Raw genomic sequence first — 576716 nt, 5'->3', positions numbered from 1 at the left:
AATAAATATTCCAAACATAGTCTGAGACAGTTGTGGGATGCGATAGACCCCAAATGAATACAACAACTAGCATCAAAACAACTTTTTTATGCAATGTGACTGACGCAACAGATCAGAACATTTAGCTTGAAATGTTGATAAACTATTTGGCTGTTTCTTCACATTAGAAGCGCAAATATGTGCACATGGTGATAGGCTATAAGCGCAAATTTTCCATTAGCGGAAAACACATCAAAAGTGAACGCAAATGCAATTATGCATCTAGTGCTTTTAGTATAAAGGTGCATTTTTATGGTGAAAATGATCTTCCCCAAACTTGAAACTCACGCGCTGATTATATATTCCTGTTAGGCTCTACAGCCCTTGTAAAGCAGATTAATGTGCTTACTTTTAAGAAGTTATTTGGCCACTTTAGTCTGGACTAGGCTACATGAGGTGTGCAACTATGATTTGAAAAAGTCACAAAAAAAGTATTGTTTCTTATGCTGGGCATCATTCACAACTGATAATATATGGGCAAGTGGAGGACACTTTTCACGTGGTTCATTTTCACCCCTAGTCAGGTAGGCCATACTCCTGTTGTAAATATAAAAAACGTTGCACACTCCATGTATAAAATCCTAGCAATTTAATGGGTATCTATCATACTCCTGTTGTAAACATAAGCAATGTGCTTAATATTAGGAAAGTTGAGAAATAAATATAATAGGCCTAGCCTATTAAAAAGCTGACTGGATCCTCCTCTTTTTAGTAAAGGCCATCACTCTGATTTCTTGTGCAATTGCATAGCCTATAGAAATGTTGCTCAACATGAACTCATGGCCTGTCATGAAGTGTTTCATTAGATTTTTGATTACATTTGCATTGATGTCAGAGTGATTTGAGGGACAATAGAGTGCTGAGAACCAGGCAGTTAGCAAGTTTGGTAGGCCAGCAGCAGCATCAGAGCTAGGAGAAGCCTAATTACCGTGACTAAATGGTCACGTGGATTTTGACTGCTTCCATGACTCGTGACTGCAGCAACAGCCGTAGGCGCAACCGCATTTGGCAAGTCCTGTCTCGTTGGAAAAACAAACAAAAATCAGAGGAGAATTCTAGAAAGCCGAATGAGACAAAGGCCTAGGAATATGTGTCAGGGCTGATAAACAACTCAAATTAATAATTATAACGAGCGAGAAGAAGACAAAAACCAACAACAACAAAGACAAAAAAACAAGTATTTTATGTTGGCGCTCTTGCATTAATGCCACCGACAACTGGGACTAATGGTTCTTGCATAATGCAGCCTTGGAGGGAACAAAGCATAATGTAAAACACTAACGTATTCATGACAACAGTGTGGCCTATGCCCCATTTTGTTAAGAACTAAATGTTTCATATGGAGCCCTGTGAATTCTAGTCTTAGTTGATCAGTATGGTAGTGTGCATCCCAAATAGCACCATATTCCCTGTGCTGTCCATTACTTTTGACCAGGGCCTACATGGCTCAGGGCCCACAGGACTCTGGTCAAAAGTAGCTAATCTGAATCAAGCTACACTGGTCCTGTGGGAGTCAGTACATCGTTAATATTCACAGTCTGTACCCAACACATTCAGCTGATGAATCGTAACGTGCACGTGAAGCAGGAAACTTTGGTACATCCATGTGTGCTAATGAAGAAGATTTATTATTAAGAGTCTGAGTGAAGTGTTGGGTGGTACATGTTTTCCCAAAGGACACTCACTTTCTCATCATGCTGTACAGTATCTTGTCCTTGGGTCCATCCCAAATTGCACCCTATTCCCAATATAATGCACTTATTTTGACCAGTTCTATGCGTCTCGGTCAAACATAGTGTACTTTATAGGGAATAGGGTGCCATTTGGAATGTACAACCTTCTCTTTCTTGATTAGGCCTGGATTCCATTAGTATGCTTTGCCATCTGTAGGCTACCCTCCCCGCCTCTCTTTGCCTTGCTACCTCTTTTGATCTGGCTTGTCAGTTTCTGTCAGCGCACAAGTTCTAAAAATGTTCAAACACTCCGGAAAACATGTACTGTTCTGACCTGCACGCCCCATGTTCTCCCGTTCCCTGTAAAATACTAACGCTACCACCTTTCTTGTCCATGACTTGTCCTACTTTTACTGTTACTCCCATTAAAAGAGAATTCCCAAGCTTGCCAAGATTTCAGGTTTTTGTTGTTACTTTTTTGAGGTCTCCATTGCTTTTGAGATACTGATGATGACAAGAATTCTCAAACGATTCTGTCCCTATTGAATAGAACATTGTTATTTTTTTGTAATATTGATCAAACTTTTCAGTTTAAAAAGTCTGATAAAATTGGACCTGAAATTGTATACACTATATTCATAGGAACTCTTTGTGTTATCAGCATTATGTATTTGTAGGGCTCTTTCAACCAAGGGTATCAACATAGAAGGTATAACTGTGGGATACGGTAGACATAAAATAGTGGAATCAAATCACCCCCACTGTCAGATTTGTTTTTATTTAATTGAATCATATTTGCAGTTAACTGTTTATTAATGATTCATGATGCATTTATTACATCTTTAAAGACCCTTTATAAAAAATATAAAGAAATCAGTTGGAACACCAACAAGTGGTCTTGCGGTCTACACGGCTGCCTCCGGAACACATAAACAGTGCATTCGGAAAGTACTCAGACCCCTTGACTTTTCCCCCATTTTGTTACAGTACAGCCTTATTCTAAAATTTACTAAATTAAATGTTTTTCTCCCATCAATCTACACACAATACCCCATAACGCCAAAGCAAATGTATTTTTTTTAAAACCTTGGAAATATCACATTTACAAGTATTCAGACCCTTTACTCAGTACATTGTGGAAGCACCTTTGGCCTCGATAACAGCCTCAAGTCTTCTTGGGTATGATGCTACAAGCTTCACACACCTGTATTTGGGGAGTTTTTCCCATTCTTCTGTGCAGATCCTCTCAAGCTCTGTCAGGTCGGTTGGGGAGCCTCGCTGCACAGCTGTTTTCAGGTCTCTCCAGAGATGTTAGATCGGGTTCAAGTCTGGGCTCTGGCTGGGCCACTCAAGGACATTCAGAGACTTGTCCCGAAGCCACTCCTGCGTTGTCTTGGCTGTATGCTTTGGGTCTTTGTCCTTTTGGAAGGTGAACCTTCGCCCCAGTCTGAGGTCCTGAGCAATCTAGAGCAGATTTTAATCAAGGATCTCTCTGTACTTTCCCTCGATCCTGACTAGTCTCCCAGTTCCTGCTGCTGAAACACATCCCCACAGCATGATGCTGCCACCACCTTACTTCACAATAGGGATGGTGCCAGGTTTCCTCCAGACATTACGCTTGGCATTCAGGCCAAAGAGCTCAATCTTGGTTTTATCAGATCAGAGAATCTTGTTTCTCATGGTAAGAGTCCTTTAGGTGCCTCTTGGCAAACTCAGAGCGGGCTGTCATACCTTTTACTGTGGCTTCCGTCTGAGTGTGGCTTCCGTTAGAGTGGCTTCCATCTGGCGACTCTACCATAAAAGGCCTGATTAGCGGAGTGCTTCACAGATGGTTGTCCTTTTGAAGGTTCTCCCATGGTTGTCCTTTTGGAAAATATTTTTGAGGCATGCACTGGGTCTTTAACAAGCAATGCTCAACTGACAGAGCTGTCATGAACTTCAGGATGCCTCGAACCTGAAACTAAGTTCAGCTAGGAATATTGGACAGTTTTTCTTGTAAATGGAGATGTGAAAGACAGAACGCTTGAGGCTGAAACACATGATACTAAAAGACTTGTGTCTACAGTGAGTTTGATGAAACACCTGCATACAGTAATTCCCCATCACGTTAAAATGTCATAAGACTTGCCCTGCACAGGAACATAGGCTGTGGCTCATTTCGCTCCCTAATCCCTATAGGGCTGTGAATTGCCAGGGACCTCACGTAACACGATACTTGGGTGCCAATACGACATGTATTGAGTCTCACAATTGTATATGTATTGCGATTGGATATTGCGATTTGATGTTCCAAACATATTGTTCACTATATGTCTGCTGCAGAGAGACGAGAGAGCATGAGAAAATTTGTTTTCATAAGTCATGGAAATAAAAGTGCTGAAAACATGTTGGAGTTCTGGCACAGGTACAGGCAACTAGCACTAGCTAATGCCACCGACAATTTTTTTTTTTACAAATTGATACTTTGAGTCTAAGTATTGATATAATATCGGCCAAAAGTATCTTGCAATATGTAAAGTTGAAGTCACAATTTTACATACACCTTAGCCAAATACATTTTAAACTCAGTTTTTCACAATTCCTGACATTTAATCAGAGTTAAAATTCCCTGTCTTAGGTCAGATAGGATCACCACTTTATTTGAAGAATGTGAAATGTCAGAATAATAGTAGAGAGTGATTTCTGATGGCCACTCCAATACCTTGACTTTGTTGTCCTTAAGCCATTTTGCCACAACTTTGGAAGTATGCTTGGGGTCATTGTTCATTTGGAAGACCCATTTGGGACCAAGCTTTAACTTCATGACTGATGTGTAGATGTTGCTTCAATATATCCACATAATTTTCCTTGATACCATCTATTTTGTGAAGTGCACCAGTCCCTCCTGCAGCAAAGCACCTCCACAACATGATGTTGGCCCCCCAGTGCTTCACGGTTGGGATGGTGTTCTTCGTTTTGCAAGCCTCCCTCTTTTTCCTCCAAACATAACGATGGTAATTATGGTCAAACAGTTCTATTTTTGTTTCATCAGACCAGAGGACATTTCTCCAAAGAGTATGATCTTTGTGTTTACTGTGGATATAGATACTTTTGTACCTGTTTCCTCCAGCATCTTCACAAGGTCCTTTGCTGTTGTTCCGGGATTGATTTGCACTTTTTGCATCAAAGAACGTTCATCTTTAGGAGAAAGAATGCGTCTCCTTCCTGAGCGGTATGACGGCTCAGGTCCCATGGTGTTTATGCTTGCATACTATTGTTTCTACAGATGAATGTGGTACCTTCAGGCATTTGGAAATTGCTCCCAAGGATGAAACAGATTTGTGGAGGTCTACAATTTTTTTTTTAGGTCTTTGTTGATTTCTTTTGATTTCCCCATGATGTCAAACAAAGAGGCACTGAGTTTTTTTAAAATTTTTATTTCACCTTTATTTAACCAGGTAGGCTAGTTGAGAACAAGTTCTCATTTACAACTGCGACCTGGCCAAGATAAAGCATAGCAGTGTGAACAGACAACACAGAGTTACACATGGAGTAAACAATTAACAAGTCAATAACACAGTAGAAAAAATAGTTTATATACATTGTGTGCAAAAGGCATGAGGAGGTAGGTGAATAATTACAATTTTGCAGATTAACACTGGAGTGATAAATGATCAGATGGTCATGTACAGGTAGAGATATTGGTGTGCAAAAGAGCAGAAAAGTAAATAAATATTTGCCTATCAATATTATCAGAAGCTTCTAAAGCCATGACATAATTTTCTAGAATTTTCCAAGCTGTTTAAAGGCACAGTCAACTTAGTGTATGTAAACCTCTGACCCACTGGAATTGTGATAAAGTGAATTATAAAAATGAGTTTTAATGACTCCAACCTAGGTGTAAGTAAACTTCCGACTTCAACTGTACATACGAGGAGGTATGCAAAGGTACAGTATGTCAATTGGTATCGGTACTGTATGTTATGCTGATCAAATTTACCTTCTTCCTCCCGTACCTCTTCGATTAATATCACAAAGGCCTCTACATTATGGAAAAGGTATGTGTATGAAAACCATTATCAAAACAATTTTTTCATTCGAATTCTGTCGTGTGCATGCTTGACCCCTCCACACCTCTGATGAATTTTACATGAAACCTGTTCAATCACCATGCACTGCAAAATCCTTCTGGCTATGGATACGGAGAACATCAACACTTCAGAGGATATCCCCATTGGACTTGGGGCTCTGCTGTGAGTTTACCTCATATTTGGATTTTTTATTCCGCTTTGCCAATAAAATCATAATAAACACTGAGAACTAAAATATTGTGTTATTCTTGTTATTGTTATGTGTATTATTATTACTATTAATAATAATAATAATAATGGGGGGGGTAGTTAAAATATTTACACAATAGGTTCTTCAAAAGGATCTTCGTGGATCCTTTCAAAGGGGTTCTTTGAAGAACCCTTTTAAAGTGTTCTTCAAAGAACTTAAAGGGGTTCCCCCACAGTTTCAAATTGAGGTATCCCTAAAGTCTACTCCAGGAACCTTTTATGTTTAGAGTGTACCTTGAAAGCCTACCCAGTATCAAAGGCTTGGCTTGATAATCTCCGAATATCATTAAACTTTTTGGTGTTTTGTAACACCGAAATGGCTGCTGCACAGTTTAGATGCTGGAATTCTATTTTGGACAAAATTAGATTTTCACTGCAGCCTAGAGTAGAATGTTGTACTCACTTGAAAACAATAATGCAGTTATTTATTGCATTGTGATGTTGTATTCTAGTCTACGTAGGATAATTGTGTTGTCCGGTAACAAGATCAATGGGGGACCCACTGGGCTAAAATGTTGTTTCAATATGATGACAAAAAGTCATCAACATAAGGGGATTCAGTATTTTTTTCATCCAACTTTTAACCTAAGCTCCTATGACAGGATGCAATTTTTGGTTGATTTGACAATGAATTCAAGTTCGTTGACAACTCAACCAAATATAAATCAAAACTAGACGTTGAACTGCTGTTCAGATGGGGACCTTTTTGTGCTGCTTTTCTCACTGTTCTTCCATGCACTATGACGCACATGGCCTCTCCGCTGCCAGCTATTAATATTTGAATATTGAATATTGAATATTGTTGCAGCTTTGAATGATTTAATCTGTGGTATGATTGCTAGTTATCATATTACAGATCTGGACAAATTATCCACCTACCACTATTGTCACTATGAATTGTGAATGGAGGGCAGGATAGACAATTAGACTGGAAGACTATATTGACGTGTTGTATAGTTAAGCAATAAGGCCAGAGGAGGAGTGGTATATTGCAATATACCATTGCTATTATAAACTGGTTACCAAAGTAATTAGACCAGTACATTTTTTGTGTAAATCCCATGGTATCAGCCAATCAGCATTCAGGGCTTGAACCACCGGGTAAATAATGATAGCTCATGTGCGGAAAAGCGTAGTGCATTAGAGAAGTACCAAAACACCTTGATATAGGGGAGTCGCATGCAAGCAGATTAATGGATTTGGCTAGGATGAAAGAAATTATTTAGTAAAAATTGGAAAATGGTGAATATTAACCAGGGAAAAAATGCACTACACTCCACTGTGCCCAATCAAAAAAACACATAACCCTCCCAAAAAGTTAGACACCCTCCCCTATGTTTGGCCATGTAAAACTTTGGGCATTGTTACACCACAAAAGCAATAAAATGATGGCTATGTATGAGAGTGAAACAATAAGCATCAAATGAATAACTTGACCTACATAAAACTCGCACTAGCCTAACCTCTCTCCTGTCAGGCATTGAACAGTAGGTACAATGTAAGGTGTTTCAGATGGGAATTAAAATGTATAGAGACACACACTGGATCTCAAATAAGACTCTGGTGAAAAGTAGTGCGTGCACTGTTTAAGGAATAGGGTGACATTTTGGAAGCAACCCCAACATTTTGAAAAGCCTATTGACCAACACAGGCGGGCAGGTGAAACATCCATTCAGTCTTCCTTCCTTCTTTCTCTCCTCCTCATCTTGACTGTGAAATGCTTGGGGAAAGTTTGAATGCGTGGCATACCTGTCAGATAGGATGGATCGATGCCTTGTGAATCAATACACTTGACAAACAGTGCCATAGATAAATGACAGTCAAAGCTTGCGCTGCTATCACCCAAGTCTGTATCAGAAGGAGTAGATTCATCAAAAGTTAATAAGGGTGGGTTTCGATTTGAATAATCGCTTACTTTACCCACGGTTAACTCTATCCCAATTACCGGCATTTAATAGAGTGAATTTGTATTGAGAATAAACCATGTATGAATACTGAAGCTAGTTATTTAGTGAAGCGCTCAATGCTAAATGTCTGATTAAGACAGAGGCATGTGCATACAGTAGATAGAGGTATTATTGGAACACATGAGCTCTGGTATTGTTAGGCAACTGATGAACAGTGAAATAGAACACTCATAGAAATAGAACAACTCATTATTTGGTGATTAAAGAACTACATTTCATTCTAGGAAAACACTACTTCTGGACCTTTTGGTCACAGCACGAGATCGATCTGCTCTAAACCTAGTTTTCTGTTTCTGTGGCAACAGGCTTAGAATCCGATTGGAATAAATGTCAGATTCCAGGAAGTCTATCAGTTGCATATACATTCATGTTCATTCGTAAGGCTTACGAGGTGTTATGTAACTTTGTCCAATGTTCAGTACAGGTATTATGATATAGTAAACACCTTTGGACTTGACGTACTTCGTGATGGTCAGGAGCAGACGGACCAGAAATTGTTGCAGGAGTTTTTCACATACCGGACCATTATTTTCTTTCAGCCCATTTTCATTGATGAGCTGTTCCACTAAACTACTTTGGAGCCTGTGTCTGTGAAATTTTACAGCAGACAATTAGCCAAATTATGATTATTCTGCGCAAAAGTTTTCTAATGATGAACTGGCCCACCAGGCATTAGCCCAAACTGCCCTATGGCCAGTCTGTCATATGAAGATCTGTTGCCAATAATGTTTTCAGAGATAAATGGCACACGCATAGGCATACACAACTGGAATGAAGGTCAAAGCCGATAACATTCTTATGAGCAATAATCTCACTCTGCAACAAATTCAAGGAAAAACATAGCCGTACACTATTTACAAGCTTACAGACTTGAACAACTTCAATTTCACAATGTGCATTCCTACATTACAAATTCCTATAGCAATGTTGAACTGAGGTGTCATAAATGCCTACATTTAAAGGTATAATGTAGCTGTTTTTTATTGTTTGAATAATTTATTGGTAACAAAAATTTAAACAAAAATATCTTCTTAGCGAAGAGCAATTTCACAAGAAAGAATTTTGCTAGGACCATCTGTGAGTGGTTTGAGTGGGGAGGGGAAGACCGAAAATGAGCTGTCATTGGCAGAGAGGTTTGGAATCCTCTTTCTTGTTGGTATATTAACAAATGTACTGCATGGTGATGTCACAATGTAAGGCCAATACTCCCATCCACCAAAACAGGCTGAAATTTCAGGCAGTCTTTTCAATCAGCTCTTATACTAAAAGACCCAGGAGCATTATACTTTTTTATACAATTTCATAGTATTATTCAATCCTCATACAGTGTATTCGGAAATAATTCACATCTTCCACATTTTTTTACGTTACAACCTTATTCTAAAATGGATTAAATCGTCCCTCCCCCCTCTTCAATCTACACACAATTACCCCACAAAGACAAAGCAAGTCCGGACTCTGGCTGGGCCACTCAAGGACATTCAGAGACTTGTCTTGGCTGGGTGCTTAGGGTCATTGTCCTATTGGAAGTTGAACCTTCACCCCAGTCTGAGGTCCTGAGCACTCTGGAACAGGGTTTCATCAAGTATCTCTCTGTACTTTGCTCCTTTCATCTTTCCCTCGATCCTGACTAGTCTCCTAGTCCCGACCACTGAAAAACATCCCCACAGCATGATGCTGCCACCACCATGCTTCACCGTATGGATGGTATTGGCCAGATGATGAGCGGTGCACGGTTTCCTCCAGACTTGACACCTGGCATTAGTTAAATCTTGATTTCATCAGGCCAGACAATCTTGTTTCTCATGGTCTGAGAGTCCTTTAGGTGCCTTTCGGCAAACAAAGCGGGTTGTCATGTGCCTTTAACTGAGGAGTGGCTTCCGTTTGGCCACATTACCATAAAGGCCTGATTGGTGGAGTGCTGCATAGATTGTTGTCCTTCTGTAAGGCCATGTCCCTGACCAAGGCCCTTCTCCTCAAATTGCTCAGTTTGGCTGGGTGGCCAACTCTAGGAAGAGTCTTGGTGGTTCCAAACTTCTTCCATTTAAGAATTATGGAGGCCACTGTGTTCTTGGGGACCTTCAATACTGCAGACATGGTACCTTTCCCCAGATTTGTGTCCCGACCCAATCCTATCTCAGAGCTCTACGGACAATTCCTTTGACCTCATTGTTTTTGCTTTGACATGCACTGTCAACTGTGGGACCTTAAATAGACAGGTGTGTGCCTTTCCAAATCATGTCGAATCAATTGAATTTAATACAGGTGGACTCTAAGGAAGTTGTAGAAACATCTCAAGGATTATCAATGGAAACAGGATGCACCTGAGCTCAACTTTGAGTCTCATGGCAACGGGTCTGAATAGTTATGTAAATAAGGTTTTTCTGTTTTAAATTTAATAGATGTTTTTGCTTTGTCATTATGGGGTATTGTGTGTAGATTGATGAGGGAAATGTTTTATTTAATCAATTTTAGAATAAGGCTGTAATGTAACGAATACTTTCCGGATGCACTGCACCACTGCAGCATGGTTTCAAATCCGGCCAACTGATTTTTCAGCACACTCTCTTCATTTTTTTGTTGTCATTTAACAGACATTCTTATCCAGATAAATTAGGGTTAAGTGCCTTGCTCAAGGGCACATCAACAGATATTTCACCTAGACGCCTCAGGGATTTGAATCTGCAACCTTTCGGTGACTGGACAAACACTCTTAACGGCAAGGCTACCAGCGTCTCTGTCCTACGCAAAAAAAAAAGACTACTGACACATATTGTAGGCCTACAACACACAACAGAGTCAGAGTTATTTTGACATATGACAATGGTACATCAATGGTTCACTGCCTCTTTGGCTTATCCTGCGATGTCAAAGAGATCATCTCTTTTGAAACAGAGCTTTTCACAATAAACCCGATAATCTTTCATAATCTGTCAAAACGCTGGAGATAATTAGACTAATCGAGATGGAGAGTTCTGTCTGAGATAAAACAGAGGATCTCCGCAGCAGCTGCTGCACATTCGATATCACGTAATAGTGGATTTCCTGAATTTGTTTTTATTAAATATTTATCGAGAGTTATTTTTCTCAGCCCTATTATACATTTTTATCGAAATACCTCCCTCCACCCCTGAGTCTGATTGATCAATACTTAATTCCAAGTGTTTGCATAATGAAGTGTATTAATTCACATCCTTCATGTGCTAGGGAGAGTGAGGTTCTCAGTTGTACAACCGTGTTTCTGATGTGGGTTTGACTAGGAGGGACTGTGTGTGTGTGTGTGTGTGTGTGTGTGTGTGTGTGTGTGTGTGTGTACAGTCAGGTAAAAATGTTTTGCCACCTTTGAATAAGATGAGGAAAAATACTGTATACATTTTTTTTAATACAAATACTGAGATATATTGTATGCTGAAAAGAATTAGAAAATTATATTATTTTATACTAATACAGATGCCAAAAGAAATATATTTTATTTAACAAGTAATAAAACAGTGTCTCAAAAAGATATGGGTAAAAATGATTGTCACCCCTGTTTTCAATACCTTACAAGGATAATGAAACTGAGCCTTTTTCTAAAATGTTTTATGATTGGAGAACACTTTGGGAGGGATCTTAGACCATTCCTCCATACATAATCTTTCCAGATCCTTGATATCCTTCGTATGCGCTTATGGACTGCCCTCTTCAATTCAAACCACAGGTTTTTAATGGGGACTGAGACTGAGATGGCCATTGCAAAATGTTGATTTTGTGGTGAATTATCAATTTCTTTGTTAATGTGCTTGGGGTTATTGTCTTGCTGGAAGATCCACTTAAGGCCAAGTTTAAATTTAAGTTTAAGCAAAATCCAATTTTTTGACATTTTGGCAAATGTATATATGTATATATATATAAACTGAAATATCACATTTACATAAGTATTCAGACCCTTTCCTCAGTACTTTGTTGAAGGACCTTTGGCAGCGATTACAGCCTCGAGTCTTCTTGGGTATGACGCCACAAACTTGGCACACCTGTATTTGGGGAGTTTCTCCCATTCTTCGCTGCAGATCCTCTCAAGGTCTGTCAGGTTGGATGGGGAGCGTCGCTGCACAGCTATTTTCAGGTCTCTCCAAAGATTTTAGATCGGGTTCAAGTCCGGGTCCTGGCCGGGCCACTCACTCCTGTGTTGTCTTGGCTGTGTGGTTAGGGTCTTTGTCCTGTTGGAAGTTGAACCTTCACCCCAGTCTGAGGTCCTGAGCACTCTGGAGCAGGTTTTCATCAAGGATCTCTCTGTACTTTTCTCCGTTCATCTTTCCCTCGATCCTGACTAGTCTCCCAGTCCCTGCCTCTGAATAACATCCCCACAGCATGATACTGCCACCACCATGCTTCACCATAGGAATGGTGCCAGGTTTCCTCCAGACGTGACACTTGGCATTCAGGCCAAAGAGTGAAATCATGGTTTCGTTGGACCAGAGATTCTTGTTTCTCATGGTCTGAGAGTCCTTGGTTTGTGAGTCTAAAAACCTGTTTTAGCTTTGTCATTGTGTGTAGATCGATAAGTAAAACAAAAAAAAGATGAATACATTTCAGATAAGGTTGTAACATAACAAAAATGTGAAAAAAGTCAAGGGGTCTGAATACTTTCCAATTGCAGTGTAGTAGTGCACTATATAGCAGGGTTGGGCTCAACTCAACATTTTGGAATTGACTCCCATTCAACTCATGAGTTGACATTCGAATTGAATTGATTTTAAATTTGACTGACAGGAAGTAGAATTTAATTCCACCAACCATTTAATTTGTTTGGCTTCATTTTGAAGGCCTCGGGGTCAACTTCTTGAGGGTTAAACAAATGCATTTTTGCAAATATAGTATTTTCCCCATATTTCAGTATTTCAACCTTTGTTTTCATTGATCAGTCATTAATTTTAATAGTTTGTCCTGAAAACCTTTTGTTTCAACAATATTTAATATACATGTGTATAACAATGTTTTATGTACAATATGTATATTTGACTAGACAACACCTAATATAGAATAGAAGAGGCATTTGAGTTTCACTGAATTCAATTCTATTTCCTTTAATTCAAATTTGAATTGCAATTTTGTATCCTGTTTACTACTTCAATTCAAATTCAAGATGGGGGTAAAATCAATAGTTACAGTGAAGTCGGAAGTTTACATACACTTAGGTTAGTCATTAAAACTCATTTTTCAACCACTCCACAAATTCAGTGTTAACAAACTATTGTTTTGTCAAGTCGGTTAGGACGTCTAATTTTTCCAACAATTGTTTACTGTCAGATTATTTCACTTATAATTCACTGTATCACAACTCCAGTTGGTCAGAAGTTTACATGCACTAAGTTGACTGTGCCTTTAAAACTTCTTCGGGATAGGGGGCAGTATTTTCACATCCGGATGAAAAGCGTGCCCAAAGTAAACTGCCTGTTACTCAGGCCCAGAAGCTAGGATATGCATATGCATGGTAGTATTGGATAGGAAACACTAAAGTTTCTAAAACTGTTAAAATAATGTCTGTGAGTATAACAGAACTGATTTGGCAGGCGAAACCCCGAGCACATTCCATCCAGGGAAAAACCTTTTTGAGGTCATTGTGTTTTCCAATGCTTTTCTAAAGGAAACCTGATTTATTAGGGCCCAGATTGCAGTCCCTATGGCTTCCACTAGATGTCAACGGTCTTTAGAAATTGTTCGATCGTTTTCTTTTGAGAAATTAAGAAGTAGTCCTATTCTTTCAATGTGTCACTCAGAGGGTCTCTAGTCTTTTGGTGCGCGTGAACAAGAGCACGCTCCATGTTGTTTTTCTTCGGTATTGGAAGCTGTTTATCCCGTCTTAAATTTTATTGATTATTTACATTGTAGAGTACCTGAGGTTGGATTACAAACATTGTTTGAAATGTTTGGACCAAGTTTACAGGTAACTTATTAGATACTTTGTAGTTATGTTGGGCGAGTTGGAACCGGTGTATTTCTGAATCAAACGCGCCAAATAAATTGATATTTTGGGGATATAAAGAAGGAATTTATCGAACAAAACGATCATTCATTGTGTCACTGAGACAATTGGGATTGCAAAAATATGAAGATATTCAAAAGGTAAGGCATTTAGTATATTGTTATCTGACTTTTGTGTCGCAACTGCCTGGTTGAAAAAGGATTATCATGTTATTGTATGCGGGGCGCTGTCCTCAGATAATCACCAAGCATACTTCCAAAGTTGTGGCAAAATGGCTAAAGGACCACAAAGTCAAGACATTGGAGTGGCCATCACAAAGCCCTGACCTCAATCCTATAGAACATTTTTGGGCAGAACTGAAAAAGAGTGTGTGAGCAAGGAGGCCTACACACCTGACTCAGTTACACCAGCTCTGTCAGGAGGAATGGGTCAAAATTCACCCATTGTGGGAAGCTTGTGGAAGGCTACCCAGAACATTTGACCCAAGTTAAACAATTTGAAGGTAATGCTACCAAATACTAATTGAGTGTATGTAAACTTCTGACCCACTGGGAATGTGATGAAAGAAATAAAAGCTTAAATAAATCATTGCTATTATTCTGACATTTCACATTCAGAAAATAAAGTGGTGATCCTAAGACGGGGAATTTTTACTAGGAGTTGTGAAAAACCGAGTTTAAATGTAGTTGGCTAAGGTGTATGTAAACTTCCGACTTCAACTGTACATTTCATAGACCAAATGGGAATATAATTGGCCGCTTTGATCTATACTGTACAATACAGTATGCTGCATGATAAGGATGATAAGTATGATGAAGTATGACCAAGCGAGTGTACCTAGTCAGAATCTCTTGCAGCCCTCCTTCAGAGCTCTGCGTGCTATCGCTGTAAAATTGACAGCTCACATGGTCAGGGACAGGTGCAGGGTAAAACGCATGATGCTCGCCTTGTCAAGGTTACGTGATGAGTGACAGTTTGGTCACATGTCAAGAAGGAACAAAAAGGAAGTTCTGGGGAAGATTCAAACAGGCCAAGTCGCTTCAGCTGTGTTGGAAATGGCACCCTATTCCCTATATAGTGCATTATTCCCTATATAGCCAGGTCAGTTGTTTATTTTTTCTACTCCTCTCTCTGGCCTGCCCTGTCAGAGAGCTGAAGCCCATCACACTTTCACACCACGTGTTTTCCAGGGTCACAAGTTTGCCCCTCCATCTATTTGTACTTGAGGAAAAGAGGGCACAGGCGTTACCTCTCCAGGGGCACAGACAGGTGAGAGAAGGAAGTGAGGGGATGAATCAGCGCTGAAGTGGTATGACATACTCACTCAGGAGTGCACATACACTGTAAACCCACACTTACACTCACTCACACAATACACACGAACACAACACACTCCCTCACAGACACATTCCCTCGAAAGATCGCACCCTTAGGCTTCTGCTGCTTCTTAAACAGACATGGGCTGTGTGAAATCAAGTGAGGATTATTCAAAGCAACAGACTCACATAAACAGACCCTCCAGCAGCCTAGCATATGGCTCCAACCAACCCAACCTCCCACTGGTCTGTGCCAGTAGACCTGCAGGACAGTCTTACTCAACCTGGTCTCACAGCATTTTGTAAGTAAATCCGAGACAATCTATTTAGTTCGATATATTATGTTTTGTATGGTATACAGTGCCTTGCAAAAGTATTCATCCCCTTTGGCATTTTTCCTATTTTGTTACATTACAACCTGTAATTTAAATGGATTTTTATTTGGATTCCATGTAATGGACATACACAAAATAGTCCAAATTGGTGAAGTAAAATGAAAAAAATAACGTTTCAAAAAATAAAAAACGTAAAAGTGGCACGTGCATATGTACAGTGCCTTGCGAAAGTATTCGGCCCCCTTGAACTTTGCGACCTTTTGCCACATTTCAGGCTTCAAACATAAAGATATAAAACTGTATTTTTTGTGAAGAATCAACAACAAGTGGGACACAATCATGAAGTGGAACGACATTTATTGGATATTTCAAACTTTTTTAACAAATCAAAAACTGAAAAACTGGGCGTGCAAAATTATTCAGCCCCCTTAAGTTAATACTTTGTAGCGCCACCTTTTGCTGCGATTACAGCTGTAAGTCGCTTGGGGTATGTCTCTATCAGTTTTGCACATCGAGAGACTGACATTTTTTCCCATTCCTCCTTGCAAAACAGCTCGAGCTCAGTGAGGTTGGATGGAGAGCATTTGTGAACAGCAGTTTTCAGTTCTTTCCACAGATTCTCGATTGGATTCAGGTCTGGACTTTGACTTGGCCATTCTAACACCTGGATATGTTTATTTTTGAACCATTCCATTGTAGATTTTGCTTTATGTTTTGAATCATTATCTTGTTGGAAGACAAATCTCCATCCCAGTCTCAGGTCTTTTGCAGACTCCATCAGGTTTTCTTCCAGAATGGTCCTGTATTTGGCTCCATCCATCTTCCCATCAATTTTAACCATCTTCCCTGTCCCTGCTGAAGAAAAGCAGGCCCAAACCATGATGCTGCCACCACCATGTTTGACAGTGGGGATGGTGTGTTCAGCTGTGTTGCTTTTACGCCAAACATAACGTTTTGCATTGTTGCCAAAAAGTTCAATTTTGGTTTCATCTGACCAGAGCACCTTATTCCACATGTTTGGTGTGTCTCCCAGGTGGCTTGTGGCAAACTTTAAACAACACTTTTTATGGATATCTATAAGAAATGGCTTTCTTCTTGCCACTCTTCCATAAAGGCCAGATTTGTGCAATATACGACTCATTGTTGTCCTATGGACAGAGTCTCCCACCTCAGCTGTAGATCTCTGCAGTTCATCCAGAGTGATCATGGGCCTCTTGGCTGCATCTCTGATCAGTCTTCTCCTTGTATGAGCTGAAAGTTTAGAGGGACGGCCTGGTCTTGGTAGATTTGCAGTGGTCTGATACTCCTTCCATTTCAATATTATCGCTTGCACAGTGCTCCTTGGGATGTTTAAAGCTTGGGAAATATTTTTGTATCCAAATCCGGCTTTAAACTTCTTCACAACAGTATCTCGGACCTGCCTGGTGTGTTCCTTGTTCTTCACGATGCTCTCTGCGCTTTTGACGGACCTCTGAGACTATCACAGTGCAGGTGCATTTATACGGAGACTTGATTACACACAGGTGGATTGTATTTATCATCATTAGTCATTTAGGTCAACATTGGATCATTCAGAGATCCTCACTGAACTTCTGGAGAGAGTTTGCTGCACTGAAAGTAAAGGGGCTGAATAATTTTGCACGCCCAATTTTTCAGTTTTTGATTTGTTAAAAAAGTTTGAAATATCCAATAAATGTCGTTCCACTTCATGATTGTGTCCCACTTGTTGTTGATTCTTCACAAAAAAATACAGTTTTATATCTTTATGTTTGAAGCCTGAAATGTGGCAAAAGGTCGCAAAGTTCAAGGGGGCCGAATACTTTCGCAAGGCACTGTATTCACCCCCTTTCCCATGAAGCCCCTAAATAAGATCTGGTGCAACCAATTACCTTCAGAAGTCACATAATTAGTTAAATGAAGTCCACCTGTGTGTCTCATGATCTCAGTATATATACACCTGTTCTGAAAGGTCCCAGAGTCTACACCACCAAACAAGTTGCACCATGAAGACCAGGGAGCTCTCCAAACAGGCCAGGGACAAAGTTGTGGGGAAGTATAGATCAGGGTTGTGTTATAAAAAAATATCAGAAACTTTGAACATCCCACAGAGCACCATTAAATCTGTTATAAAAAAAATGAAAACATATGGCACCACAACAAACCTGCCAAGAGAGGGCCGCCCACCAAAACTCACTGACGCGGCAAGGAGGGCATTAATCAGAGAGGCAACAAAGAGACCAAAGATAAGCCTGAAGGAGCTGCAAATCTCCACATTAGAGATTGGAGTATCTGTCCAATCCAAAATAAGAAAACACATTTGGTGTTCGCCAAAAGGCATGTGGGAGACTCCCCAAACATATGGAAGAAGGTACTCTGGTCAGATGAGACTAAAATTGATCTTTTTGGCCATCAAGGAAAATGCTATGTCTGGCGCAAACCCAACACCAACCATTACCCCGAGAACACCATCCCGGGAGAATATGTGGTATGACTTAAATATTGCTGTACACCAGCGGAACCCATCCAACTTGAAGTTGCTGGAGCAGTTTTGCCTTGAAGAATGGGCAAAAATCCCAGTGATTAGATGTGCCAAGGTTATAGAAACATACCAAGAGACTTGCAGCTATATTTGCTGCAAAAGGTGGTAGATTTTTTTTGTCTTATTTCTTGTTTGTTTCACAAGAAAAAATATTTAGCATCTTCAAAGTGGTAGGTATGTTGTGTAAATCAAATGATACTAACCCCTCAAATCTATTTTAATTCCAGGTTGTAAGGCAACAAATAAGATAAATGCCAAGGGGGTGAATACTTTCCCAAGCCACTGTATATTCATTTGTGGCTGTTCAACACCCATATCGTATGATGGGTTATGAATTTTTCATTTGTATTATCTGTTACGAATTTGCAAAATGTACATAATGTTTAAAAAAAATCAAAATGTACAATATGTTATGAATTTGCTAGACATATTTGTTTACGAATTCTAACTGGGTGGCTAAGAGTTAGATGACTAACGTTAGCTCGGATACACATTAGGGTTAGCGGTTACGGTTAAGTTGAGAAGTTATGTGAAAGGGTTCGGGTTAGGGGAAGGAGTTACCGTAAAAGGTACGGTTAGGGCAAGGGTTAGAGAACATGCTAAGTAGTTGCAAAGTAGCAACAAAAAAATGTACATATTTGAAAAGTTGCTAATTAGCTTAAATGTTACGATTCAAACTCGCAACCTTTGGATTGCTAGACATTCGCGTTTTACACCCACCCAAACATCCTACTTTATTTTTTTAATAAAGTAACCATCTGTCTTTTGTAACCATACCAAACGTATCATACTAATTTGAGTGCCGGATTTAAGTGTTCTATGTTACGTCTAGGCTGTCTTAGTACATCCCAAATGGCACCCTATTCCCTTAATAGTGCGCTATAGGCCCTGGTCAAAAATTGTGCATTCCATTATAATGGGAATAGGGTACCATTTGGATGCAGATTCCTCTGCTGATCTTTTCACTGTCAGTCTTTGTCCCGATTTAAAAAGCCTCTGTACAGGAACAAGGAGGACTCTTGGGGCAGCCAGATACTTTGATTTGGCCTGGCAAGGTAACCCTGATATCATCTATCCTCATCTCCTTCTCAAATCATGTGTTTTAAAAACTGATTTCCCCTGTGCACTCTTAGAAAAATGGGTTACAAAAGGGTTATTCGGCTGTACCCATAGTTGTATCATTTTGGGTTCCATGTAGAACCCTCTGTGGAAGGGTTCTACATGAAACCCAAAATGGGTCTACTTGGAACAAAAAGGGTTATCCTATGGGGACAGCCGAAGAACCCTTTTAGGTGCTAGATAGCACATTTCTTTTCAAGGAGTGTAAGATCTTAGAGCAGGCTTAAATCAGGCATGAGTTCACAGCGCTTGGTCCAGTGTCTCCGTTCCATCGCTCCCCTAAAATGTACCTGTTGCTGAGGGCAGGCTAGGGGTGTATAAAAGTCTGTAGTCATTTGCCTAGCTGGTGGGCCCAGAGAGGGAGGGAAGGAGGGAGGTAAGAACAGATGAACTCTAAATAAGTCACAGGCCATTAACTGAACACTGCATTTAGCAAAGCACACCCAACACAAGGACACACGCACACACGCACACAGGGACAAACAGGCCACTGCGAAATGCATTTGGTTACATTTCAAATTCGCACAGACTGTTCAAGACAAGTTATGTTTCAAATAAAACTATCACGATCTTACTTTTAATAGGCTCGCTAATGGTTCTTGAATAATTATCTTGCTTTAACAGCCCTAAGAGGGAGTAGCTTGAGTTAGTTGATGTGTAGCCTATGGCAGGGTTTCCCAACTTCAGTCCTCAAGTACCCCCCAACACTGCACATGTATGTTGTAGCCCCAGAAAAACAAACCTGACAAGTTGAATCAGGTGTGTCAGGGACTTCAATACAAATGTGTACTGTTGGGGGTACTCGAGGACTGGAGTTTCTATTTGGGGCGGCAGGTAGCCTAGTGGTTAGAATGTTGGGACAGTAACTGAATAGTTTCTGGATCAAAACCCTAAGCTGACAAGGTAAAAATGTGTTGTTTTCCCCCTGCTTTTAAATCTGATTCTACTGCTTGCAACAGTTACCTGATGTGGAATAGAGTTTCATGTAGTCATGGCTCTATGTAGTACTGTGCACCTCCCATAGTCTGTTCTGGACTTGGGGACTGTGAACAGACTTCTGTGGCATGTCTTGTGGGGTATGCATGGGTGTCCGAGCTGTGTGCTAGCATTTTAAACAGACAGCTCAGTACCTTGTCAGCTTGTCAAAACCTCTTACAAAAACAATTAGTGAGGAAGTTAATCTCTCTCCAACTTTGAGCCATGGGAGATTGGCATTAATGTTAGATCTCTGTGTATTTTTAAGGGCCAGCCGTGCTGCCCTGTTCTGAGCCAACTACAATTCTCCAAAGTCCCTCTTTGCGGCACCTGACCACATGACTGAACAGTAGTCCAGTTGAGACAGAATTAGAGCCTGTAGGACCTGCCTTGTTGATAGTGCTGTTAAGAAGGCAGAGCAGCACTTTACTATGGACAGACCTCTCCCCATCTTAGCTATTGTTGTATCAATATGTGACCATGACTGTTTTACAATCCAGGGTTACTCCAAGCAGTTTAGTCACCTCAACTTTCTCAATTTCCACATTATTCATTGCGAGATGTAGTTGAGGTTTAGGGTTTAGTGAATGATTTGGCCCAAATACAATGCTTTTAGTTTTGGAAATATTTAGGACTGACTTATTCCTTGCTACCCATTCTGAAACTGCAGTTCTTTGTTAAAAGTGTTTCAGTCATTTCAGGTGCTGTAGGTGCTGAAGTGTATAGTGTTGAGTCATCCGCATACATAGACATACTGGCCTTACTCAAAGTAAGTCGTTAGTTAAGATAGATTTTTTCAAGGCGCCTAAACAGCTACCCTGGGGAATTCTTGCTTCTACCTGGATTATGTTTGAGAAGCTTCCATTAAAGAACAACCTCTGTGTTAGGAAACACTGACCTATGGTGTAGCTTTTGAGGTGTCACATCGCTGTACATAGATCAGGGTAAAATGATGTCTGAGTTTTGGAGTGTGCCCCTGGCTATCCGTAAATAAATTAAATGGTGCTGTCTGGTTTGCTTAATATAAAGGTATATGAAACGATTTACACTTTTACATTTACTTTTAATACTTAAGTATATTTTAACAATTACATTTACTTTTGATACATAAGTATATTTAAAACCAAATACTTTTATTCAAGTAGAATTTTACTGGGTGACTTTCACTTTTACTTGAGTCATTTTCTATTAAGATATCGTTACTTTTACTCAAGTATGACAATTGGGTACTTTTTCCACTGCTGGGCACAGTACATTGTTATCTTAATCCTAATAAGGCCCTTTGAGACACAGAAAATAGCACAGTGGAGATAGTTGACAATCATATCTGCTTCAGTCAGAGCTATCACTCTGATCCTTTGCACAAATGGGTTACTGCCCAAGGCCATTCACTTAATGATACCGTTGTTTACTGAGGTCTTTGTTGTTTGCTGTTTTTGATGGATGTTGTTATTCATAAAGTAAAGAGCATTGATATTTGACACACACACACACGCACACTTCAACAAATGCAAGCCAAAACGTGTGAAGATCAAATGACTTTTGAAAACCTCAAGGCAAGGGCCACGCTCAAAAATAAATAATTATACTATAACCATTCTCCTATTTGTTGAAAATGCAAATAGAACTGCTACTGTGGTAAATATTAAAATAAAAGCTTATTCCAAATTAAACAAACACCCCCACCTCTGTGTCATGGTTTAACAAAATGTTTTCCCCATTTGGCTGAACTTGTCATCCCAACTTTTCTTTCTACAAAAAAGGTAATTTTGTCAGCAAGACACATCAGTTAATTTGGGCTACAAGAGTGTTGACCCAATGACAATCGCTGAATGTCATTACACATCAAATGGAGCAAGTGCACAGTGCACTGTTTGGATGCTGGAATTATTTTGGAGTGGACCAACATGCACAGGTAGCCTAGTGATTTGTTTGACAGTAAGATTAAAACATCATGACTGGTTGTGTTCATGCCAAACTAAAAAAGGTACTATTATGTTTTTTTTTAAAAACAGTTTAATGACGGGTTTACTATTAGGCTCATAAACAATGTTGTGCAGGAGGTCCCGTGAAAAAAAAGAGACCCCCGAATGTCACAGTATAATTCACATTCTGGTACAGATCTAGGATCAGCTTCCCCAATCCTAACGTTAACCATAAGTGTGGAAAATGGCCCAAACTGACCCAAGATCAGTGTCTAGGGGAAACATCACCTTGCACCAACTGACCTAGTTTGAGACAGTGACCAAGTGGATAAACAGCACACTCTGCACATCTTTCTATGTGATTTCTTAGTATCAGTATCGCTTGTACATTCTGCCATCTAGTGTTAGAATCAGTAATTGAGTTTCAAAACCATGGGAAAATACACTATGCAGGCCAGTTAAGACACACACACATGCTCTACCTACTGAGCCATACAGGACCACACACACCTGCTATTTGCCCTGCGCCTTTCTCTATCTGACTTGATTAAAGCAGTGCCATGTTCTCTATGTTTCAAGTCCAGTGAAGAAAGTGGGCTGGACAGTGGCCCGGTGGAGAGGAACCTGCTACTTTGATATCTTACTGTCCCCCACCACCTGCGCCAACCCTGACTGGGAAACAGCATGCACTGGGTTAAGTATACAATGTAACATGAGGTACAATACTGTATATATGTGGAACAGCTAGTACAGGTATTGCGGTTGTTGACCTACTTGCACTAAGAGAATGTCACTTTAAGTATGTCACTTCCAGTGGAGGCTCTTCAGAGGGGGAAGGGTGCAGTCGAGAGTGTGATGCAGGCAAGAGTGTGCAAGGCGGTATTGAATGTGTCACTGTCTATCACCTTGATTACTTTAATTTCTCTTGACCTGTGTGCACCTACGTTGCAAACATCCAAACGTAGGCTAGGTTGTAGCAACCTCTTGATGTGTACAGGGAAAATTTGAGTGTCATGTAGTAGCCTAAACCTATCGATGTTACATTAAGCTGGATGAATGGAATATGAATGACAGTCATCCAATATACTGTAATAGAAATAAGGCCAAGCTCATAAAAAAATAAAACATTGTCCTCCCTCATCTTAAACGCCTGTCACGCGGGACTAGGTGTGTGAGGAAGGAATCAGGCGCAGAGAGTTCCACAGGGAAAAAGTGCACTTTAATCCGGCAAAAACAAACAAGCCCACAAACACAGGACGGAAATATATGGACCACCCAAAACACAAGGTGCCAGGTCCAGAACACGAACACACCTAACTAACGCACACACGTAACACAAAATTAATCCCGCACAAAACAAGGGCGGGTAAACATACTTTAAATAAGGAAGCCCATCAAGCACACACAAAAGGACACAGGTGCAACTAATAAGACAAAACAAACGGACAACAAAAAAGGGATCGGTGGTGGCTAGTAGGCCGGTGACGACGACCGCTGAGCACCGCCTGAACAGGCAGGCGAGCCAACTTCGGCGGAAGACGTGACAACGCCACTGGTGACTTAGAATAAAGACTATAATAAAACAGCATTGATTTACAATATGAATGTTTTAACTGGTTGGTTTATGTACTGAGTAATTCAACTGATGACGTTTGAATTAGGAGACTTATTCATGCTTGTGCAGCATTTTGTACATTAGGCAAAGCCATTTGACCGTATAGAGCAGGGTAATTTGCATTTTATTGCATGACATAAGTATTTGATCACCTACCAACCAGTAAGAATTCTGGCTCTCACAGACCTGTTACTTTTTCTTTAAGAAGCCCTCCTGTTCTCCACTCATTACCTGTATTAACTGCACCTGATTGAACTTGTTACCTGTATAAAAGACACCTGTCCACACACTCAATCAAACAGACTCCAACCTCTCCACAATGGCCAAGACCAGAAAGCTGTGTAAGGACATCAGGGATAAAATTGTAGACCTGCACAAGGCTGGGATGGGCTACAGGACAACAGGCAAGTAGCTTGGTGAGAAGGCAACAACTGTTGGCACAATTAGTGCAAGATGAGGGTCAATCACCCTCGGTCTGGAGCTCCATGCAAGATCTGACCTCGTGGGGCATCAATGATCATGAGGAAGGTGAGGGATCAGCCCAGAACTACACGTCAGGACCCGGTCAATGAACTGAAGAGAGCTGGGACCACAGTCTCAAAGAAAACCATTAATAACACACTACGCCATCATGGATTAAAATCCTGCAGCGCACGCAAGGTCTCCCTGCTCAAGCCAGCACATGTCCAGGCCCGTCTGAAGTTTGCCAATGACCATCTTGATGATCCAGAGGAGGAATGGGAGAAGTTCATGTGGTCTGATGAGACAAAAATATAGCTTTTTGGTCTAAACTCCACTCGCCGTGTTTAGAGGAAGAAGAAGGATGAGTACAACCCCAAGAACACCATCCCAACCGTGAAGCATGGAGGTGGAAACATCATTCTTTGGGGATGCTTTTCTGCAAAGGGGACAGGATGACTGCACCGTATTGAGGGGAGGATGGATGGGGCCATGTATCGCGAGATCTTGGCCAACAACCTCCTTCCCTCAGTAAGAGCATTGAAGATGGGCCGTGGCTGGGTCTTCCAGCATGACAATGACCCGAAACACACAGCCAGGGCAACTAAGGAGTGGCTCCGTAAGAAGCATCTCAAGGTCCTGGAGTGGCCTAGCCAGTCTCCAGACCTGAACCCAATAGAAAATCTTTGGAGTGAGCTGAAAGTCAGTATTGCCCAGCGACAGCCCCGAAACCTGAAGGATCTGGAGAAGGTCTGTATGGAGGAGTGGGCCAAAATCCCTGCTGCAGTGTGTGCAAACCTGGTCAAGAACTACAGGAAACGTATGATCTCTGTAAGGTTTCTGTACCAAATATTAAGTTGTGCTTATCTGATGTATCAAATACTTATGTCATGCAATAAAATGCAAATGAATTACTTAAAAATCATACAATGTGATTTTCTGGATTTTTGTTTTAGATTCCGTCTCTCACAGTTGAAGTGTACCTATGATAAAAATTTCAGACCTCTACATGCTTTATAAGTAGGAAACACTGCCGAATTTGCAGGTTATCAAATACTTGTTCTCCCCACTGTATAAATGCCATCGATGACGTCACACAATTCATTCCTATGTGACGACTCAATGGTGCAATTGAAGCTCAGGAAGTCGGTTTCAGCTTGCTAAAATGGCGTCTCACTTGGGCATGCTTGGGCAGTATACCATGGAAATAGCCACGGGAAGGGTTTTCAATACCGTCATTACCATCCAAACTATTTATTTAAAGTTTTTCAATAGATATGAATATTTGTAGTAACCTTTTTAAGTAAATACCTGCAGTAAACTTGTGCAATAATTTAGGAGATAAAGCAGATAGCGTTGTTCAGTTCACCTGTCATTTTGATTTTAAAAAAAATCAAATGCTTCTCCTGTGAAGTAGTGACGTTCGACATACGCCTAGTTTCTTGAAACGGGTCACATTTTTCAGTGACAACATGTTTCTGGCTTCCTTCTTCCGTTACACACAGGTGTTAGGAGCATGCTAGATAGGTAATTAGCACAGGAGGTCCCTCTGTCTTCCGTAAACACACGCTGTAATATGGAGATATGGCCGCATGGGAACACTGACCCTATAAAGGTGTGTATCAATTTAATTTTGTTTTTTGAAAATAGTTTCTCTCTGATATGAAAGATAAGTTCCTTATGCTTCCAAAACTGTACTGCAAGCAATATGTGTTAATATCCCAAACTCCCCCCTTACAGAAGACGCCTTCATCCAATGACTCTTATATGTAATGTAATGGAACTGAGAGTCATGATCAATCTCCAACCTAGCAGAGTAAGATCAACGTTACATTGTATTGCTAAAGAAGTATTTGAAAGTACTGAAGGTGTTTAAGGTAAAAGGAAGGTGTTTAAGGTTACAAAGTAGAGCTTCATAGCTACATTTTTATGTGTGGGTTGTCAGGGATTGGTCCAAATTCACGTTTCACTACCCCCATTTCCATGATGAGTGCTAGCTTGCTAGCTATGTGGGAGTGCCTGACGCCGTTTGTTGCGGCAATGCTTTTGGCGAAAGGCAGCTCTGCCCTGGATGTATTATGCCAGCGAGTCATTTTGTAATGAATGGTTTTATTCTTCAGTGGCTATAGCCCTACAATCAATAAAAACATAGCTAAATACCTATGATTTAAAAATGTGTCCCATCTATCTTTTTGAGCAGCTGGCTAGCAGGCAGCTCACTTGGTCTCTTCTGGAGGCTAATTATTTGCTTGAAATGGTGCAGTTAATTCTCCCACCACTAGAGCAACTCATCAACACCAAAAATAACATAACAATGTAACCCAACTCAGGTGTTATTAGACTAGTGAATCCTTCTGTGTTACAGTTAAGACTTAGTGAGAAGTGTGTGTCTCTGTTAGGCTGTGTTGTGTGTGTGTGTGTGTGTATGCAGGTGGCACGGGCACCGGGTTGGGTGCATTATTTAGCACTCGGCGTAATCAGTCGGGCCATTGAATACAACATAACTGTGATATACAGTGAGTGTACAAAACATAAAGTGTACCTTCCTCATATTGAGTTGGGGTATGCCTCTATAAGCTTGGCACATCTAGCCACTGGAATTTTTGCCCATTCTTCAAGACAAAACTGCTCCAGGTCCTTCAAGTTGGATGGGTTCTGCTGTACAGCAATCTTTAAGTCATACCACAGATTCTCAATTGGATTGAGGTCTGGGCTTTGACTAGGCAATTCCAAGACATTTAAATGTTTCCCCTTTTACCTTTTGTGACTAGGGGGCAGTATTTTCATTTTTGGAAAAATAACATGCCCGTAGTAAGGACAAGATGCTAGAATATGCATATAATTAACAGCTTATGATAGAAAACTCTCTAAAGTTTCCAAAACTGTAAAAATATTGTCTTTGAGTATAACAGAACTGATGTTGCAGGCGAAAGCCTGAGAAAAATCCAATCCGGAAGTGCCTCATGTTTTGAAAGCGCTGCGTTCCAATGCGTCCCTATTGAACAGTGAATGGGCTATCAACCAGATTACTTTTTTCTCCATATTCCCCAAGGGGTCTACAGCATTGTGACGTAGGTTTACGCATTTATGTTGAAGAATACCCGTAAGCGGCTACATTGCGCAAGTGGTCACCTGATGCTCCCAGAGAGATTCTCGCGTAAAATACAGAGGTAGCCATTATTCCAATCGGTCATACTGAAAAACGAATTGTCCCGGTGGATATACTATCGAATAGATATTTGAAAAACACCTTGAGGATTGATTATAAACAACGTTTGCCATGTTTCTGTCGATATTATGGAGCTAATTTGGAATCTTTTTTGGCGTTTTCGTGACTGCAATTTCCGGGCGATTTCTTAGCCAAACAGTAAAGAACAATCGGAGCTATTTCGTCTACAAAAATAATATTTTTGGAAAAAAGGAACATTGGCTATCTAACTGGGAGTCTCGTGAGTGAAAACATCCGACGCTCATCAAAGGTAAACAATTTAATTTGATTGCTTTTCTGATTTCCGTGACCAAGTTACCTGCTGGACAAAATGCTATGCTAGGCTACCGATAAACTTACACAAATGCTTGTCTAGCTTTGGCTGTAAAGCATATTTAGAAAATCTGAGATGACAGGCTGGTTAACAAAAGGCTAAGCTGTGTCTCAATATATTTCACTTGTGATTTTCATGAATAGGAATATTTTCTAGGAATATTTATGTCTGTTGCGTTATGCTAATTAGTGTCAGTCAATGATTACGCTCCCTCATGCGGGATGGGGAGTCACTAGAGGTTAAACCACTCGAGTTTTGCTTTCGCAGTATGCTTAGGGTCATTGTCCTGCTGGAAGCTGAACCTCCGTCCCAGTCTCAAATCTCTTGAAGACTGAAACAGGTTTCCCTCAAGAATTTCCCTGTATTTAGCGCCATCCATCATTCCTTCAATTCTGACCAGTTTCCCAGTCCCTGCCGATGAAAAACATCCCCACAGCATGATCCTGCCACCACCATACTTCACTGTGGGGATGATATTCTTGGGGTGATGAGAGGTGTTGGGTTTGCGCCAGACATAGCGTTTTCATTGGTGTCCAAAACTCTTCATTTTAGTTTCATCTGACCAGAGTACCTTCTTCCATATGTTTGGGGAGTCTCTTCCACATGCCTTTTGGCAAATACCAAATGTTTTTGCTTATTTTTTTCTTTAAGCAATGGCTTTTTTTCTGGTCACTCTTCCGTAAAGCCCAGCTCTGTGGGTTGTACAGCTTAAAGTGGTCCTATAGACAGATACTCCAATCTCCACTGTGGAGCTTTGCAGCTCCTTCAGGGTTATCTTTGGTCTCTTTGTTGCCCCTCTGATGAAATGCCCTCCTTGCCTGGTCTGTGAGTTTTGGTGGGTGGCCTTCAGGATTGTTGTGGTGCCATATTATTTATATTTATTAATAATGGATTTAATGGTGCTCTATGGGATGTTCAAACTTTCTGATATTTTTTTACAACCCAAACCTGATCTGTATTTCTCCACAACTTTGTCCCTGACCTGTTTGGAGAGCTCCTTTGTCTTCATGGTGCCCCTTGCTTAGTGGTGTTGCAGACTATGGGGCCTTTCATAACAGGTGTGTATATATATATTGAGATTATGTGACTTCTGAAGGTAATTGGTTGCACCAGATCTTATTTAGGGGTTTTCATTGCAATGGGGGTGAATACATATGCACGCACCACTTTTCTTTTTTTCTTTCTTTATTGAAACAAGTTTAACCTCTAGCGACGAGCAATCCCGTATCCGGGAGCGTAATCATAGCCTCAAGCTCACCTTGGGGAAAACGTGGAAAACGTAAGCTGACTCCTAGCTCCTTCACAGCCATATAAGGAGTCATTGGAATGAGGCGGTTTAAAAAAATGCGGCACTTCCTGGTTGGATTTTTATCTGGGTTTCGCCTGTAACATCAGTTCTGTGGCACTCAGAGACAATATCTTTGCAGTTTTGGAAACGTCAGAGTGTTTTCTTTCCAAAGCTGTCAATCATATGCATAGTCGAGCATATTTTAATGACAAAATATCTTGTTTAAAACGGGAACGTTTTTCATCCAAAAATTAAAAGAGCGAAGTTAAAAAAATCACTTCACTAATTTGGACTATTTTGTGTATGTCAATTCATGAAATCCAAATAAAACCCATTCAAATTTCAGGTGGTAATGCAACAAAATAGGAAAAACGCCAAGGGGGATGAATACTTTTGCAAGGCACAGGTGTTGCCAGGTCCGGAGGACATGAGAACATAATTAGCAGAGGTCCTTGAAAGCTTTTCTGAACAGCACATTCTTGACTTGTGCCATAGAGGACAGAGACTCAGCAGCCCTAATAGTGTCTGAAAGTGCGTTCCACAGCCGCCGAGCTGAAACTGAAAGCCTTGTCAAAAGCCCTGTCGGCCATAGTCTGCTGCAGGGAGACGGACCTGGAGGAGCGATGGGTGCGTGTGTGGCAGGAGGATAGAATGAGGTCAGACAGGTGCTTGGGTCCATAGTTGTGAATTGCTTGGTAGGTGTGAACCAGGATTTTCTAGTCGATGCATGAGCATATGGAGAGCCAGTGGAGGTTGAACAGCACTGGAGTGATCTGCTCGCTGGGGAAGGTGTGGGTGAGGACACGAGCATTACAGTTCTGGATATATTGTAGCCTGTTTAAGCACCTGGCAGAGGCACCAACAAAAAGGGCGTTAACAATAGTCCAGACGGGATGAAATAAATGCATGGCTGAGCTGCTCAGCTGCAGGTTGTGATAGCATAGGTCGTAATCTGGCAATGTTCCGCAGATGGAAACATTTTGGCTTTGGTCATACTCTTGATGTGGGCCTCAAACAAGAGATGACTGTCAAATATCACGCCAAGGTTGCGAACCTCACTGGAGGGGAGGACCTTGACAGCATCAATATTTAAACTGTAGCTGCTGATGTTGTTTATGATGGCGTGAGTGCCAATCAGGACGTCCTCTGTCTTTTTGCTGTTTAACTGCAGGAAAATCAACTTCATCCACTCTTTTATGTCCTGCAGGCAGCTGACCAGGAGTGCAGTGGGATTGGCGAATGTCAGTGTTTGTGGAGACGTTCAGCTCACTGTCGTCAGCCCAGTCCATATTTCCTCAAGATGTTTCCTAGTGACAGCATGTAGATACAAAAAAGTAGTGTCCCAATGGACAATGTCTGACAGGCCCAGGAGCATCTCCATGCTGACCAACAGGATGGAGTGGCTGACCGTGTCAAATGCTGCAGAGGATACTGGCAGCCCCAGAGTCAGCATTCATTAGGAGGTCATTGGTGACCCTTACCAGGGCAGTCTCTGTGCTGTGTCTAGCTCTGAAACCTGACTGGAAGGGCTCAAGTAGGTTGTGAATGGCAAGATGGTTTTGGAGCACGTTCAAGAGGCTTACTCAGAAAGGGCAGGTTGGAAATAGGCCTGTAGTTCTTGTCAGTGTCAGATCCAGGCTTTTTAAGTAGCGGTGTCACTGCTGCCTGAGGAACTTGTTGATAATATCTGTGAAGAAAGGCTCCAGAGCAGGTAAGCAGGTCTTGACAAGGGAGCTAGGAATAGGGTCACGTAAGCAAGTGGTGGGCCTCAGTGTCCTAACCAGCTTGGTTATATCAGCTGCAGAACCTTGACTCAGGGAGCGCAGGACTGGGTAGCTCAACTACCGGGGCTGGAGAAGACAGAATGGTGTAATTGATGTTTTCAATTTAACTTTGGAAGAAGCACAGGTATTGATTGCACCATTCTGGGGAGGCTGAGATAGCAGAATTGTTCACAGGTTGGAGGAGCTTGCTCACAATAGAGAACAGCACCCAGGATTTACCACTAGGGCTGTGGAGAGAAAATCAAGAAAATAACTGCCGGTCTCACAGTAATTGACCGTTAAAGAGCCTTTTGGTCCTAGACATGGCGCTCCAGAAGCGCTTGCCGTGCAGTACCAGAGAAAACGGTCTCACTTCGGTGATTGGAGTCTCTGACATTTTTATGGGCTTTCCTTCTTACACCGCCTATTATATAGGTCCTGGATGACAGGAAGCTTGGCCCCAGTGATGTACTGGGCCGTATGCACTACCCTCTGTAGCGCCTTACAGTCAGATGCCGAGCAGTTAACATACCAGGCGGTGATGCAACTGGTCAGGATGCTCTCGATGGTGCAGCTGTATAACCTTTTGAGGATCTGGGGACCCAAAATATTTTCAGTCTCCTGAGGGGGAAAAGTTTTGTTGTGCCCTCTTCCTGACTGTCTTGGTGTGTTTGGACCATGATAGTTTGTTGGTGATGTGGACACCAAGGAACTTGAAACTCTCGACCCGCTCCACTACAGACCCGTCAATGTTAATGGAGGCCTGTTCGGCCAGCCTTTTCCTGTAGTCCATGATCAGCTCCTTTATCTTGCTCACATTGAGGGAAAAGTTGTCCTGGCACCACACTGCCAGTTCTCTGACCTCCTCCCTATAGGCTGTCTTGTCATTGTCGGTGATCAGGCCTACCACTGTTGTGTTGTCATCTAACTTAACGTAGCTGATAGCGGAGCAGGGAGGTGCGATTAATGTGTGTGTGTTACACGGAACACAAACCGGCTGCGAGCGTCAACCATCGTGCGCACATTTATTTTGTCCCCTTACACCAAACGCTATCATGACACGCAGGTTAAAATATAAAAACAAACTCTGAACCAATTACATTCATTTGGGGACAGGTCGAAAATCATTTAAACATTTATGGAAATTTAGCTAGTTAGCTTGCACCTGCTAGCTAATTTGTCCTATTTAGCTAGCTTGCTGTTGCTAGCTAATTTGTCCTGGAATATAAATATTGAGTTGTTATTTTACCTGAAATGCACAAGGTCCTCTACTCTGACAATTAATCCACACATAAAACAATCATTCATAGTCATCTCTCCTCCTTACAGGCTTTTTCATCTTTGAACTTATATGGTGATTGGCATCTAAACTTTCATAGTATTACTACGATGACCGGCAACACAGTTCGTCTTTCAATCACCCACGTGGGTACCTGCTTCTATAAACCAATGAGGAGATGTGAGAAGCAGGACTTGCACCGCGATCTGCGTCAGAAATAGAAAGGACTTATATTTTAGCCCTTGGCAACGCAGACGCTCGTTGACGCGTGCGAGCAGTGTGGGTGCAATAATTTAATAACAGATTTCTTAATTTATTTTGCAACGCTCGCGCACGCAACGTGAGTGGTGTGGTCAGCCTATTAGTGTACCAAACACTGCCCGCGGCCAGTGACGGACTTCTCCATCACACAATTACACAGCGTTGTACGAGATCTTCAGTTACTTGGCAATTTCACAGCCTTCATTTATCATTACAAAAATAGACTGACGAGTTTCAGAAGAAAGTACTTTGTTTCTGGCCGTATTGAGCCCGAATTCGAACCCACGAATGCTAATGCTCCAGATACTCAACTAGTCTTAAGAAGGCCAGTTTTATTGCTTCTTTAATCAGAACAACAGTTTTCAGCTGTGCTAACGTAGTTGCAAACAGGTTTTCTAATAAATAATTAGCCTTTTCAAATGATAAACTTGGATTAGCTAACACAACATGCCATTGGAACACAGGAGTGATGGTTGCTGATAATGGGCCTCTTTACACCTATGAAGATATTCCATTAAAAAAATAATCTGGCGTTTACAGCTACAACAGTCATTTACAACATTAACAATGTCTACACTGTATTTCTGATCTATTTGATGTTATTTTAATGGACAAAAAATGTGCTTTTCTTTAAAAAACAAGGACATTTCTAAGTGACCCCAAACTTTTAAATATGTTTTATTTTTTTGGAGACTAATTCCAATTCTTAGAAAAGACTGATCTAATGACTTTTCTTAGGAAAGTAACATTTTGTAATATTTTTAAATGTAACCTTTATTTAACCAGGCAAGTCAGTTAATGAAGAACAAATTCTTATTTACAATGACAGCCTACCCCGGCCAAGCCCGGACGACGCTGGGCCAATTGCAAATGCAGTTGAATCTGCTGGCTTCACAGCACAACATCAACATCACTCTAATCACAGTCAGAAGACTGTTGAATAAACTTGAGTGGACTTATGAAAATGCTCTGTAATATATATATTTGATTTAACCTTTATCTAACTAGGAAAGTCAGTCAAGAACAAATTCATATTTAGAATGACGGCCTACCCCGGCAAAACCCAGATGACTCTGGGACAATTGTGCACCGCCCTATGGGACTCCCAATCATGGCCGGATGTGATACAGCCTGGATTAGAACTAAGGGCTGTAGTGACGCCTCTTGCACTGAGATGCAGTGCCTTAGACAACTGTGCCATGTTCCCCTTTGGCCCTGGGCTGACTGTAACCCAACATCACCCCCACTTGCCCTTGTACCCCTTGTACAAGGTACAACCCTTTGACCTAACTCTTAGCTCCTGACACATCCCAGTCCTCAAGCCTGTATTCCACTTCTAAGGTTTGGTCTGTATATTCTTCTCCTTCGGCTAAGGTATAGAGCTTCACTTTACAGGATTGGTAATCAAACACATAACACCATATTTGTCCATTAGAGATAACTACTTGATCTCTTAGTACCTTTATGGTTGGTATTTGGGTTCTGCAAAAAAAAAAAGTTTTTTTGGAGCATCATATATTTCTGATTTAAACTAAAGCCCTTTTCCATGTTGTGGCCAGGGTCCTACTTCCAATGTCATGGTCATCAGATGCGCGTCAGTAAGTAACAACTCCATGTTTAATTTTTTTCTGTGGTTTATCTCTCTTTTGGTTTCTTCTCTCTCGTAGTGCTAAGACTCACAGGACTACCCGGAAAGGGCTTTTTCCTGTTAATTCTACAAGGGGTCACAACTCACTAAATAGCATTTCCACAAGTTCACTACAAAAGTTCCTACTCGGGCCTCCTGGGAAATTATTTTACTTCAAACACATTTCTTTAAGTTCAACAAGGTCACTTCACTACACATCACATTAATCACCAGGCCATTACTTTTAACTTCAAACACATTTTAAATGTTCAACAAGTTCAAACACTTAAAGATATCCTGAGAGGATGTCACTAAGAGGTCAACAATTTAAACCATCAAACATATTTTTTACTTCAAAGAAACAGGTGCACTATCAAGTTACCTAATGACACACTAAATATTGTGAGAACATCCGGAGAGGATGTCATTAAGAGATCAACGAGAGGACAAACAAAGGATACAGCAATACACATCAACCCCTTTCTGACAGCAACCGTCCACTATATTCTCTCTCACTGGCATCCTGGATCCACTTCCAATCTAAACTGTCGTAAACCATTGTGTCAGAAATATCTCAAGTATGGATGGAATGTGTTGCCCAACTTGCCTGCTTCTTAATAAATTGAATAGATATTTTTATACAACTGAACCAATTGAAATGATCAACTTTTCAGGTATTTACAAGGCATGTCATTAACTATTTTATGTCCTGCATAGTTCTGTATCGAAACTATCAAATCCGTTTCAGAAGCATGGTCAGCGCAATGTGCAATGCATTGGCATAGGCATACAGCTACACAGACTAAGATTTCCAGACATTTCAAATATACACTGTGCTGCTCGACGTGTTGTGTATAAGTTGTCATGAGACCGCATCTTATCAGCTTCTTATTGTGCCAAAGATTGACACACCCTTACTGTGCAGCAGATCATGACACATCATCTCCCTCCACCCAGTTCAAAACTAAAGATCATGACAATGTTCTACAAGAAAAACAAGAAACTACAAGCGATCAATGTGCACAAGGGTAATTAATAATTACGTTTTTTGTTACAGTGTGACATTTATTTAGATTGTTGCTTTAGGTATGGTTTATCCTACAGTGAGTTGAATATGATTTTAGAAAATTACATGGATTAATTGCTCAAAATATGTTATAGGCACTAAATTACATTTTCTTGCCAAGATTAAAAATACATGATGGTTGCCTTGAGGAAGTGTGACACCTACTTTGATACCCAACATCCAAAATGGGTTTTATATAGAGATTTTCTATAATTAAAATTGTATCTAGCACCAAGTGCAGCGTAGATAAACCCAAGCGCCTGTCAGGCTATCATGCAAAACAGCTGGCAGGTTTAAGTCAATTTGCTGGAGGGCTAAACAGCAGTATTAGCAGAGTGCATAACAACAAGTAGTTTCCAGACACATTCGTCAAAGTTTAATCCACAGTGGGGCTCACACCTTCAAATACCCCCCATTTCTCACATTCAAAATCTAAAACATAGAAAAACAAACACCAGATCCTGATGTAAGGTGCTGAAGTTTAAGAAACTGTTTGTATTCAGACTGAGGAAAAGCAGTTGTCTTCTTCACTGCTGTATATGAACTGTAGGGCTCAAAGGCTTAATAAATTCACACAATAATGTATGAGTCAACGTCTGCCTCCCAAATAGCACGCTATTTCCTACTTAGGTTACTGCTTTTGACCAGGGTCCGTAGGTCAAAAGCAGTGCACGATATAGGGAATAGGGTGCCATTTGGGACGTATTTAACACTTTACACCAGTTGAACTACTCCTCCAGTCCATGCCTAAAGTGATACTGGCCGAGTGTGACAGATTCAATGTACTTCCACTCATCCAGGCAATCATGGGACATGGGTTGCGACATCAGCGAGACAGGAAATTGTACCAGCTGCCCCAGGAAATGAAAGGTGTGACTGGCCAGTGACATTTGGGTTTTATTCATTAGGCACGAAGCGGAAGAAAACGGACTAAAATTGTGAGTGACTATAGCAGAAAAGAGACATGCATGGCGAGTAGCGCATGTTACAGCATTAGCATGTCACCAGGGTCGGGGAGTAACTGATTACATGTAATATGATTACCGAAAGAAACAAGTTTAAGTTTGTTCCATCTGAATGAGTCTGACCACAAGCCAGAGACCACTGTGATGACACACCAAATGGGTTTGATGTATATTTTTGTCTTCAAATGCTTCTTAAAGATGCACTCCGGGATTTTAAGCACTACAAATTTGTAACATTTCACATGAAATGGATGACTTAGTACACAATTGGATGACGTAGTACCAAAAAACATACTATTACTATCAGCTGATGCAACACTGTTTCCCTGTATTTCATTGGCGCATGATGTGTGCGATGTGAAATGACAGCACATGTTAAGCTAAAGTGATGGCCCTGTATAGAAATAATTTCCTACTAAATGGGTTCAAGATGACTTCTGAATAATACAGAGGACATTTAACATGCAAAGTTGAACTGTACATGTGCCACGAAGGCTGCTTCAGTGACTGCACAATTGTATGGTGTCCTGCTGAGACTGAGGCTGTCCTAATATTGACACTGTACATTTGTATGGCATTCATTGAAGGCCTTACTATGACATGGACATGATCTTCTTTTCAGCATGACATAGTTAATTTTGATTTGCCCGGCGATCTTGTCTGAGTTATGAACACACAAGCTGGTTCATTCCCTTCACCTTCAAAAGACATGTATATACATTCACCTTCAAATCAAGTGCTCTCTCTCAGAATATATGCCTGTTTTTTCCAACCATACAAAAGTATGTGGACAATGTGTATAAATTTGAGCACACAGCCATGCAATCTCCATAGACAAACATTGACAGTAGAATGGCAATACAGAAGAGCTCAGTGACTTTCAAATTGTCAACGTCATAGGATTCCACCTTTCCAACAAGTAAGTTCGTCAACTTTGTGCCCTGTTAGAGCTGCCCCGGTCAACTGTAAGTGCTGTTATTGTGAAGTGGAAACGTCTAGGAGCACAGCCGCAAAATGGTAGGCCACACAAGCTCATAGAATTGGACCGCAGAGTGCTGAAGTGCGTAGAAATCATTTGTCCTTGGTTGAAACACTCAATACAGAGTTCCAAACTGCCTCTGGAAGCAACGTTAGCACAAGAACTGTTCCTCGGGAGCTTAATTTAATGGGTTTCCATGGCCGAGCATTCACACACAAGCCTAAGATCACCATTCGCAATGCCAAGCGTCGGCTGGAGAGGTGTAAAGCTCACCGCCATTGGACTGTGGAGCAGTGAAAACATGTTCTCTATAGGGATAAATCACGCTTCACCATCTGGCAGTCCGAAAGAAGAATCTGGATTTGGCGAATGCCAGGAGAATTCTACCTGCCCGAATGCATAGTGCCAACTGTAAAGATTGGTGGAGGAGGAATAGTGGTCTGGGGCTGTTTTTCATGGTTTGGGCCCCTTAGTTCCAGTGAAGCGAAATCTTAAGGCTACAGCATACTAAATGACATTGTAGACGATTCTGTGCTTCCAACTGTGTGTCAACAGTTTGGGGAAGTGCCTTTTCAGATTGGTGTGAAATAACTTGACTGGCCTGCACAAAGCCTTGACCTCAACCCCATTGGAAAGCCGACTGCAAGCCAGGCCTAATCGCCCAACATCTGGTGGAAAGCCTTCCCAGAAGAGTGGTTTGTATAGCAGCAAAGGGGGGCGGGGACCAACTCCATATTTATGCCCATAATTTTGGAATGTGATGTTCGACAAGCAGTTGTCCACATGCATTAGGGACGGGGTCCAGAGCACGAAGCAATGCCCAAAACAAGTTGTAGTCTTTCAGAGACTGTAAAAAAAATGTGTCAGCTTATATTGTTAACAGTAAATCTTCTATAGGAAATACGCTGAAAGATGTCTAATGGCTCTATTGAAGGACAACCATATCTACATGCAAAAAACATATACTGCAATCAGTATAATGTAGAGCCTTCGCAAAATGCCACAAGGCAGGACTACATTTATTTTTAGATATCGTATTCCCCATCAATACACTGGAAGCCATCACAGGGTGTATCATTCAGCTCGTGAAGGCCAGGCTGCCTTCCTCCTAGGCAATTATATGTGAAACACATCTCACTGTCCTAGAAATGCCTTGGACATGATGAAAAGGGTGTCATGGAAAGAGCAAGTGTCCCTAATGTTTTGTACACATTATATTTGCTGTAACAATATAAATATGGCCACATATTCTGGTTTGGTCACAGGAGTAGGGTGAATGTGTACACTTTGGCCCTAAGGCCTAAACTGCAATCAGGAAACATGGTTCATCACATTAGAACTGCAGACATGCACGCTGTCTATCTGTCCGTCTGTCTGTCTCTCTAATGTTTTGTACACTCAGTGTACAGTATATCTGATGTAACAATATACATATGGCCACATATTCTGTATTGGTCACAGGAGTAGGGTGAAGTTGCCCCTAGAAGCTGAACGTGAGTCAGTTTTGCATTTCCCTCCCCCCAAAAAAGCTGACGCAAGATCAGTGTCTAGGGACAACTTCACTCTAATCGTGCAAAGGTTAGGATTGGGTGAGGGGAAGCGGATCGTAGATCTGTAGCTAGGAGAAACTTCACCCCGGAGCTTGGTCACGGCTGGATTTTCCTCTGACAGGATAATTCCAACCTGAGCCTTTGGATGGTGCCAGAGCATTGCTAATGTTTCATATTGCTGTGACTGTAGAAATGGTTGAAAAAGCTCTGACATTTTTAATGCGGAGGCCATTTTGGAAGGTGCCTTATTGAACCATAATAGTATTTTTCACTCTTTATTTTGCTTTTAAAGGAATACTACCAGGTGATGCATTTTGCATGATACCTCAGGGCAGGTTTTTGCTCTACTGACATGGCTTTATCTTGAAAACTTAACTGCTGAGATACACCATTTTTTGGGATTGTATCGAAGTCCACTGGGGCATACCTGTTAGTACCTGCATGTATTATTTTGTTGGCAGTGCCCCTTATTGTGAAACCCATAGCCAATACTTTTTCTTTAACAGTTATTTGGGATTATTCCTAAATTATCAAAAGCAGCTCATGTACTTACTTTTCACAATGACGGGAACCCTAGTGACCTAAACAACTATCAAAGATTGTGTTTTGCCAAAATATTTGAATTAATCAACTCTAAACTTCACTCCTTCTTAGGAGGCATTTACTGTAGTTTTTACGAACAACATACATGGAACGCATTTCAGTATACCCCACAATTAGACACATTAGTGCCCTTCGGGCATTTCAGGGTATGTGTAAATGACCTCACAGAGAAATGTATGTGTTTTTTATAATTGTATACTTATTTTTCTCATGTTCCCGCCTTTTACTGTTATAATTGTGATGCTAATTCCTTGTTATGTACCTTGCATTTTTGTGAATCAGGTCTCCCTTGTAAAAGAGACATCGGTCTAAGTAGGATTTCCCTGTTTGAATAAAGATGTTTTTAAACAACAACAGTGGACTAATGAACAAAATACTAAAATATTGGTGTTCAGTGACGTATTCCTTAAACAGTATCCACATCTGCACACCTTCAACCCACTGGTAATCCTTCAAACCCGTATAAGACTTTCATGTGTTGGAAATAAGTATATTTTTCAACCATACTGTAATCTTATGTTACATATCCAAACATAATATTCTCATTGACCATTATGTGTGAAGTATCAGATGACAGGGCACTGAGTTATCCTATAGCTAGGGACTTGGGTATTTCCTCATCAAATTATGTGGTCAGGAAAACCTCAGGGTAGTACTGAGGAATGAAGTGATGCATTAATGCAAATTCTGGTTAAGCTTTAGCATCAATTTAGACTAGTGAAGAAAACAGTTGATTTTATCTGAAAGCATATTGGAAAGCATCCATCTAACAATCGGTTATCTTCCTCTCCAACTCACTCAATGATTGACTTGATTATGGCATGAAAGTAATTTTCTTGTGCTCCATTTTGTCAAGACACACTGTTCTCTTCCTTTGCTCTTTTGACTCTGACAACAGAAAAATGCCTTGGCTGTTACATTAATTTGCCCTAAGTAAGACAAAGCGTGAAATTGGAGGAAGAAGAAAACAAAGGAAGACAAACGAGACGTGAACCAATCAGACACGTCTTGGAGGTTTGCTAATGTTGCCGGTGTTATGCTGTGCATTTTATATGCTTTTGTTTTGTGATCTGCTCTGTTCAGCATTTGTCATGCACATCACAAATAGAAATGGGTTGGAAGTGTCTCATCTTAAAGGCACATGTGTCTTCGAACCGCAATCAGAGGCATATGACACTCTCGTAGATTCTAGGAAACCTGGTCCATCAAATTAGAATGGAGTGTGCATGCCTGCATGCTTGTGTGGGTCTGTAGATGCAGCACCTCTATGTATAGACATAGGTATGTGTACACTTTGGCCCTAAGGCCTGAACTGCAATCAGGAAAAACTGTTCATCACATTAGAACTGCAGACAGTCTGTCTGTCTGTCTGTCTGTCTGTCTGTCTGTCTGTCTGTCTTCAAATGTAGATGCAGCACTTTTATGAGAGAGAGGTGAGGCAGACAATGCCATTCCTGTGTGTGTGAATGTGTTTACATGCCTTTGTACGTTTGTGTTTCAATTTGACTGTCTGTAACTGTACATGTAGTACCTTGATATATGCAGAATAAATTGTCATGATTGTCACATTGTTGTATTACGAATGACAACAACAATGAACCTTTATCTAAATGGCCATATGGGGCCCAGAGAAAAAAATTACATCTTGGAATTACAGGAGTATCTATGACTATCAAGTAATACAAAAGCAGGGAAGAGAGAAAGAAATAACTAACGAAATAACAAAAGAACAAAAGAAATGAGTCAGGGGTAATATCGTTTTTCATCTCTCAAAACATACTTAGATTGATTGGTGTGTTTGTTTGGTGCTGGTGAGCTAGCTGTGAATGTAACTAAGGGGAAGCTGTTGCTATGGTAAACATGTAGTCCTCCCAAAAATCACAAATTACCTGCAGTGTATGAGTGGAAATCCAATGCAACATAGATCTGCCTTAGCAAAAGATGAAGAAACTAGCAATGGACATTATCTTAATTAGATGTTAATAGCATCTCTCTCCAGCTTTAAAAACAAATATTTCAGTGCACAAACCAGTCAGTGCATGTTTTTTTAATGGTCCAGGCAGAGGTGATGGACAGATACTGTAGCGGCTTTAAAGACCATGCTGAAAGTTAGAATATATACCCCTTGTAAAAAAAAATGTGTGAAGCACGTGAGCTAGTAAGCAGTGCCCCTTCAAGTGCGTAACGTAGCCTGTGATTTTGCCTGTGACATTCGTTCAGGTGAAGACTCTGACCAGGGACAACAACTGAAGAAGAAGCCAGTTCTACAAACAAGTAGATATTAGTCCTCGGCCTGAAGTACAACTTCTCACTGTGGAAGAGGCTGTATTTATGTTGGTTGGGGATTTGGACAGATCCTTGCACTTTGAAAACGATGATGTTGAGAGAAATAAGTAAACAGCAGATCGACAGTAATTTGACTTCTTACCATCTATGAAAAGTAATCTGTCCATGGTTCTTGAAGTGTGTATACCCTAAATACTGTAGCCTTTATGGTTATAATCTGACCCATCTATGGACATATTAATGTACATATTTTTGTGTACTCTATCCTGTCTGACTATCCATCAGTCTGACATACACTACATGACCAAAAGTATGTGGACACCTGCTCATTGAAAATCATGCGTATTAATATGCAGTGGTGGAAAAAGTACTCAATTGTCATACTTGAGTATAAGGAAAGACACATTTGAAAAAAGTGAAATTCACCCAGGAAAATACTACTTGAGTAAAAGTCTGAAAGTATTTGGTTTTAAATATACTTAAGAGTCAAAAGTAAATGGAATTGCTCAAATGTACTTAACTATCAAAAGTAAAAGTAAAAGTATAAATAATTTAGAATTCCTTATATTAAGCAAACTATTGACGGTGTGGCGTACAGCAGGTCAGCCACCAGGGGGAGACTCGTCCAGGCTGCTGGCCCCGTTCCTCTCTGGGAATGCCCAAAAGGCGTATTGGGACCTGAACGATGAACAGGCGGATAACTACGACGGACTCAAACGGGAGATACTCTACGGATACAGCCTGGCCGCTACGGATACAGCCTGGCCCATCTGGCTCAGCTATTCCACAACTGGAGGTTTGCAGCCGACACATCCCCCTGAGCCCAGATGAGCGATCTAGGAGATTTTTTGAGTGTGGCTGGTGCCCGATGGGACATTGCCTGTAATTGCCCAGCTCGAGAGGGTTCGATGTCATCAGCAAGCCCCGGAGGCGAGGTGGGTCACGCAGTGAACTACGTCAGCTCCTTTTGGGCACACCACGAATCAACTGCACCCATGGTCCCGGTGAAGGTTGATGGACACGACACAGAAGCTCTGTTGGTACTCCGGCATTATGGTTAACTTCGTAACCATGAGCCTGCTGAACCAGGAGACCAAACGTGGTAGGGACATGTCCATATCCTGTGTTTACGGGGACACAAAGTGGTATCCAACCGTATGGGCCAACATTGTGACGCCACAAGGGAACTGCCAGATGATGTTTGGTGCAGTACCAGAGTTGCCGGTACCTCTCCTAGTGGGATGAGATTGTCCACTGTTCGTGGCCCTGTGGGGGCACAAGCTGAGGAAGAAGGTATGCGCCGTCTGAAGACAAGAGCGAGGGCAACCTATAGCCTGTGTGGCCTGGAAACAAGCGGTTGACCAACCGGAGGGGGTGCCGGAACCCGACCCCACGGGAGGGAAGAGCCCAGCGTCCCCCTCCTCTATTTCGAGGGGCCAGTTTAGACACCACCTGGGGGCCAACTGAGTGGACAGTTCGGGACGGCCCAGTGGGAGGACCCTAACTTGAAAGCCGCCGCAGCCCATGTGATAGCGGTAGTTGGACAGCTACTTCCTGGCGATATCCCCATTTCCAAATCAAGAATAACCTTTTGTATCAGGTGTTGCGCCAACAGGGGTAACTTTGAGAGGTATTGTTGTTGCCCCGATGGTACGTGGGAACTGTTCTTCAGCTGGCCCACACCCACCTGTTAGGGGCGCACCTGAGAATCAAGAAGACCCGGGAACGTATCGCCTCCCGGGTTCTACTGGCCCAGGATGAGGAGGGCTGTGGAAGACTACTGTTGCAGCTTCCCAGAGTGTCAAATGACTGCCCCAAAGGCACACTTCCGAAACCCACTGGCCCCCTAACAATCATCGGGGTACCCTTTGAACGCATAGCGGACACCGGTACGTCCTGGTAATCATAGACTATGCAAACTAGTATCCCGAGGCCATTCCACTATGGGCGGAGGTATCCAAGGGAATCTGCCGGGAGCTGTTCCACCTCTTTAGCTAGGTGGGCATCCCGAATGAGATCCTGACAGACCAAGGTACTGAGTTTATGTCCCGCCTAATGAAAGATTTGTGTGCTCTCCTGCAGATCAAGCAGATCCGGACCTCCGTCTTTCACCCGCAGATGGATGGGTTCGTCGAGCGGTTCAATAAAACGCTCAAACTTACGCAGCATGGTAGAGCACGTGGAGATGACGAGGGAGCGGATGACAGTCATATGGACAGTCATGAGGTAACGTATGGAGAAGGCCCAACGCGCCCAAGCCCAGGTCTACAATCGGGGAGCCCAGCCCCGAGAATTCCAGGTGGGAGACAGGGTGTTGGTCTTGATCCTCACGGCCGAAAGTAAGTTCCTGGCACGAGGTGTTTGAGAAGCTGGGACCTGTCAATTACTGCATACCGCAGCCCGGGAGACGGAAACCCCAACCGATTTACCACGTGAACCTGTTGAAGAAATGGCACAAGAGGACAGCCTTGGCCGTGTTATGGTCGGGATCCAGGACGCCAATGGTACCAGTGGTGGTCCCGAGCAATGAGGACCTCGACCCGGCACAGAAGCAAGAGCTCAGGGAGCTCGTCGATCGGAACACGACGGTGTTCTCCGAGAAACCGTGCCGCACGACCCTCATTGAACACCACATCCATACCCGGCCCGGGGAAATGGTACGAAAGAGGCCATATCAGATTCCGGAGGCCCGAAGGAAGGCCGTGAAACAGGAAGTGGGGGCTATGCTGAGAATGGGGGTCATTGAAGAGTTTCACAGTGCATGGTGCAGCCCCATTGTGTTGGTGCCCAAATCGGACGGTAGCCTGCAATTCTGTAATGATTTCTGGTGTGTGAACAACATTAGCTTGTTCGACGCCTACCCCATGCCGAGGGTGGACGAGCTCATTGACCGATTGGGAAAGGCCCGGTACATCAGCACCCTTGACCTGACCCAAAAATATTGGCAGGTACTGTTGGCAGCCTCCTCCCGGGAGAAGAAGGCTTTTTCGACACCAGACGGATTGTATCAGTACCGGGTGCTCCCGCTTGGTCTCCACGGAGCCCCGCCCACATTCCAGCGAATGATGAACAAGGTACTTCGACCACACCAGCAGTACGCAGCGGCATATTTGGATGATATCATCATCCACAGCCAAGGTTGGGAAGAGCACCTGACACGCCTCCAGGAGGTACTGGATGCGCTCAGACAAGACCGCGAACCCCAAGAAATGCAAACTAGGGTTCAAGGAGGTGGAGTACCTGGGGTATTTGCCCCAGGAGAAAAAGGTTCACGTGTTACGTGACTGGCCCGTTCCACACACCAAGACACAGGTCAAATACTTCCTGGGACTGGCAGGATACTATAGCCAGTTTATCCCCAACGTTGTGCCTATAGCTTCCCCCCTCACCGATCTAACCAGGACCCGCCTCCCGAAAACAGTGAAATGGACAAACGAGACAGAAGCAGCATTCAGCCACCTGAAGGAAGCGCTGTGCTCCCATCCGATTCTCGTAATACCCGATTTCCAGGTGCCGATGTTGGTCCAGACAGATGCATGTGACAAGGGACTAGGGGCCGTTCTGTCCCAGCTACACGATGGGGAGGAGCACCCCATCTTGTACATCAGCTGAGTTCTGATATCTAGAGAGAAAAAATACTCTATTGTTGAGAAAGAGTTTCTAGCTGTGAAGTGGGCACTAGACACTCAATTATTACCTGTTAGGTACCCACTTCACAATGGTCATGGACCATGCTCCCCTGGTCTGGATGGCCAGGGGAAGGGACACAAATGATCGGGTCACCAGGTGGTTCTTGTCCCTTCAACGCTTCTGTTTTTCTGTTGTGCACAGGTCAGGGGCGAAGCATGGAAATGCGGATGCCCTATCGAGAAGGGAGACATACGTAGCCCTGATGAGAGTCCCCTCCCTGTCACGATAATTTTCAATCCCAATGATGATAACTAACAATTATAACTTCTTGCGTCGAGCAATCCCGTATCCGGGAGCGTAATCATAGCCTCAAGCTCATTACCATAACGCAACGTTAACTATTCATGAAAATCGCAAATGAAATGAAATAAATATATTCACTCACAAGCTTAGCCTTTTGTTAACAACACTGTCATCTCAGATTTTCAAAATATGCTTTTCAACCATAGCTACACAAGCATTTGTGTAAGAGTATTGATAGCTAGCATAGCATTAAGCCTAGCATTCAGCAGGCAACATTTTCACAAAAACAAGAAAAGCATTCAAATAAAATCATTTACCTTTGAAGAACTTCGGATGTTTTCAATGAGGAGACTCTCAGTTAGATAGCAAATGTTCATTTTTTCCAAAAATATTATTTGTGTAGAAAAAACCCTGAAAATTCAGTCATTACAACGCCGAACTTTTTTCCAAATTTACTCCATAATATCGACAGAAACATGGCAAACGTTTAGAATCAATCCTCAAGGTGTTTTCACATATCTATTCGATGATAAATCATTTGTGGCAGTTGGGTTTCTCCTCGGAGGAAAACAGAAAAATACACGCAGCTGGAGATTACGCAATAATTGCGACGGAGGACACCAAGCGACCACCTTGTATATGTAGTGTAAAATGGTCAATCTTCCAATGATATGCCTACAAATACGTCACAATGCTGTCGACACTATGGGGAAACGACAGAAAGTCTAAGCTCATTCGTGACCCATTCACAGCCATATAGGGGACTCATTGAAACACAGCGCCTTCCAAATCTGGGGCACTTCCCGTTTGAAATTTCATCTTGGTTTTGCCTGTAGCATCAGTTCTGTGGCACTCACAGACAATATCCTCTTCCGTCTACCCCCTCCTTTTTCGAACATTCTGTTAAAAATCGCGCAACATTTCAGCGTCCTGCTACTCATGCCAGGAATATAGTATATGCATATGATTAGTATGTGTGGATAGAAAACACTCTGAAGTTTCTAAAACTGGTTAAATCACGGCTGTGACTATAACAGAGCGTGTGTTTCATCGAAAAGCGCAAGAAAAACTGGTCACTGAAAACTGAAAAAAATATCCATGCGCCACTTGCATGTATTGTTTAAGGGACACCAAATGAAATGGGATTGCAATTCCTACAGCTTCCACACGATGTCGCCAGTCTTGTCATTTTCCTGGGAGTTATTTCTTGGTCAAACAAAGGAGAGAGATTCCATTCCATCCGGTCTCCGACAGGACGTCTTGGAAGAGAGATTTCCCAAACATGATTTGAAGACGTGGAGCTATTGAATACACATCGCCCGTGTTCAATTTGATAGATTATTAACGTTTACTAATACCTAAAGTTGGATTACAAAAGTATTTCGAAGTGTTTTGTGAAAGTTTATCGTCGACTTTTTTAATTTTAAAAAATGACGCTGCGTTTTGAAACTGTGTTTTTTTCTGAATCACACAGTTTCCATAGATGGATATTTTGGGTATATATGGACCGATTTAATCGAAAAAAAAGACCCAATAGTGATGTTTATGGGGCATATAGGAGTGCCAACAAAGAAGCTCGTCAAAGGTAATGAATGTTTTATATTTTATTTCTGCTATTTGTGTAGCGCCGGCTACGCTAATTATTTTGTTTACGTCACCTTCAGGTATTTCGGGGTGTTGCATGCTATCAGATAATAGCTTCTCATGCTTTCGCCGAAAAGCATTTTAAAAATCTGACTTGTTGGCTAGATTCACAACGAGTGTAGCTTTAATTCAATACCCTGCATGTGTGTTTTAATGAACGTTTGAGTTTTAACGAGTACATTTAGCATTTAGCGTAGCGCATTTGCATTTCCAGGTGTCTGGATGAGACATCTGCGTCTCAGGTAGGAGCAATAAGATATCTTTGCAGATTTGGAAACGTCAGAGTGTTTTCTTTCCAAAGCTGTCAATTATATGCATAGTCGAGCATCTTTTCGTGACAAAATATCTTGTTTAAAACGGGAACGTTTTTTTATCCAAAAATTAAAAGAGCGCCCCCTATATCCAAGAAGTTAAGCTTTGACCAATCCCCGAGGTTTGTAGGACCCTGGGTTTAATAATAATTAGGCAAAGACTCAGCTTATGCAAAAGGTCTGTAAAGTTTATTCACGAGAACGTTCTAAAGTCCATAATACAAAGACATGCCATTTTATAACTCACCCCCTCCCTACCTACTACTCGCACATACACGCACATACAGACACACAAACATAAGATGGGATGTATCTTTCCCCACAATTCTCACCACTCGTTTATCACTACCAAGCTGGCAGTTCCATCCTCCCGAGATTAGAGGGACCTTGACAGGACTCCCTTTCCTGCTGTAAGTTTCTAAGAGTTCTAATCAGGTCAGGTCATACATACTTTAATTGTTCTATGTATTCTCCTAGTCCCATGTTTCATGAGCTGAAATAAAAGATTGCAGAAACTTTCTTACTTTTTGCAGAAAAGCTTATTTCTCTCAATGCCACAGTTATCTCAAGTTTTGAGGGAGCGTGCAAATGGAATGATGACTACATGAATGTCCACCAGAGCTGTTGCCAGAGAATTGCATGTTCATTTCTCTATCATAAGCTGCATCCAACGTTGTTTTAAAGAATTTGGCAGTACGTCCAACCGGCCTCACAACCGGACAGTTGATGAAACTGTGGGTTTGCACAACCAAAATATTTATGCATAAACTGTCACAAACCATCTAACCATCTATAGCTCATCTGCGTGCTCGTCATCCTCACCAGGGTCTTGACCTGACTGCAGTTCGGCGTCGTAACTGACTCCAGTGGGTAAAGTGTGCTCTTCACAGATGAATCCCGGTTTCAACTGTACCGGGCAGATGTCTGACAGTATGTATGGAGTTGTGTGCGTGAGCTGTTTGCTGATGTCAGCATTGTGAATGGTGGGGTTATGGTATCGGCAGGCATAAGCTACGGACACAGAACACAATTGCATTTTATTGATAGCAATTTTAATGCACAGAGATACAGTAATGAGATCCTGATGCTCATTGTCGTGGCATTCGTCCACTGCCATCACCTGACGTTTCAGTATGATAATGCTATGTTGCAAGGATCTGTACACATTTCCTGGAAACTGAAAATGTCCCAGTTATTCCATGGCCTGCATACTCACCAGTCATGTCACCCATTTAGCATGTTTGGGATGCTCTGGATCGAAGTGTACAACAGTTTGTTCCAGTTCCCCGCCAATATCCAGCAAATTCACACATACATTCACACATACAATCAACAGCCTGATAAACTCTATTCGAAGGAGACGTTTTGCGCTGCGTGATGCAAATGGTGGTCACACCAGATACTGACTAGTTTTCTAATCTACACCTCTACCTTTTTTAAATTCTGTATTCCCTGTCTTGAAGTTCATAGATTAGGGACTAATTTATTTATTTCAATTGACTAATTTCCTTATATGAACTGTAAAATCTTTGAAATTGTTGCAAGTTGCATTTATATTTTTGTGCAGTGTACTTCGTTCCCCTAACTGTTTATTGATGCATTGTTGACTGAAAAAGTTGACAAGAAAATTACCGTCTTGATTTTATTTAAATAGGCTGTGGTGTTTTAGTATAATTTGTCTGAATAGGCTTGTGCACATTTACATGACTGTTTAATTAGTTAGAAAACTTACTGACTGATTAGGATCATTTTTATAATTTTTTGTTAGGGTTATGGCATTTCAGATGGAGAGGGAGTTAGATCACTAGAAAGCAGCTGCATGCAGACCAGGGCCAAAATTTACAAAGCATCTCAGCAGTCGTTTCATCACAGGATTCAATGGTATTACTGTCAATGCTTGTGAACTGAATATTGTATGTTAATTTCCAAATATCAGTGACACTAACAAAATGTGCAGTGCATGCTAACATGGCTTTTGTGATGAAAGGTACACAATGCATTCATTTTCATCTCCCCATCAGGTCACTCAGACCCAGCGCCAGGATAGTGACTTGGGGGCAGTTGAAATCGGTGATGGGCACAATTTTGGGGGGTACTTGTATTGGAATTATATTGAATTATGTTTATATAATCCTATACCACAATAAACTTAACCTCTCTAGTGTCCCACCTCGACAACAGCCAGTGAAATTGCAGGGCGCCAAATTCAAAACAAGAGAAATGTCATAATTAAAATTCTTCAAACATACAAGTATTATCCACCATTTTAAATATAAACATCTTGTAAATCCAACCACAGTGTCTGATTTTAAAAAGGCTTTACTGCGAAAGCACACCATGCGATGATGTTAGGTCCGCACCTAGTCACAGAAAACCATACAGCCATTTTTCCGCCAAAGAGAGGAATCACAAAAAGCAGAAATAGAGATCAAATGAATCACTAACCTTTGATGATCTTCATCAGATGGCACTCATAGGACTTCATGTTACACAATACATGTATGTTTTGTTCGATAAAGTTCATATTTATATCCAAAAAGCTCAGTTTACATTGGCGCGTTATGGTCAGAAATGCATTGTCTCAAACAAACATCCGGTGAACGTGCAGAGAGCCACATCAAATTACAGAAATTCTCATCATAAACATTGATAAACATACGAATAAAGATACACTTTACATTAATGCAACCGCTGTGTCACACTTTGCAATTATGTTAGGTCTGCACCTAGCCACAGAAACCCATACAGCCATTTTCCAGCCAAGGAGAGTGTCACAAAAGTCAGAAATAGCATTAAAATTAATCACTTACCTTTGATGATCTTAATCTGGTGGCACTTCCAGGTCTCCATGTTAGACACATTTTTTTTGTTTTGTTTCTATAAAGTCCTTCTTTATGACCAAAGTCCTCCTTTTTGTTGGTGTGTTTTGTCCAGTAAGTCCAGATGAAAAGTTTTTAAAAAGTACAATAAAAGTTAGTAGAAACATGCCAAATTATGTTTAAAATCAATCCTCCGGTTGATTTTGTCATGAATAATCAATAATATTTCAACCGGAAAAAAAGCTTTGTCAATAGGAAAGGAGAAACAAGAAAGGCACGTGCCCGATCAGGCGCATGGCAGATGAATGGAAACTTCCACTGGCCACTGATTGTAAGTGCTGTATCTCCCTCATTTTTCAGAGTAAACGCCTGAAACAATGCCTAAAGACTGGCCACATGTAGAGGAAGCCACAGAGCTCATGAACTGGGTCCTAATTCTTTGTATGGTGGATAGGCTTTCAATGGAAAAACAGCCTTTCAAAAAAATAGTACTTCCTGGTTGGACTTTCATCTGCCATATCAGTTCTGTTATAATCACAGACATTATTTTAACAGTTTTGGAAACTTTAGAGTGTTTTCTATCCAAATCTACTAATTATATGCATATCCTATCTTCTGGGCCTGAGTAGCAGGCAGTTTAATTTGGGCATGATTTTCATCCAAAATTCTGAATGCTGCCCCCTACCCTAGTGAAGTTAAAGTTCAAATGTTGAGACTCAGACATTGATTGACTGCTTTTGTAGTGATAGGCTAAAGATTTAGCCACAACCTATCTCTGCTGTGCTGTATCAGCACAATGGGCTGTGTCCTACACACCAAAGCAAGGCTGTTTTGGTAATGAATATAGGCTACAAGATAGATAGGGTATTTCACCTATTACAAGCATTCTATGTGAATGCAGCCATGCACACAGCTGTCTTACCAAAATAATGCTGAAAGTAGTAACTTGAATAGCAGTTTGCCTTAGAATACCGACACAACTGCTAATGGGGACAAATTAATATGAATAGAACAAAACAGCAGTACCAAGTAGGGCTAGTAAACAAAATATCAGATTGATTAAAGCATGACACTGGACATTCAGTTCATGGTCCTAGCAGCATCAATTCAAAAGTGTCCTTTTGGCGGGTAGCATTGTATTCTTTAGACATACAAATGTCCTTAGGTAACACCTTCCTGCAAGCAAGTTAGAAAGGAATGCACTATTATTCTTTGTGAGAGCAAAACACAGAACTGAAGGTACACCAATAAATCACAGATGAATTCACATTTCAATGAGCATAAAATAGTGTGTTTATCTGATTAGATTGGCCAATAGCAACTTCAAATGTGGTTTTATCAAATCAGTCAGATGAATATTAAATATATCAAGATCACTGCATCATTAAGACATTATATTTGAAAAAACGGACATGTCTTGAATATTAGAAAAAATATATATATATACAGAATTTTGAAATAATAAAGAACAATTCTTGAGTTTAAATCAAAACGTACCTAGGAAAGGCATGTAGGTGTACATTTCATAAGTCTGAATTGGGCCATAAGGGCATAGACAACGTGGTCCCCACAGTGACTGTACAAACGTATCCAAACCAAAAGCTGTGGATTACGGGCAATATCTGCGCTGGGCCTCTACGGGACCGGTGTACCCCCACGGGACGGTTGGGCTAACATAGGCTAATGTGATTAACATGAGGCTGTAAGTAACAAGAACATTTTCCAGGACATAGACATATCTGATATGGGCAGAAACCTTGCATTCTTGCTATTCTAACTGCACTGTCCAATTTACAGTAGCTATTAAAGTGAAAGAATACCATGCTATTGTTTGAGGAGAGTGCACAGTTATGAACTTGAAAATATATTCAATCAATTAGGCACATTTGGGCAGTCTTGATACAACATTTTGAACAGAAATACAATGGTTCATTGAATCAGTCTAAAACTTAGTACATACACTGCTGCCATCTAGTGGCCAAAATCTAAATTGTGCCTAACCTGGAATTTTGCATTTTGGCCTTTCTCTTGCATTTCAATGATAAAAAAATTAAATAAAGAACTCATGTTTTTTCTTTGTATTATCTTTTACCGGATCTAATGTGTTATATTCTCCTACATTCATTTCACATTTCCACAAACGTCAAAGTGTTTATTTTCAAATGGTATCAAGAATATGCATATCCTTGCTTCAGGTCCTGAGCTACAAGCAGTTAGATTTTGGTATGTCATTTTAGGCAAAAATTGAAAAAAATAAAGAAATGGGACATGGACATGGACAAGGACACATACAAGAAAACCTGCTACGACCATAGACGAGACATCAAACATGCAAAGGGACAATATAGGAGGAAGTTGGAATTCTATTACACCGGACCCATTGCTCATTGTATGTGGCATTGGCTTGCAGATGGTAACAGATTACAAAGGGAAACTCAGACGTGAGATGGCCAGTGATGCAGAACTCCCAAACGAGCTAAATGCCTTTTATTCTTGCTTCAAGAAACACAACACTGAGTCTTGTGTGAAAGCCCCTGTTGTTCCGGATGACTGTGTGATCTCGCTCTCCATGGTCGATGTGAGTAAAACTTTTTAACAGGTTAACACTCGCAAGACCGCCAGGCCAGATGGAATCCCAGAGCATGTTATCAAAGCATTGCAGACTAGCTGCTAAGTGTCTTCACTGGCATTTGTAATCTCTCCTTGTCCCAATCTGTAATCCCAACATGTTTCAAGCCACCATTGTCCCTTTTACCAAGAACTCCAAGGTGCCCTGCCTAAATGACTATCGCCCTGTGGCACTCACATCCGTAATCATGAAGTGCTTTGAAAGGCTGGTCTTGACACACATCAACATAATCATCCTGTAAAAAAAATTACACACCCTTCCCCCTCATAACATTTACTCAAAAATAATTATTAGCACCACAAATAACAACTGTAGCAACCCTGTGATGATAAACGTGGATATCGACTTTACCACTTCAGCATGGTTTGGTGGCACAGTTGATGCTAAAGGGCTAACAGGCCAGAAGGTTGAGGGTGAACACCACAGACAAGCTCACTTTCCCTGCCTGTCCCATTACACTACCATCAGAGCTGGTTGTAGCTAGGGGGAAATCAGATTTTCAACATTTTGATGTAATATATGCTATGAATTTTCACTGACAAGTTTCTGTGCCAATGCCCCACACACAACCAATAAACAATGCATAAATGCACACCGATTACTGACTTTGAGAGCCTATCATCATGGTGTGTGTTTTCAACAGCAAAATCACATTGAGTATGTCAATATCGACAAACAGAAATATGTACATCCCTCCCTACTCAGTACTGAAGGCATAGTTTGACATTAAATGTTTTAGTGTTTTGTAACAAATGTCTCTTTCCATTAATCGAATGGCCGTTGCACAGTTTGGATACTGAAATGATATTAGAGTGGATTGGATGAACCTGTGCAGGTAGCCTACAGGAGCCTTTTAAATTAGCCAAATCAAATTAAAACATTCTGACTAGTTGTGTTTATGCCACACATAAAAGTTACTACTTTTTAAAAGTTTAAATACAAATATTTTGAAGAGTTGGGTTCTAGGTCGAGGAATAGCAGCTTGGATCGGAAAGGAGGCAGAACATGTGTTAGTTAAGCTTGAAACATGATGTGAGAAAGGGCCTACCTGTAAGATATTTTGTGAATAGTGATATAAACATACTCCAACAAGATTTACATGCTAAAATCACAACTGGATGACATCAAGACAGATGTTTCGAGACAGGTGCATGATGATGGTCCATTCTAAATCAAAATTTCACACATTTTATTTAGTATACAGTTGAAGTCGGAAGTTTACATACACCTTAGCCAACTACTTTTAAACTCAGTTTTTCACAATTCATGACATTTAATCCTAGTAAAAATTCCCTGTCGAGGTCAGTTAGGATCCCCACTTTATTTTAAGAATGTGAAATATCAGAATAATAGTAGAGAGAGTGATTTATTTCAGCTTTTATTTCTTTCAGCACATTCCCTGTGGGTTAGAAGTTTACATACACTCAATTAGTATTTGGTAGCATTGCATTTAAGTTTTTTTCTTGGGTCAAACGCTTCGGGTAGCCTTCCACAAGCGTCCCACAATAAATTGGGTGAATTTTGTCCCATTCCTCCTGACAGAGCTGGTGTAACTGAGTCAGGTTTGTAGGCCTCCTTGCTCGCACATGCTTTTTCATTTCTGCCCACACATTTCCCATATGATAGAGATCAGGGCTTTGTGATGGCCACTCCAATACCTTGACTTTGTTGTCCTTAAATCATTTTGCCACAACTTTGGAAGTATGCTTGGGGTCATTGTCCATTTGGAAGACCCATTTGCGACCAAGCTTTAACTTCCTGACTGATGTCTTGAGATGTTGCTTCAATATATCCACATCATTTTCCTGCCTCATGATGCCATCTATTTTGTGAAGTGCACCAGTCCCTCCTGCAACAAAGCACCCCCACAACATGATGCTGCCACCCTCGCGCTTCACGGTTGGGATGGTGTTCTTCGGCTTGCAAGCCTCCCTCTTTTTCCTCCAAACCAAACGATGGTCATTATGGCCAAATAGTCATATTTTTGTTTCATCAGAACAGAGGACATTTCTCCAAAATGTACGATCTTTGTCCCCATGTGCACTTGCAAACCGTAGTGTGGCTTTTTTATGGCGGTTTTGGAGCAGTGGCTTCTCCTTGCTGAGCGGCCTTTCAGGTTATGTCGATATAGGACTCGTTTTACTGTGGATATAGATACTTTTGTACCTGTTTCCTCCAACATCTTCACAATATCCTTTGCTGTTGTTCTGGGATTGATTTGCTCTTTTCGCAACAAAGAACGTTCATCTCTAGGAGACAGAACGTGTCTCATTCCTGAGCGGTATGACAGCTGCGTGGTCCCATGGTGTTTATTCTTGCGTACTATTGTTTGTACAGATGAACGTGGTACCTTCAGGTGTTTTCAAATTGCTCCCAAGGATGAACCAGACTTGTGGATGTCTACAATTTTTTTCTGAGGTCTTAGCTGATTTCTTTTGATTTTCCCATGATGTCAAGCAAAGAGGCATTGAGTTTGAAGGTAGGCCTTGAAGTACATCCACAGGTACACCTCCAATTGACTCAAATGATGTCAATTAGCCTATCAGAAGCTTCTAAAGCATTGTCATCATTTTCGGGAATTTTACAAGCTGTTTAAAGGCACAGTCAACTTAGCGTATGTAATCTTCTCACCAACTGGAATTGTGATACAGTGAAATAATGTCTGTAAACAATTGTTGGTAAAATTACTTGTGTCATGCACAAGTTAGATGTCCTAACCGACTTGCCAAAACTATAGTTTTTTAACAATCATTTTGTGTTGGTTGAAAAACGTGTTTTAATGACTCCAACCTAAGTGTATGTAACTTTCCGACTTCAACTGTATATAAAAATGTTTTATTTTTGCATATGTGCAGTGAAATGTGTTGTTTTACTGGGAAAGCCATATTGGTATGGGGCACAAGGAACAAGTTAGGGTGAAATGCCTTGCTCAAGCGCACATCAACCTTGTCGGCTCAAGTATTTGAATCAGCGACCTTTGGTTACCGGCCCAACACTCTAACCGCTAGTCTATCTGCCACCTTAAACGTGAAAAAGCGTCATGTATAAGAAATGTACCAAAACACCTTGATAGGGGAGCGGCATGCAAGCAGATAAGGAAATATGACTATTTGGAAGACATTACATAGTTTAACCTGCAAAATGGGGAATGCAAATCAGTGAAAAAACACACTACCCACCCCTGTGCCCAATTCCCCAGCATGGTAAATCGAACAATCACTTATTAATTTTGACCTATAAGGCAAAACTGATCCAGCGCTCATATCACACGTTTTGTGAATAGGAGCCCTGTTCTGGTATTATTGTCTCGAACCAGCAGGTGGCAGTTGCTCACTCCTTTAACCCACCACAGGGAAAAAGACACCTGTGTGTGTTCTGAGCACTCTCCCCATCTAGTCTCTATTTCGAGATCTTTCTTTCTCTCTCTGTACTTCTTCTGGGGGAATTATCTAACAGGCATAATGAAAAAAATGATGAAACTAAGAGTAACACAAGCACTTACTGGAGAAAATAGTCTCTATACCCTGTGGATAGTATTGACATTCTTTGAGGTTGCCTTGTGCATCCGTTGCCAAGAATAGAATTTGAGCGGCCAGGTTCATATTCATGTTAATGCATTTTGAAATACTTATAATATAACAATAATATATTTTAATTATTTAATAGCATAACATCTACAATGGATAATAATGATGCAAACAACTGTGGGAATTAGTCGATTTACATGTATGCAATCCTGTAAATCACTCTGGATTAGCGCATCTGCTTAAAAATGACAAAAAATATGATATTTTCGTTTGTCTCACTGCACAGGGCTTCGTGTTGCATTAGGACATTTTCTTATTTTCTGCTAGCTGTGGTTGTAGGTTAACGGCCACTGTTTTGTCTATTAACCTTCTCCAGCCTTTTGACAGTTAGAGGTATTGTTTTCGTCTTTCAAACACCACTTCTCTGTTGCCAAACAGATGTGATATACTTTATGTGCTCTTTGACATGGACATTGGGGAAAAAGTTCAATAATTTGACAAGAAAGATAAACTGGCATCTGAATTAGTTTATAAATCTTAATTAATAAGGGAACACATAATTGTGGAGTAGATTTGGGTGCTGCTGAATTAGGCAGCTAAAAGACTTTAAAATACATTGTAATATATAAAAATGTATAATTTAAAAGTGGAACCACTGGTCCTCAACATTTTCTAATATACATTACCCTATAGGAGTTGATGTTATACAATAACCAGTGCAACATAGTGACTTGGGTAATCAAACATGCTCCAGTGCTAACATTTTCATGCAATCAATGCCATAGTGTGTGTGTGTGTGTGTGTGTGGGGGGGGGGGGGGGGGGGGGTTGGCTAGTTCATGTGCATCGTTAACATTTACTTGGTGCCCAATTATAACCTGACTGCATTCCAAATGGCATGCTATTCCTTATATAGTGCACCCAATTATTGAACTTTTCCCCCAAAAGTAATGCACCTCATAGGGTAAAGGGTATGATTTGGGACACAGATCCTGTCCCTGTCACATACTATGGTTGTAGAACCTCCCGAAGATAAGGCCATTGGCTGCACTAAAAACCAAACAAAAGAAAATGGAACGAAACGTGGACTAATCTTGTCATATAAGAAATTATAGTTTTGGCTGCAATGGTGTGTCCTAATGAATACGACCCAGTTGCTGGTAACCAAGACATGTTGCTTTCTAGTAGCAACAAGTAGTAGGAGAGGAGATGCATACGTATGGGAATTGAACTGGAATGAAAAATGTATTCTTGTTAATTAAGAGTGTAAATAGGACTGTGTCTGAACGGGAAGGGAATTGGTCCTCATTAGGTACTTGGCTCTTGATTCAGACTGGCCATGCAGGGCACAATATATATGCATCCCAAAATTCCCTATATACAGTGGGGCAAAAAAGTATTTAGTCAGCCACCAATTGTGCAAGTTCTCCCACTTAAAAAGATGAGAGGTCTGTAATTTTCATCATAGGTACACTTCAACTACGACAGACGGAATTAGGTACAACAATCCAGAAAATCACATTGTATGATTTTTAATGAATTAATTTGCAAATTATGGTGGAAAATAAGTATCCCTGGATGGATTGTGCTCTGGGTTTCGCCTGCCAAATCAGTTCTGTTATACTCACAGACATTACAGTTCTAGAAACTTCAGTTCTAGAGTGTTTTCTATCCAAATCTACTAATTATATGCATGTCCTAGCTTCTGGGCCTGAGTTGCAGGCAGTTTACTTTGGGCACGCTTTTCATCCAGATGTAAAAATACTGCCCCCTATCCCAGAGAGGTTTTAATGCAGCAGGTGGCCACTGACTATTATTTTAGATTTTGACCCCCGTTTGTTCAGGGACATATTATTCCATTTCTGTTAGTCACATGTCTGTGGAAGTTGTTCAGGTTATGTCTCAGTTGTTTAAATCTTGTTATGTTCATGCAAATATTTACATGTTAAGTTTGCTGAAAATAAACACAGTTGACAGTGAGAGGGCGTTTCTTTTGAACATTTTCAGTCGTGCTGTGAACAGGTAAACACCAGGATTACTGTAGACCAAGGTAAGGCTAATGTTGATTTCTTAAAGCAAACTTGTTGCATATTTAAGTGATAATGCCCGAGAAGCCGGTTGTAGGATATATTGACATGGTGTTCATTGAGGGATGGCAAACCGTGCCAATATATCCTCCAAACACCGGCTTCAAGGGCATAATCACTTTTATACAACAGGTTACCAACATATTCAAATAATGATTGACATATTTTAATATTTTGATTAATTTATTCATACTATTTCATCCTTCCACAAGATATAGTCCCGGAACAAATCTAAGGTTGCTACCCAAGGCGGCTTGTCGTTTGTTCTATTGGTTTGGTTGCCAGAGACAGGTCGTTCAGTCATTTTTCTGTATCTATGGACGTGACCCATTCGTTTGGTATAAATGTTCCATTGCCATACTGGCTGACAACGTTATCGCTTGCTAGCTAGCCAATTACAGCTAACTTACAGTCATGTCAAACAGCGCAGACAGAACCACAACAGAAGCTCCATTTGTTTAAGCTGTTTTCGAATGACATTTTATTTGGATACATCTGTAACAATGAGGTAATGAGGAAGGATTTCGCCTGGCATAGAAAATGTGCTCTCTCGTTAGGACACTGTTGTTCAGAGGAGCTAGCCAACACAGCTAAAACAGTAACTTCAATCTGAAGCTGGAAAGACATCAAACTAGCTGCACTTTGTTTCTTTTTACCTTTTTTTCAATTGACATTTCTTTGTATATATCCATAAAAATGATGCCAGTTTTTTCATGATTTCGACTGGCTGAGAAACACTGCCTTCCTCTCTCTCTCTCGCATCAAAACCCTTACAGGTTCAATACTATGGGACAGCTGGAGATTGTTTCAATATTCAAATGCAATGTTGCAAATATCAAAGAGACAGAAAGTGAGGTTTACACAAATCTCCGCTGTTGAAAACTAACTGTTAATCAAAAAGAAATGTCTAGATGCTTTTTAGAGTGTAGATCAAGCTCAGAACTTCCCTGCCTACGCTGATGAGACAGTGGATTGCACAGTCAGATGGAACAGAGTAAATAGGCCATTTAACATCATAGATTTAGCTGGTAGTATCTTGTGGAATCGACACTGGCTGGAATGCACTTTTAACCAATTAGCATTTAGGATTAGACCCACCCATTTTATGATGTATTGTAATGCATTGTCTTGTGTTTTAAACAGTTTTCAGCCACAATAATACAATAATATTTTCAGTAGTGGGGGCTACTGTAGGCCAACGTATGGCTAAAGTTGTTTACAACTATACAACTGGGGCGGCAGGGTAGCCTAATGGTTAGAGCGTTAGTAACTGAAAGGTTGCAAGTTCATATCTCCGAGCTGACAAGGTACAAATCTGGCGTTCTGCCCCTGAACAGGCAGTTAACCCACTGTTCCTATGCCGTCATTGAAAATAAGAATTCGTTCTTAACTGTCTTGCCTAGTTAAATAAAGGTAAAATAAATAAATACAATTTACTTAAAGCTAACTTATTGCTAGAACATTGGTCAATTGTATTATGTTGTACTAGTAATTTAACATACTGAAATGTTCATTTTATATAGAATAACAAATACCACGTTACAGTAAATCATGTTTATTCACCAATTATACCGAATAGATGTATTAAATGATTCACTCATACTGTTAGAAGTCTACTGTTAACAAATTCATTATGATGGAAATGAATGGTGAACAGCTATGTTATTAAGTAAATCTGTAATAATGTCAGTGGTTTAATAAAACAGTCATTCATAAACAAAACTCATTGTTGATATACAAGTAGGGGCATTCCATTGCATATTTATGTTTAAAGGGGAAATCTGCAATTACTACATCCATGTTTGGAAATTTAAGTTAATGATATACCCAATACATGCCTTGTTTTACTTCATTGTTTACAAAAAATACAGTTGTAAACAAACACTGTGGTGTATAACCTTAAAACATGATTAGAAGTTCACTCGCATTAAAAGTTCCGAATGAGAAAGTGTAGGTTGTATAGAAATAATGACGCTCACATTTAAAATCGTTAAACAAAATAATGAGGATTTCTATTAGCCTAATGAAGTTCAAACACATTTCAGTGTTTGAACTTGTAAACAGGGCTGCATCGGTACACTCTTAGAAAAAAGGGTTCCAAAGGGTTCTTCGGCTGTCCCCATAGGAGGACCCTTTTTGGCTCCCATGTAGAACCCTCTGTGTAAAGTGTTCTCTGTCTTCAAAGTGTTCTCCTATGGAAAAACCCGAAGAACCCTTGTAGGTTCTAATAGCACCTATTGTGTATAATGCCAGAAGCCGCTTGTGGATTTGAACTCTCTAACACAGTTCCACATCCGACACCTCCAAAATTACCTCTATGTGGATGTTGGCTAACGCGGATCAGATAGAATAGAGCCCTAAAACTTTCATCTTGACCTGATTCAATCCGATTGCCCTTGTAGATAGGGCATTCAAGGTTAAAAAAAATGTTGTCATTCAAGGTTATTGTACCTTTAAAAGTCACGTGTGCTCTAACGGGGATCCATCACAGTCCGGAATCCCAGCCTAAGATATCATGGATGGTCAGTCGTTGCAATCATGGCTCTGTCTATGAATTTGAGACTGATTACATTTCTCCAGCCCCACCCCTTAGCTGTTTACCAAACCGCTTTGTTATTGTTTGAATAGCAGGCTGCCCCTTTAATATAGCTCAACTTATTTCTACGGGAAAAAATATGAAAAGTTATGTAAAAGCATCAAGAGGTCAATTGTGGTCATACAATAAAAGGCAAAACACTTCTGGGGTTGAATATAAAAACGGGGGAAAAAATAACCCCAACCCTCTATAGGCATGAGGGGTTAATTCAAGCCATTACAGGCAGACGCGTGGTGTTAATCCACCAAATGGGTTTGAGCACTTGAAAGCTGCTGCTGCTGCTACATACATTACACTTGAACACCAAATGGAACCCTATTCAGTATATAGTGCACTACTTTTGACCAGGACCCATAGGGATCTGGTCAAAAGTAGTGCACTATGTAAGGAACAGGTTGCCATTTAGGACATTAACTGGAGTACTTGCTCCTGCTGCTATAATAAAAAGTGGACAGCTTGATATAGGGTAGCTTTATGATAACTTCCACTCTACACTACGCCATGTCACAACATACCAAAAATATGGATATGTCATACTTGCATTCCACCACTGAAATGTGTACTTTTCCGAATATTTCTGATCACAAATCTGCCAAATGGTAATAAGGTTAAGTAGGGGGATATCAACAGAGACCTAGGTGTAAGATGTGCGAAAGCGTAGGTTGAGGATTTTCTTTCTTTTCTTTCTTTGGTATTCACAAAAAATCCAACAATGTCTCTGCGTCAATTCATGTGGAAAATATCAAATAACATAAATATTATAACATAACATGCAATCAAGACAATGCATTCCATGTTAGAAGTTTGAGAATCTTTCTCTCCAATGTTTTAAAGTGGTCAAAAGTAGTGTACTATATTGGTAATATGATGCCATTTGGGATACAGTCCAACACTGGCAGGGTTCTGTTGCCCTGCCTGTCACTGTATGATTTAATCACATTACTGCATTGCAGAGGGATCTGGCCACTTTCCTTCTCTCATCTCCAAGTCTCACAGCCGTGACACTCTATCCCATTCTCCCCAGTCCCTTGGGTGGAGAAAGGATGGGAAGGAGGGGGTAGTTTAAGCCTCATGAACATGTAGTTGGATTTTTCTGCTGTCAAATAGATGTTGCAATGCACAGTATGCAATGCTTCACTCTCATTTTATGAAGAAGTAATGTGAAACAATAATTTACCTCGTGAACCTACTTAATGAAAGCACTTCCCTCAAGGGGACCTCACTTAATAAGTAGGTGTTAGCATTGTATAATGTTGCACATACTAAGGATTAAGGTGAAGGCAGAGCCTTAAGTCTAGAAACTTCACAGGCAATTTTTAATTCATGAAATGTTTTACTGTATGTATGCTTTGGGTAAAAAAATGAACCCTCGACCCCACTTCATCATATGGGCATTCGCAACATTTGACCCTTTGATGAGTTTTCTCCCTCGATGACGTCCATACATCAATATTATCATAGCCATTGATGTTACAATATGAAAGTTCTCATTGAAAACACACACAACACTCTCTATTTACCTGTAAACATTACATGAAAACTCAGTATCCAGCTGTGAGGAGATAAAACTTTAGCGACAAAATATTTTCTAAGTACTAGAAAATAATCATCCATCCAAAAAAGGTCAAATAGTACAGACCTGAGACTGAAAACAATTTGAGAATAGATAGAGCTGGTAAAACTATTTATGGAAAATGTATTTGGATAAATTCTAAATAAATTATATTTAATTACCAAGGATAGAATGACAAACTAAATAAATATGTATAGTAACCTAGAGGAAGGTAAATGGTGGTTTCTTCCCTGTCTTGTTCTCGGGGGGTGGCGAGAATGATGAAGAACTCTAGGTTATGTGTGTGCACTGCAGAGGCCCGTCGGAGGCTTGACCACTTTGGCCAATCAGAACGTAATTATTTTTTATTCACCATGTATCTGCTTTGATGTTCCTTAAACTCCACGGACCCCCTCTTACACAGTTAAACCCAGAATGATACTTGCCACTTGATTACGGTGACACCCGCTGGCGGACAGAGTGGCCACCATCAAAGCCCAACGTGCCTGACCCTCTCTGGAAGTTGCTGTAGCCCTGCTTGGGACATTTAGCCTACATTGGCTATTGGAGATGCAGGGCCCCTTCTAGCTTGGTATGTCAGGGTGGGAAATGTGAATTGGGCCAAGTTGGAGGTAATAATGCATGTAGGTTATAGTTTATTAAGATCCATGAATACACCACACCAAAAGCTTGATTGTATGGCTGTTTAAAAACGAGTAGTAATGATTTACAGTATGTTCACTACTCAGTCAATTGATTTGATAGCATGTTTAATCTATGAAAATAAATTATATGAATTGATAGTTCACCTCTCTGTTTTCTTTTATTCTGTAATATGGTATATTTTAACCATGTGTTAAAGCTAATCAAAACAAAGTTTATTCATGATACACAGTGTAAGCTACACAATACAATGAAATGCCTACTCACAAAGCTCTCCTCGCAAATGACAATGCAATGACATTAAGCAATATTTGTATGCGTACAAATAGCTATTAGGCTATAGGCCTACTGCAAATTGTTGTTTTTTTTGTTCATGAACTGGCCGAATGGCAGAGCTGTCCTTCAGCACCACAAGTTGGTTCAACTTCTTTAACATCATTGAGCGATTCTGGTGCTGCCCTTTCAGCACCATGAAGGATGCTCCTATCTCTTAACATTACATCTCATCAAGATCTGTTGCCTACGAATAATAGTCATATTCATCACTTATTATTATTGCAAATAGAGGATTATCACTTCTCACAACGGTGCTCGTTGAGTAAAGTTAGATCAAAGCTGAATTATTGTCTCGCAAGGTCATATAATGATTAATTAGCATTTTACATAACAGAACGTAATATAATACCACAGCATAGTAGGCCTATAATGTTAATGTTACACCAAAACACCTGTTCATTTCTATTGAGATTTTAGGGTGGTTAGCTGAAGATGAAATGATCATGCGCCTAAACTCAACAGAGCGCGCCACTAGGCAGGATATAGTGCCTTTGGAAAGTATTCAGACCTCTTGACTTTTTCCACATTTTGTTACATTACAGCCGTATTCTAAAATGGATTAACTAAATCAATCTACACACAATACACCATAAAGACAAAGCAAAAACAGGTTTTTAGACATTTATGCAAATGTATAAAAAAAATAAACAGAAATACCTTATATGCACAAGTATTCAGACCTTTGCTATGAAACTTGAAATTGAGCTCATGTGCATCCTGCTTCCATTGATCATGCTTGAGATGTTTCTACAACTTGATTGGAGTCCACCTGTGGTAAATTCAATTGATTGGACATGATTTGGAAAGGCACACACCTGTCTACATAATGTCCCACAGTTGACAGTGTTGTGTCGAGGATTGTGTCGAGGCACAGATCTGGGGAAGGGCACCAAAACATTTTTGCAGCATTGAAGGTCCCCAAGAACACAGTGGCCTCCATCATTCTTAAATTGAAGAAGTTTGGAACCACCAAGACTCTTCCTAGAGATGCCTACCCGGCCAAACTAAGCAATTAGGGAAGAAGGGCCTTGGTCAGGGAGGTGACCAAATCCGATTGTCACTCTGACAGAGCTCTAGAGTTCCTCTGTGGAGATGGGAGAACCTTCCAGAAGGTCAACCATCTCTGCAGCACTCCACCAATCAGGCCTTTATGGTAGAGTGGCCAGACGGAAGCCATTCCTCAGTAAAAGGCACATGACAGTTTGCCAAAAGGCACATAAAAATTCTGACCATTACTAACAAGATTCTCTGGTCTGATGAAACCATGGTTGAACTCTTTGGCCTGAACGCCAAGCGTCACTTCTGGATGAAACCTGGCACCATCCCTACGGTGAAGCATGGTGGTGGTAGCATTTTTCAGTGGCAGGGACTGGGAGGACAGAACTTCACCCAAAAAGCTATGCATGTCAGTGTCGGGTTAAACAGCCAAATCCTTAGAATAGACCATACAAATAGAATGGAATAGAATGCACTTTCAGGGTCAGCTGATGTTGTACTCTACACACAACTTATTGTCATTTGTTAGATAAAGTGTAGGCATACTGTCTTTATAAGAAAATCAACATGATAGCCTAATTCCAGCAGAAAATGTTTTATCTTTCCAACAAGCACACCCATGGATTGTTTGTTGATAAATGTATCTACACTCAAGCTGGCCATGTTTGGGTAATGTCCACATGTAACCTACACCTGTAGGGATATTAGTTCTGGGATTTGTCTCCCGGGAAAGATCTAACAGCGGACATAAGGAGAGATGAGACGAGAAAATTAGCCAGTTATAGAATATTGTGTCCCGCTTTAAATGACGATCAGTTTATAAAAGCTTCATAAAGCCTTCATAAGCACTACATAAATGTGTTACGAAGCATCTATAACCGTATGTCATGATTTATAAATGGCTCATAAATGTGGCATAACTGTGTGACATAATCATCAAGTCAAATTGTATTGGTCACATACACATGGTTAGCAGATGTTATTGTGCTTCTAGTTCCGACAGCGCAGCAATATCAACAAGCAATCTAAACAATTCCACAGCAACTACCTAATAGACACAAATCTAAGTAAAGGGATGGAGTAAGAATATGTACATATAAATATATGGATGAGCAATGACCGAGCGGCATAAGCAAGATGCAATAGATGGTATAAAATACAGTATATACATATGGGATGAGTAATGCAAGATATGTTAACATCATTATTAAAGTGACATTAATAAAGTGACTAGTGATCCATTTGTTAGTGGCCAATGATTTTAAGTCTATATGTAGGCAGAAGCCTCTCTGTGTTAGTGATGGCTGTTTAACAATCTGATGACCTTGAGATAGAAGCTATTTTTCAGTCTCTCGGTCCCAGCTTTGATGCACCTGTACCGACTCACCTTCTGGATTGTAGCGGTGCGAACAGGCAGTGGCTTGGGTGGTTGTTGTCCTTGATGATCTTTTTGGCCTTCCTGTGACATCGGGTGCTGTAGGTGACCTGTAGGGCAGGTAGTTTGCCCCCGGTGATGCGTTGTGCAGACAGCACCACCCTCTGGAGAGCCCTGTGGTTGTGGGCGGTGCAGTTGCTGTACCAGGCGGCGATACAGCCCGCCAGGATGCTCTCATTCGTGCATCTGTAAAAGTTTGCGAGGTTTTTAAGTGGCAAGCCAAGCTCCTGAGATTGAAGAGGTGCTGTTGCGCCTACTTCACCACACTGACTGTCAGACACAACCCACTATGTCGAATATGATAGAAACATGTGCTTTATAAAGGGTGACATGTTGTGCTGAAGGATGGCATGTGCTCTAAAGTGTTGTCATGTTAGTCACATTACAATGAATCTCATTCCAAGACACTTTCGCCCAAATGCACGGAAGGTCTGGTGGACCAACGCATAAAACTTGGACGTCATTAGTTTTGCAAATCAAATTTTAAGAAGATAAAATGATGAAGTGGACAGGGTTTAGCCATAATTATGACTTTTTTACTTTGTTAACTAGTGACGAGTAAGGTCACTCCTATAGAATTCTATGGTCACTCCCACCAGGGCCAACTTTGAATGGTTGATATCCTAGGCTTATATGTGCTGTGTATTTTGTATTTTTATTTATTAAGGATCCCAGTCAAGGCACGAGCTACTCTTCCTGGGGTCCAGCAACATTTAGGCAGGTATATAATTTACAATTAAATATATTACATGACATTATATTTCATAACACATAAAGTGTGTGCCCACAGGCCACTACTCTACTACCACATATCTACTTGTACTTGTGTGTAGAGTGCATGTGTATGCGTATGCCTGTGTCTGTGCCTGTTTGTGTGCCTCTTCACAGTCTCCGTTGTTCCATATGGTATATGTGTATCTGTTTTTAAATCTGATTCTATTGCTTGCATCAGTTACCTGATGTGGAATAGAGTTCCATGTAGCCTTGGCTCTATGTAGTACTGTGTGCCTCCCATAGTCTGTTCTGGACTTTGGGATTGTGAGGAGACCTCTGGTGGCATGTCTAGTGGGGTATGCATGGGTGTCCAAGCTGTGTGCTAGTAGTTTAAACAGACAGTTTTCTTACAGAAACAAGTTTTGATGAAGTCAATCTCTCCTATACTTTGAGCCATGATAGATTGTTGTGCATATTATCCATGTTAGCTATCTGTGTACGTTTAACCTGTTGAGTGTAGGGGTATTTTGATGTTTGGATGAAAAATGTACCCAAATTAAACTGCCTATTTCTCAGGCCCAGAAGCTAGAATATGCATATATAGACATAAGGATAGAAAACACTCTAAAGTTGACAAAACTGTCAAAATATTGTCTGTGAGTATAATAGAACTGATATTGTAGGCGAAAACCTGAGGAAAATCCAACCCGGAAGTGCTGTTTTTCCTAAAAGCTCTCTGTTCCATTGCCTGCCTTCGCTCCATTTAAAGGGATAACAACCAGATTCCCTTTCCTATGGCTTCCCCATGGTGTGAACAGTCTTTAGACATAGTTTCAGGCTTTTATTTTGAAAAATGAGCGAGAAAGATCATATCGCGTCAGTGGATGGCTGGGTGCCAGCAGCGTTTTGCATGCGCAACAGCTTGGAGCAGACATTTCTCTCTCTCCTATTGAAGAAGCTACAGTCCCGGTTGAAATATTATATATTGTAAAAACAACCTGAGGATTGATTATAAAAAACGTTTGATATGTTTCTACAAACTTTACGGATACTATTTGCAATTTTCGTCTGCGATGTCGTAACAGCTCGAGCCAATGGATTTCTGAACATAACGCGCCAACCAAATGGAGGTATTTTGGATATAAAAAAAATCTTTATGGAACAAAAGGAACATTTATTGTGTAACTGGGAGTCTCTTGAGTGCAAACATCCGAAGATCATCAAAGGTAAGCGAGTTAATTTATTGCTTTTCTGACTTTCGTGACCAATCTACTTGGCTGCTAGCTGTTTGTAATATTTGGTCTACTGAGAGAGATGTCCTTACATAAACGCTTGGTATGCTTTCGCCGAAAACCTTTATTGAAATCTGACACGCCAGGTGGATTAACAACAAGCTAAGCTGTGTTTTGCTATATTGTACTTGTGATTTCATGAAAATTAAATATTTTTAGTAATTTAATTTGAATTTGGCGCTCTGCAATTCAGCGGATGTTGATGAAGATGATCCCGCTAACGGGATGGGTGCATCAAGAAGTTAAGGGCCAACCGTGCTGCCCTGTTCTGAGACAATTGTAAGTCCCTCTTTGTGGCAAGTGACCACACGACTGGACAGTTGTCCAGGTGTGACAAAACTAGGGCCTGCCTTGTTGATAGTGTTGTTAAGAAGGCAGAGCAGTGCTCTATTATCTCCCTGTCTAAGCTACTGTTGCATCAACATGTTTTGACCATGACAGTTTACAATCCAGGGTTACTCCAACTTTCACATTATTCATTACAAGATTTAGTTGGGGTTTAGGGTTTAGTGAATGATTTGTCCCAATACAATGCTTTTAGTTATTGAAATATTTAGTAAGTTAGCAGTAATTCCGCTCGCTGTAGTAGCTGACATGTAAAGTGTTGAGTCATCTGCATACAGAGACACACTGGATTTACTCAAAGCCAGTGCCATGTCATTAGTAAAGATTGGAAAAGGTAAGGGGCCTAGACAGCTGCCCTGGGGAATTCCTGATTCTACCTGGATTATGTTGGCTTTCATTAAAGAACACCCTCATATCTTCACTCTAAGCCTTCAAGAAAGTGTGTGCCCTCGGGCCTGGAGGGAAGAAAAAGTCATTCCAAAAGGGGGCTTTACTATTCTTGGGTATCGGAATGACTTTTTTCCCCTCCAAGCCTGAGGGCACACACTTTCTTGAAGGCTTTGCTATTGGATGCCACCAGGCCTCACAAGACTCGGTCCCCAGTCCCCCAGTACCAGTAACAAAAATCTATGCATGTACACTATATATACAAAAGTAGATTGACACCCCATCAAATTAGTCGATGTGGCTATGATCACCAACAACTATGAGAGCCTATAGGGAGGAGGTCCGTGTGGTGCAAGGACAGCAACCTCTCCCTTAACGTCATCAAGACAAAGAAGATGATTTTGGACTACAGGAAAAGAAGGACCGAGAATGCCCCCATTCTCATCGACAGGGCTGTAGTGGAGCAGGTTGAGAGCATCCACATCACCAGCAAACGAACATGGTCCAAACACACCAAGACAGTCATGAAGAGGACACAACAAAACCTATTCCTCCTCAGGAGACTGAAAAGATTTGGCATGGGTCCTCAGATCCTCAAAAGGTTTTACAGCTGCACCACCAAGAGCATCCTGGCGGGTTGCATCACTGCCTGGTATGGAAACTGCTCGGTCTTCCGACTGCACGGAAAATGGTACCGGAGCACCAAGTCTAGGTCCAAGAGGCTCCTAAATAGCTTCCACCCACAAGCCATAAGACTCATGAACAGCTAATCAAATGGCTACCCAGATTATTTGCATTGCCACCCTCCCCCCCACCCTCTGGAACGCTGCTGCTACTCTGTTATTATCGATGCGTAGTAACTTTAATAACTCTACCTACATGTACATACTACCTCAATTTCCTTGACACCGGTGCCCGCGCACATTGACTCTGTACCGGTACACCCCTGTATATAGCCCTGCTATTGTTACATTACTTGTTTTTCTTATCGCTTACTTTTTATCGGGGGGGGGGGGGGGGGGGGGTGTATTTTCTTAACTGCATTGTTGGCTTATAAGTAAACATTTCACTGTAAGGTCTACACTTGTATTCGGCGCATGTGACAAATAAAGTTTGATTTGATTTATTTCAGCCACACCCATTGCTGACAGGTGTATAATACTGAGCACACAGCCATGCAATAGCCATAGACAAATATTGGCAGTAGAGGAGCACAGTGACTTTCATCGTGGTACCATCAGAGGATGCCACCTTTTTAACAAGTTAGTTCATCAAATGTCTGCCTTGCTAGAGCTGCCCCAGTCAACAATAAGTGCTGTTATTGTAAAGTGGAAAGGTCTAGGAGCAACGACAGCTCAGCTGCGAAGTGGTAGGCCACACAAGTTCACAGAACGGGACTGCAGAGCACTGGCGTGCATAAAAAACATCTGTCCTCGGTTGCAACAATCACTACAGAGTTCCAAACTGCCTCTGGAAGCAACATCAGCACTGTTCATCGGGAGTTTCATGAAAAGGGTCTCCATGGCCGAGCAGCTGCACACAAGCTTAATATCTCTCTGGAGTGATGAATCACTCTTCACCATCTGGCAGTCCGACAGAAGAATCTGGGTTTAGCGGATACCAGGAGAACGCTACTTGCCCGAATGCATAGTGCCAACTGTAAAGATTGGTGGAGGAGAAATAATGGTCTGGGGCTGTATTTCATGATCCGGGTTAGGCCCCTTAGTTCCAGTGAAGGGAAATCTTAACGCTACAGCATACAATGACATTCTAGACGATTCTGTGCTTCCGATATTGTGACAACAGTTTGGGGAAGGTCCTTTCATGTTCAGCATGACAATGCCCCATGCACAAAGTAAGGTCCATGCAGAAATGGTTTGTCGAGATCGGTGAAAATGAAATTGACTGGCCTACACAGAGCCTTGACCTCAACCCCAACGAACACCTTTGGGATGAATTGGAATGCCGTATGAAAGCCAGGCCTAATCGCCCAACATCATTTCCCGACCTCACTAATGCTCATGGCTGAATGGAAGCAAGTCCCTGCAGCAATGTCCCAACATCTAGTGGAAAGCATTCCCAGAAGAGTGGAGGACCAACTCCGTATTATTGCCCATGATTTTCGAATGCGATATATGCTTTTGGCCATGTAATATATATAGTGAGACTGTTTAGTGCAAAAAATAAGGGGTTAAATACATAATAAACTTTCCTGATCTTTCTTATATATCTCAAATATAGGACTGTCACACCTTCTCCCGCTCAGCTGCCCTTCATTACAAACACCTGTCACCTTCATTACGCGCAGCTGTGCAATATTGGACTCAACTGGACTCCATTACTTTGTTGATTACCCCCTCTATATTTGTCTGCTCCTCAGTTTGTTACCTGTGTCAGCATTGATGTCGTTATTTTTCCCCTGTCCAGACGCTGGTCCTGTTCTGTTTCACGTCAGTTGTTTTATTAATTTTTAACTCGCTGTACCTGCTTCTTGTCTCCAGCGATGGAACCCGGGGGTGCTTCAGCCGGCCTGTCAGGCTCCCACGCCTCAGCCGGTTTGTCAGGCTCCCATGCCTCAGCCAGCTCGTCAGGCTTCTACACCACAGCCAGCTTGTCCAACGCCCATGCCTCGGCCGACTCCTGCTCTCCCTCTCTGCCGCTCGAGGGCCATTCATTATGCAGACCTGTCACCATCACTACGCTTAGCTGTGACATTTTGGACTCACATTACTTTGTTGTTTACCCCCTCTATATTTGTCTGCTCCTCAGTTTGTTCCTGTGTCAGCATTGATGTCGTTATTTTCCCCTGGCCAGATGCTGTTCCTGTTCTGATTCATGTCCATTGTTTGTTAATTCCATGTCCCTGCTTCTTGTCTCCAGCATTGATCCTTACAAGGATAGACACTTCAAAACAAACTTCCTTAAGAATATTTGGGGGGGACTATCTGTTTCTCCATGGAGTGAATCTGTTAATCGGTGCATTTGAATGGGCTAATAGCAGTGAGGCCCAACAGTTTCTTTTCGTTAAAAAAAATGTTTTCTATATATATTTTTTTTACTCAAGGGTCTTCAAAATCAAATAGAAAAATTACCTTCTTAAACAATTACCTTCTTAAACAATTCCTTATAGCTGAGTAAAACCCAAAAATGGTTCAAAAATAACCATATCCAGGTGTTAGAATGGCCAAGTCAAAGTCCAGACCTGAATCCAATCTTCAATCTGTGGAAAGAACTGAAAACTGCTGTTCACAAATGCTCTCCATCCAACCTCACTGAGCTCGAGCTGTTTTGCAAGGAGGAATGGGAAAAAATTTCAGTCTCTCGATGTGCAAAACTGATAGAGACATACCCCAAGCGACTTACAGCTGTAATCGCAGCAAAAGGTGGCGCTACAAAATGTTAACTTAAGGGGGCTGAATAATTTTGCACGCCCAATTTTTCAGTTTTTGATTTGTTAAAAAAGTTTGAAATATCCAATAAATGTCGTTCCACTTCATGATTGTGTCCCACTTGTTGTTGATTCTTCACAAAAAATACAGTTTTATATCTTTGTTTGAAGCCTGAAATGTGGCAAAAGGTCGCAAAGTTCAAGGGGGCCGAATACTTTCGCAAGGCATTGTAGGCCTCCTTACAATTGCAACAGGCCAAAAATGTAACATCCTACATAAAACAATAATTTAAAGAAAAAAGGCGATGTCTGTGTCTGAATGTGTCAGGTGCGTGAATGAGGACCCAAAAGCGAATTAACAAAACAGAGTTTCTTTAATGACGAAACACACGTAGGCTCAGATGGACAGGCAGATTCCGACAGGACAGGACAAGGTTAGATGAACAGGCAGATTCCGACAGGACAGGACAAGGTTGCAGCAAACACGACGATAGTCTGGTTCAGGCATGAGTAACACAAACGAGAATCCGACAAAGACAGAAGCAGAAACAGAGAGAGATATAGAGACCTAATCAGAGGGAAAAAAGGGAACAGGTGGGAAAAGGGGTGAACGAGGTAGTTAGAGAAGACAAGGAACAGCTGGGGGAAAGAGGGGAAGAAAAGGTAACCTAATACGACCAGCAGAGGGAGACAGGGTGAAGAGAAAGAACAGGAACAGGACACAACATGACAATACATGACAGAATGTCTGTATCGGGAGTCTCGGGATAGCCTGCTCCTGACCAAAGAGAAAATACCTTCACCTTGAGACCTAAATGTGTTATTGTGTTATTGACTGCACGTTTGTTTATCCCATGTGTAACTCTGTGATGTTGTTTTTAATCGCACTGCTTGCTTTATCTTGGCCAGGTCGCAGTTGTAAATGAGAACTTGTTCTCAACTGGCCAACCTGGTTAAATGAAGTTGAAAAAAATAAATAGCCCTGGATAAGAAATTACAATTATGTTGGTATTTAGTATTGATTGCTTTCATAGAGGTAAAGGAAGACTCGCAGGTGTAAGTGGATCCCAACATTGATTTCATCATGTCCATTTGGTGATGTTATTTCACTGTTGGATCATATTGCAAATGCACGTGCATTTGTGTTGTGTTGATTCTAAGCTTCCTGGAGCAACCGGAAGTGGCTAAAATCACCCTAAAAGTGTTTTTCCATACCCAACCAGCAGTTTGTGATAAATATTGCATTCAACCCTGTGTAAATCAGTCAGTTCTTAACGTAAACACTTAAAACTCAGGATTCTGTAAAGGCTTACACCAATCAGGATATGTGTTTACTTATAGCTTCCTGTGCCAACCGGAAGTGCCTTAAATGGTGTCATAGGGGCTGTTTCAAACGGTTAAAAAGGTAAAGGTCAAAACGTCATATGTGTGATTAGGCAACCCCCATGAACTGTAAATCAGTCATGTCTGCCATAAAATTGCTAAGAAAATAATCACACACACATAGCTAGGACAGAGGGACACATTGAGGTGCATAGAGACAGACAATGCCTGCAATAGTTACCTTTGTTTGAACTAAAAAAGAACCGTCAGACCTAGAGTTCTAAAACTTTAGAAACCTGTTCTAGACCTCAGGCCGATAGGAAAGAAAACACTCTGATGTTTCCAAAACTGCAAAGATATTGTCTGTGAGGGCCATCCTGTGTTCATCAGGCCAGTCAATTTTGCATTTCTGCAGTATTTTGGCGCATGACAGATTTGTGATGGTACATGGCAAATGGACATAACATCCTGATTTGGCATTTTCAAATCTTTCATATTGCATTTGGACATTTCTTATGGCATTTGGCCAAAACAAAGTGACTTTTGACTTCCTATGAAATCATATTGCAAATGGACAAAACATATTTCTTATGCACAAGTTTTAAAAAAATAATAACAAAATAAAAAAAATGTATGAAAATAAAATTTGACAAAAGTATATTCATACAGTTCTTACACATGATTAATTGACAAAAATAATCGAAAGATGGTCCAGAAAGGACTTTTTTAACCTGTTGCGACGAGCAATCCCGTATCCGGGAGCGTAATTATAGCCTCAAACTCATTACCATAACGCAACGTTAACTATTCATGAAAATCGCAAATGAAATGAAGTAAATATATTGGCTCACAAGCTTAGCCTTTTGTTAATTAACAACACTGTCATCTCAGATTTTCAAAAAATGCCACCAAAAAAAAATAGCTACACAAGCATTTGTGTAAGAGTATTGATAGCTAGCATAGCATTAAGCCTAGCATTCAGCAGGCAACATTTTCACAAAAACAAGAAAAGCATTCAAATAAAATAACTTACCTTTGAAGAACTTCGGATGTTTTCAATGAGGAGACTCAGTTAGATAGCAAATGTTCAGTTTTTCCAAAAATATTATTTGTGTAGGAAAAATCGCTCCGTTTTGCTCATCACGTTTGGCTAAGAAAACCCCCCGAAAATTCAGTCATTACAACGCAAACTTTTTTCAAAATTAACTCCATAATATCGACAGAAACATGGCAAACGTTGTTTAGAATCAATCCTCAAGGTGTTTTTCACATATCTATTCGATGATAAATCACTCGTGGCAGTTTTGTTTCTCCTCTGTTCAAAATGGAAAAATGCACGCACCTGGAGATTACGCAATAGTTTCGACGGAGGACACCGAGCGGACACCTGGTAAATGTAGTCTCTTATGGTCAATTTTCCAATGATATGCCTACAAATAAGTCACAATGCTGCAAACACCTTGGGGAAACGACAGAAAGTGTAGGCTCATTCCTTGCGCATTCACAGCCATATAAGGAGACATTGGAACACAGCGCATTCGAAATCTGGCTCACTTCCTGTATGAAATTTCATCTTGGTTTCGCCTGTAGCATTAGTTCTGTGGCACTCACAGACAACATCTTTGCAGTTTTGGAAACGTCAGAGTGTTTTCTTTCCAAAGCTGTCAATTATATGCATAGTCGAGCATCTTTTTGTGACAAAATATCTTGTTTAAAACGGGAACGTTTTTCATCCAAAAATGTTAATAGTGCCCCCTAATGCATAACTGGCGGTCACAGTGTCTGTTTCGAAGGGTTAAAAGGGTCAGATAAAGGTTCTCCCACTGTCACCCAAAAGCAAATGAAAATTAGGGCCAGGCTTCATTATGGGCCTACTTCTTCTCATGGTCACTGCGCTTAGACCGAGCGAGCTACGGTCAAGCGGGGTATCTCGTTGAACTCGGCACAGCCTAGAGATTATGAAAATGCCATTGCAGGCTCTGAGTGTCTTTAAGCACCACACTTTGTCACTCCATCCTTGCTGTGTGTGTGTGTGAGAGAGCTTTTCTTTGACATCTGTTGGGAGAAATTACTGATTACAGTTTATGAGGGTTGTCTAATAACACATATGACGTTTTGAAAAGATCAGACCTTTTTAAACCTTCAAAACAGCACCTATGACACCATTTTAAGGCACTTCCGGTTTACACAGGAAGCTGAAAGTGAACACATATCCTCCTGGGGTAGGCAATTATAGAATTTTGAGTTAAGTCTTTCTGTTAAGAACTGACTTATTTACGGAGGGTTTAGTGAGTGTGTGTTATTTCAGAATATCACAGAAAATCACAGAAATCTCGCAGAGCTCCGAAGCACACTTTAAAAAGATTCGTATGAACACGCTGCAACTGGATCTGTAACATAATTTTAAAAAAAAAATACAAACAACTATTTTTGAACATCACCAACTTGACATTGTACAATTTCTCTTAAATGACGATAGATAAATGGCTGGTTCTTTTTTTATTGACACCGTAGGTTCACTTACTTTGACGTGAAGCAGTCAAAATTATTTTTCTATTTTCATTTTTGACCTTTAATCCCAGAAAAATGGCCATAACTCGGTTGAGGCCTAGACACCATCTTGTGCGGGGCCAACAGCCCATTATGCCAAACCTAGGCTCACCAAGTTTCGTCTCCAAAATATTTTCAGTTTAGGAGATAAGGCCACGTCGTGATTGGTGATATTTTGTACATTTACAATATGATTCCAATCGCCCTCTTGTGGGATTTACCGGGACAGCGGAAAAATTACAAAAATTTGAATATTTTATCAAACGGAAACCGAATGTCCGAGAGAGTTCGTTTGATGACTTCCTGGAAGATCCGGCCCTGCCGCACGACCCGACGCCGTCCGCGAATTTCAGAAACGTTTTCGGACGTCTAGTAAGGGACCGTACATTTGCAATATGGACTTTCTCACTAACCATATGGCAAGCGTCAAAATGTTCCCTTAAGGTATGCAACTGCAGATTTAACCCGTTTAAGTGACAGAATATGTCAGCCAAAAAAGCTTGTGTAGCTTGCAGTTAACGCTTCAATTTTTCACTGTTGGGCCTATGTTCCATGCTTAGATTCATAATGATGTCTGATATTGAATTCTTTATACACAGCTATATTTTCAATACAAAAAAGACACTGGCTTGGCATTGGAATTGGAAAATTCCCTGAAACTTAGATTTTCATTATCCACCTATCTTTTAAGACTTTATGAGAGTGACATTTTCTCTTGTTGTCACGCTAATTGTTTTGAATGAACAAAAGTAGTGTAGTGCTCGGTTCTTAAGAAACAGAGTAAAAACTACGCAAAACTCAAACCAAGTTTATTCACCAACTGGGTCAAACAGCTGCAAAGACCTGTTTCCCCTAGTATTTATAGCCCCTCTAGGCGGAGTCTCCTCCTTTTCTCTAAACACATCATTTTGGTCAGGTTTACATCCTTACGTTGTGTAGGAAATATGAAGAACAATTAAACTATTTTTTGTTAAGATAGGAATTGATTTTAGTTTTCTAAAGAGATCATAGTTTTCATGTCCTTTGCACATTAACTAAGCCATGCCCCGAATGAGGTCAGATGAGCGTGTCAGTGTGATGGAACCGTCCTTTTCTACCAGAGTACTTAAAATTATTAATAATTAACATGCAGACGTGAAGCGTGAGCTAAACGTTGCAAATGGTTGAAACTCCCAAACCAGAAAGCGTCCAGCTGTGGCCACACATTGAAATGGTTGGAAACGTTGAAACTCAACAGGAAGGGAAGAAGATAAACTCACTAGACCAGAAAATTTGACAGTCTGCAGCTGTGCATGTAAAGGGATCTAGAACTTTGTCTGTCTACCTGAGAAAAGAGGCCAGAAGCTCATCTCAGACAATCACGGATGCATCTAAGTAGTTGCTCTGAAGAAACGCCTCTGATGAACAACTAGAGCCTTACACCCATTGAGCCCTTCCCATAGAATTATTGATTGGTTTCAACAGAGAGACTACGAACAAAGACATCTACACATAAATACATTGCATTTCTTACCCTAACGGGCGGTGGTTCATGTGCAAGGTATATGGTTAATGTGAGAATAGTTATAAAATGTATCCACAATAAATGTCCCTTTTTCCCTATCTCTCAATTTTCCCCACCCCCTTCTCCATCTCTGGAGAAGCCGTCATATCATCATATCTTGTCAGTCCACTAGGGACTTTTGTCTCATGTTAGTGTGTATGTGTATTCTGTGTTATTATTAAGTTAGTCAATGAATAAATAATTAAATCAATTTGTGTAGAACTGAATAATCAGAAAGGGCTGGTCTTTCTTGCTGATTCAAGAAGTCTGAGATGTTCAGAATGAGACTGATTTGATGCAATAATAAACTGAAGTTATAGGCTCATTATTAAATCAGTTTGCCAGCTCCAGGTAGGCTACATAAGTTGCACAAATGTATTTGCAATGACTCCATTGATGTTGTAATTTCAACATATATATTATATCAAATGGTTGCCTCCAGTACCCTACAATGGCATATAAATGAATAGGCTACTTGATGGCCAACAGAGGTAAATGAATCATTCTCCACATTTAATGTCAGTTTCATTGAGGTCTTTTCCCCATAAAAAGAACCATGGGATGGAGTTCCATAACTTACATTTCAAATGCTCACGAGACCTAAAAACTGAGAATGCTTAATTGAAATACTTTGTTTGCTACTGTTTTCTTTAAAACTTCTTGTGACTCTCAAACCTGGATCCGGGAGCGTAATCATCGCCTGACACTAATTAGCATAACGCAACGGACATAAATCTTACTAGAAAATCTTCCTATTCATGAAAATCAGAAATGAAATATATTGAGACACAACTTAACCTTTTGTTAATCACACTGTCATCTCAGATTTTCAAAATATGCTTTACAGCCAACGCTAGACAAGCATTTGTGTAAGTTTATCATAGCCTTGCATAGCATTATGCCTTGCTAGCAGCAGGCAACATTTTCACGAAAATAAGAAAATCAATCAAATTAAATAATTTACCTTTGAAGAACTTTGGATGTTTTCACTCACGAGACTCCCAGTTAGATAGCAAATGTTCCTTTTTTCCAAAAATATTATTTTTGTAGGTGAAATAGCTCTGTTTGTTCTTCACGTTTGTCTGAGAAATCTACCGGAAAATGCGGTCACTACAACGCCAAACTTTTTTCCAAATTAGCTCCATAATATCGACTGAAACATGGCAAACGTTGTTTAGAATCAATCCTCAAGGTGTTTTCCACATATCTATTCGATAATGTATCCACCGGGACAATTTCTCATTAGAAGCGATTGGAATAATGGCTACCTCTGTAATTTACGCAAGATTTTCGGCGGGAGCCATCATGTGACCACTTGCTCAATTCAACATCAATGCGTAAAAATACGTCACAATGCTGTAGACACCTTGGGGAATACGTAGAAAGCGTAAGCTCATTCGTAGCCCATTCACAGCCATACAGTGCCTTGCGAAAGTATTCGGCCCCCTTAAACTTTGCGACCTTTTGCCACATTTCAGGCTTCAAACATAAAGATATAAAACTGTATTTTTTTGTGAAGAATCAACAACAAGTGGGACACAATCATGAAGTGGAACGACATTTATTGGATTTTTCAAACTTTTTTAACAAATCAAAAACTGAAAAAATGGGCGTGCAAAATTATTCAGCCCCTTTACTTTCAGTGCAGCAAACTCTCTCCAGAAGTTCAGTGAGGATCTCTGAATGATCCAATGTTGACCTAAATGACTAATGATGATAAATACAATCCACCTGTGTGTAATCAAGTCTCTGTATAAATGCACCTGCACTGTGATAGTCTCAGAGGTCCGTCAAAAGCGCAGAGAGCATCATGAAGAACAAGGAACACACCAGGCAGGTCCGAGATACTGTTGTGAAGAAGTTTAAAGCCGGATTTGGATACAAAAATATTTCCCAAGCTTTAAACATCCCAAGGAGCACTGTGCAAGCGATAATATTGAAATGGAAGGAGTATCAGACCACTGCAAATCTACCAAGACCTGGCCGTCCCTCTAAACTTTCAGCTCATACAAGGAGAAGACTGATCAGAGATGCAGCCAAGAGGCCCATGATCACTCTGGATGAACTGCAGAGATCTACAGCTGAGGTGGGAGACTCTGTCCATAGGACAACAATCAGTCGTATATTGCACAAATCTGGCCTTTATGGAAGAGGGGCAAGAAGAAAGCCATTTCTTAAAGATATCCATAAAAAGTGTTGTTTAAAGTTTGCCACAAGCCACCTGGGAGACACACCAAACATGTGGAAGAAGGTGCTCTGGTCAGATGAAACCAAAATTGAACTTTTTGGCAACAATGCAAAACGTTATGTTTGGCGTAAAAGCAACACCCTGAACACACCATCCCCACTGTCAAACATGGTGGTGGCAGCATCATGGTTTGGGCCTGCTTTTCTTCAGCAGGGACAGGGAAGATGGTTAAAATTGATGGGAAGATGGATGGAGCCAAATACAGGACCATTCTGGAAGAAACCCTGATGGAGTCTGCAAAAGACCTGAGACTGGGACGGAGATTTGTCTTCCAACAAGACAATGATCCAAAACATAAAGCAAAATCCACAATGGAATGGTTCAAAAATAAACATATCCAGGTGTTAGAATGGCTAAGTCTGAGTCCAGACCTGAATCCAATCGAGAATCTGTGGAAAGAACTGAAAACTGCTGTTCACAAATGTTCTCCATCCAACCTCACTGAGCTCGAGCTGTTTTGCAAGGAGGAATGGGAAAAATGTTCAGTCTCTCGATGTGCAAAACTGATAGAGACATACCCCAAGCGACTTACAGCTGTAATCGCAGCAAAAGGTGGCGCTACAAAATGTTAACTTAAGGGGGCTGAATAATTTTGCACGCCCAATTTTTCAGTTTTTGATTTGTTAAAAAAGTTTGAAATATCCAATAAATGTCGTTCCACTTCATGATTGTGTCCCACTTGTTGTTGATTCTTCACAAAAAAATACAGTTTTATATCTTTGTTTGAAGTCTGAAATGTGGCAAAAGTTCGCAAAGTTCAAGGGGGCCGAATACTTTCGCAAGGCACTGTATAAGGAGTCATTGGCAGGCAGCGCTTTCAAAATATGGGGCACTTCCTGATTGGATTTTTGTCTGGGTTTCGCCTGTAACATCAGTTCTGTTATACTCACAGACAATATCTTTGCAGTTTTGGAAATTATAGAATGTTTTCTATCCAAATTATATGAATAGTCGAGCATCTTGTCATGAGAAAATATCCTGTTTAAAACGGGAATGTTTTTTATCCAAAAATGAAATACTGCTCCCAGAGTTTCAAGAGGTCAACATTAGAGTGTAGTTCAAACCTCTTCCAAGCGAATGTAAGTTGTTTTCCAGTGCTTTGTCTCCATTATTTAATGATGGGCATCAGTTCTAGCGTGTTAATATGTTTTAGGGGAAAAGGGTTGGAAATGGTTGTCTTCATAATGACAATCTAAACAGCTTACCTACAACTGGTAAAAATGTGTCACTACGTGCGGGCCTGCTGCTCTCTCTCCTCTGGCTCATGTGACTCAGCCAATAGCTGTAGTGCTCTCTCAAGACACAGACACCCCTCCAACCCTCCCCACCACTCTTTCACTCAGCAACAGTCTGCCTCCCTGCCTGACAGTCGGCAGCAGGTCACAGTGAAATAGATTTTTTTAAAGAGAAATGCATGGCGGTCACGGTGTAACTTAGAAGTAGAACTTAGAAACTGCAACCAATACATATTCACCCGAGATATATTTTTCAAAGTAGAACTATGTGAAGGAAAACTGCGGACATGGCAACCCTGTAGAGTGGTGTTTGTCAAACCATGAGACATCCTGTAAATTGGTGTTCTCACAAAATCGTCTGTAGCATCTGAACTGTTTGGCTTACAAACTTCCCGTCTATGAAAAGATGAGACTCTCACAAACACGATGTTGTTCTCCGTTTTGCCGTATGACCCCACAAGCGTCTTGAGACTCGTCTGAAGATGGTATAGCCGATCTGCCAACTTCTGTCTGCAGTGTCCAAACAGTTTGGTCTACACACTAATATAAACCCTCTGTGGAAAGGTGAGACTCTCACATTATATATTTCTTATTTCTCTGAGATATACTGTAGGACAGATACTTCAGAACAAAATTCCTTTAGATTTTTTGGGGGTACTTTCTGTTGTCCCATGTAGTGAATTTGTTATTCGATGCGTTTGTATGGGCTAATAGTAGTAAGACAAAAAAAAGGTGATACTTCAAGGGGTCTTAAATTCTAAATCAAATAGCAAAATTATCCTTGGTATGACCTTCTTAAAACAATTCCATATGGCTCAGTATCCAATCAAATCAAATCAAATGTATTTATATAGCCCTTCGTGCATCAGCTGATATCTCAAAGTGCTGTACAGAAACCCAGCCTAAAACACCAAACAGCAAGCAATACAGGTGTAGAAGCACGGTGGCTAGGAAAAACTCACCAGAAAGGCCCAAACTTAGGAAGAAACCTAGAGAGGAACCAGGCTATGTGGGGTGGCCAGTCCTCTTCTGGCTGTGCCGGGTGGAGATTATAACAGAACATGGCCAAGATGTTCAAATGTTCATAAATGACCAGCATGGTCAAATAATAATAATCACTGGCAGGCAGTAGAACACCCCTCCCCAGGCTTAGACAGGGCTTAGACTCTCGTGTTAACTAAATCATCAATATGCTTTTTGAAACATAGTTTTTCATCAGTCCAGGTGCCAAGATATTTAAAAGCAGAGACATGATCGATATGGGCACCATCCAACACTTCGGAAAGTATTCAGACCCTATCACTTTAACATTTTGTTACATTACAGCTTTATTAAAACATTTATTAAATAGTTTTCCCCCCTCATCAATCTACAATACCTAGAATACCTCATAATGACAAAGCAAAAACAGATTTTTTGTTAGTTTTGGCTAGTTTATTACAAATATCACATTTACATAAGAATTCAGATCGCTTACTCAGTACCTTGTTGAAGCACATTTGACAGTGATAACAGCATTGAGTCTTCTTGGGTTTGACGCTACTAGCGTGGCACACCTGTATTTGGGGAGTTTCTCCCATTCTTCTCTGCAGATCCTCTCAAGCTCTGTCAGTTTGGTTGGGGAGTGTCGCTGATCAGCTATTTTCAGGTCTCTCCAGAGATGTTCGATCAGGTTCAAGTCCGGGCTTTTGCTGGGCAACTCAAGGACATTCAGAGACTGTCATGCCCTGATCCGTTTCATCTGTCTTTGTGTTTGTCTCCACCCACCTTCAGGTGTCACCCGGTTTCCCCATTAGTCGCTGGGTATTTATTCCGGTGTTCCCTGTTTGTCTGTTGCCAGTTCGTCTTGTCAACCAACGTGGTTTTCCTTACTCCTGCCTTTTCTTTCCCTCTTTTTCTAGTCCTCCCTGTTTTGACCCTTGCCTGCCTTGATTCTGAACCCGCCTGCCTGACCATACTGCCTGCCCTGACTCGAGCATGCCTGCCACTCTACCTCCTGGACTCTGACCTTGTTTGTGATATTTTGCCTGTACACGACCATTCTCTTGCCTGCCCCTTGGATTATAATAAATATCAGAGACTCGAACCATCTGCCTCCCCTGTCTGTATCTGGGTCTCGCCCTGTGCCTTATATAGACTTGTTCCGAAGCCACCCTTGGATTGTCTTGGCTGTGTGCTTAGGGTCATTGTCCAGTTGGAAGGTGAACCTTCACCCCAGTCTGAGATCCTGAGCACTCTGGAGCAGGTTTTTATCAGGATCTTGCTGTAATTTGCACTGTTCATCTTTCCCTCGATCCTGACTAGTCTCCCAGTCCCTGCCGCTGAAAAACATCCCCATAGCATTATGCTGCTACCACCATGCTTCACCATAGAGATGGTGCAAGGTTTCCTCCACACGTGAAGCTTGGCATTTTGGCCAAAGAGTTAAATCTTGGTTTCATTAGACCAGAGAATCTTATTTCTCATGGTCTGAGAGTCTTTAGGTGCCTTTTGGCAAACTCCAAGCGGGCTGTCATGTGTGTTTTATTGAAGAGTGGCATCCTTCTGACCACTCTACCATAAAGGCCTGATTGGTGGAGTGCTGCAGAGATGGTAGTCCTTCTGGAAGGTTTTCCCATCTCCACAGAAGAACTCTGGAGCTCTGTCAGAGTGACCATCGGGTACTTGTTCACCTCCATGACCAAGGCCCTTCTCCCCTGATTGCTCAGTTTAGTTGGGTAGCCAGCTCTAGGAAGAGTATTGTTGGTTCCAAACTTCTTCCATTTAAGAATGATGGAGGCCACTGTGTTCTTGGGGACCTGCAATGCTGCAGAACATTTTTGGTACCCTTCCCCAGATCTGTGCCTCGACACAATCCTGTCTCGGAGCTCTATGGACAATTCCTTTGACATCCTGGCTTGGTTTTTGCTCTGACATGCACTGTCAACTGTGGGACCTTATATAGACAGGTGTGTGCCTTTCCAAATCATATCCAATCAATTGAATTTGTCATGTGCTCCAATCAAATTGTCGAACCATCTCAAAGATTATCAATGAAAACAGGGTGCACCTGAGCTCAATTTTGAGTCTCATAGTGAAGGGTCTGAATACTTATGTTTTTTAACATTTATTTTACCTTTATTTAACCAGGCAAGTCAGTTAAGAACAATTTCTTATTTTCAATGACGGCCTAGGAACAGTGGGTTAACTGCCTGTTCAGGGGCAGAACGACAGATTTGTACCTTGTCAGCTCGGGACTTGAATTTGCAAACTTTCGGTTATTAGTCCAACACTCTAACCACTTGGCTACCCTGCAAATGTAAATTCCATGTAAATGATGTATTTCTGGTTTTATTTTTAATAAATTAGCAAAACATTCTAAATACCCATTTTCACTTTGTCATTATGGAGCATTGTGTGTAGATGGCTGAGTATTTTCTTTAATTTTATTTAATTTCATCTTTATTTAATGTGGAAAAAGTCAAGGGGTCTTTCCGAAGGCATTGAACATATGCATAAATGATCAGATACAATTCTTATATAATTTGGAGAATAATATATACTTGGTTTTATCTGCATTATTAACCCAAATTGCTCAACCACAAACCGTCACCACCACGATAAATCATCAAGTTTAATCCATCATTGTATTCTTTTATTCATTAAATTGGAACATCATCCAACAACAGTATATCTAAGTCTGGACATTACATCATTAGCATTTCCATCATTCATGCATCAAGTGGCTAAGAGGAAGTTTGAAATTAGTCTGAATAACAGTTGTTTTAGCTAACATTCCACTCCTTATCATTGCGAAAGAGACTGTACTTTCAGCAATCTCATCGTTTAACATGCGCTGGAATTAAGGCAGAGTTGCTCATTAGTTGTCGGAAATAATTAGAATTGATAGAAAAGTCAAAAACAAATATTTAGCTGTTAGCTAGGCAATTTGTTATATTTTGAGGACTAAGTTGTTTTGTGGCTGGAATGTATTTAGTTTGAGAATTTAGACATTCGCTATCAACATTTGGCAGAATGGTTTCTTCTGGACAAATAAAAAATGGTTGCTTAGCAACCGGATAACAACGTCTTCTGTGGAGAAAAAAAATGACCATGTTCCTGTAACAATGTTCAGGGAGTGTGTTTAAATAAAATAAATGGAACATAATAAACTAGAAACACTAACAGCATACAGACAAGAAACAGAAACAATGACGCCTAGGGTAGGAACCAAAGGAGTGACATACAGTATATCGGGAAGGTAATCAGGGAAGTGATGCAGTCCAGGTGAGTCTAATGGCGCGCAGGTGCGCATAACAATGGTGACTGGTGTGCACCATAACGAGCAGCCTGGTGAGCTAGAGGCTGGAGAGGGAGCACACGTGACAGTTCCAATATTTGTATAATTGTTGTGATTGGAAGATAGCTGTGAGGGTGATTGAATCAGGGTCGAATCCTCTGTTTTCCTGGAGCTCATTAATTATAGAATGTTAATTTTTGAAGATGGCAGAAAGGTCAGTCTGGCACATGGCATGGTGGACAGGGAGTGGACTAGCTAAAGAGATTGGGACAGGTGTATTTCATTGATAATTCAAATTAAACTGTTAACAGACATTACCCGGGGATTGTGGTGAATAACTTCCTGCTATCAACCCATCAGCATCCAGGATCCAAACAACCCATTTTATAAAGAATGTTAAGTCTCCTATTGACTGAGGTGAATGAAGCTACAGCAGCCAAGGTGCTAATTTTGAGTTTTTAAAATGTGAAGAAATGCAGTAAATGAGCTTCAAACTAATATTAAAAAAATATATATATATACAATGGGGCAAAAAAGTATTTAGTCAGCCACCAATTGTGCAAGTTCTCCCACTTAAAAAGATGAGAGAGGCCTGTAATTTTCATCATAGGTACACTTCAACTATGACAGACAAAATGAGAAGAAAAAAAATCCAGAAAATCACATTGTGACTGTTTGAGGTTGTGGACAGGTGTCTTTTATACTAATAACTTCAAACAGGTGCCATTGATACAGGCAACGAGTGGAGGACAGATGAGCCTCTTAAAGAAGAAGTTACAGGTCTGTGAGAGCCAGAAATCTTGCTTGTTTGTAGGTGACCAAATACTTATTTTCCACCATAATTTGCAAATAAATTCATAAAAATCCTACAATGTGATTTTTTCTCATATTGTATATATGTCACGCCCTGACCTTTAGTATTCTTTGTTTTCTTTATTATTTTGGTTAGGTCAGGGTGTGACCAGGGTGATATGTGTGTTTTTGCCTCATTCTAGGGTGTTTGTACTGTCTAGGGGTTTTTGTAGATTTATGGGGGTTTTTCATCTAGGTGTTTATGTTGGTCTATGGTTGCCTAGATTGGTTCTCAATTAGAGGCAGGTGTTTATCGTTGTCTCTGATTGGGAACCATATTTAGGCAGCCATCTTCTTTGGGTATTTTGTGGGTTATTGTCTGTTATATGTTACCACAGTGTTTAGATAGCGGTCACGGTCGTCTTATTCGGTTTTTTGTTTAAGTGTTCTTCGTGTTCTTCATTAATAAAGAATGTATTCTAACCACTCTGTGCTTTGGTCTACTCCATACGACGATCGTGACAATATATGTTTAAAAGGGGGGATCACCCTGTCAAATCCACCCCTGTCTCTTCACCATACCCTAAGTTAAGCTGAAATGAAGCCTCTGCTGTTTAAGTGATAATGCCCTCGAAGCCGGTGTTTGGTGGATATATTGGCACGGATGTTGTTAAACCAGAGACGAAGTCGAGGGACAACAATCTGTGCCAATATATCCTCCAAACACCGGCTTCAAGGGCATTTTCACTTTTATACAACCGGTTGCCAACATATTCAAATAATGATTGACATATATTCATTCAACTTTATTATGAATTTATTCATACTATTTAATCTTTCCACAAGATACAGTACCGACAAATCTAGGGTTGCTACCCAAGCAGGCTGGTTGTTCGTTCTATCGGTTCGGTTGCCAGAAAACACAACCCAGTCGTTCAGTCTAAATGTTCCATTGCCATACTGGCTGACAATGTTCTTATCCCTTGCTTGCTAGCTAGCCAACTACGGCTAACTTAGTCATGTCAAACAGTGCAGCTAGAATAACAGCAAAGTAGCTGCATTTGTGTTTGTTTAAGCTTTTTTCTAGTGACATTTATTTGGATACATCCATAACAATGAGGAAATGATGCACAATTCCGCCTGGCATGGAAAATGTGATCTCTCGTCAGGAGTTAGCCAACAACACAACTAACATAATCACTTGAAACTGAAGCTGGAAATACAGCAAACGAGCTGCACTTTGTTTCATTTTCCTGTTTTCTATTGATAGTTCTATGAATATATCCATAAAAATGATGCTGAGGGATGATTTCGACTGGCTGAGAAAAGCTGCCTGTCTGTCTCATCCCGACATGTTCATTACTATGGGAAGCTGGAGATGTGAAAATCGGAAGATTGTGGAAAATGTCGGAGAGACAGACAGCAAGGTTTACACAAATCTCCATTGCCAAAAACTAAATGTTAGTCTAAAAGAATTGTGAGATAATGTCTAGATGCTTTTTATAGTGGAGATCAAGGTTATAAATTGCCTGGCTGGGCTGATGAGACAGTGGATTGCGCAGTCAGATGGAACAGAATAAATAGGAATTTTAACGTCATAGATTTAGCCAGTGGTAACTTGTGGAATAGACACCGGCTGGAATGCAGTTTTAACCCATCAGCATTCAGGAATAGACCCACCCATTGTACTATATTCCAAAAAAGGCTAGCACACCATTACTGTAATAAAGTCACAACTTCTACAGTAGAATTCTACTATTTTTGAACACTAGCAATTTAAACTTCTGCATTTCTTCAACTATCATGAAACTTTTGACCAGCTGAAATAGGTCACACAATTTTTCTTCATGGAAAATTACCTTTTTTAGTTTTAATCACAAAATCAAATGTTAGCCAATGGTTGTTTACATTTCTGCAGAGCATTTCTACTCGGATGATTGAAAAAAGTCCTGTTGAGATTGAGGCTGTACTAATATGAACATAGCAGAGGAGGTATATTCTGCAATGTGTTGATCCTAATTTTCCTTACACAACACTTGGATCCATAGCCACTGGATAAACTATTTAGATCACTTTCTGTCAGATTCACATTGAAATGAAATGGAGTACACAGCACTGTGTAACGGTTTTCTTCCTGGGAAGGCGAGGAGGACCAAAATGCAGCGTGGTTAGAGTTCATGGTTTTTAATATGAGAAACTAAACATGAACACAATTCCAAAACAACAAACGTGGCAAAACCCAAAACAGCCCTATCTGGTGCAGAGAACACAAAGACAGGAAACAACCACACACTAACCCCACCACAAAACAAGCTACCTAAATATGGTTCCCAATCAGAGACGATGACTAACACCTGCCTCTGATTGAGAACCATATCAGGCCATACATAGAAACGGACAAACTAGACACACAACATAGAATGCCCACCCAGCTCACGTCCTGACCAACACTAAAACAAGGAAAACACAAAAGAACTATGGTCAGAATGTGACACACTGAATAGAGAATGATGAGCAGTTCCATGTGCTACCTTCGTGTAAGCACATTATCACATGGTCATGGATGACATTGAGCTTCACAGGGTATTTGTGTTTAAAGTCCATTGGCTCAAGCATAGAAAATGATCTGAATCGAGACGAAAAGCAGCCGTTGTTAAGTGCAGACAGACATGCACAGGGAAATATTCCAAGTTCACCTTGAAACCCCTCTTCAAGAATGAACAAAGTTACAGAAACACAATCGCTGAATGACTGCATTATCTAAATGCCTCTACTCTGACGAGAGAATGGTTGACTAACTGAAAAGAGAATGTTGGCGTAGACATAGAACATACCGTAGCTCTCACTCTCACCTCAACTGACAAGTCTTTGTGCCATGTGTTTTCTTTGCCATTTGCCATGTATTTATATGGAAAAACAAGGACATATTCTACAGCAGCTGTGAATAACATTTTTGAAACTCATGCCAATAGAAGTAAATCACAGCTGAACACGTCCAATGTTCTTATATTGTATATACGGCTAATGTGGATACCTAATACATGTCTTTGATAGCATGGGAAGATGATAATGTGCTAGAAATGTTCTTCTGAGTATCCAAAATCAAAACACGTCCAAAAAACGTCCAAAAAAACCTCTGCACACCTACAGACGGTAGGTGTGCAGAGGTTTTTTTGGACGTTTTTTGGACGTTTTTGCATTGGTTTCAATGGACCACTTCTCTTCCCACCCTGTTAGAAAATGTTAACGTAAAAATGTTTGTCAGTGAACAACATCTTTTAGATCTAAAAGTAATGGGTAATTCCATGAAATGAGTGTCTTTTGCATCCATTTGATATTTTAAGTAGACATTGTGCACCAATATTGACTTCTTTAGTCAATTATCTAAAAATGAATGCCCTTAAATATAGACCACATGGATAATTCAATAAATATATATTTTTTATTTGAAAAGAGGCTTGCTAAAGTGCCAAAGTTCAGCATTTGACATGTTACTCCGTCAACCATGTGTTACTTCTAGGATAATTTCAAACCACAATCAAAACATTTCTCCAAGTTTCACCATCATTGTAAAGGTATTTTGTTGCTTTGACAAAGTCATTTCTGAAGATTGTGATTAGTGATTCATTTACTCATTCTAAGTTCACTCTTACATGAACTGAACTCTCGTTTTAACATGGTGAAACGATTCCTTTTAAAATGTTTTTTTTTCTCAAAAGAAACGTTGAGCATTTAATAGTCAAATTATAGCGTAAAAGCAGGTGAGCTGGTTTTACTGTTCTTGGCCATTTTCTGGTGTTTTGTGGTGGGAAACAGAACGGGTCAAGCACACAGTGCCTCCAGAAAGTATTCACACCCCTTCACTTTTTCCACATTTTGTTATGCTACAAAGTGGGATTTACGATGGATTTCATTGTAATTTTGTCAATGATCTACACAGAATACTCTGTAATGTCAGTGGAAGAAAAATTCTAACATTTGGAAAACTTAATGAAAAATAAAACATTAACATATCTTGAAAACATAATTATTCAATGAATTGCAAAAATCACTGAAGCTGGAGACGTATATCTCCCTCTCTAACTTCAAGCATCAGCTGTCAGAGAAGCTTACTGATCACTGTACCTGTACACAGACAATCTGTAAATAGCACACTCAACTGCCTCATCCCCATATTGATATTTATCTTCTTGCTCTTTTGCACCCCAGTATCTCTACTTGCACATCTATCACTCCAGTGTTAATGCTAAATTGTAATTATTTCACCTCTATGGCCTATTTATTGCCTCACCTCCCTAATCTTCTACATTTGCACACACTGTACATATATTTTCCTAGTGTGTTATTGACTGTGTGTTTGTTTATGTTTAACTCTGTGTTATTGTTTTTGTCGCACTGCTTTGCTTTATATTGGCCAGGTCGCAGTTGTAAATGAGAACATGTTCTCAACTGGCCTACCTGGTGAAATAAAAATTAATTAATTCTTTAAAAAATTCATCAAGCTCTGTCAAGTTAGTTGTTGATCATTGCTAGACAGCCATGTTCAAGTCTTGCCATAGATTTTCAAGCCGATTTAAGTTAAATCTGTAACTAGGCCACTCAGGAACATTCAATGTTGTCGTGGTAAGGAACTCCAATGTATATTTGGCCTTGTGTTTTAGGTTATTGTACTGCTGAAATGTGAATTTGTCTCCCAGTGTCTGTTGGAAAGCAGACTGAACCAGCTTTTCCTCTAGGATTTTGCCTGTGCTTAGATCTATTCCATTTCTTTTTTTCCAAAAACACTCACTAGTCCTTGCCGATGACAAGCATACCCATAACATAACATGATGCAGCCACCCCCATGTTTGTAAATATGAAGAGTGGTACTCAGTGATGTGTTGTATTGGATTTGCCCCACATGTAACAGGGTTAAATTGGTGATTCCCCTTGCCACTTTATTGTTAGGCCAATGGGTTTTTGGTTTTAGTTTGGTCTTGACTTCACCTACTCAAAATGGCATCAACATGGCATCTTATTGGCTGGTTTGTTTGGATGTTTCAGTTAGAATCGTCCCAGTGATCAAGCACCAAACCAGCGGTAAGTTGTTGGTTGCAAAGCACTGTACATCAAAAGTTATTTTTATGCACCCAAGTGATGATTTGAATGTACAATTTATATCAATCTGTTTGTAAATGACAGTAGAACTTCACACATAAGATGCAGCGTTTATTTCGTGCATATTTGTTGTGCATTTTGTGGTAAAGAATTCCAGCTGATGCTAGCTAGTAACTTACTGTGTCTGGTGGTGGTGGGGGGGTGGGGTGGGGGGGGTGGGGGGGGTTGTATATTTTGTACAGTGCGTGAGTGCAGAGTTGGATGGTGAGCCGTGCATTGCATAACATGCAATTTTGCGCTGTTTTTATCAGGTACATTGTTAAAAAATATTATATTATATATTGTAATTGCTGTATTATTTGGGAACTACGTTGCCCAGAGACCAAGCACCAAATCAGCGTGCGTGAGTGCAGAGTTGGATGGTGAGCCGTGCACACCATGACGTGCAATTTTGTGCTGATGCTACTAGTTGGAGTTTGTATCGATGAGTGATTGTACACAACGCAAGAAGAGTACTGTTACACAAACATAGTACCTTGTATTCAGGACATAGTTGATTTCTTTGCCACATTTTCTGCGGTTTTACTGTCGTGCCTTATTGCAAACAGGATGCATGTTCTTTTATTCTGTACAGGCATCATTCTTTTCACTGTTATTTAGGTTGATATTGTAAAGTAACTACAATGTTGTCAATCCATCCTCAGTGTTACGGATACAAGTATCCCGTGTATTTCTTTTCTCTCCTTCCTCCCCTCACAGGTGGCAATCATCATTCCCCAATCAGTCGCTAATCAGAAGACACCTGCTCCTTTTCGCTTACCCTTTCACATCCCCTTTCCCTTGGTTTAAAAACCCATTCAGTTGTTTTCTCTGGAGCTCGATCTCTCTGTGTTTCAATCTCTCTGTGTCTCTCTCTCCATCTCTATTTGTATGCAGAGATCTCTCTTTTGGTTTTTGCAACTACATTTCACGTTGTCTGTTATCCTGTGAGTTTTGTTATGGTGTTTGACTGTTTGTTTGATGGTGGGAAAGGGGGTACCAAGACATGTTGCCCATGGGCATACACTACTCGTAGATCAACTTTGTCTAAATACACTAGTTAGAACTGGGCGGCTCACCCACTGTGTTTTTGGTTAGTTAGCTAGCTGTTGTTGAAGCAGGTAGACTAGCTTAGGGGTGTTTTTGAATACTTATTATTTCTTTCCTTGGGTCCAGCTCAGCCCCTTTTCCCGCTCCCCTTTACCGTGTGTTTAAAAAAGAAACCATGAGTGTTTGATCACAATTTAGTTGTCTGTGGTTTTTTGTTCTCACTGTTACTTTTTCACTATTATACTTTCCATGAGTTGTGACGGGTCTACCCCCCCCCCCCCCCCCCCCCACACACACACACCTAGACTGCTGGGCCAAAGGGATTCGTAAGACTCAGTTTTCTCCTATCACAGCTATTTAAACTTTGTAACTGTTGGAAAGTCTACATTCAACATTGGCCTCATGGTGAAATCACTGAGCGGTTTCCTTCCTCTGCAGCTACTGAGTTAGGGAGGACGCCTGTATCTTTGTGGTCACTGGTGTATTGATACTCCTTCCAAAGTGTAATTAATAACTTCACCATGCTCAAAGGGATATTCAAAGTCTGCTTTTTTTAAACCCATCTACCAATTAGGACCGATCTCTGCGAGGCATTGGAAAACCTCTCTGTTCTTTGTGGTTGAATCTGTGTTTGAAATTCACTGCTTGACTGAGGGATCTTATAGATAATTTTATGTGTGGGGTACAGAGATGACATAGTCATTCAAAAATCATGTTCAACATTATTATGAGTCCATGCAACTCATTATGTGACTTGTTAATTAAGCAAAGTTGTACTCCTGAATCTATTTAAACTTGCCATAACAAAGGCGTTGAATACTTATTGACAAGACATTTAATTTTTAAATTTGTTTATGTAGGCCAGTGACCCCCCCCAAAAATCTAAATTTTATCCAATTTAAATTCAGGCTCTAACACAACAAAATTGTGAAAAGTCAAGGGGTGTGAGTACTTTCTGAAGGCACTGTAACCCATAGACAGGCTAGAAATGTTTTAGCAATATTTTTTTTTTTTGGGGGGGGGTGACGCTTACATTCAATTGTCACTGCCTTTTGCACATAACAAGCTTCCATTCCCCCTGTCATGATTTATGGCTGATTTAAGATGAACTTGTCAACCCTGATACTTTATTTGGCACTTAATAGATGTATTTTTTTTATTGAATAACCTCTTGAGTTGGGAAAAAGTGCTTTGTTATGGAGTTGAAGATGTGCTCTTCATTACAGAATGTTAAATTGAGGTGAAATCGAATGATTTTTTTGGGAGAAAGTTCCACTTCTCAAAAGGCACCAACTCGCTGGAACGACCCTAAGAACTAGGTCAAGATAACAGCTTGTAGCACCATAATCTGGTTGTTATAGTCAAGCACAAACACAATTTACAACATAAGATGTCGTCTTTCAACACCACCTGCTTGTTAATGTGTCATATTGCTGTGACAATGCCCAAATATTATAAGCTACAATGTACAATATGATAAGTATTGTTTTGACCATTTGAAATTGCTTTTCTTTAAACTGTGACATCCACATGCTTTTATTCAATCAAACTCACTCTCAGCGATAATAATGGAGGATTTCCAGGAAGAAACGCCACATGACATTTGCTGTTACTTCTGCTTAGGTTGACTAGGGTCTTGGCCCCACTGTTGCTACCATGGCCTGCGTGTAGCGGATAGCCTGATAATTCCCTAGCCTTGCACAATTAAGCCTCGATTACAGACTCCACTGGTCCAGGGGCTTTGAGTCAAGGTCCATCAAGTCCTCTACCTCTAACCTGTATCCCTTCCATTTCCTGATCCAGCTTACGAGTACATGGGGTTTTCTCTTTCAGTGACACATCACCTGAGCTTTTGGTTCTGCTCTACTGACAGAGGGCAATGTAATAGGACTGCAAGGTACCGAACACCTGGTTTCAAGAGATTTAAAAAGAACATGGTTGGCAATGACGGTTTAAAAGTTGTGCACTTTTATGTATGGATAAACTACTAAGTAGTTAAGTCAGAGTTACCGACCAATTTCCTTTATAGTAGCTGACACAAATATCCTTCATTCATGTAAGGGACAATCAATGAGGGGCTATGTGTTTTATGGAAAATAATGCATGAACTGGAAGGTGTGTGCCACACTGCAGAGTGCAGTGGCACTCACCTTCCACGGAGTTGCATTACCTTCTATAGAACTCGTAGAACCCCAAGTTGATTATCACACTTATACAACGGCTATAATTTATCATACAAGAAATGTGTTCAACATTCATTGTCATGTGTATACATATATATGCTGTCAAGCTTACAGGCATTTTCTTCAATGCTATGACAGGTGTCATCGAGTATTACTAACCTGGCCAGATCACATGAGCACTCATTACTTCACCATAACCACAACCAATCCACTCACGGCTCTCACACCTCTGGACTATTCTTGGAAAATCTGCACCTGTGTCCAAGCCTATTTATCAAATGTGAGTTGTTTCTGCTGAAGCATAAAAATCATAGCATAGCTGTCAAAACATGATTTATTCCATTTGAGGACTGGTCTAAACTTACTTGGTTGTCACTCAGCTCTAAGCATATCAATTTACATGTCTTGTTCTGTGTTACATTTCACTCACCAGCCAGACTTCAGAAATGTCATGAAGAAAAACTTATTTGGAAGTCGCTTATGATCTAACTCAATTGAGAAAGATAACCCTTTTGTATTTTGATTGATAATTCTGTCAGTTTTTTATGATCTTTCATAAGATCTTTTCAAAAAACCAAGTGAATTGAGATCTGAAAGGCTGTTTGATATTCTTTGTCTCATCTTGGGGGTATAATCAGACTTTTATCTGATGATTCACTTTTTCAAAACAAAGTCAATTTCATGATGACATGAAAAAAATATTTTATTGATGGAGAAGGGATGTCTTATTTCCCTCCCAGCTCCTTAGTACTTTAACACACGTCGCAAATGGCACCCTATTCTCTACATAGACATATGAGCCTTGGTCAAAAGTAATGTAATATATAGGGAATAGGGTGCAATTGGAGCTCTAACCAGGGTTTGAGATTTAGTGAGGTCTGCATAGAGGCTTATTTACTGCACTTCTGTACGGTTAAAAAATTCCTAAATGCTATTTGGAAAACAGCATAAACAAGCAAACATTAAAGCTGCAAACAGCATTCCTGGGGTTCAAGCTGTGTGCCCACTGAGACACCATCAGGGCAAATTTAACTTCTGTACTCCTTACCATGGTTGGCTAATATCAGAACTCAAAATCAACCAGATCATGCTAAATGCTTTTGATTTATTTTGGACAATTTCTGTGATATTGAGTACTTTAAACATCTTCTTCTCTTGAACCAAATTGAGTATGTAGCATCTATGTATTCATGTCTTTAAATGCAACATTTTCCGAGAGTATATCCATAACAGCATGACCACTATGAACCAATGAGCTTGCATGAATGTTTTTTCCTGTCACACAGTGCCACCATGCGGCCAAACTCAACCGTACTCTACAAGTTAGCTAGACACACCTCCCCTCACCTGCATCACTCTGAGTCAAACAGATCAAGATATATAAACATGTGTTTGTTATTACACCACCGCGTGGTCAATCTAAATGTGCTTAGATATGTTGAGTCTTGACAGTGTTTGGCAGAATTTGTGTGAGACCTCGCCCATGTGAATGTTCATTGGTCAATAGCAGCCATGTTGTTTTTGTTACTAGTCTGGAAAATGTTGCATTGAGAGAGCTTATTCCATGCATTCCACATGTCAAGTTTCATGCAGATCGGTACTAGAGGAGTAGCGTTTTAAGTGATTTTCATAAAATTCAAAATGGCAGAACATTCATAATTGCAGACATTATGGGTTCTTGAGGCAAATGTGTTCCTTGTGAGGGGGGTGACCTATGAACGAAATTCCATTTCTCTAGGTCACATGGGGTGCGGGTGCTGACCTTTCAAAGTTAGCATTTCAATCGCTTGTTATAGCGCCATCATGTGGCCAATTGGCATTGTATCGCATGAGCGGAGGTGGCCCTTGGGCTTTTACCATATTACTTAGTTGCACAGTGCTGAGCCTTTTCATATCACGGGAATTCTAATTTATTTACCAAAAGGGCAGAAAAAGGAACATAATAATTAAAGCCGCAAGCAGCATTGCCGGAGTTCAAGCTGTGGGTCCACTGTGCAACTGAATTGGACACATCGCCCTAGGATGAACAATTTCTGTACTCTTTACTACGGTTGGCAAATATCAGAAATAAAAAAACAACCAGACCATGCCAAATGCTTTTAATGTACAGTACCAGTCAAACGTTCGGACACACCTCATTCAAGGGTTTTTCTTGATTTTGACTATTTTCTACATTAATAATAGTGTTGACATAAACTATGAAATAACACATATGGAATCATGTGGTAACCAAAAAAGTGTTAAACAAATCAAAATATTTTATATTTGAGATTACTCAAAGTAGCCACCCTTTGCCTTGATAACAGCTTTGCACACGATTGGTATTCTCTCAACCAGCTTCACGAGATAGAAAGCGGCCTTTCAGGTTATGTCAATTTAGGACTCGTTTTACTGTGGATAAGATACTTTTGTACCGGTTTCCCCCAGCACTCAGTGAGACCTCACTGAACAGAGACCTATAAAAAAAACAATCTGAACGGTTAGTCCTCAGGGTTTTGCCTGCTACATAAGTTCTGTTATACTCACAGACATGATTCAAACACTTTTAGAAACGTCAGCGTGTTTTCTATCCAAATATACTAATAATATGCATATCTTATATTCTTGGCATGAGGAGCAGGAAGTTGAAATTGGGCACACTATTTATCCAAAAGTGAAAATCCTGCCCCCTATACCTTAAGAGGTGTCAACAATGCTGAATGGGTGTAGACAATGAAGACCTCTTCCAATAGGTACCAAAACATTCAAGGGCCAAATTTATCAAAAGTGAGGTTACAAATTTATCAGCTTTCAAAGCAGAATTACTTCCCCTTTGTTCCTCAACTGTAGAGTGTATGATATACCATTTTCTAGCTCTGAGTCTCACAATTTCAAATTTTGCTACATCAATTCGAATCGAGCTGGTCAGTCACATATATTCTATTTATCAAATTTCATGCGGATCGGTCATTCATTGCTAGAGGAGTATCGTTTTCAGCATTTCTTTACAAAATGAATCAAGGCTGAACTTATTGGTCCTTAAGGAAAATGTGTTCTTTGTGAGGAGATATATGTACCGAATTTCATGATTGTTGGTCAAAGGGGGTGAGGGGGGTTAGCTTTCAAAGTTAGCATTTTTAATCATTTGTTTTTGCACCAACATGTGGCCAATTGGCATGGGATTGCATGAGAGGTTTTGGCCAATGGATCTTTACCATCATGTGAAGTTGCATGGTAATTTTACATGACGGAAGAATAAGAATAATTATAATAATAATAGTGACTGCCAACAATAACAATAGGTTTTCATCCAGATTCGCTTCTTTGAACCACTAATAACCCCAGCTGTTTTCACCTTGGCATGTGTAGGTTCATTCACTTCAGGCGATCCACAAACAACAATTGTAATGTTATACTACTGAAATTGGGAAATATGAGAAATTATTGACACTGACAAGTAGCATCAGCGACTGTTCAGATTGTTGTATTCATGAATTGCATAAAGTATTTATTTTTCTAAATTACGTAGCGTTCACATTTGTATTCCTAGGCATTACTAATCAACCTCTGCACAAACAGACATCAATGGAGCACACAAATTATCATATCTCATTTACATGAATTATTAGAATATGACTTACGATTCTGTATTAATATCAGGGACGTAATCGTAAAAAAGGTGGGTAACTCTAGCGGGCGTTAGAGATAAGATGAATAACCACCCATGTAAACAAAAAAGTATGACATTTTTAGAAGTGTATTTGTTCCATTCTGATTGCTTTAATTTTGTACGTTATCTTGCAAAGACACTATCAGCAGAGTCTCTAGTTGCCTACTTGAACCGGCTGCAAGATGGGGTAGTTCGCTTCAAGTCTCAGGCCTCAGGCAAGCTGTTTGAGAGTGTGGTGAATGATATAGAAAGAATTACTGCTCATAATTCCACTTGTTTGCAGAGGCAGGCCCAATTAAAGCTTAGACAGATCAAGAATATAAGCATTCTGAGCCTAATAATGGGAGCAATATTTAGATGTTAATCTGTAATTTATTTTCTTTATTTTGTACAAAATACACTGAATATACAAAACGTTAAGAACTCTTTCCATGACAGACTGACCAGGTGAAAGCTATGATCCCTCATTGATGTCACTTGTTAAATCCACTTCAGTCAGTGTAGATGAAGGGGAGGAGACCGGTTAAAGAAGCATTTTTAAGCCCTGAGACATGTATTGTGTATGTATACCATTCTGAGGGTGAGTGGGCAAGACAAAATGTGCCTTTGAACGGCAGTATGATAGTAGGTGCCAGGCGCACCGGTTTGTGTCAAGAACTGCAACGCTTCTGGGTTTTTCATGTTCAACAGTTTCCTGTATGTATCAAGAATGATCCACCACCCAAAGGACATCCAGCCAACTTGACACAACTGTCACGTCTGCCCCCGCTCCCCTTCTCTAGCGCTCGAGGTCGCCAGGCACCATTGTTACATGCGTCTGCGCTTCATTGGACTCCATCACATCATTGATTGCCTCCCCTATTCCTGTCACTTCCTCAGTTTCATTCCTGTGTCTGCATTGATGTTGTTTTGTTTCTCTTGTCCAGACGCTGTTCTTGTTAATTTATTTTCTATTTATTATTAAATCCTCACCCTGTTCTTGCTTCCCATCTCCCAGCGTCTGTGGTTACGGAACCGTCACAACAACTGTGGGAAGCATTTCAATGTTTGCGCAGGTATGTGAAGTGAATTACCCATCTCGCAGTCGGTTCAAGCAGGCACTTAGACGCTGCTGATAGTGTCTTTGCCAGATGCCGGACAACATTAAGGCCATTTGAAATAAAATACAATCAAAATGCAAAAACGACAGTACTAATGCTTTTTTGTTTACATTGGTGGTTATTCATCTTGTCTCAATCACCCACTGGAGTTTAAAATTGTTTAAAATAAATAGCAAATATACAGTTTATTCATGATGGAACGGTGTCCTACACTATATCACAGACACCCACCTGAGTGACCTACCCATTAAGGGGAAGTCCTTATCCATTTCATAGGCCTACTGCAAATACAGTTGTAGCTCAACTAGGTTTTGCGATTATGCTGTGAGATTTAGAGGTAATTTGTGGGTTATTTACGGTACCCTGCGTCACTACTTCATTGCTCCAAACCAGTGCAAGGGGGAGTTAGAGCACTGATTATGCTTTTGGGTCCCAAGGCTCTACTGTGTCTCTAACTGACAATGAATGGGCGACATAAACCAAATAGAAACTGATAATTGTGCACAACTTCAAAATTGAATTTCAATTAACTGAATGATGAGGATGAAGAAGGTGATTGAATTTACAACAACAGTTTAAGAACTGCACGTGCACACCCTGACAAATACACTTGTTTTCTTGTTTCTACTCGTCAGTATTATTTACTAAAACTATTGTTACACTAAGGTTTTTATTCTAAGAGAAACAAACATTTTCAATTATATTCCATGATATTTTTAAGATATATGTGTTGACTGAATATAAGCAAGTGATTTCTGCTAAATAATCAAGTTGATGTCGGCGTAATATAGCCTCGGCAACTACATAAAACCTGAGTGACTCACTCATTCACGGCTTTGGATCAAAATGAATAAGTACCAACATTCTTTCTGATAGTCTTGAATAAATAACTGTTTTGGTTATCCTGATCTGGACACCATGTATTATAATTGCCCATTATGGGCTATAAGCAGGACAATAGACTCTTGCCAACACCTCTCTGTATTTTTATAAGGCAATTGATCTGCATTAAAAACTTTGTGGATGGGACCTCACGAATGGCGCAGCGGTCTAAGACACGGCATCGTAGTGCAAACTGGTTTGATACCTGTTCCGGTCGCGACCGGGAGACACATGAGGCGATGGTTGGCTTTTGGTTTCTCTCCTTCTAAAAACAGAAATAAACCATTCTAAATAACAAACTGCCATTATTTACATTTGAAAACGGAATTGTCTCCAAAGTATTGTTATTTTTTCAACAAAGCGACTATTGTTATGATTATTCATTAATTTAGAATGATATAAAAGCCCCTTAGATATTCTCACAGATTAGATTTGCCCTAACGAAAAATGCCACTCATAATGGCGCTGACGAGGGAAACGTTCCCACTGTTCTTGGTGCCTGTCTGCACGTTCAAACTAAAACTTAAACTGTAACTAATAATGGCGCGAACAATGCCGCTTAGATATGAATTCGGAGGGCAGAAATTATTAAATGATAGTCTACCAGTATTCTTGAAATGTCTCCAGTAGATTTTCCGTTCCTTCTGAAAGCTCTAATCTGCTCACTTAAATTATTAGACAGCCTGGTCATGGTGCTACAGTATGTTACAGAATAATCAAAGTGAGGACAATCGGCGATCTGCTGTATACTTATGGCCTATTGAATCTGAAAGTCACACCTTTCCAGTACTCCTCACCCCGCCCCAAACTCCACCCTTAACACAGTTACCATTCAAAAACGAGCTGTTTATCTGTTTATCTGCGACCAAATAGAACAGACGAAATGGACAAGCCAGCTTCTTTCTATGGTGCTACCCTTTCCAGGGTTAGGACCGTATTTTGGTTTCAGTGCATTTTCTTTTAAAACAAATTACATACCCTATCAATATGTAGGCATACTGTGTGATAAAATTGATAATTAAATACATGACGTGAATGTGTTTTTGCAGAGCACCCAACCATGATGACAACCGGGCAACAGCTAATGTGTTGGTCCAGAGCCAGGTGGTATTGGCAGAGAGTCACATGCACTGCCTACACCGAACAACTTGTTTTTAAATGATGTGAGCAAAACATTTCCACTTATAACAGCAAGCCAGACAAAGTTAAATGGGCCTTTTTAAATAATGAATATGAATTCGGAGGGCTGGAATTATAAAATATTAAAGCATTGACCCGCTCACTAAAGGTTTCAGTTATACAAAAGGTGTACTTAAATCCAAACAGGTTTTCCAGCAGATCAGAAATAATGGCTCACCCAGTGTTGAAAAATTGCCTTTTTCCCCTTTCAAATTAGTCTCTCACTTTCGGTTATTTGAAAATGAAATCATCTCCAGAATGTAGCTATTTTAAAAAAAGCCATAGAATACTGGTTGCAATTTCAGTTTAACCCACCAGAAAAGACAGACCAAATATTACAACAAATATTATGGTTAAACTGAAAAATACCAATTGATATGAAAAATATATATTTTGGTAGAATAAAAAAAAACGATATCATAAATAGGACTGGTAGAGTTATGTCACACATGCAGTTAACAAAAATATATGGCAATGTCTGCTCTATCCAAAATTACAACCAACTGATTGTAGCATTATCACAAACATGAAGGAGGCAATTGGAAGGGGGAGAAGGAAAGGAACTTGTCTGTCTGCCCTACATAAAAGACCAAAATTGGTTAAAGAAAATTGTGATAAAAAAGTATACCAATTTTATTTCAAGACCAAAACATGTACACCTGCGCCATACAGGTTGCAAAATAGTTGGGAAGAGATTTTCAAAGTGCCGATTCCATGGCATGTGTTTTATGAAATGATACACAAAACAATGCCAGAATAAAAACATAGTTTTTCAATTTAGATTATTATACACATTTCTTGCAACCAATGAAATGTTAAAGTGCATTCAATATTCCGACCCCTTGACTTTTTCCACATTTTGTTATGTTACAGACTTATTTTAAAACTGATTAAAAAAATTACATCAGTCTACACACAGTACCCCATAATGACAAAGCAAAAACAGCTTTAGATTATTTTGCAAATGTATAAACAATAAACTCTGTAAATATCACATTTACATAAGTATTTAGACCCTTTACTCAGTACTTTGTTGAAGCACATTTGGCAGCGATTACAGCATTGAGACTTCTTGGATATGACGCTACAAGCTTGGCACACCTGTATTTGGGGAATTTCTCCCATTCTTCTCTGCAGATCCTCTCAAGAGCTGTCAGGTTGGATGGGGAGCGTCGTTGCACAGCTATTTTAAGATCTCTCCAGAGATGTTAGATCTGTTTCAAGTCCGGGCCCAAATCCACTCCTGCGTTGTCTATTAATAATTTTTTTACCTCTATTTAACTAGGCAAGTCACTTAAGAACACATTCTTATTTTCAATGACGGCCTAGGAACAGTGGGTTAACTGCCTTGTTCAGGGGCAGAACAACAGTTTTTTTACCTTGTCAGCTCGGGGATTCAATCTTGCAACCTTCCGGTTACTAGTGAAATTATCTAACCACTAGGCCACCTGCCGGCTTGGCTGTGTGCTTAGGGTCGGTGTCCTTTTGGAAGGTGAACCTTCATCCCAGTCTGTGGTCCTGAGCGTTCTGGAGCAGGTTCTCATCAAGGCTCTCTGTATTTTGCTCCGTTCATCTTTTCCTCGATCCTGACTATTCTCCCAGTCTCTGCTGCTGAAAAACATCCCCACAGCATGATGCTGCCACCACCATGATTTACTGGAGGGATGGAGAGATGTTTCCTCTAGGCGTGATGCTTGGCATTCAGGCCAAATTGTTAAATCTTGGTTTAATCAGACCATAGAATCTTGTTTCTCATGGTCTGAGAGTCCTTTGGGTGCCTTTTGGCAAACTCCAAGTGGGCTGTCATGTGCCTTTTACTGAGTAGAGTCTGAAGGAAAACCTTGCACCATCGCTACAGTGAAGCATGGTGGTGGCTGCATCATGCTATGGGGATGTTTTTCAATGGCAGGAGCTGTTTTCATTTGCAAACATTTCTAAAAACCTTTTTTTGCTTTGTTGTTATGGGGTATTGTGTGTAGATTGAGGGAAAAAAAACTATTTAATCCATTATAGAATAAGGCTGTAGCATATTAAAATGTGTAAAAAGTCAAGGGCCTCCAACTGCTCTTAAACGCTAGTAAAACCAAATGCATGCTTTTCAACAGTTTCAACTGCCTGCACCCGCACGCCTGACTAGCATCACCACCCTGGATGTTTCCGACCTTGAATATGTGGACATCTATAAGTACCTAGGTGTCTGGCTAGACTGTAAACTCTCCTTCCAGACTCATATCAAACATCTCCAATCGAAAATCAAATCTAGAGTCGGCTTTCTATTCCGCAACAAAGCCTCCTTCACTCACGCCGCCAAACTTACCCTAGTAAAACTGACTATCCTACCGATCCTCGACTTTGGCGATGTCATCTACAAAATTTCTTCCAACACTCTACTCAGCAAACTGGATTCAGTTTATCACAGTGCCATCCGTTTTGTCACTAAAGCACCTTATACCACCCACCACTGCGACCTGTATGCTCTAGTCGGCTGGCCCTCGCTACATATTCGTCGCCAGACCCACTGGCTCCAGGTCATCTACAAGTCCATGCTAGGTAAAGCTCCGCCTTATCTCTCAGTTCACTGGTCACGATGGCAACACCCACCCGTAAAACGCGCTCCAGCAGGTGTATCTCACTGATCATCCCTAAAGCCAACACCTCATTTGGCCGCCTTTTGTTCCAGTTCTCTGCTGCCTGTGACTGGAACGAATTGCAAAATTGCTGAAGTTGGAGAATTTTATCTCCCTCACCAACTTCAAACATCTGCTATCTGAGCAGCTAACCGATCGCTGCAGCTGTACATAGTCTATCGGTAAATAGCCCACCCATTTTTACCTACCTCATCCCCATACTGTTTTTATTTATTTTATTTTCTGCTCTTTTGCACACCAATATCTCTACCTGTACATGACCATCTGATCATTTATCACTCCAGTGTTAATCAGCAAAATTGTAATTATTTGCCTACCTCCTCATGCCTTTTGCACACAATGTATATAGATTCTCCTTTTTACTACTGTATTATTGACTTGTTAATTGTTTACTCCATGTGTAACTCTGTGTTGTCTGTTCACACTGCTATCCTTTATCTTGGCCAGGTCGCAGTTGCAAATGAGAACTTGTTCTCAACTAGCCTACCTGGTTAAATAAAGGTGAAATAAAAAAAAGGGGTCTGAATACTTTCAGAATGCAGTGTATGTATACTGTAAGCTGGAAGTAGAACCCTAAGTATTGTTGTCCATTAGTTTACTCCAAATAATAAGGGAGGGGTGGTAGGGTTAGGGGAAAAAATCAAGAACAATATATGGGGGGATTGGAAATGATGCAGAGAATTACATTGAAAATACCCACAATCTATGTGCAATATTAAAGATGATCTACCCGATACATTTTTTCTTTTAAAAGAATAAGCTAAAATAATGGTCCACCACCCAAAGGACATCCAGCCAACTTGACACAACTGTGGGAAGCATTAGCGTCAACTTGGGCCAGAATCCCTGTGGAACACTTTCGACACCTTGTAGAGTCCATGCCCGACGAATTGAGCCTGTTCTGAGGGCAAAATGGGATGCAACTCAATATTAGGAAGGTGTTCCTAATGTTTTATTTATTTTTCCAATTCAGAAAAACTTACAGAGGTCCGGACTTTGGTGGCCAGGTAAGTAGTTACGGCCCTGGGTGCCATTTGGGACGCATTCTTCAACACTAAATCAATGGTGGGATTCATGTCCCACCTCAATGGCTTTCTGCTCAGTGCATGTTGGAATGTGCTACAAATCCCGGGAGAGAAGCAGCTTCTGTCAATTCAGTACTTACTGTTGATTAATCGTCTTGCAGCGCTCTCTGTCAGTAGCCTATAATTTATGTAGAACAGAAACGAGACATTTGTTGATCCATGGGCTGCCAGATATCAGAGTGCACAGTGGGAAAGTGTAATTATGGGGAAGATCTGTCACACTATCTCAAAATTGTGGGGTCTCATTTATTTATATATTTTTATTTGTATTGATTGAATTTTGTTTTCTAATTTCAGGCGACAGGAACATTGTGTTATTAAGTTGTTAAAATGTTCCCAAATCAATTTGGTCGTGACTTATTCTGTGGAATGCAATCAGTTTGGGTAGGTATGGGCATGAATTTTGCATGATGTGTTTCTCCTTTTTTGGGGCTCCGTATTCTTCAAGATGCCTTGTGATGCCGATCAAGTCAACCTAATTAGTCTGTTATTGTGCAATCATGTACAATTGTTCATTCATTATACAATGCCAACTAATTGCATATGGTAATTGTCACCATTTAGATACTTTACATTCCTTCAAGTAACATGTCACTTCCCACATACTGGTTGAATCAGCATTGTTTCCAAGTCATTTCAATGAGATTACGTTGGAACTAACGTAGAATAGATGTTGAATTGATGTCTGTGCCCAGTGGAATACAAAATACATCTGTGGTGGGTGTAATAATAGCTAATTGCTGCTTTCTCGCCATTTCATTGCTGTGGTATGCATAATATTTATCACTGAAGCACTTACACATCTAAAGTATTGCTGTCTAGAGAACCACCGTATGTTTGCACGACCCAACATTACTCAACCTACTACCTGAATATGATGGAACTGTCAAGTCAGCTCGGGGGGAAGGTACAGATTCCCCTAGGTATGGATCTAGGATCAGCTTCTCCAATCCCAAAGTCAGGGAAAGTAACTTCACTCTGTTCTAGATTATATAACCCATAGTAGCTGAGTACTATGGAGCTGTCAAATCAAAACACTCAATTCCATAGTCCACTCTTGAGTTCATTCTGATTCAGGAATTTATTTCATACAAATGTGTGCTAATGTATTGAGGACAGCCATAAAGGAAAACCTAGGCAGTTGCACAATTGAATGCATTCAACGGAAATGTGTTTTCTGCGTTTAAGAAATACCCCCGACGCTTTCCTCTTTACCCTGCATGACCAGAGAGGACTGGTAGAGGAATAATATGGCAGTTGCTGTTCGAACACACAAACACACCCCACCAATGGTGTCTCTTCCTGTGTCACAAACACTCATTAGCTAAGTACGCCAATTAAAAAAGAGAGGGAAGAAAAACACCTGTTTATGTAGAGGCTTAACTGAATGAACAATGAAGACAGAATACAGTATGGAATTGTATTGAATAGTTTGGGGTATTGATTCGTCTCTGAGGAATAATCCTTGGAGCCAGATGCTGAACAGGTAGCCCTTTGCTGGGCATCTGGCATTGCACAAGCCCTTAAAAACAATGCAGTTTAAAAAATAGAGTTAAGAAAATATTGACTAAATAAACTGAAGTGAAAATAAATAAAATGTAAAAGTAACACAAGGAAATAACATAACAGTAACGAGGCTGTATACAGGGGGTACCGGTACTGAGTTAATGTGCATGGGTATAGGTTAGTTGAGGTAATTTGTTAAGTGACTACACATGGATAATAAACAGTGAGTAGCAGCAGTGTAAAAATAAGGGGGATCAATGTAAATAGTCCGGGTTGATTCATTGTTCAGCAGTCTTATGGCTTGGGGGTAGAAGCTGTTAAGGAGCCTTTTGATCCTAGACTTGGCGATCCGGTACCTTTTGCTGTGCGGTAGCAGAGAGAACAGCTTATGATTTGGGTGACTGGAGTCTTTGACATTTTTTGGGGCCTTCCTCTGACACCTCCTAGTATATAGGTCCTGGATGTCAGGAAGCTTGGCCCCAGTGATGTACTGGGCCGTATGCACTACCCTCTGTAGTGCCTTACGGTCAGATGCGGAGCAGCTGTAGAACTTGTTGAGGATCTGGGGACCCATGCCAAATATTTTCAGTCTCCTGAGGGGATAAAGGTGTTGTCGTGCCCTCTTCACAACTGTCTTGGTGTGTTTGGACCATGATAGTTTGTTGGCGATGTGGACATCAAGGAACTTGAAACCCTCGACACGCTCCACTTCAGCCCCATCACCATTAATCAGGGCCTGTTCAGCCCTCCTTTTCCTACAGTCCACGATCAGCACCTTTGTCTTGCTCACATTGAGGGAGAGGTTGTTGTCCTGGCATCTGACCTCCCCCTTATAGGCCGTCTCAACGTTGTGTCGTCAGCAAACTTAATGATGGTGTTGGAATCGTGCTTGGCCACACAGTCGTGGGTGAACAGGGAGTACAAGAGAGGACTAAGCACACACCCCTGAGGGGCCCCAATGTTGAGGATCAGCACGGCAGATGTGTTGTTGCGTACCCTTACCAGCTGGGGGCGGCCCGTCAGGAAGCCCAGGATCCAGTTGCAGAGGGAGGTGTTTAGTCACAGGGTCCTTAGCTTAAGGATGAGCTTTGTGGGCACTATGGTGTTGAACGCTGAGCTGTAGTCAATGAACAGCATTCTCGCATAGTTATTATTTTTGTCAAGGTGGGAAAGGGCAGTGTGGAGTGCGATTGAGATTGCGTCACCTGTGGATCTGTTAGCTGGTGGTGGTGGGGGAGGTGGATGTTTATTGAAAGCTGTTGCTGAAAAACAGCAAGTGAGAAAACATGGGTAATTTGACATAAATACATCCCAAGATTTACACCCATTGGTTGAAAGAGAGGAAAGTGATAATTGCAATAATGAGCCCATATGGTAAATGCAGAAAGTGCATTCTTGTACCATACTACCATACAGACCAAATGTAAATAGGGGAATGACATTCCACACATGGAGAAGAACGAGACACTAAACATCAATGAAATAGTCTATATTGATAAATTACTGTGATATTGCAAAGCACCACTTGTAAAATAGGCTACGATTATGCATGTAAGCCAATTTAATGTCAAATATGAATGACTATGCATACAGCCTTTAGGAAACATGTTGTCTTTGATAATTATACGATATCAATTCATGATTGCTGCTGATGGTGATGGTGAGGCCGTTTGACAAGCTGCCCTCTGGTTCACCTTAGTTTGAGTCCACTCCATGAATTGGAGTGCCTTGAGAAATTATTCATACCCCTTGACTTATTCCAAATGTTGTTGTGTTACAGCCTGAATTCAAAATTGACTAAATAGATTTTTTCCCCACCCATCTATGCACAATACCCCATAATGTTTTATAGTAATTTTTTCACATTTATTGAAAATGAAATACCAAAATACATAATTTATGTAACAATTCACACCCCTTTTTTAGTTGTATTTTATAAAAAATATATTTGACTAGGCAAGTCAGTTAAGAACAAATTCTTATTTACAATGACGGCCAAACCTGGACGACGCTGGGCCAATTGTGCGCCGCCCAATGGGACTCCCAATCAAGGCCGGATGTGATACAGCCTGGAATCAAACCATGGACTGTAGTGACGTCTCTTGCACTGAGATGCAGTATCTTAGACCGCTGCGCCACTCAGGAGCCCTTACCCTTTCTGGGAAAGACTAAGTGCTTTCCATACCTGGATTGTGCAACATTTGCCCATTATTCTTTTCAAAATTCTTCAAGCTCTGTCAAATTGGTTGTTGATCATTGCTAGACAACCCTTTTCAGGTATTGCCATAGAGTAGATTTAAGTAGATTTAAGTGAAAGCTGTCACCCGGCCACCCACATTCACTGTCTTCTTGGTAAGCAACTCCAGTGTAGATTTTACCTTGTCTTTTAGGTTATTGTCCTACTGAAAGGTATATTCATCTCCCAGTGTCTGGTGGAAAGCAAACTGAACCAGATTTTCCTCAGGGATTTTGCCTGTGCTTAGCTCCATTCTGTTTCTTTTTTATCCTGAAAAACTCCCCAGTCGTTGAAGATTACAATCAGCTACCACTATTCTTGAATATATGGAGAGTGGTACTCTTTAATGTGTTGTATTGGATTGGCCCCAAACAGAACACTTTGTATTCAGGACAGAGTTAATTGCTTTTCTTTTTTATGCAGTATTACATTAGTGCCTTGTTGCAAACAGGATGCATGTTTTGTAATAGTTTATTTGTGTGCAGGCTTCCTTCTTTAAACTCTGTAAATTAGGTTAATATTGTGGAGTAACTACAAAGTTGTTGATCCAACCTCAGTGGTCTCCTATCGGCCATTAAGCTCTAACTGTTTTAAAGTCACCATTGGCCTCATGGGAAATCCCTGAGCGGTTACCTTCTTCTCCGGCAACTGAGTTAGGAAGGATGCCTGTATCTTTTGTAGTGTCTGGATGTATTGATACACCATCGAAGTGTAATTCATAACTTCACCATGCTCAAAGGGATGTTCAATGTCCGCTTTTTTTTTACACATCTACCAATAGGTGCCTTTCTTTGCATTGGAAAACCTCCCTGGTCTTTGTGATTGAATCTGTGTTTGAAATTCCCTGCTCGACTGAGGGACCTTACAAATGATGTGTACATGTGGGATATAGAGATGAAGTAGTCGTTCAAAAATCATTTTTAATAATGAACTTATTTAGGCTGGCCATAACAAAAAGGTTGAATTCTTATTCAGCTTGGGGGGAAAACATAATTCCACTTTGACATTATTGGGTATTGTGTGAAGTCCAGTGACATAAAATCTCAATTTAATCCGTTCTAAATTCAGGCTGTAACACCATTTTTTTTGTTAAAGTCATGGAGTTTGAATACTTTCTGAAAGCACTCTAGCTGTGAACAGCACAACAGCAATCGGCTTATGTAGAGTTCTCACGGCTGGCAGGGCACGACCATAAATGTTAAGGGGAAAGAATAGGACTGTGGGCTACAAACCTGACATGATAAAAATAGCATAGCTCCATCATGAGTGAATAAGATTGCCACTGTGAAGCTTATACCCTGTCTAACCTGCACATATGAGAGTAAACATTTTATTGTATTGATTTGCGCAGGCATGATAGCAGGTACAGTGAAGGCTAAATTATAATGAATATTCTTATGCAATGCATGCAGAACTTAACCCTTGTGTTATCTTAAGGGTCAAAAATTACCAGCCACGATGTATAACAGCAAATTTGATTACTTTTCCTAGAGTGACCACAACATTAGAAAAAGTTAAACATCGCCTTTGTTCATATTTCCATGATTTAAAAAAAAATTCTGACATAATAAACACAATTTCTGACAAAATAACCGTTTATTGAATGCATTATTTACTAATGGGGAATGCAGTTAGGGGCTATAAAGGTGTTGCAGATGACAGTCCCCCCAGTTCTCTCTTTTGCTGAAGCCATGACTGCACGTTTCAGTGCCCAACAGGTCGTAGATCTGATTTTTTCAGATCTCCAGGAGGAACAAGTGAACAATGATTTAGAAGAGGAGGGGGTATCTGAAGAAGAAGATGGGGAGGAATTACAACCCAGAGCACGATGAATCATCTTCAGATGAAGAATAAATCCCCCAAGCTGAAAGATAAACAATTTTGTCAAGTATTCAGACCCTTTACTCAGTACTTTCTTGAAGCACCTTTGGCAGCGTTTACAACCTCGAGTCTTCTTGGATATGAAGCTTCAAGCTTGGCACACCTGTATTTGAGGAGTTTCTCCCACTGTGCTCTGCAGATCCTCTCAAGGTCTGTCAGGTTGGATGGGGAGCGTCGTTGCACAGCTATTTTCAGGTCTCTCCAGAGATGTTCGATCAGGTTCAGTCCAGGCTCTGGGTGGGCCAAGGACATTCAGGGACTTGTCCCGAAGCCACTCCTGTGTTGTCTTCGCTGTGTGCTTAGGGTTGTTGTCCTGTTGGAAGGTGAACCTTCGCCCCAGTCTGTGGTCCTGAGAGCTCTGGAGTAGGTTTTCATCAAGGATCTCTCTGCACTTTGTTCCGTTCATCTTTCACTTGATCATGACTAGTCTCCCAGTCGTTGCCGCAGAAAAACATCCCCACAGCATGATGATGCCCCCACCATGTTTCACCGTAGGGATAGTGCCAGGTTTCCTCCAGACTTGACCCTTGGCATTCAGGCCAAGTAGTTCAAGCTTGGTTTCATCCAAAGAGAAAATCTTGTTTCTCATCATCTGAGAGTCCTTTAGATGCCTTTAGGCAAACTCCAAGCGTGCTGTCTTGCCTTTTACTGAGGAGTTGCTTCCGTCTGGCCACTCTACCATAAAGGCCTGACTGGTGGAGTGCTGCAGAAATGGTTGTCCTTCGGGAAGGTTCTCCCATCTCCACAGAGGAACTCTGGAGCTCTGTCAGAGTGACCATCCGGTTCTTGGTCACCTCCCTGACCAAGGTACTTCTCCCCCGATTGCTCAGTTTGGCCCGGCGGCCAGCTCTAGATAGAGTCTTGGTGTCTCCAAACTTCTTCCAATTAAGAATGATGGAGGCCACTTTGTTCTTGGGGACCTTCAGTGCTGCAGAAATATTTTGGTACCCTTTCTCAGATCTGTGCCTCGACACGATCCTGTCTTGATGTACCACGGACAATTCTTTCAACCTCTTGGCCTGGTTTTTGCTCTGACATGCACTGTAAACTGTGTGTACCTTTCCAAATAATGTCCAATCAATTGATTTTACCACAGGTGGACTCCAATCTATTTTTTTTAAACATCTCAAGGATGATCAATGGAAACATTACGCACCTGAGCTCAATTTCGAGTCTCATAGCAAGGAATACTTATGAATAAGTATTATTTATGTAAATAAGGTATATCTTTTTTATTTTTAACACATTTGCAAACATTTTTTATTATTTTTTTTATAGCTTTATTTAACTAGGCAAGTCAGTTAAAAACAAATTCTTATTTTTTTATTTTCAATGACCTCAATGGCCTAGGTGGGTTAACTGCCTGTTCAGGGGCAGAAAGACAGATTTGTACTTTGTCAGCTCGGGGATTTGAACCTTCCGGTTACTAGTCCAACGCTCTAACCACTAGGCTACCCTGCCGCCCCAGATTGATGAGGGAAAAATAATTGAATACATTTGAACAAGTCTAATGTAACAAAATGTGGAAAAAGTCAAGGGGTCTGAATAGTTTCTGAATGATCTGTATGACCCATTCCATTATATTTATCAGAAAGTGTGTTTTTTTTGTGTCAGACTTGCCTTCTGGATCATGTGAACATTAATGTGCCTTAATAACGAACGTGTATGTCATCTGTAAATACGTAGAACATTTTTAAATTACGAGCCTAATTGCTTTAGCCACAGAAAAGACACAAACCTTCACTCTAGCCATGATTGGCTGAGATAATGGATAGGCTGGACATGCCGAGATATGAGATTGGAGTGGTCTGCCATGTAGCATGCTTCTGTAAATAACCTGAGCTGCTCTGTAACTGTAGATAATCCTTTCTACCGCAGCTTTTTTGGAAGATATCATGAAGAGCTCCAAAGTGCTACTACTGCTCACAACTGAATTTAATAGGTGCTATCGACCAAGATCAGTGGGAAAAGGTTGAGATTGACTACTTTCTCGAGGACGATCATGCCATGACTCTCACTGACAGAAAATTTATCAAATGTTGAGGAAATCCAACGTTTAAGTAAAAACATTTTCATGGAACTAGACATTGTAGAGTATTCTGATGACAGTGATGGTGAAGAAATGGCAATCAACAGTGTTGTTGTCACGGAAGAAGTATAGTTTTGAAATTAGAGGAATGCCCTATGGAAGCACAGTATGATTGCAAATGTGGTGGGAGTCAAAAAGAGAACACAGACGGCTGTTGTATAAAACACCTTTCTCCGGGTTACATCTTCAAACTAAGGACAACTATGGCATCCATGACAGAGAGGGAGAAGCGTTCATCGATGTACAGTATATGGGTAAAGGTTTAGCTACATTTTCAGATATTATAAGTTTCTAATTTCGTCAGAAAGTTGTTTTCATTGCAAGTTAAAACATACTGTTAGAAAGCTAGCTGGCTGGCTCACTAGCTAACGTTATGTGTATGAGCTGTGTAGTAATATTATCTGTATCTCATTTTCATTGTTGGTTATATCCTAATGTTATCTAGCTAGCTAACATTGAACCTAGTTGGTTAGCTTTAACTAGCTAACAGTACGCTTTCCATGGGATCCACGACAGAGGGGGAGAAGTGTTCATCCATGTATACAGGTAAGAGTCTTGCTACATTCTCTGATATTATGGTCCTTTCAAGACAACAGGGAACTCTGAAAAATATGAGGTCAAATCATGACGTCAGTGATCTTCAGGTCAGAAAGTCAGAGCTCTAGAAAGAGGCCCAAGTTCCCAAGTTGGAATTCTGAGTTCGAAGCTCGTTTTTTCCCAGTTGTCTTGAATGCACTAAAGACAGTAGTCACAGAGTTACCAGTTGTTTTGAACGCGGCATTATACGTTTCTAATTTTATCAGAAAGTAGTTTTCATTGCAAGTGAAAGCGTACTGTTAGCTAGCTATCTAACGTTTCCTGGCTGGCTCGCTAGCTACTCACTAGCTAACGTTGCGTGTATTAGCTGTGTTGTAATGCTGTTCGCATCTCAGAAATTAATTTGTGTTGCTAGTTATAGCCTAATGCTAGCTAGCTAGCTAACATTTAACCTAATTGGTTATTTTTTAGCTAACTACAGATTCATGCATGGCAGTATGAGTTGGGATTATGTTTTTACATTTTTATTTTATTTAACCAGGCAAGTCAGTTAAGAACACATTTTTATTTACAATGAAGTCCTAGGAACATTGGGTTAACTGCCTTGTTCAGTGGCAGAACGACAGATTTTTACCTTGTCAGTTTGGGGATTCAATCCACCAACCTTTCGCTTACTGGCCCAACACTCAACACTAGCTACCTGCCGCCCCGGGTTTAAACAAAAGACTCCACTATGCAAGTAACCATTTCACTGTACTGTTTACACCTTCTGTATCCTGTGCATGTGACAAGTAAACTTTGATTTTATTTGATATAGTGTGTGTTTACCAGAGATGGTAATGTGAAGAACAACATGGCCTGCATCAAAGTCAGATTACGATATAGGCCAAGAACTAAATTAATAGATTTTTACTACTACTTTCACCACTTTCAGTCTTAATCTTTGGTTGTTTATTACACTACCTCACTCACTCTGTTGAGCACAAGGATTAAGAGGGAACGTGTGAACGATGCTGAATTGGTGTAGACAAAAAAGACTCCAGTAGGTGTACCAAAACATTTACGGGCCATTTTTTCAGAAGTTTATCAATTTCCAAAGCAGAATTACATTCCCATTGTTTCTCAATGTCAGTGTAGGATATACCCTTTTCTAGCTCTAAGTCTCTACCCCTTAGCCGATGTAAAAAAAAAAACACAATTTCACATTTTAGGACCAAATCAAGGTGATGGTTCTCATGCTGTAAACGCCCTTCAAGTCATTTTGACTTGTTTTAAGGACATTACATCAAAGTTGGATCAGCCTGATCAGCCTGACTCCAAATCCATACCTACATGGGTTGTTAAATTTGATTTCCATTGAAAAATGTTGTGTGATTTTGTTGTCAGCACATTCAACTATGTAAAGAAAAAAGTATTTAATAAGAATATTTCATTCATTCAGATCTAGGATGTGTTATTTCAGTGTTCCCTTTATTTTTTTTTGAGCAGTGTATTTACTCTGTTGCCTGCCTAGGTTTGTGCGGGATTATTCTTTCATTGTGATATGCTCGGTGAGGTTATGCCATTCTTTGTTTTCACGGATTCATAAGAGTATTATTGTCGGAACTTTGTTTGTTCCTCCGTGTGTTTGTACGGTTTCTCTGTTGTCGAGAGCATTGTACTTTTGTTATTGTGCCATACCTGTATTGGTGGACTTGCCAATTAAAGTACGCTTCTCAGACATCTCTGCTCTCCTGTGCCTGACTCCCTCACCTACCTCCTAAACGTAACATTATCACAGCGGCGGTTCTGATTGAATATCTACATCAAAAACACCAAAGGATTATGGTCTGTGAAGACCAGTATAGGCAAGGCACTGGAGCCCACATATACTGCAAAGGCTAGCAAAAAAGCCAGCGTCTCTTGATCACTGGTGGAGTACTTTGAATGACACAAGTTGAACTTACGGAAAAAGAAACTGATGGGCTGATCCACTCCATCTTCATCTTCCTGCATGAGAACCGCACCCACTCCCACTATACCAGCGTCTACCTCCAACTTAAAAGGTTTGTCAAAGTTGGGTGGCGGCAAGCACTGGGGCACTTTAGCGGACTCAAAATCATAGTTACAGTCATGGGAGCACTTAAATGGTACCTTAGGACTAAGAAGAGATGTAAGGGGAGCTACTACCTTCAAGAAATTCTTACAGAATGTACGATAGTACCCTACCATCCCCAGGAATCTGTGCAACTGGCGACGAGTCGTGGGAGCATGAAAAGCAACAATTGCTTCCACTTTGCCAGTTACTGGGCGCACTTGAACTCGTCCCACTTGTTTCCCTAAGTAAGTCACAGTAGCCTTCCCAAACTCACACTTGGCCAAATTGAGGGTTAAATAAGCATTCTCCAGCCGCTGAAACACACGTTTCAAGGTGGAGAGATGATCAGACCAAGTAGACGAATGAATCACCGCATCGTCAAGGTGAGCAGTACAATTTGGCACATCCACGAACACAATGTTAACTTGGCGTTTAAAAGTAGCTGGTGCATTACACGTTCCAAAGGGCATCTCAGTGTATTGTACGAAGTTATCAAGCTGAGATGTCTGAAGCTCAAGAGGTCAGAGGCACCTGCCAATAACCTTATAGCAAATCTAAGCAGCAGAGCCAATTCTATCAATGCAGTCATCTAAGCTAGGTAGAGGAAAAGAATCAGACTTTGTAACTGCATTTACACGACGATAGTCCGTACATAAGCGGGACGTACCGTCAGGCTTAGGGACAAGAATACATTTCATGTCATTCTGTAATAAATAAGCTACCTCACTTTTCATTACCTCCCTTTTCTTTGCATTAACCCGGTACGGATGCTGACATATAGGAGCAGCGTTCTCCACACCCACATCCACGCCAAGATGGACGTGCGACTTGGAACGTCCTGAAACACATTGAGAAAACTATTTATCAATAGGATAAGATCATTAGTTTGATCGTTATCCAAATATTTCATTTGAGAGGGTAACTTTTTCAGCATCTGTGAATTACATAAGCATTCACACTGCTGTAATGTATGGCGTAACTCCAACCCATCCTCCTTATCCTCCTCTAGGTCCCAGCCAGGCTTCAGCACCACTGCAGCCACACTGGAGACGACGGGCTGGCCCGGCTTACCTGAGGAACTGTTGGGAGAATCATGCACATAATATGCTTCAGCATGTTAACATGACACATACGGGAAGAACACCTATGATCTGGGGTCTTTATCACATAATTGGTGCCACTAAGTTTAATTTCCACAAGATATGGCCCAGAAAAACGTGCCGACAGAGATGAGCCAGGGATTGGCCACAAAACTAAAACTTGATCCCCTGGTGCAAAACAATGGCCAACAGCCTTTTTGTCATAATGCAAATTCATGCGTTTTTGAGACGAGGAGAGAGACTTTTGGGCTAACGCACATGCGGCGTGCAGTCTGTCCCGCATCTTCGTAACATAACCCAACACATTTTTAGGGGCGCCACTGGGTGTAGGAGATAGGATTTGCTCCTTCAAAACTTTCAGCGGACCCCATGGGGTGTGTCCAAACACAAGGTCAGCAGGGCTGAACCCTACGGACTCTTGTATTGTCTCCCCAATAGCAAATAGGACAAAGGGCACCCCCTCATCCCAATCAGTACTGGTATCCTTTTAATACTTGCATAGCACCGCCTTTAGCGTCTGATTCCAGCGTTCGAGGGCCCCTTGACTCTCCAGATAATACGGACTGGAGACCTGATACACAGCGTCTTTAACACATTTGAGAAAAGTTTTTACATAAAGTTGGTTCCCTGATCAGAAAGACTCAGTTATAAGTCTCCGTGATCCCCAAATGTCCGGACCACGCCTGGTCATTGGCGAGTGACAACCCCTGCTGTCGGAACGGTGTAGGAACAACCACTTAACACACATCACTCCGGTCACTAACGGTGTCATTTTTCCAATCGCTTCTTATGAGAAACCAACTGCCTCGACGGATATATTATCGAAAATATTTGTTAAAAACACCTTGAGCACTTTTTCGCCTACAAAAATAATGTTTTTGGAAAAAAGGAACATTTGCTATCTAACTGGGAGTCTCCTGAGTGAAAGCATCAGAAGTTCTTCCAAGGTAAATTATTTAATTTGGTTGCTTTTATTATTTTTGTGAAAATGTTGCCTGCTGCCAGCAGAGCCTAGCACAGCATTATGCCATGATAAACTTACACAAATGCTTGTCTAGCGTTGGCTGTAACCCATATTTAGAAAATCTGAGATGACAGTGTTGTTAACAAAAGGCTAAGCTTGTGTTTGAATATATTTATTTCATTTCATATGCGATTTTCATGAATAGGAAAAGTTTCTAGGGGTATTTATGTCCGTTGCGTTATGCTAATGCGTTTGAGGCTATGATTACGCTCCCGGATACGGGTTTGCTCGTCGCAAGAAGTTAAGGAAACAACTGGCAGAGATAAACGGAGCATAGATAGGATTTGGTTTCCCAAATGTTGAATCAATAACTCCATCCAACGGGCGAGCCAAAGACTTGACTAAACCCACACTTTTCATTTTTGGGGACGATGACAGGGACTGTTTCGGTTTATTTTTCAAAACCGGGCAGTCCGCAATCACGTGACCCTTTTGGTGACAGTTAAAACAGTCATGGATTTCATGAAAAGGCATAGGGTTGTCAGAAGAAAAGCGACCTGAATGAGGCACTGATGACGTAATCGTTCGGCCTTCAAAACGATGCGCACCAAAGACGGTCTTGTGTGTCAAATGTACTCATCTGCCAACACTGCTGCCTGGGCCACTTTCTTGTCATTTAAATGAACTGCAATTCTATCAGGGAGGTTGCTTTTAAAATCCTCCAAAAGCATCAACTCCCGAATATCAGCAAAGGTGTTAGCTTTGCTGGCTGAACACCATCAATTTAAACAGAGACTCTTACTCCCTTGCAAACTCAACAAAAGTACGGTGAGAGGGTTTTTTGTGGTTCCGGAAGCACTGCCTATAAGCTTCAGACACCAACTCATAAGCCCGCAACACGGTAGTTTTAACTGTGTCATAGTGTAAAATGTTTTCCAGGGAGAGAGCAGCTACTACTTCCTGGGCTTTCCCAGACAATTTACATTGCATTTGAATAACCGCATCCCATCAGTTTCCCAGTTACCAATCCCTGTGGCATGAGTATTCATAAACTGATATCCCAACAACGCTACTAAAGTGACCCCTGCTACTACTAACATGGCCCATGCCTATAATCTCCTTCAGTTGCGATCCCTTCGGCAACTGCCGTGAGAATAACTACTTCCTATAATCTATCAAGTGTTCGCCGGCTGTTAGATATTGGGAAAGAGATGAAGGAGTTGGAAGAATATTCAACCTACATATCATTCCATCTAACCCATAACACACTAGTCACTACTCCTAATGCACTTCTACTGTTATAAACATACTAATACATTCTCAAATCATTAAGTCAATATACATCACAGGACAATAACCTCAAACACAAGATCAAATATACACTGGAGTTGCTTACTAACCTGACATTGAATGTTCCTATATATCCAAAATGTCCATTTATTTAACTTTCATAAAATCACAAGTCTAATACATCAAAATACATCTTAACTTCTTGTTAATCCAGCCCCTGTGTCAGATTTCAAAAAGGCTTTACGGCGAAAGCACACCAGCCGATTATCCGAGGACAGCGCCCCGCATACAAAAGCATGAAAAACATATTTCAACAAGGCAGGTGCGAAAGTCAGAAATAGCAATATAATAAATGCCTTACCTTTGATGATCTTCTTCTGTTGACACTCCAAAAGGTCCAGATACATCACAAATGGTCCTTTTGTTCGACAATGTCCTTCTTTATATCCATAAAAACTCAGTTTAGCTGGTGTGCTTCAGTCAATAATCCATCCAATTTCCCTCCATCAAAATGCATACAAAATGAATCCCAAACGTTACTAATAAACTTTTCCAAATAAGTCAAACAAGATATATAATCAAACCTTAGGTACCCTAATACATAAATAGATGATAACATTTAAGACGGAGAATTGTTATTGTCTTTACCGGAGAAAAATATGCAATATGCTTGGACACACTACAGAAAAAATGGGAGTCACCTAGAAAAATTACAATTACTGGCAAATTTTTCCAAAAACCAGCATGAAACTCTTTCTAAAGACTATTGACATCTAGTGGAAGCCCTAGAAACTGCAATCTGGGAGAATTTTGCCTTATAATAAAAGTGACAGCCATTGAAAACAGTGGTAGGCTAAATTTTTGGGGGGATGGTTTGTCCTCGGGGTTTCGCCTGCCATATCAGTTCTGTTATACTCACAGACATAATTTTAACCGTTTCGGAAACTTTAGAGGGTTTTCTATCAACATCTACTAATTATATGCATATCCTAGCTTCTGCGCCTGAGTAACAGGCAATTTACTTTGTGCACGCTTTTCATCCGGATGTGAAAATACTGTCCCCTACCCAAGAGAGGTTAAATGGTTCCAGTCTACCCTGAAGCTTTCATCCATATATGCGGGTAAGAGTCTAGCAACATTTTCAGATATTATACGTTTCTAATTAAGTTAACACGTACTTGTCACGGCTGGCTGAAGGACTGGACCAAGGTGAAGCATAGTAAGCGTACATTTTCTATTTATTGAAAAATGATGCCGACAAAACGAAGAACAAAAACCAAATTGTGAAGCTTTGGGCTATGTGCCCTGAACAAAGACAAAGTTAACTTCCCACAAAACAAGTGGGGGAAAAGGGTACCTAAGTACCTAAGGGTACCTAAGCCTCTGATTGAGAACTACACCCGGCCAAACACATACAAATAGAAAATCATAGAACATAGACTTCCCACCCAAATCACAACCTGACCAAACCAAGCTAATATTATGTGTATGATCTGTGTAGTAATATTATTTGAATCAGAAATCATTTTGCATTCTTAGTTATAGCCTAATGTTAGCTAGCTAACATTGAACCTGGTTGGTTAGCTTTATCTACCTGCAGATTCATACTACAGCTATGACAATGTTTGTATTGGTTGGCAGTTGTATGAGTTGGGATTATGCCAGTTCATTGTTTAGCTAGCTACATGTTTAAACAAAATACTTAATATCTAAACAAAACCCTTCGCCAGATGATTACATGACCCATCAAGTTAGCCATGTGTGTCTGGGGGTGATTATGGCCATCTATTGCATTTCATGAACATCTCTAGACAATAGTGACACACCCACTTAGCTAGATGTGACTGGGGGTTGGTTATAGCATTTCCATCACATGACAATCAATTTAGACAAGTTTGTCAGGTAAGCGTCATCTAATACTTTTAAAGTATTTATAACATATTTTTTATCTGGACACTTTCTGTTTTTGATATTTCAACTATGCAATTAACCATTTCACTGTACCATTTACACCTTCTGTAAACTGGCATGTGATAAATCCACATTTTTATTTTATTTGATGTAGTGTGTGTTTACTAGAAACGGTAATGTGAAGAACAACATGACCTGCACCAAAGTCAGATTAGGATATAGGCCAAGGACTAGATAAAGTGTATTTTTACCTGTAGTTTTTCCTCATTGTAGGCTACTTCTTTCACCACTTTTAGTCTTGAAATCTTTGGTTGTTAACTAAACTAATCACTCTGTTAAGAAAATTGTCTCCCGTGTGAATCCTTAAAGAAATGAGTGAGGCTAAGGCTTAAGAGGGTGTGAACGATGCTGAATGGGTACAGACAAAGAAGAGCTCTCCAATAGGTGTACGAAAATATTCAAGGTCCATTTTAAAAGTGGGGTTACAAGTTTATAAACTTTCAAAGCAGAATCACTTTCCCAATGTTCTTCAACTGTAGTGTATGACATACCATTTTCTAGCTCTCGGTCTCTACTTTTATCCAATGTAAAAAAACACTTTCAATTTGTTACATATGTCATTCACTTGTAATGCACTGTACACAGACAAGACCCACTGGAGACAAGCAGATATATTATTTTTTTAAGTTGGCATGTGCAATATCAGAAGTCTGATTCCTTGAAATCAATGTCCCATACCTTGCACTGAGATTGAGGCTATTAGGAATATGGACACTGTATAATGGCTTTAGTAAGCGTGGGGCAGAATAATTTACCAACAGTAGTAGTAGTAGTAAGTACTGTAGTCAGTAGCATAGAATTTATACAACATCAATTGAATTAACGTATTCAATTGTAGTTAGACTGAATGTTTTGACCCAAGCAGTTGTGTCTCTTTGTAGTTGTTTTTTTCCTTCTTTGCTTTCACAATTATCTTCCACTTCTTCCAATACTCTGACTTTATCTGATTGATTGACTTTGCAAGGAACCTGAGTCATAAGCCTTTCCATATGTGACCGACGGGCTCGATTTGTTCTTATGTAACAAAATTGAAATTGTGTTTTTCACATTGGATAAAAGTAGAGGTTCAGAGCTAGAAAATGGTAAAGTAATTCTGGTAAACCTAATGGAGAGCTCTTCTTTGTCTACACCCATTCAGCATCATTCACACCCTCTTAAACCTTCATCCACTCATCTCTTTAACTTCTTAAAGGTATAGGGGGCAACATTTTCACTTTTGGATAAATAGAGTGCCCAATTTCAACTTCCTGCTACTCATGCCAAGAATATAAGATATGCATATTATTAGTAGATTTGGATAGAAAACACTCTGAAGTTTCTAAAACTGTTTGAATCATGTCTGTGAGTATTACACAACTTGTGTAGCAGGCAAAACCCGAGGACTAACCGTTCAGAATTAATTCTTTTTAGGTCTCTGTCGGTTCAATTAGTCTCATTGGGAAACGATATTTCTTAGGCACTTGTTTTCAGTTCCTACCGCTTCCACTGGATGTCACCAGTCTTTGGAATTTGGTTGAGGTTATTCCTTTGTGCAATGAAGAAGTACGGCCATCTAGGAAATGGGTAACACTGTTGAGAGTTGCGCAAGACTTGAAAAGTAGCGTTAGTTTCCTCTCGTCCTCTATTGAAAACAGATAGACCCGTCTTCAATTTGATTGAATATTAACGTTTAAAAATACCTAAAGTTGTATTACAAAAGTAGGTCGAAATGTTTTGGCAAAGTTTACAGGCAACTTTTGAAATATTTTGTAGTGACGTTGCGCAATTGGAAGCAGTTTTTTTCTGGATCAAACGCGCCAAATAAATGGACATTTTGGATATACAGTGCCTTGCGAAAGTATTTGGCCCCCTTGAACTTTGCGACCTTTTGCCACATTTCAGGCTTCAAACATAAAGATATAAAACTGTATTTTTTTGTGAAGAATCAACAACAAGTGGGACACAATCATGAAGTGGAACAACATTTATTGGACATTTCAAACTTTTTTAACAAATCAAAAACTGAAAAATTGGGCGTGCTAAATTATTCAGCCCCCTTAAGTTAATACTTTGTAGCGCCACCTTTTGCTGCGATTACAGCTGTAAGTCGCTTGGGGTATGTCTCTATCAGTTTTGCACATCGAGAGACTGAAGTTTTTTCCCATTCCTCCTTGCAAAACAGCTCGAGCTCAGTGAGGTTGGATGGAGAGCATTTGTGAACAGCAGTTTTCAGTTCTTTCCACAGATTCTCGATTGGATTCAGGTCTGGACTTTGACTTAGCCATTCTAACACCTGGATATGTTTATTTTTGAACCATTCCATTGTAGATTTTGCTTTATGTTTTGGATCATTGTCTTGTTGGAAGACAAATTTCCGTCCCAGTCTCAGGTCTTTTGCAGACTCCATCAGGTTTTCTTCCAGAATGGTCCTGCATTTGGCTCCATCCATCTTCCCATCAATTTTAACCATCTTCCCTGTCCCTGCTGAAGAAAAGCAGGCCCAAACCATGATGCTGCCACCACCCTGTTTGACAGTGGGGATGGTGTGTTCAGGGTGATGAGCTGTGTTGCTTTTACGCCAAACATAACGTTTTGCATTGTTGCCAAAAAGTTCAATTTTGGTTTCATCTGACCATAGCACCTTCTTCCACATGTTTGGTGTGTCTCCCAGGTGGCTTGTGGCAAACTTTAAACAACACTTTTTATGGATATCTTTAAGAAATGGCTTTCTTCTTGCCACTCTTCCATAAAGGCCAGATTTGTGCAATATATGACTGATTGTTGTCCTATGGACAGAGTCTCCCACCTCAGCTGTAGATCTCTGCAGTTCATCCAGAGTGATCATGGGCTTCTTGGCTGCATCTCTGATCAGTCTTCTCCTTGTATGAGCTGAAAGTTTAGAGGGACGGCCAGGTCTTGGTAGATTTGCAGTGGTCTGATACTCCTTCCATTTCAATATTATCGCTTGCACAGTGCTCCTTGGGATGTTTAAAGCTTGGGAAATCTTTTTGTATCCAAATCCGGATTTAAACTTCTTCACAACAGTATCTCGGACCTGCCTGGTGTGTTCCTTGTTCTTCATGATGCTCTCTGCGCTTTTAACGGACCTCTGAGACTATCACAGTGCAGGTGCATTTATACGGAGACTTGATTACACACAGGTGGATTGTATTTATCATCATTAGTCATTTAGGTCAACATTGGATCATTCAGAGATCCTCACTGAACTTCTGGAGAGAGTTTGCTGCACTGAAAGTAAAGGGGCTGAATAATTTTGCACGCCCAATTTTTCAGTTTTTGATTTGTTAAAAAAGTTTGAAATATTTAATAAATGTCGTTCCACTTCATGATTGTGTCCCACTTGTTGTTGATTCTTCACAAAAAAATACAGTTTTATATCTTTATGTTTGAAGCCTGAAATGTGGCAAAAGGTCGCAAAGTTCAAGGGGGCCGAATACTTTCGCAGGGCACTGTATATCGATGGAATTAATCGAACAAAAGGACCAATTGTGATGTTTATGGGACATATTGGAGTGCCAACAAAAGAAGCTCGTCAAAGGTAGGGCATGTTTTATATTTTATTTCTGCATTTTGTGTAGCGTCTGCAGGGTTGAAATATGCTACTCTCTTTGTTTACTGTTGTGCTATCAGATAATAGCTTCTCATGCTTTCGCCGAAAAGCTTTTTTGAACTCTGACATGTTGGCTGGATTCACAACGTGTGTAGCTTTAATTTAGTATCTTACATACCTTAAGGGAACATTTCGGCATTTCGTGTATGATCAGTGAGAAAGTCCATATTGCAAATGTACGGTCCCTTACCCGACGTCCGAAATCGTTTGTAAAATTCGCGGTCGGCGTCGGGCCGTGCGGTAGGGCCAGACCTACCGGGAAGTCATCGAATGAACTTTGTCGGACTTTCGGTTCCCGTTTAAAAAAAAAAACAAGTTTCGGACCGTTTTTCCGCCGTCCCGGACACTCCCACCAGATGGCATACGGAATCATATGGCAATTTGGCAAAACATCACGAATCGCGACGGGGCCTTATCTCAAAAACTGAAAATATTTCGAAGCCGAAACTTGGCGAGCGTAGGTTTGGCTCAAGGGGCAGTTGGCCCCGAACGGGATGGCGTCTAGGCCTCGACGGTTTTTGAGCTACGGCCATTTTTCTGGGATTAAAGGCTTAAAATGGAAGTAGAGAAATTATTTTTCCACTTCGGGTCAAAGCCAAGGAGCCTCCGGTGTCAATAAAAAAAGAACCAGCCATTTATCTATCGTCATTTAAGAGAAACGGAACAATGACAAATTGGTGATGGTCACAAATAGGCGTTTTTTTTTTTCAACGGTTACAGATCCAGTTGCAGGGTGTTCATACGAATCTTTTTAAAGTGTGCTGCGGAGCTCTGCGACATTTCTGTGATTTTCTATGATTTTCTGAAATAACACAATAACCGACCATTAGAACAGTAGGCCCAAAATGAAGCCTGCCCCACAATGTCATTTGCTTTTGAGTGACAGTGAGAGAACCGTTAGGGTGAGAAGAAAAATTCCACCACATGAATGTTCCTAAGGTCCTCCCGATCTCAACAAGCCTAACCTTGACCGTGTGGCATTAACCCTTCACAGTAAAACAGGGTTTTTTGATCTCACAGATTACAGTGTCATCTCTCCCCATAGGAATACATTGCCTGCACCCCTAATTTCAACCTGAGGCCTATGTGGGTTATGAATGCCGTATGAACCTGTCTTCGGTACCAGTCCATCAGGCCACTATGAGGTCTACCTGTGTCGATTCTAAGCTTCCTGGACCAACCGGAAGTGGTTAAAATGCCCCTAAAAGTGTTTACCCATACACTGCATGCAGTTTGATAGACATAGTGCATTCAACCCTGTGTAGATCAGTCAATTCTTAACGTAAGGACTTAAAACTCAGGATTCTGTAACAGCATACCCCAATGAGGATATGTGGTGACTTATAGCTTCCTGTGCCAACCGGAAGTGCCATAATTGGTATCTCAGGGGCTGTTTCGAAGGGTTAAAAAATTCAGATCTGTCCAAAACTTCATATATGTGATTAGGCAACCCCCATGAACTGTAAATCAGTCATTTTTCCCAAAAAAAATCAAAGGAAAAAAAAATTGCACTAAAACACAACTTGGATGGAGGGACGTATTGGGGTGCGTAGAGACAGACAGTGGCCGCAATAGTTAGCTTTGTTCGAGCTAAAAAAGAACGGTCGGACCTAGAGTTCCGAAACTTTAGAAACCTGTTCTAGACCTCCGGGCCATGGTGCGTGACGAGTTACGTGGCTCTAGATGGTTCTCGGACCGAGAAACAGCCTCGTACATTCGCAATAACTTCAATTCATTTTTGCATCACGAAAATGACGACGTTTAGAAAAGTCTCAGAGACGCAAGGCTAGGTGCGTTGAAACCGGCTCGGCCCATAGAGACGGACCCCAAAGTTTCTGTCCGATAGCTCGTTCAAGGACCCCGTAGCAAGGCATGGAAATAAGTGGATTTTCAGCACCAATTAGGGTTTTTCTCGGACACCAAATGACCTATCGAGCCGAAACTCGGGATTCGGGGTCGCCTCACATAGGACTTCGCATAATGTCCGAACTGGACCCGCAGCTAGAACGTAACTATGTGTTTTACCTTTTTATTATGTTTTAAACTAGAGGCGCTGTGAATTATGGGACTGCTCTGACATATATGATAGTTGGCATCTAAATGAGTAGGAAACAGTGGGTTTGGTGTCATAATGACATCTAATTGACTGATGGACACTGACTTGCTAGTTGACTTTTGTACATTTGCAATATGTTTAAACAGAGAGGGACCATCACCAAAATGGCATTCTGAAATCAACACAAAAAATGGCATCACCATAGTCTCCAGACTGTGCTGAGTTCAACGAGCTATCCCGCTTGACCGTAGCTCGCTCGGTCTAGGCGCAGCAACCATTAGAATATTAGGCCCAAAATGAAGCCTGCCCCACAATGTCATTTGCTTTTGAGTGACAGTGAGAGAACCGTTAGGGTGAGAAGAAAAATTCCACCATAGGAATGTTCCTAAGGTCCTCCCGATCTGAACAAGCCTAACCTTGACCGTGTGGCATTAACCCTTCACAGTAAAACAGTGTTTTTTGATCTCACAGATTACAGTGTCATCTCTCCCCATAGGAATACATTGCCTGCACCACAAAATTCAACCTGAGGCCTATGTGGGTTATGAATGCCGTATGAACCTGTCTTCGGTACCAGTCCATCAGGCCACTATGAGGTCTACCTGTGTTGATTCTAAGCTTCCTGGACCAACCGGAAGTGGTTCAAATCACCCTAAAAGTGTTTACCCATACACTGCCTGCAGTTTGATAGACATGGTGCATTCAACTCTGTGTAGATCAGTCAATTCTTAACGTAAGGACTTAAAACTCAGGATTCTGTAAGTGGCCATGTCAATCAAGACATGTGGTGATTTATAGCTTCCTGTGCCAACCGGAAGTGCCATAATTGGTGTCTCAGGGGCTGTTTCGAAGGGTTAAAAAAGTCAGATCTGTCCAAAACTTCATATATGTGATTAGGCAACCCCCATGAACTGTAAATCAGTCATTTTTCCCAAAAAAAATCAAAGGAAAAAAAAATTGCACTAAAACACAACTTGGATGGAGGGACGTATTGGGGTGCGTAGAGACAGACAGTGGCCCCAATAGTTAGCTGTGTTGGAGCTAAAAAAGAACGGTCGGACCTAGAGTTCCGAAACTTTAGAAACCTGTTCTAGACCTCCGGGCCATGGTGCGTGGCGAGTTACGTGGCTCTAGACGGTTCTCGGACCGAGAAACAGCCTCGTACATTTGAAATAACTTCAATTCATTTTTGCATCACGAAAATGACGACATTTAGAAATGTCCCAGAGTCGCAAGACTAGGTGCATTGCGAACGTCTCGGCCCATATAGACAGACCCCAACGTTTCTGTCCGATAGCTCGTTCAAGGACCCCGTAGCAAGTCATGGAAAATAGTGGATTTTCAGCACCAATTAGGGTTTTTCTCGGACACCAAATGACCTATCGAGCCGAAACTCGGGATTCGGGGTCGCCTCACATAGGACTTCACATAATGTCCGAACTGGACCCGCAGCTAGAACGTAACTATGTGTTTTACCTTTTTATTATGTTTTCAACTAGAGGCGCTGTGAATTATGGGCCTGCTCTGACATATGTGATAGTTGGCTACTAAATGAGTAGGAAAAAGTGGGTTTGGTGTCAATTGATATCCATTTGGTGTCATAATGACATCTAATTGACTGATGGACACTGACTTGCTAGTTGACTTTTGTACATTTGCAATATGTTTAAACGGAGAGGGACCATCACCAAAATGGCATTCTGAAATCAACACAAAAAATGGCATCACCATAGTCTCCAGACTGTTCTGAGTTCAACGAGCTATCCCGCTTGACCGTAGCTCGCTCGGTCTAGGCGCAGCAACCATTAGAATAGAAGGCCCAAAATGAAGCCTGCACCACAATGTCATTTGCTTTTGAGTGACAGTGAGAGAACCGTTAGGGTGAGAAGAAAAATTCCACCACTTGAATGTTCCTAAGGTCCTCCCGATCTCAACAAGCCTAACCTTGACCGTGTGGCATTAACCCTTCACAGTAAAACAGTGTTTTTTGATCTCACAGATTACAGTGTCATCTCTCCCCATAGGAATACATTGCCTGCACCCCTAATTTCAACCTGAGGCCTATGTGGGTTATGAATGCCGTATGAACCTGTCTTCGGTACCAGTCCATCAGGCCACTATGAGGTCTACCTGTGTTGATTCTAAGCTTCCTGGACCAACCGGAAGTGGTTAAAATGCCCCTAAAAGTGTTTACCCATACAATGCATGCAGTTTGATAGACATAGTGCATTCAACCCTGTGTAGATCAGTCAATTCTTAACGTAAGGACTTAAAACTCAGGATTCTGTAACAGCATACCCCAATGAGGATATGTGTTGATTTATAACTTCCTGTGCCAACCGGAAGTGCCATAATTGGTGTCTCAGGGGCTGTTTCGAAGGGTTAAAAAAGTCTGATCTTTCCAAAACTTCATATGTGTGATTAGGCAACCCCCATGAACTGTAAATCAGTCATTTTTCCCCAAAAAAATCAAAGGAAAAAAAAATTGCACTAAAACACAACTTGGATGGAGGGACGTATTGGGGTGCGTAGAGACAGACAGTGGCTCCAATAGTTAGCTTTGTTGGAGCTAAAAAAGAACCGTCGGACCTAGAGTTCCGAAACTTTAGAAACCTGTTCTAGACCTCCCGTAGATGGTGCGTGGTGAGTTACGTGGCTCTAGAAGGTTCTCGGACCGAGAAACAGCCTCGTACATTTGAAATAACTTCAATTCATTTTTGCATCACGAAAATGACGACATTTAGAAATGTCCCAGAGTCGCAAGACTAGGTGCATTGCGAACGTCTCGGCCCATATAGACAGACCCCAACGTTTCTGTCCGATATCTCATTCAAGGACCCCGTAGCAAGTCATGGAAAATAGTGGATTTTCAGCACCAATTAGGGTTTTTCTCGGACACCAAATGACCTATCGAGCCGAAACTTGGGATTCGGGGTCGCCTCAGCTAGGCCAACACATAACATAAGAAATGGACCCGCAGCTAGAACGTAACTACTTGTTTTATGGTTTTTTTATGGTTTGTACCGAAGGCGTTGTGAATTTTGGGCCAGCTCTGAAGTATGTAATAGTTGGCTACTAAACGAGTTGGAAAAAGTGGGTTTGGTGTCAGTTTGTATCAGTTTGGTGGTCAGAATGATATCTAATTGACTGATGGACTCTTGTCCACTTGACTCTTGTACATTTGCAATATGATTCTATAGTGAAAAAACATCACCAAAAGCGACATTCTGAAATCAACCCAAACGAGCGATTGAGATGACCCAGAATCACTGCAAAGCCATCCCGAGTTCATCGGGCCAGTCAATTTCACATTCCTGCAGGATTTTTATAGCATGACAAATTCGTGATGGTACCTGCCCATTAAAACATATTGCAAATGCACAGTGACTTTGAAAAAGTAAGAAACAAAAAAAAATACATCTAAAATTTTTTGAGCATGACAAATTCGTGATGGTACCTGCCCATTGAAACATATTCCAAATGCACAGTGACTTTGAAAAAGTAAGGAAACAAAAAAAAATACATCTAAAAAATTTTGAGCATGACAAATTCGTGATGGTACCTGCCCATTGAAACATATTGCAAATGCACAGTGACTTTGAAAAAGTAAGGAAACATAAACAAATTCGATAAACAAATTCGTGATGGTACCTGCCCATTGAAACATATTGCAAATGCACAGTGACTTTGAAAAAGTAAGGAAACATAAACAAATTCGATAAACAAATTCGTGATGGTACCTGCCCATTGAAACATATTGCAAATGCACAGTGACTTTGAAAAAGTAAGGAAACATAAACAAATTCGATAAACAAATTCGTGATGGTACCTGCCCATTAAAACATATTCCAAATGCACAGTGACTTTGAAAAAGTAAGAAACAAAAAAAAATACATCTAAAAAATTTTGAGCATGACAAATTCGTGATGGTACCTGCCCATTGAAACATATTGCAAATGCACAGTGACTTTGAAAAAGTAAGGAAACATAAACAAATTCGATAAACAAATTTGTGATGGTACCTGCCCATTAAAACATATTGCAAATGCACAGTGACTTTGAAAAAGTAAGGAAACATAAACAAATTCGATAAACAAATTCGTGATGGTACCTGCCCATTAAAACATATTCCAAATGCACAGTGACTTTGAAAAAGTAAGAAACAAAAAAAAATACATCTAAAATTTTTTGAGCATGACAAATTCGTGATGGTACCTGCCCATTGAAACATATTGCAAATGCACAGTGACTTTGAAAAAGTAAGGAAACATAAACAAATTCGATAAACAAATTCGTGATGGTACCTGCCCATTAAAACATATTCCAAATGCACAGTGACTTTGAAAAAGTAAGAAACAAAAAAAAATACATCTAAAAAATTTTGAGAGTGACAAATTCGTGATGGTACCTGCCCATTGAAACATATTGCAAATGCACAGTGACTTTGAAAAAGTAAGGAAACATAAACAAATTCGATAAACAAATTCGTGATGGTACCTGCCCATTAAAACATATTGCAAATGCACAGTGACTTTGAAAAAGTAAGGAAACATAAACAAATTCGATAAACAAATTCGTGATGGTACCTGCCCATTAAAACATATTCCAAATGCACAGTGACTTTGAAAAAGTAAGAAACAAAAAAAAATACATCTAAAATTTTTTGAGCATGACAAATTCGTGATGGTACCTGCCCATTGAAACATATTGCAAATGCACAGTGACTTTGAAAAAGTAAGGAAACATAAACAAATTCGATAAACAAATTCGTGATGGTACCTGCCCATTAAAACATATTCCAAATGCACAGTGACTTTGAAAAAGTAAGAAACAAAAAAAAATACATCTAAAAAATTTTGAGAGTGACAAATTCGTGATGGTACCTGCCCATTGAAACATATTGCAAATGCACAGTGACTTTGAAAAAGTAAGGAAACATAAACAAATTCGATAAACAAATTCGTGATGGTACCTGCCCATTGAAACATATTGCAAATGCACAGTGACTTTGAAAAAGTAAGGAAACATAAACAAATTCGATAAACAAATTCGTGATGGTACCTGCCCATTAAAACATATTCCAAATGCACAGTGACTTTGAAAAAGTAAGGAAACAAAAAAAAATACATCTAAAAAATTTTGAGCATGACAAATTCGTGATGGTACCTGCCCATTGAAACATATTGCAAATGCACAGTGACTTTGAAAAAGTAAGGAAACATAAACAAATTCGATAAACAAATTCGTGATGGTACCTGCCCATTAAAACATATTCCAAATGCACAGTGACTTTGAAAAAGTAAGAAACAAAAAAAAATACATCTAAAATTTTTTGAGCATGACAAATTCGTGATGGTACCTGCCCATTGAAACATATTGCAAATGCACAGTGACTTTGAAAAAGTAAGGAAACATAAACAAATTCGATAAACAAATTCGTGATGGTACCTGCCCATTAAAACATATTCCAAATGCACAGTGACTTTGAAAAAGTAAGAAACAAAAAAAAATACATCTAAAAAATTTTGAGCATGACAAATTCGTGATGGTACCTGCCCATTGAAACATATTGCAAATGCACAGTGACTTTGAAAAAGTAAGGAAACATAAACAAATTCGATAAACAAATTCGTGATGGTACCTGCCCATTGAAACATATTGCAAATGCACAGTGACTTTGAAAAAGTAAGGAAACATAAACAAATTCGATAAACAAATTCGTGATGGTACCTGCCCATTAAAACATATTCCAAATGCACAGTGACTTTGAAAAAGTAAGGAAACAAAAAAAAATACATCTAAAAAATTTTGAGCATGACAAATTCGTGATGGTACCTGCCCATTGAAACATATTGCAAATGCACAGTGACTTTGAAAAAGTAAGGAAACATAAACAAATTCGATAAACAAATTCGTGATGGTACCTGCCCATTAAAACATATTCCAAATGCACAGTGACTTTGAAAAAGTAAGAAACAAAAAAAAATACATCTAAAATTTTTTGAGCATGACAAATTCGTGATGGTACCTGCCCATTGAAACATATTGCAAATGCACAGTGACTTTGAAAAAGTAAGGAAACATAAACAAATTCGATAAACAAATTCGTGATGGTACCTGCCCATTGAAACATATTGCAAATGCACAGTGACTTTGAAAAAGTAAGGAAACATAAACAAATTCGATAAACAAATTCGTGATGGTACCTGCCCATTAAAACATATTCCAAATGCACAGTGACTTTGAAAAAGTAAGAAACAAAAAAAAATACATCTAAAATTTTTTGAGCATGACAAATTCGTGATGGTACCTGCCCATTGAAACATATTGCAAATGCACAGTGACTTTGAAAAAGTAAGGAAACATAAACAAATTCGATAAACAAATTCGTGATGGTACCTGCCCATTAAAACATATTCCAAATGCACAGTGACTTTGAAAAAGTAAGAAACAAAAAAAAATACATCTAAAAAATTTTGAGCATGACAAATTCGTGATGGTACCTGCCCATTGAAACATATTGCAAATGCACAGTGACTTTGAAAAAGTAAGGAAACATAAACAAATTCGATAAACAAATTCGTGATGGTACCTGCCCATTGAAACATATTGCAAATGCACAGTGACTTTGAAAAAGTAAGGAAACATAAACAAATTCGATAAACAAATTCGTGATGGTACCTGCCCATTAAAACATATTCCAAATGCACAGTGACTTTGAAAAAGTAAGAAACAAAAAAAAATACATCTAAAATTTTTTGAGCATGACAAATTCGTGATGGTACCTGCCCATTGAAACATATTGCAAATGCACAGTGACTTTGAAAAAGTAAGGAAACATAAACAAATTCGATAAACAAATTCGTGATGGTACCTGCCCATTAAAACATATTCCAAATGCACAGTGACTTTGAAAAAGTAAGAAACAAAAAAAAATACATCTAAAATTTTTTGAGCATGACAAATTCGTGATGGTACCTGCCCATTGAAACATATTGCAAATGCACAGTGACTTTGAAAAAGTAAGGAAACATAAACAAATTCGATAAACAAATTCGTGATGGTACCTGCCCATTGAAACATATTGCAAATGCACAGTGACTTTGAAAAAGTAAGGAAACATAAACAAATTCGATAAACAAATTCGTGATGGTACCTGCCCATTAAAACATATTCCAAATGCACAGTGACTTTGAAAAAGTAAGGAAACAAAAAAAAATACATCTAAAAAATTTTGAGCATGACAAATTCGTGATGGTACCTGCCCATTGAAACATATTGCAAATGCACAGTGACTTTGAAAAAGTAAGAAAACATAAACAAATTCGATAAACAAATTCGTGATGGTACCTGCCCATTAAAACATATTCCAAATGCACAGTGACTTTGAAAAAGTAAGAAACAAAAAAAAATACATCTAAATTTTTTTGAGCATGACAAATTCGTGATGGTACCTGCCCATTGAAACATATTGCAAATGCACAGTGACTTTGAAAAAGTAAGGAAACATAAACAAATTCGATAAACAAATTCGTGATGGTACCTGCCCATTAAAACATATTCCAAATGCACAGTGACTTTGAAAAAGTAAGAAACAAAAAAAAATACATCTAAAATTTTTTGAGCATGACAAATTCGTGATGGTACCTGCCCATTGAAACATATTGCAAATGCACAGTGACTTTGAAAAAGTAAGGAAACATAAACAAATTCGATAAACAAATTCGTGATGGTACCTGCCCATTAAAACATATTCCAAATGCACAGTGACTTTGAAAAAGTAAGAAACAAAAAAAAATACATCTAAAATTTTTTGAGCATGACAAATTCGTGATGGTACCTGCCCATTGAAACATATTGCAAATGCACAGTGACTTTGAAAAAGTAAGGAAACATAAACAAATTCGATAAACAAATTCGTGATGGTACCTGCCCATTAAAACATATTCCAAATGCACAGTGACTTTGAAAAAGTAAGGAAACAAAAAAAAATACATCTAAAAAATTTTGAGCATGACAAATTCGTGATGGTACCTGCCCATTGAAACATATTGCAAATGCACAGTGACTTTGAAAAAGTAAGGAAACATAAACAAATTCGATAAACAAATTCGTGATGGTACCTGCCCATTAAAACATATTCCAAATGCACAGTGACTTTGAAAAAGTAAGAAACAAAAAAAAATACATCTAAAAAATTTTGAGCATGACAAATTCGTGATGGTACCTGCCCATTGAAACATATTGCAAATGCACAGTGACTTTGAAAAAGTAAGGAAACATAAACAAATTCGATAAACAAATTCGTGATGGTACCTGCCCATTAAAACATATTGCAAATGCACAGAGACTTTGAAAAAGTAAGGAAACATAAACAAAAAAACATCCCAAAAAATGTTGGGTAACCAGCTGCATATTTTAGATCACAAGCTTGAATTTTGAGCATGACAAATTCGTGATGGTACCTGCCCATTAAAACATATTGCAAATGCACAGTGACTTTGAAAAAGTAAGGAAACATAAACAAAAAAACATCCCAAATTTTTTTTTTTGGGTTACCAGTTGCATATTTTAGATCACCAGGTGCACATTTCAGGTCACCAGGTGCACATTTCAGATCACCAGGTGCACGGAGGAAAATATTTACTTTTGACTTTGACTTTTGACTTCCTATGACATCATATTGCAAATGGAGAAAACATATGCCTTATGCACAAGTAAAACAAAAAGAAATATGTAATACAAGTTGACCAAGGTATAGTTTGAGCAAAGTAAAGTTTGAATTTTGAGCATGACAAATTCGTGATGGTACCTGCCCATTAAAACATATTGCAAATGTACAGTGACTTTGAAAAAGTAAGGAAACATAAACAAAAAAACATCCCAAAATTTTTTTTTTGGGTTACCAGTTGCATATTTTAGATCACCAGGTGCACATTTCAGGTCACCAGGTGCACATTTCAGATCACCAGGTGCACGGAGGAAAATATTTACTTTTGACTTTGACTTTTGACTTCCTATGACATCATATTGCAAATGGAGAAAACATATGCCTTATGCACAAGTAAAACAAAAAGAAATATGTAATACAAGTTGACCAAGGTATAGTTTGAGCAAAGTAAAGTTTGAATTTTGAGCATGACAAATTCGTGATGGTACCTGCCCATTAAAACATATTGCAAATGTACAGTGACTTTGAAAAAGTAAGGAAACATAAACAAAAAAACATCCCAAAATTTTTTTTTTGGGTTACCAGTTGCATATTTTAGATCACCAGGTGCACATTTCAGGTCACCAGGTGCACATTTCAGATCACCAGGTGCACGGAGGAAAATGTTTACTTTTGACTTTGACTTTTGACTTCCTATGACATCATATTGCAAATGGAGAAAACATATGCCTTATGCACAAGTAAAACAAAAAGAAATATGTAATACAAGTTGACCAAGGTATAGTTTGAGCAAAGTAAAGTTTGAATTTTGAGCATGACAAATTCGTGATGGTATCTGCCCATTAAAACATATTGCAAATGCACAGTGACTTTGAAAAAGTAAGGAAACATAAACAAAAAAAATCCAAAAAATTTTGTTGCACATTTTAGATCATCAGTTGCACGGAGGAAAATATTTACTTTTGACTTAGACTTTTGACTTCCTATGACATCATATTGCAAATGGAGAAAACATATGCCTTATGCACAAGTAAAAAAAATATGATAATAAAGCATGACTAAAGTATGTTGATAAAGTTCTTATACATGTGTTATTGACACAAAAATCGAAAGAATTTTGAAAAAAGGTCAAGAAAGCACTTTTTTAAGGATGTATGAAGTTTTTTACCAAATTTTGACATTTTTTACTTTTGACTTTTGACTTCCTATGAAATCATATTCCAAATGGAGAAAACATATGCCTTATGCACAAGTAAAAAAAAATATATATATATGATAATAAAGTATGACTAAAGTATGTTGATAAAGTTCTTATACATGTGTAATTGACACAAAAATCGAAAGAATTTTGAAAAAAGGTCCAGAAAGCACTTTTTTAAGGATGTGTGAAGTTTTTTACCAAATTTTGACATTTTTGACTTTTGACTTTTGACTTCCTATGAAATCATATTGCAAATGGACAAAACATATGCCTTATGCGCATGTACTTAAAAAATATATATATTTGATGACAAAAGTATACTCATACAGTACTTACCCATGTGTAATTGACAAAAAACTCGAAAGAATTTCGAAAAAAGGTCCAGAAAGCACTTTTTTAAGGGTTTTTAAGTTTTTTTTAAAAAATGTCATTTTTCAAAATTTGGCTTTTGGATGTTGACTTGGGTGCCATTTGCAATATGAAATGCCCCGGTGGAACGCACACGCCCCCTATTGGAATTTTGAAGTGTTACAATTGGCAATTGCCATATGGCATTTGCAATATACTTTGCATGAATCAACGCCAAATTGGGTGGTATTGACCATCGTGTATATGGTTTGTCCAATGCCAATATACCGCCATTTGTTTTTGTCCAAATCAGGGGGGTATTCCCTTACATGTGTGATTTAATGAAAGTTTGATTTTTATATCATTTTATTTGAATTTGCCGCGCTGCATTTTACCTGGCTTTTGGCCAAGTGGGACGCAAGCGTCCCCTATACCATAAGAAGTTAAGGATTCATGTATGAGGCCATGTACTAAACAACCAAAGATTTCAAGCCTAAAGACTGGTTTATACTACATCTATCATCAGTTGTCGCAGTAACATTATGAACATTCCATTGTCATCCGACATTAAACTTGTCGTTGTCATTATGAAACAGTATAAACACTAAAGCTACAAGCTGCATGACATCATTAGCCTGGTGTTCTAAAATATGTGACGACCCTCCCACTCTGTCTGCCGTATTCTCTCTTTGTTGTTTCCTTATTAGGATGCTGGTGGGCGGAGTTGGGAGGGTCGTCAGCTACATGGGAAACACCTGGGCCCGGTGTCTCCCAGGATAAATACACCACTTCCCCATTCATGGAGGAGACTCTCTCCATGCAGACACTTTGATCGTTTTTTTTTGTTGTGTTTCTTGGTGGTTTTTGGTTGTTTGCTTTAGCACCTTTCAAAACCCTGCATTATCACATTCATTTATGCAAAACACTCACTTACACTACTGATTACACACACCATTGTATATTTTCCTTAGTTGTTTTAGTTAATAAATATATATTTTGTTACTCCTTATCTCCACATTGTCTCCCTTTTGTTACGGGCTTTGAGCCTGTTCGTGACAAGTGGGGGCTCATCCGGGATATTTGAACTATTGGTTTGGGAGATCGTGGAGGTACGTGTTTGGTTTGTATATTTCTTTTGAGTTTGATAGGCCCAGTATTGGTTGCCTTTGTTGTTTGGGTTGTGTGCTGTGTTGGAGAGAGTATAATGGTTAGTTTCCAGGCCCTGCCTAGCCTGGAAACGTTTGTTCTACTTTCTGTTGGGACATCAGTCTGAGGTGAGTAATCGGCTGTGTACCTCGGTGGGAGATTTGGGTAGGGTAGTGGAACTTGCTACCTGGAGCTATAGTTTTTTTTCCCCTGATAGGCTTAGCGACATGTTTAATTTTTTTGGAATATGTTGGGCATGGTTAATGTTCGTTATTTTTGTGTGGTGTCTGTGGACTGAGCAGTTGTCTCGGGGGCACATCCGTGGCTTGGTGGTATTTGCCAGCATGCTGGGGAGTTTTTCCTTGCCAGCGGGCTACAGTGCGTAAATTCCCACCGCAAATCCGCACGAAGACTAGGGTTGAGTTATTGTAGGTTTTGGGGAAGCTCCGTATCTCATCTCTCTTCTGTTGTGCTCAGGGTGATTGTCAATTCTCGGGTTGTGGTCTGGTGTGCTCAGCAGAGGGGAAGAGCGAGATTTTTTTGTTGTAACTATGGCGTTTTATGTAAATTCCCACCGCAAATCCACACGAAGACTAGGGTTGAGTTAACATAACTAGTGTATTTTAACACCAATAAACCCACCCGTTTAAAAATGAATTTACTATATTTCAACCTAGCACATCAGGCAACTGTTAAGTTAGCTAGCTAATGTTAAGTTAATTGGCTAGCCAGTTCAAATAATGACCATATCATATAGCTGACAATGTCTTCACTTTAGCAATTTGCCTTCATTATTACAGGAAAATAAACTCACAGCAAGATCATTATTTATAAGTTAATGGCGAGTCAATTACAGAAAATTGATTACTGTTGTGAGTATGACGAAATAAAAGCAGGGCATTCTACCAGAGAATTTTATAACTTAGACACTGTCTCGTTGGCCTAAGGTTATATATTCTAATTTTACTTTGGTGCATTACTGGTGCATTACTGTCTCTGATAAACACATACTATATCAAATAAATATAGAATGAAATATAAAATGAAAGTATATTTGTCACATACACAGGATACAGAAGATGTAGTGAAATGGTTACGTGCATAGTGGAGTCTTTTGCTTAGACATGTAGCTAGCTAGCTAAATGAACCATAATCCCAACTCATAATGTCACAACCCTTTACGAATCTGCAGGTAGCTACCCAGCCAGTTTCAATGTTGGCTAGTTAGCTAACATTAGCCTATAACTAGCAATGCAAATTACTCTGAGATACGAATAATATTACTGTTCTGATCATACATGTAACGTTAGCTAGCCAGCCAGCAAACGTTAGCTAGCTAGCTAACAGTACGCTTTAACATGAAATTAAAACAACTTAGAAATGTACAGTATAATATCTGAAAATGTAACTAGCTAAACTATCTTTTCTGTACTCATGGATGGAAGTTTCTCCCTCTCTGTCCTGGATGCCATGGGTTGCCCTTAGATTTAAGATGGAATCGGGAGACAGGTGTTTTATACAACAGCCTTCTGGGTGTTCTCTTTCCGACTCCCTCTGCATGTTTGCAATCAAACGCCATCATTTTCTCCATCTCCTATCATACTCTAATTGCATTGGGCATTCCACTGATTTCAAAATGAGGTCCTCCAGAAAGTGGAGAGCAACACTTTTACAGTTCTACTACGTAATATCTTTCAAAACAAATTGTTAGAAAGGATTACCTACACATACTGACCAGCTCATGTTATAGACAGAAAAGGGCCAAACTGAACTGATCTCTCTGCATGTCCAGCCCATCCATTATCTCAGCCAATAAAGGCTAACAGGTAGGTTGCCTTCTTTTTCCATGGCTAAACCAACTAGGCTCGTAATTTAACACTTTTATTGATATTTACAGATGGCATACAACTTTGCTAAGGCACACGAAAGTTTGCATGTTTCAGAAGGATTTAGATTATCAAAAAAGATTACATTCAAATGCCTCTCCTGTGAAGTAGTGCGACATATGCCTGGTTTCCTGAAACGAGTCACATATGATTGCACATTTCCATCCCAATTAACTTCAGTAGTTCTCTTTTGAAACAATCGTTTTCAGAAGTTATTTTTTTGACAAATGGAGCTTTGAACTAGTCATGACTTAAAAAGCTAAGGATTAGTTGGGCACATTCTCATCCCTGGTATGACGTTTCTTAAAATGTGATTTGTAGATTTATTTTTTAACAGGCACCACAAGCCCCTACCACTCCCATTGATTTTTAGCTAGCAGTGGCTGAAGTTAGCTGAAGTTTATAGTAGCTGTCTAAAGAAAACTGAACCATGGATTAGAGTTTCTCCTGGCCTGTAGACTACTTTAAGGGCAGTGGCGGTCAGTGCTGTTTAAGATGAGGAAGGATAATTTTTTTATGAGCTTGGCCTTATTTCTATTACAGCATATCAGATTACTCTCATTCATATTCCATTCACCCAGTTCAATGTAACAGCGATAGGTTTAGGCTACTACATGATACTCACATTTTACCCATACCCATCATGAGGTTGCTACCACCTAGCCTATGAATGAAAGTATACAATGTAGGCGTGCACAGGTCGAGAGACAAATTTGACATTCAATACCGCCTTGCACACTCTTGCCTGGATCTATCTGATATAGGTTAGAATCATTAGTCCAACAGTTGCAAATGAGTTTCTATTAGACAAATTCAGGTATGTTTATCCCTGTTTTGTTACGTTTGCTTTCGCTTAAGAAACATTTTTCGGTAGAATAGATACACCCATGTTCACGCGTATAAACAGTTCACTTTCATGGCAGATTTCCTCCTTTGGGTTTTCAATCCAACCCCAGTTATAACTAACCTGATTCAGTTGATCAACCAGCTAATTATTAGAATCAGATGTACTAGATTAGGGTTGGAGTAAAAAACCTACAGGATGGTAGCTCTCCAAAAACAGGGTTGGAAAGCCCTGTCCTATTCACCCTACTTCTCTCTCCTCTTCCCTTAGCTTCTGGAGTTCAATGCACAACACATTAGCTGTATGTGACCAGGCGAAAGCTAGCTGTCCTGTGGCTACCCTACAGAGTGCTGTTGATCTTCTTTGCAAAATAGTGTGTTTTTAATCAGTTATTTGGTGACATTTGATTATATTTAGTGTAGTTTTATCTGAAAAGGATATATTTTAAAATGTATTGATATTTTAATTTTTATGAAATTCACTGAGGAGGATGGTCCTCCCATTCTTCCTCTGATGAGCCTCCACTGTTTAAGGGTAAGGAGCCATCTAATATTAATTTGTAGAGCACTGAACTAACCATTTTAACACACACTTCAACAATGGCAAAGGAGGTTACTTGAGATTTTGACACCTTGATTGTGCGGGGACACAGGTTATTCAAGGTAATTGAGGTAATATGTACATGTACAGTTGACGTCGGATGTTTACATACACCTTAGCCAAATACAGTGCCTTGCGAAAGTATTCGGCCCCCTTGAACTTTGCGACCTTTTGCCACATTTCATGCTTCAAACATAAATATATAAAACTGTATTTTTTTGTGAAGAATCAACAACAAGTGGGACACAATCATGAAGTGGAACGACATTTATTGGATATTTCAAACTTTTTTAACAAATCAAAAACTGAAAAATTGGGCGTGCAAAATTATTCAGCCCCTTTACTTTCAGTGCAGCAAACTCTCTCCAGAAGTTCAGTGAAGAACAAGGAACACACCAGGCAGGTCCGAGATACTGTTGTGAAGAATTTTAAAGCCGGATTTGGATACAAAAAGATTTCCCAAGCTTTAAACATCCCAAAGAGCAAGGAGTATCAGACCACTGCAAATCTACCAAGACCTGGCCGTCCCTCTAAACTTTCAGCTCATACAAGATGAAGACTGATCAGAGATGCAGCCAAGAGGCCCATGATCACTCTGGATGAACTGCAGAGATCTACAGCTGAGGTGGGAGACTCTGTCCATAGGACAACAATCAGTCGTATATTGCACAAATCTGGCCTTTATGGAAGAGTGGCAAGAAAGCCATTTCTTAAAGATATCCATAAAAAGTGTTGTTTAAAGTTTGCCACAAGCCACCTGGGAGACACACCAAACATGTGGAAGAAGGTGCTCTGGTCAGATGAAACCAAAATTGAACTTTTTGGCAACAATGCAAAATGTTATGTTTGGCGTAAAAGCAACACAGTTGAACACACCATCCCCACTGTCAAACATGGTGGTGGCAGCATCATGGTTTGGGCCTGCTTTTCTTCAGCAGGGACAGGGAAGATGATTAAAATTGATGGGAAGATGGATGGAGCCAAATACAGGACCATTCTGGAAGAAAACCTGATGGAGTCTGCAAAAGACCTGAGACTGGGACGGAGATTTGTCTTCCAACAAGACAATGATCCAAAACATAAAGCAAAATCTACAATGGAATGGTTCAAAAATAAACATATCCAGGTGTTAGAATGGCCAAGTCAAAGTCCAGACCTGAATCCAATCGAGAATCTGTGGAAAAAACTGAAAACTGCTGTTCACAAATGCTCTCCATCCAACCTCACTGAGCTCGAGCTGTTTTGCAAGGAGGAATGGGAAAAAAATGTCAGTCTCTCGATGTGCAAAACTGATAGAGACATACCCCAAGCGACTTACAGCTGTAATCGCAGCAAAAGGTGGCGCTACAAAGTATTAACTTAAGGGGGCCGAATAATTTTGCACCAATAAATGTCGTTCCACTTCATGATTGTGTCCCACTTGTTGTTGATTTCTTCACAAAATACAGTTTTATATCTTTATGTTTGAAGCCTGAAATGTGGCAAAGTTCAAGGGGGGCGAATACTTTCGCAAGGCACTGTACATTTAAACTCAGTTTTTCACAATTCCTGACATTTAATCCTAGTTAAAATTCCCTGGCTTAGGTCAGTTAGGATCACCACTTTTTTTTAATAGTCAAGAGAATGATTTATTTCAGCTTTTATTTATTTCATCACATTCCCAGTGGGTCAGAAGTTTACATACACTCAACTAGTATTTGGTAGCATTGCCTTTATATAATTTTTTTTAACTTGGGTCAAATGTTTCAGGTAGCTTTCCACAAGCTTCCCACAATACGTTTGTAAGAAGCTTGTTGCTTGAATTTTGGCCACTTCCTTTTATTTATTTCACCTTTATTTAACCCGGTAGGCTAGTTTAGAACAAGTTCTCATTTGCAACTGCAACCTGACCAAGATAAAGCACTGTGACAGACTACATTCAGTTTGTTGAGTAGAGTGTTGGAGGCTATTTTATAGATGACATCACCGAAGTCGAGGATCGGTAGGATGGTCAGTTTTACGAGGGTATGTTTGGCAGCGTGAGTGAAGGATGCTTTGTTGCGATATAGGAAGCCGATTCTAGATTTCATTTTGGATTGAAGATGCTTAATGTGAGTCTGGAAGGAGAGTTTACAGACTAACCAGACATCCAGGTATTTGTAGTTGTCCACGTATTCTAAGACAGAGCCGTCCAGAGTAGTGATGCTGGACAGGTGAGCAGGTGCGGGCAGTGATCAATTGAATAGCATGCATTTAGTTTTACTTGCGTTTTAAGAGCAGTTGGAGGCCACGGAAGGAGAGTTGTATGGCTTTGAAGCTCGTCTGGAGGTTAGTTAACACAGTGTCCAAGGAGGGGCCAGAAGTATACAGAATGGTGTCATCTGTGTAGAGGTGGATCAGAGAATCACCATGTCAGAGGTCCGGACAACAGTCTCTCCGATTCAACACACTGAGCTCTATCAGAGAAGTAGTTGGTAAACCAGGCGAGGCAATAATTTGAGAAACCAAGGCTGTCGAGTCTGCCAATAAGAATGTTGTGATTGACAGAGTCAAAAGCCTTGGCCAGGTCAATGAATACGGCTGCACAGTAATGTCTCTTATCGATGGCGGTTATGATGTCGTTTAGAACCTTGAGCGTGGCTGAGGTGCACCCATGACCAGCTCTGAAACCAGATTGCATAGCAGAGAAGGTATGGTGGGATTCGAAATGGTCAGTAATCTGTTTGTTAACTTGGCTTTCGAAGACCTTAGAAAGACAGGGTAGGATAGATATAGGTCTGTAGCAGTTTGGGTCTAGAGTGTCACCCCCTTTGAAGAGGGGGATGACCGCGGCAGCTTTCCAATCTTTGGGAATCTCAGACGATACGAAAGACAGGTTGAACAAGCTAGTAATAGGGGTTGCAACAATTTCGGAAGATCATTTTAGAAAGAGAGGGTCCAGATTGTCTATCTCTGCTGATTTGTATGGGTCCAGATTTTGCAGCTCTTTCAGAACATCAGCTATCTGGATTTGGGTAAAGGAGAAATGGTGGGGGCTTTGGCGGGTTGCTCTGGAGGCTGCCTGGCAGTTGACCGGGGTAGAGGTAGCCAAGTGGAAAGCATGGCCAGCCGTAGAGAAATGCTTATTGAAATTCTCAATTATAGTGGATTTATTGGTGGTGACAGTGTTTCCTAGCCTCAGAGCAGTGGGCAGTTGGGAGGAGGTGTTCTTATTCTCCATGGACTTTACACTGTCCCAGAACTGTATTGAGTTAGTACTACAGGATACAAATTTCTGTTTGAAAAAGCTTACCTTGGCTTTTCTAACTGCCTGTGTATATTTGTTCCTAACTTCCCTGAAAAGTTGCATATCACGGGGGCTATTCGATGCTAATGCAGAACGCCACAGGATGTTTTTGTGCTGGTCAAGGGCAGACAGGTCTGGAGTGAACCAAGGACTATTTCTATTCCTAGTTCTAAATGTTTTGAGAGGGGCATGCTTATTTAAGATGGTGAGGAAGGCACTTTTAAAGAAAAGCCAGGCATCATCTACTGACGGGATGAGGTCAATGTCATTCCAGGATACCCCGGCCCGGTCTATTAGAAAGGCCTGCTCGCAAAAGTGTTTCAGGGAGCGTTTGACAGTGATGAGGGGCGGTCGTTTGGTCGCAGACACATTACGGATGCAGGCAATGAGGCAGTGATCGCTGAGATCTTGATTGGAAACAGCAGAGGTGTATTTGGAGGACAAATTAGTTAGGATGACATCTATAAGGGTGCCTGCAGAGTTCTGTATTACTATCTTTGCAGTAGATTGCAACACCGCCCCTTTGGCAGTTCTTGGCAGAAAACGTTATAGTTAGGAATGGAAATGTCAAGGATTTTGGTGGTTTTCCTAAGCCAGGATTCAGACACGGCTAAGACATCTGGGTTGGCAGAGTGTGCAAAAGCAGTGAGTAAAACAAACTTAGGGAGTAGGCTTCTAATGTTAACATGCATGAAACCAAGGCTTTTACGTTTACCGAAGTCAACAAATGAGAGCACCTGTGGGGTGGGAGTGGAGCTAGGCACTGCAGGACCTGGATTAACCTCCACATCACTAGAGGAACAGAGGAGAAGTTGGATAAGGGTATGGCTAAAGACTATACGAACTGGCCGTCTAGCACGTTCAGAACAGAGAGTAAAAGGAGCAGGTTTCTGGGCACGATAGCATAGATTCAAGGCATAGTGTACAGACAAAGGTAAGGTAGGATGTGAGTACATTGGAGGTAAACCTAGACATTGAGTAATGAAGAGAGAGATATAGTCTCTAGAGATGTTTAAACCAGGTGATGTCATCGCATATGTAGGAGGTGGAACAACATGGTTGGTTAAGGCATAGTGAGCAGGGCTAGAGGCTCTACAGTGAAATAAGACAGTAATCACTAACCAGGACAGTAATGGACAAGGCATATTTACATTAGAGAGAGGCATGCGTAGCCAAGTGAACATATGGGTCCAGTGAGTGGTTGGGCTGGCTGGGGACACAGCGATTCAGACAGTTAGCAGGCCGATGCTAACAGTTAGTAGGACGAGGCTAAACAAGCTAGCAGCTAGTAGACCGGGGCAAGCTAGCAGTTAGCAGGCCGGGTTAGCAAGCAAACAGTTACAGACCGGGCAGGTAAGCTAGCAGTTAGCAGGCCGGGGCCGGCAGCTAGCAGTTGGTAGACCGGGGCAAGCTAGCAGTTAGCAGGCCGGGTTAGCAAGCAGTTAGCAGGGGCTAGCAGTTAGCAGACCGGGTTAGCAAGCAAGCAGTTAGCAAGAGCTAGCAGTTAGCCGACCGGGTTAGCTAGAAAGTTAGCCTTTGGGGGACGTCGCAATGGGGGTAATTTTTTATTTATTTTTTTCCTCTTTGTGCGGTGACGTAAATAGACCAGTTGTGGAATTAGTAGGGTTCCAAGTAGCTTTAGGTAGCTAGCAGGCCTAGCTGGTTAGCATAATGGGCCTTCAGCGGGCGTCACGCCTGAGGGTCCTGTTGGGAGTCCTCGGGCAGATTATGTCAGTATTCCAGTCGTAGGGGATCTGCTGTGTTCCTCCTGACAGAGCTGGTGTAACTGAGTCAGGTTTGTAGGCCACCTTGCTCGCACAAGCTATTTCAGTTCTGCCCACAAATGTTCTATAGGATTGAGGTCAAGGCTTTGTGATGGCCACTCCAATACCTTGACTTTGTCGTCCTTAAGCCATTTTGCCACACGTTTGGAAGTGTGCTTGGGGTCATTGTCCACTTGGAAGACCCATTTGAGACCAAGCTTTAACTGATGTCTTGAGATGTTGCTTCAATATATCCACATTTTTCCTACCTCTTTTTGCCATCTATTTTGTGAAGTGCACCAGTCCCTCCTGTAGCAAAGCACCCCCACAACGTGATTGCCGTTCCACCTTACATTTTCCATTTGTTTTGTCTTGTTTTCCCTCACACCTGGCTCACATTCCCTCATCAGACTAAATGTATTTTACCCTCTGTTTCCCCCATGTCTGTGTCTGGAATTGTTCTTTGTGTAGGGTGTTACGCTACAGGCTGGCTTGCGCTAGGTTTATTTATGTCCTAGGTTTGTTAGTTTTGATTAATCCGGTTCGTGTTACCGTGGTTGTGCTTGGTGCTGCCTTGCCTATGCCTTTGGGCCAGGGTGTATATTAAAGTTCTCCTGTTATCACCCATCTCTGCTCTCCTGCGCCTGACTTCCCGGCAACCAGTTGCTCACCCCGTTACAATGATGCTGCCACCCCCGTGCTTCACGGTTGGGATGGTGTTCTTCGGATTGCAAGCCTTCACCTTTATACTCTAAACATAACTATGGTCATTATGGCCAAACAGTTTTATTTTTGTTTTATCAGACCAGAAGACATTTCTACAAAAAGTACGATCTTTGTCCCCATGTGCAGTTGCAAACCGTAGTCTGGCTTTTTAATGGTGGTTTTGGAGCAGTGGCTTCTTCCTTGCTGAGCGGCCTTTCATGTTATGTCGATATAGGATGCATTTTATTGTGGATATAGATACCTTTGTACCTGTTTCCTCCAGTATCTTCACAAGGTCCTTTGCTGTTGTTCTGGGATTGATTTGCACTTTTCACACCAAAGTACATTCATCTCTTGGAAACAGAACACGTCTCCTTCCTGAGCGGTATGACAGCTGTGTGGTCCCATGGTGATTATACTTGTGTACTACTGTTTGTACAGATGAACGAGGTACCTTCTAAAGCCATTAAATCATTTTCTGGTATTTTCCAAGCTGTTTAAAGTCACGGTCAACTTAGTGTTTGTAAACCTCTGACCCACTGGAATTGTGATACAGTGAATTATAAGTGAAATAATCTGTCTGTAAACAATTGTTGGAAAAATTACTTGTGTCATGCACAAAGTAGACGTCCTAACCAAATTGCCAAAACGTTTGTTAACAAGAAATTTGTGGAGTGGTTGAAAAACTAGTTTGAATGACTCCAACCTAGGTGTATGTAAACTTCCAACTTCAACTGTACATCAGTTTTGCTGAATGGACAAAAAAAATATGCAAACTAGTTTATCTACCCAAATAAACAGCTTTAATATCAGAAAACCGTGACAAATACAGAGCAGAGCAGGGGAGAATAAACCAGAAGACAGCAGCAACTCTACTACTTTTGCAGTTCTACAATTGCTGTCAGGCTCCAGGGTTGGAATGCAAATAGAAAGTTATTTATTTCTATATTCATAAATATGCTGGACTCTCATTGGCATACATACTCTATGCTGTATATTTATTTGTTTGAGTTGTTTTTTACAAATCAAATGCAAGGCTCAAAACAAACAGGCTTGAGTGAACATCTCCAAATATGTGCTCATCCAGTGTGATTCCCACAGCAGTTGTCTTCTACAAGATGCAGGCTCTTAGCAGGCTCACAAGGGATCCCTGGTAAACAGTGGAACTGTAGGAGGAGGCGCAACACTTCAGGATGATTTAACATGTGGTTGAGTTGGCTTGTAAACATAGCTCCAATCAACACACATTTGGAAAAGACTGAATCCATTAGAGGATTCCTTATGATTTTACATTTCACTACCGCAAGGAAGATAGTTCTCTTTGTTTGACCATTGCTTTATTTGAAACTTTGTATATGGGCTCAATGCCATTTTTATTATGTGTGGGTCAGTCCTACTCCTTTTGTATCTGTTGAAGTAATACTACAGTGTTGGATAGATGGGGAAGATAGGAGGATGAGTCAAAGGGCAGTTGGCGAGATTCAAACCCCTGCTGACTCAAGCATACATTTCTCCTGGGCTCAGCGGCTTTAACCGATGGACCAGACTGGCCACTCCATACATTTTTTAGCTTCAACTGCTCCACCATAAAGATAATCTTTATGATTGCAGCGAGTTGTCATACGACTGTGAGATGTGGAATATCAAAGTAATTATTGTTTTAAAAGAAGCCTGAAAATAATGATATGATAGTCTATACTATACTATAGTCTATACCCCCCCCCCCCCCCCCAATTCAAAAAAATATATATTTAGATGTTTAAAGTAGGATATTGCAGCTTTTTATTACTCAATGGTTTAAGCGCTTCAAAGCTGAAATGATAGGCATTGTTGTTCTCCTTTACATGGATAAGTCAAATGATAGTTGTTCTTTACATGGATAACTGTAGACAAAATGTTTTAGTCAATTGCAGATTGTCCCATAAGCAAAACACCTGTCCATTTTGCAGTGTAAACATGAAGATTCAAATTAATAATTGACAAGGACGTTAACTCTAAAATGGTACCAATGTAGGGTTGTGCATATTATGACAGTATTGGTACAAGTTTAGGACACCCTCAGTCTCAGCAGGACTTGTTTAAATTCAAATGATGGACACCATACAAATACGCTCACTGCAAGGTCCACTAAAATACCTTTCTGTAATATGACAATAGACCATGGACACCCTTCATTTCTCTGCTTATAGTTATTATAAAAGTCACCTATGTTGTCCATATTAGGAGAGCCATCTCTTTGTTGTAAGGCATATGATAATCAGTCATTATGAATGGTGGTGCTGGTAAATACTAAACAGGCATTGGAGGCTGCATTAAAATATCAAGTCATTTGGTTTATAAATTACATACTGGTGATTGTTTATATTGGTGTAATGCTTTGCAATTAGATAATTAACAAACGCCTTATTAATGATTGGAAACTGTTACCCAAATGAGTCGTTTGCTTTTGAACGTAGTTGAGAGGAATTATGATTTGTTGACTTTTTGTTGTATGAGACAATGCTGCACTGTGAGGATGCTCATATTGGCACTCTCAACTTAAAATCCCAAAAGATCCCACGCAACCTTCATCATATTGTTATATTGATCAATTATTATTTAATTAATTATTTAATGAAGTCCTATTACAGTAGGACCTCAGACACAAACCCCAGTGTTACAGACTGATTGATCAACCGAACTGACAATATCAAACTGGGATATGTAAAAGTAAAACACATGTAAATATGCAATCATTATTTTTCTATAAAGCGGAATTCAAAGTTACAGACATTTATGTTCCAAACGACCTACATTCTCAACGAGTTCCTATGTTTTAGGGCCTACTGTAGTAAATATTAATTATATTGTTTGCTAACCACCTTCAGTATTTACTCTTGAACAGAACCACCTAATTGTCACTTCAAACTGAGTAGTACCATTTGAGAGACAACTTAAAACAGTGGGCACCAAGTCATTGTAACCACAGAGGCAACAGACAGAAAAAAGTTACTTTATCTTCATCGCCGTCATTTAGTGGTCAAATCACAGTACACAAAAATGCTGGATTTACAGAGCTCCAGTGTAAACAACACGATATCAGCTAAGTATGGCAAGCCACAAATATTAGAACAGCTCCGGCAGAGATGACATTGTATTTGGCTCCACAGCTATCTGCTCACACATATAAGATCAGGCTGCAAGTGTCTCACATTGAATGGAAAAGTACAGATGATAAGGTCCTTGACCCTTTCTCTGATGTGTAAATATGACACTGTCCTTTCAGAAGAAGAAAAACGGTTCCAGGAACTGATGGTTTGTGAGTGAACAAAGCAATTGAAAAGTCAGCTCAAGTGAAGTAGTACAACAGTATGACACATCCACTTCTCCATGCATTTATCTATGATCTGTGACTCAGTAATGAACTTTCACAAGGCATACATCAAAAAGGCAAAAATATCACCATAAATCCAAAATAAAGGAGCAAAATATAGAATTTACCTAGATAACCAAAAGGGACAAAATCTATAATCCGTTGAGAATTAAAGTTGTCCAGGTGTCGGGCTATTAGACCTGCAGGTCAGCCAATTGGCAAAGTGTTCGTCTTTATTACATTGCCTGCCGCTAACACCATATTTCCTCAGAGGTTTCATTATCCATCGAAGGATATTTTTTTTGCACGTACAAGAAATGCCTCGGGTGGTTTTTAACAATACCCCTTTGTGCTTCAAACCCCAACCGGGCAGCTGAACATAGGCCCAAGAGTTTGTCTTCCTCCATAATGAAAATAAACTTTTAAACAATTCTGGAACTTATCGACACAGACGTGTGAATAATACCTACAGCTGTGCATTTTGAGGCAGTCCACTAGCTGAAACAGAATAGGGGACAACAGCAGAGCATTTTTCATTTAGGAAGTGGACTTCTGATTGTCATCTTTTTTTCCACCAATTGTAGCTCTCAAGGTTATGATCTTTTTTGTTTGAAAAGCTTGTTTCAAGGGGAATAGAGTGTACCACATGTAATCCAAGTAACATGTAAAAAGAGTTGTACGTACAATGTCCATATTATGACAGCCTCAGTCTCAGCAGGATTTCAGGCTGTCCTAATATGGACACCGCAGTTGCCCACCGTCTGCCAAAGGTGGAATACTGCATCATCTCCCTCGGGTGGACCAGAGTACAAACCAAACAAAAAATAGCACTGTATACCAGTCAGACAGTGTTCCTTAAAGTGTCTAAAGGTGCTATCCTCGACCCAACCCGTCCGAACCCACCCCCAGCCATTGCTCCTTCTGCCATTACACATGGGTCTGCATGCGTTTCTGCAGCGGCCGAGTCTGGTCTGAGTTCTGCGAGGACGACTGCGAGTAGTGGGAAGATGAGGAGGCTGCCGAGGCCTTGCTGTCCTTGTCAAACTGCACGTAGCCGTCCTGCTTGCTGTAGCTGCTCACGCTGCTGTCACACTGCGTGTCGATGAAGGAGTTGGAGTCACTAAGTGAGCCTCGCTGGAACTCGCGCTCGCACAACTCGATAGAGCTGCTGCCCATGCCAAGCACGAAGCGCTGGCTGTAGTCGTACAGGCGGTTGGGCCCAGCACCTAGCGTGTTGTAGATGTTTGTGAAGGACATGCCCGTAGGCACACGCTGCTTTCCCATGGTGGATGAAGAAGAAGCCAAAGGGTTCCTGACCTCAGCGCCGCTGGTCTGGTTGGCGGTCATTGACATAGTCGGGGTGCCATGGTGCTCCTTGAAGGTATTGACACTGTAATAGCCATTGGTTGGATCCTTGTGGAGGAGAGGGGACAAAGACACAAAGGGAGGTGTTCATTTAGTGTAAGGATAGGAGACAAATGTAAGGCATGTCAGTACTGCTACTATTTTGTTAGTTGTTATCGTGATCGAACTGGTCATTGTTAGCCAAAGAACAAGTTCCTATCTAAACAAATTTTTTCATTAGGCACAATGGTGATAGGAATGAAATGCATGTTGCCAGTATTGCCGAGAGTCACTGGGTGCTCAGGTCTAGTGTCCGATCAAGAGAAGCATTGTGTGGAATTGGAGCAAGTCACCTAAACTAAACAACATCAAACAGTGTTGTGTGTAGAATATTTTATGCTTTTTGTACCATGACTCCTGCATGCTTTGTTGACTATGAACTTGCTGATTTAAACCGAAACATGGGACAGACAATGTTTGTTCCTACACTCTCAACTCTGACTCTATTGTTTACACGGACTCTTGGCCTCCGATCCTATTCTAACCACCTCTCATCGGCTTTGTGTTCATGTTATCTGATGAAATTTCTGTACAATATTGTTACCAATTGTTACCATCTGATGAACATTCAAATGTCATAGAAAAGCAACACTACAGAGCTTTCCATGTCCTCTGCTGTGGAAATGTGCATGTACACCCTGGCCCAACTACTATTTCTGCTCTCGTAAAAGCCTGGGTTTTCTGCACGTTAACGCAAGAATCTTATTACCTAAAATGTATAAATTGAAAGTGTGGGTTCACAACTACAATCCAGATGTGTTGGTCATTACTGAGACGTGGTTAAGACAGAAGGTTTTGAACAATGATACTAACCTTTCTGGTTAGAACCTTTTTCGGCAAGACAGATCTTCCAAGGTGGTGGAGTGTCAATCTTTACCAAGGAACACCTTCAGTGCTCTGTAGTCTCCACCAAATATTTCCCCAAACAATTTGATTTGCTGGCTTTAACCATTCAAATAGCTCTTTGTTGACTGTTGCTGTGTGTTACTACCATCCACCATCAGCCGGCCTACACCCTACCTGCCCTAATCTCTCTCTTGGCCCCTTACACTAAGTATGAATTTCTCATGCTATGTGACCTAAACTGGAACATGCTTAAACCACCTGAACCACAAGTCCTAAAGCAACGGGACTCCCGAACTCTTTCTCAGATTATTACCAATCCAAAACAGGCAGAAAAGTGTACTCTCCTTGATGTTATTCTCACAAATAATCCTGATAGGTTTTAGTGTTTTTCTGTAACGACCTTAGTGATCACTGTTTTACAGCCTGTGCTCGTAATGGCTGCTCTGTTAAACGACCTGTTTTGATTTGTCAGACTTTAATGAACAAGCCTTCCTTCATAACCTGGCCTCTAGTAAATTGGTATAGGATCAGCTTGATTCCCTCTGTCGAAGACACTTGGACCTTCTTTTTATATTTTTAGTGATATTGTTAAAACAACCCTGTAAAGAAAATTAGAATTAAAAAGAGGTTCAGCCCCTGGTTCGACCGTGATCTGGCAGTTACTCCACCCCAAGAATTTCATTTAGGAAAAAGCTCAGCACACACATACTCAGGCTGACTTGCTTTCGTTCAGAAAAATTATAAATAAGTGCACGCAGGCTGTCCAGAAGGCCAAAGGAGCAGTTCTCTCTGTGAGTCTAACCCCAAGAAGTTCTGGAATCCGGTGAAAGACCTGGAGAATAAACCCTCCTCCACACAGCTGCCCTCCTCCCTTTAATGTTGTTGTTTTTACTGACAAGGAGAGCATGACTGAGCTCTTTAATCCCTACTTCATTAAGACAGGATTTCTATTTGACTCATCCATGCCTCCTTGCCCATCCAAAATGTCCTAATTTCCCAGCCCTTCTAATGCGACTAGCCCCGATGCTCTACGACAAAGCTTTCTTAGTGTCCAACAAGCTTTCTCTGCCCTTAACCTTGTTGTGAAACACCTCCAAAGCAAAGGTCACATTAACATTGGGCTCCCGAATGGCGCAGCGGTCTAAGGCACTGCATCTCAGTGCAAAAGACGTCACTACAGTCTCTGGTTTGATTCCAGGCTCTATCACATCCGGCCGTGACTGGGAGTCCCATAGGGCGGCACACAATTGGCCCAGCGTCGTCCGGGGTTGGCCGGGGTAGGCCGTCATTGTAAATAAGAATGTCTTCTTAACTGACTTGCCTAGTTAAATTAATGTCAAATAAAAAATATATAAATGTGGTTCGGTAAGAGGAATGCCCTTCTCCCCCCCGGTGTGATTATTACCTCTGAGGGATTAGAGCTTGAGGTAGTCACCTCATACAAGTATGGCTAGACGGTACACTGTCCTTCTCTCAACACATATCCAAGCTGCAGGCTAAGGTTAAATCTAGCCTCGGTTTCGTAATCACTCCTCTTTCACCCCAGCTGCCAAATGATCCCTGACTCATCTGACCATCCTACCCATGCTAGATTACGGAGATGTAATTTATAGATCGTCAGGTAAGGGTGCTCTTGAGCGGCTAGACGTTCTTTACCATTCGGACATCAGATTTTCCACCAATGCTCCTTATAGGACACATCACCGCACTCTATAATCCTCTGTAAACTGGTCATCTCTTTCTACCAGCGGAGGCTCCTCAGAGGAGGAATGGGAGGACCATCCTCCTCAGTGAAATTTCATAAAATTAAAATAGTGAAACATTAAAGTCATCCTATTTAGATAGAACTCAATATACTCAACATATTCATGTCACCAAGTAAATGTTTAAAATACACTGTTTTGCAATGAAGGTCTACAGTAACTTCAACAATGCTGTCTGGGCTAGCACCATGGTGGACAGCTAGCTTCCGTTCTCCTCTGGCTTCATTGACTTCAATACAAAACCTAGAAGGCCGGTATGCCTCATCCCCTTCCTTAGACATACATTGTAATTATTTCCACAGTCAAACAAGGCTAATCTGAAAACAAGTCTCCCTAAATTTTATCAGCATATCTAATGCTCGACCCGGGCCGGCAAAATTCTGGATCATTGCTACTCTAACTTCCGTGCCGCATACAAAGACCTCCCTCGCCCTCCTTTTGTAAAATCTGACGACGACTCCATTTTGTTGCTCCCAGACTATAGACAGAAATTAAAACAGGAAACGCCCGTGCTCAAGTCTGTTCAATGCTGGTCTGACCAATCTGATTCCACGCTTCAAGATTGCTTCGATCACATGGACTGGGATATGTTCCAGATAGCGTCGAACAACATTGATGTATATGCTGATTTGGTGAGCGAGTTTATTAGTAAGTGCATCGGTGATGTTGTACCCACGGCAACTATTAAAACCTTCCCAAACCAGAAATCGTAGACTGATGGCAGCATTCGCGCAAACAACTGCTTTTAATCAGGGCAATGCAACCGGAAACATGACCGAATACAAACAGTGTAGCTATTCACTTCGCAAAGCAATCAAACAAGCTAAGCATCAGCATAGAGACAAAGTAGAGTCACAATTCAACGGCTCGGACACGAGAGGTATGTGGCAGGGTCTACAGTCAATCATGGACTACAAAAAAAAACAGGTCCATCGCGGACCCCAATGTCTTGCTCCCAGACAAAGTAAACAACTTCTTTGCGCGCTTTGAGGACAATACAGTGCCACCGACACGGCCCGCTATCAAAACCTGCGGGCTCTCCTCTCCTTCAGCCAACGTGAGTAAAACATTTAAACGTGCTAACCCTTGCAAGGCTGCCGGCCCAGACGGCATCTCTAGCCCCCTCAGAGCATGCGCAGACCAGCTGGCTAATGTGTTTACGGACATATCTCAGTCTGCTGTTCCCACATGCATCAAGAGGGCCACCATTGTTCCTGTTCCCAAGAAAGCTAAGTTAACTGAGCTAAACGACTATCGCTCCATAGCACTCACTTCCATCATCATGAAGTGCTTTGAGAGTCAACGATCATATCACCTCCACCCTACCTGACACCCTAGACCCACTCCAATTTGCTTACCGCCCCAATAGGTCCACAGACGACGCAATCACAATCACACTGCACACTGCCCTAACACATCTGGACAATAGGAATACCTATGTAAGAATGCTGTTCATCAACTACAGCTCAGCATTTAACACCAGAGTACCCTCCAAACTCGTCATTAAGCTCTAGACCCTGGGTCTCAACCCCGCCATGTGCAACTGGGTCCTGGACATTCTGACGGGACGCCCCCAGGTGGTGAGGGTAGGAAGCAACATCTCCACCCCGCTGATCCTCAACACTGGGGCCCAACAAGGGTGCCTTCTCAGCCCTCTCCTGTACTCCCTGTTCACCTATGACTGTATGGCCATGCATGCCTCCAACTCAATCATCAAGTTTGCAGACGACACTACAGTGGTAGGCTTGATTACCAATAACGACAAGACGGCCTACAGGGAGGAGGTGAGGTCCCTCGTAGTGTGGTGTCAGGAAAATATCCTCACACTCATCGTCAACAAAACAAAGGAGATGATCGTGGACTTCAGTAAACAGCAGAGGGTGCACCCCCCTATCCACATCAATGGGACAGTAGTGGAGAAGGTGGAAAGTTCCTCGGCGTACACATCACGGACAAACTGAAATGGTCCCCCCACACAGACAGCGTCAGGAGGCTGAAGATATTATTCACCAAAAACACTCACAAATCTTTACAGATGCACAATCGAAAGCATCCTGTCAGGCTGTATCACCGCCTGGTACTGCAACTGCTCCGCAAACAACTATAAGACTCTCCAGAGGGTAGTGAGGTCTGCACAACGCATCACCGGTGGCAAACTACCTGCCCTCCAGGACACCTACACAACCTGATGTCACAGGAAGGCCAAAAATATCATCAAGGACAACAGCTACCTGAGCCACTGCCTGTTCACACCGCTATCATCCAGAAGGAGAGGTCAGTACAGGTGCATCAAAGCTGGGATCAAGAGCCTGAAAAACAGCTTCAATGTCAAGGCCATCAGATTGTTAAACAGCCATCACTAACATTGAGTGGCTGCTGCCAACATCCTGACTCAAATCTCTAGCCACTTTAATAATACAAAATTGGATATAATAAATGTATCACTAGTCACTTTAAACAATGCCACTTTATATAATGTTTACATACCATACATTACTCATCTCATATGTATATACTGTACTCTACACCATCTACTGCATCTTGCCTATGACGTTCGGCCATCGCTCATCCATATATTTATATGTACATATTCTTATTCATTCCTTAACACTTGTGTGTAAAAGGCAGTTGTTGTGAAATTGTAAGATTACCTGCTAGATATTACTGCATGGTCGGAACTAGAAGCACAAGCATTTCGCTACACTCGCATTAACATCTGCTAACCATGTGTCTGCTGTATTTACAGCTAAGTTCCCATATGTTCCCAGATTAAGAGGTGATGAGTACTCCACTCCACAACCATTGTCAACTTTCTCCTGACATAATTACCGTAGTTGCAATCTACTGCAGAGATAGCCTGCATTGTTCTGTTATACTATCCAGGTCTGTGCCCAAACAATTTGAGCTTCTACTTTTAAAAATCCACCTTTCCAGAAATAAGTCTCTCACCCTGGGCACCATATGAGAATTGATTGCCCCCCCATCTATCTTCAGAGTTTGTCCTGTTAGGTGACCTAAACTGGGATATGCTTAACAGGCCGTCCTACAATCTAAGTTAGATGCCCTCAAACTCACACAAATTATCAAGGAACCTACCAGGTACAACCCTAAATCCGTAACCATGAGCACCTTCATAGATATCATCCTGAACAACTTGCCCTCTAAATACACCTCTTCTGTCTACAACCAGGATCTCAGTGATCACTGCCTCATTGCCTGCGTCCGTAATGGGTCCGCAATCAACCGACCACCCCTCATCACTGTCAAATGCTCCCTAAAACACTTTCTAATCGACCTGGCCCGGGTATCCTGGAAGGATATTGACCTTCTTCCCTTCAGTAGAGGGTGCCTGGTTGCTCTTTAAAAGTGCTTTCCTCACCATCTTAAATAAGCATGCCTCATTCAAAAAATGTAGAACTAAGAAGAAATATAGCCCTTGGTTCACCCCAGACTTTACTGCCCTTGACCAGCACAAAAACATCCTGTGGCGTACTGCATTAGCATCGAATAGCCCCCGCGATATGCACTTTTTCAGGGAAGTCAGGAACCAATATTCACAGTCAGCTAGGAAAGATAAGGCTAGCTTTTTTAGGACTAATTCCAAAAAGTTCTGGGACACTGTAGAGTCCATGGAGAATAAGAACACCTCCCAGCTGTCCACCGCACTGAGGCTAGGAAACACTGTCAACACCGATAAATCCACGATAATCGACTATTTCAATAAGCATAAGCACCGATAAATCTACAATAATCGATCATTTCAATAAGCATTTCCCTACGTCTGGCCTTGCTTTCCACCTGGTTACCCCTACCCTGACCAACAGCTCTGCACCCTCCTCAGCAACTTGCCCAAGTCCCCCCTCCCCCCCACACACACTTCTCCATCACCCAAAATCAGAGAGCTGATGTTCTGAAAGAGCTGCAAAATCTGGATCCCTACAAATCAGCTGGGCTAGACAATCTAGATCCACTCTTTCTAAAATGATCAGCCGAAATTGTTGCAACCCTTATTACTAGCCTGTTCAACCTCTTTCGTATCGTCTGAGATCCCCAAAGATTGGAAAGCTGCCGCGGTCATTCCCCTCTTCAAAGGGGGAGACACACTAGACCCAAACTGTTATAGACCTACAGTGCCTTGCGAAAGTATTCAGCCCCCTTGAACTTTGCGACCTTTTGCCACATTTCAGGCTTCAAACATAAAGATATAAAACTGTATTTTTTTGTGAAGAATCAACAACAAGTCGGACACAATCATGAAGTGGAACGACATTTATTGGATATTTCAAACTTTTTTAACAAATCAAAAACTGAAAAATTGGGCGTGCAAAATTATTCGGCCCCCTTAAGTTAATACTTTGTAGCGCCACCTTTTGCTGCGATTACAGCTGTAAGTCGCTTGGTCGCATCCAACCTCACTGAGCTCGAGCTGTTTTGCAAGGAAGAATGGGAAAAAATGTCAGTCTCTCAATGTGCAAAACTGATAGAGACATACCCCAAGCGACTTGCAGCAAAAGGTGGCGCTACAAAGTATTAACTTAAGGGGGCTGAATAATTTTGCACGCCCAATTTTTCAGTTTTTGATTTGTTAAAAAAGTTTGAAATATCCAATAAATGTCGTTCCACTTCATGATGGTGTCCCACTTGTTGTTGATTCTTCACAAAAAAATACAGTTTTATATCTTTATGTTTGAAGCCTGAAATGTGGCAAAAGGTCGCAAAGTTCAAGGGGGCCGAATACTTTCGCAAGGCACTGTACCTGTACACAGCTATCTATCATTAGCACACCCAACTACCTCATCCCCATATTGATATTTTTTGTTCTTGTTGCTATTTATGTCCAATGTTTCGACAGACAAGCTGTCTTCATCAGGGCAGGATGACTAATTTATATAGTGTCAAAAGACACACAGGTGTCTAATCATGACCAGGTGTTGCCTGATATCATTGGTTAATTCTCATATTAAAATAGCATACATAAAACATAAATGGATAGTGTACGATCAAGTGTTTCACTCAGCTAGCCAGCACCTCGCCTAAATAGGTGTGGATTTTATTTATTTATTTTATTGCCTTACCTCTCTAATCTTACTACATTTGCACACACTGTAAATATATGTTTCTATTGTGTTATTGACTGTACATTTGTTTATCCAATGTGTAACTCTGTGTTGTGTTTGTCGCACTGCTTTGCTTTATCTTGGCCAGGTCGCAGTTGTAAAGGAGAGCTTGTTCTCAACTGGCGTACCTGGTTAAATAAAGGTGAAATAAATAAATTAACTGAAGCCAATACGTTTCATGTGCCCACTCATCCACAGGCACATTGAATGTTTCCCTTCCAAGCACTGTGAGTACCCCTATCAATTTTTTCACCTTACTGTATATAGAATCAATCACAATTACTACACATTATTACACAATACGTTACTACACAAAGATTTTACTCCTTGCTTTAGACTAACTCATTCTTAGCTATGTTGTCTAACTGTGTATTGTCCCGTGTCATTGTTTTTTGTCTTCCCAGTAAAGTCCTGTCCTCTGAACACCTCAACTCATGCCATACACCCTCATTCAATCACTGCTGCGATCCCTTTCCAACACTGTAAGTAGCCCTCTCATTCCCCTTCCCCACAATATTGTATTATAAATGTCTATATTAAATGCTTTAGGTTAAAATAATTAATCTTTGATGATTTTTGAAGCACACTTTGTGGTCTGCGTGCATTCTGCGCCTATACCGTGGGTCTCCCATCTTCCTTAATTTGTCAAGTCACCAGCCTCCACTGATTTCTACCCATTGCAAGACCCACTGGATGATGCTTATTTATAAAACCCTCTTAGGCCTCACTTCCCGCTATCACATACAACACCCGTTCTGCCAGACACATTCTGTTAAAGGTCCTCAAAGCACACACATCCCTGGGTTGTTCCAATTTTCAGTTAGCTGCAACTAGCGACGGGAACGAGCTGCCAAAAACAATCAAACTGGAAAGTTTTATCTCCACCTCTTCATTCAAAGACTCAATCATGGACACTTGTGGCTGCTTCATGTGAGGTATTGTTGTCTCTACCTCTTTGCCCTTTGTGCTGTGCCCTTTGTGGCTGTGCCCAAATGTTTGTACCATGTTTTGTGCTACTGCTATGTTGTGCTGCTGCCATGTTGTGTTGCCACTGTGTTGTTGTCATGTTGTATTGCTACCATGCTGTGTTGTCATGTGTTGCTGCCATGCTGTGTTGTTTTCTTAGGTCTCTTTTTATGTATTGTTGTGGTGTCTCTTGTCGTGATGGGGTGTTTTGTCCTACTTTTCTTTTTTTACCCAGCCCCCGTCTCCGCAGATGGTCTTTTGCTTTTTGGTAAGTCGTCATTGTGAATAAGAATTTGTTCTTAAACTGACTTGCCTACTTAAATAAAGTTGAAATACATTTTTTTTTAATAAAAAGATAACTCACTGAAAGATTGATGATTACAGTTTGAAAGAGGCTCATCTGTTCCCTTTATCTGTGTCAGCACAGTCATACAGAAACATCTCATTTCTGCCATTCCTCCTTTGATGAGCCAGTCATTGGCTTTCATTTGAACCGGGAAGAGTTATGCTGCATCGTTTTGGTTGTGAATATATGTACTTAATGATGAAATATAAATACTTTGAGGCACCACTTACATTATTGGTGTTCTGTGTGAGGTTGATCCCCCAGCTGTTTCTTCAACAAAGAGCATCAACACAGAGTAGGGTAAAGGGTCCGTTTGACATTTCCCACACTAATTGTTAAGGTAAGAAATGGGGAAGGGTAAGGGGATCCTAGATCTGTACCTAGGGGAAACTTCACCCTGGAGTGCATAAGCAGAGTATAAACTTGACTTATATGTCAGGCTTCATCAACAGGTATTTATGCCCTAATCCTAGGTGGTCTCAAGCTGTGACACAGCAACACCCATTGTTTCTCATGTATTCAAATGCTTGCCTTTTTGTGAACCAAGGTCAGTCACATCCAAATGAACTGCTATTCATAAGAATGATGGGAAAACGAAGAAACAGGCTGATGCGTGCCAACGTGAAAAATAGATTACTTGCTTTTGGGGTGTGAAATAGTCACCTCCCACGAGGACAAATAAATCCTGCTATCAGCCAATTAAATGGCCTTGATGATATCACATGTAGGAGCAGCATACTGTATGTGGAAAAATTACCACAGCAGTTTTTTAGGTCACGGCCTACGTGTGTAAAGTGTTTTTTTCCCCCTTCCATCTCTTATTCTCTCTGTTACTCCATTTCCTTTCTTGGAATTAACTGATTGTTTGATTCCTGGAGGAGGGAGATAAACTTTGCCTGCCGACATTCCAAAGGCGGAAAAATACTAATTTTGCTGTCAGAGCAAGCAGATTCTGTATTTGTGGCTGGGGGCTATTGCAAATAACTATTAGTTATTAGTTAGATGGCTAGATAAAAGGGATGTGTCACACCCTGACCATAGAGAGCCTTGTATTCTCTATGTTGGTTAGGTCGGGGTGTGACTAAGGTGGGTAATTTAGGTTGTTATATTTCTATGTTGGCCTGGTATGGTTCCCAACCAGAGGCAGCTGTTTATCGTTGTCTCTGATTGGGGATCATATTTAGGCAGCCATTTCCCCACTGTGTTTTGCGGGATCTTGTTTTTGTGTAATTTCCTGTGAGCACTTCATTGACATCACGTTTCGTTTGTTCTTTATTGTTTTGTACGTTTCACTTCAAATAATATGTGGAACCCATATCACGCTGCGCTTTGGTCCGAATGTTCTTACGACGATCATGACAGGATGGTACACCAAGCAGCAGAAAATCAAGGGTGGGAATTGAATTAGCCGAGGAAGAGGAAGATTTATTGGAATATATCAGCAGATAACACATCTGACCTGGGAGATAGAGAAGGGGTAGCCTCACAGATAAGAGTCAGAGTCAAGGTTCAAAGGTGTCATGGAACAGGCTCAAATTAAGCCTTTGAAAGTGGAAGTTTCCAATATCCCAAATGATATTCCTATTTCCGGATGACCTAGTCTGTTGTCATTTCATTCAAACAGTTTGAGCTATGCCAATGGGCTTAAATGTTTGGATGAACTGACAATACCATAAGTCAAAAAAAGAGTAGATCTTTGTTTTATGTGGACTAACCCTTTAATGGTTCATACTGCAATAGAGCACACATTTTACTCTGTCAATTACAGACCACTGAACAGCCTACATACCCCACAATCCTACTCCTTATCCACAATAATGATGGTGACCTCTTAATGCATTTGGATGAATCTTTCCTCCCGCATATGATACTTGGTTATATACAGTGGGATCCAAAATGTTTTGATCCCTTGATAAAGATGACCAAAAAAGACTGAGCTGTGATGTCCGCTAAAAAACAAGAATAATATTATTTTATACCAGTACAATTGCTCGGAGAAAGATTTGGTTTATCAAAATCAATTATTGGATCCCCTGTTTTCAATACTCCAGCACCCTCCCCTTGCGAGGATAACGACACTGAGCCTTTTTCTAAAATGTTTTTTTGAGATTGAAGAACACATTGGAAGGGATCTGAGAGCATTCGTCCATACATACTATTTCCAGTTCATTGATATCCTTTGTCTGTGCTTATGGCTGCCCTAAATCAATTCAAAACCTCAGGTTTTCAATGGGGTTCAAGCCCGGACACTGAGATGGCCATTGCAAAATGTTGATTTTGTGGTCAATTAACCATTTATTTGTGGGTTTTCATGTACATGGGGTTATTGTCTTGCTGGAAGATCCACTTGTGGCCAGGTTTTTGGCAAAACTTTCCTGGTACTGGGTATAGTGCATGATGCTGTTGACCATAACAAAGGCCCCAGGACCAGTGGAAGCAAAATAGCCCCATAACATAAAATATCCACCACCATATTTTACTGTAGGTATGAGGTACTTTTCTGCATATGCATCCTTCTCTCCATGCCAAACCCACCACTGGTGTGTGGCCAAAGAGCTTTATTTTTATGTCATTTAACAAATGTACACGCCTAGAGTTTACTAAACGGCATTGGCACTTTGATTGGAACCAGTGCAATTGCCAAATGACGTGAAAATAGAGCTCTTTGGCGAAACACACCAGCGGTGGGAGATGAGGCATATGCAGAAAATATCTAACATTCCTTAAATCTGAGCAGAAATACCCAGAGTCATTCTTTGTGGTGGAAAAATAACAAACAGAATAGGAGTACTAACTGAATAGAATACATGCTCCTCGAACTACAATATGGTGTAGATTTTAGGACATTCCTACTAATGTTGTATCACTGCCCCCTGTATACCTGGCTCTGTGCCCACCTTATTCGCTGTACATTTTAGGACTAATGTTATATCACTGCCTCCTTTCTGCCTGTTTCTGTGCCCACCTTAATGTGCTGGAACTCCTTCTCTTCCTCTTGTAGGACCTCCAGCTGCTTCAGCACAGACTCCTGCGCCTGGAACTCCCCACGCTCAATCTGAGACACCAAGGGAGCAGACATGTCACTCACAGGCCGTTTGATATGCATGTAGTATTAGGGATGTAGTGGGGGGTAAACACATGCAACAATGTTTACACACCTTTTATTTTAGTTAATAGCATTTAAGTGCCTATTTACACTAAATAAGCATGGTTGTCCATCTGGGAGAGATGACAGGGTTTACCCACTTTTCTTTTTTAACACTATATCCCTGAGTAAAATTCCCTGTCTATTTGAGCTCTTTGGGTTCCTGTGTTTGCAGAAAGTCTGTTAGATACAGATGTATGATCTTAATTTGGTCACCCTGTTGCAGGAGACGTTTAAAAAGTGTAGTGTATTTGAGGTTTAAAAAGTCTGCTAAAGTTTAATTTCCATTCGATTTTCCCTCAAAAAAAGTAGCAACCCCCCCAAAATAACTCACATTTACTCTTACTGCAGGATTATTTTCTTGCTGTTTATAGGGAAATGGCTCAAATTAAGATCCTATACCTGTAGATGTACTGTAGAATGGAAAAAGCTCTTCAATGAACTGTCGATTATAACATTTTCAATTGATTCTGATGTACTACATACAGTGTGTATCGATGAACTCGCATATTACGCGCAGAGAGGAGAGATGAGGTAGTGTAGCGTTCAATTTACCATTATCTGCTTGATGGCTGTATGCTCCTCTGTTTCCCGAGCTGCGTTGTGATCCTTGTGAACAATCTCCACCCGGATGTCGTTTTTTGCCGAAGCCACTCCTTTGAGATCTGGAGAGAGACAGGGAAACTGATGGGTACCACTGACATAAGTCAACTGGCACTAGATCATACCACATTTGTACGGCCTCAAAAGCTGCTCAGATATCTTGATGGGAGCTTGAAGCATTTATGTTTAGATTATAAAAGGTGTCGTGCTGCTTATTCATGTGTTATATACCTTATATAGGGCACTGACTGTTTACTAGAGTGTCACTGAAATTGGTGATTATCATATACTGTACAATCCCATCCTTATGTTGGCAGGCTTCTTATTCTGTAAACAGACAGCAGTGATTGCTGTCGTTCATGGACATTAATCACATGGACATTTATGTATGTAGCATGTATGCATGGTACTAGTGAAATAAACCTAATTGCTTTATCGACAGCCACTGACATTGTAAAATCATATACAATCATATATACCAGTCCCTCCAGGATTAAGCTGGGGTTTTGTGTGATGTTTACGGACATTTTAGTTCTGACATTTTGCAATGGCAATATGCAATGATTGTCAAATTTGTTGCGAAAATGTGCTGCAGAGGGAAAAAGTTTGTTGACTTGTGGCTTGATTGAACCATATGCGGTAAATGTGCAGTGATTGGTTGAAATTGCCAGTCTTCTATTTGTACTGCGGTGATGGGTCAATTTTATGTGATAATATTGCACTGATTTTACTGATTTATGAGGAAAAGATGCAGTGATTGGTCAAATTAGCAAGCCCTCGCATAATATGCAGGGAATTACAGTATCCTGGAGGGACCTACATACAAAGGTGACTTACTCTCGGTTTTCATTTTGCCTGCAAGGTCTCTCTGGCAAGAGGCAATGGAGACGGGTAGGGAGGACATGACGAGGTGAACATCTTCTGGGGTAAACAACAACATGGTTAGCAGCAGATAACATTGACCGGATATCTGTGGGCTGTATCTCTACACTGAATGTCTTCTGTTGTAAACAACAGCAACAACAACAGTCTACATTGATCAGATATCTGTGTGCTGTATCTTGACACCCCACTGTATAGGATGGGCTTTAAATCAGATAAGGATATTGCTTTTGGGCACCAGACGGCTTCAAGCAATAAGTATTATGTTAGAGTCTGGCTGCAGATTAACTATCAGCTTTTTAGGTCCATAAATGTGCACTTTGCAATAGATTTGATAAAAAGGGAGGGAAATAGAAGTACCATAGCTTCAGCTTTATGTCCCATCTCAAAGGATTTCTTGAGTTGATATCCTAAAACCATGAAGCTTAACATTCCAATGGGACTCATATTAAGCACTACATAACATATTGATATGCATATAAAAAACATGTTTGACTGTGAAACTAAGAGCGTCAACTGAACCCTTTTACTGTGAAACCAAGGGTGTTTTAATTAACTCTTTGGCTGTCCCAGAAAGCATAGGGTTTCAAAATGCACTTACTCCTCTGGAAGCGAGCACAGCAGAAGGCACCCAATGTGCCCATGAGAACAATGAGGGCAAGGAAGGCTCCCACAGCCACTCCTATGATTACAGCCAATCGGAGGGACTCTGAGAAAACATGGAGGAAAGACATTGGTACGGTGTCAATGTTAGAAGTCCTGATGAGACTGAGGCTGATATGGACACCGTACAGGGTGGTTCAGTCATACAGTTAATGCAAGAAAAAAAATCAAGGGACACATTGTTTTGAACCACAGTAGTCTTACATTATGTCATATACACTGAGTGTACAAAACGTTAGAAACTGCTCTTTCCATGTCAAATACCAATAGTTCCCAAATCGAGTTCTTGAGTACACCCAACAGCACACATTGTTGTTGTAGCCCCGGACAAACATACCTGGTGATTAATTTATTGATGGCCTGATGGTTAGTTGACAAGTTTAATCAGGTGCACTTGTTCAGGGCTACAATCAAAAGGTGTACTGGTGGGGTATATGAGGACCGGAGTTGGGAACCACTGACATAAACTGACCAGGTGAATCCAGGTGAAAGCTATGATCACTTATTGGGGTCACCTGTTAAATCCACGTGAATCAGTGTAGATGAAGGAGAGACAGGTTAATAAAGAAGGATTTTTAAGCCTTAAAACAACTGAGACATGGATTGTGTATGTGTGCCGTTTAGAACGTGATTGGGCAAGACAAAAGATTGAAGTGCCTTTGAACAGGATATGGTAATAGGTGCCATGCGCATTGGTTTCAGTGTGTCAAGAACTGCAATGTTGCTGGGTTTTTTCACTCTCAACAGTTTCCCTTGTGTATTAAGAATGGTCCACCACCCAAAGGACATCCAGCCAACTTGACACAACTGCGGGAAGCACTGGAGTCAACTTGGGCTAGCATCCCTAAGGAATGCTTTTCAATAGCTTGTAGTCCATGCCCCGACGCATTGAGGCTGTACTGAGGACAAAAGGCAGTGCAACTCAATATTAGGAAGGTGTTCCTAATGCAAAGGCGAATGTAACTCGCAAATGGCAAACTTTGAAAACCTTTTACAGTACCATTTACAGCACTGACACTTGACACCCATTATGCACATTTACTTCAAATGGCTGAGAGGTTTACCACTTTATAACAAGTGATGTTCTAAATGTTGTGAATAAGTTCATAGGCTTCAGGGGTTGATTGGTTGAACGGAGTTGTCTTAAAGATGAGTGTATAAGCCTGTGGCTAGTCGAGGTCTAGTTAATTAATTCACTTTAAGAGCAAGGTTGTCTCTAGTAAGATCCTCCATTGAAATGAATTGTTACAGAATTGGAATTTCCATGATCCCTTTGAAAACAGATAGTTTAGTACTTTAGAAGGAAGAGACCTAATAAAAAGGGGGAAATAAATGAGAGATCATCTCATTTAGAATAAATATTTCAAATAAATTATATTTGAAGCTTTAACCAATTGAGGTGTCGTAAATTAGATTACAAATTGGATGCCGTTACAGATTTAAATTGTTGACATTTACCCAAGTAAAAGGCTTATCACGAAGTCATTGCCCTCATGCTTGAAGTGATCACGGCAATATCCTTACTCTCCTAGGCATAACTGTACTTCCACAAAACACACAAACTTTCTTCTTCTCTCTGTCTCTCGCTTTAATTTACCCACTTTCTCTCAGATCCCAAATCTCTGTCTCAAAACCATAATCTCTCACCCACATACATGTACCAACACATACCACACAGTTTGATACAAAAACACACGTGTCCACTGTGTCGTGTCTTTGGCTCATGACAACTGCGTAAACATTCTGAGAAAACACAGTGTGGTTACACTTTAGAACAACAGAGAGAAAGCTATAACATGGCAAACAAGGCATTTATGGTAAGTGCATGAAAGCTGGCATCTTTATACACATCTGCCATTGATTGAATGAGGAATTGATTGAAGTGGTACAAAGGGAGTTTGTGTACCTTGTTCCTTCAGTGTAATGATCTCTGTGTCGGACCCAAAGCTGTTCCAGGCAGTGCAGTTGTAGATGGTCTGGAAGTCAGCAGGGACGATGTTACTCATGGTGAGGGTGGAGATCACCCCCTCCTCGGTGCTCACCGTCTCCACGGTGTATCGGCCAGACGTCCCTGACTCCAAGACTGTCTCCTTCCACGACCAGGCCTTTGGCAGAAAAAACTGTGAGAATTATACGTTACAGATGGGGACACAAGCACACCGTAACACAGCCATACAGTGCCTTGCGAAAGTATTCGGCCCCCTTGAACTTTGCGACCTTTTGCCACATTTCAGGCCTCAAACATAAAGATATAAAACTGTATTTTTTTGTGAAGAATCAACAACAAGTGGGACACAATCATGAAGTAGAACGACATTTATTGGATATTTCAAACAACCTCTTCAGTCTACCCCCTCCTTTTTCGAACATTCTGTTAAAAATCGCGCAACATTTCAACGTCCTGCTACTCATGCCAGGAATATAGTATATGCATATGATTAGTATGTGTGGATAGAAAACACTTTGAAGTTTAAAACTGGTTAAAACTGGTTAAATCACGGCTGTGACTATAACAGAGCGTGTGTTTCATCGAAAAGCGCAAGAAAAACTGGTCACTGAAAACTGAAAGAAATATCCATGCGCCACTTGCATGTATTGTTTGAGGGACACCAAATTAAATGGGTTTTTGCAATTCCTACAGCTTCCACACGATGTCGCCAGTCTTGTCAATTTCCTGGGAGTTATTTCTTGGTCAAACAAAGGAGAGAGTTCCATTCCATCCGGTCTTCGAAAGGACGTCTTGGAAGAGATATTTCCCGAACATGATTTGAAGACGTGGAGCTATTGAATACACATCGCCCCGTGTTCAATTTGATAGATTATTAACGTTTACTAATACCTAAAGTTGGATTACAAAAGTATTTCGAAGTGTTTTGTGAAAGTTTATCGTCAACTTTTTTAATTTTAAAAAATGACGCTGCGTTTTGAAACTGTTTTTTTCTGAATCACACAGTTTCCATAGATGGATATTTTGGGTATATATGGACCGATTTAATCGAAAAAAAGACCCAATAGTGATGTTTATGGGGCATATAGGAGTGCCAACAAAGAAGCTCGTCAAAGGTAATGAATGTTTTATATATTTTTTCTGCTATTTGTGTAGCGCCGGCTACGCAAATTATTTTGTTTACGTCGCCTTCAGGTATTTCGGGGTGTTGCACATTCAATTTTGGTTTCATCTGACCAGAGCACCTTCTTCCACATGTTCGGTGTGTCTCCCAGGTGGCTTGTGGCAAACTTTAAACGACACTTGTTATGGATATCTTTAAGAAATGGCCTTCTTGCCACTCTTCCATAAAGGCCAGATTTGTGCAATATACGACTGATTGTTGTCCTATGGACAGAGTCTCCCACCTCAGCTGTAGATCTCTGCAGTTCATCCAGAGTGATCATGGGCCTCTTGGCTGCATCTCTGATCAGTCTTCTCCTTGTATGAGCTGAAAGTTTAGAGGGACGGCCAGGTCTTTGTAGATTTGCAGTGGTCTGATACTCCTTCCATTTCAATATTATCGCTTGCACAGTGCTCCTTGGGATGTTTAAAGCTTGGGAAATCTTTTTGTATCCAAATCCGGCTTTAAACTTCTTCACAACAGTATCTCGGACGTGCCTGGTGTGTTCCTTGTTCTTCATGATGCTCTCTGCGCTTTTAACGGACCTCTGAGACTATCACAGTGCAGGTGCATTTATACGGAGACTTGATTACACACAGGTGGATTGTATTTATCATCATTAGTCATTTAGGTCAACATTGGATCATTCAGAGATCAGAGATCCTCACTGAACTTCTGGAGAGAGTTTGCTGCACTGAAAGTAAAGGGGCTGAATAATTTTGCACGCCCAATTTTTCAGTTTTTGATTTGTTAAAAAAGTTTGAAATATCCAATAAATGTCGTTCCACTTCATGATTGTGTCCCACTTGTTGTTGATTCTTCACAAAAAAATACAGTTTTATATCTTTATGTTTGAAGCCTGAAATGTGGCAAAAGGTCACAAAGTTCAAGGGGGCCAAATACTTTCGCAAGGCACTGTATATGCACGCACCACACACACACAGGCATCGAGGCACGCACCCACAATCGCACATTCACAACACACCGGCACCTGACAGAAACCAACCAACAAAACCTATTAAAGATAAAAAAGTATAATGAGCCTTTGGGTTGGGTTTAATGACTGTCCACTTCTATCTGCAATACAAAGTCACGGGTTATGTCCTAATAGCACCCTATTCCCTACACTTAAAAAAATGCTGGGTTGTTTGGTTGACCCATTTACTGGTTTCCAGTCACTAAGTTGGGTTGTTAAAAAGAGCAAGGTTGGGTTGTTGATGCTGGTTTATTGATGTTCAGTTATTGATATGACCCAGTGAGTGGGTTAATTCTCCCACCAAATCCAGAAGATCAAAGATATTTTTTTAAACTTGTGAATTAGGACTGTTGCAACTGTAGCAAGTCTACCAGCGCAGCTGATGCTGAGTGGAATTACTTTTCGTCTGACAAATGGCTAAGCCGTTGTGGCTGATGTAAAACTGTGAGTAAGGTTACTAATTATCTATCAGGTCAAATAGACCTAGCTATCATAATTATGTTAGCTAGCAACCCCATGCATGCTAGGTCGAGCATTAGCTAGATAGCTACTTAGCTAACGTTTTCTAACGGTTGTCTCTAGTTACCATAACCACCAAGTCAAAATTGTTTTATTTAAGCCTAGGGTTAGGCATAAGGTTAGCAGTGTGGTTAAGGTTAGGGTTAAGGATAGCATTATATTTAAAATCAGAATTTAAGAAGATACAATTTAGAAATACCGTGCCTTCCAAAGTATTCACACCTCATACTTTCCCACATTTGGTTGCGTTGCAGTCTGAATTTAAAATTTATTAAATTGAGATTTTGTGTCACTGGCCTAAACACAATACCCAATACTGTCATCGTTTGTAATTTTACATTTTTTATTCATGAAAAATGAAAAGCTGAAATGTCTTGAGTCAATAAGTATTCAACCCCTTTGTTATGACAAGCCTAAATAGTAAAGAGTAAACATGTGCTTAACAAGTCACCTACTAAGTTGCATGGACTCTGTGTTTATTGTTTAGCATGATTTTTGATTGACTACCTCATCTCTGTACCCCACACATGCAATTATCTGTGAGGTCCTTCAGTCAAGCAGTACATTTCAAACATAGATTCAACCACAAAGACCAGGGAGGTTTTCCAATGCCTCGCAAATGTGCAAAAACATAATAATCACCTTTTAGATCTATCAAAAATAATTATCAGATCAAATTTGAGCTTAAAAAAATATATATATATAAAAATAAAGCATAGGTAGATAGGTAGCATAGGTAGATCATCTGTGTATATGATCAAAATACTGTGTCTAGCTAGGAAAGCTTTTCTTCTGTAGGCCTATTGTGTGGTGTATCGTTTTACATCAAGTAGCTAGCTAGCTAGCCAACTTAGTGCCATGTGTGTCTCGATTATTGTTTAACATTTTAGAGTCATATTCTCTAATCCTCAGGTTGGAACCAATATGGCTGAATATTCTGCCAGGCGACAAAAAGAACATGACATCCGAACCCTTTGTTCTGACTCTTGAGGACAATCACTTCTACTCCCTGGCATTCACCATCAGGAATTGGTAGGCTCTAGGTCAGAAGACATTGTTTCATTGTAGTTGTTTTACATAAAATCATGTTAAATATTGTTATATGGAAGGTAGTGGTGCCTGAATGAGTGGGTATACTCAAATTTTGCCTAAATGTTTCCAAACGGCACGCCCTTCGAACCTATAAATGAAGCTGTCAACTGAATCAGAAATTCACAGGTTTCTGATGATTAAAAAAAAATGTATATCTCTTTTCATAGAAAAACAAGTAATTTGGATGTTCTAAGTTCATAACAATGCTTAAAACACATCAGGTGACCACTTTTGAGGAAAAGGAGAAATCTAAGAAGTATAGATTTTTTAGGGTAGTTAACTTTTAATTAAAGTGTGCAGGCAAGCGCATTGGGGCGGCAGGGTAGCCTAGTGGTTAGAGCGTTGGACTAGTAACCGGAAGGTTGCGAGTTCAAACCCCCGAGCTGACAAGGTACAAATCTGTCGTTCTGCCCCTGAACAGGCAGTTAACCCACTGTTCCCAGGCCGTCATTGAAAATAAGAATTTGTTCTTAACTGACTTGCCTGGTTAAATAAAGGTAAAATAAAAAAAAATAAAAAAAATTAACCTAGTCACATAAATGTTGTTGCATCCTTGGATGCATCTTTAGATTCTCCTCTTTTTTACATTTCTAACAGACATGTTCGTCTCTGTCCATGAAACTGCTTACATGTGCATTTTAGAAAAGTGTTTTCACGCAAATTGCATTTTGAAACCTTCGCGCCTAGGCCTTCTGCCGTGTGCATATTGCTGCACCTAGAATGTGACTAAATAAAAGTTTATCAACATTTTAAACTAAACATTCTGATCTGTTCTATATGCCTTAATAATTGATACGGCATATACCCTCTACTACACCATTGCTGTTAGGGTTTGGGGGAGTAGAGGGTAAAGTGGTTACTCTTCTTCAGCCCCATTCCTCAGCTTTAACTGGTTGGGCTGCTGTGATTTTCAAATTATGGACTGTACTTTCAAAGTTTTTGTTTATTTGTGTGTTCTTTATTTATTGTTTATCTTTTGCATTGGATTCATTTTGTAGCTGAAATTAATAGCTGCATTTTTGGGGGGCCAATTTGTCTACAATTTGTCATGTTTGGCTTTTGTCACTTCAACAATTTCACAGACTGTGTAGTAATGTTTTAACATTGTTATTGTTTGTATTTTTAGAAAACTTGCAGGTTCTGTAACAGAGAAGGTTTTAAAAAATTACGCAGCAAGAAACCAAGAAATTACCCACTGCTCGGGAAAGAAAAATTGAAATAATGATAACCCAGCAATAAATTAAGAAATAATCCACTGCTAGGTCAAAAAGACATGAAAAACAATAACCCAGCAAAATAGTACAAATAATTACCACTGTTGGGACAAAGAAAGTAAATCAAAATAACCCAGTACTGGGTATGTACTATAGTGATCCAGCACTGGGTTACAGAATTGGGTCATTATTGACCCAGCATTTTTTTAAGTCTATATATTTCTCTAGTTGTGACAATGGGCCCTGGTCTTAAAGCAGTGCACTGCATAGGGAATAGGTTGCCATTTGGGATGCAGGCAGAATCATACCAATCACTCCTCTGATTTCTTCAATTGGGGCCATTAAACCTCTTCTGTTGTGACATGGTGATATAGAGCCACACGGCATAGAGAGCATATTTAGATTGAACTTTCACTCAGAACAGGAAACGTATTAGTATAGGTCAGGGTTGGGATGAATTCCCCCATTTCCGCTGTGGAACGGCTTGGTATTCTGCTGTTATCTAAATGAGGATGACTGACTTCTAATTTTCAATTCACTTGCCTTCACTTCCCTTGATGTATTCCATTGCTAGCATACATATCTATGAGTTATTTCTCTGTGGACCACTACGCCCTCTTGTTTACCTTAGGATAGGATATTCATTAGGATATTCTTGATTAGTCTACGCAAATTCCTCAGGGTTGTCCTCACATGACCTACTTTCCTATCTCCCTCATTCACTTGGTTTGCACTGCCTTAAAGGGATAGTTATCCCAAATTACAAAATGCCATATTGGTTTCCTTACTCTGTAAGCAGTCTACAAGGTAAGAGGACAATCCATGCTGTGGAATGCTAAGGAAGCCAATAAGTAAATGTGTAATTTGGACGATCCCTTTAAGAAGACACTGATGTCAAAATGCATTACACACCATATTTAAATTTCAAAGTTAAACTACTTTTTAACTTACAGTGCCTTCAGAAAGTATTCACACCCCTTGACTTTTTTCACATTTTGTTGTGGTACAGCCTGAATTTAAAATTGATGACATTTATATTTTGTGTCACTGATCTACAAACGATACCCCATTATGTCAAAGTGGAATTATGTTTTTAGAAATGTTTATAAATTAATACAAAATTAAAAGCTGAAATCTTTAGAGTGAAGAGGTTTTCAACCCTTTTGCTATGGCAAGCCTAAATAAGTTCAGGAGTATAAATGTGCTTAACAGGTCACACAATAAGTTGAATGGACTCACTCTGTGTGTAATAATAATGTTCAAAAATATTTAGAAATGACTGCCCCATCTCTGTACCCCACACATTTCAAGCACGGATTCAAGTACAAAGACCAGGGAGGTTTTCCAATGGTTCACAAAGATCTACCTATTGGTAGATGGGTAAAAAAAAAAATGATATTGAAAATCCCTTTAAGCATGGTGCAGTAATTAAATACAGTTTGGATGGTTTCGCCCAGGGATTTCACCATGAGTCCAATGGTGATTTTAAAACATTTACAGAGTTTAATGGTTGTGATAGGCGCTAACTGTGGATGGATAAAAAACATTGTAGTTACGCCACAATACTAACATACTGTAAATTACTTAGTGGAAAAAAGGAAGCCTGTACAGAATAAAAATATTCCAAAACATGCATCCTGTTTGCAATAAGGCACTAATGTAATAGTACAGAAAATGTGGCAAAGAAATAAATTATGTGCTGAATACAAAAGGTTGTGTTTGGTGCAAATCCAAGACAACACATCACTGAGTACCATTCTTCTTCGTATTTTCAAGCATGATGGTGGCTGCATCATGGTTCAGTTTGCTTTCCAACAGATACTGGGAGACAAATTCCCCTTCAGCAGGACAATTACCTAAAACTCAAGTCCAAATATACACTAGAGTTGCTTCCAAGATGACATTGAATGTTCCTGATTGGCCTAATTTACAGTTTGACTTAAATTGGCTTGAAAATCTACGGCAAGACTTGAAAATTGTGTGTAGCAATGATCAACAACCAACTTGACAGAGCTTGAAGATTTTTTTAAACAATAATGGGCAAATATTTTATAATCCAGGTGTGCAAAGCTCTTACCCAGATAGACTCACAGCTGTAATTTCTGCCAATGGTGAATCTAAGGTATTGAATACTTATCTAATCAAGATACTGTATACTAGTGTTTAATTTTCCTGTAATTCCATTAAAAAAGACAAATCCATTTTAATCCCACTCTATGACACAACAAAATATGTAGAAATTCAAGGAGTGTGAATACTTTCTGAAGGCACTGTATTTCGCAAGAGTGTATAACTTCAGGAAATCAGTCTCTAAAATAAATGTTTTTAGAAAGAAGGAGGGATGAGTGACTCACAATGCGGTCGGGAGGAGGAGTGCTGCGGATGAAACACTTGATCTGCCCCTTCTCCCCATAGAGGGCTTGCTGGGTCTGGGTGCTGGAGATAGTGGGAGGACCTACAGCAAAGCCAAGGGAAAACCATTCAATCACTCCAATACAACACTGACATATATCACTGGCCTATCAGAAGGCACACTTTAACGGCGCCGCGGCGGGGGACGGCGAAGGGCATAGGCATTATAATAGATTTGAGTTCACAGTAAAATGGAAATGAGCAATTATTCATGATGATACTAATTTGTTTTTTTAGGGTGAGATTCCCGGCATGATGAAAAACTGGTTGTTTTTATTGCTAAAAGGCAAAGAAAGAGACTAAGAAATGTAGAAGGGTTGGAGGGAAGGGGGTGGACAGCAGAGGACAGAGGAAGGGTTAGATTAAGGGCTAGAGAAAATTAAGTCATATTCCAGTTTGCTGTCCTGTGCGTTAGTTCTATTTCTTCTCCTGCGCCTGTGAAAGGAAACCTTTGAAATGTGTGACCTTTGACTGACACATGGTGACGATGATAGACTCCCAACTCTCAACTCAAGGAGCTCTTGCTAATTCCAGAACTGCTGACTATGAGAATAACAACAACAAAAAATAATTCCGTTCAACTACAGCAGCATTTCACTCAACAAAACCAAGGGGCCTGAATTCTGTGTCACTATTTACAGAAGCAAAACAGGCATCAATAGAAGTAAAATAAAGGGAGGAGGAAATAATACCTGCCTTCTTTTGAAGTAACTGATTTTTTTTCAGGTAATTATTGTAGTTTGTAATGCTTTTTAGCAGAAGTAGTATCATCATAATATAATGACAGCCTCGTCCACATACTGTTTTATTTGTCCACCACAGCTACCAATTACAGTTACCATTGCATTCCTAAAATGGCTGCTATTCTTGCAACTGCATTCCTGCAGAATGTTGTACACTCTAAAACAACAGAACTGTCTATTTTCCCCCCGTCTAAACCTTGTGCAACATGTAAATGTTCCAGCCCAAATCCTCTGACCTCATTATCACTGGCGATGTCCCTGCCTCTGACTTGGGTGTCATTGAGCTACGCTTCTCTGACCACAAGGTTGTGACACTGCCTCTGACCGATTCCAACTCCTCTCCACTGCCCAAAGAGGACCTTTAAATTCGGCAACCTGAAGAAACTTAACCCATCCCTCTTTAAGGAACACATCTGACTACAGTGAACTGGTCCTCGATGACATGGTCAATCCGTATAACAGCACTCTGAGTAATACGCTGAACATCCTTGCCCCAGAGGTCATCTCCTTGGTTCACTGCGCAGAATGAAGACTCATCGCCCCCAGCGACTTTGGAGGAAGGAGGGCCTCACTGTCCACCGATTGGCCTATAAAGACTACCAGATTCTGCTTAAAAGCAGCACGATCAGCTTTCTACTCTGCCATGATTGACAATAACAAAGGTAACCCCAGAACCCTGTTCTCTATCATCAACTGCCTTTTCAACCTTGCAAACACATGCTCTATTGCAGCCTCATTTGAGCAATGCAATAGCTACTCAGATTTTGTCAAGACAAAGATTGACACCATCAGGACAAACATCAAAGCCTCTAAGATGGCCTGCACCCCACCTCCTGAAACCCCAACTCAGACTGCCCCTCCCTTCAGCAACTTTACAGAAGTCACATCTGCTGTTGTGGAGTCAATCATCTCTAAAATAAAGGCCCCCACTTGCTCCCTTGACCCTATACCTACATCCCTACTCAGAACCTGCTAATCTAGCCTGCTTATGTTTGGCACCAAACTGATCAACAATTCCCTGCTGATGGGAGAGGTGCCATAGATTTTCAAAACAGCTCCAGTCACCCCCTTACTGAATAAACCCAACCTTGACCAGGGCATCCTATCCAGGTCCATCTCCAACCTCCCCTTCCTATCAAAAGCACTTGAGAAAGTGGTTGCAAGCCAGCTTCAATCACATCTATCATCTAACCAATTGTACAAGGTTTTCCAGTCTGGCTTCTGGCCCTTGCACAGCACCCGAAACAGCTCTGGTTAAAGTTACCAATGACCTACTGATTGATGGCTGTTGATTCTGGATCTCCTAGCATCCTCTTCCTCTTAGATCTCAGTGCTGCTTTTTACACCATAGACCACAGTATCCTCCTGTGGTATCTCAGAGAGCACACTGCTGTCTCTGGAATAGCTCTGAACTGGTTCTCCCCTACCTCTCCATTAGGAAGCAATACATTACTATTGTAGAGTCCAGATCAAAGGAGTCTGCTGTCACATGTGGTGTCCCACAGAGGTCAGCGCTGGGGCCTAGCCTGTTTTTAATTTACATACTCCCTCTCGGACAAATCCTCAGAGATTATGACATCAACTTCCACTGCTATGCTGACGATACCCAGGTCTACATTAACACCAAACTAGAAACAATCTTTGCCGTAGCAAAACTCAGCAGCTGCCTAGAGGACATCAGGGCATCAAGACTGAGGCTGTGCTTATTGGGACACCCAAATAGGTCACTAGTGCTGGAAACATCTGTCCTAGAATCAACGGCCAGGCCATCCCCCTGTCCTCTGTTATCTTCAACGTAGGTGTCAAGTTTGATCCTGTCCTTTGAAGTCCTTCGATGCCCACATAAAACCAATATGTGAAACATAATTTTTCCACTTTAAAACTTTGCCCGGTTCATAGCATCACTCTCCCCACTAGATGCAGAGAAACTCATCCATGCCTTCATCTTCTCTAGGATGACAAGAAGTCAGATCATATCACTAAAGCATTGACTTCAAAATTGTCATGCTTGTATTTAAAGACTTGAATGGGTTGAGCCCCACCCACATCAGCAACCTCATCTCAATCACGAGCTATCTCGCACTCGCACTCTCCTCTCCAGCTACTCCCTACTGCTTCAAGTCCGCAAGACATGTCTCCGAAGTATGCGGGACACAGCCTTCTGCTCCCTTGCCCCTTACCTATGGAATGCTTTCCCTGACCATCTGAGAGAGGATCCAACACTCAGAACTTTTAAAATGGGCCTTAAAACCTTCTTCCATAAACTATCTTTTTCATAGTCCTAGCCCCAATCTAAAATGTATTTAACACTATTGCTACACTATTGCTATTTTATCTGCCTTGATTTAAATGTATGTTGTTTTTATGTATACCTTTTATTTAGCTTTGAGATAGCTCTGTAATGAAAAGCGCTATACAAATTAAATGTACTATTATTATAATTAGTAGTAGTAGTAGTAGTAGTAAAAAATATGGAGAGGAACAAAAAACAGTTTTTTCTGAGGGAGAGTGACTTTCCAGTGCAAAATGGGCTTCTCTATACAGCCAAATGTATTCACACAGGGAGTGGGGAGTCAGAGAGATCTGATAAGGGACGGAGAAGTGCAAATGAGTGCTATTATTAGATTACTTTATCTCCCAGCTTCAGCCTTGGAGCAGCTCCCCTGATCTACCGGAGGAGGTAGACATGGTGGGTGTATTTAATGGAGAAGGGGAGGGGATGGGAGGAGGAGAAAAACATTATCGCACTTGTCGTTTCATACTAGCACCGGCATTTTCTTAATTGAGGAAAAATGTACTTACTATGACTGTAATATGTGGTTCTCTCACCCAGCTATCTTAAGATGAAACTGTAAATCACTTTGGATAAGAGTGTCTGCTAAATGACTCAAATGTAAATGCAAAAATGAAAGAAGAGAAGAGGAGAGAGGGTGTTACTTGTTTGTGATTGAATTTGAAGATTCACCAGCCTGGAATCTAAACTGATATGCTCTGTTTCACCATTGTTTTACTTTACAAGATCAGTCTTAACCATAACCTGTCCAATCAGCCTCCTTTCATAAATGATGGTGATGGGTGGGTTTAGCGTGAAAACCCTTTGGCCAAATGTTACACCTTTCCAGTTCGTCAAATAATGGACTTCCTGACACAAGCTTCAAGGAGAGAATAAGCCTCCTTCATAAGGAAGGAGAAATTCATACATGTCAAACCTCTCTCTCTTATTGCTTTGCTACAGCAGAACTGTATTACATCAAAACCGTTTGTCTACATGACTCCAGAACTCTTTCTCATTGACTGGTTAAACCTGCAATGAGAGCAGACAATAAGAGGGCCTCTTTGGCAAGGGAGAGGGAGAAAAAATGAGAATTTAAGTTTTTCTTTTGCAGCATTAAAGGTCCCAATTGCCTTACCTTCTCACGCCATTTGCACACACTGTATATAGACTTTTTTCTATTGTGTTACCGACTGTACCGTTTGTTTATTTCATGTGTAACTCTGTTGTTGTTTGTGTCACACTGGTTTGCTTATCTTGGCCAGGTCGCAGGTCTCAATTGGCCTACCTGGTTTTAAATAAAGGTGAAATAAAAAATGTATTAAAAAAAGGTCCTCAAGAACACAGCGGCATCCATCATTCTTAAATGGAAGAAGTTTGGAACCACCAAGACTCTTCCTAGAGCTGGCACCCGGCCAAACTGAGCAATCGGGGGAGAAGGGCCTTGGTCAGGGAGGTGACAAAGCACCCGATGGTCTCTCTGACAGAGCTCTAGAGTTCCTCTGTGGAGATGGGAAAACCTTCCAGAAGGACAACCATCTCTGCGGCACTCCACCGATAAGGGCTTCATGGTAGAGGGGCCACTCCTCAGTAAAAGAATGCTGAGCTCTAGTCCAGATAGGATAGAAAAGTGTGGAGTGCGATGGCGATTGCATTGTCTGTGGATCCGTTGGAGCTGTAAGCAAATTGTAGTGGGTCTAGTGTGTCAGGTAAGATAGAGGTGATACGATCCTTAACTAGCCTCTCAAAGCACTTCATGATGACAGAAGTGAGTGCTACGGGGTGATAGTCACTTAGTTCAGTTACCTTTGCTTTCTTGGGTACAGGAACAATGGTGGACATCTTGAAGCAAGTTAGGACAGCACACTGGGATAAGGAGAGATTGAATATGTCCATAAACACTCCAGTCAGCTGGTCTGCACATGCTCTGAGGAAGCGGCTAGGGATGCCGTCTGGTCCGGAAACTTTGCGAGGGTTATCACGCTAAAATGTCTTACATCAACCACGGAGAAGGAGATTCCACAGTCGGGGTGGATAGGTGGTAGAATTCGCGCGAACTGAACTGAACTGAAAGCGCGAGCCACCGCATTTAACTATGGTAAGGTGACTGGGAACATGGCCGAATACAGGCAGTGTAGTTATTCCCTCCATAAGGCAACCAAACAGGCAAAACGTCAGTACAGAGACAAAGAGGAGTCGCAATTCAACGGCTCAGACACGAGACGTATGTGGCAGGGTCTACAGACAATCACGGACTACAGGGGGGAAACCAGCCACATCGCGGAAACCGACGTCTCGCTTCCGGACAAGCTAAACACCTTCTTCGCCCACTTTGAGGATAATACTGTGCCACTGACTCGGCTTTGGAATCTCCTTCTCCGTGGTCGACGTAAGACATTGAAGCGTGATAACCCTCGCAAAGTTGTCTGCCTAGACGGCATCCCTAGCCACGTCCACAGAACATGCGCAGGCCAGCTGGCTGCTGTGTTTACGGACATATTCAATCAATCCCTATCCCAGTCTGCTGATCCCACATGCTTCAAGAGGGCCACCAATGTTCCTGTTCCCAAGAAAGCTAAGGAAACTGAGCTAAACGACTATCGCTCCGTAGCACTCACTTCTGTAATAATTAAGTGCTTTGAGAGACTAGCCAAGGATCATATCACCTCCACCCTACCTGACACCCTAGACCCACTCCAACTTTTTTACTGCCCCAATAGGTCCACAGACGACGCAATCACAATCACACTGCCCTAACCCATCTGGATAAGAGGAATACCTATGTAAGAATATTGTTCATCGATTACAGCTCAGCATTTAATAACAAACTTGTAAGCTATCTATAAATACGAATACAATTGTTAAATTATGAGCCTTGTTTGTTAAGTCACAGAAAAAGTGAGCAACATTTGCACTAGCTATGATTGGCTGAGATAATGAGTGGGTTGGACATGCCAAGGGAGGAGTACGAATTGGTCTGCCAATGAAGCTCATCAGTCTGTGTTGGTAATCCTGTCGAACGCTGCATTTTTAAAAGGGTATTGTGTAGTGGCGCTGCATAAGTGTGGCTTTCCACTTTCTGGAGGATCAAGCTTAGAAATCAGTGGAATTAGAGTATGATAGCCAAAGCGATGGAGGAAACACCTGTCCCGGATTACATCTTCAAACTAAGGGCAACCATGGCATGGCATTCCTGACAGGGAGACGTGCCCATGCACAATGATGTATACAGGTAAGATAGTCTAGCGTCAGCTAGCTACATTTTTAGATATTACACGTTTTCTAATTTTGACTGAAAGTGGTTTAATTTCAAGCTAAATGTATTGTTAGCTAGCTAGCTAACGTTAGCTGGCTGGCTTCCTAACTGATGTTATAATTCGTTTCCCAGAGCCGTTTGCTGTTCTAGTTAGATAACATTGAACATGGTTGGTTAGCTCCCAGCAATGTGGCATTGTTGGCACTGTTAATTGTTGTTTAACTAGCTAACGTTGGCTGGATGGCTCGTTAGCTAACATTATGTGACGCGTGTACAAAACCCGTTGAATATGGTCAGTGTCAGTAAACGTATGCAAGAAAGCATAATGAAATTATAGCCAGCAGAGCTGGTTTGGCTGTTTTCATGCTATCCAGAGGTTAAAAAATCATTGTTCAGAGCGTCAAGTGTGCGATTCGAGAGTGAAACAAGATGGGTGGGTTTAAGTTGAGGGTGTGAACGATGCTGAATGGGTGTAGACGAAGAAGAGCTCTTCACTAGATAGCAAAACATTGAAAGGCGATTTTCTCAAAAGTGAGTTTACAAGTTGATCAAATTTCAATGCAGAATTACTTTTCCATTGTTCCTCAAATGCAGCACATGATATATAATTTTGCAGCTTTGTGTCTCTACATTTATCTAATGTAAAAAACACAATTTCAAATTTTGCTGCATAAGATCGATTCCAGGTGGTGAGTCACATGTCAGCGCTGCTTCTAGCTCCTAAGCGACTTTGCAGTATTTCGTTTTTTTGTGTATTATTTGTTACATTATTATCCCCAGATTTTTTGTGTGTTTTTACATACAGCTGGTAGGAACTTTTGGATATCAGAGCGGCGGTAACTCACCAGCATTTACTACCAGGAATATGACTTTCCCGAATTGGATCCTTTCTTCGTACCTCCGAGGGCAATTTTGCTTATTCCAGAGGCTGCTCCAAAACACCTCTTGCAGAGAAGAGGTATTTGGAGTGGACTTCTAGTCCGACTCAGGAGGCGTGCACACCATCCACTGCTTCCGAATATATTACTCGCTAATGTTCAGTCTCTGGATAATGAAGTAGAGGAGCTTAGGGCGAGGATCTCTTTCCAGAGAGATATCAGGGATTGTAACATACTTTGTTTCTCTCTCCGGGAAGAAGAAAGGCGCGGGTGTATGTTTCATGATTCCCTACTCATGGTGTGATTGTGATAACATACAGAAACTCAAGTCCTTTTGTTCACCCGACCTGGAATACCTCACAATCAAATGCCAACCGTATTACCTCCTGAGAGAATTCTCTCCGGTTATTGTCACAGCCGTGTATATTCCCTCTCAAGCAGATACCACGATGTCCCTCAGAGAACTACACTGGACTTAATGCAAACTGCAAATCACATATTCTGAGGCCGCATTTATTTTACCCGGGGATTTTAAGATCAAATGTTTCATATGAGGCGACAGTACAAAACATCACCTTTTATTTTAGGGTATTTTCATACATATCTGTTTTACTGTTTAAAAATGAATGCACTTTATTTATGTAGTTCCCCCATTTGAAGAAGTATTTGGACAAATTCACCTATAGTTTATTAAAGTGTAAAGTAATCAAAGGTTTAGTATTTAGCGCCATATTCCTAGCATGCAATGACCACATCAAGGTTATGGCTCTACAAACTTGTTGGATGCATTTGCAGTTTGTTTTGGTTGTTGGTTGAATTTGCCCAATTTGAACTGAATGATGTATTGTGTAATTTTGGAGTCACTTTTATTGTATATAAAATATGTTTCTGAACACTTTTAGATGAATGTGATTGCTACCATGTTTATTGATAATAATGAATTAATCGTGTATACTGATGAGTGAAAAAGTTACAGAGGAACAAAGATCATACCACCCAAATAATGTAATCTCCCCTGTGTAATGGTGACATGATATTTTGGTGACATGCTCTTTGTGCATCTGTAATTCTCTCACTCATCATTATTCATGATTCATTCATGATTATCCGTAATCTTTGAGGCATCCACAGTTATGTAGAAGTGTTCAGAAAAATATTATATTCTTATTTACAATAAAAGTGACTCCAAATTGACATAATACATTATTTACCTTTCATTTTTATTGGACACAACATAATCCGAAACACAACCAAAACTACAAATTCATCCAACAAGTTTGTAGAGTCAGAAGCTTGATGTAGTCATTGTGTGTGAGGAATATGGGACCAAATACTACAGTTTTGAATAAACGCAATACACTATAAGTGAATGTGACCATACTTGACACCTTCACATGGGGGGACTAGATAGATAAATTGCATTAATTTCTAAACAGTAAAAGAGATACAGTGGGGCAAAAAAGTATTTAGTCAGCCACCAATTGTGCAAGTTCTCCCTCTTAAAAAGATGAGAGAGGCCTGTAATTTTCATCATAGGTACACTTCAACTATGACAGACAAAATGAGAAAAAATTGTTGGTCCCAATTATTATTTTAACCTAAATCTAATGACATGGTGATTTTTTTTGTTGATTTCATGTTGAATTCATGTTAGTTGACAACTCAACCGAATGTAAATTAAAATTAGACATTGAACTGACTTCTTTGCCCAGTGGGATCCAGCTTGGAAATTAATTTGGCATTAATCCTGATGTGAAGTGCACTTACCATTCACAGTGAGGGACACTTCCTTTTCTCCAGCTCCAACTCGGGGGACCACCGCCCGGCATACGTACTTCCCAGCATCATCCTGCCTCACCGCCTTGAGCGTCAGGATGTTGTCATTGCTAAGCACCTGTGGACGGTCACGAAAGGTCAGGTTGGGTTAAAGGTCAAAGGTCAGGCAGGTGATAAAACGCTTGTCTCTGAACCCAAGACTGCAGCCGAGTCCCGTCCAATCCTCATATAAGCCCATCACAATTAACTCTCACCAAAAGGAGAGTGTTGGCAGCACCAAAAATTTAAAAGAATAGAAACAGAACAGAAAAACATACGGTGCCTTAGGAAAGTATTCAGACCCTTTGACTTTTTCCACATTTTGTTACGTTACAGCCTTATTCTAAAATTGATTAAAAAGTTATTTTCCTCATCAATCTACACACAACACTCCATAATGACAAAGCAAAAACTGTTTTTTAGACATTTTTGCAAATGTAAAAAACTTAAATATCACATTTACATAATTATTTAGACCCTTTGCAATGATAATTAAAATTGAGCTCAGGTGCATCCTGTTTCCATTGGTCATCCTTGATATGTTTCTACAACTTGATTGGAGTCCACTTTTGATAAATTCAATTGATTGGACATGATTTGGAAATCATGATAGTGTCGAGGCACAGATCTGGGGAAGGGTACCAAAACATTTCTGCAGCATTAACAGTCCCCAAGAACACAGTGCCGTGCATCATTCTTAAATGGAAGAAGTTTGGAACCACCAAGACTCTTCCTAGAGCTGAGCAATCGGGGGAGAAGGGCCCCGGTCAGGGAGGTGACTAAGAACCCGATGGTCTCTCTGACAGAGCTCCAGAGTTCCTCTCTTGAGATGGGAGAACCTTCCAGAAGGACAACCATCTCTGCAGCACTCCACCAATTATGCCTTTACGGTAGAGTGGCCAGATGGAAGCCACTCCTCTGTAAAAGGCACATGACAGCCAGCTTGGAGTTAGCCAAAATGCACCTAAAGACTTTCAGACTATGAGAAACAAGATTCTCTGGTCCGATGAAACTAAGCTTGGACTCTTTGGACCAAATGCCAAACGTCACTTCTGGAGGAAACCTGGCACCATCCCTACAGTGAAGCATGGTGGTGGCAGCATCATGCTATGGGGATGTTTTTCAGCGGAAGGGACCGGGAGACTAGTCAGGATTGAGGCAAAGATGAATGGAGCAAAGTACAGAGAGATCCTTGATGAAAACTTGCTCCAGAGCTCTCAGGACCTCAGACTGGGGCGAAGGTTCAGTTTCCAACAGGACAATTACCCTAAGCACACAGCAAAGACAAGGCAGGAGTGTCTTCGGAACAAGTCTCTGAATGTCCTTGAGTGGCCAAGCCAGAGCCCAGACTTGAACCCGATTGAATACATCTGGAGAGACCTGAAAATAGCTATGCAGTAATGCTATCCATCCAACCTGTCAGAGCTTGAGAAGATCTGCAAATACAGGATCTGAATACTTATGTAAATATGATAGTAAACATGTTACATTTCTGGGGGGGGGGCTTTGTCATTATGGGGTATTGTGTGTAGATTGACAAGTTAAAAAAACAATACAACCAATTTTAGAATAAGGCTGTATCCTGACAAAATTTGGAAAAAGTCAAATGTTCTAAATACTTTCCGAAGGCACTGTAGAATAGAATACAATACTTTATTGCCCTTAATCCTCATGCTACCAACATACATGGATTTCAAACTAAGAGGAAACTATTGGGAAAAAGAAACAATCATAGTAAAATATAAACTTAATTCTAATCAAAACATACACTAAGTTTACAAAACCTTTGGAACACCTTCCTAATATTGAGTTGCATCCTCTTTTGCTCTCAGAAAAGCCTACATTTGTCAACTCTACAAGGTGTCAAAAGTGTTCCACGGGGAACACCCATGCTGACCCATGCTGACTACAATGCTTCCCACAGTTGTGTCAAGTTGGCTGGATGTCCTTTGGGGGATGGATCTTTCTTGATACACACAGGAAACTGTTGAGTGTGAAAAACCCAGCAGTATTGCAGTTCTTGATACACTCAAACCGTACACCATACCTCATTCAATATTTTGTCTTGCCCATTCACCCTTTGAATGGCACAGATACAAAATCCATGTCTCAATTGTCTCAAGGCTTAAAAATGGTTCTTTAACCTGTCTCCTCCCCTTCATCTATACTGATTGAATTGGATTTAACAGCGGACATCAATAAGGGATCATAGCCTTTCCTAATGTTTTGTACACTCAGTGTAATTAGACATGTACATTATGTTATCAGAAATATTTTTTTTAACCAAAACAGACCATTATTTTAGTAAAAGTACAATTAATTAGCATATTCTGTCAAACGAAAATATAAATGTCCCCTTAAATAATGTGCAGCTTTTTCCCAATGTACAATTCACACTAATAATAAAAAGCAGATTTACCTTAATTTGATTGTAGTATTATTTAGTTTTTAGAATTTTGAAATAAATATGAATTTAAAAATGGGCGGTACACCAGCATTTGAAATATACTTAATTTTACTGACAAAAAGTAATTAACCAATTGATCCTGAGATAATTACAAAAAATATGGCTTAATTTTCTTTATTTACTTTATTTCTTTATTTACCCCACTGCCATCATCGCTGCTAGTGACACAATGGGAGTGGTAGGATCTATGGCAGGATGCTCCAAAAAGCATGCCCAAATCCTCAAAGTCACTTCAAACCAAATGTTACAGCAAACAAAGACACATAAGTCGCACATATAGAATATTGGAGGGCATTATAGGAATTCTGGTGTTCATATACCATCTGCAATAGAATAACTATTTTTCGGGGGAATACACACCACTACAGTATGTGTACATTCAGAGAGTAGCTGGTTTCTGTCTTACAGTTCTACCAAGTATTCATACCACTGACAGACTTTCATGAGCTGTTTTGACTGCAACTAAGCATAAATCTAAGGTATTTTATATATTGTACATAGTCATAGTTATAGCCAGTTATAACCATAGACGAGTACACAAGGTGCTCTATCTCTGCAGGTGATCGATCTGTCTATCAGGTCAAGATCACTGCAACAGGTACACCTCCACCCTCTGATTATCAAATCAAATCACATTTTATTTGTCACTTACACATGGTTAGCAGATGTTAATGCGAGTGTGGCGAAATGCTTGTGCTTCTAGTTCCGACAATGCAGTAGTAACCAACAAATAATCTAACCTAACAATGCCACAACTGCTACCTTATACACAGAAGTGTAAAGGGATAAAGAATATGTACATAAAGATATATGAATGAGTGAAGGTACAGAACGGCATAGGCAAGATGCAGTAGATGGTATCGAGTACAGTATATACATATGAGATGAGTAATGTAGGGTATGTAAACATTATATTAAGTGGCATTGTTTAAAGTGGCTAGTGATAATTTTTTTACATCAATTTCCATTTTTAAAGTGGCTGGAGTTGAGTCAGTATGTTGGCAGCAGCCACTCAATGTTAGTGGTGGCTGTTTAACAGTCTGATGGCCTTGAGATAGAAGCTGTTTTTCAGTCTCTCAGTCCCTGCTTTGATGCACCTGTACTGACCTCGCCTTCTGGATGATAGAGGGGTGAACAGGCAGTGGCTCGGGTGGTTGTTGTCCTTGATGATGTTTATGGCCTTCTTGTGACATCGGGTGGTATGGTGTCCTGGAGGGCAGGTAGTTTGCCCCCGGTGATGCGTTGTACAGACCTCACTACCCTCTGGAGAGCCATACGGTTGTGGGTGGAGCAGTTGCCGTACCAGCCGGTGATACAGCCCGACAGGATGCTCTCGATTGTGCATCTGTAAAAGTTTGTGAGTGCTTTTGGTGACAAGCCAAATTTCTTCGTCCTCCTGAGGTTGAAGATCCACTGCTGCGCCTTCTTCACAACGCTGTCTGTGTGGGTAGACCAATTCAGTTTGTCCGTGATGTGTACGCCGAGGAACTTACAATTTACTACCCTCTCCACTACTGTCCCGTCAACGTGGATAGGGGGGGGTGCACCCTCTGCTGTTTGATGAAGTCCACGATCATCTTCTTTGTTTTGTTGACGTTGAGTGTGAGATTATTTTCCTGACACCACACTCCGAGGGCCCTCACCTCCTCCCTGTAGGCCGTCTCGTCGTTGTTGGTAATCAAGCCTACCACTGTTGTGTTGTCCGCAAACTTGATGATTGAGTTGGAGGCGTGCATGGCCACACAGTCGTGGGTGAACAGGGAGTACAGGAGAGGGCTCGGAACGCACCCTTGTGGAGCCCCAGTGTTGAGGATCAGCGGGGTGGAGATGTTGTTACCTACTCTCACCACCTGGGGGCGGCCCGTCAGGAAGTCCAGTACCCAGTTGCACAGGGCGGGGTCAAGACCCAGGGTCTCGAGCTTGATGACGAGTTTGGAGGGTACTCTGGTGTTAAATGCTGAGCTGTAGTCGATGAACAGCATTCTCACTTAGGTATTCCCCTTGTCCAGATGGGTTAGGGCAGTGTGCAGTGTGGTTGTGATTGCGTCGTCTGTGGACCTATTTGGGTGGTAAGCAAATTGGAGTGGTTCTAGGGTGTCAGGTAGGGTGGAGATGGTATGGTCCTTGACTAGTCTCTCAAAGCACTTCATGATGACAGAAGTGAGTGCTACGGGGCGGTAGTCGTTTAGCTCAGTTACCTTAGCTTTCTTGGGAACAGGAACAATGGTGGCCCTATTGAAGCATGAGGGAACAGCAGACTGGGATAAGGATTGATTGAATATGTCCGTAAACACACCAGCCAGCTGGTCTGCACATGCTCTGAGGACGCGGCTGGGGATGCCATCTGGGCCTGCAGCCTTGCGAAGGTTAACACGTTTAAATGTTTTACTCACATCGGCTGCAGTGAAGGAGAGTCTGCAGGTTTTGGTATCGGGCTGTGTCAGTGGCACTGTATTGTCTTCAAAGCGAGCAAAGAAGTTATTTAGTCTGTCTGGGAGCAAGACATCCTGGTCCGCAATGGGGCTGGTTTTCTTCTTGTAATCCGTGATTGACTGTAGACCCTGCCACATAACTCTTGTGTCTGAGCCGTTGAATTGCGACTCTACTTTGTCTCTATACTGACGCTTAGCTTGTTTGATTGCCTTGTGGAGGGAATAGCTACACTGTTTGTATTCGGTCATGTTTCCGGTCACCTTGCCCTGGATAAAAGCAGTGGTTCGCGCTTTCAGTTTCACGCAAATGCTGCCATCAATCCACGTTTTCTGGTTTGGGAATACGACATCGCCAATGCACTTTCTAATGAACTCGCTCACCGAATCAGCGTATACGTCAATGTTGTTGTTGGACGCAATGCGAAACATATCCCAATCTACTTGGTCGAAGCAGTCTTGAAGCGTGGAATCAGATTGGTCGGACCAGCGTTGAACAGACCTGAGCGCGGGAGCTTCCTGTTTTAGTTTCTGTCTGTAGGCTGGAAGCAACAAAATGGAGTCGTGGTCAGCTTTTCCGAAAGGAGGGCGGGGAGGGCTTTATATGCGTCGTGGAAGATAGAATAACAATGATCCAGGGTTTTACCAGCCCTGGTTGTACAATAGTTATGCTGATAGAATCTAGGGAGTCTTGTTTTCAGATGAGCCTTGTTAAAATCCCCAGCTACAATGAATGTGGTTTCCAGTTTGCATAGAGTCAAATAAAGTTTGTTCAGGGCCATCGATGTGTCTGCTTGGGGGGGAATATATATGGCTGTGATTATAATCTTGGTAGATAATGTGGTCGACATTTTATTGTGAGGAATTCTAGGTCAGGTGAACAGAAGGACTTGAGTTCCTGTATGTTGTTATGATCACACCACGTCTCGTTAATCATAAGGCATCTTACCAGAAAGATGCTTGTTTCTGTCGGCGCGATGCGCGAAGAAACCATTATATGTATAACTCCCCAGAGAAACATGGATTCAAATAAACACTTTAGATTCGCCCTAGAATAACTACTTTTCGGAAAATACTGATTTTTATATGCACCATAATAATGTTGTTTTGATTTGTACACAGTCAGACTTTACATGGTATGGAAAGTAAAACGTTTAGTACATGGGGAACTATATCTCTACAGGTGATCTTTCTATCTGGTCAAAATCTGATTCAGGTTCCCATCCACCTTCTGGTGGTATGGATAAATTGTTATTATGTCTCCAGAGAAACATTGATTCAAATAAAGGGTCGGATCTATCAAATTACAATAGACGAAATGAAGTGTTTTTGTCTGGTGTCAAAATGACCCCAAAGGACAAGATTTTTTTTTAAAGTCCATATTGATACAGCAACACCAAACAACAATTTATATTGATTGAGAACAAGATGATTGGCAAAGTCTTGTGCTATGATAAAAATGTGCCTCTGGGCTCAAAATAACCAGAGTCTGTAGTATGAGGGTTAAGAGTTAATGGGTCTTGCACAATAAGCAACTGGAAATACAAGCATAATAAAAAGGATGATGGTGATTACAATGCCTACCACTCCAGAGCCACGTTTCATCCACACAATGGTGAGGGAGGGGTTTCCTGTCCAGGCACAGTTGAAGATAGCATCTGATCCCTGGTCAACCTGTAGGGACTGTGGCTCAGCAGCCATTCTGGGCCCATCTGGAACCACAGGAACAGAAATCGTTACACTTGATTTGGATAGTCCCCTATAGGTGATCTACAGATACTTAAGCTCCAGTATCAACAAACAAATAATTTTAACTCTGTTGATACACAACAACTTGCTGGGGTTAGGGTAAGGGCTAGGGTTGAGTGTATGATTCGCGTGAGGGAAAGGGTAAGGTTGGGGTTAGGTCTAGTGTTAGGGTAAGGATTAAGGTTAGAGAGAGGATTTAGTGGATAGTTAGTTGAAATGTTGTTGACAGTTAGTTAACATCTACAAACCTTCTATTTGGGACTAACTATGTAGTGGTAGATGTGATTCGTAGTGCCAGTAGCTAGCTAGTTTTGGTTCCTTGGTCTGTTTGCTTGGGGACTACTCAAAGTAGTGTGTGTGTGTGTGTGTGTGTGTGTGTGTGTGTGTGTGTGTGTGTGTGTGTGTGTGTGTGTGCTTGCACATGTTGCTTGCGGATTACTACTCACAGTAGACATCCACGTTCCTGCTGATGTTGGTGCTGCCCAGCGCATTGGTGACCTCACAGGAGACGGGCTCTGTGAAGAACGAGTGGTCCACGATGACCTCATAGGTGTCACCTGACACCTGTCTGATGACGCTGCCCCCTTTGGCCCATCTGAATATAAACAGAGTAGGTTGAAGTTAGACCTAGATGCTGATCTTGGGTCAGTTTAGCATTTTGCCCACTAATGGTTAATTAGGATTAGGGGAGGGGAAGCTGAACTGTACCTGAAGCTGCCTCTGGATGCTGATCTTGGGTCGGTTTTGCATTTCCTCACTTATGATTAAAGGGGCAATCTGCTGTTGCTACATCCATTTTTGGATTTATAAATTAATGATACTGTATGTACCCATTCATTCTTGAAGAATATTACTTATAACTGCTTCATGAGATTCTGTACCCCATCTGAACCCAAAATACACAATGTTCGTAAACAAAGTAAACGTAAACAAACACCGGATAGCCTCCAAACATGGCTCAAACCATAATGTTGATATTATGGATGGTGAGTCCTTGCATCCATAGCTCTGTCTATGAATTTAAGAGTGGTTACAATTATCCAGCCCATTCCTCATCTTCGGGGAAGATGGTGAAGTTGCCCATAGATGCTGATCTTTTCAGCATCTATGGTCAAGTTCACTGTCTTTCCTGTTGTGACCACTCTGGCAGGAAGTTTAGGATCAGATCTAGGATCAGCTTTCCCTCCCCCAATCTTACACTTAAAGGGGAAATCCACAGTTGAAAAAATAACAAAGGGTTTCCCCCTGCTGTTTCGGTAAAAAGCTGAGGTAAGGAACTGGAGAAATGTAAGCACTCTTAAATTCATAGACGGTTATGATTTGGGTGGGGGAGGGGAAGCTGATCCTAGATTTGTACCTAGGGGCCACTTCAGTGGTTACAACTGGGAAGAGGGAAGACAATGTGGGCTATGAAATCCAACCAGCAGCCCCTTTGGAGGTGGACATGAAAGACCAGTGTCTGTGTCACAAATTGCACACAATTCCCTGCATAGTGCACTACTTTTGACCAGGGCACATAGGGAATGGCGTGCTATCTGGGACTCAGCCAGTTAAAACGTGTTGCATTCGAGTACAATTTACTCCGGTGTTCTGGGCTTCGCCAAGCATAGAGAAACAACAAAAGAAGAGGTGGCTTTTGTTTTGTTTCGGTGCATTGCTTTTATCTCTTCTTCGTTTGAGCATATTCATGTGCTGCCTGTTGTCAACAAAGGGAGTGCTTGAGGAGGGCTTTAGAATATAGGTTTTCTCATTTTGTCTCTGTCATTCACACGCTTTGATGCCAAAGTCATTATAATGGGGTATAAATAAATTGGCTGTGCAAAGGACCTTGCCCGGCACATGCATAGCTCACCACAGTGCCAGTAATAGGTAGATCAAGCACCTGAACAAACAATTGTTTACAATGACAGATGGAGGTGTGTGGGGGGGGGGGTTTAAGGGAAAAATACAAAGGACCCAGTTTAGAATAAATGCGATGAACAATTATGTACGCTAGGCTATACATCAGGATAAAACATAACTTTAGGATTCGGAGTGAAAAGAGCGACAAATCATACATAATTAACTAGGATGAACATATTTGAAAATAAAATGTGTTGTTGTTTTTTAACAACGCACTGTTTGTTGTGTGTAATGCTATGGTAGAAAAGATGCCCTGGTTATAGATGTCAACATTTAGATAATGAGATTATGAACATGCAGAAAAATTTTAGTGAATACAGACAACACAGACATATACTATCTTTCGAATTCTTGTCAAAACCAAATACAGACATTCATGAAAAGTCCTGTTTTCATTTTCTCATGTGTATTATGTTCAATTGTTGTAAATCTATGCCTATGTCACAAATGACACCCTATTCCATATATACTGCACTACATTTGACCAGAGCCTTATGGGCCCTAGTCAAATGTATTGCACTACATAGGGAATAGGGTACCATTTGGTAAGCAGACTGCATGTACTGTTGTAGAACACACTATTCACTTTCGATGCACCATCCAGGCCCGCATTGACATTCCCTTCCAGAAACATTTCTCAATTGTGGAATATCCATTTAAAAGTTTCATCTAGCATTCAAATCAAAGATACAGGTAACTGCCAGATTAAAGGAAACACCAACATGAACTCTTAATAGAGCGTTGGGCCACCATGAGCCAGAACAGCTTCAATGCACCTTGGTATAGAACTCTACTGGGGGGATTCGACAGCTTCAATGCACCGTGTCTGGAATTCTATTGGAGGGATGCAAAACTATTCTTCCACGAGAAATTCCATAATTTGGTATTTTGTTGATGGTGGTTAAAAACGCTGCTCCAGAATCTCCCATAAGAGTTCAATTGGGTTGAGATCTGGTGACTGACGGCCACGGCATATGTTTTACATAATTTTCAAACTCATCAAACCATTCATTGACCACTCCTTCCCTGTGGATGGGGACATTGTCATCCCATAGCCATGGCAGCTCAAATAATGGCATGCCCAGCATTTTTATACCCAAAGCATGATGGGATATTAATTGCTTAATTAACTCAGGAACCACACATGTGTGGAAACACCTGCCATGAATATACTTTGTATCCCACATTTACTCAAGTGTTTTCATTATTTAGGTAGTTACCTGTAGATCGGGTGTACAAAGGTTGCGATCCAAATGACACCCTATTTCCAATATACAGTGCCTTGCGAAAGTATTCGGCCCCCTTGAACTTTGCGACCTTTTGCCACATTTCAGGCTTCAAACATAAAGATATAAAACTGTATTTTTTTGTGAAGAATCAACAACAAGTGGGACACAATCATGAAGTGGAACGACATTTATTGGATATTTCAAACTTTTTTAACAAATCAAAAACTGAAAAATTGGGCGTGCAAAATGATTCAGCCCCCTTAAGTTAATACTTTGTAGCGCCACCTTTTGCTGCGATTACAGCTGTAAGTCGCTTGGGGTATGTCTCTATCAGTTTTGCACATCGAGAGACTGAAATGTTTTCCCATTTCTCCTTGCAAAACAGCTCGAGCTCAGTGAGGTTGGATGGAGAGCATTTGTGAACAGCAGTTTTCAGTTCTTTCCACAGATTCTCGATTGGATTCAGGTCTGGACTTTGACTTGGCCATTCTAACACCTGGATATGTTTATTTTTGAACCATTCCATTGTAGATTTTGCTTTATGTTTTGGATCATTGTCTTGTTGGAAGACAAATCTCCGTCCCAGTCTCAGGTCTTTTGCAGACTCCATCAGGTTTTCTTCCAGAATGGTCCTGTATTTGGTTCCATCCATCTTCCCATCAATTTTAACCATCTTCCCTGTCCCTGCTGAAGAAAAGCAGGGCCAAACCATGATGCTGCCACCACCATGTTTGACAGTGGGGATGGTGTGTTCAGGGTGATGAGCTGTGTTGCTTTTACGCCAAACAGACGTTATTGTCTGGCATTGTTGCCAAAAAGTTCAATTTTGGTTTCATCTGACCAGAGCACCTTCTTTCACATGTTTGGTGTGTCTCCCAGGTGGCTTGTGGCAAACTTTAAACGACACTTTTTATGGATATCTTTAAGAAATGTCTTTCTTCTTGCCACTCTTCCATAAAGGCCAGATTTGTGCAATATACGACTGATTGTTGTCCTATGGACAGAGTCTCCCACCTCAGCTGTAGATCTCTGCAGTTCATCCAGAGTGATCATGGGCCTCTTGGCTGCATCTCTGATCAGTCTTCTCCTTGTATGAGCTGAAAGTTTAGAGGGACGGCCAGGTCTTGGTAGATTTGCAGTGGTCTGATACTCCTTCCATTTCAATATTATCGCTTGCACAGTGCTCCTTGGGATGTTTAAAGCTTGGGAAATCTTTTTGTATCCAAATCCGTTTTTAAACTTCTTCACAACAGTATCTCGGACCTGCCTGGTGTGTTCCTTGTTCTTCATGATGCTCTCTGCGCTTTTAACGGACCTCTGAGACTATCACAGTGCAGGTGCATTTATACAGAGACTTGATTACACATAGGTGGATTGTATTTATCATCATTAGTCATTTAGGTCAACAATGGATCATTTAGAGATCCTCACTGAAATTCTGGAGAGAGTTTGCTGCACTGAAAGTAAAGGGGCTGAATAATTTTGCACGCCCAATTTTTCAGTTTTTGATTTGTTAAAAAAGTTTGAAATATCCAATAAATGTTGTTCCACTTCATGATTGTGTCCCACTTGTTGTTGATTCTTCACAAAAAAATACAGTTTTATATCTTGATGTTTGAAGCCTGAAATGTGGCAAAAGGTCGCAAAGTTCAAGGGGGCCGAATACTTTCTCAAGGCACTGTAGCGCACAACATTTAACTGGAGCCCAATAGGTTTCCCTATGGGCCCTGTTCAAAAGTAATGCACAATAGAGGGATCGGATGAGATTTGGGACAAACCCACAGAAGCGATGCAATACGTACAAGCTAGACACCAGATGCCATATGACAGTCTGCCATTTTGCGAAAGACATTTCATCACAGCGTTGAAAGGGATCGTGACCGCATTGAAGGGGATCAAAGTAAACCAAATCGCCTATGAGTCAGAAAATATTTTACGGCCTTACCATGGCACTCGAAAAACACATCTTGAAAATGGCAAAGACGAACTCCAAAAGGATGATGCTGTCTGCTGTCAAGGTTTCTTCAATATCCCTTCTCAATTTGAATGAGCGTTCTCTCTGTTCTCTCTCAAGCCTCTGAATGTCAGATTCAGTACAGATCAGAGCTACATGTCTGACGCCACTTCTGAATTATTCAGTAACAATCGTATACATGAGCACTGCTTTTGAACATGTAACCCCACGTAACTGTATGCACGAAGGAATCCATTTAGCTTTTTTGAGTTTCTGAAGTGCTATTCATGTTTTCTATGATCTTCTGCTGTACAATTCTCAATGCAGGGTGTCGCACATGCACAGACACACTCACGCACGTTCACACACACTCTCCTCCCAGAGGGACCCTGTTGCATAAAACAACAACAATCAAATTAGTTCATGTCGATACACATAGAGAGCAATTTCTGTTCAAATCACCCACGTTCTCATCAAACAGCTGACAAGCTGAACTAAATCTGCACAATTGAGTCTTTTCATCAGACACCTCAGAAGTGACAAATTAGGAACCACAAATTGCCCTTCGACAAAAACAACAGCAGCAGTGACACCAACACCAGAAACCCTCGTGAGGATAAGAAGCGTACTTTATTTGCAACCATCTCATTCGCAACTCTCCCCACTTTATCCTATCTCTCTCTCTCTCTCTCTTTCTCTCTCTCTCGCTTTCTTTCTTTCTCTGCAGCTTTATTAGAAACAAAAAGTTGCTTTTGGAGTTAGCTGCAGGACCACTCCCCCCTCTCACCTCTGTGCTGTCATTCAACCAGATGGCCTGCATCTCTCCCAAAATGGACCATCCCCTCTTCAGAGTTTATTTATCTTTCTGTAAGGTGATCTCATCTCCCTCCTTCATGTTTTTCTCTTCCCCCAATTGAGCTTGAATGAAAGACCACCTGGGCTACAGCTCAAATTGCACCCTATTCCCTAGATATTACAGAACATTTGACCAGGGCCCATATGGTTCTGGTCAAACCAAGTGCACTATATAGAGAAAGGGAGCCATTATGGACGCAACCTGGAGTATTATATATTAATCTCCAAACCATTAGGTCTCCCCACGCTTCCAAACCACCACTTCCTCTGAGTAAAAGGTCTGGAGCGTCTGAGATAAGAGACACCTCCCTATTCCTATCCCTCCTTAGCCCTACATCCAGATTCCAAGCCCAACCTCATAGCATCGACAGCTTCCTGCTCTGACCTCTCAGGCATCGGAAGAACACTCCTCATTTCACAAGGAAAATGGTAGCTCTCTGGTGATCAATAGCCAAGCATTGGCTAAAGCCCTATTCGCAGAGGTCTTGTATTACTAGAGAAGGTTGTGTATGTAATTATTACCCCATAATGTCCGTTATTCCAGATGACGATATGGAAGGGCTACATTTTTTCCCAAACTGACCCTGTAATTTGTTATTTTTTTTCAATAAATTGACAGTTATGACGGAAGCCTGTAGGTTTTTATTCTAGGCATGAAGATTAATGAACATGTCCAGGCAATTACAGCCTTCACCGGTAACTCGAGCTTGGCTAAACCATATCTAAACCATACCAAGCCATCTTTGGTATAGTGTTGACATAATATTTGGATTGAGGAAGTGTGATCATAATCATTAGGATATTTTAGCGATCCGCAGTAGGAAGACGTCCTAAATGCCCCCCAGTCTGCAGATGTGAGCTAAACAGCACTTGAGATGTGTTTTTAGGCTATGGATGAGAAAGTGAACTTGTCATTTCCAAAAGCTTTGCTCAGTTGTAATGCCGCTTTGCGATCTAACAGCAAGGGTTGCATTAAATATGCACAATGTTTTTTTTACTTATGCATTTGGCAATGTTCAATTCATTGGCACAAAACGTATAAACAAAAGCATTCACTGTGAATGTTGATACATGTAGGCCATTCATATATAGGCTCTGCGCAGCGCATCAATTTATCGAATCAGTTATTGCTTTCTTGCTCAAACCGTGAGCAACACCTGTCATACATTTTTTTTTTACTTCGATATGCACAAAGTTTTTTTCCGGCTGGAACTATTACTCTCCTGCTATTTAGAAATAACCGAAATGGCAGATTCGGACGGGACTTAAGTGACAGATGTGGTGATTTGTGCTCATGCACATAATTACATAACCCTATCTCCCCCAGTAAAACGAATCCCATGCAAATAGGGCGTAATAAGAGGGCATTAAGAAGGCAGCGAGAAACAAGCCTGTCTGTATGCAGCTTTACGGCATGTAGCTTAGTGGTTAGAACATTGGACCAGTAACCGAAAGGTTGCTGGACTGAATCCCGAGCTGACAAGGTAAAAATCTGTCGTTCTGCCCCTGAGCAAGTCAGTTAACCCATTGTTCCCTGGGTGCTGAATATGTCGATTAAGGCAGCCCCCCGCACCTCTCTGATTCAGGAGTTGGGTTAGATGCGGAAGACACATTTCAGTTGAATGCATTTAGTTATACAACTGACTAGGTATTTCCCTTTAAAGAGAATAGATAGTAGTGATGTGTCCAAAATTGAACCCTAGTCCCTGTTTTAGCGCACTACTTTTGACCAGAGTTAATCAACCCTATGAGTTTCGTTGTGGGTCCTGGTCAAAAGTAGTGCATTAAATAGGGTGCCATTTAGGACAGAGCCAGAGGAGTAGAGAGGAGGTGAGGATTTTTGCATCAAGTCTGGGCCTTACAGTTTCTTCTACAGTAGATTCCCATTCTATCCTCTATCTCCTGGGTTGGGAGGGCTGTGGACTTCTGCCTGTGTGACCAATCCCACACGCTCTCTGTCCATTTCATCACGATGCTGGGAAAGGTTCTTCTGTCTCTACAGTCACAGTGCTAACTGTCATTCATAGCTCTTTTTTAGGTTACTGCCTATACCTCGGAAGGGGGATACCTAGTCAGTTGTACAACTGAATGCATTCAACTGAAATGTGTCTTCCACATTTAGTCCAACCCCTCTGAGTCAGAGAGGTGCAGGGGGCTGCCATAATCAACATCCACGGCGCGCGGGATCAGGATCAGAACAACAGATTTTTACCTCGTCAGGTCAGGGATTTGATACAGCAACCTTTTGGTTACTGGCCCAATGCGCTAACCACTAGGCTACCAGAGTACAGTGATAAGGTGGCTATTGTGGGAACTACTTCAGAGGTGTGCAATAACTTTTCCAACTGTTTGGTTGCCTAAAATGAATGCACACTAGAATAATCTATGCCAATCTGAGGCAAGTATTCAACAACGCAGTGGTATAAGTGTAACTTTTAACTGTCCTAAACAGCTGTTATTTGCTCACTGCCTATACCTGAGCCCTATACCTGAGCCCTTACCGTTAACCTCTTGAAACTAGGGGGCACTATTTTTTGGGGGGGAAAATAACGTTCCCAAAGTAAACCGCCTATTTCTCAGGACCAGATGCTAGAATATAAATATAATTGACAGCTTAGGATAGAAAACACTCTAAAGTTTCCAAAACTGTAAAAATATTGTCTGTGAGTATAACAGAACTGATATTGCAGGCCAAATCATGAGAAAAATCCAATCAGGAAGTGACTCTTATTTTGAAACCCCTGTCTTTCTATGCATCCCTATTGCCCATTGAAAAGGATATCAACCAGATTCCTTTTTCTGTGGCTTCCCTAAAGTGTCTACAGCCTTTAGACGTGGTTTCAGGCCTTTATTTTGCATCAGTGGCCAGCTGAGGGCTCTTAGAGTGATTCTTGCGTAAAAGACAGATGTAGTCATTTTTCCTCTCGGTCCTACTGAAAAGCCAATTGTCCCGGTTGATATATTATCGAATAGATATTTGAAAAACACCTTGAGGATTGATTATAAAAAACGTTTGCCATGTTTCTGTCAATATTATGGACATAATTTGGAATTTTTTTCGGCGTTGTCATGACTGCTATTTCCGGTGGATTTCTCAACATAACATGACCAACAAAAGCAGGTATTTTGGGTATAACAATAATCTTTATGGAACAAAAGGAACATTTGCTGTCTAACTGGGAGTCTCGTCAGTGAAAACATCCGAAGATCATCAAAGGAACCAATCAACCAAATCAACCAATCAACCAAATTCCAAAGACTGGTGACATCCAGTGGAAGCAGTAGGATCAAATCCTACTGCTTCCACTGGATGTCACCAGTCTTTGGAATTTGGTTGAGGTTATTCCTTTGTGCAATGAAGATGTAGGCCAACTAGGAACTGGGTACACTTTTGTGAGTTGCGCAAGACGTGAAAAGTGCCGCTGGTTTGTTTTCATTCCTGTATTGAATACAGATTGCCCCGTCTACAATTTGATCGATTATTAACGTTTAAAAATACCTAAAGTTGTATTACAAAAGTAATTTGAAATATTTTTGCAAAGTTCATAGGCAACTTTTGAAATATTTTGTAGTGACGTTGCGTTTTTTGTAAGCTGTTTTTTTCTGGATCAAACGCGCTTTATAAATGGATATTTTGGATATATATGGATGGAATTAATCAAACAAAAGGACCAAATGTGATGTTTATGGGACATATTGGAGTGCCAACAAAATAAGCTCGTCAAAGGTAATGCATGTTTTATATTTTATTTCAACGTTTTGTGTAGCGCCTGCAGGGTTGAAATATGCTAACTCCTTTGTTTACTGCTGGTGCAGATGTGCAGGCTATCAGATAATAGCTCCTTATGCTTTCGCCGAAAAGCATTTGTAAAATCTGACATGTTGGCTGGATTCACAACGAGTGTAGCTTTAATTGAGTATCTTACATGTGTGATTTAATGAAAGTTTTAATTTTATAGTATTTTATTGGAATCTGGCGCTCTGCATTTTCCCTGGCAATTGGCCAGTTGAGACATTTGCGTCCCGCTTATCCCTAACTAATTTTAAAACATGATGTTATACTCAACACCATAAATGGACTTTCAGTATAGGCCTCAGTTTGGTCGCAGTATAAAGTCATAAAAAAGTGGTCCATGACACAACGTTCAGAGAATGTCCTAAAATCGTTCTTGGGGATATCCCGGGAACAAACCAGGAACAAGACAAAACCTCGACAGGAGCAGAAAACAGCATCCTGAGCACTATGTTTCCGGGACATCGTAACTATTCATTTTTGTTTGCAGGGTTGATGTCAATGAGAGACTTATGCTGCATTCGTAATCAAGTGGAAGGTGGGAATTTGACAGTTTTTAAGTCATAAATACCCTATCAGAACACAAAATATAAACTTTATTTACTCCAATGTAAACACTATATAGCATATATAACATGGTTAAAGCTATAATTTTGATGTCATGGATGGTCAGTCCTGGCACCCATAGCTCTGTTTATGAATTTGAGAGCAGTAACATTTCTCCAGCCCTATCCCTTAGCTTTTTGCAAAAACAAAGAGTACACTTGTTTATTTTTTCAGCTACTGATTGTCTCTTGTCTCTTGAAGGGGAAGGATTTTCAATTTGGCTAGGATTCTCTTGTAAATTGACTTTGGTCAAAAATATTTGTGGTCTTCAAGGGGAAGTTCAGTATTTCAGTACGGCTGCCCCTATCACTCACAGTGATGTTTAGCTGACGTTTTAAATGGCTGTTTAAAACAAACCAAATAATGGATTCTCCTGGCCTATAGACTAAATTCATGATATAACACAGGAAAATCATGCTGTCTCCACAGCGTGAGTTTTTTTAATGCGTGTGATGTCAGAATGCGCTCACTGTTCCAAAATGTGATTGTTACGCAACAGGACAGTTAACACATGCTGCCTGCAAACCAAGGCAAATTGCCTACTAATTATCTATTAAGATATGTTTAATCTGGTCTATTTCAAGTTATTTGCAAACAACAGTTTGAAATGAGGTGCGTTCTGCCTCCTCATTAATTCAAGTAGTTGTCGCCCATTTCACTGTTGCAGACAATTTACGTATGAGGCATGTTATGCAAATGTAATATTAGGATTAGCTAGACAAATTTCTCTCTCCGATGAGAGCCGAATGACTGGTTCCCCAGGTCAAGTATGCAGACATTTTCTCTAGTCAGAATAGAACCTGCCAAATGTTTTCCCCCTGGTGCCTGCATTGCTTTTATTGTTGTTTTCCTTACATTGTTTAAGGATGAATATCATGCTTGGGTCCAGGAATCATGCGGGCCATGGGAAAATGAAAATTAAATAGGAACTGTGATATTTGCGACACGGCACAGCCATGCAGTGGAAAAGCACCATAAGAGCTTTGCACACTTGGATTAGACAATATTTGCAAGTTATATACAGTTGAAGTAGGAAGTTTACATACAGTTGAAGTTGGAAGTTTAAAAACACTTAGGTTGGAGTCATTAAAACTTGTTTTTCAACCACTCCACACATTTCTTGTTAACAAACTATAGTTTTGTCAAGTCTGTTAGGACATCTACTTTGTGCATGACACAAGTCATTTTTCCAACAATTGTTTACAGAGAGATTATTTCACTCATAATTCACTGTATCACAATTCCAGTGGGTCAGAAGTTTACATACACTAAGTATGGAAATTCAAAAGAAATCAGCCAAGACCTCAGAAAAAAAATTGTAGACCTCCACAAGTCTGGTTCATCCTTGGGAGCAATTTCCAAATGCCTGAAGGTACCTCATTCATCTGTACAAACAATAGTATGCAAGTATAAACACCATGGGACTATGTAGCCGTCATACCGCTCTGGAAGGCGAAGCATTCTGTCTCCTAGATATGAACGTACATTGTAGCGAAAAGTGCTAATCAATTCCAGAACAACAGCAAAGGACCTTGTTAAGATGCTGGAGGAAACAGGTACAAAAGTGTTTTAATGACTCCAACCTAAGTGTATGTAAACTTCCGAATTCAACTGTATGTATGTGTTTATGTATTGAGCGTAATGCATTATGTGTGCATTCCTTAATAACCACAGAAGGTACTTATTTCATAACAATTACGTTACACTCAATTGTGCTTATATAAAGTAATCTATTAGTTTTGTCAAAACAATGCTAATGGCGTCAGAGAACTATTAGCTTCTTTGAAGCTGCCCTCATCATGACCATTGGCCTGTGTACACAGTGGCTTGCAAAAGTATTCAACCCCTGTGGTAGCAGAATCAGAATTTGTTAGGTAACATTGATAAATAAGATGTGGTATTTATATAATAATGCTTATGTGAGATATTTGTAATTAGAATGTCTTCTTTTGGATAATACTGTTGGCAGTTTGCAGTTATCCCTTCCCTGCTAGGGCTTAGTCACTTGGGCCCCAGAGAGGGGAGAGGTCAGGCCTGTCTTCTTATGGGAATGTGTCTGTAACTATTACATGTCCCCTCTGAGGTTGCCCTTATCTCAATTTAGGATATGACCTAAGAGGCTCACTGTCTTTTCTGATCTTGTCCAGGAGGGGGTGTATTTGATATATGCCATTGGATGAGGTAATGTTTCTGGTTCTAAGTGGTACCAAGAATGAGATAAGATCTTAGTTTAGGAGACCAAACTGAACGATAATTTATAGCCAATGCTGACTGGCTATGTGTGTCCTTGCTATAAAGGATCTCAGTTGCCATTATGTAAGCACTCTCAGAGAATTCATTCATAGACACTGAATTGATCTGAGAGTCACAGGGCTATGGTGAAGCTCATATAATTAAAGATGGACTTTATGATAACTCTGACTTGTGTGTGGTTCGCTCTCTCATGATTTGGTAATACAGGAAAATTCCACGACACCCCCTTGGCATTTTTCCTATTTTGTTGCCTAACAACCTGGAATTAAAATTGTTTATTTGTGGGTTTGTATTTACACAACATGCCTAAAAAGAGATGCAAGACATAAGACTTGATAATGCATAACTACTCACCCCCCCCCCCCAAAGTCAATACTTTGTAGAGCCACCTTTTGCAGCAATTACAGCTGCAAGTCTCTTGGGGTATGTCTCTATTATCTTGGTACATCTAGCCACTGGGATTTTTGTCAATTCTTCAAGGCAAAACAGGATGGGTTCCGCTGGTGTACAGCAATCTTTAAGTCATACCACAGATTCTCAATTGGATTGAGGTCTGGGCTTTGTCTAAGCCATTCCAAGATATTAAAATGTTTCCACTTAAACCACTCAAGTGTTGCTTTAGCAGTATGCTTAGGGTCATTGTCCGGCTGGAAGGTGAACCTCTGTCCCAGTCTCAAATCTCTGTATAACAGGTTTCCCTCAAGATTTCCCTGTATTTTGCGCCATCCACCATTCCTTCAATTCTGACCAGTTTCCCAGTCCTTGCCTATGAAAAACATCCCCACAGCATGATGCTGCCGCCACCATGCTTCACTGTGGGGATGGTGTTCTTGGGGTGATGGGAGGTGTTGGGTTTTCGCCAGACATAGCGTTTTTCTTGATGACCAAAAAGCTACATTTTAATCTCATCTGACCAGAGTACTTTCATCCAAATGTTTGGGAAGTCTCCCACCTGCTTTTCGGCAAACACCAAACGTGTTTGCTTATTTATTTCTTTAAGCAATGGATTTTTTTCTTATTTTTCTGGCCACCCCACAGAGATGGCTTAAAGTGGTCCTATGGACAGATACTCCAAACTCCATTGTGGAGCTTTGCAGCTACTTCGGGGTTATCTTTGGTCTCTTTTTTGCCTCTCTGATTAATGCCCTCTTTACCTGGTCAGTGAGTTTTGGTGGGCGGCCCTCTCTTGGCAGGTTTGTGCGGTCTGTACAATGCATCACAGGGGGCAAACTACCTGTCCTACAGGACACCTACAGCACCCGATGTCACAGGAAGGCCAAAGATATCATCAAGGACATACACCAACAAAGCCACTGCCTGTTCACCCTGCTATCATCCAGAAGGCAAGGTCAGTACAGGTGCACCAAAGCCGGGTCTGAGAGACTGAAAAACAGCTTCTATCTCAAGACCATCAGAATGTTAAATAGCCATCACTAGCACAGAGAGGTTGCTGTCTACATACACAGACATGGAATCATTGGCCACTTTAATAAATGGAACACCAGTCACTTTAATAATGTTTACATATCTTGCATTACTCATCTCAAATGTATATACTGTATTCTATACTATCTACTGTATTTTAGTCTATGCGTCGCTGACATTGCTCATCTATATATTTGTATATTCTTAATCCCATTCATTTACATAGATTTGTGTGTATTAGGATATTTGTTGTGAAATGTTTTTATATTACTTGTTGGATATTGCTGCAACGTTGGAACTAGAAGCACAAGCATTTTGCTACACCCGCAATGGCATCTGCTAAGCAAGTGTATGTGAGCAATAAAAATTGATTTGATTTGTTGTTGAAGAGCAGATGCTGTAAGAGTGTAAGACTGCTAAGCCAACTGTCCACATACAAAGTGTGGCCCTTCCTGAAATGAGGAGACAGCATGGTCATTACCGCAAATGTCAGTGGTGGACCCTTGTAGACTATAATGTCCTTGACAAATCCTTTCTATATGTCACACAAAGAACTTGACCCCAAACCTGTGCCTTTTGGAGGGAATGTATTGACAGAACGCAAGCCTACCCCTCCGTAAAATAAGGGACTCATCAATGCATAGGTCCTTGTATGGCACAAAGTCCCATCCAAATGCTGATGTCAGGCTGGTGAGAACATTTTTTATTTTGTGTAAGTGTTCATTTACGTTGGCAGCAGCATTTTCTATGAAATTCAGGCATAGCAGCAGAATTAGGAAGCGGTCTTGGGAAAAGGGGGTGGCAAAGAAGGGAGTTGCAAACATAGGATCCGTGCTCCAGTATTCCCTTCCAGAGTTCTACTTCACTATTTCCATGAGAAGGACTGTTACCAGGAAGGTATACATTTCACTCATTGTGGTTTTCATCCATTTAGCAAGCTTCCCCCTCAAACCTGGATTTCTCTTCTCCTGTAGCTCCAAGGCCAAGCGATTGATCATCTCCACTGTCTCCCACCTGCTCCTCTGTCAGAAACAGCTTAAAGCACTCTGACTCAGAGGGAGATGGCAAGGGGGCTTTGCATTCAAGACTAGGACTCTTCAAAGCCAAAAGCAGGGCCAGAGGAGGGGTGAAATGGCTGGCGGCCTTCCAGCTACCACAGACCTCCGTACTTCACCCACTGTTGGTCTGCCTCCATCACCACCAGCATCTTCAGAGGGATCTGGGCCTTCGTCAGTGGGCAAAGGGTCTTCAGATTCAGGGTTCTCAATGGCCACAAGATTGGGGTGCAACTCCTCACTGTAACTGTCAGAATCTGATTCCTAATTTTAATACTCAGATTCTTTGTCAGAATAAACAAAAAGCTCCATATTTTCCACATATCTGGGTAGTCTCCTTTTGAAAGAAATTGCTAAGGCTACAGCTTAGCCAACTAGCTATATACAGTGGGCAAAAAAGTATTTAGTCAGCCACCAATTGTGCAAGTTCTCCCACTTAAAAAGATGAGAGAGGCCTGTAATTTTCATCATAGGTACACTTAAACTATGACAGACAAAATTAGAAAAAAAATCCAGAAAATCACATTGTAGGATTTTGAATTAATTTATTTGCAAATTATGGTGGAAAATAAATATTTGGTCACCTACAAACAAGCAAGATATCTGTCCCTCACAGACCTATAACTTATTCTTTAAGAGGCTCCTCTGTCCTCCACTCGTTACCTGTATTAATGGCACCTGTTTTAACTTGTTATCAGTATAAAAGACACCTGTCCACAACCTCAAACAGTCACACTCCAAACTCCACTATGGCCAAGACCAAAGAGCTGTCAAAGGACACCAGAAACAAAATTGTAGACCTGCACCAGGCTGGGAAGACTGAATCTGCAATAGGTAAGCAGCTTGGTTTGAAGAAATCAACTGTGGGAGCAATTATTAGGAAATGGAAGACATACAAGACCACTGATAATCTCCCTCGATCTGGGGCTCCACGCAAGATCTCACCCCGTGGGGTCAAAATGATCACAAGAACGGTGAGCAGAAATCCCAGAACCACACGGGGGGACCTAGTGAATGACCTGCAGAGAGCTGGGACCAAAGTAACAAAGCCTACCATCAGTAGCACACTACGCCGCCAGGGACTCAAATCCTGCAGTGCCAGACGTGTCCCCTTGCTTAAACCAGTACATGCCCAGGCCCGTCTGAAGTTTGCAAGAGAGCATTTAGATGATCCAGAAGAAGATTGGGAGAATGTCATATGGTCAGATGAAACCAAAATATAACTTTTTGGTAAAAACTCAACTCGTCGTGTTTGGAGGACAAAGAATGCTGAGTTGCATCCAAAGATCACCATACCTACTATGAAGCATGGGCGTGGAAACATCATGCTTTGGGGCTGTTTTTCTGCAAAGGGACCAGGACGACTGATCCGTGTAAAGGAAAGAATGAATGGGGCCATGTATCGTGAGATTTTGAGTGAAAATCTCCTTCCATCAGCAAGGGCATTGAAGATTAAACGTGGCTGGGTCTTTCAGCATGACAATGATCCCAAACACACCGCCCGGGCAACGAAGGAGTGGCTTCGTAAGAAGCATTTCAAGGTCATGGAGTGGCCTAGCCAGTCTCCAGATCTCAACCCCATAGAAAATCTCTGGAGGGAGTTGAAAGTCTGTGTTGCCCAGCAACAGCCCCCAAACATCACTGCTCTAGAGGAGATCTGCATGGGGGAATGGGCCAAAATATCAGCAACAGTGTGTAAAACCTTGTGAAGACTTACAGAACATGTTTGACCTCTGTCATTGCCAACAAAGGGTATATAACAAAGTATTGAGACACACTTTTGTTATTGACCAAATACTTATTTTCCACCATAATTTGCAAATAAATTAAATAAAAATCCTACAATGTGATTTTCTGGATTTTTTTTTCTCATTTTGTCTGTCATAGTTGAAGTGTACCTATGATGAAAATTACAGGCCTCTCTCATCTTTTTAAGTGGGAGAACTTGCACAATTGGTGGCTGACTAAATACTTTTTTGCCCCGCTGTACATAAACAACAACACTGAATGGCTCCGAGCGAGTATCAGGGTTGATGTGATTGGTTGCCAGCACACACCAACTGTATCAATAAATCACCTTCAGAAAATGGTTTGTGTCTTAATAATTTATTTATTTACTCTTTTATTCACGGAAACAAATGATGTGTGTAAAATACTTTTTTGAATGTTGTGCTGATCATGATAAGCTAATACTAAACTAATTGCCAGTAATGTGTGGAGCCATGTTTGTTGACATTGTTCAATGCCTTCTGTGTGCTACGTAAATGTCTGTCAGACCAAAGATGTTATAACAAAACGAGGTGAGGGTAAACTTCCCGAAGCGAATAATGGGAAGTTAATGATGGTAGATGACACAACCCCTTCAACATGCATACTGCAGACAGACCTCATCTTATTTTTGGTTAGGGTTTCTGTCAGCTGGGTGTTAACCAAAATGAATGCTTGTGTTAGCTCACAATTTCCTCAGTCAGCGCTTGTTAGCCCCCCCCCCCCCCCCCCCCACCCCCCACCGCACAGGCATATGGCAGAGATATAACCGCCATCGTCTCAGGGACCCCGCCCATCTATAATAAATGAGATGCCAGCTGCTGTCAAGAAGTTAAGGTCTAAGGTGAGATCTGGGTACATTTAGCACCCTTTTTTACGCCGACTAACCACCTGCCCCACCCCGGACTACCTACAACAGTGTGAAACATACAGTTGAAGTCGGAAGTTTACATACACCTTAGCCAAATACATTTAAACTCAGTTTTTCACAATTCCTGATGTTTAATCCGAGTAACAACTCCCTGTCTTGGGTTAATTAGGATCACCACTTTATTTTCAGAATGTGAAATGTCAGAATAATAGTAGAGAGAATAATTTATTTCAACTTTTATTTCTTTCATCACATTCCCAGTGGGTTAGAAGTTTACATACACTCAATTAGTATCTGGTAGCATTGTCTTTATTTATTTTTTTACTTCGGTCAAACATTTCGAGTAGCCTTCCACAAGCTTCCCACAATACGTTGGGTGAATTTTGGCCCATTCCTCCTGACAGAGATAGTGTCAGGTTTGGAGGCATCCTTGCTCGCACACTCTTTTTCAGGTCTGCCCACACATTTTCTATAGAATTGAGGTCAGGGCTTTGTGATGGCCACTCCAATACCTTGACTTTGTTGTCTTATGCTATTTTGCCACAACTTTGGAAGTATGCTTGGGGTCATTGTCCATTTGGAAGACCCGTTTGCGACCAAGATTTAACTTCTGATGTCTTGAGATGTTGCTTCAATATATCCACATAATTTTCCTTCCACATGATGCCATCTATTTTGTGAAATGCACCAGTCCCTCCTGCAGCAAAGCACCCCCACAACATGATGCTGCCACCCCCTGCTTCACAGTTAGGACGGTGTTCTTCAGCTTGCAAGCCTCCCCCTTTTTCCTCCAAACATAACAATGGTCTTTATGGCCAAACAGTTCTAATTTTGTTTCATCAAACCAGAGGACATTTCTCAAAAAAGTACGATCTTTGTCCCCATGTGCAGTTGCAAATCATAGTCTGGCTTTATCATGGTGGTTTTGGAGCAGTGGCTTCTTCCTTGCTGAGCGGCCTTTCAGGTTATGACGATTTCGAACCCGTTTTACTGTGGATATAGATACTTTTTGTACCTGTTTCCTCCAGCATCTTCACAGGGTCCTTTGCTGTTGTTCTGGGTTTGATTTCGCACCAAAGTACGTTCATCTCTAAGAGACAGAACGTCTCCTTCCTGAGCGGGATGATGGCTGCGTGGTCCCATGGTGTTTATACTTCGTACTATTGTTTGTACAGATGATCGTGGTACCTTCAGGCATTTAGAAATTGCTCCCAAGGATGAATCAGACTTATAAGTGAAATAATCTGTCTGTAAACAATTGTTGGAAAAAGTACTTGTGTCATGTACAAAGTAGATGTCCTAACTGACTTGCCAAAACTATAGTTTGTTAACAAGAAATTTGTGGAGTGGTTGAAAAACGAGTGTTAATGACTTCAACCTAAGTGTATGTAAACTTCTGACTTAAACTGTATGTGGTTGTTTATTGTGCTATACCCCAGTAGAGCAGCAGAACTTGGACAGAGAGACTACGAAACTCCTAAAGCAGCCTGTATGCATAAACATGAGAGGAAAGTAGATAGTGTGCATATAGGCCTACTGAACACAATAAGTGCATCAAAAAGTGGAGATTTTGGTTCACCCAAACTAAAAGATTTAAATCGGAGAGAAAAATAGATATGTGTGTGTGAGAAAGAGAGTGTGTGTGTGTGTGTGTGTCTGTATATGCAGGTGTACTATCTCACCTGTAGTGGATGACTGGTGGGTTAGCTTTGGCAGAGCAGTGAAACTTTACCAGATTGCCCTCCAGTATGGGCTGGGGCTCAACAGATAGGTTGACCAGGGGCAGGTCTACATGGGAGAGAACAGAAGATTAGTCTATAAACCAATGCCAGAAAATGGTGTTAATATTAGAACAGCCTCAAGTCCTGCCGAGACCGAGACTGTCCTATGGACATCGCACAGGTGTCTGTGCCTGGGTCGTGCTAGTAAGGGCACACTACTAAAAATGCTTCAAAACATTCTCGAAATGGAACTTAAAAAATGTGTATTGGAAATCAATGTCAAATTTTACTGCTCACATACACACATTTATCAGATGTTATTATGGGTGTAGCGAAATGCTTGAGTTTCTAGTTCAAAAAGTGCAGTAGTAACTAACAATTCACAACAATAGAAACAAACCTGTGTTAACGAGAGAATCACTGACATGATGTCAGCTGGTCCTTTTGTGGCAGGGCTGAAATGCAGTGGAAATGTTTTGGGGGGATTCCGTTCATTTGCATGGCAAAGAGGGACTTTGCAATTCATTGCAATTTATCTGATCACTCTTCCTAACATTCTGGAGTATCTGCAAATTGCCATCATACAAACTGAGGCAGCAGAATGTGAAAATTAATATTTGTGTCATTCTCAAAAATGATGGCCACGACTGTACTTTTGAAATAAGTTATACAGAATGTAAACATTACTAAAGTGAATAGTGTTCCATTGTTAAAGTGACCAGTGATTCCATGTCTATGTACATAGGGCAGCAGCCTCTAAGGTGCATGGTTGAGTAACCTGGTGGTAGTCGGCTAGTAATGCTATTCTGATGGCCATTCTGATGGCCTTGAGATAGAAGCAATTTTTCAGTCTCTCTGACCCAGCTTTGATACACCTGTACTGACCTCACCTTCTGGATGTTAAGGGGGTGAATAGGCCTTGGCTTGGGAGGTTGATGTCCTTGATTATCTTTTTGCCATTCCTGTGACATCGGGTGCCGTAGGTGTCATGTAGGATAGGCAGTATGCCCACGGTGATGCAGGAGAGCCCTGCAGTTGCAGGCAGTGCAATTGCCACAACTGTAAACATTTGTGAGGTTCTTAGGGGACAAGCCACATTTCTTCAGCTTCCTGAGGTTGAAGAGGTGCTGTTGTGCCTTCTTCACAACACTGTCTGTGTGGTTGAATAATTTCAGATTGTCAGTGATGTGTACACGCAGGAACTTGTAGCTTATCTCCTTCTCCACTGAGGTCCTGTCGATGTGGAAATGGTAGTGCTCCCTCTGCTGTTTCCTGAAGTCCACAATCAGCTCCTTTGTTTTGTTGGCATTGAGGAGAGGTTATTTTCCTGGCACCACTCTGCCAGGGCCCTCAACTCCTCCCTGTAGGCGGTCTCATCATTGTTGGTAATCAGGCCTACTACTTTTGTAACGTCTACAAAAGTTATTGAGTTTGAGGCCTGCGTTGACACGCAGTCATGGGTGAACAGGGAGTACAGGAGGGGGACTGAGCACGCACCCTTGTAGGGCCCCAGTGTTGAGGATCAGCGAAGTGGAGGTGTTATTTCCTACCTTCACCACCTGGGGTCGGTCCGTCAGGAAGACTGGGATAGGGAGAGATTGAATATGTCCGTAAACACTCCAGCCAGCTGGTCTGCGGATGCGGCTAGGGAAGCCGTCTGGGCCGGCAGCCTTGCGAGGCTTAACACGCTTAAATGTCTCACTCACGTCGGCCACGGAGAAGGAGAGCCCACAGTCCTTGGGAGTGGGCTTGTTCGGTGGCACTGTGTTGTCCTCAAAATTGGTGAAGGTGTTTAGCTTGTCCGGGAGCAAGACGTCTGTGTCCGCGACATGGCTGATTGTCCCTCTGTAATTCATGATTGTTTCATGTCTGATCCATTGAATTGCAATTCTACTTTGTCTCTGTACTTACGTTTTTGCCTGTTTGATTGCCTTACGGAGGGAATAACTACACTGTTTGTATTCAACCTTATGCCGAGTCACCTTGCCATGGTTAAATGCGGTGGTTCGCACTTTAAGTTTTGAGCGAATGCTACCGTCTATCCACTGTTTCTGATTTGGATAGGTTTAAATAGTCACAGTGGGAACAACATCGCATATACACTTCCTGTTGAACTTAGTCACCGTGTCCATGTACATGTCAATGTTATTCTCAGAGGTTACCTGGAACATATCCCAGTCCATGTGATCAAAATAATCTTGAAGCATGGATTCCGATTGGTCAGACTAGCGTTGAACAGACCTTAGCAAGGTAAAGTTTCTGCCTAAAGGAAAGGAGAAGCAGAATGAAGTCATGATCTGATTTGCGGAAGGGAGGGCGGTGAGGGCCTTGTAGGGAGTAGCAGTGATCAAGCGTTTTAGTAGCGTGAGTACTACAGTCAATGTGTTGATAGAACTTTGGTAGCGTTTTCTTCAAATTTGCTTTGTTAAAATCCCCAGCTACAATAAATGCAGCCTCAGGATATGCGGTTTACAGTTCGCACAAAGTCCAGTGTAGCTCAGCTTGTCGTAGTATCGGCTTGAGGGGAATATATACAGCTGTGACTATAACCAAAGATATTTTGGGGGGGAGGTAATACGGTTGGCATTTGATTGTGAGGTTTTCTAGGTTTGGTGATCAAAAGGACTTGAGTGTCTGTAGGTTATCACAATCACACCATGAGTAGTTAATCATTAAACACACACCACCGCCTTTCTTCTTCCCGGAGAGTTCTTTATTCCTGTCTGCGCAATGTACTGAGAACCCAGCTGGCTGTATGGACGGGGACAGTATATCCGGAGAGAGCCATGATTCCTTGAAACAGTATGTTACAGTCCCTGCTGTTTCTCTGGAAGGAGATACTCACCCTGAGCTCCTCTACTTCATTATCCAGAGACTGAACATTAGCGAGTAATATACTCGGAAGCAGTGGATGGTGTGCACATCTCCTGAGTCGGACTAGAAGTCCAGGCAGAATACCTCTTCTCAGCCGGCAGCGTTTTGGAGCAGCCTCTCGGATAAGTTCAATTGCCATGGGGGGTATGGACAAAAGATCAAATTCGGGAAGTCGTATTCCTGGTCATAATCTTGAGAGACCGTCGCTCTGATATCCAAAAGTTCTTTCTGGCTGTATGTAATAACGTTAAAAAGTCCAGCTAATCCCCATGTTTCACACCCTTTTCTGTTTTGGTGCCTAATGAACACTCCCCATTAGACAGGGAGAGAGGATGTGTTAACCAACATTGGATATGGCGACAGCATCTAGGGCTCAATGAAATTAAAGGGATAGTTCGGGATTTTGGCAATGAAGCCCTTTATCTACTTCAGTCAGATTAATTAGTGGATACAATTTCTATGTATCTGAGTGCAATTTGAAGGATGTTGCTATCAAGCCCTTGCGCAATTGCTAACTAGCGTTAGCTTGACTGGAAGATTGCTAACTAGCATTAACTTGACTATTGGAAGTCTATGGGAACAGCTAGCATGCTAGATTTCCAGTCATTTCGCTTATGCTAGCTAGCATTGGCTCGCGAAACGAACTAACTTTCTTCTTACTGGACACAGATACATAAAAATGGTATCCATAAGTTAATCTGAATCTTTGGAAGTAAATATTGCCATCCCTTTAAACACCCAGTGCAGCATTTGCTGAAATAGTGCTTAACGACATATTGTGGTTAATTGTAAAAGGGTTAATTCGGTTCCCTATTAGCTTTTGCAGAAGCAGAAGCTATTCTTCCCACAACAAAATCAGACTTAAAGTGGAATTTCACCCTGGCTCTGTCATAGCATACAGTCATGACTACATTCACAACATTACGTTTTTAATCATAAACAACACAATTATCAAACCACAAGCTAGAACTAGCACATTTTAATTTCACAGGCAGAATTGGGCAGTTTCGACTACCTGTGTATTCGTCTGCTCATAGTGAACCACAAAGTCTGGCATTCATAGCGAAGGCTGATACCGCATGCCAGGTAGAGGGGGCGTGCCCACAAACTTGAATAATGACGCTGTTTACTTCGTACGACCAACACACAGTAATCACAGAACTTCTCTACGATGACAGCTGAGAAGTGATGCGATATCATACATTTTTTTCCCCATTTACAACAAAAATGTAAGATTCTGAATTACAGGTAACCTTGCAAGCCTAGCCAGCCAAGTTAGCTAGCTAACATTACAGTCCTGTATTGCCATCAGCTAAATAATTTAGCTATCTTTTGGTATATACACTGTCAGTCAATTTTGCCTATTCCATGGTAGTCACTGCTAGTTTGTTCATTCTATCTGACTGACGCAAGCTAGCTAATGTTACCAAATAAAGAGTATCTCAATTGATAGACATCTATTCCATACTTGTCTGGAAAACACTCCGTTACTAAAAATAGAATTGTCAGTATAGCTACAGTGACTCACTAACTCATGTGTATAATTAATTTATGGTTGGTTCGTTGGTTCTCAGCCAGTCTCAGCTGGCCAGCAATCTTGCTGCCAATTTAGTGAGACTAGTAAGGCAACAGCACGCTGAAAATATTGAAATGTCCTTGTTAGGTATACTTAGCTAGCCAGTCAAATATAGATAAATACAATTAGTGGAGTCGTTAAATTGTGTGTTTTGTTGTAGGTGGTACAGAATCTGGGTCCACCAACAAGGTGAAGGTAGGTTGGCCAAAATATTTACAAGCTGACAGCTAAAAATAGGTCAATTTACAGTAAGCATGGTATAAACATGAATTGGGTAGTATGATTTGTGTTATGGGGTTACAGGTGATTAGACTTAGCCTGAGGACCACAGAGTACCTTCCAGACCATGTAATCCATTTAGTTTACCCCTTTGCTAAAACTCAGGTTATATGTAATCATTCCCCGGTGCCCTGCTGAAAAGTACCCCAAAGTGGGGGCCTTTTTGGATACACACCTTACGGTTATGGAGCACAACAGATTGTGGGACAGAAACCAGCAAGGAACACTGAAAAGGTATACAATCAAGACTACAACAGTAATGACACAAGCGCTTTATTCTCTCTGCAGATTCTCAAGACAATACCAATTCCTGTGGAAAGGGCAACTATTGACAATTATATGTCAAAGTCAATGGACTGGGGAGGTTTAGACAGTACTTTGAGATGAGGAAGGGAGTTTTGGTTGTGCAGGGTTATGCTTAGACAGTTAATGTTTTGAGTGATTGAGGTGCACTTTCTCAATCTCCCATACATAAATTCATACTGTGCAAGAACTGCCTTCCTAAGACTTTTCACACCTTTAGCCCAGCCCATTGACATTGTTGACTGATCTTTCCTCTAAAAAGCAGCTCCTAATGTCCCCTCATTGTGCCTAAACAATATGCTAGATGGCAAAGAGATCAACTGAATGGTACAAACAAAGGCATGTTGCCCTACGTCTCTTCCACAAAGTGTAAAATGCTTTGTTGTTGATGTTACATGTTTGCTAACAAGTTATAAATGTGATGTGTGGCGCATAATAAGTTAGCAGGCACCAGGCTAACTAGCTTGCTAACAAGTTATAAATGTGAGGCGTGGCGCATAATAAGTTAGCAGGCACCAGGCTAACTGTAATCAAATCAAATCAAATCAAATTTATTTTATATAGCCCTTCGTACATCAGCTGATATCTCAAAGTGCTGTACAGAAACCCAGCCTAAAACCCCAAACAGCAAGCAATGCAGGTGAAGAAGCACGGTGGCTAGGAAAAACTCCCTAGAAAGGCCAAAACCTAGGAAGAAACCTAGAGAGGAACCAGGCTATGTGGGGTGGCCAGTCCTCTTCTGGCTGTGCCGGGTGGAGATTATAACAAAACATGGTCAAGATGTTCAAATGTTCATAAATGACCAGCATGGTCGAATAATAATAAGGCAGAATAGTTGAAACTGGAGCAGCAGCACAGTCAGGTGGACTGGGGACAGCAAGGAGTCATCATGTCAGGTATTCCTGGGGCATGGTCCTAGGGCTCAGGTCCTCCGAGAGAGAGAAAGAAAGAGAGAATTAGAGAGAGCATATGTGGGATGGCCAGTCCTCTTCTGGCTGTGCCGGGTGGAGATTATAACAGAACATGGCCAAGATGTTCAAATGTTCATAAATGATCAGCATGGTCGAATAATAATAAGGCAGAACAGTTGAAACTGGAGCAGCAGCACAGCCAGGTGGACTGGGGACAGCAAGGAGTCATCATGTCAGGTAGTCCTGGGGCATGGTCCTAGGGCTCAGGTCCTCCGAGAGAGAGAAAGAGAGAAGGAGAGAATTAGAGAACGCACACTTAGATTCACACAGGACACCGAATAGGACAGGAGAAGTACTCCAGATATAACAAACTGACCCTAGCCCCCCGACACATAAACTACTGCAGCATAAATACTGGAGGCTGAGACAGGAGGGGTCAGGAGACACTGTGGCCCACTCCGAGGACACCCCCGGACAGGGCCAAACAGGAAGGATATAACCCCACCCACTTTGCCAAAGCACAGCCCCCACACCACTAGAGGGATATCTTCAACCACCAACTTACCATCCTGAGACAAGGCTGAGTATAGCCCACAAAGACCTCCGCCACGGCACAACTTAAGGGGGGGGGGGGGGGGGGGCGCCAACCCAGACAGGATGACCACATCAGTGACTCAACCCACTCAGGTGACGCACCTCCTCCAGGGACGGCATGAGAGAGCCCCAGTAAAGCCAGTGACTCAGCCCCTGTAATATTTGTGTTGTGGAGAAATGACCAGGCAGGAGGTGGGAGTACAGTTAGTTTTCGTTTAGTCAAAACCCCTCGTGCTCTACAGTTCCCGGCACCCCAGTGCGCATGTGCATTTCCTATTAGGTGTAGTAACATAACACTGCCGTAATGCATTACTGCTTAGTAACAGCACAGTAACTAATATAAACAGATGTAGATCCCAGATACTACACTAACTAGCTAGCCAACTCCAGTAATGTGCTAACGTCTGCTGGAAAACTTAGCTTTAGGTTGCTAGTTGTAACAGCGTAGCTTGCTGTTTAGTAACTAGCCATATCTATGACTAAAAAGGGAAGAGGTTTAACAACCGAGATACAAAATATTTTATTTTTAGTCATAGATATGGCTACAGGTAGTTGTTTAGCTAGGTAATTTAGCTAATTAGTTAGCAAAATAAAACATTATTTGATTTCTCCCCTGTAACACAGTATGTTAGCCCAATATGGGTTTCAGTAGTTAAACTAATGTTAGCTAGCTAGCTAGGTGGCTTGCAGGAAAAAATTACTTACTTAGCTAGACAACGTATTTGTCATCTGCCCTCTTGGATCTGGTATCGGTTGTAGCTGAGCTCCTAACGTTAGCTAAATCCAACTCTTTGTTTCGAATCCTCTTCACTATATTCCGGTTAAAACATGTATGATTGAATATCAACATGTAGCAAATAGATGGTCCATCGACAAATTCGTTTTGATCAGAGGAATCACTTGAAGTCATTGCGTCTGGTAAATTCTTTCAGTATTGCCTAAAGGATTGTTGTTAGGGGCCAGAGGATGAATCACCACCCAGTAGTTTTTCAGAGATTGTAAAAATGTGTTGGCTTGTATATTTTATAGGCTGCCAATAGGAACATCGCTGAAAGACGTCCAATGGCTCTATCGAAGAAGGACAACCATATCTAAACACAGAAAAAAGTATGATCAGTATAACATAGAGCCTTCGCAAAATGCCACAAAGCAGGACAGTGACCTTAAAGCCATCATAGGGTGAATAATTCAGTGTGCAAAACCCTGACCTGCCTTCCTCCTGGGCAATTATGTCTGAAACACATCTCACTGCCCTAGAAATGTATCAGACATGATGAAAACAAGCCCAATTTCCCCCAGGGTGAAATTCCCCTTTAACCCCATCAATCACGATGGCCTGAGTTATGTCGCCAAGATAATCGTGAAACCATGAACAGGCGTCAGAGCTCAGGCCTTCAATAAAATAGCATGATCACCAGCTTTTGACAGATCCACAAAGAAAGTAGCACATGCCATTTTAGTCTCTAAAGCATTGACAAGAACATTAACAACTAAAGTGGTTGCTGTAATAGTGCTATGCCCAGGCCTAAACCCTGATTGGTTTACATTCAAAATACATTTCTCAAATAAAAAAGATCAAAATTGTACATTTACCAATGATTCAAGAATCTTAGCTAGACAAAGAAGCCTTGAAATGGGGCGGTAATTATTAAGATCACTACTACCCCCTCTTATGGATTTGCAGCACAAGAGCTGATTTCCATACTTTTGGAATATTTCCTGATAAAATGTTACATAAAAAAAATGTGAGTTATTGAGCCAACAATGATGCACACTTAAGCAGAGCAGTATTCATTGGTCGCCTCCTGTGGATTTATTGTTGTCTGTTGCTAGCATAGCATCCAGGACTTCTTATTCTGTAAATAGCCCCCCCAAAAAGCTTTTGCTATCATTTCTCTGATCATTCAGCAAGTTTCCCCTAACAACATCCTGCCCAATATCATTGTGAATAGGCTTAGAGGTTATTTGAAAGAGAGAGCCCAGTGAAATAAAATGGTGATTAAATGCATAAATGATGGCATTTTTTTATGTAATGAGGTCAGTGTCTGAATTAATTTGTTGTGGCAGAGAGGAAGTAATAGAACCCTTCAGGGATTGGACAGTTTTCCAGAATCGTATTAATCACCAGTTTATTATTAATCGCTCTTTCTGACACTGATAGTAACTCCTTATTTACAATTTCAGTGAGCTCATCGGCTTTGTGTGCTGACATGTAGAGTGTGGAATCATCTGCATACATAGTCAATCTAGCTTTGTGTAAGACCCGTGGCAAATCATTTGTAAAAAATAAAGAGTAACGGCCCAAGGCAACTGCCCTGAAGGACACAACACTATACATATCTGACGTTAGAGAAGCTTCCATTGAAGACACTCTGGATTCCATTAGATAAATAACTTTCCAATGATCTGATGTTAGGTGATGCAGAGTTATTTGTTTGTGTTTCTATTCAATTACAATGTATGATCAATAACATCAAAGGCTGCACTTAAATCTAACAATACAGCTCCAACTGTCATCTTATTATGCATTTATTTAACCATTCATTAGTCCTCTGAGTCAGTGCAATACAAGTTGAGTAGTGCCCTTCTATATGCATGCTGAAAGTCAGTAGTTAACTTGTTCTCAAACAATTCTCTCCATCAATTTACCAAGGACAGGCAGCAAACTGATTTAGCGTCTGTTCGTGCCAGCAAATGGTGCTTTACTATTCTTAGGCAGCCCTGCAGCATTAGTGAAGAGTTGATCAATACAAGTGGACGTCACAGATCCAACACTATTGGTATGCACTCTAGTTGGTTGAGTGATAACCTGGGTCATATTACAGGCATTAGTCACAGTTTGAAGCTTCCTCTTGACAGGCCCGCTAGTGGCTTACCAGTCAAAGTTCAGGTCACCCAGAAAATAGATCTCTCTGTTAACATCACACATACTATCAAGCATTTCACACATATTATCCAAATACTGACATTTAGCATAAAAGAAGAGGCTTTAGATGAGGCAAGTGAACATACAACCACAACACTTCAACAACATTTGACATGCTTTAAACGAAAATGCGTCTGAACACATTCAGCAGCACCTCCCTCATAGGCATTCCTGTCTTTTCTGTCGATGTTACATCCTTGTATTGCTACTGCTGTATCATCAAATAATTATATAAGTAAGTTTCAGAGATAGCCAGTATATGATGATGTTAGCAAGCTATTAGATTTTTAAACGTTATTTTTAAGGCTACATATATTAATATGGGCTATTCTTAGCCCTTTCTTGGGTAGCTTATCAGAAAAAATTAAATAAAAACTTAGAAAGTCAGTCAATCAGGCACTTGTGAGTGTCAGTTGCTGTATGTGTGTGATATTGGGCTGAAGCTATTGACCCGGAAGCTTGGGTTTCTCCCTCCTCCCAGGCTTTTGGGACGGAGGGTGGACAATGAGCTTTTCGTAGCGGATGTAAGCAATGTCCCCATGCTTTCTTTCCACCTTTGGCACACAGCTTCAGAGAAGTCCTCGTTGAGGAAGATGTTGATTCCTTTCAAGTTCTCGGCTCTCTCCAGAACAGCCATCTTTTCCTTGAACCTTAGGAACTTGACCACTATTGGCATGGGTCTGTCACCTGGGCTGGTTGCAGATTTCCCAGACCTGTGGGCGCGCTCCGCCTCAATCTTCCAATGATCCATCGGCAGCTTTGCAATGATTTATTTTCTCACTTTCTCCTCAGACTCCAGACGTCCAGGTCTCATGGGGAGACTCTGGTATGCCATCCACAACAATGTTATTCCTCCTGGATCAAATCAAATCTAATTTTATTTGTCACATACACATGGTTAGCAGATGTTAATGCGAGTGTAGCGAAATGCTTGTGCTTCTAGTTCCGACAATGCAGTAATAACAAGTAATCTAACTAACAATTCCAAAACTACTGTCTTGTACACAGTGTAAGGGGATAAAGAATATGTACATAAGGATATATGAATGAGTGATGGTACAGAGCAGCATAGGCAAGATACAGTAGATGGTATCGAGTACAGTATATACATATGAGATGAGTATGTAAACAAAGTGGCATAGTTAAAGTGGCTAGTGATACATGTATTACATAAGAATACAGTCGATGATATAGAGTACAGTATATACGTATGCATATGAGATGAATAATGTAGGGTAAGTAACATTATATAAGGTAGCATTGTTTAAAGTGGCTAGTGATATATTTACATCATTTCCCATCAATTCCCATTATTAAAGTGACTGGAGTTGAGTCAGTGTCAGTGTGTTGGCAGCAGCCACTCAATGTTAGTGGTGGCTGTTTAACAGTCTGATGGCCTTGAGATAGAAGCTGTTTTTCAGTCTCTCGGTCCCAGCTTTGATGCACCTGTACTGACCTCGCCTTCTGGATGATAGCGGGGTGAACAGGCAGTGGCTCGGGTGGTTGATGTCCTTGATGATCTTTATGGCCTTCCTGTGACATCGGGTGGTGTAGGTGTCCTGGAGGGCAGGTAGTTTGCCCCCGGTGATGCGTTGTGCAGACCTCACTACCCTCTGGAGAGCCTTACGGTTGAGGGCGGAGCAGTTGCCGTACCAGGCGGTGATACAGCCCGACAGGATGCTCTCGATTGTGCATCTGTAGAAGTTTGTGAGTGCTTTTGGTGACAAGCCAAATTTCTTCAGCCTCCTGAGGTTGAAGAGGCACTGCTGCGCCTTCTTCACAATGCTGTCTGTGTGAGTGGACCAATTCAGTTTGTCTGTGATGTGTATGCCGAGGAACTTAAAACTTGCTACCCTCTCCACTACTGTTCCATCGATGTGGATAGGGGGGTGTTCCCTCTGCTGTTTCCTGAAGTCCACAATCATCTCCTTAGTTTTGTTGACGTTGAGTGTGAGGTTATTTTCCTGACACCACACTCCGAGGGCCCTCACCTCCTCCCTGTAGGCCGTCTCGTCGTTGTTGGTAATCAAGCCTACCACTGTTGTGTCGTCCGCAAACTTGATGATTGAGTTGGAGGCGTGCGTGGCCACGCAGTTGTGAGTGAACAGGGAGTACAGGAGAGGGCTCAGAACGCACCCTTGTGGGGCCCCAGTGTTGAGGATCAGCGGGGGGGGAGATGTTGTTGCCTACCCTCACCACCTGGGGGCGGCCCGTCAGGAAGTCCAGTACCCAGTTGCACAGGGCGGGGTCGAGACCCAGGGTCTCGAGCTTGATGACGAGCTTGGAGGGTACTATGGTGTTGAATGCCGAGCTGTAGTCGATGAACAGCATTCTCACATAGGTATTCCCCTTGTCCAGATGGGTTAGGGCAGTGTGCAGTGTGGTTGAGATTGCATCGTCTGTGGACCTATTTGGGCGGTAAGCAAATTGGAGTGGGTCTAGGGTGTCAGGTAGGGTGGAGGTGATATGGTCCTTGACTAGTCTCTCAAAGCACTTCATGATGACGGAAGTGAGTGCTACGGGGCGTTTAGCTCAGTTACCTTAGCTTTCTTGGGAACAGGAACAATGGTGGCCCTCTTGAAGCATGTGGGAACAGCAGACTGGTATAGGGATTGATTGAATATGTCCGTAAACACACCGGCCAGCTGGTCTGCGCATGCTCTGAGGGCGCGGCTGGGGATGCCGTCTGGGCCTGCAGCCTTGCGAGGGTTAACACGTTTAATTGTCTTACTCACCTCGGCGGCAGTGAAGGAGAGACCGCATGTTTTCGTTGCAGGCCGTGTCAGTGGCACTGTATTGTCCTCAAAGCGGGCAAAAAAGTAATTTAGTCTGCCTGGGAGCAGGACATCCTGGTCCGTGACTGGGCTGGATTTCTTCCTGTAGTCCGTGATTGACTGTAGACCCTGCCACATGCCTCTTGTGTCTGAGCCGTTGAATTGAGATTCTACTTTGTCTCTGTACTGACGCTTAGCTTTTTTGATAGCCTTGTGGAGGGAATAGCTGCACTGTTTGTATTCGGTCATGTTACCAGACACCTTGCCCTGATTAAAAGCAGTGGTTCGCGCTTTCAGTTTCACGCGAATGCTGCCATCAATCCACGGTTTCTGGTTAGGGAATGTTTTAATCGTTGCTATGGGAACGACATCTTCAACGCACGTTCTAATGAACTCGCACACCGAATTAGCGTATTCGTCAATGTTGTTGTCTGACGCAATACGAAACATGTCCCAGTCCACGTGATGGAAGCAGTCTTGGAGTGTGGAGTCAGCTTGGTCGGACCAGCGTTGGACAGACCTCAGCGTGGGAGCCTCTTGTTTTAGTTTCTGTCTGTAGGCAGGGATCAACAAAATGGAGTCGTGGTCAGCTTTTCCGAAAGGGGGGCGGGGCAGGGCCTTATATGTGTCGCGGAAGTTAGAGTAACAATGATCCAAGGTCTTTCCACCCCTGGTTGCGCAATCGATATGCTGATAAAATTTAGGGAGTCTTGTTTTCAGATTAGCTTTGTTAAAATCCCCAGCTACAATGAATGCAGCCTCCGGATAAATGGTTTCCAGTTTGCAAAGAGTCAAATAAAGTTCATTCAGAGCCATCGATGTGTCTGCTTGGGGGGGATATATACGGCTGTGATAATAATCGAAGAGAATTCTCTTGGTAGATAATGCGGTCTACATTTGATTGTGAGGAATTCTAAATCAGGTGAACAGAAGGATTTGAGTTCCTGTATGTTTCTTTCATCACACCATGTCACGTTAGCCATAAGGCATACGCCCCCTTCTTCTTCTTACCAGAAAGATGTTTGTTTCTGTCTGCGCGATGCGTGGAGAAACCCGTTGGCTGCACCGCCTCGGATAGCGTCTCTCCAGTGAGCCACGTTTCCGTGAAGCAAAGAACGTTACAGTCTCTGATGTCCCTCTGGAATGCTACCCTTGCTCGGATTTCATCAACCTTGTTGTCAAGAGACTGGACATTGGCAAGAAGAATGCTAGGGAGTGGTGCACGGTGTGCCCGTCTCCGGAGTCTGACCAGAAGACCGCCTCGTTTCCCTCTTTTTCGGAGTCGTTTTTTTGGGTCGCTGCATGGGATCCGCTCCGTTGTCCTGTTTGTAAGGCAGAACACAGGATCCGCGTCGCGAAAAACATATTCTTGGTCGTACTGATGGTGAGTTGACGCTGATCTTATATTCAGTAGTTCTTCTCGACAGTATGTAATGAAACCTAAGATGACCTGGGGTACTAATGTAAGAAAGAACACGTAAAAAAACAAAAAACTGCATAGTTTCCTAGGAACGCGAAGCGAGGCGGCCATCTCTGTCGGCGCCGGAAGTAAATTGATTGTTGTTGATTGTCCCTCTAGATTGTCTGTTGCAATGACTGACTGACAGACAGTGCTGATGACATCTCGCGTTGACTTACAGTTTGTTGTCAACTTGCTGCAAATCTCTTACAGGACATCCACCTCTGCCTGGGAGAACTGCAAACTGTTCTCTAGGCGGGACACTACTTTCCCAACTGACCAACATCCGGTGTAATGGCAGAGCACCAAATTCAAATAAAATTACTATAAATATTACAATTTCATGAAATTACACATGCAATACACCAAAATAAAGCTACACTTGTTGTTAATCCAGCCAGCGAAAGCAAACCATGCTATTATCTGAGGACAGCACCCCATCAAACAAACACAGACAATAATATTTCAACCCGCCAGGCGGAACATGAAACTCGGAAATAAAGATATAATTCATGCCTTACCTTTGAAGAGCTTCTTCTGTTGGCACTCCAATATGTCCCATAAACATCACAAATGGTCCTTTTGTTCGATTAATTCCGTCGTTATATATCCAAAATGTCCACTTATTTGGCACATTTGATCCAGAAAAACACTGGTTCCAAATCGCGCAACATGACTACAAAATATCTCAGAAATTACCTATAATCTTTGTCCAAACATTTCAAACAAATTTCCTAATACAACTTTAGGTATTTTTTTAATGTAAATATTTGATACAATTTAAGACGGGATAAACTGCGTTCAATACCGGAGGAAAACAAAGTGGAGCGTGCTTTCAGGTTGCGCGCCTCTATCAAACAAGACACGTCCCTTGACCCTCATTCTGAACAGGGCTACGTCTTCATTTCTCAAAGGAAAAAACATAAACCAATTTCTAAAGACTGTTGACATCCAGTGGAAGCGATAGGAACTGCAAGCAACTGCCTTAGAATTCTAGATTCCCAATGAAAACGCATTGAAAAGAGAGTTACCTCAATATTTTTTTTCTGGATGGTTTGTCCTCGGGGTTTCGCCTTCCAATAAGTTCTGTTATACTCACAGATGTCATTCAAACAGTTTTAGACACTTCAGAGTGTTTTCTATCCAACAAATACAAAGAATAAAAATAATATGCATATCCTAGCTTCTGGGCCTGAGTAGCAGGCAGTTTACTTTGGGCACGTTTTTCATCCGGACGTGAAAATACTACCCTCAATCCCAAAGAAGTTAAAAGTCCTGGACCTCTCTGGTCAGATAATCCCTTGTTTTGTTAGTTGAGTCCACCAGAAATTTGACAACGCTATTTTCCTGTTTCTGTAACAATTGTTTGTCGATATTTAAAATATTGAAAAGATCACGCTTCTGTGAATGTCAAAACACTGTCTTCTCCATACTTCCCACCTTCTTTAGCTTTGGGTGGCATGATGGTAGAAACTTAGGTTACCTCTGTTACTCCACGCAATTCCAACCAGCACAGCTCGCAGCCCCGATGGAACCAGCAAAAAACAGCAGGGATTTAATCAGCCACAAGCCTGGGACTGTCTGCGGTCGCAGCTACAAGGGCTAACCGTGTCGTGGACTTTTTAGTGTCTGTAAAACCAGATTGACTTCCCTAATAGAGTAAGTCGATTCAGATGTGTGTGTGTGTGGTCTGTCTGTCTGTCTGTCTGTGTGTTTGTGTGAGAATATGTGTGTGTGTTAGCACAGGCACGTGCGTGAGCGTATGACCCCAATCGAATGCAGATGGATTCAGTTGTCAGAGTCAGATATGTGTGATTGCAAGAAGCAGCCTATTAACAACTGTATAAACATTGTTGCAGTGGCTGGCGTTTGATGCTATCCTGACCCCCGGTAAAGACATTTTCACACAGCAGTGCTTAAACCGGTTAATTAAAGATTCACTCAGTCAAATGTTGGAGATAAAAGAGCAAAACAAAGCAAACAACAAACAGAGCGGAAAGGGCTCGTTAATACTCTCCTCTGTAATGGCTGATATTTTCCATTCAGATTAATTGGAGCCTCGTTTCACTTGCTAATTGCTACATTAGAAATGTATGCAACTTTTTAAAGAATACCCGTGATTAAGGACAGCTCCGGATGAAAGCAACTAACACATAAATTAAACAAATTAAGCAAACAACAGTGTTCAGACGAATGAACTGAATGTGCCTTCAGTGGGAGCGTTTGGAGCGATGTCTTTGTCAGGGTCCTTTTTCGGGCTGTTTTCAAAACAAATCACACTAAGTTAAATAATCCACTGCTGAAATTACTGAAACGGAGTGGGATTGTGCAAATACAACAGGCTATCCAAATTACCCCTGGCACTAGCCTAGGCAGCCTCAGCAGCCCCACAAGCACGCCAGAGATTGATAGCGGGGCCCGGAACCATCAAATGCTCTCTCACTCTGTAACTCTCAAAGTGCTTTAGATGTGCGCAGCGATGGGGCCCATTCTGTGCTGCTAGTTCCAAAAACGCTCTCTGTGATTTTCTTCAAAAGTACCGCTGATCTTTCATATAAGCAAATGGAACTCTTTCACTTTGACTTGTGCCGCCTTGATTGTGTTTGACTTATCAGGAAAAGGTTTAGAAAGTATACAAAATGACCTCCTGACCCTTTGGCCAAGGGGAGATTATAAATATCTATTTATGTAGCTTAGTGTGTTTTTCATTCAACAGATCTTGCCAGTGCATTATTGGTGATTGTCACATTGGTATAAGGATCGGGAGACAGGTGCTGGAATGCGTAATATGTTTTTTTATTATTACCCAAATTACAGTGTGCCATGTAAAGGCACAGGGACGAAGACCAAACAACATGTAAACAAAACACACAGGGTTGAAACCCAAACAAAAGAGTGAGGAGTACCTCGAATAAATAACACAAGCGCAGAATGATACCACACGGGACAAGACCCATAATCATCTGCACAATACAAGCGACACGAAAGCCAAAACAACACAGCACCAACGGACATTGTAAAAATAATGGACAGCCCAATGGAAGCCAAAGGGCACGTATATACAAAGACTAATCAGTGGGAATAGGGGATAGGTGTGCGTGATGAAATTTCCGGAGGGATCCTTGTCAATAATAACTTTCATGGATTAAAGATTCAGACATTAATTTCCCGTAAAATTAAATGGAATGCTTGTTATTCCCCCGTAAAGGCCTTGTAGGAAGCTTTGCTCAAATATTACAGGTAAAATATTGACAATTTACTCCCAGCTCCAAAGAAAAATAAATAATCCCCCAAATCTCCCAAAATATAAAGCAGTCACTTAAAAGCAAACATCCTTAGGTCAAGTCTTAACTCTTTTCTATATGTTGAAGAAACACTATTATATTAGTTTTTTATCCAAACACTTTTTCTGAAGTACTTTTATGAGGACAGTGTGATACAGAAGTAGCCATATACATTTCAGTCCGAGAGCAGTTGCATCAATTTAACCATGGCTAGGTCAGGGGTGTTAAGGGAAAGAGAGCTGTAGCCAGGCTGATAAAAGTACAGTTTAGGCTAACTAGGGGATCTCAAGATGCCACTCTTTGAGGAGTGTTATACTATAGCCCTTCTAACGGCACTTGAGTAATCCTACTGGAGTTTTCCATATGGGCTCTCAGCTGGAATTTACTTCCCAGAATACCACTACCACCTGAGGGGGCACGAGACACAGGAGGAATCCCTGAGGTGTTCCCCTAGGCTCTCAGCTGGGGCCAGTTCAGTTCAACTTCCATGGCTATAAATTGTGTGAGAGGAGATTGGGGATTCAGCTGCAGATCACTCCAGTCATACGCTACTTCTGACCTCTGCCAAACTCTCACACAAGCATGTATCAAAATATATCAAAATGTGTAGTGCTAAAACGAGCTATCTATGTGTTGGCGTGGATATAATAGTTTGTGGAGATTAGAAAGAGGAAAGCAATTTGTGTTATATAGAATGTACTTTATTCCGTGAAGTCACGTGAATGGAGCTGATTTTAGCGATTGTGATTGCATTCACACATCACTTCAATGAACGATTGCAATGGCGCAACACGTTTCTTTTCCTACTTCCATAACACCCTCACAGTATCTCCTGCCCCTGTTACACTCTAGAGTTGCGTTCTACCATGTATGAGCAGTCAGCAACCATCTTACAAATGGGTGGGAGTTTAAGTTGTGGACACTGCGTTGACTCATTAGCCGAGACACGGCAGCAAATGGAGGTTGGCCAAAGAAACAAGCTGACAAGCCATAAGACACACGCTTCAAAGTCTGGAACATCACTCCTTTCCATCAAGGCCAACCAATCAAACTTTCCCTCTTTGAAATATAAAGATGTTGTTTTACCATTGTCAGTCTGCTGTCTATTGTGGTTGAAGTACACACAATTGGAAAGCAGTAAATAAAAACAGCTAAATCAAATTTTATTGGTCACATAACCATATGTATTTGCTGTCTTGAATGGCTGCTCTTTTCCATGTTGTTACCTCCAGATATCTTCTTTAACTGTTGGAGGATGCCTGGTCCAGATCATTGTTGTGCTGTTTGCTCCCATTGCTGATGGACTACTTTGTTGAAAGAAGCAATGCTTTGTTGAGGAGCTCAGTAACAGGGTGGAGTGGGCATATGGCATTATTGTTACCTTAGCTGCTTTTATTTACTGCTTTCCAATTGTGTGTACTTCAACCACAATAGACAGCAGACTGACAATGGTAAAACAACATCTTCATATTTCAAAGAGGGAAAGATTGATTGGTTGGCCTTGATGGAAAAGTTTGGGAGTAGAAGCTACTGTTACGGAACAATAGAAGGCAAAATAACAACACCGACAACAATTATAAAAAGACACTTCTAAAGATAATTTTGTTCAAGAAAAAAGGTTGTCGAAAAGGGCTTGTTGTTGCTTGATTATCTGTTAATGTTTTTGTGCTTGTCATTCTTATGGAAATTAAACGCCTGTGCTTTTCAAAGTCGATCCACCTTTGAAGACTGCCTCAATCTACCCCAGTCTGTCGGTTCCAACTGACTTGAATATCGGTTCTACATTCGAAACAGCAGATACCTGTGGGCCGTATTTCTCATTAACAGTCAAATGCATTTCAATCAGGAAACACATTTGCACGTCGGACAGATGTTCTATTCATAATGCCTTATGTTGCAGGATTCATCTTTGTTTTAACACACACCTGCAGGGTTTGCAAATTAGATAGCCAACAAAGAAGGATGGGATGGAATGACACAACAAATAAAAGTGATTCCACCCACCTTATGAAGGCTAATGCACCGTTTGAAAATAGGGAGAGGTGGGGAACTGTATAATGAGAATGACTGGGAGAGGGGTCTTCATGTGTTTGTACATAATATCCTGGGGGTCTTGTTTAATGTGACCAGATGCAGATTCATAAATGCTTAGTTGCAGATGACAATATTACATCTCAGATTAGTCATTCCATTGGTGGAAAGGGGTACAAGGGATCTTCAGCTTTAAAGCTGAATTTATTTTAAAAAGCCAATGACTTTGACAATTACTAATTCATTTGCCATGAAATCTATGACAATGCAATGATGAAGGTTATGACAAAATTGGGCTCACAGGCTCAGTCACCCACAGGCACAAACATTACCCCCATGAAGCTCACCTATCATGTTCACTTGCTTAGGAGCCTTCTGTCAAAAAACCTGTGAAGTTGCTAATGGGGAGGTTCTTATAGAGAGATAGATACTTTTGGTGAATGTAAATTCATGGGACTATTTTAGCGAGAGCAGCAGACTCCTGGGAGAGACTGGGCAGCTTCCTTCAGCTTTTTGAAGCACTCTTCTTACTTTAGCTGTCAGAGTGAGTGTGTTTTTGCTGTGAAGAGATACATTGTGTGGCTATGAGAGAGAGAGAGAGAGAGAGAGAGAGAGAGAGAGTTTAAAAGTATTTTGTAAGGTGTTCCAAGACGATGGCGCAGAGAACATAAAAGTCCTTTTACCAAATTCAGTTCGGACATTTGGAACAGTTAGCAGGATAAAGTCCAGCGAACGAAGAGAGTACCCACCACATTTCTGAACAATAAAAATGCACAAATAAAAAGTTAGTAAACCCAAAATGGCTTTGTAAATAAAAGTATACCAGTGACTGAGCCTACGAGTGACTAGAGAAAGCCAGCCAACCTTGGTATACAAAGTGCAGTGGTGCGTAAGTGTTTTGCAGTTTAAAATAAATCTCAAAGTGCCATGGTAAAGAGTGTCAATTGATCTCAAACACTGAGCGGAAGCATTCATATATAAAATATCCCCATAGTTTAGTAAAGGCATACATGTAGCTGATACTAGCCTCCGTCTGGCTTCAAAAGAAAAACCGGCCTTATTCCTAAAATAAAATCCCAATTTCAGTTTACATTTTTTGTAAGTTGTTGATTATGCAATTTAAAAGAGAGGCCGTCAATCAATTAAAATTATATATTTTTATGATATTACAACCTCAATCTCCTTGCCCTGACAGGTAGTAATAGGTGAAAGGTTCAGTGGTCTATTTCAAGGTATTAAGATACTTTCTGTACAGTATCAGCAATGGGTACATACAGAGTGCTTACTGTACTGTAGAAATGTACATGAAGTGCTTAAATACAGTTGAAGTCGGAAGTTTACATACACCTTAGCCAAATACATTTAAACTCAGTTTTTCACAATTCCTGATATTTAATCCAAGTAAAAATTCATTGATTTAGGTCAGTTAGGATCACCACTTTATTTTAAGAATGTGAAATGTCAGAATAAGAGTAGAGAGAATGATTTATTTTAGCTTTTATTTCTTTCATAACATTCCCAGTGGGTCAGAAGTTTACATACGTTCAAAAGTGAATTGCTTTGCTTTTAAATTGTTTAACTTGGGTCAAACGTTTTGCGTAGCCTTCCACAAGCTTCCCACAATAAATTGGGTCAATTTTGGCCCATTCCTCCTGACAAAGCTGGTGTAACTAAGTCAGGTTTGTAGGCCTCCTTGCTCGCACACACTTTTTCAGTTCTGCCCACAAATGTTCTAAAGGATTGAGGTCAGGGATTTGTGATGGCCACTCCAATACCTTGACTTTGTTGTCCTTAAGCCATTTTGCCAAAACCTTGGAAGTTTGCTTGGGGTCATTGTCTATTTGGACGACCCATTTGCGACCAAGCTTTAACTTCTTGACTGATGCCTCTATTTATGATATAATTTACAAATATTTCACCTTTTTAAAAACTTTTTATTGAACAATGTTTTTTTTAATCAATTTGTATATTTGAGATTATCCACTATATTTGTTGATTTATTTGTTCTGTCTTTTCAGGTGGATCAAACTGAAATTGCAACCAACTTTCTAAGGCTTGTTTAACCCTTCTCTTGTGTTCGTTTCATGTTTTTATTTATTTTTTATTTCACCTTTATTTAACCAGGTAGGCTAGTTGAGAACAAGTTCTCATTTGCAACTGCGACCTGGCCAAGATAAAGCATAGCAGTATGAGCAGACAACACAGAGTTACACATGGAGTAAACAATTAACAAGTCAATAACACAGTAGAAAACAAAGGGGGAGTCTATATACAATGTGTGCAAAAGGCATGAGGTAGGCGAATAATTACAATTTTGCAGATTAACACTGGAGTGATAAATGATCAGATGGTCATGTACAGGTAGAGATATTGGTGTGCAAAAGAGCAGAAAAGTAAATAAATAAAAACAGTATGGGGATGAGGTAGGTGAAAATGGGTGGGCTATTTACCAATAGACTATGTACAGCTGCAGCGATCGGTTAGCTGCTCAGAGAGCTGATGTTTGAAGTTGGTGATGGAAATAAAAGTCTCCAACTTCAGCGATTTTTGCAATTCGTTCCAGTCACAGGCAGCAGAGTACTGGAACGAAAGGCGGCCAAATGAGGTGTTGGCTTTAGGGATGATCAGTGAGATACACCTGCTGGAGCGCGTGCTACGGATGGGTGTTGCCATCGTGACCAGTGAGCTGAGATAAGGCGGAGCTTTACCTAGCATGGACTTGTAGATGACCTGGAGCCAGTGGGTCTGGCGACGAATATGTAGCGAGGGCCAGCCGACTAGAGCATACAAGTCGCAGTGGTGGGTGGTATAAGGTGCTTTAGTGACAAAACGGATGGCACTGTGATAGACTGCATCCAGTTTGCTGAGTAGAGTGTTGGAAGCCATTTTGTAGATGACATCGCCGAAGTCGAGGATCGGTAGGATAGTCAGTTTTACTAGGGTAAGCTTGGCGGCGTGAGTGAAGGAGGCTTTGTTGCGGAATAGAAAGCCGACTCTTGATTTGATTTTCGATTGGAGATGTTTGATATGAGTCTGGAAGGAGAGTTTGCAGTCTAGCCAGACAACTAGGTACTTATAGATGTCCACATATTCTAGGTCGGAACCATCCAGGGTGGTGATGCTAGGCGGGCATGCGGGTGCAGGCAGCGATCGGTTGAAAAGCATGCATTTGGTTTTACTAGCGTTTGTTAATTAATTATGTGTTTCCGGTCCAAAATGACCACCCCATTATAGCTGATTATAAATCCATAATAATACATATATTATCACCTAAGATCTTTTTATCAACTTAAGTTCTTGTGAACATTACAAGTTTTGAACTTCTATTGGCTCTTTATGGCCTGTATGCCTCATTGACCTGAGCTCATACAACTAGTTTTTGAAAAAAAAAAAAAAAGAAAAAGCATAATATATTGATTATTTTGACTAAAACAAATACTCAGATGAAACCTATTGTGCTATTTATCACAGACTAATGTATGTCAAATTATAACAAGGAGCCTCTCCTCCTCACCAGTGTCATGATCAAAGATACGATCAAGAGCCTCACATAGAGTATATCGTTTGGTCATTGTGCTTGCTGCCAGAGAATGAATTGTGAGCAAGGCCTCAAAAAAGGTTTATATACACGAGAGCTGCAAGAAAAGTTCTATATATTATTGAAACAATGTTTGTTTGTGAGAATGCCAACAGGTGTGGTTCCCGTGGGGGAAAGATTCTACTAGGGAAATCCCATGGGGGTTTTCATGGAAGCCAAGAAGGGGAGTGAGGTGTGTGTGTGTGTGTTCAAACACACATGCATGTGGGGGTCTGGGAGAGGAAGTGTGTCCATCTGATGAATGGGCATATGCCTGAATTAAATTTTCTACACTAATTGCAGTCTCACCCATTCATTTCTAATGACCGGTCATTTTTGACCAGGAACACCACAGGTGTACAAAAGTTAAATAAAACACCCAAAATGTAATGGAAATCATCAAAATGTATTTTGTGTGGACAAAGTCATGGAACCTTATGACAATCAGATTAAATTAACTACATTTTTCAGAGAGAACTTGTAAATCGGTCAAATTCGACCAGAACACAGCCGAAGGGTTAAAGAATTACAACATTTCGAACATGATTTTGTTTTCGAATAACTGAAAGTGAGCATTTGTAATCTGAATAAAGGGAAAAAAACATTCTTTAACATGGGGTGAGGCATTCTTACTAATTTACTAGAGAACCATTTCGGATTTAAGTATAACTTTTGTATGACTGATGCCGTTAGGGAGAGGTCTTATGCTTTAAAATGTAATAATGTCTGCCCTCCAAATTCATATTCATTATATAAATATTGCCACGTCCTGACCATAGAGAGCTGTTTATTCTCTATGTTGGTTGGGGTGTGATAGTGACTAGGGTGGATCATCTAGGTGATTAATGGTTTATGTTGGCCTGGTATGGTTCCCAATCAGAGACGGATGTTTATCGTTGTCTCTGATTGGGGATCATATTTAGGCAGCCATTTCCATTTTTTTCCCCATTCCACATTTTTCATTGTGCTTGGTGGTATTTTGTCTATGTATATGTATATGAATAATTTTGCACGCCCAATTTTTCAGTTTTTGATTTGTTAAAAAAGTTTGAAATATCCAATAAATGTCGTTCCACTTCATGATTGTGTCCCACTTGTTGTTGATTCTTCACAAAAAAATACAGTTTTATATATTTATGTTTGAAGCCTGAAATATGGCAAAAGGTCGCAAAGTTCAAGGGGGCCGAATACTTTCGCAAGGCACTGTATATATAGTTACATATAGTTATATATAGTTATATAGATAGTTACAGTATATCACAAAAGTGAGTACACCCCTCAAAAAGTTCAACACACAGCCATTAATGTCTAAACTGCTGGCAACAAAAGTGAGTACACCCCTAAGTGAAAATATCCGAACTGGGCCCAATTAGCCATTTTCCCTCCCCGGTGTCATGTGACTCGTTAGTGTTACAAGGTCTCAGGTGTGAATGAGGAGCAGCTGTGTTAAATTTGGTGTCATCGCTCTCACACTCCCTCATACTGACTGGTCACTGGAAGTTCAACATGGCAAAGAACTCTCTGAGGATCTGAAAAAAATAATTGTTGCTCTACATAAAGATGGCCTGAGCTATAAGAAGATTGCCAAGACCCTGAAACTGAGCTGCAGCACGGTGGCCAAGACCATACAGCGGTTTAACTGGACATGTTCCATTCAGAACAGGCCTCGCCATGGTCGACCAAAGAAGTTGAGTGCACGTGCTCAGCGTCATATCCAGAGGTTGTCTTTGGGAAATAGACGTATGAGTGCTGCCAGCATTGCTGCAGAGGTTGAAGGGGTGGGGGTCAGCCTGTCAGTGCTCAGACGATATGCCCTACACTGCATCAAATTGGTCTGCATGGCTGTTGTCCCAGAAGGAAGCATCTTCTAAAGATGATGCAAAAGAAAGCCCGCAAACAGTTTGCTGAAGACAAGCAGACTAAGGACATGGATTACTGGAACCATGTCCTGTGGTCTGATGAGACCAAGAAACTTATTTGGTTCAGATGGTGTCAAGTGTGTGTGTGGCGGCAACCAGGTGAGGAGTACCAAGACAAGTGTCTCTTGCCTACAGTCAAGCATGGTGGTGGGAGTGTCATGATCTGGGGCTGCATGAGTGCTGCCGGCACTGGGGAGCTACAGTTCATTGAGGGAACCATGAATGCCAACATGTACTGTGACATACTGAAGCAGAGCATGATCCCCTCGCTTCGGAGACTGGGCCGCAGGGCAGTATTCCAACATGATAACGACCCCAAACACACCTCCAAGACGACCACTGCTTGCTAAATAAACTGAGGGTAAAGGTGATGGACTGGCCAAGCATGTCTCCAGACCTAAACCCTATTGAGCATCTGTGGGGCATCCTCAAACTGAAGGTGGAGGAGTGCAAGGTCTCTAATATCCACCAGCTCTGGGATGTTGTCATGGAGGAGTGGAAGAGGACTCCATTGGCAACCTGTGAAGCTCTGGTGAACTCCATGCCCAAGAGGGTTAAGGCAGTGCTGGAAAATGATGGTGGCCACACAAATATTGACACTTTGGGCCCAATTTGGACATTTTCACGCAGGGGTGTACTCACTTTTGTTGCCAGCGGTTTAGACATGAATGGCTGTGTGTTGAGTTATTTTGATGGGACAGCAAATTTACACTGTTACAAGCTGTACACACACTACTTTACATTGTAGCAAAGTGGCATTTATTCAGTGTTGTCACATGAAAAGATATACTCAAATATTTACAAAAATGTGAGGGGTGTACTGTATATAGAGATAGATACATAGAGATATAATCTATATATATCTATCTACAGTATATATCTATCTTTATCTCTATATCTCTTTATCTGTATATATTTTTATCTATGAGATAAAGATAGATATATATATATATATATATATATATATATATATATATATATATATATATATATATATATATATACAGTGCCTTGCGAAAGTATTCGGCCCCCTTGAACTTTGCGACCTTTTGCCACATTTCAGGCTTCAAACATAAATAATAATTTTGCACGCCCAATTTTTCAGTTTTTGATTTGTTAAAAAAGTTTGAAATATCCAATAAATGTTGTTCCACTTCATGATTGTGTCCCACGTGTTGTTGATTCTTCACAAAAAAATACAGTTTTATATCTTTATGTTTGAAGCCTGAAATGTGGCAAAAGGTCGCAAAGTTCAAGGGGGCCGAATACTTTCGCAAGGCACTGTATATATATACAGTGCCTTGCAAAAGTATTCACCCCTCTTGGATTTTTTTCCTATTTTGCTGCATTACATCCTGCAATTTAAGTGTATTTTTATTTGGATTTCATGTAATGGACATAGACAAAATAGCCCGAAATGAAATGTGAAATGGAATTCAAAACGGAAAAGTGGTGGGTGGGTATGTATCCACACCCTTTGCTATGAAGCCCCTAAATAAGATCTGGTGCAACCAATTACCTTCAGAAGTCACATAATTAGGTAAACAAGGTCCACCTGTGTGCAATCTAAGTGTCACATGATCTGTCAAATAATCTCAGTATATATATATATATATATATATATATATATATATATATGCCTGTTTTGAAAGGCCCCAGAGTCTGCAACATCAATAAGCAAGGGGCACTATGCAAGCGGCAATATGAAGACCAAGGAGCTCTCTGAACAGGTCAGGGACAAAGTTGTGGAGAAGTACAGATCAGGGTTGGGTTATAAAAAAATATCAGAAACATTGAACATCCCACGGAGCACCATTAAATCCATTATTAAAAAATTGAAAGAATATGGCACCACAACAAACCTGCCAAAAGAGGGCCGCCCACCAAACTCACGGACCAGGCAAGGAGGGCATTAGTCATACAGGCAACAAAGAGACCAACGATAACCCTGAAGGAGCTGCAAAGCTCCACAGCGGAGATTGGAGTATCTGTCCATAGGAGCACTTTAAGCCATACACTCCACAGAGCTGGGCTTTACTTTAAGAGTGGCCAGAAAAAAAGTAATTGCTTAAAGAAAAAAAAATAAGCTCCCCAAACATAATGGAAGAATGTTCTCTGGTTAGATGAGATGAAAATGTACGTTTTTGCCTAAAAACGTTATGTCTTACGCAACACCACTACTTCTCATCACCCTGAGAACACCATCCCAAGCATGGTGGTGGCAGCATCATGCTGTGGGGATGCTTTTCATTGGCAGGGACTGTGAAACTGGTCAGAATTGAAGGAATGATGGAGGGCACTAAATACAGGGAAATTCTTGAGGGAAACCTGCTTCAGTCTTCAAGAGATTTGAGATTTGTTCACCTTCCATCAGGATGCTGACCCTAAGCATACTGCTGAAGCAACGTTTAATGTCTTGGAATGGCCTAGTCAAAGCCCAGATCTCAATCCAATTGAGAATCTGTGGTATGACTTAAAGATTGCTGTACACCAGCGGATCCCATCCAACTTGAAGGAGCTGGAGCAGTTTTGCATTGAAGAATGGGCAAAACTGCCAGTGGCTACATGTGCCAAGCTTGTAGAGACATAGCCCAAGAAACTTGCAGCTGTAATTGTTGCAAAAGGTGGCTCTACAAAGTATTGGATTTGGGGGTGGGGTGAATAATTATGCACGCTCAAGTTTTTATTTATTTTTGTCTCATTTCCTGTTTGTTTCACAATAAAAAACATTTAGTATCTTCAAAGTGGTAGGCTTGTTGTGTAAATCAAATTATACACCCCCCCCCCAAAATACACTAGAATTCCAGGATGTAAGGCAACAAAATAGGAAAAATGCCAAGGGGGTGAATACTTTTGCAAGCCACTGTGTATGTATAATGTAATATTTTTTTCAGAACATTAACCATGTGTAAAGATAGATACAAATGATTTGTTGCAAGTTGGTGTGGGGGGGGGGGGGGGATTTCACACCTAGCTCGGCTATTAGACAAATCTTTAGTAAAGGTTGAATATTCTATTGCTCAGCTAATAGCCCATCCTGCTACGATTGTGAAAAGCAAATAAATGTTAAAGATTCCAATTGATAAAGTTTTTTTAGTCACAATTGGCCGAACCCCAGTTAATAGATTTGGGCACAGTCGATAGCGTGCTGGACTTCGGGCTAGAATGTTGAGGGTTTGAAACCTGTTCCCTGCATGTTTCATTATTATGGTAGTCTCAGAGCAAATAGCCTGGATTGTTACTCCCATCTCGTTCCTTGCTCTCTTACACAAATTGTTCTTCGCCTGAGTGGCTCGCTGGTGGGCGTGCTGGCAGGATGTACTGTGTTTTATTCTGTATATATGATATTGGATATGAATGAAAAAAAACTTGCTAATGACCAATTTTTGTAATTTAATTTTATGACAAAAATATGCACAATCGTTTGTCTCTACATTCACTAACATACTCCTATCAATTGTTAAGTTTTCGCTTGACTCGTTATGACATTATAATTACTTACGTTTGCTTCCACCGTAATGTTTTGTCAGTCATCAAATTCATAATTGGAACTACTCAAAATGATTGGTCATATAAAAACCTTGGGACCCAAAAACATAATGAGTGCTCTAACTCCCTCTAGCTGTGGTCTGGAGCAATGAAGCCGTGATTCTGGGTACCTCTAAGTCCCGTGGTGTAAGCTATCATCTTTTAAAGGAGGAACCACTGTATATTGTCCCTAACATTTTTACTCCATCGCAACAGTTGTGGTACACACACACACACACACACACACACACACACACACACGCACACGCACACGCACAAAGACACTCAAGACCTTTCCCCCACAACAACTATAGACTCAGATTCTCAACAGTTGCACCATCCCAGAGCCCAACTCAAGAAATGTCTTGTTTAACGAATGCATATACAGTTGCAGCAGTATGAGAAGGCCTGCAAAACTGAGCAAAGAAATGGGGAGATTTCATTAACCATTGTCACGTCCTAGGTGATGGAGGTCAGATATACCCACTTCGCCTGAAACACCCACACATGGTCCCCCGTTGTGACCATATTCCCCAGCATCTCCGTGCAGTTATACTTTTGATTTTGTGCCACCAGGGCCACAATAAGATGCCCCCTCTCTGAATGTCCAAGTGTGACCATCTCCCCATGGGTTACTGCAGCTAGTGTTGCCAGCACTGCCACTGCTTGGGGGCACCCCAACGGAATCCCCACCGGCTAGGTACAAGGTCGTCAAGGTTCTCATTATCAGCGTTGAGAATTTCCTCGTATATTATGCTCTCCCATCAGGGGGCTCTGGCTTTGCAGGGCCAACCCTGCCAGGCAGGTTCAGAATCTTGAGGGGGCGGTGCTGCTCTAGAAGGTCTCTGACCGCATTTTGGCTGCATACAGGCCCATTACAGCAGGCCCATAAAACAGATAGGGACTTCTCATTAGCGTCTGCGTCGTTCAGGTGGGTGTCTAGGGTATAGGACGGTGGACCGTTCCATCAATATAGGATCATAAATGAATCAATTAGATGTATATCTTTTTTTTTAAATGTTCCCCGTGATACAGTAGGACAGTAAATAAATTAGATGTATAATTTATTTTAAAATGCAGTCCCATCATGATAGGAGAATAAATAAACAAGATGTATAATTCATCATAAAATGAATATTCCTCATCTGCACTAAATTGAAAGCTCTCTCACAACCCCTGCTCACAGACATACATTGGTTCTGGGATATGCAACCATTTCCTTTCTTACTCACTTAATGCCACCCTTTCCCAAACACCAAAAAACACACATCACCCCATTCATCTCAATACATCCACACATACCCACATACTGTGCCTTCTGTCTGCTGTTTTTATCTCCACCATGTTGATTTAGTGCTTTAGTGTTGCAATTAGTTATATTTGAAGATAGATAGAAATCTGTTGTATTGTGTGTTTCATTATTTGCCTCCTCTATGAGAACTTTGTAATTTTTAGAATAGCCATGGAGTAGTGTTTGAGTCTCTGAACAATTGGTTATCAATATACAGTTTATCGACTACGAGAGCTATGCGTTTCCCTTTCATTCTATTTTCCTTGAAAATTGGATACAGAACTTCCTTCGGGAACGGGTCATTCATGCCTATTTTCATGCCAGCAAGTCTTTTACCCAGGCTTTTAACCATTATTTTATCTTTAAAGAAAGCAAATTTGGCAACTATTGGGCGTCCTTACCTTTGCCCTCTCTGTCTGAAGCGGTGTATATGTTTGTGTTGGATTTTGTCGATAGCTTCACATGGGATCTGAAGCGCTGTAAGAAGGAACTCTAATGACACATTTAGGAACATTTCTCCTTATTTCTCTTGGATACCTGTAAGTACCAGATTCTCTCTCATGGATCTAGTCTGTATGTCAAGTAAGGCTTCTCTCAGAACGATGTTCTCCTTTTTAAGTTCATTAACTTCTGTTTCAACATTATTGACTGTCCCTTTCAGCTTGTTTGTGTCTTTCTCCAATTTCGCAGCTTTTTTGTCACTCATCTCGAGGCTTGCCTTTATCTGTTTTATATCCTTACTTACCAGTTCAAGTATGCCCAATTTGTCATTTATTGATTATAACAGATCGGTTTCGACCTTTACTATTCCCGGTGGTGAAAATATTAAATTGTCTGTGTCTGTAGAAGAGTCACATTTTTGATTTGCGATAGGTTGTTTGTTTTCGTAGTATTTGTTGATACATTTCTCTAGTTTTATGATTTGTTTTGTGTTGTTATCCAGATTTAAGGTTTTTACCCACCAGATTATGAAGTGCTAATATTTTGTCTAATTTACCGATATTGAATATTACGTTTTTATCTTGAGGTGATCTACATTGCTGTGTTCCGTCCTCCATCTTGGTTTCTCTGGCACTAATTAAATCATGTCTTTGCTTCATTAATGATTAACTCACAATCTGTTCCAAAATGAAAATTGAGGGCATATCAGCCAAAATAAGATTTTCAGTAGCCATCGGATCGCCACACCTACTTACTTTTCATGAAATCACAAGTGCAATATAGCAAAACACAGCTTAGCTTGATTTCAATAAATCTTTTCGGCGAAAGCATACCAAGCGTTTATGTAAGGACATTTCTCTCAGTAGACAAAATATTACAAACAGCTAGCAGCCAAGTAGATTGGTCACGAAAGTCAGAAAAGCAATAAATTAAATTGCTTACCTTTGATGATCTTCGGATGTTTGCACTCAAGAGACTCCCAGTTACACAATAAATGTTCCTTTGGTTCCATAAATACCTACATTTGGTTGGCGCGTTATGTTCAGAAATCCACAGGCTTCAGCGGTCACGACATTGCAGACGAAAATTCAAAATGTTCATAGAAACATTTCAAATGTTTTTTTATAATCAATCCTCAGGTTGTTTTTACAATATATAATCGATAATATATCAACCTGGAATGTAGCTTCTTCAATAGGAGAGAGAGAGAATATGCCTGCTCCAAGCTGTTGCGCATACAAAACGCTGCTGGCACCCAGCCATACAATGACGATGCGATCTTTCTCGCTCATTTTTCAAAATAAAAGCCTGAAACTATGTGTAATGACTGTTCACGCCATAGGGAAGCCATAGGAAAAGGTATCAGGTTGATATCCCTTTAAATGGAGTGAAGGCAGGCTATGGAACAGGGAGCTTTCAAAATAGAAGCCACTTCCGAGTTGGATTTTCCTCAGGTTTTCGCCTGCAATATCAGTTCTGTTATACTCACAGACAATATTTTGACAGTTTTGGAAACTGTGTTTTCTATCCTAATCTGACAAGTATATGCATATTCTAGATTCTGGGCCCGAAAGATAGGCAGTTTAATTTGGGTACGTTTTTCATCCAAACATCAAAATACTGCCCCCTACACTCAAGAGGTTTAACCTGTGAAATCAAGTTTTTTACAATTAGCTAATTAAATTACTTCATCAGTCATTGCAGAAAGAGCTGGCAAGCTAGTTGTTTTCAAGCATGATGCACAGACAAAGACTATGGAGCAAGATGCAACTGAAATTTTGCAGGTGTGGAAAGAGCGAGAGATGGTTGAGGGGGAGGCTTGAAACGCTGGGCATCTTTTTATGACATGCATTATATGAATTAGGTCCTCAGAATTATACTTAGGAGGAGCGGCTTCTATGGAGTAACTTTGAATGTGCTTGAACTAGCTAGCTAACCAGCTTGTGTTTGTAGGGCTGTACCAGAATTAAAAACCCATCTTACATTTTTGAAATTAATCAATCCAATGTGAAATGTGATAACTAGGCCTATAGTATTCTTAACTTGCATTGAAAAAGTTAATCCATTCTTCTCTAGCTCAATACTGCTTGAGGAAGACTGTAGTAGTCGAAACGCATTGCAGTTGTGCATCCTGATGTACCACGCTGACTGCTCCTATATGTATTCTTTTGTAAATATATTCTGTTAATAGTTCACTAAAGTCAATTGCAATCTACTGGCTCCCTACAACTTCTTTCTTAGATTACATGACATTAGGGGCCTACCTTCCCACTGCCGTCATCTCATCCTAGCTAATTAAAAATCTCTCTCCCTATCTTCTGAATCAAGTTCCAATGTAACGTCAGTATAGTCAGTAGCCTATGCTTCGGAGCACAGGCAAAGATTTGAGCTTGCAGGCAGACACTGGAATATGTTTCTGAGGGACAGAGTGAAGGCTTTGCATAGGAAATTTGTTGCATTTTGTTGTGGGACTGGAAAAAAATGCCTGGAATCTAAAATAACTGGTTATTAACTGGTTCCCATGTTTTTTAAAATAACGCTTCTGTTCAGGAACAGTATGGATCACTTTTGTTCCAGGTTATGTTTCTGTTCCTTGAAAAATGTCAATTTTTTCAGGTTTTCAGTTCTGTTCCCAGAACTGGTTCCAAGCCCTGGTACAGACCATGAAACATGCATTGAAAGCGTCTCAGGGTCAAGGGATACTGCACCAACGCTTGAACAGCGTCCTTCTATCCTACATGGATTTTGTACTGTAGATATGTGGTAGTGGTAGAGTAGGGGCCTGAGGGCACACAGTGTGTCGTGAAATCTGTGAATGTGTTGTAATGTTTTTAAAATTGTATAAACTGCCTTTATTTTGCTGGACCCCAGGAAGAGTAGCTGGGGAGCCATAATAAATACAAATACAAATACAAGAACATTCCTCATTACTCATGAAGAGAGATCTACATGCAAGCTTTGACCTTCTCAAACCTCCGAAAGCAAAAGAGACATTACGCCGTCAATAGGAGAGTCAAGTCAAATATTGTGAACTGAGAGCAAAGGACAGCCCTTTCAATCCAAGAGAAATTGTCTTAACCAGGAACTACCTCAACGGACCAAAGTGGGTTGCTGCTACAGACATTGCTCAGACTGTGTCCTACACTGTTAAGACTGCATAGAATGTCATCTGAAAAAGGCACACAGATCCGTTACTGTTGAGTAAAGCCACACCGAAAGAACCGCCAGTCCTGTATGGTCCAGAACTGTTACTGGGTGACACCTTGACCCAGCAGTGGTCACATAGGGACTCACAGGCACGTTCTCAGGACACTGAATCAGCCGTACCCACTCAAGGATGTGACGAGACTGTGACACAGGCTACTCAAATGCCTACACCACAGTCTAAAGACATTGTTATTGAGAGCAACGTTGACCACCGTTACCCTATGAGAGATAGACGGCACCAAGATACTTGCTTGTAAGTTTGTTCATAATTGTGGTTCATAATGGGGACAATTTGAGTAGGTTGGGAGGAGATGTGTATTGGTGTTGTGCCGAAGAGCATCATGGGAGTGTGTGTTGAGATGATTGCACTCTAGATACATGGTCTACCATCTCATCAATATTGAATTGTTATAAAGATGTGGTCATGAAACCCATGAGACATGAAACCCTACAGTGTTAATTTCTACTGCATAGTGGACCACCACAGATATTCAGGTGGTCAGGAACACATTCACATAGACAGAGAGCTAGGAGAAATATGCTAATACTCCATCAAAACACCCTTGCGAGCAGTAAGAGAATGTCTGACGTGATTTGAGTGGCCAACAAGATGGGCCCCTTGTCCCAAGCTAACCCTCCTCCCCCGTGTTTGTCTGCCCTCTACCCAATGCATTATGGGGCATGTGTTTGTGTGTGTGCTTCTTTCCACACCGCCCACCACCGTCACCCAAACCAGCTGCCTCTCATCAATATTAACTGGCTACTGTGACAGTAGGGCTCTCCTTGTGGCAGTCAGCGCCCCCCCGAGGACCCCTACGAGCCTCGTGGCCTCTTCTCCTCGCCACGCGCTGTCATCACTTATTCATCGAACACCTGTTTCCATTCCCCCATCCTCGGTAACAGGGGAGCCTGTGGCTAGTGGCTTATGTCTGGCTTTCCACTTTTCTAAATTGCTTCCTTGTGTTTTATTTTACCCCCCACCCCTCCCTTTGCTGCTCAATGCACATGCAAAGTGAAACAAGAGACACATTTAGGTGGGCCCACGGAAATCAGTAAGGCTAATGCTGCGTGCTAAAGGCAGACCCATCGCTCAAGCTCTTCCCGGTCTGTTATGGTGAGGGGGGGGGGGGGGGGGGGTAGTCATCTCTAACATTTCCATCCTGAGGAGAATTGATTCCTACGGCTTTGCCATGCCAATAGAGTGTGTTACTCTTGGGGGGCTTTGTTCTTTCACCACTATTGGTGTATTGGGGAGAGTCCTGTCCTCAACTCTGCATTGTTGCAGTTCATTCCTATCAAACGAGCTACGCTTACGATCGGTATCAGATTCACCTTCACCTTATTACCCAAATTGATTCGAGCACAAATGGCATCACTATTGCTCCACTATTGCTCCTGCTGCTGCCTGCTATGTATAAATTTTATTTCAGGCAAACTCAAGTCTACCCAAACAGAAAGAGCTAGAGCTGAATCAAACATTTGTTTTATACAGCAGTTGACTTGCCGCGAGGGAAAAATGCGCCATTGTTTTTCATGACAAAATGATGAGGCCCCTCTCTGGCAGTATACACAACAACAGCTAGTCAGTTAGCGCTCTTGTTTCTGTCTCTCCCCGTGCCAAGGCTTGGGGAGAGGATTCCTTTTGGATGAGACGCAAAAATAAAAAGAATGCACAATGAGGAAGAATGGAGCTGTCAAACGTAATGGATCCTTGAATAGTATTTCAGTTTTATTAGTCAAAATAGCTTTGAAGGAGCTGTGAGGGACGCAAAAGGCCTTTGTTCAAAATTCCTAACTTACGTCAAATGGTTTTAGTAATCAAATAATACCTTCTGAGAATTGCATTTTGTACAGAGGGGGCCTATTTTTCACTATTCGGAAGGAATCTCTTTTGGTAGTATTTTCGGATAAATGATTAGTGGCAGGTTGAGCACAAGAAAGAAAGAAAGAGAAGTGCACACAATGGCCACACACACAGGAAGAATCAAATAGCAAACACTAACATTGATTTTCACTGGCTGAGACCATGACATCAAACACATTATCTCTTTCATTGTGCTCCCAGACAAATATCTTAATTATTCTTTGAATGGGAAGTGCTGCAATTAATAGAATTCACATTTCGACAGTGTTTGTCAAAACCCAGCCTTGGACCCTCCAAAAGACATTGTTAATAAATATTGGAGATGTTGGGTTAGCATGTGCAATGTTAGGGGTAGAATTCTGCAGTAGAAATAGGATAAAGACAGTGTTTGATTGTTCAAATAGATAGACCAATGGATGAGTTTTGTGTGAGATATGGGGCGCTGCACTCACGTTGGATGTCGATGGTGACAATGGCATCTTTCCCATTGGGCAAGGCCTTGTTTGAGGCCCGACAGGTGATTTGTTGGCCTGTCTCGATGTTGGAGGCAGAGAGGTAGAGTGAGCTGACTGTACTCTCCCTTCGCTCATCCCGCAACAGTGTCTGAGGAAACAATGCAAGAACAGAGATCGCTAGTATCATTACAAGATGTCTTATTTCAATTACATTTACAATGTGTTCATTTAGCATCTTTTTCCAGAGTGATGAGAGCAACTAAAGTAAATAAGGCAAGCACATAACACTGCCATTGCAAGTTATACAGTAGGTGGGCGGCAATCGATTTACAGTACATCATGCAATATATACAAACCTCATGAATCTCAAGTATGGCTTACCCTGAATTACATAGTAATAATGTGGTAGTAACATATTTGTAATGACATATCACAGAGTTTAGTGGTACATTTTTTGAAGATTTCTGGACAGATGGAATCAGTCGTCTCTCTATCGTTTGCCTCTATTTGCATGCCTTGATATGCCAAGCCAAGTCATGATCTGACTCAAAGTATGTTTTTCCAAAACCAAGCTTCATCCTTGGATGAAGATGAAACATATTGGTTCTCTGTCTCCAAAGTTATTTATCCTGATGAGTCTAAAATGGAGCCGTTAACAGATTCAGATGAATCAAAAAGACTTGACATCCTAACAGTGTGACGTGTAATCAATATGATGCAAACACTATCAAATGTGACACATTTCAAATGTTCTATAAATGTTCTTTTAGGCTGGGTTTCTGTACAGCACTTTGAGATATCAGCTGATGTACGAAGGGCTATATAAAATAAATTTGATTGATTGATTTGATTCTATACAGATGCTGATACTAAGTACTAACAAAGTAGCTATACACTATCCGTGTCAGTTATTAACCATCAAGATCCCAATATAATTATTTTCCCAAGATAGTCCTCTCTTTTTTTCAAAACGCCAAAAACATCTAAATCATGGTCTTACAATGAGTGAAGGGAGCGCCCTCCAGTCAGTTTGTGTGGGTTAGACTCACCCCAGAACGAGCAAGATCACACTGCAAGATTAAACGCGCCTCTCACCTTCTCCGTTTCCTACTCAGGGCTGAGAAAGTGAACAAATTGCCCATGAACACATCCATAATGTGGAGTGTTGGAATGCTTTCTCTTTTTTTGTCATGTTTAAAGCAAAATGTGAGTGCTCCATCTTGCCCCGTGAATCAAATAAAAAATCTCAGCTGCCATTAAACTGACAGTGAGGCCTTTTTCAGGACACTTCGAGGAAAGGATGAGTAAAGACAGGAGAAGAGAGGAAGATAGGAAGAGTGGGAAGGGTTCCTCCAAGTGAGGGAAGAGCGAGCACACCTCTTATCACGGTCCAAAAGACACATTTCAGGTGCACAATCAATTTATTTATGTAAACTTAATTTCAGTGCATACACCTTTTAAACTTTTTAGTGCAACACATCTAGATTCCTGTCTTGTATAGAGTTATAATAACAGTTTTCTTAGTATGTATTGAATTTGTCCGTTAATAAATACAGTACCTACAGTACATGCATGTGGCGAAGAGGTTTGGATCTCTTGGCGTAACAGCTATGGTGTCGGGTTGACATTCACTGGAGTTCTGGTCAGTGCAAACCCCTGAATTCTATACATTGGTGTCAGAAGTGGGATGATGTTACTGTGATACCATCAAAGTCTGGGTATGAGTGACTGCAGATAGAAAAGTGATGGGCGCTCTTTCCGTAGGAAGGGGACATTGTAGCAACCTTGATAAGTCCGTTTGAATCTCTTGGTGTAATGGTTAAGGTGTTGAATTAGTTTCAATATGTACGAAATAGCGATGTCCTATTGAAAGAGTCAGGTCAGCGCAGAGATCAATCAAAACTAGCCCAAACCATACCCAGTCTAGATCCATAGCTACAGTGAAATTATAAAACTGCAATTTTAGAATGTGGAGGGGACATGTCAACATCCTTACCTTAGAGAACATGGCGCCATTCAGGACCTGCCCGTTGCGAATCCAGATGATGGAGGCAGCAGGCTTGGCATTGTCGGCGTGGCACGTCAGGTTGAGAGGGTCGCCGGCCCTTAGGCTCACCACGGGTGCCCCAACAATCACAGGGTCATCAGGGGGAACTGTGGAGTACCATAAACCATTTATTTGCATTAATTTCTGTTAGATTTGTACTGTTGTAGAGCAGTTAAAGACTTACAATAGCGGTTCATCCAAACAACAAAATTACATATTGGTTTCTTTACTCTGTAAGCAGTTTATAGACATGGTAAAACAGCAATCCATGCTTAGGTTTGCTTAGGTCTCTAAATGCTAAATCTTCAGCATGTTTGGCCCAAAACCAATGCAAGTGTAAAAGGCAATCAATATGTTGTTTTGCAATTTCGATGAACTATCCCTTAAACAGGCATTGCTATGACATTGCATACCAACTCAGGGCAACACTTCTGATGTTTCAGTCCGGGATGAAAATGTGCAGTGCCTTCAGAAAGTATTGACACCGCTTGACTTTTTCCACATTTTGTTGTATATTCAACCCCTTTGTTATGGGAAGTTAAGATAAGTTCAGGAGTAAAGATGTGTATAACAAGTCACGTAATAAGTTGTTTGCAATATCGTGTTTAACATGATTTTTGAACGACAACATAATCTCTGTACCCCACACATACAATTATCTGTCAGGTCCCTCAGTCGAGCAGTGAATTTCTAACACAGATTCAACCACAAAGACCAGGGAGGTTTTCCAATGCCTCACAAAGAAGTGCACATATTGGTAGATGGGTAAAAAAAAAAAAAATAAGCAGACATTGAATATCCCTTTGAGGATGGTGAAGTTATTAATTACAATTTGGATGGTGTATCAATACACCCAGTCACTGCAAATATACAGGCGTCCTTCCTAACTCAGTTGCAGAAGAGAAGGGATATCGTTCAAAGATTTCAATTTGAGGTACATTTTGACTTCTGAACAGTTACAGAGTTAAATGGCTGTGATAGGAGAAAAGTGAGAATGGATCAACAAGATTGTAGTAACTCCACCATACTAACTTTGATAGGAGTGAAAAGAAGGAACTGATTACAAATAAAGGTACGGAAGTAAAACTGAAAACAAATGTGGCAAAAAACATATTTTATGTCCTGAACACAAAGCATTATGTTTGGGTCAAATCCAACACAGCACATCACTGAGTACCACTCTTCATATTTTCAAAAATGGTGGTGCTGCGTCATTTTATGGGTATGCTTGTCATCTGCAAGTTTTTTAGGATAAAAATAAATGGAATAGAGCCAAGCACAGGCAAAATCCTAGAGGATAACCTGGCTGTTTGCTTTCCAACAGACACTGGGAGAAAAATTCACATTTCAGCAGGACAATGACCTAAAACACAAGGCCAAATACACTAGAGTTGCAAATATTGTACAATCCAGGTGTTTTCACTTTGTCATTATGGAGTATTTTGTGTAGATGGGTAAGATTTAAAAAAAAATATTTAATGCATTATGAATTCAGGCTGTAACACAACAACATGTGGAATAAGTCAAAGGGTATGAATACTTTCGGAAGGCACTGTAGAATAAAATACACTTCATTTCAGAGCAGCATGCGGGCTGAAGTATATAAATTCAACGTAGTCGCAAATCCAAATATTGTACATCATCATGAACAAGTAGCCTACATTTCAAATACACATTCAGTGGTAGGAATTTGCTTAGATTGCGTTGCATAGAGGCTATACATCATCATCCTCACCCCTGCTACCGCTTTGTGTGGTCTGACACTTCTCACAGGTGAGCGATTACTCAGAGGCAAAAGAGGAAGCAGAAACCAGAGAGTCTGCCTCTTTTCATGCAAGAGAAAGACGAAAAGAAAGAAAGAATGCAAGAAAGAAAGGCAGAAAGAAAGACAGAAGGAAAGAGGGTAGCTAGTTGGTGGAGAGTTTCGCCGAATCCCAGCTCGTTAATGACACTTACATTCTTGTGTGAAACCAGCTCTGATCACCCTAGATTTGTATTCAAACTCCAGGGAATTATTGATTAAACACTCAGCTCATTAGAGAGCAGATCTGGGGCACGCCTAAATCAAAGGCAACATAAAGCTGGCACATCCTGAGTGCTTGGCAGAAAGAGAGTAAGGGATAGAAGGGGAGAGAGAGAGCAGCATCTGTCAATGATCTCTCTGTCACTCCTTAACATGCTCAATATGCACTTCCATACACTTCATATGTAACATATTACATGAAACAGATACAAAATAAGGCCTATCGTCATCACCACCACTTCAGTGCAATACTTAGACATTGGACATCACCACCGCGGCCTTCTATCACCACTACTGCCTTCGCTGCTTTCACTTCATTAGCGTCATCCGTTTTTCTTCCCTCCCAGGGGTAAATTAGGAGAGAGGTATAGCTCGCTACATGCAGACAAATGCCTTATACGGCACGGTGGCAGCAGCAGGAGAGTTAGAGAAAGAGTATGTGATGGAGATGGAGTTTGAGAGAGCTAGCTGACTTCATTAGGGCATGACTTGGCCTATTTGCTCATTACTCATCCCTCACAGCTGGGGGAGGACTGATTAGAGCCATGGCAATTGCTTTCACTTTTGTCAGCCATCTTTGTTCAGCACAGTTACAATGAGACTGGTAGAGCCAAAGATTGTCCATTATATTGACAAGATAGTCAAGTGACCGCTGTAACAATGGAAACGTCCTCAAAGATGAAAGGCCGCCGGGAGAAGGCGAGATCACATGGGACCATTATAACCATCGAGAGGGCAAATACAACAGGCCATAAATATAGATAGAGGACTCATCTTTCTATCTGTGCCATTATAGCGTTTGTGACAGCATGGGCAGCGCCATTTAGGCTACCTTGCACTTCTTCATTGGCTCATTGCTCCCAACTCATAGGAATCCCCACCCAGTTAACTACTTTAAAATGGTGGAAGCCCAGTGGCATAGTGCAATTTCAAGCATTGAGCATTTACAGAAGCACAAATATCATACCCCCCCCAAAAATGGTGAGAGGTTAGCATGCCTTGGTTCTATGATATTTGTGCATCTGTAACTTTCTCACTCGTCATTATTCATGATTCATTCAGGACTATCCATAATTATGGTAGCATCAACATTAATGTATAAGTAATTAGAAACATATTCTATTCTTATTTACCATAAAAGTGACTCATAAAACGACACAATACATTATTTATCATTCATTTCTATTGGGCACAAAATAATATTAAACACAACCAAAACTAACAGCAAATGCATCCAAAAATGTTGTAGTCTCAAGCTTGATGTAATCATTACATGCTAGAAATATGGGACCAAATACTAAACATTTGACTACTTTAAAACACATGTAAGTGAATACATAGTCCTAAAATGGGTGGACAAAGTTTTTATTTCTTCAAAGTTTATTTGTCACGTGAGCCTTACAGTGAAATGCTTACTTACAGGCCCTAACCAATAGTGAAAAAATGGTATCAGGTGAACAATAGGTAAGCAAAGAAATAAAAACAAATCTAAAAACAAATCTAATCAAATTTTATTTGTCACATACACATGGTTAGCAGATGTTAATGCGAGTGTAGCGAAATGCTTGTGCTTCTAGTTCCGACAATGCAGTAATAACAAGTAATCGAACTGACAATTCCAAAACTACTGTCTTGTACACAGTGTAAGGGGATAAAGAATATGTACATAAGGATATATGAATGAGTGATGGTACAGAGCAGCATAGGCAAGATACAGTAGATGGTATCGAGTACAGTATATACATATGAGATGAGTATGTAAACAAAGTGGCATAGTTAAAGTGGCTAGTGATACATGTATTACATAAGGATACAGTCGATGATATAGAGTACAGTATATACGTATGCATATGAGATGAATAATGTAGGGTAAGTAACATTATATAAGGTAGCATTGTTTAAAGTGGCTAGTGATATATTTACATCATTTCCCATCAATTCCCATTATTAAAGTGGCTGGAGTTGAGTCAGTGTCAGTGTGTTGGCAGCAGCCACTCAGTGTTAGTGGTGGCTGTTTAACAGTCTGATGGCCTTGAGATAGAAGCTGTTTTTCAGTCTCTCGGTCCCAGCTTTGATGCACCTGTACTGACCTCGCCTTCTGGATGATAGCGGGGTGAACAGGCAGTGGCTCGGGTGGTTGATGTCCTTGATGATCTTTATGGCCTTCCTGTGACATCGGGTGGTGTAGGTGTCCTGGAGGGCAGGTAGTTTGCCCCCGGTGATGCGTTGTGCAGACCTCACTACCCTCTGGAGAGCCTTACGGTTGAGGGCGGAGCAGTTGCCGTACCAGGCGGTGATACAGCCCGCCAGGATGCTCTCGATTGTGCATCTGTAGAAGTTTGTGAGTGCTTTTGGTGACAAGCCGAATTTCTTCAGCCTCCTGAGGTTGAAGAGGCGCTGCTGCGCCTTCTTCACAATGCTGTCTGTGTGAGTGGACCAATTCAGTTTGTCTGTGATGTGTATGCCGAAGAACTTAAAACTTGCTACCCTCTCCACTACTGTTCCATGGATGTGGATAGGGGGGTGTTCCCTCTGCTGTTTCCTGCTGTTTCCTGAAGTCCACAATCATCTCCTTAGTTTTGTTGACGTTGAGTGTGAGGTTATTTTCCTTATTTTCCAATGGAAATAGTCCGGGTTTTCATTTGATTACCTGTTCAGGAGTCTTATGGCTTGGGGGTAAAAACTGTTGAGAAGCCTTTTTGTCCTAGACTTGGCACTCCGGTACCGCTTGCCATGCGGTAGTAGAGAGTACAGTCTATGACTGGGGTGGCTGGGGTCTTTGACAATGTAGAGGTCCTGGATGGCAGGCAGCTTAGCCCCAGTGATATACTGGGCCGTACGCACTACCCTCTGTAGTGCATTGCGGTCGGAGGCCGAGCAATTGCCGTACCAGGATCTCAGGACCCATGCCAAATCTTTTTAGTTTCCTGAGGTGGAATAGGCTTTGTCGTGCCCTCTTCATGACCAGCTTGGTGTGTTTGGACCATTCTAGTTTGTTGGTGATGTGCTCTCTCAGGAGAACTATGTACATAAAGTGATGTAATTTCTAAACAGTTCACCCGGTATCAATGAAAATACCCTCAAATGAATGCTGAGAATCTGCACTTTAACTTCATAGTCATTGTATAATTTCAAATCCAAGAGCTGGAGTAGAGAGCCACATTTTTTTATTATAATCACTGTCCCAATACTTTGGAGCTCACTGTATATACTTTTAAGTAACTTTAAGAATAGTTTAAAAAGTAAAAGTGTAAATAAAGTACAGGCTACAACAACCTTCACCTTGACCAAAATCTGCACAATACATTTTTCAAATATTTTCAAATCTGAAGATCAAGGCGTTGCTTGAAGATCCAAAATGTGAAACATCCCCCACAGCTTGAACGGATGCAGTGAGAATAAATGGTCACATTGAAATTTGAAGTAATTTTTAAGTCATTTCATGAAGGTGATGCAATGGTGGAGTACCAGTTAATATTTATACATTATCAGTGCCCTAAAATCATGTCATAATGGGGAAATTTCCTCCCTGAGTTTCCACTCTAATTTTACCATCTGTATACAGGGGGACTATATTTGTTATTGACAAGGTGGAGTCTCAGGTTTCAAATCAGTGGTGATCCTCTGTGTTATACTGTGATGTTGGAAGAAAAATCATCTTTTTGTTTTTATTTCTTCTCTATCGACTAATGAGACCAGCAAGAAGGCAATAATGTCAGGTTGACAACCTGCATTTGGTTTTCTTTCAGTCTCATTTGTGGCACCCTATTCCCTATTTAGTGCACTACTTTTGACCTGGGACCAAATGTGTCTGTTCAATAGCAGTACACCGTATAGGGAATAGGGTGCCATTTGAAACTCTGACCAAGACAGACTGAAAGCAAACCAAATGCAGTGAATAATTCATGGGGCTCCTTTCTGCGCCGACTGGTGCAATACAGGGAACCATTTTCAATATCTCTCGGTCTGTGATGCTAAATCAACAAACCCTACAGCTGTCACTGGCACAACATATCATAAACAAGCACATTTACATTATTATCTAAGACAAGCCGCTACTGTTAGCCATCTGTCCTCAACTGCCTGCCTGACTTTTCATGCTGTTGCGTTCCTTGTCTTAGGCCACATCCAAAATGGCACCCTATTCTCTATTTGTAAAACAAAAAGGTTTTCACTAAATAGGGAATAGGCTCCCATTTGGGACACAGCATCAGACTCTGGATGAGCATCAGGTGACACCAACCACACACACATTTTAGAGGTGTGAAACAGCTATGCAACAGGCCTTGGGAACTCCACATAAAATACTGACCAGTGCAGTGAGTTCACCCTCCCACCCTCCCAGGTCTTGTGTTGTGTCGTCCGTGATGTCAGAAATGAGGGAACCAGATGGCATCTTTGCAATAAGTCGGCAAAGGAGCTAATACCGCGTGACTCATTACACGGGCCTAATTCACAACATCAGCAGTGATGTTTGGTCTCTGAAGCCAAGTTAGACCCCAGAGAGAGCAAGGGAAGAGAGAGCGAGAGAGATTGAAAGAGAGAGGGGGGGGGGGTTGAGAGAGGGGGAGAGTGACAGGGAGAGAGAGAGAGATGGGGCCCTCCTTTCCAGTAACCCCATCATCATTTCTACCATGTTTGTGAATGTGGCACAGCCTAATGGTTCCAAATTGATGATTTAACGTGGCCAGTCAATAGATTTCTCATGAGCTGGCCTACATAGAGGTGGACTAAGCAACCCCTCCTTTAATTACTGCCGCTGGATGCAAAAAGCCCCCTCTCTTCCCCTTCCCTCTCTCCCGTTCTTTCTCTATTTCTCTCTCTCCACACTAGAGCCTTGTTTTTTGTCACCGAATTACATTTTCTTTCTCTCCCCTTGATTCACTGACCCCTTGGGAGGGACCAAAGTCATTCAGTTCTGTAGATGGGGGAATAAATTGCCAGGAAGAAATAGCAATTTAATTTAGGAAATAAACTGAAGGGATGACTTGGGGAAAATGTGACCCATTTTCAAATGTACCTGGATCTGGTTGTGAGATCTTAAGATGGCCGCCTCCCAGGAATTGGTGGCCGGGACCGATTAATCACTTTCATGGTGGGTTCACTGGCAGTGCCACATTTGTGCCTTCACCCTCGCACTCTCACCCTCTAAACTTTAAGATGGATGACGTAATACATCCTCTTCTTCACGTCAGCTGTTAGCATGCACTTAGCACACACATGCAGAGGTGTCGGCGTATCCTTCTTGAAAGTTCTACGCTGCATTCTACGCTACAAGTTCTATGGTATGGCACGCACAGCCCAACATCCAGATAAAAACGTGTCCAGGGCAGGATATTGCAGGCGAGAGAAAACGTTTTCTTCTGGAGATTTGGTTGGGGACAAATTCTCTTCTACCAGCCTAAGTTTTCTACCTCCTCTTTAGGCTTTCACCCTCATTTTCCCCACATTTATCCATGCCATTGTAGCCCATTCACTTGCTTGAAATCGAATTGAAAGAGTCAGTACCAAGTCTCCACCGCCAACAAACAGCACCGAAGGAGATTGGCAGTGCATTTGTGTCTTTGTGCGTCACATTCGCAGCAGGAGAACTTGCCGTAACACCTTGCGTTAGTGAATGTTACCTCTCCAGATAAGGGAGATGCCACTGAAGTTAATTAAACTGTGATTAATTAAAATGGGGAATGTAATGGGTCCCAGAGCCCGAGATAAGGTACAATTTGTTTCACCGCTCTGGCTGGAGACTCCGGAGGGGCACAATGTCAACTGATGTACAGGCAGGAGGAGAATGAAAGAGAATGAAGACATTCTTTCAGTCACTCGTGCCGGCAAGGATTTGTTGTGCCAAATACGAAGTAGGAAGAAAAATACTTGTGGCCATGCCTCCCATCCCTCCTCTGTGAATCCATGACAGATCTAAAGCAATTAACAAGTTATCACTGCTAAAGACATTTCAAAGCTGGCAACAGCCTTTAGCCAAGTTTTAATTAGGAGGAAATGGGAATAATATGTTTAAATTAGTTTATCCGTCAAAAACATTACAATTAAATATGTTGTAGTAAATAGGAGGGTTATCCACAGAATTAATTAGACTGACTAGATTCTGATAGTAGTTACAGTATCCTGTCAAAGATTCCAATGTGTTAAGATGAGGTGGTTTGGGTTATTCCACACATCAATCAGATTGATTGGTCTGGTGAGAAGTGAGTTAAACCCAGTCCTACACAATCCACCATCTGTGGATGCTTGAAAACACAATAATTCCTCATTAAGGTGTTATTCACTGCTAATTAACATGTCACAGACAATGTATATAAGGCACATCATACAAGGTGTGACCAGAACCAGATTCATTCCCCACAAATAATGGCTCCTCTCGGATATTCAGATGTTATTCACTCCTTAATGTGTATTTGAGGCCATTCATTTGTTATTCACTGCTAACTAACACGCAATAGACAATGATGCCCTTCATATGAGGTGTGATCAGATTAATTCCACACAAAGACTGGCTCCTCTTTGACATGCATTCAACTGTGTTTGGAGGATATAGGCATGGGTGTTGTCAGACCCGAGACGACACAGCGGCATTGAGGGAATAGCAGCAAAGTAGCTGCATTTGCATTTGTTTAAGCTGTTTCCAAGTTACATATATTTGGATACATTAATTGTAACGGCCGTTGGTGGAAGAAGGTGAGGACCAGGGTGCAGCGTGGTAAGTGTTCATCATTTTAATGGTAAAACTGAACACTATCAAACAAGCAACAAAAGAACAACCGAAACAGCTCAGTCAGTTGCAAAACACACTAAACAGAAAATAACTACCCACAACCCATAGTGGGAGAACAGGCTGCCTAAGTATGGTTCTCAATCAGAGACAACAATAGCCAGCTGCCTCTGATTGGGAACCAAACCAGGCCAAACACATAGAAATAGAAAACATAGAACACAAAACATAGAATGCCCACCCCAACCCAACCCCAACGCCCTGACCAAACTAAAATAGAGACATAAAAAGGGAACTAAGGTCAGGACGTAACATTAATAAGAATGATTTAATGATGCGCGATTTCACCTGGCACAGAACATGTGCGTTCTTGTCAGGACACTGTTGTGCAGAGGAGCTAGTCAACAACACACAATCTTTTTTTATTTTACCATGTACGTTGACTGAGAACACATTATCATTTACAGCAACAACCTGGGAAAGAGTTACAGGGGAGATGAGGGGGGATGAATGAGCCAATTGTAAACTGGGGATGATTAGGTGACCGTGATGGTATGAGGGCCAGATTGAAAATTTAGCCTGGACACTCCTACTCTTATGATAATGGACATGGGATCTTTAATGACCACAGAGAGTCAGGACACCCATTTAACCTCTCTAGGGTATGAGGGACGCTAGCGTCCCACCTGGCCAACATCCAGTGAGATTGCAGAGCACCAAATTCAAATACAGAAATACTCATTATAAAAATTCAGAAAAGATACAACTATTTTACATAGGTTCAAAGATGAACTTCTTGTGAATCCAACCACCGAGTCACGGAACCAGCCAAGTAGAAGAGTTACACAAGTCAGAAATAGAGAGAAAATGAATCACTTACATTTGATGATCTTCATATGGTTGCACTCAGAAGACATTCATTTATTCAATAAATGTTCCTTTTGTTCGATAAACTCTCTCTTTATATCCAAAAGCCTCCGTTTTGTTCGCACGTTTTCTTCATTAATCCACAGGCTCGAACACAGTCACAACAGACAAAAAAATCCAAATTGTATCCGTAAAGTTCATAGAAACATGTCAAACGATGTTTATATTCAATTCTCAGATTGTTTTTAGCCTAAATAATCAATAATATTTCAACCGGACAATAACGTTGTCAATATAAAAGGTAAACAAGAAAGGCACTCTCTTGGTCGCGAGCATGAAAAAGCTCTGTGACACGGCAGTGTCCACTCATTCAGACTGCTCTTACTCCCTCATTTTTCAGAATACAAGCCTGAAACAATTTCTAAAGACTGTTGACATCTAGTGGAAAGCATGGGCACTGCAATTTGAGTCCTACGTCAATGGATACTGTAATGGCACTGAATAGAAAACTACACACACAAAAAATACTACTTCCTGAATGGATTTTTCTCAGGTTTTCGCCTGCCAAATCAGTTCTGTTATACTCACAGACACTATTTTAACAGTTTTTGGAAACTTTAGAGTGTTTTCTATCCAAATGTACCAATTATATGCATATCCTATCTTCTGGGCCTGAGTGGAAGGCAGTTTAATTTGGGCACGTGTTTCATCCAAAATTCCAAATGCTGCCCCCTACCCTAGAGAAGTTAACGTCCCATCCGAAAGACGGCACCCTACACAGGGTAATTTTAGACCAGATGAAAGGGTTCCTCCTACTGGCCCAATCACTTCAAACTGAAGCTTGAAAGACTGCAAACTATCTGCATTTCATTTCGTTTGACCTATTTTCTATTGACATTTCTTTGTGTGTCCATAAAAATGATGCTAGCTGATTATTTCGATTGGCTGAAAAAAGCTGCCTGCCTGCCTATCTTGTCCAGACTCCCGACCTCTACACATGTATTGCTTTGGGACTGCTGGAGATCGAATTTTAATAATTAATGATGGAACAATGCTGCAAATGTCAGTGAGACAGACCTCAAGTTTTATACAAATCTCTGCTATGAAAACCAATTGCTAGTCTAAAAGAAATGGGAGATAATGTCTAGATGCTTTTTACAGTGGAGATTGTCTGGCTGGGCTGAGATGGAACAGAGTGTATAGGCATTTCAAAGTCATAGATTTAGCCAGTGGTAACTTGTGGAATAGACACCAGATGGAAAGCGGTTTTAACCAATCAGCGTCCAGGATTATGTGTGCCTTAATTTGTCCTTAATTTTTCAAATTAATTATGTGCAAAACCAGGTGTTATTTAAAATGTCAAAACACCTTAATACCCTTAAACGGGGTTTACAGGGTATTTAAGGGGTAAAATGCCACAAATCATGCATATTTCACCCTAATTTCACTTAGTTGCAAAATAAATCCATTAAAGAGAAACATCAAGGATATTTTAAGATGCAGATTGGGTATGTACTTTACACATGCTTAAATTTTCTAAGTTAGGTGCTCTGAATTAAAATATATTGAATGACACTGGAGAAACACCTCAATTCAATTCACTTTAAAGAAGTAAAAAAACATCAGTGATACTCTATCCTTTAGATTCTAAAAAAATAAAAGTCTCAAATTGACGTTATCAGAATTTATTTAGCAGGTGAAAGCCTTATTATATATATATTTTGCTTCCCTGAAATGGGCTTAAATGCTTATGGGGGCTGTAGTCAACATATTTCCAACCACTTTTCCTTGCCCCCCCCACTGCTCACTTCAAGTGTCTCTCCTCTCTCTCTGATCTTACCCGCTCTCTCTCTGTTTCCTCCATCTCTGCACTTTCTCCTCCTCTCTTCCACCCTCTATCTACTCTCTTCCTCGCTCACCCCCTCACTCTAATTGCTCTATCATCTTCCACTCTCTCTTTACTCTCTCTTGTCTTTCCCTGGGTGCCAAACTTACTTCATATTTACTCCTGAAGTCTGGGGTGACATTAATTAACCTCAGCTTTGTGGAGTAGTCTTTAGCTGTGTATGAAACAAAAGGAAAATTAACTGAAGATTATTTCAACAGGTTACTAAATATAGACCCAGTGTTTCCTTCATGCGTATTTGGTAGCAGCCGCCTACCACTGCTATATATGCTGCAAAAAAAATATTTGTAGGCTACATCTTTAAATGAGATTTGCTCCATTACTTTCCTATCTCATAATTTCAAGAGTAAGGCTCATACAGTGAATTTAGGAAAGTATTCAGACCTCTTGACTTTTTCCTAATTTTGTTACATTACAGCCTTATTCTAAAATGGATTAAAAATGTTTCCCCCTCATTAATCAACACACAATGACAAAGCAAAAACAGCTTTTTAGATTTTTTTGCAAATTTACAAAAAATAAAAAACAGAAATATCTTATTTACATAAGTATGAGACTTGAAATTGAGCTCAGGCGCATCGTGTTTCCAATGATCATCCTTAAGATGCTTCTACAACTTAATTTGAGTCCACCTGTGGTAAATTCAATTGATTGGACATGATTTGGAAAAGCACACACCTAAGGTCCCACAGTTGACAGTGCATGTCAACGCAAAAACCAAGCCATGAGGTCGAAGGAATTTTCCGTAGAGCTCCGAAGCAGGACTGTGTCAAGGCACAAAAACATTTCTACCAAAACATTTCTTCAGCATTGAAGGTCCTCATGAACACAGTGGCCTCAATCATTCTTAAACAGAAGAAGTTTGGAACCACCGAGACTCTTCCTAGAGCTGGCCACCAGGCAAAACTGAGCAATCGGGGGAGAAGGACCTTGGTCAGGGAGGTGACCAAGAACCTGATGGTCACTCTGACAGAGCTCCAGAATTCCTCTTTGGAGATGGGAGAAACTTCCAGAAGTACAACCATCTCTGCAGCACTCCATCAATCAGGCCTTTATGGTAAAGTGGCCAGACAGAAGCCACTGCTCAGTAAAAGGCACATGACAGCCCGCTTGGAGTTTGCCAGAGGGCACCTAAATATTCTCAGACCATGATAAACAATTTTCTCTGATCAGATGAAACCAAGACTGAACTCTTTGGTCTGAATGCCAAGCATCATGTCTGGAGGAAACTCTGCACCATCTCTATGGTGAAGCATGGTGTAGGCATTATCATGCTGTGGGGATGTTTTTCAGCGGCAGGGACGGAGAGACTAGTCAGGATCGACAGAAATATGAACAGAGCAAAGTACAGAGAGATCCTTAATGAAAACCAGCCGATACATTGCATGAGTGGCTTCGGGACAAGTCTCTGAATGTACTTGAGTGGCCCAGCCAGAGGGAACCCGACTGGAGAGACCTGGAAATAGCTGTGCAGCGATGCTCCCCATCCAACTTGACAGAGCTTGAGAGAATCTGTGGAGAAGAATGGAAGAAACTCCCCAAATACAGGTGTGACAAGCTTGTAGTGGCATACTCAAGAAGACCCGAAGCTGTAATTGCTGCCAAAGGTGCTTCAGCAACGTACTTAGTAAAGGGTCTGAATACTTGTGCAAATGTGATATTTCATTTTTATTTATTTATACATTTCTTTTAAATACAATAACATTTTTTTTTGTCATTTTGGGGAATTGTCTGTAGATTGTGTGTAGAAAAAAACAATTGAATCGATTTTATGACTAAGGCTGTAATGTAACAAAATTTTGAAAAAGTCAAGGGGTCTGAATACTTTCTGAATGCACTGTAATTATTCCTAAAACAAAGAGATTGTAAGCCTTCCAAAAGTGTCTCCATTTTCTTTCAACTTCCAGCAATGAAAGAAATACGACCTGTTAAAGTCACATTGGTCTGTACACTGTGTGCAAAGAAACGCACATCTCTCGTTCATTGGCGGAGATGTGGTGTAATGAAAACGTGCATGCCCCACGCTACTTTTCTCAAATTGTTTTATGAAAACTGCTCCTACTGATACAAAGAAATCCTGGAGGAAACACTTTGTTCATCTAAGCAGACAAAACAAAACAAATTCTGCTTTGAAAGTTGATGAAATTGTAACCTCACATTTGCAAAATTGTTCCATGAATATTATGGTATCTGCTGGAGAGCTCTTCTTTGTCTACATCGTTCACACCCTCTTAAGCTTTAGCTTCTCCCATCTCTTTAAGGATTCACATGTGAGGCTATGTATTAAACAACCAAAGATTTCAAGACTAAAGGCTGGTTTATACCACGGGTGTTTTCATCAATTTTATCTGGAGTGCCAGAATATGTTCTGTGCGTTCATAAATTCAGAGCGTTGTCAGATGGTCAGTTTGTAAATTCAGAACGTTTTGCTCTCGGAGCGTTCAGAGCGCACACTGGACGCTCTGGCCGAGGCACAATTGAGAGAACACCTCATTCTGACCATTTTGCTCACCCTAGCAGAGATGGTTATGCTGTTTTCATGTTATCCATCCATGTTATCATAAAGATTGGTGACTGCAACTGTGCTGCTGGCAACAATTTAATCACGCTTTTTTGCCAATGTTTACTGACACCGGCTATATTTAACTGGTGTTGAGCGTTGGTAAGTTATCTGGCACATTCAGACGAGAGTGTTCTGAAATCAGAGTTGATAGCCAGAGCGAATTTACCAGCTTCGTCTATCGACAGTTGTCACAACGACGTCATAAAGATTATATTGAAATAGTAATTTGCATAGTGGAGTCGACATGTAGCTAGCTACCTAAACAATGAACCATAATCCCAACTCATAACGTTACTACCTTGCATGAATCTGCAGGTAGCTAACCAACTAGGTTCAATGTTAGCTAGCCAACATTAGGCTATAATTAGCAATGTAAATGGCTCTGATCATACACGTAACGTTAGCTGGCTAGCCAGCCAGCTAATGTTAGCTAGCTAGCTAAAAGTACACTTTAACTTGACTCTGACAAATTTTGAAAACATGTAAATGTAAATGTAGCTAGCTAGCCTTTTGTGACTAGAGGGCAGTATTTTCATTTTTTGAAAAATAACGTTCCCGTAGTAAACGGGATATTTTATCAGGACAAGATAGAATATGCATATAATTCACAGTTTAGGATAGAAAACACTCTAAAGTTTCCAAACCTGTAAAAATATTGTCTGTGAGTATAACAGAACTGATATTGCAGGCGAAAGCCTGAGAAAAATCCAATCCGGAAGTGCCTCATGTTTTGAAAGCGCTGCGTTCCAATGCGCCCCTATTGAGCAGTGAATGGGCTATCAACCAGATTACTTTTTCTCCGTATTCCCCAAGGTGTCTACAGCATTGTGACGTAGTTTTACGCATTTATGTTGAAGAATACCCGTAAGCGACTATATTGCGCAACTGGTCCCAGAGTGATTCTCGCGTAAAACACAGAGGTAGCCATTATTCCAATCGGTCCTACTGAAAAACCAATTGTCCCGGTGGATATATTATCGAATAGATATTTGAAAAACACCTTGAGGATTGATTATAAACAACGTTTACCATTTTTATGTTGATATCGGCGTTTTCGTGACTGCAATTTCTGGGCGATTTCTCAGCCAAACGTGAAGAACAAACGGAGCTATTTCGCCTACAAAAACAATATTTTTGGAAAAAAGGAACATTGGCATCTAACATCTAACTGGGAGTCTCGTGAGTGAAAACATTCGAAGCTCAAAGGTAAACAATTTAATTTGATTTATTTTCTGATTTCCGTGACCAAGTTACCTGCTGCTAGCTGGACAAAATGCTATGCTAGGCTATCAACAAACTTACACAAATGCTTGTCTAGCTTTGGCTGTAAAGCATATTTTGAAAATCTGAGATGACAGGGTGATTAACAAAAGGCTAAGCGGTGTCTCAATATATTTCACTTGTGATTTTCATGAATAGGCATATTTTGTAGGAATATTTATGTCCGTTGCGTTATGCTAATTAGTGTCAGTCGATGATTACGCTCTCTCATGCGGGATGGGGAGTCATTAGAGGCTAGACTATCTTACATACATGGATGGAAGCTTCTGCCTCTCTGTCACGGATGCCGTTGTTGCTCTTAGTTTGATGATATAATCTGGAGACAGGTGTTTTATTCAACAGCCTTTTGTGTGTTCTTTTTGACTCCGTCTGCCTACTTGAAATCAAACGCCAGAATTTTCTACTTAGCTATCATACTCTAATTCCACTGATTTTAGAACTCGGTCTTCCAGAAAATGGAGAGCAACACTTATGCAGTTCTACTACATGATATCTTTCAAAAAAGCTGCATTAGAAAGGATTACCTACACATACTGACCAGCTATGTTATAGACGGAAGTGTGCTACCTGGCAGACCAATCCGATCTCGTCATTCAGCCCACTCATTATCTTAGCTAACCATGGCTAGCGGCAAGGTTGCTCACTTTTTCCATGGCTAATCCAACTAGGCTCCTAATTTAACAATTTTATTCATATTTACAGATGGCATACACATTTGTTATTAAGGCACATGAAAGGTCACATGTTCCAGAAGGCATTTTGGCCCAAAAAATGCATTTAGATACAAAATTAAAGTTTACGTTCAAACGGCACACTTTTGAAGTAGTCACATGCGACATACGCCTAGTTTCCTGAAACGAGACACAAATTATCAAATAAATACTGTTGATGATTGTATCATTTTCTTAGCTTTTTATTTTTTTGGACTTGATGTAGTCCTCTGCTGATTTGTTTTTCTTCAAATTGGTATACAATGCAATCAGTTAAATGAAAAGATTGCAGACATTTTCGCTTCAATTACCTGATGAAGGAGGCGCTGCTGTGCCTTCCTCAGCCCAAAAATGTTGGGAAAGACCAGCAGGATATCACCAGCATTCATTTCCACCAGGTCATCCCCTGTGACAGCCTGGCCTGAAAAATAATGAACAGCTAGCACCATAGCTGGTTACCCTAGATACCAATACCAGCTAAATATTTTTAACATTGCCTCTTTCTCTTAACGTTTGGTAATTATTAAACTTATGGCCGCTATTAACTCCAGTTCTGTCTAACATGAGTCAAGCTCACTGTGAAGAGCGGCAGCAATTTGAGGATGGTTCTCTGCCAAACTGTCCCTTAATGAATCTGCTGTCAAGCCTCTGTACTTCTCACTGGCCTAATAACATGGACCAGAAGATTTCAGGATAAGCTAGCTTACTGTAGTCTAATTTATCTAGTCTAGCTAGTTAAATGCTCTTTAGAATCAAAGGCAGGATAGCAAGCTAGTTAGGTAACGTTAGCTTTCTAGCTGTTACCTAGCTGTCTAGTTAGCTAAAATTAATGGTTAGGTTGTTAGCTAGCTTGCATTAGCTAAATAAAAAGTTAGCTAGCTAACTAGTTTGATACTATGACATTTGGCAGCTTTTTAAATAGAGCTAGTTTAAACTACCTTTCATTTTTGGTCTCCATGTCTATTTTCGCTCCTTGTCACTCTCGTGACATCCTTGATATGCCCTTAAATTGAAAAATAAAGTGCACTGACCAACAATCAAAATGAATATATGTTTAATGCGTCCCCTTCTGGCTTTTAAAATTAAGGGAGGCCAATTGTTTAATTTAAGGCCGATATAATTCATATTAAGGGATCTTAGCATGTTTTAAGGGAATTTCAGGTACATTTAATACTAATTTAAGGCAGTCCTGTGCTACATACAGTACCAGTCAAAAGCTTGGACACACCTACTCATTCCAGGGTTTTTCTATATTTTTTAAAAACATTTTTTAATAATAGGGAAGACATCAAATCTATGAAATAACACTTATGTAGTAACCAAATAAAAGTGTTAAACAAATATATTTTTTATTTGAGATTCTTCAAAGTAGCCACCCTTTGCCTTCCACACTCTTGGCATTCTCTCAACCAGCTTCATGAGGTAGTCACCTGGAATGAATTTCAATTAACAGGTGTGCCTTGTTAAAAGTTAACTTGTGAAATGTCTTTCCTTCTTAATGCGTTTGAGCCAATCAGTTGTGTTGTGACAAGGTAGGGGTGGTATACAGAAGACAACCCTATTTGGTAAAAGACCAAGTCCATATTATGGCAAGAACAGCTCAAATAAGCAAAGAGAAATGATAGTCCATCATTACATTAAGACACGATGGACAGTCAATACGGAACATTTCCAGAACTTTGAAAGTTTCTTCAAGTGCAGTCGCAAAAACCATCATGCGCTATGATGAAACTGGCTCTCATGAGGAAAGGAAGACCCAGAGTTACCTCTGCTGCAGAGGACAAGTTCATTAGAGTTTACCAGCCTCAGAAATTGAAGCCCAAATAAATGCTTCACAGAGTTCAAGTAACAGACAACAAACATCAACTGTTCAGAGGAGACTGCGTGAAACAGGCCTTCGTGGTCGAATTGCTGAAAAATACTACTACTAAAGGAGACCAAGAAGAAGAAGAGACATGCTTGGGTCAAGAAACATGATCAATGGACATTAGACCGGTGGAAATCTGTCCTGATGAGTCCAAATTTGAGACGCAGAGTAGGTGAACGCATGATCTCCACATGTGTAGTTCCCACCGTGATGCATGGAGAAGGAGGTGTGATGGTGTGGGGGTGCTTTGCTGGTGACACTGTCTGTGATTTATTTAGAATTCAAGGCACACTTAACCAGCATGGTTACCACAGCATTCTGCAGCGATACATCATCTAATCTGGTTTGTGCTTAGCCCTTACACACATCCAGGCTGTGTAAGGACTGTTTGACCAAGAAGGAGAGTGATGGAGTGCTGCATCAGATGACCTGGACTCCACAATCACCCAACCTCAACCCAATTAAGATGGTTTGGGATTAGTTGGACCGCAGAGGGAAGTAAAAGCAACCAACAAGTGCTCAGCATATATGGGAACTCCTGTTGGAAAAGCATTCCAGGTAAAGCTGGTTGAGAGAATACAAAGCTGAGTGATGTTTACAACTCCACTGTCACTCTGCCGTAGTGCCTTTTAGCTTTGCAGTCAGACGATAACAAAAGATATTGGTAAGAGTACATTTAAGATCAACACATTCAATTATCTTATGTTATTAGCTATTACCCTTTATATTGTGCACTTTGTTCTGTTCTGGAAAATAGTATTTTTTTTGCCACCTGTTCTGCATGTTCTGTAGTGTTTATCTATGTTCTGGCTAGACCAGGCTAGTTGGCTAAATTAGTTAGTTGGCTAGCTAGCTAGGAAACTAACTGTTAGGCTTTTCGTAATCAAAAATGCTTGTTTTTCGTCACGCCTGCACCCGCTCCCCCTCCCTGGTGCTCAAAGGCGCAGGGTTCCACAGTATTACGCACTCCTGCCACCATCAGTACGCACATCTGCCTTTCCCTGTCACGTGCATCAGCATATTGTTGGACTCACCTGGGCTCAATCAATAAACAATTACCTCCCCTATATTTGTCAGTTCCCCATCTCTGTTCGCCGCTGCTGCATTGATTGCCGAATGCCTTTGTGTTGCTCGTGTGCCGACATGTTTTATGTCTGTTCCATATTAAATGCTGACTCCCGTACCTGCTTCTCATCTCCGCCACCGGTCCTTACAGAATGCCGCAACCATCTAGCAAGGCATCGGGGATGGCTGGAGTTCCGGTCGGTGGTGATGTCGGGTCTGGGGTCCTCTACCAATGGAACCAGGGGTGCCTAAGCTAGCTCGTCAGGTTTCACGCCCTAGCTGGCGTAGAGAAACCCTAGAGGTTTTCTTGTCCCGGGTTGGCTCGGCAGGCGCTCATCCCAAGTTAGGCCTCAGCCGGGCTCGCCAGGCATCTACTCTTCAGACGGCTCATCAGGCTCCCACGTGCCAGTGTACTCATCAGGCTGTCACGCCTCAACCGGGTCGTCAGGCTCCAACGCCTCAGCCGGTTAGCCAGGCTCCCATGCCCATGCTAGTTCGTCTGGATTTTACACCCAGCTGCTTTGTCCAGTGCCTGTGGCTGGGCCGGCCCGTCAGGATTGCCCAGGAGGGTTGTCGGGTGGCATGCTGGGGTGGGGGGGGGGGGGGGGGTACTGTCACGCCTGCTCCCACTCTGCCTCCCTAGTGCTCGAAGGCGCCAGGCTCCCCAGCATTTTGCAGTCCTGCCACCATCAGTACGCACACCTGCCTTTCCCCGCCATGCACATCAGCGTATTATTGGGTTCACCTGGGCTCAATCACCTGTTTATTACCTCCCCTATATTTGTCAGTTCCCCATCTTTGTTCCCCGCTGCTGCATTGATTGTCGAATGTCGTTGTGTTGCCCGTGTGCCGACACTGTGCCTGTCTTGTTTCATGTCTCTTCCTTATTAAATGCTGACTCCTCGTACCTGCTTCTCATTTCCGGCGTTGGTCCTTACAGTTTTCATTTCATGTATTAGCAGAACATTGAGTAAATTTGTCTTCCTTCCACATGAGAAGAATCCAAAGAGCTATCGGAGATTTCAGATCAAGTGGAGGTAATATAATATCTAGCTAATGCTTGTATGAATTGATCACTGGGTGTTAGCTAGCTAACATTAGCTATCAGTCATAGCTAGGTCTATGACATATTTACAGCATATATAATAATCTACTAATTGCAACACTTACATAGAGTAGATTTTCTGTCAATTGCTGGAAGCACCATTTTACCAGGTCAAATTTCTGGTACAGGTAAATGTGCATATACAGTTGAAGTCGGAAGTTTACATACGCTCAGGTTGGAGTAATTAAAACATGTTTTTCAACCACTCCACACATTTCTTGTTTACAAACTATAGTTTGGCAAGTCGGCTAGGACATCTATTTTGTGCATGACACAAGTCATTTTTTCAAAAAATTGTTTACAGACAGATTATTTCACTTATAACTGTCACGACTTCCGCCGAAGTCAGTCCCTCTCCTTGTTCGGGCGGCGTTTGTCGGTCGACGTCAGTGGTCTTCTAGCCATCGCTGATCCACCTGTAATTTTCCATTTGTTTTGTCTTTGTTTTCCAGACACCTGGTTTCATTCCCCAATTACATGTTCATGTATTTAAACCCTCTGTTTCCCCCATGTTTTTGTACATGATTGTTGTTTGTCCAGGTCGGTATGTTCCGACTGGTTTTTACCGTGTGCTGTTTATCACCCGAGAGGTTATTTTTGAACTTTGTAAATTGTTTACGTTGTGCTGTCAAGTAAAGTGCATTGTTTCACTCATCTCTGCTCTCCTGCGCCTGACTTTATACACTAGCTACACCCACCATCTTGACAGAATCACGCACCAAACCATATGGAGTCAGCAGGAGCAGACACCCCCCCTGGCGCGTCCAGCACCATGCGGCCATGCTACAACATCTCAGCACTGCTATGGATCGCGTCCTACAGAATATGGATATTTGGGAGAGAAGAGGAGTTCCTCCAGCGCTTCCACCAGCACCACCAAGGGAACCCCTACTCACCCCTCCTTCACCCAGTCCCAGTGGAATTCGGGTCGCTCTTCCGAGGGAGTATGGACGGCTGCGGGATGTCAGGGGTTCCTACTCCAGCTGGAGCTCTACCTGGCAACCATCCAAACGGCACCTTCGGGCCGTGAGAGCGTGTCCGCCCTCATCTCCTGTCTTTCAGGGAAAGCCCTGGATTGGGCCAACGCCGTATGGGAGGAAGGAGACAGGGCCCTGATCGATCACTACCGTTGTAGTTTACGCGAGGACATCCGTCGGGAGTTGGCCTGCAGGGATACCACTCTCACCTTTGACCAGCTGGTGGACCTGTCCATCCGGTTGGATAACCTACTGGCTACCCGTGGATGTCCAGATCGGGGACTGTCGATTCCATCCCCCAGCACCACCGCTCCTACGCCCATGGAGCTGGGAGGTGCTGCAATTAGGGCGACTGGAGGAGGTGCCGGTCCATGCACCATCTGTGGCCACAGAGGGCACACTGCTAGTCGGTGCTGGGAGTTGAGGCAGCAGGCAGGGCACTCTCATGTCACCCCAGGTGAGTCGGCACCAGGCTCACCCAGAGCCCTCTGTTGCAAACATTGTTGTACATTAGTTTTCGCCGCATTCCCAGCATAAGGCGTTCGTAGATTCAGGCGCAGCTGGGAACTTTATTGACAGATCATTTGCCCATAGTTTAGGGATCCCTATTGTTCCAGTTGATATGCCCTTCCCAGTTCATGCCCTAGATAGTCGACAATTAGGGTCAGGGCTAATTAGGGAGGCCACCCCTCCACTGGGCATGGTGATGCAGTAGGGTCACAAGGAGAGGATCAGTCTCTTCCTTATTGATTCTCCTGCGTTTCCCATGGTGCTGGGCTACCCTGGTTGGCCTGTCATGACCCCACTATTTTGTGGCAACAGAGGGCTCTCACGGGGTGGTCACGAAAGTACTTGGGGAGGTGTTTAGGGGTTTCCGTTGGTGCGACCACCGTGCACATCCCCTCTGAATATGCTGATTTGGCTGTCACCTTCTGTAAGAAGAGGGCGACTCAATTACCACCCCATCGACGGGGGGATTGTGCAATAAATCTCCTGGTAGACGTAGCAATTCCCAGGAGTCAAGTGTATTCCCTGTCACAGGAGGAGATGGCGGCTATGGAAACATTTGTCTCCAAATTCCTGGGGCAGGGGTACATTCGGCCCTCCACTTCACCTGCCTCCTCGAGTTTGTGAAGAAGGATGGAGGTCTGCTCCCGTGTATTGACTATCGAGGTATCAACCAGATCACTGTTAGGTACAGTTACCCGCTACCTCTAATTGCCAGTATGATTGAGTCAATGCGCTTCTTCACCAAATTGGATCTCAGGAGCTCATACAACCTGGTGCGTATCTAGGAGGGAGACGAGTGGAAGACGGCTTTCAGTACCACCTCAGGGCACTATGAGTACCTCGTCATGTCATACGGGTTGATGAATGCTTCATCAGTCTTCCAGGCCTTTGTAGAATAGATTTTCTGGGACCTGAACGGGCAGGGTGTAGTGGTATGTATTGATGACATCCTGATATACTCCGCTGCACGCGCCGAGCACGTGTCACTGGTGCGCAGGGTGCTTGGTCGACTGTTGGAGCATGACCTGTACATCAAGAATGAGAAATGTCTGTTCTTCCAACAGTCCGTCTACTTCCTAGGGTACCTTATTTCCACTTCAGGGGTGGAGATGGAGAGTGACCGCATTTCAGCCGTGCGTAAATGGCCTACTCCCACCACGGTAAAAGAAGTGCAGCGGTTTCTAGGGTTTGCCAACTACTACCGGAGGTTTATCAAGGGTTTTGGTCAGGTAGCGGCTCCAATTACCTCACTGCTGAAGGGGGGACCGGTGCGGTTGCGTTGGTCAGCTGATGCAGACAGGGCTTTTGGTCAGCTGAGAGATCTGTTTACCTCAGCTCCAGTGCTGGCTCATCCGGATGTCTCTTTGGCGTTCATAGTGGAGGTGGATGCATCCAAGGCTGGGATAGGAGCCATGCTCTCTCAGCGCTCGTGTACGCCACCAAAACTACGCCCTGTGCTTTCTTCTCGAAGAAGCTCAGCCCGGAATAGCGAATATTTTACTTTGGGGCATTGGGATATTTTACTTTAGACCAGAGGAAAGAGTGCCTCCTACTGGCCATCCAACACAACTTCGATCAGCATCTTGTCACCCATCCAGGGACCGACCCTTCATGGGAGGTGTTACCAAATCCATTTCTCACATAGCGGCTGGCCAGGTGGCGGGCTGAAACCGACATGCCCCTGCTGACTATCATTAGGTAATGATGGATACCTTCCTAGCATCCTGCCCATGCTCCGAAACACCAGACAGACATGGCCCAGTGGCCCACAACGCCATTCCCCCAAACCAACACAGCTCAAGAAAAAAGAAGAAGAAGAGGAAGAAGAGAGAGGGGGAGTGTTCAAATTCAGATAGGATGAGCTGGAATTTTCTCTCCACTGTCTAGTGTTCTGAATCCACCGTGACAGCAGAACATTCAGAAAAATGGCAAAGGAGGAGGCAAGCTGAACATACAAATGGTCTCCTATCGTCATTTCTATTATATTGTTCATTTGTTTGGGTTTTGATGCTGTAATCATTCTGGGGCTCTACACAAATTAGATGAGCTTTATTAAAGCTTGTTTATACAATGGATAGCATTTGTATCGAGCCGATTTCTATCCGTTTGGAGAGAAAAAAGATTGCTCAAACGAAAATGGTCCCCCACAGAGAATCGTCATCCTTTTGTGTTAGATAAATATTTCAAGCAAATTAATAGAGGGGAATGTCACTAATTAGGTTTCTGTCCAACTATTTCATGTGGATGAATTACCTGATGCATGTCAAACCCGCTAGAGTCGATGTCCGTGAGGAAATCCAATTAGCATAATACAAAAATCCCCATAAAAATCAGTCAGTTTAAACTAGAGAATTTTTTTTGCATTGGTGAAAGGTAACAGAGCTTGAGCTGTGTTTGTCAGACCATGAGACATACCGATATCAGTCTTCTCACAAATCGTCTGTAGCATCCGGGTATGATCCCTCTGTGGAAAGGTGAGACTCTCACGAACACGGTTGTCAGTTGTTTTGCTTTAGGATGCCAAAAGGCCTCACAAGACTCGCCTGAAGGTCCCCCAGGACCATTTGAAAAAAATGTATGTAAGTGTATATGGCGACTGTTTAGTGACAAAAATAAGGGGTTAAATACATGTACAAAATATATATTTCCTGATCTTTTTATATCTCTCAGATATATGACAGACACTTCCTTGAGATTTTTTGGGAGGGACCATCTATTGTTCCATGTAGTGAATATGTTATTCATTGCGTTTGTATGAGCTAATAGCCATAAGGTCAAATAAAAATGTTCATCAAATATATATATAAATATTATACTTCCGTTCAAAGGTTTGGGGTGACTTAGAAATGTCCTTGTTTTTGAAAGAAAAGCACATTTTTTGTCCATTAAAATAACATCAAATTGATCAGAAATACAGTGTAGACATTGTTAATGTTGTAAATGACTTTTGTAGCTAGAAACGGCAGATTGTTTTGGGAATATCTACATAGGCGTACAGAGGTCAATTATCAGCAACCATCACTCCTGTGTTCCAATGGCACATTGTGTTAGCTAATCCAAGTTTATCATTTTAAAAGGCTAATTGATCATTAGAAAACCCTTTTTTCAATTATGTTAGCACAGCCTAAACTGTTGTCCTGATTAAAGAAGCAATAAAACTGGCCTTCTTTAGACTAGTTGAGTATCTGGAGCATCAGCATTTGTGGGTTTGATTACAGGCTCAAAATGTCCAGAAACAAAGTACTTTCTTCTGAAACTCGTCAGTCTATTCTTGTTCTGAGAAATGAAGGCTATTCCATGCGAGAAATTGCCAAGAAACTGAAACCCTTGTACAAAGCTGTGTACTACTCCCTTCACAGAACAGCGCAAACTGGCGATCAATGTTTGTCACTAAAGTACAGCAGACTACCATTCCCTCTCCAATCTAACACTTTTTTATATAGCCTGGGCCACTTTGACATTAAATATGAGGCAGATTGGTAGAACGGGAGGATGTTGAGATGAGGGATAACAATATCAGCTTGCTATGTATGAGAAGACATCAATCACCATAGCAAGGTTACAGTGACCAAAAAACTGCCACTGTTGGGGGGAAGAGTTCAGGGAGTTTGGGACGTCAATGTGCAATGGCTCTATGGCTGCAGGCAAGAGGCGGTCTCGTAGACGAGGTGGTGTGTGCTGCTTCTCCTCAGTTTGATTGATATTTATTGCTCGGCACAGGGGGTGAATACGTCTGGAGTAAAGGCTAATCCATGACAAAAGATTGATATTAATAAGCGCTAAACTCCTGAGGGGAGGGAAAATCCTTTTTGCTCTGAAAAACACTGGTTAATCTGCCCGAAGGTAGCCAGAGGTTCACACAGGACATATGTATGTAGATGTATGTAGCAAGGCTTAACTTCATGTTTTATTTAGCAATCTCTCACGGCACACCAAGGTAGATCTGAGCCTGTAATTCACTTTCATCCAACACGATGCTTGTGAATTGAAGTTTACAGTTCACTTTGCATTTTTCCTCTGAAAAGGTATTGATCGAGTTAGCATGCAACAACCTTTTTGCAAAGGTATTCGACAGGCACTTTGGAAAATGTCAATGATGAGATCAGTTTATTTTATTCAAATGACAAATCACACACATTGATTAGAATAAATAACTGGAAAACGTTTATGGATAACGATAGAATTTGCAGATATGTCCCATGTAATTTCACTAAAGAAACATGTCAAAGAAAACACTTGTGAAATTTGCCCCCAGCCCTCAATATAATGCTGATAGCTGGGATGGCTTATAAGACTTCATAATATAAGGGAAATACCCAGTCAGTTGTACAACTGAATGCATTCAACTGAAATGTGTCTTCCGCATTTAACCCAACCCCTCTGAATCAGAGAGGTGCAGGGGGTGCCATAATCGACATCCATGTCTTCGGTGCCCGGGGAACAGTAACTGAGCAGACACTGGCACTCCAGGTCATATGTTCCCTAATACAGAGGCTGTAGATAAACTATTTTGGGACTTTTATTCAGTACTGAAAGGCTGATGTCTGCCCACAATTATAAACCTGCCTGCAAAAATAAGGGCTTTCAAAAAGCATGTTCAGATCTAGCAGCCGACATGAGGAGAGACGAGACGAGACAAAACTAGACAGTTTTAGAATTTTGTATTGTAGAACAACTGACCAACACTTTTGTTAGACTTCAGTGCGGCTTTTGACATATTCGATCATAGTCTGCTGCCTGGAATACCTATGTGTTATGGCTTTACACTCCAGAGGATTTTCTTTAATGGAAGCCTAACCAACATAATCCAGGTAGAATCGGTCTAGGCCCTTACTTTTTTCAATCTTTACTAATGACATGCCACTAGGTTTGAGTAAAGCCAGTGTGTCTATGTATGCAGATGACTCAACATTATACACGTTAGTGACTGAAATGACTGCAACAATTAACAAAGAACTGCATTTAGTTTCAGAGTGGGTGGCAAGGAATAAGTTAGTCCTAAATATTTCAGACACTAAAAGCATTGTATTTGGGACAAATCATTCACTAAAGCCTAACCTCAGCTAAATCTTGTAATGAATAATGTGGGAAATGAGCAAGTTGAGGTGACTACACTGCTTGGAGTATCCCTGGATTGTAAACTGTCATGGTCAAAACATATTGATGATGTACAACAGTAGCTAAGATTGGGAGAAGTGTGTCCTGAACAAAGCACTGTTCTGTCTTCTTAACAGGTCCTAGCTTTGTTGCAACTGGACTACTGTTCAATCAAGTGGAAATTACAATTGGCTCAGAACAGGGCAGCAGGGCTGGCTGTACACAGAGAGCAAACATGAATAATATGCATGTCAATCTCTCCTGGCTCAAAGTGGAGGAGAGATTGACTTTATCAAATCAAACTTCATTTGTCACATGCGCCGAATACAACAAGTGTAGACCTTACTGTGAAATGCTTACTTACAAGCCCTTCACCAACAGTACAGTTCACAAAGAGTTAAGAAAATATTTACAAAATAGACTAAAGTGAAACATAATAATAAAAAGTAACACAATAAGAATAACAAAAAAGGGGAAACGGGTACCGAGTCAGGTTAGTTGAGGTGTTTTGTACATGTTTTGGTAGGAGTGAAGTAACTATGCATAGATATACCTTTTGCGACTAGCAATCCCGGATCCGGGAGCGTAATCATAGCCTCAAACAAATTAGCATAACGCAGCGGACATAAATACCTATTCATGAAAATCGCAAATGAAATATATTGAAACACAAGCTTACCCTTTTGTTAATCACACTGTCATCTCAGATTTTCAAAATATGCGTTACAGCCAACGCTAGACAAGCATTTGTGTAAGTTTATCATGGCAAAATGCTATGCTAGGCTCTGCTGGCAGCAGGCAACATTTTCACGAAAATAAGAAAAGCAATCAAATTAAATCATTTACCTTTGAAGAACTTCAGATGTTTTCACTAAGGAGACTCCCAGTTAGATAGCAAATGTTCCTTTTTTCCAAAAATATTATTTTTGTAGGCGAAATAGCTCCCGTTTGTTCATCATGCTTGGCTGAGAAATCGACCGGAAAATGCTATCAATACAACGCCGAACTGTTTTCCAAATTAGCTCCATAATATCGACAGAAACACAGCAAAAGTTGTTTAGGATCAATCCTCAAGGTGTTTTTAACATATATATTCGATAATATATCCGTCGGGGCAATTGGTTTCTCATAAGAAGCGATTGGAAAAATGGCTACCTCAGTATTTTATGCAAGATTTTCTGTGGGAGACACCATGTGACCACTTGCTAAATATGGTCCCTTACGGCTATTCTTCAACAGAAATGCGTAAAAAGACGTCACAATGCTGTAGACACCTTGGGGAATACGTAGAAAATGTAAGCTCATTCGTAGCTCATTCACAGCCATATAAGGAGTCATTGGCATGAGGCGGTTTCAAATAATGCGGCACTTCCTGATTGGATTTTTATCTGGGTTTCGCCTGTAACATCAGTTATGTTGCACTCATAGACAATATCTTTGCAGTTTTGGAAACGTCAGAGTGTTTTCTATCCAAAGCTGTCAATTATATGCATAGTCGAGCATATTTTTGTGACAAAATATCTTGTTTAAAACGGGAACGTTTTTCATTCAAAAATTTTAATATCGCCCCCTAGTCGCAAGAAGCGAGTAGCAGCAGTGTACAAAAGGGAGTGGGGGGGGGATAAACCGTCTGGACTGGAGTCTGACAATTTTATGGGCTTTCCTCTGACACCGCCTATTATATAGGTCCTGGATGGCAGGAAGCTTGGCCTCAGCGATGTACTGGGCCATACGTACTACCCTCTGTAGCGTCTTACGGTCAGATGCCGAGCACTTGCCATACCAGGTGGTGATGCAACCGGTCAGGATGTTCTCGATGGTGCAGCTGAATAACCTTTTGAAGATCTGGAGACCCATGCCAAATCTTTTCAGTCTACTGAGGGAGAAAAGGTTTTGTTGTGCCCTCTTCATGACTGTCTTGGTATGTTTGGACCATGATAGTTCGATGGTGATGTGGACAACAAGGAACTTGAAACTCTCGACCCGCTCCGCTACAGCCCAGTCGATGTTAATGGGGACCTGTTCAGCCTACCTTTTCCTGTAGTCCACGATCAGATCCTTTGTCTTGCTCACAATAAGGGAGAGGTTGTTGTCCTGGCACCACACTGCCAGTTCTCTGACCTCCTCCCTATAGACTGTCTTACCGTTGTCGGTGATCAGGCCTACCATTGTTGTGTTGTCAGCAAACTTTTGGAGTCATGTTTGGCCACGTAGTCGTGGGTGAACAGGGAGTACAGGAGGGGACGAAGTACACACCCCTGAGGGACCCAGTGTTGAAGATCAGTGTAGCAGACATGTTGTTGCCTACCCGTACCACCAGGGGGCGGCCCGTCAGGAAGTCCAGGATCCAGTTGCAGAGGGAGGGGTTTAGTCCCAGTGTCCTTAGCTTACTGATGAGCTTAGTGGGCACCATGGTGCTGAATGCTGAGCTGTAGTCAATGAACAGCATTCTCACATAGGTGTTCCTTTTGTCCAGTTGGGAAAGGGCAGTGTGGAAGCAAACTTAACATTTGTAAATATTTCCATGAACATAACAAGGTTCAACAACTGAGACATAAACCAAACAAGTTCAACAGACATGTGACTAACAGAAATGTAATAATGTGTCCCTGAACAAATGGGGGGTCAAAATCAAAAGTAACAGTCAGTATCTGGTTTGGCCATCAGCTGCATTAACTTCTAATGGCTTGGGGGCAGTATTTTGACATCTGGATGAGAAGCGTGCCCAAAGTAATCTACCTGTTACTCAGGCCCAGAAGCTAGGATATGCATATAATTGGAATTGGACAGAAAACACTCTAAAGTTTCCAAAACTGTTAAAATAAGGTTTGTGAGTATAACAGAACTGATATGGCAGGTAAAACCTGAGGAAAATTCATCCAGGAAGTGGGATTTCTTTGATGTGGGCATTTTCAATTGAATGCCTATAGCTTTTCTAATGGGTTAGGACCCAGATTGCAGTTCCTATGGCTTCCACTAGATGTCAACAGTCTTTAATTAAACGTTGTTTCAGGCTTGTTTTCTGAAAAATGAAGAAGAATGATTCCATTTTGTCAGTGGTCTGTAGAATCAAGCAGAGCTGGTTTGCGCGTGTGACCAATTGCGCGCCCTTCATTGTTTTTCTTTTCTATTGAATACGCTATTGTCCGTTTGAAATATTATCGATTATTTAGACAATTGACAACCTGAGGATTAATTATGAACATTGTTTGACATATTTCAACAACTATTAGGATGTATTGGTCTGCATGTTTAGACCGCCTGGAACAAAACAAACATTTATTGTGTAGCTGGGACTCTTGTGACTGCAACCATATGAAGATATTCAAAGGTAAGTGATTAATTTTATCGCTATTTCTGACTTTTGTAATTCCTTTGCTTGGTTGTAAAATGTTTGTATGCTTTTGTAAGTGGGGAGCTGACCTCAGACAATCGTATTGTATGCTTTCACTGTAAGCCTTTTTGAAATCTGACAAAGCGGCTGGATTAACCTCACTAGGGTAGGGGGCAGGAATCAGAATTTTGGATGGAAAGCGTGCCCAAAGTAAACTGCCTGCTACTCAGGTCCAGATAATAGGATATGCATATAATTTAGTAGATTGGTAGATTTGGATAGAAAACACTCAAAAGTTTCCAAAACTGTTAAAATAATGTATATGAGTATAACAGAACTGATATGGCAAGTGAAAACCTGAGGAAAATCCATTCAGGTAGTGCTATAATTTTGAAATGTCTCTTTTCCATTGAAAGCCTATCCACCATACAAAGACTTATGACGCAGTTCACGATCTCTATGGCTTCCACAACACGTGGCAAGTCTTTAAGCATTGTTTCAGGCTTCACTGAAAAATTAGGGAGAAACAGCACTTTCTATGAGTGAACAGTGGAATTTTCCAGACATGAGTCCAGCGCGTGCCCGGGAAAGCACCCTTCTTGTTTATCCTTCTCTATTGACAAAGCTTTTGTCCGGTTGAAATATGATCGATTCTATTATTTATGACAAAAACAACCTGAGGATTGATTATAAAGATCGTTTGACATGTTTCTACGAACTTTTATGGCACCTTTTAGATTTTTGTCTGTTTTGTCTGTCTGTTGTGACCACGCTTTGGTCCAATGTATTACTGAACAAAACGCACCGACAAAACAGAGGTTTTGAATATAAAGAGGGACTTTATCAAACAAAACAAACATTTATTGGGCAAATTTTAACACTATTTCTGACTTTTGTTACTCCTCTTCTTGCCTGCTAACTTTTTGTAATGATTTGTCTGCTGGGCGCTGTTCTCAGATAATCGCATGGTTTGCTTTTGCCGAAAAGCCTTTTTTAAATCTGACACAGCGGTTGGATTAACAAGAGGTTTATCTTTAAACTGGTATATAACATTTGTATCTTTTATGTATGTTTATTATGAGAATTTCGGTTTTGTTGAGTTTCACGCTCTGCAATTTCGCCGGATGTTGTTTGAGACAGTGTTTTACTGAACAAAATGCGCTAACAAAACGGAGGCGTTTGGATATAAATAGGGACTTGATCGAACAAAATTAACATTTATTGGGTAACTGGAAGTTTTGTGAGTGTAACCATATGAAGATCATCAAAGGTAAGTGATACATTTTATTGCTATTTCTGACTTTTGTTACTCGTCTACTTGGCTGGTTACTGATTGTAATGATTTGTCTGCTGGGCGCTGTTCTCAGATAATCACATGGTTTGCTTTCACCGTAAAGTATTTTTGAAATCTGACAACGTGGTTGGATTAACCAGAAGTTAGTCTTTAAACCGATGTATAACACTTGTATGTTTCATTAATTTTTATAATGAGTATTTCTGTTTTTGAATTTGGCGCCTTGCAATTTCACCGGACGTTGGCCAGGTGGGACGGTAGCGCCCCACACCCCTAGAGAGGTAACAAGACAGAGATGGCCGCCTCGCTTCGCGTTCCTAGGAAACTATGCAGTGTTTTGTTTTTTTACGTGTTATTTCTTACATTAGTACACCAGGTCATCTTAGGTTTCATTACATACAGTCGAGAAGAACTACTGAATATAAGATCAGCGTCAACTCACCATCAGTACGACCAAGAATATGTTTTTCGCGACGCTGATCCTGTGTTCTGCCTTTCACCCAGGACAACGGAATGGATCCCATGCAGCGACCCAAAAAAACGACTCCGAAAAAGAGGGAAACGAGGCGGTCTTCTGGTCAGACTCCGGAGACGGGCACATCGTGCACCACTCCCTAGCATTCTTCTCGCCAATGTCCAGTCTCTTGACAACAAGGTTGATGAAATCCGAGCAAGGGTAGCATTCCAGAGGGACATCAGAGACTGTAACGTTCTTTGCTTCACGGAAACATGGCTCACTGGAGAGACGCTATCGGAGGCGGTGCAGCCAGCGGGTTTCTAGACGCATCGCGCCGACAGAAACAAACATCTTTCTGGTAAGAAGAGGGGCGGGGCGTATGCCTTATGGCAAACGAGACATGGTGTGATGAAAGAAACATACAGGAACTCAAATCCTTCTGTTCACCTGATTTAGAATTCCTCACAATCAAATGTAGACCGCATTATCTACCAAGAGAATTCTCTTCGATTATAATCACAGCCGTATATATCCCCCCCCAAGCAGACACATCGATGGCTCTGAACAAACTTTATTTGACTCTTTGCAAACTGGAATCCATTTATCCGGAGGCTGCATTCATTGTAGCTGGGGATTTTAACAAAGCTAATCTGAAAACAAGACTCCCTAAATTTTATCAGCATGTCGATTGCGCAACCAGGGGTGGAAAAACCTTGGATCATTGTTACTCTAACTTCCGCAACGCATATAAGGCCCTGCCCCGCCCTCCTTTCGGAAAAGCTGACCACGACTCCATTTTGTTGATCCCTGCCTACAGACAGAAACTAAAACAAGAGGCTCCCACGCTGAGGTCTGTCCAACGCTGGTCCAACCAAGCTGACTCCACACTCCAAGACTGCTTCCATCACGTGGACTGGGACATGTTTCGTATTGCGTCAGACAACAACATTGACGAATACGCTGATTCGGTGTGCGAGTTCATTAGAACGTGCGTTGAAGATGTCGTTCCCATAGCAACGATTAAAACATTCCCTAACCAGAAACCGTGGATTGATGGCAGCATTCGCGTGAAACTGAAAGCGCAAACCACTGCTTTTAATCCGGGCAAGGTGTCTGGTAACATGACCGAATACAAACAGTGCAGCTATTCCCTCCGCAAGGCTATCAAACAAGCTAAGCGTCAGTACAGAGACAAAGTAGAATCTCAATTCAACGGCTCAGACACAAGAGGCATGTGGCAGGGTCTACAGTCAATCATGGACTACAGGAAGAAATCCAGCCCAGTCACGGACCAGGATGTCCTGCTCCCAGGCAGACTAAATAACTTTTTTGCCCGCTTTGAGGACAATACAGTGCCACCGACACGGCCTGCAACGAAAACATGCGGGCTCTCCTTCCCTGCAGCCGAGGTGAGTAAGACATTTAAACGTGTTAACCCTCGCAAGGCTGCAGGCCCAGACGGCATCCCCAGCCGCGCCCTCAGAGCATGCGCAGACCAGCTGGCCGGTGTGTTTACGAACATATTCAATCAATCCCTATACCAGTCTGCTGTTCCCACATGCTTCAAGAGGGCCACCATTGTTCCTGTTCCCAAGAAAGCTAAGGTAACTGAGCTAAACGACTACCGCCCCGTAGCACTCACTTCCGTCATCATGAAGTGCTTTGAGAGACTAGTCAAGGACCATATCACCTCCACCCTACCCGACACCCTAGACCCACTCCAATTTGCTTACCGCCCAATTAGGTCCACAGACGATGCAATCTCAACCACACTGCACACTGCCCTAACCCATCTGGACAAGAGGAATACCTATGTGAGAATGCTGTTCATCGACTACAGCTCGGCATTCAACACCATAGTACCCTCCAAGCTCGTCATCAAGCTCGAGACCCTGGGTCTCGACCCCGCCCTGTGCAACTGGGTACTGGACTTCCTGACGGGCCACCCCCAGGTGGTGAGGGTAGGCAACAACATCTCCACCCCGCTGATCCTCAACACTGGGGCCCCACAAGGGTGCGTTCTGAGCCCTCTCCTGTACTCCCTGTTCACCCACGACTGCGTGGCCACGCACGCCTCCAACTCAATCATCAAGTTTGCGGACGACACAACAGTGGTAGGCTTGATTACCAACAACGACGAGACGGCCTACAGGGAGGAGGTGAGGGCCCTCGGAGTGTGGTGTCAGGAAAGTAACCTCACACTCAACGTCAACAAAACTAAGGAGATGATTGTGGACTTCAGGAAACAGCAGAGGGAACACCCCCCTATCCACATCGATGGAACAGTAGTGGAGAGGGTAGCAAGTTTTAAGTTCCTCGGCATACACATCACAGACAAACTGAATTGGTCCACTCACACAGACAGCATTGTGAAGAAGGCGCAGCAGCGCCTCTTCAACCTCAGGAGGCTGAAGAAATTTGGTTTGTCACCAAAAGCACTCACAAACTTCTACAGATGCACAATCGAGAGCATCCTGGCGGGCTGTATCACCGCCTGGTACGGCAACTGCTCCGCCCACAACCGTAAGGCTCTCCAGACGGTAGTGAGGTCTGCACAACGCATCACCGGGGGCAAACTACCTGCCCTCCAGGACACCTACACCACCCGATGTTACAGGAAGGCCATAAAGATCATCAAGGACATCAACCACCCGAGCCACCCCGCTATCATCCAGAAGGCGAGGTCAGTACAGGTGCCTCAAAGCTGGGACCGAGAGACTGAAAAACAGCTTCTATCTCAAGGCCATCAGACTGTTAAACAGCCACCACTAACATTGAGTGGCTGCTGCCAACACACTGACACTGACTCAACCCCCAGCCACTTTAATAATGGGAATTGATGGGAAATGATGTAAATATATCACTAGCCACTTTAAACAATGCTACCTTATATAATGTTACTTACCCTACATTATTCATCTCATGCGTATATACGTATATACTGTACTCTATATCATCGACTGCATCCTTATGTAATACATGTATCACTAGCCACTTTAACTATGCCACTTTGTTTACATACTCACCTCATGTATATACTGTACTCGATACCATCTACTGTTTCCTGCCTATGCTGCTCTGTACCATCACTCATTCATATATCCTTATGTACATATTCTTTATCCCCTTACACTGTGTATAAGACAGTAGTTTTGGAATTGTTAGTTAGATTACTTGTTGGTTATTACTGCATTGTCGGAACTAGAAGCACAAGCATTTCGCTACACTCGCATTAACATCTGCTAACCATTTTATTTATTTTTTATTTTACCTTTATTTAACCAGGCAAGTCAGTTAAGAACAAATTCTTATTTTCAATGACGGCCTGGGAACAGTGGGTTAACTGCCTGTTCAGGGGCAGAACGACAGATTTGTACCTTGTCAGCTCGGGGGTTTGAACTCGCAACCTTCCGGTTACTAGTCCAACGCTCTAACCACTAGGCTACCCTGCCGCCCCAACCATGTGTATGTGACAAATCAAATTTGATTTGATTTGATTTGATTTGAAGTTAATCTTTAAACCGATGTATAACACCTGTATTTTTTATGAATGTTTACTATGACTATTTCTGTATTTTGAATTCGGTGCTCTGCAATTTCACCAGATGTTGTCGAGCTGGGTCGCTAGCGGAATGCCTGCGCCAGAAAGGTTAAATACTGCAGTGCATCTCCTCCTCATGGACTGTACCAGACGTGCTCTATGGGATTGAGATTCGAGCTCTTCGCTGGCCATGGCAGAACACTGACATTCCTGTCTTGCAGGAAATCACGCACAGAATGAGCAGTATGGCTGATGGCATTGTCATGCTGGAGGGTCATGTCAGGATGAGCCTGCAGGAAGGGTACCACATGAGGGAGAAGCACGTCTTCCCTGTAACGCACAGTGTTGAGATTCCCTGCAATGACAACAAGCTCAGTCCGATGATGCTGTGAAACACCACCCCAGACCATGACGGACCCTCCACCGCCAAATCGATCCTGCTACAAAGTACAGGCCTTGATGTAACGCTCATTCCTTCGACAATAAACTCGAATCCGACCATCACCTCTGGTGAGACAAAACCGTGACTCATCAGTGAAGAGCACTTTTTGCCAGTCCTTTCTAGTCCAGCGACGGTGGGTTTGTGCCCATAGGTGACCGTGTTGCCGGTGAGGACCTGCCTTACAACAGGCCTACAAGCCCTCAGTCCAGCCTCTCTCAGCCTAATGAGGACAGTTTGAGCACTGATGGAGGGATTGGGCGTTCCTGGTGTAACTCAGGCAGTTGTTGTTGCCATCCTGTACCTGTTATGTTCGGATGTACCAATCCTGTGCAGGTGTTGTTACACATGGTCTGCCACTGCGAGGACGATCAGCTGTCCATCCTGTCTCCCTGTAGCTCTGTCTTAGGCGTCTCACAGTACAGACTTTGCAATTTATTTCCCTGGCCACATCTGCAGTCCTCATGCCTCCTTGCAGCATGCCTAAGGCACGATCACACAGATGAGCAAAGACCCTGGGCATCTCTCTTTTGGTGTTTTTCAGAGTCAGTAGAAAGGCCTCTTGAGTGTCCTAAGTTTTCATAACTTTGACCTTAATTGCCTACCATCTGTAAGCTGTTAGTGTCTTAAAGACCATTCCACAGGTGCACGTTCATTAATTGTTTATGATTTATTGAACAAGCATGGGAAACAGTGTTTAAACCCTTTACCATGAAGATCTGTGAAGTTGTTTGGATTTTTACGAATTTTCTTTGAAAGACAGGGTCCTGAAAAAGGGATGTTTCTTTTTTTGCTGAGTTTACGCATATGTATAATGCTCAGCTTATGAAAGCATCTTGTCAACAGAAGACATTACTGATTGAGGCAACTCTTGTGACATGTTGTTCAATTAATTGGTGGCCATGTATGTCTGCATACCTGCAGTTGTAAGAAGCTCACGGCCCACTCTAAGTCTCCAAAGCCATTTAAAGCATCCGTTACCTCTGATAGCGCAGTGCTATCCCCTTTTAGCCCGGTAATTGGTGGCGGTGGGTCCCCTGAACGCTTGGGGGGGGGGGATTTCTACAGATCTAATTAGCCTCAAGGGCCCCTCCTCTGGATCGTGTCCCTGGACTCTCTAATATTCAAAAGTGCCACCGCCACCCGGCCACTCTTAGATGGGGTTCAATGTTTAAATGTCACCAGTAGAGGGCATTTTCATCCCAGCGATAATGCATGGAGTCACAAGGGTCTCTGGTTTCGGTGTTTTTTACAGTCCCTTGGTTTATCTGTAGTTCAGGTCCAGGCAGGCTGTAGTGTGTTGGGATATTATTATGGGTCGGCAAGTAGAGTTATTTTATTATGAGTGTGAAAAGAAAGTTCAGGCTATTATGGAAACAGCACTGCCTTGTCTCATGCAGCACATAAAACTTGTGTAATGGATTACCAATGCTGTGTATGAACACAGAGCACTTGTGCAGTTTGGGACATTGTATTGGGAGGGTATTGCAATGTATATTATAAATGTTCAAATAACAGGGTTAAAAAAGGAATCCCCCAGTATGTCTAGCACCTACCTTCAACATCCCCCCAAAAACATTGAAGCTGGAGTTGGGATTAATGGTAAACCATCCACTCTGGTTATGAGAGCACAAGAAGGTGAGGCTGTCACGCTTTGGCGGTTGGCTAACGCCTAGTCTCCAACTGTCTCCAGCATCGGAGAAGTGAAATGCGGTGATTGACCCTGACAGCGTCCATACATTAACTTCATTACCTTACGGGGCTGCTGGTAGCTTGGTGTGCAACTTTTTTCCAAAGCGAGACGATTTGTCTGGGATTAAATGTCAGGCTAATGGCTAGGCCTGGGGAGGAGGATGATTTGCCTCCCTCTCCCGCCCTCCCAACCAGGAAATAAATATAAAAGCAAATGGTGTCATTGTTATCTATAATTAATCATTTTAATGGAGCCGGATCGCCAACAACTTAACTCTCCCCCCTTTGACCTCCCCACTAAGTAACCAGCTTTAGATTAGTGGGCAAAAATGTTACCACTGAGGGAGGGAATAATGAACTGATACCTCTAGAATATATCATGCTTTAAACAAGGGAGGATGAATCGATAATTCTAATTAGGGTGCTCCTCCCCTGCCTCAGCCCAAGGCACAGGAGGGTTTGCATCGGAGGGTTCCATCGATTCCAGCCCAAATGATGGTTGATAGAAAACAGATTGGGGCAGTTTGGCATCACCTGATTAGGCCTGATTTGAGGATACACCCATGATTTATCTCTAGCCAATTAATGTTCTTTTCCATCCCCCTTTTCAAATGATTACTGAGCAATTTCAATATTACTATATTCCTAACTCTCCTCATTTTCTTCCCCCTATCCCTTCTTATCACTCACTTTAAGTGTGCCCTCCAAACGGCACCCAGTTCCCTATATAGTACACTACTTTTGACCAGGTACCATTTTACTATGGTTGAAAGTAGTGCACTATAAAGGGAATAGGTGCAATACGGAAGGCAACCTTAATCCTCTAAAATGCACTCTCTTCGGGTTCCCCAGATCTACCATTTGTCCTACCTGCTGTGAAACAGGTTGAAACCGTTTTGCAAGTGTAATGTGTTATGCGGCATGAACAGGAAGTTCACTCAACACTCTCTCAGATATCTCACCTATATGTACCATCAACTTGAGATACAGTGGTTGGCTTTCCCATTAACCTAAACCTTGCGGAACATACACACAATGGTTCAATGATCTTGAACGTAATCTAATAGTACTGTAGCTGTGTCTTACCGAGCACAGTCAGTCGGGCGGGGCGTGTTCTGATAGCTGCCTGGATGGCCTGGCACTCAAAGAAGGCGTCGTCCTGCATTTCAGTTCTCTGAATCAAGAGGTGGTATTCTCCCTTGCTGTGGTCTCCCACAATGTCATAGCGTGGGTAGCCTGGAACACAAGAACACACATTGTTACTCCCGCATCACTGCACGCACACACATACCCACACACATACTCACCCGCACACACACATGCACGCACACACACACGTTCATGCACACACACTATCATGTACACACCACACTCACAGACACACACACACACACAACCACATCTTCATTATGTAAGTTCACACGCTAGCGTTTCCAATTATCCAGGGCTATGGATTGTCATGACTACTAGTTTAAAGAAACAAAATTAAAGAACATTTGGTTTTCCAGATCGAGATTGTTATTCCTTTCATGAGAACACACCCAAACAATTACAATGGAGAACACACACACACACACAACTACAATTATATACTGTATGTGATGTGTGCTGCTTTATTGTTGCTTTCCACTCCTTTAAGATAAGACGTCTTTAGCACAGCAAAAGATGAACGTACAGTAATTACTTTCTCGGTTCACCTACAAATAGCATTGGAAGCTGAGAGGAGAAAGGAGGGTGACATTTCTTTTTTTCTTCTTCAAAATTAATTTGGTCTTCCACAAAAAAAATTGAGCAGCTGTCAGAAGACGAGCGGACTCAATTCTCCCATTGCCAATTGCGTCTAGTCCAGTGTGTGCAGTAATGGCTATTATAACCCTGTTTTAAAAAAATATTAGAGATATGTAATATCTATTTGCTGTTTATTCAACTGCCCATGGATCAATGGCAAGACTGAATCATCCATAAGCATTTTACCAAGCAGTAGTGTATGGGGAGGCGTAAGTGAGTTGAGTAGGAGAGACCAACTCCCTAATATGACAGGCGCCTACGTATAAGGCCTAATAGTAATCCTAGTAGTCAGACCAACCTATGTTAATAGGATGCAGAACAACATTTCTCCTCATAGGAAAATGATTAAATTCAAAAAACTTCATTTGACTTGACCCTCTCACAAAGCATGTGGGTTACATTTACATTAGGGCATAAACACTTTCTAAACCCTTTGGAAAGGGTACCTTCATGTAAAGAGTTACCAGCACATGTAGTCACTTCTATTTCTGCGAGGGACATGATTCTGCTCAGTGAAAAGACCTGTCCCGATTTGTCATAGACGCTTGCAAAAAACTTGAATGAGCAAGCCTTCCTTCATGGACTGGCCTCTGTAAAATGGTATAGAATCAGCTTGATCCCCTATGTCGAAGACGCTTGGCCCGTCTTTTTTTATATTTTCAGTGGTATTGTTAACAAACACAACCCCCGTAAAGAAAATGCAAATTAAAAACAGGTTCAGCCCCTGGTTCGACTGTGATCTTGCAGAGTTACTCCACCTCAAGAATTGCATTTCGCGAAAGGCTCGACACATGCATACTCAGGCTGACTGGCTCTCGTTCAGGCAAATGAGAAATAAGTGCACTCAGGCTATCCGGAAGGCCAAAGTTAGTTACTTTAAGGAGCAGTCCTCTCTGTATGGGTCTAACCCCAATAAGTTCTGGAAAACGGTTAAAAACCTCTTGGAACTACCCATCCCGGATCCGGGAGAATTGTCATCAACTACACTAATTAGCATAGCACAACGGTCAAAAAATATTACTAGAAAATAATCATATTCATGAAATCACAAGTTAAATATAGTGAAACAGCTTAGCCTTTTGTTAATCACCCTGTCATCTCAGATTTTGAAATTATGCTTTACAGTCAAAGCAAGACAAGCGTTTGTGTAAGTTTATCGATAGCCTAGCATAGGATTATGTCCAGCTAGCAGCAGGAAGCGTGGTCACGAAAATCAGAAAAGCAATCAAATGAACCGTTTACCTTTGATGAGCTTTGGATATTTTCACTCACGAGACTCCCAGTTAGACAGCAAATGTTCCTTTTGTTCCATAAAGATTATTGTTATACCCAAAATACCTCAGTTTGTTGGTCACGTTATGTTCAGAAATCCACCGGAAATAGCGGTCACGACAACACCGAAAAAAATTCAAAATTATGGCAAACGTTTTTTATAATCAATCCTCAATGTGTTTTTCAAATATTTATTCGATAATATATAAACCGGGACAATTGGCTTTTCAGTAGGAGCGAGAGGAGAAATGACTACCTCTGTCTTTTACTCAAGAATCACTCTGAGAGCCCTCAGCTGGCCACTTACGCAATGCAGTCGTTTACGCTCATTCTTCAACATAAAGGCGTGAAACTACATCAAAATGCTGTAGACAGCTTAGGGAATACGTAGAAAAAGGAATCTGGTTGATATCGCTTTCAATGGCCAATAGGGGTGCATAGGAACACAACGGTTTTAAAATAAGAGGCACTTCCTGATTGGATTTTCCTCAGGGTTTTGCCTGCAATATCAGTTCTGTTATGCTCACAGACAATATTTTGACAGTTTTGTAAACGTTAGAGTGTTTTGTATCCTAAGCTGTCAATTATATGCACATTCTAGCATCTGGTCCTGAGAAATAGGCGGTTTACTTTGGGACGTTATTTTTCCCAAAATAAAAATAGTGCCCCCTAGTTTCAAGAGGTAAAGACCTGAAGAATAAACCCTCCTCCTCACAGCTGCCCATGTCCCTTAATGTTGATGATGTGGTTGTTACTGACAAGAAGCACATGTCTAAGCTCTTTAATCACCATTTCATTAAGTCAGGATTCCTATTTGACTCAGCCATGCCTCCTTGCCAGTCCAACATTTCCTCATCTCCCACCCCTTCTAATGCGACTATCCCTGATGCCTCTACCTCTTTTTCCCCTGCACCGCTACAAAGTCTCTCCCTGCAGGCAGTCACTGAGTCCAAGATGCTGGAGGAGCTCCTGAAACTTGACCCCAAAAAAACATCTGGGTCAGATGGTTTAGACCCTTTCTTCTTTAAGATTGATGCCCCTATCATCGCCAAGCATATCTCCGACCTTTTAAACCTGTCTCTCCTTTCTGGGGAGGTTCCCATTCCCACACACATCACTGCACTCTGTAGTCCTCTGTAAACTGGTCATCTCTGTATACCCATCGCAAGATCCACTGGTTGATGCTTATTTTTAAAACCCTCTTAGGCCTCACTCCCCCCTAGCGACTGGAACGAGCTGCAACAAACACACAAACTGGACAGTTTAATCTCAATCTCTTCATTCAAAGACTCAATCATGGACATTCTTACTGACAGTTGTGGCTGCTTTGTGTGATGTATTGTTGTCTCTACCTTCTTGCCCTTTGTGCTGTTGTCTGTTCCCAATAATGTGTGTACCATGTTTTGTGCTGCTACCATGTTGTCTTGGTACCATGTTGTTGTCATGTTGTGTTGCTGCCTTGCTATGTTGTTGTCTTAGGTCTTTCTTTATGTAGTATTGTGTTGTCTCTCTTGTTGTGATGTGTTTTGTCCTATATATATATATATATATATATATATATATATGTGTGTGTTTTATTTAACAACATATGTTTTATCCCAGCCCCCGTCCCCACAGGAGGTATTTTGCCTTTTGGTAGGCCGTCATTGTAAATAAGAATTTGTTCTTAACTGATCTGCCTAGTTAAATAAACATTAAATAAAATAAATTCTTCAGGAAATACTAATATACATTTAAATGTCCCTGAGGAAACCAATTTTCCCTCTTGGGGTGTTGGAGAGAGAAAGTGTAGACCCAGAAAACCATTAAGACCCGAGATAAAGTGTTAGATTAATGTCCCCAGGCGAAATGGGAATGAATAGCTGAAGAAGCTGAAGACAAATACTTTTCAATTATGGCAAACAATGTAAAATAGCCCTAGTTATAACCTCTGTAGAGACGATGGATCCATCAGGATTAGTTAGTTTGAGAGGAGGTTTCAGGTGGATGTGATGTAGAGAAAGCAAGAGGCTAGAGCAGCGCCGATGCCATTGACAGTCAAACCCCTCCCTCAGCTTTCTTTCGAAAACCATTTCATCGCTCTGTATTTGCATTTAAAAATCAGATTTTCCTTCATTGACTTCAGCCTTTGATTTAACACACCACTTCATTGCCATAATATAGCCTATTCAGTCAAATATGATAATTATGTTTCACTTTAAGTGCCATTATCCCTTACTGCTCGATCTTTTCGTCCATTGTCAGTATGTAGCCCTGCTGTCTTCCCTCTCATAACTGTTGCATTGGCTAAGACGTCAAATTTTCCTGTCGTCACTAAGAGTAAACACTGTCCACAGTTCACACGGCCGGGAGATAACCTTTCCAGTTCACACTTGTCCCTCTCTCTCTCTCTCTCTCTCTCTCTCTCTCTCTCTCTCTCTCTCTCTCTCTCTCTCTCTCTCTCTCTCTCTCGCTCTCTCTCTCTCTCTCTCTCTCTCTCTGAGCTGAAAGTGATGTTTGGTGGCGATGGGTCCCAGGATGCTGCTAAAAGGACCTGGAGTGGGATTGTATGGACGTTATGGGATTGTTCTCCCAGGCCCAATTATGAAAACTCTGTCCATGACGAAATAGAACAGGGGACTGAGGCAAAAGCAGACAATGTCTACAGGGGAAGACAATGTAACAGATTGGCATAGCAGGAGTCGTAAGAGAAGAAAACAAATCTGATGAGATGGCATTGTACCCAAACTGTGATCCATTGCCATACTGTAAACGCAGGTGTATTATTTTATTTTGATGTTATTTAATATTTTATTCAAAGAGTTTATGTAGTCGAGTGTGCCGTGCACCGCATCTCTTCAAATATATTTATTGGGTAAAATTGTTTCCAAGGTGGGTTGTTAATGCCGATTCATCTAGTATTTGACCGCCATTCTACCTACAGTATCCAAACAACACAATAACCTTTTTCTCTGTTCCAGGGGCCAGTGCAATGTTCCCCACACAGCTTTGAAAGCTGATTGTGGGGAATGATTTCCTCAGGCAGCCATCAGAGCGACGGAATGGTCTTCAAAACAGCCAGAGGAAAGATTGGGGGAAGGAGACTCTCTGCCGCTTTGGAAATGAGCAAAACACAATTTAACCATCTGCCGGAGCAGCAGATGTTGCGATAAATTGCTGCAACTTTCAAATGTTTACTTTTTTTTTAAACCCAGATGCAGTTTGGAGGGCTCGTTGAGTTTACTGTATTCTGCGAGATTGAGAAATTGTTTTTTCTGGCTAAAATGTAAATGTTCAACGACCTCTCATGTGACAACTGCAGTGTCGTAAGATTACTAACGCAGAGGAGTAGGATCATTTGAAAACAACAAAGAAAACAATTATGGTATTAACATAAAGGTACTCAAGCAGTAATCAACACACACTGACAACAGCCAAACAGCCAAACAATTCGTTTTTGTTATTTTTGCCTCTAAATGAAAACATTTAGACTGTGGATCCTCCACAGATTAAACTCTAGCAATATTGGCCATTTACCATATCATTTGCACTTACGACAATTTGATGTTTGTGATTGTGCCCAATCCCCCAAGTTTCTCTCACGTTATTCAAAAAGCCTGTTGCCATGTAACCCCCTAATTTCTCTTTGCTTAATAATTCACAAGAGGGTTCTGATTAATGCAAACCATGAAATATATTCAAAACACTTGTGAGAGCTTTGAAAGCAGCAATAACACAATCAGTGTGTTTGTGACTCTTGTGCCATGTGAAGTGGCTCTTTTAATTAATGATCAAACTCTAAATACTCCATTGCTCTGTGGCGTTGCTCTGTCATTTGTCCAGATGTGACAAGTGACAGCTACCTTTTTGATGACGAGACCATGTATGGATTTTTTTAAATTACATGAAAGTAATGAAAGGAAAAGTGCAGATCAATGGACATGTGAGTGACACAACAACAATAGGAAACTATGACAAAGAAACAGTTGCTAAGGGTAAGAGCGCAAAAGAGAGAGATGGACAGGCAACAAATGGATTGTATGGGCCTTGAGAGAAATGGAGGGTATGGGTAAAGGCTGTGTCCAACAGAGGATGGAAGGAGAGGAAGAGAAAAAAGGAGAAATGTTGAATACAGAGAGAAATTGAGCTAGATAAGAAGACAGGTAAGGGAATCACTCGAGCGAGGGAGGAAAGGAAAGAGAGGAAGAGAGCGCAATAAGAAGGTGAGACATAGGCTAATACAGAGAGAAAGAGAGCTAGACAGGAAGACGAGTAAGGCGAGGAAAGAGAAAACAAAAAAAAACTGATTGACTGAAAGAAAGCCTTGCCCAAGAAAGAGAGATGGAGTGAGAGGAGAAGAGAGAGTAGTAGAAAAACTAAAAGGTAAGTGGCCCTGCTCGAGGAAAATAGAGAGAGAAAGAGGGAGGTAGACAAAGAGTTTGATTGGGAGAGGAGGAAAGAAAGATAAAGCCAAGTAAAAACAAAAAAAAGAAGCTTAGCATTCATAAAGCCTTCATAATGCCTTTATATGCTTGACATAAAGAGTTATACTACCCTATGTTTATATGTTCTTTATAATTGGCATTAAACATATCACCCACTCCATAACAACTGTCATAAGAATTTATGAAATATAATTTAAATATATGTAGGGCTTATTACAGGCATTATGACTCTTTTTGTCATGCATATAAAGGGTTTATGAATGTTTCATGAATGCGACATTATCACCATTCTAAGTAAAGTGAGTGACTCTCCTACCTGAGAGGTCCCTGTTGACCCCAAGGGCCATGCCGTCTCTGAGCCAGAGCACCATGCCGTGGTAACCAGGGATGGAGCAGGGCAGGGTCACCGGCTGACCTGCCACCACCACCAGGTCTGTGGGCTGCTGGGTGAACACTGCACTGGCCCCTGGAACAGAGAAAAAGGTTATTGTGTCAAAACAGTGCAACTTTTGATCAACAGTTTCAATATGATTTCATATTCTTCACAGACATATAGTGTCATATGCCATTTAGCAGACACTCTTATCCAAAGAAACTTGTATTAGCACATGCATTTTCGTATGGGTGGCCCCGGCAGGAATTGGACCCACAATCTTAGCATTGCATGTGCTATGCTCTACCAACTGAGCCACAGTAGCCTACTCTGCATCCAATGAGGTACCGTCAGGGTAGATGTTGAATTGACGAAGCATTCAATGTTTTTGTGTCTATGACAATGAATCCTAATAGCAATGTTGCCACAGTAGGCCAGTGAAAATAAGAATACAGAAGCTATGGAGCTGCTAGTGGAGTTACAAACCAAAAAAGTTATTGAACTATGCAGAGATGAACGGACAGACTGATCAAACAGGTGTAAATCTTGCTGAGATTGAGGCTGCCCTACGTCCACAGCTCAGGTGACTATTCAGTGTATAGTTAGATAGCATCTATGGATGGTTGAATGAATGGGGATTGGTTCGCGTAGTGAGAAAGAGCACAGGAGATGGTACTGGCATCCGGCCACATCATCCCACATTCATTAATACTCTGACCCATTTTCACATAGGAATAATCACACTTTCATTCCCAGTCATTTAAAGTTGATGTAAGACTTACAACACCGATGAGCCCAGATATTAGGCGAGCGTTTCTATTCAATTACCTTTTTAACAGAAAATGCATTACAGCAAACATTAAATCAAAATGAGCCCATGCAGCTGTTCAACCCAATCTGTCTTCGGCCTCATTCACTACCATCTCACCCCTCATCGCAAAAAATGACTTCAGTTTTGGTGGCTTCAGTTTGGGAAGGCAGCGGAGTGGTGCATTGCTGACAGCAGCTAACCTCATTTGGAGAACACATCTTGAAAGGGTGTGAATATAAGCAGACAGAGGGTTCAGTACAAAGTACATGCAGGACACAGACGGCTTTCATATCTTTTTGTATGAGGGTAGAGCTGTTTTTTTTTCACACCAACAGTTTTCCCCACCAACGACTGATCCCTCTCATTAAAGCCACGGAAGTTGAAGAACGACCACAGTACTACAGACATTGTTGGTGGAAAACAGGACCCCTCCCCCCATTATAGCGAATCTTTGTGTAAATAAAACATTTTTAGAGGACAATCATGGTACCATTAATTGCTTATAATACACCATCGGATGTATGTCCTTGAACCAATTATTTTAAAATGTCACACAGATGAAGTTATGAGGATAATTTTGTTGCTATTGGCAGCCTCCTGTATTCCAGCATCTCACTGAAGAAGATAACACATAATTCGAGGTCTTGCTATTTTGGGATTCTACCATATGAATATCTCCAGTACACGGAGTCCAAACATTTATACAGGATAAGTCTTGACTCTATACTTAATTTAACGGTACATTTCTGTCTTTTAATCCAAAAGGTTGCTGGTTCGAATTCCCGAGCTAACTAGGTGAAAAATCTGTTGATGTACACTTGAGCAATGCACTTAACCCGAATTGCTCCTGTGAATCGCTCTGGATTAGAGCGTCTGCGTAAATGACAATCATTAACAGACACAACAAACAGAGAACTGCTGTGTTTTATTAGTGTGGTAGAGAGGATTATATGTCCCACATGGCACCCTATCCCCTGTCTCGGCCCATAGGGCATGGTCAAAAGCAGTGCACTATATAGGGAATCGGTTGCTATTTGGGATGCAAACATAGAATTGTCTTTGGGTATATGCTTCACAAATGCAGAAGACACATTTCATGTGAATGCATTCAGTTATACAACTGACAAGGTATCCCCTTTTCCTTTCCTTTCCCTTTCCATTCTGACAGTCACAGCTCATAAGATGCCTCATTTGTATATACTGTATATGACTTATATGGTAACCTGTATTTCTATCTGATATCTTTTGTTCATGTTATCAAGAGCGCTTGCTGTAGTAATATGTGTTCGTTACTTGACGTAAACATGCAAAAGAGAAGATATTTTATTACTTGCTTTAAGATTATTTATCTACCAGTCATCCCCTGGTCCAGATCCAGACAATTGCAAGATGGATGGTATGTTGAATATTGATCGGGCTAAAAAGTTATAATGCTTTGCTCCCCAGACAATCAAACATTTTCTCAGAGTCCATTAGTGGAATCAACATTCTGTAACATGAGGCATTTTTGGTGCTCTTAAGGGGAATATTTGTTTAGCTCATCCAGGCAGGGTAACAGCGTTTCACAGATTTAGGTAAAGGCATGGTTTAATTTAGATTCGGAGAAAACACCATTGGGAATGAGTTTAGTTTGGAGGCTCATTGTCTATTCCCAAATTGAGTCAAACATCCAATAATTTCTGAATCAATCTACACTATATATACACAAGTACTGTATGTGGACACCCCTTCAAATTAGTGGATTCAGACCTGTCTGTCCCCATCATTGGAGAGAAGCTCTCAAGGCATCTCAGGACGGATATATGACGAAATGGCCAACACCACAAAAACAACATTAGCGGTGAATCTAAATTGTAATTGCTCTGTTATCTCTCCTTGCTTCCTCAAAAACTCATTAGAGGAGATGGTCTGAGGAGAGGAACCTCAGATCATCAATTTGAGGAAGAGGTGAGGGGAGAGAATGTGAGGAATCAAGGAAATACATTGAGATTCACAATTTTGAGGTGCATTCTATGTTCTGTTGACCTGGGACTCACGAGTATCTGATTTGTAGACAACATATGTGTCAGCAGTATTTCTACTCTGTGCTGTATGCATAAGGGAAATACAACTGCCTTCACAAACTGTTTACTTCTACTCATGATTAACAGCCCAGTTGAATATTGTCTTTGTCACTATTGGCGACATTAAACAATATTCATATTGACTTTCCACGGCAAACGTTTTTCCTAGTACTCCCACCAATGTCAAAAGGATGCCACCTCAGAATTCCGAAATATGACTCTGGTTTGACAGTTTCCATACAAACTGACAGTTTGAGACTTCAAAGATAACCTCAGAAAGAGTGCAATCCACCAAGAGGGACTTAATGGCAAAGTCTGTTCACATTTGCATTGCATTTCTCAGAATCTGTGAGGGTGCAATGTAATGCTTCAATCTAGCCATGTACTCCTAGTGGTGCCTCACAACAGGGATTCTGCAGAGCATGGCTAGCTCTAATGGGAGTCTGAATTGAACAAATGAATCTCATCATCACATCGCCAGCTTCTCAGTGGGCGAAAACACTCTCAGTCAAATCAAAATAAATAAATATATTTTGTCAAGGATACTTCTTTCACATCAATTTTCTGTTTGCCTTAAGCTTTTCAATTTATTTTGCAATCAGAATGTCAAATTACATGAACTCCTCCAGCACAAAAGCAAACATTTTGCCTTCTCACAAACATTCTGCATTAGCTGGGGACTGAATTTCTCAGAAGTCCAGAATGTTTTGTTGTTACAAGACAAAATATAACACTGAGTCATCACTTTGTTTTCGCCATGTCTTACTCAAGACAATACCAAAGTCTACACCCACAGAAAGGACTCAAGAGAAACTTAAGCTGAATTCACAAATGAGTCATCTCAGTTGGAAATCTCAATACTTTGTTGCTGTGCCTATCTGATGATAGTTACATTTGTTTGAAAATCTCATCTTGAGTCATGGCTACTGAAGATAATTCATTTTGACAGGGTCACAGAGATATGCTGTGGACAATTTCACAGTAACAGAGAGTGATGCTGAGACTCTGTTTTTTCCCTTTAAAATGAATGCCAAACAAAATCGAATGATTGATAAGTTTAACAAACCATACAATGATATGTACAAGGACCACTTTGAACAATTTCCAGAGAAAAGTGTACAAAAACACATTTACTTGAAGAACAGTGCAGATGCAAAGTTTGGCAACAGAATGACAGTGTGTGCTGTTTGTGCCGTCATTCTGTTACCAAACCTTGATCTGCATTGTTCTTTAAATGTTTTGTTAAAAGTAGTCCTTGTTCATAGAGTTATATGGTTTATTTAACTGTGCAATCATTGGTTTTGTTTGACATACATTTTACAGTGAAGAATCAGTCTCAGCAATACTCTGCTAATGTGGAATTGTCCTTGTACTACATGGTTGATGAATACTGTACATACAGTATTTGATAGGCAAATGCTTTTTTCATTCAAATACCCAATATCATATTACTTTTCATGTGGAAATACTTTACACATTTGATGACATCAGCTATAAAGATGGTACAAGATTTAAAGCAGCATTTAACACAAGCACATCGTTCCTAGTTGTGTTTGCCTATGCAATATGCACGGTATAACAGGGATCGATTTCTCCCGTTGGCCTCGGATTTACTGAAATGCAATTAGGTCTACGAGCAGAGCCTCATATTCCCTTACCTGTTGAGAACACTGAAAAGAGGGGGCAGCTTTATTTAATTGTTGCAGTGGACTGTGAAAGGTTTTTTCCGCAGCAGGAAATGTGTGCCATAAACAGTGTCAGCGATTTAGTGCCAGAGTGCTGGGAACCATGCAGTCTCATCACCGTCGTAGTCCAATCACACTGCTCTACGGAGAGGACCACTGGTGACGTAAAACTAAAACAGGAGAGAGTGAAATATGGGGTTGTGTGCCCTGTCGATTTGGTGGGGACTACATTGCATTGACTGTGGATGCTAGGCTACAGCGCTAGTGTCACAGTAACAGATTGAAAAGTATTATTACCTCCGTTTGGTACCTGTCAGTGCCATGTGTATTGTTAACAGCTGTGCCAAAAAGGGTTACATTTCATTGTCATTCTGGGTACCCTTTGTATTGTTATTGTCGGGAGGAGAAAATCTTATTCTATCTGAGGAAGAAAAAAAAAAAAAGAAAGAAACAACACGCTTTGAATTAATCTGGTGTGTATAATGGAATTTTTTACAGAGGATTGCCACGGTCCACCTACAGTCTACAGTACTTTGAAATATGTTTTCTAAGGTTTTGACCAAATGTGTTTCCTGAATGCTTATCAGCATTTTCAAGATAGAAAAACCAAATGATAAAGAATGAAAATGTGCCGCAGTGTGCCAAACATAAAACCATTACACGCTGCCTCCCATGGGTCCTCTGTGAAAAATATTATTGTTACTTGTCTGGTTTCAGACAGACCTTGGAAGATAAGGGGTTGGGTTTTGGGGGAAAATTGGACTTCCTTTCAATTCATCAAGTTACCTTATTAACTTAACTATCCCTTTGCTATGAGACTCGAAATTGAGAAAAGGTGCATCCTGTTTCCAATGATCATCCTTGAGATGTTTCTACAACTTGATTGGAGTCCACTTGTGGTAAATTCAATTAATTGGACATGATTTGGAAAGGCTGTCAGAGATCATTTTTATGTCTCTATTTGGTTTGGTCAGGGTGTGATTTGGGGTGGGTATTTTATGTTCTATTATTTGTATTTCTATGTTTTGGCCGGGTAGGGTTCTCAATCAGGAACAGCTGTCTATCGTTGTCTCTGATTGAGAACCATACTTAGGTAGCCCTTTTCCCGCCAGTCTTTGTGAGAGGTTGACTTTGTTTAGGGCACATAGCCTTTAGCGTCACGGTTTGTGTTGTAGTGTTTATTGTTTTGTTTGGCGTCTTTTCCAAATAAAGAGAAAATGTACTTCACCACGCTGCACATTGGTCCTCTTCTTTTAACGGCTGTGACAAAGGCACTCACCTGTCTATATAAAGTCCCACAGTTTATATAGACAGTGCATTTCAGAGCAAAAGCCAAGCCATGAGGTCGTAGGAATTGTCTGTAGAACTCCGATGCAGGATTGTGTCGAGCTACAAATTTGGGGAAGGGTACCATAACATTTCTGCAGCATTGACAATACCCAAGAACACAGTGGCTTCCACCATTCTTAAATGGAAGACTTCTGGAACCACCAAGACTCTTCTTTGATCAACTTACTTGAACTGTGTTATTGAAACACTATTGAATAGACAAAAGATCATTAGAAATTATTGTAAGATTGACAAAATGTATTCAGGTAATCATGTTTCAACTCAATTAGAACAAGTACCTCCCAAATGAATCAATTGTATCAGTTCTAGCTCTTTGAGTTGCGTTCATCCTAGCTAACTACTAAATAAAAAAAAGCTCTTATTTTATTTCCAATTAACAATCGTTTAGGGGAGATTTCAGTAGGGAGCTTTGTGCTCCCATCTGCTTCTGCTCCTCCACGAGCTTCTCCGCCAGCGAACCAACTACAACATTCTCATTAACGGTTACATAACATTTTTACATGTACAGTAGTTTATCTACCTTAGTTGAATGCACTGACTGAATGACCTAAATGTAAATGTAACTGTACACATATATGGTTGCAAAGCATGCAGTAGGGGTGGTAGGTAGGGTGGCACATAGATTAGTGGTTAGGAGTGTTAAGTCAGTAACTGAAAGGTTGCTGGGTCAAATCCCCAAGCCAACTAGGTGAAAAATGTCTAATTGCTCATGTAAGTCGCTCTGGAAAAGAGCGTCTGATAAAATGTAATGCTGGGTATTATATTATTTTGAGCTCTGCCCCCCCAAAATACATTTCTAATGAATCGGATACACATCAATTCCACCGGAGTTAAATTCTACAAGAGACAATTACATTTCGCCAAGATAGAGTAAAACTTAAGGGCAGCCAAGATATTTTGGGGGGAGTGTATAACCATTGCCCAATAGTTTTTTCAGGCGACATACTGTGACTCCTGTGTCTTCTCCAGCTTCAATGAGGGTAGAGGGAAAAAGAGAAGAAAATGTATCTTGACTAACTTTTATTCTCTGATTGATCCACTGCACGGACAAAAGGCGCTCAAACGCGGCCCTAGGCCATTATCGCTGAAATAGAAAACATAAATTCAAATGCTGCCAATCAAATAAGTTTTACTTCATCTAAACCCAAGATGAAAGCACATGAAGATCACACTTTTGTCCCTTTCTCTTACTACAACATGAGGTGTATGGGTGTTTCTACATGACTCTGTTCACTTTAAACAACACTGCAGTTGCTTTGCGTACACAGTATGCATTAACTGTGGGAGGAACCTTCTGTCCTAAAGAAGTCAAGAAGGTTTGTTGTACCTTTGGAGTATGGAAAGAAGAGAGTAGAGAAGTGCCTATGCTTGAGGCCTGTTCCCATTAGTCTTTCAAAACACAGAGCTTTTAACAACAGAGAAGCTGGGAGTAATTGATAGATCGTCTGCAGGGAGGTGTGTAGTGGGGGGATTGAGCATTTAAAGAAATGTGGGTAGAGAAGATAATCTTGCCCCTGAGATGTGGCAAAAGGCCAAGCCATTGTGTCGGCATAGAAGCCTGTGTATCCAACTCGCTGTTCCTCTCTGTTATTATTTCTTTTTATCTCTGTTGAACAAAACTACACAGTAATTTCAAGGCACCACTGCTTCAAGAAGATTAGTTACTTTGTGTAATAACAAAGCCACAGACAACAACCTTGAGCACTCTCAAAGCACCCACGGCTAAAAGCAATATAAAGGTGGAAGTTCACGACATGTTTCACAGTTACGGTTTACTGTAAACTAATCTAACATATGAATTTGTATTTTTTCTTCTATAAAAGAAAATAAACATTGGTTATGTTCTGCCACAGGTTATGATGTAGAAACACATTTCTGGAATGAAATCCCAGCGATTAGTTAGGCTGTAATGATATTTTGATTATTGTCAATATAAACCATAATCATTATAATCAATCACTTATTCAGAGGCAAAATAGACCCAAGTTGGTCCCACTTCAAATGACGTGCACTTCATAGATGCTTCATATAGCCTTAATACAGCCTTCATAAACACCACACAAATGTGTCAAAAATCATCTATAACTGTGTGTAATGCTCTATAAAGGGTTCATGAATGTGGCATAACTGTTTGACATAACCACCAATGTCAAATATGTCAAAAACCTGTGCTTTATAAAGGGTGACATAAGCACATCTTAATAAAGGGTTTATAAATCATATTAAATTCATGCTTCAAAGTATTTATAACCTTGTCATGTATCTTGGTAGAGCATTGCAGTGCCATGATAGTGGGTTCGATTGCCGGGACCAGCCATATGTAAAAATGTATGCACGCATTACTGTAAGTCGCGTTGGATGAAAGCGTATATATGATGTTATATATGTAATGGGTGCGTGTTGGTGGCAGGGAAGTCAGGTGCAGGAGAACAAACTTGGTATAAACAGAGTCGTTTAAGAAGTGCTCACAAAACTCAGAAAACCAAAATATATAAAACAATAAAAGTGGGTACAAAACCCGTCGCACACCAGAACACAATTTGCACATAACATACAATCACACAATCGCCGACAAGGACATGAGGGGAAACAGAGGATTAAATACACAACATGTAATTGATGGGATTGGAACCAGGTGTGAAGGAAGACAAGACAAAACCAACGGAAGATGAAAAATGGATCAGCGATGGCTAGAAGGTCAGTGACGTCGACCGCCGAACACCGCCCGAACAAAGAGGGACCAAATTCGGCGGAAGTCGTGACAATATTACTCAAATTGCTGGGATCAGCCAACAGTTTTCCCACTTTAGTGCATAGCCAATATTGGATCTGACCCTCAACTTTCCCCAAAATACAACACTAAAATGTAGTGCAAAGCAAAAAACGCAAAAACTAAATTATTTCCTAAATTTCCCAAAATGTTTTCTCGGTTTTGTTTTTCCCACATTTTTTTCTGCTATTTTCTGAAGTTTTTTCACACTTTTTTCTCACAACATTTTTTCTGTGTTTTTTTCTGTGTTCACATCAATACTTAAACCACATCGGGGGCTGACTTGTGAGTTCAGGGAAAAATCTAAATTTCTAAATGGTTTTGTGTAGTTGCCCTTGCATAGGGAGCCAGGCCAACCCACTGGGGAGCCAGGCCAAGCCAATCAGAATGATTTTTTTCCCCACAAAAGGGCTTCATTACAGACAGAATACTCTGTTTGTGACAAAACTGCACATTTTAGAGTAGCCTTTTATTGTTCCCAGCACAACGTGTACCTGTGTAATGATCATGCTGTTTAATCAGCTTCTTGATTTGCCACACCTGTCAGCCATACGCACAAAAAGCTTAATGAATTCATTTCAATTGAATGATTTCCTTACATGAACTGTAACTCAAAAATCTTTGAAATTGCTGAACACCGCAGCTCAATCAGGTGGAAGAACACTGACTATCCAGTAGCAGCTCACTTTGCTAGTCTACTCCCTCAAATACACAGGCATTGAGCATGTTACTCTACCCAGGAGAGAAGGTAACATCAAGATCCTTCTAATACAGAGGGAGGCCTACTGGATATCATATCTTCACTCAATTTTTTCAATCAACCTAATAATTATGACACACCGCTCACTTTTGTCATTGGTTGCCCCTGAACAGGCAGTTAACCCACTGTTCCTAGGCTGTCATTGAAAATAAACATTTGTTCTTAACTGACTTGCCTAGTTAAATAAAGGTAAAATAAAATAAAATAATAATGGCACTGTTTGTCTTCATAACCTGGTTCAAACATTCATGACATTACTATGAACAAGGCACAGTGATGCCGAAACATTGGTGGTTAACCCAATCCATTTCATATAGAGTGTGCAATTCTCTTTATTTGTTTATATAGCTTACAGTTTATTCGCCGTTAGTCAGAACCTCTATACAAAATAACTTTCTCTGGGTGTGCACCAGCTCATGCTTTTTATTAGACTTGTAAGGTTGGAACCAACATGCAGTACCTCCAGCAAGCAGAGAGAGAAGAGCCATTCGTCCTTCAGCTCATTGACAAACTACACTATTCACAGCCCTTGTAATGTTCAATGTCATGAATTGTATTACTGGACTTCTGAACCTTTATGCATTTGCATTTTTTAATCCAAAAATTAAATGTATGGTTTAACATGTCATTAATGTTAATTTGTTTTAGTCGTTAGTGATAATTCCCTATGTGTTAATACATTTTGGTTTACATCATTAAGCCATTATGTTTATTTTAATGTTTTATTTAACATTCATTTAACTAGACAAGTCAGTTAAGAACAAATTCTTATTTACATTGACGGCCTATCCCGGCCAAACCCAGACGATGCTGGGCCAATTGTGCGCCGCCCTATGGGACTCCCAATCACGGCCGGTTGTGACACAGCCTGGAATCGTACCAGGGTCTGTAGTGATGCCTCTAGCACTGAGATGCCGTGCCATTCGGGAGCCCTATGTATGTGTTATGAATGGCCAAAGGTGTCAGACATTAAAGGACAGCGTCATGTGATATAAGGTATTTATGGATGTGTTATGAATGACCGAAGGAATTACAGGACACCACATAAAGTGTCAATAAATAGGTTATTAATGTTCTGCTGATTTTCTAAGGTTCTCTCATGATCCACAGGTTACTGTAGGTTGTGAGAGGTATTTAAATGGGCTGAAAAGCTTGCGTTTGTGTGTGTGTCAGAGCCAATATGATTTCGAATAGTCCAACCTGAGACTACTGTACTCCTCTTCTGTTCCCATGCTGGAGACCAGGGCTTGGTTACAACCTGCGGGGGAGTTGGTAAATATTACAAAGACCTGACTGTGCTTCAGCACAGCACGGCTTGTTATATTGTTGTGTGCGTGTTTGTGTACTAAGGAAGATACAACATGGTTCCAGAAGAAAGCCGATTTCAATTTCCTCATTTTGGGGGCTTTCATTAAGGTAAGTGTCTCTTGGTGTAACGTCGCCACCAGGCTACTGAGCACACAGAACGCATATGCTTGGGATATCAAACATTCAAAGTTGGCCTTAGTGGGCGTGACCATATAATTAAATGGGAGTGACCTTACTGAGTAAAATATCTGTCATCAGGCTATGTCATTGTTAGCAAAAACATTCCCCCTGGTCATCACTAGTTAACACAGCCATAAAGTCATAATTATGCCTAAACCCAGCCTATTTACACAATTTCTCTTCTTACAATTTGATTTTTAACCTAACCCTAACTAATGAAGGACAAGTTTGATGTGACTAGCATGACTTCACTTTAGAGTGTGTGCCATTCTTCAGCACAACATGTCACCCTTTAAAAAGCACACATTTATATCATATTCAATATAGCGAGCGGGTTGTGTCACACTTGACATTGGTAATTATGTCACACAGTTATGTCACATTTATGAACCCTTTATAAAGCATGACATAAGGTTATAACATATTTGTAAAACATGTATGTAGTGCTTATGAAGGCGTTATGAATGCTTTATGAATCCTTCATTAGCTGAACATAATTTAAAGTGGGACCATAAAGGGTCATACAGTTGAATAAACTGTCTCTAAAGCTTTTATTTCTTAATGGAAAAAGGACCCAGGATAGGTCATTACTGCGATGGAAGACACCAAAATAGGTTGCTCGTTTTTTGCACAGAATGATGGTGAAACTCAACCAATACCCATTATCTCTAGCTATGGTGATATAACACCATAGAAGAAATCGATTGTTTTGATGATGGGTATGAACCCAGTCAGCGCAATCCGTTACAGTGATGGGCAGTGACACTTTGGTGATGACCAAAAAGGGATGTTATTAAATGTTTAGCTTCTTCTCATTTACAGATGGAGGCCATGTTGTGTCCTTTGATCGCGGGCGGTGTTCATATGTGGATGTCGAAATCACAACATTCGATCTTAATACGTCAATGGCATGCACATGCACTGCATCGAAGCACTTTGCCCTCAAGTCATGTTGTGACATTGGAAAGTGAAATACGTAAAACAGTGTCCAGTTTGAACACAAAACAGTTGATGGACAGATATTTGTGGTGCGGGACTATATCCGATTACCTCCACCAAAACAAGACAAGGATGTTGTCTGGAAATGGCGGACCAATACATGCATTTTGTGGTCTTTCGACAGCTTGTACAGCTTATCTGTGTGGGCTAAAGACTGATAACGACGTGTTGAAATACATGTGATTTTACTTTGTTTCGTACGGCACAGGATGTCATGATTTGTGTGGCTTTGCAAGTGAAGTGTGCTAGGCAGTTACAGAATGTTTTCTGACCACGAAGCCCACCAAGTCAGCTTGATATTGCTTAACAATGACCTTAAGCTTCATCCTTGTAGATTGTCAACATAAAAGCTGAAATAATGAACTGTATCTGGTTTTGGAGGATATGTACATGATAAATGTCCAGCAACGTTAAAGAGAGGTAGCTAGAGTGCTCCACATCTGCAGTTGTGAATGTTTCATCTTAGCTGAGTGGTATTAGGCACAATACTGGCGACAATAAAGGCATCTGTGACTCAGTTATTTTCTAGCAGGACCTCTTTGCACTCGGCAATGACTTGTGGCTCTAAATCCATTTACTTACTCCAACAACCATGAAGAGAATGCACACAAACACAAACACACAGGTGGCAGAGAAGCAAAGAAAACATTCAATACCTCCCTTATGTGATATGTTTACTCTCAATTTTTCCTCTCATCTTTAGGGACTTATATTTCTCCAGTCTCCTTTAGCCTCAAAATCCGACCTGTGACAAAAAGATTGTAGACGGGCAATTCCAAAAACACATTCACTGGAAGACCTGTGCAGATACAAAGTTTGGCAACAGAATTCCGGTCAAATCTCCCTCAGTTTTGTATGTGATTCAAAGATGTCTACTGAAAGAATGGGGTGTAAGCTATGACATGACACCATGAGTATGAAAAAAATCTAGTTTGGTTATTGAACTAAACAGATTCCAAAGCAATATATAACTGACACACCACTCTGCTTTGGTATAATAAGTTAAGTGCACGTGACAATGACATAATCCTAACAGCCCTACTACCAAGCATGTATTACCCTGCTGTAAGTGAAGTAGGTTTACATCTGGACCAAATCTGAACCAATCATAGATGTCTATGTTTCACAAGTTGGTACAGGAAAGTATATCACAGTAGAGCTCAAAGAAGTACAGCTCAGCAGAGTAGAGCTCAATACAGTAGAGTTCAGTACAGTACAGTATAGTACACTACAGTATTGTCAAGTAGAGTGTAGTTCAGTACAGTATAGTTCAGTACAGTACAGTAAAGTATAGTTCAGTACAGTACATTATAGTCAACTCTAGTGTGCTCTACAGTCTTCTGTACTTAACTTGATTGCACTCTATTCTAATATACTGTACTGTAGAGGACTGTACTCTATACTCTACCTTATTCACAGTACTGTAATGTAATGTACTGTACTGTGTCCAAAGTGGTGAAACACAGATGTCAGTGATTGGTTCAGATTTGGTACGGACCAGACCATTTCTGAACCAATCATGGACTTCTATGTTTGGGACAAATGAAGGCCAGACAAGACCTCTGTGGACTTTGAAAAAATGGTCCAAGACCAGGGTGGACTGACCAAATTTCAACTAGTTTCCAACATCCATGGATGTCCATGTGCTGCTCAGTGCTCTGTGGGTGAGGATGCTGATTACAGTAAATGGAAAGAGAGGGAGGTGTCAGTAAGAACTGGTAGAGGTGAAAATGATTGTAGGGAGAGAGAGAGGTTGTTCAGACTTTTCACACTCTTTCTTTGACCACCAGACAACAAAAAGAGAAAGAAAACAGTTATAAGCTGAACATAACAGTATGCCAGTGGACGGTAGGACAGTAGCAGGTGACCGAACTGTGGTTTGTGGCTACTATGATTTCCCATTGTAGCCAATTCAATTACAGAAATTCCGTTCTGAAATTCTGTTTTAATTTCGGAGTTTTAATTACTTGATGATTAAACTAATTGATTGGGCTACATGTACTTGTTACTTCTGTGAACTGTAATTATCCCCCTCAAGAGGGAGAGAAATTAAATAAATATCTTAAAGATATATGGGTTTTTCGTAATGGAATTTCGAGCACAAGCCAATGTTTCTAAAATTTACAGAAGGCAGAAAACACTAAGTATAAAATGTTGATATTAGTTGGCAGGGGTCTTCAGCTCGTCATTATTGTGTTTTGATGTATATCCAATACCTTTTGTGACTTATTCTGGTCGATGTTTTCTAAGACCCCTTTTCCATCTGTTTGACAAGAAATCAAAGCATTTGCTTATTCCTAATGTTTAGGATGGAAAATGGTTAAACAAAAGGTATATACAGTATGCTTGAATTATAATGGACTCTTAGCTTTCATTTGACACCCAATTTGACATGATTCTATGAACTTCACATGTTTGTGCTCATGGAAATGAAAACATTGCACATACAGGCTGATGGAACCACATATACTATACATCAACACCTTTCCCCCCTCCAAACTCGGTCTCACTTTTCTACGTTTTACATTTTAGTCATTTAGTAGACGTTCTTATCCCGAACGACTTACATTCAACTAAGGTAGGAAGAAAACCACATATCACAGGCATTGCTAGAAAAACTACTTTTTCTACTCAAAATACTTTCTCTCTTACTTCAGCATGTGCTCATTTATCAGGTTTTCAGTATTCTGCCTGCCTTTGTGATCATTTTGCAGGCCTTTGACAGGCAGGCAGCACTCAGCGTGAATGCTGCTGCAGGGGGTTTGGCTAGTTCTTTTGTCTGACCTCAGCACCTCTCCCATGGCAACTCATGCAGGTGCTGTTCTGAGTCCACAATGGCACCCTATTCCCCTTATAGTGCACATAGAGCTCTGGTCAAAAATAGTGCCCTATATGAAATAGGGTGCCATTTGGGATGCAGTCTCTGTGGAGGGAGACGGAGAGCTGCAGGAAAAAAACACTCTCGTTCCTCCATCCATCCCTCCCTCCTTCGCTTTATTCCCCTGGCTCCTCCCTCTGTCCTATCTTTCACTCTCCTCCCTCTGTTCGCCTTCTTTTCTCCCTCTGCTTTCCTTTATTCTCTCTCTCTTTTCCTCTGCATGCCTCCTTGATGGTAATCTTGCCCAAGGCACTGCCGAGGGCCACACTCCAGCTTTCAGATTGTTAGGGTTCTCTGTGGACTGGCTTGTGCAGTAGGTCTGAACACACACACACACACACACACACACGGTAGATACAACATCTAGCATTGGGTCAGACCCTCCTTTGCCTCCAGAACAGCCTGAATTTGTCAGGGCATGGATTATAAAAGTTTTGGCATTCAAATGTGCTCAATTGGTATTAAGGGACCTAATGTGTACCATGAAAACATTCCCCACACCATTACACCATTGCCACCAGCCTGTACCGTTGACACCAGGCAGGACGTGGCCATGGACTAGCGCGGCCTACGCCAAATCCTGATTCTGATCGGCATGACACAACAGGAACCGGGATTCGTCGGACCAGGCGATGTTTTCAACTCCTCAATTGTCCAGTGTTGGTGATCGCATAACCACTGGAGCTGCTTTTTCTTGTTTTTAGCTGATAGGAGGGTTGGTGTACCTAATATACAGACACATACACCGAGTGAACAAAACATTAGGAACACCTGCCATGACAAAGATTAACCAGGTGAATCCACGTGAAAGCTTTGATCTCTTATTGATGTCACCTATTAAATCCACTTCAGTCAGTGTAGATGAAGGGGAGGAGTCTTAAGCCTTGATTTTTAAGCCTTGAGACAATTGTGACATGGATTGAGTATGTGTGCCATTCAGAGGGTGAATGGGCAAGACAAAATATTTAAGTGCCTTTGAAAGGGGTATGGTACTGTAGTAGCTGCCAGGCGCACCAGGTTGTGTATGTCAAGAACTGTAACCCTGCTGGGTTTTTCATGCCCAACAGTTTCCCAGCTTCCCATATCAAGAATGGTCCACCACCCGAAGGACATACAGCCGACATGACACAACTGTGGGAAGCATTGGAGTCAACATGAGCCAACTCAATATAAACGTGACATGCAACAATTTCAAAGATTTTACTGAGTTGAAGTTCATATAAGGAATCAGTCAATTGAATAAATTCATCAGGCCCTAATCTTTGGATTTCATATGATTGAGAATACAGATATGCATATTTTGGCCACAGACGCCTTACAAAAAGGCAGGGGTGTGGATCAGAAAACCAGTCAGTACATTTATAAACTCAGGGAAAAAAAAGAAACGTCCCTTTTTCAGGACCCTGTCTTTCAAAGATAATTCATAAAAATCCAAATAACTTCACAGATCTTCATTGTAAAGGGGTTAAACACTGTTTCCAATGCTTGTTCAATGAACCATAAACAATTAATGAACATGCACCTGTGGAACGGTCGTTAAGACACTAACAACTTACAGACGGTCGGCAATTAAGGTAACAGTTATGAAAACACTAAAGAGATCTTTCTACTGACTCTGAAAAACACAAAAAGAAAGATGCCCAGGGGACCTGTTCATCTGCGTGAACATGCCTTAGGCATGCTGCAAGGAGGCATGAGGACTGCAGATGTGGCCAGTGCAATAAATTACAATGCCCGTACTGTGAGACGCCTAAGACAGAGCTACAGTGCCTTGCGAAAGTATTCGGCCCCCTTGAACTTTGCGACCTTTTGCCACATTTCAGGCTTCAAACATAAAGATATAAAACTGTATTTTTTTGTGAAGAATCAACAACAAGTGGGACACAATCATGAAGTGGAACGACATTTATTGGATATTTCAAACTTTTTTAACATATCAAAAGCTGAAAAATTTGGCGTGCAAAATTATTCAGCCCCTTTACTTTCAGTGCAGCAAACTCTCTCCAGAAGTTCAGTGAGGATCTCTGAATGATCCAATGTTGACCTAAATGACTAATGATGATAAATACAATCCACCTGTGTGTAATCAAGTCTCCGTATGAATGCACCTGCACTGTGATAGTCTCAGAGGTCCGTTAAAAGCGCAGAGAGCATCATGAAGAACAAGGAACACACCAGGCAGGTCCGAGATACTGTTGTGAAGAAGTTTAAAGCCGGATTTGGATACAAAAATATTTCCCAAGCTTTAAACATCCCAAGGAGCACTGTGCAAGCGATAATATTGAAATGGAAGGAGTATCAGACCACTGCAAATCTACCAAGACCTGGCCGTCCCTCTAAACTTTCAGCTCATACAAGGAGAAGACTGATCAGAGATGCAGCCAAGAGGCCCATGATCACTCTGGATGAACTGCAGAGATCTACAGCTGAGGTGGGAGACTCTGCCCATAGGACAACAATCAGTCGTATATTGCACAAATCTGGCCTTTATGGAAGAGTGGCAAGAAGAAAGCCATTTCTTAAAGATATCCATAAAAGTGTCGTTTAAAGTTTGCCACAAGCCACCTGGGAGACACACCAAACATGTGGAAGAAGGTGCTCTGGTCAGATGAAACCAAAATTGAACTTTTTGGCAACAATGCAAAACGTTATGTTTGGCGTAAAAGCAACACAGCTCCATCACCCTGAACACACCATCCCCACTGTCAAACATGGTGGTGGCAGCATCATGGTTTGGGCCTGCTTTTCTTCAGCAGGGACAGGGAAGATGGTTAAAATTGATGGGAAGATGGATGGAGCCAAATACAGGACCATTCTGGAAGAAAATCTGATGGAGTCTGCAAAAGACCTGAGACTGGGACGGAGATTTGTCTTCCAACAAGACAATGATCCAAAACATAAAGCAAAATCTACAATGGAATGGTTCAAAAATAAACATATCCAGGTGTTAGAATGGCCAAGTCAAAGTCCAGACCTGAATCCAATCGAGAATCTGTGGAAAGAACTGAAAACTGCTGTTCACAAATGCTCTCCATCCAACCTCACTGAGCTCGAGCTGTTTTGCAAGGAGGAATGGGAAAACATTTCAGTCTCTGGATGTGCAAAACTGCTAGAGACATACCCCAAGCGACTTACAGCTGTAATCGCAGCAAAAGGTGGCGCTACAAAGTATTAACTTAAGGGGGCTGAATAATTTTGCACGCCCAATTTTTCAGTTTTTGATTTGTTAAAAAAGTTTGAAATATCCAATAAATGTCGTTCCACTTCATGATTGTGTCCCACTTGTTGTTGATTCTTCACAAAAAAATACAGTTTTATATCTTTATGTTTGAAGCCTGAAATGTGGCAAAAGGTCGCAAAGTTCAAGGGGGCCGAATACTTTCGCAAGGCACTGTACAGGGAGACAGGATGGACAGCTGATTGTCCTCCCAGTGGCAGACCATGTGTAACAACACCTGCACGGGATCGGTACATCTGAACATCACACCTGTGGGACAGGTAAAGGATGGCAACAACAACTGCCCAAGTTACACCAAGTGCTCAGACTGTCCGCAATAGGCCGAGAGAGGACTGGACTGAGGGCTTGTAGGCCTGTTGTAAGGCAAGTCCTCACCAGACATCACCGACAACAACGTCACCTACATCAAAAAGCACTCTTCACTGACGAGTCGCAGGTTTGTCTCACCAGGGGTGATGGTTGGATTTGCTTTTATCGTCGAAGGAATGAGCGTTACACCGAAGCCTGTACTCTGGAGCAGGATCGATTTGGAGGTGGAGGGTCCGTCATGGTCTGGGGCGGTGTGTCACAGCATCATCGGAATGAGCTTGTTGTCATTGCAGGCAATCGCAACGCTGTGCATTACAGGGAAGACATCCTACTCCCTCATGTGGTACCCTTCTTGCAGGCTCATCCTGACACAACCCTCCAGCATGACAATGCCACCAGCAATACTGCTCGTTCTGTGCGTGATTTCCTGCAAGACAGGAATGTCAGTGTTCTGCCATGGCCAGGGAAGAGCCCGGATCTCAATCCCATCGAGCATGTCTGAGACTTGTTGAATCGGAGGATGAGAGCAAGGGTTATCCGCACCAGAAATGTCCCAGGAACTTGCAGGTTCCTTGGTGGAAGAGTGGGGTAACATCTCCCAGCAAGATCTGGCAAATATGGTGCAGTCCATGAGAAGGAGATGCACTGCAATACTTAATGCAGCTGGTGGTCACACCAGATACTGACTGTTACTTTTGATTTTGACCCCCCCTTTGTCCAGGGACACATTATTCACTTTCTGTTAGTCACATGTCTGTGGAACTTGTTCAGTGTATGTCTCAGTTGTTGAATCTTGTTATGTTAAGTTTGCTGAAAATTAACACAGTTGACAATGAGAGGACTTTTTTTGCTGAGTTTATATTTTATTCAGCGTGAATACACACTTAATTCAGGTGTTAATTATTAGTGTAAAGCACAAACAAACTTACATTTGCATTATATATACATACTCAGTTTCCAAGATAACCACACAATAATCTTGGATGGCAGGTAACCTAGTGGTTAGAGCGTTGAACTAGTAACCGAAAGGTTGCAAGATCAAATACCCGAGCTGTCAAGGTAAAAAATATGTCATTCTGCCCCTGAACAAGGCAGTTGTTCTGAACTGACATGCCTCGTAAAATAAAAAAATATATATAAAAAAAAAACACACAATAATTATCACCTTAAAACCTCTTGAAGCTAGGGGGCAGAATTTTCACTATTGGATAAATAGCGTGCCCAAATTCAATTTCCTGCTACTCATGCCAAGAATATAAGATATGCATATTATTCATAGATTTGGATAGAAAACACTCCAAAGTTTCTAAAACTGTTTGAATCATGTCTGTGAGTATAACAGAACTTATGTAGCAGGAAAAACCCCAAGGACTAACTGTTCAATTTTTTTTCCCTCTGTTCCCTGAATTGTCTTTGCCATGGGATATTTCATAGGAACCTATTTTCAGTTCCTACATTGTATTACAAAAGTAGGTTGAAATATTTTGGCAAAGTTTATAGAAAACTTTTGAAATATTTTGTAGTGACGTTGCGTTTTTGTAAGCTGTATTTTCTGGATCAAACACGCTTTATAAATGGACATTTTGGATATATTTGGATGGAATTAATCGAACAAAAGGACCAATTGTGAGGCTTATGGGACATATTGGAGTGCCAAAAAATAAGCTCGTCAAAGGTAATGCATGTTTTATATTTTATTTCAACGTTTTGTGTAGCGCCTGCAGGGTTGAAATATGCTAGCTCCTTTGTTCACTGCTGGTGCAGATGGTGCAGGCTAACAGATAATAATAGCTTCTTATGCTTTTGCCAAAAATCATTTTTAAAATTTGACATGTTGGCTGGATTCACAACGAGTGTAGCTTTAATTGAGTATCTTACATGTGTGATTTAATGAAAGTTAGATTTTTTTTTTGTTGAATTTTACCCCTTTTTCTCCCCAATTTCGTCGTATCCAATTGTTGTAGTAGCTACTATCTTGTCTCATCGCTACAACTCCCGTACGGGCTCGGGAGAGACGAAGGTTGAAAGTCATGCGTCCTCCGATACACAACCAACCAAGCCGCACTGCTTCTTTAACACAGCGCACATCCAACCCGGAAGCCAGCCGCACCAATGCGCCGGAGGAAACACCGTGCACCTGGACACCTTGGTTAGCGTACACTGCGCCCAGCCCGCCACAGGAGTCGCTGGTGCGCGATGAGACAAGGACACCCCTACCGACCAAGCCCTCCCTAACCCGGGCGACGCTAGGCCAATTGTGCGTCGCCCCACGGACCTCCCGGTCGCGGCCGGTTACGACAGAGCCTGGGCGCGAACCCAAGGACTCTGATGGCACAGCTGGCGCTGCAGTACAGCACCCTTAACCACTGCGCCACCCGGGAGGCCCGAAAGTTTGAATTTTATAGCATTTTATTTGAATCTGGCGCTCTGCATTTCCCCTGGCAATTGTCCAGTTGAGACATTTGCGTCCCGCCTATCCCTAAGAGGTTTTTAGTTGCAAATGACTTGGTAACCATCTCTCACTCTTTTTCTCTCCCTCATCAGCATCTACAGGCAACTTCACCCTACACCACCTTGTGGGGCCTGTCAGCTGTCTCACACATACATAGCAGGTGTTAACCCATACAGTTGAAGTCAGAAGTTTACATACACATTAGCCAAATACATTTAAACTCAGTTTTTCACAATTCCTGATATTTAATCCGAGTAAAAATTCCCTGTTTTAGGTCAGTTAGGATCACCACTTTATTTTAAGAATGTGAAATGTCAGAATAATAGTAGAGAGAATTATTTATTTCATATTTTATTTCTTTCATCACATTCCCAGTGGGTCAAAGTTTTGGTTGTATTGCCTTTAATTTGCTTAATTTGGGACAAACGTTTTGGATAGCCTTCCACAAGTTTCCCACAATAAGTTGGGTGAATTTTGGCCCATTCCTCCTGACAAAGCTGGTGTAACAGTGTCAGGTTTGTAGGCCTCCTTGCTCGGACAAACTTTCTCAGTTCTGCCCACACATTTTCTATAGGATTGAGGTCAGGGCTTTGTGATGGCCACTCCAATACCTTGACTCTGTTCTTTAGCCATTTTGCCACAACTTTGCTAGTATGCTTGGGGTCATTGTCCATTTGGAAGACCCATTTGCGACCAAGCTTTAACTTCCTGACTGATGTCTTGAGATGTTGCTTCAATATATCCACATCATTTTCCTCGTCATGATGACATATATTTTGTTTAGTGCATCAGTCCCTCCTGCAACAAAGCACCCCCATAACATGATGCTGCCACACCCATGCTTCACGGTTGGGATGGTGTGCTTCGGCTTGCAAGCCTCCCCCTTTTTCTTCCAAACATAACGATGATAATTATGACCAAACAGTTCTATTTTTGTTTCATCAGACCAGAGGACAATTCTCCAAAAAAGTACAATCTTTGTCCTCATGTGCAGTTGCAATCCGTAGTCTGGCTTTTTAATGGCGGTTTGAGCAGTGGCTTCTTCCTTGCTGAGCGGCCTGTCAGGTTATATCAATATAGGACTAATTTTACTGTGGATATAGATACATTTGCACCTGTTTCCTCCAGCATCTTCACAAGCTCACTTGCTGTTGTTCTGGGATTGATTTGCACTTTTCGCACCAAAGTACGTTCATCTCTAGGAGACAGAACGTGTCTCCTTCCTGAGCGATGTGACGGCTGCGTGGTCCCATGGTGTTAACCTTTCGTACTATTGTTTGTACAGATGAACGTCGTACATTCAGGCATTTGGAAATTGCTTTTGGACTTGTGGAAGGTCTACAATTGTTTTTCTGAGTTCTTGGCTGATTTCTTTTTATTTTCCTATGATGTCAAGCAGAGGCACTAAGTTTGAAGGTAGGCCTTGAAATACATCCACAGGTACACCTCCAATTGACTCAAATCATGTCAATTAGCCTATCAGAAGCTTCTAAAGCCATTACATAGTTTTCTGGAATTTTCCAAGCTGTTTAAAGACACAGTCAACTTAGTGTATGTGAACTTCTGACCCACTGGAATTGTGATACAGTGAATTATAAGTGAAATAATCTGTCTGTAAACAATTGTTGGAAAAATTAATTGTGTCATGCACAAAGTAGATTGCCAAAACTATAGTTTGTTAGCAAGAAATGTGTGAAGTGGTTGAAAAACAAGTTTTAATGACTCAAACCTAAGTGTATGTAAACTTCCGACTTCAACTGTACCTGTACATTGCTGCTGTGACACTAATGACACAGGCTCAGACACCAACAAAAGTAGCAGCACAATCTTCCCTTTTCAACACTGGTGATACACACATTCACACACACACAGCACAACCCTAATTAGGCTGGGGCACCACATGGGACTACAGAGAGGGGAATGTTTAGTTTTTTAGGTACCCATGCTACATTTTTCATTTCTAGAAGCTTTTCCTATTAATTTGTAGCTATAACACTTAAAATATGTTGGTATCACTTTACGTTGTAGCTCAGAATAATGGAATAATAACAAAGTAACAACCATTTCCAGTAATTACTTTTAGTTACCAGTAACAAGAAAGGCTATTACAAAGTAAATCAGACTGTAGTTTCTACATTGGTTGATAGATGCTTATTTCATGCATATTATTTTTCTGCTGTTTCCACATTGTTCTTGTGCTGTTGAAATCTACAAATAAAATACAAATGTAATGGGATATAAAATCCAGAAACAGATATGGAAATTATAATGCAATTGTGTTGTATTCGTTATAGTTTAGTGTGTACTGATGCTATACAGATGGCATAGTTTCAATGTAATACAATGTAATATCAGGACTGGAAATGTAAGACCCTCTTGCCCTGGTCAACACAACACCCTGAAACAAGCAGAAGGATTACAAAAGCAATGGAGGAAATAAACAGGAAACCATTGTCTAGGAGGCCCTTGGGAACCACAGACCAGAGACCCCTGAGAATGCTCCTATTCCCCTTCCTATGGCCTTCGTATAACGCAGGTGAAGATGACCTATAGGAACATTTCCCATGGGATGAAAAAATAAACATATATAATCACCAGCCTCCCCTCTGAGACTGAGTGGTCCGAGACCACTCAGTGCTACTCTAGTCACAGGTGCACACATACAGTGTTGAAATCAGGTCAATTTAAGCTATGGAAATCACCCATAGCCGTTGTGACACGTGAATCACATTCGGCTTATGGACAATCTGGTGTGACTGCATTACTTCTGCCTGCCAGAGCCATACTCGCAACCACCCTCCTGCATCCTCGCGATCCCCCTGTGTGTCAACAAGCAATTCCATTTCCATCAATGGCGGTGGTGGTAACGTTGCGGCGGTGACAGGTTGCTCACAGGCGAAGGCTTTCCTGCTCTGCTAATGGAGTTTATGCTTGGTAGAAAGGTCAAATCAGGTAAGATTAGGGCCTAATCTGCTGCTGACAGCTGTGACCTTATCAACATAGATGTCTCCACACAGCCCCATACCATCTCTCGCCATCTCCCCTGTCACTGCCCTCGCAGCTCTGACTAACACTGAGGCTGCCGTGACCACAGAACTGACAGACTAACATAGGATGCGGGTTGGTTTGGAAACCCTGAAGATGGCCTGGATTAGGTCCAAGGTCAAGGGTCAACACCAGGATTTAGAGTGTGACGCCAGTTGACCCTGTGATGTAACATTACAGGGATGATTCAGAACTGCTGAAATGATCCCCCATTCAAGGACAGGGTTTGGGAAGGTAACCTCGGTGTCTGCACCTCTTGTGTCAGGGAAGATGCTGTCATTTGGCTTCTGGGGTTATGTCAGATATTTGAATGCAAGTTATGTTATGTCATATATTTTGTGTTATGTTAGGTTACATATTATGTCCTGTTAACAAATAACATCCTACATCAAATAACATTCCACAGGAGATAAGCATGAGGCTCGGATTCATTCTTCAATTTAAAACCGCTCTTCGACAAGCCCAGGAACGGGTGGAGCTGGGGGAAAACATGTGTTTAACCTCACTTCCATATTTCAGGGAACATTGGTTATAGTCATACACAACAAGACCAAAAGTATGTGGACACCTGTTCGTCGAAGCATCATGGGCATTAATACGAAGTTGGTGCAATGTTGCAACATTGCTGTGGGGACTTGCTTCCATTCAGCCACAAGAGCATTGAGGTTGGACATTGATGTTGGGCAATTTGGCCTGGCTTGCAGTCCACATTCCAATTAATCTCGACAAACCATTTCTGTACGGACCTCGCTTTGTGCACGGGGCATTGTCATGCTGAAACAGGAAAGGGCTTTCCCCAAACTGTTGTCACAAAGTTGGAAGCATAGAATCAACTAGAATGTCATTGTATGCTGCAGCGTTAAGATTTCCCTTCACTGGAACTAATGGGCCGCTTGGCATTGTGCATGGTGATCTTAGGCTTGTTGCTCGGCCATGGAAACCAAGACGAACAGTTATTGTGCTGATGTTGCTTCCAGAGGCAGTTTGGAACTCGGTAGTGAGTGTTAGAACCGAGTACAGAGGATTTTTATACGCTGCGTGCTTCAGCACTCGGTGGTCCTGTTCTGTGAGCCGTTATTAGCAGCTGAGCCGTTATTGCTCCTAGACATATACACTTCACAATTTCAACACTTACTGTTGACCAGGGCAGTTCTAGGAGGGCATAAATGTGATGAACTGACTTGATGGAAAGGTGGCATCCAATGATGGTGCCACTATGAAAGTTACTGAGCTCTTCAGTAAGACCATTCTACTAACAACGTTTGTCTATTGAGATTGCATGGCTGTGTGTTCAATTTTATACACCAGTCACCAACAGGTGTGGCTGAAATAGCCGAATCCACTAATTTATAGGGGTGTTCACATACTTTTTTCAACTATGTACAGTTGAAGTCGGAAGTTTACATACACTTAGGTTGGAGTCATTAAAACTCATTTTAACCGCCATTAAAAAGCCAGATTACGGTCAGCAACTGCACATGGGGACAAAGATGAAACAAAAATAGAACTGTTTGGCCATAATTGCCATCGTTACGTTTGGTGGAAAAGGGGGAGGTTTGCAAGCCAAAGAACACCATTCCAACCGTGAAGCACAGGGATGGCAGCATCATGTTGTGGGGGTGCTTTGCTGCAGGAGGGACTGATGCTATTCACAAAATAGATGGCATCATGAGGCAGGAAAATGATGTGGATATATTGAAGCAACATCTCAAGACATCAGTCAGGAAGTTAATGCTTGGTTGCAAATGGGTCTTCCAAATGGACAATCACCCCAAGCATACTTCCAAAGTTGTGTCAAAATGGCTAAAGAACAACAAAGTCAAGGTATTGGAGTCACCATCACAAAGCCCTGACCTCAATCCTATAGAAACTGTGTGGGCAGAACTGAAAAAGTGTGTGCGAGCAAGGAGGCCCACAAACCTGACTCAGTTACACCAGCTTTGTCAGTAGGAATGGGCAAAATTCACCCAACTTATTGTGGGAAGCTTGTGGAAGGCTACCCAAAACATTTGACCCAAGTTAAACAAATTAAAGGCAATGCTACCAAATACTAATTGAATGTACAAAACGTCTGACCCACTGGGAATGTGATGAAAGAAATAAAAGCTGAAATACATCATTCTCTCTACTATTATTCTGATATTTCACATTCTTAAAATAAAGTAGTAATCCTAACTGACCTAATACAGGGCATTTTTACTAGGAATTATGAAAAACTAAATTTTATTTTATTTGGCTAAGGTGTATGTAAACTTCTGATTTCAACTTTATATATAAGACAAAACACACATCACGCCAAGAGAGACAACACTACATAAAGAGAGACCTAAGACAACAACTTAAAATGGCAGCAACACGTGACAACACATCATGGTAGCAAAACAACATGACAACAACACGGTAACAACACAGCAAAACATGGTACAAACATTATTGGGCACAGACAACAAAGGGAAAGAAGGTAGAGACAACAATACATCATGCAAAGCAACCACAACCGTCAGTAAGAGTGTCTATGATTGAGTCTTTGAATGAAGAGATTGAGCTAAAACTGTCCAGTTTGTGTGTTTGTTGCAGCTCGTTCCAGTCGCTAGCTGCAGCGAACTGAAAAGACGAGCAACCCAGGGATGTGTGAGCTTTGGGAACCTTTAACATAATGTGACTGGCAGAACGGAGGATGAGGGCTGCAGTAGATATCTCAGATATGGGGGAATGTGGCCTAAGAGGGTTTTATAAATAAGCATCAACCAGTGGGTCTTGTTTCGGATATTCAGAGATGACCAGTTTACAGATGACTATGGAGTGCAGTGATGTGTTGTAAATGGAACGTTGGAGGCAAATCTGATGGGCGAATGGTAAAGTGCATCTAGCCACTCGAGAGCACCCTTACCTGCTGATCTGTAAATTATGTCTCCGTAATCTAGCATGGGTAGGATGGCCATTTGAATCAGAGTTAGTTTGGTCGCTGGGGTAAAAGAGGAGTGATTACGATAGAGGAAACCTAGTCTAGATTTTACTTTAGCCTGCAGCTTTGATATGTGCTGAGAGAAGGTCAGTGTACCGTCAAGCCAAGCTCCCAAGTGCTTGTATGAGGTGACTACCTCAAGCTATAAACCCTCAGAGGTAGTAATCACACCTGTGGGGAGAGGGGCATTCTTATTACCAAACCAAACAGTATTATCTGCATATAAATGGATGAGAGAGCTTCCTACTGCCTAAGCTATGTTGTTGATGTAAATTGAGAAGAGCGTGGGGCCTAGGATGAGCCGTGGGTTACTCCCTTGGTGACAGGCACTCTTTGAGAGTGGTAGTTAGCAAACCAAGCCAAAGACCCCTCAGAGACATGGCCCACAAGATTGGAATTGTCTACCATAAAGCTTGGCCAAGTGAATAAAAATAGCAGCACAACATTGCTTAGAATCAAGGGTGATGTGACATCATCAAGTACCTTTAACCTTGCAGTGACACATCCATAACTTGAGCTTAAACCAGATTACATACCAGAGATAATACTATAGGCATCAAGAAAGCCAGGTAATTGATTATTGACAAGTTTTTCCAACACTTTTGATAAACAGGGCAGAATAGAAATATCCGACTGAACTCCCTTTTTAAATAATGGACGAACCATGGCTGCCTTCCAAGAACTGGGAACCTCCCCAGAGAGGAGAGACTGGTTAAAAAGGTCATATATAGGCTTGGCGATGATAGGGGCCGCAACCTTAAAGAAGAAAGCGTCTAAACCATCTGACACATATGTTTTTGGGGGTCAAGTTTAAGGAGCTCTTTTAGCACCTTGGACGACCTGCAGGGAAAAACTTTGTAGCGATGCAGGGGAAAAGAGGAAGGAGCATCGGGGCTAGTCGCATTAAAAGGGGTGGGAGATGAGGAAATGTTGTACGGGCAAGGAGGCATGGCTGAGTCAAATAGGAATCTTGACTTAATCAGGTAGTGATTAAAGAGCTCAGCTATGTGCTTCTTGTCAGTAACAACCACATCATCAACATTAAGGGACATGGGCAGCTGTGAGGAGGAGGAAATATTCTCCAGGTCTTTAACCGTTTTCCAGAACTTATTGGGGTTAGACCCACAGAGAAAGTACTGCCCCTTAAAGTAATTCACTTTGGCCTTCTGGATAGCTTGAGTGCACTTATTTCTAATTTTCCTGAACGAGAGCCAGTCAGCCTGAGAATGCGTGTGCCAAGCTTTTCGTCAAATGCAATTCTTGAGGTGGACTAATTCTGCAAGATAACGGTCGAACCAGGAGCTGAACTTGTTTTTAATTCTCATTCTCATGGGGGCTTGTTTGTTAAAGTTTTTAGCAAGTGTCTATGTGAAATCAGGACATGACATTTCACTGAGCAGCCATTATGAACACAAGCTGTAAAGCAGTGATCACTAAAGTCATTACAGAAAACACCAGAACGATACCGATCAGGATTATTTGTGAGGATAACATAGAGGAGAGTAGCCTTTTCTGGGTGTTTGGAGTCATACCTTTTGGGATTGGTCATAATCTGAGAAATATTTAGGGAATCCCATTGCTTTAGGACTTGGTAAGGTGGTTTAAGAATGTCCCAGTTTAGGTCACATAGCAGGGCAAATTCAGACTTAGTGTGAGGGGCCAGGAGAAATCTTAGGGCAGGTAGTGCTCAGGCCGGTGTTGATGGAAGACGATAGTACCCATCAACAGTCAACACAGAGCTATTGGCAAGTTTAATGCTTAAAACCAGCAAATCAAATTGTTTGGGGACATACTTTTTGGAGACAACCGAGCACTGAAGATGATCCTTGGTAAAGATTGCAACTCCCCTACCTTTGAAAGATCTTCTTTATAACCAGAAAGGTTAACATCAGTATTCAAAACACTCTTCCTTAACCACGTCTCAGTAATGACCAACACATCTGGTCAACCATTTAAACGCCCAAGACACCGCCAAAACTCTGGTAGAGTGGGCGCGTACACCACTAGACAACCCTTGCCCCTTGCTGCTATATGCCAGGGATATAGCCTCCATAATCCAGTGGGAGAGATGCTGATTAGTGAGCGCCCTACCACGACCTGGATTAGAAAAACGCTAAATGACAAAAAGCTGGCACTACTCCCTGAATTGAGTAACCCTCGCACAGCGTGCCCCACCCTTGGGAGGAAGCGCCTGTTGTGACCACTTTGCAGGACAACACCTGGCCCAGGGCTCCCTCCACTGGGCCAATGCCCGAAGACATGTCGGTGACACCTGAATAAACCAGTTTATGTGGCGAGATGCATCCAAGCACGTTGCTACTTGTGGGTACTGTTGTCACAACGGGTGTTTAGGGAGGTTGTGTCACCCCCCCCATCCCCGATCTAGGTGCGAGGGGGCAGTCTCCTTCCCAGAGTCACGGCAGGACTAATTATGACACCTGCTTGTTGATAGTAGAGCTGCCCTTTAATGAGATATACATGGAAATTATCAGATTGATGGTGTTGATCTTTGTAGTTTCAGATCTCTGGAGACCTACGCAATTACAAAGGATTTGATAATCCCTTTACCTTTCAGTGTATTCAAGTCTTATCACAAATCGCACAAGAAACACTGACAAACAAAACACAATTCATCTGCATATTGCAGGGGGAGGCAGTTTAGGCTGAATTAAATTCCATTCCCGTGTGTCACTCCGGGACACTCCAATGTCATTAAAGTGCACTGAGGCAGGTTGAGGAACCACATGAAACGTAGCGAGGTACAGGGATTCTGGAACCATTTGCACTGACACACCTTACCAGCAATGATCAGGCTTCTTTCAAATAGAAATGTCAAGACCAGTAAACACTCTCCTTCCTGCCTCTACCACCCCCCACCCCCCGCCTCCCAACATAAACTACCCTCCAACCTTCTCTCACTCTCTGTCTATTTCTGACACACACACGCACACACAAACACACAAATAAGCCACACTTGCCCTCCTCCACCGAACGGCCGGGTGGGTAAGACAAGCCATGTCATAACCAAACTCATCAGTTCCCTGATAACCGTACTTGTCAGTGTGCCTGCCCTTGCTTCAGTAAACAATCATTCAACAGTGTAGGAGGATGAACAGCAACAGCCAGCGCCAACCTCTGGGTCCAGGTAGGGGGTAGGAGGAAGAGCACTGCTGGTTGTTGTTGTGCCCTAGTTGTTTTATTTACAACCTCTGCTGTGATTTACATCATATGGAACGTTTAAAGAGCAAGAGCTAATGCAGCAATACCTGGGGACACTTGGAGTTAGTTTCATGGGTTTAATATGAAAATGTTGCTCTGTGAGTATCATTGTTGAGTAGTTTGGTCGCAGCTCTTACTCTAAAAGGTATCAAAACAATACAATACAATAATACAGGGAACGTATCGCATTTCTAAGCTTTAGCCTGAACAGCTTTATATTTGAGAGTACTGTTGTTGACTAGAAATCTCATAGACTTTAATCTTTAAATCATTTAAAAACATGTCCTTGGAAAGAAAGACTTTGTTATTAAGAATGAACACATGATACAAAGCGTTTAGCCTTTGTCAAATGGAACTTCTTGATTCCTGGCATTACATGGCATTGCAATAATGTTTCACTGGAAACAGAATTCTGCCCCTGGCAATAGAGCTAGGCTAGCGAACGAATACTTGTCAACAGATGCACACAGCTTTTTCTTACTTTGCAGTTACATCTACAGTTGTTTCCAAAATGTGTCAAATACACTGCAGAGGTAATTGGTTATTTAAAAATGTGTGTCCTCACAGTGGGTTCGAGCGTATCTTCAGACATGGAGAAGGATTCAAACAGACAATGATGCTCTAATTAAATGTACTGATATTATTATATTAAATAATTATCTGCCTTTTCATCCAATTTTACCTTCAATGAATGTCCTCGTGGAAAAAAAGGGCAGGTGATTTGCAACATGTGCAATGCAACACCGGAAATATTAAGATTAAGAAAGGTTATGCGTTACGTAATCAGATTACTTTTATGACACACTGCATTTTCAAATTGGGTAATATCATTAGTTACTTTGTCAAGCAACGCGTTTTACTTTCAGAATCTTATATCTACCGGGCGGGTGTGTTTCGATGATCCAATCTCGGCTTGTTTCATTATTTAATTCTCGAGCGATCGGAGAAAGGTTGTTTGGAGAAATTTCACGACAGCTGTTGTCCATAGAAATGTATAGAGGGCGCACTTCTGAACTATGCCATTGATCGCTTCTTTGATACAATAGAGGGCTTTCCCATCTAGTGGCAAATGTGCCCTTTATACTGTACATCCCTATGAGTAAGTGCGGTCTCCTAAACAAGAGTGGCAGCTCGAGAAAAATATTTTGAATGAACAGATAGGATATCTGTATAGATGTTTGCCTTACAGTATATATGGCTAATTAAAAAGCCCATATGATAGGGCAGAACTTGTAGACAGGAAAGCAGCGCCACAGATAAAAGCAGAATGTAGTGATCAATCCTGAGTTAGTAAGTAGCCCATCTTTGGTAGAACGCGAGCGGTTCGCCTTCCTCCCTCCAACAGTCAAACAAATGGTAAGATTTTTAAATATTTTTTTCATTAAATTAATGCAAATTAATTTATACTCCTTGACTTATTCCACATTTTGTTGTGTTACAGCCTGAATTCAACATGGATTAAATATATTTATTTTCTCACACATCTACACACAATACCCCATAATGACAAAGTGAAAACATGTTTTTAGAAATGTTTGCAAATGTATTGAAAATAAAATACAGAAATATGTAATTTACATAAGTATTCACAAACCTGAGTCAATGCATGTTTGAGTGTCGCAGCAGTCTAAGACACTGCATCTCAGTGCTAGAGGCATTACTACAGACCCTGTGTCACGGATCCCTCCGGAACTTTCATTACGCACACCTGGCCCCTATTCCCAGTGATTAGTACTTGTATAAATGTGCCTATTGGCTTCTATTTGGTGGTCGATTATTGTTACAATGTCTGTTGTTGCGTGTGAGTGAGTAAGTGTGCTGTGTGTTTTGGGCTTTCGTGCCCTTGTGGATTGCGCAGATGATTACGGGTTAATCGTTGTGTGAGTCCAGCACAAACACGTCTTTGGCTTTAGAGTTCTTTAGTGAGCTAATAACCTTGTTCACCTCTGACTCAGAAACCTCACTTATGATGAAGACAGGTTGAGTGTCATTCACTGGTGCTAAGCTGAGCCCAAGAAACCAGTGTAATTGAAGGCTGTTGCTATTTTGACTGTGTCCTGTGTTAGACTCATTCACATTGATTTCTAGTCTTTTTGCAGTGTTACTATGGTCTTCCCTGTTCCCTTGTTTTAGATTCTCCCAGATCTATTGATAATTTCCCGTCCAATTATTTTGATAAAAACGTTTGCCTTGAACTGTTTGATTCCTTTCATCACCTTATTTCTCAACATGATCTGTCATGCTCTAATTAGAACTTTAGAGGTATTTTTAGAGCATTTTGGCCAGTTTTGGATGAGATTTTCTTCAGGAAGCAATTTAATGTAGTCTGGATTGTAGATAGGACAATAGATCAGTGCAGTTAATTCCCTTAATTGCGTTTTCAGAATAATTTAATTCACTCTTAGGCTTTCTAACAGTAGAGAGGTTAAACCTGTTCTTGGAAAGCTTTCTGGCTATAAATGTCAGATTATGATCAGACAGCCTAGTAACCATATTAAATGATTTAGGCACTCTCTCTGGTCTATTACTGAACACCAGATCAATCACCCTGGTGGCCCTTTAACTAGCTGTGTAAGGTCAAATGTATTAGTGACCTATTTGAGGGTTTTCCTACAAGACTTGACTTCATAATTCATGTTAGAATCTTCCATTAAGAAGACCTCTTTCCCAAAATCACATTCCCTAAGCATGTTATTAAACTGATCAAAAAACACACTTTTGGTGGAAGGTGATCTACAGTATACAGTACATTCCAATTAAGGTAAAATACATTTGGGGAGACAGTGTAATGTTTAGGCCAATACATTCTAGTTCATTATCACATGACCACTCAATTTGTTTACATCGGACTTGTTCTTTAACGTAAATCATCAGACCCCCCCTTCTTTCAATCCTGTCTCTTCTGAAAACATTGTAGCCAGGCAGAATCAAAGCAGCAGATGGAGTGTTTCTATGGAGCCATGTCTCTAAAAAGCAGATGAAGGTTGGAGTCTGTGAGAAGATGTTGAATTTGATCACTTTTTGGAATCTTCTGTATTTTCTGACTGCTGGGTTTAGGCTGTTTGTTTCGTTTTGATTATGGGCAGTTCGGTAGTGCAATTAACTACCCCTTCCGCTTGCACTGGATGCAGTGAACGAATTAGAACAGCTTGCATGCCAGAAGCAGAGTTGGGGATCGAATAACACTCAGGGATTTCACCATGAGGCCAATGGTGACTTTAAAAAAGTTACAGAGTTTAATGTCTGTGATAGGAGAAAACCGAGGACGGATCAACAACATTGTAGTTACTCTACAATACTAACCTAAATGACAGAGTGAAAAGAAGGAAGCCATTCCAGAATAAAAATATTCCAAAACATGTATCCTGTTTGCAATAAGCCACTAAAGTAAAACTGTAAATGATGTGTGAAATAAATTAACTTTATGTCATGAATACATGTTTGGAGCAAATCCAATCCATCAACTCTTCATATTTTTAAGTATGGTGGTGGTTGCATTATCTTATGGGTGTGCTTGTCATCGGGCAAGGAGTTTTTTGGGGGATGAAAATAAACGGAATAGAGCTAAGCAATGGCAAAATCCTAGAGGAAAGCCTGGGTCAGTCTGCTTTCCAACAGACACTGGGAGACAGATTCACCTTTCAACAGGGCAATAATCTGAAACACAAGGCCAAATATATATATATATATATATATATATATATATATATATATATATATATATATATATCTTTTTTTTATAACCTTTATTTAATTAGGCAAATAAAACTAATTCTTATTTATAGTGACGGCCTACCCCGGCCAAACCCAAACCCTAACCCGGAAAGCGCTGGGCCAATTGTGTGCAGCCCTATGGAACTCACAATCACAGCTAGTTGTGATACAGCCTGGAATCACGTTGGTATGAATGATTCAGGAGACAGGCGCAGGAATGCGTAATAGGGGTTTCTATTACACCCAAATTACGGGGTTCCGTGTAAAGCCACGGGGTTACCTCTTGTTCCAGTGGTTTTCTGAAGACAAAGGAATTTTCCGGTTGGAATCTTATTGATGTTTTATGTTAAAAACATCCTAAAGATTGATTCCATACATCGTTTGACTTGTTTCTACGACCTGTAATGGAACTTTTCAAGTTTTTGTCTGGACGAAGTGCTCGCGCCTCATGAAGATGGATTACTGGGCTGAACACGCTAACAACAAGTGGCTATTTGGACATAAATGATGGAACAAATCAGTCATTTATTGTCAAACTGGGATTCCTGGGAGTGCCTTCTGATGAAGATCATCAAAGATAACTGAATATTTATGGTGTTGTTTCTAACTTCTGTTGATTCCAAAATGTAGGATATTCCTCTGGATGTTAAGGGTTCTGAGCGCCGTTCTCAGACTATGCTTTTTCCGTAAAGTTTCTTTGAAATCTGACACACCTGAAAGGAAGCCAAAGTAATTCCGCTACCCAGAGTGGTAAAGTGGCCTTTATTGGTTCTAACAACAGACTTAAAAGCTTGCTACAGGCTCTTAGCCTCTTAAAACTCTGGGGGCAGTATTTCATTTTTGGATGAAAAACATTCCCGTTTTAAACAAGATATTTTGTCACGAAAAGATGCTCGACTATGCATATAATTGACAGCTTTGGAAAGAAAACACTTTCCAAAACTGCAAAGATATTGTCTGTGAGTTAGAAACAACACCATAAATATTCAGTTACCTTTGATGATCTTCATCAGAAGGCACTCCCAGGAATCCCAGTTTGACAATAAATGACTGATTTGTTCCATCATTTATGTCCAAATAGCCACTTGTTGTTAGCGTGTTCAGCCCAGTAATCCATCTTCATGAGGCGCAGGCACTTCATCCAGACAAAACCTCGAAAAGTTCCGTTACAGTCCTTTAGAGACATGTCAAACGATGTATGGAATCAATCTTTAGGATGTTTTTAACATAAAACATCAATAATGCTCCAACCGGAGAATTTCTTTGTCTTCAGAAAAGCACTGGAACGAGAGGTAACTCTGTCGGGAGCGCACGTCATGAGACCAAGGCTCTCTGCCAGACCACTGACTCAAAGAGGTCTCATGAGCCCCTCCTTTATAGTAGAGTCCTCATTCAAGATTCAAAAGACGGTTGACATCTAGTGGAAGCTGTAGGAAATGCAACTTTATCCATATCTCAATGTGTATTTGGTAGGCCAAGCTTTGAAAAACTACAAACCTCAGATGTCCCACTTCCTGATTGGATTTTTCTCAGGTTTTCGCCTGCCACATGAGTTCTGTTATACTCACAGGCATCATTCAAACAGTTTTAGAAACTTCAGAGTGTTTTCTATCCAATACTACTAATAATATGCATATATTAGCATCTGGGACAGAGTAGGAGGCAGTTCACTCTGGGCACGCTATTCATCCAAAAGTGAAAATGCTGCCCCCTATCCCAAAAAGGTTAATGGAAGCTTCTCTAATGTCAAACATGTAAAGTGTGGTGTACTGCAGGGCAGCTCTCTAGGTCCTCTACTGTTTTCTATTTTTACCAATGACCTACCAATGGCATTAAATCAAATGTTATTGATTTAATAAGTTAAGAAAAAAAATACAAACAAGTTTTAAGTAAAAAATAGATCGATAAAAGTAACGTAATTAAACAGCAGCAGTAAAAAATGCATCATACTTGATTCCGACCTCTCTTTTAAAAAGCAGGTGAAATGGTCATTCAAATAACAAAATTCAACCTAGCTAATTTGTTATTCATAAAAAAAATTATATACTACAGATGTAGCAAAACTTTACTTGAATGCTATGATAATACCCCACTTAACATACTGCTTGACTAGTTGGGCACAAGCTTGCTGTACAACATTAAAACCCATTCAGTCTGTCTACAAACAGGCTCTCAAAGTGCTTGATAAATAGCCATCATCACCATTACATTCTCAGAAAGCATGAGCTCCTGAGTTGGGAAAATCTTGTGCAATACACCAATGCATGTCTTGTATTGAAGATTCTAAATAGCCTGGCTCCCGCTCCACTTAGTACTTTTGTCAAACAGAAAACCCAAACCCATGGCCGCATATCTACAAGGTCTGCCATGAGAGGTGACTGTCTAGTTCCCTTAAGGAAAAACACCTTTAGTCAATTCTCTGTGAGAGCTCCTGAGGTCTGGAACACACTGCCATCAGACACAAACAACTGCACCACCTATCGCATCTTCACAAAAAACAAAGACATTGCTAAAGGACAATCTGCCTGAGAATATATGGACAACTACAAATACCTAGGTGTCTGGTTAGACTGTAAACTCTCCTTCCAGACTCACATTAAGCATCTCCAATCCAAAATTAAATCTAGAATTGGCTTCCTATTTCGCAACAAAGCCTCCTTCACTCATGCTGCCAAACGTACCCTCGTAAAACTGACTATCCTACCAATCCTTGACTTTGGCGATGTCATTTACAAAATAGCCTCAAACACTCTACTCAGCAAATTGGATGTAGTCTATCACAGTGCCATCCGTTTTGTCACCATAGCCACATATACTACCCACCACTGCAACCTGTATGCCTTCACTACATATTAGTCGCCAAACCCACTGGCTCCAGGTCATCTATAAGTCTTTGCTAGGTAAAGCCCCACATTATCTCAGCTCACTGGTCACCATAGCAACACCCACACATAGCACGTGCTCCAGCAGGTATATTTCACTGTTCAGCCCCAAAGCCAACATGTTCTTTGGACACCTTTCCTTCCAGTTCTCTGTTGCCAATGACTGGAACGAATTGAAAAAATCATTGAAACTGGAGACATATCTCCGTCACTAACTTTAAGCATCAGCTATCAAAGCAGCTTACTAATCACTGCACCTGTACATAGCCCATCTGTAAATAGCCCACCCAACTACCTCATCCCCATTTTGTTATTTTTTGTTGTTGTTGCTCTTTTGCACCCCAGTATCTCTACTTGCACATCATCATCTGCACATCTATCACTCCAGTGTTAATGCTAAATTGTAATTATGGCCTATTTACTGCCCAAACTCCCTAATCTTACTGCATTTGCACACACTGCACATATATGTTTCTATTGTGTTATTGACTGTATGTTTGTTTATCCCATGTGTAACTATGTGTTGCTTGTCACATTGCTTTGCTTTATCTTGGCCAGGTCGCAGTTGTAAATGAGAACTTGTCTACCTGGTTAAATAAAGGTGAAATAAATAAAACATTAAAATCAGACTAATGAACATAATCCTTAGTTGTGTATTGCTGCTTCCCATGTTATCCATTGTCTGTAGCTTGTGAGGTGTGGAAACACTTTGTTGTTTTTATGTATTTTGTTTGGTTGCTTTTTTGTGCTATTTCTCTGTCTGTTGCTTGTTCTATGTTGCTCTGCATGTGCTCACTGCTCATTGTTTGTCTGTATTGTTATTGTAATTGATTTTAATAACCTGTCCAAGGACTGCGGTTGAAAATTAGCTGGCTGGCTAAAACCGGCACATTAACTGAAACATTGATTAATGTGCACTGTCCCTGTAAAAATAAAAATAAACTCAAACACTATTATTGCACACAGAGTTTTTTTGCGACTTGTCAAGCACATATTTGCTCCTGAACTTATTTAGGCTTGCCCTAACAAAAGGGTTGAATCCTAATTGACTCAAGACATTTAGCTTTTCATGTTTTATTCATTTGTGCGGCAGGGTAGCCTAGCGGTTAGAGCATTGGACTAGTAACCGAAAGGTTGCAAGTTCAAATCCCCGAGCTGACAAGGTACAAATCTGTCGTTCTGCCCCTGAACAGGCAGTTAACCCACTGTTCCTAGGCCGTCATTGAAAATAAGAATTTGTTCTTAACTGACTTGCCTAGTAAAATAAAGGTAAAATAAAAAAATTAAAATAAAATGTTTTATTCATTTGTATACATTTCTGAAAAGATCATTCCACTTTGACATTATGAGGTATTGTGTTAATATATTTTAAATTCAGGCTGTAACACAACAAAACGTGGGAAAAGTCAAGGTATGTGAATACTCTCTGAAAGAACTGCTACTAGTAATATAACATGTTACTTTCCACACAAAGTAATATTGCGAAGTATTATGAAATATATTACTTTCCTCAAGTAAAATAATGTACAAAAAATGTCAATGTGAACACACTAACCTATGCTCAGCCTTTTTACGGCTTATGCTTTTAGAGCTAAAATAAGGACATGTGCCATCCACATAAAATAAAAGAAGAATTACATAGCATAGTGTAAATACACTCAGTGCACAAGTTGTGGTTCAAGGTCTGGGGGTTTGATGTATAATGTATATAACATATTATATGAGGTGAAGTGCAGGACAACAGTGTAACTTATAGATGGGCTTCCCCCTTGAGAAGCTGTATAGTACAGTATATTAAAGTAAACATGTTGATACTAATACCATCAGCATATTAGGTATGTTGAGGGCAAATGGGTCTTCCAAATGAACAATGATCCCAAGCATACTTCCAAAGTTGTGGCAAAATAGCTTAAGGACAACAAAGTCAAGGTATCGGAGTGACCATCACAAAGCCTTGAGTTCAATCCCTTAGAACATTTGTGGGCAGAACTAAAAAAGTGTGTGCAAACAAGGAGGCCTACAAACCTGACTCAGTTACACCAGCTCTGTCAGGAGGAATGGGAGAAAATTCACCCAACTTATCGTGGGAAGCTTGTGGAAGGCTACCCAAAACATTTTACCCAAGGTAAACAATTTAAAGGTAATGCTACAAAATACTAATTGATTGTATGTAAACTTCTGACCACCTGCGAACGTGATGAAAGAAATAAAAGCTGATATAATTAATTCTCTCTACTATTAGTATGACATTTCACATTCTTAAAATAAAGTGGTGATCCTAACTGACCTAATACAGGGAATTTATACTTGGATTAAATGTCAGGAATTGTGAAAAACTGAATTTAAATGTATTTGGCTAAGGTGTATGTAAACTTCCAACTTCAACTGTATACAATCCATATCTCCAGGTTTAAAAATCAATCTTTAACCTGTCTCCTCCCCTTCATCTACACTGATTGAAGTGAACTTAACAAGTGACTTCAATAAGGAATCATGGCTTTCACCTGGATTCACCTGGTCAGTCTTGTTTTTTTGTTTTGTACACTCAGTGTACGTAATGGCTATGTTGGGCAAGCTTTACAGCAATGAGGTGTGGGCTTTGGAAGGCTTGATAGATTGATGCTACAGATCAACCACCCATATATCACTGAATCTACGGCTTATTAAGGGAAATTCTAATTATGAGTATCTGTTACAGAGATTTAGCGGAGAGAGAGAAAGAGAGTGAGTGAGAGGATGTGTGTGTGTGTGCGTCTGTGTGTGAAAGACAGATACTGTAAAGAGGGAGTGTGAGAGGGACTGGGAAGGTCTGGCTGAACAGGCTTCGGATGCCATTATTAAGGACTGTGTAAATCGGTAATTTGGCACACAATTTGGGGTGATCAACTGGAGAGCAACAGGCTGTCAGCCTTTTCACAGTAGAATCTGTCTAGCCTCAGATGTCCTCCTCTCATCCCCCTTAGAGAAAGGGCGGAACTAAGTAGGTCTGTGGATTTGATAGAGATATCTAATGTGGCGGTCATCATAGCAGCTTTGGTTCGGTAAACTCTTATCGGGGAAACACATTTCCAAGGTAAAAAAGGGAGACTTTTATCTAAGGGCAAACTAGAGTATACAGTTCTCCTCTACTTGAAGAAACCCAATTAAAACCATGGAGTCAACTTCATTCACAGGAACGACTAAACTAGAGTATGTGCTTTGGCTTTGATGGTTTTGTAAGGATTAATGCACTCTGTAGGCCTATTTCATCTATTGCTTTTCAGTCTGTACAATTGTGTAAAACAAGCTGCAGTAAGTTAGCTCAAGGACTTGGCAGCCACGATGACCTCCAGCTCAATTTCTACATGCCTTGCTATTTTCAGCTCAAATGTACTGTATACCCACTAACTAGAACTACTGTAGCAGTTGCCGCCGTCTGTGAAGGAAGATCACGTGTCTTCTAAACGTCATTTACTCTGACACATAGTTATAATCTTAGTGAAGTACTTTTAAATTCATATAGTGTATATTATCAAAATAATTTCATTTTTTTTACATTTATGCTTATGACCTGCTGTTAATTGTTCGAGCTCAGTAAAAATGCATTCAATCGAAATTTGGTCCTGAGTGGCTCAGTTGGTAGAGCATAGTGCTTGTAATGGCAGGGTTGTGTGTTAAAATACCCAAGGGGAAAAAGTTTTTTTTAAATTTTGTAATCGCTCTGGATATGAGTGTCTGCTAAATGAAAAACAAACACACAAAATCATTACCATGATTACCATATAATTTAAGGCACTACACTGCAGTGAGGTCATGGGGCTTAATGTTGCTTATGTCACTCCTGCTCCCCCTCCCCTTCTCTGGCGCCAGGCTGCCCTTCATTAAACACACCTGTTACCATCATTGCGCGCAGCTGCGCAATATTGGACTGACCTGGACTCCATTACTTCGTTGATTACCTCTCTATATCTGTCTGTTCCTCACTTTGTTCCCTGTGTCAGCATTGATGTCATTAATTTACCCTGTCCAGACGCTCTTCCTGTTCTGTTTCATATCTGTGTTTCATTAAATGTTCTCTCCCTGTACCTGCTTCTCTTTTCCAGCGTTGATCCTTATAGCTAAATAATCATCAAATGGTTAACCTTTTAGTCAAGCCAAAAGATACAAACCAACCAGCAGGGTTCATAGTTGCTGCTGCACAACTTTCAGACCACTCCCCAGTTTTAATACTTTATCACAAACTGAATGGAATACACTTGATTTTGTTTTGACAATGTCTCTGCTGGGTGAGAGTGTATCGCTTCAGGCCAAATAGCACTATGAGGGAAATGTAGGATTTTGGCAAACCTATATATTTTTTTCAAAAGGTATGTGTTTGAGTAGTAAACAAAGAATAGTATACAGAGTTCAAATACATGTAAAATAACAGAAATACTGTTTGCAGCTGCCTCAGGCAGACCATGACTAGAGACATATTCATAGCAAACATCTCTGCAGTCCGGGTTGATGGATAAGACAGTTTACCGAGCCACTCCTTTCTCCTACCCTCTCCCTGGCCTCTGGCTGTGGCTGCTCAGTCCTCCATGACATGTCCCTTGGCATAATCATGCACGGCACCCTGCATATGGGACACCCTGTACTCTAGCCCCACACACCACAGGGTCTCATTTCCTCAGCCATGCTTTCTATTGACAAAGTGGCTTGAACAGGATCTAAGTTGATGTTACAGTGGGATGCTGAGAGAGATGAAAAGGGTTCACTAGTCACAACACCTGACCAGCCAAAGACAGTGCGCTACCTTGCCAAATATTGGCACGAGAATAAAGGCCAGGAGGCTGAAAAATACCTGACATGGTCACTGACATCATGAGCTGGCCACCAGTACACTTACAGTGAATTCGTAAAGTATTCACACCCCTTGACTGCACATTAAGTTACGTTAAAGCCTTATTCTAATTTATTAATTTATTTGTAAAAATCTTCATCAATCTACACACAATACCCCATAATGACAAAACAAAAACAGGTTAAGAGATGTTTGCTAATTTATTACAAATAAAAAACATAAATACCTAATTTACATAAGTATTTAGACCCTTTGCCATGGGACTCAAAATTGAGCTCAGGTGCATTGTGTTTCAATTTATCATCCTTGAAATGTTTCTACAACTTGATTGGAGTCCACCTGTGGTAGATTCAAATGTCTATACAAGGACCCATGGTTGACAGTGCATGTCAGAGGAAAAACCAAGCCACGAGTTTGAAGGAATTGTTCGTAGAGCTCCGATACAGGATTGTGTCGAGGCAGAGATTTTGGGAAGCGTACCAAAAAATGTTCTGCAGAATTGAAGGTCCCCAAGAACACAGTGGCCTCCATCATTCTTAAAAGGAAGAAGTTTGGAACCACCAAGACTCTTCTTAGAGTGGCCACACTCGGGGGAGAAAGGCCTCAGGAGGCAACCAAGAACCTGATTGTCAATCTGACAGAGCTCCAGATTTCCTCTGTGGAGATAGGATAAACTTCCAGAAGGACAACCATCTCTGCAGCACCCCACCAAACAGGCCTTTATGGTAGTAGCCAGATGGAAGACACTCCTAAGTAAAAGGCACGTGACATGCCACTTGGAGTTTGCCAAAAGGCACCTAAAGACTCTCAGACCATGAGAAACAAGATTATCTGGTTTGATGAAACCAAGATTTAACTCTTTGACCTGAATGTGAAGCGTCACGTCTCGAGGAAACCTGGAACCATCCCTACGGTGAAGCATGGTGGTGGCAGCATCATGCTGTGGGGATGTTTTTCAGCGGTAGGGACTGGGAGACTAGTCAGGATCGAGGGAAAGGTACACAGCGTAAAGTACAGAGAGATCCTTGATAGAAACCTGATCCAGAGCTCAGACTGGGGTGAAGGTTCATCTTACAACAGGACAACGACCCTAAGCATACAGCCAATACAACAAAGGAGTGGCTTCAGGACAAGTCATTGAGTGGCCCAGCAAGAGCCTGAACTTGAACCCGATCAAACATCTCTGGAAAGATCTGAAAATAGCTCTGCAGCAATGCTCCCCATCTAACCTGACAGAACTTGAGAGGATCTGCAGAGAAGATTTGGAGAAACTCCCCAAACACTGGTGTGCCAAACTTGAAGTGTCATACCCAAGAAGACTCGGGGCTGTAATCGCTGCCAAAGGTGCTGTTGTATAGCACACTGTATTACTTATACAACTAATATAAGGACAGGACATGAGACTGGAGTAGAAGGCATTGTTTAATAATGCGTTTCACAGGAAGAACATTCCAAGCATTTCAATGTAGGTAAGCAAGGGGGGTTTACAGGTGCCCTAAAGGGACAAAACTAGAATATCAATACACAACATATTCCTCCCCCTTTACCTTTGATGACTCATAAGGAAAAATACAATTTTCACTGTTTTGCCTATTGTTTTCTTTTTAACATAAGTTCTCTTATTGTAAATTAATGAACTATTCAGAATAACCTTTTCTCAACTAGGGAAAGAGGGTAGACTGCCTCAGTTCCCAGACTTAACACTGGGGTGTATTCTGCCTCTATGTCGGAGGTTAGTCTGAACTAAATAGTCAACCTGTCAGGGAGTTGTCTTTCTCTTGCAGGGTAATGACGACGTACAGGTGAGTCTACATTGTCTCTGAGTCTGAGTGGTGATGGTGTATGCCCAGACTGCGGTGCAACAGTACCCTGAGTAGAAACTGGCTGGTTCAGGTGAGTCTGGAGCACTTTCCACATCTGTAGGTTGCTGCAGTGGATGTTCAGGTGGGTCTCCAGTAGCTGATCTTCGTTTGTCACTTGACAGGAGTTATCTCTGAGGTTGGTTCCTGGCAACAGTTGATCCACGTGTCTCCTCCAGATGATGTTTTCCGGTGTGTGAACTGTGTAGGACACAGGCCCTGTTTGTGCAACCACTGTGGCTGGTATCCACTTTGGACCTTTGCAGTAGTTTCAAGCAAGAACTATCTCCAGCTATGAAGCTTCTGTCTTTTGCTTTGCTCCGTCTCTCCACCTGTCCTCTCTGTTGTGTCTGTACAACCTGTTTAGTCTTTGGAGGTCGAATCACGTGCGAAACTGTCTTTTCATCATGGCTGACGCGGGTGCCACTTTGGTTGTAGTGTGGGGAGTGTTTCTGTAGGTTAACAGGAAGGTGTTTATGCGCCTATTGAAGGAGCCGTTCCCTTGTGATGCTTTTAAAGCTTGCTTCATCGTTTGGACAAACCTTTCAGCGAGGCCTTTCGTTGAAGGGTGATACGGCGCTGACTTGATGTGCTGAATTCCATTTGCTTCCATGAATGACCGGAACTCTTCAGACACCAGTTGGTGGACATTATCACTAATGAGTTCACATTGGCAAGCTGAAGCGATTGAAGATTGACCTCTTCGATGGTCCTCTCCGCTGAGGTGCTCTTCCTCACTGTGACCTTAGGCCTACAGTATGTGCGTGAACTATGACTAAGAACATACGATCCTCCAGTGGGCCTGCATAGTCTATGTGGACTAGCTGCCAAGGCTCCTCTGGGAAGTCCCATGGGTGTAGTGGCACTAGCTGAGGCATGTTCATCTTTTGACATGCAGAACATGACTTGACCTTGTCTTCGATAGCTGCGTCCAGACCTGGCAACCAAAAAGTAGCTGCGTGCAATCTCCTTCATTCCCACCATGCCACAGTGCCCTGAATGGAGTTCCTCAAGCACCTGCCTTCTCAGTGGCGGTGGTATGATGACTCGAAAACCCCATAGCAAGCATCCAAAATGAACTGTGATCTCGTTTCTCCTCACTAGGTAAGGTTGTATGTTGGCTGTCCGACATCTCTCCTTTTCCAGAAGTGGTAATGTCCACGACCTCAGACATCACTGGATCAGTGTGGGTGAACTTTTTCACTTGGACAGATGTAACTGGGGCGTTCGTTGAAGTAACTGGGGCATTCGTTGAAGTAGACTTGCATTCATACTGTGTTTCCATCCAGTAGTGGTGTCACCCAGTATCCGTATCCCTTGTCTGAAATGAACAAAACATGCAAAGATTCTTCCCCTTCAGACAGGGAATCACTTTGTTCATCCTCTGTGTTCTCCATTTCATGCACTTTCTTTTTATACTCCCTGAAGTCAGTTTTCCTTTGCTCACTACTGTTTGATTGTCTCTTTTTGTTTTTACATGCACTTTTCGATGTGACCCTTTTTCCCACAACTTCTGCCGTCTAAGTCTTTGCGCCAACGCTCTGCTTGGTGACCTGGTTTCCCACAGCAATAGCATGGCTTGCCACCTCCTGCCTTGTTTTTTTAACTCCATAGACACCTTATGCACTAGGGTCGATGCACTTAGCTGTTGTGTGTCTTTATTTGCCATTTCCATTGACGTACTCACTTCTATTGCTCTCTGCAATGTTAAATTACTCTCAGTGAAAAGGCGATCCTGAATTGCCTCGCTGCGCATGCCACACACTAACCTATCACGTATAGTGTCACTCATTGATTGCCCAAATTCACAGTGTTCAGATAACTGTTTAATATAGCAACAAACTGTAAGATTGATTCCCCCTCCTCTTGATTTCTCTTATGAAACCTGAATCTCTCTGCGATTATCAGTGGTTTGGGAGAATAATGTTCTTTTAAGGTAGCCATAATTTCATCATATGATTTATCACCATGTTTTTCAGGTGTTACTAGGCTGCGCAGTAGATTGAATGTTTTTCCTCCCATAACAGTTAAAAATGTTGGCACAACGGCTTTAACAAAAGGCTAAGCTGTGTCTCAATATATTTCATTTGTGATTTTCATGAATAGGAAAATTTTCTAGGGATATTTATGTCCACTGCGTTATGCTAATTAGTTTGAGGCGATGATTACGCTCCCGCATGCGGGATGGGTAGTATCAAAATGTTAATTCCATTTGCCAACACAAAGTACTCAAAACATTCTGTGTAAGAACTCCATTGTTCCACTGATTAATGTTCCTATATTTCCAACCAATGTAGACATGTTCAGTTTATCAGACTGTCCCTTACTCCCAGACAATTTATTTTAATTTTAACTCACGCTGACTTCACTTTCTCCCCCAGCGAAACGCTTCCTATCCCTCGAGGGTCTCGTTGCTGTGACATCAAAAGCTAGCTAGAATCACTCGACTGGCTAGCTCCACGTTTTGTTTGCATCTTTCTACAGTAGAATTTAACTCAGACTTTCTACCGAAGATAATGAGCATAAATGTGAGAGCGTTTCTTCCTCGTCGCCAGTTTTGTAGTATAGCACACGGTATTACTTAAACAACTAATATAAGGACAGGACATGAGAAGAAATTAAAGTGGGCATTGTTTAATGCGTTTCACAGGAAGAACATTCCAAGCATTTCAATGTAGGTAAGCAAGGGGGGGTTACAGGTGCCCTAAAGGGACAAACCTAGAATATCAATACACAACAGGTGCTTCAACAAAGTGCTGAGTAAACAGTCTGAATAGAGTGCCTTGCAAAAGTATTCACCCCCCTTGGCATTTTTCCTATTTTGTTGCATTACAACCTGTAATTTAAATTGATTTTAATTTTGATTTCATGTAATGGACATACACAAAATAGTCCAAATTGGTGAAGCGATTTTTTTTTTTAAATCACTTGTTTCAAGAAATAAATAAAAAATAAAAACTGAAAAGTGGTGGGTGCATATAAATTCACACCCTTTGCTATGAAGCCCCTAAATAAGATCTGGTGCAACCAATTACCTTCATAAGTCACATTATTAGTTAACCTTTCTGATCTCCCCATCCCGGATCCGGGTTCGTGAATACAGACTCAAGCTCATTACCATAACGCAACGTTAACTATTCATGAAAATCGCAAATGAAATGAAATAAATATGCTAGCTCTCAAGCTTAGCCTTTTGTTAACAACACTGTCATCTCAGATTTTCAAAATATGCTTCTCAACCATTGCAAAACAAGCATTTGTGTAACAGTATTGATGGCTAACGTAGCATTTAGCATTAGCATTCAGCTGGCAACATTTACACAAAAAAACAGAAAAGCATTCAAAAAAATCATTTACCTTTGAAGAACTTCAGATGTTTTCAATGAGGAGACTCTCAGATAGCAAATGTTCAGTTTTTCCTGAAAGATTATTTGTTTAGGACAAATCGCTCCGTTTTCTGCGTCACGTTTAGCTATGAAAAAACCCCTGTATCCAGGATTGTGTAAATCTATCAGCAAGCTCATTAGCATAACACAACGTTAACTATTTATGAAAATCGCAAATGAAATGAAATAAATATGCCATCTCTCAAGCTTAGCCTTTTGTAAACAACACTGTCATCTCAGATTTTCAAAATATGCTTCTCAACCATAGGAAAACAATAATTTGTGTAAAAGTAGCTAGCTAGAGTTAGCATTTCGCGTTAGCATTTAGCGTTAGCATTAGCGTTAGCATCCAGCACGCAACATTAACAAAAACATAAAAGCCTTCAAATAAAATCATTTACCTTTGAAGAACTTCTGATGTTTTCAATGAGGATACTCTCAGTTAGATAGCAGATGCTCAGTTTTTCCAAAAAGATTCCTTGTGTATTAGAAATAGCTCCGTTTTATACATCACATTTGGCTACCAAAAAAAATCCATAAATTCAGTCCTCAAAACGCAAACTTTTTTCCAAATTAACTCCATAATATCGACTGAAAACATGGCAAACGTTGTTTAGAATCAATCATCAAGGTGTTTTTCACATATCTCTTCATTGATACATCGTTCTTGGACACATGCTTTCTCCCCTGAATCAAATGGTAAAGTAGAAGCAGCTGGCAATTGCGCACCGAATTCGACGCAGGACACCAGGCGGACACTTGGAAAATGTAGTCTCTTATGGTCAATCTTCCAATGATATGCCTACAAATACGTCACAATGCTGCTAAGACCTTGGGCGAACGACAGAAAGTGTAGGCTCATTCGTTGCGCAATCACAGCCATATAAGGAGAGAATGGAAAACAGAGCTTCAGAAATTCTGCTAATTCCTGGGTGATGCATCATCTTGGTTTCGCCTGTAGAATGAGTTCTGGGGCACTTACAGACAAAATCTTTGCAGATTCTGAAACTTCAGAGTGTTTTCTTTCCAAAACTGTCAAGAATATGCATAGTCGAGCATCTTTTCGTGACAAAATATCGCGCTTAAAACGGGAACGTTTTTTATCCAAAAATGAAATAGCGCCCCTAGAGCTCTAACAGGTTAAATAAAGTCCACCTGTGTACAATCTAAGTGCCACATGATCTGTCACGTGATCTCAGTATATATACACCTGCTCTGAAAGTCCCCAAAGTCTGTAGCACCACTAAGCAATGGGCACCACCAAGCAAACGGCACCATGAAGACCAAGGAGCTCATACAACCAGGTCATGGACAAAGTTGTGGAGAAGTACAGATTAGGGTTGGGATATAAAACAATATCAGACACTTTGAACATCCCATGGAACACCATTAAATCCATTATTAAAAAAATGGAAAAATATTGCGCCACAACAAACCTGCCAAGAGAGGGCCGCCCAACAAAACTCACACTCCAGGCATGGAGGGCATTAATCAGAGAGGCAACAAAGAGACCCTGAAGGACCCTGAAGGACCCTGAAGGAGCTGCAAAGCTCCACAGTGAGATTGGAGTATCTGTCCATAGGACTACTTTAATCCGTAACCTCTACAGAGCTAGGCTTTACGGAAAAGTGTCCGGAAAAAAGCCATTACTTAAAGAAAAAATTAAGCAAACACGTTTAGTGTTCACCAAAAAGCATGTGGGAGACTCCCCAAACATATGGAAGAAGGTACTCTGTCCAGATGAGACTAAAATTGAGATTTTTGGCTATCATGGGAAACGCTATGTCTCACGCAAACCCAACACCTATCATAACCCAGAAAACACCATCCCCACAGTGAAGCATGGTGGTGGCAGCATCATGCTGGGGGGGGGGGGGGGGGGGGGGGGGGTTCATCAGCAGGGACTGGGAAACTGGTCAGAATTGAAGGAATGATGGATGAAGCTAAATACAGGGAAATTATTGAGGGAAACCTCTTTCAGTCTTCCAGTGATTTGAGACTGGGATGGAGGTTCACCTTCCAGCAGGACAATGACCCTAAGCATACTGCTGAAGCAACACTCGAGTGGTTTAAGGGGAAACATTTACATTTCTTGGAATGGCCTAGTCAAAGCCCAGACCTCAATCCAATTGAGAATCTGTGGTATGACTTAAAGATAGCTGTACACCAGCGGAATCCATCCAACTTGAAGGAGCTGGAGCAGTTTTGCCTTGAAGAATGGGCTAATTCTTTCCATTGTTGAATAATGGATTTAATGGTGCTCCGTGGGATGTTCAAAGTTTCTGACATTTTTTATATCCCAACCCTAATCTGTACTTCTCCACAACTTTGTCCCTGACCTGTTTGGAGAGCTCCTTGGGCTTCATGGTGCTGCTTGCTTGGTGGTGCCCATTGCTTAGTGGTGTTGCAGACTCTGGGGCCTTTCAGAACAGTTTTTATTATTATATATGTTTTTAAACAAGTTATTTTTTTTATTTCACTTCACCAGTTTGGACTATTTTGTTTATGTCCATTACATGAAATCCAAATAAAAATCAGACTAAATTACAGGTTGTGAGCAAAAAAATAGGAAAAACACCAAGGGGGGTGAATACTTTTGCAAGGCACTGTAATAAGTAGATTTTTACTGTCAGTAAAATACATAAAGGAAGATATACAGATCTGGTCATTTCATTTGACCCAACATTACATTTTGCCATGGATGTAAATTAGGACGTAAATGGCTTTATGCTCTCAATCAAATTACACATACTGTATCAGGCAGTTGTACAATTTATTGTGTACACAGAGCAGTCAAGTTATAAAGTGTATAACAGAATCTACGATTAAGGGACTTCATCTTGGTGGTCATTGAGAGTCTCATCTGTCACAGTGACGAAGTGTCTAAATCCCTCATTCCTGTTTCCCTCAAACAGGAATTAGGATTTAGTCACGTTATCACTGTTATTGTAATTGACTACTACTAATATTTACTAATTGACTTGGTAACATAAGAGGGAACAATAAATGTTTCTATCCTCTGTGATACACTTGGGTGGGGTTACAATCATCATCACCCTCAGTAATAGACAGTGTCAACCTGCAAAGCTTCAAACTAAACACATCTAAGAAAGTTCACCTAAGGACCATACTAGCAAATTATTCATTTTCAGCAGACTTCCCCCCCTTCAAGATGAAAGAACACTCTACCACCATCATAGCGAATTATAATTTTCCGTCAAACTTCCCCTTTAATGTGGTCATCAGCCTCTACAGCTTTGTTCCTCTGCATTGATCCTGTGGTTTTACAAGTATTGAGCAACCCGGCTTCTGAAATTGGGTTTGAACTTGAACTTTGAGTCAGCATATTCACACTGTCACATCTTTAATTATCAACGTAATAGCCAGGCCAACCTTGGCATTTATGTGACAGATTCCGCCAATATTTCCAGTGTTTGGCTGGCTGGCTAGCCTACATGGGGTGAGGTTAGAGGGTGAGATAATACAGCAATATACAGCAGTGGGGGTCTAAAAGTGTACACCTAATGGGATGAAAATAACCCCTTTTTTCTAGCTACATAGTAATGCATTAATGTCTTGGACAGAGATGAAGCAAATTAAATATGTGGGCAACACTTTACAATAAGGTAACCTTAACCTTAAAAATGGTTTATAAAGGACTTATAATTGCATAAACCCTTCATGAACTCTTTCTAAAAAAGACCTTATTGTAAAGTGTTAACCGTGTAAGCATATAAGAATACTTGTAAGCAGCACAGGGCTACAGTATAGTGTATTCATTGTCTTGGTCAATGTAGACTAGTTCGGCACATACAGTAGCTCCAGGTGGCAAGAATATGGGAAAATCTAAGCTGTCAACATGTCAATTGTCAAGGGACTAGACAACAAGCTAAGGTTGAGAGTCATATTTTGCTTCATATGTCAGAGATGTGTCTTTTAAGGCGTCATCTCTCCTGATGTCTGTCATAAGATTGATAAGACATGCATGGTGTGTATAAAACACAAGACATGCAGTCTGAGCTGTTCATGTTCTGTTTGATTGAAGCTGTCAAAAACATACAGTAAAATGAGCATGGATGTGCCCCAAATGGTACCCTATATCCTATAGTGCACTAATTTTGACCTGAGCCCTATGCAATACATTGGGAATAGGGTGTGATTTGGGATGCAAGTCATGTTACCTGTAGGCTTTATCAATATTTTTCTCCAATAAGGCATTTCCCTTCACTACGGCTGTCTGAATTCAATTAGAGGGTGGAATGTTGGTAGAAAAGCAAAGAAAAGCATTCATTTCTATGACATTCAAAAGGTAAATCACTGTCAACTTCTATATCATTCACTTGTATTTTCTGTTTATCCTAAAATATTTCACAGCCGCAAACACACGCACACACACACAAACACACACACACACACACACACACACACACACACACACACACACACACACACACACACACACACACACACACACACACACACACACACACACACACACACACACACACACACACACTGCAAGAATACATGAAATTTCCCAAACCATTGTGCCACGTCTCTTTATTGAATTTCCCATGTGGTCATAATATATGACTTTAAAGACACTAGGCGCCCTCTTTACCAGTGAAATTTCATATACTTTATCTGCTTTATGACGATTTTCCCAAACCTTCAAATCAGCAGAGATTTCCTGTAAAAGCAGCTGCTCAATTTGGGGAGGCCTTTCAGAGTCCTCCTGGGAAATTAGGTTTTATTTGTTGGGAAACACAAAGCCAGAGAGCAGTGACTTTTGATTGTGTTGTGATTTAATTTAATCTTCAAGCTCATCATTTTGACTTCACTCGAATGTGTGCTTGTTCCTCCTTGTGTGGATTCATTCACAATGCTTTGACACTCTTTTCAGCAGTTTGCAGTTTGCAATTATGGTATGGTTCTTTATAAATAATTCTCTTAAAAACAATATTTCAAAACAAGAACGTTCTTTTCATTTGCAGAAGTCACCCGACGGGGTCCTTGCATACATAATAACAATCTACATCAGATGGAATACATTGAACTGTGGTTGTTTTGGTGGTGCAAACAAAACTTAATTAATTAAAAAGTTGAAACACAAAGAGCCCAGGGTGGAAGAAAGCCAGGCGAGTTGCAGCACTCTTCATGGTCAATCGCAACACTACGGGCTCTAATTTACAAACCTAACGCAATGGTAAATCTTAGCACTGGCAGTGGCACTATAGGTCAGGGGGTGTGTCCGATTTATTTTTTTTTTTTGCTATCTTAACAGCAGGAGTTAATGGCGCAAGAGCTAGCAGTGGCGTGAAAGGGCTGGTTGTAGATGTGTCTAGGCTTGACCCCTCACTGGCCAATCAGAACATGCTTCATGGCTTAATACTATATGTGGTTGCGTATTTGTGTATTCACAGTCTTATGTACTGCATCGTCATCAACTCCAATTCGAAGTTTGTTATATCCTATAGTTTGGTAAATAGCCTACAACAACAAAATAACGAAATGTAGGCCTTTCCCGTCTTTGCTAGCAGCCCACGTTGTTCTAAGTAATTCCATCGCTTCAATATGGAAATATATACATAGCATTTACACTGATATAGGGGCTAGGCCTGCTGTAAATTGCATTATGTCTGAGCCAAGGTCATGACCAACGTTCTGACTAAGCAATATAACATTCACAATTGATAAGGCAGAAAAGAAAGTGAATCATTTTAATGAAATTCTATTTAAAACAAAAAACTTTTTTTTTAAATAGGCTCTCTAAATACAGTTACATGCACCATAATTGCTCCATGTGGGAATACAGTCGGCTATTAAGGCAATGTAGACGATGGAGGGTTTTACGCACATCCAAACTTTTCACAAGGGCTGGACAAAGATGCAATATAAAGAGAAGGGGGATGTCCACTTACTGTTACACTGCTCCCAAATGTAATGTTTTATAAACACTGTGGAAACATTTTACAGATTGTGTTTGTACTTCTCCAGAAATAAATTGCATGGGAGCCATCGTCAAGAACGATGAAGGACGATGATTCATTCTAATAAGTTTGGTTTGTAATCAAATTAAACGAAGAACAACCAATCTGTTTTTTTTAAACAACAATAATATTTCCAAGTAGGATGGGGTCAGAAGTATAGGGAGGTAGGTAGTATAGTGGTTAAGAACGCTGAGCCATTAAACGAAAGGACTAGATGAAACATCTGTTGAATTGCCCTTGAGCAAGGCACATAACCCAAATTGCTCCTGTAAGTCATTCTGGATAATATAATACACTGTATCTTATATTCTGAGAAAATGGCAACCAAACTCTGTGTATGTTTGGTGTGACGTTGATGGAATACTCTCCAAACCTCTCAGCCATTATCAGCTAGATTTCAGTTTCCCCCTCCCCAATCAAACCTCCCCCAGAAAGTCCTAGCAAAATTATTGTTTGGGAAATATTGCTTTGCTAAAAATATTGTCTAAACAATGATTGAAAAACAGTATATTGCACAAGTGATTTTATACATTCAAATATAACATGAGGAACCTGTTTTTTTTAAAGGAGATAGGAATGTACACTAAGGGTACAAAACCTGATTGACACCTGCTTTTTTCATGACATAGACTGACCAGGTGAATCCATGTAAAAGCTATGATCCCTTATTGATGTCACTTGTTATATCCACTTCAAACAGTGTATATAAAGGGGAGGCGACAGGTTAAAGCAGAATTTTTAAGCCTTGAGACAATTGAAACATGGATTTTGTATGTGTGGCATTCGGAGGGTGAATGGGCAAAAAGGAATGTGCCTTTGGACGGGGTATGGTAGTTGGTGCTAGGCGCACCGGTTTGTGTAAAGAACTAGTACGCGACTGTATTTTTCACGCTCAACAGTTTCCCGTGTGTATCAAGAATGGTCCACCAAACAAAGGACATCAGCCAACTTTACACAACTGTGAGAAGCATTAGAGTCGACATGGGCCATCATCTCTGTGTCACATTTTTGACACCTTGTAGACTCCATGCCCGACGAAATGAGGCTGTTCTGGGGGGGTTGCAACTCAATATTAGGAAGATATCCTTAATGTTTTGTACAGTCAGTGTATTTGATATGCCCGTACAAAAATAAATTATACTTTAAAACAAAACATACATTAAAAACAACAACAACAAAGTATATCAAAATCACAGCTTGTCTTCAAAATTAATGTAACAATTATAATATTACATTAGGCTAATATTAAACACTTACAAAATTAGATACATTTGAAACAAAAATAGTATAGGCACTTTAGGAGTAGAGGGAAATTGCAGTGTCTCTATGTAGGTAAAGAGAGGCTGCCACATTTGGTAGAATTTGTCAGAAGAACTTCGTAGGGTATATTTAATCTTCTCCAATTTACTAAAGTGTAAGACATATTTAAAAAACCCAGAATGAGAAGGAGGAGGAGCTGACATCCACTGAAGTAAAATCAACCTTCTTGCCAACAAATTCAAAAATGCCAGAGTTATGTTTTGGCAGCATCAAAGTATCAGGTTTTAACTCAAATAATGATGTTATGGGCAGTGTAATACTTTAGATATGTTAGCAAAGATGGGAGGCCAATAGTTATGTCGCAAACAGGGTCAACATCAGGACAGCTCTTTGGGAGTCTGAGTTCAGTCCATTGAGTGTGGTGGAGGATTTTGCACTGGATCAAACCATGTTTAGCACAAGTAGAAGAGGAGTGGACACCGTACAGAATATCTTCCCATGTGTCATCACCTAGATCTTTTTACCATGAAGGTTTTAATAGCTGCAAATGAAGGAATATTGAGATGTGCAGCTTTGTCTGTGACATGACCTCTCAATTCCCCTCCTTTTACAGTTGGAGATGGTGTAAAAAATGCATGAGCGGAAGGTCCCACAGGAAGAGTGGGGAATTGAGATGTCATGTCACAGACAAAGCTGCATGCTTACAGTGCATACGGAAAGTATTCAGACCACATCACTTTTTCATTTATTTGTTACGTTACAACATTATTATAACATTTATTAAATTGTTATTTTTTTTTAACAATCTACACGCGGGCCTCCCAGGTGGCGCCAGAGACACTGGGTTCGTGCCCAGGCTCTGTTGCAGCCGGCCGCGACTGGGAGGTCCGTGGGGCGACGCACAATTGGCCTAGCGTCATCCGGGTTAGGGAGGGTTTGGCCGGTAGGTATATCCTTGTCTCATCGCGCACCAGCGACTCCTGTGGCGGGCCGGGCGCAGTGAACGCTAACCAAGGTCGCCAGGTGCATGGTGTTTCCTCCGACACATTGGTGCGGCTAGCTTCTGGGTTGGATGCGCGCAGTGTTAAGAAGCAGTGCGGCTTGGTTGGGTTGTGTTTCGGAGGACGCATGACTTTCAACCTTCGTCTCTCCCGAGCCCGTACGGGAGTTGTAGCGATGAGACAAGATAGTAACTACTAATATTTGGATACTAATATTTGGAAAAAAACAAAACAAAAAACAATCTACACGCAATACTCCTTAATGACAAAGCAAAACAAGTTTTTTGTTTGCATATTTATTCAAATAAAAAAACGAAAATATGACATTTACGTCGTAGTTTGAGGAGTGGCTTCAGTACTTTGGCATCGATTACAGCCTTAAGTCTTCTTGGGTATGACACTACAAGCTTGGCACACCTGTATTTGGGGAGTTTCTCCCAATCTTTTCTGCAGATCCTGTCAAGCTCTGTCAGGTTGGATCGGGAGCGTCACTGCACAGCTATTTTCAGGTCTCTCCAGAGATGTTAGATCGGGTTCAATCCGGGCTCTGGCTGGGCCACTCAAGGACATTCAGATACTTGACCCGAAGCCACACCTGCATCGTTTTGGCGATATATAATACAAATCATTGAATTATTTGATGCCAAGGCTAAACCAAATGGAGAGGGCTCCATCTACTAGGGATGGATGGAAAATTCGATTTCTTAGTGCCCTTAATTAATAGGTTTGCATTTCAGAGCTCTGCAAGGGTGAGTAAAATGGTCAGAGTGAGCTGTTCTCTCATTTGTGTTTGGAAGTAGCTAGATTGGGTGCTTGACTGCTGTTGTTAGGTCAGAACGCTCGGATCAACCCTCCTCCTTGGCCAGAGTGTTCAGTGTGGGTGCTGAACACTACGAGAGCGAAACGCTCTGAATTTACAAACGGACAATCTGACAACGCTCAGAGTTTAAGAACGCCCAAAGCACACTCTAGCACTCCAGATTAAATTACGAACACACCCGTAGTATAAACCAGCCTTTAGTCTTGAAATCTTTGGCTGTTTAGCACATGGCCTCACATGTGAATCATTAAAGAGATTGTTGGGGCTAGAGTTTAAGAGGGTGTTAACAATGCTGAATTGGTGTAGACAAAGAAGAACTCTCCAGTAGGTGTACCAAAATATTCAATGGCCTTTTTCTCAAAAGTGAGGTTACCAACTTTCAAAGCAGACTTTCAAAGCAGAATTACTTTCCCATTATTCCTCAACTGTGGCTATGATAAACCAATTTCTAGCTCTGATTCTCAACTTTTATCCAATGTAAAAAAACACAATTTCAAAATTTGCTACATAAGAACGAATCGAGCCTGTCGGTCACATATACAGTACAGTATGTGTCCTGGCAGTGTATGTTTGAGTGTGTGTAAGTGTGTATACAAGTGACTGTTTGTGTGTGCAAGCAAATGTGTGCATGTGTCTGTGTGTGTGCATGTGGCTGTGTTTGTTGTGTGTGTGTGTATGTGAACAAGTGTCTGTCTGTGTGCAGGTGTCTGTTTGTGTGTTTGCAAGGATGTGTCTATGTGTGTGCAAGTGCCTGTGTGTGTTTGTGTGTGCGTGGATGGGTGGGTGGGAGCAGGGGTCCTCTCAACACTGGCGCTTCGAGCTAGCTGGTTACTGTGTGTTTGTGTGTGTCGGTGTGTGTCAAGACATGATGGATCCGTTTGGACAGAGGGGTGCCAGCACTGCCACATGTCATTAAGCTCAGTGGGGAAAGAGGTGCACACTTGGAGCCCACACAGGGGGCGCAGCGATCACAGGGGGCGCAGCGATCATTATACTGTTTGACTTTCTCACTTGACTAACACAGACAGAGGTGTAGGTTTCTGTGTGTGTGCATGACAGAGGCTAAACACATAGCAACACATGGAAAATGACAAATCGCAAGTATGCAATTTTAGATACATTTTGCTCTTGAATATTTCACTGGTCAACCGAAGGCCTACACTTAAATCAAGTTCTACAAAGTTGACTGATGTGTTCTTGATAAATTTACACTTTTTCCAGGCAAAATTAACAAACCTTCTCAAAATATGTCTCGAATACAATTCTTTGGGTCTTGACTATGGTACTAATTGACCCAATTAAGGCCTACACTTACACTTAGATCAAGTTCTACAAACTTACTGTCAAAATCGTGTTTGATAAACATTAAAAACTTCCCACCAAATAATGACAAACAACAATACATCTCTTATATAATTATTTCAAGCATAATTACATCCAATCTCACATGTTGCTACCACATGGAGTGTAAATCCCCTAGAGCTAACTAGAGGAAATTAGCTCATCACGTTAATTGCCTCTGCTTCACACTAACATCCATCTACAGGTTTCCAATCATTGTTGATCTAATATTAGAAATAGATTTCAGTGAGTTAATTTCTCATTGAGGGCAAATTCATCATTACTACGTTAATATGAACAACTTGTTTCCTAATACCTGCAGTTTTGCTGTATAGGCTAGTTGACATCAAATCGGTCTCTTACCTAACCCTCCTCACCAAGCAATCTGAACTTTCTCCACAGACCGTGGGTGAAATGAGCTACTGTAAAATTACCCTTAAAGAGGTCTTAAAAAATGTATCACACCAAATGAATAATGAAAAGCTTCAATAAGAACAGTGTGGCTTTTTTCCTGAGCGCCACGATATTAGTCCAGTCAATGACCAGTCGCATAGCTGTATATGCAAAGTCCTGTAGAGGGGATATGGGACCCAAAACTGCGATTAACAAAAGACAGGAAAGCAATCTACAGCCAGGCTTTCATCTCAGTAGGATGCCCAGCAGTGGCCACGGGTAACTGTAAAAAGGAACAGGGTGAGAGTTGAGGGGGGAAAACACACAAAAAAACAAGTTTGAAGAGATAACCCTGCACTTTATTTACTTCAGTGCTTTCGTATAGCCTCTTCCTATTCACTTTATACGGCAATGGGCACACTTCAGTTATCATTAGTTCATCTGTATTCACCTGGGGATTCTCCTGTAAATTTCATTTCCTCCATCGCTGACTCAAGTGCCGCACTGGGGGATGATTTGAAGGGGTTTGAACTAGGAAAGGTTGAAGAATAGGAATCAACAATAAAGTCAGGTATGAGTTAGAGCGTTACATCTTTGTTGTTCGTGTTCATTCACCCAGTCATGTTGGGTTTGCGGTTGCAGTTCATCACTGACTGTACATGTGACTGGTGAATTGATGAGGTGAAAACCTCCTATTGATCAAATTCCACGGATATACTTTGAAGTCATACCTCTCTATTGACAGAGAAACCCCATCCAAAGAAAGAGTAACACACGTATGGTTTCTGTGACAATGCTAACAATTTCATATTTACCTATTAAGGGGGGGGGGGGGGGGGGGGGTTGTCGATTGGTCCTCACTGTGTGAAGAGTTTTGTTGATTGCATCCATACCCATTCCCATTTCACCATTTAGAGGGATGTTTGCTGGGTTATCCCATAACGTAGCATGTTTAATTTAGCCATACACAGAAATGGCATGGTAAATGAGCCATGCCTTTATGCTAATTTTGCCAGGGAGCGAGAGTGACTGCTGAGAGCAATACTGTAACCGAACACTCAGTAGATTTGTTGCTTTTTACTCTGTGATGATGTTGGGATAAATTTAATGATCCATTGGTAACGAGGAGAATGTGTATGTTTGTCTAGCATAAATACTATCATGAAGCCGCATGAATGAGGACTGCACGGTTGGGTGGCAGTAGACATTTTTATTTTCTAACTCAGAGCTCAATAAGTGACATTTGGAAGTGTGAATGTCTAAAAATGTCATGTTCGTAGACAGGGGGAGTGAAAGTTAAGTTGTTCCACTATTTCCCCAAGCCCCAGTGATTCTGGGTCAAGTGAGATAGACTGGACATGACTGAAGAGGACATCAGAGAGGATGCCTTTTAAAATAGTATTGGCTCTTGTGCTCTTTGTTCTGTTTACTTGGTGGGTTATTCACACTGACTGATGCATTGAGACATCCCACAGAGATGTTAGAAGTAGCCATTCTGTTCTGCAGCTTTGTTGCGTTCTGTGACGGGGAGCTATAGCATAACTCTGGGGTAGTGAGGAGTATTGCTATAATGGTTTGTCCATTGGACAGGGAGGATGACTGGTGGTGCATGAGGAGAAGCAAAGATATGTGGAGGAAAGGGAAGTATTGAAGAATCACCCAGAGGAGTGCAGGTATTCAGGGTCCTATGGGGCTGCTGTCTATACTAGTAGGACAACAGAGATCAGCCGAAGGATAAGGTTGGGCCTTGTCCTTGTTTGGGCATTTCTTTTTTTCTTCCTTTCCTGTCTCCTTTTTGTGATTTCTTTCCCTGATAAATCTATACATTTGTTCGGGAAAACTACAGTCTGATATTACTGCTTAACACCGATACCAAAATAATGCTGTGTTGTTATTTGACTGCTCCCACCAGCGGTATTGTGGAAGGAAGGAGCGAGGGGGAGGCGCTGACCGCCGCTGTACATTTTTATTTTATTTTATTGAATTTGTGGAAGGCTTTTTTTCTGTGAGGATATGCTGACCATAGGCAGGTTGCTGTTCCATTTGATTAACATTTTAAATGGGGAACAACACAGAGGCCTGTCGCATGGACCGGCTAATTGGAAAAGACGCCTGGAGGGATGGGCCGTCGTCCCCCCGGGCTCCACTGTGCTGAGCTGCCGGTGCTAGGCTAGAACTGAAGGCACTACCAAGCAGGAATGTCAATTTCCATTAGCCATCAGGTTTCATGCTAAGCTGCGCTGCATGCTTGGCCAACCCCCTGTCAAGCTCCGGGCCTCCTAACCCTAATTGACAGTCTCTGGGCCAATCTCCAGTGGTGGCCTATAGAAGGCCCGGACCAGGCATCGTAGAAAGGGCTGTAGTGACGGTAGCACAGAGGAACGGTTTTCAAGGATTTGGTGGGTGTCCTGACAGTCCTTGCAATGGACTCTCACTCAGCAGCCACAACACAAGCTGCCCCTGAGTTTGTAGACTTGCTTTACTAAGTTACGTGTCAGCAAAATTATTACTGTCTGTTCTTTCCCACTTATACAATTATTGGATTCTTTATAGTTGGCTGTATTAGCGAATTGGATCCACAGTTGAGACGTCTGCTCAGCAAGGGCACAGGAACATTTCTCTGACTAAGGGCACAGCTTTTGTGGGGCTGAGTTCTCAAACATACTAGAAATAAATCAACGAATGCAATCGATCTGTGCCACGTGAAAAACATTGTTTCTGTACATTCTTGTGAAGAACCCATAAATTGATATGATTTGGTTATGTGAATAAATCCACATACCGTAGTAGTCAACATGGATTTATCCTGGATGTACTCAAGAAGGTCTCTTATTTTTGTTGTTATTTTACAAGAAAATAAAGGTATAAGTTATACCTGTCTCTTCTACGCCAGAGAGGGAAATGTATAAATAAACCCCTTCTCATTACTGGCACTTCAAGTTGTCATATTTCTTGAAATAAGCTGTGAGCTCTGTCTACTGTGTTGACCTTGGTAAGGCAACACATTTCTCACCGATTTCTTTGAACCAGTGGCGTAGGTAGAAATTGCTGTGTGGCATAGGTAAAAGTGGCTGGGCCAAGAAGTACCAGAAGAAATACACTGACATATTTAAGTGAACATTTTTGCAATCACATTGCATAGTATAACACATAACACAGGATAAATGTGACCAAAAAAAGTCCACACATTACCCTTGACAAACAAGCCCGTTATTATTGCCAAGTAGGCAGCGCAAGGGTGCAACTACACATCCGACAATATACAAACATAATGAAATACACAACGTCTATCACCTACATATTCAGAGAGAGAGAGGGAGAGAAAGAGAGAGGGATAGCGAAAGAGAAAGAAAGAGAGAGATTCTACAGCTAGCAGTGCAGTGATAAAATGCAAAAAATGATATTGTCACAAAACACCGATAATGAATGAAGTGTTCAGTCCGACAGTCCAACTGTCACGCCCTGACCATAGTTTACTTTGTATTTTCTATGTTTTGATTGGTCAGGGTGTGATCTGAGTGGGCATTCTATGTTTCATGTCTTGTTTGTCTATTTCTATGTTCAGCCTGATATGGTTCTCAGTCAGAGGCAGGTGTTCGTCATTGTCTCTGATTGGGAACCATATTTAGGTAGCCTGGGGTTCACTGTGTGTTTGTGGGTGATTGTTCCTGTCTATGTGTTTTTCACCAGATAGGCTGTTTTAGGTTTTCGTTACGTTCATCACGTTCTTTATTTTGTAGTGTTTGCATTGATTCGTGTTTTACGTTTGTTCATTAAAACATGGATCGCAATCTACACGCTGCATTTTGGTCCGACTCTCCTTCTCATAAAGAAAACCGTTACAGAATCACCCACCACCAACGGACCAAGCAGCGTGTCAACAGGCAGCAACAGCAGCGTAAAGAGGAATGGACATGGGAGGACGTTTTAGATGGCAAGGGCTGTTACACTTGGGAGGAGATACTGGCTGGAAGAGTTCGCCTCCCATGGGAACAGGTGGAGGCACTTAGGAGAGCAGAGGCAGCCGGAGAGAGGAGCCGGCGATATGAGGGAACACGGCTGGCAAGGAAGCCCGAGAGGCAGCCCCAAAAATTTCTTGGGGGGGGGCTAACAGGGAGTATGGCTAAGCCAGGTAGGAGACCTGGGCAGACTCCCTGTGCTTACCGGGGGGCTAGAGAGACCGGACAGGCACCGTGTTATGCAGTGGTGCGCACGGTGTCTCCAGTGCGGGTGCATAGCCCGGTGCGGTATATTCCAGCTCCGCGTGTCGGCCGGGCTAGATTGAGCGTCGAGCCTAATGCCATGAAGCCGGCTCTACGCAGCTGGTCCCCAGTGCGTCTCCTTGGGCCGGCTTACATGGCACCAGCCTTGCGCTCGGTGTCTCCGGTTCGCCTGCATAGCCCAGTGCGGGCTATTCCACCTCGCCGCACTGGCAGGGCGACCGTGAGCATTCAACCAGGTAAGGTTGGGCAGGCTCGGTGCTCAAGACCTCCAGTGCGCCTGCACGGTCCGGTTTTTCCAGTACCACCTCCACACCCCAGCCCTCCGGTAGCAGCTCCCCGCACTAGGCTTCCTGTGCGTGTCCTCGGCCCAGTACCACCAGTGCCAGCACCACGCATCAGGCCTACAGTGCGCCTCGCCTGTTTAGCGCTGTCGGAGCCTTCCTCCTCTCCAGCGCTGTCGGAGTCTCTCACCTGTCCAGCGCTGCCAGAGCCTCCCTTCTCTTCAGCGCTGTCGGAGTCTCCTGCCTGTTTAGCGCTGTTAGAGCCTGCCTTCTCTACAGCGCTGCCGGAGTCTCCCGCCTGTTCAGAACTGCCAGTTAGCATAGAGCTGCCAGTTAGCATAGAGCTGCCAGTTAGCATAGAGCTGCCAGTTAGCATAGAGCTGCCAGTTAGCATAGAGCTGCCAGTTAGCATAGAGCTGCCAGTTAGCTTAGAGCTGCCAGTCTGCAAGGAGCTGCCAGTCTGCATGGAGCTGCCAGTCTGCAAGGAGCCGCCAGAGCTGCCAGTCTGCAGGATGCCGCCAAAGCTGCCAGTCTGCAAGGAGCCGCCAGAGCTGCCAGTCTGCAAGGAGCCGCCAGAGCCGCCAGTCAGCATGGAGCAGCCAGGGCCGCCAGTCAGCATGGAGCAGCCAGGGCCGCCAGTCAGCATGGAGCAGCCAGGGCCGCCAGTCAGCATGGAGCAGCCAGGGCCGCCAGTCAGCATGGAGCAGCCAGTCAGCATGGAGCAGCCAGTCAGCATGGAGCAGCCAGAGCTGCCAGTCAGCATGGAGCAGCCAGTCAGCATGGAGCAGCCAGAGCTACCAGTCATCATGGAGCAGCCAGAGCAGTCTGCCAGCATGGAGCAGCCAGAGCTGTCAGTCAGCATGGAGCAGCCAGAGCAGCCAGTCTGTGTCGACCAGTCTCTTCCAGATCTGCCAGTCGTCCAGACTCTTCCAGATCTGCCAGTCGTCCAGACTCTTCCAGATCTGCCAGTCGACCAGACTCTTCCAGATCTGCCCGTCGTCCAGACTCTTCCAGATCTGCCAGTCGTCCAGACTCTTCCAGATCTGCCAGTCGTCCAGACTCTTCCAGATCTGCCAGTCGTCCAGACTCTTCCAGATCTGCCAGTCGTCCAGACTCTTCCAGATCTGCCAGTCGTCCAGACTCTTCCAGATCTGCCAGTCGACCAGACTCTTCCAGATCTGCCAGTCGACCAGACTCTTCCAGATCTGCCAGTCGACCAGACTCTTCCAGATCTGCCAGTCGACCAGACTCTTCCAGATCTGCCAGTCGACCAGACTCTTCCAGATCTGCCAGTCGGCCAGATTCTCCCAGATCTGCCAGTCGTCCAGATTCTCCCAGAACCGCCAGCCAGCCAGGATCTGCCGGATCTAACCACCTGCCTGAGCTTCTTCTCAGTGCTGAGCTTCTTCTCAGTGCTGAGCTTCCTCTCAGGGCTGAGCTACCCATCTGTCCCGAGTTACCTCTGTCCCAAGCTGTCCCTCTGTCCCATGTTATCATTGTGGTGGGTAACCTATTTAGGGACGTTTAGGAGGGGGATTAAAACTGTCATGGAGTGGGGTCCACGTCCAGCGCCAGAGCCGCCACCGCGGACAGATGCCCACCCAGACCCTCCCCTATAGGTTCAGGTTTTGCGGCCGGAGTCCGCACCTTGGGGGGGGGGTACTGTCACGCCCTGACCATAGTTTACTTTGTATTTTCTATGTTTTGATTGGTCAGGGTGTGATCTGAGTGGGCATTCTATGTTTCATGTCTTGTTTGTCTATTTCTATGTTCAGCCTGATATGGTTCTCAGTCAGAGGCAGGTGTTCGTCATTGTCTCTGATTGGGAACCATATTTAGGTAGCCTGGGGTTCACTGTGTGTTTGTGGGTGATTGTTCCTGTCTATGTGTTTTTCACCAGATAGGCTGTTTTAGGTTTTCGTTACGTTCATCACGTTCTTTATTTTGTAGTGTTTGCATTGATTCGTGTTTTACGTTTGTTCATTAAAACATGGATCGCAATCTACACGCTGCATTTTGGTCCGACTCTCCTTCTCATAAAGAAAACCGTTACACCAACCTCATGAAATAATCAACATTTTATCGGATCGACAACTCCTACTCAAAGCAGCAATCTGCAGTACAGGCACAACGGGTGGATTCAGGACCATGGTCAGCACATCAGCCTGACACCAGCTTGGCACTGGTTTGGAATATGCGCAAACAGCTTATTGCACAAAATAAGCGAGGAAGAATAGAAAGCCCTGAAGGTGTTTGCATTAAGCCCAAAAGCGTACACTTTTTGCCATATGAAAACAGCCACACACAATAAAATACAAACACTTTAGGCCTCTATCTTGAACTGTATGGCAGGTATGAAATTAATAGCTCATTTTTAATAAGTCATGAAAACATGAAATAATTCTACATAATACCACGGGCGGGTAAGAATACACTAGGTCACTTGAATCTGCAGGTATAAATACACTGGCCTACCATGAAATCATCATACATAGCCTAATATCACAGCAGTTATGAATACACTAGCTCACTTTGATAGTGATACCATATGATAGCGATAAAACCAATTACATCCCAGGAACCTCCTGCATTTTTCAACATTTCTGATTAGTCAGGAGACAATGCACGAAAACAAATACATTTAATTTATTTCATTTGAGATATACTGTATATATATATACATTATATATATATATATATATATATATATATATATTTACGATGGGCTTGTAGTAATGGCTGGAGCGGAATGAGTGGATTTGTATTACATACAACAAACACATGTTTTCCATATGTTTGATGCCATTCCATTCACACCGTTCCAGCCATTATTGTGAGGTGTCCACCCCTCAGCAGCCTCCACTGATATATATGTAAAGGGTTACAAAAAATGGTAAATGTAATCCATTACGTTACCAGCTAATTGTAATCCGATTACAGATACTTTTGAAAAACTAGATGATTACTTGGAGGATTACTTTTAAATTCATAAAGTATGTTTGCGAAAATAAATCTTTGACACTTCTCTGTTTTCTCGATGACATTCAAATCAGCATTGAAAAAAGGCAGAAGTTTAAGTTTGTTCCACCTGGGCGAGTCTGACCACAAGTCAGAGACCACTATGATGACACATCAAATTTGTTTGATGGATCACGGGAAAAGAGCAGGAATAGGCTTTTGTAGGCTACAGTCCAAGCTATGTCTTCCAATGGTGCGACTGCTGTCTGCATCCAAAGATGATCCAACTTGAATAAACGCTTGGAGGTAAGGATGACAGCAGTGGTGTAGCCTACAGCAATACGGACATCACTTATTGTTGATATCTACATAGCGTATTGATGTGAATCACACTGCTGCTCTCTCATTTAGCTATGTGCGTCTTATGGATTGTGGTTGTTGTGGATGGCAGTTCAGAAGTCTATATGTGTATTTGAACCCAATAATGGTTGAATTCGAGAAGTTTAATCAGCCTATCAATCATTGTTTTTGAAACCAGTGGACAGCCAGTGAAAAATGCACTCTTGCAACAGCTGCATATTGCAGATCCCAGCCTATTGAATAAAAGTGGGGCTTTTATTGCTCAATCTATTTCATGCTGATAAAAAAAAATCCATAGGCCTAATGGACACATGCTCAAACTCGCACACTTTTGATAGACTTAAAGGGTCATTTTTAGACTTACAAATTATATATATATTAATGAAAATATATAATTTAATCATATTATTATATGTAGTAGAAAGTGAGTGGTTAGAAGAAGCCTACACGACCAATCCCAAAAAGTAAAATTTAACATCCATATATGGCCAGCTACATAAACTTTAATATTGATTTATCCTGAAATAGATTTTTGTCTTCTAAAGCCTCTTAAGGGGAAAGTAATCTAAAAGTAACCAAATGTAATCAGATTACGTTACTGAGTTTGGGTAATCCAAAAATTACGTTACTGATTACAATGGATTACATTTAGAAAGTACCCTACCCAAGCCTGTATATATATATATAAAAGTAAAAGCAGTGTCACAAGCGTAAACTTAATATCAACCATTTCAGTGGGTTATGTTCATTTTTTTGGTAAACTATGTTTTGGAGCCCCCTCTTTTCTAGCATGCATTCAAAGCAGAGGTGAAGCCACAGCAGGGCCAGGTTGGGCAGAGGTCCTGTCAGTTTGAACATTGGCCCACACAATGAGGCTGGCTGTAACCATATATGAAATGGTTGATATTAAGTTTACGCTTGTGACACTGCTTAGACTTTTTTACTAGGCTCTGAACCTGTAATAGCTTAACATATTTCTGGGTCAGGGCCTTAAGCAAAAGTCATCTTGACAAACAGCAGGATGACTCTCAGTTTCTGTTTCTATTTCTGCTCTTATGTTTTATCTTAATATCAGTGGAATAGTATCACACACTTGTCATGTCTGGTCCCGCTCTCCTTCTCTGGCGCTCGAGGTTGCCAGGCTGATTATCATTATTCACACCTGCCACCATCGTTACACGCACCAGTGCTTCATCGGACTCACCTGGACTCCATCACATCATTAATTGCCTCCCCTATATCTGTCACTTCCTCAGTTTCATCCCCGTGTCTGCATTGATGTTGTTTTGTTTCATGTCTATTTATTATTAAATCCTCACCCTGTACTTGCTTCCCTTCTCCCAGTGTCTGTCGTCTCAAGACCGTTACAACACTAGCAACTAGAAAAGAAAACTGCTGAGAAAGAAAACCATTTTGAGACTCAGTAATGGACAGGTTGCTTCAAATATGAGAATACATTTTATTAAGGCAAATTAGACCAACATTCTGGAGATTAGGGGCTGGTTTCCTGGACCCAGATTAAGTCATATTCCTGGGCAAAAGGGCATTCTCAAATTAGTATCTTCATTGAAAGTGCTTTTTAATCCAGGATTAGGCTTAATCTGTGTCTGGGAAACCAGCCCCAACAATTATAATCTTTTAGTTGATCGATTTTAAGTGGAAAGTAGTGTGCACATTTAGAGAGGGATTACAGTTACACATTATTTGATGATGACGATCAACTGCAACTGTTGATTAGGTTAGGGTCTGGTTTGGGGTTAAATTTAGGGCTATGGTTATGGTTGGTGGATAGTAACTATCATTTTTATTGTTAATTGAACATCTATAACTCATATGTAAGGGACTCACCAAATAAAGTGTTACCTGATATTCTGTGAGACACCAGACTGAAAACTCACAATCCTGAGTTAGTTTTTCAGACAAACAGCAGCTCTGACACTTCTGTTAGTTGAACTAAACTCAGGGGGTATGTCTAAGTTTTATATTATTCAAGAATGAATAGGTATATATAATACATACAATTACCATTGAACAGCAGTAAACACAACAGATTGTACATTTAATGAAACCTATTATTTGGAAAGTAAAGCACATTCTTGGGAAAATGGTAGGCTAACCATTTAAAAAAAATACATACAGTAGTTGGGCTAAATTGCATCTTTTGGGGACATACAGACTCGAGAGGAGAGTAGCCCTTTCCTGCAGTCAAATTACCTAGTGGCCTCATGGGTGGAATAATCTTAATATTTGTCATAATTTCATAAATAATAAACAGTAGATCGAAAAATCAGCCGGAAATCTGGTTATTTTATGTCAAACGGATGTGTTATATTTCAGTCTTCTGTGATGTATATAAGGTGTAATATTACAAACTCAAAATTGAATACAACTCAAATATATAACTGACATGGTACAGGTGACGTCTTTATTTTAAACCCATAACCATGTATATGAGGTGAAACTTTTATTTTGAAGAAGATTTATTTAAGACAACCAAGAAACAATCTGTTTGACCCTGATTTAGCCCACTGTAGTAATTAAGGGAAGACAATGGCTGATTTTGATGAAAGATCTTTGGGAGAGGGTAGTTTGTTGAATAACAAGTCTGTTGAAGTGGTCGCATATTAAGTACCAATCAAAAGATTGGAAATAATTACTCATTCAAAGGTTTTTCTTAATTTTATATTATTTTCTAAATTGTAGAATAATAGTGAAGACATAAAAACTGTGAAACAACACATATGGAATCATGTAGTAACCAAAAAAGTGTTAAACACATCAAAATGTATTTTATATTTGAGATTCTTCAAAGTAGTCACCCTTTGCCTTGATGACAGCTTTGCACACTCTTGGCAATCTCTCAACCAGCTTCACCTGGAATGCTTTTCCAACAGTCTTGAAGGAGTTCCAACATATGCTGAGCACTTGTTGTCTGCTTTGTCTTCACTCTGCTGTCCAACTTATCCCAAACCATCTCAATTAGGTTGAGGTCAGTTGATTGTGGAGGCCATGTCATCTGATGCAGCACTCCATCACTCTCTTTCTTGGTCAAATAGCCCATACACAGCCTGGAGGTGTGTTGGGTCATTGTTCTGTTGAAAAACAAATGATAGTCCCTTTAAGTGCAAACCATATAGGATGGCGTATCACTGCATAATGCTGTGGTAGCTATGTTGGTTAAGTGTGCTTTGAATTCCATCACATACAGTGTCACCAGCAAAGCACCCCCACACCATCACACCTCCTCTTCCATGCTTCACGGTGGAAAATACACATGCAGAGATCATCTGTTCACCTACTCTGCATCTCACAAAGACATGACGGTTGGAACCAAAAATCTCACATTTGGACATCAGACTAAAGGACAGATTTCCACCAGTCTAATGTCCATTGCTCATGTTTCTTGGACCAAGCAAGTCTCTTATTATTATTGGTGTCCTTTAATAGTGGTTTGCAGCAATTCTTGTCATGTACTGTCATGTTGTCTTGTCTCTGTCCTTTCCCTTCACCCTGTCTCCCTCTGCTGGTCGTGTTAGGTTACCTTTTCTCCCCCGCTTTCCCCCAGCTGTCCCTTGTCTCCTCTAACTACCCATTCATCCCGTTCCCCACCTGTTCCCTTTTTCCCTCTGATTAGGTCCCTATATCTCTCTCTGTTTCTGCTCCTGTCCTTGTCGGATTCTTGTTTGTTTGTGTCATTCATGCCTGAACCAGACTGCCGTCATGTTTGCTGTAACCTTGTCCTGTCCTGTCGGAATCTGCCGGTCCATCTGAGCCTACCTATGTTTGGTAATTAAAGAAGCTCTGTTTAAGTTGATTCGCTTTTGGGTCCTCATTCACTCACCATAACAGAAGAATCCGACCAAGAATGGACCCAGCGACTTCGGATCCTCTCCACTCAGCCGTCGGGATCCAGGGAGCGATGCTAGGCAGACACGAGCAGGAAGTGTCTGCTGCTCGACATGCCGTTGAGACCCTGGCCACCCAAGTCTCCAACCTCACAGAACAGGTTCACCATCTCTGCCTCGATCCACCGGCCACTTCCAGGGCTTTCGAATCTCCGGAGCCCAGAATCAATAACCCGCCGTGTTACTCTGGGGAGCCCACTGAATGCCGCTCGTTCCTCACCCAGTGTGATATTGTGTTTTCTCTCCAGCCCAACACTTACTCCAGGAGCACTGCTCGTGTCGCCTACGTCATATCTCTCCTTATTGGACGGGCTCGTGAGTGGGGCACGGCAATCTGGGAGGCAAGGGCTGAGTGTACTAACCAGTATCAAGACTTTAAGGAGGAGATGATACGGGTTTTTGATCGATCTGTTTTTGGGGAGGAGGCTTCCAGGGCCCTGTCTTCCCTATGTCAAGGCAATCGATCCATAACAGACTACTCTATTGAGTTTCGCACTCTTGCTGTCTCCAGTGGCTGGAACGAGCCGGCCTTGCTCGCTCGTCTTCTGGAGGGTTTCCGCGCAGAGGTAAAGGATGAGATTCTCTCCCGGGAGGTTCCTTCCAGCGTGGATTCCTTGATTGAACTCGCTATTCGCATTGAGCGACGGGTTGATCTTCGTCACCGAGCTCGTGGAAAGGAGCTCGCGCTCTCCGTCGCCTCCCTCTCCGCATCACTACCATCTTCCTCTGCCGGCTCGGGTGCTGAGCCCATGCAGCTGGGAGGTATCCGCATCTCGACTAAGGAGAGGGAACGGAGAATCACCAACCGCCTCTGTCTCTATTGCGGTTCCGCTGGTCATTTTGTCACTTCATGTCCAGTAAAAGGCCAGAGCTCGTCAGTAAGCGGAGGGCTACTGGTGAGCGCTACTACTCCTGTCTCTCCTTCAAGATCCTGCACTACCTTGTCGGTCCATCTACGCTGGACCGGTTCGTCAGCTTCCTGCAGTGCCTTAATAGACTCTGGGGCGGAGGGCTGTTTTATGGACGAGACCTGGGCTCGGGAACATGACATTCCTCTCAGACAGTTAAAGGAGCCCACGGCCTTGTTCGCCCTGGATGGTAGTCCTCTCCCCAGGATTCAGCGTGAGACGCTACCTTTAACCCTCACTGTTTCTGGTAATCATAGTGAAACCATTTCTTTTTTAATTTTTCGTTCACCTTTTACACCTGTTGTTTTGGGCCATCCCTGGCTAGTTTGTCATAATCCTTCCATTAATTGGTCTAGTAATTCTATCCTCTCCTGGAACGTCTCTTGTCATGTGAAATGTTTAATGTCTGCTATCCCTCCTGTTTCCTCTGTCTCTTCTTCACAGGAGGAGCCTGGTGATTTGACAGGGGTGCCGGAGGAATATCACGATCTGCGCACGGTGTTCAGTCGGTCCAGGGCCACCTCTCTTCCTCCACACCGGTCGTATGATTGTAGTATTGATCTCCTTCCGGGAACCACCCCCCCCCGGGGTAGACTATACTCTCTGTCGGCTCCCGAACGTAAGGCTCTCGAAGATTATTTGTCTGTAGCTCTTGACGCCGGTACCATAGTCCCCTCCTCCTCTCCCGCCGGAGCGGGGTTTTTTTTTGTCAAGAAGAAGGACGGGTCTCTGCGCCCCTGCATAGATTATCGAGGGCTGAATGACATAACAGTGAAGAATCGTTATCCGCTTCCTCTTATGTCTTCAGCCTTCGAGATCCTGCAGGGAGCCAGGTTTTTCACTAAGTTGGACCTTCGTAACGCTTACCATCTCGTGCGCATCAGGGAGGGGGACGAGTGGAAGACGGCGTTTAACACTCCGTTAGGGCACTTTGAATACCGGGTTCTTCCTTTCGGCCTCGCTAACGCTCCAGCTGTCTTTCAGGCATTAGTCAAAACATCTTTGTTTTCGTTTACCTTGACGATATCCTGATTTTTTCACCGTCACTCCAGATTCATGTTCAGCACGTTCGACGTGTCCTCCAGCGCCTTTTAGAGAATTGTCTTTTTGTGAAGGCTGAGAAGTGCACTTTTCATGCCTCCTCCGTCACATTTCTCGGTTCTGTTATTTCCGCTGAAGGCATTAAGATGGATCCCGCTAAGGTCCAAGCTGTCATTGATTGGCCCGTCCCTAAGTCACGCGTCGAGCTGCAGCGCTTTCTCGGCTTCGCGAACTTCTATCGTCGTTTCATCCGTAATTTCGGTCAGGTGGCAGCTCCTCTCACAGCCCTTACTTCTGTCAAGACGTGCTTTAAGTGGTCCGTTTCCGCCCAGGGAGCTTTTGATCTCCTCAAGAATCGTTTTACATCCGCTCCTATCCTTGTTACACCTGACGTCTCTAGACAGTTCGTTGTCGAGGTTGACGCGTCAGAGGTGGGAGTGGGAGCCATCCTTTCTCAGCGCTCCCTCTCTGACGACAAGGTCCACCCATGCGCGTATTTTTCTCATCGCCTGTCGCCGTCGGAACGTAACTATGATGTGGGTAACCGCGAACTGCTCGCCATCCGGTTAGCCCTAGGCGAATGGCGACAGTGGTTGGAGGGGGCGACCGTTCCTTTTGTCGTTTGGACTGACCATGGGAACCTTGAGTACATCCGTTCTGCCAAACGACTTAATGCGCGTCAGGCGCGTTGGGCGCTGTTTTTCGCTCGTTTCGAGTTCGTGATTTCTTATCGTCCGGGCTCTAAGAACACCAAGCCTGATGCTTTGTCTCGTCTCTTCAGTTCCTCAGTAGCCTCCACTGACCCCGAGGGGATTCTCCCTGAGGGGCGTGTTGTCGGGTTGACTGTCTGGGGAATTGAGAGGCAGGTAAAGCAAGCACTCACTCAAACTCCGTCGCCGCGCGCTTGTCCTAGGAACCTTCTTTTCGTTCCCGTTCCTACTCGTCTGGCCGTTCTTCAGTGGGCTCACTCTGCCAAGTTAGCCGGCCACCCTGGCGTTCGGGGTACGCTTGCTTCCATTCGCCAGCGTTTCTGGTGGCCCACCCGGGAGCATGACACGCGTCGTTTCGTGGCTGCTTGTTCGGTCTGCGCGCAGACTAAGTCCGGTAACTCTCCTCCTGCCGGCCGTCTCAGGCCGCTTCCTATTCCCTCTCGACCGTGGTCTCACATCGCCTTAGATTTTGTCACCGGACTGCCTTCGTCAGCGGGGAAGACTGTTATTCTTACGGTTGTCGATAGGTTCTCTAAGGCGGCTCATTTCATTCCCCTTGCTAAGCTTCCTTCTGCTAAAGAGACGGCACAAATCATCATCGAGAATGTTTTCAGAATTCATGGCCTTCCGTCAGACGTCGTTTCGGACAGAGGTCCGCAATTCACGTCTCAATTTTGGAGGGAGTTTTGCCGTTTGATTGGGGCTTCCGTCAGTCTCTCTTCCGGCTTTCACCCCCAGTCTAACGGTCAAGCAGAACGGGCCAATCAGACTATTGGTCGCATCTTACGCAGTCTTTCTTTTCGCAACCCTGCGTCTTGGTCAGAACAGCTCCCCTGGGCAGAATACGCCCACAACTCGCTTCCTTCGTCTGCGACCGGGCTATCTCCTTTTCAGAGTAGCCTCGGGTACCAGCCTCCGTTGTTCTCATCTCAGTTCGCCGAGTCCAGCGTCCCCTCCGCTCAGGCTTTTGTCCAACGTTGCGAGCGCACCTGGAAGAGGGTCAGGTCTGCACTTTGCCGTTATAGGGCGCAGACTGTGAGAGCTGCTAATAAGCGTAGAACGAAGAGCCCTAGATATTGTCGCGGTCAGAGAGTTTGGCTCTCCACTCAGAACCTTCCCCTTAAGACGGCTTCTCGCAAGTTGACCCCGCGGTTCATTGGTCCATTTCGTATCTCTCAGGTCATTAATCCTGTCGCAGTGCGACTTCTTCTTCCGCGATATCTTCGTCGCGTCCACCCGGTCTTCCATGTCTCCTGTGTTAAGCCCGTTCTTCGCGCCCCCGCTCGTCTCCCCCCCCCCCCCCCCCATCCTTGTCGAGGGCGCACCTATCTACAGGGTCCGTAAAATCTTGGACATGCGTCCTCGGGGCCGTGGTCATCAGTACCTAGTTGACTGGGAGGGGTACGGTCCTGAGGAGAGGAGTTGGGTTCCCTCTCGGGACGTGCTGGACCGTGCGCTGATTGATGATTTCCTCCGTTGCCGCCAGGTTTCCTCCTCGAGTGCGCCAGGAGGCGCTCGGTGAGTGGGGGGGTACTGTCATGTACTGTCATGTTGTCTTGTCTCTGTCCTTTCCCTTCACCCTGTCTCCCTCTGCTGGTCGTGTTAGGTTACCTTTTCTCCCCCGCTTTCCCCCAGCTGTCCCTTGTCTCCTCTAACTACCCATTCACCCCGTTCCCCACCTGTTCCCTTTTTCCCTCTGATTAGGTCCCTATATCTCTCTCTGTTTCTGCTCCTGTCCTTGTCGGATTCTTGTTTGTTTGTGTCATTCATGCCTGAACCAGACTGCCGTCATGTTTGCTGTAACCTTGTCCTGTCCTGTCGGAATCTGCCGGTCCATCTGAGCCTACCTATGTTTGGTAATTAAAGAAGCTCTGTTTAAGTTGATTCGCTTTTGGGTCCTCATTCACTCACCATAACAATTCTACCACGAAGGCCTGATTCACACAGTGTACTCTGAACAGTTGTGTTGAAATGTGTCTGTTACTTGAACTCTGTGAAGCATCTATTTGGGCTGCAATCTGAGGTGCAGTTAACTCTAATGAACTTATCCTCTGCATCAGAGTTAACTCTGTGTCTTCCTTTGCTGTGGCGGTCCTTATGAGAGCCAGTTTCATCATAGTGCTAGAGGGTTTTTGTGACTGCACATGAAGAAACCTCACATTTTGACTGACCTTCATGTCTTACAGTAATGATAGACTGCCATTTCTTTTTGCTTATTTGAGCTGTTCTTGTCATAATATGGACTTGGTCTTTCACCAAATAGGGATATAGTTAGTATACCACCGCTCCCTTGTCACAACACAGCTGATTGGCTCAAACACATTAAAAAGAAAATAAATTCCACAAATTAACTGTTAATTTAAATGCATTCCAAGTGACTACCTCATGAAGCTGGTTGAGAGAATGCCAAGAGTGTGTAAAGCTGTCATCAAGGCAAAAGGTTTGAAATTTGAACATTCTCAAATGTTTTGGTTACTACATGATTATATATGTGATATGTCATAGTTTTGATGTCTTCACTATCATTTTACAATGTAGAAAATAAAAAAGAATAAAGGAAAACCCTGGAATGAGTAGGTGTGTCCAAACGTTTGACAGATACTGTACTGTAGATGTTGACTTATATCAATCACAAGCACAATAGACAGCATACATGGTTAATATTTGCCATTTACCTCTGCTAGATCACATTTATCAATAAAAGCACTTTTTTTTTTTATAAAATGTGATTTTTGTAAACAAAAATCAATTGTAATCAAGACAGTGGTGGAATAAATCATGTTTATCTTGAACAAATATAAATAAATCAAGGTTTTCATCACCATTGACGTTAATTGCTTCGAACTAAGCAAATCGGAAGGACAAATTGTACACATAGTATTTTGCTGAAATCTAAAATTATGAAAACACTAAGTGTTTATGAAAACACTTAGTTCAGACACACACACATGTACAGTGCCTTGCGAAAGTATTCGGCCCCCTTGAACTTTGCGACCTTTTGCCACATTTCAGGCTTCAAAGATAAAGATATAAAACTGTATTTTTTTTTGTGAAGAATCAACAACAAGTGGGACACAATCATGAAGTGGAACGACATTTATTGGATATTTCAAACTTTTTTAACAAATCAAAAACTGAAAAATTGGGTGAGCAAAATTATTCAGCCCCCTTAAGTTAATACTTTGTAGCGCCACCTTTTGCTGCGATTACAGCTGTAAGTCGCTTGGGGCCACTGAGTACCTGTGTCCTGTGTCACGTCCAGAACATCCCACATCCCTTGGTTCTTCTCAGGGGCTCCTCCAACTGGCTTCCCCGTATACACTTGCAAGTTCCACGCATATGATGAAGTGGCATCACAGGCAAACCAGATCTTGATTCCATATTTTACAGATTTAGATGTTATATACTGCCTGAAGGGGCAGCAGCCCCTAAATGGCATAAGCTGCTCATCAACAGTAACATTTGGCCCAGGGTTGTAAAACAGGGGAAGGCGGTCCACCCAGTTGTCCCACACTGACCTGATTGCAGCTAGCTTGTCTCTCTGCCGCCGAGCTGGTTTGGTGTCTTGGTTATCGAACCGGATCATCCTGGAAATAATTTGGAAGTTTTCCAGAGACATTGTTGCATGGAAAAGTTCTCTGCCAGTTTCTTTATCCCACAGGGATTCTGTGGATTCCCAATGGATCTTAAAACACCAGCAAGGTTAAGAACCTCAGTATGGATGTAAATTAGTTTGGTCTATCTCTTTCCATCTCTCTCCAAAAACATGCTTTCCCTTCAAACTAGTGTAGGATTTTCTAGATGGTGTCTGGGATGAACAGTTTAAAAGAAGACTTTATGTGCTGCACACGAGTAACCACCATCCGTGTCGGCCCTGGTTGCATCCTTATCACATTGGCAGCCATGAGGGGTGACACATTCCGATGGGCAAGAAGACCATCCAATTTCACAATTTTTTGACATCCATATATCTCCTCCTGCAGGCTGCTGATGAGCTGGTTGCCGACAGGCTGGTCCTGGGGCTGGCTGCTGACGGGCTGGTCCTGGCTGAGTGTCAATCTCATCATCTTCTTCCAACTTACTGTCAGACTCCGGATTGACAGACATGATCCTCATTCTGAAAATTCTTCATCTTCCAAAGCGGAAGAGGCTCCTTCCACACTAGCTTCTCTCTTTGCAAAAAATCATCTGAACAGAGATTATTTTTGCCATACTGATTGACTGTGATAAGGAGCCACACATGCAAAGCTATTTATCTGTTGTGTCCCTCCCCCAATTTCCACCTGGCTGGAGTAGAGGGTGGGAAAATACTTGTATTTTTTTTTTTACAATGTATCGAAATATTGTATTGTAATAACATTGTGCAGGTTCTCGCAAGACATTGTGTAGTTTAACACACTACAAAGGGTGTGAGAAAAGCGGCAGACAGGCAGGCACACAGCCATGTTCTTGGTGCTATGTTGAAACAGCAGGCTAAGGGAGGAGGAAGACAGAGTGAAGGCACACAGCAAACCTATGTTTAATTTTTACTAGTTTTCACCTAGACTCGCAGTGTTCCACACTTTTATTACCCTTGATCCAGTGGATATAAATGTGTAAGAGGGGTGCACAGTGTATTTTACATGTTCTTCACAGAAAATGAGCCAAGGCCAATGAGTCTCAGGTTGAAAAAAAATATTAAGTATATAATTTTTATTTTAGTAAACATTGAAAATGGGTTCCACAGACCCGAACATCACACAAGGTTTAAATGAAATGCATTCCAGGTGACTACCTCGTGAAGCTGGTTGAGAGAATGCCAAGAGTGTGCAATGCTGGCAAAGCGTGGCTACTTTGAAGAATCTCAAATCTCAAAATTCTTTGATTTGTTAAACACTTTTTTGGTTACTACGCGATTCCACGTGTTATTTAATGGTTTTGATGTCTTCACTGTTGTTCTACAATGCAGAAGATAGTAAAAATAAAGACAAACCTTGGATTCAGTAGCTGGCCAAACTTTTGACTGGTACTGTATGTATTTTGACCGATCTCTACACACAAACATTTCATAAACTTTTTATACGTAGTAAATCATTAATATATTATGAGTTGTCAATATGTAAGTAGTTTGTAACGAGATGTACAGTACCAGTCAAAGTTTGGACACACCGGTTCATTCAAGGATTTTAGGGTGTGCCTTGATAAAAGTTAATTTGTGGTATTTCTTTCCTTTCTAATGCTTGTAAGCCAATCAGTTGTGCTGTCACAAGGTAGGGGTGGTATACAGAAGATAGCCCTATTCATTAAAAGACCAGGTCCATATTATGGCAAGAACAGATCAAATAAGCAAAGAGAAATGACTGTCCATCACGACCTTCATGGTCGAATTGCTGCAAAGAAACCACTACTAAAGGACACCAATAATAAGAAGAGACTTACGTGGGTCAAGAAACACGAGCAATGCACAATAGACCGGTGGAAATCTGTTCTTTGGTCTGATGAGTCCAAATTTGAGATTTTTGGTTCAATCGCCGTGTTTTTGTGACACAGTGTATGTGAACAGATCATCTCCGCATGTGTGGTTCCCACCATGAAGAATGGAGGAGGTGTGATTGTGTGGTGGTGCTTTGTTGGTGACACTGTCTGTGATTTATTTAGAATTCAAAGCACACTTAACTAGCATGGCTCCCACAGCATTCTCCAGCGATAAGACATCCCATCTGGTTTACGCTTTGTCGGACTATCATTTGTTTTTCAACTGGACAATGACTCAAAACACCTCCAGGCTGTATAAGGGCTATTTGACCAAGAAGGCGAGTGATGGAGTGCTGGATCAGATGACCTGGCCTCCACAATCACCTGACCTCAACCCAATTGGGATGGTTTGGGATGAGTTGGACAGCAGAGTGAAGGAAAAGCAGCCAACAAGTGCTCAGCATATGTGGGAACTCCTTCAAGACTGTTGGAAAAGCATTCCAGGTGAAGCTGGTTGAGAGAATAACAAGAGTGCGCAAAGATGTCATCAAGACAAAGGGTGGCTAATATAAGATATATTTTCATTTGTGTTGCACTTTTTTGGTTACATCATGATTCCATATGTGTACAATGTAGAAAATAGTAAAAAATAAAGAAAAACCCTTGAATGAGTAGGTGTGTCGAAACTTTTCACTGGTACTATATATACACACAGAGTATATATATATATATACAAAACAGAGTATACAAAACATGAAGAACACCTGCTCTTTCCATTACATGGTGAATCCAGGTGTAAGCTACTCTACATAACCAGAAGTAAGTGGACACCTGCTCGTCAAACATCTCATTCCAAAATCCTGGGCATTAAAATGGAATTGGTCCCCCCTTTGCTGCTATAACAGCCTCCACTCTTCTGGGGAGTTTTTCCACTAGATGTGGGAACATTGCTGAGGGGACTTGCTTCCATTGATCCACAAGAGCATTAGTGAGGTCGGCCACTGATGTAATTTGGTTAGGCTTGGCTCGCAGTCGGCCTCCAATTCATCCTAAAGTTGTTTGATGAAGTTGAGGTCAGGGCTCAGTGCAGGCCAGTCAAGTTCTTCCACACCGATCTAGACAAACCATTTCTGTATGGACCTCGCTTTGTGCACTGGTGCATTGTCGTGCTGAAACAGCAAGGGCCTTCCTCAAACTGTTGCCACAAAATTGGAAGCACAGAATCGTCTAAAATGTAATTGTATGTTGTAGCATTAAGATTTCCCTTCACTGGAACTAAGGGGCCTAGCCCAAACCATGAAAACAGCCACAGACCATTATTCCTCCTCCACCTAACTTTACAAGTAATACTATGCATTCGGGCAGGTAGCATTCTCCTTGCAGCCGCCAAACCCAGATTCGTCTGTCGGACTGCCAGATGGTGAAGTTTGATTCATCACTCCAGAGAACACTTTTCCACTGCTCCAGATTCCAATGGCGCTTTGCTTTACACCACTCCAGCCAACGCTTGGCATTTCGCATGGTCATCTTAGGCTTGTGAACGTACGACTGCTCAGCCATGGAAACCAATTTCATGAAGCTTCCAACGAACAGTTCTTGTGCTGACGTTGCTTCCAGAGGCAGTTTGGAACTTGGTAGAGAGTGTTGCAGTCAAGGACTGACAAATTTTATGCGCTTCGCGTCTCAGTACTCGATGGTCCCGCTCTGTGAGCTTGTGTGGATACCACGTCGCGGCTGAGCCGTTGTTGCTCCTAGACTTTTCCATTTCACAATATCAGTACTTGCAGTTGACCGGGACAGCTGGGCAGAACTGACTTGCTGGAAAGGTGGCATCCTATGACTGTGCCACATTGAAAGTCATTGAGCTCTTCAGTAAGGCCATTCTACTGCCAATGTTCGTCTATGGAGATTGCATTGGCTGTGTGTTCGATTTAATACACCTGTGTGTCTGAAACAGCCGATTCCAATAATTTGAAGGGGTGTCCACATACTTTTGTATATATAGTGTATGATCCCTTATTGATGTCACTTGTTAAGTCCACTTCAGTCAGTGTAGATGAAGGGGAGGAGACAGGTTAATGAAGGATTTTCTAAGCCTCGAGACAATTGAGTCATGGATTGTGCATTTGTGGCATTCAGAGGGTGAATGGGCAAGACAAAAGATTGAAGTGCCTTTGAAGGGGTTATGGCATTACGTGCCAGGCGCACCAGTTTAGTGTGTCAAGGATTACATTGCTACTGGGTTTGTCACACTCAACAGTTTCCTGTGCATACCAAGAATGGTCCACCTCCCAAAGGACATCTAGCCAACTTGTCACAACAATGAGAAGCATTGGAGTCAACATGGGCCAGCATCCTTGTGGAACACTTTTGACAACTTGTAGACTCCGTGCCCTGACAAATTGAGTCTTTTCTGAGGGCAAAAGGGCGTGCTATTCAATATACACGTATCCAAATGATTCTGAATGAGATGATTATTGTAATCAGTGAGGAGAATCAGCTGTTAGAGGATATGTACAATGGTCCTGGCTAAAATGCAATATCTCGTTCCAATCTGTTGTTGTGATGCGTGTATGCCATTAACGCAGCACAAAGGCTGTAAACACCATGTCGAATGATGAACTGACTTCAGGTTCCGCATCCCACATCGCCCAGTGCTGCAGCTCAAAGACTTCGATTTGAGAAATAGGTAGTAGGAATGCGTGAGAAAGATATGGTAAGGAGGTGCTGATTGGATGTGTACAGTCTTTTGAATGCACTTTTCCATTTGTTTGTGTTTACTTGCAGATTCCCTCAAAATGAATCAAGCAAGTGAGGAACAACACATTTAATTGAGTCCATTTGATTTTGGGAATATGACAATTGGATTGAAACCCATGAAATCCCTCTGTCTGCAAACCTGACATCAGAACTGAACCAAAGCTATTAGATCTATTACAAAAGCTCTGTGCTTTGAAAATCTAATGTTGGGACATTAAACTAACAGAAAGTCAATACATGGAGTTTGAGGTTATACAAAGCAAGTAACCATATAACGAAACGAGACCTCATATTTTTTTTCAGTTGAATAGAAAGTGCACTTGACAATACATGTTATTGATCTATTATTTTCAGCAAATGTATTTTAGATTAAAAAATAACCAGATATTTTGACAGTTAGTCTCTAATGTCTTCTCTTATCCATGGTGCGGAAGTAAACATTTGAATATGCCAGTGATATATCTATAATAAAACATTAAACAACCTCAAACTCTGTAACAAAATGGTCTCTTAGAAACCACAACCCTACAATAGAGATAAACATCTACAGCATATTTTCCATTTCACCATATGACTACACAAAGCCCATAGATAACACTTGGCCCAGGCAGCAATAACAAGCTCAGGTCCCCCTTAGCCTTCTGTCAGAGCCGCTGTCCCCTCTAGGGAGGAAGAGGTGACACACTGCCAGCCCCTGATAACTGACAGCTTCATCAGCTCCGCCACACACACCTGTCAGGACCGAGCCTGAGCCAATGCTGGCCCTCGTTCAACAGCGGTCAGGCTCATTACCGCAGAGCCACACTCTCTACAACGCCTTTTGTCCTCTGCTCTACTCCCTTAGTGATATCAACATGGATGACATAGGCAGTGTTCTATTTTTCCTTTCTACTGTTCCCTCTCTGGGTGGTATTAACATGGAATGTACAGGGTCAAAACCAGGTTGAGGCTATGATTCTATTGTTAAATTTTTCTCATGCAAAGTGAGGAAGTATATTTGAACACATTAGCAAATGAGTTTCACTGCCATGTGTAAACATTGTTTGGTGGGGTATACGACTAAAAATGTGAATGATTGGAGCACAGTACATAAATAAATAGACCATTTGGTTAATATGGAAAGCGGGTTTCATTGAAGCTGCATCAGGTGCGTAGTTGTGGGAGATGCACATAAAATCCGTATGGTGCTTTACTAGGATGAATACGTTTTTAAAAAAAAGTTCAATATTAAATGGTCACTTCCTTTGAAGAACAATGGATTGATTTTAGATTTGAAAAGCAGTGAAGTAGACTAAGAATTTAAACGCTTTACGTTTTAGTCTAAGTTGTTGTGAAAGTGGTAAAAAATGTGATTGTTTTACATTTTTTAGAGAAAATGTAGTTGAATGCCTTGAATTAAACAGCTGTGACGTTTGATTGAAAGAGGACATTTCTGTTATAAGTTCTGTATTTACGCTCTATGTTTATATATAAAAGGGATGTTTGGATCCTGGATGCTGATTGGTTGATAGCAGGGATTTAATCACCACAATCACCATGTAATGACTTTTAATAGTTCCATTTAAATTGTCAATGCACATCCACTGTCCCACAGCCCAGCCAGGCTGTTAATCAACTTAATCTCCCTTGGCAAATGTGTCTAGACAATATTTCCCAATGCTACTAGCCTAGCATTTGGTTTGCCACAGTTTGTGGTTTGTCTAAACCTTAATATATGCCTCTCCGACCTGTGGAACAATGTTGCTGTTTGTTTTTTTTGCGATTTTCACCATGCCATGAATATACTTTTCTGTCATCTCAGCTGCTTGATTTGTGTTAGCTAGCTAGCAAAAGAGAAGAAACTAGCCTAAATAGCTACATGCCATTTTTTTGTTTAGCATAGCAACCATTGCAAATCGAATAGAATGAACGACCAACCCATTTGGCTAGAAACATCAGAATCTCAGAACTAACGACTGGCTTTTGCCGGTACTATTTTGTATGATGGCAGAATGAAATAAAACTAATTTACTCATTAAAATAAAGTTAATGAAATCATGTCATAAATCTTTTTTTAATATGTTGGCATCCATTTTATAAAAGCAATGAGGCTTTCAAACCTGAATAACACCCTAAAGGCTGTTCCCCTGGCCCAAGCCTTCGCTTTGAGCCTAAGAACAACCCTTAGTCGGGAGTTATTCACATGATAAGTCCTGGGTTCTCATGCCTTGTTGCATAAGTCTAAGTTGTTGGGAAAGTGGTCAAAGTAGCTGATTTTTGTCAAAAGTCAAATTGTTTACTAATTATGTCATGCTTAGAATGTACTTCCCTGGTGATATAATTTGACATTTCTGTCATTTCCATGGCAGTAAATTCAACAGTGGGAACTTAATGAAAGTAGTTGATACAGTTACTTAAACAGCTGTACCTCTTGATTGGTATAAGATATTTCAGATTTGTGTCAACAGTTTTTTTTAAAGTTACAGTGAATAGAATGTTGGAATTCTGGGAGCTTTTAGAAAGGCGACCTTTATAAGTTGAAGAAATCCCATAAAATTGTAATAGTTTAAAAAGTACAAATGTTGTACTATAGCACACTGTTCCAGACAGGTCTACACGTTTTAAAGTTTCAATGGCATTTCTAGCTTGTAAGAGGAGTAGTGTTCCAAAGAATATGTATAAAAAAGTCTGAAATAATTCTTACAATATTTAAAGTGGGGACTTTTGCTTTCATAAGTTTGATCATTTCCCTCTCTCATTTTGCAAAGCTATCTGCAGTATTTGATGTTGCTGCAGTATGATACTTCCAAGGGTAAAATGAAAGTCTGTAACACTTTCTATGAATCGCCTGTGTGTTGTGCTGTTATGAATGCATAGCACCACTATGTGATACATTATTAAGTGCGGAGTTCAATCCGTTCACGCTTGTAGACAGCGCATATTTTTAAAGGAAATGTTACCCTGTTCGTGGAGATTGCATTTAAGGTAAACTGCAGATGTCCACTCAATTAGACATTACCTTTAAATGTCAAGCATGCTAAAATGCGGATCTAGTGAGGATCGGAAACGATTCCCGGCCATAGGCTTTTTACGCTTTTAAATGGAGCCCTGGGTCTAGGAATCTTGTGAATGCTCATAACACATCTTTGGATACACTATGGGGTGATAGACATTATGATAAATGCATTCATAATACATTCTACAGATACAGAGTGAACAACTGGTGAAGAAGACTTCACCAGAAGAAGAAGACATTTTCTGTGTCTTTCCTCTGGGACCATTGATCTGAAAGAACTACATATGAAGCAAATATGGTAGAAATCTCACATGTTGGAAATTGATTTAGCCTACACAACACTTTTCGTTAGTGCATGAAGGAGGGGAAACAAAGAGATGATAAAGAACCTTTGACCCTAGAAGTAGCCATATCGAGTCATGAGATTACTTTGTGTTTTAACATGACTATTCCTGCTTTTTTTTAACCAAGTCTACATTTAATCAACATAAATTGCCGGCCACACGCTTGATTGCATAACGATTTCTGTTCCACCAGGATCTTCATTTTAGTCTATACATGCAAATCCTACTGTGACACCACCTATGTCTGTTCCTGTCATGACTCCCATTCAGTCTTGCTTCATGGACACTGACTTGTATAATTCCTCCATTACTCTCCCCATTGTTACTTTGCACAGCACATTAAACACTCGTATTGAACCATCACTGAAGCATGATACATGGACTTTTTTTTTTAATTTGGTGGGCACTAAAGAGAGAGAAGGGAAAGAAAAAATAAAGCCTGTTTTAAAAAAACAAAAAACCTTCGGAGTCTATTAGAGATTTGAAATCACAGGCGCTCAACAGTGTTTCATCCGGTACATTAGCTTGTTAAATTCACGTAAAATGCTACAGAAACATTTCTACATTTACACAGAGATAAGGCCGGGCCTCCTCTGCATATCATTGTATTTTGTTCTCCCCCACTAACCGTCGCCAGGTCCTGTGGGTTTTCCATGCGTGTGGCATTAAAGAGATATTTATATTACATTTGCGGGGAAAGAGGGCTGATTTATTACCGCCCATGTATTTCCCCTCTCTTGACAAAATGCACAAAATGGATGGAGCTGACTTGTATAATTCTCAACGATAATATTGTTGTGATTATTGGTACGTTCATTATTCAAATTTGCTAGTTATGCTTAAAAACACGGCAACGAATCCTTGAAATATTGAAATATCAAGAGGGAAGCCATGCTTGAAACCGACTATGAGGCTTGCTGCCACAGGACCGCAGCCTTTTGAGAGGTTGGCGTGCTTGAACATCACCCACCCAAATACTCTGACGTCTGCAGGATTTGTAGGGTCGACTCAGGAAACGAGGTCCTTCTTTGTGGGTCACCATTGCCAAAACAGAAATTAGCACACACAGCCAATGCCAGCTGGACACGATGGCAGCAATAACATACACTCGATTGTGAATGCAAACCCTGAATACATTAAAGAATGTTGCATTAATGTCATGTTTTTGTCTGGTAGCACCTGTTTTTGCATTGTACAGTGAGCCGCAACGGAAGCCAGCCAACTAGTCAGCATGTACAGCATCTCAAATAGTTCCCAGCCTCCCAACTTCTCTCCTCTCCTCACAAGGTGAGGTTTTGTAAAAGCAACAGGGAGCCTATCGCTCAGAGCAGCTGTTATCAGTCTGGAACAGGATGCAGAACAGTAAAAACATCCTCCACCCTCCACCCCAAGCCAGAATATCACCCTCCTCCTAGCCGAGCAGTCAAGTGCCCTTCACCTCGGAGACAGCTAAGGCTTGGCAACACCATCAAAATCTTGCATTACCTCCAAAGCTGGCTCTGTAAATGGTTGCAATTACCGCCATTAGCATGCTTAATTAACAGATTGCTGTCAGCCAGAGCAAAGTGACATTGCCCTCCATTTTCAGTCCATGTGGCAGTGGCGGCCGATTGGCTGCTCGACAGCTCTCGAGTTGGAGGTTCATTACTGAAACGGTGAGAAAAACACTTATATTTCCCTTAATGCCTCACCTCAAGCTTCTTTATACATTTTTTATCACATTTTTGTTTTAATTTACAGAGGGTTACAACGAAAACAAAAAGGAATCACCTTAACCCTCCAATAAGCTGCCTTCACGAAATGTGTATCACGAAGATGGTCCTGATGTAAAGTTGTTAGATCGGTTCATTTAATGAAGTACGAATGCGTGACGACATTACCAGACCTTTAGCTGACCGTTAACTGACCCATGACACCTCAGTGGCTGGTTTTCAGTAGACATGCTGCACATCTCTTCCAACGGTGAGCTCTGCTAGACATCACATTAGAGTCCAGGTCTAATAGGTTTTTAATGAACCCCAAATTACCCCTACGTACCAAACCCATCATAGACTTCGCATGTCTTTGTAAGGGAGAAAAGTACAATAGTAGAGCTCATTGTTTGTGCTTGATTTAAGTCAAGTAAAAAACGAACCTAAAATGTTTTATAATACTCTTACAATCACCAGCCGAAACCAAAAACTTTTAAGTCTAGAGAAACATAATTCAACTAGTGATAATTTTGACAATCATTTTTAGATGTAGTCTATTCTTAGACATTTTGACTAAAATATTATTGTCAACATGATGAAAAACAGTGGGCTATTTTCACTTTCATTTTAGTCACGTATTTGTAGTGACTGGGTGTATTGATACACCATCCAAAGCATAATTAATAACTTTACTATTCTCAAAGGGATACTCAGCGTCTGTTTTAAATTTTATTTTTACACATGTAACAACTGGTCTTTGTGGTTGAATCTGTGCTTGAACTTCGCTACTCAATTGAGGGATCTTACAGATAATTATATATGTGGGGTACAGAGATGAGGTTGTCATTCAAAAATCATGTTAACCACTATTATTGAACACAGAATGAGTCCATGTCATTTATAAGGTAATTTGTTAAGCATATTTTTAATTATGAACTTATTTAGGGTTGCCATAAAAAAAGGTTATTGACTCAAGACATTTCAGATTTGTATTTTTCATTAATTAAAAACATGTTCTTACAAACAAAATGTAACTTTGACATTATGGGGTATTTTGTCTCAAGCAGTGTCACAAAATCTAATTTTAATCAGTTTTAAATGCAGGCTGTAACACAACAAAATGTGGAAAATGTAAATTGGTGTTAATTATTTTATACATTCCGAAGGCACTGTAAAGGTGTTTGATGAATATTTTTGTCACTATTAAACAGGACTAGCAGGAAGTCAACCCACCAAAAAGGAATATCACTGACTGTGAAAGATGAGTTTGTTCTTGTTCTGTTTAGTTTGACTCAGCATGCTATTGTTCCTCGCAGACTTGTTTAATACCAATCAGTACGCTTGTTTAATTGAAACCACCAATTTTATGAATTAGTATTCCGGATGAAAATGCAAGCCGGTACATATTTGGTGCCCTATCTGCCTGCGCCAAAGCGAGGGGTGATATTATTTACATGATTACTACAGAGCCTCATTGGCATCGCCCACTGGGTGCCCCTTTGCGCTTCCCCCGCCCCCATCAGCCTTCATGCCAACCCCCTCATGCTCCTCTCCCGACCTCTGTTGCTAGCAACTTACATCACTGGGATTTGCCAGAATCCCCCATGAAGAGGATGAAAACTGATCCCCACTCCTTACTCCAGTTAATTACAACACAGCTGCCATTTATGTAAATATTTGTATGCTGCCCACACCGTCTGCCAATTTGCACAGAGACAAGGCGGCCGGGCATCGTCTGGCTCCTCCCGGAGACCCAGGTTAAGCAATTCAATTGTTTATCAGCTGCTTGATTTTAAGAGGGAAAAGGAGGGAAGAGGTTGACGTCCTGGTTAGCTTAACTGTCCGCCCTTGTTCGGGACCGAGCCCGTCTGAGCCTGTCTTTGGTTGACCAAATTAATATTATCTACAGTGGATCTGAAGAGCAAATGGACATAACTTAATGAACAAAATAAATCATATTTTCCAGGTGGCTATTTTACAGGCGTGATATTTTAATAGATCATGGTTAGTCATTAGCGAGACGAAGGAATTTAATAACCTGGATACCACGTGAAGTAAAAAGCATGGGAAGCTGGAATATAAAATGCTTCGAAACCTGCGATGAAGGGTTGATTAAAAAAATATATGTATGTTTTTATGTGAGTCAACTATAAATACTACCAGCAAAATATCTTGACAACCCATGACCAAACGGCAACACTTTAGACCCAACATTTTCAGTTTGTATAGATTCAGAATGTCTTTGTGTACCTAAAAACACTCACATGTTCCCTATTGCATGTGTAATGATACATGCTTTGGGGGCTAGAAACAACACATTCTGCATCAGTTATGCTACCTGAGTCAACAGATTTATGTGAAAAATATGCATAATTAATTGGAAGGTACTGATGAGCCTCATAACACTGGAGGAAAAAGAGGCAGAAAGATTGCAGATCAGGGAAGCAATAAATCAATAGCATCTGACGCCACAGCACATCGAGGAAACAATAGCTGTACATCTTTACTGACTTTATTGTCCCCTTGGAGAAATGTTGTTGCAGTATCATGTACATGTTTAAAGTGGTATTTAAATACAGTAGACAACAAATTGACACTACAAACTTCTTAACAGTTACAGTACATACAGTGTATACCGATGAAAGAACACCATCTTGCTGCCCTTACTAGGTGGATAGGAACATTAGCCCGAGCTATTTAGGAGGGACATCACACCTAGCACAAACGATTGTCTAGTTCTGTTTTTCCTGCCGAGGGGTGCCCTATACCTGCACCCAGAGTAGTGAAAGTCCAGTTACAGGGGGTGGCTTAGGTATAAAAGGATCCCCCCAACACACACACACACACACACACACACACACACACACACACACACACACACACACACACACACACACACACACACACACACACACAGACACACACACACACACACACACACACACACACACACAGCACCCACACACGACACACACACAGCAACACGCACACACACAGGCACACACACGGGCACACACCCTCCAACTGCCCCAGCTGTGCTTGGTGCAAGACGGAGAGTAGCTAATGAGCCAAACAAATTGTTTGACAATTCCCATCTGTTCCCCCTCTTAAGAAACCCTGTGCCAGCTCCATAGAAAATCCGGGTCACTGTTGGCCAAGCTCCTTCACTCATTCACTCCTTCCCTCAAACCATGGCTCCGGTGGTTACTAGGGCTAACCCAATCTGGACAACAAACAAGAGCCACCTCTATCCGACTCGGTGGAGAGCAAAGAACCTGGATCGGTTTGTTTGGAACAAGAAAAGATTAGTTTGGAAGCGGTGTAGAGTCGAATAACGCTTTGCAACATAACGAGCAACATAACATCTGTCTAAGTTTGTATTCATAATAAATCATGTTGCTTTCCATATGGGAATGGTGAAGCACATTTCCCAGGTCCCGTGGAACACATGCAGACAGATTACACGGTGTGTGTTTGTGTGTGTGTGTATAATGGGAAGCTCGCAAGGTTGGTTGTCAGTCTCCAATGCTCGGCCTCCTGGTTGCAACATAAAAGGAACAAACTGGGTAAAGCCATCCTGTTATTTTCAACACTCTTTAAGCATCAGGAACATTCTGTAAGTGACATCTACATCTGATTCTTCATCCTCGCTAAACAAACACGAGACAGGGCATTCAAAAGCCTGAGTGACAGTAGTCTCCCCCATTCATTTCTATTTTAACGAGGACAGAGAGAGAGAAGAAGCAGCAGCCCAAAGGAGCACAACTGTCAGTCATGGCAGCCGTTATTGTAACACAATTCATATTCCTGGAGAAAGCTGCTTTGAGTGAGTGTGTGTTGGTGTGTGAGCATGTAACACTATACAGTATGTATGTGTATATGAGTCTACTGTAAGTGTGAGTGTGAGTGTGCACTGTATGTGTGTGGGTGTGTTTGTGTGTGTGCCAAAGCCGTATAGGGGTGAGACTGGAATCCCAGGGTCACGGCCCTCCATCGCCATCGCTCATTACATTGCATTATTTGGCAGTTGCTGCATTAAGTGAATGGCATTAGATGCATGTATGTCAGCTTCCTCAGGAAAGTAACCTGCATGGAGGAGGGGATTTCAGTTGATTGGATTCCAGTTTATTTAAATGTGACATTTAGCCTTTTGTGTTAATGTTATTATGCTTTTTATAGGGGACTATTCTAACCCTGCAAAGTTCACCTAACCTTATCATTTGCAGACCATGGTGTATAAGTTCAGGCTGTCCTAGAATGGACAACATAACAGATACCAACAGCAGGTATTATCCAAACGAGAGTGCCGGAGGGCAGCTAGTGATAGACTGAGACTTCACCTCAGGGAACGGATTGCCTTGAGACGACTCATTGGGAAGATCTCAATTGCATACGCCTCACGTCCTTCTCTTCATCTCCTTCTCAAAGCCCATTGGAGGAGAAGGTCATAGGGGCGGGACCTCTGGCTTCCTCATCCAGTGGGTTTTGAGAAGGAGATGAGGAGTGAGGACGCGAGGAGTATGCACTTGAGATCTTCACAATATCTTGTTTTCAAACTGCTAAAACTCTACCACTGTGCCACCTAGCAATTGTATGAAGTTGGCTTTAGCTAGCCTAGATATGTCCCCAATCTCCGAACATAACTAGCTACCAAGAATCAATCAAGTTAGAGTAGCTAGCTTTTATAACTAGCTTAGCTGGCATTCCTGCTGGCAAGATTGGTAGACTTTAGGAAATACCGTACAGAAAATAATACAGTACTGAATAAGACTCACATTCCTTTCAATATTTTACCCAGATTTTAGCAGAGACACGGAGAAACAAATATTTTGTTTATTTAAAAAAAATAACCACCAGTCAGAAGGATACAGACCGCTCAATAGGTATGCTTAGATATGAAGAAAAATAAACATATATTTTTTTTACATAGAATTAAGCATAAGGATTGTAGCTCTAAACTGCAGGAAAAAGCTGTTTCAGGTGTTACTTCTTACTTACTGATGGGAGGGGGGGGGGCTAGCCTTTGTGACCCCTCAAATTTGTGGGGTGCATGACGCCCCTGAGAGGGACAGACAAGATAATTGAATTTGCTCGCAGGCATAACCGCACTCTTGGCTCGTGCTCCCCGTTCATTTAGCACACTTCCCTTCTATTTTTCATTAGCAACATCTGCTTTTTTGCATTAGGGAGAACTACACAGCAAAGGATGCATGATCTGTGGCTTGGAGCTTTGGAACCAACATTCCCCTTTCTCATATTGGTCTTTGACATGACAAGAACCATTGCCAACTATGTTGACTATGGATGTTTATCATTGTAATTGTCTGATTCTAACTTCAGTAGCAAACATGTTCATGAAATAATACATTGATCTGAGGGTTATAACATATTTATTGCAGTGTTATACATGCTTTACAACATAGGGTCCAAGTTGGAGGACACCAGCACTGCTATAACAAATGACCCAATGTCTTACACTAAATACAATTATGTCTTACATAACTTAATTAAAATTATCTTAATTGTGTAAAATTAGCTTTTAGCTTCCCCAAGCTGGGTCTAAGGTCCCATTCCAAATGCCACCCTATTCCCTTCATAGTGCACTACTTTTGACCACAGCATTGTGAGCCATGATCAAAATAAGTTCACCATATACAATTTGGAACAGAGACTATGGTCAGTGACTAAAGGCATACTGAAGAATCTTAAAAAGTTAGCCCATTCTCAATACTCCAGGGACTGGGAAGATAAGGGGCTAAAAGATGGTGATGTCTGTGGATGAGCTGTTGAGCCGTGTCTTATCTGCCCTCAGCTGTCAAGTGGGAGGACTCATGTCTCTGGGTGTAAGAGACTGAGGGAGCTGCAGTCCCCTCAAGGTTGCACAGTCCAAACCGTGCCGTGGCTATAAATCCTATCCAGCACATCTACTCCAAAAGCCTGGCAAGTGAGAATGAGCAGGTGGTTGTGTGGAATGCATGGCTATTACATACGCTGGATTCATGTCACTATTCCTGCACAGTGGCGCTCCCTGTCTCAGCACACGTCAATGGAGGAGCTCTCAACAGATGTGTATTTACAAGGGCAGAGGGGATGGGGAGGAGGCTCCAGACTGCAGATAAGAGTATAAGAGTATATTTGAAGTCGGAAGTTTACATACACCTTAGCCAAATACATTTGATCTCAGTTTTTCACAATTCCTGACATTTAATCCTAGTTAAAATTCCCTGTACTAGGTCAGTTAGGATCAACACTTTATTTTAAGAATGTGAAATGTCAGAATAATAGTATAGAGAATTATTTATTTCAGCTTTTATTTCTTACAATTTGGTAGCATTGCCTCTAAATTGTTTAACTTGGGTCAAATGTTTTGGGTAGCCTTCCACAAGCTTCCCACAATACGTTGGGTGAATTTTGTCCCATGTAACTAAGTCAGGTTTGTAGGCCTCCTTGCTCACACACGTTTTTTCAGTTCTGCCCACACATTTTCTATAGGATTGAGGTCAAGACTTTGTGATGGCCACTCCAATACCTTCACTTTGTTGTCCTTAAGACATTTTGCCACAACTTTGGAAGTATGCTTGGGGTCATTGTCCATTTGGAAGACCCATTTGCGACCAAGCTTTAATTAACTTCCTGACTGATGTCTTGAGATGTTGCTTCCTATATATCCACATAATTTTCCTACCTCATGATGCCATCAATTTTGTGAAGTGCACCAGTCCCTCCTGCAACAAAGCACCCCCACAACATGATGCTGCCACCCCCATGCTTCACGGTTGGTATGGTGTTCTTCTGCTTGCAAAACTACCCCTTTTTCCTCCAATCATAACAATGGTCATTATGGCCAAACAGTTCTATTTTTGTTTCATCAGACCACCAGAGGACATTTCTCCAAAATGTACGATCTTTGTCCCCATGTGCAGTTGAAAACCGTAGTCTGGCTTTTTTATGGCTGTTTTGGAGCAGTGGCTTCTTCCTTGCTGGCCTTTCAGGTTATGTCGATATAAGACTTGTTTACTGTGGATATAGATACATTTGTACCTGTTCCCTCCAGCATCTTCACAAGGTCCTTTGCTGTTGTTCTGGGATTGATTTGCACTTTTCGCAACAAAGTACGTTCATCTCAAGGAGACAGAATGCGTCTCCTTCCTGAGCGGCTGCATGGTCCCATAGTGTTTATACTTGCATACTATTATGTGTACAGATAAACGTGGTACCTTCAGGCGTTTGGAAATTGCTTCCAAGCATGAACCAGACTTGTGGAGGTCTACACATTTTTTTCTGAAGTCTTGGCTGATTTCTTTTGATTTTCCCATGATGTCAAGCAAAGAGGCACAGAGTTTGAAGGTAGGCCTTGAAATATATCCACAGGTACACCTCCAATTGACTCAGATGATGTCAATTAGCCAATAAGAAGCTTCTAAAACCATGACATAATTTTCTGAAATCGTCCAAGCTGTTTAAAGGCACAGTCAATTTAGTGTGTGTAAACCTCTGACCCACTGGAATTGTGACACAGTGAATTATAAGTGAAATAATCTGTCTGTAAACAATTGCTGGAAAAATTACTTGTGTCATGCACAAAGTAGATGTCCTAACCGGCTTGCCTGAACTATAGTTTGTTAACAACAAATTGTGGACTGGTATAAAACAAGTTTTAATGACTCCAACCTAAGTGTATGTAAACTTCCGACTTCAATTGTATATGCTCCATCCTTTTGACTGACATTAACCATTACTCTAACTCAAGACCACAGCCGCTTCACAGTTACCTAAATATGTGAGGAGGGGGGGAGGGTGCGAGAGAGAGAGAGGGAGAGAGAGAGATTCATCAATGTGCTGATGAAGAGAAGCTGAGGGTTCTCTTGAATTGAGGGAAAGCAATAGGAGAGAGAGCAATAGGAGGAGGAAAGGGAGGAGTGGGGGGAGAAAATGAAGGAAAGCATCAGTGAATTACGCTGTTGAAAAATGTTGAATTGATTTATTTTTACTCAGAAATGTGATGCAACTCAATGGCAAAATTACATTCACAACAGTTTACAGCAGAGGAAGATTTTCCCTCTGGTAAATAAATATCCAATTTCTACAGACTGCATCATCAACAAAACCATGTGTTAATGACAGTGTTGCGGTCGTACCTAAAAAAAAGTAATACATTACATTACTTTACTTATTACTCCCTGGGAAAGTAATTAGCTCCACTACTAAATCTGACTCTCCTGCACTGACTCTATGCACACACTGGACTTTGGGAAATTAGAAACACAATGCAATATTGTAGATTCATATTGAAATGTTGGGTGATTTTGTCAGAAAAGGCTCTAAGCAGAAAAGGAACGTGGAGGCATTCTGAACCACAGAGAATCGGTCTCCAATATGCTGTTATTATTTTGAATATGGAATATGTTGTACACTAAAGTAAATTCACGATGACAAAATTAGTATTCAAGCTGCAATCTAAGCACAACTTCCACCACAGAGCAATATTCTGTTAAAACTGCCCATTTTGTAATTGTCAAGTAGTCCCTCCAAGCCCCAGGGTGATTATATGACCAGATGTAATTGCCATATATCCATGAAATCACACAAAGGGATGTTGTTGTATGAGAACACCTTATCGGTCTGCTCTTTTCATGTATAAAGCAAGTGGGTCTAAAAAAGACAATGGAAGAAATTACAACCATTCTTTCACCTGGAATAACATGAGCAAGTGAAAACATAATTACAGCACAACAATCAGCCCTAAATGGAACATCACAATATCTAGCCTGGCGGTGAGGGGTTGGCTGCCCGAGAGAAAACAAAAGTTTGTTATTTGATTGAAAAGATGTGCAGGTTGTGAGTTTGGCTTTACAAGTCGGTTGAACCGATATCCCCATTAAAGCGAATGAAGCCAAAGTGAAACACATTATCTCATGTTCGGTCACTTAAGTCCTTCAAAGGAACTGCCCAGTCAGACTTGCGGGTAAAAAGGTCAGATGATTTTAGTCTTAAGTTCACAGAAGAGTAACTGCACTCGACACTCACAATATCTAACACCTTACAGTTGGAAATGAACACTGTGAACACGGTTTTACATTTGGGTCTTATTAGAACAGACAGACATGTTTCCGATTTATGTTTTCACACTTACAAAGTACAAATAGTTGCGGGGGGAGTAAAAGTGGTTTGGGCATAAAAATGGTAATAGATCCTGATGGTAGTAAAAAAACTGTTTATAAAGGTAAACATGCCAAGATATTTTCAGAAATCTAAGGCTACAGGAGTAGCGGAAAGCTGAAATTTTCATTAAAAATATTAGAACTGTGTCCTCTGTTAACAGACATATCCACAGACTGCCTACGATCCTTAGCAATCACATTATGTGAAGTGCTAAGACACATCAGATTTGAAAAGACGAAGTAGAAGGGACGAGGGGGAGCACATCGCCGGCGAGGTCTGCCAATAAGCTCACTTTTAATATCATTTTCATGTGATGATGACCTTTATTTGTCAGCTTCCAAACATTCCTGGAAACAGAAATCTGTTTTTTAACCATGATGTTCGCGGCCAACATTTACGGATGCCCATAGAAAAAGGAGACGAGAAGAGAAATAAAACAGAGCTTGCCAGGAACCCACTTTTCCTATTGAAGAATTGCTTCCTGTGGGTTGTGAAAATAGGGACTTAAAAGGAACAAAGATGCATTTTACAAACAGTGGTTAAACTCTAACACATTACCTGAAGCCATCTTGTCATTCTGAAAGGCACTGATTTTTGTCTTGCCTTGTCTCTTTTCTAATACAAGTTTATCATTTTAAAAGGCTAATTGATCATTAGAAAACCCTTTTGCAATTATGTTAGCACAGCTGAAAACTGTTGCCCTGATTAAAGAAGCACTGACCTTCTTTAGACTAGTTGAGTATCTGGAGAATCAGCATTTGTGGGTTCGATTAAAGGCTCAAAATGGCCAGAAACATACTTTCTTCTGTAACTCGTCAGTCTAGTCTTGTTCTGAAAAATGAAGGCTATTCCTTGCGAGAAATTGCCAAGAAACTAAAGATCTCATACGATGCTGTGCACTACTCACTTCAAAGAACATAGCAAACTGGCTAGGCACTATTGTACTTGTCCTCTTGCTCAGTTGTGCACCGGGGCCTCCCACTCCTCTTTCTATTCTGGTTAGAGACAGGATGCGCTGCTGTTAAGGGAGTAGTACACAGCGTTGTACGAAATCTTCAGTTTCTTGACAATTTCTCCCATGGAATAGCCCTGGGATACATTTAAATTAATAGTTGTGCCTTGTTAAAAGTTAATTTGTGGAATTTCTAACCTTCTTAATGTGTTTGAGCCAATCAGTTGTGTTGTGACAAGGTAGGGGTGGTATACAGAAGATAGCCCTATTTGGTAAAATACCAAGTCTATATTATGGAAATAACAGCTCAAATAAGCAAAGAAAATTACAGGGAATTTGATTTTCATAGGCGGGCCTGTTTTTTCATGCTTGAGTGTTCACATTTTTTTTTTATCGTGTAATAGTAAAGACCACAGGCAGCTTGTGAGTTTCAAGTTTGAGGAAGCTTACAATTTACCATACCACTTATATTGATCTGCGTGCAAGTTATTGTTATGTGAAAATTTTTGTGGAATAGTCTCATTTCAATAATAACGTTTTCATTTCTCAAAATCATTGTCAGGTGATTAATCATAAAAATCTGAAGTGAAATGATCAAAATCAATTTTATTTATTCAACTAGGCAGGTCAGTCAAGAACACATTTTATTTACAACGCTGGGACAATTGTGCGCCGCCCTATGGGACTCCAAATCACAGCCGGATGTGAAGCAGCCTGGATTCAAACCAGGTACAGCAGTGATGCCTCTTGCACTGAGCTGTAGTGTCTTAGACCACTGCGCCAGTCGGGAGCAGTAGTAGGCCTATAACTTCCATCATCAACTAAGTAAAATACATAGACCTAAACAGTAGAAAATATCCTGGTGAAAATGAATCACATTCATCTTTCTTCTCCACCTGTCTGACTCCCTTTCCATCTGTCTTGACTTGACCTATTGCTAGTGAAGGTCAACATTGTATCAAATCATCACATGGTCCGTCCCGAAATGGTCGCTAACAAACTTACAACATTGTATCAACTAGCCTATTCCGGGCCATCAAAGTTTCCTGCGCCAGTGAGCTCGGGACAGAAAGCAGTTTTTTAATTAATACCTTTCCACTGGATATATTGGATCATCAGATCATGATATTTTCCTCTTTCTCACCGAGGCTTGGTGATCATCAAAGCAGGGAGTGTTGGAAAGATTTTTCAACTACTGATGAACTAAAAAAATCTGACTTTCTTGACCTGTGTGAGGCAAAGAAAAAAGGAGTGGTGTACATGGTGATTTAAGACAATCAGACATAAGTCATTGTCAAGTGGGCACTTTCCTACATATGCATGCTTTCTGGAGAGAGACACACCATACTTTTGCCACACCCCCCTCCCCTTCTTCTTGATGCAACATTTATCCTCAAGACACATTATTTTTGCACATATTTTAGACGCTTTTCATTGACAACCGCATCTCAATCAGCTAGACCTATTCTCACACGCACTTCCCAAATTGCGGGCTTCCCAAAAACACTTGTGGTTTGAAACAATCCACAGCAACAACAAAAAAAATGTAAAGAAGCAACTGATCCTCTGTGGCTAAGTCATGCACCCTCCCTGGTGAAGTATTTTGAATTATTTTATTTGGACAGAAGTAATTCAATAATTTTGTCAAAATATATCAATTTACTTCAGGGCACTGTGCACCTGGCAACTTTCCTTTCCAATTTCAGAGATCTGTATATAATGATGACATGCGCATGTCTCTGCCCTAACTATGGGAATCTTTGTCCCAAAGGCGGGAAGGCAGGCGACATGCTTTGGTCTGCATATTATTCCCATAGAAACGCATTGGCATTACACTGGACGATTTTGGCGAGAGTGAGCCCTCTCGCTTTGCCTCTTCCTCTCTGCTGAAACTATATTACTGGAGAAAGCATTCAAGCGAGAGAAACAGCACCCCTCTCTATGTAGCTCATGTATCTGATGCTGTCTGCCCTGAAATAATATGACATGCCATGCTCTTTTGGTCCAGATAGCATCAGATACAGTACATGGTCTACACATACTGAGACAGAGGAGTGCTGTTTCACTTGCTCGGATGCTTTCACTGAGATTGATGCGTCTATCTGTTGGAGCGTGTCTCATTCAAATAAATTATCAATATTTCAATATTTTGGGGGGATGGGAAAGGAGGTATGGTGGGGCGGGTCAGCTCTGGTTACTAGCTCCTACCAATGCAGTACAATGTTTAAAAAAATCATTTTTAAAAAGTACATAAACAATCATTAAAAGATGTATAAATCAAAAACATCAAGAAATCAAGAAATGTCGGAACCAATCCAATTAAAAAGCCAAATAGCACTGTAACAGTAATCCAAAGGCAATCTGTACTTTTACACTAAGTATACCAAACATTAGGAACACATTCCTTATATTGACTTAATTTTTTTGTGTTGCCCACTCACCCTCCGAATGGCAAGCATACACAATCCATGTCTCAAAAGTCTTAAAAATCCTTGTAGTTAAAGGGCTTCATTGCCAAAAATTATGAATTATCCCTTTAAATACACAGTACAAAACTCCTAGCGAAATGGATAGAGAGTCAGGAATATAAATGTATATGTATGTGAATGCTGTGTATAGACAGTATGGACAGTACGTGGATCCAAGGTGTCAGGGTGGAGAGAGGGGTTAATAGATAGAGACAACCTTGATCAGTAGTCATGATTGGACTGCAAGTCCTTCGATGTCACACAAGGGCCAATGCGATGACCACTTCCGTGGCAGACAAGACAGGCAAGATCAGAGGGACTGGAGAAAAAGGGGAAATTACTGTCATGCAGGCAGCTTGAGCTAGATTGGCAGGAGGGTACACAGAGATTGTAGATTAATCAAAAATAGATATTACATGAAGATGGGCACCTTATTTCTGCATTGCGGAAAAAGACAATCACAGGGCATCGAGCGATTTTGTGGAGACTGACGAGGCACAGGGAGTCAGGGAAAGAGCTACACTTAATAAATCAAACCTGACAACTCCTTCTGCATGGACCTTCAGCACAACTTTTTTCTACTTCCCCCAATTCTCCTCTCCTTCGTCTGCTGCACTGACAGAATAACACCAGTAACCTGCCCCCTTGAGCACCGAGAGCTAATATAAACCATCCCGCAAATAACAGCCTTTTTCACAAAAGGAAAGTACAGACACATTTGAAGATAGTTACTCACTACATGGTAGTGCCACAGATGTAGGATCTTAATTTAATCACCTTGTTGCAGGATCACTTTCCTTCAATGCATAAAATGTTTAACTTGCAGTGCATTTGAGGTTTAAAAATGCTTCTGAAGTTTGTAATATCCACTTTGAATTGTCAGACTTGAATTACCCTTAAGAAAAATGTATCAACCCCTACAAAAATGTATATTAGTTATAAACCACATAAACCACAAATTAAGACCTGCCATCTGTACAACAAGCAGCCACCTCTGCACCACACACACATAATTGTATGCGCACATAAAACACACACACACACACACACACACACACACACACACACACACACACACACACACACACACACACACACACACACACACACACACACACACAGACAGACACAGACAGACACACAAACACACACAGCATGTAGTGATAAATATACAATAGGCGAAAGCCAGTCATGATAATGTACTGTTTGTCACAGAAAGTGTTTGCTAATGCACATCAACACCCTCATCCCAGACACCAATTTGCATACTACCCCCAATAGATCCACAGATGACACAATCTCTATTGCACTCCACACTGCCCTCACCCACCTGGACACAAGGAATACCTATCTAAAAATGCTGTTCATGGACTACAGCTCAGCGTTCAAAACCATAGTCTCCTCCAAGCTCATCACCAAGCTCAGGACCCTGGGACTGAACACCTCACTCGGCAACTGATCCTACACTTCATGATGGGCCACCCCCAGGCGGCGAGTGTAGGCAACAACGCATCCGCCACGCTGACCATCAACACAGGGGCCACACATGGGTGTGTGCCTAGCCCCGCCCTGTACTCCTTGTTCACCCACGACTGCGTAGCCCCCTCATGACTCCAACACCATTATGACGTTTGCTGACGACACGACCATGGTACGACTGATCACCATTGACGATGAGGCAACCAATAGGGAGAAGGTCAGAGACCTGGCAGTGTGGTGCCAGGACAACAACTTTCCCTCAACTTCATCAAGACAAAGGAGACATAAGAGCTGATCATTGACTTCAGGAAACGGAGGGGTAAGCACGCCCCCATTCACTATAGTGGAGTGGGTTGAGAGCTTCAATTTCCTTGGTGTCCACATCACTAAGGGATTAACATGGTCCACACACACCCACACAGTTCTGAAGCTGGCACCACAGTGCCTCTTTCCCCTCATGAGGCTAAAAAGATTTGGCATGGGCCCTCAGATCTTCAAAAGGATTATACAGATGCACCATTGAGAGCACCGTGACAACTGCAAGACACCTGACCACAAGGTGCTACAGAGGGTGGTGAGTATGGCCCAGTACATCACTTGGACCGAGCTCCCTGCCATCTAGGACCTCTATGCCAGGCGGTGCCAGAAGAAGGCCCAAAGAATTGTCAAAGACTCCAGCCACCCAAGCCATAGATTGTTTTCTCTCCTACCGCAAAGCAAGCGGTACCGAGTCTGGAACCAACAGGACCCTGAACAGCTTCTAGCCATAAGACTTCTAAACAAGACTGCTAAATAGCTAATCAAATGCCTACCTGGACAAACAGCATTGAATATTTTTTGCACTAACTCTCTTGCACTGATTCTATGCACACACACGGGACTCAACCTTCATACTTGCACTGACACCCTAACACACACACACACACATGTGTATCACTAGCCACTTTAAGTAATGCCACTTAATATAATGTTTACATACCCTACATTACGTATCTCATATGTATATACTGTACTCTATACCACCTACTGCATCTTGCCATCTTTATGTAATACATGTATCACTAGCCACTTTAAACAATGCCACTTAATATAATGTTTACATACCCTACATTACTCATCTCATATGTATATACTGTACTCGATACCATCTACTGCATCTTGCCTATGCCGTTCTGTACCATCACTCATTCATATATCTTTATGTACATATTCTTCATCCCTTTACACTTGTGTGTATAAGGTAGCTGTTGTGAAATTGTTAGGTTAGATTACTCGTTGGTTATTACTGCATTGTCTTAACTAGAAGCACAAGCATTTCACTACCCTCGCATTAACATCTGCTAACCATGTGTATGTGACAAAGAAAATTTGATTTTATTTGCTGCTACTGTCTATCATCTATCCTGTTGCCTCGTCACTTCCCCCTTTCTGTATGTACATAGCTACATTCCATCAATTACCCCGTGCCCCTGCTCATTGACTCGGTACGGGTACTCCCTGTACATAGCCATGTTATTTTTACTCGTTATAGTTAGTCGTTATTCACTGTGTATTTATTCCTCATGTCACTATTTATTTTGTTTAACCCATTTCACTGTTCGTCTACACCTGTTGTTTGCGAAGCCTGTGACAAATAAACTTTGATTTGTTTGAAAAGTAATGTATCATTATTCTTAAAGCAGCATCATTCTGTGTATGCAATTACTCAAAATGTTGCTTGCAATTAGATTTTGTTTGCTGGATTGCTTGTTTTTTTTAAATTAAAATACGCCCTGCTTCCAGCAGAGACCTCCTTGTGCATGCCGAATCGGCATTCAAAATTGCAAATTTGTGATAATGGGAAAGTTTTTCCCTGCCTCACCAATTCCTATTGTGAATGCATGGTGTATATGATGCTCATTCCGACAATCAAGGAGTGTCCCTGCACCTCAGGGAGACGCTATGAAATCAGCCAAGCAATTACCCACACAGATGTTTTACTAGAGAATATTAAAGCAATGCTAATCAAGTACTGAAAGTTGACAAATTATCCTCCCTAACTCCCCCCCACCCACCCCCCTCCATATCTCTTTCTAGCTCCCATATCTCTCTCTAGCTCTCTCTGCCCAAACTAGCAAACGGGCCCGAAAACATCAAACACTTTGCATAATACTTTACATGCCTTCTCTGAAAAAAAGGTTATGATTTCTGTTCAGCCAAAAAGGTTGATGAAAGGATCCCAGGATCGCGGCTGGAATTTCAACCAGGCCTCTACGCACACACAAATGCAAACTCCACACACTCTCAAAACAGGCATTGAGGGCCTCTTTAGTTACTATCTGCTCTTTGCATTTCTCTCTGAAATTACTTTACTTTTAAACTGCAAAGAGGCTTAGGTTGCTGCCTCTGATGGAGTGTGACAGTGGATGAGGTTGTGATGTGACCAGATTGCCAGTCTTGGCACACCAGCTCTTAAGCAGCATGGATGGAGGGAATGGGTGCGGACATGTGAGGGGAACAAACAGCCTAAACGCAGAGTACTCGTTCAGAACTGCGTCTCTCTCGTCTTCTGGCAGCCCATATTCTGTGATTACTGCACTTCCAGCTCTCCTCTTTTCTGTGGGGTCTCCAAAGGACTTTGAAGGACTGTACTTTCAATAAGACCAGACACGTTTTTGGGAAAGAAGAAAAATAAACAACAACGATGCTGTGGGGTTCTGTGTACCACCGTAACTTGTACACATAGAAATTGATAATGAGCACATGTGTAAAGTAAAATCTAAATATTTTCATGTGAAAGTGTTCATTGCAGTGTAAAAGTGATAACTACATTCCAGTGTTACTTGTAGTTTTTTTTGTTACTCATCAGCAAATAATAAGACATGGGAAGAAAGACAAGGCACTTTCAAGTCTCCAAATCAACAGGGAAGAGACATGCCTCATCTGTGCGTGCATGCATGCAAAACTCCTTTCATCCTTCAGCTAAGCTAACCAAGATAGGAATGTGCTTTGTGTTGTAATTTATTTTATTGTTTCATCTTTATTTAACTAGGCAAGTCAGTTAATAACAAATTCTTATTTTCAATGATGGCCTAGGAACAGTGGGTTTAACTGCCTGTTCAGGGACAAGCTGCACCTTGTCAGCTCGGGGGTTTGAACTCCAACGCTCTAACCACTAGGCTACCCTGCCACCCCTAATGTAGACCTAATGTAATGTAGACTTCTTATTTGATGCTCATATAAAAAACTATAGCAGAGAGCAAACAAACACAGATTTGGTTAACACTTAGAAAAGATTGCCTGAATATTCAGTGAATAAACGTCCTGAAATCTTTGCATGGAATAATTATTCAGACCAAAACTACAGTGTGGTCAGCAGTCAAGTCTGAATGGCGCTTTCACAAGAAGGTTCTACTACGCTATATGGATTTTTTTTAAGAAGGTCATTCCAAGGATCATTTTGCCATTTGATGAAGAATTATAAGACCCCTTCAAAAAACAAAAAATATAAAAAATGCATTTGATTAAATATTTTATTTGGCCTTACTGCTATTAGCCCATACAAAGGCATTGAATAACAGATTCACTACATGGAGTGTCTGTCCTATATCTGAGAGACATGAGAAAAAAACAGGAAACATTTGTTATTTTTATGTATTTAACACGTAATTTGTGGCATGAAACAGTCTCCATAATCCATTCCTTTTTTCAACTGGTACCCAGGGACCTTCAGACTAGTTTTGTGATGCCTGTGGGCATCCTAAAGCAAAATGACCAACGTGTACGTGTTTTTGGGAGTCTCCCCTTTCTATTAGTGTAGCCCAAACTGTTGGGATGCTACAGACAGAAGTTGGCAGATCAGCTGTGTCAAGATGCTTGTGGGGGTCATAGAGCAAAACGGAGAACACCATTGTGTTTGTGAGAGTCTCATCTTTCCATATAGGGGTCATAGTAGTTTGGTAGGCCAAACCGTTCTGACGCTACAGATGATTTTGTCTCATGGTCTGGCAAGCACCACTCTAGTAGCTCTGTCACCTTTCGCCGCAGATGTGGATGTGCAACATAGGCGGATGCGGTGGAGTGAGACGCATCCAAAGCAACAAAACAAAAACATATCTCTAGCTCATACTGAGGATTATTATGGTGATGTTTTTATCATGCTAATTAGATTTCCGCCGGGGCCCAGACATCAACCTTAGGGGTATTGACAAGGGCCCCTGGACCAGAGGTGCAAAATAGCCCCTAACATCAACGATCCACCACCATATTTTACAGTAGGCATGGGGTATTTTCTGTTCATGCATTCTCATTTCGATGCCAAACCCACCCCTGGTGTACGAGGTCAAAGAGCTCTATTTTTATGTCATCCAACAATGCCTGGAATTTGCTAAATGCCATTTGCATTGGAACCGGTGCTTTGATCAGAGGACATGAAAATATAGCTCTTTGGGCACTTACACCAGTATTTTGCATCATCATGATGATGTGTCCGGTGACACTTTGCTTCATGAAAGTTCAATGTCTTGAAAACTTGACTTGATGACATGCAAAACATTTTGGGACATCAACAGTGGACTAATGAAAAATATGATTTTGCATTGGGTTTTCCTTTTAGGAGTTTAATTTGAATTGTCAATGCGCATCCACTGTCCCACAGCCAAATCCATAAACTTAATCTCTCCTGGAAAAAAATTACATTTCCCCATGCTACTACCCTAGCATTTAGTTTGCAACTGTTGGGTTTTGTCTACTCTAAACCTTGCTGCCTGCCTCTCTGACCTGTGCAAAAATGTTGCAGTTTTTTTTTTGCGATCTCCACCGTGCCAAATGAAAATGAATGTGACGAGATTAATAGCTTCTCTGAGCCAAGCAAATACATTTATCAGGATCATTGGAAAGGGTTTATCCAAAGGAATGGAAATAAAGATAAAGCAAACAAAAATGCTGTATTTTCAGCTGCTTGATGTGATTGTGTGTTAGCTTTAGTTGGCAAGCTAGCAAAGGAGAAGTAACTAGGCTCCATAGCAACCTTGTTAGCTTAGAACGTCCATGCCAATAGAATGGACATCCAGCACATTTAGCTAGCAACTTCAGAATCTCAGAACTAACAACTGGAATTTTCCCAGACTGTATTGTATCGTGGAAGGATGAAATAAAACAAATGAAATAATTAAAATAAAGTTTTTAATGAAAACATGTTATTAACCTTTTTGACTACATGTTTCGCATTGGGCCTAAGAACAGTCCTTAGTCGGGAGTTATTCACACAATAGTTTCTTTTTAATTAAGTATTCCAGAACAGACGTGTCTTTTTCAGCAGATTTTTCCCCAGACATCAGATACACACTGCATGTACACTCTTAGAAATAGGGGTTCTTTAGCTTTCCCTATGGGTAACCCCGTGGAAAGGGTTCCATATGGAACCCAAAAGGGTTCTCCCCGGGGACTGTCGATTAATAACCCTCTTTTTTTTCTAAGAGTTTATGTTTAAAAAGAAAACGTAGCCACAGTTGCTACACCCCGCTACACCTACACCAATAAAGATGTAATATCCTAGGAAGGCATCAATAGATAATACAAAGTCAAAATAAGAGTTTCTTGGAAAACTGTTGACAATAGAGTGATGACAATATAACTCCTTTTCTAATTGTATATAGCTTTGTAATGTATCAAAGCCAAAAAGACAGTCTCAACAGGAAATAAACATGGTTTATAGCCTCAAAAACATTTCAATTTCTTAGGGGTTATGCCTCAATATTGACTATTCCCATTTAGTTATTGTACCCTTTAAACAATTCTCTGTAGCACTTCACAATAACTCCTTGTAAAAAAGCATTTATTATGGATTAGTAAATAATTTTTTCATCATTACTCCATTCATAAGATGTTTAATATACTGTAGGTCCTTAATAATATAGTAAGCACCATGATAAGGTCTGTTCAATGTTGGTCTGACGAATCGGAATTAATGCTACAAAACTCCATGTATTGCATATGTATGTCACGACTTCCACCGAAATCGGTTGCTCTCCTATGTTCGGGCGGCGTTCGGCGGACTGCGTCACCGGCCTTCTAGCCATCGTCGATCCACTTTTCATTTTCCATTTGTTTTGTCTTGTTTTCCTACACACCTGGTTCTTATTTCCCTCATTAAGTGTTGTGTATTTAACCCTCTGTTCCCCCCATTTCTTTGTGTGGAATTGTTTGTTGTAAGTGCTTGTGCACATGTTTTCTGGTGCGCATCGGGTTTTGTACCCATGTTGGTAAATTCTCCGGCTATTACCCAATTCTGCTCTCCTGCGTCTGACTTCACTGCCCCCAGTTACGCACCCCATTACAGAATTCCACACCTGATTATGGAGTCAGCAGGAGCAGGTACCCCGGTTACAGGAGTCGAGGAGCGCGTCAGAGAACACGCAGCGATGCTACAACATCTCTGGAAAGCGGCAGACCTCGTCCAGACCATGGACCACTGGGAGAGACAGGGAGTCCCTCCAGCGCCTCCACCAGCACAACAGGGTTTCCCACTACTTGTCCCTCCGGATGCATCTCGCCCTTCCCAGGGAGTATGATGGGACGGCAGCATGGTGCCAGGGGTTCCTGCTACAGCTGGACCTATACCTGGGCACCGTTTATCCGGCTCCCTCGGGAAGGGAGAGGGTGTCCGCCCTCGTCTCGTGCCTCTCAGGGAGAGCTCTGGAGTGGGCTAACGCCGTGTGGGGAGAAGGAGATGCGGTGTTGGATGACTTCACGGAGATCACCCGTCGCTTCCGGGCAGTCTTCGACCACCCACCCGAGGTTAGAGTGGCGGGTGAACGTCGGGTGAATGCCCTGAGGCAGGGGACGAGGAGCGCCCTGAAATTTCGGACCCTGGCCACAGGAGCGGGATGGAACGACACGGTCCTTATCGACCACTACCGTTGCAGCCTGCACAAGGATGTCAGTCGGGAGTTGGCCTGCAGGGATACTCACCTTCGACCAGCTGGTGGACCTGTCCATTCGGTTGGATAACCTGCTGGTCACCCGCGGATGTCCAGAGAGGGATCTGTTAATTTCCTCTCCCAGCACCACAGCTCCGCAGCTATGGAGCTGGGAGGTGCTGAGCTCAGGGAGGCCGGAGGAGGGGCTTTCACGTGTACCATCTGTGGTCGCAGAGGTCACACTGCTGGTCGGTGCCGGTTGGTACCTCTAGGGGTCGAGGCAGCAGGCAGGGCACTCTGGCATTGCCCCAGGTGAGCATGCACCACTCTCATCCAGAGCCCTCTGTTGTACACCTGTTTGTGCATGTTTACTTTCCTGAGTTTTCCCCGCATTCCCAGCATAAGGCGCTCGTCGATTCAGGCGCGGCTGGGAATTTTATCGACAGAGCATTCGCCCATAGGTTAGGGATCCCTATTGTTCCAGTGGTTAGGCCTTTACCAGTTCACGATCTGGACAGTCCGGGGTAATTAGGGAAGCTACCATCCCATGGGCATGGTGACGCAGGGGGGTCACGAGGAGAGAATCAGTCTCTTCCTCATTGACTCTCCTGTGTTTCCCGTGGTACTAGGCCTTCCCTGGTAAGCTCGTCATGACCCCACCATTTCATGGCAACAGAGGGCTCTCACGGGGTGGTCGCGAGAGTGCTCAGGGAGGTGTTTAGGGGATTCTGTTGGTGCTACTACGGTGGAAAGTCCAGACCAGGTCGCCACTGTGCTCATTCCCGCCATTTAAATTCCTGAGGAGACTGAACGAGGTGAGTAACAGGTTACAGCTTCCCCCCGATTACCGTATTAACTTCTCGTTCCATGTGTCTCTCCTCAGGCCGGTGGTGGCTGGCCTGCTCCAGGAGTCTGAGGTGCAGGAGGTTCCTCCGCCTCCTCTGGACATCGAGGGGGCCCCGACGTACTCTGTTCGATCCATACTGGGTTTGAGGCGTCGGGCAAGGTGCCTTCAGTACCTTGTGGACTGGGAGGGGTACGGTCCGGAGGAGAGATGCTGGGTTCCGGTGGAGGACGTGTTGGACCCTTCAATGCTGCGGAGTTCCACCGTCTCTGTCCGGATCGCCCTGCACCTCGCCCTCCGGGTCGTCCTCGAGGCCGGTGTCAGTGCACTGCTGGAGCCGCGCGTCAAGGGGGGGTACTGTCATGACTTCCACCGAAGTCAGTTCTTTTCCTTGTTCTGGCGGCGGTCGGCGTCACGGGTCTTCTAGCCACCGTCAATCCACTTTTCATTTTCCATTTGTTTTGTCTTGTTTTCAAACACACCTGGTTCTCATTTCCCTCATTAAGTGTTGTGTATTTAACCCTCTGTTCCCCCCATGTCGTTGTGTGGAATTGTTTGTTGTAAGTGCTTGTGCACATGTTTTCTGGTGCGCGTCGGGTTTTTTACCCATGTTGGTAAATTTTTTATGCTGTTGGTTTTGAAAATAAACTACTCTGGCTATTACTTAGTTCTGCTCTCCTGAGTCTGACTTCACTGCCCCCAGTTACGCACCCCATTACATTGTATACCTTTGTGTACTTATTCAGGATTCATCAAAGGAAGGTCAAGAAGATCATCAAGGACCTCAGCTACTCGGGCAATGGTCTGTTCACTCTGCTACTGTACCTTCTAGCAGACAGGTGCAACAAAACCGGGACAGAGAAACTGAAAATAGGCCTTCAGACTGTTGAACAGTCATCACTAGCTGGCTACTTGCCCTGTACTCTGTCCTGCACCTTGAGACTAATCCCCAATGTATAGAGTCACTGACAGCTGGTCACCTCATATTCTGTTTATATATTGTTGTTTACTCACTCACTGTGTATGTGTTTACACTGTATTCTGGACATAGCCCATCCTAATGTAGTACCTACTACTGTACATACCATTTCCTTTCCAAATCATATACTGTCTATACACACCACTTACAGTATTTATATTCTGGATTCTGACACAGACTCACTCTAATAAACATACTCTTGATTGTTTATAAGACCCCTTTAGTCATTTACAGATGTCTTATTATTTGTATTGTATTTGCGAGACATTCTACTGCACTGTTGAAACTAGTAACAAAAGCATTTCGCTGCACCTGCTATAACACCTGTTTCTTGTTCAACCATTGATATGTTCTAGGGGAAATTTTCAGACCTTCAAGAGCATGAGGTACTTCTGGAATGTCTAGCAATGGCATGTCCATCTTTATGTGAGAATTTACACTGGTCACTCAAAATATTTATAATGTGTAAGTAGTCCACACTTTAGATGATGCCACGCAAAAACGAATAATTTGCAAATGGTTAATAAGGACCTATATTAAAAATCTTATGAATGGCATAATGATTAATACATGATGAATAAACTCTTTACTAATCCATTATAAATGCTTTATTACACAGAGTTAATATAACGTGCTACCAAATTCTCCAATTTAAACATTACATTTGTTGACTAGAACTTCCTGTAAACATTAATGTCCTGTTCCCCTGTCAATATTGAAACATTTTTTGAAGGGTACCAGTGTACCCTTAGGAGTGTGCATGCATGACTGTAAGTCTCTTTTGATAAACGTGTCTGATAAATGACATATACAGTATATTAGGACTACATGACACATTTATATGTAGTGCGTTTGTGATAAACGTAGGGGTCCGAATTTGGCTCTAGCTTTTGAACGGTTGGGTCTATTAGGTACTATGGCCCCATTCTGAAAGGTTAGACCAAAGAGATCCTATTAAATTACTTCTAATTCCTAATTCTATGGGTAAGACTTGTAATTGTCTTCCTTTTCCAAATGCTGTGCAGGACACGTTAGAATGGGACTGTGACTAAAATGCAATTGAAACAATGCAGATCTTTTTTTCTACACTAGTGGAGGTTCGTCAGAAGGGGAAGGGGAGGACAATCCTCCTCAGTGAATTTCATTTTTGAAAAATTTGTAAACATTGAAAAAGTTATTATTTCTAGATAAAACTATCTTAAATATATTCACATGTAACCAAATAATTTATTAAAACACACTGTTTTGTAATGAAGGTCTACGGTAGCCTAAACAGCCCTCTGTAGAGTAGCACCATGGTGTAGACGGAGGACAGCTCTTGGTTTATTGACTTCAATACAAAACCTAGGATGCTCTTGCTTCTCCCCCCTTCCATAGACTTACACAGTAATTATGACAACTTTAGGAGGATGTCCTCCAACCTATCAGAGCTCTTACAGCATGAACTGACATGTTGTCCACCCAAAGGATCAGAGATTGAATCTAGTACTAAAAGAATAAGCTACAGCTAGCTAGCACTGCAGTGCATATAATGTGGTGAGCAGTTGACTCAGAGAGAAAGACAATACTTGAACAGTTTTCAACAAATGTATTTCTTCAAAAATAAAGGCGAGAGAGATAGAGATTTTTTTTCACTTTCAGTTTCAGTTACTTAGCTAGCAAATGCAGCTGGCTAGTTTAGTTACTCAAACACCAGGCTCAAACAGAGGGATGCTATGTTAGCTAGCTGGCTATGACTATCCAACACAAAGCTGGAACTATTCCAAGTCAAGGTAAGCTTTTGGTTTAATGTATTTATTGCCACCAGGGCCTGCTGGTGTAACTGCTTACGGACTATACAGTGTAACGTTACTGCATGATTTTAGCGGGTTTACTAACGCATTAGATCTATTAGCTATGTTGACTAGGACGTTACTTTAGCTTATATGGGGACAATGATATAGTGTAGTGGTTATGACGTGGTTTGGCTTGGAAAGTTTTTTTTTAGCTTGGTCACATACAGCCTATGTGTTGTTCATTGAAGTCCACAAACGAAGGGGAAAGGTGAAAGGGAATATAACGTGGCTGCTATGAAAGTGACCATGTTTATGCTTGATCAGGCGTGTATTCATTCCGCCGATTCTGTTAAAAAACATTTCTGAAACGGAAGAAAACAAAACAGGGATAAAATACCTGAATTTGTCCAATAGAAACTCTCGTTTGCAACTGTTGGACTAATGGTTACACCCTAGATAAGCTAGATGCAGGCAAGAGTGTGCAAGGCAGTGTTTAATGTGTCACTGTCTGTCATCTGAAATGTTTCTCTCGACCTGTGTGCACCTACGTTGTAAACTGTAATTCATATTGCATCAATATTGCATCTCTAACATGAACCTCCAAATAACAAATTATAATGGACCTGTATACTGTATTTATTTTTCTGGACCAGACATGGCTTTTGACGAAACAATGGGTCCCAAAAAAATCATTTCAGGGTCTCCATAAAGGAATGTCCTGTACAATAAAGAAAAACGTCTACAGTATATATCTTTTTTCCACCATTAACATTTTCACCATTCAATTTACTTTTCTGAGATGTTTATCATTAAGTGAAATTTTCTGATCCTAGAGGGTGTTTTCTGCTCAGTCATTGGCTGCTTTAGTGAGGGCTAATTGACAACCCCCTGTGAAGACAGTGACTAAAAAAGGTCAGCCTTTCTTCAGAGGACAGCCTTCCATCCCTTATAGAAAGGTCTAAATCGTACCTTTAAAAGGTGGCCTAAGTAGCAGTGATAAAGAAACTAAAAATAGGCACAGCTTGAGTTTTTGAAAAAACAATAGGCAGCTTTTCTAAAATACCCTTTTCCATCAACATGAGTCCGTTGGAGTTTCCATTTGAACAGGCACAAGACATCAGGGTGAGGATTAGTCATGTGAACGAACACACCTGACAGCATGTCTCCACTGACGTCCCATTTCCAACCACAATGTAGTGGTGATAAGGGTCACCTTTACAGATGAACTCTTCAAATTAAGTGTTCAGTTTTAAAAAATCCATCAGCCATAGACCAAAATCCATAAACTTTATATTCATCTAAGCTATACATTTGGTAGAGACAAACTGGGGACACAGCACATGCCTAACCACTGTAAAAAAAGAAAAAAAAGAAGCATCTACCTATATACAGTTGAAGTCGGGAGTTTACATACACCTTAGCCAAATACATTTCAACTCAGTTTTTCACCATTCCTGACATTTAATCCAAGTAAAAAATCCCTGTCTTAGGTCAGTTAGGATCACCACTTTATTTTAAGAATGTGAAATGTCAGAATAATAGTGGAGAGAATTATTTATTTCAGCTTTTCTTTTTTTCCATCACATTTCCAGTGGGTCAGAAGTTTACCTCCTACCAAATACTAATTGAGTGTATTGCCTTTAAATTGTTGACTTGGGTCAAGCTTCCACAAGAATCCAATAATAAGTTGGGTGAATTTTGTCCCAATCCTCCTGACAGAGCTGGTGTAACTGAGTCAGGTTTGTAGGCCTCCTTGATCGCACACGCTTTTTCAGTTCTGCATACATATTTTCTATATGATTGAGGTCAGGGCTTTGTGACGGCCACTCCAATACCTTGACTTTGTTGTCCTTAAGCCATTTGCCACAACTTTGGAAGTATGCTTTGAGTCATTGTCCACTTGGAAGACCATTTGCAAATAAGCTTTAACTTCCTGATTGATGTCCTGAGATGTTGCATCAATATATGCACATAATTTTCCCGCCTCATGATGCCATCTATTTTGTGGAGTACACCAGTCCCTCCTGCAACAAAGCACCCCCACAACATGATGTTGCCACCCCCGTGCTTCACGGTTGGGATGGTGTTCTTCTGCTTGCATGCCTCACCCTTTTTCCTCCAATCATAATGATGGTCATGATGGCCAAACAGTTCTATTTTTGTTTCATCAGACCAGAGGACATTTCCACAAAAAGTACGATCTTTGTCTCCATGTGCAGTTGCATACCGTAGTCTGGCTTTTTTTATGGTGGGTTTGGAGCAGTGGCTCCTTCCTTGCTGAGTGGCCTTTCAGGTTATGTCGATATAGGATTCGTTTTACTGTGGATATAGATACTTTTGTACCTGTTTCCTCCAGCATCTTCACAAGGTCCTTTGCTGTTGTTCTGGGATTGATTTGCACTTTTCGCACTAACGTTTTTTCATCTTTAGGAGACAAAACGCGTCTCCTTCCTGAGCGGTATGACGGCTGCATGGTCCCATGGTGTTTATACTTGCGTACTACTGCTTGTACAGATGAACGTGGTACCTTCAGGCATTTGGAATTTGCTCCCAAGGAGGAACCAGACGTGTGGAGGTCTACAATTATTTTTCTGAGGTCTTGACTGATTTCTATTGATTTTCCCATGATGTCAAGCAAAGAGGCACTGAGTTTGAAGGTAGGCCTTGAAATACAGTACATCCACAGGTACACATTCAACTGACTCAAATGATGTCAATTAGCCTATCAGAAGCTTCTAAAGCCATGACATCATTTTCTCTAATTTTACAAGCTGTTTAAAGGCACAGTCAACTTAGTGTTTGTAAACTTCTGACCCACTGGAATTGTGATAAAGTGAATTGTGAAATGTGAAATAATCTGTCTGTCAAAAATTGTTGGTAAAAATTACTTGTGTCATGCACAAAGTAGATGTCCTATCCGACATGCCAAAACTATAGTTTGTTAACAAGAAATTTGTGGAGTGGTTGAAAATCAAGTTTTAATGACTCCAACCTAAGTGTATAGAAACTTCCGACTTCAACTATACCTATCACTCCTTCAGAGGTTTTCATCTGTCTCCCTCACCATTCACACTCCTCTATTTCCCTCGTTGAAAACCCAATGGCCAACATTCATCCCTACAGGATGTTTACCGGAGACGGCTCAATTACCAAACATGAAACGCTGCACGTGGGTCCCGCCAAAGAACAGAACATTGGTGCTCTGTTAATAACTATCTTCAAATGTTCCATCCTCCACCCACAAAACTCTCCTCTCTACCTGTTGAAGGCAGAGAAATTACAACGAGTTAATTAAAAGCAAAGCGAAGGTTCTATTTATCATTGTTTTCTCCAGGCACCACCATCTCCCCCCGATCACAGCCTGGTTGTTAATTAACCGATGACATCGATTCACAATGTTTTCTGCGGAAACACAGCAATGAGGAGAAATGAAACTCTCCCGTCCTGAGTAACAGCTTTGGGGGCAGACACAGGTGGCTGCCTCCATAACACAGACATGGGGAACAGGGGACAGGGGTGTGGTCTCTGGTGTAGATTGGACGGATGATGGATAGATGGACAGACAGAAATAACTGTTTTAATCTTAAAGATAAACACCAAGACAACCCCCAATTAAATGCTATTGATGTCTCCATCTTATATCGGGTTGTTTTGTTATTCATGTTCATCCGTGCTTCTTGCCAGTTAGTTCCATGTTGTTTATTTTCTAATGATTTCTCACTCAGGTCAGCCGAGTGCATCCACTACAAAACAGGCTTTGCAGACATTAGAATTGTTGCGGATAATGCTTGACCTCTATTGGAAAGAGAGATTATCTTGCAAGGTTTTTGTCAGTGGTTATCATCCAGACACTGACAATGACATGATCAAACAAGCTTATTAGAATGGCCTTGTGAAAGTTTTTTTTGTATTGACTTTCCCGAGATGTTTTTCAGCAAGTGAAACTTTCAGATCCTAGAGTGTGTTTTATGATCTGTCATTGGCTTCTTTAGTGATGGCTAATTGACAACCCTGTTGAGAAGAGAGTGGCTAAAAAGGTCATTCTTTCTTTCAGAGGAAAGCCCTTTCAGCGCTTATTGAAAGGTCAGAATCCTACCTTTAAAAGACTGCCTAAGTGGTTATGATAAATAAACTAAAAAGAGGCACAGCTTGAGTGTTTGTAAAAAAAAAAAGGCAGCTTTTCTAAAACACCCTTTTCCATCAACATGAGTCCGTTGGAGTTTCCATTTGAACAGGCACAAGACATCAGGGTGAGGTTTAGTCATGTGAACGAACACACCTGACAACATGTCTCCACTGACCTCCCATTTCCAACCACAATGTAGTGGTGATACATACGGGTCACCTTTACAGATGAACTCTTCAAATTAAGTGTTCCGTTTTTCAAATATCCATCAACTGTCATCCAAAATCCATAAACTGTATATCTATCTAAACTATAAGTTTGTTAGAGACAACCTGGGGACCCTACTCATGCCTCACCACTGTGAAGGGAAAGTGGATGGGTATTGAGTCACTAAACAAGCAAGAAGCATCTACCTATATACCTATCACTCCTTGTGCATTTAGAGGTTTTCGTCTGTCACCCTCACCCATCACACTCCTGTATTTCCCTCGTTGAAACCCCAATGGCCAATATTCATCCCCACAGGATGTTTACCAGAGACGACTCAATTACCAAACATTAAGTGCAGCACATGTGGGTCTCGCCTAAGAACAGAAAATTGGTGCTCTGTTAATTAACTATCTTCAAATGTTCCATCCTCCACCCACAAAACTTTCCTCCGATCCTGTTGGAGGGAGAGAAATTGCAACGAGCTAATTAGAGGCAAAGCTGCTCTTTATCATGGCTAGCTCCAGGCACCACCAACTCCCCCCGATCACTGGCTGGCTGTTAATTAACCGATGACATCGATTCACAATGTTTACTGCGTAAACACAGCGATGAGGGGAAATGACTCTCTCCCATCCTCAGTAACAGCTTTGGGGGCAGACACAGGTGGCATTCTCCATAACACAGACATGAGGGACAGGGGACAGAGGTGTGGTCTCTGGTGTAGTTTTAATCTGAAAGATAAACACCAGGACAACCCTATAATTAAATGGCATTGATGTCTCCATCTTGTATCGGTTTGTTTTGTTATGCATGGTCGTCTGTGCTTCTCGCCAGTTAGTTCCAGGTTGTTTACTTTCTAGTGATTTGTCACTCAGGTCAGTCGAGTGTTTCCACAACAAAACTTGCTCTGTGGATAACTCTTGACCTCTATTGGAAAGACAGACTTTCTTGCAAGGTTTTTTTCAGTGGTAATCATCCAAGCACCAACAATGACATGATCAAACAGGCTTTTTAGAATGGTCTTGTGAAAGGTTTATTGTACTGAATTAAAGTGTATCTCCTATTTCTCAATCATGTAACACCTGAAAACTGTTCAATACATGGTTTTTTTTAATGCCCAAGGCAAATTATAATATTTAACATGTCAAATATGTGCTGTATCAAACAACATTTGTTTTGACATGTTTTCTTCATGTACATTGTTTAACCTCCAGAACTAGGAGTTATCTTCAAGACGAATGGCATTTTTGAAAAGAAGAGAAAGATAAAAAGCCAAGAGTATTTTATCGAAAATAATTTGAAATACGTTTTCAGTCATTTTGAATAAATTGTCATTTCATTGTCACTGAACAGAAGCCTTCATTCAAGTGTTCATGTTTTTGTCAACTTCATTCTAAACTGATGTGAATGCAGTTGGGGCATGGGCAAGGACATTTTAAAGGATAATTTATTTCAGAGAAGATTAATCATTATCTTTTGGGGGTCTTTATAATTTTGGTTCTTGAAATTAATTACAAAGTGAGCAGAAGAACTCAAAACAACATATTCCCATAATGAAAATACTGTAAGTATTATCAAGCTGAATATGGAATAGTCCCCAACTGGCAACACGCAGGTCAAATTCGGCCTGAGGGTGGTTTTATGTCGCCCCCAAGTATTCTTCGCAAATAATTACATACAGTTGAAGTCAGAAGTTTACATACACCTTAGCCAAATACATTTAAAATCAGTTTTTCACAATTCCTGACATTTAATCCAAGTAAAAATGCCCTGTCTTAGGTCAGGTAGGATCACCACTTTATTTGAAGAATGTGAAATGTCAGAATAATTGTGGAGAGAGTTATTTTTTTCAGCTTCCATTTCTTTCATCACATTCCCAGTGGGTCAGAAGTTTACATACACTCAATTAGTATTTGGTAGCATTGCCTTTAATAAGTTTAACTTGGGTCAAATGTTTTAGGTAGCCTTCCACAACCTTCCCACAACAAGTTGGGTGAATTTTGTCCCATTCCTCCTGACAGAGCTGGTGTAACTGAGTCAGGTTTGTAGGCCTCCTTGTTCGCACATGCTGTTTCAGTTCTGAACACACATTTTCTATGGGATTGAGGTCAGGGCTTTGTGATGTCCACTCCAATACCTTGACTTTGTTGTCCTGAAGCCATGTTGGGATTGATTTGCACTTTTCGCAGCAAAGTACGTTCATCTCTAGGAGACAGAACGTGTCTCCTTCCTGAGCGGTATGACGGCTGCGTGGTCCCATGGTGTTTATACTTGCGTACTATTGTTTATACAAATAAGCGTGGTACCTTCAGGCGTTTGGAAATTGCTCCCAAAGATGAACAAGACTTGTGGAGGTCTGCAACCTTTTTTCTGAGGTCTTGACTGATTTCTATTGATTTTCCCATGATGTCAAGCAAAGATGCACTGAGTATGAAGGTAGGCCTTGAAATACATCCACAGGTACACCTCCAATTACCTCAAGTTATGTCAATTAGCCTATCAGAAGCTTCTAAAGCCATGACATCATTTTCTGGAATTTTCCAAGCTGTTAAAAGTCACAGTCTACTTAGTGTATGTAAACTTCTGACCCACTGGAATAGTGATACAGTGAGTTATAAGTGAAATAATCTGTATGTAAACAATTGTTGGAAAAAATTGCTTGTGTCATGCACAAAGTAGATGTCCTAACCGATTTGCCAAAACTATAGTTTGTTAACAAGAAATGTGTGGAGTGTTGCCTATCTGAATGATGAGGGTGAAGAAGTTGATTCAATTTCAAACAACAATTGTGTAACGATGAGTTTGTGTTATACCTATTTATCGGCGTTGGCACCCATTTTAATAATTTGAACGCACACCTTGCAGGTTGATACCATTCTCTTTTAAGTTCATTTTGCAAAAATAAGCTGTTACAGGACTGTTTTATTTCCTGTAACTCTATTATTAAAATAAAAATATGCCATGTGTTGCAGTAGGCCTTTAGAATAATGCAAAACATATCCTTGACTCTAGCCAAGTTGATGAGTGGAACTATGGAACCCTGACCTGTTCATCGGACGTACTACTTGTGCCAGTCCTGCTGTTTTCAACTCTCTAGAGACAGCAGGAGCGGTAGAGATATTCTGAATGATCTGCTATGAAAAGCCAACTGACATTTACTCCTGAGGGGCTGACCTGTTGCACACTCGACAACCACTGTGATTATTATTATTTGAAGCTGCTGGTCATCAACATTTTAACATCTTGGCCATGTTCTGTTATAATCTCCATCCAGCACAGCCAGAAGAGGACTGGCCACCCCTCATAGCCTGGTTCCTCTCTATGTTTCTTCCTAGGTTCTGGCCTTTCTAAGAGTTTTTCCTAGCCACCGTGCTTCTACACCTGCATTGCTTGCTGTTTGGGGTTTTAGGATGGGTTTCTGTACAGCACTTTGTGACATCAGCTGATGTAAGACTTTATAAATAAATGTAAGGCTTTATAAATACATTTTATTGATTGAACTTGATTGATGAGTGGGAAACAAACAATGCCAGTCAGCCTCCACAGCCAGCCCATCGAAACTACACCTAAACTATACCAAAACTAATTTCACACATAAGCCTCTAGACAAGATTAAATTGACAATAATCTGATGAGTGACAATATTAGGCAATATTATCAGTTGTCAAATTTTACATGAAGAGATGGGTGTGCCTTATAATTGACAGATGCAGGGAAAGGAGCATTGCTTTATCATATCCTCCTCCTTCACAGTCACATGCAGGTAAAACATGATTTCTATATAGTATCTGAAATAGCATATTCTGTGGTTTCTTTCACAATTACCTTTGTCAATTAAGAGGGTGTGAACGATGCTGAATGGATTTAGACAATGAAGAGTTCTCCAGTAGGTGTACCAAAACATTCAAGGGCCATTTTCTCAAAAGTGGGGATACAAGTTTATTAACTTTCAAAGCCGAAATACTTTCCCATTGTTCCTCAACTACAGTGTACGATATACCATTTTCTAGCTCTGAGTCTTTACTTTTATTCAATTCAATGTAAATAAAACAATTCCAAATTGAGGTGTTCGGTCACAAATAATACTGGTTAAATAACACTGTCATGTTGAAGGTAGAGCGTGGCCTTTGTGTTAATTTAAAAGATTGTCATTTTAAGAAAAAGTTTAACTTAATTTGTTTACGTGATAACATAAAATGCACAGAAACACAACTGTCACGCATCGGACACTAATTTTACAAGTCAAATAATTCCAGGGAATATCAAATCATAAGGACAATTAACAAGTACACACATGACAATACAAACACATGCCCCCCAAACCACATTACTGTAGTCACTTCCACCCCAAAAAATCAAGCCATGAGCTCAAAGGAATTGTCCATAGAGCGCCGAGACAGGATTGAGTCAAGACAAAGATCTGGGAAAGGGTACCAAAATATTTCTGCAGCATTAAAGGTCCCCAAAGAACACAGTGGCCTCCATAATTCTTAAATGGAAGAAGTTTGGAACCATCAAGACTCTTCCTAGAGCAGGATGCCCAGCCGGATGCTGAGCAGTCGGGGTAGGAGACTCTTGGTCAGGGAGGTGACCAAGAACCCGATGGTCACTCTGACAGTGACCGAGTTCCTCTGTGGAGATGGGAGAAACTTCCAGAAGGACAACCATCTCTGCAGCACTCTACCAATCAAGCCTTTATGGTAGAGTGGCCAGACGGAAGCAACTCCTCAGTAAAAGGCTCATGACAGTTTGCCAAAAGGCACCTAAAAACTCAGACCATGACAAACAAGATTCTCTGGTCTGATGAAAGCAAGATCAAACTTTTTGGCCTGAATGCCAAGCGTCACGTCTGGAGGAAACCTGGCACCATCCCTACGGTGAAGCATGGTGTTGGCAGAATAATGCTGTGGGGGTGTTTTTCAGCGGCAGGCCAAGCTTGTAACGTCATACCTCAAGCAGACATGAGGCTGTAATCGATGCCAAAGGTGCTTCAAGTACTGAGTAAACTGTACTTATTAAAAAATATATATATATTTTAATAAATTAGCAAAAAGTTTTAAAAACCTGTTTTTGCTTAGTCATTATGGACTATTGGGTGTAGATTGATAAGGGAAAAAACGCAATCAATTTTAGAATAAGGCTGATGTTGAGTAAGGCCTATGGCAAGGTGTCCCTTTGTCCCACGTGAAGTTATCTTCTTGTTAGCCTGTCAAATGGAACAGGGGGGAGTTAACACAAGATGCCTCAGAACTCAACTGTCATCTAAATGGTGTGAGTGTCCAGAGGCTTGTACTGAGTTGGAGGTCACAGCCAAATCTTCAGTCAAGGTCTTTTAGTAAGGCTGCGAATGGGGATTCAGAGTTGTACTTTTTTTCTGCATGGCAACAACAACAGGGTGGCCTAAGTGACTTTCAAGTAGAAATATGAGAGGCAAGATGTGGGCATTGATGTTACATGTGTTTCTCAGTGTGTCTCACATTATGGAGGACATGGTGAAGAAGAGAGACATTCAGATGTGTTTTTAATTGTGCTAGTGGGACTTCGGAGATACCAACAATGAAACTACGGCACTGAGAAGGTGCCACATCGAGTTTATGATTTGGAGCACCGACTTGAAGAGAGGGGTTGCTGAAAGAGCATTAGCAGGGGGAGGAAGTCTCTCGGGGCAAAGAACGTCTGTCACTTTGATGAATTCACATGCAAGGAAGGCAACCTGGGAAATGGAACCAGTGAATGTGTCTTCTTTGAAACTCTGTGTGAGTGAGAGAGCGGGACATAAAAAAAACACAGAGATAAAACGACTGCATATGTAGGGTCTTAAACCCCTTGGATGGGCAACGAGCTTGGTGTCAAAATTTTCTCTATTTTTCTCTCTTTTCCTCTCCCCCTCCTTCCCCCTCTATTTTCCTCTTGCTGCCCCCTGGGAGCATGGAGCTTGTCATTCCACGTAAAGCTAAAAAAGCCATGACATGACAAAGCTGTTTTCACTTGTGGGGTCTTTGAAAATCATTGACAGACAATGGCTCCCGGTATCACATGTCACTCAGGACTCCCGATGCCTCAGACAGTTAATGAGTGGAAAATCTTTAGCACAAGTGGTTCAAGTGGACTCAAAATGGGAGAGAACTGAGGAGTAAGCAGCAGAACAAGCACAAATGGCAGTCTGCTCCCCTCGGTTTCCTCAACTATCATCGGCCCCTTATACGATACAGTAACATATTGCTGTGTAGTGATTTTCGCAGATTGATCTGCAGTAAGGGGGAGGACTCCATTGACATCTTTCTGTCAGTACAAGTGCTCTCTCCCCTTTGCTTAACCTGTCTGCCCTGGCAGCCTACAGCCCTCCAGTTCAGTCTTCCCACCAGGCCTGGAAGATGGCTCTATCATCAAATTACATTGGGTGAGCCGTTCCCAGTGTGTGTGTGTGTGTGTGTGTGTGTGTGTGTGTGTGTGTGTGTGTGTGTGTGTGTGTGTGTGTGTGTGTGTGTGTGTGTGTGTACTGTATGTGTGAGCATGTCTATGTTAGCTTGTGTGAGTCTGCGCGCATTTTTAACTGTGTGTGCTTTTGTTTGCCGAGCTCAAAGACGTGCAAGAGCCCTCGCCCACACTTCCTCTCCAGCAGAGACAAATCCCCATAGAACCTGGCCTCTAGATTACATCAGCCGGTCCCTGTTTGCAGCTTCTCAGGACAGCAGCGGGACATCGGGCTTGACACCAGCCAGGAAAAAAAGGCCTCTCGGAATTAAAAGTCATTTAGCTGAAAATTGAACTCAGAACTGTAGAAAAATGATATTTATTTAGAAAATATATTTCCCTTTGAACCAAGGAATGGATTGGCAAAAGATGGAGAATAAAAACATCCACATTGAGGCCACTGTTTGAGTTGCTACTTAATCCTGCTCGTGTACAGGCCTGTCTGTCCTATCAAGAACCACTTATTTACATTATTCAGAGTTGGGGTCTTTTTAACCAAACTTTTCATAGCACAGCTTACTCAGTGACTTTGTGTACACAACTGCTGCCTGCAAACACAAGTGTCATATTCTAAACTAGACACATCCAACTGTGAGTGTCTTCCTTGTTGTTTTTACATGACCAGAATCCATTTTGACAAGGGGGAAATAATAATGTTTATAAAATACAATACTGCAATGTAGGTTCGATAAAACTGAGCCCTTACACTCAAAATAAGTGTCCTGTGACCAAATTAGGACCGCTTTAGTCTCAGCTGTCATAATAGGGTCACTGTACAATTAGTTTCAAGTCAAACTCCAGTAAATCTCCAGTTGGCTTGCTTTTTCTGAAGCAGATGTTGTCACTCAGAGTATGAGGCCTTGTGGAGGTAAAAGGTTGGCGAATGGACAGTGCCCAGCCCTCTCCACCGGTGTCTGCCCATTCCATCTCAGATGGAAGGAGGTTGGCATGTTTGATGAGTAGAAAGAGAGAGAGAAAGAGGGGAGAGATAGGGGGGCAGAAATAGAGAAAGAAAAGGTACGACATGGTGGACGAGGAGACCCCCTTGCTGCTGTGCTACCAGCTAAATTAAAGCCCCCCCATTTGATTGTGGGTGAGGCAGATCCACATGGAGATCAACTGTATATGATGCCAGACAGAGGTTGGTGCACAGACAGAGGTCTTGCTGTCAGTATATCTCCACTGCTAGTCACATTTATTTGTTATTTTATAATTTGACACTTTATTTAGACAGTTGGAAACATAGAGGGAGACAGGCAAATGGAAAACAGTAGGAAGGGTGGACGCAGGGATTGAACCTTGCATGGGCTCTGGTGGGGAGTACGATATGTGACTACCACTCCCCCTAGACCACGGGCTCTGCATTGCTCATCACATTTGTTGTGACTCAACTGCTAGTCACATCTGATGGCCAAAGGCTTGGTGGCTGGTTGGTGGCTGGTTACCTGTGATATGTGGACATAGAGAGGGTTTGGCTATATCTCCGCTGGTTCTTTGTTACCCAATTGTCTGTCTGTCTGTTAGTTTGTTTGAAGTTGTTTGCTGTGTGGTGGTGGTGCTGACTGGGGTGAGTGGTTGATGTGGGGACAGAGGACGCCTGCTGTCCCTCCTCCCTGGCAGCCCACTGATGTCGACAGCCCTGTTTGACGTCAGGAAGTAAAGAAACACGTCTAAGACACCTCCATTGTCATCTTATCATGTTTTTCTTCCCACTGTTAAATGGCCGCGGCTTGGAGGACACTTGGCGTCTTGTTGCAGCCCTGTCATCTCTCCCCTCTCCCCCCCATCCCCAAAGCTACATGGTCTCCATTTGCAGCATGCCGGACACGCTGTCATGGCGAGGACGCTGTCACAGAGCCCAAGTTTTGAAGTGAAATATGGCGGTTGGTGTGGCAGCCCACTGTCGACCATCCCAGCAGACAGAAAAGGTCCCGCCCCGCCGCTCAACCCATCAACATCAGACAATGGGGAGCGACATCTGTGTCACCTCTGGAGCTCTGCTGGGACTGCCAGCCAAGAGCGCCAATGAACTTTGATCTTATTGTCAAAATACACTGTCAACAAGAGGACTGACGAATGGGAGTTGCAGACAGGAGGGAGATGGGGGGACTACTCACATCTTTGCAAGTTTTTTAGTTTATAGTTCTCCAAGACGTGTATTTGCTAAAGTGCTGATGAGCCCTCATAAAAACTCATATTAGTCAAGCATACATTTTTGGGATATTTATTTTACTACCAGCTCATATACAGTAGACACACTTACAGCAATTTATTCTACTCGCATGATTAGGCAATACTTGCGACAACATAGTCATATACATTTTGCTTGAGAAAAGGCATCAACAAGATCCAAACATAGGACCTTCTATTTTTAAAGTGTTGGGCAATCCCATTATTTTCATATGTTTTGTGTTTTTATTGGATTGGATAGATTGAAGGAGTTAGAGAGGAAGGAAGAGAGAGAATTTCTAGAGCAGTGGATTCGAATTCATGCTCGCTGTGGTTCATAGTACATATCAATCAGAGGTAGTGGCTTAGACCACAAGACCACCCCAGGGCACAAACCTGTGACCCTCTGTTCGAAATCCCTGTATTTAAGGCATTGTTCCCATTACAACAGTGGAAATCAGTGTTGCACAATCTGTGGAAAATGAACCTTCCTCAGTCGACTGCCAGAAAATGCCAATGACATCTACTGTAAGTAGTTACTAAGGGATGGATGAAATCCTTTACTGATGAGGTAAACATTCCTTTGGCATGGCACGGAGCAAAAACCTCTCTGCAACTACAGTCTGCACTCAAGCCTTGCCATGGTTAACTCTGCCACATTGACATGATTGGTAGTCATAAGCTAAACAGGGAGAAGTCTGTATTTTAACAATGCAACAGACAGTTAAATGAGCTCAAACCTCAACCGCATACACACTTAGATCATTTAGAAAAATATCTAGTTAAAGGGACAATCTGGGATTCGAACAACAACAAAGTGGGCACCTGACACTTTTTTTGGTAAACAGCTTAGATTTTGGGTTCTGATTAGATAAGCCAGTTGAACTAAGCTCATGAATCATTTATAGGTCATATTCTTCCAAAAGAAATGGCTATATACACTGTATTTAATTTACAAGTAAAATAAAAGATGTACCAATCCCAGGTTGACCCTTTAACTTTCTGTGACTTTCAAAACCAACGTATCAATCAAGGACCAAACTAGGAAAGTAAAGTGTAAGTTTATGGCTGAAGCATGATTACCTTTTTGACAGCTGTAACCCACATCTTGTTCTATGAAAATAATTTTATTTAGAAAAGGGAACTTCACATGCTCATTATTCCCACCTATCATGATATAAATTACTAAAATAAGTCCTGAAATGGATAACGTCCGTTTCAGTGTCAAGTTACTCAGTAATAGCAGCTTTGAGTCTTAAGTGAACTGGATGTCATCATTGTAAAAAGCCCTCCTTCAGTGTTTAAGGTACCAGGACAGTATACAGTATTTGAAGCTAGAGCTCTTATCAGTTCTCTATTTTTCCACTCAGCTTGGCAACATGTATCTGACGGTATATAACATTTTTTTAGACATGAACATAGTATTTACAAAAGTGTTTCTTTACTGTGTACAAAGGAAGTAGAATAAACGTATCACAATTCACTTGTAGCATTTGGAACAAACAAAGACAGACTTCTCTGGCAGCTGACAAGGAATGAAAACAAATACTGTTACTCAGTTAAAAGAGTAAAGTTAAAAGAGTAAAGTCTTGTTAATCTAACTGCACTGTCCAATTTACAGTAGCTATTACAATGAAAACATGCAGTGCGATTGTTTGAAGACGGCGCCCCACATCAATCTATTTTTCAGCTTGCACAGGTTTCATAATTTCAAAAATAGTGATTAAATATTAACGTACTTTTTGAAAATCTTCCTCTAATTTGTCATCCAAAGGGTCCCAGCTAAAACATGTAGTGTTAGATAAAATGTTTGTTAGATAAAATCCTTATTTATATCCCAAAAGGTAAGTTTAGTTGGCGCCATCGATTTGAGTAATCCACTCGTTCAACTGCAGAGAAAGGAATCCAAAAGTCCACTTCTAAACTTTGTTTCAACAAGTCAAAATATGTTTCTATTTACTCCTCAGGTACCCTAAAATATAATCAAACTATAATATTTCTTATGGAAAGCAGTATGTTCAATTGGAAACCGATTATAGCAGGTGCTTCCTGTCTTCATGGCGCACAAACACAGATTTCCAAGACTGTGTCCCTGTACTAAAACTGATATTTCTTATTCTTGAAGTTTTTGAAGTTACAAGCCTTAATCCTTGAACATAGACTGCTGACACCCTGTGGAAGCTATAGGAATTATATCCAGGGAGCTAATTTTTAATATGACCTTATACTTTCCATTCTAAGAGGATGGTCTCTCAAAATAAAATTCTGGTTGGTTTTTAATTGGATTTTCTCCTACCATATCTATTGTGTTATATTCTCCTACACTATTTTAACATTTCTACAAACTTCAATTGTATGCATATCCTGGCTTCAGGGCCTGAGCAACAGGCAGTTTACTTTGGGCACGTCATTCAGGAAGACATTGAGAAAAAAGGGGCCTAGTCCTTAACAGGAAATTTGTGGAGTGGTTGAAAAATTAGTTTAAATGATCCAATCTAATTGTATGTAAACTTCCAACTTCAACTGTATACCAGACTCTCAGACAGTAGGCTATACATATGCTGTAGGTTGAACGGGAAACTAGAGGACACACACTACCCTGAACCCCTTCAACATCTTCCATTTAGAGACTTTACTCTGGAATCCAAGCCGTGGATGAGCTCAAGCTCAGCTTCCTTGGCAGAAAAGCCAAGCGAGCATTGAAGATCAGTGTCAATGCGAAGGATGATAATTGTGCCAAAATCGGAGCCATCTGGTCTCAATCTCCACCCAAATCCCTACGCACAGCTTGCAATCCGTTCCCCCAAATCCTTAAATCCTCACAATCTGCCAAAACTCAGTATATGGCACCCTTAATCCTTGATGCAACCCACCACCGCTGCAATCCCTCTCTCCTCTGCAGCTCCACACACTGACCCAATGTATCCATTGAAATCCCACAGAATACCCCCTACGCAGGGAGAACTAAGGACATCAAGGTTTTCCGGTAGCTGGTGAACCACTTTTTTTCTCTTTCTTTCAAGGGAAGGGACATGAACATAATGTAGATTGTTGGTCGTGAGGAAGAAAGAGGAGAGAAAAAAGCATGATTGTAAGCTGCTATTGAAAGTGGCAGATGAGGCGTTCTCGCAGTTGTGTCATGATAGTGATTCAGATATCACTTTGAGTAGAATGTAATAGGAAATGCTAACAAGTTATTATGTCTACATACAGCAATGCCCAACCTGCTTGTTGATCAACTCATTCCAAAAATCATGTGCATTAATATGGATTTATTCCCCCCTTTGCTGCTATAACAGCCTCCACTCTTCTGGGAAGGCTTTCCACTAGATGTTGGAACATTCCTGCTGCGACTTGCTTCCATTCATCCACAGGAGCATTAGCACGGTCGAGCACTGATGTTGGGAGATTAGGTCTGGCTCGCAGTCGTTTTTCCAATTCATCCCAAAGGTGTTTGACAGGTTGAGGCCAGGGCTCTGTGCAGGCCAGTCAAGTTCTTTCACACTGATCTCGACAAACCATTTCTGTATGGACCTCGCTTTGTGCAAGGGGGCATTGTCATACAGGAAAGGGAGTTCCACAAACTGTTGTCACAAAGTTGGAAGCACAGAATGTCATTGTATGCTGTAGCGTTAAGACATATCTTTACTGGAACTAGGGGGCCTAGCCCGAACCATGAAAAAAAGCCACAAACCATTATTCCTCATCCACCAAACTTTACAGTTGGCACTATGGATTGGGGAGAACTGTGTTCTCCTGGCATCCGCCAAACCCAAATTCATCCGTCAGACTGCCAGATGATGAAGCTTGATTCATCACTACACAGAACGCATTTCAACTGCTCCAGGGTCCAATGGCATTGAGCTTTACACCACTACAGCTGACGCTTGGCATTGCACATGGTGATCTTTGGCTTATTTGCAGCTGCTCGGCCAAGGAAACCCATTTCATGAAGCTCCCAATGAACAGTTATTGTGCTGACGTTGCTTCCAGAGGCAGTTTGGAACTCGGTAGTGAGTGTTGCAACAGAGGACAGAACTTTAAAGCGCTATGCGCTTCAGTACTCGTCGGTTCTGTTCTGTGAGCTTGTGTGGCCTACCACTTTGCGGCTGAGCCATTGTTGCTCCTAAACGTTTCCACTTCACAATAGCAGCACTTACAGTTGACTGGGGCAACTCTAGCAGGGCAGAAATTTGACGAACTGTTGGAAAGGTGGCATCCTATGACGGTGTCACATTGAAAGTCACTGAGCTCTTCAGTAAGGCCATTCTACTGCCAATGTTTGTCAATGGAGATGACATGGCTGTGTGCTTGATGTTATACACCTGTCAACAAAGCATGTACCTGAAATAGCCAAATCCACTAATTTGAAGGGGTTTCCACATACTTTTGTATATATTGTGTATGTTTGCTTTGAATAATCTGTGTGTACAACATAGCTAGATAACTTTCTCAGCAACATAATGAGAAAAGAATGCTGCTCTTCTTAAAGAGGGTTGATCATTAGCACATGAATGATGGAAGCTTTTTATGTTTGGCCTTCTGGTAGCCACTCGAACAACCACCCATAACCTGCTGGCCTGAAGTAAGGACCTGATGCCCAGCTGGCACTGACATTTGTGAGGCATGAAGAGAAGAGTTGCCAGGGTCGACTTGACCAAGCCAAGTGCCAACAGAAGTCATAGAGACAAAGTGGGTCCTGGGAAATGTTCCCCGTAATTTTTTGGGGCACTGAGCAAATTTCAGGTCTGCTGAGTGCAAACTTTCGGTGCATTTCGGTGCAATTTCCAGTGCCTGTTTACTGAGCCTTAACCCTCTTTAAGTTACAGTTTTAACAGTGGCCAAGTAGGCTACTGTGGCTACTTCATAATAGTGTAGGCCTACCAGAGTGGCCTACCATCACAAACAATGGATAAAAATGATTCCCATAATATTTTAACATGAAATAGGTGTTCTATCATTCAGCCTACAGTAGAAGAAAACGTGTGGTGTTCAATGTAGACCTACATGTAAGAGTTGACATTAACCTGTTAATCCACCTGTCCTTCAGACAATGTGGTGACTGAAAATGTTGTGTGATTTGATGGACTTAATAAAATATATTATTGTTTCCATAGCATTATTACAGAGAATCAGACACAATGATGCTACCCTGTTATTCAAGATAGTCTCAAAATACAACACTTCTCCTTAAAGGCATAAGAAAATGCTCTTTATCTGACTCACTTTTCAAATATGGCTAGAAATGCACACATTTCGGGCTCTTATAGGAAGCAACCACTCCCCCATTGTTGGCTAGAGATTAGCTAGAACTGGGCTAACAACTCACCAACTAGCAAAGAATATGAATACATGTGCACAGGTCTCGCTTTGATCTCAAAACAAGCGCATCTACTCGCAACCACTCATTCTGTACACACAGTCCAGTTCGAAGTGAATGGCACAGATCCATATATGGCAATGGCTATTTGCATATAGGCCTATTGCAGCTCTGATTGGTTATGATACACCGGACTGTGTAGAGTAAGTGCCTGTCAGTGCAATAGTCATGCCTGTCAGTGCAATAGAATCCTACTCCAATGCACTCTGCCTACAAAAAAAATCTATTTCACAATTAGTTTTGCGTAACTAAGTCTTGCATAGTTAGTTTTGTTTCGGGTATGTTACTTTGAAAATGAATAATATTGCAGTTGATTGGAGCACCATTCCCACAGTAGACAGAAATGTTAACTAACAGGGAAAGCTCTAGATAGTTGAGTGAAGTTCAATCTCGTGCTCCTCTGTGTGAGCTGAAATGTCTTCTGTGCAGCAGTCAGAGGGGAGCCTCATGCAGCTTAGAGGGAACATTAGTCCTGGGTGGCACAGTGGTCAAAAGCATTGCCCCACATTGCTGATGCTGTGTCACAACTGGCCGTGACCGTGAGTCCTGGCACACAATTGGCCCAGCACAATCCAGGGTAGGGGAGGTTTGGCCAGTGCTTTCCTTGGCTCAACGTGATCTAGCGACTCCTTGTTACAGGGCTGGGTGCTTGCATGCTGAATCCGGTCATCTTTCGACCGTGTTTAGGTAGCAGTGTAATAAGATGTAGGCGACCAGGTGGGTCATGTTTCGTTTGATTCATGACTATATCTTCACCTGTCCAGAGCCCATTGAGGAGTTGCAGAGTTGAGCCAAGGGACCTAATTCATGGAGAAAATGTGGTAAAAAAAAATATGCTTGTGGCCATACGACCCTGAACATGCTTGTACCGCCTGGGAATCCCGAATGCCTTAAGCTCAAAGAAAAATAAAAATAAGCCATAGAGAATGGCAAACATGCCCGTCTGTCCAAGACAGAGCAACAATCGGGGGGAAATGACAGTCGTTAAGCTACAATACTTTTTTAGATGAATCCAACCAATGATTTCAGAATGATGTACACTGAGTATACAAAACATTAACAATACCTGCTCTTTCCATGACAAACTGACCAGGTGAATCCAGGTGAAAGATATGAACCCTTATTGATGTCACTTATTAAATCCACTTCAATCAGTGTAGATGAAGGGGAGGAAATAGGTTAAATAATGATTTTTAAGCCTTGAGACAAGTGAGACATGGTTTGTGTATGTGTGCCATTCAGAGGGTGAATGGGCAAGACACAGATTGTAAGTGCCTTTGAACGAGGTATGGTAGTAAGTGCCAGGCACACCGGTTTGTGTCAAGAACTGCTGAGTTTTTCACGATAAACAGAATCCTGTGTGTATCAAGAATGGTCCACCACCCAAAGGGCATCCAGCCAACTTGTCACAACTGTGGGAAGCATTGGACTCAACATGGGTCAGCATACCTGTGGAACACTTTCGAAACCTTGTAGAGTCCATGCCCGACAACTTGAAGCTGTTCTGAGGTCAAAAAGGGGGAGAGCGAGCGAGTGCAACTCAATATCAGGAAGGTGTTCCTAATCGTTGGCATACTCAGTGTATATGGTTACATGTTTTTTTAATTATTCCTCATAGCACTCATTTGATTGTGCACCTGACTTAGCCTGGAATTTTTCCCATTCATTTGGAAGGGTTTCACCTCTTTGTAGCCTTTTGAACCATTTTGTTATCACCATTTGCCGGGTGTAGCATTAAACATCCCACTACATTACAGCTGGCATGCCGATTGTTCACAATAACTTGCCGGTTTGACTCAACTGTTCATGGATATAGCTGGGGGAGTCAGGGAGCTGAGGACAGGAGGTATTTGATAAAACCACAGTCGATTGCAAGTGCCACTTCCCCTGTGATGGAGGAGATGAAAGGCAAAGGCATGTTAATTATGCATCTGTCTGAAATAGATAACACTCTGAGGAGACATGTCCTGATTCATTTCCAATGTTATTCTTCACATCTGTATGGAGATTCAAAATATATTATTTATTGATGTACTTTCATTGTGACGTTGTATTATGAATGTGTCACAATTTTGCTTTGATTATGGGTTGATCAACCCTGATGTACAGTATATGTAGCGTAGAAAATGTGCACTGTAGGGAATGCACATCAGCCTCCTTTAAGTTTGCTTGCAAATTGAAAATGCATGTAGATGATACAAAGCAGATCCGTGAAACTCTGTGAATGTAAAGCTTTTAATAAAAGGTCACAGCACGATAGGATCATCCCCTGTAATGATATTCAGAAATGGTCTGAATGGCACATGTGTGAACCTTCTAAACAACCAAGGTTTGTAGGTGCTCTTCAGTATCCCACCGATGCCATGCTATTACATATTTATTATTACCCTTCAAACATGGGGTTACGCATATATGTCCTTGCAACAGAAGACCGCAATATACATCATTACAACACATCATTGCTTCTCAAAGCGATCCTTGTCTCAGTGGAAGACACAGGCCCATTTCAATGTTATTTCGTACAATTAGAATCTTATTTGAGTCTTAAGGCAACTGGCTGAAGTCAGCCCAGTGTACTCATTATCATTTGACACTTAATCCCTCACACTGCACACTTATAAGTGTGAATATTAAAGGCCTAATGCTGGACCTTACTGTAATAGATTTCCATTAAAAAAAATATAAATACTCATTTTTATTTAACTTGGCAGGTCAGTTAAGAGGAAATTCTTATTTACAATGACAGCCTAGGAACAGTGGGTTAACTGCCTTGTTCAGGGGTAGAATGACAGATGTTTTACCTTGTCAGCTCAGGGATTCAATCGAGCAACCTTTCGGTTACCAGCCAAACGCTCTAACCACTAGGCTACCTGCTGTTGCATAGGCAACATTTTTATATCAACCAATAATTTTTCTAAGACTTCTGGAGTGGCCTTCAAGGGGAGGGGGTAAACTAGCTGTTTTTGGCAGAGAGGCTTATAGAACTCTGTTTGTTATTGGTCTATTATACAACAGGTGGGTTAAATCTTGGATGCTGATTGGCTAAAACCGCCTTCCAGCCACGGTGTAATCCACAAGTTTCCACCGGGTAAGGCTATGAAGCTGAAATGCCTTTTTACTCTTCCATCTTACTGTGCAATCCAATGTTTCATCAGCCAAACCAAGCAATTTTTTAACTTCCTCGCATCTTTAAAAAAGAACCTAGACATTATCTTCCCTTTCTTTTAGACTAGCATTTTGTTATCAACAGCAGATATTTTTATAAACCTTGCTGTCTGTCTCTCCGACCTTTGCAACATTGTTTCCATTTCAAAATTCGATCTCCACTGTCCCATTGAGGATCGAGTAGCATAAAAATACACGATCACTCGGATCGGACTGGGTCTGGATCTGACCAGGTCTATACGGAACAAGTATCCGTTCGGGTCCGTTCGGAACAGGTCACTCACTATATGTAAAAAAAGTTTATAGGGATATCGTGTCCGGATGATAAAGCCCCACGTCCATTTCAAAAAGGTCCAACTTTTGGGACCTGTGAAGGCCTCTACAGTTGAAGTCGGAAGTTTACATACACTTAGTTTGGAGTCATTAAAACTTGTTTTTCAACCACTCCACAAATTGTTAACAAACTATATTTTCGCCAGTCGGTTAGGAGAACTACTTTCTGCATGACACTAGTAATTTGCCCAAAAATTGCTCACAGACAGATTATTTCACTTATAATTCACTGTGTCACAATTCCAGTGGGTCAGAAGTTTACATACACTAAGTTGACTGTGCCTTTAAACAGCTTTGGAAATTCCAGAAAATTATGTCATGGCTTTATATGCTTCTGATAGGCTAATTGACATACTGTAATTTGAGTCAATTGGAGGTGTACCTGTGGATATATTCCAAGGCCTACCTTCAAACTCAGTGCTTGACATCATTGAAAAATCAAAAAAAGAAAATATTGTTATCCTCCCCAAGGCTGGTTCATGCTTGGGAGCAATTTCCAAATGCCTGATGGTACCACGTTTATCTGTATAAACAATAGTACGAAGGTATAAACACCATGGGAACATGCATCAGTCATACCGCTCAGGAAGGAGACCCATTCTGTCTCCTAGAGATGAACGTACTTTGTTGCGAAAAGTGCAAATCAATCCCAGAACAACAGCAAAGGACCTTGTGAAGATGCTGGAGGGAACAGGTACAAATGTATCTATATCCACAGTAAACGAGTCCTATATCGACATAACCTGAAAGACCACTCAGCAAGGAAGAAGCCACTGCTCCAAAACCGCCAAATAAAAGCCAGTCTACGTTTTGCAACTGCACATGGGGACAAAGATTATACTTTTTGGAGAATTGTCCTCTGGTCTGATGAAACAAAAATAGAACTGTTTGGCCATAAAGACCATCGTTATGTTTGGAGGAAAAAGGTGGAGGCTTGCAAGCCGAAGAACACCATCCCATTGATGAAGCACGGGGGTGGCAGCATCATGTTGTGGGGGTGCTTTGCTGCAGGAGGGACTGGTGCACTTCACAAAATAGATGGCATCATGAGGGTGGAAAATTTTGTGGATATTTTGAAGCAACTTCTCAAGACATCAGTTAAAGCTTGGTCGCAAATGGGTCTTCCAAATAGACAATTACCCCAAGCATACTTCCAAAGTTGTGGCAAAATGGCTTAAGGACAACAAAGTCAAGGTATTGGAGTGGCCATCACAAAGCCCTGACCTCAATCCCATAGAAAATCTGTAGGCAGAACTGAAACAGAGTGTGTGAGCAAGGAGGCCTTACAACCCTGAATCAGTTACACCAGCTCTGTCAGGAGGAATGGGACAAAATTCACCCAACTTATTGTGGGAAGCTTGTTGAAGGCTACCCGAAACGTTTGACCCAAGTTAAACACTATATAGGCAATGCTACCAAATAGTAATTGAGTGTATGTAAACTTCTGACCCACAGGGAATGTGATGAAATAAATAGAAGCTGAAATAAATAATTCTCTCTCCTATTATTCTGACATTTCACATTCTTAAAATAAGGAGATGATCCTACCTGACCTAAGACAGGGGATTTTTGCTAGGATTAAATGTCAGGAATTTAAATTTAAATTGGGCTAAGTTGTATGTAGTCTTCCGACATCAACTGTACATTGAGGACTGAGGTTGAAACTTCTGGGCATTTCTTTCAGAGGTCAGAATGTAGTCTTAGTTATATAGGACTATGGCTGCATCCCAATATTTCTCCTGAAATGGCTACTCTTTCACTACTTCCTGTTAATCTAAAATAATTGGATTGGTGGAGGCATGGGGTAGAGGGAGTGTACACGCTATTTTTATATAACAGCCATTTCCGTTTCAATAAGTGAGGGAAGTTAACAAGGGTCCACTTTGGGAGAATGGAGAGATAATTTGGACAGGCCACATGACGCTAAAAATAATAGAACATTCATAGCCTCCAGTCAGTCGCTCAACAAACTTCACCTGGAATGCTTTTCCAACAGTCTTGAAGGAGTTCCCACATATGCTGAGCACATGTTGGCTGCTTTTCCATCACTCTGCGGTCCAACTCATCCCAAACCATGCTTCATTGTTTGAACCACATATGCGGAGATCATCTGTACACCTAGTCTGCATCTCACAAAGACACGGCGGTTGGAACCAAAAATCTCCAATTTGGACTCATCAGACCAAAGAACAGATTTCCACTGGTAAAATGTCTGTTGCTTGTGTTTCTTGGCCCAAGCAAGTCTCTTCTTCTTATTGGTGTCCTTTAGTAGTGGTTTCTTTGCAGCAATTCGTAAATTAATTTCTGATTCAAGCAGTCACCTCGGAACAGTTGATGTTGAGATGTGTCTGTTACTTGAACTCTGTGAATCATTTATTTGGGCTGCAGTTTCTGAGGCTGCTAATTTTAATGAACTCATCCTCTACAGCAGAGGTAACTCTGGGTCTTCCTTTCCTGTGGCAGTCCTCATGAGAGCCAGGTTCATGATAGTGGTTGATGGCACTTGAAGAAACTTTCAAAGTCCTTGAAATGTTCCTGATTTACTGACCTTCATGTCTTAAAGTAATGATGGGCTGTCATTTCTCTTTGCTTATTTGAGCTTTTCTTGACAGAATATGGACTTGTTTTTTTAACCAAATAAATATTCTGTATACCACCCCTACCTTGTCACAACACAACTGAGTGGCTCAAACGCATTAAGAAGGACATTAATTCCACAAATTAACTTTTAACAAGGCACACCTGTTAATTGAAATGCATTCCAGGTGAATACCTCATGAAGCTGGTTGAGAGAATGTCAAGAGTTTGCAAAGCTGTCATCAAGGCCAATGGTGGCTACTTTGAAGAATCTATAATGTATTATACATTTTCATTTGTTTAATACGTTTTTGGTTTCTACATGATTCCATATGTGTTATTTCATAGTTTTGATGTACTTGTTTGATCTACTTCTCCCCAATGTAGAAAATAATAAAAAATAAACAAAAACTCTGGAATGAGTAGGTGTGTCCAAACTTTTGACTGGTATTGTACTTTGGATTGGGAAGACAAACTTACCGGTCATACAAAATCAATCACCAACGCATTGTCTTCCCCATTCAATAGTTAAATGACTTCGGTGCGACCATGATAATTACCATATCATCAGCGAGTGTGTTCGTGCACACTGTTTCTTGCCCTCATGTACCAATGATCTAATTTATTCACGTTTTTAACATGAAAAGTTTCCATTCTGCAATGTTCTCTTTGAAAATCTGTTTTTTGAGAACAGATGGATCAAAGAAAGGAAAATAGCAAGTGTATTGTAATTGGGCAGAAACTCAGTACTTCAGTTTGTCACCTGTGACTAATAAGAGTCAAGCCGAAAGGATGGCAAAGCATGGCTAATTCCCTGGATCAACAGACATGACACCAGAGCTAGGGACTTGAATACAATAATTAGTCCTTCAAAAATAAAGGGGTAATAACTAGGTTATGTCAGTTTGAAGAAATCATTAATATGTTAACGACTCTTGGTTGAAATGGTATGCTTGTTGGATAGTCAGTATGAAGCAACAAAGTAACTATTACAAAATAACAAAGGAATGCAGTGTCCATATTAGGACAGCATCAGTGTCAGCAGAAGTTGCCTCAGTATACCTGTTTATGAAGTTTATTTTTATTCTGTAGGTACGGACTGTATAGAGTGCTAAATGGATAACTTGTCAGTCTCCAATGACACCCGACACGAGCCATCTTTCCAAATAACCGAGGCATTGCAGTGAGGAGCTGCTGGAGCCTGTCTAGGGAAGTGAGCTAACTGTTGGATTATTAGCCATTGATTCATATTCATATGGTGGAGCGAAGACAGAAGAAAGGCATCAAGAAAGGAAAAGTGAGACATATTCTCTTAGTCTCGCAGGAAATTACTAGTGCTTAATTGGTCAATTGGGAGGTATCAGAACAAAATGTGAGCATGGGAGGGGGGTGTTCTGGGGAGTTCTAAGGTACCTGAACGCATGAGAAAAATCTACATTATAATAAAGCATTGCATGCATATCATCGCATTTGCATCGTGGCATAGAAGTAGAGTAGAGGCACTTACAGAAGTTTCACACATGTCGAACATTTATAGTAGCCTAGAGTCCAGAAAATAATTGGCCTTTTAAAAGCCTCTTAAGGACTGGATCCTTTTTTTTCATTTTCGCCTAAAATGATAAACCCAAATCTTACTGCTTGTAGCTCAGAACCTGAGGCAAGGATATGCATATTCTTGATAACACTTGAAAGGAAACACTTTGAAGTTTGTGGAAATGTGAAATGAATGTAGGAGAATACATCACATTAGATCTGGTAAAAGATAATACAAACAAAAAAAAAATGCGTTTTATTATTTAAAATTTTTCTCATCTTTGAAATGCAAGAGAAAGGCCATAATATAATATTGCAGTTTAGGATCAATTTAGATTTTGGCCACTAGATGGCAACAGTGTGTGTGCAAAGTTCAGATTGATACAGTGAAGCGTTGCAATACTGGACAATATTTTGTATCTGCCCAAATGTGCCGAATTGGGCAATTGATACATTTTCAAGTATATAACTATAGATAACATACAAAAATGATGTGGTAATACAAAATTTAAGTTTACACACTCCTATGAATGTCATACATGATGGATCATTAGCTTATACACTAACTTTCACACATCTAGATGGCCGGCGGGGTGGGTGTGGAGCCAGAGACAGCAGGGGTTCAAACTGTAGAACCCAGTTCCTACATTTGAATATAAAAAATGATTTTATCAAACAAAACTATGCTACATTTTATCTCTGGGACCCTCTGGATGACAAATCAGAGCAAGATTACTGAAAGCACATTATTTACTTTGAATGTATCGAACCAGTTGCCGCGATATATATTTTTTGCGTCATTCTGGCAACAATGGTTGACACTAAAGTAACCCCACAAGCTATGCTTGAAGAAGAACCACTGTAGGTGTGTGGAGACTTATTGTAGGCTACCATATGAGGAGGAAATTATAGTCATAAAAATGCTTTCCATTTTCACTGACTCAACCAAAATGATATGCAGCTCACTTGCTGGTGATGGCCAATTTGCTCATGCCAAAAGTCTCTCTCTCCCTCTCTCCTTTGTAAAACAATATTTTGAAGTTGATCTGTTTTCAGCAGGAGCCATTTGCTTTCCAACATGTTTTCCCTCGATTGTATTTGAAATATTGTGAAAGGCCTGCATGCTGTTTTTTCACTGACAGATTTGCCACTCGTTCCCAACTGTAGGCTATTCCTTGTTATTGGGCTACAATCCACAGATAGAAGCTATTGATCCTCTGTGGCTAAATTACAGGCCTTCTCACGGTAGGCTATTCTGAATGATTTCATTAATTTCCGAACAGACAGCGGATATTCTATAACTTTGGCAAATGTATTTCAATTCATCAGGGGTGCTGCAGTTCCTTCAGAACCCTGTGATTCTATAGGGAAATAAATCATGAAGTGCAACACTGGAGAGATGAGAGTTGCTGGCTCATGTCTATCAGAGCAGAAAGGGAGAAAGATCATAGGCAGTGAATCTCACTCTTGTTATGTTAGAGATACTGGCGTATTTCTCACAGCCACAGCCATGCGTTTTTATCAAACATAGGTTACAATGTTGAGCAAAACATAAACCGGGCTGGCCCAACCCAACTGTTAGAATATTAGGCCCATGCTGAAAATCTACTTTTTCACATAGTTTTTTTGTGGGGGCCGGAGAATTTCCATAGAGTCATCCTCGAATGAACTTTGATAGCTTTTATTATTTAAAAAAAGTATTCTTCGAAATCCCTCATGAAAATAATTTTTCATGCCAGGAGAGGTACCAGATCCGGCCAAATAGGTTCCGGAACAAAACAGTCCAAAACGGAAAGGTGCCGGATCCTGTTCCGGCAGGATCTGGATCAAATTAAACACTGGATATATCATTCCACCAGATTCTCTTTCAGTCTGACCTTCATAACTGTTCCTCCTCCACTTCCCACACTGATAAGCTCACTACTCATCAGGCACCAGCAACACAAAACAATCACTTTCCTAATTGGCAACAACACCTAGGTCAAGGAGAGCATCTGCCCCAAATGGAGTAATTAACAAATGCGTTTTCCATTTTTTTGTGATGAAATGGTTAACAGATACATTATCAATTTGATCAGATCTAATTTAGACTTCCATCATCTTCCATCATCTGGAATACATGATCAATGGGGAATATGTGTGTCCTTCTCATAAAACAATATCACCAGCCGCAAAACCTTATTGAACATCCCGTGAGATCAAATTTACATTATATCTGTTAACTAATTAATCACAAGAAATGGAGTGCATTTGTTAATTTGTTAATTTGGGGCAGATGCTCTCCTTGACTAAGGTGTTGTTGCCAATTAAGGTAGTGATTGTTTTGTGGTGCTGGTGCCTGATGATTAGTGAGCCTATCAGTGCGAGATGTGTAGGAGGAACAGTTATGAAGGTCAGACAAAGCGAATCTGATGTAATGATATCTCCCAATAATTTCCTGCGAGACTACGGAGACTATGTCTCAGTTTTCCTTCCCTTGATGCCTTTCTTCTGTTTCGCCCGCATAAAATTAAAAGCCTAGTGGTGTTAAGCCTCGGAAAAGAGAGGAAACTTCCCGCTAGCCATGATTGGCTGAGATAATGGATGGGCTGGACATGCTGAGAGACGAGTTCAGATTGGTCTGCCATGTAGCACACTACTGTCTATAACATGAGCTGCTCAGTATATGTAGATAATACTTTCTAACTTAGCTTTTTTGAAAGATATACCAAATATCTGAAAAAGTGTTACTCTCCACTTTCTGGAGGACAAATTTTTGAAATCAGTGGAATGCACGGTGGAAGCAGAGTATGATAGCTAAGGAGATGGAGAAAATTCTGCCGTTTAATTGCAAATATGCGGAGAGAGTTGCAAAAAGAGCAAACAGAAGGCGGTTGTATAAAACACCTGTCTCCGGATTACATCTTCAAACTAAGGGCAACCATGGCATCGGTGATAGAGAGGGAGAAGTGTTCATCCATGTATATGGCAGGGTCTAAGAGGGTCTAGATAGCTACATTTTTATTATAAGTTGCGATTATAATTAATTGTTTAGCCAGCTAGCTACATGTCTAAACAAAAGACTCCACTACGCAAGTAACCATTTCCCTGTACAATTTACACTTTCTGTATCCTGTGCATGTGACAAATAAACTTTGAATTGATTTGATATAGTGTGTGTTTACCAGAGACGGTAATGTGAAGAACACGACCTGCACCAAAATCAAATTAGGATATAATGATAGGCCAACGAGACAGTGTCCAAGTTCAAAAATTCTCTGATACGTTGTCACACTCACAACCATAAGCTATTTTCTGTCATTAGCTCGCCCTTAACTTGTAACTAATAATTTTGTGGTGATTCTTTTTCAAATTAGCTAGCAAATGTACCTTTTCACATTTTGTTAAGTTACAGCTTAAACAAAAAAATCCTCATCAATCTACACACAATACCCCATAAAGACAAAGCAAACATTTTTTTGCAAATGTACTAAATTTTTTTTAAAAAAACAATACCTTATTTACGTATGACCCTCACTCAAAATTTAGCTCAGGTGCATCCTGTTTCCATTGACGATCTTTGAGATGTTTGTACAACTTGATTAGAGTCCAGCTGTGGTGAATTCAATTGATTGGACATTATTTGGAAAGGCACACACCTCTCTACATAAGGTCCCAAAGTTGTCAATGCAAGTCAGAGCAAAAACCAAGCCATGAGGTCGAAGTAATTGTCTGTAGAGCTCAGAGACAAGATTGTGTCGAGGCACAGATCTGGGGAAGGGTACCAAAAATGTCTGCATAATTGAAGGTCCCCAAGAACACAGTGGCCTCCATCATTCTTAAATGGAAGAAGTTTGGAACCACCAAGACTCTTCCTAGAGCTGGCAGCTCGGCCAAACTAGACAATCGGGGGAGAAGGGCCTTGGTCAGTGAGGTGACCAAAAACCTAATGGTCACACTGACAGAGCTCCAGAGTTCCTTTGTAGAGAAGGTAGAACTTTCCAGAAGGACAACCATCTCTGCAACACTCCACCAATCAGGCCTTTCTGGTAGAGTGGCCAGATGGAATCCATTCCTCAGTAAAAGGCACATGACTGCCCACTTGGAGGTTGTCAAGAGACACCTAAAGGACTCTCAGACCATGAGAAACAAGATTCTCTGGTCTGATGAAAACAAGATTGAACTATTTGGCCTAAATGCCAAGCGTCAAGTCTGGAGGAAACCTGGCACCATCCTTATGTTGAAGCATGGTGGTGGCTGTGGGGTTTTTCAGCAGCAGGGACTGCGAGACTAGTCAGGATACAGGGAAAGATGAATGGAGCAAAGTACAGAAAGATCCTTGATGAAAACCTGCTCCAGAGTGCTCAGGACATCAGACTGGGGCAAAGGTTCACCTTCCAACAGGATATGAGCCTAAGCACACAGCCAAGACAACGCAGGAGTGGCTTCGGGACAAGTTTCTGAATGTCCTCGAGTGGCCCAGCCAGAGTCCCGACTTGAACCCGATCGAAAATCTCTGGAGAGACCTGGAAATAGCTGTGCAGCGACACTCCAGCGATACTCCCCATCCAACCTGGCAGAGCTTGAGAGGATCTGTAAAGAAGAATGGGAGAAACTCCCCAAATGCAGGTGTGCCAAGTTTGCAGCATCATACCCAAGCAGACTTGAGGCTGTAATCACTGCCAAATGTGCTTCACCAAAGTCCTGAGTAAAGGGTCTGAATACTTATGTAAATGTGATAATTTTGTTTTTTATTTTAAATACATTTGCAAAATGTCAAACACTATCATTATGGGGTATTGTGTGTAGATTGATGAGGATTATTTTCTTTTATACATTTTAGAATAAGCATGTAACATACATTTTTGGAGGGAAAAGTCAAGGGGTCTGAGTACTTCACGAATGTACTGTATATGGCCATTATTTGAACTGGCTAGCCAGCTAACTTAACATTAGCTAGCTAGCTAACAAGCTAGAAACTTACCAAAACATTTTTCAGAAAGTTGTTTTTAGTTGCCTGATTTGCTAGATTGACATATACTAAATTCATTTTAAAAGGATGGGTTTATTGGTGGTAAAATACACCAGTTATGCTATTTTGGACCACAAGGCTGTTGATGTCATGCACCATGTAGTTCTTGTGTGTATTATTTTTCTTAACGACAACAACAGGTTAGATGTTGGATGACAATAGAATGTTCATGATGTCACTGTGACAGATGTCTTCAGACATGTCGATAGATGTAGTATTAACCAGCCTTTAGTCTTTTTAGTACATGACCGAATACAAACAGTGCAACTATTCCCTCCGCAAGGCTATCAAACAAGCTAAGCGCCAGTACAGAGACAAAGTAGAATCTCAATTCAACGGCTCAGACACAAGAGGCATGTGGCAGGGTCTACAGTCAATCACGGACTACAGGAAGAAACCCAGCCCAGTCACGGACCAGGATGTCTTGCTCCCAGGCAGACTAAATAACTTTTTTGCCCGCTTTGAGGACAATACAGTGCCACTGACACGGCCTGCAACGAAAACATGCGGTCTCTCCTTCACTGCAGCCGAGGTGAGTAAGACATTTAAACGTGTTAACCCTCGCAAGGCTGCAGGCCCAGATGGCATCCCCAGCCGCGCCCTCAGAGCATGCGCAGACCAGCTGGCCGGTGTGTTTACGGACATATTCAATCAATCCCTATACCAGTCTGCTGTTCCCACATGCTTCAAGAGGGCCACCATTGTTCCTGTTCCCAAGAAAGCTAAGGTAACTGAGCTAAATGACTACCGCCCCGTAGCACTCACATCCGTCATCATGAAGTGCTTTGAGAGACTAGTCAAGGACCATATCACCTCCACCCTACCTGACACCCTAGACCCACTCCAATTTGCTTACCGCCCAAATAGGTCCACAGACGATGCAATCTCAACCACACTGCACACTGCCCTAACCCATCTGGACAAGAGGAATACCTATGTGAGAATGCTGTTCATCGACTACAGCTCGGCATTCAACACCATAGTACCCTCCAAGCTCGTCATCAAGCTCGAGACCCTGGGTCTCGACCCCGCCCTGTGCAACTGGGTACTGGACTTCCTGACGGGCCGCCCCCAGGTGGTGAGGGTAGGCAACAACATCTCCTCCCCGCTGATCCTCAACACTGGGGCCCCACAAGGTTGCGTTCTGAGCCCTCTCCTGTACTCCCTGTTCACCCACGACTGCGTGGCCACGCACGCCTCCAACTCAATCATCAAGTTTGCGGACGACACAACAGTGGTAGGCTTGATTACCAACAACGATGAGACGGCCTACAGGGAGGAGGTGAGGGCCCTCGGAGTGTGGTGTCAGGAAAACAACCTCACACTCAACGTCAACAAAACTAAGGAGATGATTGTGGACTTCAGGAAACAGCAGAGGGAAAACCCCCCTATCCACATCGATGGAACAGTAGTGGAGAGGGTAGCAAGTTTTAAGTTCCTCGGCATACACATCACAGACAAACTGAATTGGTCCACTCACACAGACAGCATCGTGAAGAAGGCGCAGCAGCGCCTCTTCAACCTCAGGAGGCTGAAGAAATTCGGCTTGTCACCAAAAGCACTCACAAACTTCTACAGATGCACAATCGAGAGCATCCTGGCGGGCTGTATCACCGCCTGGTATGGCAACTGCACCGCCCTCAACCGTAAGGCTCTCCAGAGGGTAGTGAGGTCTGCACAACGCATCACCGGGGGCAAACTACCTGCCCTCCAGGACACCTACACCACCCGATGTCACAGGAAGGCCATAAAGATCATCAAGGACATCAACCACCCGAGCCACTGCCTGTTCACCCCGCTATCATCCAGAAGGCGAGGTCAGTACAGGTGCATCAAAGCTGGGACCGAGAGACTGAAAAACAGCTTCTATCTCAAGGCCATCAGACTGTTAAACAGCCACCACTAACACTGAGTGGCTGCTGCCAACACACTGACACTGACTCAACTCCAGCCACTTTAATAATGGGAATTGATGGGAAATGATGTAAATATATCACTAGCCACTTTAAACAATGCTACCTTATATAAATGTTACTTACCCTACATTATTCATCTCATATGCATACGTATATACTGTACTCTATATCATCGACGGTATCCTTATGTAATACATGTATCACTAGCCACTTTATACTATACTATGCCACTTTGTTTACATACTCATCTCATTTGTACATACTGTACCCGATACCATCTACTGTATCTTGCCTATGCTGCTCTGTACCATCACTCATTCATATATCCTTATGTACATATTCTTTATCCCCTTACACTGTGTACAAGACAGTAGTTTTGGAATTGTTAGTTAGATTACTTGTTATTACTGCATTGTCGGAACTAGAAGCACAAGCATTTCGCTACACTCGCATTAACATCTGCTAACCATGTGTATGTGACAAATAAAATTTGATTTTGATTTTTGATTTTTTTTTATTTTTATTTTACATAGCCTCACATTTGAATCCTTAAAGAGATGGGTGAGGTTAAAGCTTAAGAGGGTGTGAACGAATGGGTGTAGACAAAGAATAGGTACCAAAACATTCAAGGGCCATTTTGTCAAAAGTGAGGTTCCAATTTTATCAACTTTCTAAGCATAATTACTTTCCCATTGTTCCTAAACTGTAGTGTATGATAAAACATTTTCTAGCTCTGAGTCTCTACTTTTATCCAATGTAAAAAAAAACACTATTTTAAATTTTGATACACAAGACCGAATCGAGCTGGTCGGTCACATATGAATGATTTATTCAAACTGACAGACTTATACATAACCTAGTTATAACCCCTTTATAACTTGAAGGACTTATTGTTGTATTCGTGTCTCTAGCTCTGGTGTCATATTTGTTGATCCAGGGAATTAGCCATGCTTTGCCATCCTTTAGGCTTGACTCTTATTAGTCACAGGTGACTAAGTGAAGAATTGTTTCGGCCCAATTACAATATGCTTGCTATTCTCCTCTCTTTGATCCACCATCTGTAAAAAAAATAAAATATAATGGTTTTCAAAGAGAATATTGCAGAAAGCAACCTTTTCATGTTAAAAACGTGAATCAAATAGAGCAATGGTATATGCACACGAACGCACTCGCTGACTATATAGTAATTATCATGGTTGCTCTGAAGTCATATAACTTTTGAATGAGGAAGACAAAGCTTTGATGACTGATCTTGTATGGCAGAGGAGTTTGTCTTTTCCATCCATTGGAACAACCTGCCCAGTATGTCAATGTCAGTATTTCTATTAATTAGTAACGATGACAAAAATAACCCAAACTCAACTCTTGAAACCATATGCTTTTTTATATATCACAGAATTGACACAAAACATTGAATTTCTTGTTTATTATTTTCAGCGCCACACGGCCTGTGTCCAAATTATCATAGCATCCTCCCAAAGTGTGCACTTGGTCACTTCCCTCACTTATTGAAAAGGAAATGACTGGTTAAAAAAACAGGGTGTAAACTCCCACTAGCCCATGCCTTCACCAATCCAATGCTTTGAATTAATATGAAGTAGTGAAAGAGTGCCCATTTCAGGAGAAATATTGGGATGCAGCCATAGTCCTCACTAACTAAGACTACTTTCTGACCTCTGAAAGAAAACCCAGAAGGTTCCACCTCAGTCCTCAATGTATATTTACATTTTTATTTAACCTTTATTCAACCATTTGGACCTGTTCCAAAATGGACCTGGGGCTATACTATCCGGACCTGATATGCATAAATTATATATTTTTTATATAGTGATCCGATCTGAGGACAATTAGACCAGTTCAGTATAGACCTGGGAGAAGCAGGGAAAAGTCCATTTTTAAACTACTTTATTAACGGGATTTGATAAAGCCTGAGGGAGAGGAGGTAGAGAGAGGTAACTCTGTAGCAGGGACCATGCTGTGTGTGTACACTACTGTGAGTGTGAGCAAGTAACACAGGAACAGGAGGGAGGGAGGGAGAGACGAGAGACTGAAATCAACAAAGCCGATTCGCACTATAGTAGACTAATAGCTGCCATAGCTAGGTTCTTTATCATACAATATTATTACGTAGTACCGGTCTTGACTGCATTAAATCGAGAGATGCTGGCTAGCTAGCTAGCTAGGCTAATTGATGCTGCATGCTCTTTCTCTTTCTATAGTAACAGCCTACCTGATGGCTCTTGGTCGTTGTAGCCTTTCCTTCAACTTCTAATTCCATCATCTTTATTCAATCTTCCATTGATTAGATATCTCCTCACTTTATCTCACACGGAGGCTCTATGACTTTAACCTATTGACGCTTTGATGTCTTATGATTGGCCAACAACAACAATAATTGATACACGCGTCACTCTCGTGAAAAGAAAAGAGCAGCAGCATAAATGATAGAATCTCTCTCTCTATTGCAGCAGTCACATTCAGATCTGTATGGATCCTTCCTGCGAAGTCCAGTTAAAATTACACAGACCCGTGATAATCATATCAGATCTGACCCAGACCTGTGACATTTTTTTGGAATTCTGGATCCGGACCCACTTTGGTCCCGGATCGGGTCTCGGGTATTCAGGTACAGGTAAATCCGTAAAGACGTCTACCTCAATGTAGTCCCTAGCAGGGACAGACCTAATCGATACTCCAGACAAGTGAATGGTGATGGAACTTGTGTGATTTGCAGTTGCTGTCTCTCCCACGGTAACCGACTGAACCGGTCGCTCGGCCCCCACAGTCCAAAACTCTTTGTTATTTCAGAATGAAGTTAGGTCATGTCTGCTGACTCCGCTCCAGCGCTGAGGCTCCCAATGAACAGCCAATCAGGAAAGGATCTAGCTGAATTGCTTTCTGACCGGCACTGCCCCTGACACTGGTCTACACTTATTAACCACGATACAATGACCTTTGGTATTCAATTTGAAAGGCAGAGCATACTATGGCATTCGAAACGCTTGTTATAAAATGTAAAGTTACCATTCTGAAAATACTCCATTCTTTGACTGTCCGGAGAATTGTTTTACACTTCATTTCGCTGACAAGCTTAAGTCATCAGTAGAAATGGACTGGCAGTTTGGGCAAATGCCATGTCCAGTTGGCCATGTCTAAATAGTTTTTTTGTGTGCATAATAATAATAATTTGGTTAGTAATTGGTATCTTTGTGAATAAAATGGTGTAGTGTGTTAAAAATACCTGGGCCGATTTCTGGTTCCAGTCTGTCCTGTTTAGATGGTCTATATGCAGTCCTGGTTCAAATATTTAACAAATGAGTGCATCGGTCCGTGGGACCCCAAACTGATCCAAATGTAGCATGCAAAAGTCAAAAAAGGTATTCACATGTTGAGAATCGCCGGTTTCACTAACATTTTTGCTCAAATTACTTTCGCTCTACTTTACGAAAATACCTCTAATCTTTTGTGGCAACTGCATCCTCGCCTTCAGTGTCGAACTAAGCATGTATATGACAATTGAAGTCAACAATATCCGTTGCTAAAAACAGCTGGTCAAACTAGAAACATGTGGGAGGATATGACAACAGAGCACCTCTTGAGTCATGACTGCAACATTGAAGGACCTGGGAAAATCAAGTTCATCCCATCACTCACCACTCACCACAACAAATGAATGCTAGCTAGCTACGTTTTTCCTCGTTGGACCTGCATTTACAATGTATCCAAATTCGGTTTGTGTGGTTCTTTCTGTAACTTTGTAACAAGTACGGTCTGCATGTGCAGTGCTTCATATTGAGTCATGATTAGGTGTCCCATATATCTGTCCCAGAGACATCCAAATGTCCCATATATCTGCTTTTAATGCCCATTCTAGAATGCCAATCAGAAATGAGTTTTCAACAGAGATGTGGTATAAAATTATGATGAATAATCTCTCTCTCTCCATTAGGCCTTTTAGTGCACAGCAGTCAGCCACTTCTATTTCGATACCAGCACAGTACTTCTCAGCCAGCCAGAACCCCCTCCTCCCCACTTCCTCCACTTTCTTCTGTACCCTCCCTCCCAGACTACCCAGTTCTGCTGCTTTGGCGGTGGAGGAACCCCACGTGCCCAGAAAGAGTTCCCAACCTGGCTGGGACGGCCAGTGCATGGGCGGGAGAGTACTGTCACATGTTCAAAGTTGCATCGAAGGGGAATGCATTGACCTGCAGCATAGTGAGTGAGCAAGAAAAATGAAGTAGCGATGTGAATTATATAAGGAGACATGAAGCAGTATGACACAATATATGAAATATATCTGCTGCATATCTCGGTTAATACACTGGAGGGGGGTGAATAAGATGTCTAGAACAGCTGTGGGGAAGTGCCAAACGTGCAGGATTTCGATACGGTGAAGTCCTCTTGAAAATGTAGGCTTATGCATACAGTGCCTTGCGAAAGTATTCGGCCTCCTTGAACTTTGCGACCTTTTGCCACATTTCAGGCTTCAAACATAAAGATATAAAACTGTATTTTTTTGTGAAGAATCAACAACAAGTGGGACACAATCATTAAGTGGAACGACATTTATTGGATATTTCAAACTTTTTTAACAAATCAAAAACTGAAAAATTGGGCGTGCAAAATTATTAAATGAAATTAATTAAATTAAAAAAAAATACAGTTTTATATCTTTATGTTTGAAGCCTGAAATGTGGCAAAAGGTCGCAAAGTTCAAAGGGGCCGAATACTTTCGCAAGGCACTGTATATTACACTGAACAAAAATACACACGCAACATGTAAAGTGTTGGTCCCATGTTTCTAGAGATGAAATAAAAGATCCCTGAAATTTTCCAGATGCAGAAAAAGCTAATTTCTCTGAAATGTTGTGCACAAATGTGTTTACATCCTTGTTAGTGAGGATTTCTCCTTTGCCAAGATAATCCATCCACCTGACAGATGTGGCATAGCGAAAAGCTGATTAAATAGCATGATCATTACACAGGTGCACCTTGTTCAAGGGAAAATAAAAGGCTACTCTAAAATGTGCCCTTTTGTCACAAAATACAATAACACAAATGTTGAGGAATCATGTAATTGCCATTTCTCTACCATAAGTCACCTCCAATGTTGTTTTAGAGAATTTGTCTGTATGTCCAACCGGCCTCAAAACTGCAGACGACCACGTGTAACCCAGCCAGCCCAGGACCACCACATTGTGCTTCTTCACCTGCAGGGTCATCTAAGACCAGCCACCCAGACAGCTGATGAAAATGTGGGTCTGCACAAACTGTCAGAAACCATCTCAGGTAAGCTCATCTGTGTGCTCGTCGTCCTCACCAGGGTCTTGACCTGACTGCAGTTCAGCGTCATAACTGACTTGAGAGGGCAAATGCTCATCTTCGATGGCCACTGGCACGCTGGAAAAGTGTGCTCTGCATGGATGAATCCCGGTTTCAACTGTACCGGGCAGATTGTAGACAGCGTGTATGGTATCTTGTGGGCAAGCGGTATGCTGATTTCAACATTGTGAACAGGTGGTGGTTGGGTTATTGCAGGCATAAGCTTCAGACAACAAACCGAATTGCATTTTACCAATTGCAATTTGAATGCAGAGATATCGTGACGAGAACCTGGGGCCCATTGCCGTGCCATTCCTCCGCCGCCATCACCTTATGTTTTAGCATGATAATGCACAGCGCCATGTCAAAAGGATGGTGGCTTCTTTAAATAGTACCTGCAAAACATCAGTCTCAAAGTCAAACAGTGAAGAGGTGACTTTGGGATGCTGGCCTTCTAGACAGAGTTCCTCTGTCCAGTGTCTGTCTTCTTTGCCAATCTTAATCTTTTATTTTTATTGGCCAGTCTGAGATATGTTTTTTTTTCTACTCAACTCTGCCTAGAAGGCCAGCAACCCGGAGTCGTCGCTTCACTGTTGACTTTGAGACGGGTGTTTTGCTAGGTACTATTTAACAAAGCTGCGATTTGAGGACCGATGATTTGAGGCGTCGGTTTCTCAAACTAGACACTCTAATGTACTTGTCCTCTTTCTCAGTTGTGCACCGGGGCCTACCACTCATCTTTCTCTTCTGGTTAAAGCCAGTTTGCGCTGTTCTGTGAAGGGAGAAGTACACAGCGTTGTACGAAATCTTCAGTTTCTTGCCAATTTCTCGCATGGATTAGCCTTCATTTTTCAGAACAAGAATAGACTGATGAGTTACAGAAGAAATTCCTTTGTTTCTGGCCATTTTGAGCCTGTAATCGGACCCACAAATGCTGATGCTCCAGATTCTCAACTAGTCTAAAGAAGGCCAGTTTTGTTGCTTCTTTAATCAGAACAACCGTTTTCAGCTGTGCCAACAGTTGCAAATATGTTTTCTAATGATTAATTAGCCTTTCTTTTCAAATGTTAAACTTGGATTAGCTAACACAATGTGCCGTTGGAACACAGCAGTGATGGTTGCTGATGATGGGCCTCTGTACGCCTATGTAGATATTCCATTAAAAAAATCTGCAGTTTCCAGCTTCAACAGTCATTTACAACATTAACAATGTCTACATGGTATTTCTGATCAATTTGATGTTTTTTTATTAACAAAAAAATTTGCTTTTCTTTCAAAAACAAGGACATTTCTAAGTGACCCCAAACTTTTGAACAGTAGTGTAGTTTTGACAAATATCCACTAGGGATGCACAAGCAAAAACCCCATTGTAATTTGGAAACTCATTGTTATATTTTGTGATAAAAAAACACAGACTTGCTGTATGTTTAATTATTGCGATTCGATTTTTAAAATCCCAATGTAGCCGTTTTTGTATCAATAATTTCTGGGTAACAATTAATTATCTTACTGTAATAGCATTTTAGCAATAAAAATATTTCTCAATATAGAATTTTGCTAGGACTGCCTGGGAGTGGTCTAAGTGGGGAGGGGTAAACTAAACTACCTGTTTGTTATTTGCAGAGAAGTTTGGAACTCTTTTTGTTATTGATCTATTAACCAATTTACCGGATGGTGATGTCCCCATGGAAAGCCAAATCTCCCACCCATGCAAACCTGCTGATTGGGTTGTATTTTCATCCAGTAACTATCAGGAAATAACACTAATCATATATTTTCACACTTTCATAGTGTTAGTTCCATCAACTGATGTACAATATGATATAAAGCACAAGAAAAACGGAATTGACAGCACTGGGCCTTTAAATGTGGCTTTTGGGGATAGATAGAGTGGTTAGAAGTGGACCTCATGGCAATGAAAGAACATAACAGAGCTATAGGCTTCTCTGGAAGCCTGTGTATCATCTTAATCTCTGTGAAAAGGTATCAGTCTGCTGCCTACTCTTATCCAGTATGAACACTTGACTGCTCCCCTTCTCCTCAGACTGACAAAGTGCTCTGCGTCTGAAATGGGAAAATAAAGAGGAGAGCTGTCTGGCCCTAGCTGCCACCGTCTCACTCTTAGATCCCTGTTCACTTTCGGTTGAGCCGTCTCACCTGTCCCTCTAAACCATCCGCAACCAAGCATCATTTAAAAAGACAGACAGCCTACCCCTCCCTTAAAATCCCCTGGCTCATCCGCCCAACAGCCATGCTCTGCTCCGACATATTGAGTGTACACTCCCTTGCTCCCTCTGGGAGCTATCTGATCTGACATTAGGCCTTCTATAAGGTAAGGCTACATTAAACTACATTCTGCTTCAAAAACGTTGCTGTTTATAAATTCTACTCACCACGAGTGTCGGTGAGCTGATGGTGGGATGTTTAGCTCCTGGGCGGAAGCCAAGCAACAGTGGCAAAGGGATGAGTCCGGTGCGGCTGGGAGATTTGTGACGGATGTCATCTGTGAATGAAAGCCACGACTGTGGCGGATTCGCCAAGCAAGCATGTAAAGAGGAACTCCCTTGCTCAATGTTAATTCACCCAGCCCATTATGAGTGCATCCCTTTATCCATGAAACATAACTCAATCTTCCGTTTTTGCATCCAATGGATTTGGGAAGGCGTGCATTCAGCCCATTGACCTATTCAAGGTTATGAAATGATTTGGATATAAAGCTCACTTTGACAGAGCTCAACCAAAAACATCAACCGGGTATCAAACTATGCCGTGCTTTACAGTATACTCATATTAACCCATCCCGTTAAATTACTCGTATGTACCATCTACAAAAGTCACTGCTGGCACCAATCAATCTTGAAAGTTGGCAGAGATCTGCCACAGTGTTTCTGAAGCCTTTGACTTTCCAGAATCAGTCGAAAAAACTTTGGGAACAAACTTTTCCTCTGAAAGGGTCATTATTAGAGGCCTTCTATTAGAAAGGCTTTTTGCTGAACACAGTCTTCCAGCCTCAGCTGAGGTTCAAGTGGCGGAGTTCAAAGAAACATGCCGTGAACAATTATTATAAGCTCACATGGTGATTGCTTGTGCGCCCCATCAAAAACATTGCATCAAAACCCCACCACCACCACCCCAGCCATCCCCAAGCCCCCAGTTTACCATGCAAAATAACGAGGCTGGGGTAATTGAGCACGGCTCAGATGGGTTTCTGGTGCCTCACAGGCGTTAGATCACAGACAAACACCAAGCGCTAATGATAAGAAAAGCTCCTCCGCTGAGACTCTTCAGGATAGGGAGACTGGTCACTTCACTATCCAGTTAGCTATCAAGTTAGCTAGCCGGCCATTAACGATCCAACAATAGAGCCCAAAGGGAGGCTAGCTAACCTAGCGATGCTATAGTTGCCATATTCATGGAAGTGCTGCCCAAATGCCTTTGTGAGGGATGCATAGTAACAGCAGGGAAACACACATCATTATCTGAAGGTGAGCAGCTTCCCTAGGTCTCTCCAAGCCCCCCATCCCTCCCCTTGACAGAGTCCATGTGTACGGGTTAAAAGGCTAATTGACTTTTATATTGCAAAAAAAGCTCATGGTTGTGGAACCTGATTCCCCCCATTCATACAATTGCATGTGTTGTGCAATCAGAGGGTCTCTCCACCTGCACAAGGCTGCAAAGGCTGCAAAGGAAAGAGTGTGTGTGAGAGAAGAGGAGAAATACAGAGAAAGAGAGAGAGTGAAAGATAGAGTCAAGTCTGTCCAGGTGGAATAGAAGGTGGAAAATTCTGTCAGACACTGCCTCCCTTATCAGATCATCAGCTCAATTCTTCAAAGGTCCTCCTGTCCCGCGACACAAAATACATCTTCTATTCTGCAGGGCCTGTGCAGGACATAACAGCTCTGTCAATATCTACGCTGGCTTGTTTACTCCAGCATTTTTCAAATGCTGCCCGGAAAATGCAATGTAACAACAGTGTGCAGCGCAGATATAGATCTGCGGTGACAGGTCCATGATTAATAGCAGCAATAGTATAGGAAAAATGATGTTGATGTTTCCGCAAACTACTTCGGCAACACTTTGGCAGAGGAGGAATGAGTGATGAAATCATTGTGCGAGACAACATCAAACTCGCGGCGTACCTGCTCGGCATGCAGTCACATGTACGCTGAGGTACAATGCACATCCAAAGCAATCCTGCCACCTCTATGCACCTCTCTGAGCAGGTTATTGGCAGCTCCTACAGCCCTCTGGGAATGCAACAGCCCTTTTGCTTGATTTACAATAAAAGGTAGAGATCAACCAATGGTAAAATATGTAACTGTAAAGATAGGAGAATAATTCAGAGAGAAGATAAACACCAAATTGTTAACATAACCTTTCTTTCCATAACCGGCATTTTTGTCTGATGGATATCCACCGATTGATCAGCTGATGCTAGATATAGATTCCCTATTGATCGTTGGAGTGATTAGTGGCAATTATGGGTTCTATCTTCCCTCTGGAGACCTGGAGTTGATGAGTCAGTTACGGTGAGACGATTATGTGCATGCTTCCCGAATGGCACCCTATCCCCTATATAGTGCACTACTTTTGACCAGAGCAATATGGGCCATTGTCAAAAGAAGTGCACTATAAAGGGAATAGGGTGGCATTTGGAACTCACACTGTGTTGGGCGTCTCAGGAGTGGGGCTTTCTGTTAATTGTTTCCTGTGCATTAGGCATCAGGTTGAAGTGGATTTATCCATCAGCAAACAGAGGGAAATGCACTTGGAGCAGTGTGGAACCCACTGCACAGTGCTAAACTACACTTCCATGACCTTATTTTAATTTGCTGTTTCCTTATTTATGCTCTGGTCCGTCACTGTGTTCCCATTTATGCATGTGATAAAGAACAGTATATAATAGAAAGAGATTTTTATTTATTTATTTATTTTACCTTTATTTAACCAGGTAGATGGGATGCACAGGTGTGTGTCAGGGTGCTATGGGGTCAATTAAATTTCAGTGCAACCGATTCAGGTAGCTAATTTAAATTCTCAATTCAAAAATTAAGGGACATTCATTTTAAATTCACTTTTTGAAATTTAATAGGCACCAAATTCTGGTTTGTACACATGTTTGTGACTGATCTAGTCAGGTCAGCATGTTATCTCTTTGTCTGTTTCTATGCGTTGGTGCCACAGATTGAAAGTAATGTGAGAGTGCTGTCCAAGGTGCTGAAGGGGTACTGTCTAATGTACAGGTGTTGTCCAAGGTGCTAAAAGGTGGACTGATTTACTCAGCATTATACAGTGCAAAATCTGAAAAAAATAGTGCCTCTATCTGGCTGTGCATCTCTCTATGCATTCCTGCCATAGATTGAGGGTGATGTCAAAGGTTCCGCAAGCACATATTGCCTGTGTAACAAGTCACAAACTGAATATGCAAATCAGTAACAACAAAAATAACTACAGAGCATACTGACAGGCAGCTTTGAATAGCATGACAATGTTTTGAAATATACATATTCCACACGGCACATTTCTGAAGCGCCGCGTACATCATTAACTGTCGTGCTGTCAATTCTGAAGGGAGTAAAGGGCTCTGGAGCAGTATCTTGCCAGTTGCCACTACATCTCAAAGCAGTGTATTTTCTTTCATACATTCACTCAAGTATCTGAATAGCGAGGCCACTGCAATCACTGCAGTGTCCATAGGTTAACACAGACTGCCAGAGGGTATAGTGGCAAGCAAGTCTTTAACCAGAAAGATCAAGCTGAGTTCACCACAACGTATCGGGGGGCTGTCCTTTAAGACGGATGAGGCATAAAAAAAGTGCAATCACGCTCCATTGGGAAAGTCAATAGGACTTTCCTGTGTAAAAGATGAGGTGAAACTGTGATCAAAGGTGGTTCTGTATGAAAGTACTGTACAGTGTGTAGAAACTGCTTCTCCAATGGAAATCCCCAATCACGCTTGCAGGCAATGTCATGGTGATGTTGGCTAGCAGAGGGTCATCTAACAGTCATCTTGTGCCAAACTGTGCATGTGATGACCTTCAAATCAATGGCACTCCTTCGATATAGTTATTATTGATGAAAAGGAAAACGTGTCAGTTTGTCACTTTCACGAGGTTGGAGTAATAACATGTTCAGCTACTTAAGAAATTGGACGAATCTAGGTTGTGCCTTTATATTTCGAGAAAAATGAACAACTATTGGAATAATTCTTCACTTCTCTCATTGACTTCTCAAACCCCAGTCTGGTCTGCTTTGCAAGCTTTCCCGGAAGTCTTGCAATGTTGGGCCTCTGGGTTTATAAACTGTGCTCATGCCCCTAGGAAACTCATCCAAAGCCAAAGATTGTAGCTAGAAGTGTGAGTGGGTGTTGACTCATAGTATGCTCACCTGTGCCAGAGCTTGACTCTGAGGTAATCTCCTGGAATCCCCAGGGGCTAAACCACCAGTCTATTTTGAAGATAATGATTTTAGCTCTCTGATGGTCAACTTTGCAACACTACAGGTGAACGTCTTTCCACGTGGCTTCCTTACCTAAACCATTTAAGTGTCTCTGGTTCATACTAAGACAAAGGTATCGTGATTACTTTCCACTTGACAGTGTGCCATGGAAAACAGTCCATTTGCTGCTAGTTCGTAGTATAGTGAGAAAGTTCCTGAATGCAGCACGCTCCAGACATGGCATTACCATTTCATTGCTCTTTTAGAGTTATGTTCAAAGGCTTCATCACCCCTCCCCATTGGGAGTACAGGGGGACTGTGATCTCTGCGTGATAATCCTTGAGTGGCGAGTTGAGTTTGTAGAACATAGGCGGGGATGGAGTGGGGTAGAGAGGTGCTGCTCAGTGCTCATCACTGCTCCCACCATAATGTTACTGCCAGGAGCTCCAAGAATGAAGGATTTATGTGAAGATGAATAAGGAGAGGTGAAGGAGTGTAGAATGGCTGTTTAATCAACACACTTTAACCTTTAATCAAGAGTCAGTTGTGTTCATTGGATGCTATTAATCGATGTGAGAGGTCCTTTGAAACATTCTGTAGTACTCTGACACTGATGGCAGCCTTGTCCCCCCCCCACCCCCCCACCCCCCTCCTCCTCATCCTCTGTTTTCGATAACCACTCTGATTCTGCTGACAACAATGGATGCAAACTACAGCGCTTGATCAGTGTATCACAAGAGAGAAGCGACGTCAAGGAAGAGCACTTGATCCCCCCCCCCCCCCCCCCCCAGACGACTGAGAACAAATATATATGGCTGTCTGCGGCAAGCACTGAGGATTGGCTTGGGCTCACCTGCGAACTGATTAGGAGCCTTAGAATGGTAAAGCAGGATCCAGCAGTGACTGCCAGATGAATTAGCAGTATATACAGTATGTTGGTTAATTATAGGGGCTTGAAGTTGTCCAAGCTCTGATAGCTTGCAGTTTGGAGAAAAAATGCTTGTAGAGAAGAGATATTAACCCATAGGTGAGCCTATTGCTTAGAGAATGAAGCAGTAATTTGGGAACCATAGAAAATGCCCCCAACCTCTCCAACTTTCAATTCACTGAGGGGAGTAGATGGGGTAAAAATCCTATATTAACTTCCGACGCTGGCACACACACTCATATACTCATAAAACTAAGCAATAAAGCTGACACCCTCTTGAGGTTTGATGTACAGTCTCTGAAGAGGGCTGCTGAGAGCGCTATTAAAAGCTTTATTACTGGTGTCAAATTCAAATTAGTGGTGCGCCGCTCACTCTGTATGTCCAAAGCGAAAGGCGGAGTATTTGTACAGTCATACACGACTGGTTCCGCACACCCAACCTTAACATTAGGACCAGCAATAACATTAGGGGAATTACCATTTAGACTAGCAGAGATATATGACTGAGCAAGTGAAATAGGAGTTCAACAGTGCAACAGAGGAATTGGACAAATCTTGGAGAGTATATCAGGAAAAGGGGAGAGGAAGTCAGTTCAGGGGAGGGTGAGTGTATTGAAACGGAGAGAGTTATTGTAAAATCTTCTGTTTCCAACACCCATTTGCAATCATAGGCCATAGCTTTGGAATTACTGTGAAAATTATGTGTAGGTAGAAACACATACAAACACACACACACCTTATCTACACACGCACGCACGCACGCACACACACACACACACTTGCATACGTGCACAAACATGTACACACATACACACAGTCACAAAACACATACACACACATCATTTTTGCATGCACTTGTGTGACAGCATTGCATACACAAGTGTGGAGTTAATAATTAATTTTAGAAATCTTCGAGAAACAACTAAATGACAATGTTAAAAATAAATGTCTTACTGTTTGCAAAACTATCCTTGAAACTTCAAGATTTTTTGAGATAACTAATGTGACTTTTCTAAGAACAGACATTCTGGTATCTCAGAGTGCAAGGAGAAATAAATGCTTAATCTTGTTGCTTTCTGCAAGTGTTTCTCTGACACACTGATGAATGAGCCCAGCATGTTTAGATCAATGCAATGAGAGACAGACACAAATTCAACACCGTAAGCAGGATTTCGATTCAAGCACACCTGCTCATTCATGAGATGCAGACATAGAAAGTCAGGGACATTTCACAGTTTCAAAGGACACAGAAAAGGATTCATATCGATTAAAAAACACTGATGTAAATCTCAATAACCAAAGCAACTTATAGCTCTCTGAGATTACACCACAGTCCCACAGTAGATAATTCAAGTATCACTCAGAGCTACTGTGGAGAAGCTATAGCAAAGGCACATCAAACTGCAGCCAAACTTACAGTAAAGCGGTCCCTCCAAGTCACAGATGTAGCATCAATTACAAAGCTTCCACCATCCATATGGATCAGTCAGAGTCACAGAATGGAGAGAGATGGGGAGAGAGTGAGAGATAGACAGAGAGAAGAGAGAAAACGCGGCTCACTTCCATTCGATTCAGTCAGAGCCACAGAAGGGAAAGAGACAGAGACAGATAAAGAGAGAGACAGATAACACTGTTTACGTACCAAGTCCAGCCATCCAAGAGAACAGAACCAGCCAAGGGATCATCATCATTAAAGAGAAGTAACGGGGGAAGAAGTCTGCTCCCGTGTGCCTACCGTCTATGAGATGTTGGTGACACCGAGACAAAGTTAGTAGCAGAGGTATAAAGAGAGTTGTGCGTCTGTCTGTGTGTGAGGGGCTGGCACTGTAGCTCTCTTCTTCAGCTGCTGCTCTCTCAGTGAGAGAGTGTGCGTCTTCTCTCCTGCTCTCTTTTTATATGTCCTCTCCTATTTCCCAGAAAATCAAATCTTCAGTCTTCCCTGCTGCCGGTGGCTCAGCTTCATTCTAGCTTTACTCACAGTTTCACTCTCCCTCTGTCTCTTTCTTTCTCTCTTTCTCTTTCTGCCGTTCACACTCTCAGTGCGTCAGTGTGTTGCTCTACAATTGCGTCTCCCATGCTCTCCCCTTCCTCTTTCTCTCTTTCTCACTTGTGTTCTTGCTCGCCAGTAGAGAAGGGACACAGTCAGTGGAGATGTTGCTCCTCCCTCTCTCTGCCTCCCAGCCTCCCAGCCTCCCTGTCTGTCTGTCTGTCTGTCAGTCAGTCTGTCTGTCTGCCTGCTTGCATGCCTCCCAGCCTCCCAGCCTCCCTCCCTCCCTCCCTCCCTCCCTCCCTCCCTCCCTCCCTCCCTCCCTCCCTCCCTCCCTCCCTCCCTCCCTCCCTGCCTGCCTGCCTGCCTGCCTGCCTGCCTGCCTGCCTGCCTGCCTGCCTGCCTGTCTGCCTGCCTGCCTGCCTGTCTGCCAGTCTGTCTGTCTGCCTGCCAGCCTCCCAGCCTCCCAGCCTCCCAGCCAGTCTGTCTGTCTGTCTGCCTGCCAGCCTCCCAGCCTCCCAGCCTCCCAGCCAGTCTGTCTGTCTGTCTCAGCCCCGTCGCTGCTTTTCCTAGAGAAAAAATCTGTGGAAGAGCAGGCTAGGTAGGAACAATATCATGGGACAATGATATATAGCGGCTCCCTATAGACCTACTTTATAATATAAAAAGGCCACTTACAAATCACTCTAACATCTGGTCTTTGTAAAATAATATTATAATTGTTAAGACAAAAAAATGTTTTGTTGTGAGAGAGAGGCATTATATATGCCATATTCAAATATAGTATGACATATACCACTGGAGTTCTTTTGCCAAGATAAAGTAATGCTAATGATAATAATAATTCTCTTCACAATGTAAAATATGTATTTGTTCCTAAAAACTAAAATTCTGAAAACTGTCTTCTGTAAACTGTGCATAATGTGTGATTTAATAGCATAAATTAAAAATACATCCACTTTTTTTTTAATCAGAAGAGGACTATGAAATAAAGAGAAAATACACACTCAACAAAGGAAATTGTATTCTCTTGGAATATAGTTGAAGAAGTGAATATGTTTACAGAAGCACACTAGCTAGATTCACAAAGCTCAAACCCTGCAAGGTACTGTTGAACACAATGTGTCTGCCTTCAAGAGACTGATATGAACGCAGAAAGAGAGCGAGAGAGAGAGAGAGAGAGAGAGAGAGAGATAGGGAGAAAGAGACAGCAACACATGTTGTGTGTGTTCACCTAAAAATAAGTGCCTTTTAGTTGTGCCTGCATTTTAACAAGCTAGCTTTGAAATATCAAAGGATAGGAGCCCTAAGCTATTCCCTGATCACTTGGGCTGTTTGTTTTCACACAAGCAGAGAGAGAGAAAACATCTAAACAAGTAGAATGCTGACATCTATTACAGGTTTTATTGTGTAAAACGACATAATTGGGCAAAGCGTTGCAGCAAGGTATCATGTCATATTTTTTAAGGCCATTTCTTACCCAACATAACTATCTGTAACAGCTTAAACCATAAACCCAAATGTAAAGAGATGACTGAAGGAAAAGAGCATCACAAGAACATCACAATATCTAGCTATTTCCTCTATCAATGCATATCAATGGTGTCTTTTAATAAATATTTTAATGTTGCATTGGTTAGATAGAGAAGAGACAGTGGGAAAGACATAGTGTGTGTCACACAGGCAGTGTGCTAGATATGAACCCACACTGTCACTCGCAAACATGAGTGCGGCACTGACCGCTGGACCACCCGGCCCACATGCATATGCACAGACGCTGTGACAGTACATCAGGAAGTGTATAGGGGATGTTGTTCCCACTGTGACTATTAAAACCTACCCAAACCAAAAACCGTGGATAGATGGCAGGATTCGCGCAAAACTGAAAGCGAAAACCACTGCATTTAACCATGACAAGGTGACTGGGAATATGGTTGAAAACAAATAGTGTAGTTATTCCCTACAAAAGGCTATCAAATAGGCAAACCGTCAGTACAGAGAAAAGGCAGAGTCGCAATTCAATGGCTCAGACACGCGGCATATGTGGCAGGGTCTACAGAAAATCACGGACTACGAAGGGAGAACCAGCCACTTTGCAGACACTGACGTCTTGCTCCCGGACAAGCTAAATGACTTCTTTGCCCGCTTTGAGGATAAAACAGTGCCACCGAAGCAGCCCACTCCTAAGGACTGTGGGCTCTTGTTCTCCATGGCTGACTTGAATAAGACAATTAAGTGTGTTAACCCTCGCAAGCCTGCCGGCCCAGACGGCATCCCTAGCCGCGTCCTCAGAGCATGCACAGACCAGCTGGTTGGAGTGTTTACGGACATATTCAATCTCTCCCTATTCCAGTCTTCTGTCCTCACATGCTTCAAGATGTTCAACATTGTTCCTGTACCCAAGAAAGCAAAGGTAACTGAAGTAAATGACGATTGCCTAATTGCACTCCCTTCTATCATCATGAAGTGCTTTGAGAGGCTAGTTAAGGATCATATCACCTCTACCTTACCTGACACCCTAGACCCACTTCAATTTGCTTACCGTCCCAATAGATCGACAGATATTGCAGTTTGCCATCGCACTGCACACTGTCCTAACCCATTTGGACAAGAGGAACACCTATGTAAGAATGCTGTTCATTGACTACAGCTCAGCATTCAACACCATAGTACCCTCCAAGCTCATCATTAAGCTCGGGGCCCTGGGTCTAAACCCCGCCCTGTGCAACTGGGTCATGGACTTCCTGACAGGCTGCCCACAGGTAGTGATGGTAGGAAACAACACCTCCAATTTGCTGATCCTTAACACAGAGACTCCACAAGCGTGCATGCCCAATCCCCTCCTGTACTCCCTGTTCACCCATGACTGCATGGCCAAGCACGCCTCCAACTCAATCATCAACTTCGCAGACGACACAACCATCACCACCTGGGGGCAGTCCGTCAGGAAGTCCAGGACCTAGTTGCACATGGTGGGGTTAAGACCCAGGGCCCTGAGCTTAATGATGAGCAGTGTGGTGAAGAAGGCGCAACAGCGCCTCTACAACCTCAGGAGGCTGAAGAAATTTGGCTTGACCCCTAAGACCCTCACAAACTTTTACAGGTGCACAATTGACAGCATCCGATCGGGCTGTATTGCCTGTAATGGCAACTGCACCGCCCGCAACCGCAGGGGTCTCCAGAGGGTGGTGTGGTCTGCCCAACGCATCACCGGGGGCACACTGCCTGCCCTCCAGGACACTTACAGTACCCAATGTCACAGGAAGGCCAAAAAGGTAATCAACCACCTGAGCCAAGGCCTGTTCAGAAGGTGAGGTGAGTACAGGTGCATCAAAGCTGGGACCGAGAGACTGGAAAAACAGCTTCTATTTCAAGGCCATTAGACTGTTAAATAGCCATCACTAGCCGGCTACCACCCGGTTACTCAACCCTGCACCTTAGAGGCAGCTGCCCTGTATACATAGACATGGAATCACTGGCCACTTTAATAATGGAACACCAGTCACTTTACTGATGTATACATACTGCTTTACTCATCTCATATGTATATACTGTATTCAATTCTACTGTATTTTAGTCAATGCCACTCCGACACTCTTTCTTGAACTGCACTGTTGGTTAAGGGCTTATAAGTAAGCATTTCACGGTAAGGTCTACACTTGTTGTATTCAGCGCATATGACAAATACAGTTTGATTTGATTTGACATTGCTCACTTGATATTTATATATTTCTTAATTCCATTCTTTTGCTTTTAGATTTGTGTGAATTGTTGTGAATTGTTAGATACTATTGCACTGTTGGAGCTATAAAAACAAGCATTTCCTACACCCGCACAAACATCTGCAAAATTTGTATGTGGCCAATAAAATGTGATTTGATTTGATCAATGTTACAAATTCACACTCTAATATATCAAATCAAAATCAAATAAAATTGTATTTGTCACATGCGCCAAAAACAACAGCTGTGGACCTTACAGTAAAATGCTTACTTTACAAGCCCTTAACCAACAATGCAGTTTAAAGAAGTATATGGGGAAAAAAAGAAATAAAAGTAACAAATAATTAAAGAGCAGCAGTAAAATAACAATAGCGAGGATGTATACAGGGGGCACCGGTACCGAGTCAATGTGCGGGCGTACAGGTTACTCGTGGTAATTGAGATAATGTACATGAAGGTAGGGGCAAAGTGACTATGTATGCATAAATAATAAACAGTGAGTAGCAGCAGTGTAAAAAAAGGGGGGAGCAACTCAAAAAGTCTGGGTAGCCATTTGATTAGATGTTCAGTAGTCTTATGGCTTGGGGGTACATGTTTACAATGCATTGCTATTCACCATTATCACTGGACTATTTGTTAATAGAACTGCCCCAGTCACCTGTAAGGTCTGTTATTGTGAAGTGTAAACATCTAGGAGAAACAACAGCTCAGCCGTGAAGTGGTAGGCCACACAATCTCACAAAATAGGACTGCCGAGTGCTGAAAAAAAATCGTCAACAACCGAGTTCCAAACTTCCTCTGGAAGCAACATCATCAGAAGAACTGTTCGTTGGACGCTTCATGAAATTGGTTTCTATGACTGAGCAACCGCACACAGCAATAAGATCACCATGCACAATACCATGTGTCGGCTGAAGTGGTGTAAAGCTCGCCGCCATTAGACTCTGGAGCAGTGCAAACGGGTTCTCTGGAGTGATGAATCATGCTTCACCATCTGGCAGTCCGACAGACGAATCTGGGTTTGACGGATGCCAGGAGAACGCTACCTGCCCGAATGCATAGTGCCAACTGTAATGTTTGGTGGAGGAGTAATAATGGTCTGAGGCTCTTTTTCATGGTTCGGGCTAGAACCCATAGTTCCAGTGAAGGGACATCTTAATGCTACAGTATACCTGTACAATGGCATTCCAGACAATTCTGTGCTTCCAACTTTGCGGCAGCAGTTTGTGGAAGGCACTTTCCTGTTTCAGCATGACAGCATGCACAAAGCAATGTCCTTACAGAAATGGTTTGTCAAGTTTGATGTGGAAGAACTTGACTGGAACCCTGACCCCAACCCCATCAAACACCTATGGGATGAATTGGAACGTTGACTGCGAGCCAGGCCTAATCGCTCAACATCAGTGCCCGACCTCACTAATGTTCTTATGGCTGAATAGAAGCAAGTCCCCGCAGCAATGTTCCAACTTCAAGTGGAAGCCTTCACAAAAGAGTGGAGGCTGTTAGAGCAGCAAAGGGGGACCAACTCCATATTAATATTTTGGTTGTGTAGTATATTTCAAATGAATAAACCAGTAAATGCAACATCTCTCCATCCAAATCAATTTAAATCATGGGTTGATGGTTTCAAGCAAGAATCCAACATACTGTAACCATTAGCATGATAGTGGTTAAATATTACTGTTATTTAAGAACACATTTACATTTAATTATATATACAAGGTTCATATTCTGTACAGTCACCTCAATTAAAATATTTTGAACTGGCCTAATGATTTTTCAAATGTGTCTTCAATGTTAGCATGAAATTGAAACAATTTTTGCTGAGCCTGACCTAAGATGGATGCCATTTTAATTATGTTTATTTAACTAGGCAAGTCAGTTAAGAACAAAATCTTATTTTCAATGACAGCCTAGGAACAGTGGTTTAACTGCCTTATTTCAGGGACAGAACGACAGATTTGTACCTTGTCAGCTCGGGGATGTGATCTTGCAACCTTTTGGTTGCTAGTCCAACACTCTAACCACTAGGTTACGCTGCCGCCCCAACCATACATACTACCTGTCGGATTAACTGCCATTAGATTATATATTATTGGTATTTTTACTTTAAGATGTGTCATGACGTTGGCCTCTTTGGGTATAGCAAGCCCCATCCCCCTCTCCCTGCCTTCCCCTTGCCTCCTTCAACTAGGTTGCTGTGGTCAGAGAGATCGTAAATTCCTGAGAAGACCCTGCCACATGGCCACACAGTATAGAGAGAGTAGATTTTTATGGAAAACAAAGAAAATCCTTCCACCTCCCAGGACTTGAGGTACGTACACATTTCATGTTCCGGAGAAAGTATAAAAGATCGGTGAAGAATCCAGCTACGAACTGGTCCGTTTGTCACAACTTGGGGAAGCTCATGGGAGACGGTGTGGCTACATTACCATAACGCTGTTTATATAATAGCCGCACATATGAGGTTTACATCTAATTGTTGTATAACCTCTTGAAGCTAGAGGGCACTATTTTTATGTTTGGAAAAATAACGTTCCCAAAGTAAACGGCCTATTTCTCAGGAACAGATGCTTGAATATGCACAGATTAGGATAGAAAACACTCTCAAGTTTCCAAAACTGTCAATATTGTCTGTGAGTATAACAGAACTGATATTGCAGGCGAAACCCTAAGAAAAATCAAACCAGGAAGTGGCTTCTATTTTGAAAACTCCATGTTCCATAGCCTCCCATTGCTCCATTTAAAGGGATATCAACCAGATTCCCTTTCCTATCGCTTCCTCAAGGTGTCAACAGTCTTCAGACATAGTTTCAGGCTTTTATTTAGAAAAATGAGCCAGAAAGATAACATTGCGTCAGGTGGTCACATGAGTTTTGCTCGCGCAACAGAGTTTGGACAGCTATTGTTTTTCCCTCTCCTACTGATAAAGACATTTGCGGTTGAAATATTATTGATTATATATTTTAAAAACAACCTGAGGATTGATTATAAAAAAGTTTGACATGTTTCTGTGGACATTACGGATATTATTTGGAATTTTCATCTGCGTTGTCGTGAACGCTCTTTCCTGTGAATTTCTTAACATAACGCGCCAAACAAACGGAGGTATTTTGGATAAAAAAAATTATCTTTATGGAACAAAAGGAACAAAAGGAACATTTGATGTGTAACTGGGAGTCTTGTGAGTGAAAACATTTTCATGACCAAGTTACCTGATGCTAAGTGTACTTATTGTTTTGTCGAGCGATCGATAAACTTACACAAACGCTTGGATTGTTTTCGCTGTAAAGCATAATTTCAAAATCTGACACGACAGGTGGATTATCAAAAGGCTAAGCTGTGTTTTGCAATATTGCACTTGTGATTTCATGAATATAAATATTTTTTGTAATATTATGTGAATGAGGCGCTATGCTTTTCAGCAGTTGTTGGTGACAATTATCCCGCTAAAGGGATGGGTAGCGTCAAGAAGATAAGATGAATGAGTGAGTATGATACTGTTTGTAAAAGTGTGTAATATGATTTTGGACTGTTTAATCAAGGAAAACTCAAAAAGGGGATTGGAGTTAACTAAATCAGAGGACCGCCCCTGAGCCCAGTTTGGGTAAGGCGTCCTGGGACAGCCCTTTCCTGCCTTCCGAATAAAATCCCCACTCGAGTTTTCGATCAGGAGACCGAGCTTACCTCAATTACGAGATGGCTAAAGGTTGAAGACCATGTTTTTCTCCATTAGGAGGACAAAGGTTGTAGACCATTGCTGAATATTTTAACCATACCACGTGGTTAAACTCTTAGACTATCGATACTGACAGAATAAGAACAAGTCTTTGATATTAATTACTAGTCTGCAGCAGGTAATTCGGTGACATTGAACGCGAAGAACGACAACCGCAGAAACATCCATTCTATAACTAATGTCACTCTGAACTATCCCCTCTAACCACAACAGAGGGAGAGAGACGGACAATTCTACAAAAGAAACAAACTTTTCACCAGCGATCAAGATGACACAATGAGCGTAAATATATATATATATTGATTGCAATTGTTCCCGAATGAGTGAGTGTTCATGGGTAAAGGATTAGCATTTCAATTGTTATAATTATCACTCTGTAGTGACTTCTTAGTCGACCCCCACTCCCCCTTTTGTCTAACAAGCCGACATGCCGGTTTAGCCCACTAGCACATTCTCCTGTCATTTCATGTAACCACATTTACCTTGTTTGTTTGTTTATGCATTTCTGTGAATTACTTAGTTAGTAATAAATAAATGATTTAAGACAATTGATGTATGGATGACTCATAGTGAAGACTGGGTTCGTGCAGATAACCAACAATTTACGACGTTTGGAATGAGACTAACGTGAAGTAAATAATTCATTAATTTGAAGACTAATTGATCAGATAAAATATCTGAAAAGTTATTTTAGGAAATGATAACTTTGTAATCTGAATATTTTTCCTTGGTGCCCCGACTTCCTAGTAATTACGGTTACATGATTAATCAGTCTAATCGCGTAATAACTAATTACAGAGAATCTTTGATAAAACTATCAGTCTTCAGTTAATGATAGTAAAGACACGACAGATGACAGGTATAATATATTATGATTAAGTAACATGTCCCCCTATCATCTCATAATGATCCTGACGGAAGAAAACATGGAGGTCATTCCATGTAATTTCAGCAAGCCATGACACCCACCATCTCAGATTTTTATGAAATAGTTTATGTAATTAGAAACAGATAACATTAGCATTCCTGCAATGTCATTTTGTTTAAATAAAATTTGATCTCTGAAAAATTAAGCTAACAATTTGCACCCAAATTGGCTATTTTAATTTACAGCCTTAATACAATATTCAATACTTGTCCTCAGGCCAACATTGAAAATTAGGCTTTGTTCTCAATTAGGCTCCCCTCACTAAATAAGTTAATAATTATAAAATAATAGTACTTAACATCTGATTGTACTAAACTTTTTTTCTAACAATAAGTAAGACATGAGGAATCCAAAGAAATTGTCACAATCCACTCACAGACCCCCCACACTTGATTTACAGTTTATGGACAAAGATTGACAGCAACCCATGCTTTGGTTTTATTTACCTGGCAACTGTTTCAAATGCCAACTTTTTAGCATTTGCTGCACAAATCCAATGTTAATCAATGGTTTATTAGCATTTTCACGCTTCATATAATATAATTGAGATAAACAATGAGTGGTGCAGTGGTCTAAGGCACTGCATGGCAGTGCAAGAGGTGTCACTATAGTCCCTGGTTCGAATCCGGGCTGTATCACATCTGACTGACAGCTTTGGCTGGGGTAGGCTGTCACTGTAAATAAGAATTTGTTAATAACTGACTCGCCTAGTTAAGTAAAGATTACAGATGTTAACTTTGCTTTACAGAGAGTAGGCTACTGAGACAGATGGTGATGTGAATCATTTTTGAGGCAGGCTGCAATGCATAAGAGAAAGAGAGAAAGAGAGAGAGAGAAAAGTAGGCCTACAGTGGTTCCCATACCTGTGGTCGGGCCCCATGTGCAGTATCCTGAGAAAATCTGTACTAATCTTATGAAACAAGTTAGGAATAAAAATACACTGCTCAAAAAAATAAAGGGAACACTTAAACAACACAATGTAACTCCAAGTCAATCACACTTCTGTGAAATCAAACTGTCCACTTAGGAAGTAACACTGATTGACAATCAATTTCACATGCTGTTGTGCAAATGGAATAGGCAACAGGTGGAAATTATAGGCAATTAGCAAGACACCCCCAATAAAGGAGTGGTTCTGCAGGTGGGGACCACAGACCACTTCTCAGTTCCTATGCTTCCTGGCTGATGTTTTGGTCACTTTTGAATGCTGGCGGTGCTTTCACTCTAGTGGTAGCATGAGACGGAGTCTACAACCCACACAAGTGACTCAGGTAGTGCAGCTCATCCAGGATGGCACATCAATGCGAGCTGTGGTAAGAATGTTTGCTGTGTCTGTCAGCGTAGTGTCCAGAGCATGGAGGGGCTACCAGGAGACAGGCCAGTATATCAAGAGATGTGGAGGAGGCCGTAGGAGGGCAACAACCCAGCAGCAGGACCGCTACCTCCGCCTTTGTGCAAGGAGGAGCAGGAGGAGCATTGCCAGAGCCTTACAAAATGACCTCCAGCAGGCCACAAATGTGCATGTGTCCGCACAAATGGTCAGAAACAGACTCCATGAGGGTAGTATGAGGGCCCGACGCCCACAGGTGGGGGTTGTGCTTACAGCCCAACACAATGCAGGACGTTTGGCATTTGCCAGAGAACACCAAGATTGGCAAATTCGCCACTGGCAACCTGTGCTCTTCACAGATGAAAGCAGGTTCCCACTGAGCACATGTGACAGACGTGACAGAGTCTGGAGATGCCGTGGAGAACGTTCTGCTGCCTGCAACATCCTCCAGCATGACCGGTTTGGCGGTGGGTCAGTCATGGTGTGGGGTGGCATTTCTTTGGGGGGCCGCACAGCCCTCCATGTGCTCGCCAGAGGTAGCCTGACTGCCATTAGGTACCGAGATGAGATCCTCAGACCCCTTGTGAGACCATATGCTGGTGCGGTTGGCCCTGGGTTCCTCCTAATGCAAGACAATGCTAGACCTCATGTGGCTGGAGTGTGTCAGCAGTTCCTGCAAGAGGAAGGCATTGACGCTATGGACTGGCCCGCCCGTTCCCCAGACCTGAATCCAATTGAGCTCATCTGGGACATCATGTCTCGCTCCATCCACCAATGCCACGTTGCACCACAGACTGTCCAGGAGTTGGCGGATGGTTTAGTCCAGGTCTGGGAGGAGATCCCTCAGGAGACCATCCGCCACCTTATCAGGAGCATGCTCAGGCGTTGTAGGGAGGTCATACAGGCGTGTGGAGGCCACACACACTACTGAGCCTCATTTTAACTTGTTTTAAGGACATTACATCAAAGTTGGATCAGCCTGTAGTGTGGTTTTCCACTTTCATTTTGAGTGTGACTCCAAATCCAGACCTCCATGGGTTGATACATTTGATTTCCATTGATAATTTTTGTGTGATTTTGTTGTCAGCATATTCAATTATGTAAAGAAAAAAGTATTTAATAAGAATATGTCATTCATTCAGATCTAGGATGTGTTATTTTAGTGTTCCCTTTATTTTTTGAGCAGTGTGTTTTAATATGGATCTCCTATCGTTCCTATGGGCCTACATTAAAATGTAAACAATACAGTTCTAAAAATGACAAATGTTTAATGCTAAAGTTACTAGGTTGTTAGCTACACGAGGTAACATGATTGAAAAAAATTGTAAACATGACCCGTATGTAGTTTGTAGTTTATTGCTGCGTTTGTAACCAAATGGGAATTTACCACAAACGACTGGGAAAAATCTATGTTTTTTTTATCACTATAGTTTGTTTGCAAGAATGATAGCTATACTTTTCGTTTTTGGTTTACGCAGCTTGTTGGCCATTATCCAATCTGCAATCCTCAACGAGTTCATAGGACCAACTGGTATTTACGACTTCACAACTGGTAAATTCCCACCTTCCACTTGGTTAAAATGGCTCACAACTTGGTTTATGAATGTAGATTGCCGTCCCCTCACTATAGGATGAAAAAAAACATTGTGCCGGTAAAATGGGTCTGATCTTTTGAACTGTTTGGGGTAGAAAAGAGACGTTTTCACTTTAGTAATGGTGCATCACTGAGATCACACAGCAAAATATTTATTTCCATACTTGAGATCCCTGCCCAAATCGTTAATGTCCTAATTCAATGTGCCCCCTTAAACGGGGCAGCTCTTGCCCCTGGACCAGTGTTGTAGTAGGAATCCGGTCTCATGACCACATATTGAGTGTCTCGGTTTTGTCTCGGTGTTGGACAGTGAGGACTAGTCATTTCTTCCTTAGACCAGCAGAGACCGAGGGAGTAAAACAACTCAAAATTATCAGCTTCCATTCAGTCAGTGCATAAAACCACTTCGCCAGGCCAAAGATACAGTGCCTTGCGAAAGTATTCGGCCCCCTTGAACTTTGCGACCTTTTGCCACATTTCAGGCTTCAAACATAAAGATATAAAACTGTATTTTTTTGTGAAGAATCAACAACAAGTGGGACACAATCATGAAGTGGAACGACATTTATTGGATATTTCAAACTTTTTTAACAAATCAAAAACTGAAAAATTGGGCGTGCAAAATTATTCAGCCCCCTTAAGTTAATACTTTGTAGCGCCACCTTTTGCTGCGATTACAGCTGTAAATCGCTTGGGGTATGTCTCTATCAGTTTTGCACATCGAGAGACTGACATTTTTTCCCATTCCTCCTTGCAAAACAGCTCGAGCTCAGTGAGGTTGGATGGAGAGCATTTGTGAACAGCAGTTTTCAGTTCTTTCCACAGATTCTCGATTGGATTCAGGTCTGGACTTTGACTTGGCCATTCTAACACCTGGATATGTTTATTTTTGAACCATTCCATTATAGATTTTGCTTTATGTTTTGGATCATTGTCTTGTTGGAAGACAAATCTCCGTCCCAGTCTCAGGTCTTTTGCAGACTCCATCAGGTTTTCTTCCAGAATGGTCCTGTATTTGGCTCCATCCATCTTCCCATCAATTTTAACCATCTTCCCTGTCCCTGCTGAAGAAAAGCAGGCCCAAACCATGATGCTACCACCACCATGTTTGACAGTGGGGATGGTGTGTTCAGCTGTGTTGCTTTTACGCCAAACATAACATTTTGCATTGTTGCCAAAAAGTTCAATTTTGGTTTCATCTGACCAGAGCACCTTCTTCCACATGTTTGGTGTGTCTCCCAGGTGGCTTGTGGCAAACTTTAAACGGATATCATTAAGAAATGGCCTTCTTCTTGCCACTCTTCCATAAAGGCCAGATTTGTGCAATATACGACTGATTGTTGTCCTATGGACAGAGTCTCCCACCTCAGCTGTAGATCTCTGCAGTTCATCCAGAGTGATCATGGGCCTCTTGGCTGCATCTCTGATCAGTCTTCTCCTTGTATGAGCTGAAAGTTTAGAGGGACGGCCAGGTCTTGGTAGATTTGCAGTTGTCTGATACTCCTTCCATTTCAATATTATCGCTTGCACAGTGCTCCTTGGGATGTTTAAAGCTTGGGAAATCTTTTTGTATCCAAATCCGGCTTTAAACTTCTTCACGACAGTATCTCGGACCTGCCTGGTGTGTTCCTTGTTCTTCATGATGCTCTCTGCGCTTTTAACGGACCTCTGAGACTATCACAGTGCAGGTGCATTTATACGGAGACTTGATTACACACAGGTGGATTGTATTTATCATCATTAGTCATTTAGGTCAACATTGGATCATTCAGAGATCCTCACTGAACTTCTGGAGAGAGTTTGCTGCACTGAAAGTAAAGGGGCTGAATAATTTTGCACGCCCAATTTTCCAGTTTTTGATTTGTTAAAAATGTTTGAAATATCCAATAAATGTCGTTCCACTTCATGATTGCGTCCCACTTGTTGTTGATTCTTCACAAAAAAATACAGTTTTATATCTTTATGTTTGAAGCCTGAAATGTGGCAAAAGGTCGCAAAGTTCAAGGGGGGCGAATACTTTCGCAAGGCACTGTATACACTCCTCTCTTGAAACATTAATACAGTCTCTTATCAGCCTTAATATCTATAAATGTTTGTGCAGTGGTGAACCTATAGGCCTTCATTGTGTGAGAGGTTCATGATTCTGAAAGAACAGCAACCGTAATACCAGCACAACTCATGTAGGTGAGTGCAATTTTTGCCTAACACAAAAAGGCCACTGGTTGAGTGAAGGTAATACTCAGGTATAAGCCTTGTGCCATCTTTTTTTCAGCGGGTATTACGTACACTCACTTCTTTATCCCTATTGATGCATGTCCAAGTAGTGTATTCGAGGCATAGGAAATCATGCATAAAGTAGCCTACACAATCGCAAACATGTAAAATATTTTCCCATGCATGCTGCACACACAGCCTAGTTTCAATGGAATATAATCTGCAGGCAGCAAGAGTGTGCAGCTCTTAACTGGTTTTGGCATGGAGCAGCTCACAGAAGAATGACGGTAGCCGGTAGGGTAGGAAAGATGTTTTAACTTATATCTACCAGTAAATGCTAGCTAAGACAAAAATGGGTATGCAAACCAGGTATTGAAGTGTTGGTCAGTAGACTATTTGTGATGCGCAATTGTCATCATGTGCTGTTTGTATCAGTGGCGTAGACATGGATGGGCCTGGGTGGATAAAAGGCCTACCAACTGGGGAGACGGGTCCTGACGGACCCACCCAATCAGATTGATGTGGGTTAAGCATTGTTGTGGACTTAGGCCATCACATTTTTGTATTTTTCCTACAAAAAAAGTGTGTGATTTTGAGACTGAAAATTTTCCAACAGGGTGCCTTTCCTTAACTGGGCAGGTCATTTGGGAACTTTTTGGCAAAATGTTTGTAGACCCACTTCGCCAGGCACCAGTCACACACAACATGATGTTAAAAGATAAGCAGTCCATAAACTCGGACATAATAAGCCAATAGGTCCCAGTCATAAGAATACAAAAATTCAACCATTTAATTACGCGCCAATCCCTTTAGCGGGATTGATTTGACAACATCCAGTGAAATGGCAGCGCGTCAAGTTCAAACTACAGGAATATCAATATTCAACATTCAATAAAATATATGTGTAATACATCAAAATAAAGCTTAAATTCTTGTTAATCCAGTCGCTGTGTCAGATTTCAAAAAGGCTTTAAGGTAAAAGCAGACCATGCGATTATCTGAGGACAGAGCCCTGCATACAAACACATGGAAATAATTTTTCAAAAAGACAGGTGCGACACAAAAGTCAGAAATAGTGTAACGCTCAATGAGTGTATAGGTGTGGAGTCAGGCGCAGAGAGCAAAAGGATGCGGGAAAAAACACGCTTTAATGTCCAGAATAAATCACAGGAACAAAATAGAAAACAATAATGTGAAAAAATAAAGGACAGCGAGAAACCCGAAATGCAAACACAAACCACTCTAGCACATACATACGAACAAGCCCGCACAAACAGAAGCGGGTTGAACGAACTTATATAACCCCACCCTAATAACCAAACAAGAAACAGGTGAAACCAATTAGACAAAACCAAATGAACACAGAACAAAGGATCGGTGGCAGCTAGTAGACCGACGACGACGACCGCCGAGCGCCACCCGAACAAGAAGGGGAGTCACCTTCGGTAATATTTGTGACAAATAGCAATATGATAAATGCCTTACCTTTGAAGATCTTCTTCTATTTGCAATCGCAAATGTCTCATTGACACAATGAATGGTCGTTTTGTCCGATAAATTCCTTCTTTCTATCCCCAAAATGTCCATTTATTTGGCGCGTTTGATTCAGAAATACATCGGTTCCAACTCACCCAAAATTACTAAAATTATCTAATCAGTTACCTGTAAACTTGGTCCAAACATTTCAAACAACGTTCCTAATCCAACCTCAGGTATCCTAAAATGTAAATAATCAATAAAATTTAAGATGGAATAAAAAAATTCTAATACCGGATAAAAACAACGTGAAGTGTGCTTCAGTTCACACGCAAAAAAAGACTAAAGCCCTTCAGAGTGACACTTACAAAGAACAGCCCTACTTCTTCATTTCTCAAAAGAAAAGCATCAAACAATTTCTAAAGACTGTTGACATCTAGTGGAAGCCATAGGAACTTCAATCAGGTACCTAATAATAAGAGCATCCCATAGAAAATTTTTGGAAAACACAGTGACCTCAACAACAAAGAATTCCCTGGATGGATTGTGCTCAGGGATTTGCCTGCCAAATCAGTTCAGTTATATTCACAGACATTTTTCTAACAGTTTTAGAAACGTCAGAGTTTTCTATCCAAATATACTAATTATATGCATATCCTAGCTTCTGGGCCTGAGTAGTAAGCAGTTTACTTTGGGCGTGCTTTACATCCGGACGTGAAACTACTGGCCCACCATCTCAGAGAGGTTTTAAGCATTTCCCAATTGTAATGTACAACTATTACTTCACATTGCAAAAAACATTTCACGTTTAGCACACAAAGTAACCGATTACCTAAAGTTGAAAGTGGAACTGGCCAGCGTTTGAAATACTCTGCAGATATGAAACATACAGACAATCATAATAACAGTAAAAAATATAAAATTCATAGTTTATGCTTCAAAACCATCTTGATGAATATAATTCACCAATACATTTCTTGTTAGTCCAAAAATATTGATATCAGGTTGTAAATCACAGCTGGCCTGGTACATTTTTTGAGTTTTCAGTTTCAATGACTCAATATTCTGGCCAAAAACAGACAACTGTAACTAAGGCTGGGAATGACAATTACAATCAAACTAGCAAGGGAAATGATCACAAGTCAGTCATAACGTGGCCAATATCTATTCATGTAGCAACTTAAAAACACAGAGCCTAACATTTGCTAGAGAGCGATTGGAGGAGTGGGTGAGTAACTGATTTTTTCCCCTGATATTGTTTTTCAGTGACTATACATCGCTAGAGATGCAGTTGTCATTTGGTTAGCTAGCAAGAACTTGAACAGCTGTTATCCATTTAGCATATCTCTTGCGTTTGCAAATTCACTCTGGCTATCTACTACGATTTCAGAGCACTCTCGTCTGAGTGTACCAGAGTGCAGAACAACTGATGAGTTTACGAACACACAACACCTGCTGAATATGACCAGTGTCAGTAAACGTAGACAAAACAAGTAATAGCTAGCCAAGTATGCTCTAGATAACAGGTAAACAGCCTAACCAGCTCTGCTACGACGAGTAAAATGATCAGAGTGAGGTGTTCTCTCATTTGTGTCTGGAAGTAGCTAGCTAGCAATCTAGCCAACTTTAGCCAGTTAGCTTGGGTGCTTGTTTGGGACATGTATGCATGGGCAGGCAAGTTGCAGAAGGGCGAGGAGGCTACAATTCCCCCTTCGTCTATCAGTGCATTTTTGACTGCCATCTGGCTGAAAAAGTTAGACATTTATCTAATGTTCCATTGTTAGATTTTAGCTTATCTTGTTAGATTTTATCTGATCTTATTAGATTTTATCGTATCTTGCGCTGGGTAGCAGTAGTTGTTGATCTTGTTGTTGTTAATGTGCATAACTGAGGGAGAGAGAGCCTAACTTTTCATGGTTGTTTGATCAATAGGACTGTAAAGTTCCCAAATGTAAGATGACTCATGTAGTGTATAAATATTTACAGAAATCCATTCAGGTGTATTTTGTGGCTTTTGGCGAATGCGTTCTAATGATCTAAAGTTGTGCTGTTGCAAATGCGTTCTAATGACCTAAAGTTGCACTGTTGCAACTGCATGTAATCACACAATCCAGTTCAAATGATGTCACACCCTGGTCAAAGTATTTTGTGTTTATCTTCATTTATTTTGGTCAGGCCAGGGTGTGGCATGGGTTTTTGTATGTGGTGTGTTGGGTTTGTAGCTTAGTGGGGTGTTCCAGTGAAGTCTATGGCTGGCTGAAGTGGTTCTCAATCAGAGGCAGGTGTTTATCGTTGTCTCTGATTGGGAACCATATTTAGGCAGCCATATTCTTTGGGTGTTTTGTGGGTGATTGTCCTTAGTGTCCTTGTTCTGTGTTAGTTTACACAAGTATAGACTGTTTCTGTTACGTTTATTGTTTTGGTAGTGTTTGAGTTTAGTGTGTTTTTTTTCATTCAACATGAATCTCAAAAGCCACGCCGCATTTTGGTCCGACTCTCCTTCACACCTAGAAAACCGTTACAAATGATGACATGCCCGTGTGGCAAATAGCTTGTTTGTGTAAAGGCATACTGTAGCTTTGATTGGCTATAGCCCACCGGTCTGTGTAAACTCCGAACAGGTGTTTTAATTCGGTTTAACTGACTGCAGTGTGTATTAATTGTTCAAATCAAGGCCGCTTTCCCATTATATATTGGATTTTCACTAATGCCTTAGTGTACGTAATTCCCAAACATTCTAAGAATTTATGAAAATGTGAAAATGACCATTTTTAAATGGTCCTTTGTCAGAAAATGTTTAAAATAGTGTCATATTCTTCCTGAGGGTGTATTTGAACATATTTGAATACGATTTCATGTTGCTAAAATGCTGTTAGTTCCACTTTGAATATAACGTTTCACACACATGTTATTTTCAAAGACATGGCTAACAGCAAGCGCACTGCAATAAAAATTACAGTTCCACTCACCAGATGATGATCATTTGAAACTTAACTCCTTGCCGAAAGTTATTTATGAAAAGGGAGACGCTAACAAATTAGCAACAACATCCTCTTTGATAACACCTGCTGAAGCCGCTGCAAACTAGCCGACAACAAAAGCTAGCTAGCTAGACCGTGGGAAAACTACTGCTTGCTATTATGTGGCCTTCAAGAAGGCAGAAGTTTCCATACGTTTTTGTAAAAACGGTCCAACTCATTGAGTCAAAATGTGTTTGGTTGATTCGACTGTCACTCCAAAATGTTGCCCTAAACTCTAAATAGAGTTTAATGGCAGATGCCTTTATCTAGCTTCTGATAGCCTAGCCAATGGCTGACAAAGCCAGCTAGATTTATCTCCTCAGAGACCAGAAAATACAAATATTTTATCTTCAACGTTGACCCTTTCTTTTCTAACAAAAACTGAAGATATTAAATCAGAGCATCAATGAAAATAATAATATAATTAAGCAATAAGTCATGAAGGGATGTGGTATATGGCCAATATATCATGGCTCAGGGCTGTTCTTAAGCACAATGCAATGCAGAGTGCCTGGATACAGCCCTTAGCTGTGGTATATTGGCCATATAGCACAAACCCCTGAGGTGCTTTATTGCTATTATAAACTAGTTACCAACGTAATTAGAGCAGTAAAAATAAACGTTTTGTCATACCCATGGTATACAGTCTGATATACCACGGCTGTCAGCCAATCAGAATTCAGGGCTCGAACTACCCAGTTGATAACTCTCAAATCCTCTTGAGGATTTCAACTTTAAATAAATGTGAATTCCCGGTGACCATTATTTAACAATGCAGAGTTAGAGTTTTCTATGGTGCCTTCGGCTACAAACGGCAATGGGACGTATAAACACAATACGTGGGCAGACTTTTGTTATTCCTCTCTAGCTTCTGTCTTTAAGGACCTATTTCAATGGAGAAAAAAACTGGACACAACTTTTATCATTCAGAATTTCTCCTCTGAATCTAGGAGAGACTGTCATATGCTTGCAGTTAAAGCAACTGAATAACTCCCCAGACTACTTCCTGAACCTTCATGAATATACCTGCATTGCTATGATTACACTCGACAGTTAAGATAATTACAGTAAGGTTGTTTTGTTTTACGGGGGCTTTTTATGCTAAAACATTATGAATTTGCTTGAATCAGGTTTATATGACAACACAAACACATTATCAACAAACACGAACGTGTGAAATCACAAATTATGTTTTTTCTATTCTATTTTATTTCACTTTGTTTTTCATGAATATGTAATGTGTTGTCCAGAGTTTAACATTGGAACACTATCAAACATCTCTTTCCAGTGTACAGTATATATTGTATCAACAGAGTCATCCACTGTCTTTAAAAAAAATCTGAGCAATTGATGAATGGTTCAACTCTGCAGAGAAATCTGTTCGACAAGAATGAACGTTTTTCTTTGGGTCAAAGTGCTTAAGATGCCAAACTGGTAACCAATTTCCATGTTTGTCATGTCAACTAAATTATGCATACAGCTTGTAGGCTTTTACCTCTGAAATAAATGAGGATATAATTTATTCCATGTTTTTTTCTGGGGGCTTTGTCTCAAGGTGCTAAGAGTATGTATACATGCATACAGAATTCAGGGAAAGTAGCCTAGACCCATCTTTATGCAATCTCTGAAAGGAGAACAACATATTTACATGTAAATACCAAAAGGTTACAGACTTTCCTGTAGCTGTAGTTGAAACACCTACTGTAGTGTGAAGAAAACACATAATAGTAGTTATACCCTTTGACTTATTCCACGTACAGTATTGTTGTGTTACAGCCCAAATTCAAAATGGATTAACTGCACAACACCCCATAATGACAAAGTGAAAACATACTTTTGTGAAAATGTTTTGAAAAGGAAATACTGAAGTCTAATTTACATAAGTATTCACACCCCTTTGCTATGACACTCCAAATTGAGCTCAGGTGCATCCAATTTCCTTTAATCATCCTTGAGCTGTCACAACAACTTGATTGGAGTCCACATGTGGCCAATTCAATTGTTTGGACATGATTTTGAAAGAAACACACCTGTCTATATAAGGTCCCACAGTTGACAGTGCATGACAGAGCAGAACTTATACCATGAAGTCCAAGGAACTGGCCATAGATCTCCGAGATAGAATTGTGATGCGGCATACATCTGGCGAAGGGTATAAAACAGAGTGTTGAAAGCTTCCAAGAGCACAATGGTCTCCATCTTTGAAAAATATATATTTAATTTAACAGAGCTTGAGAAAATCTGCAAGATAGAATGGGAGCAAATCCCCAAATCCAAATTTGCAACGCTGATACAGACATACCCAAGACCACTCAAAGCTGTAATCACTGCCAAAGGTGCTTCTACAAAGTATTAACTCAGGTGTGTGAATATGTATGTAAATTAGATATTTCCGTATTTAATTTTCAATACATTTAGAGAAAAACATTAAAACATGTTTTCACTTTGTCATTCTGGGTATTGTGTGTAGATGGATAAGAAAAAAATATACTTGAATTCAGGCTGTAACATCAAAATGTGGAATAAGTCAAGGGGTACTGTATAAGTCAATGCACTATCTCATCTAGGGATGGCCATTTGAAATGATTTCACTATTCAAATAATATCAGTATATTTTTTGGGGATATCCAGATAGTCGAAATGCATGCGTTTTAAAGAGAACATTACATTTATTTGAAACTTCAATGGAGACCTGCTTGCGCAACTCAAGAGAGCCGGTGTGCTGCAATCTGCTTGTTTCAGCAGAAGGGTGGGGGAAGGGCGAGAGAGGAGCAGGGGCCGGTGTGTGTGAAAGTCTGTGTGTGGTGGGGAGGGAGAGGGAGAGGGAGAGAGCCAAACCGACTTGTGTTAGTTAGACAAACTTGTTGCTGCCAATAGGTTATCTGTCATACCATCTGGTAGTGCCTGTCTTGACTGCATCAAATTGTTTTAAAGAATCTAGACAGTTACAGTAGCCAGCTAAATCAGCCAGCTAGCTACTGTAGCTTAAGTAGCAAGGCTAATTGAGGCTATTTTGCTACTCTTCCTATCAAATCAACTTTATTTGCTACATGCGCCGAATAGAGCAAGTGTAGACTTTACCGTGAAATGTTTACTTCCAAGCCCTGAACCAACAGTGCAGTTCAAGAAGAAGGAAATATTTACCAAGTAGGCTAAAATAAAAAAGTAATACAAGAAGAATAACAATAATGAGGCTATATAGAGTGGGCACCGGTACCGAGTCAGTGTGCAGGGGTACAGGCTAGTTGGGGTAATCTGTACATGTAGCTGGGGGCGAAGGGACTATGCATAGGTAATAAACAAACAGTGAGTAGCAGCAGTGTGCAAAAGGAAGGGGGGTGGGATTGTAAATTGTCAGGTGGCGATTTTTATGAATTGTTCAGCAGTCTAATGGCTTGGGGATAGAAGCTGTTGAGGAGACTTTTGGTCCTAGACTTGGCACTCCGGTACTGCTTGCTGTGAGGTAGCAGAGAAAACAGTCTATAACATGGGTGACTGGAGTCTCTGACAATTTTATCAGCTTTCCTTTGACACCTTTTGAACATCTGGGTACACATGCCAAATATTTCCAGTCTCCTGAGGGGGAAAAGGTTTTGTCGTGCTGTCTTGGTATGTTTGGACCATGATAGTTTGTTGGTGATGTGGACACCAAGGAACTTGAAACTCTCGATCCGCTCCACTACAGCACTGCCGATGTTAATGGGGTCCTGTTCGGCCCGCCTTTTCCTGTAGTCCACGATCAGCTCCTTTGTCTTGCTCACATTGAGTGAGGGATTGTTGTCCTGGCACAAGTTCTCTGACCTCCTCCCTATAGGCCATCTCATCATTGTAGGTGATCAGTCCTACCACTGTTGTGTCGTCAGCAAACCTAATGATGATGTTGGAGTCGTGTTTGGCCAGGCAATCGTGGGTGAACAGGGCATACAGGAGGGGACTAAGTACACACTCCTGAGAGGCCCCAGTGTTAAGGATCAGCGTGGCAGATGTGTTGTTGCCTACTCTTACCACCTGGGGGGCGGCCCACCAGGAAGTCCAGGATCCAGTTGCAGAGGGAGGTGTTTAGTCCCAGAGTCCTTAGCTTAGTGATGAGCTTTGTCGGCACTATGGTGTTGAACGCTGGGCTGTAGTCAAATCAAAATCAAATCAAATCAAATTTATATATATAGCCCTTCGTACATCAGCTGATATCTCAAAGTGATGTACAGAAACCCAGCCTAAAACCCCAAACAGCAAGCAATGCAGGTGTAGAAGCACGGTGGCTAGGAAAAACTCCCTAGAAAGGCCAAAACCTAGGAAGAAAACTAGAGAGGAACCAGGCTATGTGGGGTGGCCAGTCCTGTTCTGGCTGTGCCGGGTGGAGATTATAACAGAACATGGCCAAGATGTTCAAATGTTCATAAATGACCAGCATGGTCGGATAGTAATAAGGCAGAACAGTTGAAACTGGAGCAGCAGCACGGCCAGGTGGACTGGGGACAGCAAGGAGTCATCATGTCAGGTAGTCCTGGGGCATGGTCCTAGGGCTCAGGTCCTCCGAGAGAGAGAAAGAAAGAGAGAAAGAGAGAATTAGAGAGAGCACACTTAAATTCACACAGGACACCGAATAGGACAGGAAAAGTACTCCAGATATAACAAACTGACCCTAGCCCCCCGAAACAAACTACTGCAGCATAAATACTGGAGGCTGAGACAGGAGGGGTCAGGAGACACTGTGGGCCCATCCGAGGACACCCCCGGACAGGGCCAAACAGGAAGGATATAACCCCACCCACTTTGCCAAAGCACAGCCCCCACACCACTAGAGGGATAACTTCAACCACCAACTTACTATCCAGAGACAAGGCTGAGTATAGCCCACAAAGATCTCCGCCACGGCACAACCCAAGGGGGGCGCCAACCCAGACATGAGGACCACATCAGTGAATCAACCCACTCAGGTGATGCACCCCTTCCAGGGACGGTATGAGAGAGCCCCAGTAAGCCAGTGACTCAGCCCCTGTAATAGGGTTAGAGGCAGAGAATCCCAGTGGAAAGAGGGGAACCGGCCAGGCAGAGACAGCAAGGGCGGTTCGTTGCTCCAGAGCCTTTCTGTTCACCTTCCCACTCCTGGGCCAGACTACACTCAATCATATTACCCACTTAAGAGATAAGTCTTCAGTAAAGACTTAAAGGTTGAGACCAAGTTTGCGTCTCTGACATGGGTAGGCAGACCGTTCCATAAAAATGGAGCTCTATAGGAGAAAGCCCTGCCTCCAGCTGTTTGCTTAGAAATTCTAGGGACAATTAGGAGGCCTGCGTCTTGTGACCGTAGCGTACGTGTAGGTATGTACGGCAGGACCAAATCAGAGAGATAGGTAGGAGCAAGCCCATGTAATGCTTTGTAGATCAGCCCTTGCTTTGACAGGAAGCCAGTGTAGGGAGGCTAACACTAATAGTAATATGATCAAATTTTTTGGTTCTAGTCAGGATTCTAGCAGCCGTATTTAGCACTAACTGAAGTTTATTTAGTGCTTTATCCGGGTAGCCGGAAAGTAGAGCATTGCAGTAGTCTAACCTAGAAGTGACAAAAGCATGGATTAATTTTTCTGCATCATTTTTGGACAGAAAGTTTCTGATTTTTGCAATGTTACGTAGATGGAAAAAAGCTGTCCTTGAAAGGGTCTTGATATGTTCTTCAAAAGAGAGATCAGGGTCCAGAGTAACGCCGAGGTCCTTCACAGTTTTATTTGAGACGGCTGTACAACCATTAAGATTAATTGTCAGATTCAACAGAAGATCTCTTTGTTTCTTGGGACCTAGAACAAGCATCTCTGTTTTGTCCGAGTTTAAAAGTAGAAAGTTTGCAGCCATTCACTTCCTTATGTCTGAAACACATGCTTCTAGCGAGGGCAATTTTGGGGCTTCACCATGTTTCATTGAAATGTACAGCTGTGTGTCATCCGCATAGCAGTGAAAGTTAACATTATGTTTTCGAATGACATCCCCAAGAGGTAAAATATATAGTGAAAACAATAGTGGTCCTAAAACAGAACCTTGAGGAACACCGAAATTTACAGTTGATTTGTCAGAGGACAAACCATTCAGAGACAAACTGATATATTTCCGACAGATAAGATCTAAAACAGGCCAGAACTTGTCCGTGTAGACCAATTTGGGTTTCCAATCTCTCCAAAATAATGTGGTGATCGATGGTATCAAAAGCAGCACTAAGGCCTAGGAGCACGAGGACAGATGCAGAGCCTCGGTCTGATGCCAAAGGTCATTTACCACCTTCACAAGTGCAGTCTCAGTGCTATGATGGGGCATAAACCATTGTTTGTCTTCAGGAAGGCAGTGAGTTGCTGCGCAACAGCCTTTTCTAAAATTTTTGAGAGGAATGGAAGATTCGATATAGGCCGATAGTTTTTTATATTTTCTGGGTCAAGGTTTGGCTTTTTCAAGAGAAGCTTTATTACTGCCACTTTTAGTGAGTTTGGTACACATCCGGTGGATAGAGAGCCGTTTATTCTGTTCAACATAGGAGGGCCAAGCACAGGAAGCAGCTCTTTCAGTAGTTTAGTTGGAATAGGGTCCAGTATGCAGCTTGAAGGTTTAGAGGCCATGATTATTTTCATCATTGTGTCAAGAGATATAGTTCTAAAACACTTGAGCGTCTCTCTTGATCCTAGGTCCTGGCAGAGTTGTGCAGACTCAGGACAACTGAGCTTTGAAGGAATACGCAGATTTAATGAGGAGTCCATAATTTGCTTTCTAATAATCATGATCTTTTCCTCAAAGAAGTTCATGAATTTATCACTGCTAAAGTGAAAGCCATCCTCTCTTGGGGAATGCTGCTTTTTAGTTAGCTTTGCGACAGTATCAAAAAGGAATTTCGGATTTTTCTTATTTTCCTCAATTAAGTTAGAAAAATAGGATGATCGAGCAGCAGTAAGGGCTCTTCGGTACTGCACAGTACTGTCTTTCCAAGCTAGTCGGAAGACTTCCAGTTTGGTGTTCCAGTTTCTGGACGCTTGCTTCAGAGCTCCGATATTTTCTGTGTACCAGGGAGCTAGTTTCTTATGAGAAATGTTTTTAGTTTTTAGGGGTGCAACTGCATCTAGGGTATTGCGCCAGGTTAAATTGAGTTCCTCAGTTAGGTGGTTAATTGATTTTTGTCTTCTGGCGTCCTTGGGTAGCCAGAGGGAATCTGGAAGGACATCAAGGAATCTTTGTGTTGTCTGTGAATTTATAGCACGACTTTTGATGTTCCTTGGTTGGGGTCTGAGCAGATTATTTGTTGCAATTGCAAACATAATAAAATGGTGGTCCGATAGTCCAGGATTATGAGGAAAAACATTAAGATCCACAACATTTATTCCATGGGACAAAACTAGGTCCAGAGTATGACTGTGACAGTGAGTGGGTCCAGAGACATGTTGGACAAAACCCACTGAGTCGATGATGGCTCCGAAAGCCTTTTGGAGTGGGTCTGTGGACTTTTCCATGTGAATATTAAAGTCACCAAAGATTAAAATATTATCTGCTATGACTACAAGGAATTCAGGGAACTCAATGAGGAACGCTGTATATGGCCCAGGAGGCCTGTAAACAGTAGCTATAAAAAGTGATTGAGTAGGCTGCATAGATTTCATGACTAGAAGCTCAAAAGACAAAAACGTCATTTCTTTTTTTTTGTAAATTGAAATTTGCTATCGTAAATGTTAGCAACACCTCCGCCTTTGCGGGATGCAGGGGGGATATGGTCACTAGTGTAGCCAGGAGGTGAGGCCTCATTTAACACAGTAAATTCCTCAGGCTTAAGCCATGTTTCAGTCAGGCCAATCACATCAAGATTCTGATCAGTGATTAGTTCATTGACTATAATTGACTTTGAAGTAAGGGATCTAACATTAAGTAGCCCTATTTTGAGATGTGAGGTATCATGATCTCTTTCAATAATGACAGGAATGGAGGTGGTCTTTATCCTAGTGAGATTGCTAAGGCGAACACCGCCATGTTTAGTTTTGCCCAACCTAGGTCGAGGCACAGACACGGTCTCAATGGTGATAGCTGAGCTGACTGTGCTAGTGGCAGACTCCACTATGCTGGCAGGCTGGCTAACAGCCTGCTGCCTGGCCTGCACCCACTTTCATTGTGGAGCTAGAGGAGTTAGAGCCCTGTCTATGTTGGTAGATAAGATGAGAGCACCCCTCCAGCTAGGATGGAGTCCGTCACTCCTCAGCAGGTCAGGCTTGGTCCTGTTTGTGGGTGAGTCCCAGAAAGAGGGCCAATTATCTACAAATTCTATATTTTGGGAGGGGCAGAAAACAGCATTCTCTCATAGGTGTTCCTTTTGTCCAGGTGAGAAAGGGCAGTGTGGAGTGCGATTGAGATTGTGTCATCTGTGGATCTGTTTGGGCAGTATGCCTATGCGAGTGGGTCTAGGGTTTCTGGGATAATGGTGTTGACTCTGTAGCACTTCATGTCTACAGACTGAGTGCTACAGTTCGGTAGTCATTTAGGCAGGTTACCTTTGTGTTCTTGGTCACACGTACTATGGTGGTCTGCTTGAAACATGTTGGTATTGCAGACTCAGACAGAAAGAGGTTGAAAATGTCAGTGAAGACACTTGCCAGTTGGTCAGCGCATGCTCGGAGTACACGGCCTGGTAATCATATGTTGATGATGTAAAGAATATTTGCTGCTCTGTGGTGTGTAATGAGGAGCAACCAGACACTACACTTGACGCATTTATGAAATGACTTATTCCAGTTAATAATAATCACGTACCCATTAAGAAAATGACTGTAAAAACTGTTATTTGTGAGTAATTGAAAAATTGTATGGTTGAGAGGGATGAGGCAAAAGGTAAGGCAATTAAGTCTGGCAGCCCAACTGATTGGTCAACACACTGCAAATTAAGAAATCATGTGGCTAAACTAAATAAAAATAAACTACAATATGAAACAAATACAACTTATATAAAGGATGATTATAAAAAGCTTTGGGGCACCTTAAATGAAGTTTTGGGAAAAAAAGCCAACTCGGCTCCTTCATTCATTGAATCAAATGGCTCAATCATCACAAAGCCCACTGATATTGCAAACAGCTTTAATGACTTTTTCATTGGCAAGATTAGAAAACTTAGGGATGACATGCCGGCAACAAACGCTGACACTACACATCCAAGTATATCGGACCAAATTATGAAAGGCAGAATTTTACTTTTAAATTCCGTAGTCAGTGTGGGAGAGTGATAAATAGTTATTGTCTATCAACAACGACAAGCCACCAGGGTCTGACAATCTAAACTCAGCAAAAAAAGGAACCTGTCAATCAAAGATAATTCGTAAAATCAAAATAACATCACAGATCGTCATTTTAAAGGGTTTAACACTGATTCCCATGATTGTTCAATGAACTATAAAGTAATAATGAACATGCACCTGTGGAATGGTTGTTAAGACACTAACAGCTTACAGATGGTAGGCAATTAAGGTAAAAGTTATAGAAAACTTAGGACACTAAAGAGGCCTTCCTACTGACTTTGAAAAACGCCAAAAGAAAGATGCCCAGGGTACCTGCTCATCTGCGTGAACATTCCTTAGGCACGCTGCAGGGAGGCATGAGGACTGCAGATGTGGCCAGGTTAACAGTGCTACCTTGGATGGACAGCTGATCATCCTCGTAGTGGCAGACCACGTATAACAACACCTGCACAGGATTGGTACATCCGAACATCACACCTGCGGGACCGGTATAGGATGGCAACAACAACTGCCTGAGTTACATAAGGAATGCACAATCCCTCCGTCAGTGCTCAGACTGTCCGCAATAGGCTGAGAGAGGCTGGACTGAGGGCTTGTAGGCCCGTTGTAAGGCACCTCACCAGAAATCACCGGCATCAACGTTGCCTATGGGCACAAACCCACCGTCGCTGGACCAGACAGGACTGGCAAAAAGTGCTCTTCACTGACGAGTCGCAGTTTTGTCTCACCAGGTGTGATGGTCGGGTTCGCGTTTATCGTCGAAGGAATGAGCGTTACACCGAGGCCTGTACTCTGGAGCTGGATCGATTTGGAGGTGGAGGATCCGTCATGGTCTGGGGCGGTGTGTCACAGCATCATCGGACTGACCTTGTTGTCGTTGCAGGCAATCTCAATGCTGTGCGTTACATGGGAAGACATCCTCCTCCCTCATGTGGTACCCTTCCTGCAGGCTCATCCTGACATGACCCTCCAGCATGACAATACCACCAGCCATATTGCTCGTTCTGCGCGTGATTTCCTGCAAGACAGGTATGTCAGTGTTCTGCCATGGCCAGCGAAGAGTCCGGATCTCAATCCCATTGAGCACGTCTGGGACCTGTTGGATCGGAGGGTGAGGGCTAGGACCATTCCCCCCAGAAATGTCCGGGAACTTGCAGGTGCCTTGGTGGGGTAACATCTCACAGCAAGAACTGGCAAATCTGGTGCAGTCCATGAGGAGGAGATACACTGCAGTACTTAATGCAGCTGGTGGCCACACCATATATTGTTACTTTTGATTTGATCCCCCCCCCCCCTTTGTTCAGGGACACATTATTTCATTTCTGTTAGTCACATGTCTATGGAGCTTATTCAATTGTATGTCTCAGTTGTTGAATCTTGCTATATTCATACAAATATTTTCACATGTTAAGATTGCTGAAAATAAACGCAGTTGACAGTGAGTGGATGTTTCTTTTTTTACTGAGTTTAGATGGAAAATTACTGAGGATAATAGCAGACGATATCTTCAATTTAACCCTTGTGCCCTCAGGCCTGGAGTGAAGCTAAATTCATTCCGCTACCCAAGAATAGTAAAGCCCCTTTTACTTGCTCAAATAGACAACCAATCAGCCTGTTACCAACCCTTAGTAAACTTCTGGAAAAAAATGTGTTTGACCAGATACAATGGTATTTTACAGTAAACAAATTGACAACAGAATTTCCGCATGTTTATAGGGAAGGACACTCAACAAGCACAGCAGAGAGAAATTGATGATGCAATTATTGTGGGGGCTGTCTTGTTAGACTTCAGTGCAGCTTTTGACATTATTGATCATAGTCTGCTGGTAGAAAAATGTATGTGTTATGGCGTTACACCACCTGCTATAATGTGGATAAAGAGTTACTTGTCTAACATATTACAGAGGGTGTTCTCTAATGGAATCTATCAAATATTATTCAGTTAGAATCAGGAATTCCCTATGGTAGTAGTTTAGGCACCTTACTTTTTGACATTTTTACTAATGACACGCCACTGACTTTGAGTAAAGCCAGAGTATCTACAGTGGGGCAAAAAAGTATTTAGTCAGCCACCAATTGTGCAAGTTCTCCCACTTAAAAAGATGAGAGAGGCCTGAAAATGTCATCATAGGTACAATTCAACTATGACAGACAAAATGAGAAAAAAAATCCAGAAAATCACATTGTAGGATTTTGAATGAATTTATTTGCAAATTATGGTGGAAAATAAGTATTTGGTCAATAACAAAAGTTTATCTCAATACTTTGTTATATACCCTTTGTTGGCAATGACAGAGGTCAAACGTTTTCTGTAAGTCTTCACAAGGTTTTCACACACTGTTGCTGGTATTTTGGCCCATTCCTCCATGCAGATCTCCTCTAGAGCAGTGATGTTTTGGGGTTGTTGCTGGGCAACACGGACTTTCAACTCCCTCCAAAGATTTTCTATGGGGTTGAGATCTGGAGACTGACTAGGCCACTCCAGGACCTTGAAATGCTTCTTACGAAGCCACTCCTTCGTTGCCCGGGCGGTGTGTTTGGGATCATTGTCATGCTGAAAGACCCAGCCACGTTTCATCTTCAATGCCCTTGCTGACTCAAAATCTCACGATACATGGCCCCATTCATTCTTTCCTTTACACGGATCAGTCGTCCTGGTCCCTTTGCAGAAAAACAGCCCCAAAGCATGATGTTTCCACCCCCATTCTTCACAGTAGGTATGGTGTTCTTTGGATGCAACTCAGCATTCTTTGTCCTCCAAACACGACGAGTTGAGAATTTTACCAAAAAGTTATATTTTGGTTTCATCTGACCATATGACATTCTCCCAATCTTCTTCTGGATCATTCAAATGCTCTCTTGCAAACTTCAGACGGGCCTGGACATGTACTGGCTTAAGCAGGGGGACATGTCTGGCACTGCAGCATTTGAGTCCCTGACAGCGTACTGATGGTAGGCTTTGTTACTTTGGTCCCAGCTCTCTGCAGGTCATTCACTAGGTCCCCCCGTGTGGTTCTGGGATTTTTGCTCACTGTTCTTGTGATCATTTTGACCCCACGGGGTGAGATCTTGCGCGGAGCCCCAGATCGAGGGAGATTATCAGTGGTCTTGTATGTCTTCCATTTCCTAATAATTGCTCCCACAGTTGATTGATTCCCAGCCTGGTGCAGGTCTACAATTTTGTTTGGTGTCCTTTGACAGCTCTTTGGTCTTGGCCATAGTGGAGTTTGGAGTGTGACTGTTTGAGGTTGTGGACAGGTGTCTTTTATACTGATAACAAGTTCAAACAGGTGCCATTAATACAGGTGAAGAGTGGAGGACAGAGGAGCCTCTTAAAGAAGAAGTTACAGGTCTGTGAGAGCCAGAAATCTTGCTTGTTTGTAGATGACCAAATACTTATTTTCCACCATAATTTGCAAATAAATTCATTAAAAATCCTATAATGTGATTTTCTGGATTTTTTTCTTCTCATTTTGTCTGTCATAGTTGAAGTGCACATATGATGAAAATTGCAGGCCTCTCTCATATTTTTAAGTGGGAGAACTTGCACAATTGGTGGCTGACTAAATACTTTTTTGCCCCACTGTATGTGTACGGATGACTCAACACTATACAAGTCAGCTACTACAGCGACTGAAATGACTCAGACGCAACACTCAAGAAAGAGCTGCAGATAGTTTCAGAGTGGGTGGCAAGGAATAAGTTAACCCTAAATATTTCTAAAACTAAAAGCAATGTTTTTGGAACAACACTCACTAAACATTAACCTCAAGGAATACCTGACATGATGACTCCTTGCTGTCCCCAGTCCACCTGACTGTGCTGCTGCTCCAGTTTCAACTGTTCTGTCTTATTATTATTCGACCATGCTGGTCATTTATGAACATTTGAACATCTTGGTCATGTTCTGTTATAATCTCCACCCGGCACAGCCAGAAGAGGACTGGCCACCCCACATAGTCTGGTTCCTCTCTAGGTTTCTTCCTAGGTTTTGGCCTTTCTAGGGAGTTTTTCCTAGCCACCGTGCTTCTACACCTGCATTGCTTGCTGTTTGGGGTTTTAGGCTGGGTTTCTGTACAGCACTTTGAGATATCAGCTGATGTACAAAGGGCTATATAAATAAATTTGATTTGATTTGATTTGAACTAAATCTTGTAATAAATCATATGGAAATTGAGCAAAACTGAGTAACACTAGATTGTAAACTGTCATGGTCAAAACATATTGATGCAGTAGTAGCTAAGATGGGGAGAAGTCTGTCTATCATAAAGTCATGCGCTGCCTTCTTAACATCATTATCAACAAGGCAGGTCCTACAGGCCCTAGTTTTGACGCGCCTTGACTACTGTTCAGTGTGGTCAGGTGCCACAAAAAAGGACTTTGCAATTGGCTCAGATCGGGGCAGCACGGCTGTCCCTTGGATGTACACAGAGAGCTAATATTAATAACATGCATGTAAATCTCTACTGGCTGAAAGTGGAGGAGAGTTTCACCTCATCACTACTTTTATTTATGAGAGGTATTGACATGTTGAAAGCCCCAAGCTGTCTGTCTAAACTACTGGCACACAGCTCGGACATACCCCACAAGACATGCCACAAGATGTCTCTTCACAGTCCCGAAGTCCAGAACAGACTATGGGAGGCACACAGTACTCCATAGAGCCATGACTACATGGAACTCTATTCCACATCAAGTAACTGACCTAAGCAGTAAAATTACATTTAAAAAACAGATTAAAAAAACACCTTATGGAACAGTGGGTGACTGTGAAGCTACACAGACACATGCATACAACACACAACATACGCACAATACATACACATGGATTTAGTACTGTAGATATGTGGTAGTGGTGGAGTAGGGGCCTGAGGGCACACAGTGTGTTGTGAAATCTGTGAATGTATTGGAATGATTTAAAATTGTATAAACTGCCTTAATAATGCTGGACCCCAGGAACAGTAACTGCTGTGGCAGCAGCTAATGGGGAACCATACTAAATACAAATACAAATCCATCTGGCCCTGCGACCTTGTGAGTGTTGACCTATTTAATAACCTCTTAGAGCTCCCCCCTACTTTGTGCAATTTCCACCTGAAGACATACCCAAATCTAACAGGCACAGAACCAAGGATATGCATATTCTTGGTACCATTTGATAGAAAACACTCTGAAGTTTGTGTAAATGTGAATTGAATGTTGGAGAATACAACACAATAGATCTGGTTTAGATAAAACAATGGAAAAAAACATACGTTTTTTATTTTTATTTTTTGTATCATCATCTTTAAAATTAACAAGATAAAACAAACATTCAGATAGGATGATGGGGACAATTTCAGTGAAAAATATAAGAGGGCAACATTACTTGTGCAAGTTTCAGAATGATAACTTCCAAAATGAGTGTGCTACATGACATTTATCATGAAGTCACCCAGGTGTCCCACACAACTAGCCCAAAAGTGGCCAAATTGGTGAAGGTATACTTTTTGAAACAAATAACTATATACAAAATACCAACATGGTATTCTAACCCACCCCCCCCCCAAAAAAAAAAAAAATAGGGGAAAAAATAATTATTGATTAAAAAAAAATATATATATACACATTTACAAAATAACATGGGTAACTATTTACACACTTTCAATATTTGGAAGACCCCCAGTCCTCTATCAAATAGCAAATCAATTTATATAGCCCCAGCCTAAAACCCCAAACAGCAAGCAATGCAGGTGTAGAAGCACGGTGGCTAGGAAAAACTCAGTAGAAAGGAAAAAACCTAGGAAGAAACCTAGAGAGGAACCAGGCTATGAGGGGTGGCCAGTCCTCTTCTGGCTGTGCCGGGTGGAGATCACAGTGGTTGTAGAGGGTGCAACAGGACAGCACGTCAAGAGTAAAAATGCACAGTTTAGGGTTCCATAGCCGCAGGCAGAACAGTTGAAACTGGAACAGCAGCAAGGCCAGGTGGACCGGGGACAGCAAGGAGTCATCATGGCAGGTAGTCCTGAAGCATGGTCCAAGGGCTCAGGTCACACAAGACACCGGATAAGACAGGAAAAGTACTCCAGATATAACATACTGACCCTAGCCCCCACCCACTTTGCCATATAACCCCACCAACTTTGCCAAAACTCTAGACAATATTCTGCTGCTGATGCCAGATGCCACAGCAGTCTCTTTCTGATGTAAAGCAGAGGGTCACTGAGCATGTGGTGCATGTGATGGAGACTTCATCTTGCAAACAACACAGCAACGCCTCCATACCGTGCCCTTTTGGCCCTTAGGCACATCCATGCCTGCACAAATATATTTGGGCAGGTGAACACTTGTGACAGGAGCAGATGGGACAGGGCTTGGTGCTGTGGTGCTGTAGCCAGCAAGCTCCTTGATTCTCCCTCGAATGTAGACTGATTGGAAGAAGCATGCTGGCTGTGTTGAGATGTATGGGTTTGCATTCTACACAATACCATTTTATATAAAATTGAAAAACTCAGTAGAATTTTTGAGTATGGTTTTTTTTAGTATGGGTTTGCATTCTACACAATACCATTTTATATAAAATGGTGTTGTGTAGAATGCAAACCCATACTATATAAAATGGTATTGTGTATCAGTATTATTTGGTTCGAAGCGAGCATAGAAGTAGTTTAGATCATCTGGTATGCTCGTGTCACTGGGCAGCTCTCGGCCATGCCACATCCGACGAGAATCTGAGCCGGTGTAGTACAATTGGATCTTAGTCCTGTATTGACGAGCATAGCGGGATTTCTTATAATCTTCCAGGTTAGAGTCCCACTTCTTGAAAGCGGCAGCTCTACGCTTTTTTTCAGTGCGAGAGAAGTCTGGGTTCACTGAGGTCAGTGAACCCAGACGTGACGCGATGTGAGTAAGACCTTTAAACATGTTAACATTCACAAGGCCGCAGGGCCAGACGGATTACCAGGAAGTGTTCTGCGAGCATGTGCGGACCAACTGACCAGTGTCGTAACTGACATTTTCAAACTCTCCCTGTCTGAGTATGTTAAAGCAGACCACCATAGTCCTTGTGCCCAAGAACAGAAAGGTAACCTGCCAAAATGACTAACGATCCATAGCACTCACATCTGTTGCCATGAAGTACTTTGAAAAGCTGATCACGATTCACATCCACACCATCATCCCAGAAACCCTAGACCCACTCCAATTTGCTTACCGCCCCAACAGATCCACAGATGATGCCATCTCTATTTCAGTCCACACTGCCGTTTCCCACCTGGACAAAAGGAACACCTACATGAGAACGCTGTTCATTGAATACAGCTCAGTGTTCAACACCATAGTGCCCTCAAAGCTCATTACTAAGCTAACGACCCTGGGACTAAACACCTCACTCTACAACTGGATCCTGGACTTCCTGATGGGCCAGCCCTAGGTGGTAATGGTAGGCAACTACACATCTGCCACGCTGATCCTCAACACAGGGTACCCTCAGAGGTACGTGCTTAGTCCCCTCCTGTAATCCTTGTTCACCCATGACTGCATGGCCAATCACGACTCCAACATCATCATTAAAGGGTGGCAGGGGCGGCAGGTAATCTAGTGGTTTGAGCGTTGGGCCAGTAACCAAAAAGTTACTAGATCAAATCCCCCAGCTGACAAGGTAAAAATCTGCCATTCTGCCCCTGAACAAGGCAGTTAACCCACTGTTCCTAGGCTGTCATTGTAAATAAGAATTTGTTCTTAACTGACTTGCCTAGTTAAATAAAGGTTAAATTAAATGAAATAAATGAAAAAGTTTGCTGACGACACAATGGTGGTAGGCCTGATCCCTGACAATGATGAGACAGCCAATAGGGAGGGGGTCAGAGACACAATGCCTGGACAAAAACCTATCCCTCAATGTGATCAAGACAAAGGAGGTGATTGTGGACTACGGGAAAACGAGGGGGGCAAAGCACGCCTCCATTCTCATCGACGGGGCTGTAGTGGAGCAGGTTGAGAGCTTCAAGTTCCTTGGTGTCCAGATCACCAAAGTATCTTGGTCCAAACACACCAAGACAGTCATGAAGAGGGCAAATTATTGCCATTTCCCCTCAGGAGACTACAAAGATTTGGCATGGGTCCTCACATCCTAAAAGTTCTACAGCTGATATTGCAACTGCTCGGCCTCCGACCGCAAGGCGCTACACAGGGTAGTGCGTATGACCCAGTACATCACTGGGGGCAAGCTTCGTGCCATCAAGGACCTCCATACCAGGCAGCCACCCTAGTCATAGACTGTTCTCTCCGTTACCGCATGGCAAGTAGTACATGAGTGCCAAGTCTAGGTCCAAAAGGCTTCTTAACAGCTGTGAGCTTGTGTGGCCTGCCACCTCGCGGCTGAGCTGTTGTTTCTCCTAGACATTTACATTTCACAATAACAGCCCTTCCAGTTGACCGGGGCAGTTCTTTTTGGGCAGAATTTTGACCGACTGACAAGTTTGTAAGGTGGCATGCTATGACGGTGGCACGTTGAAAGTCACTGAGCTCTTCAGGAAGGGCCATTCTACTACCGATGTTTGTCTATGGAGGTTGCATGGCTGTGTGCTCAATTTTATACACCTGCCAGTGACGGATGTGGCTGAAATAGCTGAATCCACTAATTTGAAGGTGTGTCCAGATAGGTTTGTATCTATAGTTCATTTATTAACTCAGGTTAGACTTATGCAAGAGCAAGTTCAACAAATAGTCCAGTGATAATGGTGAATAGCAATGCATTGTAAACATGTACCCCCAAGCCATAAGACTACTGAAAATCTATTCAAATGGCTACCCAGACTATTTGAATTGCACCCCCCTCCCTTATTTTACACTGCTGCTACACACTGTTTATTTTCTATGCATACATAGTCACTTTACCAATACCTACATGTGCATATTATCTAAATTACCTCAAGTAACCTGTACGCCCGCACATTGACTCGGTACCGGTACCCCCTGTACACATCCTTGTTATTGTTATTGTTGCTTTTATTTTTTACTGTTGTACACGGCGCATGTGACAAATCAAATTTGATTTGATGATTAGGTGGCTGTGAGGTACTGTATAAGAGTCAGATTTGGGAATTTAGCCAGGACACTGGGGTTAACATCCCTACTCTTACGATTAAGTGCCATGGGTTCTTTTGTGACCACAGAGAGACCACAGAGAGTCAGGACACCCATTTAACATCCCACCTGAAAGACGACATCCTACACAGGGCAATGTCCCCAATCACTTCCCTTGGGCATTGGGATAACAAAAAATAATTAGACCAGAGAAAAGAGTGCCTACTACTGGCCCTCTCCCATCCAGGAGACAAGATTAGCTTCAGAGGCTAGACAGCAGTGGGATGCAGGGTGGTATGCTGCTGGCTGTTTTATCCATACACTGTGGTGGGTAAACATTATTAGCTGATTCATGGCCATGGGTTCAGCTCCCATGATGAGTAATGGTAGGCTGAATCAAAATGTACAGAACCTTGTATTGCAATGCATGTATATTTAAAATCCTTGCCTTTCTTAAGAATTGCAGTCCTTGAAAATTGACAGTAATCTAATATCCCCCTCTTCTAACTGACTTTTCCAATGACAAAATGTCTGAGCCACTCTTTGATTAGGTAATATATGCCTATTCAGCAAAGTTCACAATAATATCACGGCTATTCATTTTTCATAGAAAATGTATTTATGTATTTATCAGTTTGAATGTTTTTGCTTGGCACACATGGCAACAGCAGTCTCTTCATCAGTCACACACACTAACTCGCTCTCTGACAACTCCAACAGCTTTATCAGAACAATCCTTATTATGTTTTCTCTATAATCATAATTGAGATTCCATTGTATATAATCAGTGGTCATCTCACTCAGCCGAGTTTTCAAATGGGCCAAGATTTCATATTCGAACAGATGACTCTCTCCTCGCCAAAAGAAAAAGAGAGAGAGGGAAGACAGAATACAATTCTCCACTGAGTGACACTTCAATTAGCCCCCTGTCCTCCCCGGCGCTAATAGTCAGATGAGCGAGCGATGCGGGGAAAGGGCAGGTCATTAAAACATCTTTAAAACTCGCAAGGTTTACTCAAGGCCAGTGATTAAGGATCTGTGCCCCTGACAGGTGGCCAGGGCTTGTTCCCCATCTCCCGCTAGAAATAAAAGCAATCTCGATCTAATTGCAAAGGCCAAGTGATTACACAAGATGAAAAAAAATATCTGTGGCCTAGCTGTAGCCAGACCTCTCCATTCCACAAGTTGGATAACAAGTGTAGACTCACACATGGCTGGAGTCCCTGGCTATATACCAAATTGCACCCTAGTCCTTGGTCAGGGCCCTGGTCAAAAGTAGTGAACAATTTAGAAAATAGGGTGCCATTTGGGACTCAACCATCCCTCTCAGCCCAGCCCCATCGCAGATCAACAGGGTCTCCCTACCTCTTTTGTTATGTGTCATAGACGTACCCTGACAAGCCCGAACACTGTGGTGTATAGTATTTTATAGTATTTCAACAATGGTTTCACTTTCACATGTACCTCTAATTTAAGAAATGACTGTACTTTATATGGATTATAAACAAACACACTGATGTTATATGTAGCCTGTCAAGATATGTTGCATGAATTCATAATGGAAATACAATTAAATACAAAACTGATTTAATACAAAACTGATTTAATTATTAGACGGCATAGCAGTCAGACGTCCTTTGTCCTCGTCTTGTCGTGTCCCGTGTATATATATATATATATATATATATATATATATATATATATATATATTTACAACATTCTTCGCATACCTTTTTATATATATTTTTTTCTTTTTTCATAAACTCAACTTGAAAACACTCTACTGCAACCTGCCTCACCAATTTGTTTAAAAAAAGAAAGTATTATTTACCTCAATCACCTATCCCCAACTCGGAGCCCCAACGGGCCTTCACAACTGAACTACCGACGTTATCTGCCTGAGGGAGTTATCCAGCTGGCTCCTCCGTCGCGACGTTACCTGAACACACATCTGCGGCCAGCTAATCGTTAGCTGTCTTATCGGCTGCTATCTGAATAGATCTATCAGACAATTTTTTCTTTTTTCTTGGGGCTCAATAACTATATCAATTTATTTTGCGAATTGGATTGATCCCCTCTACCACACAGAACCCCACTAATCCTAACGGCGGAAACGCACAAGGTAGATAAAAACAGACCTCCATCCTATGCTAGCTTGCTACTGATGGCCCGGCTAGCTGTCTGAATCGCCGTGACCCCAACCAACCTTACTACTCACTGGACCCTTTTGATCACTCGAGGAAGCACGCCTCTCCTTAATGTCAATATGCCTTGTCCATTGCTGTTCTGGTTAGTGTTCATTGGCTTATTTCACAGTAGAGCCTCTAGTCCTGCTCACTATACCTTATCCAACCTATTAGTTCCACCACCCACACATGCGATGACATCTCCTGGTTTCAATGTTTCTAGAGACAATATCTCTCTCATCATCACTCAATACCTAGGTTTACCTCCACTGTATTCACATCCTACCATACCTTTGTCTGTACATTATACCTTGAAGCTATTTCATCGCCCCCAGAAACCTCCTTTTACTCTCTGTTCCAGACGTTCTAGATGACCAATTCTCATTGCTTTTAGCCGTACCCTTATCCTACTCCTCCTCTTTTCCTCTGGTGATGTAGAGGTGAATCCTTGCCCTGCAGTGCCTAGCTCCACTCCTATTCCCCAGGCGCTCTCTTTTGATGACTTCTGTAACCGTAATAGCCTTGGTTTCATTCATGTTAACATTAGAAGCCTCCTCCCTAAGTTTTTTTTATTCACTGCTTTAGCACACTCTGCCAAACAGGATGTTCTAGCTGTGTCTGAATCCTGGCTTAGGAAGACCACCAAAAATTCTGAAATTTTCATCCCTAACTACCAAATTTTCAGACAAGATAGAACTGCCAAAGGGGGCGCTTTTGCAATCTACTGCAAAGGTAGCCTGCAGAGTTCTGTCCTACTGTCCAGGTCTGTACCCAAACAATTTGAACTTCTACATTTAAAAATCTACCTCTCTAAAAACAAGTCTCACTGTTGCCGCCTGCTATAGACCACCCTCTGCCCCCAGCTGTGCTCTGGACACCATATGTGAACTGATTGCCCCACATCCATCTTCAGAGCTCGTGCTGCTAGGCGACCTAAACTGGAACATGCTTAACACCCCAGCCATCCTCCAATCTAAGCTTGATGCCCTCAATCTCACACCATTTATCAATGAACCTACCAGGTACCTCTCCAAAGCCGTAAACATGGTCACCCTCATAGATATAATCCTAACCAACTTGCCCTCTAAATACTCTCCTTCCGTGGCCTCCAATTGCTATTAAATACAAGTAAAACTAAATGCATGCTCTTCAACCGATCGCTGCCTGCACCTGCCCTGCACCTGTCCAACATCACTACTCTGGACGGCTCTGACATATAATACGTGGACAACTACAAATACCTAGGTGTCTGGTTAGACTGTAAACTTTCCTTCCAGACCCACATCAAACATCTCCAATCCAAAGTTAAATCTAGAATTGGCTTCCTATTTCGCAACAAAGCATCCTTCACTCATGCTGCCAAACATACCCTTGTAAAACTGACCATCTTACCAATCCTCGACTTCGGCGATGTCAGTTACAAAATAGCCTCCAATACCCTACTCAACAAATTGGATGCAGTCTATCACCTTTCAAAGCACTTCATGGCTACGGACGTGAGTGCTACGGGTCTATAGTCATTTGGGCAGGTTACCTAAATGTCTACATGGGAGTAGGTCTAGGGTTTCCAGCATAATGGTGTTGATGTGAGCCAAGATCATGCAGTTCAAAGCACTTCATGGTTACCAACGTGAGTGCTACGGGGCAGTAATCATTTAAATAGGTTACCTTATCTTTCTTGGGCACAGCGACTAGGATGGTCTGTTTGAAAGATGTAATTATTACAGATTCGGTCAGGGAGAGGTTGAAAGTGTCATTGAAGACACTTGCCAGTTGCTTTCAGTACATGTCCTGGTAATCCGTCTGGCCCCACGGCTTTGTGAATGTTGACCTGTTTAACCTGTTGAGTGTAGGGGGCAGTATTGTGATGTATGGATGAAAAACGTACCCAAATGAAACTGCCTATTTCTCAGGCCCAGAACCTAGAATATGCATATAATTGTCAGATTAGGATAGAAAACACTCTAAAGTTTCCAAAACTGTCAAAATATTGTCTGTGAGTATAACAGAACTGATATTGCAGGTAACAACCTTTGGAAAATCCAACTAGGAAGTGCCTCTTATTTTAAAACCTCCCTATTCCATTGCATGCCTTCCCTCCATTTAAAGGGATATCAACCAGATTCCTTTCCCTATGGCTTCCACATGGCGTGAACAGTCTTTAGACAGTTTCAGCCTTTTAATTCTAAAAAATGAGCGAGAACGACTACATCGCGTCAATGGATGGATGGGTGCCAGCAGAGTTTTGCATGCGCAACAGCTTGGAGCAGACATTTTCTCTGTCTCTCTCCTATTGAAAAAGCTACAGTCCGGTTGAAAAATGTGCTATTATTTATTGTAAAAACAACCTGAGGATTGATTATAAAAATCGTTTGACATGGTTCTACGAACTTTACGGATACTATTTGGAATTTGTGTCTGCCCGTCATGACCTGCACGAGCCTTTGGATTTCTGAACAAAATGTGCCAACCAAATGGAGGTTTTGGATATAAAAATAATCTTTATTGAACAAAAGGAACATTTATTGTGTAACTGGGAGTCTCGTGAGTGCAAACATCCGAAGATTATCAAAGGTAAGCGATTCATTTTATTGCTTTTTTGACTTTCGTGACCAATCTACTTTGCTGCTAGCTGTTTGTAATGTTTTGTCTGCTGAGAGATGTCCTAACATAAACGCTTGGATAGCTTTCGCTGTAAAGCTTTTTTGAAATCTGACATGCCAGGTGGATTAACAACAAGCTAACCTGTGTTTTGCTATATTGCACTTGTGATTTCATGAAAATTAAATATTTTTAGTAATTTAATTTGAATTTGGCGCACTGCAATTCAGCGGATGTTGACGAAAATGATCCCACTAACGGGATGGGTGCGCCAAGAAGTTAAAGTCTTGCTCACATCGGCTGCGGAGAGCGTTTTCACACAGTCGCCCAGAACAGCTGCTGCTCTCATGCATGCTTCAGTGTTGCTTGTCTCGAAGCGGGTATAAAAAGCATTTAGCTCGTGTAGTAGGCTTGCACCACTGGGCAGCTCGTGGCTGGGTTTCCCTTTATAGTCCGTAATAGTTTTCAAGCCCTGCCACATCAGACGAGCGTCAGAGTCGATGTAGTAGGATTCAATCTTAGTCCTAGATTGATGCTTTGCTTGTTTGATGGTTTGTCTGAGGGCATAGCGGGATTTCTTACAATTTCTTATTTGTGTCCCGCACCTTGAAAGTGTCAACTCCAGTCTTTAATTCGTTGCGGATGTTGCCTGTAATCCAAGACTTCTGGTCACTGTGGGGACGAAGTCGTCAATGCACTTATTGATGAAGCCGGTGAATGAGGTTGTATACTATTCAATGCCATTAGATGAATCCCGTAACATATTCCAGTCTTTGCTAACAAAACCGTCCCGTAGCGTAGCATCCACGTTATCTGACCACTTCAGTATTGAGCGATTCACTGGTACTTCCTTCCTTAATTTTTGCTTGTAAGCATGAATCAGGGGGATATAATTATGGTCAGATTTTCCAAATGGAGGTCAAGGGAGAGCTTTGTATGTGTCTCCGTGTGTGGAGTAAAGGTCGTCCAGAGTTTTTCTCCTCCCTCTAGTTGCACTTGTGACATGCTGGTAGAAATGAGGTAAAACCGGATATAAGTTTGCCTGCATTAAAGTTCCCAGCCACTAGGAGCGCCTTGTTTGCTTATGGCCTTATACAGCTTGTTGAGTACGCTCTTAGTGCCAGCATAAATTTGTGTTGGTAAATAGACAGCTATGAAAAATAGAGAACTCTCTTGGTATATAGAGTGGTCTACAGCTTATCATGAGGTATTCTACTTCTTTGATATTAGACATCGTGCACCAGCAGTTATTGACAAATAGACACACACCCCCGCCTCTCCTATTACCAGACGTAGCTGCTCTGTTCTACCGATGCACGGAGAAGCCAGCTAGCTCTATATTATCCGTGTCGTCGTTTAGTCATATCTCGGTGAAACATACAATTTTACAGATTTAATATCCCGTTGGTAGGATAGTCTTAATCGTAGATCATCCAGTTTTTTTCCCAATGTTTGCACATTGGCAAATAACCTTGAGGGTAGTGGTGGTTTTCCCGCTTGTTGGCAAATTCCTACAAGGCATCCCCCCTCCTCCCCCTTTTTCTCTGTCTTTTCTTCACGCGAATAACAGGGATTTGGGTCTTGTCTCGACAAAGCAGTATATTCTTTGTGTCGGACACATGAAAGAAAAATCTTCGTCCAGTTCGAGGTGAGTAATTGCTGTTCTGACATCCAGAAGTTATTTTCGATCATAAGAGACAGTAGCAACAACATTATGCGTAAAATGAGTTACAAACAATGCGAAAAAGCTAACAAAATAGCACAGTTGGTTAGGGGAACGTAAAATGGCAGCCATCCCCTCCGGCGCCATTATCATCCTATCATATTATGATTCCACTGATGTGAAAGCTACTATATAGCCTCTCTAACTGTTTCATTCTTAACACATTTAAGGGGAAAAGAGAACGCTCTCAGTAAAATGGCTGTCCTATTTCAGCAATTCTGGCTTACCAGTTTCTTTTTTTATTAAGTGAAGCTCCCAGGCAGTTCAATAAGAGGATTTTTACCCCATTGAGACGCATTCCTGAACTTTCAGAATGCTCTCATTGACGTAATAAGCACATTAATTTCTGAACTCCATACTTCATGCAAAAATTGTTGCATTTTCTAGTTCAATAAATGAGTCCCACTGCGTCTAGCTATGAGAGTTACTTCCAGCCTTGTCTTGGAGCCTGAAGCATCAATTCAAATGAAGAAACAAAACCGAAGCGGTAGAGAGGGTGTGTGTGTGTTTGCGCGTGTGTGAGCCCTAGAAAGCTTTGAGGACAGCAGTAAATAAAACAGTAATCCCCTGACAGCATTGATGGTTGAAAACACACACACACACACACACACACACACACACACACACACACACACACACACACACACACACACACACCTGTGTTAGTCGATGTTGAACAGATCCCAGCTTTTGTTCAGCATTTCCCCGTGTAGTTATAAATTGAATCTAATGCCTTTTGCAATTAGAGCCACACACGGCACAAATAACAGATTTCTTATGAAACAATTGATGACAGACAGCTTCAAAAGCTAGCTAACTTTTATGTGATTGTTGCAGATTGTGTATTAATCAAGGTAGAGCAGAACTGAAATATACTGTGTATCTAATCTTAGACAATCGAGCAGAGTATTGAAATCCCAATATTATGATAATCTCCCATCTTTAAAAAAAAGTTTTATTTGCTATGAATCCTTTTTCACATTAATTAAATTCCCACGCCCCACCATTTCATTCATCTCTTGTTACTATGACTTGATAACCTATATTAACATACATACATATTTCACACCTGGAACTAAATCCATTTTTCCCATTTGATGTTTACATTGTCCATATTTGGACAGCCTCAATCTCACATATTCTATATTGCTTTCATCAAGAACCCACAGGACAATTTATATCCTATGCAATACGTAGTACAATGACTACAAATAGCTGCACACAATGCAAACGTGCCAAGTAGGTCATGCCTCTAAACAAGATGCACTGTCTTTGATTATGAGGTTAGGCCAGTCAAGCCAATGCTCTAGATCTGCCAATTGAGTAATGTTTTTTATCAATAGTTTTTAGTATTTAATCAAGCAAATAGGCAGAATAAACAGTATTGGACAAATGCTAGTTGCATTGTCAGAGCACGTCCAAGACATATTCATATGATTCCCGCCACTCCCACCCTGTCTGATACAAAATCTATGGAGCATCTCTTTGATCTGGCAAACAGCTGTTGAAACAATAAGTGTTTTCTCCACCCGTTTCAGTAAAAAGCTGAGGGATTGGGCAGGAGAAATGTAACCACTCTCAAATTCATAGACTGAGCTATGGATACAAGGTATGACCTTCCATGATATCAAAATGATAGTTTTAAACATATTTTGGGGCTATATAGTTTGTGTTTACATTTACTTTGTTCACAAGCATCGGAGTAAAACAAGCTTTTATTTTGGCTTCTGATGGAGTATGACAGTTGAACTAAGCTCATGAGGCTTTTATAAGTTATATTCTTCAAGAATCAATGGGTACACGTCATTAAGTCCAAAAATTGATGTCACAACTGCAGATTGCCCCTCTAACTCCTTGTAGCAAGATTATCTTACATTTTCTGCTGGGTTCGACCACATTTTTAATACTATTTCATTTGTGCCATGAAAGCGAGCAGTGGACAATTCCAAAAGTACAGTATCAAGAAAGGAGGAGACCCATTGGAGCCATGTAAGTATGTGGAGGAGAGCAAGGCACATTTCATATTTCAAAAGGTTTCTCTACCAGACTTTTTCAGATGAAAGTCTACGTGTCTGGGTGATTGGTGGATGCACGTAAGAGTTGATGCACATAGTGTGGGATAATGCGGAGCAATACATCATTTATGAAAAAAGGGAAATTCAGAGGGCCTCCCAAAACAATGTGAGTCTTAAACAGGTGAATTCATATGCACAAGACATTTTTGCCATGGTTTCTCAGTGTTTTTTTTCTTCTTTTCTTCAGATGATCAATGTGTTTTCTAAAAGGTGTGCCATTAAAATGTTTTTTTTTTAAATGGCACAGTGTCCACTGAACTGTAATGTTCCCTTGTTTAACAGTGTAATCAATAATAGGATGTGTTATTTGCCCTCTTCATTCTTTCACAACCTTCTTCATCATTAGGACACATTCTTTCAACAGCAGATTAATAGATTTATAGAATGTGACTGAAAAATTAAATGTGAAAAGGGCATGCATTTTTTGCAGTCCCTGCTTTCATTCCTCTGTTGATTTGGTTGGTTGATACGTTTCCGTTTGATCTCTTAAAGGTTATGTATCGTTGTGAACACATGCTATCTTAGCTTGTTGGTGTGCTTTTTTATATATGCTGGTGTGAACACCTGTTTCGTTAGCATGCATCAACTTTAATCTAGGACTGTTCACATCTTGAACTAAAATGCATTGTGAAAATACATTGTTTTGCGGTGGTGGTTGGTGTCTACAGTATTTTGACTTCAACAAGTCACCTGTTATACAGCTTTCAGCAACCCTCTCTCCCTTTTTCTCTATCCACCTCTCTCGTTCTCTCTATCCCCCCTCTCCTTCTCTCTCTCTCCCCCTGTGTTACACAAGCAGACTGCCAGATTACACCGGGCTTTCCAGCTTCAGGGATACGTGGAGCCGGTCTTTATCTTTGGGAAACAGACGCAAACATTTGCATTCTGAAGGGTTTTATGGATAGGTATGTGGGTGTTTGTCTGAAGGGCTTTTATTTTCAGGTTTTTAATTGCAAATGATCCAAATACACCCTCTTCCCCTGTCCTCTGTTAGCTTCTTTCGGCTACATGGGCCATTAAGAAAATCCCTCTGATTTTATTTCCTGGATGGTAAGTAACATTTTGATCTCCACGCAAACAAGGTCGCTGCACGATTACAACAGGGAATGCTTCTATATCACATCATATGAATCTGATGACGGTCCTATTATGGGGACCTTATGTATCTCTTTACCGCTAAAGGATCGTACCCTTTTTTTACATTTTCGGTTTTGAGTGGTGTCCTGGGAAACTTGGCATTACAGTTAATTATAGTCTTTGAAGATGAATTTTCTCAAAAATAGTCTCAATAGAGCTGTACTAGAACAGTGGGTCCAGTGGGATTAGTGGGATATTGTTTGCTAGGTGTCAATGTTGTGACAGTTAGAACTGAAGTTTTTGTTTCAAATACATTTCAAAAGTGATGATTTTGATCGCAGACAAATATCAAGTCTAAATATGTGTCAAGACAAATGGCAAGCTAGTTTCTCTGGTTACAATAATATTTTTGGTGTAACATGGAGCTGTTCTCTAGTGCTTTTCAACCTTTGGAAAATGTACTTTGCTAGTGATGAATCATACCAAGGAATTACATTTTAAAACAGATAAACATGCAACAATAACTGATATTCATTCAAAAGTAACCAGCGTTAAAATGGTAGAAAATCATGTCAGATCCCTGCTACTTGCTTTCACCTTTTTTAAAATGTACAAGGCCGCCCTAATACAGTATGTACACCGTATAATACGAGATTAAACATTGGAACATCAGCATAGCTCACCAGGTGAATATGGAATTGGTTGGAATAACAGTTGAGTTGATCAAAAATGGCATATTCACATTTCCCACTAAAACACAAATGAGGAATATTTACATCAGGGATAAAAAAAACACTGCAGTATCATCAGGGGGCTTCTTTTTGCCTCATTTGGAGAGAGCCCATGTGCATCAGTGTGGCTCCTGCCTAAGCCTTGAGCATGGAACAGGCTTAATCATACCCACTCTTTAATGGATGAATTACTGCATATAGATTTAATTGAATTTCATATTAGTCATAAAGACACAATTCCAAGCGGCGCAATCCTTTCTCTCCCATTCCTCTGATTAACCAGGCGGTGAATAGGGCCTGCATTATCTGGAGCCGCTCCTTCATATCTGCTTCAGCTCCACAGCGATGTTCGAGGGCCTCTACCGACTGAGGAGCTTAGAGAGAGTGGAGAGAGTGAGTTATTTTTCATTTGCTTGTAGTGGCGAGCTGAGTGTTGGAGTCAGATTGCTGCTTTGAGCGGAGGAAGACGAGTGGTGTGTATTTCTCCCCTGCATGGGCAGAGCAGAGCGCTGAGCGAAAAACATAAAAAGGAGTAAGTATTCATTCAGGGGCTGTGTTTGGAGTAAGTTGTGTGTAAATAGTAATTGAAGACCTTTGACTCGGCAAATTGACACTCATTGCCCCTACGTCAATCTGTCGCAACCTTCAAAGGTGACCATTGAACCCTGGCCACCTCCCCAAAATACCAATTTCCAGAAGATGGCTTTTTCCCCATGGGTAATCACATTGGGAAATCAGTAGCCAGGGCCAGGTTGGAAGGGGGAGAGTTCAAGGAAATATCACTCAGTGATTGAGATGGTCAATTACTGGCTACTGTGTCAGTGTGACAAGCCTCACAGCAGCATGCGGTCTACAAGTCCTGCTGAGATTGAGGCTAACAGACACACTGTACCTATTAGTTCTTCATCAAATCCTTTTCAGATGTACACCATCTTCACATTGGCTCCGAATAGAGATAGTCATTGTACTAGAGGTGTTGCACTAAGGAGAGTTAGATTTCATGCATCAGTACCATGTGGATCCGTAATGGGTTGAAAGAATGTCCAGAGGATGCTACTAATAATTTGTTTGACGAAGCAGATTGCCTCTGGTTTGTACTATTGACCTGTTTGCTCTGTTGTATCCAGTGTTGATAGTCTGAACAAACCGTGCACATTCACAGAACTAGGAAGCACTTCCATTCAACTAATACACAATGAGTCCTGCTGAGCTGTATTCCACCACAAGCAAACAGAAAACACTCATCCAGAGGTGGAGCTCCTAGTAGCCGGGGACTTTAATGCAGGGAAACATAAATCCGTTTTCTATCAGCATGTTAAATGTTCAACCGGGGGGGGGGGGGGGGAAACTCTAGACCACCTTTACTGCACACACAGAGACGTGTACAAAACTCTCCCTCGCCCTTCATTTGGCAAATCTGACCATAATTCTATCCTCCTGATACCTGCTTACAAGCAATAAAAAAGTGGTCAGATGAAGCAGTTGCTAAACTACAGGGCTGTTTTACTAGCACAGACTGAAATATGTTCCGGGATTCTTCCAATGGCATTGATGAGTACACCACATTAGTCATTGGCTTCATCAATAAGTGCATTGATGTCGTCTTCCCCACAGTAACCGTACGTACATACCCCAACCAGAAGCCATTACAGGCAACATCCGCACTGAGCTAAAGGCTAGAGGTGCCGCTTTCAAGAAGCAGGACTCTAAGCTGGAAGATTATAAGAAATCCCTCTATTCCCTCCAACAAACCATCAAACAGGCAAAGCATCAATACAGGACTAAGATCCACTCGTACTACACTGGCTCTGATGCTCGTTGGATGTGGCAGGGCTTGCAAACCATTACAGACTACAAAGGGAAGCACAGCCGAGAGCTGCCCAGTGACACAAGCCTACCAGATGATCTGAACTACTTCTATGCTCACTTTGAGGCAAATAACACTCAAACACGCACGAGAGCACCAGCTATTCCGGACGACCGTGTGGTCACGCTCTCCGCAGCCGATGTGAGTAAGACCTTTAAACATGTCAACATTCACAAGGCCGCAGGGCCAGACAGATTACCAGGACGTGTAGTCAGAGCATGCGCGGACCAACTGGCAAGTGTCTTCACTGACATTTTTAACCTCTCCCTGTCCGAGTCTGTAATACCAACATGTTAGGACTAAACACCCCCTCTGCCACTGGATCCTGGACTCCCTGACGGGCCCCCCCAGGTGGTGAGGGTATGTAGCCATGCTGATCCTCAACACAGAGGTTGGCACCAGTGATGTACTGGGGAGTACACACTACCCTTTGTAGTGCCTTGCAGTTGGAGGCCGAGCAGTTGCCATACCAGCCAGTGATGCAACCCGTCAGGATGCTCTTGATGTTGCAGCTGTAGAACCTTGTGAGGATCTGAGGACCCAAATCTTTTCAGTCTCCTGAGGCGGAATAGGTTTTGTTGTGCCCTCTTCACGACTGTCTTGGTGTGCTTGGACCATGTTAGTTTGGCGTTGATGTGGACACCAAGGAACTTGAAGCTCTCAACCTGCTCCCCTACAGCCCTGTCGATGAGAACGGCGGGGTGCTCTGTACTCTTTTTCCTGTAGTCCACAATCATCTCCTTTGTCATGATCATGTTGAGGGAGAGGTTGTTGTACTGGCACCACACTGCCAGGTCTCTGACCTCCTCCCTGTAGGCTGTCACATTGTTGTCGGTGATCAGGCCTACCACTGTTGGGTCATCGTGTAGTGAGGGCTCAGTATCATTGGGCATACTCAGGAACATTCTGCAGGGCTGAAGTAGGAACAAAATGTAATCATCCATATAGCCAAAGAAAAGTGAGACAGATAAATCTACATACACCCAATATGATATGTGTTTCCTTGGAACACTATGACTGCGTTTTAAATGGCACCCTATTTTCTAGGTACCTTTGACCACAGGGTTCAGGTCTAAAGTAGTGCACTATATAGGGAATAGGGTGCAATTTGGCACTCGATCCATACCAGTCCTAAATAACAGGACCGCAGAGCACCTGCAGTGGGTGATAGATCATTGCTTTGGGACTGAACTGATGAATTTCTCATGATATCATGTGGAAAGGTCTGGTACAATTCTGTTGAGGCATTGCCTCTAGTCTAAACACCATTGATTTTTCTCAAAATAAAGAGCATAAAAATGACATGCCCATTGCATCATACCCATAGCATGTAGAGCATGCCAACCTCCTGTGTCACCAAACCCCTTTTCTCTTCATCGTGACGGCATGCCTTTTGCTGAAGGAACGAGAAGGGGCGGGAGGTGAATGTTGTTTTCATCCTTTGAAGTGCTGCTATTGCCTTTCAATTAAACTCCAATGTTATCAGCACATTGCAGCACGTTTTTTCCTTCAATAAACTTCAACCGTTTTTGGATTAGAGTAAATCTGGAAATTCCATAGGAGGGCACCCAATTAAGATTAGTTTTGATAGAACGCTAGCTTTGGTAATTTTGGCGCCTGAGGCAAAACATTGCAACTGTAACCTCCGTGGAAGGTTTGACGTTGGTGGGGGATCATTTTGTTGATTATGAAGTGGTATCTGTTTGGTGCTTTCATCAGCTATTAATGACACTGTTAGAGTCATGTCGAAGGTCACAGGCTATCAAGGCAAAACGTGTCCCAAAGCAGTTCAAAGTGGTCAATTGAACATTTGTTAACATTATCATTGGAAGCTACTTGAGAAGAAACTGTCTCCCAGTACTCAAGGAAAATACAATGTTGTCTTAGCAATAAAGAGTTCCCAACACAATCCCAGGTAAAAAAGTTAATAATCCAACAGAAATCCAATAGGTCCAATGGAAATGGATAGCTCTGAAAAAAATTCAATGTCTATTTTCCACCAAACCAGTGTGGAATATGGCAAAAAAGCAAAGAAAGGCCTGAAATCCCTCTCATCTTAATTCGAGATGTCACCTGTCGGGTGGACACGCCTCCCACCACTACGACTTCTTCTTCAGTATCATGGTGTTCGTACATTTTGTTTGGTAGTGTGTGGTCGATGACGTTACATTTTGTGATGCAACAATAAAAAAGGAAGGGGGTAAAAAAATAACTAACCCTACACCTATATATCACTATTTCATAAAAATAAAACTCACCACCCTATTCCAATACTTTGAACCTAACTGATCCAATACCAGGCCGATGTACCTTGTAACGTTTCTGCAGTAAAACATTGTACACCCAAGTACTTCTCTAAAGCTGCCACCACAACATATATTTTCTACTTTCTGTGATTTATGTTCCATTTCTGCGGAACAGTTGATAGTCATGGCAATGAATGCTAAGTAGCCAATGTTACTGAAGCACAAATTTGTATCACTCCTTATTGGCCTAGGCCTACGACTCACCCTTGACCCATCATCCCCTACTCTCTTCACTGGCTCAACATATGACACTTTCTGTAATACTCTGACCCTGGCAACCTCAACCTGTCTCTCTCGCAACGGGAACTTCGGATTCCCAGAAACATGGGAATATGGGTCAGCAAAAAGGCACTCCCACCGGGCCCAAAAACCGCCTCCCACCACACCTATACCTGCAACCTTAAAGGCCTAATGCTTAACATAGGCATTTTTTTCACCACAATACAGTGTAGTAACATAATATAAGTATTTTCTATGTAAGACTAACACATTTTCATAGTTAAATAATTGTATTTATTTTGGGAGCAATGTTTCATTGTAAGCTTTCGTGGTAACATGTTACGACCTTGCGGTTGAGACGTTTCATAACGAATAGTTATTGTGCTTCCCATTATGAGCTAACTTAACCTACATTGCCAGTATATTCTAGTCCTCAAGGTACCTGCGTGTCCAGGCTAGCTACAGGCTCATGCCTGTGTCTCCTTGGAGGCCCGCTGGCCTGACCCCTCACAATGGATTAGCTGTCCATGTAAATGAAGCCAATTAGGAACCTCCACATCACCTCACAACTGGGGCTAATTAAGCTCACTCCACAGGAGTAATGCCTTAATGTGTTCAATGGTCAGAGAGAGGAGGCGAACAGGGAGTTAGATTTCCCCCATCTCATTGTCTAAGACATGCACACTAGAGGGAGGGACGTCTGTGTGGAGGTGGCGGGGCAGTGCTTGAGGAGAATAACAGTATTAAGCTTTTGATGGAAACTTGATGAAAATTGCTGTGATACCAGCACCTGATGTTTGTGCAAATGATGCGTCAATCAATTAAAGATCTGCATGGAAATCCAGTTAAATCATGGGTACATTGAGGGCAGTTCGACGTAAGGAGCGAACTAATACAATGTTATCACTGAGAGGGTAGACACAAAGTGGAATGCACATGATTTTATGAACACTATTATAATCCACTGCTTCCTTTTAGATCAATGCCTGGGTTGGTGAATACAATATTTCCCGTCGTTTGGAGCATTGACGGATACAGAATTTGTCGAAGGGTGAAATGGATTGTTCTGGCGTTTAGGGATTTCGAAGGCTACTCTGGAAAACATGCAGACAGAGCATGGAAATACAAGCCCATCCAGGCTTAAACAACAAATAGTAGGTGACTGTTAAAGACTTAGCCTGAGAGGATTATTTCAAGTGATTTATTCAAAACAATGTGCCGCTAACCAGGTATGGCGCTTAACTTCGACATATGTTACAGTTTAATTGGATGAGGTTCGACTTTGCCTGGGGAGTTTATCGAGATGACACTCCAACACCCAGCTGCATGTTCGCAGCAGACACTGTATGTAATTATCACTTCCCTCAGCTCCTCCATAAGGATCAGAACAGTCCTCAATGGAAGAAGTGAGACACCCTGTGAGAACCTTAGTGGTGAAAATTCTAAATTCTCAACAACAACCTAAAAAAGAATAATACTTTTTTTTTTTTAAACATCAATCCCTGACTACAAACTTGAGTGCGGGAGTTATAGTGAGATATGGTCGAGAGAGGGAGTATACATTTGGTCTATTTGATTGGCTTTGCAGGCCTATTTGTCGGAGACGTTCATTAGTAACAGCATAGTAGTAGCAAATCCTACGTAACTACAATGTTACATAGGAATTGCTTAGTTAAGCGTTTCACTGTACTTATGCATGTGAGAAATAACACTTGATGTTGTTACTACGGTTATTACTGTGTAGTAACATATAGGACTTAAGATAGTGTTATGAGATGTTCTATTTTCAGACGTAACAGTATATTTTTGACGCTTGAATCTTGAAAGATTTCTCACATTTTGAAGGGCTTTGTTGGAGGGTCTTAAATTATTTGCTTCTCTGTGTATGAATCCCTTAATGTGTATGGTTTTGAAATTCATAGTCTACAATACTCATTGGATAAAATTGTTGATAAATGGTGCAGCGGTCCAAGGCACTGCATCTACAGTCCCTGGTTCAAATCCAGGCTGTATCACATCCGGCTGTGATTGGGAGTCCCATAGGGCGGCGCACTATTGGCCCAGCATCGTCCAGGTTTGGCTGGGATAGGCTGTCATTGTAAAGAGGAATTTGTTCTTAAATGACTTGCCTAGTTAAATAAAGGTTAAAAATAATCTCCTATTCCTTTAGGGTCGTTCCATTTCAGTCACTGCATCCCTTTTCATTTGAACAAAACTTCCCATACCTAATGGCCAATGTGTTCAAGAGTATACATGCTGTAGGCAGAGCACATACACCTCGGATGATGTAAATTAGGGTCTCCGCTACAAAATATGAAAAAAAGTTATAAAAATATTATCAGAATTTGTTTTTCCCCACAAAATCCTTGCTAAACTGGAGCAGTGTAAAATAAGCTTTCTGTCATTGACCCAGCCTTAATGAATTTAGTTTATTTACATATCGAATTTGATTGACGAACATCAGCATTTCTTAATTTCATGGCCAGCCTAGAGTGGCCTCTTTTCTCTGCTGTGTTGCTGGAACCGATGTTTTCTCTCCATAGCTGTCCATGGCCCTGAAATAAAAAAAATCTGAGCGAAACAGAGAGCTTAGGATGTTGTCACGACTTCTGCCGAAGTAGGTTCCTCTCCTTATTCAGGCGGTGTTCGGCGGTCGACGTCACCGGTCTTCTAGCCATCGCCGATACCTTTTCAAAGACAAGTTGACTCGCCTTTCTGGCAGCAAAAACATGCACGGCTTCTTGGAGGTTGATTTTGTAACGCACAGGTTTCATAGTCTCCACCGGGCTCTCACATCTCATGGTGCTGAGGGATTTCACAGTGAGTCCATCTTTTACGTTCTCTTTCAGCACGTCCCAACAGTGTGTAGATCCGGATAAAAATGTTTCAATCTCTTGGATGGTGTGAAAAACTCAGGCGCCTCCAAGCAACACGATGCGACGTCAAAGAGAACCAGGTTCAGCGAGTGCGTGCTGCATGGACAAAAATGGCCCTTGGATTAATATCCTGCAGTAACAGCAGCACCACTGTCATTGGGGACGTGGAGCGACGAATCTGAGTCCGGTCCCCAAACTGTAGGGTCCCTGCTGGCATTGTTTGGAGGTGTGGAGAGCAACATGCACTTCCACTGATGATGACAGCCCTCTGGGTGGACAGGAAACGTGAGACCAATAATTCTTGTCCACCCAGAGAACTGTCATCATCAGTGGAAGTGGATGGCTAGGACTCCTCCACGGCTCCTGCGTCTAGGCGAACTAAACATTAACGGCCTGTCCTCAGAGGCATTTTGCTCTCCACACTAGTTGATGAACATTGCTGCATGCAGCAAATCTCTTTGGTTTAGAGATTGTGGCTCTTTTTTTATATTCGCTTCCTGATCGTTTTTGTCTCTTAGACATGGTAGCAAATTTGGTTACAAATCTCTATAGCTTACTTTAGCAGAAATTATTCCACTAGTAGCTAGCTAAAGTTTACAGGCTAGGTTAGGCTACTGCCTTAATCACTAATAGTCTTCGCCATACACAAACATTAAAAAACAATACAATAGTTTAATCGTCTGATTTATTTTTATTAATGTTTCACAATTGGGTAATCCCATAAAAACACACACATCACCATAGCTACCAAGGATAGTGGGAATTAACTTGGGAGAAGCGGGAATGGGGTGGGGACGGGAACTGCAGCAACAGCTAGGGGCTGGTGGCAGGGCCACAGCCGACAGTGCAGGAGGGCGGCAGCCAATTTCCAAAATTCCGCCCCGAATTCAAGCTCCGCCTTAGGCGACTGCCTAATCTTGCCTAATGGGAGGGCCGGCCCTGTTTATGGGATTTTTTTTCCCAGCTCAATAAACATGGGACCAACACTTTACATGATGCGTTTATATCTTTGTTCAGTGTAATTTAACAACCCTGTATGCTTTTGAATGATATCAAACTAAAAAGTTTATATTTTTCAGTGATGAAGACATGGATGTTTCATGGTTTGGTGGGGTATGCAAAATTGGTCAACTTTGAGCACCTCTATCTTCTGAATGTTTTGGCATTCAGGTCCAAACAGTAACTTTCTGACCTCTTCTACCATGGGCAAATATGTATGAAAGTTTTGTTCAAATCAAAAAGGGTTCCGGTCAAAAAGTGATTGAAATCAAATGGAACGACTTTTTATTTACTGAACAAAAATATAAATGCAACATTCAACAACTTCAAAGACTACTGAGTTACAATTCATATAAGGAAATCAGTCAATTGAAATTAATTCATTAGGCCTTAATCTATGGATTTCAAATGACTGGGATCAGATTACCAGTGGATCAGAAAACCAGTCAGTATCTGGTGTGACCACCATTTGCCTCATGCAGCGTGACACATCTGCTTCGAATGGAGTTGATCAGGCTATTGATTCTGGCCTGTTTTAATGTTGTCCGACTCTTCTTCAATGGCTGTTTGAAGTTACTGGATATTGGCAGGAACTGGAACACGCTGTCGTACAAGTCAATCTGGAGCATCCCAAACATGCTTAATGGGTGTTATATCTGGTGAGTATGTAGGCCATGGAAGAACTGGGACCTTTTCAGCTTCCAGGAATTGTGTACAGATCCTTGTTACATGGCGACGTGCATTATCATGCTGAAACATGAGGTGATGGCGAGGGATGAATGGCACAACAATGGGCCCCAGGATCTCTGTCAAGGTATCTCTGTGCATGCAAATTACCATTTAAATGCAATTGTGTTCGTTGTCCATAGCTTATGCCTGCCCATACCATAATCCCACCGCCACCATGGGGCACTCTGTTCACAACGTTGACATCAGCAAACCTTTAACCCACACGCCACTATACACACTGTCTATCATCTACGGTTGAAACCGGGATTCACTCATGAAGAGCACACTTCTTTAGCATGCTAGTGGCCATCAAAGGTGAGCATTTTCCCACTGAAGTTGTTTACGACGCCAAACTGCAGTCAGGACAAGACCCTGGTGAGGACGACGAGCACGCAGATGAGCTTCCCTGAGAGGGTTTTAGACAGTTTGATTTGGTTGTGCAAACCCACAGTTTCATCAGCTGTCTGGGTGGCTGGTCTCAGATGGTCCCGCAGGTGAAGAATCCGGATGTGAAGGTCCTGGGCTGATGTGGTTACACGTAGTCTGCGGTTGTGAGGCCGGTTAACGTACTGTCAAATTCTCAAGAACGTCGTTGGAGGTGGCTTACAGTAGAGATATAAACATTCAATTATATGGCAAACGCTCTGGTGGACATTCCTGCAGTCAGTATCCCTCAAAACTTGAGACATCTGTGGAATTGCGTTGTGTGACAAAACTGCACATTTTAGAGTGGTCTTTATTGTCCCCAACACAAGGTGCACCTGTGTAATGATCATGCTGTTTAATCAGCTTCTTGATATGCCACACCTGTCAGTGTGATTGATTATCTTGGCAAAGGAAATGCTCACTAACAGCAATGGAAACGAACATGTGCACAGCATTTTAGAGAAACAAGCTTATTGTGCGCATGTGTAATGTCTGCTTCCAACTCACACCCTCAAACACGTAGATCCCCTGAACGCAGCTCACTTTCCAGCCCACTTTCCAGCTCACACTCTCAAACACATAGATCCCCTGAACGCAGCTCACTCTTCAGATCCCAATCACCTAAATTCTAATCACCTGTTCACACACCTGTATGTCATTATCATACCCTATTTAGTTCAGTTCTTTGCACCCCATCACTGTTAGGTATTGTTTGTTTTGGGACACATGTCTTTCGGGGTGCTGTTGTTCCTATGAGTTACTTCTCCCGTGTATGATAGTTTTTGCCTATTCCCTGCCTGAAATTTAGCCTATCGGATTTCCTATTATCTACCTATTGCCTGATCTCTTGGACTATGTTACTAGCCTTTTCCCTGCCTGTATTGTTGCCCTTTTGGACCACCTCTGTATGACTTTCTGCCTGCCCCTGGACCCAGCTACCTGCCTCCTCCTGTGGTCCTTTGCAATAAACACCTGCTGCACCCTGCACTTGAAACCAGCTCTCTGTCTCCCCTCGTGTTCATTACAATATGAGATTTTTTATTTCCGCTCATGAAACATGGGACCAACACTTTACATGTGGCGTTTATATTTTTAATTGTAGAAATAAGCACCACTCATAATTGGTTAGTGACTAAGACTCGAGGCCTAGGAATGATACTTCCTACCTTCCTATAACAATCAAATCAAGGATTTTACTGTTTGTTATTGTTTACCATCGATCATTAATCGTCTTTTTCAGATTAATTGCTGAAATCTGGAATGAGTTTCTTATGAAATTGATGCAGTGAGTTCTGTGATCACCTATGGGCTATGCAGCAAGGTTTATAATCCAATTTGGCATTTGACACGTAATACTGACTACATGATTGTCTTGCAATCAAATTAATTCCAAAGCCTGATTCCATCCTTATCTTTATTCGTAATTCAGTGAACATACACGTTCCATGTATCCAACATTCGATGTGTGTCACCAATATGTGTGTGTGTGTGTGTGTGTGTGTGTTGTGCTATTATAGCTCAGGCTCAGGGCCCAGGGACATGTTCTGTCGTCCCCCAGACACTTCCATCCCTGTAATTAGTGTCTCTCTGCCTTTAATGACACATTATTTTAATACAGAGCACTTCTACTCTGGGGCGGCATGCCACTGCCACTGCTGCCTTCCTGGGGGAAATCATGAACTGCTAATTAAGTAATGGCCCCAAATCCACTTTTTCCCCATCAGCACATTAGGAAGAGAGACACAGGGACAGTGGACTTTTAATCACTTTTTAAAATAGGTGTGGATAGGGAAGGGTGGAGGCTGGCGTGGGGCCTATTCCCATTGGACCTGAGAGAGATAATGCCCTGAGAGAAGTTCCCTATAGGAAGGGAAGAGAGTAAGTCATAAAAGTTGGGGCACTTGTGAGAACAAAGGGAGATAGTGAATTATAGAAGAGTACTGTTTTTGTGTAAACATGGGCACAAGGCGAGGGAATGCAACATCTGGTCTGACAGACTGGCGATAGCACAATAAATGTTTGTCTTATAGTCAAAACATAAGGGTATAGCAAGTCCTACAAAATCCAGGTCCTCTTAGTAAAATATAGGCAGCAAATGTTTCATCAGTAATGGGCCTAAAGTATAACAGTGTGTCCTACACTCAAATTATTATTTAAAGGGAGTTAGAATAGTCAAGCTCTAAAAGCATTAGAGATCTAGTTGTGCGAACAGAAATTGGCCATTACATATCTAATGTCTAAATGAGCTACTTTACCATGTACTGTAAGGCCAGTGCATAATAAACACTATTTCCTCTGTGTCAAACAACAGCATAGGGCACTTCTCAGGAAGCAAAATTGAACCTTAACGCTTTTTTTTCTCTCCGCCAAAAATATACAGTCAATTGTAATAATTTTCTCAATGGATATGCCGCCACAGTGTAATTTCGGATGAAGATCTTTTATGGTTCGTTTAACGTCAATATCTGCTCAATGAAGTATGATGAGAACCTCTTATTTCCATGGAAGCCGTTGAAAGCGCTAGCGACTTTCTTACTCCCCAGCGTCTTAACATCATCTATAATGCCACTAACATTCCATTTATTATCCGTACGCAATCCAATTACTTGTTATTTTCCCCCATTGTTTGCTCGCATGGTAAAAAATTGGCTAGACTGTTATGCCTGAGTCTATATCTTCAGCCATTTAGCACATTTCCTAACAGGTTTCAAAGTTGTCTGTGGGATTTATTGTGGACTACATTATGTTCATACAAAAGAAAAATGTATTTGAATGGGAGTTATATGAGCCTGTGAAAATGTTGTGGCGAGTCTTAAACAGTGCATGGGGTTTTAAGCTCATGTAAATATTGATGACAGTTAATATTTAATATGTGGACTTTTTGCCTGGGTGGACACTTTGCCAAATGGCACCCTGTTCCCTACATTAAGACTCTGCACAAAAATAGTCCACTATGGGCCCTGGTACTATTTCAAATCAAATTTGGGACGCTTACTTTGTTAACTGAACCCTTCAACTGAAGAACTATAAACTTCAGTTTTGGAAAATGTTGATGATATGGTACATTTAAGGAACAAGGCCCGAGTGAATGTGGTGTATGGCCATTATACTATGCCTAAGGGCTGTTCTTAAGAACGACACAACGCGGAGAGCCTGGATACAGCCCAATCAGCATTCAGGGCTCAACCCACCCAGTTTCCAATTGTAGTTGTATAGTGAATATGAATCCTCCACAGTATTGATATTACCTACAGAATATAAACAGACAACATGTACAATACATCTCCATTTTAGTTGACAACTTACTGATAAAAGAGCAAACATGTCTGAGAGTCTATGCTCAATGCTTCATTGCTTAGTTAAATTATGAATTCAATTGAGTTGGGAGCCTCTGTCGAAAAGTATCTTAAATGTATCACCACATAGTGCGAATTGGAGATGTATTATTTGATGAGTAGTGATTATATGGGGGTAATGAAGACCTCCTGTATACTGTGCCTCGTCTATGAGACATTAACTAAAGGTGATGTTACAGGCCTGTGGAGAAGCTTGTGTAGCCCTGGGTTTAATTTCACATGCCAGTCCCTGAGTCAATAGTAACCACCACCTGATCTGGGTTTAAAAAATATTTGTAATCTTTGAAAATACTTTAGCTGTGCTTGGTTGCGCTTGCCTGGAGCAGTGGCACCAATGGAATAGTCCCAAAAGTGCAAACACCACCCCTCTGGCACCCCTGCAGGTGAAAGCGAATACAATCTGAACCCAATATTTAGCAATGTCTAGGATATCAATAATAACCCTTTCATGGATACCAGAGAATCCAAATGCATGTCTTTAATCACATAGTGCGTGGAAGAGTTGATATGGAATACCAATTTTATTAGTTATCGCGTATTAGATATTGACAAATATTCTTATGTTATATTATGGGATTAACAATCTATATAGATCTCCAGCACCATATGAAAATATCCTTGTTTGTAAAGTCATATAGCCTTTCCAAGCTGTGGGACTTGGGTTGGGCATTGTGTTATTGGAATCCATAGCTCTAGCTCGAGATATACCCACTGTTTGTTCTCTCCGCTGACTTCTAATAGGTCATGTCAATCATCCATCTCAGTCTATCGCTGTCGGTTGTGAAATAATACCACCCTGCTCTTCAGATTCTGACATCAGAAGTCTACATTGGGGAAAAGTCTAGAAAAGTAACCCAGCAAGCACGTTTGGTTCTTTGGAAGTTGCTGGAACAAGTTTTAGTTTCCCATTGATTATGGGAACGAAGCCATACATTTCCTGACCGATAAAACTGAACGTTTTTAAAATGTTCTGGGAACTGAAGTTAACATTTTTACCTGTTGTGGCAACATACATTTTAAAACCATGAGGAAATCTGCAGAAAACTCTATGTTGAAGTACTGAAATTCCCACAGGAGAACATTGTTTCTTAACTTTCTAGGAAAACTGTAAGAATAATTTAAATAGAACTGTGAGGAAACCTGTATAAAACATTATGCTGAAGTACTGACATTCCCACCTAAGAAACATATGGTTCTCACAACATTATGTGCTAGCTGCGTATCCTGCACCACTCCTAGAAAGTTGTGGGAAGGTTATGTAAAATAACAATAGGATAACCACTCTCTCACCAAGTTCTAACATATGGTTCTCAGAACATTATGTGCTAGCTGGGAACAGCATTTAGTGTATCACTGACACCAATTAAAGGAGTCACTTCATTTGAATACTTATTGTATAAAGTATTCATTGCATTGTTTGACAGTATAGACGGGTGAAAAAGAGCTGTCATTGTCCCTTGATTTGAATGTGTCCACATTGTGTCTGGATTCCCCGCTATATTCAAATGCCAGTATGCATTCTACAAATGGTGGAATAAGCAAAATATGATAACTCAACAACAGCTGATGGATGTAGCTAATTAGCCAGCTAACCTCTGTAGCAAGCAAGGCCAAAGGGATTGCAAACGAGTTAGCATAACTCTAGCAATTTTTTTTTTTACAAATTCGAATTATTAGCTGGCTTGCTAGCATTTATGAGGCCAGACATCACGTTCCTCACACGATAGGAACGTATTTCTTCTAACATTATAATAAAAAGGTGAATCTCGGTCCCAAAACCCAAGTTCTCTGGAGACTTGTGGGAGGAGTGCTGATGACGTCGCCCACTGTATGCACTTTCGGTAGCCTGATTGTGTCCAGATTGAGCGGACATATTTGTCATCACTTTGAACGCCAAAGTATGGTAATTGGGAGTATGATTGCTTTTATGGTCTGTTGATGTACAGTACCAGTCAAAAGTTCGGACACACCTACTCATTCATGGGTTTGCTTTATTTTTACTATTTTATACATTGTAGAATAATAGTGAAGATGTCAAAGCTATGAAATCAAATTGAGGCCAGGTCATCTGATGCAGCACTCCATCACTCTCCTTCTTGGTCAAACAGCCCTTACACATCCTGGAGGTGTTTTGGGTCATTGTCCTGTTGAAAAGCAAATGATAGTCCCACGAAGCGCAAACAAGATGGGACTTTGCCATGCTGGTTAAGTGTGCCTTGAATTCTAAATCACTGACAGTGTCACCAGCAAAGTACCCCCACACCATCACACCTCCTCCTCCATGCTTCATGGTGGGAACCACACACGCGGAGCTCATCCGTTCACCTACTCTGCTTCTCACAAAGACATGGCAGTTGGAATCAAAAATCTCAAATTTGGATTCATCAGACCAAAGGACAGATTTCCACCGGTCTAATGTCCATTGTTTGTGTTTCTTGGCCCAAGTAAGTATCTTATTATTATTTTACTTGGCAAGTCAGTTAACAAATTATTACTTTAAATGACAGACTATGAACAGTGGGTTAACTGCCTTGTTCAGGGGCAGAACAACAGATTTTACCTTGTCAGCTCGGGGATTCAATCTTGCAACCTTTCAGTTACCAGTCTAAGGCTCTAACCACTAGGCAACCTGCCGCAGTCTCTTCTGAACAGTGTATGTTGAGATGTGTCTGTTACTTGAACTCCGTGAAGTATTTATTTGGGATGCAATTTCTGAGGTTGGTAACTCTAATGAACTTACCTTCTACAGCAGAGGTAACTTTGGGTCTTCTTTTGTCATGGAAATTCAGTACTGAGAGAGATTTGGTCATTTCTTCAAACAATCATTTTAACGTAATTTGTATTATTTATTGCAATAATGATGCTGGTCGACCCCCCACCTGTGAGTGTTGGACCGAGTAACCTAACCTTTACACAAATGCAGAGAACTATATATAGCTGACACTAATAATGCTCGGTCATGGTTGGTTCAACCTCCCTCATGCACACCACGGAGCTTCATAAGCCACTCTGGGTTCATCCTGTCTTTATCTGCACGTGGGTTTTTGTCTTAACACCACCCTGGCTTAGTTTCCCAGATGCAAGGATGATTTTGAGAAAATGAAGGATTGTTCTACTCCTACTATATCTCTATTAAAACACATTATTGTCTATGTAATGCAGTCTTTAACTCATTTGTCAGCTCAAACCATCTCCAGTGACCACACGCCCAGATTAGCTGCAGGGAACTAGAGTGGAGACCATAAAAACACAGACACTAACAGGACAGAAATATGCTCCTATTTGTTAAGTATTAATCGCTAACTATTGATATCAAACAAATCAGGTAATTGAGTCATTTTTCGATCACACATCCATGTGGCGATCCTCCTGAGAGCCAGTTTCATCACAGCGCTTGAGGGTTTTTGCGACTGCACTTGAAGAAACTTTCAAAGTTCTTAATTTTCCACACTGACTGACTTTCATGTCTTAATGTAGTGATGGACTGTCATTTCTCTTTGCTATTTAAGCTGTTCTTGCCATAATATGGACTTGGTCTTTTACCAAATAGGGCTTTATACCACCAACTATACCTTCGGGATACCGCCCCTACCTTGTCACAACACAACTGATTGGCTCAAACGCAGGAAAGAAATTCCACAAATGAACTTTTAATAACTTTATTTTAACAGTAAATGCATTCCAGGTGCCTACAGTGGTTGCTTAACTAAAAGTTGAGATTAGGCCCGGGGAATCTAAATGTAATTTATGGTTTAGTACGGTTCCCTGCGTCACTACTTCATTACTCCAGATCAGCGCAAGGAGGAGTTAGAGCACTAATTATGCATTTGGGTCCAAAGGAGCTAATGTGTCTCTAACTGACAATGAATGGGCGACATAAACCTAATAGAAACTGATAATTGTGCATGACTTCAAAATTGAATATCAATTAACTAAATGATAAGGATGAAGAAGGTGATTGAATTTAGAACAATAGTGTAAGAATTGCCATTCCTCTGTCCTGCACACCTGGAAAAAGCCACTCATTTTTGTGTTACTACTTGTCAGTATTATTTGCTAAAACTGTTGTTACACTAAGGTTTTTTTTCTAAGAGAAATGAAAATGTTCAATAATATTCAATGATATTCTTAGGATATACAGCTGAAGTCTGAAGTTTACATACACCTTAGCCAAATACATTTAAACTCAGTTTTTCAATTCCTGACATTTAATCCTAGTAACAATTCCCTGTCTTAGGTCAGTTAGGATCACCAATTTATTTTAAGAATGTGAAATTTCAGAATAATAGTAGAGATAATGATTTATTTCAGCTTTAATTTCTTTCATCACATTCCCAGAGGGTCAAAAGTTTACATACACTCAATTAGTATGTGTTAGCATTGCCTTTAAATTGTTTAACTTGGGTCAAACTTTTTGGGTAGCCTTCTACAAGCTTTCCACAATAAGTTGGTTAAATTCTGGCCCATTCCTCCTGACAGAGCTGGTGTAACAGAGTTAGATGTGATGGCCACTCCAATACCTTGACATTGTTGTCCTTAAGCCATTTTGCCACAACTTTGGAAGTATGCTTGAGGTCATTGTCCATTTGGAAAACCCATTTACGACCAAGCTTAAACTTCCTGACTGATGTCTTGAGATGTTGCTTCAATGTATCCACGTAATTTTCCATTCTCATTATGCCATCTATTTTGTGAAGTACACCAGTCCCTCCTGCAGCAAAACACCCCCACAACATGATACTGCCACCCCCGTGCTTCATGGTTGGGATGGTGTTCTTCGGCTTGCAAGCCTCCCCCTTTTTCCTACGAAATAACGATGGTCATTATGGCCAAACAGTTCTATTTGTGTTTCATCAGACCAGAGGACATTTTCCAAAAAGTACGATCTTTGTCCCCATGTTGGAAACCGTAGTCTGGATTTTTTATGGCGGTTTTGGAGCAGCGGCTTCTTCCTTGCTGAGTGGCCTTTCAGGTTATTGCAATAAAGGACTCGTTTTACTGTGGATATAAATACTTTTGTACCCGTTTCCTCTAGCATCTTCACAAGGTCGTTTGCTGTTGTTCTGGGATTGATTTGCAATTTTCGCACCAAAGCACGTTCATCTCTAGGAGACAGAACGTGTCTCCTTCCTGATCAGTATGACGGCTGCATGGTTCCATGGTGATTATACTTGCGTACTACCGTTTGTACAGATGGACGTGGTACCTTTAGGCATTTGGAAATTGCTCCCAAGCATGAACCAGACTTGTGGAGGTCTACATTTTTTGTCTGAGGTCTTGGCTGATTTCTTTTGATTTTTCCATGATGTCAAGCAAAGAGGCACTGAGTTTGAAGGTAGGCCTTGAAATACATCTACAGGTATACCTCCTATTGACACAAATTATGTTAATTAAACTATCAGAAGCTTCAATAGCCATGACATCATCTTCTGGAATTTTCCAAGCTGTTTAAAGGCACAGTCAACTTAGTGTATGTAAACGTCTGACCAACTGGAATTGTGATACAGTGAATTATAAGTGAAATAATCTGTCTGTAAACAATTGTTGGATAAATCACTTGTGTCATGCACAAAGTAGATGTCTTTGGTTTTGGCAAGTCAGTTAGGACATTTGTGGACTGGTTGAAAAATGAGTTTTAATGACTCCACCCCAAGTGTATGTAAACTTCCTATTTCAACTGTAGCTAGCTAATGTTAGCTGGCTGGCTGGTTTATGATCTGTGTAGTAATATGTAATATGTGTAATATAGTAATATGTGTAGTAATATTATTTGTATCTCAGAGCCATTTGCATTGCTAGTAAACGTTGCATCTTGTTGCTTAGCTACCTGCAGATTCATGCTGGTTAGTAACGTTATGAGTTGGGATTGTGTTTCATTGTTTAGCTAGCTAGCTACATGTCTAAACAAAAGACTCCATTTGCAAGTAACCATTTCACTGTACTGTTTACACATTCTGTATCCTGTGCATGTGACAAATAACCTTTTATTTTATTTTATGAAGTGTGTTTACCAGAGACCCTAACGTGAAGGACAACATGACCTGTACCAAAGTCAAGTTAGGATATAATGATAGGCCAATGAGACAGTCCCAGTTTAAAAAATATCCGGTAGTGCCCTGCTGTTTTTTTCATCACACTCACAACCGTAAGCTATTTTCTGTAAACTGTAAATTCTGATCTTGTGAGCTTATTTTCCTGTAATAATGAATGGAAATTTGCGTTTACCAAAACATTCAAGGGCCATTTTCTCAAAAGTGGGGTTACAAGTTTATCGAATTTCAAAGTAGAATTACCTTCCAATTGTTCCTCAACAGCAGTGTATGTAGGTTTCTAGCTCGGAGTCTCTACTTTTATCCAATGTAAAAAACACAATTTCAAATTTTGATACATTTAACCAAATCGAGCCAGTCAGTAACAATTGACAAATACTGTAGAAAGAGAAATGGAAAATGTGTCAGTTTGACTGGCCAAAAGACTGTCATAAATCAGCCATTTTCTCAAAAGTGGGTTTACAGTAACGAGTGCTTTGAGAGTCGGGAAGCAAGTTCAGGGAGTGAGTGTTTTCAATAAAATAAACGGAACATAATTAAAAACAAGAAACACTAGCAGCACACAGATATGAAACAGAAACAATGATGCCTAGGAAAGGATCCAAAGTGAGTGACATATAAACTCAGCATAAAAAGAAACATCCCTTTTTCAGGACCCTGTCTTTTAAAGATAATTCGTAAAAATCTAAATAACTTCACAGATCTTCATTGTAAAGGTTATAAACACTGTTTCCCATGCTTGTTCAATGAACCACAATCAATTAATGAACATGTACCTGTGGAACTGTCGTTAAGACACTAACAGCTTACAGACGGTAGGCAATTAAGGTCACAGTTATGAAAACTTAGGACACTAAAGAGGCCTTTCTACTGACTCTGAAAAACACCAAAAGAAAGATGCCCAGGGTCCCTGCTCATCTGTGTGAACGTGCCTTACGCATGCTGCAAGGAGGCATGAGGACTGCAGATGTGGCCAGGGCAATAAAAGGCAATGTCCGTACTGTGAGAAGGCTAAGATAGCGCTACAGGGAGACAGGACGGACAGCTGATCGTCCTCGCAGTGGCAGACCACATGTAACAACACCTGCACAGGACCAGTACATCCGAACACCACACCTGCGGGGCCGGTACTGGATGGCAACAACTGCCTGAGTTACACGAGGAACGCACAATCCCTCCATCAGTGCTCAGACTGTACGCAATAGGCTGAGAGAGGCTGGACTGAGGGCTTGTAGGCCTGTTGTAAGGCAGGTCCTCACCAGACATCACCGACAACAACATCGCCTATGGGCGATTACTATTGTAGCTGGCAAGCAAATCAAACAATATATTTTGTAAACTAGCTCGCTAGTTTATCCACTGAAAGTTAGCTGTTAGCTAGTCAAATTGACTGATCATTAGCTAGCTAGTCAATTTGATGGCAAATTGGTGGCAAATACTGAGAGATAGAGGTGTACTCCAGCTGTGTTTTGCATTGTTATGCATTGGAGTGGGCTGTGGGCTGGCACCCTAGCTGGGAATGGAATGTATGAAATGTTATTGATAACAAACTATTGAACTGAGCTCATGACACATTTATAAGTTATATTCTTCAAGAATCAATGGGGATACAGTGCCTTTGGAAAGTATTCAAGCCCCTTGACTTTTTCCACATTTTGTTAGGTTACAGCCTTATTCAAAAATGTATAATTTCTTTCATCTTAATCTACACACAATACCCTATAAAAACAGGTTTTTAGAAATATTTGCTAATTTATAAAATAATAAAAACAACAGAACTATTACATTTACATAAGTATTCAGACCCTTTACTCAATTCCTTGCTGAAACACCTTTGGCAGCAATTACAGCCTTGAGTATTCTTGGGTATGATGCTACAAGCTTGGCACACCTGTATTTGGGGAGTTTCTCCCATTCTTCTCTGCAGATCCTCTCAAGCTCTGTTAGCTTGGATGGGGAGTGTTGCTGCACAGCTATTTTCAGGTCTCTCCAGAGAAGTTAGATCGGGTTCAGGTCCGGGCTCTGGCTGGGCCACTCAAGAACATTCAGAGACTTGTCCCAAAGCCACTGCTGCGTTGTCTTGGGTGTGAGCTTAGGGTTGTTGTCCTGTTGGAAGGTGAACCTTCGCCCCAGTCTGATTTTCTGAGGGCTCTGGAGCAGGTTTTCATCAAGGAACTCTCTGTTCTTTGCTCTGTTCATCTTTGCCTTGATCCTGACTAGTCTCCCAGTACCTGCCGCTGAAAAACATCCCAACAGCATGTTGCTGCCTCCACCATGCTTCACCATAGGGATGGTGCCAGGTTTCCACCAGATGTGATGCTTGGCATTCTGGCCAAAGAGTTGAATCTTGGTTTCATCAGACCAGATAATTTTGTTTCTCATGGTCTTTAGGTGCCTTTTTACAATCTCCAAGCGGGCTGTCATGAGGAGTGGCTTCTGTCTGGCCACTCTACCATAAAGGCCTGATTGGTGGAGTGCTGCAGAAATAATTGTCCTTCTGGAAGGTTCCCCTATATCCACAGAGGAACTCTAGAGCTCTGTCAGAGTGAATATCGGGTTCTTGGTCACCTCCCTGATCAAGGCCCTTCTCCCCCGATTGCTCAGTTTGGCCGGGCAGCAAGCTCTATGAAGGGTCTTGGTGGTTCCAAACTTCTTCCATTTAAGAATGATGGAGGCCACTATGTTCTTGGGGACCTTCAATGCTGCAGAAATGTTTTGGTACCCTTCCCCAGATGTGTGCCTCGACACAATCCTCAATCAGAGCCATACGAACAATTACTTTGACCTCATGGCTTGGTTTTTGCTCTGACGTGCACTGTCAATTCTACAGTCGTGGTCAAAAGTTTTGAGAATGACACAAATATTAAGTTAACTTTCACAAACTCTGCTGCCTCAGTTTGTATGATGGCAATTTGCATATACTCCAGAATGTTATGAATAGTGATCAGATGAATTGCAATTATTTGAAAAGTCCCTCTTTGCCATGTAAATACTGAATCCCCCAAAAACATTTCCACTGCAATTCAGCCCTGCCACAAAAGGACCAGCTGACATGTGATACTCTCATTAACACAGGTGTGAGTGTTGACAAGGAAAAGGCTGGAGATCACTCTGTCATGCTGATTGAGTTCGAATAACGGACTGGAAGCTTCAAAAGGAGGGTGGTGCTTGCAAGGAAACACGTGCCGTCATCATTGCTTTGCACAAAAGGGGCTTCACAGGCAAGGATATTGCTGCCAGTAAGATTGCACCTAAATCCACCATTTATCATATCATCAAGAACTTCAAGGAGAGCGGTTCAATTGTTGTGAAGAAAGCTTCAGGGTGCCCAAGAAAGTCCAGCAAAAGCCAGGACCGTCTCCTAAAGTTGATTCAGGTGCGGGATCGGGGCACCACCAGTACAGAGCTTGCTCAGGAATGGCAACAGGCAGGTGTGAGTGCATCTGCGCGCACAGTGAGGCGAAGACCTTTGGAGGATGGCCTGGTGTCAAGAAGGGCAGCAAAGAAGCCACTTCTCTCCATGAAAAACATCAGGGACAGACTGATATTCTGCAAAAGGTACAGGGATTGGACTGCTGAGGACTGGGGTAAAGTAATTTTCTCTGATGAATCCCCTTTCCGATTGTTTGGGGCATCCGGAAAAAAGCTTGTCTGGAAGAAGACAAGGTGAGCCCTACCATAAGTCCTGTGTCATGCCAAAATTAACGCATCCTGAGACCATTCATGTGTGGGGTTGCTTCTCACCCAAGGGAGAGGGCTCACTCACAATTTTGCCTAAGAACACAGCCATGAATAAAGAATAGCACCAACACATCCTCCGAGAGCAACTTCTACCAACCATCCATACAATGCCTTTCCAGCATGATGGAGCACGTTGCCATAAGGCAAAAGTGATAACTAAGTGACTCGGGGAACAAAACATTGATATTTTGGGTCCATGGCCAGGAAACTGCCCAGACCTTAATCCCATTGAGAACTTGTGGTCAATCCTCAAGAGGCGGGTGGACAAACAAAAACCCACAAATTCTGACAAACTCTAAGCATTGATTATGCAAGAATGGGCTGCCATCAGTCAGGATGTGACCCAGAAGTTAATTGACAGCATGCCAGGGCAGGTTGCAGAGGTCTTGAAAAAGAATAGTCAACACTGCCAATATTGAATCTTTGCATCAACTTCATGTAATTGTCAATAAAAGCCTTTGACACGTATGAAATGCTTGTAACTATACTTCAGTATTCCATAGTAACATCTGGCAAAAATATCTAAAGACACTGAAGCAGCAAACTTTGTGGAAATGTGTATTTGTGTCATTCTCAAAACCTTTCACCAAAACTGTGTGTTACTTTCCAAATCATGTCCAATCAATTGAATTTACCACAGGTGGACTCCAATCAAGTTGTAGAAACATTTCAAGCATAATCAATGGAAACAGGATGCACCTGAGCTCAATTTCGAGTCTCATAGCAAAGGGTCTGAATACTTATGTAAATAAAGTATTTCTGTTTAGTTTTTTTAATACATTTGCAAAACATTATGATTTAAAAGTTTTAAAATGGATGTAGTAATGGCAGATTTAGTTTTAGGAAAGGGGAAGCTGATTCTATACCTGGGGAAACCACGGAGCAATCTATGACTGTTCTGTATATTGGGTCACAATTCTCACAAGTACCGTGTCCAAATTAGGACATCAGCAGACTATTCAGATGAGGACATCTACCTATGCTTTTGCTGTGTCCAGTCCAGCTCGTAATGCTGCTTTGAGCTGTTTTGGGTCCCTAGTCAAGCTTTCAACCGAAGGCCTGAAGGCATAACAAACAAATTCATTAAGTGTTCAGGTCAAACATATTGTAACAAGTCTTTTCAACTGTCATTAGCATCTCATAACATTTGAGCTGTCAGGTTAGTTGTGCATCTATTTGTCCCTGCTCCAGTAGTCGATTGTGACTAAACTCAAATTATTTTGTCACATACAATGATAAAACAGACTCTTTATATTGGTGATTCCTTCTAGTCATTTGAACATTTGTTGACAGGCATATCCTCCTCTCTGTGACCAGCTAGCCTCAAGTATGTTGTTTGAATTCATTATAATACATGTGAACTTTTGCATTTGTTATTGTTTATTTTATTTTTATCCAAGCAAGAGAGTCCATTACTCGCATTGACAGTATGATCATATCAGCAAATTAATCCATATTCCATTAAATCCATTGCAATTACATATTACTTCACTTATCTGATTGTAAAGCCTGATACAAGGAAACAATACGTAGCTCAGAAAGTCATTGATTCAAGTCTCGGTTCTGGTGATTAAAATCTGGAACTAAACTGACAACTGGAAGACTGCTGGTTTCAGGTCACAGCTACAATTCCCTAATGTTGTGTCCTTGATCGAGGCACTTAACCCCTCAACCGCTCCTGGAGCGTTGCACTGTGGTTGACCCTGCATTTGCTGCTCCTGAGAAATGTGTATGTGTGATATCTATAGTGTCGGGTGGGAGTTGGTAGTGTAACAGGTCCCGAATTAGGACCACGTCAACAGATAACAGTATCCTGTAAAAGAAGAGAAGAGATATTATAAGGAGAAATTATAAGACTGGAAATAAGGTGTTCGTGGACGGCGTAGCTCAGAATTTATCAAATGTATTTCCAATATATCTCTTTTGTATTTTCCTTTTGGTATCAACAATAACAATTTCATACAACAATAAAATCCCTCACATAAATGTCATTCATCACCAACACATGTGGAAATACATTTGGACCTAGAGTAAGTCCTAACACATTCACACTCTCACATTACACAGTGCAAGACCATTCACACACACACACACACACACACACACACAAACAGGCCTTTTCACAGCTTAAAACTATTAATTTAACTAGCACACGTAGCTAGAAACATTCACTAAACCTCCCTGAGTAACAATGATCAGCCATCTTCCACTTCAAAAGGAGCGCCATGAGGCTACTGAATTTACAGAAACAAACACTGGAAATTTAAACATTTCTAAATTGCAAACAGTACCAAAAAAATATTACTAGATATACATGATGAAATGGAGCCATAGAGATATGAAATAAGTGACAAGAGCTACAAAATACATGCAAAACGGCAACCAAACAGTCCGTAATTCCCCCCCCCCCAAAATTCTCTAACTAAGCTGCATGGCTTGCCGCACAGCACCAAACAATTTCAGCACCATCACAAAACTATCAAATAGTAAAACCACTAACTGACCATTAGTAGTATATTATACTTACAAGTAACAATAAAGTGCATACGTTTATACATAATACCGACCTGCACAACATTACAAATGATGAGACTGGTTCGTGGACAGAATGAGGAAGTAGCACCAATGTCAAAGTACATCACCAACCAGAGCTCACAAATGCCTGTCTCCCCCTTGTGGTGAGACTTGGTATAAAATACTTCCAACATAACGTCTGGAGGACATATATTCTTAAATAAAAGAAAACAAAATTAACACAGAACTGTGACCATACATTTTGTGTGTGTCAGAGTAGCCGAGCAGAATACACATTGATTTAGCAAAATGGACAATAGAGCATACTATTTTATGTTCTGTAAATACAATTGTTTTCTAAGCAACTGTTGGGTGAATACCCTCTTTAGTTCACAGCCCAATCTTCTTGAGTTCATTGTTGATCTAATACTTCTGAAGTTATTTCACTTTCTGTATTGTGCTATCTTTTTCTGTGAAGTTCTCATAAAGGAGAAAAAACTTATTTCAACATCGATTCAGACAGACTGCATGTCATAGAGACTCCATTCATTATACACCATAGTTCAAATAGTGCTAGAAGAACTAATGTAATTCCAAACATTATGAAGATAATTAAAACACATGACTAATTGGTTCAAAATAACATGGTTGGTGTTTCTCCGTGTTCAATGTATATTCAGCGGCTAAGAGTCTTTACTGCTAAACTAATTTATCATTGCCATCTGCTCATTTTATAGAAACAAGCAATAAGGAACTCTAAAAAAATAAGATTCTAAGGCATATCTAAACTTTTGACAAGACCTTCCGTGACAGTTTCTATTCGAAAATAAATTAAATGTTAAGTATTTGGCAACACATTTGTTATAATAATTCTAAAAGTGCAGAGTATACTTTCAAGATGTGTTTGTGAACCAGACTATTATTAGTCTCTCTCTCTGTTTATATAACAGATACATTATTGTAGCCAATTTGGGTTGTTAGGGCAAAAGATCCAAACCTCTTGACAAGGTCGCTAGGTATGGGGTTGAGTTTGCTAGACTACCCTCTTACCTAGGGAGAGTGTGTCCACATGCTTCTCTAAAACAAAGCCCCTCACATGTACATGCCTCTCCAATGGACCTCACAGGTGCCATCCCACTTGATCCCAGTGCAGCGAATTCGGGGCTAGCCCAGACTCGAAAGCGGGTCCAGCAAATGTTCAACCAACACCTCAGCCATTACGCTAAGAGATCCTCTTGACAAGGTTGCTAGGTGATGGGTTAAGGTCACTACATTATGCATGGACATAGACATCATCAACCTACTACAAATACTATCCAGTTATTGACCTCATGTCAGTTTGAGGTTACTGACGTTAGAATGCATGACTGTTCTTGCGAAGCCAATATTTATATCCAAAAAAGGAGTGTTCATTTCTAGTGATATACAGTACCAGTCAAAAGTTTGGACACACCTACATTCAAGGGTTTTTCTTAATTTTCACTATATTCTACCTTGTAGAATAATAGTAAAGACATCAAAACGATGAAAAAAACATTTGAATCATGTAGTAACCAAAAAAAGTGTTAAATAAATCAAAATATATTTTATATTCTACATTCGTCAAAGTAGCCACCCTTTGCCTTGACAGCTTTGCACAACCAGCTGCACCTGGAATGCTTTCCAACAGTCTTGAAGGAGTTCCCACATATGCTGAGCACTTGTTGGCTGTTTTTCCATCACTCTGCGGTCCAACTCATCCCAAGCCATCACAATTGGTTTGATTTTGGGTGATTATGTAGGCCAGGTCATCTGATGCAGCACTCCATCACTCTCCTTCTTGTTCAAATAGCCCTTACACAGCCTGGAGTTGTGTTTTGATTCATTGTCCTGTTGAAAAACAAATTATAGTCCCACTAAGTGCAAACCAGATGGGATGGTGTATCGCTGCAGAATTTTGTGGTAGCCATGCTGGTTAAGTGTAGCCATGCTGGTTAAGACATGGCGGTTGGAACCAAAAATCTCATATTTGGACTCATCAGCCCAAAGGACATATTTCCACCGGTCTAATGTCCATTGCTCGTGTTTCTTGGCTCAAGCAAGACTCTTCTTATTATTGGTGTCATTTAGTAGTGGTTTCTTTGCAGCAATTCGACCATGAAGGCCTGATTCACGCAGTCTCCTCTGAACAGTTGATGTTGAGATGTGTTTGTTACTTGAACTCTGTGAAGCATTTATTTGGGCTGCAATCTGAGGTGCAGTTAACTCTAATGAACTTAACCTCTGCAGCAGGGGTAACTCTGGGTCTTCCTTTCCTGTGGTGGCCCTCATGAGAGGCAGTTTCATCATAGCGTTTTATAGTTTTTGCGACTGCACTTTCAAAGCTCTTAAAATGTTCCACATTGTCTGACCTTAATGTATTAAAGTAATGATGGACTGTCGTTTTCCTTAGCTTATTTGAGCTGTTCTTGCCATAATATTGGGCGGCAGGTTGCCTAGTTGTTAGAGCATTGAACTAGTAACCAAAATGTTGCAAGATCGAATCCCTGAGTTGACAAGGTACAAATCTGTTGTTCTGCCCCTGAATAAGGCAGTTAACCCATTATTCCTTGGCCATCATTGAAAATAAGAATTTGTTCTTAACCACAGCTGCCTTGTTAAAAAAATATGAGCTTGGTCTTTTACCAACTAGGGCTATCTTCTGTAATACCATCCATACCTTGTCACAACAAAACTGATTGGCTCAAACACATTAGAAAGGAAAGAAATTCCACAAATTAACTTCTAACAAGGCACACCTGTTAATTGAAATGCATTCCAGGTGACTACCTCATGAAGATGGTTAAGAGAATGCCAAGAGTACGCTAAGCTGTCATCAAGGCAAATGGTGGCTACTTTGAAGAATCTCAAATATAAGATATGTTTTGATTTGTTTAACACATTGTTGGTAACCAATGATTCCACATGTGTTGTTTCATCGTTTTGATGTCTTCACCACAATGTAGAAAATAGTAAAAATAAAGAAAGTGAGTAAATGTGTCCAAACTTTTGATTGGTACTGTATTTGCAGTGATTCAAATTATATCCTGCCCAGGAAGAGAAACAAACTAGTGACTTGACACAAGGTTTTGATTATCATGAAACTGTAACATTTTAGGATCTCATCAAATGAATTAGAAATAGCGCATACTATTCTATTCTGTAAATACAAATGTGTTCAAAGCAACTGTTGGGTGAATACCCTCTTTAGTTCAGAACCCAATCTTCTTCAGTTCATTGTTGATCTAGTACTCTCAAACGCCCAAGAGACCAATACATCTGGCCGACGCACAAATGATACGTATGGGCTCCTGATGGAACAAAGAAGATGCCCAAGAAGAGTTTTGCGATGTGAAATGTTCCTAATCCACTTGTTTGAGGGTCTCCCCAATAGGCCCACTAATGGCACTGGCTAATTAGACTCCCAGGGAGTTAGAGCGATGCTGTGGTTTGGGCTCCCGTCAGGATGGGTAGGCAGAGTGGTATTCTCCAGGGCAGAGGGGCCCTGTTATTGTGTGTCAGCTGGAGTAGATGAATGCCTCCTCTTCAGCGCTGCGTGCCAACAGCTGTTGTTTCAGACCACTGATAAACGATCCTCTGTTCTCCTCTGTGCAATCCCCCGTACCCATTCTTCAAAACCGAGTTAATCTCAGCAACACAGAAGGGACCGATACCACCGCAGCAGCCCAGAATGATCGGGGAGCAAAGTGTGTGTACTCTGTTAGTATGGGCCTCTGTATGATGGTGCATATGATGTATAAACTCTTTTGTGTGTACCTGATTTGTTTGTGTGTTGACATATGTGGAAGGTCTGGATATCAGTAATTATGTGTGCCTATATAGGCAATTACATGCATTTCAAATCAAATGTATTTATATAGCCCTTCATACATCAGCTGATATCTCAAAGTGCTGTACAGAAACCCAGAGTAAAACCCCAAACAGCAAGCAATGCAGGTGTTGAAGCACGTTGGCTATGAAAAACTCCCTAGAAAGGCCAAAACCTAGGAAGAAACCTAGAGAGGAACCAGGCTATGAGGGGTGGCCAGTCCTCTTCTGGCTGTGCCGGGTGGAGATTATAACAGAACCTGGCCAAGATGTTCAAATGTTCATAAATGACCAGCATGGTCCGGTGAACAGGTCAGGATTCCATAGCCACAGGCAGAACACTTGAAACTGGAGCAGCAGCACGGCCAGGTGGACTGGGGACAGCAAGGAGTCATCATGCCAGGTAGTCCTGAGGCATGGTCCTAGGGCTCAGCTCCTGCCAGAGAGAGAAAGAAAGAGAGACAGAGAGAATTAGAGAGAGCATACTTAAATTCACACAGGACACCGGATAAGACAGGAGAAGTACTCCAGATATAACAAACTGACCCTAGCCCCCCGACACATAAACTACTGCAGCATAAAAACTGGAGGCAGAGACAGGAGGGGTCAGGAGACACTGTGGCCCCATCCGATAATACCCCCGGATTTGTGCATTTGTGTTGCTAAACATACACACCTGTGTGCACACATGCCTACATTAATTTGCATGTGTTTATATTTCGTAATATAATAATGTATGTGCTTGTACATGAATTTATGATTACAGGTGTAGCTGTTTGTGAAATATTTCAGAACGATCAGTACATATTTAAAGGCATTACATGCTAATTGGGTTTGGACTGAACATATAATATGAAATATGATCAAAAGGCTTTATGTGTCAAGGCTATAATCTCATGTATATATGGAGGGATTGGAATGCTGAGCCGAGCTGGCCTCATAACAATAACAGCTTCATTAAATCCTGTGCATTAATTATTGTTATCTTTTTTGCCTGGGTGTGTGTTTTTGCAATGCTAAATACATTATGAAATTACTCTGGCGGCTGTGCCTGAAAGTAGACCTCTGCAATTCCACAGCAGTGTTGATGTTGTGAGTTGATACACAAAGACCAATGGCAGAGCGAAAAAAGATGACTTCACAGTCATTAACAAAAACTTGAGAGACCATTGGAGATCAATTTTCAAAGGAAGCACAAGCTATATATTTGCTAGATATTTGCCCATATGCTGGCCCTTTCCGGTTGCTCTATGTGACCCTGTTTGTGGATAAAACTTGACCTCTGTGTGCTTTGCTTACCCATCTCATTAACCTTCATTTAATCATTAGAAAATGTGGGGAATTTGATCCGGCAAACACAGTGAACCAAGTACAATGGCTGTCATGCTGAGATAGAATATGTTAGGAGGGTTGGATCTAGGGCCGGATGAAGTGTGCTTTTGATCTATGGTGTATTATAGGCTCCTTTTCAGGGAGTCATGTCTCCCCTCACTGATGACAGCCCTCATCAATTAACTTGGCCCGCCACCAGAGGCATATCAAATAGCTTTAGCATGCAGTCCTTTTTCCCCTCAGTTTAGTATCAAAAACAGCACAAATGGGAATTTTGTGTAACAGATGGACCCTTCTATTAAACGCTGAACCAGACCACTTGTTACTAAGCTTGTACGCACTGCCTGTTACATATTTCATTTTGGTGTATTTTAATTTGGAGCACTTACAAGCAATAAACCACCTAAGGAGTTAACCGTATGCCAAGCCAATGGCATACGGGCTACGGATAGCAGTCAGCATAGCATCATCCAAAGGAGTTCAAACCCTGGTCTCCTGAAAAAACAGTTTACCAACCAGGTACTGTAGGTAAGAAATTAAAAATGGTATGGAATGAAGCAAGAATGAATGTGTATACTGTGTTATCTGGTATTTCTAACAATTAACATGATTTATATCAGGAGATTGAAACAAGTCTTGTTGAGACTTAGAGTGTCCTAATATGGACATTGTCAACATCCTAAAATTTTAGTAATATATATTTTTTACACACGGGTATCAGAAGCCCAGAAGCTGGCTTGGTTGTGATTTGTCAACTTCCCCTCTTCCCCTTGGGGTGGCAGGGTAGCCTAGTGGTTAGAGCGTTGGACTAGTAACCAGAAGGTTGCAAGTTCAAGCTGCCAAGGTACTGTCATTCTGCCCCTGAACAGGCAGTTACCCCACTGTTCCTAGGCCGTCATTGAAAATAAGAATTTGTTCTTAACTGACTTAAATAAAGCTAAGAAAAAATATTAATTATGAAAACACTAAGCTATTCATGCATCCAATTGAATGCATAATTAAAAACCTACCCAAAGTCAGTTCCAAGCCTCTTCAGATGGCAATTTCTCTAGATGTAACAAACTAACCACAGGGCTGTATTTTCTGTTCAGAAATGAAAATTGCCATGACAGCTATGTTTACTGATACACCAGAATGAAATGATGCAAGCTTTAAGTCACCCAACGGGCAGACTGACCTGTTCTGTTACGATGGCTCCCTCTGATTCTTGCTAACCCATTCTCTTCTTCTCAGTATTAGCTGTCGTAACAATGGCTCACCTGCTGCCAAAGTCTGCACCAAGGAGCTTGTCTCCAGGCCCAGTCGCCCACATGTCCAGACACAGGTTGTGGAAATGGAGATAGATTTATTTTACCCGTCCGGCCTCCCCTTGGCTATCTGTTAACTGTAGGATTACTTTTCCTATCATGGTGACCCATGTTGTGAGGACACAGTGATAGAGCTGGTATGAGTTTCTAATCTTGGACTTGCATAAATTCTCACTCTATCTAGAACCTGCCACCCCACTGCAGCCTCATACCCCCCATCTAACAAACATTCCAGACCTTCCGATTAGAATTTCCTATGTGAGCGGAGGGAAAAAAGACAGGGGAATTCATGTGGAAACTTTTAATCGAACAGCTGTTGCTTCCTGAGGTGGCTTCTCCAAGGTTGCTGGCGTCCAAACAGAATGCCTGCACAAAAATACAATGTATCAAAAATACAAAATGCACAGGGGCATTGTCTAATAGTTGATCGATGTTTGATACATGACAAAAAAACATTGTGCAGCACCAATAATGAAGAAAAAAAACGGAAGCATATGCATAAAAGTACCTCATACGCTACTGTAAAATATGGTTCTAGGTCTATTTTCCTATTCACTGGTCCTGGGGCACTTGTTAAAGGTCCAATGCAGTATCAAATCATTTCTGGGTAGCAACTAAGTACCTTACTGTGATTGTTTTTAAATAAAATGGTCAAAAAGAAACAAAAATAGCTTCTTAGCAAAGAGCAATTTCTCAAGCAAGAATATTGCTACACTCAAAGGGTTATTCGGCTCTCCCCATAAAAACCTTTTGGAGAACCCTTTTTGGTTCCAGTTAAAACCCTTTTGGGTCCTAGGTAGAACCCTTTTCACAGAGGGATGTACATAGAACCCCAAAGGGCTCTACCTGGAAACTAAAATGGTTCTACCTGGAACCAAAAAGAGTTCTTATGAGGAAAGCTGAAGAACCATTTTGGAACCCTTTATTCTAAAAGTGTAGGATTGTCTGAGTGGGGAGGGGAAAGTGTAAAATGAACCATTATTGGTAGAGAAGTTTGGAACTTTCTTTCTTGTTGGTCTATTAACTAATTTGCCATGGAAGGCCAAAACTCCATCCCACCAAAACAGGCTGAAATTTCAGGCGGTCTTTTCAAACAGCTCTTACACTAAAAGGGCATTATCATAATTGTCACAATTTCACAGTATTTTACCAAGTGTGTAAATATATATAAAACACAAAAAAAATCTAGTTTTTGACTGCAGTGGGCCTTTAAGGTCAGCGGCATCATGCACTTTACACTACCTTGCTTTTCATTTGGCAAATCAAATCAAATGTTATTTGTCACATACACATGGTAAGCAGATGTTAATGCGAGTGTAGCGAAATGCTTGTGCTTCTAGTTCCAACCATGCAGTAATATCTATCAAGTAATCTAACAATTCCACAATAACTACCCTATAAACACACACGTGTAAAGGAATGAATAAGAATATGTACATAAAAATATATGAACATATTCTTATTCATTCCTTTACACTTGTGTGTATAATGTCACCATAACTCTATCCTACTGATTCCTGCTTATAAGCAAAAAGTCAAAGCGGAAGTACCAGTAACGTGATCAATAAGGAAGTGGTCCAATGAAGCGAATGATAAGCTACAGGACTGTTTCGCTAGCAGAGACTGAAATATGTTATCGGCTTCATTAATAAATGACGTCATCCCCACAGTAACCGTAGTGAGCAATACCTTTTAACAGGTTCACATTCGCAAGGCCGTGGGGCCTGACGGATTACAAGGACGCATACTCAGAGCATGCGCTGACCAGCTGGCAAGTGTCTTCAATTACATTTTAGCCTCTCCCTGACCAGTCTGTAATACCGACATGTTTCAAACAGACCACATTAGTCCCTGTGCCCAAGAACACCAAGCTAACCTGTCTAAATGACTATAGCCCCATAGCACTCACATCTGTAGCCATGAAATGCTTTGAAAGGCTGGTCATGGTTCACATTAACATGATAATCCCCGACACTCTGGGCCCACCTTAATTTGCATACCGCCCCAACAGATTCACAGATGGCGCAATCTCTATTGCACTCAACACTGCCCTCTCCCATCTGGACAAGAGGAACACCTACGTGAGAATTCTGTTCATTGACTATAGCTCAGCGTTCAACACCATATTGCCCTCCAAGCTCATCACTAAGCTCAGGTCCCTGGGACTGAACAGCTCCCTTGCAACTGGATCTTGGACTTCCTGATGGGTTGCCCCAGGTGGTGAGGGTAGACAACAACACATGCACCACACTGAGCCTCCACACGGGGGACCCTCAGGGGTACGTGCTTAGTACCCTCCTGCACTCCCTGTTCACTCACGACTATGTGGCCGCGTAGGACTTCAACACCATCATTAAGTGTGCTGACAACACGAAGGTGGTTGGCCTGATTACCGATGATGATATGACAGCCAATATGGAGGACGTCAGTGACCTGCCAGTGTGGTGCAAGGACAACAACCTCTCCCTCAACTTCAACAAGACAAAGGTGTCAATTCCGTGTATGGTGTCAATTCCGATTCAAAAGTCAAACGGGCGTGTTCGAGCAAGATGAAACATCATTGCGCGGCAAAACATTTGAGTCAAGATAGAAGAGCTGTGTTCAAGTGTGCAGTGGACTGGTGCAAATTAAACATGAGAGCTTGTGACTGACTTTAAGTGAGTAGAACTTCATTTCTGCACTCAGTAAATTAATTTGAGAGCAGAGATTTATGTTCACATTAAGAAATACTTACTACATGTCAAGACTCCGCCCCAATCTCAAACCATGCGTGCGCACAACTTCTAGAAGGTTGATCAACTGTATTGCAAGCAAATAGGCTTATTGTTAGTTTAAGGGAAAATGGGAGGTGTTTGATACACGGGAATTATTATAATAGTAGGCCAATAAAAACATTAAAACGTAGGCCTAATGGTAAAACATATGCAATCGATCAGGAGATCGCATAGCAGCGTGTCATCTAATATGTTTATTTTATTTTTATTATATAGGCCAAAATCATAATCATATCGCAGGACGTCTCTTCTTTTCTGACATAACTGGTTTAAATTATTCCCGCTACACAACTAATATTAGGCTACCATTTAGCAATGGCTCATTCAATAGCCAAGCATGCTCCAAAGTAAATGGACCGGTAACCTTGACAGTATGTGACAGTATGAGTAGGGTACAGTATTGCTGTGCGATAGGATTAGGAGCGTGACATCTTAGCCTTGCCTATTTTTTTCAGAACCTATAAGAAGGCAAGAGATAAACACAATCATGTATAGTTAAAGAAAATATTGAACAACAATTTGTATTTTGCAAAGAAGTGTGGGCTGTAGCATTTACTTCGAAAGTGTTGAAAAGGACATTGAATCTTGCAGAATGCGAGGCCAGTGTTTGGCACTCACTAGGCGGCATGCAATTTAGTTTGGAAAAGTCACTGCAACTTTTCGCCCATATTTGTCATGGCGGTTTCTTTTAAAACTATCATCACCCAGGTCTAACATCTCCAAATCATACAGCAAATGAGGGTGTTTTTGTTACCATAAAAGGTGAATGGGGGTGTTTTCCAGGCGAGGTTTTAGTGCTCGTTCCCGACCGTACAAATATAATATGGCTCTGATTTATCAACGAAATGTACATTGCGTGCAACAGTTTGATAAATTCCAATAATTTTTGGTTCACACAAATCCTAGAATCTCCACATTAGCCAGAAATTAGACGTTTACGAACGGTTGATAAATGTATGTATGGAGAAATGGTCTAAGATCCCTCTCAATGTGTTCTCAAACTTTTAGAAAAAGGCTTAGTGTCATTACTCTCGCAAGGGGAGGGTGCTGAAGTACTGAAAAAAATGGGTGCCAATGATTTTGACCCCTATCTGAGATTTTAAAAAACCTATTAAACAAAATCTCTTTCTCTGAGCAATTTTATTAGTGTAAAATATTTATTTTTTTAAGCATGCAATATGGCTCACTATTTGTATTATATATGTTATACAGTCTTTTTTGCTTATCTTTATCAAGGGTGCCAATAATTTTGGACCTGACTGTACTTCCGACCAACCTTTCTTGGCAATATTTTTCTTCGTTCTCGATTCAGAACATATAAACATGTCCTATAAACTTCTGTTTTCAGTTGCAGGTGGAACTACAAAAACCAGAGAATAATAAGAAAAATACAAAATGCACTTTTTGCAACACGTGAGAAATCAATGGCTTCTTGCATGTGTGTAAATCTTGGTTTGTGTTGTTTGGATCGTGCTGAGTGACACGCTGTGACTAGTTCCAGCAGAGGTTTTGGGAAATGGGAGATACCCGGCAGCTACAATGGTGAGGAACCTCCTCACACATTGCAAACAGTGGATTTAATATTTTCGGAATATTCTATAGTTTTTGGACCTCTCCGAATCGAGAACGAGGAATTTATCGTCAAGTAAAGGTTGGTCGAAAATATCTGTCTTCCGCTTTGAATGGGCCATCAGATCACAGTCAACACAAGCTAGTTCGCTATGCAGATGGACATTTGATTGATCAGCTACATTTTTACATAATTTTGGCATAGCAGATCTTTTTGCATTGTCTCACAAAACATACATTTTCTGCATTTCTGGTCCAGATAAACATAGCTATTTGACTAATTATGAAGCCACATAAATGTAGCCTACAGATGTCAGATCTTAATTTGATCCATCTCATCGCAGGAGGAAAATAATCCTGCAGCAGGAGGATTTGAATAAATATTAAATATTTAGAATTGCCTCCAGGGGGCAGCTGGAAGTGTTGTTTGTATGCTACTCAATGCAGTACCTTAGCTACATTGTACCTTAAGCTGGATATACATACAACAGATTTGGTTCAAGCAATTTGTACAATCTATACCAGTCTAATGGTGGTCCCAACAACATGCAAAAGAAAGAGGCAGGGCTGGGGGGCATGATGCTTAAATATATAATATGCTATATAATATGCTGTGGCCTATTATATGGACTGAAATTACCCACCTCTTTCAAACCATGAAGCTGGGAGAGAACACACAATGATGATTTCATGCTTCATTGATTTGTGCAGGACAGTGATTTAACAGGCTAATAGGTGTACTAGGCCTATTGAAATAGTTGAATGGGGCTGTCAACAATCCAGACATTCACATTGAAATATTTCAGATCTCCCCTCTTTCTGAATTTTTAATAGACATGTATTTCCATTTCTGTCATATGAAACTGCTGGCATGTGTGGTGCGTATTAGACAAATGTTTTCCCGCTACTTGCATTTTGCAACATTCGTGCTTATCACCATATGCACATTGCTGTGCTTATAATGTGAAGAAATAATAGTTTATCAACATTTTAAGCTAAACGTTCGGTATTGGTGGCTTCAGTGCCTACGTGGTCCAGCGGTTACAGCCACTGAACACCGGCACACATATGCCAGAGACGGTATGGGTTCTAATCCGGCCCACTGCCCCTTTGAACCCTCTTCCTGTCTTTCCAACACTGTTCTCTCTTCAATAAAAGCCACACAATTACAAAGGGAGTGGGACTGCCCCACTCCTTATTAAAAATACCTTGAAGAAAAAATATTAATAAGCATTGTATAATATGATAACACAATATAATGGCTACATAGTTTAGGTCTAATAATATGCCATGTGGCAGTGGGAGGATTTTAACATTAACACATGAGTGTGGCAAAGTGCCAGAATCTTGAATAATTATGACCAAATCATTGTCCCCTGATTAAAGAGACGTGGTTGGTGTGAATGGCAGGAGTAGGAATGGTGAAATCAGCTAACCTGAGAACAAGACTTCCTAAATTCTATCAGCATATCGAATGCGCGACACGAGCTGGTAGCATTCTGAATCATTGCTACTCTAACTTCCGCGATGCATACAAAGTCCTCCCCCTCCCTGCCTTCGACAAATCTGACCATGACTCCATTTTGTTGCTCCCAGCCTACAGACAGAAACTAAAACAGGAAACGCCTGTGCTCAGGTCTATCCAACGCTGTTCTGACCAATAGGATTCCACGCTTCAAGATTGCTTCGACCACATGGACTGGGATATGTTCTGGGTAGCCTCAGACAATAACATTGATGTATACGCTGACTCAGTGAGAGAGTTTATTAACAAGTGCATCGGAGATGTCGTACCCACTGTGACTATTAAAACCTTTCCTAACCAGAAACCATGGATTGATGGCAGCAAAACTGAAAGCGTGATCCACAGCTTTTATTCATGGAAACATGACTGAATAGAAACAGTGCAGCTATTCCCTCCGCAAAGCAATCAAACAAGCAAAGTGTCAGTATAGAGACAAAGTAGAGTCGCAATGCAACGGATCAAAAATGAGACGTATATGGCAGGGTCTACAGTCAATCACGGATTACAAAAAGAAAACCAGCTCCGTCGTGGATATCAACGTCTTGCTCCCAGACAAATTTAACTTCTTTGGTCACTTTGAGGACAATACAGTGCCACTGACACAGCCCACTACCAAAGCCTGTGGGCTCTCCTTCTCCGTGGCCAACGTGAGTAAAACATTTAAACGTGTTAACCCTTGCAAGGCTGCCGACCCAGACGGCATCAATAGCCACGTCTTCAGAGCATGCGCAGACCAGCTGGCTGATGTGTTTACGGACATATTCAATCAGTCCCTATCCCAGTCTGCTGTCACCACATGCTTCAAGATGGCCACCATTGTTCCTATTCCCAAGAAAGCTAAGGTAACTGAACTAAATTACTATCGCCCCATTGCACTCACTTCTGTCATCATGAAGTGCATTGAGAGACTAGTCAAGGATCACATCACCTCCACCCTATCTGATACCCTAGACCCACTCCAATTTGCTTACCGCCTCAACAGGTCCACTGACGACGCAATCGCCATCACATTACACACTGCCTACAAATCTGACTCAGTTACACCAGCTCTGTCAGGAGGAATGGGCCAAAATTCACCCAACTGTTTTCACATTCTTCAAATAAAGTGGTGATCCTAACTGACCTGATCTTTTTGACGGGCCACCCCCAGGTGGTGAAGGTAGGAAACAACATCTCCACCCCGCTGATCCTCAACACCGGGGACCCCAAAAAGGTGCATTCTCAGCCCTCTCCTGTACTCCCTGTTCACCGATGACTGCTTGGCCATGCAAGCTTCCAACTCAATCATCAAGTTTGCAGATGACACTACAATGGTAGGCTTGATTACCAACAACGATGAGACGGCCTATAGTGAACAGTTGCGGGCCCTCAGAGTATGGTGTCAGGAAAATAAACTCTCACCCAACGTCAACAAAACAAAGGAGATGATCACAGGCTTCAGGAAACAGCAGAAGGAGCACCCCCCATCCACATCGACAGCACAGAAGTGTAGAAGGTGGAAAGTTTTAAGTTCCTCGGCATACACATCATGGACAAACTGAAATGGTCCACCCACACAGACAGCGTGGTGAAGTAGGCGCAACAGCACCTCTTCCACCTCAGGAGGCTGAAGAAATGTGTCTTGTCACCTAAAAACACTTACAAACCTTTACAGATGCACAATCGAGAGCATCCTATCGGGCTATACCACCGCCTGGTACAGCAACTGCACCTCCCTCAACCTCAAGGCTCTCCAGAGGGTAGTGCGGTCTGCATAACACATCACTGGGGGCAAAATACCTGCCCTCCAGGACACCTACTGCACCCGATGTCACAGGAAGGACAAAAAGATCATCAAGGACAACAACCACCCGAGTCACTGCCTGTTCGCTCCACTATCATCCAGAAGATGAGGTCAGTACAGGTGCATCAAAGCTGGGACCGAGAGACTGAAAAACAGCTTCTATCTCAAGGCCATCAGACTGTTAAACAGCCATCACTAACATAGAGAGGCTGCTGAGAACATACAGACTCAAATCTCTGGCCACTTTAATAAATGGACTTTATAATGACTTTATAATATCACTAGTCACTTTATATAATGCCACTTTAATGTTTACATATCCTACATTACTCATATCATAATTATATACTGTACTCTATACCATCTACTGCATCTTGCCTATGCCGAACGGCCATCCATATATATATATATACATATTCTTATTCATCCCTTTACATTTGTGTGTATAAGGTAGTTGTTGTGAATTTGTTAGATTACTTGTTAGATATTACCGCATTGTCGGAACTAGAAGCACAAGCATTTCGCTACACTCACATTAACAGCTGCTAACCATGTGTATGTGACCAATAAAATTGTATTTGATTTGATTTGAGCTGTTCAGAAAGCTGTTCAATCAGCTGTCAATCCAGTGATGGCCCAAATCAGCTCACCAACTCAGGAAACACAAAAAATATGAAATCCCTAATCCAAGATTTTCACACCATTCATTATGTGTCAACAGGTAGCCAACAGGTAGCCTACATAATGTTTTGGAATATGATAAAATAACAAGGGGCCTATTACAACCATCCATGGCACTAGATTATCTCCAGCTGATGTCTCGTTAAACTCGCACATCATCATCTGCACATCTATCACTCCAGTGTTAATGCCAAATTGTAATCATTTCGCCACTATGGCCTATTTATTGCCTTACCTCCCTAATCTTACTACATTTGTACACATTGTACATTTTCTATTGTGTAATTGACTGTACGTTTGTTTATCCCATGTGTAACTCTGGTGTTTTTGTCGCACTGCTTTGCTTTATCTTGGCAAGTCACAGTTGTAAATGAGAACTTGTTCTCAACTGGCCTACCTGGTTAAATAAAGGTGAAAAAAACACACAAAAAACACCAACCATGTGCTAAATTCAACCCCACAGCTGACCTCAATTGCAACCTTCTTCGGTCACTTCATTACTGCTGCCTAAAAGATGATGTCAGTGTTACCTTAGTCCTTTTTGCAACCAATTTCTTTTAAGATACTGTATGTTCACCCTCTGGTTGGTATTATTTTCGGAACAATTAGTCATTTATTAAAAGGAACAGACCCTTTTTTCCAATTTTTGTCTAAAATGACATACCCAAATCTAACTGTCTGTAGCTCAGGACCTGAAGCAAGGATATGCATATGCTTGATACCATTTGAAAATAAACACTTTGAAGTTTGTGGAAATGTGAAATTAATGTAGACACATTAGATCTCATAAAAGAGAATACATACCAAAAAAACATGCGTTTAAAAAAAAAAAATTGGGTCCATCATCTTTGAAATACAAGAGAAAGGCCATAATATGATAATGCAGTTTAGACACAATTTAGATTGTGTGTGCAAAGTACAAATTCATCCTGTGAAGCAGTGCAATACTGGACAATATTTCTAAACAAGTCTGCCCAAATGTGCCGAATTGATCAATTGATACATTTAAGTACATAACTGTAGAGAACATACAAAAATGATGTGGTAATACAAAATGTAAGTTTACACACTCCCAGGAATGCCATACATGATGGATCATGAGCTTATACACTAACTTTCACACATCTAGATGGCCGGGCGGGGTGGGTGTGGAGCCAGAGGCAGCACGGGTTCAAACTGTAGAACCCAGTTCCTACATTTGAATATAAAACTATGCTACATTTTATCTCTGGGACACTCAGGATGACAAATCAGAGCAAGATTACTGAATGTAAGTACATTATTTACCTTCAGAGGTGAATGTGTCAAACCAGCTGCCGTGATACAGTACATTTTATTGTTGTTGTTATGCACTCTCCTCAAATAATAGCAAGGTATTTTTTCATTGTAATAGCTACTGTAAATTGGACAGCACAGTCAGATGAACAAGAATGTAAGCTTTCTGCCCATATAAGACATGTCTATGTCCTGGAAAGTTTGCTGTTACTTACAATGTCATGCTAATCACATTAGCGCACGTTAGCTCAACCATCCCAGTATAGGGACACCAATCCCATATTGACAGACTAACGGCGATTTATCTATTTGACAAGCATTCCATGGAATTGAAATAAAGCAGTTTCTCGTTTACCACGTCAGTCTACTGTGGCAATTTACCTGACACTATACATGAATGGAAACTAATGTTGGTATAGCTGACACACCCTGACCTTAGAGAGCTTTTTATGTCTCTATTTTGGTTTGGTCAGGATGTGATTTGGGGTGGGAATTCAATGTTCTTTTTTCTACGTTTTGTATTTCTTTGTTTTGGCCAGGTATGGTTCTCAATCAGGGACAGCTGACTATCGTTGTCTCTGATTGGGAACCATACTTATGTTGCTTTTTCCCACCTATTTTTTGTGGGTAGTTGTTTTCTGTTTAGTGTTTTCTGCACCTGACAGGACTGTTTCATTTATTCACTTTGTTATTTTGTTCTATTGCTCAGTTTAATAAAATCATGAACACTTACCACGCTGCGCTTTGGTCCGATTCTTCATCAGATGACTACGACCGTCACAATAGCTTACTGTTATTATTTTATTTGTTTCCTATTGATGTTATCCATTAAATACAACTGTTTTGGTAAGGTCATTTTTTATCAAGACTGGGGGTAAAATACACCTGAAATGTGTAACTAATCGGGTCAATGGGGGGATTGAGTTTTTTGTGCCAGAAATGCGTAGGCCAGAATCAAACCCACACCAAGCCTATATGTGCACGCTGAAGGAAGCTGCCCCAACCGTTAGACCACCCCACGATTTAATTCCATTTTGACAGTTGATTCGTAGTCTCAGGTCTGCTAGAAAACTTTAAATATTTTATTTTTTGATCACATATACTGTAGATAAAAAAATTGAGTCAGCGAGAGATTAAACTCACAATTTTCCAATCTCAGTGGGGAGACTCAAACCACACGGCCACTGAGTTGGCCATTCTATAGACTACATCACTAATCTCAATTTCAACTTGTCTTGTCATTTGATATTATAGAGCTTCATGTGAAATTAATTTTGATAGGCTACAAATGTATCTGAAATCCACCATACATATTAACAGCCATTGTTTCATTATAGTTTACTAACACAAAATATATATTGGATTCCATTCCATTGCATCTGTACAGTAGGCTACACCTAAGCCTATAGCCTACCGTACAGCTGCATTTCGGATAGATTGACAGTCGTAGCCTATACAGTTGAAGTCTGCATACACCTTAGCCAAATACATTTAATCTCAGTTTTTCACAATTCCAGACATTTAATCCCAGTAACAATTCCCTGTCATAGGTCAGTTAGGATCACCACTTTATTTGAAGAATTTGAAATGTCAGAATAATAGTAGAGAGCGATTTATTTCAGCTTTTATTTCTTTCATCACATTCCCATTGGGTCAGAAGTTTACATACACTCAATTAGTATTTGGTAGCATTACCTTTAAATTGTTTAACTTGGGTCAAACGTTTCGGGTAGCCTTCCACAAGCTTCCCACAATAAGTTGGGTGAATTTTGGCCCATTCATCCTGACAGAGCTGGCGTAACTGGTTCAGGTTTGTAGTTTGTAGATCTTTTTCAGTTCTGCCCACAAATTTTCTATAGGATTGAGGTCAGGGCTTTGTGATGGCCACTCCAATACCTTGACATTGTTGTCCTTAAGCCATTTAGCCATAACATTGGAAGTATGTTTGGGGTCATTGTCCATTTGGAAGACACATTTGCGACCAAGCTTTAACTGATGTCTTAAGATTATATCCTTTCTGTTTGGCCCTGTCCGGGGATATCATCGGATGGGGCCACAGTGTCTCCTGACCCCTCCAGTCTCAGCCTCCAGTATTTATGCTGCAGTAGTTTATGTGTCGGGGTGCTAGGGTCAGTTTGATACATCTGGAGTGCTTCTCCTGTGAATTTAAGTATGCTCTCTCTAATTCTATCTTTCTTTCTTTCTCTCTGGCAGGAGCTGAGCTCTAGGACCATGCCTCAGGACTACCTGGCATGATGACTCCTTGCTGTCCCCAGTCCACCTGGCCGTGCTGCTGCTCCAGTTTCAACTGTTCTGCCTCATTATTATTGGACCATGCTGGTCATTTATGAACATTTGAACATCTTGGCCATGTTCTGTTATAATCTCCACCCGGCACAGCCAGAAGAGGACTGGCCACCCCTCATAGCCTGGTTCCTCTAGGTTTCTTCCTAGGTTTTGGCCTTTCTAGGGAGTTTTTCCTAGCCACTGTGCTTCTACACCTGCATTGCTTGCTGTTTGGGGTTTTAGGCTGGGTTTCTGTACAGCACTTTGAGATATCAGCTGATGTACGAAGGGCTATATAAATGAATTTGATTTGATTTGAGATGTTCCTTCAATATATCCACTTCATTTTCCTCCCTCAGGTTGCCATCTATTTTGTGAAGTGCACCAGTCCCCCCTGCAGCACAGCACCCCCACAACACGATGCTGCCACCCCAATGCTTCACAATTGGGATGGGTTTCTTCGCCTTGCAAGCATCCCCCTTTTTCCTCCAAACATAACAATGGTTATTATGGCCAAACAGTTTTATTTTTGTTTCATCAGACCAGAGGACATTTCTCCAAAAAGTACAATCTTTGTCCCCTTGTGCAGTTGTAAACTGTAGTCTTTTTCATTGCGGTTTTGGAGCAGTGGCTTCTTCCTTCCTTATTGAGTGGCCGTTCAGGTTATGTCGATATTGGACTCGTTTTACTGTGGATATAGATACCTTTGTACCCGTTTCCTCCAGCATCTTCACAAGGTCCTTTGCCCTGGTTCTGGGATTGATTTGCACTTTTTTCACCAAAGTACATTCATCTCTAGGAGACAGAACACGTCTCCTTCCTGAGTCGTACGACGGCTGCATGGTCCCATGGCGTTTGTACTTGCATACTACTGTTTGTACAGATGAACGTGGTACCTTCAGGCTTTTGGAAATTGCTCCCAAGGATGAACCAGACTTCTGGAGGTCTACAATTGTTTTTCTGAGGTCTTGGCTGATTTCTTTTGATTTTCCCATGATGTCAAGCAAAAAGGCCCTGAGTTTGAAGGTAGGCCTTGAAATACATCCACAGGTACACCTCCAATTGACTCAAATGATTCCAATTTACTCAAATGATTCCAATTGACTCAAATGATGTCAATTAGCCTATCATAAGCTTCTAAAGCCATGACATAATTTTCTGGCATTTTCCAAGCTGTTTAAAGGCACAGTCAACTTAGTGTTTGTAAACTTCGGACTCACTGGAATTGTGATACAGTGAATTATAAATTAAATAATCTGTCTGTAAAGAATTGTTGGAAAAATGACTTGTGTCATGCACAAAGTAGATGTCCTAACCAACTTACCAATACTATAGTTTGTTGACAAGAAATTTGTGGAGTGGTTGAAAAACGAATTTTAATGACTCCAAACAATTTTGATGGCGCAGGACAATTCTCCATGACAAAAGAGTGATCAAGTTAAGATCCACTATCTGTAACTGTGTATACTAAATTATTAATGAGAGCCTGTTTGTAGTAGGATGGTGTAGAATTAAATTATCTTGATGCTGATCTAACAGTTTGGAATATTAACCCATAGTACTTGCACAGGGTAAGCTGATGAAATGTTATTTGTCACATGCTCCAAATACAACAGGTGTCACCTTGCAGTGAATTGCTTACTTACAAGCCCTTATCCAACAATGCAGTTAAGATAAATAACTTTTTTTTAAGTAACAAATAATTAAAGAGCAGCAGTAAAATAACAATAGTGAGGCTATATACAGGGGTTACTGGTACAGAGTCAATGTGCGGGGACACTGGTTAGTCGAGGTAATTGAGGTATTATGTACAAGTAGGTAGAGTTAAAGTGACTATGCATAGATAATAAACAGAGAGTAGCAGCAGCGTAAAAGAGGATGGGGTGGGGGGAAATGTAAATAGTCTGGGTAGCCATTCGATTAGCTGTTCAGGAGTCTAATGGCTTGGGGTAGAAGTTGTTAAGAAGCCTCTTGGACCTATACTTTGCAGTCTTTAACAGGCCATGATCTCCATATTGCAGGGGTAGAAAGACGCTTTCAAAGTTAAATAATTTTCTGAAAGATAATATGTATAAACATGCAGGCAAACTAGATATCTAAGTCAAGGTTAGACACTGTACTATTAACAGTCAAGAATTTGGTGTGCAGCGCTTCAAATTCTGCTTTTGTTTTTGTTTTCTGAACTTACTCCAACCCATTAACCGTAACCAATAAAAATGTTTGCCTAACTTTAACCGTACCCCTAACCCTAATCTTAAACAATTGGCATTATTTGCATGCATTTAACCACTATCACATTTCTTGTCTATATTTAACCAATAAATACATTTCTGCCCTCAGAACATTATTGAATAAGGAAAACTCCAGTCTGCCCTGGATACTGGACTTCCTGACAGGCCGCCCCGAGGTGGTAAGGGTAGGTAACAACACATTTTATTTATTTTTACACCTTCATTTAACCAGGTCAGCCAGTTGAGAACAAGTTCTAATTTACAACTGCGACCTGGTCAAGATAAAGCAAAGCAGTGCAACAAAAATAACAACACAGAGTTACATATAAACAAACGTACATTTAGTAACACAACAGAAAAATCTATCAACAGTGTGTTCAAATGTAGAATACTACGGTGGTAAGGCAATAAATAGGCCATAGAGGCAAAATAATTACAATTTAGCATTAACACTGGAGTGAAAGATGTGCAGTTGATGATATGCAAGTAGAGAAACTGGGGTGCAAAAGAGCAAGAAGATAAATAACAATATGGGGATGAGGTAGTTGGGTGTGCTATTTACAGATTGGCTGAGTACAGGTACAGTGTAAGCTGCTCTGACAGCTGATGCTTAAATTTAGAGAGGGAGATATAAGTCTCCAGCTTCGGTGATTTTTGCAATTCGTTTCAGTCATTGGCAGCAGAGAACTAGAAGGGAAGGCGGCCAAAGGAAATGTTGGTTTTGGGGATGACCAGTGAAAATATACCTGCTGGAGCGCGTGCTACAGGTGGGTGCTGCTATGGTGACCAGTGAGCTGAGATAAGGGGGGACTTTATCTAGCAGGGTCTTGTAGATGGCCTGGAGCCAGTGGATTTGGCGACGAGTATGAAGCGAGGGCCAGCCAACGAGAGCGTACAGGTCGCAGTGGTGGGTAGTATATGGGGCTTTGGTGACAAAATGGATGGCACTGTGATAGACTGCATCCAATTAATTGAGTAGGGTATTGGAGGCTATTTTGTAAATGACATCGGCGAAGTCGAGGATCGGTAGGATGGTCAGTTTTACAAGGGTATGTTTGGCAGCATGAGTGAAGAATGCTTTGTTGCGAAATAGGAAGCCAATTCTAGATTTAACTTTGGATTGGAGATGTTTGATGGGGAGTCTGGAAGGAGGGTTTATAGTCTAACCAGATACCTAGGTATTTGTAGTTGTCCACATGTTCTAAGTCAGAACCGTCCAGAGTAGTGATGTTGGACAGGCGGGCAGGTGCAGGCAGCGATCGGTTGAAGAGCATGCATTTAGTTTTAATTGGAGGCCACGGAAGGACTGTTGTATGGCATTGAAGCTCGTCTGGAGGGTTGTTAACACAGTGTCCAAAGAAGGGCCAGAGGTATACAGAATGGTGCGTCTGCGTAGAGGTGGATCAGAGACTCACCAGCAGCAAGAGCTACATCATTGATGCATACAGAGAAGAGAGTCGTTCCAAGAATTGAACCTTGAGGCATCCCCAAAGAGACTACCAGAGGCCCGGACAACAGGCCCTCCGATTTGACACACTGAACTCTATCAGAAAAGTAGTTGATGAACCAGGCAAGGCAATCATTTGAGAAACCAAGGCTATCGAGTCTGCCGATGGACAGAGTCGAAAGCCTTGGCCAGATCAATGAACACGGCTGCACAGTATTGTTTCTTATTGATGCATGCAAGACAATGTTCATACCACACAGTGTTTACGCTTTGAGTGTCAAGAAATGAACTTAAAGCTGTGCCAGTCATTTACACATGTACATTTTTTACATTGAAAAGTGACTGCTACAGTACTTGTGCCATATGGAACTAAGTAAGACATTGATAGAGAGTGTGGTGAGCTCTGAAAGGTTGGAATAACCAATTATTCTGTCATATTTTATTGAGTTTTAATGCCCTATCAGAGCCAACAATACAGGAACCAGCAGACTTTGATGTGTGTCTCTGTCTGGGGTGGTTGGACCGGATGGGAAAAATGTGAGTTGTAAAAATGTTGTGCTTCAGTGGAAAACAGTTGAGAGAAGATTATTAGCTGAAGACACACCTCCATTTAAGACTTCTGTCAACTGTAACATGCGATGTGGCCTGCATTCACCATAGTAACTGACAGACGGAGCTGACAGGCCAGTGGTGACTTAGTAGATAACAGAACTGCATATAACCCTTACCATGAACCAGCTACAGTGCTTTGCAATAGTATTCATCCTCCTTGGCGTTTTTCCTACTTTATTGCATTACAGCCTGTAATTTAAATGGATTTTTATTTGAATTTCATGTAATGGACATGGAAGGTGAACCTTCGTCCCAGTCTCAAATCTCTTGAAAACTCAAATAGGTTTTCCTCAAGAATGTCCCTGTATTTAGCACCATCCTTCAATTCTGACCAGTTTCCCAGTCCCTGCCAATGAAAAACATCCCCACAGGATGATGCTGCCACCACCATGCTTCACTGTGAGGATGGTGTTCTCTGGGTGATGAGAGGTGTTGGGTTTGCGCCAGACATAGCGTTTTCCTTGATGGCCAAAAAGTTCAATTTTACTCTCATCTGACCTGAGTACCTTCTTCCATATGTTTGGGGAGTCCTCTACATGCCTTTTGGTGAACACCAAACGGTGTATGCTTATTTTTTTCTTTAAGTAATTGCTTTTTTCTGGTCAAATTTGTCCCTGACCTGTTTAGAGAGCTCCTTCATGGTGCCGCTTGCTTGAGACTTTCAGAACTGGTGTATGTATACTGAGATAATGTGACAGATCATGTGACACTTAAATTGCACCGAGGTGGACTTTATTTAACAAATTATGTGACTTCTGAATGTAATTGGTTGCACCAGATCTTATTTAGGGGCTTGATAGCAAAGGGGATGAATAGATGTGCATGCATCACTTTTCAGTTGTTTTTTTTTTGCATTTTTTTAATCAAGTAATTGTTTTTATTTCCCTTCACCAATTTGGACTATTTTGTGTATGTCCATTATTGGAAGTTGTGGAGACGTACGTCTTTGGTTTCACATTGTGGGAACGAAGTAATATGTTTTCAGTGTAACCATGTTGGAATTTTTAGGAAACATTCTGTTAAAATAATAAAACAACAATACATTTTTTTATGAAGTTCCTTAAATGTGCTGAGAATTTTCCAAAGTCAAGCAACAATCCTGCACCATTCCCAGTAAGTTGTGGGAAGGTTGTAAGCAACACAACCATAGGACAACTACGCTCTCTACAAGCTCTAAAAAAATATATAGTTCTCAGAACATTATGTTTTAGCTGGGGACCATTTGTTCAACTGCTTTGTGATTGACAGATGCTGAATATTTGAAAAGTTTCACCCACATCCATAACAATAGCGTCTGCGCAAAGGGATAATTACTGAAGTTATTGTTCAGTCAAACGTCTAACCTTTGTTTTCTCTATCTCGGTTTTTACCTTGAAGACACAAAGAAGAGAAGGATTGCGCATCACTGTCAAGAACCATATGCAGCCTCCGACACTTATTAAAGACATCCCTCACTTATCCGTCGTAGCTCCTTATTTTGGTGCTCGGCATTTTGCTAATTAAATGTGACATAATAAGGACATGTTCACAAATTAGGAAAACTGGGAGTACACTGTGTGTAAGGGGGAAGGAAAAAAACATGGCATGACCCATATATACAGTATCATCAGAGACTGACTGATGTGTTTGTAAAGCCAACTTGTTCTGCAAACCATTTGTGACAGGAATTTTTGACAAGGTCTCGGAAAATACAGATGTTCTACAAGATGTGACAAGAAATAATAATGTGGTTAACCATTGAGGGAGAGGGCTTGTGTTTTATGGTACTGTTGTTAATTAAGTTGGGTCTGTTGTTGGCTGTTGCTCTGTGGCTAATAAATAAGATAAAATGTTGTTTACACTGAATAGAAACAAGTTGGAAGGAGACTTTAGAGATGGAATTATTCTGAAATTAAGGATTGCTTTATTAATGGAGTAGTATTTAAATATGGATAAATATTTCATATTGCGTACTGTTTTAACCAGTGGCAGCTCCTCGGAGGAGGAAGGGGAAGACCATCCTCAGTGAATTTTATACAAATTAAAATACTGAAACATTTTTTTTTAGATAAAACTATACTAAATATATTCACATCACCAAATAATTGATTAAAACATACTATTTTGCAATGAAGGTCTACAGTAGCCTCAGCAGCATTTTGTAGTGTAGCACCACGGTGTAGCCGGAGGACAGCTAGCTTCTTTCCTCCTCTGTGTACATTCACTTCAAAACCAAACCTAGGAGGATCATGGTTCTCACCCCCTTCCGTAGACGTACACATTCATTATGACAACTTCCGGAGGATGTCCTCAAACCTATCAGACGTCTTGCAGCATGAACTGAGATTATGTCCACCCAATCAAAAGATCAGAACATTTATCTAGTACTGAAAGCATAATCTACATAAGCTACAGCTAGCTAGCTAAGGAGAAAGCAATAGTTGAACAGTTTTGAACAAATTAACTTATTCCACAATTAAAGAGAAGCAAGAGAGAGAGAACACTAACTATATGTAGCTGTATTTTTGTTTTACTTTCACTTTCAGATCTTGTTTAGCCTACTTAAACACCCGGCTCAAACCGAGAGCTAGCTAGCTAGCTAGCTATGGCTATCCAACACTGGAATTGTTCAAAGTCAAGGTAAACTTTAGATTTTATTAATTTATTGGGACCGGGACCCCCCGGGGTAACTACTAAACTGCTTTCTGACTGTACACTGTACAGCATTATTCCAATGGGATTACTAACACGGTAGTTCTAGTAGCTATGTTGACTATGACGTGAGGCTGTGTGCAGAGGTTCGCGGTCATGATATGAAGGTTTGGTTTGGAAAGGTTTTTTTGGCTGTTCTCAGACAGCTGATGTGTTGTGCACTGAAGTCCATGAGCGAAGGGAAAAGGTGAGGGGAGGAGAGCACGTAGACAGTTGCGAGAAGGAATTATATACATACAGTACAATGATCAAAGTGATCATGCTGTTTTTATGTGTCTACAATGAAAGTAAACTATGTTTGCATGTGATCAGGGGTGTATTCATTCCGCCAATTCTGTAAAAAAAAAGTTTCTTAAATAGAAGCAAACTGAATGAAATGGGGATAAACATACTGGAAATAATTTTTGCCTTAATTTTTTGCTGGACCCCAGGAAGAGTGGGGATACATAATAAATGCAGAACTAAATACACATTTTGTCCAAAAGAAAATCACATTTGTAACTGTTGTACTAATGATTACACCCTAGATCAGCTAGATACAGGCAAGAGTTGGCAAGGCGGAATTGAATGTGTCAGTCTGTCACCTTGAATACTCAAACCTGTGCACCTACATTGCTACAATCTAGCCTATGACTGAACGTTTACAACCTCATGATGGGTACAGGAAAAAGGTAAGTACCATGTAATTACCTAACACTAACGATGTTAGATTGAGCTAGGTGAATGGAATATGAATGAAAGTCATCAAATATGCTGTAATAGAAATAAGGCCTTGCCTTATATATATTATCCTTAGACGGCACTGACCGCCACTGGTTTTCAGCATAGTGAAAATATAAAGGATTGATGGAATCTGTCCGCTAGTGTCACACCTTGATAAAGATTTATGCATCAACGTTCAACTAGATTCATATTGTTCCGTGGTTATGACTCATTACATTTAGAGTTGACAAGGTTTTATTGCCAGAGTAATGAAAGGCCCCAAGTTCACTGTAATGTTTGAGATCTGACAAGTCTGTTAGTCTTATCATTAGCCTGGTTAAAATGTTACAAGCCAATTTAATTAAGCTATTGTCTGTGATGATACTGACAGTAAAGTAACCATAATCCATATAGCAGTATGTAATTTACAATCCTCTGTATCATTGATTACTTTGTGGTCTTTGAACCTGTTGGTACTAGGGGGCAGTATTTTCATTTTTGATGCTAGAATATGCATATAATTGACAGCTTTGGATAGAAAACACTCTAACGTTTCCAAAACTGTAAAGAAATTGTCTGTGAGTATAACAGAACTGTTGTTGCAATCGAAAGTGCTGCGTTCCAATGAGTCCCTATTGAGCTGTGAATGTGTCATCAACGAGCTTACGCTTTCTACGTATTCCCCAAGGTGTCTACAGCATTGTGACGTAGTTTTACGCATTTATGTTGAAGAATAGCCGTAGGCACCTACATTGCGCAAATGGTCACATGGTGGCTCCGAGAGAGATTCTAGCGTAAAATACAGAGGTAGCCATTACTCCAATCGGTCCTACTGAAAAACGAATTGTCCCGACGGATATATTATCGAATAGATATTAGAAAAACACCTTGAGGATTGATTATAAACAACGTTTGCCATGTTTCTGTCGATATTATGGAGCTAATTCGGCGTTGTCGTGAACGCAATTTCCGGGCGATTTCTCAGCCAAAAGTGAAGAACAAACGGAGCTATTTCATCTACAAAAATAATATTTTTGGGGAAAAAATGAACTTTGGCTATCTACCTGGGAGTCTCGTGAGTGAAAACATCCGAAGTTCATCAAAGGTAAACAATTTAATTTGATTGCTTTTCTGATTTTCGTGACATTATGCCTGCTGCTAGCAAGGCATAATGCTATGCTAGTTTGTGATAAACTTACCCAGATGCTTGTCTAGCATTGGCTGTAAAGCATATTTTGAAAATCTAAGATGACAGGGTGATTAACAAAAGGCTAAGCTATGTTCCAATATATTTCACTTGTGATTTTCATGAATAGGAAGATTTTCTGTGAAGATTTATGTCCGTTGCGTTATGCTAATTAGTGTCAGGCGATGATTACGCTCCCGGAGCCGGGTTTGAGAGTCACAAGAAGTTGTGACATTGACGTCTGTGCTAGCTAGGTGCAAACCAAAACATTGTTGAATGGTATTACGCTTATTAACTCTCCTGTTGTGTTCGTTTCATGTTAATTAATTCTGTGTTACTGGTCCAAAATGATCACCCCATTATAGCTGGTTATAAATTCATAATAATGCATATATTATCGCCTAATGTTCTGTTCGATCTTTTTATCAACTAAAGTTCTTGTGAACATTACGTTTTGAACTTCTATTTGTTATTTATGGCCTGTAGTTCTCATTGACCTGAGCTCATACAACTCTTTGAGCTTGAGTAAAAAAAGCATAATGTATGGATTATTTTGACTATAACAAAAATCTAAAATGAAGCATATTGTGCTGTTTATCACAGGCCACTTTGTGCCAAAGTTTAACAAGGACTGTCTCCTCCTCACCAGTGTCATGATCAAAGATATGATCAAGACCCTCACATACAGTACATCGTTTGGTCATTGTGCTGCCACAGAATGAATTGTGAGCAACGCCTCAAAAAGCTTTATATACCAGAGCTGCGAGAACATTTCTACATATTATTGAAACAATGCTGCGATTGTTTGTGAGAATGCCAACAGGTGTGGTTCCCGTGGGGAAAATATTCTATTGGAGAAAGGTTCCCGTGGGGGTTGCAATGGAAGCCAAAAAGGGGAGTGAGGTGCTGTATGTGTGTGTGTGCTCAAACACACATGCATGTGGGGGTCTGGGAGAGAAAGTGTGTCCATCTGATGAATGAGCATGGTGCGTGGCAGCCCCACGCACCAGGCTATCGCTCCGTCTCCTCCCTCCAGGTTCTCCCGCCTGTCCAGCGCTGCCAGAGCCGCCCGTCACTCCGGCGCGTTTTCATTCGTTCACGTTATTGTTTTTGTATTTTTCAGTGTTCTATTAAAGTAATTATGAACACGTACCACGCTTCATATTGGTCCGATATTTCCTACTCCTCCTCGGAAGAGGAAGACAACAACCGTTACAGAGCAGAGCAGCCCAATAGGAGCCGTTGCTATTGTCATGATTTGTCATCCTGGATGGAGATCAAAGGTGCCGGCTAAACAAAGGTTTTAAGACCCCCCTCTCCTGGGGGAGTTGGCCAGGTTTATGACGGTCGTAAATACCTTTCAGGAACTGTCTCTCCCTAGCCAGGCAGTAGAGGGGAAATAACCCTTTTGTTACAATGATATTCTTCCCACCAAAACTACAATATCCAAAGGTGGATGAAGAAACAATATTCCTAACACACAGAATGTGGGAAATGGCCGGGAGAGACTTAGAACAATTATGTCAGATCATTTATTGTTTGGTGATATCATTAAAGACGTTATAACGGAAACATTGTAACTTTAAGAGCTATCAAAATGCACGTCATATTTACATCTAAATGTTGTGAGACTATATGTGAGAAGATTAAATGTGATTTTAGCCTTGTAAATGAGATAATTGTTTTATCCAGTCAGTAACCATGCCCATGTGAGCACAGATCTTATGCCAAAAGGATGGATTTTCCAGAGTGCTTATAAAACAAAATTTCCTAACAAAGTGTACATTAGACCAGAAAACGTGGACCGGTGAAAACACGTCGAAATGGTTGCATTTAAATATAGACCAGAACATTGCCGGGTTGCTACTGCAGTGTAAAATGGGTGAAAACTACTAAACCAGTATACGTGCAGAACGAGCGGAATACGTGACAAATGGTCTAAAACTACAAGACCCTCTAAAACTCAACGAGTGAAGAAGACTAAGACATGCACCGCCTGTAGCTCTGCATGTAAAGTAGTCTAAGATACGAGGAAGATCTTATCAAACGATCATTGGAACGTCTAAGGTATCCAATCTAATGAACACTTCCAGAACAAAGCAAGCTACTACTACAACTACTAAGGACATGGTGACCTCTTGTGGACAACCAGAGACTTTGTTATACTATTCATCACAGACGGATTGGGAGATTTCAACAGAGAGAGGCGAAAATCATACAAGCGTAAACATGTACATTGCATTTCTAAATCCGAATGAGCGGTCGTTAGGGTGCTAAATATCCATATTTACGATGAGCATATTATTAAACTGTATGTATGATAATTGAATTCCTTTGTCTCTCCTTCTCCTGCTCTTTGTTTCCCTACCCCTTTCATTGTGTAACCTGCCATCATATCAGGTTAGTCCACTAGGGACTTTTCATTGCATTATGTTAGTAATCAATTTATAATCTATCCTGTGTGCATGTTTATGTAATTCTGTGTGATTATTTAGTTAGTAAATAAATAATTAAGCAAATTTGTGTATTGCTGAATCATCATTTAGACTGGGGTTTGTGCAGATTTGAAGTCAACGACGTTCAGAATGAGACTTATGAGGTAATAATAATTAATGGAGGATAAATGATAACGATATATTTTGATATTCTTGAGTTAATTCGCGAAACAGTAACTCATTAAAAGTTCTTAAGGATTAGCCACATTTTTTTCAATTTTCGCCTAAAATGACCCAAATCTACCTTCCTGTAGCTCAGGCCCTGAAGCAAGGATATGCATATTCTTGGTATCATTTGAAAGGAAACACTTGAAGATTATGGAAATGTGAAAGGAATGTTGTAGAACGTAACAATAGATCTGGTTAAAGATAATACAAAAAACAACTGTTTGTAACTGCCGTTGTTGGTGGAAGAAGAGTAGGACCAAGTGTCCATATTGATAATTTATTATCATTAACACAAAACAAAATAACGAGAATGAAACTAAACAGTCCTGAACGGTGAATACAAAAAAAACACTGAACAGAAAATAATCACCCACAACTCAAAGGTGAAACCAGGCTACCTAAGTATGGTTCTCAATCAGGGACCACAATTGACAGCTGTCTCTGATTGAGAACCATACCAGGCCAAACACAGAAATCCCAAATTATAGGAAAAGGAACATAGACTGCCCACCACAACTCACACCCAGACCATACTAAAACAAAGACAAAACAAAGGAAGATTGTTAGATTGACAAGAATTTAAGCTTTCTGCCAAAATCAGATATGTCTATGTCCTGGGAAATGTTCTTGTTACTTACAACCTCATGCTAATTATATCAGAAAATCTGAGTTGACATTGGCGCATTCTATTCACTAGTTCCAAAAACATCCAGTGATTTTGCATAGCCACATCATAAATGTAGATGATGATACAAGTTATACACATGGAATTATAGATACGTATACCTCTCCTTAATGCAACCACTGTGTCAGATTTCGAAAAAACTTTACGAAAAAAGAAACTGAGACGGCGCTCAGAACAATAGAAAAATTAGCCTCCATGTTGGAGTCAACAGAAACCAGAAAATACATGATAAATGTTTCCTTACTTTGATGAACTTCATCAGAATGCAGTCCTAGGAATCCCAGGTCCACAATAAATGCTTGATTTGTTCAATAATATCCGTTATTTATGTCCAATTAGCTACTTTGGTTAGCGCGTTTGGTAAACAATTCCAAAGTAACAAAGCGCGTCCACTATAACGTGACAAAATGTCAAAACGTTCCGTAACAGTCAGTAGAAACATGTCAAACGATGTACTGAATCAATCTTTAGAATGTTGTTTACATACATCTTGAAAAACGCTCCAACCGGAGAATTAGAATGACATCAAATGACCTGTGGAACACAGGTCCTTCCCTTGTGAACGCACATAGTGAAAGCATGGTCAACTCGTGGCAGTGGTGACTATTTCCTGTCTCATTCGACCCCCCCTTCACATTACAGTCATCAGACAAAGTTCTATTGACTCTTGACATATAGTGGAAGGCCTAGGAAGTGAAAACTCATCCATATCTCGCTGTAATTTCAATGAGAGCTAGGTTGAAAAACTACCACCCCCAGACAAAATCCAAACAGGAAGTGGAATTTCTCTTTTTTTTACCTGCAATATGAGTTCTGTTACACTCACAGACATAATTCAAACAGTTTTAGAAACTTCTGAGTGTTTTCTATCCAATACTAATAATAATATGCATATATTAGCAACTGAGACTGAGGAGCTGGCCGTTTACAATGGGCAACTTTTCATCCAAGCTACTCAATACTGCCCTTGCAGCCATAAAAAGTTAATTGATTTGATAAAATAATCATCATCACATTAAAAACCTCTCTGGGATATGTGGGACGGTAGCGTCCCACCTTGCCAACAGCCAGTGAAAGTGCAGGGCGCCAAATTCATAACAACAAAAATCTCATAATTAAAATTCCTCAAGCATACAAGTATTTTACACCATTTTAAAGATACAATTATCGTTAGTCCAGCCACAGTGTCCGATTTAAAAAATGCTTTACAGCGAAAGCACCACAAACGATTATGTTAGGTCACCACCAACTCACAGAAAAACAGTCATTTTTACAGCCAAAGAGAAGAGTCAAAAAAAGCACAAATAGAGATTAAATTAATCACTAACCTTTTATGATCTTCATCAGATGACACTCATAGGACTTCATGTTACACAATACATGTATGTTTTGTTCGATAAAGTACATATTTATATCAAAAAATCTCATTTTACATTGGCTCGTTACGTTGAGTAGTTCTAAAACATGCGGTCATTGTGCAGAGAGCCACATCTATTTACAGTAATACTCATCAGAAATGTTGATGAGAACACAAGTGTTATACATGGAATTACTAATATACTTCTTCTTAATGTAACTGCTGTGTCAGATTTTTTTAAAAACTTTACGTAAAAAGCAAACCATGCAATAATCTGAGTACAGCGTTCAGACAACAAAGCAGCCAAAAAGATATCCGCCATATTGGGTGGTCAACAGTCGGAAATAGCATTTTTAATATTCACTTACCTTGGATGATCTTCATCAGAATGCACTCCCAGGAATCGCAGTTCCACAATAAATGTTTGTTTTGTTTGATAATGTCATTTATGTCCAAATAGCTTCTTTTGTTACGACATTTGGTAAACAAATCCAGAAGCGCGTTCAGTTCCAGCCGAACGTTGGACGAAAAGTTCAAAAAGTTAATTTACAGCCCATAGAAACTTGTCAGGATGTGTTTATCAAAAATCTTCAATAATGTTCCAACCGGAGAATTCCTATGTCTGTAGAAAAGCAATGGAACGAGAGCTAACTCTCTCGTGACCACGCCACTCTGCCAGACACCTGGCTCATTCGGTCCCACTTCACAGTAGAAGCCTGAAACAACTTTCTAAAGACTGTTGACATCTAGTGGAAGCCGTAGGAAGTGCAACATAACCAATATCCCACTGTATCAACAATAGGGGCTGAGTTAGAAAACTACAAGCCTCAGATTTCCCACTTCCTGCTTGGATTTTTGTCAGGTTCTCTCCTGCCATATGAGTTCTGTTATACTCACAGACATAATTCAAACAGTTTTAGAAACTTCAGAGTGTTTTCTATCCAATACTACTAATAATATGCATATATTAGCACCTGGGACAGAGTAGCAGGCAGTTTACTCTCGGTACCTTATTCATCCAAGCTACTCAATACTGCCCCCAAGAAGTTAATGATATTCACATCACAACAGATTTTTTTCCCTCATTATTTTACCAGGTAATTTGACTGAGAACACATTCTCATTTACAGCAATGATCTGGGGAATAGTTACAGGGGAGAGGGATGAATGAGACAATTGTAAACTGGGGATTATTAGGTGACCATGATAGTTTGATGGCTAGATTGGGAATTTAGCCAGGACACCGGGGTTAACACCCCTACTCTTACAACAAGTGCCATGGGATCTTTAATGACCTCAGAGAGAGTCTGGACATCCATTTAACATCCCATCTGAAAGACAACACCCTACACAGACCAGAGGAAAGAGTGCCTCCTACTGGCCATCCAACAACACTTCCAGCAGCATCTGGTCTCCCATCCAGGGACTGACAGGACCAATCCTGCTTAGGTTCAGAAGCAAGCCAGCAGTGGTATGCAGGTGGTATGCTGCTGGATACTCACAGACTCAGAGACCGCATGAGCAGAGCACATGTAGAGCAAGCTGAGAGCGACAGACAGAGAGGACAAGTCAATAGATTTACTAATGGAGTAAGTTATTTCTGATTTTGAGTTTTGTTACCTCTACCAAACCCAAATTCCCCCATATGACATCAGGGTTGTGTTCAGTACGGAGAATTTTTTTTAAAAACATTGTGAAACTGAGGTACTTACTCGCCCAATGAGAACACAGATATTAGTTTTCCATTGCAAAGCATTTTGCTATCATGTTTCCTACTGAACACAACCCAGATCTGAGTAATGCAAGATGAAACAATAAATCAACCCTGGATTGAGTCCTAGACACGGAAAGGCCTTTCTTCACACACAAAAAACACACGCTTTGGCAACTAGAGATTCAGTGCTATTTAGGCATGCAGGTTAATTTCTTTAATATGCTTAAATAATATTTCTTCATTACAGAAGTCTTTGAATGATTTTCAAAGCTTTTGTGAAACTATCAACATGCTCCAGTGAAGGCCAAAATGAGGATAAATCTGCTGTAATATAGCCTAATCTTCCCAATTAGCCAGGACGACTATTGACAGATAATGATCCAACCTGGATAATTAACCGTCTTTCTAAATTGTATTAAAATGTCTCCTCTCCATGGTGGGCCCAGTCTGGCACTAATATGATAGATGAAACAGCGATAAACAACAGCAGTCAATTACAGCAGTTATAAATAACCTCAACTAATTAAGGCCTTCAGGTAGTTTGGGGAATAGAACTGTGGTCCCGCAGTTGACAACATTAATCCCTCTGTAGCTTTCCAATAGTTTCACTGTGTTCCTTTGACTTTGTCTCCTTCCCAAATGGCATCTTATTCACTATATTAAGGCCATAGGGCTCTGGTCAAAAGTAGTGCACAATGTAGGTAATATGGCATTTGGGACTTATCTTTATTCTCCTTGTCCTATCTCGTAACTATTTCCAACCAATACTATACTGTAAATTCCCACGTGGCACACAAAGTCATTTCAATGTGGATAATTGGGTAATATTTGGTTGAGACATTGCTCAATGGGACTACAGCCATGGCCAAATGTTTTGAGAATGAACAAATATACATTTTCGCAAATTCTGCTGCCTCAGTTTGTATGATGGCAATTTGCATATACTCCAGAATGTTATGAAGAGTGATCAGGTGAATTGTAATTAATTACAATGTCCCTATTTTCCATGCAAATTAACTGAACCCCCAAAAAACATTTCCACTGCATTTCAGCCCTGCAACAAAAGGACCAGCTGACATCATGTCAGTGATTCTAGCGTTAACACAGGTGTGAGTGATGACGAGGACAAGGCTGGAGATCAACCTGTCATGCTGATTGAGTTCGAATTACAGACTGAAAGCTTCAAAGGGAGGGTGGTGCTTGGAATCATTGTTCTTCCTCTGTCAATCATGGTTACCTGCAAGGAAACACGTGCCGTCATCATTGCTTTGCACAAAAAGGGCTTCACATGCAAGGACATTGCTGCCAGTAAGATTGCACACAAATCAACCATTTATCGTATCATCAAGAACTTCAAGGAGAGCGGTTCAATTGTTGTGAAGAAGGCTTCAGGGCACCCAAGAAAGTCCAGCAAGCGCCAGGACCGTCTCCTAAAGTTGATTCAGCTGCGGGATCGGGGTGCCACCAGTACAGAGCTTGCTCAGGAATGGCAGCAGGCAGGTGTGAATGCATCTGCACGCACAGTGAGACGAAGACTTTTGGAGGATGGCCTAGTGTCAAGATCGGCAGCAAAGAAGCCACTTCTCTCCAGGAAAAACATCAGGGACAGACTGATATTCTGCAAAAGGTATAGGGATTGGACTGCTGAGGACTGGGGTAAAGTAATTTTCTCTGATGAATCCCCTTTCCGATTGTTTGGGGCATCCGGAGAAAAGCTTGTCCGGAGAAGACAAGGTGAGTGCTACCATCAGTCCTGTGTCATCCCAACAGTAAAGCATCCTGAGACCATTCATGTGTGGGGTTGCTTCTCACCCAAAATTTTGCCTAAGAACACAGCCATGAATAAAGAATGGTACCAACACATGCTTGTATGCTAGTTATACTTCAGAATTCCATTGTAACATAGTGTCTGACAAAATATCTAAAGACAGTAAAGCAGCAAACTTTGTGAAAATAAATATTTGTGTCATTCTCAAAACTTTTGACCACGACTGCACAGTTTAATGCACCCTCTCAAAACACAGACAAAAGTTGAATTTCCAAAGTATTATCACTATGCTTTCAACCATTTAAAAACACAGCACAGTTCAAATAGTAAGCAGGAGATCTGCTTGGACATCTTTTAAATGTTTACATCTGGTGTCTTTGATCACTTGCACCATGTCTTTAATGTAATCTAAACTGCAATCCAGGTCATTTAATTCTGCTTTCAGATGCACGATGATAACAAATTAATCTGTTGTATAAATAAACAATCAGACATTGGATTACTAATGTCTGATTGTTTATTTATACAACAGATTAATTTGTTATCATTGTGCATCTGAAAGCAGAATTAAATGACCTGGATTGCAGTTTAGATTACATTAAAGACATGGTGCAAGTGATCAAAGCCACCAGATGTAAACATTTAAAAGATGTCCAAGCAGATCTCCTGCTTGGAGAGTACCATCTGAGTCATTGGCTTAATCCCATTCTTTCACTTTTATTTTTGAATCCAACATATAATTTGTAACTTCTTAAGGTATAGGGGGCAGCATTTTTACTTTTGGATAAATAGCGTGCCCAATTTCAACTTCCTGTTACTCATGCCAAGAATATAAGATATACATATTATTAGTAGATTTGGATAGGCAACACTCTGAAGTTTCTAAAACAGTTTGAATCATGTCTGAGTATAACAGAATTCATGTAGCAGGCAAAATCCCGAGGACTAACCGTTCAGAATAAAACATTTTTAGGTCCGTCTGTTCAGTGAGTTCTCATTGGGAAACGATATTTCTTAGGAATTTGTTTTCAGTTCCTACCACTTCCACTGGATGTCACCAGTCTTTGGAATTTGGTTTAGGTTAGTCCTTTGTGCAATGAAGAAGTACGGCCATCTAGGAACTGCGTAACACTGTTGAGAGTTGCTCAAGACTTGAAAAGTAGCGTTGGTTTGTTGTCTTCCTGTATTGAACACAGATAGAACAGTCTTCAATTTCATCGATGATTAACGTTTAAAAATACCTAAAGTTGTTTTACAAAAGTAGTTTGAAATGTTTTGGCAAAGTTTACACGCAACTTTTGAAATATTTTGTAGTGACGTTGCGCAATTTGGAAGCTGTTTTTTTCTGGATCAAACGCGCTAAATAAATGGACACTTTGGATATATATGGACGGAATTAATCGAACAAAAGGACCAATTGTGATGTTTATGGGACATATTGGAGTGCCAACAAAAGAAGCTTGTCAATGGTAAGGCATGTTTTATATTTTATTTCTGCGTTGTGCAGCTCCTGCAGGGTTGAAATATGCTACCCTCTTTGTTTAGTGTTGTGCTATCATCAGATAATAGCTTCTTATGCTTTCGCAGAAAAGCCTTTTTAGAATCTGACATGTTGGCTGGATTCACAACGAGTGTAGCTTTAATTTACTATCTTACATGTGTGATTTAATGAAAGTTAGATTTTTATATCATTTTATTTGAATTTGCCACGCTGCATTTTCCCTGGCTTTTGGCCAAGTGGGACGCAAGCGTCCCCTATACCATACTTGTAGACAAGTTAATAGGCTAAATTGATTGTATTTCAAAAGTGATATTGATTTGTGTTTGGTTGTCAACACAACCACATATCAACATTGGAAGAAGATTTATTTTCTGCTTGGATAGTTCCAGTTTGTCTGCAAATTAATAATTGATATGGTGGATTCATGTCTCGATCTTAAACTAAATAAAAGTTAAAGAATAGCACTAAATCAAATCAAAGTTCAAATCCACTTTAAATAAAGTTTGATTTGATTTAGTCCTATTCTTTAATCCTTAACTAGCACACTAAGAAATAAAAATTGAAAAGAGTATTGAGAATACTGTGTATTTAGCCTTAATATGGGCCATGAATGAGTAAAGTTGATTTGCATTTCTTAAAATGTGATATAAAACACATCACAAACATCTCAACCAGGCAGGTGAGTTGCCCAAGGGTAAACTCATTTAGGGTAAACTCATTTCATATTGAAATTTCCATAGATTTTTAAAATCATCTAATAACATTCTACATTAACTAGCGTTATGTCTGCTAAATTACTCATAACAGAAGACAGGCCTAGTGAAATGACAAAAATAATATATTAATAAAATATGATACATTTATGTGTCAAAATATGAATATTCAAATATATGTAAATCAATGTGTTTACATGCTCATAATGCCTGTAAAAATACATTTGCTGAATAATATTGAAGATAACAGGCAGATAGTAAATACAGATATGAATGTTTTTTATTTGCACAGACAAAAAAATCCCATAACAATATTTTTCCTTTGTCCATAATAGCTCGCATTGACTAAATAGCATTATTTTAATGGCAAAATCAAACGCCTGGTAAAACATATTTTTCAAGATTTCCTAAAATTATAAAACAGCATTTTAATAATTTCATCATTCCGAAATTATGTTTTAGAGGCCAACAACATTTTACAGTCTTGTAATATCCTGATTAGTACTGAAAATGTGTGATTAATGATGTTTACTTCCTGGTTTTCAACCATATTTGAATGTGTGTTAAAAATACAGGACTCCAATAATGAAAACCACTTGATCATTTTACAAAATGGCATTGGTTGAGATGATAAAATGCCAAACAAAATGAATGTGTTTAATTTAACTTAAAATTGGTTGTCAAAATGAGCTCATCTGTCTGTGGCACAGATGAAACCATCCAAGCAGAAAATACAACTCCTTCAAGTGTTGATATTTGGTTGCGTTGACAACCAAACACAATTCCATATCACAAAATATCATGACATTTGAAATTAACCAGAGCTTGCAAATTGCATTACTTACCAACAACGCTACAAATATAAATTAAACTACATCACATTTTGAAGTTTACTTTCCTTGATATGTCTAAGGAAAGTCAAAATAAGTTGTGTGGTTCAGAGGTGCAGTATGTATTTAGTTTCACAGTGCTAATGTTTTCTAGCTAGTTTCTCTCACTGGCTTTAGCCACAGTTGGAGCAGGCCTGTCAAGGCAAGTCCAGGAGGGTTGCCTAGCAGTACGTGCCTCGCAAATTCACAAATTCCCATGATGCTATACTACATGACCAAAACTATGTGGACACCTTCTCATCAAACATCTAATTCCAAATTCATGGGCATTAATATGTACTTTGTCCCCCCTTTTCTGCAATAACAGCCTCCAATCTTCTGGGAAGCCTTTCCACTAGATGTTGTAACATTGCTGCGGGGACTTGGTTCCATTAAGCCACAAACGCATTAGTGAGGTCGGGAACTGATGATGGGCGATTAGGCCTGGCTCGCAGTCGGCGTTCCAATTCATCCCAAAGGTGTTCGATGGCGTTGAGGTCAGGACTCTGTGCAGGCTAGTCAAGTTCTTCCACACCGATCTCGACAAACCATTTCTGTATGGACCTCGCTTTGTGCACAAGGGCATTGTCCTGCTAAAACAGGAAAGCACCTTCCCCAAACTGTTTCCAAAAAGTTGGAAGCACAGAATTGTCGAGAATGTGCGGCTGCTCGGCCATGGAAACCCATTTCATGAAGCTCCTGATGAACAGTTATTGTGCTGACGTTGCTTCCAGAAGCCTTTTGGAACTCAGTAGTGAGTGTTGCAGCTGATTTTTACAAGCTACACGCTTCAGCACTCGGGAGTCATGTTCTGTGAACTTGTGTGACCTACCACTTCTTGGCTGAGCCGTTGTTGCTCCTAGATGTTTCCACTTCAGAATAACAGCACTTACAGTTGACCTGGGCAGCTCTAACAGGGCATACATTTGACCAATGTGGCATCCAATGGTGGCATCCAAACAATGCCACGTTGAAGTCACTGAACTCTTCAGCAAAGCCATTCTACTCCCAATGTTTGTCTATGGAGATTGGATGGCTGTGTGCCCAATTTTATACACCTGTCAGCAACGGGTGTGGCTAAAATAGTAAAATCCACTTATATGAATGGGTGTCTTTTGTATATATATATATATATATATATACTTTTGTATATACAGTGTATGCTAGATTTGGACAGAACAATTAGCTTGAAAGCATTATGGCATGTACTAATTCTAAACTATTTGCATATAATAGAATTTCGGTACATTTGTGGACGAAGATCCTATTCATTCAATCTTTAAATCACTGACAATTATGAGATCACTGACAACGATGAGATAGCATATAGGGAGGAGGTCAGAGACATGGCAGTGTGGTGCCAGGATAAAACTCTCTCTCAATGTAACCAAGACTAAAGAGATGATTGCGGACTACGGGGAAAGGAGGACCGAGAACGCCCCCATTCTCATCGACGGGGCTGTAGCGGAGCAGGTTGAGAGCACCAAGTTCCTTGGTTTCCACATCAAAAACAAACTAGAATGGTCCAAACACACCAAGACAGCCTATTCCCCCTCAGTAAACTAAAAAGATATAACCATATCTACATGTACATACTACCTCAATCAGCCTGACTAACCGGTGTCTGTATATAGCCATACTACTTTTATAGGCTCTACTGTATATAGCCTGTCTTTTTACTGTTGTTTGATTTCTTTACTTGCCTATTGTTCACCTAATACCTTTTTTTCACTGTTGGTCAGAGCCTGTAAGTAAGCATTTCACTGCTGTATTCGGCGCACGTAACAAAAAAACAACTTTGATTTGATTCACATACCGCCCCAACAGTTCCAAAGATGACCCAATCTCAACCGCACTACACACTTCCCTTTCCCACCTGGACAAAAATGCTGTTCATTGACTACAGCTCAACTTTCAACACACTCAATGTAACCAAGACAAAGGAGATGATTGTGGACTACAGAAAAAGGATGACATAGCACGCCCCCATTCTCATCGAAGGGGCTGAAGTGGAGCAAGTTGAGAGCTTCAAGTTCCTTGGTGTCCACATCACTAACAAACTATCATTGTCCAAACACACCAATACAGTCGTGAAGAGGGCACAACAACGCCTAATCCCTCTCAGGTGGCTGAAAAGACTGCATGCTTTCCCGAGTCATCATAGTGGGATGACCACACAACATATCATCACGTGACTCCAAGTTTACTTCGATATGATGGTTATTATATCAATATTTTTAGCATAATACATTTTAACGACACTAAAAGATCCCACCATGTCGAACGAAAAAATCTTCTTCAGGCATTTATTAAATTGTACTGGCATTTCATATACACTACCGTTCAAAAGTTTAGGGTCACATAGAAATGTCCTTGTGTTCCATAAAAACGGACATGAAATGAGTTGCAAAATGAATAGGAAATATAGTCAAGAAGTTGACAAGGTTGTAAGAAATTATTTTTTATTTAAATAATAATTGTGTCCTTCAAACTTTGCTTTGGTCAAATAATCCTCCATTTGCAGCTCCAATTTGGCTCCAATTAAGCATCCGTCCAAAGGGTATGGCATTGCGTTGCAAAATGGAGTGAAAGCCTTCCTTTTTCAAGATCCCTTTTACCCTGTACAAATTTCCCACTTTACCACAACCAAAGAACCCTCAAACCATGCAAATGCATGCACCACTCCAAGTATCTTTTCATTTTTTCTGCATCTCACAAATGTTCTTCTTTGTGATCCGAACACCTCAAACTTAGATTTGTCTGTCCATAACACTTGTTTCCTAACTTTCTCTGTCCAGTGGCTGTGTTCTTAATCTATATTTTGATTGGCCAGTCTGAGATATGCCTTTTTTTGCATCTGGTGTAAGGCAGGTACTATTTAATGAAGCTGCCAGTTGGGGACATCTGTTTCTCAAACTAGACACTAATGTACTCGTCCTCTTGCTCAGCTGTGCACCAGGGCCTCCCACTCTTTCTATTCTGGTTAGAGACAGTTTGCGCTGTTCTGTGAAGGGAGTAGTACACAGCGTTGTATGAGATCTTCAGTTTCTTGGCAATTGTTCGCATGGAATAGCCTTCATTTCTCAGAACAAGAATAGACTGACGAGTTTCAGAAGTTCATTGTTTCTGGCCTTTTTGAGCATGTAATCAAACCCACAAAGTTCATGATTTCTGGCCATTTTGAGCATGTAATCAAACCCACAAATGCTGATGCGCCAGATACTCATTTTATTTTATTGCTTCTTTAATCAGAACAGTTTTCAGCTGTGCTAACATAATTGCAAATGGTTTTCTAATGATTAATTAGCCTATTAAAATTATGAACTTGGATTAGCTAACACAACGTGCCATTGGAACACAGGAGTGATGGTTGCTGATAAAGGGCCTCTGTACGCCCATGTAGAAAAAAAATCAGCTACAATAGTAATTTACAACATTAACAATGTCTACGTATTTCTGATCAATTTGGTGTTATTTAAACGAACAAAAAATATGCATTTCTTTCAGAAACAAGGTCATTTCTAAGTGACTCCAAACCTTTGAACAGTAGTGTAGGTGCTGGGCTAATAAAGAATACTAGTAAAGAAAAAGAAGGCGTGATACACTGTTAAAGCTCCCAATTCACATGTTGACAATGTTTCAATCCATAACGGATGTTCCTCAGGTCAAGCAAACAACTTGAGTGCTCACATTCCAAAATATACACATTTCACCTGACATGAGCATTATGGACATGACGCATGGTGGGTGCAAAAACAATTTTGTATCTCTAATAATGTAATATCAATGAGATGGGCACATGTAGTAGTTAAATATAATATACATTTACAAAATGACCAAGTAGGTCATAAGACAAATCAGAGTGACATATTTATGTAAGAAATGGTCTGATATCAAACTCTTGGTTCAGAACTCTAGGAGACATGCTACACAAACGATGAATCCAATACAGTTCCCTTCTCAATAATAGAATATCAATATCCCCCCACCCCCCCCCCTAGGATTCTAAACATGTTCAATATCAATGTATATCATAGAATTAATGTTGTGATGAGCCGCCATGTAATACACAGCCACAGGGTTTCTCTGGTCAAGAGTCCTGATATTACTCCTGTGTTCTGCTATCCTTGTTTTCAGAGCTCGTTTCGTTTTTTCCTGCATAGCATAGACCACAAATACACTTGATCAGGTCTATTGATCAGGTATTAAAAAAATTGTAATGATGCTCTTAATCTTAATGCCCTTGCTCGCAATAGGGTGATTGAACATTGTGCATTTGTTTGTTAAGTTACACCGGGTACATCCGGTGCATCTATAATTACAGTCTGGCGCATTGTCTAGGAAGGTACTACGTGGCACTGGTGGAAGATCAGACCTCACCACTATTTGAATGATGTTGGGGGCGAGTCTGAAGACTAACGGTGAAGGTTCTTTAAAAGGCTTTTCCAGTTGTGGATCAGTGCTCAAGATGTGCAAGCGTTTAATGATGTGGTTGAAATGTTTACCAAGCGGAGAGTACTGAAGGAAGCATTGAACGCGTTGGTCAGGATGGTGGGGTGCTTTAGTTGTGAGGCTGTCATCCTGGGTCATATGTTTATAATGATGCCTTGCGTCATGCAGCCATTACTCTGGGTAACCCCGCTGCCTGAAACAGTCATCCAGATAGTCAGCTTTTTTGTCATAGTCACTCTGTCTACTACAAATCCTGCATATGTGACTGTATTGGCTGATGGGGAGGCTCTTTTTTAGAAAACTGTCAAGAAAACTTTCATGCGCATCAAAGGTGAGGGTGAATTTAAAATGTTCACTGCTTGTATTGATGAAGGATTGGAATCAATAAAGTTCCTCTGCTGTGCCCTGGAATAGAAGGAATACATCATCAATGAAGCGTTTCCAGAGCCTGATACAGCGCAAGAATGGATTGTTAGGGATTTAAAAATATATATAATCAAACAACCCCACATACAGATTGGCATAATTCGGTGTCATTTTACTACCCATAGCAGTTCCCTTCTGTTGAATGAACATGTAATATTCAAATATGAAAAAGTTGTTCGTCAGAACAATCTCAACCAGTTCAACAATACAGTTAGTGCTAGGGAGTGTGCCATTGGGTTGTTGACTAAGACAGCGTGCCATGGCTTCCAGACCTCCCTGATGGGGGATATTAGGATACAGGGATTCAACATCAAAGCAAGCCATAAGCATCTCCCAATTCATATTTTGCATTGGCTTGAGGGTGTCAATCGTGTCCATAGAATATTGTTCATATGCAGGGAGTGACACCACACAGGGTTTTAGAAAGAAATCTACAAAAGCAGAAATATTTTCAGTCAATGAGCCAATGGAAATGGACCAACTAAAGGGTGTGCAATGTGTAGGCCCACTGACTGTACATTCTGAACCTTGTTTTAAGTCAGTAGGTCATATGACCAAAGAGCTATTGAAATTCAAAAATGTAAATAAATATTTTAAAACAGTGCAAGATGTAAATCAACAAAAAAAAGTTGGTGCAATGTGTGTCTATGCCATCGGGTTAGCTACAACCAGTTTTGAAAGTATTAGGAGTAATGGTTAAAGAGCTATTGAAATTTGAAAAATAATATTTGTCACTGTGTTGACGGTCCCTAACTGCTAATGAAGGACGTAAGGAAAACTACTGGCGAGTATGCATTGAAAATCCAACCTGAAACGGACTTTGCCTCGGTGTGCATGAAGGAGTCTTTCAGTTTGGAGTGCCATAAGGAAATACCATCTATAGAAAGGTTTGTGGTCATACGTACATCCTTAAAAATATACAGTTGAAGTCGGAAGTTTACATACACCTTAGCCAAATACATTTAAACTCAGTTTATCATTCCTGACATTTAATCCAAGTAAAAATTCCCTGTCTTAGGTAACTTAGGTTCACCACTTATTTTAAGAATGTGAAATTTCAGAATAATAGTAGAGAGAATAATTTAGTTCATCACATTCCCAGAGGGTCAGAAGTTTACATACACTCAATTAGTATTTGGTAGCATTGTCTTTAACTTCTTTGGGATAGGGGGCAGCATTTTCACTTTTGGATGAAAAGCGTGCCTCCTACTCAGTCCCAGATGCTAATATATGCATATTATTAGTATTATTGGATAGAAAACACTCTGAAGTTTCTAAAACGGTTTGAATGATGTCTGAGTATAACAGAACTCATATGACAGGCAAAAACATGAGAAAAAAATCCAAACAGGAAGTGGGAAATCTGAGGTTTGTCGTGTTTGAACTCAGCCCCTATCGAATACACAGTGGGATTGGGGTCATTTTGCACTTCCTAATGCTTCCACTAGATGTCAACCGTCTTTAGAACGTTGTTTCAGGCTTCTACTGTGAAGGGGGGCCGAATGAGAGGGGATTGAGTCCGAGGTCTGGCAGCAGCCTCGATCTCAGTCGTGCATTCACATGAGAGGTAGCTCTCGTTCCATTGCTTTTCTACAGAGAATGGAATTCTCCGGTTGGAACATTATTGAACATTTATGATAAAAACATCCTAAAGATTGATTCTATACTTAGTTTGACAAGTGGATTTGTTTACCAAACGCCCTAACAAAATAAGCTATTTGGACATAAATGATTAACTTTATCGAACAAATCAAACATGTATTGTGGAACATGAAGTCCTATGAGTGTCATCTGATGAAGATCAAAGGTTAGGGATTAATTCTCTCTATTTGTGCTTTTTGTGACTCCTCTCTTTGGCTGGAAAAATGGCTGGGTTTTTCTGTGACTTGGCGGTGAACTAACATAATCTTTTGTGAAGCTTTCGCTGTAAAGCATTTTTGAAATCAGACACTGTGGCTGGATTAACGAGAATGTTATTTTAAAATGGTGCCTAATACTTGTATGTTTGAGAAATTTGATTTATGAGATTTCTGTTATTTGTATTTGGCGCCCTTCAATTTCATTGGCTGTTGGCGAGGTGTTCCGCTAGCGGAACAGGGAACCCCAGTCCTAGACAGGTTAAATTGTTTAATTTGGGTCAAACGTTTTGGGTAGCCTTCCACAAGGTTCCCACAATAAGTTGGGTCACTCCAATACCTTGACTTTGTTGTCCTTAAGCCATTTTGCCACAACTTTGGATGTATAATTAGGGTCATTGTCCATTTGGAAGACCCATTCACAACCAAGCTTTAACTTCCTGACTGATGCCTTGAGATGTTGCTTCTAAATATCCACATATTTTTCCTACCTCATGATGCCATCTATTTTGTGATGTGCACCAGTCCCTCCTGCAGCAAAGCACCCCCAAAACATGATGCTGCCATATGTTACACCCCAACACACTGGGTTGTTTTAACCAACAAAATAGTCTAATTTACCCAGCAGTTGTGTCAGGTGTGTGGTGGTTAATTTCTTTACTATCAAATGAGGAGAGACAAACTTATCACACAAATCAGAGTTATACTTAAACTAATTCATTAATAGTGAGAGCTTTGCAATAGCAATGGCTTGTCGACGAATCACTGTCTCTTTGATGATTCGTTGACAGCGGCAACACAAAGGCTACTGAGATCTTTCATAGCAAAGATCCACTCCCTAGTCGACATAACAAACCAGAGTTGTTTTGAACGGGTCACAAGGTGAGACTTTTTAAATGAGAAAGGAGTATCCCATAGCCAGATAACATTCGCTATAAATTATCATTCAGTTTGGCCCCTAAGACGAGGTTCCAATCTTGTTCCTGGTACTTCATAGCACAAACACATCAACTCATCCAATGGCATAAATCAATTGTCAACTCCAGATACTCCCATCTCAAGTAAAACCCCTTCTTTATCCCACTCCTGGACAAGCTCACTGAGGGTAGTGAGCCTCTAGGTCATACACTATCCCAGGATAAGTGCAACATCAGAGATTAAATATAATGGTTCCAGACACTACAACACACATTCCCCAATGCTAAGGGAGGGAGTGACTGGCGCACAGACATTGTGGAGACAAGTAATTGGTTCCCCTTGAATCACGTCATCCCTTCACATAGTTTAAGAATAGGTAAAGACACTTTCACATTTGAAGACAATGTTCCCTCCTGTCCTCTTCCCTTTCCGATATTCTGCATAGTACCAGGGACATGTGAAAGACAAGCCTGACCTCTCCCCTCTCTGGGCCCCAGGTGACTCAACCCCAGCTGAGGGAAGAAGTGCAACTGCCAACACCAGAGTCCAAAGGGATACATTCTAATAACAAGTATATCACGCAGATAATACATCTTAATTATCTGTTACACAACTAATTCTGATTCTCCCGCCACAGGTTGAATTCACCCAATGCTGTCCAATATTGACCGCTGGGTTGTTGAAAGTCATTTTAACCCAGCAGTGTTTTGAGAAACAATAATAATAATAAATTGCCGTATTAGGTACAACTCAATTTCTACCTCTTAAGATGCTGTCACGTTCGTCATAATGATTGGACTGAAATGCAGCGGGGTGTTTCCATCCCTTTTATTTGGAAGAGAAACTTAAAGAACAAAAACAATAAAGCGAACAAACGAAACGTGAAGCTAATATAATGCTCACTGGCAACTATACCTAGACAAAATCCGACAAAGCACAATGGGAAAACCACCACAAAATCACCTCAGGGCGAGTGCGGGGAAGAGGCACAGGACGTACTTGACTGTGGAGGCGCACTGGAGGCCTGATGCGTGGGACCAGTACAGGTGGCACCGGGCTGATGACACACACCTCAGGGCGAGTGCAGGGAGGAGGCACAGGACATACTGGACTGTGGAGGCGCACTGGAGACACAGTGCGTATGGCTGGCGCAGGATATACTGGGCCGTGGAGGCGCACTGGAGGTCTGGAGCATAGAGCTGGCACAACGCGTCCTGGCTGGATGGTCACTTTAGCCCGGCAAGTGCGGGGCACTGGCACAGGACGCACTGGGCTGTGAAGGCACACTGGCGACACAGTGCCTATCTCTGCAAAACATGGTGCCAGACTGGTCCCATGCTCCTCACGGTGACTGTCTTGCTCCAGACACCAAAACATTCATTCTACCTCATCACTCCCCTCAACTATCTCACAATACTCCTCACTCAGTCTATCCCAATATTCCTCTTTGCTCTCAGACTCGCCCCTCAGCTTCGCCGACCAACCCGTGTGCCCTGCTGCCTCTCGGGCTTCCGTTGTGGTGGAATCTTCTGTCACGTTCGTTGGACCAAGATGCAGCGTGGTATGTTTCCATCCCTTTTATTTGGAAGAGACTCTTAAAGAACAAAAACAATAACACGAACAAACAAACTGTGCCGCTAATATAATGCTCAATGGCAACTATACCTAGACAAGGTCTCACAAAGCACAATGGAAAAATGGCTACCTAAATATGATCCCCAATCAGAGACAATGATAAACAGCTGCCTCTGATTGGGAACCACACTAGGCCAACATAGAAATATAATTAACCTAGATAACCCACCCTTAAATCACACCCCGACCTAACCAACATAGAGAATAAAAGCTCTCTATGGTCAGGGCGTGACAGATGCCATAATGTAATGCATTTTTTTTATCGTTTCAGTACATGCCTTCAACAAGCTTTCGATGAAGGACTTCCACAGGCCCGCCATCTCAGAAAGTTCACTCAAAAAGGCAACTGGGTTTGATTTTTAATTTTTTTAAATTACATTGTTTGTATTATCTTTTAAACTTCCATTGGTTAATATATTGCTCAGTTGTCACTTGGCACGTCATTATTGTGGAGTCACTACAATGTTTTCTATCTATCCTCAGTTTTCTCCCATCATAACTCTGTAGCTGTTTTAAAATCACTAATGGCCTCATGGTGACATCCCTAAGCAGTTTCCTTGTTGTCCTGCATCTCAGTTCAGAAGAATGTCTGTGTCTTTGATGTGTGTAGGTTGTTCAATACATAATCCACAGCATAATTATTAACTTGACGATGCTTAAAGATATATTCAATGTCTGATTTGTTATTGTTACCTATATACCAATCATTACCCTTCTATATGAGGCTTTTGAAAATCACCCTGGTCTTTGTAGTTGAATCTGTGACTGAAATTGAATACTTGATTGGGGGACCTTACAGAGGATGTATGTATGGGGGACAGATGAAGGGATAGTCATTCAAAAGACCATATTATTTCACAAATAATGAGTCCATATAACTTATGTGATTTGTTAAGCCAAATTTTACTTCTGAAATAATTTAGGCTTGCCTATACAAATGGGGTGAATACTTATGCAACAACTATATTTGAGTTATTTCATAGTTTGTAGACTTTTCACTTTGACATTATGGAGTATTTTCTGTAGATCATTGACAAAAAATACAATTCAATCTATTTTAATGCCACTTTGTAACATCGCAAAATGTGAAAAGTTAAAGGCGTGTAGACTTTCTATAGGCATTCATTATTTGTTTGTAGCTCAAACCAGTCAGACGGGACAGACATTTTTCTGAGAAGACCTCTTTGAAATGATGATGCCGGCGACAGAGAAGGCAAACGCCTGCTGTAAAGCTTATGTCGTATAGCTCTGCTACCCGACCCGATCCAGACAGGTCCTGACAATATTCATTGGGTTAGGGTTAGGTAGGGCCTGTTTTTTCATCAATAACTAGGGTATGGGTAGGGCTTGGTTATCACTAAATTGATCTCTAACATTTTGAAGCTGAGCCATTTGCTTGTGCTCTGATGCCCAGTAGGGTCATATCTGACAAAGATCATAACATGGTGTCTGAAGTGCTTCAACCTCGTCAAATATGGAGTGATCAAAAGTAGCTAGCAGCTAACTGCTCTGTCATGTCTCTTCATTGAGCAGAGAAGCCTAAGCAGAGGCATTGCTATGGATACACAGACTCAGAGCTGCCATGAGCTTGAGTGCATGCAGTGTGAGCTGTGCGCAGGAAGCGAGTGACAGACAGAGGAGCAGCTAATGGATTTACTAAGAAGTAAGAGGTACGGCCTAAACAACGTGGGCATGTGTAGGGTTTAAAATGCATGCCCGTATAGAGCTCTATTTTGTTGTGTTCGTATGAGTCTCCTCTTTTGATGATGTGGTCTATAAGTTGCTAGTTCAAACTGTTTGCTTTTAGACTATTTTGTGATGAATTCCTTTTCCGGTTCCGCTCAAATGGAGAAAACACCTGCTTTCACAAGCCCCATACTATGGAATAGGCAAGCTTTATATCTGCAGAAAGAGGGGATTGAGGGGAACGATAAACCTCTCACATAAACACACAAGGAGCTATTCAAAAATCAAAATTACATCATGTGTGATGTGCTTCAATCGACTCCAGGGAGACAGAAATGTTTCTGACATCTCAGGAAGATTTGGACTCTGCAAACCAAACTGTTGGATATCAACACAGACAAAGCAGAAACATTTCAGATAAAGAAAAAGGACATAGAGATTAAAAACATGTTTGCCTACCTAGGCAGCATCGTCGTTAGTGTAGTGTGCAGTTCTGCAATGCGCCTTTCAATTAATCCTGGTCCAACTCTCTCTGCTGGAGGGGCTGCCTCAGTACTTAAGGCTGCTGCTCAGCACACCCCAGCCTGACGAATGCTGGAATGAGTATTTCAGATGTGGTCATTACATTTTATGTGTCTTGAAATTTGCCTCAAAACCATTAAAATCTCTCCAATAATGGGCCCCTCCTATTCCCTGTTTACATCTCATAAGACAAGCACATGTGATCAGTATGAATACATTGAATGGTAAACCCATCCTGAGAATGGCAACTAAGAATAGTCAGATAAGCCCACGTATTGTAACTTAGGCAATCGGTTTCCATAATTTTTTAAGAAAACAATTTTTCTAATTTGATTGCCCTCAACTGATAAAACTCATCATTCCCATTATGGGATTTAAGATTTATAACCTATATTGTGTCCCCACAAATATGCATATTTCCACAGTCTACATTGTCCAACTTTGTTACTGAAATATGCTTACCATCTGTGAAAAGAAAATGGAGGTGTGTGGAAGGTGTGCCTACCATCCAACTGTCCATATTAGGATAACTGCTAAGACTGAAGTTGTCCTACTATGGACACTGTACCCATACTTTACTCAGTGCTGTTAAAGTTTAACCCTCCTGTTGTGTTCATTTCATGTTAATTCATTCTGTGTTCCCAGTCCAAAATGACCACCCCATTATAGCTGATTATAAATCCATAATAATACATATATTATCACATAATGTTGTTTTAGATTTTTTTATCAACTTAAGTTCTTAGGAACATTACAAGGTTTGAACTTCTATTTACTGTTTATGGCCTGAAGGCCTTATTGAGTAAAAAATTATGTATGGATTATTTTGACTATAACAAATACACAGATGAAAATATTGTGCTATTTATCACAGACTACTTTGTGTCAAAGTTTAACAAGGACTCTCTCCTCCTCACCAGTGTCATGATCAACGATATGATCAAGAGCCTCACATACAGTATATTGTTTGGTCATTGTGCTGCCACAGAATGAATTGTGAGCAAGGCCTCAAAAAAGATTCATATACCAGAGCTGCGAGAAAAGTTCTATATATTATTGAAACAATGTTGCAATTGTTTGTGAGAATGCCAACAGGTGTGGTTTCCGTGGGGGAAAGATTCTATTGGGGAAAGTCCTCAACTGGCAGCTTCATTAAATAGTATCCGCAAAAAAACAGTCTTAACGTCAACAGTGAAGAGGCGACTCCGGGATGCTGGCCTTCTAGGCAGAGGTGCAAAAAAAAGTAACATCTCAGACTGGCCAATAAAAAGAAAAGATTAACATGGACAAAAGAACACAGACACTGGACAGAGGAACTCTGCCTAGAAGGCCAGCATTCCAGAGTTGCCTCTTCACTGTTAACGTTGAGACTGGTGTTTGGCAGGGTACTATTTAATGAAGCTGCCAGTTGAGGACATGTGAGGTGTCTGTTTCTCAAACTAGACACTCTAATGTTCTTTCCTTTTGCTCAGTTGTGCACCGGGGCCTCCCACTAGTCTTTATTTTCTGGTTAGGGCCAGTTTGCGTTGTTCTGTGACGGGAGTAGTACACACCATTGTACGAGATCTTCAGTTTCTTGGCAATTTCTCGCATGGAATAGCCTTCATTTCTCAGAACAAGAATAGACTGACGAGTTTCAGAAGAAAGTTCATTGTTTCTGGTCATTTTTAGCCAGTAATTGAACCCACAGTGCTGATGCTCCAGATACTCAACTCGTCTAAAGAATGCCAGATGTATTGCTTCTTTAATCAGGACCACAGTTTTCATCTGTGGGAACATAATTGCAAAGGGTTTTCTAATGATCAATTAGCCTTTTAAAATTATAAACTTGGATTAGCTAACACAATGTGCCATTCAAACACAGGAGTGATGGTTGCTGATAATGGGCCTCTGTATGTCTATGTAGATGTTCCATTAAAAAAATCAGCCGTTCTAGCCACAATAGTCATTTTCAACATTAACAATGTCTACACTGTATTTCTGATCAATTTGATGTTATTTTAATGGACAAAAAAATGTGGTTTTCTTTCAAAAACTTGGACATTTCTAAGTGACCATAAACTTTTGAATGGTAGTGTATGTCAGAGCAAAAACAAAGCCATGAGGTTGAAGGAATTGTCCATAGAACTCTGAAACAGGATTGTGTCGAGACACAGATCTGGGGAAGTGTACCAAAAACATTGAAGGTCCCCAAGAACACAGTGGCCGCCATAATTTTTAAATGGAAGAAGTATGCAACCACCAAGACTCTTCCTAGAACTGTCCGCCCGGCAAAACTGAGCAATTGGGGGAGAAAGGCCTTGGTCAGGGAGGTGACCAAGAACCCAATGGTAACTCTGACAGAGCTCCAGAGTTCCTCTGAGGAGATGGGAGAAACTTCCAGAAGGACAGCCATCTCTGCAGCACTCCACCAATCAGATCTTTATGGTAGATTGGCCAGACAGAAGCCACTTCTCAAAAAAAGGCACATGACAGCTGGCTTTGCGTTTGCAAAAAGGCACCTAATGACTCTCAGACCATGAGTAACATGATTCTCTGTTCTGATGAAACCAAGATTGAACTTTTTAGCCTGAATGTCAAGCCTCACATCTGGAGGAAACCTGGCACCATCCCTATGGTTAAGCATTGTGGTGGTGTAGTGTGGTTCATTCTGCGTTGTGTACTTTTAATTAGGACGCTGCCACAACTGAAGGTCTGCTAGTTGAATTATTTTTATTTGCCCTGCACACGAAGAGACAACACACATTGTTAACCCTTGGCGCAGTCCTATCTCTCATGCACCTTGCTAGCCGAAGGTCAGGCAAAAGAGAACAATAAGGGGGTACGGAAATACAGATAACCCGCGATGGGCCAACTTTTACAATCACATGAATGTACAATATTGATACAAAAAAGTGTTTGTAAACCAAAGAAAAACATTAGCTATGCAGCTGTAATTAAATAAAAAAATACACTGAATTATTATTATTATCAAATTATTAACATCCCCTCTTGACCTGGCCTATTTGAACTGATCCTTGTGTGCAACTTGGTGCATAATCTAGGGGAACAACATCACACTGCTACAGTGGCAGCAGTGGGGATGTTTTTCAGCGGCAGGGACTGGAAGACTAGTCAGGACTGAGGGAAAGATGAATTGAGCAAAGTACAGAGAATCTTTGATGAAACGCTCAGGACCTCGGACTGGGGCAAAGGTTCACCTTCCAACAGGACTTGAACCAGATTGAACATCTCTGGAGAGACCTGAAAATACCTTTGCAGCAAAGCTCCCCATCCAACCTGATAGACTTGAGAAGAGCTGCACACCTAAAGCTTGTAACGTTCCAAGAAGACGCGAGGCTGGAATCCCTGCCAAAGATGCTTCGACAAAAGGGTCTGAATAATCATGTAAATGTGATATTTAATTTCTTTATCACGACAACGCAGACAGAAATTAAAAATGATATCTATAATGTCCACAGAAAAATATCAAACGTTTTTTATAATCAATCCCCAGGGTGTTTTTCAAATATCAATTTTATAATATATCAACCGGGACAGTTGGCTGTTCACTAGGACCGGGAGTAACAATGGCCGCCTTTCTCTTTTGCGCACAAATCACTCTGAGAGCCCCCACCTATCCACTTACGCAATGTGGTCGTTCACGCTCATTCTTCAAAATAAAAACCTGAAACTATGTCTAAAGGCTGTTGACACCTTAGGGAAGCCATAGAAAAAGGAATCTGGTTGATATCCCTTTAAATGGGCAATAGGGATGCATAACAACAGAGAGGTGTCAAAAACAGAGGCACTTCCTGATTGGATTTTCCTCAGGTTTTAGCCTGCAATATCAGTTCTGTTTTCCACACAGACAACATTTTGACAGTTTTGGAAACGTTAGAGTGTTTTATATGCATATTCTAGCATCTGGTCCTGAGAAATAGGCCGTTTACTTTGAGAATGTTATTTTTCCAAACATAAAAATAGTGCCCTCAGCCTAGCTCATTGCATTCTGTGGTGGTCGGGCAGCCAGCGGAAAATACAGAGCGTAGGTGTTGGTAATGCTCTCTAGTTGCGCTGTGATTGGCTCAGTGTTCTGTCACTCATGGCGACACTATGTCACCGCAGAATCTATGGGTAGAGTTTGAAAATTCAAGCCCCTTGTGTGCTACCATAGAGTAACATTAGAAGTGCCCATCCTAGAAGGCTCAAGGTTTATTGGCCACAGCTAAAAATGACGTCAAATCACTTTATATCTACCGTAGCTTTGACCCTAATCATGACAACATAATACTTTCAATCCTTGTCATAAATTATAGATAAACCGTATTGGTGCTAATTGGCCATTGGACATAAACATTACACAGCAAATTCAACAATGAGTGCTAAGGCACAAGTGCAGCCCCACGTTCGATCCCAGGCTGTGTCACAGCCGGCTGTGACCCGGGAGACCCATGAGACTTCTGCCAAGTTAAAAACAACTGGAAATTCGGAACTGAGAAATCACAGACTTCAGTGAGTTCAAGACAACTGGGAACTCGGATAAAACTAGCTCTGACTGGGAAAATAAGCAAAATAGTTTTGAATGGTCATCCAACTTGGAATTGCAAGTCGGGAACTCAGGCCTCTTTCTAGAGCGCCGACCTGAAGATCAGTGACGTCATGATTCAACCTTGTTTTTTTCCGAGTTCCCAGTTGTCGTGAAAGCATCATAAATCCAGCGAATACCAGGCTTTGATGACAAAGTTCGATGACAGAATTTGAAGGACGTTCCTGTTCAAGTGAGCAAGCACATCAAGGTGAGTCCAAACATG

General features: G+C 41.3%; 1 protein-coding gene across 1 annotated transcript; it reads right to left on the bottom strand.

Moving 5' to 3' along the window:
- Positions 1-149712: 149712 nt before the first annotated feature.
- LOC110538905 (kin of IRRE-like protein 3) lies at positions 149713-450286 on the bottom strand. The gene is made up of 16 exons (XM_036937674.2): positions 449754-450286; positions 292782-292931; positions 286068-286217; positions 247476-247633; positions 245477-245627; positions 210148-210253; positions 191202-191350; positions 190591-190718; positions 184063-184189; positions 175089-175189; positions 167730-167928; positions 165762-165869; positions 165116-165199; positions 164231-164340; positions 163496-163585; positions 149713-151501 (listed from the first exon to the last, which is right to left on the bottom strand). The coding sequence occupies exons 1-16, from the start codon at positions 449800-449802 to the stop codon at positions 151016-151018; spliced, it is 2346 nt and encodes a 781-aa protein (XP_036793569.1). The 5' UTR covers positions 449803-450286; the 3' UTR covers positions 149713-151015.
- Positions 450287-576716: the final 126430 nt, after the last annotated feature.

This window comes from Oncorhynchus mykiss, chromosome 12, assembly GCF_057628025.1.
Source record: "Oncorhynchus mykiss isolate SJ-2025 chromosome 12, ASM5762802v1, whole genome shotgun sequence".
NCBI lineage: Eukaryota > Metazoa > Chordata > Actinopteri > Salmoniformes > Salmonidae > Oncorhynchus > Oncorhynchus mykiss.
Note: the sequence above shows the minus strand (reverse complement) of the source record. Positions and strands in the feature narration are given on the sequence as shown.

Coding starts and splice junctions, on each gene's coding strand:
- LOC110538905 (XM_036937674.2), bottom strand. CDS start 449,802: ATGATGATGATCCCTTGGCTGGTTCTGTTCTCTTGGATGGCTGGACTT. Junction 191,351..210,147: donor CCACCAGTCATCCACTACAG/GTGAGATAGTAC, acceptor GTTTATATTCAG/ATGGGCCAAAGGGGGCAGCG. Junction 167,929..175,088: donor CTCCTCCTCCCGACCGCATT/GTGAGTCACTCA, acceptor TTTCTGCCAAAG/GCCTGGTCGTGGAAGGAGAC.